This window comes from Lissotriton helveticus, chromosome 3_1 (genome assembly GCF_964261635.1).
Source record: "Lissotriton helveticus chromosome 3_1, aLisHel1.1, whole genome shotgun sequence".
Lineage (NCBI taxonomy): Eukaryota > Metazoa > Chordata > Amphibia > Caudata > Salamandridae > Lissotriton > Lissotriton helveticus.
In genome coordinates, this window is record NC_136061.1 from 818,157,799 (window position 1) to 818,734,514 (window position 576,716).

At 45.4% G+C, this 576,716-nt stretch overlaps 1 protein-coding gene across 1 annotated transcript; it reads left to right on the forward strand.

Moving 5' to 3' along the window:
* Nucleotides 1-59,678: 59,678 nt before the first annotated feature.
* Nucleotides 59,679-470,091, forward strand: RIMS3 (regulating synaptic membrane exocytosis 3). The gene is made up of 6 exons (XM_078683765.1): nucleotides 59,679-59,895; nucleotides 311,428-311,572; nucleotides 369,439-369,551; nucleotides 395,911-396,012; nucleotides 397,593-397,732; nucleotides 469,879-470,091. The coding sequence occupies exons 1-6, from the start codon at nucleotides 59,679-59,681 to the stop codon at nucleotides 470,089-470,091; spliced, it is 930 nt and encodes a 309-aa protein (XP_078539891.1).
* The last annotated feature ends 106,625 nt before the right edge of the window (nucleotides 470,092-576,716 follow it).

Below are 576,716 nucleotides of genomic sequence, written 5' to 3' on the forward strand. Positions count from 1 at the left end.
GTAAATGTTTTGATGCAATTCTGAAGTGTGATGGAATAAAGATTTTTGTAGGATTAAAACAAATCAATACAAGTGGTGATGTGCAATGAAATTATCACTGAAACCTGATTATCGTTTTTGCTTTGTATAGTTTGATCAGTAAAATTGTAAGTCTGTGCAAATGTAGTGGTCATTTCAATAGAGGCTGTGCTGTATGTAAATGACACTTCTCTGCCATACCATGCTTTAATAATATATTTGCAACAGTGGGTTCCAAAATGCATCAATAGCTACATACTACACCATTATCACTCTCCTGCTGAATACATTTGCTACACTTGTTCTTTATATGATACTTGTACTTTTCACAATCCTTTTGACCTTAGTGATGTAACATTAATGGCGGTACAAAAGGGGGTGGTATTGGACGGAGCATCTGAACCAATCAAACACTCACACCAGTCAAAAGATCTGGGTTTAATCCATCACCGTTCTATAGCCATGTCTGAACTGTGGTGGCAGAGTGGGCTAAAGAACGGTGATGGATTAAACCCAGATCTTTTGACTGGGTGTGAGTGTTTGATTGATTCAGATGCTCCGTCTATCACCACCCCCCTTTATACCGCTTTTGACCGCCATAAGTGTGGCAGGGTATGCTGAGACGTGAGTCCCTTGCTCACTTTGCCACTGGATTCAAGCAAGCCGGGCTGAAGACGGCTGGAATGCCAGAAACCGGTCCTCGGAAGCTTGTTTCCGGTCCAGGGAAGGCATGGCTTGGCAGTTCGGGCTGGACTGTTCCCATGAGGCACAGGGTCAGACTGATTTGCATATAGCCATGTCTGAACTGGGGTGGCAGAGTGGGCTAAAGAACGGTGATGGATTAAACCCAGATCCTTTGACTGGGTGTGAGTGTTTGATTGATTCAGATGCTCCGTCCATCACCACCCCCTTTTGTACCGTAACATTAATGGCAGCACCCCTCTTTGAAAAGTGCCCTAAGCATCTATATAACAAAAGAACCTCATACCAATGGGAACCTGAGCTATCAACAATTCTTCATATACAATCCCTCTCATTTGTTTAATTCAAATTGTAGTACAATGATTACCTAAGATGGCTGCATGTTACTGGCCAGACTTTCTTATTCAAAGAAGCTTGATATACAACAATAATCAATGTCCCATAATGATATGATCTCCAGGAAATATATCAGTGCAGTGTGTCCCACTGAACTAGAAAACCACAACGAAATGTATCAAGAAGAAGTGACAGTGAAGTGATATGTCTCTGTGGGTCTGTTTTACAAAGGGCCTCCACAATTGTGGTGGAGGCCCGCTGTTGTGGGGAGTCTCCACATTCGGAGCATAATCTCCGCAACAAGAATCCTCATGGCAAAGATTCTGCACCGAGTGAGGAGACTCCACCATGATGGTGTGGCCTCCGCTACAAATGCGTAAGCCCTTTGTGAATCCGGCCCTGTGTGTTTATGACACACATCATACATATTTTCAACATGAGACCAATGTCACAATGCAGTTTGTTTATTATGCATGTCAGTGATGTTTGAACCCTCAGTGGGATACAGGGGTCTCATCAGGACAAGAAGAATAATGGAACATCTATACTGGCCAAAAATTGAAGAATGGGATTGGTCCAAAAAGACTCCTAAGCCACTGGATGATCGGCAGCAGTTTCAACAGTGCAGGAAGGATGCCTTTCACTGTCCGTATCAGATGAGTCAACTGAATATGAAGGTCTGTCCTTGAACTTTATTGAATTGTTTAGCATTGAGGACTGTAGAAGCCAAGTGGGGGTGCACCCCTAAAAAGTAACGCAACCAGGGAACTAACTTCCTAGGTTAATCTGTGCCAGTGGTTATAGGTGGTAAGCACCAGCAGTAATTTGTGGGGACCTGGGCTTATCATTGGTCAATAAACATTGGCCCACAACAAGAGAGAGAAAGGCAGAAAAGAGAATGCAAGGATTAAAACAATCTTCAAGAGTGAGATAAAGTGACAGGAAGTGTAGAGTCCTGGGAGAAAGTTGCATGGGGTGGAATCAAAGCTAGGCAACTATTGAATTCAACAACCCTGGTGTTCAGCAGCACCTTTCAAGGACTCCGAAGAAAAGGTTAAACCCCTGCACTTTTAATTAGGCACTGGTTAGCTTCCGGTTTTGGTAATACAGTTAGATGATTATCGTATGGGAAGAGCTAACTATTATGAGGGAGTTTGTAACTACTTTGAATGAAATGAAGTACAATCTGCAATTTATCTACATGGTCAGTAACACCCAGATTCACTACCTGGACCACGTCAAAATAAGTTAAAGTGACATAAATATCTTGTTACATTGCAGACAACAACCAGTAATGTGTTCTGCACATCCAGTCAGAGTCATAGCTATGCAGTCATAGCAGGCGCAATGCAAAGAAGAACAGAGGTCTAGGAGCCACACAGAGCCCTCAATGTTGCTGTATTCCACAGTTTAATAGAGACCTGATGCCCCATTTCTTTTCTGCATACAGCAAGATACCCAAACCCTTTACATGAAATGTAAGATGCATGAAAATGCTCTGTTTGCAGCAAAGTTATTCAGGCAACGCAATTGTTTTAAAGGAAACCAAGAGCAGTAGCTGAACATTTTATAGAACGAAGTTTCCAACGATATAGAATTGAGGAAACATAAAACAAGATAGCACTTGTTAAGATCCCATCTCTTTTTATGGCTATAAACAGGTACAAACTATGTGGAGCACCTTATATGTAATTGTTGTTGTATAAATCTTTATTCGGTAAAAATTCTCACCATAAAAGAATACATTTTATACAATTATACATTACTTTTTGTTAAAAAAATAAATAAAAAACATTGGATAAAACCTAGCAACGATAAAATTCCCTTATTAAAAAGTGAAGGCTGCACATTATAGAGTACATTGGATGGTTATTATGAGGCCCCAACCAAAACGTTCCTTATCAGTACACTATTGCATAATGATTAGAATGACTTCAAAAGGCACACCAATTATCAACATAACGTCCTGCCAATTGGGGCCTGCTAGCTATTTGGCGGGGAAGAGTATTGCTTCATCCTCCTAATACGAGTCAACCATGCACTACTCAGATATTTAGCCACCCCGCATACCATGGCAGGGGAAGACGGGTCAGTGGAGAGAACTCGTAGGGCCATTCTATGGCACCTCAAACCCAACCCCATGCATATTGGTTTCAACCAAACCTTCCTGGCAACTTTATAAGCGGGGCAGGCAAAAAGTAAATGCACCACAGACTCCTTTGGAGCCGCACACCCGGGGCAGGGGCGCGGAGGACCACCAACATTAGTCCACCCCGAGGTGAACTCGTGCACCGGAAGGGTCCCATACCTGAGTTTTAAATAAAGGGCTCTATCCAGAGGCTTGGCTATGAGGTCGAGGAAGGGTTCCAACTTCCTAGACCATTTAAACTCTAAGAACCGCTCTGTGAGTAGACCCCCAACCCCACTGCGTGTTGCCTCTGCCTGAACCCAGTCCCAATATAACTTCTTAATCACCGGTTTGGGGGGTGGCATTTGACTCGCCCACACATCCCTCAGGCCCAATTGCACCACCAACTGCCTCACGTTGCTCAACCACCCGATCTTGTTACCGATGTCGAGCAAAATTAGTTCATCCAGCACAGCAGCATAGTTGGCGAGCTCCCTGGTCCTTCGCAACCGAACCCAAAACAATAGAGGGCGCAGCCGCACTAGATCTTTAAAGGATCGCCTGCCCAAATCTAGCCGCAAAGGAATTAGCGGGGTAGAAACAGGAAGAGCCACCAAGTCCCTCAGAAACTTGTTTTCCGCTGCAACTAGCTCTGAAACATTTTCAAACCCCCACAGCTCGGAGCCATATAGTGCGGCCGGGAGAATCTGGCCCTCATAAATTGCCATGACCGGTGCCACAGGTTTACTCATTGACTCCCGGTGCTCTCTCAAGGTCACCCCTGACACTCTTTTATGGCTGAGTAACATTTTAGCCAGGTGGTCCTTCCAATTCATCCGACTATTTACCCGCACCCCCAAATAGTCGAATGAATCTACCAACTCCAAGGGTGCCCCATTGAGCGTAAAATTATTTCTAAATCTTTTGGAGGGTGAAAGAGCCATGAGCTTAGTTTTCGAGGTGTTAAGGGTAAGTCCTCTATCTGTGCAAAAGGTGCTGAATCGGTGCAGAAGCTTTTGGAGTCCCACCGGGGATTTAGAGACCAGTATGGTGTCGTCCGCGAAGAGTAGAGTGGGGATTCTTTCCCCCGCCAGGGATGGTGCATCCGCCTCTTCCTCTCTCAGATGATCCACCACTCCATTCACAAACAGAGAGAAGAGGGTCGGTGCCATAACACATCCCTGGCGTACTCCCCTCCTCACGGGCACCCTATCTGTCAGCTGGCCCTGGGTGCCCCATCTGATCCTCGCATAATTCCCCTCGTGGAGCCTTACAATAAAACTCAGAAGAGACCCGGGGAAACCCATCTTCTCCAACGTCTCCCACAGCCTTACTCGAGGGACCAGGTCAAAAGCCGTCCTGAGATCTATGAAAGCCATGTAAAGGCTACCCCTTTTGATGGTAACTGACTTCCAATAGATGACAAAAAAGCGAAAGACCTGGTCCATCCTACCCACCTTCTGGCGGTATCCTGCTTGAAGGTGGGAGAGGATTTGTTCCTCTTCCATCCAAGCTCCAACCCTTGAGATAATGACCCTGCCAACCACTTTCTGAATACGTCTATCAGACTGATGGGTCTGTAGTTGGCAGGGTCCTCTCTAGCCCCCTTTTTAAACACAGTGACCACCTCAGCCCCCTTCCAAGAGTCTGGCACGGGATGACCCATGGCAATCAGATTCATTATGAGGGCAATTAGTTCGGCCCAAGCCCTAGGTTCCTCTATCAAAAGGTCCCCCGGGATCCCATCCGGGCCAGCCGCCTTCTTTGGGGTCAGATGTCTGATAGCCACTACTACTTCCGAGGGCGAAAATGGATCCTCAAGCTCCCTTGTAAGTTCCCCTTCTCTACCCCTGGCTGCCGTTGAACAAGGGGGGACTTCAGTTCCACCATATAATGCCGAAAAATGGTCAAACCATTGGTGGCTTGTTATATGGGCGGCTAATGGCTGTGCGCTCTGCTGCCTAGCTTTATTAATAAGGTCCCAGAATAACCTTGAATTCCTCATACTAACAGCACAGTTTAGGTCCTGCCAATGTTGTTCCTCCCACTCTCGTTTGGCCAGTGCCATTACCCTTAAATAGTCCTTCCTAGCCGCTCTAACTAGTGAGGGATCTTTTTTAAGTAGGGCAGCTGTTAGCTCCTTCCTTCTTCCCTTGCACTGGGCCGAGTACCAGGGATTACTAGAAATGGGAGGTATATTATTGACTCTACGGCTTTTACCTTTGGATAAAAAATATTGGCTCACCTGCTCTATTGTGTTTTTGTAGGCTGTATCAAAGGCAATGGGCGACTCCGGGGCGCTTCCCATTCCCTGTTCCCGTGCCGCCAAGTCCAAGGTCAAATCTACCACAAGAGATTTTATACTCCCAAGTTGATCTTCCTGCAATTGGGCCTTGTCCCATTTCAACCTACGGATACTATTGTAAGGGACAACCTCTTTGGTTAACCTCATGGGAACACTCATCCCCCCACCCTTTGGGTTACCCCACCTAAACTTGATACAGAGGGGGTTGTGGTCACTATCCTGTGTAGCCACCACTTCCATATCTATTAGGTCTTTCCACAATCTAACGTCCAGTAAGATGTAATCAATTCTAGACGGACCATTAAGCCTGTTGAAGGTCATTGCACCAACGCTGTCGGACATAGTCCTGCCGTTGAGTGCTCTTAAATTGTGTTCCCTAGTGAGGGCATTAATTTGTATTGCCCTTGCTGACCATTTTCGAATAGGGGGTAGTGACAAGGCTGGGATAGACCATCTAGAATCTTCCCCCTCAGTACCCAAAGGATCATCCCCACTAAGGGGTTCAAACGTGCAGTTAAAATCCCCGCCCACTATAATTTTAGCAGATGGGGGACACTTAGCTAATGCTAAGTCTAAACTTGTTAAGATTACTGAGGAAGGTGCCCCTCTAGCGTAAACATTAAATAATTCGAGCCTGCTCCCCTCAATGTATCCCCTAGAGGAGAGGTGTAGTACATCCCTACACACTGAATCATGAATGACAACATCCCAATCCAGATCAATTTTGATCCAAACCAATAATCCTCCCGCGGGTCTACCCTTCCCACTGGTTACTGCGGGGGAAAAATATGTAGTATAGCCAGATTTGTGTAGTGGGAGCAGGCTCCAGGTTTCCTGGAACAGGCAAACATCAAACTTCTCAATTAATGTGTGCCATTCCGGTAGAGCCATCTTCCTTTTTAACCCTGCCACATTCCAAGATAACAGGTGTATAACCCTATAACCTATAGGAGCTATACCAGGGGCCCCCTTGCTCCCACACCTTCCCCCCCCTTGGGCATGGAAATGGCATCCACATAGGTAGATGGCTTGGGGGATACAATGCTACCAACTATGGTGTCTATACACAATACATCCGTAGTGGCTCTGGTGATGCTGCTATCCGTACTTTGGGCTACTAAGGGACCTACCTGTCTGTTGTCATTACATCTTGCCACCCTTAGTGCCTCATGATCTGTGCCCTTTGGGTTAGCCACACTTGGTCGGCCACCCCCCTCCCCCATAGACTGTAGACATCAGTCGCAGTCTTCCATACCGGATAGCAACGAGAACCTGTTGCCTGTCTCCAGAGGGGTAAAGGGCCTCAAGTGCTCCATTCTACTGTTGTTATTTCTGTTGTATCTCTGGGGTGCCGTGATCCAGCCAAGAGGGTCAGCCACCTGGGCAGGGTGCTGGCCATAAGGAGCATACCTATTACTATATAGTGGCAGAGGGTTGGCATGGAAGGGGTACAGCCCACTTGTAAAGGTTGGGGGAAGCACCACTGATCTAGGATAAAAATATGTCAGAGCCCGTGGGGTAATGCAATTGTCCCCATTTCCAGTGGGCAAATTTAATATGTTATCCACTGCACGCGGGTCTCTAAAATTAACCACCACCAGGTCACCCTCAATATCTTTACATCTGCTACCCAACCAATTGAGCCGCCTGACATGCACTATGTCCCCATCGATGTTATGTGAAATGGGCCTATAAGTACGCAACCAGTGCATAATTTTATTTTTTAATTGGGCATAGCCCTCCCTCTTGTTATCTAATAACGGCGGAACCCCTGTCAAGACGACCACAAAAGGCACCGCTTGTGGAGGTATCTCCACTTGTGGCCCTTTGGTCACTGGAGCTCTAATATGTCTGGCGTTTCCCTGTTCCTCCCGCATATTTCCTGGGGGGGCCATTATCGGTCCCCTTTGGAAATCGCCCACCGGCCCTGCTACTGGGATGTTTACATGCTTTAGAGGGTGCGGTATTTGGTAGACAGGGTCGGCCCTACCAGGGGACTGTGACTTCGGTTTGGGGAGCTGGGATGGAGCAATAGGAACATTGGTAGAGGGTAACCTAACCGAGGTTGCGGGCGGAGCAGCCCCACTCACCTGGGCTTTAGCTGAGGTAACCATACTACTTATGGCAGTCTCCAGGATGGTCAGTCTAATCTCAACTTTCCTTATGCTCTCACTAATGGGTAGGAGCAGGGACCTAAGTAAGGATTCCAAGTTCCCCAATGATGTATCGGGAAGTAATGTTTTCGGTGATGGGTCCCCAGGAATAGTGTTGTGGTCTAAAGTGTTGGTACCCATGACAGGTGAAGCCACTACTAACGGTAGTGGCAGAGGTGGAAGAAATTCTGGCACCTCCACTATTGCCATATCAGGGATGGTAGGGGGCTTTGATGCTTTACCGAAATCGGAGTGGGGAATTTTGGCTTTACCCTGCTCTCCCCTCAACTTCCTTCTTCTCTTACCGGGTGGTGGGCCACGCATCTCTACCACAACTAATTGTTTCGGCTTCATCTCCCTTGGCTTTACTGCAGTGGGGGTCTGGGTGATTAGATCAACAGCCGTACAACAAAGACTAGGAGGGGGGAGACACTTACAATCTGGTCGGGAGGCAAACAGGGGGTGGGAGTACAATCCCGCAACAAAAGAGGAACGCCATCCTGAGATAATGGATCCTCTCTAATGTTAGGTGTACCTCCCTCCTGGGCGACAGAGTAAAGAGCGGTGTCGATAAGAGACCTATTTTTCATGCTTTCAACAAAGCGACGACGCTCTGCCCTACGCTCAGCCATAGAAGTTTCCTTATCACCATCACCCAGGACCCTAGAGAAATATTTGTCCAATGTCCCATTTCTAGATCCCCCCACCTTCCCAGTAATTCCCTCCTCAGACGGCGATGCAATGTCCGTCGCCTGTATCGAGGTCCACAGTTCCAGTACAATACAGGCCTAAGAGAGTAGGCCCAGCCCAGCCTACACTGGCCTGCGAGGGCCTCAGAGGGCCCGCCCTTTGCCCGGGCTTATCCCCGCGCTTCGTCCCGCAGCGCGGAATGAGTTGCCTGAATTTAATCCTCCCAGGCAGGTGGGCGTAGCCGCTGCGGGAAGAGGCTGCAGGTGTGTTGGGAACTGCCTCGCAGTCCCGCAGCGGTGTGGGCGGTGTGGGCGGGTCCGGTAGTACAACCGAGGAGCGGGTGCCGCGACCGGGAACCAACAGAGCAAGCAATCCAACAAAAATCAAGGCAGCCCAATCCAATGCCCCGTGAGCTGCAGCCAGTGAGTAGCACCCGCAAAGCGGGTGTCACAAACAGTTATAGTTGAGCCGGCGGGGGGGCGTAGCCGCTGCGGGAAAAGGCTGCAGGTGTGTTGGGAACTGCCTCGCAGTCCCGCAGCGGTGTGGGCAGTGTGGGCGGGTCCGGCAGTACAACCGAGGAGCGGGTGCTGCGACCGGGAACCAACAGAGCAAGCAATCCAACAAAAATCCAGGCAGCCCAATCCAATGCCCCGTGAGCTGCAGCCAGTGAGTAGCACCCGCGAAGCGGGTGTTACGAACAGTTATAGTTGAGCCAGGGGGGGGGGCGTAGCCGCTGCGGGAAGAGGCTGCAGGTGTGTTGGGAACTGCCTCGCAGTCCCGCAGCGGTGTGGGCGGTGTGGGCGGGTCCGGCAGTACAACCGAGGATCGGTTGCCGCGACCGGGAACCAACAGAGCAAGCAATCCAACAAAAATCCAGGCAGCCCAATCCAATGCCCCGTGAGCTGTAGCCAGTGAGTAGCACCCGCGAAGCGGGTGTCACGAACAGTTATAGTTGAGCCAGGCGGGGGGGTGGGCGTAGCCGCTGCGGGAAGAGGCTGCAGGTGTGTTGGGAACTGCCTCGCAGTCCCGCAGCGGTGTGGGCGGGTCCGGCAGTACAACCGAGGAGCGGGTGCCGCGACCGGGAACCAACAGAGCAAGCAATCCAACAAAAATCCAGGCAGCCCAATCCAATGCCCCGTGAGCTGCAGCCAGTGAGTAGCACCCGCGAAGCGGGTGTTACGAACAGTTATAGTTGAGCCAGGCGGGGGGGCGTAGCCGCTGCGGGAAGAGGCTGCAGGTGTGTTGGGAACTGAGTCGCAGTCCCGCAGCGGTGTGGGCTGTGTGGGCGGGTCCGGCAGTACAACCGAGGAGCGGGTGCCGCGACCGGGAACCAACAGAGCAAGCAATCCAACAAAAATCCAGGCAGCCCAATCCAATGCCCCGCGAGCTGCAGCCAGTGAGTAGCACTTATATGTAATATAAACTCAATACATCATTTATCACAGGTTTCAATGTAACAACCAGGCACTTCAAACCGATAATAAAGAAACAATGGAAAGAGTGAAATAAAAATGTTGTCTCATTGAGGCAAATTGATTCCAAGAGTTTTACTGACAATACACTTAATAAATCAACCTTGTTACCAGGTCCTGCAGGAAGAATTTGTAGCAGACACAAAAGCAAGCCATGGTAACACCGAGACCCCTAAGAATCAATATAAGTGTGAATACCTATGCATTGATGTGACGGGGCAACAATCACTCATGCATACTGCACATGTTCCACCATCCCCGTCGGGACAACCTTCCCTTCGCAGAACAGATCATGGACATTATTTCTGCCAGCGGGGATTTCAAAGGCACGCAGTTCTTCCTGGCTGACTTCAACCTCCACTGGAACGATGTAAACGATGTGCTGGTTAATAGCCTTAAATCCTTCCTACTTGACCTCAACCTTATCCAAATATGTGACAGCCCTACACATATCAACGGAGCCTCGTTAGATCTTGACATTGGTAAGCCCAACTCTTTCTGCCTGGAGTCGATCCTCCCATGTGACTGGACAGATCACTATTGCATCACCTTCCTTGTCCATGAATGGGTAAGAGCAAGCAGATCCCAACCTAAGATTCCAAAAAAACTGAAAAGATGTTTAACACCTTGGGTGCTTCCCAGATTTTTCCCCTGTGCTGAACCTTATTGATTCCCATTGTTCATGACGAGCTCAGCTCGTCATGAGCACCCTAGAGGTATACCTCATGACGAGCTGAGTTCGTCATGAGCATGGAAGGGGTTAAGGAACATCAGCTCACAAGACCTAACGGAGCTCTGTGATAACATTTTGCCTCCCCTTTGAACATGTCTGATGTCCACGACCTGATGGCCCACTATAACCATGTTCTTGACTCAGTGGCACCACTTCAGCTTAAAAGAGTGTCTGCTAAAATCTCCAAACCATAGTTCAATGATAGTCTTAATGCCGAAAAAAGAAACTTAAGACTTACAGAAAGGATGTGGCGAGCCTATCCCTCCATGGAACATCTTTTTCACCAGCGATCCTTGCGAAGCTTATATAACAAACGCATCAGATGCTCGACAGCTACCTTCTTTAGAACTCAACTCATCAAGTACCAATCCAATATTTATCCTAACCTCTCAGCTCCGGGTCAAGAGACACTGCCGAGCTGTGAAGAATTTGCTGTTTTCTTCAGGGATAAGACTGCCAAGATCGAGTCTGAACTACGGTTGGCCATGGTTCACCTTTCGAGTGGTCCGCTGAGCACCCTATGCCCCTCAGAGTTGAATATCTCTGAACATATACAGCCCAGCCGCCCTAAAAACAATGCATCGTGGAGTTTGTTCCAAACTGTGGATGAACCCACTATTTGCAGAATGTTGTTGACCTTGAAACCTTCCAATTCCAACAACGACCCTCTGCCATCGAACCTGTGCCCAGAAGTGAGATCCGCCTTACTAACTCTCTAGACGACGATCGTCAATGCTTCTCTTTTCCCGATTGCCTTAAATCAGGTCAGGTTATCCCGATGCTAAAGAAACCAAATGCGGATCCCACTGACCTTCTTAACTTTCGACCAATCACTAACATCCCCACCTTGGCAAACTTTGGGAAAAATGCGTGCTTGCCCAACTTTGTCATCACAATGACCATTTCCAACTCCTGGACCAATGCCAATCTGGTTTCCACCCAGGTCATAGCACAGAGTAGGTGCTAATGCACATCATGGATGATGCGCTTTGAATGCTGGATCACAATGAGTCATGCATACTGATAAATCTCGACCTTTCGTCACCATTTGACACTGTCAAACATAATCACCTAATTAACCTCCTAGAACACAGGATGGGGCTGTCAGGGCCAGTTTTAAGCTGGTTCTGTTGATTCCTTCAGAACATATCCCAATGTTTCAAGGTGGACCAATCGTTGTCCCTCCCTGCACCAGTCACTTTGGGTGTTCCACAAGGTTCAGCAATGTCCCCCACGCTCTTTAACCTGTTCATGGAGCCCCTGATGGAAATTTTAAAATCATCCAGCATCTGCTATCATATGTATGCGGATGATACCCAACTATACCTGAAGATCACCTCCCCTGAAGACATCCAGTCCCTCAACTCAGTCCTGCTGGAAACACAAAGCTGGCTGACACACAATCACCTGAAGCTTAATGCTCTTAAAATGGAATTCCTACTAATCTCACCCCACAATCAATCCCTCGTCATGGAACAATGGTTGAATGAGCTGACTGCTCTTAACTACAGTCCAGACCTCATGGACTCGGCATCATTTCTGGGTATCATTCTAGACAAAAGCCTGAACATGCAGAAGCACATCAGTTCCCTCAACGAAGGAGCGAACTTTCAATTCAGTTTACTTAGGAAACTCAAACCCTTCCTCCCTGCTCATGACCTCAAGGTTGCAGTACAAGCATTAGTGATCTCAAAGCTTGTCTATGGTAGTGCAACACTTTGTGGCCTGCCTAGAGTGAGGACGGCTCCTGTTACTGCTACCCTCAATTCCGCTGCTAGGTTTTTAACTGGTACAAAGAAAAACCACCACATCTCTCCGGACTTGCGGGAACTGAATTGGCTTCCTTATGAAGCTCGGATACAGTTAAAAATTGCATGCATGGCTCACAGAGCCATCCACTTCAAGACCCCGCTGTATCTAGTGCAGAAACTGGAACTCTCTTGTGGTTCTAGAGCCTCCAGAAGTGCCAGCACCTTTTTGCTTAAACCTCAAAAATTCAAGAAGAAAAGGACCTGTAACCAAGCCTTCTCAGGGATGGCTCCGAGGATCTGGTACTCCCTTGCCCCCGAAGTCAGTGTGAACCCTTTCCTGTCTTCTTCAAAAAAGAGGTCAAAGGGCTCCTGATGAAGACATTTCTGCCGTAGCATGGCTTCTGCATCGGATTCTGGGTCCATACCCATTTTCTCTGGCTCAGCCACCTGGTTCATGATTAGGTCTGACAATTCTAGACTGTGATTTTGCCTGTTCGTGTGTCTCCTTTTCCCTCACAAGATTGTTGACAATTTCAGACTTTGATTCTGTCAATTTGTCTATTCTGTTTTGTATGTTTATACCCTTTGTTGCATAATCTGTAACATACCCTAATGATGCATAATTTGTAAAGCGCTCTGATACCCTGGGTGGTCATGTTCGCGCTATATAAAACTTTCAAAATAAATAAATAACACAGAGACCTTTAAGAATCAATATAAGGTGAAATGTTTAACAAATTAAAAGTCTTTAACTCTGGAACAACATTCTGCATTTATGTGCTTAGCTGTCCTATAGAGATGTACTTTCATAGGAAAATCACATGCTGTTTGAAAAACATTATTTGTAAAATGTGTGTAGTATTATAATGCAATAACAAGCTGTTCAATAGCAAGAGTTTTGTCTTTTAACACAACTCTACAAAAAGTATGTACATTTTACAAAGTTGTGTACTTATTTATTAACCACAGTGGTGGTGACAATAAAAAAGCTCCAGCTATTACAAGAAACATTGAATTGCAACACTTATCAACCAAGTAAACAAAATATAAAGTAAGAACTATGTATAGACTTAAGATGAATTTGTCATATATCGGCAACATTTTAGATATTTGTTCATTCAATATTCTTAAGTAACACATTTTGAGTGATCTCCACATTGGTCAGCGTTTTTCAAAGATTGCTGTAGGATTAAGCGGCAAGCTTTGTATCGCATTTTTCGATGTGTCTGTGCCAAATCATATGCCTGCTAGAGGGTGATGTGAATGTGAGGCATTCTGAAAATAAGATCAATAGTGAAGCAACGCCTGATCATCAATGCTTTCTCTTTACTTGCATTTACCTATTTTTACTTCGTTTCATTTTCTTTTTTATGGCTTTTAATTTCACTTCTTACACAACACCATCATGATAGAGCAGATGTATCAGTTGTAAGACCGCTGTGGTATTATTGCTCACTTCATCTAAATTCTTACCAATATTCATAGCAGGACACATCCTGTTTAAGGGGATGTCCCAAAACCTATGTTTGCACACATTTTTGAAGCTTAATGCAAAAATGCATTGTCTATTCCGACCCTAGGCCTTTGTACAGCTGCACATTGTGTGTTGGACCTTTCTCCAGACATATGTTTTGCCACAGTGGTGATGATCTGTCGACCACTTATCCAGGTTATTACCTGAGAGGTAGTGAAACGGAGTGTTGCAACCTCATTGAAGTGGGACCTGGCACGACACCGCTTGGTGTGCATGCAGGGAGCTCTGTGTGTGATGTACTCAAGAACTGCTTTAAACTGCTGCTTGATCTTCCCAGTGCGGATATACCTCTATTCCTTCTCTACTAGTCTGGGGGTAGGGGAGTAGAAAGTTGGGGACGGAGGTGTCTGCCCTCACCCACATTGCTTCATTCTCACACCAACAACTTGGGAGCATGGGCAGAGCTCCTCTTCTATGGGTCATGTTGGTTTCCAGAGAGGTGCAGGTTGGTGGCAGCCAGTGCCATAGGCCTGTGCAAACACACTCTGTAGGTACACTATGTTAGCTTACCTTCCACCACCTTGCCAAGCTCCTGGACAGAGATTGCCGCACATCCATAGAAAACAATCCAAGATGGTTTCATTCATCATTATAAAATATGAGGTTTTACCAATACATCATGACTACCCGCTTTTGTGCACTCTTTCTGTTTCCTTGCTCTACAGTTACAAAGGTTCAGATTTTCTGGCAGGTTTGTAACCTCTCTGTGGTTTTTCCCTTTTTGCGTTTTTGTACCTTCAACAGACCTCAGTGCTAAATGGTCTTTGCTTCCCATCAACACTGTATCTCTTCAGCGCTATACTGTGTCTGGCTTGTTTCCTGAGCCTTTGTTTTAATTCTTTTCTTTGATTATTCATCTTAAATGCATACTTTTTCCCGCCATTTCTGCTTTTCCGGTTCTGCGACCAATCTCTGCAGATCCTGTCATATAGAACCGCATCACTTTTTGTAAATGAGCAGAGAGCTCCAGAGTTGTCACAATTACCTCAGGAATTCCAAAGCAATAGTTTAGGAACCATTGCTGCATGAAGCAGTTAACATGGAGATGCACTCCTAAAATTATGAACATTCCAGTAACAGAGGCTCTTTCACCTGTCAGTTAAAGAATTAGGGTTAATGTGGGTGGAAAAGGTAGAAGACATTCTGCAAAGCAAAATGACCATTCCATTCGGTTTGGTTGAGTCTGAAGGCCCCTCCCTATGTCTTTCATGGGCAGTTAGTTGCAGGTAGGAACCTGCAAAGACCTGCTCTTCCAGGTCGCCCATGCCTCAGTTTCCCTCCCACTAGAACCAGGGGCTAAATGTAAAACATGCTGTAGGGTTATTGTTCTTTCACAACAGCAGTATTCTCTCAGCTTCTTGGGTGAAGCCATGCTGTCAAGATGAAGAACAGCCCTGAGAAAAAGCTCCGGCTTGGCCACCGGAAGACTGGCCCATATACAAATATGTAATACCAATGGATATCAATACATAGAGGACAAAAGTACAATCTGTATATGTGCAGGATCTCCTCGTCCATCCCTTTTAAATTTACAATAACACATCTAAATACACACTACAAGGAATATAGAAGAAAAAGGATCATCACAATGCTTACGATATTATATATTTAAATCATAAGGAATGACTGTAATCATCACCAGTTCAGTGCACAAATACACATACATTACGACATACAGAATACATATAAGCAGGGGGATTCCGGCCCTAGGCCATTGGTTAAAAAGTGGGCCAAAATAATTATGGAAAAAGGGGAGAGTAAAGAGGATGATTTTTTTTTTTGGGGGAGGGGGGGCAAAAAAACTACCATTTAGTGTCTCATCTGTGTGAGTGGCATTTATCTGTAGTAGTCCATGGATATGGGATGCCTACTGGTTGGGGACACACACTGGTAAAAGGACCAGCATTTCATAGGTGTTCTCCTATCCCATTCCCTTTACAAAGGTCAGAGCCTCTTTTGGGAGAGGCCCTGCTGGCTTATTTAAGGGGTCTTTGAATATGATCTGCACAGAAGGCACTTTTCCAGCTTTAAAAATGAAGGGCTAGATGTATGAAGCATTTTTGCAGTCGCCAAAGGCCTTAATCCCAAATTGCGATTCAGTAACATGTTACTGAATTGCAATTTCGATCTGCGAATACATACCGATTCAGTATTTAGAAGGAGTTTGTTTAGGCCTTCCGTTCCAAATACTGAACCAGAATTGAATGTATGAATGTTTTGTGAGGAAAATGAAGTCACAAAACATTCGCACTCTACCACCATCTGAAAGTTGGTGCTAGCCCACTTGCAAATGGGAAGAGGTCCACTTGGACCCCTTCCCATTTGAGAATGTTAAAAAATATATTTTTAAGAGCTGGCAGTGGCCCCAATGGATCTTGTTTTCCTTTAAGGCGAGCAGTAAAAAAAAAAAAAAGTGGATGCTATATTTAAAAGCTCGCACAGACATGATGATCTGCTGACCCTAACAGGCTAACACATCTGTGATGGCAGGGAATCCTAGTGGGTCACAAGTGTGACCTACTTAATTAATATTCATGATATCTATTTGCGACTCACTAAGAATCGCTAGCAGGCCAGATTTTACTTTTGCACATTGGTAATAGTAATTAATAAACAGTGAATTTAAAAAAAATGCTATTCGGTAATCACTATTACTAATCTTCATACATCCAGGCCTAAATTCTTCAGACAATTCTTTTTCTAGATTACATCGCTGATCTGCCACTAACTGTCCATTAGGAGTAAGCCCTCCTTGTCCCATCCCCTTCCGACCCTGCCAACCCAGGACACGAGGAAGTGGTTAAGGGATGTGGGAAACAAAACACTATATTAAATGACTGCTTGTATTAAAAGGATAGAAACAGATCAGTTCTATTATTAAAAATGTACATAAAGGTGTCTTACAGTTAGTCAATAGGTGAGATTTGTACTGTTAATAAGAACTTGTTTTCTTTTAGTTTGCTAGTTTCAATAGGTTTTTGGTTCTATCTGTAGCAGGCTTTGACATATGTTGTTAATAGTTCAGAAGCAACAAGATATTAAACTAATAAAGAAAATGTCTTGAGAGTGGGATGCTCGGAAAGAGAAACCAGTTGTTGTATATAGCTTATGTCTCAAAAGCATGAGACATCTTGTGCCCTCATTGTAATTTAATACTGGCACTGCAGAATTCCACATACGGGATTTAGAGCAAGCGTACCTAGTGGGCAGTTGTTTCCTGACAGAGCAGGTGGAATACTCGAGGTATAATCTGCCAGCTGATCGAGTTCAGCCGAAACAAAATCTGTTGAAAGGTATTGAACTGGCCCCAAGACCCAGAGACAAGGAGCAATTGAGGTCTCTTATGAGCCTCATAGAATATTACGCAAAGTTTGTACAGAGGTTTGCTGAGAAGACAGAACTGTTGCAATTTCTATTAAGGAAGGGCCATTGTGTGGGAGCAGAAGCAAAAGGAATGATTTAAGTTGATCAAAAAATAAATTTGCGAGTTACGAATTCTGGTGTCATTTGACATTGGCCGCAAGTCTGTTGTAACAGTAGATGCAATTGTGAGAGGTGTAGGTGCCATTTTATCACCAAGAAATTCTATTGGAAAAAAAATTGTGGCATTTGCGTCAAGGACATTAACAGACACTGAATGAAACTATCTTGTAATAGAGAGGGAGGTCCTTGCTGCAGCATAAAGTGTAAATTACTACAGAACATACATATGGAGCACAAAGTTTGTGTTAAGATCAGATCATAAACCCCTGGTTAAGGTCCTTTTACCTGGTAGGACCGGCAAAGTTCAGCCAGATTGGCCAGACTGGCTGCTAGACTTCAAGAATATCGATATGTACTAGAGCGCATACAGGGTTGGCAGAATACACAAGCTGATTGTCTGTCTCGATTGGCAGTAAATTATAAGATAATTAATGAATCAGATGAGTGAGGTGACAAACATGAAGAACCTGTAGCCTCAGTGCCGGATTTAGGGTTGGAAGGGGCTGATGCATTTACAATAGAAGAATGGTGTCAAGAAATAGTGATGGCACCCTCAAGGAAGTCATGTGGATGGGGGTTTCTGGGGGAAAGAGAGAGAGCCGTGTTGCAATATCAGCCTGCTCTTTAATAAAAAGTCTTGAAGAAATAACTATGGGGCATATTACCAAGACTAGCGATATTAGATTATCGCCGCTTTAGCGGCCGTTTTCGGCCCCTAAGCGGCGATAATTATATTGCCCTATTAGCAAGTTGTCGCTACCTGATGTTAGCGACAGCTTTGAGGCGCTAGCTAGCGGTTTGGGGCCCGCTTTGCATGTCAGCGATATTTATCGCTAATGACATGCAAAGTGGGCGTACCCAACCGGTTAGCGACTAAAAAACATCGCTATCGCCTATTATCAACGTAGGCATAGCGATGGAAATATTCGCGCTGAGCGCGAATATCTCCAAAAGCTAACGCCTGCTCAGACCAGTTCTTAGCCATTATATCCAATGGGAGGTGGATATTATGGCTAAGACTCTATTGGCGTTAATGCATGAATATCTCTGTATTCTCAGCGATATTCACGCATTTTGCCGCTATCGCCGGCTATTTTATCGCTTTACAGATAAACGTTGCTAATAGCACATTATCTCTGCGATAACATCCGGCGATGCTTGGCGATAAAAAAAAACTCGCTAAGCCCATGTAGCGATAAATATCGCTAGTTGTTGGTAATATGCCCCGCTGTGTGGTGATATGGTTTTGATGAGCAGTGACAGATATGTGCCCTGATGGGACAGAATTTAGCACAACATCAAGGCGGAGTTCTGGTGCCTGCTATGGATAATCAGGTTGCAGCATGGGTAGTGAAGTGCAGTGTATGCAAGGAAGGAGAGAAGAGACTTAAAGTGGGTAAAGAGTATGTTACAGGGCACATAACCAACCCGGTAGAAGCTTGGCATAGCGTTTGTACTGATTTTATTGGTCCTATGTCTGATTTTAATAGCGAATGCTAAAATCCATAAAATCAGGTTCCCCTCTTGATCCTTGTCCTCCCTCAATGTTAAAACTCATTCCAGAGCACATAGCCCCTATCCTTACCAACATTTTTAATTCAATGTTCCATACCGGCTCATACCCTTTGATCTGGAAGAAGGCCATCATCAAAACCTTGCTAAAAAAAAGCCAACTTGGATCCCACAGAACTCAAAAATTATAGGCCTATTGCATGCCTTCCTTTCCCTTCAAAGATTGTTGAAAAAATAATGAATATTCAATTATCTCAATTCATTGATCCTAATAATCTTTTGGACTCCACTCAATTTGGGTTTAGGAAGGGTCATGGGACGGAGACAGCCCTCATCAAGGCTGCGGACGAGATTAGGATAATATTAGATCAAGGTGCTGCGGCGGTCCTTGTTCTACTGGATCTGTCCGCGGCCTTTGACACGGTCGATCATTCCATTCTAATCGACCGTGTCTCGGCCATGGGCATTGGACATAAGGCGAAAATGCTACTAACCTCCTTTCTCGCCAATCGTACTCAATCGGTTAAACTGGGCAAATCCTATTCTCCAATGTTTTCTCTTCCCTGTGGGGTCCCACAAGGATCCTCCATTAGTCCGACCTTATTTAATATCTACGTGTCGGACATGGCCAGGATCATTAAAGATCTAGGGATGAGAATAACTTCATATGCCGACGACACCCAATTGGTGTTGGTGGTACATAACGATGGAATACAAGTGGCAGCCAGTTTTCAGGAGGGAATGTTAGCCATCAGCGCCTGGATGGCAAAAAACTGCCTAAAGTTAAACGGAGGTAATGACTTTTGGCAGTTTAACCCGTGGTGGCCAACCGTCTTGGGACATCCGCCTCAACCAGTCAATAAAGTCAGGAATCTTGGGGTTATGTTCGACGACAAGCTCTCGTTCATTCACCATGTGAATGCAGTTGTATCCGCATTCTTCAACATTCTCAGAATGGTAAGGAAGCTGCTTCCCTTCCTTCCCCCTAGTGCGGGAAAGACTCTCATGTGTACGCTGGTTATGGCAAAGATCGACTATTGCAAAGGCCTCTTTCTGAATGCTCAGGAGAGAGTTTTAACACCTTGGCTGCTACAGCAATTCCCGCTGGGTGCTGTTACTCCAGATTTACCATTGTTCATGACAAGGTCAGCTCGTCATAAGCACACAACCAGTGTACTGCATGACGAGCTGAGCTCGTCATGAGCATGGAAGGTGTTAAATAAGCTGCAATTAGTGCAGAATTCAGCAGCAAGAATGCTTTCTGGTACGTCTAAATTTAAATCAATTTCCCCAGTCATTCGCCAACTACATTGGCTACCAATCAGAAGCCAAACCAAATTTAAGGCTTTATGTATAACATATAAAGCTATCAATAACTCTGGACCATAGTTCTTAAAAAAGGCACTCTGTCTATATATTCCCACCAGAACCCTTCGCTCCTCCTCTGCACGCTGCTTAACCATCCCATGCACAAAGAAATCATCATGGGGAGACAGAGCATTCATAGTTGCTACCGCCAAATTGTGGAATACCCTTCCTCTACATATCAAGGCCAGCTTATCCCTCATGACATTTAGGAAGTCGGTAAAAACGTGGCTGTTCAACCAGTAAGCACTCCCCTCAATCTTATGTTCTTTGTCTTTCAGAGCCGAGACACCTCCGGGTAGTTGTGCGCTATAAAAATTTCATAAATAAATAAATGTAGGTTTGCTTTGGTGGCTTTAGATGTGTTTTCCAGGTGGTTGAATGTTTTATTCTTGAAAGAAATCACCACTGAAGCTACCACCACTACATTAAGGAAGATGTTCTTAGAGGTGGGGGTACCATCTAACCTTCTAACCGACAAAAGCACTCAGCTAGTTTCTCACGATATGAGAGTGTTTCTCCTGAGGCATCAAGCACCACTCTACTTCTTTTCACAACCCACAAGGGAAAGGAATTGTGGAGAGCCAACAGGATAGTTAAGGGTGTGACTCAAATGGCTGATGTGGCTAGACACAATATCAAAAGAGCTGTGGGGGAGTTAGAATGGGCTTACCGCACTACTGAACAAGAGGCCACAGGAAAATCCACCTTCGAACTTCTGATAGGGAGAATTCCTAGTTCTAAAATGGTACCCTCGTGGATGAAAGAGAGGGTAGGAAGAAGGGGTGTGCAAGAGCACGAGTCCAGGGAAGCAGATGTAGATTCCAGGTGTGCGATTGAGAAGGGTGATTGTGATAAGATCAGAATTGCACAGGTGATGAGAGGGTTGTCGGAGTTTATTGGTCCATGTAAAATGGAGCAGGTATACAAGTATTATTTTGTCTTGGGGAATTGTGAACGGTGGAATCAACGCAGAGTTGCATTGTATCAGAGGGGTGGAAATTGTGTGGTGAAGAAAATTGAGGATAGTAGTGGGTACATGTTGATGAAAGATGGAGAATTTGGTAATGTGTTGACAGAAAGGAGGATGAATGGTGTAATACCTTTTTCGCTCTCAGTAGACACGGAGGTTGGGAGTGTCAAAGTAAGGAGGGAAAGGAGGGGTGAAGGGACCACGTACCCACAGAATATTTGAAAGATTACATTTCTTAGAAGTGGTGCTACTGCCTGGTTTAAGCTGCAAATTGTGAAATACTTTAATGTATTCTTTATTCTTGCCTTGCATTCATTTTGTGTTTTATTATATTTCTATTATCTTTATCTCTGTATTAGCTTTCCTTCTGTACTTTAACACCATATGGAACAGAAAGAGATGTGTTGTATATGGCCTACGTCTCAAGAGCACGAGACGGGGCTTGCCCTGGTCTCGTACCTTCAGTGTAATGGAATCCTGGCACTGCAGGGTTCCACATAAGGTTTCTAGAGCAAGCATTCCTTGGTGGGCACTTGCACACTGGCCAGCAATGGAGTCGCTGCTTTTAACCATTGCTGCCAAATAAAGCCACTTACCTTCATTAACCTGGTGTTTGCCTAAGTTCCTTCACAAGACCAGTCTTGAGGTGGGCTACAAAAAACAGCTCTACCCACCAGTTAACCTGTGAGAAATGATTTGCCCAACCTTCACAGCTTGTGCATTTAGCATTCATTTCCCAAGAGAAAAGGCATGTGGTGTATGTGAAACAAGTTGTCAAAATGTCATGTAAAGCGGCACTTTAGAGGTGCTTTTACTAATAGTTTATCTGCTACATTTCTTGCAAATTGGTGCTCCTATAAACAGTTTTTTAAAATTCTGTTAATAATGTATTAAAGATGATTTTTTATTTTTGGTATTGCATTCGTGAAATCTATACAAACGGTGGTGTGGGTGGAATATATTCATCAACATTCCTAGAATGTGGTCCTTTTGAGTACTGGCCGACAATAATTTGTTTGATTAAGATATAACCATAAACAATACAATATTAAGGCACGAGTGACATGAGACAGACTGCACGAATCTTTCTGGAGTCAGGCAAATTAAAATATTTTAGGGTTCATATTTGAGATTTTTTAGAACCAAGAAACAACTTCTTTCGGTGTTAAAACCTGTTAGTAAGATCATACTCCTTCGTTATCAGTGACTCTTTACTCCAGTTTGGTCAGCAGCAGAAGTTACCCCATGCAGTATTACCATCTGCGGTGCCAGGGAGAAATCCACCAGGTCAAATCTACCGGAAAAGTGCTTGAAAAATGCCTAGATTTGTTAATTTCAGGTGGAAATCGGTTCGGAAACGACAATTTTTGCAAACATTATAGGCATTGCACTTCATGGCCCTTAAACGGTGGCTTAATATTATGAGCTGTCAGTAATTCTGGGTGCTGTGTTACTGCACCTTTATACGGGGCCAGTGGTAAAGGCCCAGGGTGCTTCATTCCAGATGCATGTGAGGGTCATTTAACATTGTAAACTTTTTGGTCACTTTCCTTCTTAGCTTTGGAACCTCTTTAGCTGTCCTTACCACACTTTGCGTTTTTACTGTGATGGCCGAATTTGTAATTCCTCACTGCAGTGGTTGGAGTTGTCTGCTGCATTTCTTTAGGGTTCCAGGTTTTGCAGCTCAACCTCAATAGAAACCAGCTGTGTGGGTAGCAATATACAAAGATGATAATGAGGGCAGTAAATGTCGACATAACCTAGCAAGCACATTTATAAAATATTTTGTGACATTTTGGTGGTGGAATAATACATTAAAAAAATAGCACAGTCATTCTCGTGTGCAATTCCGTAAAGGAGAAGCAAATAATTAATACTCATAGAAAGTCAAACACAGGTTCGTTTACAGATACACACTCAATCAAGTCATGAGTATTACCTCAAGATTAAGACATCCGCAGTGAGAGAATATTGAAATGCTTTCACTAGAACAGTTTCTACTTTGTTTTTAAGAAATGGAGAATGGTTCTTGCATATGGAATGCGGTGTTACCACATCATTTATACATTACAATCACATCAACCCGTAAAACGCTTAGGTCGCACAAATTGAAAAAAGTGTGTTGTACGCTAGAGAAAGTCGAAAAGCACCACGAGAGTGCAAACAACCACACACGGTCGTGGTGGGTAAGATGTCGCACTTCAAACAAAGGTATTATCAGATATGGGTACAGATTGGCTATCACTATGTCACATTCAAACAATTTTGATAGGTGCCTCTCAGAGTAAGATAGCCCACTACCCAGTATATCGATTAGAACAAGTCAAGATATGGCTTGCTCAGAATTCATGAAAGACTGAACCCCGGCACTCTAAATAATATATGTACAATTAGTGAATGGATTTTAACTAGCAAAGAAAACAACATATGATGATGAGAGAAAACTTCCAAAGCAGGGATTTAGTAGACAGAATAGAATCGGATGATTTGTACAGTGATTTATTGCATCAAAGACACATAAAATGTATTTCAAGCAGTCTTAACATTTGGAAAAAACACAACTTCTTTTGATGTAATTGAAGTTTCAGTTCTTGACTTGTTAAAAGAGAAACAGCCAACGCGCGTTTCGTCACCCTCGTAACTTCCTCAAGGCTTGCAGTAGTGACAGATGAGCCCGGCAGGATGCTTCAATTGTGGCTCTATAGTCTCAGATTGCTGAGGGTCTCTTGTCGGTGCTAGAAAACAGTATGCTCGAAATTGAAGGTGTATGAGCCTGGGAAAGAAGTCCGATTGGCAGCTCCTAAATTTAAAAAAGCTGTAGATCCCTAAGTACGCGTTACAGGCGAAGAGGCTATGGGACTTGGTCCGTATTTGGTGGCCAAACCTCCCTAGTCCAATTAAAGACCTGTACAGTGGGGTTTTGAGATCACGTATATGCTTGGTCGGAAATGTAAATTCTGGTAGCTCCTAACACTCCCAGTTCGGGCCATACTTTACGTGTAAAGACTTGAAATTAAAATGGTTCACTGCAGATATGTGTGAATTTGCGAACTGGTCACTAATTCCACGGTAGAGGTTCTCAAAAACTGTATTTCAAGATAGAATTCCTTTATTCACACGGTATTAGTGTCTTCCCAAAAGTAAGTTAGGAAGCATGAGGAGACACCTTAAACGGATACTGTGATAAGACCCAAGGTAGGCGTCCGTCCGTGATCCCGGCACCCTCAAACGCCCGTTTCCAGTATCAGAAGCACCACGAGAGTATTAAGAAGTTACTTCCATTTTTTTCAATTGAGTTGTTGACTATAATCAGCTACTTGTGACGCACCAAGCCACCGATTATACATAAAAAGACATCTATCCTGATGCCAGAGCCAGGAGCTGAGGTGAAAGGCAGGTCAGATCAGAAGCATAAATAAAACAGCTATTTAACCCAACAAACATAACCCTGCTTATCTTTGTCTGCTCTATTTTACTAGCTTACAATGACAAGGAGAGAGAACATGTTTATTTTTTGCAGTCTTAGAGAAAAGCTAGAATCCTTTTGCATGTTTCTACACCTTCCGAGCTACTGCAGCTTTTTTCTTAAACTGACTTGTATTGAACGGTTTACAAATATCGAACATGTTTTTGATGTGTTTAAATTTGTACTAGAGATTTCATTTGTATTCTTCATATTTGCAAGCATGCTCGCTCTTTCATATGAAAAAGCTACACACCAAGGTTTTAGGTGGTATTTGGGAAAGGTGAAGGTGTGACAATGTATTATATGGGATAAAGTACATCAATACATGATAAGGATATTGCAGGTCACCTGGAGTTCCACAACCTTCTCAGGGAACTTCACCTTCAGCCTCATTCTTGTATATCGTTATGCAACTCCTCGATGACTTGCAATATACTTATCATGTACGGCAGGGAGTGCTTTATCCCAATATAGTGTATAGAAGAGGAGGGAGAGATAGAACACATGTTCTTACATTAATGTATAGCTATGCTTGAAAGTGGGCTATGAGTGTGGCCTAGGTGGCAAGTGTTTTGATGATATGCATGGTGAATAGTTGAATGAACCTCTTGTATTACTGCAACGGTGTAGCTGTTGCTTGTACATGGAGTAGAAAGCTGCCTAGTGAGATATAGCAAATGATGTAGACTACCTATCATCCCAGACGGGACAATTTGTTTGTTCTTTGTTGAGTTTGAGGGGGATGTACTAATTAAAAGCAGCCAAGGTAGATGGTCTTTATACTCCATCAAGGAGTAACAGCAATGGTTATAAGCAGGCATGCTAAATGCCCCGAAAAGTCCACTCAAGAGGGAGGGAGCAATCTATCGCAGATCATCTCTGCAGTCCATCCAGGAACAAGAGGTGAGCAAGCAGAGCAATGCACTGGACATAGACAGCCAAATGCCCTTGATTTGTATAGACAGCCCAGTTGGGGTAGGGCATCATCCCACAGGCATGTGCTGAATGCAGGCACCCATGAAAAATGAGCTGAGGAGTTCAGTCAGGATTGATAGATGAGCAACCCCCAGTGTGTGCTGAATACAGGCACTCATAGCGCAGGATGTAAAGATTCAACCCAAAAATGACAAGTCACTGGATACAGGCATCCATGGCAGATGATCTAAGCAATCCAACCAGAAGTACCTTTCACTTTGGTACCAATGTACTGCTGCAGGAAGGAATTTATGGTATTTGAAGAGGTGGCCTAGTCGTGAAGGCAATGGAGCACTTTACATGCCTTTTAAATATGTCACAGTCACATCATCATAACATTAAATGAAGAAACAGTGAGTTAGGTGCAAGCACAGTGGTCTAGTGAGTTCTGTCACTGTACTGGGAAACCTGCTCTTTTCACATAAGTATCTTAAGTAATGAGGATCTGGCAAGTTCTAAGAAAATTAGGACTTTGGGAGGATATTCCGGACACGACCTTCAATTAAACATACATGGCTCTTGAGCTTGTCATCATAGTAACAATGGTTCTTTGTCAGTGTACGTGGGTCAGTGTAGAACTTTTCATCGATACTCACTGGATGACTATTTGGGAGTTTCGCAATCGGAAAGTGGCTTTTCCCTCACACAAATACAAGCTTTAAATAAGTCCCAGACCCTCCAAATGGTTGACCTTTGCAAGTTATAAATCAGCAACTACCTTACTTGACAACCAATATTTAGGGTTTTAGTACTGATTAGTGATTGATTGAGTCCACAAAGAAAATGTATTGCATCTAGCTAACTAGCTGAGAATAATGTGGTGTTGAGAGGAGATGATATCAACAATTGCCTGTCCAAGGTGCTCTCCTGGTTCGGGCAAAACCAACTGTTGTGTAATTCCGATAAGCCCAAAATTATTTGCTTAGGCCATAGTCCCGGCATGGAATAGCGTAATTGGTGGCCTCAGGATATGTCCCCCCACCTGTCCAGTTACCACCGTAAAAAATCTTGGGGTAAAAATGGACATGGACATGTCCATGAAGACACAAGTTCAATCGGTGGCCGCCACCTGTTTCGGACTACTGAAAATGATGAGAAACTTTTTCCCTCTCCTCTCAGTTCCCCATAGGAAAACAGTGGTCCAAGCTTTGATAACATCTAGGTTTGACTACGCCAACGTTCTGTATCTCAACCTCCCTGAATACCTACTTGGTCATTTGCAGGTGGTACAGAATGCGGCAGCAAGGGCCGTCTTGTTGGTTGACCTTAGAACTCGTATTACGCCTCTTTTGATGTCCCTGCACGGGATACTGGTGCGGAAAAGGGTGATCTTTAAGGCCCCGTTTCTAGTCTTCAAAGCCTTTCATAACGTTGGAGCCCCCTACATTAGGAACAGAATCCAGCCATATGCTCCTATCAGAACCCTGTGATCCTCAACTCAGTAGCTCTCGGTCGTGCCAAAATTTACACGTTCTCGGTTGTGCGGATGCTTGTTCCAGGTGACCGCTACTAAGCTGTGGAACAGCCTGCCGCATCTCCTGAGACAGGACCAAGTTCTCCTCAGCTTTAGAAGAAAGTAAAAAAAAAACCTTGTTGTTTCAATGAGAATGGAGCCACCCGTAGCCGCTCCTAACTGTTCTGTCAACAGGGTTAAGTTAGCGCCGGGACACTCTCAGAAGTAGCTGTGCGCTTTGCAAATACCCCTATAACATAACATAACATAACATAACATAACATAGCTGGTCTTGCAAAATATGAGTACAAGTTAAGACGAGATGCCTGGGTTGCTCTTAATGTCCTGGTGAAGGCTCATTTGAAGTTGTTCTCCTGCTGGGTAGAGAAGGAGATCAGAATATTCAGGGATATTCCTCTCTCACCAAATGTACAAGCTTTAAAGGTAAGTTTAGTCGCCTTCTCCTTCCGCATAGTACAAGCATAGGGTTTGAAGCATGTCAATTCTCCAGTTAAGTCTAGTAGATGAAGAAATACAACACTGCAAGTCAGAAATGTGAAAGGACAAAGCAACAACAAGCTGAACCACGCAGATAGAGGGAGAGCGAGGCCTTGCTTGCTTAGGATGCCTAAGGAGCAAACAAAGGACTGAAAAAAAGAGGACTCAAAGTAGGAATACAGCGAATCAGGACACGGACAGAGTAGGTTCCGAAATTCATCGTAAACCTGTGCATATCATGTGTAGACATGGAAACACTGCCGAACTGACACTCACAGCCAGACAACGACAACACTGGAGAAATAGCGGTAAAGGGAAGAAACATTGGCAGGGGAAGGCAGGAGGGGACAGAACCATGGTCCCGGGAATACTAGGAAACTGAGTTATAGGTCTGCAAATTAAACGCAGGAATCGGAAAACAAGCAGGTAAAGGGGTTAAGGTGAGGGAGCAGGCTCGGACACAAGGACACAGGAAAGCCAGGAGAGTGCACAAACCAACAATACTGCAGAACACAGGACAGGAATCCCCAGTCAATGCAGTCGATACAACACTAGCTGCAGGTGGAATTCAAACATAACGCCTACACAAGGCAGAGCTGCCTCAGACAAACAGCAGCTGAGCCTAATGAAGAACCCTGCTGCTTTCCCCAGTCAATAGAAAGGCATTCAAGAAACAGGAGGCAATAGAGGAGAAAGTGGGAGCCAAAAACGAACTGAAAATATCTTGGGTTTGTGTCACTAATCATAACAGAAAGCATGTGAAACACTGAAGGATGCTGCAAGAATGGAAATAAGAAAGGTACGTGGTATTTATATAGCAGTAACCCAGCTGAAGGCATCAGAACACTGTACAGGGCTAAAGTGTGAAACGTTCGAAATACTTGTGTGAATTAAGCATTGATTCAATGACACATGTTTTTGTGAATCGGCCACTTGGTTTCACTAGTGTCCTGCTTTCTCCTTTCTGGGATTCAGGCTACTTCTGAGCCCGATGGCGCCAAGGTTACAAAGGTTCACTGGATTGTACAGTGTAGCCAGGGCTGAAATTCCCATGGGGCACTTAAGGCATGTTAAGGTTGTGCACTTACCATCATTTATTATTAAACACTGTGAAGGAAATAACTATCTGTGTCACATTTTGTGTTTCTACACGTGTTGTTATCTATGTAGTGCTTCTACATAGCATTATAGATAGGGCCCATGAAAAATAAAATATAATTAATGAAATGAAAATTGAAAAATGTAATGAAAAAAAGACTTATATAGTGCACTCCAAACCCCATCAGGGAAAAGCCCATCCAGGAAACATTGAGAAAAAAAGGACGTGGGGGGAAGTTTCACATCTAAGGAAGGTAAAATAGAGGAGAACCTTAGTCCAATGGGCCAGGAGAACAGGAACAGACCTACAGAGTAAAAAGCCAAGTCCTCACGTTTTTCCTATAAGAGGAATTACAGTTAACCTCTACATGTAGGTTGGCTTTGTGCTCCATAGCTGGCAGCAGCCACTGAAAAGGAGCGTGCTCCCCATCTCAACATATGAAATTTCAGAACAATGACTTTCCTACTTGACGCTGACCATAAAGACCTGGTTGATCCGTACCAATGAAAGGATGGCCTGATAGCTAATGAGCTCTTGTGATGTAAGGTCAGATGGCCTGTGGTTAGTGCCTTAAACGTCACCCATTTCCTGACAGGAAGCCAGTGGAGGCCACGAAGACCTTCCCTCACTGCCAGACATTTCAGAATGTTCAGTTATGAGGCGTTCAGCCACATTTTGAACCATTTAGAGTTTTTTCAAAGAGATGTTGTTTATATATACATTAAGTGTGTTACAGTAGTCTAATCGCGAGGTGATCAATGCGATAGCCACTGACTTGTGCAATTCCTCTGGAATAAACGGAAATATCCTCTTAAAGGAATTGAAAATGAAGAAGCAAGTACTCGTAGTACGGTTTACCTGCAGATTGAAGTTAAGAGATGTGTCAAACAGAATCCCTAGGTTCTTTACCAACTCTACGGACATGGGAAGGGGCCTACAGGATTCCACCTCCACAACTCTTACCAGATACGGTGCTGGGCTCCAAAGACCATGACTTCGGTCATTTCAGCGTTAAGCTTAAGGAAGTTATCCTTCATCCAGCTACTCATACCAGTCATGCAAAGTTTACATTTTGCTGTCATCTCAGATAGATTGTTGGTGAACGATATAATGATTTGTGTGTCATCAGCATATCACAGCACCTGGAATCCAAAGAATCTCACTAAAGCTGCCAAAGCAGAAACGTACAAGTTGAAAAGAGTTGGACTAAGTGAAGAGCCCCACGACACCACACAAGGTAAGCTAAATGCCTTAGTCCTAAACTGGCCACAGCGTACTATCTGATGCCTCTAAACCAGAAAAAGTGAAGTAGTGCTAGCGCCTTAGCCCCTACCCCTACTTGCTGTAGTCGTTTGTGGGTGTGGGTGAGACGGTATCAACGGCTGCAGATAAGTCCAATAGGATCAAGACCGCTGTCCCGTCCTGATCAACCTGCATTCTGATGGAGTCAGTTGCTGTTATAAGCACAGACAATGGCCGCTCCTGAGGTGTTTTGAGAGGGGTCCAGAAGGTCATGGTTATTTATCAACTTGACTAACTCTTGATTAAGGTGTTTTTCGAGAATTTTGTGGCGAGGTAGGGAGCAAAGAAACCTGACAGTTGTCCTTCAGTTCTTCAGGATCTATGTTGGGATTTTCAGGCAGATGAATAATAATAGCTTTCTTACAGATGCTGGGGAAGACTCCAGTGATCAGAATGTGGTTGAACAATGTATCCAAAATCTCTGCTGCTGTATCAGGGGCCAGCTACAGAATTTTTGGAGGATACAGGTTGGTGGGGACCCTGATTTAATACTCATCAGCATCTCCTTGACCTGGGGTACTGTAATTGGAGAAAAAGCATGCAGCGAGGGAGGTGAAGGGTGTACCTCTTGGGTTATATTCAGCTCCTCCAGGGTCTCGTCAGCACTAGATTCTGAGTTTGCATTCGGGATTTTGTCCCTGAAGAAAGTTGCCAGGTTATTACAGAAAGTTTGGGAGGGATTAGTTTGTTTATTGCTGGGGGATTAGACAGGCTTTTCACAACTTAAAAAGGAATGTATACAAGTAGACTTCGCCTCAATGATCGTAAGCTTATATGTGGCTAATAGGCCTTTATGTTTGTCCTTTTCATTTGGATCTAGGGAGGCGTGCCACTTCCACTCCTGCCTGTGACATTGCTGCCACAACTCTTTGAGATTTTCAGAGTACCAAAGCTCTGGCGCTTTACCTGGGGCTTAAGTTTGACAAAAACCTGGTTAAGGTTCCAGTAATGGAAATTATGGAATGTCAGAGGCGAGATATGCCCACATCATATTTAGGAGCGGCTTCTATCCATGCCAACCATTTCCCCTAGTAATCTGGAGGCATTCTTTTAATGTATGGTTGACTCTCTCAACAAAACAATTATTCCTAGGGCAATACAAGGCAAAACATGATATTGTCCTTCATCTCTCTCTCTCCCTCTTTCTCTCATGGGTAGAATAAGGTACTGCATTGTCCCCATTCCGCTACAAGATAACAGGAGAACTATTATGAGGAGGGATAACAAACACTAAAAAAGATATAAAGAAAGATATGGGTTGCTACATGGGACTGAGACCTAGATGGGTGATGTGGTACACACCCAGAACTAAAAGCCAGTACTCTGAAACACACCAGGTAGCCAAAGTTTTGAGAAATCAGATGATTTTGGAGAATAGACAATATGAAGTACTGACACTATCTGCAAAGGATATAGCAAAAATCCTCAAAGTGACTGAGAAGTATGTGATTCACCCAATAACGACTCTTCAGCTACAAGGAATACAAACTGATGTGCTAGCCTGAACACTGGCATAAGGTCTATTTGAAGTATCGTACTTCTTATCAGCACATACTTGTACTTTTACTGCACATGTGTAATGTTATGTAGATTTGTAGAGAGCACGATCACCCAGGAGGGATCCTGGTGCTGCACAGGTGTGAGTTTAGCCACCCCATGGCCTAGTGGGAAGACTCGAAAAGCCTGGCCTTCAGCTTAATTTGGAATTCGAGAAGTGTGTAGGAGGCTTTTATGTGCAGTTACAGGTCATTCCAAGCTTTAGGAGTGCTGAAGGAGAAGGCCATGCAGCCAGATCTGGTTTTCCACATGCGTGGAATTTGTGCAAATAGGAGTCCGGGTGATCGGAGGTGTATAGGAGGTTTGTAAAAGCAGATGCAATTGTTGAGGTATGCTGGGCCAGCATTATGTAGTGCCTTAAAAGTGTGGGTGAGGAGTTTGAATTGTGCAAATCTGTGAATAGGGAGCCAGTGGAGCTCCTTCAGGTGTTGAGTGACGTGAGTGTGGCATGGGATGTTGAGAGTGATTCTGCCGCCATGTTCTGAATAATATGAAGCCTCCTGGTGAGTTTTTTGTTGATCTCAGCAGGGAGTTCCCATAGTCCAACTTGCTTGTGACCAGGTGGTGAATGACAGTTTACTCGAGGGCTGATTGGGTTCATTTGAAAATCTTCCTCAGCATCTTCAGGGTATTGAATCATTAGGTGGTGAAAGCATTGACTTGGGAGGTCATGTCTAGTTTGCTGTCAATCATGATCCCGATGTTCTTGGCGTGGGAGGTAGATGTCAGTCCTAGCTCTGTTGGCCACCAGGTGGAATCCCATGGTCATGTGCTATTTCCAAAGCCCACAATTTTTGTCATGTGGGTATCTATTGAGCATGTTTTGTTTCACATTCAACTGTTTTTCCTCCTTGGTGAAGGAGATGAGTTATATTGGTCTAAACTATGGCATCTCTCATCCTCATGTATGTGTCCCCTTTCTCTGCCCCATTATTCCTGTAAATTGGTTTTGCCTTAGAGCGCCTAAAAATGGAAAGTTGGCGTTCTCCACAGTGAGTGACATAGTTCGTTGACAGTTATTTACTCATCTCAGCTGAGTGTATGGTGGTGTTTTGCCACTTAATAAATGGCTGATTCTTCCATCTGTTTTGGTAATTTTGGGCCTCATTTAAAAGACCATGGCGCTGCCGGTGTGACACTTTTTTTGACACATCGGTGTTGCAGTATGCCTGCCCATATTTACAAGGTTACGTAAAATCACCCTGGGTGACTTTTCATGGCATTGTAAATATGGCCCACTTTTGAGCATTATTCTGCGTGAAAGGGGCGTTCCGTGGGTGTTCCCACTCAACAACCACAGAACCTGACACATTCTCAGATTTTCATAATTTTGTAAAGCTGGGAATGCACCAGAATCCTACGCCTCCTCAGGGGAGGCATAGGAGTGGCACAGTGAGCCAAAATACTTTTATTTCTTCTTGTTTTTCCATCTTTCTATGCGTGCTGTATTCTGCAAGAGGAAAATGCCATCAATGATTGTTTTTGTGCAGGAAGGTACCCCTTCCTGCACAAAACCAGGCAAAACCAATCATCCTCGCAATACAGGCACCCTTGCAACATTATGCAAGGGTACAAGTGCAGGCGCATGGTAGCCAATTGTGCACCTGAACAGGGGAAAGCACGCGGATGAGTCGTATTGTTGTTTTTTAAAGATTTATTTTGTAATTTACTTGCAAGCATTAATTTAATTCTATTTTAGCTATATATTTTTTTAAGTTTTATTTTTTAATAATACCAGTATTTTTTATATTCTTACGGTTTATTTGATCATTTTAGTTATTTATTTATTATGTTTATTATTTTGAAAGCCATAAAATATAATTTTTATTTTATATGTATTTTTAAATGTCTTTTTAAAGCAGGCATATTTTTATTGTTAATTCACTAGTTAATATTAAAAATTCGATATACCTACCTACTTTGCAATGATAATATGACCTTCTATATTTTTGTAGTAGAAATGCTGACCTTTACAGACAATGTATGGAAATCACTGAATTTTGTACTCAATATTTTCTGTCAACCTTTTTTCTCTATATATTTGCCTTTGATGTTTCATCATACAATCACGCTGCACATTATAACAAATTCTTATCACTACAAAAGATATTGAAGTGATCTCCATGTCTCCTTCATGAACCAACCACTCCCTCACCCAACGCTTTCCCACAACAGTTGTTTTTTACATATGTTTCATACCTCACTATTGTACTTCTGTTTGTATATTTGTTTAATCATTACAGACGAGAATTGTATGTCTTTGAAATGTTCTTGGGTTGTGCTGGTGCCAATCACAAATGAATGTAGCTCTCACTTGCCTCACTAGGGGGCATATTAGCAAGGGCTGGCGATATAATTATCACCGCTTTAGCGTCCGTTTTTGGGCGAAAAGCGGCAATAATTATATCGTAAAATCATCAAGGACACGCTAGCGCGTGTTTCCTTGATGTACAGCACGTTTCTTCACACCCTCGCCTCACATCGCTAATGAGATGCAAAGAAGGCATGGCTGTGAAAACAACACATGTTAATATCGTGAAGGCAGCTTCGCGATATTAGCAAGGAGGTGCAGTGACAAAAAAAAAAACGCGGTACCTCAGCCTTAACTCAGGAATTTAAGTTCTGTTAAATTCCTGACTAAGGCATACTTTTAATGGGAGATGGGTTATGCTGATACGACCACAGGGTTGTATCAGCAATGTTACGGCTGTTTTCAATGGAACATCTCTGGAGAACCAGAGTTGTCCCATTGAAAACACCGCTATCGCTGAAATATTATCGCCATAGCGCTATGCCTTGTAAATATAGCGTTATCATGGCGATGATATTCAGAGGTAGCTGGCGATAATATTTCTATCGTTATGTACAGCCAGTGATAATTATCGCTGGCCGTTGATAATATGCCCCCAGGTTCCTATCTTATTACCCGTTTCTGTAAAGTTCTATGTCAATTTTTGGGCTTAACAATATTGTTAAACTTGGCATCTTTGGCGTGTTTCCCCTGTCTTTTTGCTTTCTGACCTCATGGTTTTGACTCTGTTTTTGCTGGTTTAGTTTATCTGCGCATTTCTCACTGCTGTTCAGTGGATTTGTGTTTCCTTCATTGGCATATTTGATTTACTAGTCAGTCCCTAGTAAAGTGAACTGAGTGTGTCAGGGCATGTAAATTAAATGCTACTAGAGGGCCTGCAGCCTTCTTGGTTGTGCCACCCGAAAAGGTAACTCAGGTCTGCCACAGCAGTATCTGTGTGCAGTTTATTACTGCCATGATGACCTGGCAAGTGCACCTACTTGCCAGGCCCTACCCTTCCCTTTTCTTACATATTAGTCACCCCTAAGGTAGGCCCAAGATACCCCTGCGGGCAGGGTGCAGTGTAGATGAAAGGTAGGACATGCCGTGGTGTGTGTGGCATGTCCTGGTTGTGAACTACTGACTATTTTGTTTTTCACTATTGCAAGGCTACCTGTTACCATAGGACAGAATGGGGAGTTTGCTGTTAACAATGTATAAACATAACTACCCCTTGGAACAAGGTGGGAACATAAAGTTTAGTATGCCTGAACCCAGCATGTTAAAATGCATCTTTTAGTGAGGATGATTTTTACATTCTGTGTTTGAAAATACCACTTTTAGAAAGTAGATATTTTCTTGCTTAGCCATCCAGTGTACCTCTGCTAGGTTTGTGTGTTGCATGTCTGGCTTTTGGATGACAGGGGCTGGGGAGGAGCAGTGGCTCCAGAGTGCCTGATGAGTCAGGGCTGGGCTGAATAGACCTGGGCTGCATTTAGAGTAGGGGGAGGAGATTTCCTTTCACCTGATGGGGGCTGGTCTGCCTCTGACAATACTGTCCCCACCTCCTGCCAGGAAGTTGCACCAGGGAGGACAGAACCGGTTCTGGCTGGGCAAAGCTGGCTCTCGCTCTGATCTGCCTCCAGAGAACAAAGGATTTTGTGGTATAAATATTTGTGCCCAGACCCCAGAATTTTGGAACTCTTTTGGACCAAAAAGACTGCAAAGAAGAACTGGAGAAGCTGTGAGGAGGAACTACCACTTTTCTGAGTGCTTTGCTGTGTTGGCTTGCAGTGGCTGTTTCTGTCTTGGGCAGTGAAAGGACTGGACTGAACTTTATGCAACTTCTATATTGAATATCTTCAAGGGCCTGAAATAGAACTTGCCTCCTGTTCTGAAGTCTCAGGGACTGCAAAGACTTCACTAACCTTTGGGTACCACTTCTGGAACAGCTGTTTCAGCTGCCACAGAGAAGGGAAACACAACCGACTCCGTCGCTGGCTCTTTGTCCTGACGGCACCACATACTGCACCGTCCGCATCTCGCACCGCAACCCTGGTATCACCGATGATGATGACCGCCACTACCGAGCCGCTGCTTGCACCATGACCTGTTGGCACCGCACTCTGCACTGCATTGCTTCACTTCGCTATCCTGGTCTCACCGACGTCGTTGCTGCTGCTGACTTCGACACCCGTGCCCACATCGTGGCTGGGGGCACCACTCATACGTTTCACAATGCACCGCCTCGTCCCACACAGCTGTCTGGGCCGACCGACGGCACCTTCCGCTAACCGGCTCTGTCACCTGTACTACAACCTGCCAGCACCTCATCGAGCACCGTCTTGCCCTGCACCATAAGCCTTAGTCTCACCAATGCCGTCTGGAAGATCGTCACGAGCAGCTGCCTGCACCGCATCGAGAGGACACCACACCCTGCACTGCTTCCATTTTTGCAATGCAACTGCTACAGTTGCCGTGACCGGCTCACACCAACGTGTCAGCCGCAACAAGAAAGGTTATGTTACCAAGCCTGTTCACACTTCCGCTGGCCCATACCGACGAGGTCGACTGGAACTGTTAGACTGTGTTGTTTTCAGCATCACGGTAGCCCCGCCGGAGCTACAGACTCGTACAAACTGTGTTCAAGTATTCTTTTTATGTACTGTATTGTGGATTTTTATCGTTTTGGTCTTGTTTTAAGTATATAAAATATTGGATATTATTCTAAAACTGGTGTTGTGTCCTTTTGTAGTGTTTTCACTGTATTACTGTTGGTCATGTGCAAATGCTTTACACACTGCCTCTAAGATAAGTCTGACTGCTCGTGTCAGGCTACCATGGGGGAGAGCAGGGGTTATTTTAAGAATGTAACTCCCTTACCCTGACTAGGAAGAAGGGTCCCTGCTTGCACAAAGGTGTAAGCCCTTGCCAACTAGAGATCCCCATTCCTAACAAGTATAATATCATAAACTCTAAAATAAAAATACATCAAAAAGAAAAAGAAACTACAACCATAAAACCCTCAAACTGGTGAGCCAAACAATCCTGCATACGTTCTCACCATCACTGATATCAGAACCCAGTATCAAATCTTGATGCATCTTTCATCAACCAGACATACATGACCTCGCTGCATAATTAAGAGAACCAACAGCTACCGCTCTCCCAACACTCATTGTTTATAATAGATATATGTAGAGTTCTCTTCTCACAAGCTCAGAATCGAAATGAAGATTCCACGGATGGAGGAATCCCCAACCTCACCAATTAGATATAGCACAAGGAGATTTCTCACAAAATACTTGCAGCTAATTAACGCTTTTCATTGGCCATATTATTTGTTATTATGACGCATAGGCTCGGTCCTTGCTGTAAAGATTTGTGAGCAATGTCTAACTACAGATTCAGACCCTAGCTGGTTATACTTGGTCTTTCAGCCTTACAAGGTACCACGAATTGGGGAAGAAGAATGATACCTACTTGTTTAGTGTCAAAGTAGAATTCTGTTTGGGGTGTGTGCTAAGTTAGTGACTAATATGTTATTATTACATGTATATAGCCCCTCCTCCTGGCTGTTGCTTTAAGGGTTGTTTCTGTCATTGAATAGAATGATCACCATTTAAAGCTTCTAACCTACTTATTTAAACCTAATTTCTTTCCTTTTTCGCATTAATAATTTACATATCTGACAGATGGAATCATCTTCCCTTAGGGGGAAGGTAAAAGATTCAGTTGGTTTGCGAATACTTGGAGGAAACTGAGCAGCACTGTCTGAATGTGCAGCGAAACCCAGACGGGGCGCCTCCTAGCATGAAGCCAGGCAGAGCCTAAAAACGTCAAGGTCAGCTGCTATAGTTAGTGTACTGGACCGACAGAGGCCACTTTAATTGCAGGGAATTCTGTTCACTTTCAGTGATTTTCTGATGAGTGCCATTGAGAACAAAGAACATGAACAAACTGTCTTATAAAATGTGGCTTGTTCGGGCGTTGTTGTGAAGATTTTCAGCACACATTTTTGAAAATAGACAAGTAGGTGTTATAAGGGACAAAGGGCTTCATTTACAAAAAAAATTATGCAACGCGGCGCTGCAAGCCATTTTGCTGCGCCGAGCTGCGGCATTTTAAAAGCACAGGAATGCTACTCATAATTAGCTGTAATAAAAAATTTTTTTTATGTGATTTCAATAAAATTACTAACATTAAAACTGGTATTATTAATAAATATTACTTAAAAAAATATATACAGAAAAAAGAATTAAACTATCGCTTGCAGGTAAATCACAAAATAAATCTTTACAAAAATTAACATAAAATACCTAGCTTAAATAAATCCATTACTATTTCCACACCAACAAAAATAACAGTAGAAAAAGTGTTGGCCTTTGGGGGAGTGGGGGTCTGATCTTCTATTCCCACTCCAACTTGAGCAGCAGTTAGGAAAGTGTTGGAATTTTAAGTGGTCAGAGTTACTATTCCCATTCCAACATAGGCACGAGTGGGGAGAATGTTGGACTTTAGGTGGGTCATATAACAATCCACACTCCAACCTAAAAAACAGTTTGGAAATTGTTTGACTTTGAAAGAGTCCGATTTACTATTACCACTCCAACCTAAGCAACAGTAGTGAAAGTGTGGACATTGGAGGAATCAGATTGCTATTTCCATTCAAAACTCAGCAACAGTTGTTCAAGCTTGAAGGGATTATATGTACTACTCATACTTCAACATAAGCAATAACAGGGAAAGTGTTGGGCTTTGTAAGGGTCAGTGTAAAGAAATATCTCTTCTCGCATGATCACCTCCAAAGTTTTGCCTTGATGCTGTTGGTTTTTCGACTCAGAGGCCTGCTAACCAGAACTCAGTTCCAGTGTTCTAACTTCTTACAAAATGTATGTCGAATTAGCTACTGCTAATTGGCATAAGCTGACTTACTTATAAGTCCCTAGTATCTGTTACCAAGAGTACCCAGGGCAGGGAGTCCCCCTAGGTATACAACAGTTGTTGTGCCACCTTGTGGCAGGCTAAGTACAAAATGGCTACCAGCCTGCCACTGCAGCCTACAAGAGCATTCTTAAACTGCTAGTTCGACTTTGCCATTTAAACCAATGGCATATCCCCCACTTATCTTAATGATATGTGTAAGTCTCCCTTAAGGAAGGCCTTTTGACCCCTGAGGCAGAGAGCAGTATATTATTAAGTAAGACATGTACTTTTAATATGGCCTGATAGCAAAACTTCCAAATTGTTTTTGCTGTGGAAAAGTTAGTAGCTTCTTTGGCTAACACAGAGTTGCCGGCTGACTTCTAAGCCTTTGCTAATTCTGAATAGGACTGCTAAAATGGGTACTTCAAGGTATCACATTAACTGTGGCATTAAGCCCTACTTGAGGCCCAAGTTACTTTTAAGTAAAGGCTACTTTCAGAAAGTTGCCACTCTGTTACCCAGTCTATCCAGTGGTCAATCAATCAATCAATCAATCACTGTATTTATAAAGCGCGCTACATACCCGCGAGGGTCTCAAGGCGCTGTGGGGGGGGGGGGGGCAGCTACTGATCGAAGAGCCAGGTCTTGAGAAGTCTTCTGAAGGTCAGCAGGTCCTGGGTCTGTCGTAGGCTGGTAGGGAGAGTGTTCCAGGTCTTGGCGGCGAGGTAGGAGAAGGATCTGCCGCCAGCGGTGGTTTTCCGGATACGAGGAACTGCGGCGAGGGCGAGGCTGGCGGAGCGGAGGCTGCGGGTGGGGTGTGGAAGCTGAGTCGGTCATTGAGGTATGTGGGTCCGGATTTGTGTAGTGCTTTGTGTGCGTGGATGAGGAGTTTGAAGGTGATCCTCTTGTTGACAGGGAGCCAGTGTAGGCCTCTCAGATGGGGTGTGATGTGGCTGCGTCGGGGGACGTCGAGGATCAGTTGTGCAGAGGCGTTCTGGATTCGTTGTAGTTGTCTCAGGAGCTTGGTTGTTGTTCCTGAGTAGAGGGCGTTCCCGTAGTCGAGTCTGCTGGTGACGAGGGCCTGGGTGACGGTTTTTCTCGAGTCGGGAGGGTGGTCCATTTGAAGATCCTGTGGAGCATTCAGAGGGTGTTGAAGCAGGACGCGGAGACGGCGTTGACTTGCTTGGTCATGGAGAGGGCGGAGTTGAGGATGACCCCCAGGTTGCGTGCGTGGTCGGTGGGTTCCGGGGCGGTGCCTAGCTATGTGGGCCACAAGGAGTCGTCCCAGGCTGATGGGGTGGGTCCGAGGATGAGGACCTCCGTTTTGTCTGAGTTCAGCTTCAGTCTGCTGTCCTTCATCCAGTCGGCGACTGCCTTCATTCCTCTGTGGAGATTGGCTTTGGCGGTGTGGGGGTCTTCGGTGAGGGAGATGATCAGCTGAGTGTCGTCAGCGTAGGAGATGATGTTGAGGCTATGTTGTTGTGCAACGTGGGCAAGCGGTACCATGTAGATATTGAACAGCGTTGGGCTGAGGGAGGATCCCTGAGGGATGCTGCAGATGATCTCAGTGGTTTTTGAGCGGAAGGGTGGAAGGCGGACTCTCTGGGTTCTGCCGGAGAGGAAGGATGAGGTCCAGGCCAGGGCCTTCTCTAGGATTCCGGCGTCATGGAGGCGTGTTGTTAGGGTGCGGTGGCAGACCGTGTCGAAGGCTGCTGATAGGCTGTTTCTCCCTTGTCCATCAGGATCCTGATGTCGTCGGTTGCGGCGATGAGGGCGGTTTGGGTGCTGTGGTTGCTGCGAAAACTGGATTCGGAGGGGTCCAGGATGTTGTTGTCTTCGAGGTAGTGGGTTAGCTGTTTGTTTACAATCTTCTCTGTCACTTTTGCCGGGAACGGGAGCAGGGAGATGGGCCGGAAGTTCTTGAGGTCCTTGGAGTCCGCCTTGGGTTTCTTCAGTAGGGCGTTAATCTCGGCGTGCTTCCAGCTTTCCAGGAAGGTTGCTGTCTCGAAGAAGATGTTGATTCTTTTCCCGAGGTGGGGCGTGATGGTTGAGCTGGCTTTGTTGAACACGTGGTGAGGGCAGGGGTCGGACGGGGATCCGGAGTGGATGGAGTTCATGGTTTTGATGGTGTGTTCGTCGCTGACGGTGGACCAGGCGGTCAGGCGGCTGGAGGTCGCGGGGGTGGTGGTCTCGGTGGTGGGTGCGGGGGTGTCGGAGTTAAAGCTGTCATGGATGTCGGTGATCTTGCGGTGAAAGAAGGTGGCCAGGGAGTCGCACAGGTCCTGTGATGGTGGGATGTCGTTGGTGTTGGAGCTGGGGTTGGAGAGTTCTTTCACGATGCTGAAGAGCTCTTTGGTGTTGTGTGTGTTGTTGTCTAGGTGGTCCTTGAAGGCGGTCCTCTTGGTGGTCCTGATGTGTTGGTGGTGTCTGAGGGTGGCGTTCTTGTGGGCTGTGTGGCTGTCTGGTGTTCGGTCGTGGAGCCATTTCTTCTCCAGCTTCCGACAGGTGCGCTTGGATTTCCGGAGGTCTTCGGTGAACCAGTCGGCTTTCTTGTTGGTGCGGTTGGTTGTGGAGATCTTGAGGGGGGCGAGGGTGTTGGCGCAGTCGTTGATCCACTGTTTGAGGTTGGTCGCGGCGGTGTCGGGGTCGATGGGGTCGGCGGGTGGTCTCAGGGCAAGGGTGGTTGTCAATTGGTCCTTGGTGACCTTGCCCCAGCAGCGGCGTGGCAACTGTTGGGTGCGGTGGTGTGTGGTGGGTTTCTTGAAGGTGAGGTGGACGCATCTGTGGTCCGTCCAGTGGGGTTCGGTGGTGTGGTTGAAGGAGACGTGAGGGCCTGCGGAGAAGATGGGGTCCAGCGTGTGTCCGGCGGCATGGGTCGTCACGAGCTGTTTGAGTCCGAGGTTGGCGATCAGGGCGGTGGAGTTGGCCTTGGTGGTCTTGGCACTGTTGCTGGCCACCAGTCATCACAGAGCGGGAGGGAGCCCATTGACTAGTGACTGCATCATCCCTCCAGGGCACTTAATGGGTATACATACTGCACCCCTGGCACCCTGGACCTAAGACAATGACATAACTGGAGAAAGTAGCTAAGAAGAATTGTCCTGCTGACCCCTAGACCTGGCAGGAGAGGCTACACCGTCTCCTGGATTGCACCTGTCGCGCCTTGGGCTAGCAAAGACAGGCCTATGCCTGTGGCTCCTGGATCATGGAAAAGTCACTCTCGAGCTGCAGACCAAAGAAGTCGCTCCAAGGGTTAATCTGCTGACCCCCTGGAACCAGCACCAGGGCCATCAAAGCTGAAGAAGCCCATACCGGCAAGTCAGTGGCCTCTGCGAATCACTGCTGACTACCGCTGGGCACCCCAAAAAAAAATTCTCCATTGCCAAACGTTGCACCTGAGTCTGCCCGATCCTGGAGTGTTTTCTGAGTACAGATTGGTCACCCAAGTAGGACATCAGCCTTTCCCAAAGGTTACCGCTAGACCCACTGTGTATGGTGATTGGAAGCCCAGCCGCGGCTGGCCTTCTACTTCCTCAAAGAGGACTTGGAGGGACACTAAAACCAGTGGCCAAAGTTGCTCCACCATACCTGTGGACTGAGGAATAACCACAGGGACACCCCTATTGACTGCATAGGACCCAGAGCATCTTTCAGCATTCTAAACTTTATGGTTACCAATGTTTGTTTGTGCTTTAGAATTAAAAATCTGAGATTTACGTTTAACTTAAAAATCTATATCTCCAGAACCCCTTAAGTGGATTTTGCTTATTTTGGGTTTAAAAATTCATAAACATATAATCTATTTTTATAAATTGGTGTCGGATTTCTTTCATTTTTGTTGATTGGTGCTTGAAAATGCTTTACTCTAGTTCCTTTGTTTAGACCTTGCTGCTCAAACCCACAGCTACCCAGGGTTGAGCTAAAGGTTTTACAAATGAGCCAAGACAAGACAAGACAAGTGTATTACATGGTAAGGCCCCCAAACCATACCATATAATATACCACAATTCTCACAGTCCGATTTTTTTAATTACAAATTAAAATTAATACATTATCAATTAAAAATATGAATATTTACCAATTACAAAGAATACAATATATATATATATATATATATATATATATATATATATTTTAAAAAACTTTCCAACCAACTACCCCAAAATGCCAATAAAACAAATTAAAATAGTTAACAATTGTCATTAATTTATCAAATATTTCTAAAAATAATACCATATTACACTCAATGTATATACTAATCGTTGAAATCAATTAAATAATTTACATAATTAGTAATATAATTAACTAATTATTAATTACACAAATTAATTACCATTTTAGCTTGTTAATATATATTACATAACTTACAAACCATTTTTTATAAGTAATAAAAACCAAAATGTAAAATTGTAAACATTTAAAAAATCCCAGCATTTCAACCCAAAAATCTGCAAATAAATGTAAGAAAAATAAAAAACAATTCTTTAAATATATTGCCAAATCAACAAAACCATCTACACTAAAGATATTGTATACACTTAACACTAATACAATAACTTGCAAAACAAAAAGTAATAAAACTCAACATAATTTAAAAAAACTATATTATATACAACTGTATTAAAAAAAGATATGAAGTACCTAAAAATCAATAATCTTACCTTCAATACTCTTTCTAACCATATTTTTGACGCAACATTTGTGTCAATCAATATTTTTTTTAATATATTTTTGCGGATCACTGTGTCTATTAGAGATGGTTTTGTATATTTAAGGTCATAAGCAGCACGATGGTAGTGCAATAGTGGAATATCCATATCTTCAGCACACATAAACAAAATGAGCAATGTTAGGGCAGGTTTAAGAGGTGATCCTTTAATTTGGTTCTGAAGAGTTGCAATGAGAGGGTAAGTCTTATACATTAGAAGGGCATTCCAGATTCTCATTGAATCATCCTCTAAGAAGGTGTGCTTGATACTGGACATATTTTTTTAAACAGTATTTTGAGAAGAAATTTAGATTTGCTTCTGAGGATGCATTTTTTATTGAACAATTCCAGTTTTTGTGCAAGGCTGAGAAAAGAGGGAATTTAGGTGCATTACTTTGTATATGAAACAAAATGTTCATAGGTGGAGTAAAATTGAATTGTTAACTATTCTGGGTAGTAGAACAGGGGAAATTATGTTGAATTTTCTAGTTTAAGTGATCAGCCTGGCAGCAGGCTTGATTACGATGTTGAGTCGCGGTCTCTGGACTGACCGACCTCTACACTCTGGTTGGTGGTCCCGACAACGCAATTACAATGTGAACGCACATGGTGCAGGCGCATACTCCCATTTCTCTAAGGGAGCTTGACCTGCGGCTGCAAACCAGCCATAGCACAAGCTCCTGAAGAGAAATGAGAGCTTATGCAAATCCCTGCACTGTGTGGCAGGCACAATAGGTGCCCCATCGCCCCCAACCGGGGGCCCTAGGGAGAAAGGGGCCCTGCTCGTGAAATCGAGTTGTGAGTTGGAAATTCCCCGACCTCTGAATCACATCGTAATAGGGCCCATAGTGTTTTCTTTGTTATGGAGTTAAAGGCTGAAGGACCTATCCAACATGATTCCTGGGAATTTGAAGGATTTTACTTTTGTGGGGAATATGATTATGACCTGGAGCTTAGCTATCCAGTTAAGGGGTAGAACCTCAGAGCTGTTTGGTGGTTGTAGAAGAATTCAGTATTTTTAGGTTTGAGTTTAAGTTTCATCTTGAACATCCATGAACTTCTGTCAGATATGTGTTGCACTGAACTGTCAATATCATCTTTGCAATCAATCTTGAGCTACAGGTGCATTCCGGTGGACGTCAACACCTGCCTTGGAGAATAACTCGGCTAGTTGTGGAATATACATGTTTGAATAATGGGAGACTAGGGAGACTTGTGGTTCTCCCAATGGAATGGCTGCGGGAGCTCATCGAGAATCACCCATTTCAATGTATTGTGTTGTTTAAGGCATGTATGCTTTGAACCAGTTCAGTGCCTTGCCTTCATTGTCCATTCTTTTGTATATAGAGGTATGGGTGTGTAGAGGTATTTTGTGCCATGTATTGAAAGCTGTAGATAGGCCAATGAGTAATATTATGCAATGTTTCCCTTCATTTGAGATCCGTAAGGTGGCACCTATAATCTTGAGCAGAGAGGCTTCTCTGTCAAGACCAGGTTTAAAGACAAAGTGGTGCAGTCCCAGGAACTTTTTTTCTTCTGTATATTTCTGCAACTGGGCAGCTATGCAATTCTCTGTGACCTTTGCAATGAGAGATATATGTATGTAGTTTTTAAGGTAATTCGAGACAATGTTTTTGTAACAATAATTTTGCTGTGCTTTACTGTGAGTTGACTATTGTAAACTGTTTTTAAACTTTTAATTACCTGATAGCACTTTCCTCGCCACTTGTGCTTGCTCACATCTTCCCTCTCTGCTTTCTCGAGACTGGCTCCTGTCCACTGCGGCTTTGCCGTTTGTGTGGAGGGCGGGCTCTTCCACTCATTGCAGCTTAGGCACCAATCGCGCTTCACTTCATGTTGGGCTCTGGAGGGTGGGACTAGACTGGCCATCTCCTCTATTTCAGATGAGGACATCGCGACAACGCGCAGTGGGCGCGCCGCTGTCGCGCCAAAGGTGCGCCTAAGGCAAGCCCGTCTGCGCCCGTCCGTGCCTGGATGTCGCCAGGCATGCTGCCGATTTCACCAAAAACAGGTTCACCTATTCCTCAATCAATCTTATGAACATCAGGAAAGTTGTCGGTACCTGGAACCACCACTTATACTTTATTCCAAAGGCCCATTCTGTTGCCTGTATTGTGGCCTCAACACTTGGTCACTGCCCCCCCTATAACCTTCTCCCACCCCATGTCCCAACAATGTCATCAAACTGCTCAGCCTTAACTGTCGTTCGTAAGTGCAACATCATGCTGATATCTACGATTTGCTATCTGAGGAATCCCCAGATGCCCATTTTCTAACTGAGCCCTGACTATCTGCCAATTCCGAGTCTTTGCTCGGACTGGCCCCCACTCAGGGTTTTACCATTGCTAACCTCAATAGAGAGTCTGGAGGTGGAGGCATTGCTATGATTTTTAAATCATGCTACACCTGCTCTTTTGTTAAAGAGACTATAGCTGGCTGTGAGTGCGCTTGCTTCGGGCTCGCTCTTAATGCCTGCTATACAATGTTGGGTTTACTTATTTATCACCCACCCGGCCCCTCCAAAGAGTTCAGGTCGTCGCTTGTGGACACTGTTAATATTCTGGCCACAAGGACAGCCAATTTCAGTGTCATCGGAGACCTGAACCTGCACTTAGAAAATCCCCAGGAAATGGAGTTTGGCAATTTTCTGGCCGACCTGGGTGCCTGTCAGCTGATGCAATTGGTCCAGGGTCCCACTCACTCTGCAGGATATTTGCTGCACCCGGTGTTCTCAAACCTCCCCTCTTTGTTAGTCCACACCCCTACTCTTGTCTGCTGGTCAGATCACTATCTGATTTCTATGTCTCTCTCAGGGGTTTTCCCTCTACGGAAGCAGCCTCAGAAGGTTGTTTTTAAACACCCCTGACATAAACTTGACCTCGTCCAATTCCATGATCTTCTTTGCAGGTCTGCTATCAGCTTGCCTGACAACCTTGACGCTGCTGATAAAGCACTTTCAGAATTGATCTGCAGCTCTCTTGATGCTCTTATCCCAGCAAAGTGGTCAGTCAGTCGTACTTCCAAATCTAACCCATGGTATAATGATGACCTGGCCTTCTTGCGTAAAACCTGTAAAAGGCTGGAACGGTCTTGGAGACGGGAGTATGACCCTTCACAGAAGAAGTGTTATCAAGCAGCAATGAAAAGCTGCCACAGGGGCCAGACCATTCACACTGCGCGTGCAGCCTATTTTACAGGGGAAATCAGAAGTATTGGCAACCAATGTTCCCTCTAATTTTTTTCCTCTGTGTGCGGCAGTGTAGGGTCTCTGTGCGCTGCAGTCATGGCCATGTGCGCCAGGAACCAGACCGTGCGTGTGTGCAGCGCCAAATATCCCTCCAAACTTTTGCTTAAAAATCTGAAAAGATGGTGCATTTCCACACATACAGTGTCACGTTAAACTATACTGTGTTGTGTGGTTAGGTTTGCCGTAATTTTTAGCTGACAAAATAGCAAATACAAGTGAAAAGCACTTAAAAAGTATTTTAAAGTTGTGTAAACTAATTACATCGGTGGTACTCATAGTACGGCCCACGGGCCGCCAGCGGCCTACCAGGCCTTCACTGGCGGCGCACGCACCTTGCCTTGTCGTTTCTAGGCAAAGTGGAGATGCATGGGATATAAGAAGGTGTGAAAAAAACAACAAAAGCCATATTAACAAGTAAATGGAAGCCCTGTGAAGTACTCAGGTACAGCTGTGTGCGCGCCCAGGAAGCTGTCTCAGCCGGGGCTGCCACAAACGAATGGGTAAGTGGGGGGAGGCTGGGGCTTAAGCCCTTTGAGCCCAATGGGCATTGCACGCCTGGATGTAAGCACATTCAGAATTTGGACAGATATGGACAGAGACAGACAGATAGAGACAGAGAGGTAGAGAGAGAGAGAGGAAGGTAAAGGAAGGGAGGGAAGTGGAGGGAGGAAGGGAGAAGGGGTAGAAGGTGGGAGAGGGAGGTAAGGGAGTGGGGGTAGATGGAGAGGGAGATAGAGGTAGAGGGAGGTAGAGAGAGAGGGAGAGGGAGGGGCAGAGGGAGGGAGCGGGAGGTAGCGGTTGAGGGAGTTAGGGAGGGACAGAGGGACGGAGAGGGAGGGACAGAGGTAGATGGAGAGGGAGGGACAGCGAGGTAGAGGGAGATGGAGGTAGAAGGAGAGGGAGGGATAGAGGTAGATGGAGAGTGAGGGGCAGCAAGGTAGAGGGAGGGAAAGGGTGGGAGAGGAGGTAGAGGGAGAGGGAGAGGGAGCTAGAGGAAGAGGGAGCTAGAGGGAGGGACAGAGAGGTAGGGGAAGGAAGAAGGAGAGGGAGGTAGAGGAGGGAAAGGGAGAGGGAGAGGGAGGGACAGAGAGGTAGAGGGAGGGAGGTAAAGGGAGAGGGAGGGAGAGGGAGGGACAGAGAGGTAGAGGGAGAGAAAGGGAGAGGGAGGGACAGAGAGGGAGAGGGAGAGGGAGGGAGAGGGAGGGACAGGGGTAGAGGGAGGTAGAGGGAGGGACAGAGCGGGAGAGGTAGGTAAAGACAGAGAGGGAGGTAGAGGAGGGAAAGGGAGAGGAAGGGACAGAGCAGGTGAGGTAGGTAGAGACAGAGAGGGAGGGAGGGAAAGGGAGAGGGAGCTAGAGGGAGAGGGAGGGACAGAGGTAGATGGAGGGACAGAGGTAGAGGGAGGGAAAGGGAGAGGGAGGTAGAGGGAGGGACAGAGAGGGAGAGGGAGGGAGGAAGAGGGAGGGACTGAGGTAGAGGGAGGTAGAGAGGGAGGGAGGGACAGAGCGGGAGAGATATGTAGAGACAGAGAGGGAAATAGAAGGAGGGAAAGGGAGGGGCAGAGAGGGAGAGGTAGGTACAGACTGCACCTATGGCCAATGCAAAATCATACATTTTTTAATGCTTTTTCCTCACTGAGTAGAATCACACTGCAAAGTATTCACAGCCTCAGCCACCAAGCACCCTTTTTGTTAGTCCAAGAATCTTTCCATCAACAGCATAAAGTTAATGTCAGCAATTTTATTTTCCATGTCATGCTTCATCTTATCTTCATCACTCAATGATGCTACAGTCCTGCTCTTCCCACCGACCAACCATGCCCCCAAATCCGTTTTGTTCATCTTTTTTTTCCCTGTTCATCAAATTACTCCAGTACACCATGTACTCGTTAATCATACCTTTTTTTTTTTATTACTGGCTTATATAATTTACTTCACTCCCTAGTCTGACAGTTACTCTAGGCTAACCCTGATCCAGATTTTATAATTTTTTTACTTAAAGCCAATTGCTGTTGACTGACAGTTGCCCTTAAACTGAACAGGAACAGGGTTACGATTAAAATATTAGTGCAGTAATATCTACTGGGGGAGGGGAAGGGGCATACTCAAGCTGCTCCTTCTGTGGACATTGTGGACAATGTGCAGCCTTTAATTTTAAACTTGTGTGTGTTCTAGGAGCGAAGTTGAATGTTTTCAGATAGGAAACAATGACTTGTCTTGCGGCATTTTAAATACACGTTCTTCCAAAGCTATTGCAGCGTTTTTAAATAAAGTTGCTTGCACTTGCCTCTCCCCCTTCTTTCTTTCCTCTATGTTCGTAGCTCCTTTCTCTCTTTCTCCTTTTATTCTACTTGATCACCCATTACCGACCTCACCTCCTCGCAATCTTATTCTCTGTCACCTATTCATGAATGAAAAGGCTCAGAGGTCAGGGCAGGGCAGAGGCCCGGCTGGGGCCCCTCGTGCATACTGCACTACTTAAATGTAATGAGAGAGAGGCTCGGCTGTGTGTGTCAGGAAAAGGCAGGCTGAATGTGATTGGTTGCGGATTTCGATTATGCAGATTTTTAAAGCAGTGAGTTACCCAGGATCTGCTGAGAATGCTTTATTTCAAAGAATGCGTTTGCCTGTACATCTTTAAATAGTTATTTTGTGGTGTTATACATCCCTATGTTTTTGTTAGAGTTGGTGATGTTGAAACTTTTCTTACTGTATGTAAGAATGGTTTTTGGGTTTCGCCTGCCGAAAGGCTGCGCTCTGCGCAGCTTTTCAGCGCAGGTGAAATCCTATGTCGACAATAAGGACTTCTGGAACGTCCCCCGGCTCTCATTGGCTAGCTCCATAAATGGAGGCTAGCCATTGAGTGCCGGATCTGTCCATCAAGGCCGGACCAGATTCGGGGGCGTTCCGGAGATTTTTTCCCAGGGCGGAGTTACGTTTTTTCCCGTTCCCTCCCCTTTCACTGAAAGTGAATTCAGATGCGCTGTCCATTCCCGCCCCCTCCGTGTGCCTTTCCGCCCCCCTCGCGGTTCAGCGCAGGTGAAATCCTATGTCGACAATAAGGACTTCTGGAACGTCCCCCGGCTCTCATTGGCTAGCTCCATAAATGGAGGCTAGCCATTGAGTGCCGGATCTGTCCATCAAGGCCGGACCAGATTCGGGGGCGTTCCGGAGATTTTTTCCCAGGGCGGAGTTACGTTTTTTCCCGTTCCCTCCCCTTTCACTGAAAGTGAATTCAGATGCGCTGTCCATTCCCGCCCCCTCCGTGTGCCTTTCCGCCCCCCTCGCGGTCCTGTGCACGTTTCCCGCCGTCCGTGTCCTCTCCCGCCCCCTCCCGCCGTTCGTGTCCTCTCCCGCCCCCCTCGCTGTCCTGTGCACGTTTCCCGCCGTCCGTGTCCTCTCCCGCCCCCTCCCGCCGTCCGTGTCCTCTCCCGCCCCCCTCCCGCCGTTCGTGTCCTCTCCCGCCCCCTCCCGCCGTCCGTGTCCTCTCACGCCCCCTCCCGCCGTCCTCGTAGGTGCTTGTTTGTTGTTGCCATCTCTGCCTCCGGATCCTCTCGTGACGTTCCAGTGGAGCCCTCTGAATCCAGATGTTTGCGGCTGCCGGACCTCGCCGGGAGCGAGGAGGGGAATGAGTCACGGAGCAGGATCGCTCGCAGCCTCGTCGCCAGATGTTGTAACTTCCAGAGGAGCTTCTCCGACAGCGTGGCACCGTGTCCGCGCCGGCCAGGATGGGCAACGGCAGCTCGGCGGAGGTCTGCTGCGTCGCACGGGTGGGTAAGACGCAGGGGGCGCATCTCCCTCGGGGCGAGGAGGCCATGGTTTGGGGAGTGCGGTGGGAGGGGTTCAACTTCCATCCCTAGGATGGGGTTGGGAGGCTGTTCTGTAGTGTAGGACGTCTAATATCGTGTTTTACAAAGCTTTTCTGTCTTAAGCACTGTCAATCGACATTACTAGTACCCCATCTTTATCGCACTCGCCGACTCTGAAAGGATGAAAGGCAGAGCTCGCCTCGCCTGGATTTAAATCACTGCTACAGTCAGCGCGAGCCTTGTGCAGTCATCTTTTGGAATATGATCATCCCTGCTGTGCGTTAATGTGCATCACTTTACTGCCCTGCAGCTAGATAGAAGTGCACTTCTCAATGCATTCCTTGATTTATATAGCGTGAGCGCATGTGTGCTGCACAGAGTAATGAGCAACCATTAAAGAGACTACCTTCAGACAACGTGCGGTGCTCGTTTGCCCCGCCCCCTTCCCACGCATCGGCATGCCTCAAGGCGCCTCCAGGTGAAGCAGGATAAATTAAGCTTTCACAGACCGGTTTTGTACGCTCTGCTCATACATTTTAATACCCCCTACCCTGCAGAGGTTTTTTTTTCTGTAGGGGTGGGAAGATCTATAGGGGTGCAGGGGGCTTCCATCAAACAAAATACATTCGGCTCTTGGGGGGGGGTGTAATTGCTTTGTATATAAAATGTTTGATTTGAATGAGTCATAGTATGCACGTTTAGGGTGTAGTTTAAGATACCCAGAGGTACCATTTATACGAATGGTTACTGGATGCCTGATCCTATACCCAAGCAACCGTCATCTGCTACCTTAGGCCAATCCGTTGTCTAGGTGGATGACTACAGCTCCCAGAATGCACCAGGCCAACAAATGACGCCGTGGGCTGGGTTCTTGGTGTTCCGAGTGGCATTTCTTCCTTGAAACGAGCAGACCCTTGCTCCCAAGGAAGTAGTTTGTGCTTTCAATGGGCAGGCACAGAATTGCCTTCTTTACAAATATCTCGTTTTTCTCCACACTGTTCATAATACCTCACTAAAGGCGTTTCCAAAACGCTGTAAATGTCAGCTGTTACTTGCACCCAAATAAGTGATACTTAATTTACAGATCTAAGATTGAGAAAGGGCGAATCTCCCTTGTAGAGTGTATGCGGAATTGACAAACGTTAAAAAAAATGGCGGGGGAGAGCAGTGTATTAAATAAAACATTGAGTTGGCGAAGTTGTCTTTCTGTATGTGTGTGTCTATGCTTCTTCTTTTGGTAGGGCTGGCTTATTTACCGGTCTTTACAATTGTTTCTGTGATTTCTGGAGCTGCTCACGGTGCAGGGATGCTGCACCCGGACTGCCCTGGTGCTCTGCAGCATGCAGCACCCCTGGACTCGTGCCTGTGACCTCACCAAGCGCTGTGTGTGTTTGGCTATAGCTCAAGAACTTTAGGAGGTGGAAGATCATTGGCCTAGTTAGTAAAACCCGGATAAGAGCATTTGCAGCTTCCGGTTTTAAAGCCCAGCTTTGGGCAAATATTCTACTTTTGATCCTGAGCAATTTCTCGCCCCTCCAGCTACATTCTGCGAAATATGGTCCTCCCAGGATGACGCTTTAAAGACCTCGAATGTGGGTAATAACGTTTAGTTTGGTGCTCCATTTCCCTTCCAAAGGCGTGAGCTACTGGCTAAGTGTCCCTCTGCATGTTGCGCCTTTTTGCCCATTCATCTCCTTCCTCGCGCCGCATCCCACCTGCTGACAGGGCGCTGATGGCCTACCTAATGCTCGAGTGACCTAGTTTCTAGTTTAGCATTGTCAAAAAATTATGGATTGCTTAAACAGTTCGCGCACAGGAAGAAAAAGACTGCAAATCCAAGAATGCTTTGAGATTTAAACGTGTGCCCATGTTTCTCGTTTAAATCTTTCTCTTGGCAGTGGTTTACCTGAAAGCTCTGATGACATGCACTTGAATTCAATAAAGTGAGGGTGTATGTGGCGCTCGAGCAGCAGGGAGAAGACAGTCCGCAAGACAAGGGCATTAGTGATGAGCATTACAGAACAAGTGCGTTTTGAGAAGGGACCTGAAACGTGCGTAGGGAGAGGCATTTGCGAGAGATTAAGCTAATGGCAATGTAAATGACAATGCCATTTATTTCTGTTTTCAAAACCAACACATAAATACAAAATTTGTCATTTACAATGCCAATAGCTCTAACTTTTCCAAAGGCGAAACCATTGCATTGTAAATGCTTGTTTCTTTTTCTGTCCGTGTGAGCTGCAGTCGTTTCTATCAACACCATACTATCAGAGATTATTTCCATAATGCTAAACTAAAGAAATGAGTTTTTATAGTTTGTGGCCTTCGCAAACTGCGAGGAAGAGTTTTAACTTCCGAGCGGCGTGTTTGACACTCTGCATTACATTTCCAACAGCGCCCAGCTGCTGGTGAGCATTGCAAATAGCACACGTTCTAGTTCATAGCCCTCAGCTGTGCACTCTAAGAACTGTCAAGTCTCCCGCAAATGACAAACGATGTTGCAGGGAGTGCGCGGTAAATACAGCTCACTGTGCGCTTGGGGTGACCTCTGTGCGCGCCCGCTCACCCGCGCAGCTTATTGGGAACAGTGGTGGCAACCCCTCTAAAACTATCTTTTCCATGCTGAAAAGCCTAATACAGCATGGGGTCCCGGCAGTGCCCGCTATTTCCTATAATGAGCAGTGTGAGGCTCTGACTAGTTTCTTTGTCGAAAAAGTGGAGAACATTTATCTGTCCTTCACTCGCACCACTACAAGCTGCGACCCTGTGTCAGGTCTGCCCCCTGCTCATACTCTGGATTCATTTCCGCTGGTCTCCTTGGAGGAGCTACGATTTGTGTGCTCCAAGATCAAATCCGGCTCCCTTTCCGATCCTCTCAAACCTGACCAGTTTATGAGATTGTTACCTTTGCTCTTGTCACCTCTAAGACAAGTGATTAATAATTATCTGTCTAGTGCAACTGTTCCTAATTCTTGGAAGCAGGCAAAGGTGGTTCCTCTGCTTAAGAAGCCTTCCCTGAATGCTGCCAAACTGGAAAACTATTGCCCGATCTCCCTTCTCCCATGGATTGCTAAGATCACTCAGACCTATGTCCATTCTTGCCAGATTTCTGGAAGAGAACAACTGTCTGGACAACTCTCAGAATGGCTTTCATTCAGGTGACAGTACGGAGACTGCTCTCCTGGCTGTCATTGAACATCTTAGGCTCGCTCTGGATGAGGAACATACGTCGGCGCTGATTCTGTTAGACCTCAGTGCCACATTCAACACGATCTCTCATCAGGTCTTGTTACGCAGATTAAAAGAAGCAGGTGTTGTGGGCCCAGCATTGACCTGGTGTGCTTCCTTTCTCTCAAATAGGACCTTCCAGGTTATAGCCCCCCCGTTCGCCTTAACGTTCCATGCCAAAAAACAATGGGTCCCGCAAGCCTCTATATTGAACCCTCTGCTTTTCAATCTCTACGTTCAACCCCTGGCAGTCCTGGCAAGAAGCAGAGGGCTCACCATCGTATCATATGCTGATGTGACACAGCTAGTGGTGGCCCTCTCCAACAATACTGGGAGTGCAGCATCTAAGTTTCGGGAAGATCTCACAGCTGTTGCAGAGTGGATGACTGACAACTGTCTCCAATTAAACTCCTGTTTAAAGTTAACAAAGGTCCTAGGCTTTAGGAAGATGTAACATGTGAGAATGAGCATAGGCTTAAAATAAAGACTATGTATCTTTTACTCCAGTGTCCAGCCGGACAAGGAGATATTTATTTTGAAAATTGGTGCATATATACAGGAATTAGGAAGTGGAGCAAGTCACAATTTACTGGGCACAAGCCTGTACCAAGTCAGGGAAAGGAAAAGACAATACAGGGGGGAGAATAGAATAACAGGCAAACAAGTTAGAGAAAAACGGTGGCTTAAAGTACAATGAAGTTTTTCTTAAGCTCAGAACCGACAGTAACTGCAACACATATAACAAAAATGAAAAAGGAAGCAGTACTGCACAAACTGTCGACGTTACGTTTCGATCCCTGTCTCCAAAAAATTAAATTGGGATCATCTTCAGGACTACAATAAACATATTGCCCGAATGTATTTTTAAACAAGCCGGTGCACTTGATGGAAGTGCGGTCGCGGCGTGGGAGGACCAAATTGCGGGAGGCATCAGTCCATCTGGGGTGCCTGACAATTATGTATGGGCAGCCTCCTGAGGCATCTTGGGTGAGAGAGATCCGAACCAGGCACTTGGTATGAGGGGCGGTCACCTGGCGTGCTGTTGTGCCTAGTATTGAAGGAGTTCACACACACAATGGGGCGAGCTGGTGCTTGAAGTTCCGTAATGGACACGACGTCGGGCGGCAGATGGGGCCCGTCGCGGGGTGAATGTTGGCTTGCTTGTGCCTGGCGTGGTTTTTTGGCCGCGCACGGTGGGGCGAGCCGGTTCTTGGCGTTTCGTGATAGAGACACTGTGGGGCGGCGAATGTGGCCCGTCTGGTATGCCGAATTAAACTCCAGCAAGTCAGAGGTCCTGCTGGTGGGTAACGATCAAGAGCTATGGGGAGACTGGTGGTGGCCAGCCATACTGGGTTGTGCACCTATTCCTAAGCTGGTGGTGAAAGATCTCGGAGTCTGGGTAGATTCGGGTCTCTGTTTTCAGCTCCAAACCAAAAAAGTCGCGGGGACCTGCTTTGGCATACTTAGGGTACTTAAACCGCTGCTTGGGTTCTTTGACCCACCAGTCAGGCAAATGATCATCCAGGCCTCCATTCTATCAAGACTGGACTATGCCAATGGACTGTACCTAGGGGAGAATAAGATTGAAACACTGAGATTAAAGCGAGTTCAAAATGCGGTGGCTAGAACCCGCATGGGTCTCCCCAGAACCTGCCCCACCTCTATGGCTATCCGTCGCTTGCACTGGCTTCCTGTTGTCAACCAAGTGGAATTTAAGGTCCTCTGTACTGCATTTAAAATCCTGAAACTCTCCTCTCTGGCCATCTTGACCAATTTGCTATCACCTTACCACCCTACGAGCCAGCTTCGCTCCACTGGACAACACCTGGCGACTGTGCCTCGCATGAGGAGGGTACGATTGGGTGGACGCTCTTTCCGTCTCTTGGCTGCCAAGCTTTGGAATGCTCTACTATACTCCATTAGTGCCATGGAGAATTACGTGGTCTTTCACAGAGCTAATAAAACCCATCTCTTCCCCTTAGCCTAGTGCTTTTTCTAACTTCCAGCCTCTATGTTCTGCTTCAGCGCTGGGGCGCCTCTATGCTGAGGCAGCTGTGCGCTATACAAAGCATATTAACATAACATAGGGCGAATATGACCTATTCTTAGCACATCAGTAAAAATGCAGTGTACAGAACAATGGAATTTATGATTTCCACTCATAAAGGCAGGAGGGCATCAGCATGTTTCTAGGCTACTGAAGGTGGCAGGGGTCAAGAGATTAGGGCAAAGGCTTACTGCTTGCAATGCCTTTCTGGGGGCCAGGTTCTGAAATGTGACTAAAAGAAGGCCATTAAGTTAATGGTGCTTTAATATAATGGTGCTTTTCTGATGAGATGAATTTGTTCAGGTTCTGGTTGGCATGGGAGGCGAACAACGTTTTCTCTGATGTTCTCTTGTTTTTTGTAAAGTGTTTGCAATGTGATTGTAGTTTGGGACCTTAAGTGGGGGTTTATTACTTCATGTGTCTGGTCATGTACGAATTTTAAAGCTCCTGGGCCTACATTAACTATTCTGAAATTCATGGCTGAAAAGTTTGGACTCTGACTGGAAATTGAGCTTTTTGTATGTTTCCCTTTCCTTACACGAGGAATTGAGTTTGATAGGGGTGGGGAATGAGGGCTTCTCCATCTCCTCTCATTGAGATGTAAAATCTTTCTCTGACTGTTAATCTCATTGTTGGACCACTGTACTGACCTTTTTTTATATTTGAGCATGCTCTTGGCTGGAGGACGAATATTAGATAAGGTAGCCATTTTATTTTATTGTTTAATTAGTTCATTAGTGATAATAGAGGGATGACAATCCAGTGTGAGAGCGGATCATAGAGTCTAATTTATTATGATAGATCACCTAAACATCTCCGACTGATATCAGTACCTTCTTGTGCCTGTGTCTGCAAGGCAGACATTTAATAAACAGCGATGAATAGGATGGTCTGACCTGTGAACAAGTATAGGGTTAAATGTAGTAATGTTGCCCCGGTTTAGAAATAATTAGAGAGATGGTGACACCTTTTTTGTGTGTAGTAAGGTTGATGTGTTGGTTCAAGTTATTTTCTTGGGGAAAAGAATGTCATTGTTTAGCGTGAGTCGCTGTTACAAGGGAGGTTAAAATGTCAGACTAAGATGTGTTTACACTTTGACAATAACTGAGTTGGCATGAATTGTACACATTCTTCTAGAAATAGTTTATTCATTTTAGGGGCTAATAACATATGTATTCTAGCTTTAAATAGTGTGGTGCAACCAGTGTCAACAGTAAGAGATTGGAAGGGCTTGGCTGAGCTGGTATCTATAAGTGTGCAGGGTAATGGTTATTTACAAATATTAGCTCCCACATCATTACCGGTTTTATCCGTTCAGTCTCTATTCTGATTAGCTTGTAGTTGGGTGGCAGCGGATGGTCAAGGGGAGGCATGAATGAGAGTGTGAGCCATGTTTCTGTTCAAGCAAACAAATTGAACAATTGACCATGCTTTGACCATGTACTTTTATTTGGTTATATGGGTCCACTGGTAGATGAAACAACTTGCCCCACTTTTTGCACCAACGGTGGGAGCATTATCAATCAATCCGTGGATGAGGGTATGGGGTTTGCCAAACTGGTACCTGCAGTAGTTGCCCCTTCTGAAAAAAAAGGGACACTGGCCGACGCGTTTGTTAATTTTTGGCCTTTCTCCAACATTCCTGGTCTGGCTAAGAGCCTTGTGGGTTTGGCTCAGGAACGACTCATTCAACTGTAAATTCAGCCTTGGTACTGGGTGAATGACGGTGTGGCTTCTGCCCAACTCATGAAATGGAGGCAGCGTGTAAATTGACATTAGGGTACCAAGCTCTTCCAAAAGAAAAGCATTTAGAGCTGTCCAGAAAAGTGACATGTTTAGAGGTGGGTGGACAAATGACTAAAATGCTATTTTTTTTTAATGTTAGGCATACTTTGAAATATTGGCATGGGCCACTTGATTTGTGACAGATCCTGTTCCAGAACGATCAGCGTTTCAGAGGCATTAACATGCTGGACAATCTCTTAATTGATAACATTTATAGTGCCACTACCCTGTGGGGTCTCAATGTGCTCGTCTATTATTTGCTAATCAAACAGGCGTGTCTTCACCAGCCAGAAGTCTAACAGTGCGGGTGATAGCTTAATAATTAGCACTGAATTCCATAGCTTAGGGCCTTGCACTGAGAAGGAACAGCCTCTATTGAGTTCTTCGTGTACTAGGCAGGTCCCTCCTCCACAACACTCCCAGCCAATCAGATGTATTAGTCTGTCTTGAAATCCCATTTTCCCAGAAGCCTGTCTGTACTGTAGATGCAGGCCGTGTAATTGGGTAGAGTGTTTTTTTGTAGAGCAGGGGTTACACGCGGGTAGACAGAGACCATTCACTAATTTCACAGGGTGGACACTGTCCACCCTACCAAAAAAATGGGCCCCCATGAAATATACCCAACTTGTCCTGGTGTCGTTTTCAGACACTGGGACACATTCAACAGTGCCTGCACGTTGTCTACTGTCATTCCGAGCAGCAACCTGCAGGTGGTGTGGGGGCTTTGGTATTCTACATTCCAGATGGGCCCTAAACAAGGTAGGAGTTAAGGAGCCATCAGGACTCCTTTTGCTTGAGTATCCTGGCTGGTACCTATCTGGAGCATCACACCTAGATGTAATGCAATGGAGGGGAAACAAAGGCACACATTTTTATTACTTCACAAGTACTTATGAGAGGTATGCTTTTGGCTCTGTTTAGTCCCTATATATGAGCTATGCATACACTGCAAGAATGTCAGATGTGTTGATCTGTCCCAGGATTTACATAGATAACAATTTAAATACCACTATTTTGTTTTTATTTCTTTTATAGCGTTACTTATGCCAATGCAGGTGGCAGACCGCTTTAAATCACATATGCACATATGCACATTATAAATTGATAATAACTCATATGTGTGTACATTAATATACAGGATGTGTTACATAAGGCAGTGAGGGTTAAAATGTGTAGGAGCCACATGTCCTTCATAGTTCACTGTGCTATATTAGAAGGATTACAATTTAGGAACTGCAAGTAGCAAAGGGATCTCTATGTTAAAAGCAGTAGCTCACTTACCTATCCACATAAAATAAAAATAAAAATCTAGCATCTGCATGTTACAAGGTGTTCTTTGCAGGAGACACAATACCTCTGTAGGCTACTTGGATTCAAAACTGGGACTAGACAGAACACAGATCTCACCTGCAGATGGGTTAACCTCCAGAATTATCTCACCATTATTACCATTCCCTGAGATTTTCTGGGCATACAAAGATCTCCGCAGCAGGTGTCTTAACCCCATAATATATTTTAAAATGCAAACTTTGCAAACAATTAAGCAGAACAGATTTACTGCCACATTTCTCCTTGCAGCCAATTTCTTTGCGGCAGAATTCCAAAAAGAAATGTTTACATTGAGCTCCAGATTTTGCGTTGGGGTTGTGTTACTTTTTTGGCACAACCCCAACACTAAATCTAATTGATTAAATCTTGTAACACACTCAAATGTGGTCATGATAAACCTACTAAACATATGGGGGCGGTCTTAAGATCGAATGTCACTTCTTGTCATGTCACTTCCTGTGAGGCCATGGGCTGTGATGCCATTTCTTGTGATGTCACATCCTGTAATATCACGTGCAATGTCACACACTTTGATATCAGGCGCCATGATGTCACTTGCATGCTGCCTAACTTGGTTAGTCTCCCCACTTCTTTTGTTAGGACTTGTGCCCTGTTTTAAAGTAAATCTGCAATTGTGTGGTCAGCATATAGGTCCATTTTGAATGAGCTCTGTTTGTGTAAAAAATCTTAAACCGCCACCTGTCTGACCGATCCCAACCTCTCTTCCCATGCAGCATCTCCGACTCCTTTAGACTGCCAGAGAGCACGACCACCTCCTACCACCATGTTGAACGGGGAGACAAGTGCCACTGCTCGGAACGTAATCCGCAGCTCCAGCATCAGTGGGGAGATGTATAACATTGAGAAGAGTAACGCAACACCGCCGGATGCGGCCACCCTCAGCACCAATAAGAAGAGACGCTCCAGCCTCGGGGCCAAGATGGTGGCCATCGTGGGACTATCTCAGTGGAGCCGCAGCACGCTTCAGCTGAACCAACCAGGTAGGACCATCTCCAGCATCAAAATGCCTTCCTGTCACAGGCTGGAATAAGAATATCTTCTACAGAACAAGCACAGTACCACCACGGCAAGCTTCCCTAACACACTCAGAACACGTGCCACATAGCAAGTGGAGGCCCGTTCTTTCCCACATACAAAACTGGTATAGATTGTGGAGCGACTTTGCAAGATTCCTTCACACAAAACAGGTACACGGTGTGGGCGGAACCAGTGGATGGTTATGTCACCCAATGAGCAAGTACAACTAAGACGGCAGAAATGGAGCCTAGCAAGATTACTTCATTCATAGAACTGGCACAGCCCGGGGAGCAGGAGAGCAATCACTCTTCAAATACTAAGGGCCTCATTACAATGTTGGTCGGAGTTGCCTCCGACTGACACTGTTGTGGAATCGGACTGACCGACCTCCGGTCGACAGTTCTGACGCCTAATTACAATGCGATACTCTCATTCCCCTATGGGAGCTTGTGTTATGGCCGTAAACTGTTCATAACACAAGCTCCTATAGAGAAATGGGAGATTGTGTTAATCCCTACACCCCGTGGCAGGCACCTAAGGGTGCCTGCCACTAGATGCAAGGATCAACAAGAGGGCACCTATGCTGCCTCCAACCAAAGGCCGCAAACAGAAGGGAGACCTGCTAGGGGCCCCCAAACATGCTTTCCGACAGGCTTCCCATGTCGGAAAGCCCGGCATGGAAAGCCTGTTAGAAACTTTGCATCGTAATCCGGATGGCGTAAAACGCCGTCCATATGGATTACGGGCTGGTTTCCGACTGGCCAATGGGGTCCTTGAGCCCGTTGCAATCCAGCCGGAAGGACCGGCTGGTTTCAATTCTAACTGGCTGTCTTGTGTTCAGCAGGTCAGAATTGAAACCAACAATACCTATCGGAAAGCCTTTGACCTGTCATTGTATCCGGCCCCTAACAAGTAAAGCATCACATCCGCAAAGCATGTTTACCTCACTCACGACGGGTATAGGCAGCAGGAGAATAATCACACTTCACACACTGGAGTGAAAAAGCAGGCCAAGCAGCCTTGCAGGTTTACTTCACACACAGAGCAGGTACAGCCCGGACAGCAGGAGAACAATCACACTTCATATACTGAATAGGTAAAGCAGGCACACTAGCATAGCAGGTTTATTTCCCACACAGAACAGGTACAGCCCACGTAACAGGAGAACAATTACACAGCACACACCCAATAAGTGAAGCAGGCAAAGCAGCATAGCATGTTTACCCTCACATACAACAGGTACAAATCAGGCAGCAGGAGAGCAAGCACACTTTGTGCACTGTTCTGGTAAAGTAGACTCAGCAGCCTAGCAGGTTCATTTCACACACAGAACAGGTACAGGTACAACGTAGGCAGTGGGAGAGCAATCACATTTCAGGTGAAGCAGGCACAGCAGCCTTGTAGGTTTACTTCACACACAGAACAGGTACGACTCAGGCAATAGGAGAACAATCTTACTTCACGGGGTAAAGAGGTAAAGCAGGCACAGCACCATTGTAGCTTTGCCTCACACACGACATGTACAGAGTAGGCATCAAGAGAGTAATCTGCTACACACCCAGAAGAGGTAAAGCGGGAACAGCACATTAGCCAGTTTACTAAACACCCAACATATACAGATCAGGCCGAAGGAGAGCAATCACACTTCACACTCTAAATAGGTAAAATAGACACAGCCGCCTACCAGGTTTACTTCCTAAACAGAAGAGGTACAGATGTGGCAGCAGGAAACAGTCACACTTCACATACTAAAGAGGTAAAGCAGGCCCAGCAGCCTACCAAGTTATCTTCACACACACAACAGGTACAGCCTGGGCAACAGGAGAGCAATCACACTTCACACACTGAAGAAGTGAAGCAGGCACAGCAGTATAGTAGGTTTAACTCACACATAGCTGTTACAGAAGCCCAGGAAGTAGGAGAGCAATCACACTTCACACACTGAAGAAGTGAAGCAGGCACAGCAGTATAGTAGGTTTAACTCACACATAGCTGTTACAGAAGCCCAGGAAGTAGGAGAGCAATCACACTTCACACACTGAAGAAGTGAAGCAGGCACAGCAGTATAGTAGGTTTAACTCACACATAGCTGTTACAGAAGCCCAGGAAGTAGGAGAGCAATCACACTTCACACACTTAACTGGCGAAGCAGGCACAGCAGCCTTGCAAGTTTACATCACACACAGAACAGAAAGAGGTATAGCCCAGGCAGCAGGAGACCAATGACACTTCACACTCTAAAGAAGTAAAACAGGCTAAGCAGCCTCGCAGGTATACTTCACACACAGAACAGGTACAACTCGGGCAGCAGGAGAGCAAGCACACCTCACAAACTGAATAGGCAAAGCAGGCCCAGCAGCCTAGCAAGTTTACTCCACACACAGAACAGGTGCAGCCTGGGCAACAGAAGAGCAAATGCACTTCACGCACTGAAGGGGTAAAGCAGACAGAGCAGGCGTGCGGTGTTTACTTCACCAACGAAACAGGTAAAAAACCTGGAGAGCAGCAGAGCAAGTTTGCTTCACACACAGCAGCAGTGCAATGACACTTCACACAAGGGACAGGTAAACCAAGGGCAGCAGCAGGAGACCCCTATCATGCACAACACAAGTAGAGCGCGTGCAGCAGCTGCATAAACCAACTTCATACACAGACAGCAGCAGCATGAGGGAGGGGGTGTATATGACAGGCCCTGGGACAGAAGAAGGTGCAGTGCTGGTTCATGATGGACAGGCGTCAATGTGCTTCTCTGTAAGATCCAAGCCTACTTTGCAGACCTGACTACCTTTCATGTTTTATGTACAATAGATCTGGAATTGTCAGCACTAAAACACCATAAGAGGTCAACCTAAAAAGCGCTGCTATCTGTTATTTATTAAACTTCTCACGGCTCTCCAGAAAGTAAAATGCTTTGTATCGTCAGATGCTCTTTCAAAGTTCTTAAGACACAAGTCTGCCATGTTGATTTTGTGAAACGCATGCCAATGAAGGGTTGCTTCCTTCTTTAAAGAATAAGTTCAGTTCTGACAGATGTGCTTGGAGAAATATGGCTAGGAATTCCGCCATAGTTATGTAGAAACTAACACGCAACAGCTTTTTATTTAAAGTGTTGCTTTAATATTAAACCAGGCTTTGGTGGTGAATGGGAAGGCTGTGCTTCAAAATGAGCCCATTAACATCCCCGGAAAGCGTTGCACACGCGCTGCTCTTGATAATGCCGTCAATGGAGTCCCTTTAAACAAGGCACGTGACACTGCGAAGACCAGGAAAAGCACGAAAAGCAGCAGTGCATGAAGCACGCAAACATCTGCATAAGATACAACACAGATAACATCAGTGCAAGCTTCTTACGCGCACCAGGTACTGTACATGTAGCAACAGTACACGCTTCCTCTACACACAGAACAGACACAACCTCTCTAATTCATCCACATGTACATTCATACATCAGGTACAGCAAAGGTAGTGAAGTTACCCTAAAACAAAACCATCAGAACACAGGTATCTGAAGTGCAAGCTTCCCACACATAGATCAGGAACAGCTCAGGTAGCAGCACCACCTCCTTCTTCCTTCACACTCAGAAGAGGTACAGAAAAGGAAGCATCAGTGCACATTACCAGCACACACACACCTCAGATACAGCACAGGTTGGGGCAATGCAAGATACACACACAAAACGGGAACAGCACAGGTATCTGAAGTGCAAGCTTCCCTCACATAACTAAGAACAGCACAGGTAGCAGCACCACCTGCTTCTTCCTTCACACGCAGAAAAGGTACAGAAGGGGAAGCATTGTTTCGCATTACCAGTACACACACACCTCAGCTACAGCACAGGTTGGGGCAATGCAAGATACACACACAAAACAGGAACAGCACAGGTATCTGAAGTGCAAGCTTCCCACACATAAATAAGAACAGCACAGGTAGAAGCACCACATGCATCTTCCTTCACATGCAGAAGAGGTACAGAAAAAGAATTATCGGTGCACATTACCAGCACACACACCCAGCTCAGATACAGTACAGGTTGGGGCAATGCAAGATACACACACAAAACAGGCACAGCACAGGGATCAGTGGAGCAAGTTTTCCTTCCACACGGACCAGGTACTCACGCGTAGCAGCAGTGAACGTTTCCTCACGCCGATGGCACAGGAACGGCATAGCCAGTAGTACTGAAAGCTCCCTTTACTCGCAGAGCAGTCGCAGCAGCGACATCAACAGTCCATGCTTCATTGGGAGGGAGAAGGGGGGCAAGCCAGACTGACAACCTTATTGTGTGTGTGTAAAAGACCGCTGTATTGAAACAGGTGCACATCACAAACTTTATTAACTGGCTCTTTACCTTACAAAAGTAAACCTCTCTAAACATCGAGTTACCTGACCCCTTGCCTTTCCTCCCCCCGCCCCTACGACCCCACATGATAAAAACCTCTCTCACCCTGCAAAACACAATACATAAAATGCAAATACATTACATAAATCCACCATAATACACAAACTTATCCCATAACCTTTGACCTTCTTACCACCAAAACCTAACCTCCTAACCGTCTTCCTGCAACTGTAACTAATGAGCACCAATGTAAAATCTCCAACCTGTTTAACCTTTCCCCGTTCCTGAACACCAACTCCCCAACTTAACGCTAACTACCAAAAATCTAGCCAAACTTGGCCAACTTCCAAAACAAACACCGCCAGCACCTGTTCGAAGCGACAACATACAATTCACAAACCCCTGCGCACCTGTTCCAACACGGGCCCTGTCAAAAACTTAACAAAAACCACCTCAAAAACCACTAAACCCAGGGAGGGTGGGCGGGGACAAAAACCTATCCTGCAGCACTCCCAGCCACCAGGTTACCAAAACCTAAAATTGTGGCTGGGCAGGCGCTGAAACCCCCTATAAACCCTTTGGGCTTTCTTTCACAATTGGGCTGCTTTTGGGCTATCCCAAAAGCAGCCCAAAACAGCACAACATGGCTGCCACCATCTCGCCCCCCTCCCCCTCCCAATCTGCCTGGGGGGCAGACCTCGAGGCTCGGCTTCCCCCCAAAAACCCCTTGGGAGGGAGAAGGGGGGCAAGCCAGACTGACAACCTTATTGTGTGTGTAAAAGGCCACTTTATTGAAACAGGTGCACATCACAAACTTTATTAACTGGCTCCTTGCCTTACAAAAGTAAACCTCTCTAAGCATCGAGTTACCTGACCCCTTGCCTTTCCTCCCCCCGCCCCTACGATCCCCACATGATAAAAACATCCCCCACCCCGCAAAACACAATACATAAAATGCAAATACATTACATGAATCCACCATAATACACAATCTTATCCTATAAACTTTGACCTTCTTACCCCCCAAAACCTAACCTCCTAACCGTCTTCCTGCAACTGTAACTAATGAGCACCAATGTAAAACCTCCAACCTGTTTAACCTTTTCCTGTTCCAGAACACCAATTCCCCAACTTAACGCTAACTACCAAAACTCCAGCCAAACTTGGCCAACTTCCAAAACAAACACCGCCACCCAGGAAAAGTCGGGAGGATAGATGGATACACCGCCTCCCTATTTTTCCTGCCCCTCTCCCCTCCCCCCCCGTTCCCCAAAAACCGGGCGGAACCATCTGATCCTCTAGCGACCCCTAACAAACCGCGACAACACCTCGCGAAGCTCCAGCAGGAAAAGATCCCACATGGGACAAATTGACCCCATCACCCCCAAACAATTCCGGGCCATCATACCCGATATCCTTGTACCAGATCCTAGAGAAAACCCAGGTGCCTACAGAACCTCACCATCTCCACCGTCACCTCCTCCTTGCCCTATTGATTGCCTGAGGATGCACCGCGCCCCTCCACCCCCAACGCGGCACAAACTCTGTCCACACTACCACACATCCTGACCACCTCCTCTTTATCTCACCCAGGCCACTCTTCATGGCCCTCATAAGCACCAGACCAGCCTCCCTCACCATCTCATTTTCCCCCAAATGCAGCACCAGGACGTCAGGACACCTACCCGCTATCACCATGGTGTTGAGTGTGGGTACCAATTCCCGCCACAACATACCCCCTTTACCCTTCCAACGTATGCTAAACACATTATGGTTGAAACCCAAATTTTCTCCAAAATAACTGGCTCGCCCTGCAACTGGGCCCTCCTAACAAAGTAATGCCCCCCGATCCAGACCGCAATGTCTCTGGCGAGGGGATCCGCCACCGAATCTAAAAAGGAAACAAACAGTAAGTACCACTGCCACCATAGCCACCGCACGCTTTAAACGCTGGGCGTGCGCCGAATGTACCGCCGATAACAGTCCGACGACCATCTGCCCAACCACATGCTGTCCCCTCGCCCCTGCCCCTGCTGGTGCGCCTCCGACGCCGCGCCAATCCAGAAGAATGGGTGCCAAAGCGCTTCCCGTCCAGCCCCAACCCCTTCAATGCCTTGTGCAGAACCGCCAGTAGTTGCGCCTCCGTGACACCCGACGTCGGTCCCAATGTCGTAAAACAGCCGCCCCGCTGTTTTCAGTCTCAATCTCCCCTCCCAGGGCACCTACCCTGCGACGCAACCGCCAACAATGAAACCCAGCGACCTACCGCCCTCTGATCCGTCTTCGCTCTCCTTAACCACAACCATACCTCCCCACAACAGTTTACCCATAAAAGCGATCCCCGCCATCATGACCTGCATAAGCCCCTTGCCAATTACATCCAGGATGAACTGCAATATGTCCTCCTGCCTCCCCTACAATCCAAAACCGTCACACACCCACCGCTTCCGAGAAGATCTGAACATCCCAGACCAGGGCCCCCCCCCCCCTTGCATGGGGATCCCATTGAAATGCTGTAAGAAAAAACGCCCCATCCGTAAATCCTCCTTCACTCCCGGGGGCCATCGGACGTGGTGACGCGGCTGCTGATGCCCCGCCAATGCCCTGGCCAGCCTACTACAAAACTCCTCCCTACACGCACCACCCTGCAAGCAAAATTGAGGTGGCCCAACAGCACTTGAATCTCCAACACTGTAACCTGGGGTCGTGCCAACATCCACTCCACCAACTCCAGCACATGCTGCTTTTTTCTCCAATGGTAAACGGGCCTCCACAGCCCCCGAGTCCAGTTCAATCCCCAAAAATGACAGTGCCGTGCCTGGCCCCACTGTCGCTCCGGTGCCAGCGGCACCCTCAACTCCCCCATGAGCTCCCTGAACCTGTCCAGTGCCTCCTGGCAGTCCGCGGAACCAGGGGAGGCGACCAAAAAGAAGTCATCCAGGTAGTGCGGAACACCTTGGTGACCTATCCGTCAGATGCTGCTTTTTCTCCACTGGTAAACGGGCCTCCATAGCCTCTGAGTCCAGTTCAATACCCAAAAAGGACAGCGCCGTACCTGGTCCCACTGTCTTTCCTGGCGCCAGTGGCACCCCCAACTCCCCCATGAGCTCTTGGAACCTGTGCTGTGCCTCCTGGCAGTCCGCAGAACCGGGGGAGCAGACAAAAAAGAAGTCATCCAGGTAGTGCGTGACACCTTGGTGACCCGTCCGTTCCGTAAACAGCCACTTCAGGAACGTACTGAAACACTCAAAAAGTGCACCTGACATCGAGCAGCCCATCGACAATGCTTTGTCCACATACCAGCAGCCATCAAACTGAATTCCCAGTACGCCCCACTCGTCTGGATGGACTGGGAGCAGCCAGAAAGCTGACTCGATGTCGCACTTTGCCATCCTTGCTGTTGCTCCCACCGACACTACCAAGGCCATGGCCGCATCAACGGAGGAATATGAGACCGTAGTCTCCCGCTCATCGATAAAATCGTTCACCGAGCCCCCTTCGGGCCAAGACAGGTCTTGTATCAACCGAAACTGCCCCTTCTCTTTCTTTGGCGCGACCCCGACCGGGGAGACAATCAACTCCTCCAACGGCCAATCATCAAAAGGACCCGCCAGGCGGCCCTCGCACACCTCCTTCCCCAGCTTGCTCCGCACCACCTTTGGGTGCTCCTTGGTGGACTTCAAATAGTCAGCCCACCTCCTCCGCCTGGGCCCGTCGTACCCTAGTCTGAACCCTTCCTGGAACCCCCCTACAGATGTTCGGCGGCCCCCGCGTCCGGGTAGTCGCGCACCGCCGCCACTAGCCGATCCACTTTAACCGGCATATGAGCCCTTGGGCCCAGGACCACCATCACCTCTGCCGTCCCCGGCTGCCTGATTGGAGTTGGCCCGCTGACCACTTGCTGCCCCTCGCTGACCCCCTTTGGATGTGCCCGCCGCGTCCCAGCACCTGACCAGGGGGTGTCCACATTTTCCACAGCCGGAACATTCATGCCTGAAACGGCAATGCTCTCGCTTACACAAACCCTTGTTGTAATCCCAACATGGCCCCACGGTGCCGGACTGGTTCTTGGTCCCTGCCCCCACCCCTCCTTGGGAGGGCTGACCCTGAAAGGGCTGATAGATGATGGGAAGTCCACTAGCTGTAAAAATGGTCTTCCCTGGCCCCGCCAACCCCATCGTATGTTGCCAAAGGTCGGTATCTAGCTCGCCCCATTTGGCCTCCGGTGCCCTGAACTATTCGTCATATTGGACCCAAGCAAACCCGCCCCTCGTGATTTGGGCCTTCCGTATGACGTCCATGTATTTAAACAAGGACACCGACCGCTCCGGAAACTTCTCGCAATACACGCTCGCAAAAATCAAAAAGGCTGCAGCAGTTTTCTATCATGAGAGGCACTTTCGGCCTCTTCTGGAGTTCATACTCCTCCTCCTTTGAGCCCTCCTTCGCCCTGACCTCCCGATGAAGCAACTTAAGGATCTCCACGTACTCCCCCTTCCAAATCAGTTCCTTTGTAGCCAACATCAGGTGTGCCCCCAATGGCTTTGTGACCCCCATGTATGGAAGCTTTGTAATCTTTAACTCCTTACTCTCTGGCTCTGCAACGTCCTCTCCCTGTGCGCCCGCATCCGTCGACCCCGTCCCGCCAGCGGACCCGGTCACCACTACCCCTTTATCCCCATCCCCCAACACCTCCTTGCCTGCCGCGCCTGTGTCCTTGCCCGCCGGCTCCTGGAGCCCCTCCTCAGGCCCAACCCCCTTATCCGTCACATACTTTCCTTTGCGCAGCCACACATCCCCAACCCCCCTTTCCCCCCACCCTCACTGACACCGAACTCGCCGCGGAAGCCACTGTTCCCGTACCTGACACCAATGTCTCCACCGGCCGTCCTCCACCATACCTCTCCAACGCCGCCTCTCTCGGCTCCCAACGTGATGTCCGGGCCCTCCGCTCTCGCTGGCCCCGTGACCTCTGTAAAATACTATCAACACCATTATTACGCCCCCCACCGCCCTCACCATCAAGCCACTCTCCTTCCTCTAAGCTATCTTCGTCTTCCACAACCTGCACAGAACCTGCCCCATATCTCCTTCCTGTCGGCGGCGCAGACTGCCCCCTGCCAGCCACATCAAACAAAACGCGCGTGTTGCTCCTCCAGTGCCGAGACTCCACACCAACCACCGCGGGCTCCACCAGCAGGCCCCCGAGCGCCCCCACCACAGAGCCCTCCCATGGTCCCCCGCTCCCTCCTCGCCTACAGCCGCACACCCCAGGGTCACGCTCGGCCCTTCCCCCCAACCAGGGGCCTTCACCTGCGTCCTCGCCATATTCCGGGGCGGCGAGCAGGCCAGAACGGCCGCCGCCACACCCGCCGATGCACTCCTCACCGGACGCGCCCTCCGCTGGGGGCCCACAAGGAGGTCCTTCCGCCCTGCCTCATTGAGCAGGCGGATGGCCTCAAGAACTAGGATATCCTCGGCCACCGTCACACAGCACCACAAGGGAGGTGAAAACACCAACCACACTAAACAGAAGCCCCAGACAAAAACCTATACAGAAGCCCCAGACAAAAACCTATCCTGCAGCGCTCCCAGCCATCAGGTTACCAAAACCTAAAATGGTGGCTGGGCAGGTGCTGAAACCCCCTATAAACCCTTTGGGCTTTCTTTCACAATTGGGCTGCTTTTGGGCTATCCCAAAAGCAGCCCAAAACAGCACAACATGGCTGCCACCATCTCGCCCCCCTCCCTATCTGCCCGGGGGGCAGACCTCGAGGCTCGGCTGCCCCCCAAAACCCCCTTCTCACATCCAGCAATACCCCACAAACAGCGGTGCATGCTTCCCTCACACACGGACCAGCAGCGCTGACGCCAGCGGTGAAGGTCTCCTCACCCAAGCACAGACAGGACAGGAACAAGAGGAGCGGTAGGAGAGCAAGCTTCCGTACTCGCCGAACTAGCAGGGAACACGCTTCGGCAGATACAGTTCCTCTCACGCAGAACATATGCAAGTACTTGCGACAGGAGTGCTACAATCTCTGACACTGAAAATGCACAACACGGACAGCAGGAGCACAAGCCGGTCTCACACAGAATAGCGAAGGCACAGGAAAGCACAAAAGCAGGCTCAACAACAACACAAACCTCCGTCGTACACACACACATACAACAGTAGAGCACTAACAGTGACAGCGCAAGCTGGAAAACAAGTGCAGCACTAGAAACAGTGCAAAGCAAGCTCAGGCATAGGGTGACAAACCGTCCGTAAATTTCACGGACCATCCGTTATTTTGGCATGTTGTCCGTTATCATTCCTTTTACGGACACCATTTGTCCGTAATTTTGGGGATGTCAGCAAGCTGTGCTGTTCCCCTGGAGACGCCCTAGGAGTTTTATGTTCTCACTATCGGGCCTGCTCGCACTTCTCTCTTAGACTGTAGTTAATGTGCTCGCACTGCGCCAGCCACTCCCCGACCTCGCACAGACTGAGGACTGGCCCATTCTCATTCTGACTGAGGCTGATTGTCACATATAGAATGACAATGGGCCCTGGGGTAGTTACAGCAGGGGGGTGTGCCTTCTCAGGAATCTGCCTAGGGCATGGCATTCTGCATTTGTCTCGATGTTCCAGGTCCTGCATAAGAAATTAGAATGTAAACTGATGGGCATAAACTTTCATTTTCTAAGCTGCGTGAGGTGCCATACCTGCCGTGAGGGGAACGGCCTAGCAGGCGGACTTTGGGGCAGAACACACTCGCGCTGCGCCTGTGACATCGCCGCCGTCGGGACCACACTTCCCAGGTGCCCCGGCGGTCGCGGCGCGAGTGACGCAGGCAGAGCGCCCGGAGGCGCCGTAAAACAGAGGAGCGCCGAAGCGCTCACTGGGAGCGAACTTTCATTTTCTAAGCTGCGTGAGGTGCCATGCCTGCCGTGAGGGGAACGGCCTACCAGGCGGACTTTGGGGCAGAACACACTTGCGCTGTGCCTGTGACATCGCCGCCGTCGGGACCACACTTACCAGGTGCCCCAGTGGTCGCGGCGCGAGTGACGCAGGCAGAGCGCCCGGAGGCGCCGTAAAACAGAGGAACGCCTCTCGCCCCTGCGAGTCGTGCGCGGGAGCGCCCGGGCGAAGCCCGGGCCAAGGGCGGGCCCGTTTAAGCCCGTTCAAGACTGGAGAGGCCGGGTCGGGCCACCCCCCTTCCATCTACTACCCAGCATATCCGCGTGAGTAGATTGCCTAAATACATATTTGCATCTAACTGGGAGATTTGCTATGCCGCCTAAAGAGGCAAAGGGGAGAGCAGGTGCTGCAATCTTTACGTGAGCTATGGACCAATTCATAACAAAGATGAACAGTGTTGTTGATGAGGGGATTACCACAATGGAGCGACGCGTGTCACATGAATTGGCTACCGCAAGAAGATCTTCGATGGGACTAATTGCGAATGCTCGGACTCCTGATAACTTGAATGCCAATAGTGGCTTAAGTGCTTCCCCCATTTTAGAACTTCCGATCCCACAGCTTCCCGTTTGTAATCTGTCACAGACTACCCTTAGTAGTCAGTCCACAGCCTCAGAATCATTGTTGTTATCCCCCCAAATGTTTCCTACTGCGCCTAGCATAGTAAAGGTGTATAATACTAGGCAACAGAGTGGGAAAGACCCAGGGGCAATCCCAAAAAATATACAACAATCAGTAATCAACATTGGCGGGAGAAAAAATAAAGGTCGTAAAGCCAGGAAAGCTAATCCATCTATTGCGGAGCAACCAGTCGTAAATTCTCCCCGAGGATTGACAGACTCTTCCCTGCCTAGCAGGGTGACCCAAGATTTAGATGGGTTGCCAAGCCAAGAAGAACGGCAGGGGGCGCTGGAGGTTGAGTCTAATGCTATCTATGATACTATTAAGCTCCTCCTAGTCCCATTAGAAGAAAGGTTGAGCAAGATTGAGGTCCATTTAAAGAGGATTGAACGTGATGTTAAGGGCCTTGTTGAACCCACTCTAAGAGTTATCTCGCCCTCGGTTACTAAATTGTCTAAAACTCGTAAGGAAAAGGTTCCCGTTTCAGCCACCAACAAAGAATTAGCAGCTTCAAATACAGCCCAGTCGGTTTTACCTGTTTCTGCAGCTACTCCTATTGACAAAGAATTAGCACGTCCCAATGTAAATAAATCATGTCAACGTAAGAAGATCTCAGAACAAGACATGTCTGGTGGGGGGCATCGACTATCCAACTTAATATGGGTAAAAAAATCTTAAATCTACCCCCGGAGGTTTGTCCATTTGTGGTGGTCCTGGCAGGGGTTCCAGAATTGGGAAAAATGAGGGAGAAAGCCCCACAGAATTATGGAACAGGGTCGTACATTGGTTAAATATGAATAGACCCTTGCCCCTGCACTTAGTCGGTAAAATACTTATGATCCGAAGGGCACCATGGGTGGGACACCTGGCTAAAAACATAAGGGGTGTTTGTATTTTGATTAACTTTAACAACCCTAGAATTGTTGATTATATCTGCAACTGGAGATATCCTAGCACAGGCACGACTGTCCATTCCCTCCCACTAACCTATTTCTATCCCCCTGGCTATTTAGCCCCTCAGTTGGATGGATGGACAATGGTTCCCCAGAGCGGGAGGGGCCCAGCCCAGGGAGAATGGCCTATGCCCCCAATCAACATTGATAGTTTTTTTCATCATAACCGCTATGACTGTTTGGAGGCAGTTGATTGACCCGATGATGTAGTAAGAGAAATAAGTATTTCCCCTTCCCCCCTGGGTGGTTGCTCTTCAGACTCACCTGCATTGCAACAGCCGGTGGGTTCAAAGTCCATTGATATAGTCTTGGACACTGGGAGTATTATTAACATTGACGCCAACCAGGCCCTAGGTGAAACTGCAGGTGTCCTAGTCCCCAGTAGGGTCTACATTAGCAATCTTAAAATTGTTTTGTGGAACGTGGCAGGTCTGCGAAACAAGCTTTTGTTACCAGATTGGAATAGCTTTATTGATGGGTACGACATCTGCATGTTTCAGGAGACATGGAGTTTGGAACCGCTGTATAAGCAGGGATTTTCTTGTTTCTATGTACCTGCCACCTCGGTTGGATGCGGCCGTCCTTCTGGTGGGCTTATGGTATGGGTAAGGGTCGACCTTAACCTTAAGATTACTCACCACACCTCCTCATATCCGGATATCATGAGACTCTTTATTGAGGGTATGAATGGTGCCCCCGCTTGGGAATTCTTTAATGTATATGCAAGGGGTACCCAAGGGGGGGCCAAGTCGTCTACCATCGATATTTTAACTAACTTGCTGAAGCTGTGTGCTCCTGACTCCTTAGTCCTGGTCGCTGGTTACTTTAACTGCTCGTTCGAACCTTTGGCAGTAGATGATATTCTTGGAGTGCATGAGGATGATGCACAATGGGGCGTTCCGTCTCTTACCCTCAAGCCTGTGAGGAGATGGTCTCCTGTAGTCATTCATGAATGCTTTGATGATCGAAACAGGTTTAAGAGCTGCCAACGGCCGTACTACCTCCGATGCTCAGGGAGCAAACACCTACAATAGAGTATCGTGCGAGAGTAGTATTGACTACATAATGGTAGACAGGAGGGCTTGGAAGTCAGTGGTGGATATGGTCATTATACCATCGGTGGAGAGAGACCATAACCCCCTGTCCCTTACATTGCTAGATCCATGGCACAGTATGGAGCGTATATCATCAAATAGTGGGGGGCTAATAACTAAGCAAATTATACCATCCAACTGTAATAGATTTCTTAAGTGGCCTAAGTTCTGTCTGGATGAACCTAGACTGAGTGTGCTGGATGGAATTCTTGATGAGCAGTCACTAAGGTTATCTGTAGTATGCAATGAGGCGGCTGGGCCAGCTGAGGTAGAAACCATTTATACTGCCACTATGGATCAGATTGGTAAGTTGTTTACGGTCCCAGCCAAAAAGAGTCTGGCAACTATCAAACCAGCCCAGAATTGGTTTGATAGTAACTGTAGAAGGAGGAAAAATAATCTAATTACTGCCATTAAATCTTCTAATCCAGTATCTGTCCGGCTGGCCAGACTGCACTATAGACAGGCTATAATAGCCGCCAAAAGGGCTTGGGAAGAATCCCATTGGGAAAACCTCAAAGATGCAAGCCAAGCTAAGAATGGTAACTTATTCTGGGCATTAGTCAGAAAATCGACTGGCTGCGACTTGAACCAAATTCCAAATCATATTACAGACAGTGAATGGTTTGAACATTTTGCTAAACTCTATGGTGGGAATGAAGTGCCAGGGGCTCCAGGGTTTTTGAGCGGTTTTCTGGATGCTGGTTCCCGGCGGCTCGCACCCACTAGAGTTGATAAAAAGGAGGTCCTTACGGCAATAGCTAAAATAGTATCTGCTAAAGCCCCAGGACGGTGTGCCAGGTGACCTTTTTAAAGCTAATCCTGACGGTTGGGCAATTTATTTTACTACTCTGATAAATGCACTGCTAGCAGGTTCCCCTGTTCCTAATTCATGGAAGGCGGCCGAGGTGATTCCTATCTACAAGAAGGGCCCTAGGGAGGATCCTGGCAACTATCGCCCAATTAGTCTTATAGGCGCTGGGCAGAAATTGGTGGGCAGGGTTCTCCTGGAGAGGATCCTCTTGTGGGTAGAGGAGAATAACATCATCTCTCCTTTTCAGGCAGGCTTTAGGGTATGCACAGGTACGGTTGACCAAGCATTTAGACTGTTACTCCTTCATTGGAAGGTGGTTACCATTGGCAAAGGTGGTCTTTATTTGGCATTTATTGACTTAAAGACCGCCTTTGACCTGGTCCCCCGAGACTGCCTGTGGTTAATCTTGGAGGAAATGGGGATTCCCCCACCAATCCTAAATCTTTTGGCCCGCATGCACGATGGCACCTACGCCCGTATTCGATGGGGATCCCAAGGGCAAAAAACGGATAGAATACCTGTGACTCGAGGGGTACGCCAGGGCTGCGTGTTAGCCCCAACACTATTTTCGTTATTTGTGAATGGTGTAGTCTCTTTTTTACTTGAAATAAACGCAGATGCTCCGGTTCTGGCGGGTGATAAAGTGCCCACCCTGCTTTTTGCAGACGACACGTTGCTGGTCTCAAAAACCCCCGTGGGTCTGCAAAAGCTGTTGAACCGCTTCTGTTTGTTTTGTAAGCTTAGGGGCCTTGTCATAAATACCTCGAAAACTAAGCTTCTTTATTTTAACCCAAGTAAGTCCTCTAGATCTACCCTCTCCCTTGATGGAGAATCACTGGAGCGTGTAAAAGAATTTGACTACCTGGGAATTAGAATTTCACAAAACCTAAAGTGGCAGCCTCACATTGATAAAATGGTTTTAAATCATAAAAGGGTGGTTGGTGCATTAGGGCGTGAACATCGTATGTCTATCTCCAAGCCCATTGCTCCTGCCTTGGATATTTATGCTGCAAAAGCTGTTGGCAGCGCCCTTTATGGTGCAGAGTTGTGGGGTTTCGATTGCATCAATGGTTTGATCACTTCTGAGAATAAGTTCCTTAGGGAGCTGATATCCCTTCCAAGGGGCTCCCCTATTAAACCATTATTGAGTGATCTGGGTCGCCGCTCCATTCAGGACCTAGCCAGGTTACGGCCTCTCTTATACTGGGCTAGGTTATGGCAGACCCCAGAGCTCTCAAAGTACCTAGATGGTTTGAAAGAGGTCATGAAACTTAATGGTGCCCATAAAATTAACTGGATCCGCAATATAAAGAAGTTTCTGCATGAAACTGGCTCGCTAATTGATTGTGAGCTCGGAGTTCCTTTATCTAAGGCCGAAACTAAGCGAGCTTACTGGAATTGAGTTGATGAGCATGATCTAAGGGACCCAAACCAAGGAACGTTGACTGAAGCGTTCAAACAGCACAAACCTAAGCCTCGCCTGGAGCCTTACTTGGATTTTATCAAGAAACCAAGAGACAGATCCCTATTTATTCAGTTCAGGTTGGGAAACCTCCCTCTCCATGATTATACCTGTAAATGGAAGCCCCCGTACCAAACCTCACCTGACTGCCCAATTTGTGAAGGTGTCATTGAAAGTATCGCTCATGTTTTCTTTGTATGCCCAGCCTATGTAAAACCCAGACAGAAATGGCTCAAAGCCGTGTGTTTATTGCTCGGAACCAGGGATCATTCCTCAGCACTTAGAATACTCAAGGCTGACACTAGTACAAGCTTAGTGTGTGGGGTTGCCAAATTTGTGAGCTGGGCTTGGCTGATCAGATCAAAGGCTACGAGATGACCTTAGTTTTAGCTAAATTTCTAACAATCACAAAGCTGCTAATGTTTAATATGCCTTTTAAACTATTTATTGTAATACGAATGTTTTTATTGTATCCTACTTTTTTTAAGATGTAATATCTATGAATTGTGGTTTCTTATATTTTGTATGTGCTTTTATGATATCTTGCATATCGAAATAAAGCTTTGATGATAAACTCCCTCAAAGCAAGCAACAGTAAATGTTCAGAAAGTATTTTTGTGGGACCAAAACAACTTTAAAGGTAAAACATGCAACACATGAAATCCACAACACAATTTAGTGAAAGGAATACTTTAATGATTAAAACAACAAAAACGTTTTTAAGGGGATCAAGATGTATGATTATTATAACATTTTTTAAAGAAAAAGCAAAATGTGCGATCTCATCTGTCAATGTTGGACTATGTGGATTAGGTGACTGGGTTGTAGGTACCTTTTCAGGCCAACTACAATAATGCATGGGTCCCAGCAGTTCACTGTAATCAACAGTTTTACCTTGGGACTTTGGGGTGGTCTTTTAAAGTATGGTAGGCAGCCCAGTGGGTCAGTGGAGGCCCTTCCTCACCATCCATGAATTGTCGACTATGCTTGGAGATTTCCACCGTGTCTGTAGACATCATTTTGCCATAAGAGCTTCCACCAGTGCAGCAGAAGTACTTTTGTCAAAAGCAAAATACCAGCTGACCGCCATGGTATGGTGCCAGTAGACATTTTATTTTGCAGATTCATTCCCCCAGACTGTTTTTTATTTATTCAAAGTTAAACAACAGCAGCTCTAGTATGTAGGCAGAACATTTTTTTAATAAATATTTTTTTCATTTACTTTTGATAGAATAATAAACAGATATTCATCACAACTATAGCATCTGTTGTGAAAGGTAAATTCACAAAGGACATCGCTACATCGGCAAAGTCCATCAGAGCAGATCTTCCAGACTACTCTCAGCAAACATGCCTTCTCATGACCATGAACTGTAAACAAAATTTCAGACTCAACAACCCAGTGCAGTAACTATACAAATAAATTATGATAATGTGAAATACCACAAAAAGACCTGCACAGTTGCTCAAAGCTATGCACATACTGAAAAACTGTGAAGTGCACGTTTGTCAACCTAATCTAAACTTTTTTTGACTTTTACTTATTTTGGTTGTCTATTTACTTAGTAATTGTAATGTCCTGCGGGACACGTTCTAGTGTTCTGCAGGAAGCTGTAATCCCAGCCACTCCCTCGAGGGCTGGACACACTGCACCCCCACACCCACCCATCACGGGTGCCACGAGTGACGTGGGCCCGTCAATAAAAGGGCCCGGGTGCATGCTCGAGGCTAGTTACTGCACTAACACTCCTGATGTCTGTGTCCATAATTTGTATAATGTGGGCCTGAGGCCCACTTTACAGTAATATACTATACGCAGCAGCAGCGCAACTTCCGGTGGCGCCGCCTGTCAGGGGGCAGCAATGCCAGCCTGCGCCCTTCCAAGCACATATCAGCGCGTGCCCACCCACAGCTCCTGCCGAGCAGTGCACCTGGTGGGGGCGCCCACCAGTCCCCAGGGGGATCCCTCTCCCTTCCTCCCTCCCTCCCTGCCCGCCTTGTCATCCTGCCATCAGTCTGTTTATTCTTTGATTACCGCCTTGGCATTCACTTGAACCCGGGAGCCGGGGGCTCTGTTTCCTGACAGGGCCATCATTACCGAGCAGCGCTGCATCCGGCCGCGCAGATTAGCCCCTGCCATCCGCGAGACGCTCCCAGCATTCATTATGGACATTATTCCTCTGAGCATCAGCTCCCGGAGCGCTGTCGGTGAGATAGCACAGTGGGTGCAGGCGCCTATTGTAGAGCTCTTCGTGTAACACACAGGTGAAACGTTTAATATCGTTAAGATAGCTCAGTGGGCTAACGTACCTGTTTTCAGCCCACAATTTACAATTCCGCTATAAAAGCTTACTTGGTTAGATCGTCTACCTAAGACGCGGCGTGTGAGTAACTTGCAACTCATAGGTTTGCGCTCCATTAAGAAAGTTGAAAAAAGGTTGACGTGTCTGTACAGATCTATGCCTACCAGCAGGTGCCAGCTTTTTAATCGCAGTGACAATGCTCAGAGGGTTATTCTACCAACTGAACAGGCTTGCAATAAGCAGGCCACTGATTCCAGCTGCAGTAAAACGGGTCAGCCAGTTGAGTCCTCGTAGCGATGATCTGTTTGTACCATCAATCAATCAATCAGGTCATTTGTAGAGCGCACTACTCACCCGTAGGGTCTCAAGGCGCTGGGAGGGGGGGGGGTGCCGCTACTGCTCGAACAGCCAGGTCTTGAGCTTCTTCCTGAAGGAGAGGTGGTCTTGGGTCGTAGGTTTGCATCCTGGCGGGAGAGACTCGACCTTGTTTGCAATGAGGTTGATAAAATAAGTACATTTTAAAGCAACAACTCAGTTCAAGATGTGCGTCGAGGAAGCCGTCAATTCTAGAAACATCTTTTGGCAGGCCGTGGTTGGAATTTAAGGTATGCTCATTCATTTTGCGAAATAGGAGACTGGTTCGAGCACAAATAGTCTTGGAGCGAAACACTTTCCACTCGAACCGGCCTCCTGCTGGTATCTCTTATGACTTTTTTTTAGGTGAGGTTTGCATTAGCATGAAAATATCACACGCGATTTCGCCAATCTTTTGTTTGGTCTAAATGTGTAATATCGAATATTCTTTTGGCAATTTGGGTAACAAATTATATGATTCTGCACTCTAGCTTCGCGCGCATTTTTGCTTTATGGCTATTCACCCTTCGAGAGCATTTGGCGACGACATGACCTATAGGAAAGCCTCGAAATAATAATGTCCAACCAGGAAAAGAATCTACCTCAATTTCTGCTTCTGTCTTGCTTCTGTGATCAAGCCCAAAGAAAGGGCCGAAGCGGCCAGGATGTGTGAGGGTGCTTCGAGCACATGTATTCTTACTGGGCGCGTCCAGCCAATGGCGTCATTTGACCTCATGTCCACAGACAGAGGCAGTCTAGGCAACCCTTATTGATTGCGACTGGGATCGATGCACGACGAGGGAAGGAGGACGAATTGTCTGTTCAGTGGAGGGCTCCTTTAAGGAGTAGACAACAGGCTTCGCCAGACTATCAGGTTCACTAAGCAGGCAGTAGACTCATTGGATTAAATCTTTGTAATTAACAATTGCCCGATTGCTTCCGATTATGTTTTTGTGCACTCGTGTCCTGGAGCTTAATGCAGTTAGTTCTGCACATGGACGTAAATGCTGCTCACATGGCTGTAGGATTGATCCTCGAGCCGTACATAACGAGCCTGATTTTTTCTTTCCCTCTTCTTGTTTTTTTTAGTTTGTGACTTCGATAAGAAGGTGCCAGGAGCACTAATTAGGGAAATTTGTATTCATTTTTAAGTCCAAGTTTTGATAACCCAGGTGTGATAAATATCTATTAATAATAATGCACATTGAGTGGGTTATTATGGGGTCTGCCCTTTTCAACCACTGCCTTTCTCCAACCACACTCTTTCAGTCGTTGGCTTGTGAGCTTGCCAATCACGTCTTTCCTCAGTCCAGAGGGTACTCATCTCCCACCGAGAGATAGTAGTGTTTGGAAGTATATCCTTCCACTTCATCACTTCATCTCAGGGGCTTTCATTGAACTTGAAGGACAGCTTTACAGCTTGAAAGCCTTCTTTCTGCTTTTGCTGGTTCGCTCCCTTGGGCCTTTCTCTAATGAGTGTACCTTGGCTCCTTTAGCACAATAAACCAAGACCTTTTGGCTTTGTCAATGCTTGTTTAGTCGGAGCCATTACTAGTATATGGGGTCATGGTGCTGAATGCCATGAAAGGGTTTCGATACAAACTAGGAATGCTTTACACACAGTAAGCACTGAAACTCTTCCTGCAACTTGGGTTTTATCACATGTAAAAGACGAACTGAAGGGCATATTATCAAGGACCGGTGTGAAAATGATCGCCGTTTTATCGACAGGAAACTGCAGATAAAACTGCGATAATGGGCTTGATAATACGCCCTTGTTAATTCCCATAGAAGCCCATGTTAACATCAGAACAACTGTGCCTCCAGCTCCTCGCACAGTTAAGTGCGCACAGCTCCCCACACAGCTCTCCACACAGTCCATGAGAACCATGGGCCACACACTGCCTCTCGCCTTGTGCAACCAACATTTCTGTGTCCATGTGCCTCGGGCTGTTCTTAACTCTGTCCCTCCCTGGCTCACTCTCTTCACTTTGTCGATCTATGTGCCTCAAGCTCCTCGAAGTCTCTCCATGCACCTCCTGCATCCCGTTCTGTCTGTCCACGCGCTGCTTATGTTTTACAAATATGCTGTCATGGGCTTCAATCTCCTTACACCGTCAGTTTCCCAAAGGTTCCTCACACTGTGTAGGGGCTCAGGTTCTTCACACAGTCTGAGGCCTCCAAGATCTTCGCACGGTCTAGCGCCCCTAAGTTCCTCACACATTGCAATGATCCCAAGCTCATTGCACAGTTGAGTCTGTATGCCCAAACTCCAGCTGTATAGTGCATAAGCGAAGCGTGATGGGGACTCTCAGGAAACAGGATGTCTCTTCTAATTATCTATGGTAGTAGAAGCTTTCCCACTCTTGGCCCAGAAGAGAGCAATGCAAGGCGTCCTACACTCTTCCTTCTCAGAAGAGAGTAGTCTAAGTCAACCTCTCCCTAAAGAGAGCAGTGCAAAACATGGCACTCTCTCCCTTCACAGAAAAGAGCAGTGTAAGGGCTCATACTCTCTTCCTTTTCAGAAGCGCGAAGGCATCCTATTCTGTACCTTCTCAGGGGAGTGGTGAAAGACACACAAGCTCTCTCTGCTGAAAAGAGACCAGTGTAAAGCATCGTACTCTCCCCTTCTCAGAAGAAAGCACAGTAAGGCATCAGATTCTCCCCCTTCGCAGAAGAGAGCAGTGTAAAACATAATAGTCTCTTCCTTCTGGAAGACAGCAGTGTAAAGGATCATATTCTTTGCCTTCCCTAAAGAGAGCAGTGTAAGCAATCATATTCCCCCCTTCCCAGAAGAGAGCAGTGTAAGAAATGATCTTCTCTTCTTTCTCAGAAGAGAGCAGTGTAAGAAATGATCTTCTCCTTCTTCTCAGAAGAGAGCAGTGTAAGAAATGATCTTCTTTTCCTTCTCAGGAAGAGAGGAGTGTAAGAAATGATCTTCTCTTCCTTCTCAGAAGAGAGCAGTGTAAGAAATGATCTTCTGTTCCTTCTCAGAAGAGAGCAGTGTAAGAAATGATCTTCTTTTCCTTCCCAGGAGGAGAGAGCAGTGTAAGAAATTATCTTCTCTTCCTTCTCAGAAGAGAGCAGTGTAAGAAATGATCTTATTCTCCTTCCCAGGAGGAGAGAGCAGTGTAAGAAATGATCTTCTCTTCCTTCTCAGAAGAGAGCAGTGTAAGAAATGATCTTCTCCTTCTTCTCAGAAGAGAGCAGTGTAAGAAATGATCCTCTCCTTCTTCTCAGAAGAGAGCAGTGTAAGAAATGATCTTCTCTTCCTTCTCAGAAGAGAGCAGTGTAAGATAGCATGTTCTCTCCCGTCTGTGAAGAGAGCAGTGAAAGGCATCATATTGTTTCCCTTCTCTAAAGAGAGCAGTGTAAGGCATCGCATTCGACAGTTCTCACAAGAGAGCAGGGTAAGGCATCATATTCGCTCCCTGCTCAGAAGAGAGCAGTGAAAGGCATCATACTCTCCCCTTTCTCGGAAGAGAGCAGTGTAAGACATCATATTCTCTCCCTTCTCAGAAGAGAGCAGTGTAAGAAATGATCTTCTCTTCTTTCTCAGAAGAGAGCAGTGTAAGAAATGATCTTCTCCTTCTTCCCAGAAGAGAGCAGTGTAAGAAATGATCTTCTTTTCCTTCTCAGGAAGAGAGCAGTGTAAGAAATAATCTTCTCTTCCTTCTCAGAAAAGGGCAGTGTAAGATATCATGTTCTCTCCCTTCTGTGAAGAGAGCAGCGTAAGGCATCATACTGTTTCCCTTCTCTGAAGAGAGGACTGTAAGGCATCGCATTCGACAGTTCTCACAAGAGAGCAGGGCAAGGCATCATATTCACACCCTGCTCAGAAGAGAGCAGTGTAAGGCATCATACTCTCCCCTTTCTCAGAAGAGAGCAGTGTAAGACATCATATTCTCTCCCTTCTCAGAAGAGAGCAGTGTAAGATATCATGTTCTATCCCGTCTGTGAAGAGAGCAGCGTAAAGCATCATACTGTTTCCCTTCTCTGAAGAGAGGAGTGTAAGGCATCGCATTCGACAGTTCTCGCAAGAGAGCAGGGTAAGGCATCATATTCGCACCCTGCTCAGAAGAGAGCAGTGTAAGGCATCATACTCTCCCCTTTCTCAGAAGAGAGCAATGTCAGGCATCATACTTTCCTCCTTCTCAGAAGAGAGCAGTGTAAGACACCATATTTCCTCCTTTCTCAGAAGAGATCAGTATAAGGCATCATATTCTCTCCCTTCTCAGAAGAGAGCAATGTCAGGCATCATACTCTCCTCCTTCTCAGAAGAGAGCAGTGTAAGACACCTTATTTCCTCCTTTCTCAGAAGAGATCAGTGTAAGGCATCATGTGCTCTCCCTTCTCAGAAGAGAGCAGTCAGATGCATCATAGTCTCTCCTTTCTTTGAAGTGAAAGGTGTAAGGCTTTGTACTCCCTCAATTCTTAGAAGAGAGCATTGTGAGACATTGTACTCTCTCGTTTCTCAGAAGAAGGTGGTGTAAGGCATTGTACTCTCTTACTTCTCAGAAGAGTGGTGAACGACACTCACCCTCTCTCTGCTCAGAAGAGGGCAGTGTAAGGCATTCCAGTCCCTCCCATCTTGGATGAGAGCACTCTAAGTCATCCTGCTCGCTCCCTTCTCAGAAGAGAGCAGCGTGAGACACTATACTTGCTTCCTTCTCAGATGAGCCGTGAAAGACACCTATTCTCCCCCTCCTCAGAAGAGAGCAATGTAACGCATTATACTCTCTCCTCCTCCACAGGAGAGAGCAATGTAGCGCATTATACTCTCTCCTCCTCCTTAGGAAAGAGCAATGTAACGCATCATACTCTCTCCTCCTCAGGAAAGAGCAATGTAATGCATCATACTCTCTCCTCCTCCACAGAAGAGAGCAATGTAACGCATCATACTCTCTCCCCCTCCTCAGGAGAGAGCAATGTAACGCATCATACTCTCTCCTCCTCCACAGGAGAGAGCAATGTAACGCATCATACTCTCTCCCCCTCCACAGCAGAGAGCAATGTAACGCCTCATACTCTCTTCTCCTCACAGGAGAGCAATGTAGCGCATTATACTTTCTCCTCCTCCTTAGGAAAGAGCAATGTAACGCATCATACTCTCTCCTCCTCCACAGGAGAGAGCAATGTAACGCATCATACTCTCTCCTCCTCCACAAGAGAGAGCAATGTAACGCATCATACTCTCTTCTCCTCCACAGGAAAGCAATGTAGCGCATTATACTCTCTCCTCCTCCTTAGGAAAGAGCAATGTAACGCATCATACTCTCTCCTCCTCCACAGGAGAGAGCAATGTAACGCATCATACTCTCTCCTCCTCAGGAGAGAGCAATGTAATGCATCATACTCTCTCCTCCTCCTCAGGAGAGAGCAATGTAACGCATCATACTCTCTCCTCCTCCACAGGAGAGAGCAATGTAACGCATCATACTCTCTTCTCCTCCACAGGAGAGCAATGTAACGCATCATACTCTCTCCCCCTCCTCAGGAGAGAGCAATGTAACGCATCATACTCTCTTCTCCTCCACAGGAGAGCAATGTAACGCATCATACTCTCTCCCCCTCCTCAGGAGAGAGCAATGTAACGCATCATACTCTCTTCTCCTCCACAGGAGAGCAATGTAACGCATCATACTCTCTCCCCCTCCTCAGGAGAGAGCAATGTAACGCATCATACTCTCTCCTCCTCCACAGGAGAGAGCAATGTAACGCATCATACTCTCTCCCCCTCCTCAGGAGAGAGCAATGTAACGCATCATACTCTCTCCTCCTCCACAGGAGAGAGCAATGTAACGCATCATACTCTCTCCCCCTCCTCAGGAGAGAGCAATGTAACGCATCATACTCTCTTCTCCTCCACAGGAGAGAGCAATGTAGCGCATTATACTCTCTCCTCCTCCTTAGGAAAGAGCAATGTAACGCATCATACTCTCTCCTCCTCCACAGGAGAGAGCAATGTAACGCATCATACTCTCTTCTCCTCCACAGGAGAGCAATGTAACGCATCATACTCTCTCCCCCTCCTCAGGAGAGAGCAATGTAACTCATCATACTCTCTCCTCCTCCACAGGAGAGAGCAATGTAACGCATCATACTCTCTCCCCCTCCTCAGGAGAGAGCAATGTAACGCATCATACTCTCTCCCCCTCCTCAGGAGAGAGCAATGTAACGCATCATACTCTCTTCTCCTCCACAGGAGAGCAATGTAACGCATCATACTCTCTCCCCCTCCTCAGGAGAGAGCAATGTAACGCATCATACTCTCTCCTCCTCAGGAGAGAGCAATGTAACGCATCATTCTCTCTCCTCAGGAGAGAGCAATGTAACGCATCATACTCTCTCCCCCTCCTCAGGAGAGAGCAATGTAACTCATCATACTCTCTCCCCCTCCTCAGGAGAGAGCAATGTAACGCATCATACTCTCTCCTCCTCCACAGGAGAGAGCAATGTAACGCATCATACTCTCTCCCCCTCCTCAGGAGAGAGCAATGTAACGCATCATACTCTCTTCTCCTCCACAGGAGAGAGCAATGTAACGCATCATACTCTCTTCTCCTCCACAGGAGAGAGCAATGTAACGCATCATACTCTCTCCCCCTCCTCAGGAGAGAGCAATGTAACGCATCATACTCTCTTCTCCTCCACAGGAGAGAGCAATGTAGCGCATTATACTCTCTCCTCCTCCTTAGGAAAGAGCAATGTAACGCATCATACTCTCTCCCCCTCCCCAGAAGAGAGCAATGTAACGCATCATATTCTCTCCTTCTCGGCAGGGTGCAGTGTAGAGCACTGTGCTCCCTTCTTTTTCAGAAGAGTGGTGAAAGATACCCACTCTCTCGTCACTCTTTTTGCCCAGAAGAGAGCAATGCACGTCATTATACTGTGTCCCTTCTCAGAAGACTCCAGTGTAAGGCTTTGGTACTCTCTTCTATCTCAGAAGAGAGCAGTGTTAGGTATTGTATTCTTTCCTTGCTCAGAACAGTGCAGTGTAAGGCACTGTTTTCGCTCGTTGCTCTGAAGAGAGCAGTGTAAGGCATCATAGCTGCTCCTATCTTGGATCAGCACACTGGAAGTCGTCATACTCTCTCCTGTTGAGCAGCAAGCAGTGTAAAGCGCTTTACTGTCTCCCTTCGCAGAAAAGTGGTGAAAGGCAGATGCTTTTATAATACAAATAAAAAGATTTTCTTTCCTTTTCATGTTAAGTATGCACTCTCACATATAACAATTCTCTTGGCTGATGTCCAATGGTTAACACTTACATACTCAGATTGACGTACATCACATCAGTATAATATTTATCTGCTCCATGAATAAATCCCCCATCAACTCTCCCTCCCATATCCCAACTGCAGGTTACTATTAATGTTCCGTTGTACATGTGTGGGCACCGCTTTTCTATTATAGTGTTGATTCTCGTCCCCCCTGTTGCTATCCGTCTCTATTGACCCCCGATGGACTCCCAACTTGTTTTATTTTACTCAGCTGATGGCATCTGCGCTAAATCCCTTTCCAAGTTTGGTCGAATTGAGTTCCCCTGTCAGGATTGTACCACAGGTGTCGATTCACCTAATTCCAACTCAGGATGTCCTATGCTCCCCACCAGAGCTTCCCAGGCTCTGGCCCTTTTGATTTTGCCTATCCCATATGGTGCATTTCTAAGCAGGATCCTACTCTCACCGCTCGCCCATTTCTCCAGTTGCTGTTTTCATCTTGCAAGACAGGGTCCCCCGGTGCTTTCAATTGGCTGGTGATTTCACGCTTGGCCAGAATGTAGGCCAAATCCTGAAATTTGTCAGTGACCCACGATTTAGATGTGTGGGGGAACAGGCTGAGGAGGCAGTGTGCCGGCACGCATGGAACCTCCCGGTCGGTTATTTTTGCTACTTCAGCCGTTACCTCCTGCTAGTTTGTAAATAAAAATGGGCACTCCCAGAATATGTGCAGTATGTCTGCCCCAATTCCCCAAGCCTTGGGCAACCCACATCTCCCCTGTTAAAATATTGGTTGATGCGTTCTGGAGTGAGATATGCCCGATGTAGGACGTAGAAATTAATTAGTCTGAAGCGGGCATTCCTTGAAATTTTGGAAGCCCTATCTAGTATGTTCTCTCAATCTTTATCTTCCAAAGGGAAGCCCAGGTCTACTGTCCAGTGATCTCTTAGTGCCATCAAGGGTTGGAGGGAATCTTTACCAATCGCTCTGCAAAGACACTTGACTGCCTTTATAGAGCCTCCCGCAGTCCCTATTTAACCACATTTGGAGTAGTGGTTGGTTTCCAGGATGCCCACCCCGCAGTGCCTTCGCATAGCCGCCGTAATCACTCAGTAGAGCAAGAACCAACCTTGGGGGATGTCCCAGTCTGCTCTAAATGTTTCTAACTGCAGGAGCTCCCCGTCTCTATATAGGTCTCCAGATCTGGTGGCCCGCCTGTATCCAGTACTCCAGGCCCCTCCATTGTCCTGCATGCAGCAGCGCCCGGATCACTCTTATTGGGAGGTCCAGTGAATAGGGTTGTCGGGTCCGTGTCTTCTGGAGACACCTACTCCAACACCACCATTTCACTTTAAATGAATTTGTGTACTCTTGTGGTCCTCCCCCAATCCTCAGAAGGGCACGTAGAAGCTCGCCTCGCTGAGGGGTGAAAGGCCCTATTTCCCTTCCTTGCATCAACCTCTCTGCTATCCATTGCGTCAACCTCTGCAGCTGCCCCGCCAGATAGTACGATTCAAAGTTTGGGATAGCTAATCCCCCCTCTTCCGTTTGTCATTTCAGTGTCGCCAGGGCCAACCTTCATCAGCCAGTCCCCCATATAAAAGATGTCATGTATGAGTCTAGTTCTGCGAACCATGTTCTCTGTATCCATAGAGGCAGTGTGGTGAAAAAGTACAGTAATCTCAGGAGAGCCACCATCTTTAGTAGGGTAACCCTGCCAGCCACATATATAGGGAGGCTCCCCCAGAAAGTCATCCTGTCCTTTAAGGATCGCATCATCCCTCCTATGTTCCCTTCTTGAATGTCTTATTGGAAAATGATAAATGTTGACTTCCAAGTATTTGAAGCAGCGAGGTTCCCACACTAGGTCCCCCAATCCATCTGGTGGGACTCTGTCTACCATCAGCGCGAAGAGGCAGGATTTCTGCCAGTTTACTCTGCGCCCTGATGTGGCCTCAAACTCCACCATCATGTCCCTGGCCCCTTGCAGCCCCCTCCCCCAAGATCATTCAGAAATAAGAGGAGATCATCGGCATACAGTGTGATGTGATGCGTATGTTCTCCCAGCCGCAGGCCTCTGTAGCTTCTGGTTAAGCATGCCAAGGGTTCCATGGCTAAGGCAAACAGCAGGGGTGAGAGGGGACACCCCTGTTGTGTTCCCCTCTCCACCCGATACTGCTCCCAAATTGTGCAACCCGTTCGCACCCTAGCCAGAGGTTCCGCATACAGCAGCTGTATCTGTCATATAAAGCTGTGCCCCACCTGCATGCGCTCCAGCACGGCATACAGAAACCCCCATTTAAGGCTGTCAGAAGCCTTCTCTATGTTGATAGCAAAGACCCCAACTTCCCCCCATCTCGTCCACTTGCCTCTAGTATAGATAAGTCATCTAATGTTAAGGGTCGTGTTTCTTCCAGGGATAAACCCTGCCTGATCTGGGTGGACAAGAGTAGTCCTGAAGGGGAGGAGTCTTGTCACCAATAACTTACTCAATATTTTAAAGTCCATATTGAGCATAGATAACTACAGAAAAATCCGTACTGTCTAGGGGTGATTTACCCAGTTTAAGCAGTGGGACTACTCGTACCTCGTGTGGAGTCTTAGGGAGCCCCCTCTTCTCTGGACGCTGCGTACATCCTTGCCAGTCTTTGAGCTAGCTCCTCTGCGTATGTGGCATAGAACTCAGTGGGGAGCCTGTTCGTTCCTGGAGTTTTGCCCCTGGCAAGCCCTTTAATGGCTGCTCCTATTTCATGCTCTGTGATATCTGACCCCAGCAAGTCTGCATTCTCTTCAATCAAGGTGGGAACGGGGAACGGAGCTAGGAAAGCCATCACCCACCATGGGTCTTCAACCTTTTGTACAAACTCCTTTAAAATTCAAGAAACCTGCCATTTTCTCTGCCTGTTTATACAGGGGGTGTCCCGTTTGGTCAGGTATTTCCACTATGGTGTTACTTCTGCGTGCCGGGTTGGCCAGCCAGGTCAAGACACTATCTACCTTATCTCTTTCCACGTGAGTGCATTCCATGTCATTTTTAAAATCGAAACACCTCAGTCTTTCCTCCTGGGCAGCTAACTCCTCCTTTGCATCTAGGAGCTCCTGTCGGATCTCTGGGCACTGTGGCCTCTGTTTCTCTATTTTGCGTAGCTCCCTGTCTGCCCTTTCCACGTCTGCTACCAGAGTTTGGCGTACCCCTATGGATGTCACAAAGCACCTGCCCCGAATAACAGACTTAACCGCATGCATGCGGGGCGAATTCCGCCCGTACGCTGGGTTTTGCGAAAGCGCACTTTACGTGACGAGCTGGGCTCGTCATGAGCGTGCGAGGAGGCTACGCCATGACGAGCCCAGCTCGTCATGAGCGTCGAAGGGGTTAAAGGCGTCCCACTCTATCAGCCTAGATTTTGTTGAGTCCGCGTTTTCAGAAAAGTAGTGTGCTATATGACCCCCCAAGTGTCCTCGAGGAAGACTCAAGCTTTAATTGCCAGGTGGGAATGGGCTGGTGTCTCATCCTCCATTTTAGTCTCATAATGACTGGATTGTGGTCTGATATCGTGCAGGTAAAGTATTACACCCCCTGTATTAGGACATGTGTGTCAGGAGAACACAGGAAGGTATCCATCCATACATGTAACTCGTGTACGTGTGAGAAGTGAGAGTATTCCCTATTTAGTGGATATGTACGTCTCCAAGTGTCCACCAGCTCCCACCTGGACTGCCATTCATTGAAGTCCCGAAGTGGGGGATGGGAACAGTCAAGTGTTAGGTATGCTACGCATTTAAACTCTCCCCCCAAGACAATGGAGTGTATCAAGTAGGGTGCCAAGATGCCAGACATTTTGTCCTGGAAAGTGGTGCGGTCTGTATTAGGTCCATATAAATGAACAATTGTTACATCCTGACCATTCAGCCTGCCCGTGACTATTAGGTACCGTCCCTCTGGGTCAGCCATGACTCCTGTATGCTGGAAGGGGACTCCTGCTCTTATCCAGATCAGCACCATCCTGGCAAATGCTGAATATGAGGAGTAGTATTCCTGCCCACATCATTTGCGGTGTAACGCGACTCCCTCCGAAGCCAGTGTATGGGTTTCCTGCAACAGGGCGATGTGAACCTCCTGTTCAGATAAGATAATATTTTATGTTGCTTTTGCAGAGTGTGCATTTCCCTGATATTCCAGGACAAAAGGTTATATGTCATGACACTGCCTATTGCTGCAGTTCACCCCCTCTACAAGCTCCTCCCTGCATGTGGATGCTCTTCGAGTGGTAATCAGTGCTACCCCTATTAGCATTCAGCCTCATGGTGCCTAACAAAAGTTCCCTGCAGTGTCCCCAACTCAGAACATTATAACCCCCAAAACTTCCCCACCCCAGGACAAGCGAGTAACTCTCCCACATCCAAACTTTGCGTATTTATGCAACAGATAACAAGAAGTAAAACTCCAGCGGGACCTGGCAAGACACGTAATCCAAAGGTGAGCAATGTCCTCCTGATGAGCCCTTGGATAACCCCCCCCCCTCCATCGTGTTATTAGTTCATAAAATATGGTGGTTCTATTCATTTCAGCCTTGCCAAAGACCCCCCTCTTTTATCCCCCCCCTTCTATACTTGCATGTCATCCATTGTTCATATAATTTCATTTGCTGATCTGGGGGTCACCACTGGTAATTCCTGGCTGGATCTCCCCATCGTGCTGGGGCTATGGTCTGAGTCCCTGGATTCCTCCCCAGTCAGTGAGGATGTTTCTCCTGTCACGGACGCACTAAGTGACGCTTTTGTTGCCACCGCCCTGTCCCTTTCTTGCTGTATCTCCGCTTTGGAAGGGGCAGCTAGAGTCTTTCCTCCTCCTTCTCTCTGATGGTCTGTTTTCCTTTCCCGCCTGTCCTGCACGGTCTTGTCCTGTCTGTAGAGTGCCTGCTAATCGATCTAATGCCACACCTCCTGTGGTGTGCTAAAGAACTGTGACTTGGCAGTTGTTGCCACTCTCAATTTAGCTGGGAACATCATTGAATATTGTACTCCTAGCTGGCATAGTTTCCTTTTGGCCTCCATGAAGGATGCTCACTGTTTTTGATCTTCTAGTGAGAAATCCAGGAAGATTCTGACTATGCTGTTGTCGACTACTAGCTGACCCTTCAATCGAGCCTGGCAGAGCACGTTATCCTGTCTTTGTAAAACAGTAGACTCTCAGGTTTTTGCGACGCAATCTATTTTCAGCATCCTCCGCTCTGAGCTCCAGGGTGTGCACCCACTTCTCCATCTCTGCCAGTCTGTCTGTTGCGGGGGACAATTTAGGCCTCTTCTCATTGATGTCACTCTCATTGTTGGTGACCCGTTCAGCCAGCCGCCTAAGAACTGCTCTCAGTAGCCCCAGGTCTTCTCTGAGGGTGTTTATTTTAGTTTCCAAGGCCACCCTTGAAGTCTCAATGGCTTGAAGTATGTCTTGGAGTGTAGACCCATCAGGGGGCTCCCACCGAGCTATATCACCATCATCCCTTTCTCTGTGTCTCCCGGGTTGTCATCCACAAGGTCCTGCGGCTCGGGATCTTTTTTTCTGGTGACTTTCCTCATGTTGGTGCCCCACTGTGTACGTGGTTACCTCCCTCAGTGTCAGCTTCTTTGTTAATTTCTGTGCTCTTGTTTCCCAGCACCAAGCAGTGTTGGAGTTGAGGTGTTAGGCGTTACTGCAGACGCAGCGTCGGCCAGCTGCTGTCCTGGGAGATCCCTGGTAGGGTGAGACTCTCTGGGTTCCACCCCTTTGGTCGGGGTATGCAAGCTCCTCTCCACCGACCACCTTATGCAGTTCTCCCAGTTAAGGGTTGAGGTTCGCTTCGTTGGGTCCCCCATGAGAGCTAGGTCCCCACTTGTCCAGCTCTCTTACTCCTCTGCCTGTTAGCCGGTTCTTTGCCAGGGAGCCTCTCACCACTCCCGCCTCCCGCAGGGCAGTTCTTCTGTGTGCTTCAGGGTTTGGGCCTTGGTTGGAGTCCCCCGATGTAGATGCTTAAACACTGATAGGGGATCAGGGCCTCCCACCCCAAATCGTCCCTGGAGTGCACAGAGGGGAGTCTCTCGTCTCAAGAGACCACCACCTCCTCTTCTTGTCTGGGCCTCATTTGCAAGGTGCAGGCCCATCCAGGCGGGTGCCTCCATCAGTTGCTCACTTCCCAAGGATCCTTTGAGCTGCTCCTCCCTTGTACCTCAGAGCCACACAAGGGGGCTAATTCTTGACCTCTTAAACCCGGTGGGTCCCAGCGACCAATTCCAGACTCCTCCTGCTTCACTAGGGCTTGCTGGTCGCGGATCAGGCAGGAGCTGCAAGCGCCATTTTCTTCTCGCCCGGAACTTGGCAGCAGGAGCTGCGAGCGCCATTTTCTTCTCGCCCGGAACTTGGCAGAAAAAACACTCGGCTGCCGTCCACACAGCAACTCTCGCAGAGGCTGCTCCCGAAGCGGGCTCGAGAGCCGGCTACATAACCATCCACGTCCCCGGACAAACAAATGGGGGCCAGTTTTTTTGGCGTGCAAAGCAGGATACAGGGCGATAGAAGGCCCAGGGCTCGCCTCCCCCCCCAGCAGCCGCCGAAGTGGCACAAACACCCCCGGCCAATGGGGCCCAGGGCGAGATACAAACCCCCCAATTGAAAGGGGCCCTACTGGGGGAAGGTGAGTGGGGGGCATATAAGCGCTGTTCCCCCAGGCAAGCTCCTATCTTCACGAAGTAGGGGAGAAGCGATGGCATTGGAGCACGAAGAACTATGCTGATATCGGTTTACGGAGGCACACCGGAGGGCGGTGTGCCAGAATAGGTTCACTCACCTTCAGATGCCGCAAGGCTGGGTGAGTTGGCCGAAGGACAAGTGTGTAGGACCACCCACTCTGGGATGCCTCATGGCTGGGTAGCTTTGCCTACCAAAGGAGGGGGTAGCAAACAGAGACGGCGCTCGCAGCCCAGCCCCGCCGGATGGCAGGGCACAACAAAGTCGGACAAGGTAGCGAGGTGGCCTAACTCCGGGACAGAAGTTATTCCCTTCCTGTGCAAACGAGGTGCAAAAAACCCAACCACAAGACAAAACGTGTAAGTTGGCTTTTCTTGGCGTGATAAGGAGTACAGTATGGTACAAAAGGGGGTGGTGATGGACGGAGCATCTGAACCAATCAAACACTCACACTCAGTCAACAGATCTGGGTTTAATCCATCACCGTTCTTTAGCCCACTCTGCCACCCCAGTTTAGACATGGCCAAATGCAAATCAGTCTGACCCTGTGCCTCATGGGAATGGTCCAGCCCTAACTGCCAAGCCATGCCTTCCCTGGACCGGAAACAAGCTTTCTAGGACCGGTTTCTGGCATTTCAGCCGTCTTCAGCCAGGCTTGCTTGAGTCCAGTGGCAAAGTGAGCAAGGGACTCACGTCTGAGCATACCCTGCCAACTTATGGTGAACAAAGTGGTACAAAAGGGGGTGGTGTTGGACGGAGCATCTGAGCCAATCAAACACTCAGACCCAGTCAACAGATCTGGGTTTAATCCATCACCGTTCTTTAGCCCACTCTGCCACCCCAGTTTAGACATGGCCAAATGCAAATCAGTCTGACCCTGTGCCTCATGGGAATGGTCCAGCCCAAACTGCCAAGCCATGCCTTCCCTGGACCGGAAACAAGCTTCCTAGGACCGGTTTCTGTCATTTCAGCCGTCTTCAGCCAGGCTTGCTTGAGTCCAGTGGCAAAGTGAGCAAGGGACTCACGTCTGAGCATACCCTGCCAACTTATGGCGAACAAAGTGGTACAAAAGGGGGTGGTGTTGGACGGAGCACCTGAGCCAATCAAACACTCAGACCCAGTCAACAGATCTGGGTTTAATCCATCACCGTTCTTTAGCCCACTCTGCCACCCCAGTTTAGACATGGCCAAATGCAAATCAGTCTGACCCTGTGCCTCATGGGAACAGTCCAGCCCAAACTGCCAAGCCATGCCTTCCCTGGACTGGAAACAAGCTTCCTAGGACCGGTTTCTGGCATTTCAGCCGTCTTCAGCCAGGCTTGCTTGAGTCCAGTGGCAAAGTGAGCAAGGGACTCACGTCTGAGCATACCGTGCCAACTTATGGCGAACAAAGCGGTACAAAAGGGGGTGGTGATGGACGGAGCATCTGAACCAATCAAACACTCAGACCCAGTCAACAGATCTGGGTTTAATCCATCACCGTTCTTTAGCCCACTCTGCCAGCCCAGTTCAGATATGGCCATATGCAAATCAGTCTGACCGACCCTGTGCCTCATGGGAACAGTCCAGCCCGAACTGCCAAGCCATGCCTTCCCAGGACCGGAAACAAGCTTCCTAGGACCGGTTTCTGGCATTTCAGCCGTCTTCAGCCAGGCTTGCTTGAGTCCAGTGGCAAAGTGAGCAAGGTACTCACGTCTGAGCATACCCTGCCAACTTATGGCGAACAAAGCGGTACAAAAGGGGGTGGAGATGGACGGAGCATCTAAACCAATCAAACACTCAGACCTAGTCAACAGATCTGGGTTTAATCCATCACCGTTCTTTAGCCCACTCTGCCACCCCAGTTCAGACATGGCCATATGCAAATCAGTCTGACCCTGTGCCTCATGGGAACAGTCCAGCCCGAACTGCCAAGCCATGCCTTCCCTGGACCGAAAAAACAAGCTTCCTAGGACCGGTTTCTGGCATTTCAGCCATCTTCAGCCAGGTTTGCTTGAGTCCAGTGGCAAAGTGAGCAAGGGACTCACGTCTGAGCATACCCTGCCAACTTATGGCGAACAAAGCGGTACAAAAGGGGGTGGAGATGGACGGAGCATCTGAACCAATCAAACACTCAGACCCAGTCAACAGATCTGTGTTTAATCCATCACCGTTCTTTAGCCCACTCTGCCACCCCAGTTCAGACATGGCCATATGCAAATCAGTCTGACCCTGTGCCTCATGGGAACAGTCCAACCCGAACTGCCAAGCCATGCCTTCCCTGGACCGGAAACAAGCTTCCTAGGACCGGTTTCTGGCATTTCAGCCGTCTTCAGCCAGGCTTGCTTGAGTCCAGTGGCAAAGTAAGCAAGGGAATCACGTCTGAGCATACCCTGCCAACTTATGGCGAACAAAGTGGTACAAAAGGGGGTGTTAATGGACGGAGCATCTGAACTAATCAAACACTCAGACCCAGTCAACAGATCTGGGTTTAATCCATCACCGTTCTTTAGCCCACTCTGCCACCCCAGTTTAGACTTGGCCATATGCAAATCAGTCTGACCCTGTGCCTCATGGGAACAGTCCAGCCCGAAATGCCAAGCCATGCCTTCCCTGGACCGAAAAAACAAGCTTTCAAGGACTGGTTTCTGGCATTTCAGCCGTCTTCAGCCAAGCTTGCTTGAATCCAGTGGCAAAGCGAGCAAGGGACTCGCGTCTGAGCATACCCTGCCAACTTATGGCGAACAAAGCGGTACAAAAGGGGTGGTGATGGACGGAGCATCTGAAGCAATCAAACACTCAGACCCAGTCAACAGATCTGGGTTTAATCCATCACCGTTCTTTAGCCCAAGCCCACTCTGCCACCCCAGTTTAGACATGGCCAAATGCAAATCAGTCCGACCCTGTGCCTCATGGGAACAGTCCAGCCCGAACTGCCAAGCCATGCCTTCCCTGGACCGGAAACAAGCTTCCTAGGACCGGTTTCTGGCATTTCAGCCGTCTTCAGCCAGGCTTGCTTGAGTCCAGTGGCAAAGTGAGCAAGGGACTCACGTCTGAGCATACCCTGCCAACGTATGGCGAACAAAGCGGTACAAAAAGGGGTGGAGATGGACAGAGCATCTGAACCAATCAAACACTCAGACCCAGTCAACAGATCTGGGTTTAATCCATCACAGTTCTTTAGCCCACTCTGCTACCCCAGTTCAGATATGGCCATATGCAAATCAGTCTTACCCTGTGCCTCATGGGAACAGTCCAGCCCGAACTGCCAAGCCATGCCTTCCCTGGACCGGAAACAAGCTTCCTAGGACCGGTTTCTGGCATTTCAGCCGTCTTCAGCCAGGCTTGCTTGAGTCCAGTGGCAAAGTGAGCAAGGGACTCACGTCTGAGCATATCCTGTCAACTTATGGCGAACAAAGCGGTACAAAAGGGGGTGGTGATGGACGGAGCATCTGAACCAATCAAACACTCAGACCCAGTCAACAGATCTGGGTTTAATCCATCACCGTTCTTTAGCCCACTCTGCCACCCCAGTTCAGACATGGCCATATGCTAATCAGTCTGACCCTGTGCCTCATGGGAACAGTCCAGCCCAAACTGCCAAGCCATGCCTTCCCTGGACCGGAAACAAGCTTCCTAGGACGGGTTTCTGGCATTTCAGCCGTCTTCAGCCAGGCTTGCTTGAGTCCAGTGGCAAAGTGAGCAAGGGACTCGCGTCTGAGCATACCCTGCCAACTTATGGCGAACAAAGCAGTACAAAAGGGGGTGGAGATGGACGGAGCATCTGAACCAATCAAACACTCAGACCCAGTCAACAGATCTGTGTTTAATCCATCACCGTTCTTTAGCCCACTCTGCCACCCCAGTTCAGACATGGCCATATGCAAATCAGTCTGACCCTATGCCTCATGGGAACAGTCCAACCCGAACTGCCAAGCCATGCCTTCCCTGGACCGGAAACAAGATTCCTAGGACCGGTTTCTGGCATTTCAGCCGTCTTCAGCCAGGCTTGCTTGAGTCCAGTGGCAAAGTAAGCAAGGGACTCACGTCTGAGCATACCCTGCCAACTTATGGCAAACAAAGCGGTACAAAAGGGGGTGGTAATGGACGGAGCATCTGAACCAATCAAACACTCAGACCTAGTCAACAGATCTGGGTTTAATCCATCACCGTTCTTTAGCCCACTCTGCCACCCCAGTTTAGACATGGCCATATGCAAATCAGTCTGACCCTGTGCCTCATGGGAACAGTCCAGCCCGAAATGCCAAGCCATGCCTTCCCTGGACCGAAAAAACAAGCTTTCTAGGACTGGTTTCTGGCATTTCAGCCGTCTTCAGCCAGGCTTGCTTGAATCCAGTGGCAAAGCGAGCAAGGGACTCGCGTCTGAGCATACCCTGCCAACTTATGGCGAACAAAGCGGTACAAAAGGGGTGGTGATGGACAGAGCATCTGAACCAATCAAACACTCAGACCTAGTCAACAGATCTGGGTTTAATCCATCACCGTTCTTTAGCCCACTCTGCCACCCCAGTTCAGACATGGCCATATGCAAATCAGTCTGACCCTGTGCCTCATGGGAACAGTCCAGCCCGAACTGCCAAGCCATGCTTCCCCTGGACCGAAAAAACAAGCTTCCTAGGACCGGTTTCTGGCATTTCAGCCATCTTCAGCCAGGTTTGCTTGAGTCCAGTGGCAAAGTGAGCAAGGGACTCACGTCTGAGCATACCCTGCCAACTTATGGCGAACAAAGCGGTACAAAAGGGGGTGGAGATAGACGGAGCATCTGAACCAATCAAACACTCAGACCCAGTCAACAGATCTGTGTTTAATCCATCACCGTTCTTTAGCCCACTCTGCCACCCCAGTTCAGACATGGCCATATGCTAATCAGTCTGACCCTGTGCCTCATGGGAACAGTCCAACCCGAACTGCCAAGCCATGCCTTCCCTGGACCGGAAACAAGCTTCCTAGGACCGGTTTCTGGCATTTCAGCCATCTTCAGCCAGGCTTGCTTGAGTCCAGTGGCAAAGTAAGCAAGGGACTCACGTCTGAGCATACCCTGCCAACTTATGGCGAACAAAGCGGTACAAAAGGGGGTGGAGATGGACGGAGCATCTGAACCAATCAACACTCAGACCCAGTCAACAGATCTGGGTTTAATCCATCACCGTTCTTTAGCCCACTCTGTCACCCCAGTTCAGACATGGCCATATGCAAATCAGTCTGACCCTGTGTCTCATGGGAACAGTCCAGCCCGAACTGCCAAGCCATGCCTTCCCTGGACCGAAAAAACAAGCTTCCAAGGACGGGTTTCTGGCATTTCAACCGTCTTCAGCCAGGCTTGCCTGAATCCAGTGGCAAAGTGAGCAAGGGACTACAGTATGGGGAGATATGACATACATGTGGGAGTGGGGCAGAGTGCAGGGGTATGTCTCCTCATTCATGTCGCTAGCGCCTCTCGCGCCTTTTGCTCTGCTGGAGTCTTGGCATGTCAGGCTCCCAACTCTCCCATACCTTGAGGGCGGCCCAGAGCTCCGAAATCTCCCTGTGCAGTTTACTGAGCCGCCGCGGGTGCCATCTTGCCTGTCTGTGCGGCCACTTGACTCAGTTGCGGTGAGTCGTTTCAGCCCTTTCAGCAGTCCCCGCGACCGTTCGGCCGGATCCTTTTCCTCCTCAGGGGTTGTATACACCTGTAGGGACTCCCCGTGGTCGGCCAATTAATTCAGGATAACACTGGATGAGAGTTCGCCAACAGGAGCGCAGACCAGAGCTCCCTACTCTATCGGTGTCAAGCCTCGCCCATCAAAAGCATCCACTTTCCCCCTGCTCAGAAGAGAGAATTGGAATGCATGGTACTCTCTCCCACCTCAGAAGAGCGCAGAGTACGACCACGTACTCTCTTCTTGCTCAGAAGTGAGCAATATAAGTAATGATACTTCTTTTTTGGAATAGAGCAGTGTAGGACAGCGGAGATTCTCCCTTCTCAGAAGAGAGCAGTGTAAGGCATCATACTCCCACAGTTCTCATAAGGGAGCAGTGTAAGGCATCATACTCCCTCAGTTCTCATAAGGGAGCAGTGTAAGACATCATACTCCCTCAGTTCTCAGAAGGGAGCAGTGTAAGGCATCATACTCCCACAGTTCTCAGAAGGGAGCAGTGTAAGGCATCATACTCCCTCAGTTCTCAGAAGGGAGCAGTGTAAGGCATCATACTCCCTCAGTTCTCAGAAGGGAGCAGTGTAAGGCATCATACTCCCTCAGTTCTCAGAAGGGAGCAGTGTAAGGCATCATACTCCCTCAGTTCTCAGAAGGGAGCAGTGTAAGGCATCATACTCTCTCCGTTCTCATGAGAGTGGTGGTAGACACCCACCCTCTCTCTGCTCAGAAAAGAGGAGTGAAAGGCATGATTGTTGCTACCATTTTGGCTGAGAGTACTGTAAGCAATAATACTTTCTCCGTTCACAAAAGAGAGCAGTGTGAGTCACCATACTCTCTCAATGGTCAAAAGAATGGCAGAAGACACCTGTTCTCTCCCTGCTCAGAAGACAACAGTGTAAGGCATTGTACTGTCTACCCTCTACGAAGAGATCACTGTAAGGCATCATACTTTTTCGTTTCTCAGCAGAACACAGTGTAAGGCACTGTACTCTTTCCCTTTTCAGAAAAGAGCAGTGTTTGGCACTGCACTTTCTCCCTTCACAGAAGTGTAAAGTATCAGCCCTTTTGAGCAGTGAGAAGTGTTAAGGCACTGCCCTCCCTCTCTTCTTTCGAAGAGTGGTGAAAGACAGCTTTGTAAGGCGTGGTACTCTCTCTCACCTCAGAAGAGAGCAGTGTAAGGCTTTGTATTCTCTCACACCTCATAAGAGAGCAACGTAAGTCATCTAAGTTACTGACTGCCTTTTCAAAAGGGAGCAGTGTAAGGCATTGTACTCTCTCCCTGCTCAAAAGAGAGCAGTGCCAGGCATTACATTCTTCCCCTGCTCATAGGAGAGCTGTGTGAGGCATAGTTTTTTATCCCTTTGCAGAAGAGTGCAGTGTAAGGAAAGATCCCTCCTGTCTCAAAGGGGAGTAGTAAAAGACACACACTCTTTTCATTGTCAAAAGAAAGCAGGGTAAGTCTTCATACTCTTTTCCTGCTCAGAAGAGAGTACTAGTACTCTGCATGCTCAAACAAGAGAGCAGGTACAGAGATCCCAGTATCTCACTGCAGTTAAAAGCGCTGTAAGCTATCCTACTTACCTAATTCATAAGAATTTACTGAAAGCATCATTGACTTACTTCAACGAGGAGAGTAGTCAAAGCCACCTGCTCACTCCCTTCCCAGTAGAATAGACTGCTTGCTAAGTCAGCAGAGTAGAGGGAGGTCTACTACTCTCGCACTGTCTAGTAGAGTGTACTGAAAGCCACTTGATACTGTCAGCCATTAAATGAGTAGTGACAGATCTCAAACTCTGTCCTAACAGTAGACTAGTACAACTCATACTACTTTCTTCCTATTTTGAAAAGAGTAGGTTGAGTCATACCCCTTTTTTTGAACAATAGAGAGCACTCTAGGCTTCCCATGGTCTCCCGGCCCAGCTGAGAGTACTTGGAGACCCCCAGATCTCTCACGCCAATAAGAAACAGCAAAACCCATACCGCTCTCTGGAAGTCACTAAGAGGCATATGGCAGCATTCTTTTATATTGGCCATCCTAACTGGGAAAGTGTGGGGAGTTACTCTTATGTGAGGGCAAACTTCAGTCTGAGGGTGTGAGTGCCAGTCCCCCATGCAGGTCGTCTGGAGTTGGGAAGTTACACAACATGGGAAGATATTCAAAGTTTCCATAGGTCGACTAGCCTGCTGGGAGATTTCCTGAAAGGTCAGTACTTCTTTCCACTAAGCAGTTCGAGCTGAGGTAGAGTCAGTCACATGATAGAAAGTATTTAGTTACATGAAGAATCTACAGTTCAAGAATCGCCCTTGTTTGCCCCACAGCACCTTCCAAGTATATTGCATTGTTGGTTCTTTCATGGTCTACAAGCCATGAAGGCTTGTTACACTCAGTAGCAGCATCCTGTAGCTTTGAGGTAGGGGGCCTTCATCTGTGGGCACCTCTCAGCATTACCGACAAGGAGCTAGCTTTCCGGTAGACTTGACAAGGCCTTGGCGTGAAGAAAAGGCCTAAAAAAAACTAACAGACAAAATTCTAGATTTCTCATGCGAATCAGGTGTGCAGCAATGGCAATAGGGCAGGCGCTACAAAAGTGTCTGTGGAAAGCCAGTAGGTGGGTCAGAGTGGCTAGTCTGCATGAGGCTGACATTGAGTTGACTCTACCCACCCCTTAAGTGCATTACAGAAGCTTACTTTCTTGGGAGCACCTCTAAATGTTTTTTTTTTTGCAATTTTGTATAGCGCAAACTCCACCCAATGGTATTGGAGAGCTTTACATGAGCACCAGTTACATTACTCAAGTACACATTCATTTATTAGGCACGAGGCAATTAAGGGATTTGTCTAGAATCATGGGATGCTGAGCCGAGACTCGAACCTGGTTCCCCAGCTCCAAAGTCGGCACGGGCCGCTCAGCCCTGTGTATAAACCTTGCTCTGGCTTTCTGGAGACAGCAGGGCACAAGGGCAGGGAAAACCCCGGCCTGGAGGGCGCGTGGAGCTCTGCCTCTGTATAAGGGTTAACACAGCCTGTGATTATCCTTCAGCAACAGACAAAGAAGCCAACCTCCTAGGCTTGAATTCCTGTCAGCGAGCCGGCTCTACGTGCACTTCCGCCTGTCTCCGGCTAATGGCCCTGCTTCGATACTGTAATATTGAAGACCCCCTAAGCTTCACATCAAACGCCCCCATTGCTAGTTAATGTCTCTCCCGCATTAGGGCCGCACGACGGCTGCGGCTGGTGTTTATGTATAGGAGAGCGTGTGTTAATGTCGGCATGCGCCCTTTGTGTTTCCTGCTATGACACTAATATTACCCCGGCTGGACTTTTCTACTCGGTGCATTTGTAGGGAAAAGTGAGCGAGTGACTGACGGATCCTGCTAGCGCGCCTTTTTTAACCAGACGCTTAGAAATTCAAACAGTGGAGGTAGAAGACGTGATCTCACCGCCTATTTACAGCTAACAACAACCAGCTGGTAATCTAACATTGTGAGTAAAAGATAGGCGTGCAAGCTGAAGATCTCAGGTGTGAGCCATGGCAGGGTTGACTCTGATGTTCCATCCATCCATCCATCCACCCACCCACCCACCCATCCACCCATCCATCCATCCATCCATCCATCCATCCATCCATCCATCCATCCATCCATCCATCCATCCATCTATCTATCTATCTATCTATCTATCTATCTATCTATCTATCTATCTATCTATCTATCTATCTATCTATCTATCTATCTATCTATCTATCTATCTGTCTGTCTATAGATGTGTGTGCATGTGTATGTGTGTGGGGGGCACGTGTTGGTGGTAATGGAACATCTCTCTTTTGGCACTTTGAACATGCCAACCTGTGCCAGTAATCGCCACATAAATACTATGGTATGATGGATTTATGGCACTCTTGGCCCATACGGTGTATAGATTTGTTGTGGGAGAATGTGTATTTGTATAACGCATTACAATGTATTGTTTCCCCTTTGAGTACTTGTGACGTTCTTGACGTTGACTACGTCTATGCCTTCATTATCTTCTAAGTATATCAGATACATAACACAGAAAGCCCAACATCATCTGTCAATGTTGAACATCTTTGAGGGAAGATTCTCCCAGCAAAAAAGTGATGGATGGAAAAGCACTGATCTGTCTGAAGTACTAAGCAATACTCTGGGCTCTAATCGTTGCTTGCCGGGGCCACAGGCAAGAAGCAATCGTATGCAGAGTTCTCTAATACCCACTCTACGGTGCAGAGGGAGTTCAGCCTTGATGGGCCTTCTTGGTGAAATGAGGCTTATGGCTTTGTGGCACAGTGAGTGTAGGACCCATGTACAAGAATATTTTATAAAGAGGAAACACTTGAAGTATTTGTTATACAATTTAAATTTCAGGGTACAAATTACTTCACAAAATAATCATACAAGTTATTATTTTTTCAATCCCTATAGAGGAGGGAGCCAAACAATCCCCAGTAATAACATCTCTATTCGAGTTGCATCAATATTCAGTTCATATCCGCATAACCTCTGAATCTTACATGCACCTGACTGACAAACTCATGTTAAAAGGGACGCTGTCTTTATCCTGTGACATTCTTATCTTCTTTGGCTGAATCTGACACTGAATGGTGGACACCCCATTACCCAACTTTTTCACTCCAAGTGTGCTAGAGGGAATGCAATGAAGGTTGCCTTTTAGGTCTGATTCATGTGAAGCTTATTGTATTCAATATATATTTAATTTAATGGACTTTGAGTCAGCCTCCTTTAGCAATTGGCCTGTTTCTTCCTCAACCATCAGCAATTGGCAAGAGACATTGTCAATTACAACTTGTCTCAACCCACAAAGGCATTCCAGTCTCATCATTTTTAGGTCGAGCCTGGGCAGCGCATGCGCTGCTCTGCGAGGCATGCTGTATTGAGCTATGGCATAGAAGCTCCACCAATATCCCATCCACCTTTTCAATTGGCTCCTGTTACTGTCCTTTCGAAATCAATGTTTTTCATTTGTGAATAGGCTTAGTAGTCCCTCCTTGGTACCACCTTGTCTGCATTTGTAACCTCCCATAACGACTGGACTTTTTACTTGTGTTGTTACACGGTCTGCTTTAACTAGTCGGTGAGCACTATTTTATTTAATGATCTTCCCTATTCCACCCATGACGTTGCTGCATGTCGCCACCTTCTACATTGTTATTAGTCAAGTATATTATCCTTTCCAGCACGGTCTGCTTTAACTATAGCGGCCACGTTTATTTAATTGTTTAATTTACGTTACGGATCGCTTTCACTTTAGCTGCCGCGCCTATTTATTTAATTAATTTACAGCACAACCGTTTCCACTCTAGAGGCCGAAATACAGAAGCTTTCATTCTTTATTTTTTGCACTTTGTGTAAAAGCACCCCATATGTGCCTTAACTTTAATTTTGGCCACATTCCTTTCTTTAGACGCTGTTCTCTGTAACCTGAATATGGCGAGCAGCGTCTAAAGATAGGGACAAAACCTCCATTAAAGTGGTTGTACATTTGTGAGAGTTTTTACCATGAGAAATTACAATGCTTTTTATATTTGTATTGCTTTGAAAAACACATAAATAAAAGGCATGCTCATTTACAATGCCAACAGCTTAAAATCTCGAAAGTGGGCGTCCTAGTGCATTGAAAATGCTTGTTCTATCAGATGTCATTCCACAACCACTGTAATGCACGATGAACTGTCTTACAGTCAACAAGCAGCGTGTAAGCATTAATGAGCAAGCGCTGACAAAGAGTGTCTCGGAAAAAATGGCTGTAAAAGGAAGGAAAACACTTTTCCTGTACCCTCATTTTTTTCAGATGCTTTTGTCTGCGTTCACTGCTTAGCACACATATAAGCATAAGTAAGGCCAATGACACACATAGAACCTTCTCAACTATTGGCTTTGCCAGTCCTTGTTTCAGCACCATGGACAAGAGGAATGCAGACAGAGGACGGCGCGTTCTTAGGCAGGCGTCGGATTGCGTAATGTAAATAGGGCACTCATGTCTCATATCGCGGTTTATTCAGGGAGTCACTACCTCAAACTAAAGTCGGCCATTGAAATCCCTCCCCCGCCTCTACACATTCGTCCTGCAAGACCCCTTAAAGAACACCCACAGGATCATCTCAGACCCCAATGTAGTGTGTTACGATGCTTGGCTTCCAAGCAGGGAGCAGGCTGTGAGGCTTTAGCCAGTATGTTACTAGGTTAAGTCCTTTCACAGAGCTGCACAAGCGCCTCGATAGCTTGAAGTTTGGCGCTGCATGAGCACGCGGCTATAAGGCCATTAAATCTCCAGAAGAGCGGGGGCTGGGTTGAAAGACTGTGTTTCCAATATATCGTGTGAAAGTAGGGGCTGTGCAAGGATAAATGATTGTGGCTTGTACTGGCCATGTAGAAGACTGAGGGGCATATAATCAAGGGCCGGCGAGAGAATTATTGCTGCTTTAGCGTCTGTTTTCGGGCGATAATTTTATCCCATTATTAACAAGGACACGCTAGCGCGTGTTTCCTTGATTTAGCTTTCATTTTTGTCACGACTCGCATCGCATCGATAATGAGATGCAAAGTAGGCGTGGCTGTCAGAACAACACAGGAAAATATCACTAAGGCAGCTTTGCGATATTAACAACGAGGCGTAGTGATAATCATAATAGCGCTGACTCTGCCTTAACACAGGAATTTAACGTCTGCTAAATTCCTGACTATGGCATACCTAACATGGGAGGTGGATTATGGGGTTAAGGCCACAGGGCCTTATCACCAAGCTTATCGCCGTTTAAAAGGGACAGCACTGTTTTTTCAGTGATGTTTGGCCATTTTCCCGCTATCGCAGAATATTTATCGCCATAGCGCTGAGCGTTGATAATACAGCACTAGCTTGGCGATATATTCCAGCGATAGCTGGCAATAATAAAAAGTGCGCTAAGCGCGCTCAGCGATAATTATTGCTGGGGCTTGATAATATGCCCCTGACTCTTTCAGCCACAAATTTGTGACAAACCGGCTGAGCTATCTTTTCTATCTTATAACTGTTGTGGGATTGCAGTTCCAGGAAAGAGGATGTGAAACTTCAGGACCCCAAAAAAAAAAAAAAAATCAAACTACTTACAATTGAGAAAAAGCCTATAGAATTAAGTTTTAAAACATCAGACTCACCGAAGTAAACAAAAGGCGATGTGAGGCGCTTGGTAAAACTAGAAATGCCTTAATAAACAGGACCTATGATTCTCAAGCTCTGTATCAGGTCTCCTTGCAGATTATTTAACCTCTTCTTAAAGTGAAAGCTGTAGTTATGAAACAATGACATGTTATTTTGTCAGAAAGTGAGGACCACATGCTTTGATCCAATTAAAATCTCTCTTCTTTTCTAGTCTCTAACATCCCAACTCTGACCCGTACGAGCCTGTGAAACGCGGCCTAGTCTCAGTGGATACTCATAGACTGAACCCCAATACACCCAGACAGCCACACGCAGAAGTCACCCCTATCCTAAGCTCTGCCCCATTCGAATCCGCACTCTTTCTCCCTATCGTTGCGGCTGCCTCTCCCCCTCCCTCCATCAGACAGATGGCTCAGTCTATCCAGATGTGTCAGGGGGAGCTCTCGTGCCCTGGGCGTCGCTAATGACTGTGGGCACACATGGCCCTGGCGGGGCCTGCCTCCCTCTCCCCAGCGAGCCCCCCTGTGCGCGCAGTTCCTCCAGAGGCCCACAGGCCATCCCAGGCAGGAAGAATCTCTTCCCCCTCGGCCACGGGGGCCGATAATGAAGCCTGTTCGTTTTATTTCATTTACATTTACAAAATGCCACTTAGCAATGACAGGCGCTGGCTGGTACCTACCCGCGGGAGTGCGCGCGCTGCATCCGTGCCACGTGACACGGGGAGGCCGAGCAGTGCTGGATGAGACGGAGGGAAAGGCAGTGTGTGTTTTTTTATTTATTTATTTATGCGATTTTCTATAGCGCGAACTTTACCCGAAGGTGTCAGAGCGCTTTACATAAGCACCAGTTGAAAAACATAAGGATTTAGGATTACATGCGTTACAAAGAGGATACACACGGAAAAAAATTGCAAATGTACAAGATGTAAAGTCACACAAGGAGGAGATACAAGTGAATATACTCTAAGAGTCACATATGAATGGTAGATAGTATAAAGGTCTACTGCATATACTAGTGATTAGAGTTATCTCTATAAACATAGGGAAGGGATACGAGTGGATATACTCTAAGAGTCACATAGAAATAGAAGAGAGCACAACGGTCTACTGCATATACTAGTGATTAGAGTTATCTCTATATACATAGGGAAGGGATATGACTGGATATACTCTAAGAGTCACATAGGAACGGTAGATGGTACAAAGGTCTACTGCATATACTAGTGATTAGAGTTATCCCTATATACATATATATACACAGATAGTAGATTTCCTCAGGTAGAGTTCCCTTAACTGGGGTCGTAGGGGGGACGTGGTCACAACTCCAAGGGAGGGTGGGAGGGAATCAAGGGTAAGGAGAGAAGGCAAGGCAGAAAAGGGAAGAAACATTTGAGGAACATCAAGGGGGAAACGAGGGAAAAGGGTAAAAGACGAAGGAATGGACAAGTAGACAGGCCGGGGACCAGAGAAAAACGGCCGAGAACAGCAGCAAAATGGTGGGCAGGACAGAAGGAAAAGTAAAGAAGTCCATGAGAGTCTGTGGTCCACAAATGCAGTGCCTCAAGTGATAGCCGTATCGGGGTCTGTAATTATGATCAGCCGACTCTCCGATGCGCCTTATAGAAGTGCCCCATGCCAAAATGAAGGTGCCCTGTCCGGCCTGATTCCTGCTTGTAGATGTGCACTCTGGTGCTACATGGAGTCGAGCTCACCGTGTGTGGTCTCGGCCATTTTGGAATCAGGCAGACCTCGTTTCATCTGCCTTTGAGCCTTTGGTGTCCCCCCTTGTAGTGCTTTGTCAATCCTCAGGGTGACCACCGGCGCTGGCTTCTTGCTGTGCGTGGCCTCCGCTTCAATCTGTTAGTATTCAGCCCAGTATTCAGCCCAAGGGTGCCTTTGTTGCGATGTCAGCCGCCGCCCGCCATCTTAAAGTCAGGCATTGTGTGGGGGCACTACTCCGGTGTCCCGGGCCGCCCCGCAGCTGCTCTCCAAGACTGGCTCACCGCTACAGCTGGTGTGCGCTCCGTTCCAGCACCCGACGGGCGTTCTCTTTCCAGATCTCAACGAAGGATCGCCGCAGCCCGCCAGTGTACTCCCAGATTGCACGCGCGTCGGGTACGCTGTGGCCATTCTCTGCTGTTGCTGCCAAGATGGCGGTGTGGCACGAAGTGACAGCCACCTCTGGAAATGCCGGTAAGATGAGGGGGGGTGGCGGGACCAGCGATGCGTCCATGTTCTGGCTCCCAGTAGCTGTCTCAAACGTTCACTGGAGTGGGGAGATTTGGCACCTTGGCAGGGGACCGTGTAGCAGCAACCCCACCCGCCTTCGGTCTCAACCGCGTCTCTCAGGGTTTGCAGGGGTCGGCGTGGAAGATCGGCGTGGAGTAGGTAGCTGGTGCCCCCGGTCCGGGAGTGCGCCCCTCACGAAACAGAGCTTGACCGCCCCGGAGTCGGGCGTAGTTCTGGATACCACCATCTTGTTGCCAGGCACCAGGATGGCTCTTCTGTGATAATCCTCGTCAACGCTGCGGCTTTCCGTGATTACAGCGTCCCTCTAGGCGCAGCTTGAGTTCCGACTTCGGTTTAGTCGGCTTGGAGCTCGGATTGACGATGTGACACCGTCTCTTGTGCTGCCCGAACGCGGAGCTACCAGCAGAGCGCGTCCAGGCAACACCTCCTCCTCCTGGAACTGTACTAAATGTACTGTGTGTGTGTTTGAGGGGAGAGGGTGGGAGGGTGAGAGAGAGGTCTGGTCTGCCAGGTGCGAGTCTGAGCATCTCATCAGTGTGCCTGCGGGCGGCAGAGGTGCTGTTGACATTGCGCCCCGTATCAGTACCAAGTTTAAGGCCAAAGGTCAAATAGGCATACATTTCAAAAGGCCGTAAATGTGGCAGTGTTCAGTAACGCGGTGAGTCGAGGGATCAGCAGTGCGTGGGTTACCCTAAGTGCGACGAAAAAAAACTGTAGGAAAACATGCTTCTTTTTCGTGTTACTCACTGGCTTTTCAGACGCAGAGTTTTTACTGTCGGTACCCTCATGTACGTGAGCTCTCTGACTAGGTTTGGAATTTGCCAACTCGAGGTTGCAAGACAATCCCTGCCACCTATCTAAGGTGCGTAAACCCACTGACGGTCTCATTCCAAGAGCTGTGCGTACCTTAAAACCAGGCGCAAACAAGTGCTTGCAGCAGATTTTTAAATCTCTAGGGGCAGATTTACAATAACTGGCGCATCCCTGCAGATCAGCAGGGATGCGCCAGTTATGTTGCGTGACGTTAGAAACATTAGAAACCCCTTGCGCCACCATGGATGCTCCGCATTTACAATGCGGCTCAAGGAGAGACAGATGTGCGATGCATCTGTCAGCGTATAGGTGACGCAGTGCTGGAGTCGTGTCGCAAGCACTATGCAACTCCTGCACTGCTCAGGGTCAACCCTGACGCCTGCTACAAGCACTGCCACATTTAAGGCCTTTTGAAATGTATGCCTATTTGACCTTTGGCCTTAAACTTGGTACTGATACGGGGCGCAATGTCAACAGCACCTCTGCCACCCGCAGGCACCCTGATGAGATGCTCAGACTCGCACCTGGCAGACCAGACCTCTCTCTCACCCTCGCTTCCTTGCGACAGAACGCCCACCCTCAATACATTATACCTGACGCAGGCATAATGTAGCGCAGGGCTTTACAACGTGACGCATCTCACTAGATGTGTCATGTTGTAAATCTGTCGCATAGTGGCGCATGGTTTACGACGCTGCTGCGTCACAAAAAGGACGCAACAGTGTCATAAAAATGTCGCAAGGGGCTTGTAAATCTGCCCCCTTGTTGGTGTGAAATGGGCTCGTTTGCTGGTTTTGCCCAGAGCAATTTCCTTCAGATAGTTCCTGCGAAGTATGGCAGGCATAAATAAGAGTGCAGTTACAGGAAGCATACCAATCACAAAGACAGCTCTGGCACGCTAATCCCCCATACCCAGGGAAAACTCGAAAGCCAGTGACTAGAAGAGAGCCAGCTGCATACTGTACCCCTGTATCCCCAGACACCTTGGGCGCACAGAATGAGCGCGTGAGAGCTTTCTCGGAGACTAGAACATGTGATCTGCAGACTGCAGGTTACAGACATATCTCTGCAAGAGGTATGCGAGGTAGGCAGCAGGCGCGAGCAAAATTGGTTTAACACCCGTGAAATCTTGTGAAATTTGTTACATTTCACAATATTTCAGGGGCGCAACATTTTACGCGCGGTTTGGACTCAGCAGAGAATATTTTATGGCAACAGTGAAACTGTGATCGAGAGACAATTTCTCTTCAAACTAGTCTCCAGCTCCCGCTGGGATACCGTGACTTTTGTGTACCTCCTTGTCTTCCATTTTCACACAGCTGTCATCACTTTTCTTTACATTTTGTATTGTAATTGCATTTATATAGCGCTCACTTCCCATGATGAGGCGTGCAAGACCTTTTCGGCGAGTAGCACAATACTCCGGAACTCAAAAAGTATTAGTGGTGAATTAGTACAGTGAAATATGACAGTAATTTGAGCAGTGGACATGTGAATCTATTATTTGGGTTGAAAAGGATAGTGGAGGGATAGAAGAGCGAGGGTGTTAAAATACATTATACAACAAGCAGGGCGCAGGAGAGGGATTTAGGGGGAAAGGGTGAGGAATGCGGATTGGTAGGAGTACTAAGTGAAAGAAACACAACATTTCATGAAATAATAATCAATTTTGTAGGACTTTCAAAACAGAGATGAGAGAGTGTATGCTTTTGTCAGTGTTCACGCATATATAATTTTCCTAAATATTTGTAAAAAATAGTCAGATGTATTTGCACTAAAATCCGGGGTTCAGATATTGTTTTCACAGCCCATTTCCTACTTATAGACCGAGGAGAGGCTGGTTTCAGCACTGTGTGTTCTCTCTGTCTCATACTTAACCCCTTCGGCGCGCATGACGAGCTGAGCTCGTCATGAGTTGTGCCGCTCGCACGCTGATAACGAGTAACGCTTTTTTTTTAAAAAAGCCGCACAGCGCGAAAATCGCGGCCGCACGCATGTGGTTAAGGGCGTTCAGAGGATCATTTGCCTCTGAGTCCTCTAATCCTCGACATATTTAAGGCACCTAAAGCCCCTTCACCTCTACCTCTCCACCTGTTTTACCTGGCACCCAGTGGGGGCATGCACCCTCCTCATATTACACAAGACACTCCTAGAAACGATTTGGTAGGGACAGACTCTCTTGCTTACTGTCATTGAATTTCCAGTGGTAGCTGTGCTAAGCAGCTAAAACTTACTCAGCAGTGCTGATGGGAAGAATGGTTTCAAAAACATTTGGTGTCACATCATAAAAAGATGTAAAAGGATCAATATAAGGCCATAGGTGTTTTGTTCAAAAGGAAATCTTGTTTACCAACCTCACAAGTCAATGTAGCAGTTAGTGTGAAATAACTGGTTTAATGGGAGAAGAGACATGACTAGAGATAGAGTTTACATATAATACCATAACAAAGATAGTGACCACCACCTATACTTTCCATGGAGCGATGTTATCCTGTAGGAATAGCTTCATGAGCAGTCATAAGTACCCTGGTCTGCATGTCTTACTACTATGTTTACTTTCTGAAGGTCAGCTAGTCAAGATCCTCCTATACATGCGGTCACTGACCTACCTTAATAGGTGTCTCAGCTGAGTCCTCGAATATCGTAAGAATTCTGGGGATGTCCATCAAGCAAAGTTGTGGCAAGCACTCTTAGCAGCAACAAATCAATAGCATAAACGCATGTGTCCAATTAAAATGTTCCTATCTTTTTCATTGATAATCACAACAGTCGTAGAAGGAAACAGCCAAAGCGCTTTGCTCCAAGCAATAAGGAGCTTCTTCACAGTGATTTTGTAATTTGAAAGCAAATCTGTGTCTTGCTTTTTATCTCCTATCGTTCATATCTTCATCACAATTTTATTATATGTACCTGGACATTGAGTTAATCAGCACACACTATGCCGTAGTGTAGATACTACGTATCAATGATACTTTTATTTGATTTCGTAAAAAAATCGTAAAAGATTGTAAAAACACGTTATACACAGTAATTAAAAGCAATGATTTGAAAGATGCAAAGAGGTAAAAAAACACTGTTGTCATTACGCAATCCCCGTTAACATTTAAAATAAGAAATGTTATGTTTATAATCAGTGCGGTATTAAAGTGCAAGGATATTTCGTTGAGGATCGATCAAAAATGAGTGCATGAAAAGGTGAGGTCCAGTCAGTCTGTCTTGTGAGGGCCACTCATGTTGATTCTTGTGATTTTTCTAGTTCTTTGGCTGCCATTTCCAAAAACGTAATAGCTTTGCAGGACTGTTGCACTGACAAGCCTCCCAGACTTTCTAAGACAGCAGCTCTGCATGTCCTTAATTGTTTTTTCCTAAAAAACTCACGAAGGATGATTTTCCGGCTTTCTAAAAGCGAGGGGCAGATGCATAGGAGGTGAAGTAGTGTCTCATCTCCCTGTCCACACAGTCTGCTTTCTTTCGTCAGCCATGTGCGTTTCCATTTCAGGGTTAGATCCTTCGTGGGGAAGTGCCCCAACCGTAGCATCGTCAGGTAGTGCTTGTTGTGGTGTGAGAAGTGTTCTGACAAGTATTGTTGTGGTTTCAGCGTCTGATACGATTGAATCACTGTCCATGCATGTTTTTTTGTTGCAAATGCAGTTTTATCCATTAACAAAGACCTTTGTTTCGCTGCCGTGTTCGCCACTTTTTTGAACACTCAATAGGAGGTGATTGTATGCCAGTCCTCTTCAAGGTGTAGGTCTGCAAGTGATTCTTTTAATATGCTGACAATGGAATTATTTTGTCTCGCTTGCTGTTCAATTTCTGCCCAGCAAGAGTGGGCTAAGGTGTTTTCTTCTGCTTGCCTCATCCGCCAGTAATATTGGACCACCACTCCTTGTCGGGCTGGTTTCTGGTTTTTGAGTCCATATTCCAATTGAATCTGTGGCTGAGAGATGTATCGTGGAATTGAAAATACCATATTTTCTGGCGTATAAGACGACTGGGCGAATAAGACGACCCCCTAGTTTTCCTTTTAAAATATAGGGTTTGGGCTATATTCGCTTGCGTATTAAATGACACCGGCGTATAAGACGACCCTCAACTTTTGAAAAGATTTTCAAGGGTTAAAAAGTCGTCTTATACGCCAGAAAATACGGTAGATTCTTAAAGAGACTCGACTGGGATTGGTTTAAAGCGGCTGCATCTTTTGTATTCATCAGTTCTGAGCCATAAGAAATAGTTGGAATTAATTTTGCTGCAATTACCTTTAACAGGTGACCCGTTGAGCAGCCTTTTCTACGCTGCATTTATTATTCGTCTTCAGTGTTACCAATTTTGTCACATGTAATTCGCTTTGGCTTCGACAGCAGCCATCTTTCAAAGACTTATGGGTAGATTATATATGACATGCCAGGGATAGTCTGTTTTCAAGATTAACTCTTGATTGTTGGTAGGAGCAAAATGGAATATGACACCAGACTATTCAAGGTTATGGAGACATTACAAGCCAGAGGGCTTACGGCAGACATTAGTAAATGTAAGTTTTCTGAACAACAAGTTTCTTACTTAGGACACACATAATAATTAAGATGGTATTGGGACTAAAACAGAATTGGTTGAAGCAATCAAAAATGCTTCACTTCCTCAATTATATGATGACCTTAGAACTTTTCTGAAAATGGCAGAAATCTATGGAAAAATTATGAAGAATTTTTCAGGCAAAACCTTTCATCTGTGATCTCTTCACATGCGATTACTGATCGAGAATGGAGTGCAGTTTATAACTCTGATCAAGTATTAGGGAGGGCTAAGATGTGTCTGCGATCTGGGTGGAGTAGAGAATGTAAAGTGGACCTTAGGGAGATCAGAAATGCGTTGCGTAAAGGAACTTTGGGGCATATTATCAAGCACGGCGATAATGGGGTTGATAATACCCTAGTAGAGAATTCCCTTGGAAGCCCATGTTTACACCAGAACATGGGCTTCTATGGGAATTCACAAGGGCGTATTATCAAGCCCATTATTGCCGATTTAGCAGTAGTTTTCTGCCGCTAAAGCAGCGATAATGTTAACGCTGTTTCTTGATAATATGCCCCTTAGTTTTTGATAAGACTAAGAGGCGACAGATTTATTCCTCTCACTGGAGTAAGGAAGAAATGTGTTGAATTGTTACATGCAGGCCATTTAGGGATTGTTAAAACTAAAAGAAGAATTAAACAGTGTTATTGGTGGCAATCCTTTGATGGGAGATGAAATGCTTGGTGAACCCATGGCTGGTACTTTTGAGACACCACAAACTGCTACTGGACAGACGCCGGAGGATTCTTCTGAACAAAGTCACGTGCCTAGTACCTTAGAGTCAGAGAATTCTGCAAGAGTTAACAGTTTTGGTTGAAGAAACAAATTCCCAGGAAAAAGGGATAACTTCATTACAGAATGTTAATTGTCATTTTTACACCTTTAGCAATATTATCATAATGTTTTTTTTATTGTCTTTATGTTTTATGTCTGGGTATAAAAAAGTTCTCAAAGGACTATGAAATTGTGCAGTATCAGCTGTAAGCATGCGTATGTCACTCGCGCATACGTCACCCTGGAAGCTCCAGAAGGCATCGGGACACTTAGCTGGATTGCAGTCGCAGGGAGACGGGATGTAGAAGCCTTTTTGTGTGTGTCTGATCGTGAATAAAGTGATTCTAGCTTCAGTGCCTGGTAGCTACAGCCCTCCTATGCGCGTTCATTATGGCAGCATCACACCCTCAGCAAAAGCGGGTTAATGCACCTGCAGTCAACAATCATGTGCAACCTGCAGGCCACGTGCCTAAATTCCTGATGAGCTTTGCCCATCAGGCTTTCATCCTTCTAAGAGAGGAAAAACACTATTGATTTAGACTAAAACAACATGTTACTTACAGCGCCTAGATGCAAATTACTGTGACATATGCACTTTTTGATTAAGCAATGGTAGCAGCCTTCTAGCAAATATAAAACATGAAATATACAGAGAGCTGCTGCCAAGAAGCGAAAAACTGCCGTCCCTTCAAATGTATCAGAAGAGAAGAGACCCCCCCCCCTCACAAGGTCCACCTCCCCCGGTTCATAACACAGATCGATACAAAGTGCGTTAGAAGTGGCCTCGTGGGAGGGGGCGTCTCAGACCTAGCTAGCTCTCTGCTCTTCACTGGTCGGCTTTTTTTGTTATTTTTTTTCCCTGTAATTTGACTGGTCTCACAGCATCTTTCCGGAGCCGGTTGCCATGGTAATTTCTTCTGCAATGCAGTGGACCCCCACCGCCAGCTCCCAGTCCACCAGCTGCTAGAGTTGTGTTTCCAGCTGATAGTGCGACTTGACGCCGAGGCCCCGTGCTGCTGGGACACAAGCAGCCAGGCCTTCAAGCAGAGGTGGTGGGGTGGGAGGCGGAGGGGGGGGGGGAGGTGAGTTGTCGCGACGGAGACAGGTGGAAGAAGCGAAAAGGGGAGAGAACAAGAAGTGGTGGGGTGGGGGTGATTGGGGGAGGTGAGTGGTCGCGAGTGAAACAGGTGGAAAAAGCGAGGAGAGAAGGAGGAAGATTTGGGGGCAGGAGAACAATGGAAGCGAGGGAGAAAGATGGAAAAAGCGAAAAGGAAAAACAGGGCGAGGGGGAGAGTATGGAAGAGAGGAGAATACAAGTGACGGAGACTGGTGGAAGACGTAAGAAGGCGATAGAGAGAGAAAGGTAGTAGAATAACGGAAAAGAGGGAGACGTGGAAGGAGCGAGAGTAGGATAAAGAGGGTGGGGGAAAAGAGGCTTGAGAGAGGGGAAGCGAGGGCGACGGGTGAGAAAGGGGGTTGAGAAGAAAAGGGGAGGGCGTGTACGTATAGAAATGGGACAGAGACTTCAGAGAGGGAAGGAGGGATAGGCGGGCGCATTGCATGCTCCTCGGGTGCAGGTGTCTCTCGGGTGCCCCCTGTCGTCCCTTCTCAAAGTTTACAGCGGGAACAAATCATTTCGCTTTAGGCCACAGGGGAGAAAAAGACAAAACGTATAGTGGGAATGTGAATAGATAAAGAGAGGACACAAGGCGAAAGAAGCGAGTGGAGGGCTGAGAGAAAAAAAGGAAAGAGAGAGGTGAGGTGCTAACATAGTGTGAAAGGGTGCCTTATGTACAAAGCAGCGTTAAGTCACGTTAAGTGGCTTGACGCTGCCTGGTACATAAGGCAAGGGCCCTATCGCCACAGGAACGTCACACAAAGTGACGATCCCGTGGCGATAGGGGCTTGTACATATGCCCCATAGTTTGTAAACTTAGGCTTTACAACCATTGCTGCCTCTGCTCCCACCCTGGTGACAGTGCGATTACTGAATTGAGGCAATAAAGTTGTCATGTGAACTCTGTATGTGACAACATTAAAGCTTATCAAATCAAACACAACACATTTTTGTGCAGCTGGTATTCTGAACCCTCCTATTTCAAAGTGCTTTTATACACGATTATGAAGAAAAAGTAGTATTGGTGAAATAAAAAATTTGCCTAAAATCACACAATTTAAGCAAGGACGCTGCGATTTTTTTCTGGTTCTCTGGTTCCACTTGGTAAAAATCATTTACTAAATGAGTATCTGGCTCTGCTTTTTATGTTAATACTCTGTTTTCACCTCTTTGTGCATTTTTCTGCAGTTTTCATATAGTGTGAACTCAACTGAAGGTAGTGGAGTGTTTTGCATGAGCACCAGTTACATAATACAAGATCACATTAATATTTTTTTATGCACTGGGGGAGAATTTACAATAACTGGCGCTCCCTGCAGATCAGCAGGGATGTGGTAGTTAATTTGGGTGACGTTTGTAACCCCTTGCGCCACCATGGATGCGCCATATTTACAATGCGGCGCACTGTGGCGCAAGGAGAGACAGATGCGTGACGCATCTGTCAGCATAAAGGTGACGCAGTGCTGGGGCGGCCCATAGTGCTGCGTCACTCCTTATGCCTACTCCAAGCAGCCATAAGGATTTGACGCTGCGAAGACGAAAAAGTGACTCTGTGAAATCTTGTAGATTTCACTGCGTCACTTTTACGGGACTTCCTTGTGACGGAACGTCCACCCTGCATACATTATACCTAACGCAGGTATAATGAAGCGCAAGGCTTTACAACGTGACGCATCTCACTAGATGCGTCACATTGTACATCTGTTGCATGGTGGCACATTGTTTACGACGCTGCTGCGTCACAGAAGTGTTACAACGCTGTCGTAAAAATGTCGCTAGGGCTTGTAAATCTGCCCCATGGAGATTAAGGGCCCGATTTAGGTAATCCCAGATTACCGATTCTTAAATACCGAATCATACCGATTCGGTATTTAAGAACTGCCAATCGGGATGTAGCTAATTTTACCGAATTAATTACCGAATCGGTATGATTCGGTAATTAATGAATCTGTATTTACCGATTCTGTAATTGCCATTGATTCCTATGGGCCTTGAGTCGGTAAAATTACCGATTTTGCAAGGGGGACAGGGTGTCACCCCTGATTCTGGCTTCTGGCTTGTGTGGCACACATACATGCCCTTAGGTTTTTCATGACGTCGAAGCACCAATGGAATAAAAGTATTTCCATATTCATCCATAAATAAATGTCAAAATGCCCCTAAGGGCATGTATGTGTGCCACATGGCACAGGTGTACATGCACAGATGTGCATGTACTCAGGAATTCGTTATTTACCATGACATAGTATGTCATGGTAAATAACGAATTCTTAAGGGCCGGTGGCACTGTTTTCAGTGCCACCTACATCACAAATTTGAAATTCGGTAAATTTACCGATTCAGTAATTTACAGAATCGGTAAATTTACCGATTCTGTAAATATACCGATTCGGTAAATTTAAGGGCCCCTACATCTCAATCACCAAATACCGGTCGGTAACGGGCGAAATCGGCCGTTAACGACCGGTATTTGGTGACCTACATCTGACCCTAAGTGATTTGCCCAGAATCACAGGTTGTTGAACTGATGCCGAGACTCGAATCCGGTTTCTCAGTTCCAAACTCGGCAGCTGAGGTGTAACGCCAAATCCTGGGTAGAGTAGAGGGAGGCAGGCAGAGCGGCAGAGGCCATATGAAAGCTGAGGCTCGTTGTGGGCTTGAGGTTTGAACAGGATATGGAGCCGAGCAGGAGCCTGAGCTTTCAGCGGCTCGACCACCTCTAACAAGGAAGCCTGCAATAAACACGGAGCGAAAAAGGAGAGAGACAGCGATCTGTGGGCGGAATCCAATTTTGCATAGCTTTTATTGGAGAAATTATTTGTTTGCAAATCATTGTATGTGAAACGCCCAGACGTTACAGAGTTCAATTAATACTGTTTCGTCAACATTTCTCAGTTTTAAAAATTACATATTAACGTTTATTAACTATAAACGTGCGTAGCAAAATATATGACACACCTGAAAGAAAAGTAATAGAAAAAGAAGAAAAGTGAGCAGCTCACCTTTTCTTTTATGTCACATTTCTTAGTACAATTCGACCGCATTTTGAAACTCTTCATTTTCGAGAGCAAAATGTATAACAGCGGCATTTCGCACTAATCATTTTCAACATGTAAGGGGCGATGTATAAGGGGGGGGGGGACCGGGGTGAGATGAAGCAGAAGAAGAGATCGTGTTTAAAGGCTAGGAGAAGGGGGAAGGGGGGGGGGGGGAGAGTGAAAAAAGAGACGCGGTATGAATCAGGTAGACGCACGGCAAGATTCGGATTCCAAAAGAGGAAGCAAGTGGGACAGTGCAGAGAAAGGCACACCGAAAAGGGCAGGTGGTGAGAGAGACAACGGAAAGAGAGGGCGAGGTGGGTGTGCGGCGAGGCACTGAGACAGGAGAAAAGGGAAGAGAGCCGTGGGATGGGTGGGAAAAGAGTCGGAGAAAACAAAGGAAAGAGTCCATAGATGCGAAGGGAAAAGGAAGAACAAAGCAGAGTCAGAAGGAATACAAGACATGAAGGGTGGGGATGCTCTCGCCATCCCGAAGTGCGGTCGGTATCCAACCATTTTACATTTCTCAAATGTTGCCAGGACCGGGTAGACATTGAATCCTCGTGGATATATGTTCTAGCACCTTAGCGCCGCACCTCACCACTCCAGGCGCACACCCATGAACTCCAACAACTGCAGGAGGCTGGCTATCATCTCTGGGATTAAGGCAGAGCACTGCAGCAGGTTGGCTAGTAGCCCTAGGATGTAGGAACAAGGTACACCACTGTAGTAGCTCCGCTAACATCTCTAGGAATATGGCAGGCACTGCATTAGTCTGGAGTGGACCATGCAAAGCACTGTATAAGGTTGGCTAGCATCAATAGAAATAGGGTGCAGCATTCCAGCAGGCTTTACAACATCGTACAGAATATGGCACGAAACTGCACCAGGTTGGCTAGCATCTCTAGAAATATTTCACAGCACTTATTTCAGTTTGACGGACTGCCTAGGAATATGGCACAACGTTGTATCAGGTTGGCTAGCATCTGTAGGAATATGGTACAGCACTGCAGCAGGTTGGGTAGCATCCGTTGGATGAAGGTAAATCACTGCATCAGGTCGGTTCGCATCTATAGGCATATGGCACAGCACTGCACCAAGTGGGCTAGCAACTCTAGGAATATGGTACATCACTGCAGTAGGTTGGCTTTCATTTCTAAGAATACAGCACAGAACTGCACTTGCTTATTTAGGATCACTAAGAATGTGGAATAGTTCTGAAGCAGAATGGTTGAAATCTAAATTTCTGAAAACACGAGCAGGTGGGCACAGATCTCTAGGAATGCGACCCTACTTTATAGGAGGATGGCTAGGATCTCAAGAAATATGACTCAACACTGCAGCCAGCTGGCTAGGATCTATAGCAATATGTCTTAAACCACAGCCACCAGAAGAAGAAGTCAGAGAGCACATTATTCCCCAGGCCATGCTATTATTCGCAGCCGTGCTTGTGCCGCAAAATCTATAGATTTTAAAGGAAGCCTGCTCTGCTTATTGATGCAAGCTAGCATGCCTAAAGCAGGCGCGCAACACCCATTGGGCTCAAAGGGCTTCAGCCCTCTCTAGTCGTGCGAGTCAGACCGGGCTGAGACAGCTTCCCGGGCACACACACACAGCAGCACCCAAGTACTTCACAGGTCTTTAAAAGACCATTTAGATGTTAACAAGGCTTTGTTGTTTTTTCACCGGTTCTTAGAGTCCATTGGGCGCAAAGGGCTTCAGCCCCCTCCAGTCGTGCGAGTCAGACCGGGCTGAGACATCTTCCCGGGCACACACACACAGCAGCACCCAAGTACTTCACAGGTCTTTAAAAGACCATTTACATGTTAACAAGGCTTTGTTGTTTTTTCACCGGTTCTTAGAGCCCCTGCATGCCACTCTGCTTATTGATAGGAGAATTAGCCCCCCCACAACATTTTATTGTAGCCACCCACCTCTCCCCCCCCCACGAAATTTGGCTCTAGTTGTGCCTCTGGCCTGAAGGCACTAGCTAAGAGCAAGAAGTGTCCTAGCTGTCAATTTTCAAATGCTGCTAAATTAATTTAACACTCTATGAACCAATTATTCAATTGATATTGGCTTGAGGCATTTATTTGCTGCTCATTTCTATGTACTTTACTCCACATTTGAATCATGAGTCAGAGAAGTTAGATACGGGTCAGTCTAGAACAAATTACATTTATTTATGCCACAAATCAAACAAAAACATACAAACTTCATGGTAAAGTAGTGTGATGTAAAAAACAATACATGAATAAGTGATACAAAACAATAAATTATACAAACATTATGTCACCAGTCTTAATTCACAAACAAAGCAGCTACTTGGATATCCTTTAACATCCACATTGCATAACTGAGTTAAATAGCTGCTATCACAGGGAACAAAACCATCAAACCCAGCAGTCAGACAATTCAAAAAGCATTTCCACTGAGCGGAAACATGTAATCAAATACAACAGTCCCCGTGTTGTGCAATGCCGACGCTTTTGATTCCCAGGGTGGCTTATGGGATTCTCTTCAGGTCGTGGACTGGTTTATCTAAAAAACAAAGGGGCGTAAGTTGAACCTGTGAAGGGGCTCTACACTTCTAATTTACTCAAACTACAAAATAATGTTTTATAAGTACCTGATCGATTTGAGTAAGCAATTTGCGTGTTGCAGGCAAAAAGATGCAAGTTAAAATGTAAGTATCAAGATTTAAAATAACAAGGGATCTACCATTAGTCACATGTTGGGCTTTAGTAGTTTTCATTATTTTATGTCTGGAAGGAAAAAGGAAGGGGCACTTACTTGCGCCAATTGGGCGATACTTCTACCAATGCAGTAGTTATGCTTGTTGGCGGTAAATGGAAGCTTAGTTGTGCTTTGATGGGGCGATCTATGAATGGAAATTAGCGCCACGTCATTGAATTGCATATATGGTAATATGGCACATTGTTGCTTTATAAGTTACAGGCAACAATTACTTTTGCCATGCCGGCGATGTCGGATATTTTGTTCAAGGCCGTTCCGCAGCTTGTTTTGTCAGCAATGGCTCAGATTGTTTTAAAGTTCTCAAAAATACGGACCGCATTGCGTCTCTCTGTGCACAACAAAAAAAAGATATCTGCTTGTGTTTTGTTCTATGTGGGTGCTTTTAAATGTCCCTAAGTTTAAAACATATATGTGGAATTACTTATATTCAGCTAAGTAAGTCTTCTAGTGGTGCCTCATTCCCAGTTTCAATCACTAAAATCACTTCCTGGTCACTGAACTTAAAAAAAAAGGGAGGTGACATACTCACATTGCATTATGGTTAAGTGAGTTTATAATGTATGAGGGAGGTACAACATGTAAACGGAGGGGTGAAACCCTACCAGTCTCTCTCAGAATTTTATGTATGCATTACCATTAAGACCTATCTTTTGATTTCCTATGAATGTATGGATCACCGTGCACATTGGAAATACAAGACCTGGACCGGAACGGTTTTAGCAACTACCCATTTAAGACATTTCGTTCAATCCTTTGGTGATACTATTGAAAAGGGCTATCATATAAGCTTCTTTTCTTAATAGTGAAGGCACTAGCTGTCACCAGATACTGATAGGTGGTCCGGGCATGATTTTTTTGACAAATGCTCCTCAAAACCTCCTGTCATCCCTGAGTCAACACTGGGGCAGACTGGCTTGGCTAAGATCTCTCAGAATATGGTTCAACTCTGCAGAACATTGACTGGGGTCTCGACAGATATGGTTCAACAGTGCACCACACTGCATTGGCTCTTTAGAGATATTGCTCACTGCAGCAGGTTTGCTAAAATATTTAGCTATATGGACCATACTGAAGCAGGGTGGCTAGGATCTTAAGAGATTTGACTCCAACAAGCAGCAGGGTGGAAAGGAATGTTACATACAAATCAACTCAACCTTAGATTGACTAAAAGCTCTCCATATGGAGAATACAATGAAACAGACTGGCTACGTATTGTAGGAATATGGCTCAGTACTTCTGGCTAGGATCTATTGAGATGTGACTCAATGGGGAGGCAGGCTGGCTTGAATCTCTAGACAGAGGCAATACTCAAGCAAGTTGACTAGAAACAGAACGTGGGACAACATGCAGCGCGATGGGCTGGGGTCTGGGGCACTATGGCCCTGCTGCCCACCAACTTTTTGGTGTTTTTAACCAACATGCAAGAAGCAATTTAATGTGTTTTTATATCTGCAGGGAATATTTAATAGAATTTATGTACAAGATGGTAGAGGTAACAGAACAGAGAGCGAGAGGAAGGGAGCACGAATGACTACAGTACAAATAGGCACCGTCTTTACACACCCGGGTGAAATATGGGTGTGCAAACACTTTTGGGAGTCTGGGTCCTAGAGAGGGTGGGCCTCAATCTGAGGATCAGAATGCAGTGCCCTGGGGGAAAGGAGCAGCTGATCGAAGGAAATCTCTAAGCCTTTGCCAAGTAAGACAGACGCATGTCTACTTAGAATCTCCAGCTTAGCCAGATCATTTTCTCCGTCATTTCTATTTCCAGTGCTACAGTTGCATTTCTAGCCTCATGGTGGCAGTATAGTGACACCCCCAAACAAAGTAACATAAACTAGGGTGTGAAATCATCCTTTGTCAAAAAACTCAATAAGTCGAGTGCAAGCACATATGAGGTATACTTCATTTCGGTTTTGCAGTGTCAAAAGTAGCAGGAAGGGCCATTCTGTTAGAGATGGTAACCAAACTTACATTTCTGGTGAGGAAATATTAGGAGAAGGTATCTTGGAAGCTTATATTTTTTTTAAATGTTGTACATTAGGGTGCTATAAACAAAGCAAACCACAACTTCACTTCAACTATTCTTTTTCATATACCACATGAAACAGTTCCCTGGGCGCAACCCACCATTAGCGGCCAACCTGTGTTGTGCGTAAATGAAGGTAGCGTGTGGGGGAGCTGGTGTGCGGGCTTGACAAAAGGACTTTACCTTTGGCCAGTCCCTTTTCTCAATCTGCTGCAGACACCAAACTCTGCTCGCAGCCATCTTTCGTGGCACACAGCCAAAGGCTTTGTGCCGCATTCGTAGACCAAAAGGCCAGGCCTTTAGCGAGGCTCTTTGCCTAACCAATCATGGAGAGCTAGCCCCACTGTGTAGGGCCAAAAACGGGTCTTCAGTGGGAGGCAGTCATAGGGCCTAACCTGGGGCCAGACCCTGGCTGTTTTCATATAATTTTTAGGTCTCGCACCTGCGATACAGGGCAAAGCCCTGTCACAGCGAGACCTATAGTGGGCGGCTCTGCTTACAAGGAGACAAGAGATGGGCACGCGCAGCATGCCGGAATCGGATCAGGTCGCGTGCGTGACCATACGCTCCGATTCCGGCATGCTCTTCAGTCACCATGGATCAGGACGCGCGCATGCACGCACACAGACACACAGCCGCACATATACACACGCACAGCTACACACAAGCACACGCACACACACACACAGCTACGCACACACACAGCTACACCCACATAGGCACACACCCCCCCACTCCCTCCCACTCACCGGGGTCTTTGCCTGCTCTCTCCCGGGAACCCCAGCACTCCCGGAATCCCTGCTTTCTTCTGGGCTCTCCACTACCCACACCCTTCTGCCTCCAAGGTGCTGTGCTCCGGACGAGCTATGTCACCGCGAGCCTGCCACAGAGGTGGGGCATCTCTCAGAACCTCGCAAGCTCCAAGGAACTTTCCTGCCTATGAAAGCAGAGCCCGCCTCTCTCACCTGCGTTCCAGGCCTCGTTTTTCAGAATGAGGTCGACGCTGGTGACAGAGGGCAGGAGGAGGAGCCAGCGGAACAATCGCACCCGGGGGCAGCTGGGGGTGATCTGCAGAGTCTCGGTGGGAGGTGCTGTGGGTACAGGAGGGCGGTTGATGGAAGCGTCGCGACGGTGAGCAGGATAATGACAGTGGGCTGTACTCTTTGGGGGTCCTGAGCCACCCGCACCGCCCGTGGAGGGCCTCTGCCACCAGATGCAGCTCTACCTCGGGCATGCCCTGGACACCTGTGGGTGGAAGATCCTCTCCAGGGTGCTGTTCAGCGAGAGCAGCGACCCAGAGGAGTACTATGAGAGCCTCAGCGAGCTGCGCCGGGAGGGCTACGAAGAGGTGCTACAAAGGGCTTGGCGCCAACTGCAGCAGGTGAGCCCCGAAGGGGTGGAGGTGGTATGTGTGCCGCTACATGGAGAGGGTTTACCTTAACACGTGTGGGTGTTGTACGAGGGAACATCCTGAAGGTCAGTAATGATGGTGAGGCCAGCATCTGGCAGATTCATGGAGGCTCCGCACTAGTGTGTTGGGCTGTAATGCAAGATTAATGCGGCACATAGGTAATTGTTGCGACCTGTATACAGAAGAGGGCATTAATGCAAGCATTGGCCATAGCATTTTTGTGGAAGCATGTCGTGCATTAAGTGCGGTGTACTGTGCACATGTGAGTTAGCTGTGTTGAAATATGACACGAGTTCGCAGAGAGTTCTTTTTTGATAGTTAAAGTTGAGTACTCCCCAACCCCCCACACTCGCAGCCTCTCTCAACCATGCTGGTCGGTGAATACCACCTTTTGTTTGAAAACTTTCTACATTGGTTATACCTATTTGTGAATCTCTCTGTTGCTCCTCAGAACTAGGTCTGTGGTATGCAAAATAGGTAGAGCTATTGAATCTTAACCTTTACAATGTGTACATAGATTATGCAGTAAAGAGGATACCTTGCAGCGAGTGAACAAAACCAGCAATGCTAAACCGCATCACTGAACGCCACAGCATCACTCAACGCCACATCATCACTCAGCACTAATGAACGCCATAGTACCACTGAACGCTACAGCACCACTGAACGCCACAGTACCACTGAATGCCACAGCACCACTCAACGCCACAGCACCACTCAACGCCACAGCACCACTCAACGCCACAGCACCACTCAACGCCACAGCATCACTCAGCACCGCTCAACGCCACAGCACCACTTAAAGCCACAGCATCAATCAGCACCACTGAATGCCACAGAATCACTCAGTACCACTCAACGCCACAGCATCACTCAACGCCACTGCATCACTCAACGCCACTGCATCACTCAATGCCACTGCATCACTCAACGCCACTGCATCACTCAGCACCACTGAACGCCATAGCACCACTGAACGCCAGAGCACCACTCAACGCCACAGCACCACTCAACGCCACAGCACCACTCAGTGACACAGCATCACTCAGCACCACAGCATCACTCAACACCACAGCATCACTCAGCACCACTCAACGCCACAGCACCACTCAACACCACAGCATCACTCAGCACCACTCTATGCCACAGCATCACTGAGCGCCACAGCATCACCCAATGCCACAGCATCACTCAGCACTACTGAATGCCACAGCACCACTGAACGCCACAGCACCACTGAACACCACAGCACCACTTAACGCCGCAGCACCACTCAACCCCACAGCACCACTCAATGCCACAACACCACTCAATGCCACAGCATCATTCAACGCCACAGCATCAGTCAGCACCACTGAACACCACAGCACCCCTCAACACCAAAGCACCCCTCAACGCCATGGCACCCCTCAACGCCACGGCACCCCTCAACGCCACGGCACCCCTCAATGCCACAACACCACTCAACGCCACGGCACCACTCAACGCCACAGTACCACTCAATGCCACAGCATCGCTCAGCACCGCTCAACGCTACAGCACCACTGAACGCCACAGCATCAATCAGCACCACTGAATGCCACAGCATCAATCAGCACCACTGAACGCCACAGCATCACTCAGCACCACTGAACACCACAGCACCATTCAGCACCACTGAATGCAACAGCATCACTCTGTGCAACCATTCAACAACAACTTGTTCAAATATGTTCTGTCAATGTTTCAAGCTTTATTACAAATGTCACAAAAAGATGTGAATATTCCACTTCTGTTCTTGGATTTTCGTCACAATAAAATACACTGAACATAATCCTCACAAAAGTTATTTGCAAAAGTTTAAGCTATTGCCATTATAAATTAAAATAACTTTTATTTAAGTATTAATTAAACATTTTTTTAAAAGCCATTGTTATTTGTAATATCAATACATCTAAGCCACGTAAATACAACACATATTGCATTACAAATGCTATAGGTGTCACGTTTGCGAAAGTTAAAACTGTTGGCATTGTAAATGACAAAGCTATTAATTTTGCTATTTTCAAAAGAAACACATAAATACAAAATTTGTCATTTACAATACTAATAGCTCAAACTTTTTTTACCTGTCGCCTGCCCAAGATCAGGAAGCAGGCATACCGAACCGGCACCTCCTTACCACTTCTTGTCAGCCAATAGCAACCCCCATGCACCGCATACACAGAGAACGACACTGCTATGGCACAGCACTACCAACTGCCTGCCTTCCTGCCCCAACAATGTTACCCCGTGGTGCAGCCACAGGACAGTGGCTACATTGCCCGTGCCTGCCCCGCAACACGTTGTTCCTGCCTTGGAGGTTTCCCACAGCCGGGAGCAGTTAATAAGTACAGGGACCCAAAGATATGTGGCATCGCAGAATAAGAATGGACGTGGTACAGGTAGGCTTTTTTTAAATTTATTTTTTAGTTTTCACTTTTATATAGCGCAAACTTTACCCACAGGTATCAGAGCGCTTTAAATCAGCATGCTTATAACAAGCAAGACTAGCACTCTATATTACTGCCAACTTTGCTTAGCATAAGCAACAGCTAACCATTCACAAACAATGTTTATATACCAATTGCAAATGTAAAAAAAATGAATGCAAAGCATTGTCATTTTCAATGCCAGTAACTCAAACTTTAACGCTGCGAGACCCATTGCATTGTAAATGTTTGTTGTTTTGAGTTTGCAGAGCTTCACAACCTTTGTGTACCCTTGTGGAACATCCCGTGGGGTTTGGGGACTGGGCACTGGGTCCGTGAGCTCCATGGGATGTCCAATTAGGAACCCTTGACAGTAGGGATTCAAAGACCCTTGACATGCGTTTGTGGCTAGTGACAGTGAACTCAGCCCTGGGGTCTGCACACTTTAGAGCAAAATTGAATCAATTTTGTTTTTATTTACCTCCTGAACCAGGGGGTGAAGGGATGCTCCCCACCCCATTAGGGCTCCATACTTCTTTTCACAACGTAAGGACCGAATTTCTCCATCCTGTAATGGCAACCCCAACATTTTCCTTCAAGTCATGGCCATCCAATCATACAGCTTTGTGTCTGCTAACCCAGTTTTTGATAACTTACACCCAAAATAGACAACAGGAGTAAGAGCTCCCTTGTTCAAAATGATTTGATAATATTAAAACATTTGGGTTTGTAGATCCGGTTTCGTGGACCATTTGTAACTTACAGTCAAGATATCTCTATTTTGTATTGTCAGGTTGGCTCAATTGAGGCATACAAGAATCATATTTATAATGCTAGTTTCTCAAAAACAACTTCATGGATTTACACCAAACGTACCAAAGGCACTTCCTGAGTGAAGCTCTACTTTCATGCCAAGTTTGGTTTAAGTTTGTTCAGCTGTTAATTGTTCTGCAGTGCAGCTCAAAGCTTCCTTTGGGAAATAAAATGAGAAATGTCACTTGTCTGACCCCTATTCCTTTGTGGCATGCTAGTTGGATCTGGATGAAACGTACTATGGCAAACACACATCAGATGAGTGTTTTGTAAACGTTTGTGCAGCTTCATTGAATAGAGCAATACTTATTAACAAACCAAAACATGCTCAGAGGCACTCTCTGTGCTTCTGGGGATGGTTGTGTGTGTGCTTGCGTGTGTGTTTGTGAGAGAGAATTGTGGCACTAAGCATCCTTTAATAAAGTGGCCCACCAATGGCATGTTGTGCTTTAATATCCACAGGAAATAAGAAAGGTCTTTCATTGGCTCGGATCTGTTCAGAAGCAGCTTTCCTAATGACTGGGGTCATGTGCAGGCCTTGGTTCCTGGCAGTGCCTGGCTATTGACAGCTTTGCTGTTTTAACCACAAGCTCTACTCTCTTCCTATTTCTTGAAATTCCTTTATTGGAATTACATGAAAGTGGATGACATGCAATCATATTATTACCAGCAAATTTGTCTAAACAAGTGCATCAAAGGATGCTGTTGGCCTGGATTATTAAAAACAGAAGGCCTGTATTTCCTGTTTCAACATGCAACCATTAACAACCAATTGAGATAATATCATTGATAGCTCCGCTTCTTTTCTCAAGAGACTTCCAGAGTTTGCCTTTCAGCCTTTATCCCAGAGTTGCTTTTCAGAAGTATGCAAACCATTCAGTTTATGTTATATCTCCCTGCACCAGCAACCTGTATGATATTCTGTGATCAGAGGGAGCTTCTACCAGTGGCGTAATGAAACTTGAGGGGGCCCGCCGCCTGTGCACAGTGCATGAGGGGCTCCCGGGAACTCAGGGCCTCTCCCACACCGCAGGGGTTGCATGGGCTATTGTTACACCAAATGGCTAATAGTGCACCCTTTATTACTTATGCACATTCTGGAAGGAAGAAGAAGGTGCTTCTGTCAGCTAACTACCAGGGTCTGCTGCTCTCCTGCCGGATGTATGTTGTTACAACGCATGCTTTTTCCACGCATGCCTTTACAACGCAGGTATTACAACGCAAGTCGTTACAACGACTTGCGTTGGGGGGCGCTGGATAGTGAATAGTTTAATTTACTATTCCAACTCCAGTCCCCGTAGATAGTAGGGAAGGTTTTGGATAGTAAATTAAACTATTCCCTATCCTAAAGCGCCCTCCAGCGCAAGTCGTTGTAATGACTTGCATTGTCATACCTGCGTTGTAAAGGTACTGCGTGGTAAAAGTTTCGTTGTAAAGGATGTTTCCCCTCCTGCCAGTCCCTTTCCTGTTCTGTGTTTATATATCTTGCCTATGGTCTACCTGCTCCCCCCATACGCTGGCACTAATAGGGTCCTGTGATTCTTATTATTAAGGGCTAGGATGGCATTTGTGATCATGTTCTGTGGCCACGTGTTCTTTAGAAAAAGGTCCTGCCTTTCCTTGCATGCTGCTCAGCTGTTTCATCTCCTACCGGAAACCAAATCAAACTGTAACAGCCAGCATAGCTTCCACTGCAGCTAGTACAGGACTGGGAACCCAAAGCAGCCGCTACAAATGTTGCCAGACAAGCTCCCATACGGTGCGTAGCAAGCGAGCAGCCTGGCCACAATGAGGTGGCTTGGGGACGTTTTCCCATCAAGAACATTTTTTTAAAAATGGCAAAAATGGTGCATTCTACATCACATTTTTCACTAAATATTCAATTGCATTCGTTTTGAAAGCATTGTAAATGGTGACCTTACAGTGCACCAGGATACAGCAATCTTTATTGAGGCTCTTCAATGAGTGCCTCACTATCACCCTCCAACAGAGCCTAGCATCTCTCACGTGTATTTCATTTGTTTTATAGCGCCTCTCATACCAGTGCAGGGTGTTGGATAATTTTACTTCAGACAATTAATTTTATGTGTGTAAATCAGTGTATAGAAAATGTTACATAAGTCAAAGGGGACTACAAAGTGTAGGATTCACGTCATCCATACTGGGAAGAATTTTTTAGGGGTGCTTAGTCTGGGGAAGCACAAGCTCATTACTGAGAATGTAAGACAGTGGTTAGGGTTAACTTTACTAATAAGAATGTATTTCTACCCAAACAAACCCCTTTTAGCTAAATTTGTATAATGAAAGACTGCGGGGGAAAACATGACTTTGTAACCTAGATTTCAATTGTAATTTATGAACTACAGAGTAACAAAAGGATCTTTATGACAAAAGAGGTAAACCACTGAGCTATTCACATAAAATACTGTTCTCTGATCTGCATAGTACACACTCTTTGCAGCAGGCATATTAACCCTCTGTGCTACCTTAGATGTGTTACAATTGCCACTAGACAAAACTCTGATCTCTCTCCAGCAGGTACATTGATCACCAGTGTATCTTGACACTGTTATTGTTGCCTAAAAACTGTTGGCTATTCAAGAACGCCGCAGTGATTGTAAAACTTCTTCACTGCTATAAAACTGCCCCCAGTGACAAAAGCAGTCACTCACCCTTCTAGCCTCCTGGAGAAACACCTGATGCCCAGTACAGTCATCCTGGCCTTGGCTGCAGCCAACCAGGAACATGCTTCAAATTGTAAGCATTCGTGGTTTAAGATACAGTTTTAATATGATGACAATCTACTATCACACCCTCCTTTCTTCACTAGGTCTCAGTTGGTTATCTGTGGAAATTATAAATATCTCTGCTGTGAAAGGTCAAATCTGTGTTACACTCCCCCTGCTCTATACTTCACTATATTGAAGCAAGTTTGTTTATTTTTCTCAAATAATGAATACAACTTCCTATTCTAAGACCCACCCACAGTGACGTAGCAAGGGGGGCCGCAAGGCAGCGAATGCAAGGACCGCCAAAACCCCCCGCTCTCACGTGCAGCCGCTGAGGGGCGGTAAACACCCCGACCTCCACGGGTGGCAAAATGCCTCGCTACGCCACTGCCCACCCAAGACCTCCCTACAAATTGCCAGACCCTGAACAGTGACATCGATTGTTGAGACCGTCTTAATCAGCAGAGATCTTCCTTGAATCTGAACTTCTCTCATATCACTCACTTTCTTTTGTATAGCACCTTGCTTCCAATGGCGACTGGTGAACTTTGAAAGTGGTGGGGCTTAATAATCAATTAATTATTTAAGATGTGCGAACAATCAATCCCAAAAAGTGAGCACGATTGTACCAATCAGGCCTGGGGAGAGGATGTTTCTCAGTGTCTGCTCGAGCTAAATTGGAAAAAAATAAATGAAGTAAAAGGGTGCAATTTCCTGCAGATGCCCCCACATTTAGTTATGTCACAATGTATATCCGATGTTCTCTTAATGCACTGCAACAGATCACCCAAGTCTCCCTAAAATGCATCCTGTGACTTAAATTTCACTAAAATTGTTAAAAAGTCAGCAGACACCCAAATTCTGTGATGTAGATTAACGTGTCTGCATTGATTTATTTTTTGGGAGTTGGAAACTACAGACATGTTAAAGTATATGAAAATAAAGGAAGTCGCCGTTGAAGGGAGGCGGTGTCAATGGCTTTTACTGCGATGTTATCCTTACTACAACGTTTGCGTGATGGTACTTTTCAATGGTGTCATTATCATTATCACGAAAATTAGTGGTTTAAAATTGTAAAATTTCTCTCTCTTTATTTCTCCATTACTGCTCACAATGAGTAAAAATAGGCAGCTCACTATCTAATGAACCCCCAGTCAGATGCGGTGTCCCTTAATAATGCACCATCTCTCTCACACTTTTCAGCCTTTACATGGAACCATGCAAAACTTGTGTATCACATATGTGCCGATGGCACCTAACTATACCTAAAAATGTCCTCCATAGAGGGCACCATCTGACTCAATGACACCCTAACAAAAACCTAAACAGGGCCTGCACAATATTTCCATAATTAACTCCCTGAAAACTGAATTCCTAGTCATATTGAGACTGGACTATGGAAGTACAACCCTGATGGGATTACCAAAACCACAAACAGCTCCACTCAAGTCTCTCCTCTGGCTGCTCTTTGAAGCCAGGATCCAGCTGAAAATTCCATGTCTAACACACAAAGCCCCGCACAACTAGTCACTAATGTGCCTCAAACAAAACACCACAATATCAGGTAGCTACTTCCTAAGGAATGCCAACTCCTTAATGCTGGAACCCTCGCCATTACCCCAAAAAAACACACTCCTGCACATTCTTCGGGTCTTCCCTAAGAATCTAGAGCTTGCTTCCATCCAAGATTCGTCCTTCGACCACAGCCTTCTGGAAAAATATTAAAAGGTTGCTACTAAACAGATTCCTACTGTAACGACCGAGACCAGGGCCGACCTTGGTGCCACCTGACACCCTCTTACTGAAAAGCAGAAGTCAGGAGCTTCGCGACCATGCCCACGATTACTGTCATAGACGGCAAACAGTTGTCGTCTGACTATATTGTTGCAGTGGCGGCTGGTGACTTTTGAATGGGGTGAGGCATAACACAATTGTCGTACTTTCACTGCCAGAGCCCTCTGAGCAATACACACACAACCTCGCACCTCTTTCAGCCTATTGGGGTCTCATCAATACCATGAAACTTAAGTCCTAGGGAGCATGAAACCCAAGTCTGGGCATACCCATTGGATTTAGGGCATCACACTGAGAAAAACGAAAACGTGATCGTTGGATTTCTCGAATCAATCTCAGCTACTGGTAATTGCTCTGAACAGTGCCTCATTTTTAACCATCAAGTCACCTCAGGCAGGCACCAGTCTTGTGTAAATCAGCCTTTGTCTTCCTCCAAGAAGAACAGTCCAGCCCAACATGATTTCCTCTGAGAGGGGAACATATATAACCCCTTCACATTTCACCTGGTTCTGGTTTTTGAAGGCACTGTGGGGCAAAAAGATGGACTCGATTGAGGTCCAAAGTAATTACCAGTAGCTGAGATTAGCTGAGCCAACCCACCCCACCTAGATCCCACAGCACGTTTTTCATCACTTTTTGTGATATCCACAAAACACTTTCAAAATCGGACAAAATACAAAACCCCAATCTGGGCACTTTTTAGTAAGGGTGAAGTCCTCTTAAACCGAGCAATACGAGGAATACTGTTCACATGCCTTATGTTCTACTTAGGTAAATAAAAATTGCATTAGGTGAAACCAGAGATGGTGTCAGGCCAGCCACTCATTTGGAACACCAAACAGTAGCATGGACAAACGATGAAAGTCATTGCAAGGTTGTATTCCAATATCGACTTGTTGTCTGCCTCCGAGGGTATTTGCGAACTACCAAGATCCTAAGCTATTTGAAAGAACAGCAGCTGTTCTGTACAAATCTGAGGCAGCAATATCGCATATGCATCTTACATGGAAGGATATAAATTACCGCCTGTCCACATGCTCGCAATCCGGTAGAAATATGGGGGGTGGCCTCGACAGAGGTGTTTTGCTGGGGCAAAGCCTGCCGTCTGATCCCGGGGTAAATAACTGTTTTGTACATCTCTGAGGAAGCTCCATATGCACAAAGAAAATGCTTGCCAACTCCACATTCATTTACATGAGGACTCATGGAAGAATTCGAAAAATAAACGCATACCGGTTTAACATGATTTAATTGCACAAAAATGGCACCAAAATTAATTCCTTACAATCAGTATGGAAAACGGGAATGTAAGACCTGTGTCCAGCCAAGCAGACAAAACAGAATGTCTGGCGACCTTGTGGATTCTAAAGACGTCACCAGGTGGTATCGAAGTGCTGCTATAGATAATTCATCTGCTCTTGCACGCGAACACATGCATATACACATACACAATACACATACTCACACATATAAACACATTACACAACATACATATCCACAAACATATACAGCGCTGCCGCACACACTCTCTCAAAACGCGTGTGAGCAATCAGAGGCGGAAAGGGAACTAAAGACATTTCCTGAATAACCTAGTCTGGGCGGGAGAGGGAATAACAATAGCTGAGTCAAGTGAAATTTAAAAAAAAACTTACGTTTGGTGAACTTATTAGCAGCATACTGTGTTGAGGAGGAAATGTGGTGTGTAGAACACACTAACTCAGTCGGCTGAGTCGCAGAGGAAGTCAAGACACACACGCACCAGGGGCACGCACGAGCCGAGGTCTATACTACAGTCACACTGCGCGCCGTGGTGACTGCTCTCAGCCAATCCTGGCGCTGCAGTAGCAGCACCACTGCGCCAGGATTGGCTAAGAGCAGGGTTAGTGCCTGCCCATATGACTCCCATGGGGCCCGGGTCCCTCGTACTCTGATTCACTGTTGGGGAGGGAGGGGAAGGTACTGTAGCATGTGCGCATGCGCGGGCATGTCCAACAAATGAGTAGCCAAACATTGACATGCGCACACTGCAGCTCCGCTGTTTCTGCAGACTGCTCTGCTGCGCTGTCAATAACTGCCGCAGTCCCACCCCCACACCTTCCGCCGCGATGTCTAACTTGTACCGGCGGTAAGCTGAGCGAGCGTGGCCGGCCGCACAGAAGTTTTCTGCGACTGCGCCCTCACGCTCAGATTTATAATATTTAAATTGTAATTTGTTAATCCTGCCGCAGCGTGACGGGCGGTCATCCACAGCTAGTGGGGCAACGCCCCAACGCCCCCAATAGACGCACCGCCACTGTATTGTTGTGTAACGGGGTGGTTTTCTTTCCGTGTGCATCACTCTGATACCATTGGCTCATGTTTGTGCTTTATAAAACACTTTAAATAAAATAAAATAAAAATATTTTACTAGAAAGCAATGATGAGAGTTAGTGTGAGATAGTATGTTACACATACTATGACATGCAATGCCATTAAAATGAGGCTTACTTTGAATCCTGTTTCTGCTGTACAACTTCATTGGCATCAGTACAAGCCATCAAACTCATATGAGCTGGTTGCATCCAGCTTCAAATCTTGTCTTCTTCTTATATATATTAACGCTGTTGGTCATGCACGGGCTACCTGAAGACTTCATTACACCCCTGATCGTACCCATGAAGATTGGCGCTGATAAACCCGCTTACACTATACACAGGGTAGCGGTGCCTTCCCCTCAGTCCTACATTTTATAAACTGTTTAGAAGATACTGAACACTTGTTACTGGAATTAATAGTGTTAAATGTCTTATAGTACATGGGAGCCTGCAATCCTTGTATAAAAGCTTGTCTCTAATTTCCTTATTTTGTGACATCTTTAGTGGCCTGTAATTAAGAAATGATGTAGCTGCTCAACTGTAACATGATATTGCAGCTGAGTTCTGCTCACAATATCTGCTGCCAGCAGCCAAGGTGAAAGGCAGGTCACAGAACATCCTTACAGCTGTGGTTTAAAGATGAAAGCAGGAACTCACCTTTCTTTTTCGGATGTATTTTTCTGAAATGAAAAGTGGTCTGCAGACAGGTGTTTTTATAGCAATATCTTTTATTTTTATTGCAAGTTTTAGGTAATTTTTGGGAAGATGGAATCTGCATATTTCTACCCATTCCTAAAGCTGCCTAAATCCTTGGTGTGTTGCTTCTTCATTTAAATGAGATATACTAAAGATTAGGGATACATTTAAGTCTTTTTTTTAATGTTGTGCACGTTGTTTGCACGACTTTAAAAAAAAGAATTACATTTAACAGATTTTAATATATTTTTGTAATAAGCAAGTAAATGCTTTTTGGTGGATTTAATTTTGTACTACAGATTCTACTTTTATTCTTCATGTTTGCATACATCATATCTCATTCACACGAAGGAGCAACACACCAAGGATTTACGAAGTTTATGGAATGGGTGATGGCATAACCATATATTTGAAGCAATAACATACCTCCTGCCCTACACGATATGCATTTTGCTTGCCTGATTTGAGCCAGGGAGGCATAGGTCACTACTCTCCTGGTGCACCTGTAGCAGAATCATTTATTTACAGGGGACTATTAGCTCATCTATCACTGGTGTGGGCACCTTTAGAAAACTAGCCAAACCTAGTAGGAGCTCACCAGGTAACCCATGCCAGACAAGTAACATATGCAGTGTAGTGTTTACTTTGTATTCTGCTGCTTATTGCTTATTGTTATGGATTATGCCATGTAATGGCATGCGTCGTATGGCTTTTGCGATGTAAAAAATGTGTTGTAATGACACACGTTGTAACACGTGCGTTGTAACAATGTTTCCCCTCCGTGTCGTCCCTCGCTGAGCCGGACAGGAAGTACCCAGGCTCCCCTGACCAATCAAAATGCTGCAATGCAGCATTGTGATTGGTCTGGGCACCATGGTTTGGCGCTCAACCAGGGAATGGGAGCCTGGGCATGTTCTCCACCCGGGCTGTAATGCAGCCTGGGTGGAGAACATGCAAAGTGCGCATGACTGTTTCTAGCCAAACAGTCATTGCACACTTCCAGTGTGCACACCACTCGTACCTCCTCCTCTGAGAGTAGAGCAGCCCTGCCCCACAAAGACACCACAACAGGAACAAATAAAATGATAATAACAACAAGTTATTATAATTTTTTCCCTTTACTTACACTTATGAAAGTAGTGGGGCGAAGCTCCTCCGCCTTAGGGGAGGAGCTGCCACTGGCCCATGGCAAGGCTAACTTTACAGATGACGTTGAAGATAGAGGCAGGCCACAGGCCTTGCAGCCTCTGTGGCACAAGCAGATCCCTTAACTCTTCAGGGCCCCCATCCCATTAGAGGGGCCGAAGTCAACGGAAATCCGTGGGATATTGGAGATTCAGGCTCCCCTCTTCACATTCTGAAGGGCATCACTTGGCATTACACCACTGGCTGCAGATTGTCATCATCGGGAGATCTTTCACCACAGAAGGCAAAGGCATTTATTAAACTGATGTTTTCACAGGTTTCAGGGTTGTGAGACTGTGAGGCTGTCAGCCTGGCAAATGTTTGCTGTCTGACACATGCTCAGAGGGCATGAAATGTGCTTACCTGAAGTGAAGGTCTGCATGATAGACAGCCCGAGGCTGCTATCGGTGGCATTCGTACTGTAAAAGAAACAGACTAGCAGGGCCGAGCCCCAAAGCGCACATTAAGGAGACATTAGTGCTTACTTCAACGCCTTCCCTCTCTTCTTTGACATGTATCTGCTAGTCCTCTCCCTTTTTAGCACTCTGTCCTCTCATCATGCTTTAGTCACCCTTCCCTTTCCTCCTCTTGACCCTTGTCATCACTCTTCTGTTTTCTTTCCCTCTATTATGTGTCTACATGATTCTATATGTTTCTGCTTTGTGATCTTTCTCCTCTCCTCCCCTACATCTTATTCCTATTTTTCCTTTTCTTTCATTGTCTCTACGTATGCTACTTTCTTCCCTTCTATTCCTCTTCATGTTCATTTTCTAATTCCCTCTGCTTTTGTAGTCATTCTTGTCCTTTTCTATCTCCTCTGTCATTTTTCTCGGTTCTTATCTACCGTGTCATCTTCTTCACACTTGTCGGTGCTCTAATTAGAACAATTAAAAGGGTAGAGGCAAAATATAAGGGCTGCCTGAGTCTTTATAAGACTAAGTCCAATGCCATTAAATGAAACCTCTTCAAAAAAATATTTTCCCTTATGTGTCTTTATTCATTCACTGTCTATTATTGACTTCACACATTAACATTTATGCACTCAACCTTAATGCACATTTATGAACTATACTTGTTTCATCGTATAAGGGCCATATTCTTATTTTAGAAAAACTTTGGACCCCCTGAGTGCTAAGGCGATCTGAGTCATTACATATTATACGTTAATGGAAATAGATAGCATATCTCCCTTTCCATTTATTCAGTGCACAGTATTTTACATAAAGTTTGTCTCGCCGTGTGAATATAAGTTTTAATATTCTTTCCAACACAACACCCTCAATAGGGTAAAGAGTATGAATGAACATTTTAAGTACCAGTTATAAAATGAACAATACACTGAACAAAATTATGCATATTTGAAATCACACGGCAATGGATTGTAAATAATTGTTGTATTATTTATTTTTAGATATTGTTGATCTGGGGTGTTTGTGAAATAAAAAATTGTAATAAAGTCCTGAGGAAGGTGTAGAGGAATAAAAAGAGACACCGAAACGCGTTGACATTTGGACAGACAAACATTGGTTGTTATAAAAAAACTTTTTAACTGTGATGAAAGTATATTGATATTTTATCATTGTTAAATGTGTTATATACAATTTTCAAAGAATGAAGTATGCATTAACAAAATGAAGTTGGACTTTTATGTATTATGAGCATAGGTCTTTGCTTGAAAAACAGGGTAGGATTGAAATTCCTGTTTTTGACCAACCGAAGATAATAAGCAAATGTATTTGACTTTTTATGTAACTTTTTGGTTTTTTGACATGGTGTATTGATTTTATGGAGTCAATTTTGTATGAAAAACCTTTTAATCAAGAATAAGACTTGTAAAATGTGTGAATAAAGCAATATCAACTAGTGAAAAAATGTGTTGTTAGATTGAATAGTAGTGATATTTTTTGGTTCAGTGGAAATCTTATTTGGTACGGTGAATGAATGCAGACACATAAGGGAAAATATTTTTTTGAATAGTATTCTCACCCGGTCCCTTCTTGGTCTTATCTGGGTAACTCTCTCATTTTTTGTTATTGAATGAAACCTCCACAAGACAAGACTTCAAGGCAAAACCAGAAGGTTTTATTTACGCTCATTACAGAAGACAAAAAAAATACTAGTTAAATCATGGGGAATCAGCAATCATAAGTCATAAGTCAAAATCAAATAATGCCAGAGAATCAACATAAGGTAAATCTCTAAAGCAAGCAGGTGCCAGAATCAAAGTATAGTTAAGCAAGAGGACAAACATAGAATTGCCTCAAAAGCAAATACAAAAACCTTCAACTATAAAGTAAGTGAACGAGCTAGTGTGGAGTCTGCTCAGGTTAAAAGGTATAAAGAAACATATCCCCAAAACATCATCTTTTATAGGGTTTTCTGCAGAAAACCACACACTTTTATTAGTTACTTCTAATGGCCTGATAGGGTTTGCCCAGCAATATTACAAGACACAGACCAATGAATATTTAAATGCATTAGAAACATTGAATAAGATACATCTAGAAACACCTACTTTGCCGCATATCAATGATGGAGGTGGGCATAGAAAAGGAAGTCGATGATGGTGCCTTTATGTAACTTAACAAAACAATAACACTTAAGTGAATGAAAGGCTCTTTCATTCATTCCTAGGCAAAGGGCATTAAAAACTGCAAAATATAAGAACAGCTTGGACATGACTTTTTTGTGGGAAAGGAACATTAATACAATGTATTAATGTAATAACCCTTTGTACGAAGCTTCTATTTTTCTGATTTTCTGAAATGGAAAAGCACACAAAGAAACACGTGCACGTGGAGAATGCTCATTTACAAAAAATAAAAGTGCACTTTCTTTCTGCAAATGGTAAATGATGTCCATGCCAGCTGTTTGAAGCCTAGTCAAACTAGCTTAAACACATACATTAAGTACAATTTTCTAATTACTAAAATGCTTTCACAACTTTGAGAGAAATGAGAGCTCTTCCCCGTCTTTCTATCCTCTTTCATTTCCACTCCTTCACAGGTATTATTCTCTTCTTCCTTGCCTCTAACAGCCCTCTGTTTCTTCTTACCTCTCTCAACCTTTTACTTTTCCTAAACTCCTTCTCTGTCCAGATTATTCATTTTTCCCATGCCTGTGCACCTGCCTTCTCCTTGTTTTAATATCCTCAATATCCCATTTGTAATTTCTTCTCCCCGTCTCCTCTTCAAAGTCCCTTCATTCTAACCATTGTCTCTCCTACACGCAGTTGTCTCCATACACGGCCCTCTCCTTGCGTATTTATTTCCTGGCTCTCAATTCCCATCAGCAAACTGTGTAGTATACACATAGGGCATCTCAGGGAAACTTTGCAAACTCTTTTGAACATTTCAAGCCCTTTTCAAATAAAAAGAATGCTATTTTCACCAGGAGCATGTCCTTGATGTGAGTGGCATCAGTGTAAGTCCTGTGGTTTGGTGGAAACCCCCTCCCAGTCTCTATCCTGTACCTTGCATTACTCCTTGCCCCCTTCCCTCCTGACCAAGGTTCCTCCTACTAGGTACCCCCTAGGCTAGCCCCCTTTGCTTTAATGTGCACGGTCCCACACATACCCCAGTTTTAACTTCACCCACAGCCATATTGCCCCTTCCCTCCCTCTCTGCCAAGATCCCTGTAGTCTATTCCCCCATCTCAACTTCCCATACAACACACCGACACCCTGTCCACCCACAGTTACCCTGTCTCCTTCCACACATGCAGCGCTTAAATTGTAAAAAAAATAAGAGCCAGTGCTCTCGACAGGAGGCCACTGCATCTTGCACCACACATTGCCCCTGCCATGCTGCCAGTAATATTAACACCACAACTACTAACCATCATACTCCTACAAGTGTGGCAATTCGGAATATGTAAGGCCTCCAAAGCTATAAAAATGTTGTGGGCCGCAGGTAACAGTCATTTTTAATGTATTTTGAATGAATAATTAACTGTTATTGTCGTCATCTCTAAGTTAACCAGACAGCGCCACCTTGTGTGCCGCGGTGCTGATGACGAGCTGAGCTCGTCATGGCCACGCCCGCTCAATGGAACGCCCAACATAGCGGGGTAATTATCCCCGCGTGGGCGTTCCACGGAGGCCATGACGAGCTCAGCTCGTCACCAGCACTCGGCCACCGTGCTGTATGACGAGCTGAGCTCAGCATGCAAGGAGTTAAGTAGATGAAACAAGTACACACATTTACGAAACACTTCAGAATGGGATAGATATGTTTTCACTGCAGGTATCACACAGCGAGCCCAAACATGGCGTGGCCGTGGCTCCCCAGCAGATGGCACTCTAGGGAACTACCTTCACAGCGAGTTACGGAAACAGTCCGAGGCAGAGGACCACCCTTGATGAAAGTTTGAAAACAGGGGCCTCTCCCATAAACTTACTATTTTATGCATTGCTCTTGATGAAAGTCGATAACCAAATATACGTTGCTTAGGAATACCTTCCACTTGGAAATAACAGATTCCAAACATATCCTTCTGGGTACAGAGGGTAAATATAATATTTGAAATCCGATTGGTCCTGAAGAATGCCGGTGTGACCCAACACTGTGGGCACTTTCAACGCAGTTGAAACATGTCGATACTTTAGTAGTAAGGAGGGGTGAAGGGACTCTTAAAATTTCTCCTATCACCACCATCCTTCACATTTTTAGACCTAGACGTGGGTCTAGGAATAAATTGTTGCACAACACCACTGAGCTAGTTTTTTACCTTTACTGTACTTTTCTTTCGGTGATCTCAAAGGATATTGAGATATCATTTCTTTTTCATGTGTGTATTGTCTTCCTCTCCTTTTTGCTTCACGCCAGGTGTTGGTCTGCGTAGGGGTGTATTATAAGCAAGCCCATTGCTGAAACATGTCACAACTTTGTGAGTGAGGGCAGTATTTTTTCACAGAGCATGTGCCACCTTTTTTTATCACTTCTCGCTCCTCCTCCTAGTGTGTTATAACTCTAGGGGACTGCCTAATATTGCCATTACCTTCAGATGTCCCCTATACACCTGGCTCCTAGTGCTGCACAGTGTAAAGAGACAGCTAGGCAGCACCGTTTCTGCGCAGCCTGCCCAAGTCCCATGTGAGCTGCTCTGCATTGAGAAGCAGAGCACATGATCAATGCACCTCTGCTGGTATATGTGGTGTACATTGATCTATTTGTGATTTCTTAGTGAGGTATACTTTAAGAACCCCAATGTAATAATTCCTAACCCCTTCATAGTTTTATAACAATTGCGAGCTGTGTGGCTTGTAGTCATTTGCCAGGAAATACAGGAGGAAATACGTGGTTTCCGATTTTTATTCTGCCATAGGAAGCGGTCACATTAATTATTTACCTTTATTATTCTCTTTTGTTAAATAGGAAATAGGCCAGTTTATACCCTGAAGTAGTGAAGAAACAGAGCAGTAAAAACGTACACATTTATACTTTGTGTTATGATAATTATATATCTGATCATGTGTCTTCATAAGTAGCCTTGCACAGTTTTGACATTTAGGAGCATATGTTAATTGAAGTGTCTGAGTGAGGCGTTGTCTGTTATGGCCTACCGCCGCACTCCGCCACTTCAGAAACGCAAGGCTGCACCATATTTACAACAATATGGTGCAGCCTTGCGTTTCCCCATGCGCTGGCGCTGCACTTAGCAGTGTAGCACCAACGCAGGCACCCTTGCACCATAGTGCACCCTCGCACCATAGTGCAAGGGTGTCTGCGTGCTGGGGAAGATTGTTTATGTGCAGGAAGGTCCCCCTTCCTGCACATAACCAGTTTTTAAATGGCATTTTTTTTTTAAAGATTGTTTATGTGCAGGAAGGAGGGCCTTCCTGCACACAAGTAATCCAAGGCTTTTTGCTTTTTCCATGTGTGCTTCACAAGACAGCAAAAATGGAAAAAGCAAAAATGTTTCACCAATGGAAGACCAGGTTTATCCTGGTATTAATTTTGGCACCGCTTCCTTTTTACTCTGCCCTTGTAAATAGAGGGTAGGAGCAAAATCAATGGGGTTTGCGGTGGAACGCCCACCGCAACACCTATTGCCCTCCCCTTTCACGCTAAGCATTGTGTGAAAGGAGGCCTTATTTACAAGGCAGTGTTAAGCCACATTTTGGTTGCTTAACGCTGAATTGTAAATATGGCGAGCCCCTATTGCCACAAAAACATCACAAAAAGTGACGTTCCCATGGCAATAGGGGCTTGTACATATGCCCCTTATTTTTAATGTTAGCTCTGACTGCAGAGTCTGGAGTTAGGATGACAGACAGGGGGGTGGGACTAAGAAACGAAAGCAGCCCTGGCGAATTCTGTCATAGCAGCCTCCATATTGTATGAAGAGAGCAAGTGCAGCGAACAAGCTTGAACTCCGTAAGGAAGGGCTGCAGACACTATTTCCCCCCAAAAACCTTTGGAAAAAGGGAGTAAAAGGTCCATTTTACAACACTGTTCATAATGTGCTCTCTTTCTCACCATCACCTTTCCCCTTATTATTCCTTTCGTTTGCTCTCTTTTATCAATCGCTCTTCTCTTTTCTGTGACCAAAACAACTCTCAAACTTTCTCCCCATTCCCCCTCTTTTTGCTACTCCTGTCCTACAATCCCTCACTCCTTTTTCACCCTTACTTCTTCTCCATCCTTCCACCTCCTTTGTATCAATACTTAGTTATTTTTTTCTTGTTCTCCCTTATGTACTTTCCAAATCTTTGTAACCCTCTCTCTACCATAACTGCCCTGCCTCGCCCTCATCCTCGTGTCTCTCCACTTTTCTGTCTATCTTCCATTTTCATTCACACCCTGTCATCTCGTCCCTTATTGTCGCCCTTTCTCAGCTGAGGCCTTTGTCACCCATTCTCGTTTCTATCAGTCTCCTTCCGCCCCTTATTTCTTTCTATCTCTCCTCTGTACTCTTAAAGGAACAGCTGAATATCAATAGAGGTACTACCTGTGAAGCGCATACTTGAGTAAGAAAGGGTGAGGGTGGAATTCATGTGGAGTCAAATAGTATTGACTGGATTGAAAACGGGGGAACTGCCTGGCCCCACAATACATTACCATGCTGTCCATTCCCAGCCCTCAGCTTTGCATCGATTAAATGTAAATGTAAATGTAGTATACTTGTAAAGCGCACAGCTGCCCCAGCAACGGGGCGTCCCGGCGCTGTATAACTCTGGGGAACCCGTCCTGGCTTTCCCTGTGGGATGGTCCCTTGCTGGGAGTCCCCAAGGTGGAGCCAGGCATCCCTGGAATTGGTGGGGCCGTTGTGGAGATTAGGCAAGCTAATGCCCAGAGTTGCCGAGTGGAACCCCTGATTAGAGTAAGCACTGAAGCGAGAATTATCGAGTCCGCTGACCAAGGTCCACGACCCTGCCGCATCGGGAATTGAACCCTGGTCCCAGGCTGACTTCTGCTCTCAGGCCTGCCGCCTCTAACCAGTGAGCCACACTACTCCACGAGCAGCGCCCTCACCTTACCCTAAGTGGCTGAAGTGTTCTGAAGAGCTGGTAGTTTAAGTAGGCAGTGGCAAAGCCAGCAGGTTTCGCCTTTGGGATCAATTCTCAATGCCATTTGGTGATGCTGTACAGCACTGGGGAAAAGACTAAGGGCCAGATGTAGGTAATCAAAATTTACCTATTCTTAAAGACTGAATTTTACCGATTCGGCATTTAAGAATAGGTCAATGGGATGTAGATACATTTTCGGTAAAAATTACCGAAACTGTAAGATTGGGTATTTACCGAATCGGTATTTACCGATTCGGCAATTGCCATTCATTCCTATGGGCCTGGAGGCCCATAGGAATGAATGGCAATTACCGAATTGGTAAATACCGATTTGGTAAAATGGGGGAAACATTCAAGGGTGCCAGGGTGTCACATTGACACCCTGTTACACCCCTGAATCGTGCTTGTGTGCAGATGTGGCACACACACATGCCCTAAGGGCATGTATGTCTGCCACATGGCACAGTTGAAAATGCACAGATATGCATTTTCAAAGGTATTCGTTATTTACCACCAACTTATAGTTGGTGGTAAATAACGAATCCTTACAGGTGAAAATCACTCACTTGAATGCTTCCTACATTTCAGATTCGGTAATTTACCGAATAGGAATTTAAGAATTCGGTAATTTACCGAATTCTTAAATACAAATTCGGTAAATTACCGAATCTGAAATGTAGCTACCTACATCCCAAATGCCTAATACCAGTCGGTAACAGCCAAAATTCGGTAATTTCGGCCGTTACCGACCAGTATTAGGGTTCCTACATCTGGCCCTTAATGCTTTTTTCCAGATGCAGTGCAGCATCGTAAAAAAAAGACAAAAAAAAAAGAAAGGTGTGATGAAGTGACCACTGCAGGCAACTACACAATTTTGTTGGCGCGGGCATGCATTGTATGGGATGCGTGCACAGCCTAATGACATGGAAGACTTTTCAATTGTTTTTTTGGTTAATGAACCAAGATGGCAGACACTATTTGGATCAGTAAATACAAAAAAAGAGGCAACACAGAGGGGCAGGGTGAAAAGCACACGATGGGGAGAATAATGTCGGAGGAGAAACACAAGTGAAAGAGGAAGAGAGAAACATGGGGGGCGGGTTAGAAGCAAACATGGGTGGGAGCAATGGACGCGGGTGAGCACAGGAGGGAGAGAGCAACCCGGATCATGGGTTGTAGGAGGGAGAAGTACAAGAGAGAGAGCAGCACAGAGCGCAGCAGTGGGCCTTTGCAAAAAGCCCATGAAGAAGAGAGATGGAAAACATATGGAGTCTCATGGAGTGCTTAACCAGAAAGAAAAAAAAGTTCCCTAGAAGTGAGCGATGGAAGGATACAAACCAGCTAATCCAAGCAATGGTAAAGAAGCTATGCTCCCTGGGAGGGATAAACATAAGATGGACACGCTAAGACAAGGAAACCTATCAAATAAGAAGCAAGGAAACGAGAGTAACAATAAAGGCAACCCATTATCAGCAGTGGGTGGGCTGTTCGTTTTCGGTAAGCTCACTATAGGTCTTTCACAATGATGTCCTAATAAACCAAGGTACTAAAGTTAATACTGAGAGGGTGAGGAGAAGGGTTTATTTTCCTTTTTCCATCCTCCCTTGTTCCTCTCTCATCTCTGTGACCTGTAGAATGTGCACATTCTTTACATTGAACCCTGTGATTTATGCAGTTTTTTTTTTACCTTCACTGACCTTCATTTGTATGTCCTTCACCTATTCATGTGGAATCTACAGCCTTGGAGGTCTCAATGCCCAGCAGACCTTGGTGCTTGTTTTTCTCTCTGCCCCTCATCTCATTGTCTCTGTCCCTTTACTAACCATACACTCCTGTCAGTTTCTCGGCTTCTTTTCTGCCTCATTTTCGACACCCCCTCTCTTGATGCTTTCTCTCTATATTTTATTTCTCTTACGTATTTTCATTTCCATCACTTTCATTTCGTTTGCTTCACGTGCTGCTTGGAATTTCAGCTAGGTTCCACTGCACAGTTTTAGCCACTAGACCCAAATAATGAATAAAGAACGCAGAAGCTTCAAATAAGCCGATCATTCTCAACCAATTCGATCTGTGCATGAAACATTCATTAGGGCATTTGCCCTTAGCTGCTCGCAGGGCAATCAATGCTGCTCCCTTTCAAGTGGGACAAGTGTTTCTGTAACACTCTCGGGTTAAATCTCTTTGTTTGTATTTGAAGATAAATCCCCAACAAAAGTTCGCCAGACTTGTCCAAAATATTATGTACATACACACAATTCAAATACTTCTATTATACTGTTGCATTTATATAATGCTTCCTACTTCTGAGGATTTCCACATATGGCCTAACTTGCCAAATGTCCACTCACTCAGAAGGGGTCCCTGAAGCGAATAACAGGCAGAGAAGACAGGGGAAATCAGAACATCAGTTAAGACCAAATTTCTCTGCCTGTGTACAAAGTCCAATGTGCTAATAGTCACTGATAGGAATGCCGGAAACATTAAACACTGGCCTTCCAAAGTATGGTACACAAGAACATTGAATACGAAAAATATCAAATGTATTTAATAAATGTAATTGTGATATTTATATAAAAACACAGTGAATATTATACCACAATAATCCAAGCACATCCTACCACACACACATTCGTTCAGCCAAACAGAAGCACACACACACATACTCATACGTCTTACAGAATAAGGGTTCAACATTTACAAAATAAGAATATATACATAAAAGTGAGTCCCCCCACACAACATGAAATAATTGATAATTTTGTGAGATCCACAAGAATGGAACAAATAAGATCAGTTACAAAATTAACACATGAATACGAAATAAGTTGATGGTACAATTGATGTTTGAAATCCAATTTCTTCTCAGCATGTTAATAATTGAAGAGGGGGAGACAAAAAACATAACAGGTTGACAAGAAAAACTCCAGCGCCGACGTGCGTTTCGGTGCGTGACCCAAATATACGTCTCACCTTCTTCAGGGCGCAAAGATCAGGTGCAAAACAGGGGAGGACCCACCTGGCAAAAATAACAGGAGGGATGGCAACAAAAACTTCACGGTTGGATGAATGATGAGTGGGCTCAAGGCTCAGGCCAAATTCGATTGGACGGCCAAGTCCCAGAGCCAGGAAAATAAAAAATCAGAGTCCTCGCAAACAGGATCCAAGATAGCGCACTATTGCGCCTGAGGATAAAGTGATTCCTAATAAGGGCCACTGGCCCTCTCCAGAATAGGACCCAGGATTAGCACGACTAATAGTCCATGGTTTAAAGAATTAATAGACTTGGGTTAAAGGAACAACTGATTCAAGTTCCCGTCCAGCGCCTCCGGCTGATACGGAAAACAGGCGGGACACTGGCAAGATCTCAACAGGGCTTGCCAAATGCCTTGATTTTGAACAGTCTTACCACCTGTACATGATTTCACTACTGCCCATAAAAAAAACAAGCATTTGCAATGTAATAGGTCTCACATTTGCAAGAGCTTAAGCTTTTGGCATTGTAAATTACAATGTTTTTAATCTATCTGTTTTGATAATTAACACATAAATAAAAAGAAGTGTCAATTAATTAATCAGGGTTGGTAAAGCGCAGTACTCACCCGTGAGGGTCTCAAGGCACTACGGGGTAGGAGAAGCAGCTTCTTTGAGAGCTGGGGTCATCCGAAAAGTCAGGTCTTCAGGTCCTCCCTGAACTGAAGCAGTGTAGGGGCTTGCCGGAGGTGGAGGTAGAGGGGGAGGTCGTTCCAGGCCTTGACTGCAAGGTAGGAGAAGGACTTTCCTCCTGTTCTGGTCTTGTAGATACGTGGGGTGGTGGTGGGAGAGTGGTTAGCTAATCGGAGGTGTCTCTAGGGTGCGTGGAAGGCGAGCCAGTGGTTTAGGTATGCTGGTCCGATGTTGTGGAGGGCTGTGTATGCGTGAGTGAGGAACTTGAAGGTTAATCTTCTTTCGATGGGGAGCCAGTGGAGATTGCGGAGGTTTTGGGTCATGTGGTTGTGACGGGGGATGCCTAGGATCAGTCTGGGTGCAGCGTTCTGAACAGTTTGGAGTTTGTGAAGTCGTTTTTCTTTTAATTCCAGCGTAGAGAACGTTGCAGTAGTCCAGTTCCCTACTGATGAGGACGTGCGTGACTGGTTTTCTGGATTCGGTTGGGATCCATCTGAACGTTTTTCAGAAAATGCTGAGGGTGTTGAAGCAGGCCGAGGATACGGTGTTGATCTGGCGGTTCATCAAGAGCGATGAGTCAAGTATGATGGCGAGGTTAACCCAAGAACTCTTCATGGAATTCAAAATGGCACGAAGGATAAATTGGGTAGGGAACGAGCAGAAAACCCTTCCCGGGGACTGTATAGTCCTAACTTTCAAAACACCTGATCTAGTAAAGAGGATTTTATGGAAAGGGGGAAATAGTTCCGTAAACATAGTGGATATAAACATCCTCCCTTTAGGCTATTTTTATAAGCCTGCAAACATAACAAGGAGGGATGGTGCAGGTCACGCTCTTGGAAGAAGCATGGATTACCCCCATAATATCATGCTGAAAAATCGTTATGCTCTACTGACCTCCTTAGAGAAGATAGATTGACTGGGCAAATGCCCTAGTGATCCCTGTGATATTTCCATACTTGTTTCTCCCCAAAGCCGTCAAGTACTTGACATGACCAAGGTAACAAACAACAATCTATCTTTACTTGAGGGAGCTACAATAAATAGTTCCACTGCTGAGACTATGTCAGTAACAAATAGGACTCTTGGGAAAAATATTAATGCTGAGTCACCTGTACGAGAAAACTGTCAGTACCTGGGAGAAACGCATAGAGTAGATAACATAAATAGTGTAGAAGAGTTAGCTCTCCCACAAAACACAATATATACTAGGTCGATATCCTCAAATTTGCACACACCCTCGCAAATTGATAATTTAACCCTGGGAACAGATATTACACATAATATCAAGGTACTTTTTTGGAACGTTGTGGGGCTTCGATCCAAACCATCAAATCAGGCCTGGTTAAACTTCATTAGTAAATTTGACATACTATGTTTACAGGAAACATGGTCCCGGGAATAATTACACATCGAAGGCTATAAGACTTTCAACACTCCAGCTCTACCATCATTAAGTGGGAGACCAAAGGGAGGTTTATGTATCTATGTGTCAAGTATTCTAAGGCTAAACAAAGTATTGTTGACTATCTCAGTACCCAATTACCAAGTACTGATTATGAAAACAGAAAAGCATGATACTGTAACTTTAATACATTTTAATAATAATGTAAAGAGGGAAAGTGTAATAGTTATACTAAAACAGCTTAGAGATGAAATGTTGAATATTCTAAATTATCATAGGGATGATGTATTACTAGTCTGGAGGGGTGATTTTAATACTGCTCTGTGTACACATAGTGATGTAGTATTGTGTGGACTAGTAGACATAAGAGAATGCAGTAGCCCTCATTTTCCCCACAATTTACAGGGTGATGCCCTGAACGAAATTCTATTCTTTTTAGATATGGGATTTGCAAATGTCGTAATTTCGACATCCTGTTTTCGCAGACTCTCCATGGGAGGGGGTCGAATTCAATCATTGATTTTATAATAACTGCAAATAGGTCTGCTTCCAGGGTCCATAGGTTTGAAATACACAAAAATGTCTTAAGTGACCACTTCCCTCAAAGATTGGTGATATCAGTTGCAACAGAAATTCAGAAAGTACACTCCGAAAGGATCCTACATTTACAGGATTTAGAAATAAACAAAATAAATGGCTACTCTTTAAAATGGGACCTGGTAGAGCCATCTGTAATAATGAAAGTAGTGGTTGAAAACAGTATGGATGACATCCTGAAGTGTCTTAAGAATTACATCATACGAAGACATATTAGGGGCCTATATGCGTATAACTGACACTATTAGGGACTCATTGAAAAGGGAAGTGAAAAAAGGGAAGGGTAAGAAAGAAGGCTGGTTTGATAAAAATTGTACGAGAGCATATACAAACTACAAACCTAAAGAATGCCCTTCACAGGAAGGAACGGGATAGAGTAGAAATAACTCAATTAAGGAAATCATATAATCAAGTTTTAAGAGCAAGAAAGAGGGAACTAAAAATGAATGCATGGGCTGATTTACATAAGGCTAGCATAGAAGGGGACAGTACTACATTTTGCCGTGTGGTCAACTCTCCCATTATGAGATCTGAGACGATCCCGAGACTAGAAATAGCTATAAATGAAGGCCAATGTGTAGACCGCTTCTCCAAAGTGTATGCTAAGAAAAAGAAAGGCAGCCACCAGTCTGACCGCCCTGCATCTCCAAGTCCCGCAAACGAGTCCTTCCTAATTAATATTGACTTTACTTTGGATGAAGTTGAACTCACCTTGAAAGCCAGTAAGGGTAGCAAGGCACCGGGACCAGATGGGGTGCCCATAAACATATTCAAGCTGAATTTGGAGCTATGGGTCCCCTAAAACAGGTGCTTGAAGCTCAGCTCGTCATGAGCACCTGAGAGGTATATGCCATGACGAGCACCGAAGGGGTTAATATAATATGATGGGCGGTATTTCTTAAATAACAAACTAAACAATTTATTTTGTATTTGTGTATCATGCTTTTATGTTTTTTTATCACAAAATGAAAACCGAATAAAGTGATTTTGAATTTGAATTTGATGCCGAGGTTTTGTGCGTGGTCCGTCGGGGTGGAGGGGTTTCTGAGGGCAAGGGGCCACCAGGTGTCGTCCCACACGGAGGAGGTTGAGCCAAGGATGAGTACTTCTGTTTTTCTCAGAGTTGAGTTTCAGGCAACTTTTCTTCAACCAGGTGGCAAAAGTTTTCATCCCTTCTTGGAAGTTGTGCCTGTTGATGTTGAGATCTTTGGTGAGGGAGAGGATGAGCTGGGAGACGATGTTGAGCCCGTGGTTTTTGACAATGGTTGCGAGGTGGGCCATGTAGATGTAAAAGAGGGTGGGGCTAAGGGAGGACCCTTGGGGCACTCCACATCTAGTCTAAGTTGGTTCTCAGAGGTCGGGCGGGAGTCTGACTCGCTGAATTTTGCCTGTGAGAAAGAGCATATCCAGTCAAGGGCCTTACTGCGGATGCCGGCGTGTGGAGTCTGGTGCCCAGTGTGCGGTGGGAAATGGTGCAAAGGCAGCTGAGAGGTTCAGGAGAATGAGGACTGCCATTTGGCCCTGGTCAATGAGTTAGCGGCTGTTGTTAGTGGCAGCAAGTAGGGCTGTCTTTGCTGCGGAATCCGGATTGGAAGATGTCCAGGACATCGTTGGCTTCGGTGAAGTTTGCTACCTGGGTGTTAACGGCCTTTTCGATGGCCTAGGCTGCAAATGGAAGGAGAGAGATGGGCCTGAAGTTCTTGAGGTCCGCCGGGTCTGCTGAGGCTTTCTTCAGGAGGGGGTTGACTTTGGCGTGTGTCCAGTCATCGGGGAATGTGGCAGATTCGAGGGAGCATGTGGTCATGTGGCCTACCTCGGGTGGAATGGCCGTGGTGGCTCTGTGGAAGATGTGGGCTGGGCAGCGGTCTGAGGGTGGAGTGGATGCTCTTCATGGTCTTTAGGGTGTCTTCTGTCGTTAGTGGGGTCCAAGTGAGCAGCGTCTGTTGGGTGGCGTCGCTGGGGGTGGGAGCTGGAGCAGTGCAGAGATCTTGGATGTCGAAGTTGTCATAGATCTTCTTAATCTTGAGGTGAAAGAAGGTGCTGAGTCTGTTGCAGAGGTCTTGGGAGGGTGGAAGTCAGTTGTTTCGCTGTTGGGTTTGGCAAATTCCTTGATGATGGAGAAGAGTTCTTTGGTGTTGTGGGCTTTGGTGAGGAATTTCTTCTTTGTGGATTTGATGAGTTGGTGTGGGCTATGGTGGCTGCTCTGTAGGTGGTGCGTGTTTCTCTGGTTCTGTTGTTCATCCACGTCTTTTCAAGTAATTGGCAGGAGCGATGAGATTCTTGGAGTGCAATGGTGAAACTGGAAGTAAGTCGAAATCCAAATTACACTGAAGTTCCAGATCCCCAAGCCACAAGGATCATCCCAATAATGGCCCCATTCTCAGCTACACATCCCACATTCCAAGAGGCCCACAAGTGGTTCAAGCCATTGGAGTAGAACACAGAAAAAAAGGGATGGGATACAAAGCAATATTCCTTAGGAAACCACTAGCTTCAGAAAGGATTACACATGTAGAGTGCACCAATTCAGACAAATGCCAGCAGGTAATCTAAACTATATCCGACCACAACTCTCTGTTCACCTGTTATGGGACTGGATTACCTTCATTTTCCAAATCCAGGCCATGAATATTTGTGGACACATTCAAGGGAAATGTGTTCAGATCCATATTTTTAGCAAGATATTTTTATGGCTTTTATGTCTGGTATTTATATTTTTGAGTCCATATGTTTGCGTAACACACGTTTACATGCTGATGCCCAAGAGAATAACGTATCACAACCAATGACCAGCAGTGACTACTTAGGTAAGACACATTACCCAGAGAAAAATGCGAGGACAGAGCAGGGCTTTAACTGAAATGAAAAAACTGGGCGTTTCTCCAAGGGGCGTGGCAGATGTAATTGATGGCGTGGCTTAAAAACACTTCAGCTAAAAATCTGTGCTTAGCATAGTGTCCTGCTGTATTTTGTTGCTTCTGTCATTGCATCCAGATATATAATACAGTAAGTAACAACGCACCTACAAGAAGCCAGAACTAATGGTTTTGTCAATGGTTGTTAGTTGCCTAAGATAAATAAGCAAAACCATGGCTTTGTTGTTTAGAACATTGAAAATGCTTCTGTTTTGAAAGGATGAGGCTGTGAAAGAACTATAGCGAGTGTCTTTGTAGTTTCCTCAAAGGCAGTGAAGGGTGGTACTGCTTCGAAGGTAAGATTTTTTTTTCACCCTGAGGGTGAGGCAAAAATGGAGAGCCCAAGAGGATCCAATCTCAGCACCTGCTTTTTAGAACTTCCAGTGCTGAGCACCTGCAGCACCCGGCCCACGTACAGCCCTGGGACAGAGAGCAAAAGAGGCAACGGGGGCAAGTCAGCATTGGAGAGACAAAGGGGTAAAGAGAATGAAGCATAATGGGGGAAACTTGAGAAGAAGAAGTCAGGAGGGGAGTGTTATAGAAGCATTGAAGGACATGAGCAGGTGGGGTAATGTGAAATATGCTTGTGAAGTGGCATGGAGTTGCAGAGAGGGATATGGAAAGATGGTGGGTGGATAAGAAATAAGTAACCGAGGTATCTGCGTGATGTAAGGAAGAGGCAGTGAGATGAAGTAAAAATTGCGATGGTGAGGGCATGGGTTTAAGAAGTGGCATACCGTGAGCAGTGAAGGGTAAGGAAAGTAGAGGGCGAGGAGGCCTAGAGGTGTAAGGAGGGGCATTGCAGAGGGTGAAGAGTAACGACTTGCGTTGTAATGGCATGCGATGTAACAGCGCGTCATTTTAACAACTTGCGTTGTAAAGGCATTATGATGTAATGCCTGCGTTGTAATGGATGTTTACCGGCCCCAGCCCTTAAACGAGGCCACCAACCCTCACCAGATTCTGCTCTACAGGAGGGCCGCATCTTTTGCGGTAATTCAGGAGCAGCTCCTCTGCAATGGTGGAGGAGCATCGCCCCATTGCTTTAAGCAGTGAGAAACATAAAATATTAATAACTTGGAGTTATTATCATTTTACGCTTTGTGTCCTGCTGCTTTGCATGGGCGGGTGGGCGGGGCTACTCTGCTCCTGGAGCAGGGCTGGGGAGTAGTGGTCTGCCCACTCCAAAGTGCACAATGAGTGTTCGGTCGGCCCTCCCGGGCTGCCCTAACTAGTCATGTGCACTTTCCCTGTTCTACATGCAGGCTGCATTACAGCCTGCATGGAAAACATGCCCACCCCTCTAGCCCCTGGTTGAGTGCCGAATCACGGTGCTCAGACCAATCACAACTCTGCTTTGCAGCATTGTGATTGGCTTAGGGGAGGGAGCCTGCTGCCTGCTTCCTGTTCCTGTCAGAGTGAGAAGCAGGAGAGCAGTAGAGCAGGAGAAGGGACGCAGGACCCGGCCTCAAGCTAAGTTGTTTTTTCATTCTGATTCCCCCTCGCGTGACACCCGCAACCCCCCTTGCACCTACCCTGCCACCCGCAAACCATGCCGGCTGCCACTGTATGCCATCGCATACAGCACAGGCCCAGGAGTGTACTCAGCACACCACAGTTCCGTACACTTGGAGTGCGCTGCTCCACTCCCACCAGTACTTGAGTCTTTTAGTAAATCGAGGCCTCAGATTAATCACAATATGAAAGTGGTTGGGTGATCAGTAGACAGACATGGTGTCAGTTGGTAGCAAGTATGCCATGGGCCCTGGTTCAATCAGGAAAACGCACCCTTTGACTGCTGTTCAGGTAGTCAAATACAGCATTTTTTGTGTTCAATGGTGCCCTCGGGGCTCTGGGCCCCGGTGCCACCGCACCTTCTGCACCAACGGTAGATACACCTACCCATGGAGTAAGAGTGCCCGTATGCTGCTGATCTATCCCCTCGACCCAGCCTTGCCCAGCTCAGAATGGGCACTTGAGGGGACTCGTCCAGTCAGACCTCATGGGACCTCGCAGAATGAACTGCCCCACGCCATCCTAGGCCTGCCAACTTACACAGTGCTACTGTGAATCACACCTTAGAGAATCACTTCATGTGGTCATCCGGTAAAGAGCTGATAACACACAGTGAGTTGTAAACTCTTGCAAAGAGTAGGGCTCTCATGTTTTCAAGCTCCTTGTTGAAGACTTCTCACATCATCTTAATGGGTGTTCAAACCTGCCCAGGACATTGGCATTTTTTGGGGGGGAGTGCAGGGGGGGGGGTGAAGGGTCTAAGTGCTCCTTAGGCAGTGCTCTCCACAAAGCTCTACCCCCTCCAAGACATCGCCTCCTCCTCAGACGTTAAATATTTTTGAGAAGTTGGCAGGTCTGCCATCAATTTTGAAATACAAAACAATGATAAGGGCCTCCCGAGAACCATGTAGAACATTATCAACCTAGAAGTTCACTGTGAGTTCATTTGACAAAGCAATAAATACCTAATAACACTGGATGAATCAGTACTCCACTACGTAATTAATACAAAGATAAAATGAACCAGCCAGTTCCAAACTAGCATACATAATAGATGTGAGAAAAATAGGCTCTTATTTGTAAATCATAAACAATATAGCCCTCAAATTGTAACCACACAGAGGAACAAAAGTAAATCAGTGAAAAAAGTGTGCTTGCAAACCAACAGTCTTCTCAAGACCCAATGGAAGTAGTTGAGAACGATTGGTCCAGGAATCTAGCTGTGCGCATATCAACAGCGTTTCGACCTCATGCAGAACGTGGAGGTCACCATCAGGACTAATAGGCAAGTTAAGCGCACTAGAAAAAGAGTCCAAAGATCATATTCCAAAAAAGCAACTAGAAAGTAGCAACAAGCAAATGTAGTAGAGGAGAAAGGTATAGATATGTGTGCTTTCCTGATAATCTCAAACACAATGGCGAGGTCGAGGGTAGTTCACCAAGGGGAATAGTGCAAAGCCCTTAGTGTTCAGTGCTATCACAGTTAATTAGCAGAACTTTCTGAATATAAAGATCTACTTTCACACCATCATGTAAACAATGTTTACATATAGGTTTAAAGTGCTCAGACAGGGGATGAAAATGCAGTACGGACCATCTAATCACACAAGGCCCACCTCCAGCTTTTTCTACTCGCTAATGGAGATCATGGTGTGGGATCTGAGGAACAGCCAGTGCGCTGATATTCACTGGTCTGCTTGAAAATCAGTGATGCATCAATGCAACATCTTCTCTTCATCTTTTCCGACTGTGAGGCCTGGGCCCAGTGGAGGCAGCCCTCGGCCTTACAACAGCGACCTCCATGATCCCCTAGCCTCGCGAGGATTTGATAAATGCACTTAACGGCCAGTTTGGCACTGGTGAGAGAAGGTATACCCCCATTACAATGCACACATTATATCGTGTGACTATGATAACGCATCTACTATATCGATTTGAGTGCTACATCACAAGGCAAGTCTGGTTAAGTGCATATGAAAGTATGAATATTAATTATATATTTACCATGACAAAGCAGTGGTACGTGATGTGCTGAATGCAATATTACTGTCAGTCAGTTTTATGGACCTCGGTGTAGTGTCACAAAACCCAAGGAAAGTAGAACTGACAGCAGGGTCTGAGACATTTATGGACACAGCTGATGAGGTTTGATTTAATGGTGTTTCTTGAACATGTAAGTCATCCAATTCTTAGCACTTGAGCCTTATAACTACTGATTTGCACGTTGAGGGTAATGCTCTGGCTTTCAGCACTATCTATAAAAAATAGTTTCAGTCCTAAGGGGCAGAGCAGAGGAGGATTCATGAACTCTTGGTTGCTGCTTGGAGGTCGGTGGTTTTAGTCATGAAGTATTTTTTCTGTCTAGTGGTTGCGAGCCATCAAACAGGGTGAGCTTCTTCAACACGCACCACTCGTATAGATAAAGCGTGGAGTTTTGGGCCAAGGCCCTCCATATTACTAAATCGTCAGATTTCTGTTCTCCAGCAATCATTGTGAGCCTTCAGTGCAGCTGAGACAGGATGACAGGAATAGAGAGAGAAGAAACACTGCTGACATTTTCTAATTCACCACAATTGAAGGTGGTCTTTAGTCTCAAGTGCATTTACTTTAATTTCTTTTTATATTTCAAATCATATTTATTGACAAACGTTAAGCAAGATATGAAACAAAACATATAAAGAGTAAGAGTACATCCATGTGTAGCAGAAGTTGGAAGGCTTTGAAAGTAAAACAGAGACTAAGAGTCTGAGTGATCATGCAGGGTTAATCAGCATATATGATTGGCTATCTCATGAAGCCCAATGTTTGGTTTGTTGATGAACTTTCTAAAAATGTGCGAACTATACAAAGCGGCTGTGCCCAGGTGCAGAATGGAGAAAAACATGCAAAAAATAGGCGGAGGGACAGGGAGAGCGGGAGGATGGGGAAATGGGGAGGATGTATCAGGGATATTAGCTTGGAGTTGAGGGGAGATGGGCAGGGCTAGTTTGCGTATTTGATTAGATAGTGGACTGTAACAGGTTCAACGGTGGGATCACATTCTTTAATAAATTGTCCCAATGAGTGTCATAGATTGTGGGGTTTTCTGAGTTTTACCAGGAGGATGTTTGTTTGTTTGTTTGTTTAAACTTTATTGTTTAGTTAATTAAAACCATAACAAATTTCCTTTGCACTTGTGACACAATGTTAAAATTTAAATTAGTTAAAATACATCTTCAAAGTTTGCATCTAGATAAAATTCAAATACTCATTTTAAAAGGACAAAGAAAATGAAGTTTAGAAAATCGCAGTACAATTTTAGAAGTGTTAGTTAATTGTCAAGCGTTTTTCAAAGGCAAGCAGAAACTTTACAATCTTACAGTTGATTTGTGTGTCCGTAGAGTCCAAGCAGCCTATAATAGCTGACCTGCAGGTGCGTAATCCCATAATCAGAAAGTGATTCTTTAAAAGAAGCATTCGCTCCTGTTTCAACTTTGTACAATGACAAATAATGTGAATTATATCCTCTTTGGTATAATCACAAGCCGACAGGCAACGGATCTCGGATGTTTCCAGACTGGTGCATCAGCCAGCGTTGAGTATTTTCCGAGTCTTAGAGCCATCAGCCTTTTTTTGATAAAAACTGAGTATGTAGAATCCAAGTAGAGCGCCGGAGTAAATAGTTTGTAGCTGTTAATTACAACCCAAGAGTGGGAACGATAGGAGAAGATTTCCTTATCAATGAGTAGAGAATGTAATTTGGCGGCTTTGTTTATTGCCTGTTTAAATGAATTAAATGGCAAATGTTTGTCCCATAGCGGGGCGGTACATGTTAATTCCAATGCTTTGGTCAGGAATTTGTTTGCCTCTGATCTATTTCCCATTTCGACTTCTTGTCACAAAAATTTGTTTAAGTTATTGTCAGCGGCGTTCATTTTGATATGGTACCAAGTTTTAATACAGGTGTATAGTCTTCCCACTGACTCATTTAAGAGACCAAATTCTAGACGCATTTGCGCTGGTGAAGCAGTACGGGGAAGTTGAAAAACGTTCTTATAAATTTTGGTAATCAAGTTATTTAACAAGGCACCATCTTTACCATGCATTGCTGCTCTTGCGTATGTTAAGGTTGGAAGGGCTTTAATAGCAATTACCGTTAGTAGTGGTTTAAACGAGGGGCCCTCTAGTTTTTTATACAGGGAGCTAAATGCAAAGATCAAGGCTCCAGTTCGTTGTGTAAGGTAATGTTTCTGGGCTTTTAGAGTCATCTTATCGTCAATAAAATATCCCAGATATTTATAACTTGACACCCTTTCAAGCCTTTTGCCTTCTATGCAGATATTGTGATCTATTGAGCGGCGATTGGAAATTAGCATTGTTTTGGTTTTAGATAAGTTCAAAGTCAGTTTGTTAGCAGACAAGAAAAGCGAAAGTTCTGTTAATAGTCTAGTCATACCGACTTTTGTTAGGCTCATAAGTACAATGTCATCCGCATATGCAAGATGTGAAAGTTGCAGGTTACCCAGTCTCGGGGGGGGGGGGTGAGCATTGCAGGTGTTTAGTTTGCCGGAAAGATCCGAAAGAAATAGGTTGAACAAGTGAGGCGCCAGGACGCATCCTTGTTTTAATCCGGTTCCTGTGGACACTTTTCTTGACAGTCGCGTACCGTCGCCTAGTTTTACTTGTGTCCATGTATCGGTATAGAATAGCAACAGGCCCCTTAGTAAACTCTCAGGTATGTCCCATGATCTTAATTTAGCCTATAGTAGATCCCGATCCACACTATCAAATGCGGCTTGAAGATCAATAAAGCATAAGTTCAGCTCCTGTGTATTGCGCTGGCATTTATCAGCTATCAGGGTTATTGATAGAATATTTGAAATAGTTCCGATGCCCACTCTGAACCCCGTTTGATTGAGTGGAATCAGATCTCTGTCGCCTGACCAGGTAACCAGATCTATTAATAAAAGAGATGCAAAGTATTTTGCATCCTGCAGTGTTATTAGTCGCTAGTTAAGTGGGTTGGTTCTGTCACCACCTTTGTAGATAGGCGTTATTATGGAACCGTGCCAGCTTTTAGGTACTTGACTGAGAGTTTGAACGTCAGCAAAGAGGTACTCAAAAAAAAGGATCCAGTATTCAGGTGCATGTTTATATACCGCTTGAGGAATGCCGTTTGGACCTGGGGCCCCGTTACTCTTGCCTTTACTAATTACTTTTGTAATCTCCTCCGTAGAATAGGTTCCGAGTGATATGTTCGAAGTTGATGCTTTGCTTGGATTCATTGGCGACTGTTGTGTACTATTTTCCGCCTCACTTGTCTTTTTATTATAATGTTGCACGTAGGGTTGATTCCCTGGTATTTTTAATATATTTCCTTTAAATTTTAGCTGGAGGAAAGTAACCCATTCATTTTCCTGCACATTTGATGTAAGAATGATCAGCGGTCTGGTTAGTTGATTTATGATTTTCCAGAATGTAATTGCGTTCTAGGTTTTAGCACTATGGAGCAACTTGGTCCAGAATTTTTCCTTCGTAACTTTTTTGTGCTCCCAGACATTCTTTTTATAGCGCTTCCGTAGGACCAAGAAAGCGTCCATTTGACAAGAGTCTTTATTATACGTTTGCAACTTTTTATGTGTTTTTTTCAGTTCCTTCCTTAAGTCTCTCAGATCTTTCGGCAATGGGTTGTTTACGTTCGTTCCTTTGGCCTTCGTGGCTGAAGATTTCATTTTCAGTTTTAGACTCTCTAAGAAGAGAGACCATGCTTCTATGGCGTTCGTTGGAATATCACCTAAGTTGTTCATCGTTTCCACTATTGTCGAGAACCATTCGAACTTGTTTGAATTACACCAATTTATTCGTTTTTGGTTTGATGAACTTAGTTTACCTTCAAGAATATATGAAGGTTGAAATCTCTCTACGCGCAGATTGAATTTAATGTGTTGCATTGCGTGATCGCTCATAGGCAATTATTCAATATACAAACTGTTTATTAAAGGAAATAACGAAAGACTTGCAATTGTATAATCCAAAGTTGATTGGGAATGCGGACCGTAGAAAGTTTTTTTGGGAGGTCGATCCTCATTGGTCCTGCCACTCAGGACACGCATACCTAGATATTCTAACTCTGTAACCAATTATATTCCTATTCGGTCGAATCTGGTCCTGGCCCCTCCTTGAATCTGTTCTGGAACACTCCAGTGCATGTTATCCGCTGTTAGGATTTCATCCTCCTCCAGAGAGTGTATCAGATTGGAATTAAAATCACGAGTTATTAAAACATTCCACACTGGCTCGGTACTACGAAGGTCAGTTATTACCTCGCGTAATAAAGTATTTTTTTATATTTTTCACTGAAATTTTTGGTTGCGTGTAGCAATTGATCAGAATAGTTGTCACTTTGTTATTTGCAATTAATCATGATAATTTGATTATTTGAATACTCGGGTCTGGAAATTCAAGTTGCTCTGAGTTAATTTGTAGATCAGATGATATGTAAACTGAGAGGCCTCCAATCGCTCTACCATAGGTTTTACATTTCTCTGCGGCTACCGAATGGTGTGTAAAGCCTGCCAGTGCAATTTCTTCTTGCAGCCAGCTCTCTTGTAAAGCGATTATATCGCAATCTGCTCATTCGTCTAGGGCTATTCCCTCCTCCAACAGTTTTTTCGCTCCAGCGATATTCCATGATACAATATGTATGCCTTTTTTGTCAATTTGCTTCATAGTATCTTTATTCTGTCAATTTTTCCGCTTCGCATTTAACAAACTGGGAAGCCATTTCCAATCCTCTGTGGGAGATCTAATTTCTCCCCCTCTTTCTTGATCCTTCTCTTCCTGGAAGAAGACTTCTTTGCTTCTACCTTGGGCGTTGTGTAGAATTGAATAAACGTGCTTTTGGAGAGTCACTTTGGCCGATTTCTTGATAAATTGCGGACTTCTGTTTTTTTTTTTAACGGAAAAGGGTACGGGCTTTGATAATCGAATACCCCATTTTTTAAATGAATCTGATCTTTCCAATATTGATTGTGCAATCCCAGGGGTCTTCCATGTTGTCAATGTTTGTTCGTTTATTAAGTCTGTAGATCCTGCTAGGAATTGCACTCGTTCAAGGTCTGCAGACCCAATATTTCTTAGCTCGCTAATTTCCGCTATTAGTTTTAGGACATTGCATCTGTTCAAAATGTCATGACATCCCTGTGTCTTATATTCAGGGTGCCCAGATAATTTGATGACTCTCAAGATCGGGCTTAGATGAATCTAACATTTGCTCATTACAATCTGTTTGAATTAACTGCCTGTTGTCCTTGTTAGTTATATTAAATCTTAAGTTACCCTGGGTCAAATAGCTCTGTGATCCATTTGCTGATGTTATATTCTTTTCAGCCGTGCCCTGATCTCTCGTTCCTAGCTCAGTCCATGTTTGGGAGATAGGGTTTAGTTGAACTCCCATTTCACTTCGATGCTCCGTATGTTGTAGGCTGGCTGAGACCCCTGCTTTGCAGGCAATTTGATTTGTTATTTGCAAACTTTGTGGCGTTGATTCAGTTTCTATAGCCTTAGTTTTTACTGGCCCCTCTATGTTGTCTTTTTCCGGTATTGGAGTGGTATCTTCTTGGTGATTACTTGATCGACTAGTTTTTGGCTGTGTGATTTCGTTAAGGTGGGTATCACTAATTTTGATCAAATTTGCGGTTTTAATGGACTTATTTCTAGGGCCGGTGTCAGGCGAAAGTTTCACCCTTGGAAACCCATCTTGCTGATGTTTGCCTGTATGGAAGGATGGTCTCACGCTTCCTAATGATTGGGAGCTCTTGATTTCTTGTGTGTTCAGTAGTTGGCCATTAGTGTAACTGGTGTCTTTTTCAATTTATTCTGATAGAATCTCGGAAGTGTCCTCCTCTTTTAATGATCTTACCTTTGGATTTAAAAAGATGGGGAAGAATCCAATTCCCGTCTTTGGGTCTTTTATGCATTTCTTGTTCCTAGACTTCCTTTCCTTTTTTCTTTGTCGCTTTGATAATCCTGGCTTTGTTGATTCTAGGTAGATTGCCTCGGTTGAAATTGCCTCAGTTGAAATTGTAGCATTTGAATCATCAACTGTAATTGCGCTACCAGCCCTGAGCGTGCTATCTGCTGGTTGTTGATGCTCTATTGTAGGTGGGCCTGTTTGATCTGACTCCAAGTTGTGGCTGATAAAGCGTTTGTTTAACGTGAGTATCTGCTCTAGTACAGATGGTAATGAGCTTAGCTTTTCTAGGACTGGACCACAGGTACAGATAGGTTCTAAACAGCATGAGTCAGCTTGTGCTCTTTTAATTAGAGAATTCAAGTTATCTAATTTGGTATTTATCCCGGCTATGTAGGATGCAATAACATTCATCAGATCGATCTGGATGTCCAGTTTATCAGACTGCATAATTAAGGTTGCTGTGGATGTCTGCAATGCTTGTAAAAGAGGAGCAACCAAATCCAAACGGCCTGCTTCCGCGTAAAGTGCATTCTTGTCCTCGTTACTCAATGATGTGTCCTGCCTAACATTTGTGGTTGATGATGAAATTTCGCCATTGACGATCGATCTCAGTAAATTCTCCGAATTGCTTGCGGTAACTGATTGCTGAGACTCACCGTAACTGCCCTTTTCGTCGGCTGCTAACACCCCTGCTTGGACTGTACTTAAGTCAGCCAAAAAATCGTTCGCTTTACTACTAACAGTTGGATTATTTTGGATAGGGCGTGTTGGAGAGAGCTCGTTAATGCTAAATTGCGATGATTGTAAGTAATTTTGTTTGATATTATGAATTTTTCCCAAACTTTGGCTTTGATTTGTTGGACTTATCATAAACGACTGTTGAGTAGATGTCGTGTTAGGATCGTCAGCTTGAAAATGTACTGTGGCAATTGTAGTTAGGCTGTTCTTTTCCTTAAATAGATTTTTATTGCTGTCTGAATTCTCCAGTTGATCTGTGCCTTTGGGTTTACTGCGATTGTTGCTGAATTGAGGCTTTGGTTTCCCTGAAATGGGTATGTGAAAGGCATCGTCTTCTTGCCTCAGATCGTTTACTGCGTGGTTTATTGCAGGAACTATAGGTGTCGATAGGCCAACGACGTCCCCTGTTAGGGAGAACAGTGCTGACCCTGGATCCTTCAAAAATTGAAAGCGTGAGCCCGATTGATTGTTTTTGTTTAACGCAGATTTTTCAAAGAGCGAAGCTATTGGAGAGATTAAAGGATTTTTCAGATTGATGTTTGCCTTATTTGCTGTTATTTTCTCAATTCTTCTCCGTTTAGCAGGCCCTTTTGGGGCAGATGACTTTTCTCCGGGGCCTTTCCTTACTTTGCCGGACCTCATGATGAGACTGAAGACTGATTGTAACTCTTTTTGGTTGACTAATGCGCTGGAAGGTTTGTTTTGCTTGACTTGTGCACTGTAGAAGAACGCAATCGGCTTATGGTCTTATGGGCTATGCGCTGCAAGCTCTCTCCTAACGTATCGATCCGTGGGTATCTCAAGAGTGTCCAGAGGCAGGGGCACGAGCAGGCACTTATCGCTCTTCGCCCACTTAGCTGTTGACTCGGCTCCAATTCGGGGATAAGACAGCCGATACACAGCCGATACACACTTATTATGTTTATAGCCAGTATTTACAGCTATTTGCTGCGCTTGACTTTTGGGTGGACTTTTGGATGGGGGAGGCGAAGTATGGTGAGAGTGAAGCTCCAGGGGGGGTAGATCTTAGAGAGACGAGCGGAGCGCTCGGAAGGAGCCTCCAGCCAATTAGACCTAGTCAGATTGGCCTGGGCTGCCCCCCTGGCTCTTACTTGGCAGCCGCCTCTAACGGCTTCCGCGTTCGTGTTATGGTCCTGGCCCCCGCCCTGTGCTTGGTCGACCAGCCCCTCTCGCTTAACCTCTCCCTTTGCCCTCCTGTGACCCGAGACAGTAGGCTGAGCTGAGCTTTGGTCGGTGATGGTGATGGTGATCGGTGATAATAGAGGCAGAAGTTACACTATTACTTGCCTGCCCACAGCAGACAAAGGGCTCCTGACACCAGTCGCCAGTCCTTGCTCATTGCTCCTCGAGTAACCCGCTCCTCGCCCTCCTCACCTTTGTGGGTCCGAGTGAACAGCGGCAGGCAGCAGACAGGCAGGTCCCTGCGAGGTGGTGGGGTCGTCGTCGTCGGAGGCAGTGCCAACCCCTTTCTTTGCCACAGTCGCTTGGCTCGGGTCACTTTAGCTGTCTTTGACTATTATGAGGCTATTATGAGGCTGTGAGTCGATTACAAGCGGGCCGACCCCCCCGAATCTGGAACCCAGTGGGAAAAGACCTGCACACTCCTTTCGACTTCTTTTCGGCTCTGGCGCTCAGGCGCTGCACTGCTCTGGGCTGCTCAGCTCTACTGCTCTGCTGTGCTATCGCCCACACCATCCGTGAGTGACCAAGCTCACCCCTCACCGCCACTCACCGTCCACTCACTGGCCGCTGACCGCTGGTCCTCTGTTTTCAGCTGGGCCCTCCCCTGCAGCACAATCCTCGAAGCTGGGGGCCAAGCTGCGGCAGTATCGATGCAGGGAGCAGGGAGCCGCGAGGTAGTGTTCGGCGTCTTCCGCACTCAGCAGCAGCAGCAGTCGGTGTGAAAACACGGAGCGGAGTTTCAGCACAGACTAACGATCAGCAACTTACAAGTGCAGAGGATGCTTTGTGAAATGTGTGCGCTTCGAATGTAAGATATCCACACCCACCATGTGTGGAATGAAATGTGGTTGAATTGTTTCCATTCAATTAGGAAGAGTTTGACCGCAGTGGATAGTAGAAGTAGATCCAGTAGCCCTTGGTTTGTAGGAGGAAGGAGAAGGGGAAGTAAAGATTTGAGGGCGCCTGGAATCACTGTGGGAAAGTCTAACTCCATATGGGTTTTAAAGATATTTGACAGGTGCTTGGTGACCTTCTTCCAGCATGGTCTGACTAATTTACAGCCCAAGAACATACGTTCTGAGTCTTCTTGTGATTCTTTGCAGCTCCAGCATATGTTTAAGTCAATCAGTTTAAGTTTGGCGAGTGTAATTGATGTACAGTGCGCTAGATGTAGTGTAAATAATATGACTGCTTAAGGAAGGGGCAGTTTTATTATGGAGGACCATAGTGCATAGGTCTCTTCTGTAGCAAGATCTCTGCCTACTTTTATAAAAAATACTTTCCATTTGGATTGGATTGGCGATGGAAATTTCTCGGTCTAGGAATTAATTTGTTTGTATAGCTTGGAGCTATGAGATCTGAGGGCCACTTTTTACCAGGAGAATGGGTCTGGATCTTTAAGGGGGCAGAGTTTAGATATCTTGGCTTTTTAGTTTTGGGAAGTAGTTGACGTCCATGTTGGACCAAGAGTTGTCTTGTTGGAGTTCTGTGAATGATAATGGCATGAAATGAGAGTATAGGTCTTTGATAGGGCTGATACATTTCATTGCCTAGAAGCGTCGCTATTGAACAGGACGTTTCAATGTTGTCTTTTCTGTTGTTCCACAGGGATATGTAGCTGTATGTAGAAATATGGGCGGACATGTTCCTGTCAACCAGAAGGATAGCTATGGCGGTATCTTTGAGAATTTGTTTTGAATAGAGCATTTTTTAGGGGGACATAGTTAAGATTGAATTGATGTGGAAGGGGTGGGTAAGCTGCTGTTCAATGCAGTGCCAATATGGTTGGGCGTGCAGGTATCAAGGATCCAGTGCTAGCCCTGGCTCGCCAGGTAGGCTGATAGTTGAACAAGTTGAGGATTGTACAACCACCATGCCTTTGATCTAAACGTAGTTTTTTATGTGAGATTCTGGATTTATTATTATTTTTCCATAGGAAATCTGAGGTGATATTGCCCAACGAGGAAAATAAATTCTTAGAGAGTAATAGGTGAAGTTAACTGATGGCATGATCAATATTCATAGTGTTTCCAATCTGCCACACCATGATATGTGTTTTGGGGACCAGGAACCTACTGTCATTTCTCGTCGGTGTAAAACACATTTCAGGTACTGAGATGTCCACGCCTGTGTGAGTGGACGTCTAACTCTTCGCCTTCCAGTGCACACGCTCTCACTGTGGTAAACTGTCCATGGGCAGGAAGAGAGGACAAAAGCCAGCAGGCCCTCCAGGGATGTTTACAATCAGAAGAAATATCAGGTGCAGCCCCGCAGGATGAACCACGCAGTTTTATTTCGTGAGCTTCTCCTGCAGCCCGCGCTGAGTCACCGCCTGACCCCCCGGTGAACCCTCAGCCGTTTCTTGCCCTCCTGCCTGCGCAGTGAAGACAGCAGAGCCAGTTTGGAACACGTGCACTTAGCTTCGAATTCATGTTATGTGCGTGGCTGACCTGGCTGTGCTCTGGCTGGTTCTGAATAATATGAAATAGTTATCCGGTGAGTGATGTTTATTTGTTTTGTCGGATAGTCATAATAGTTTGTCTCCCATAATTCTTGCTTTGAACACATTTACTAGTTCAAGGACATGTGACTGGCGGCGAGGGTAAAATGATTGATCAGACAATAATTTGGTTTTCAGCACTTGCATAAGGGAGGCTGAGCAAATTATATACCTCTACATATTTTATCTAAACAATGTATTCACTTTATTTAGCCATATTTTTGTATAGCGCTTACTCAGAACCTTGGTTGCTTCCTGGAGCGCGCAAAGAGGCACACATAGAGAATAAGAAACAATTTTATTGGGCTAGAGTCCGGCTCAATGTAGAATGTGAGCCCAAATTTGACATTCTTCAAAAAGCCCCCAAGGTATAGGGCTTAACAGTGAAGAAGCGAACAGCAGGTTACTGGATCATACATTATAGGGAGGCAGGTTCTGGTGTTAAGCAGGCCATTTGGCCCAGTATGCTTCATGCATAATGCAGACTATTTTAATTTCAATCTGGAAACCACTTGGAGCCATGTTCTTGTTTTTTGAGGTTTAATATTTTACTGAAGAAAAAAAATCAGTATATCATAGCACAGACAAATAAACATTTCAGAATATGAAATACTTATGTAATTATATCAAAATATAATGAAATAAATCAGATACATCTAAAAATGAATGGATTATCAAAGAGGCATTATATGTGAACAACATTGATGACCAAAAGAGAGAGGAAAAGAGAAAGCAGAGGCACAGTAAAGGGAAAAAGGAAATATGCAAGAAATAATAGAACAATATAGGATAAATAGTACAGCATTGTAGCATACATGAGAAGGGATACAAATAATAGAGGACAATCATATCAACTACTGATTATGAGATACAAAAAAGTTTTTGATTGTAGTGTGAGATACTTGACATGCTCTTGTCTCTGTAAGTGGATATCCAAATTCTGGATTTCTGGTGTTGCATGGCATTTTGTGATGGTGTTTGTAGCCCACGTGCTACTTACTCAACTTGTAATTAGTATGTATGTATTTATTGCTTGTTAAGCGCGGCTGTCACCCAAAGGGCATCCTGGCGCTGAGACCGATCTAAACATCTGTTAGGTAGGCTACATTACTCTTGGGAACAAGTGGGTCTTAAGATCCCTTTTAAACGTGGACAGATCGTGGCTACTCCTCAGTGCCAAGGGTAGGGTATTCCACAACGTGGCGGCCGTAAAGCTAAAGGCACGTCCGCCCATCCTCACTCTGTTTATCCTGGGAATCCTTACCAGGAACGCAGAGGAGGATCTCAAAGGTCTGGCGGCCTGATACCAGGAAAAAAGATTTTGAAGTGGTATTGGTCCTAGTCCATGCAGAGCCCTAAAAACAAGACATAAAGCTTTAAATGCGATTCTCTGCTGGACCGGTAGCCAATGAAGGTCGGCCAGAGCTGCCGATGAAGAGGCAGATCGCGGTCGAGACAAGGCCAATTTAGCAGCCATGTTCTGAATCCTTTGTAATTTAAGGACCAGAGTCTTCGGGGCTCCCAGAAGTAGTGCGTTACAGTAGTCTAACCTACTGAGGATGGAACTACGCACTACCTCTGCTCTGGATCCCCAAGGAAGAGGTGGCAGGATTTTCCGAAGGGCACGGAGCAGGCCCATGCATGTCGCTGCCGTCCTGTTTACAGAAGCATCAAGCTGTAAATTGGGTTAGAACAGGACTCCCAAATTATGAGCTGATTCTGCGGCCTCCACCGAACCCGGGATAGAAGTTGGCCAAAAATCAGCCGGTAGTGTGCGAGCAGTTCGGTCCAAGGAGCAGTGAAGTACCTCCGTTTTTGACCCATTGAATTGCAATGAGTTGGCTCGCAGCCATACTGCTGTTGCCGACATACAGCGGTGAAAGGTGTCCCTTGAAATTATCTCCGGTCCCTCAAATGAAAAGATCAGCTGAGTGTCATCGGCATAATTGTTGACTGATATGCCGAATGACTTTATCAGAGCTACCATGGGACGGAGATATATATTAAAAAGGATCGGGCTAATCGCCGACCCTTGGGGGACTCCTTGATTCACCTGCCGAATGGCTGATCGAAATGGTGGTAGTGCCACGGCTTGTTGTCTATTGTCCAGATAGGAAGTGAGCCAGTCTAGAGCCAGACCACTCACTCCCACATTCCGAAGACGGCCAAGTAGTACTTCATGGTCTACCGTGTCGAACGCGGCCGACATGTCAAGCAGCACCAAAAATGCAGACTTGCCCCTGTCGACTCGCGTTCGTAGATCATCCAGCACGGTGACCAATGCAGTTTCGGTGCCATGGGCACTTCAGTGATTAATTTGCAAGAGCTGTGGATTTTCTAAGGAAGTAGCAGTTGAAATTTTGCTCTCTTTTTGGCAGCAGTAATTTGAGGAATGAAGTTAAAGTCTAAATGCATAATGACTATCAGATTTCTGACCTGTTGTCTGGGGCTCGGTGTGCGGTCCAAGACGAGAAGCCTGAATGAAAGGGAAGGGGGTCTTGAGCCTAACTCCTACTATTAAGACATCTGCTCTTTGAAGCGTTCAAACATTGGCTGATTTGGTCCAGGCACTTCATAATGCACATGTGCTCCTCAGCCGCTGCGTTCTCAGACAAATGTGACTGAGTTTCATCAGCATACATTTAGAGTTGTACCTGCTTGAGGTCAAGAAGTTGCATCAGGGAACACATGTAGATATTGAAGAGAAGAGGGGAAGCTTTTGGTACTAACACTGCAGTTTGCAGGAGCATTAAGCAGAATTTCTTATTTGTATCCATTGGTTCCATTTAGGAGGAATGATCAAATGTTCTAAAGTTAATGGGTTCTGCATGAATGATAGTGTTATGTTGTGGTCCTTGCACATAATTTCTCAAATGCTCCTGCTGTATTCTGGAATCATGGTATGGCTAAAATCGTAATCCAAAATGATGACAAGTAGTAGTGTACAGGCAACCTTGTCTTGTGCGACATTACAGGCAAAAACATCCCAAAAACATTATTTTGGAATGCAAAAAAAAAATGATCACTTACCTGACTTGTTTTAAATGACCTATTTCCTAAGTGAAGAATAATTACAATTTCAGTTTTTGGAAGAGGTCACTGGGCACCCTTTGGAGATTAGTCAATTGGGTGTACCCAAGACTGAGTCATTTGTTGTGGCTTCTTGGTAGACATAAGTGGTTAGAAAAAGTGTCTTCCGCCTTTTCTACCAAACCAGAATTAAATGTTGTGATTTAAAGATAAAGCAAAAATGATGTTTTACTGAAACTGTAATGTATGCCTGAAACGGAAAAACAGTTCCAGGTGAAGGGGGGAGAAAAAGTTGGTCATAGTCATCATCATCAAAATACTTTATTTCGGTTTTATCGTAAAATCATAAATGTACATAGCACAATTTATAACTTCAGCATAAACATCACATACAAAATAAAACCTCAATCACGAATATTTGAATGAAGTATATAAAATACATGCAAATTTATACATTCTTCTGATTCTCCAAAAAATGTAATGGCAATAAAAGGTAAAATATTTAAAAAGACAGTAAAAGGGTAGATTTAAAATCTTATATCAAAGTTCATATTAATAGCACCACGTATAAAAGATGCAATGTAAAAAATACGAGCACAGGGTAATGTTTGCAAATATAGCAAAGTCAGTGTAGGTTTCACAAAGCTCATAACATTTAGAACATGAAAAATGAACTTATGACCAGCCGCGGCCGCTGCAGGTAAGAGCGGTGAGGCAGTGGGGCCGGTTGGGGGGGATTTCGAGAGATGACCACGAGTGAAAATGATTTATTTATTTAATTTTCCCTCATGGTCATCTCTCGAAACCCCCACCCTACGGGCACCAATGCTCTTACCTTCAATGGCCGCGGTTGCTTATGACTCAAAAAGGCATAATAGATGGTAAGGTAGCAGTATCGGCTATCCCCTGTATATCGCTGCCATGAAAGTCTGTTGATACACATTCAGCCTGTTATATCTTCAACAAAGTTTTTAATGGGCTAATGCCCAGTCTCAAAGCAAACTCAAAAAACAGGAAAATGGTCCTCAAAAGAGGTTTTTTTTAAAAACCAGAAGCAGAGTCCAGGACCCTTTTTCATTGAACTGCACCAACGAATAAGAAAAGAAACATCCGGACCCTAGATAATTAATGACCTTAAATAAAATAACACCAGGTCTTAGTTGATTTAGGGCCAATGACATGTAATTGAATAAAATGAGTAGCAAAATGTCCAGAAAATCCATTAAAAACAAATGAGTCAATAAGATTCTTAAGGCCTATTGGAGTACTAGCTATCAGAACAGCATCATCCATGTAAATGAGTGCCAGAATTGGTCTATGACTTACAAGCTGTAGATCCTTTTCCCCCTTGCAAAGTACCACTTCAAGCTGATTGATATATCATGCAAATGAAAATGGGGCTGGGATACAACCTTGTCTTACGCCCCTCTCAATACTACATCGCACATTGGCCCTCAGGTCCATATCTTAGTGAGGCCATTATATCCTTTGGTAGGTCCCTTTAACTTGAAAAGAAGACAATATCAAGATCCACTCCTATCGAGTTCGCTAAGAACCAAAATGTATCTCTATTAACCTTATCAAACGTGGAAGTAAGATCCATAAAAGCTAAATGTAAACTACCCTGCTTTGCATTTATTTATAAGAAGCTGTAAGTGCAGACACTGGTCAAGCATGCCACGACTGGCCCTAAAATGATATTGTAAATCCATGATGACATGATTACCACCCTCCCACTCTTAAACTCTTTTTGAAACTACCCATCCCATTACTTTTACGATAGAATCAATTAACAAAATTGGTCCGTCGCAGCAGGAAGAATGACTCTCGTCCCCTTTTTTAAAAACTGGGATAATAGACAATTGAGATCATGATGGTGAAATACCTTCTGTCGCAGCCAAATTAAGAATCTGAGTTATTATAAAAGCCCATATTTTAGGAGCTATTTTATATAAGCTAAGAGGTGCCCCGGCAGTCCCTAAGGCTTTGTTATTGAACAACCAGGATAGGGTATCCTCAACTTCTCTTCTTTTGAAAGAAATATACAAGTGATCCTCCGTAAACATGCTTCAGTCCCTTCACTGAAGTCAACTGCATCATTAGAGACCCATACAAAATGCTTCACCCATCCGTCAGGAGAGATATGCAAACAGAACAAATTCCCTGCAGACTGGGTGAATATTGGATGGTTTATTATGTCGCAAAATAACTTACTCTGAGAGAGCGTGCTGGCCATAGCTCGTTCTTTCCAGGCCTATTCTCTTAAGAGCCTTTGCCTATTTATTATAACGGATTTATACCTCTACCGACAGGCCCTGACAGCGCCTCTATCCCGTAGCGAGTTTTTCAGTGCACTACGGAGAACTCTGTGAGCCCTGGAGCATTCCTTATCAAATCATTTGCACTTGCGGTCAAATCTATGAGATCCATGAGTAGTCAAACTACAGCTGACCGTACTACATGTTACTTTGAATGAATCCAAAATTGCCCCATTGGAGGAAGTCTCTGAGACACACACACGAAGACTTCCTTATTGTAAGAAGAAATGAAATTACGAAGGAAATCCTCAGGAGTGACTTAAGACCACCTGATCCTACATCCTTGATCCTCAGGATATAATAGATTCTTGGCAAGATAGACGCAAATGTGAGGTTTAGGCTGGCCCTTGTCCCGTGGTATAGTAAGACTTATGAGCTTATGATCACTAAATCCACTCAACATGATTTTAAAATCCTTTAATAGCTGTGCAAGAGAAGCTTAAATAACTGTGGACGACCCCCTTCCAGTGAATGTTGGACACCTGCCGAATAACTAAGTTGAATCATCTTTGTACATTGTGGACACACAATTGAGCTAATTCAAAATTATTTTAAGAAATTCACCTTCAATAGAGTGTTCTAAATAAAGAGTACCTCGAACTTTCTTGTCCCACCATAGCTCTTGGGGATTTTCAGTAGATACACACAGATGGAGACCTGGTCACTCAGATTGTGTAGGAGGGGGCAAATAAGCGATTTGCCACACTGAAATGCTCTAAAAAATCATTAAGGTCTGCAGATGAGCATTACTCAGTTGCTCAGAAGGAGAGTTATACAAATTCACTACAAGAAGTTTATTACAGAAATAAAAGCTCAGACAAACCATTAATAAATTAGTAAATCCACTGTCTAGATGAGAAACCATGCAATCAAGTTTTAAGGAAATGAATGTCATACATTTGTGTTTACCTCTTACAGAAACAACAGGGATGGTTGGGGGACAAAGGCTCTAACACACTCTAAAAATAAGGAACTATTCACAGCCCAGGTTTCTTGGAAGCAAATAATGCTTAATCTACCAATGAACACCAACCACTCACAATTTTATTCCTTGGGGTCAAGCCCAGCTATATTCCCACATAAACATTCTGTAGTGTTAACATCCTTAGAAGGGACAACTATAAGAACATATTCTAAAGAGGTCTGATCAGTAGTAATTGCCGAGATGGAATTATCTAGTCAGTCTTTGCCAACCTGGGAGCTAACAGGCTTGAATGATCTGAAGTCGGAAGGATGAAGGAGTCACGCGACCCATTTGGGTCTTGATCTCAAGAAGGCCTGGGGCGCTTTTGGGAGGGGAGGAGGATAAAATAAACCCAAGAGCCTCACTTTTGTTGAAGAGTTGGGAGTATGAACAGTTGTGAATTGCAAAAGCAACTTGCCAGCTATTCCAGGCTTGTCAGAATTAACCACCACACAATCACCTCCACAAATCAACATACCTTGCCATCTTGATATGATTAAACAAATCCAACCCCTCATCCAACTGCCTAACACACCAATTAACCACTTTGGTTATTAATTGTTGGGTGCTTTCCACAACCCCCATTTTCAACAGTGGCACATTCATCAGAATAACCACATAGGGAGTGGCTCCTGGAAGCAAATTCAATGTATTCAAAGGAGCAAGTGATTAACAAGGCTTTGGAGTGTTCCCAGGAGCAGAGCACAGCTGGTGTAACAAACTCAGAAGTAGGTGTTCACACCAACACATTTTGAGGTTGTGGGGGAGGAATAGAACATGTGAAACCAGAGGACTCTAGAGATCTAGATGAACTATTAGATTGAACATAAGGCAAACAAATATCCCCAACCCCCATCCCTTCTAAGCCCACCCAGAAGAGCAGGACCAAGGGCAAAAGCCCCACATCCTTGCCAAGCTTTCCGGTCTTTGTTGCTGGAGAGAGACTGTCTCTCGATCCCACAACAGATTTTTCAACAGTCAAAAGTATGGAATAAATATGGTCCAAGGAGCCCTTAAGTAAAAGTTCAACTGTTGTGAACACATCCACTACCATCAGGGCTAGGGAATCAGACTCAATGAATCTGTGAACTTGATTTAGCAAATACCCTTTATCACATATGTCACCATTAACTCTACGTTCATTATTTTGCTCTACAGATCCCATGCTACCAACGCCATCAGTCCCCCCCTCTGAGGGGGTCACTAGTTTTCTTCCGATAAAGGTATCTCTTTTCCTCTTGCATGCTGCACCTGAGGTCACTGGTTCAGATAATACAAACACGGAACATCTGCTGTTACACCAATTTACCTGGGATTTCTGCTACAATGGGGGTTTCACCAGTGGTGTAACAAAACCTGAGGGGGCCCAATCCAAGGTACATGGAGTAGCCCCAGCTCCAGATTTAATCAGGAGCTCTTGGGTCAGAGTACTGTGCTAAGGGGGACCCCTGCAGCTTGGGGACCACCCGCATCGCGGGGGCTGCAGGGGCCTGTGTTAAGCCACTGGGTTTCATTTCCTAAAGATAAAGTTCCAGGCTACTGCCCTTAGAGTGCATGGGAGCTTCTTTAGACATAGAAGCAAGAGCTCCTTTGCCCCTCCCCTCAAGTACCTCCTCTACGGTGGTGATCTGCTCTGTCGGAGCGCACTCAGTCATAGATAAGAACAACAAAATTGAGGGATAACTATTATGATTCCTCCTCTGGGTTGTCTTTGGAGCAGTATTCCCTAAAAATGTATGTTTACCCATGTTGTCTAGTAAAGCCTCTGCAACACACAGGAGTAGAGACACAACCAAAGAGACGGGTCCTGACCTCCAACAGCCATGGAGAGGCTTCCATAACCATATAGAGGAATGAGACTGAAGGCCAAGTTCCTTTATAAGTTTATGGAACTCTGGGGTGACTCGCAGTATCTTTATCATGTACACCAGGGGGTGCTGTACATCACCTTTCCCACAAACCACTTAAAACCTTGGTGCCTAGTTGTTTCATATGTAAGAGCGAACATGTTTGTAAACACGAAGAATACAAATAAAACCTCTACCGCAAAATTAAACACATCAATCAATCAATCAATCATAACATTTGTATAGCTCACTACTCACCCGGAAGGGTCTCAAGGCGCTTGGGGGAAGGGGTCCGCTATTGCTCGAACAGCCAGGTCTTGAGTTGTCTCCTGAAGGCGAGATGGTCCTGGGTCAGCCGAAGGTGGGTGGGGAGGGAGTTCCATGTCTTGGCCGCCAGGTAGGAGAAGGATCTTCCTCCGGCGGTGGCTCTTCAGATGCGTGGTACGGCGGCGAGGGCGAGGCTTGTAGAACGTAGCTGGCGGGTGGGCGTGTAGAAGGTCAGGCGGTCGTTGAGGTACTTGGGGCCCAGGTCGTGGAGAGACTTGTGTGCGTGGGTGAGGAGTCTGAACGTGATCCTCTTGCTGACGGGGAGCCAGTGCAGGTCCCTCAGGTGGCCGGAGATGTGGCTGCGTCGGGGATGTCCAGGATGAGTCGGGCGGAGGCATTCTGAATGCGTTCGAGTCTTTTCTGTAGCTTGGCTGTGGTTCCGGCGTAGAGGGTGTTTCCGTAGTCCAGTCTGCTTGTGACGTGTGCCTGGGTGACCGTCTTCCTGGTTTTGGTCGGGATCCATCGGAAGATCTTGCGGAGCATGCGTAGGGTGTTGAAGCATGATGAGGAAACGGCGTTGACTTGTCTGGTCATCGAGAGGGAGGAGTCCAGGATGAAGCCCAGGTTGCGTGCGTGGTCTGTTGGCTTGGGAGTGGTGCCCAGAGCGGGGGGCCACCAGGAGTCATCCCTGGCGGAGGGCGATGGTCCCAGGATGAGGACTTCCGTCTTGTCTGAGTTCAGTTTCAGGCGGCTGTTCTTCATCCACTCGGCGACGTCTTTCATCCCTTCGTGTAGGCTAGTTCTGGCGGTGGCGGGGTCTCTGGTGAGGGAGAGGATCAGTTGGGTGTCGTCGGCGTAGGAGATGATGTTGAGGTTGTGTTGGCGTGCGATGGCTGCAAGAGGTCGCATGTAGACGTTGAAGAGGGTGGGGCTGAGTGATGATCCTTGCGGTACGCCGCAGATGACTTCGGTGGCCTCGGATCGAAACGGGGGGAGGCGGACTCTCTGTCCCGCCTGACTCACATCAGAAACCTGTTAGATATTTGCTTCAAGCAAATATTAGAAACAGTTCAAGACAAGTCCGTTTAAAAAAAAAAGTGCAGTAACTCGGAATGTGTAGAAACATGCAAAATGATTCTAGCATTCCCCTAAGGTGAGCAAAAAATAAACACATTCTCTCTGCTTGTCATTGTAAGCTACTAAAATAGAGAATAGGAGAGGAAATCAATGTCTGTTTTTGTTGCTTTAAACAGCTGCTTCAATTATGTGACGTGACCTGAACTGACTTTCAGCTCAGCTGCTGGCTAGGGCAGCAAGCATTGTGACATCAGGGGCCGTATTACAAAGGAGTGCGCTGGCACTAGTTGTCGCTGTGCGCCACAGTATGTTTGTGTTTATGTGCATTTGCGTCTGTGCGCTAATACAATATGTGAACAGACGCAAATGCACATAAACACAGAGCTCAAAGTGTGTGCCAACATCACAGTGCATTACACGCTGATCCTCTGTAAAGCCAACGGGCGCATACTCTGGCGCACAGCGACAACTACCGCCATTACAGTCATGTGTAATACGGCCCCTGAACTCAAATGTAAAAACTTATAATAGTCATGTTCTGATGTCTTTTTTTATAATTGGCAACTGAGTGCGTCACTAGTCACCGATAATAATGAAGTTAAAGTTGTGCATTTGTATAGGGATTACCGAAACCTATGTATTATAGCGATATAAACTTAATGGCACATTCTAATGTACAACTGACATTATATCCTAAAACAGCTCACAATACAAGCTCATATATGGAGTGCATACTAATGAATGCAGTAAATATTTGACTGATAAATCGCACAGTACATACTGATATACTGCTCACAGTCTATAGCAAAATATAGATCACAGGACAAATTAATATACAACTAGTATGCAGATCATAGTATCTACATCCTTTAAGAACAAAGTACATCCTTATATGCAGCTCTTTGCACATGCAATCATACATCTCACAGTGTATATCTTTATATAACTCATGTTCCATATTGATACACAGTTCACAGTAAACACAAATATACAGCTCACAGTACATACTTGTATACATCTCACAGTGCATGCTGATATATAGTTCACAATACACACTCAGGTACACCTGAGTTGTGCATACTAATATAACGAACACAGTACATACTGTACTTATATACATCTCATAGCACACACTGATATGCAGGCCATAGTATATCATGTACTTATTAAAAACTGATTGTACAGATGAATACACTGTTCACCGTACATACAGAAATACAGTTCATGGTACATTCTAATAAACAACTCACAGAACGTACTAATATATAGCTCACAATGAAAACTCATATACATCTGAGGGTGCATACTTATATAATGAACTGAGGGCATACTGATATACAGCTCATACGACATACTAATAAACAGCTTACAGTACATGCTAATGTAGTAATTTATTGTCAGAGTATACAAAAATAAACATCTTATAATACATACTAGCAGTCCCCTGACTAACTTGTATGTACTACTGTACTAATAAAAAGAATATTAATATACAGCTAGTGGTAAATGCTAATATACAGCTCACGGTACATATGAAAAAATAGCTTATATTAGTTGCTGAAATATAGCTCAGCATGCATACTGATTTATAACTCATGTACATAGTGGTATCCTTATTCCTTATAACACTTTACACTCTTCCATACAGCTTTCAGTACATACAAATATACACCTGATAGAACACATTATTTTACATATTTTACAGATTGCGTTGCATAACAATATATATATATATATATATATATATATATATATATATATATATATATATATAATTACATGTAATTTATTGTATACAATTAATTGTATACAATTGCTCACAGTACATACTGACATACAACAAGGATACATATTGATATATAGCTTATTATGATACAATCTGATGTAAAGCTCAGGGTATATGCGAATATGCTGAGACGACATACACATGTACAGCTCACAGTACGTATGTAGAAAAGTCAGCCCATATCGCACCCGATGCCCAGGCTGCTGGTGCAGGGCGACTCTTCATTCTCATCTTGAATAATTACCAAATAAAGAGACGGGCACTGGAAGTAGGAAAACAAGAACAGGGTTTATTACTCATGAGGAGAGCCTGTCCTTTGGGACACTCGCATAGTGTCTTCGGGAGGTGCTCTAACAAGTTTCTCTGAGGCTTCGTCTTTTATACACAGGTTGGTGGCACACAGGCAACCTTTATTACAATCAACACTTTGTATAGTATGGAGGTATTCCAACACGTGGCTACAGTAGGGCCCTTATCCTCCATGCAATAGGAGGGGGCTATCATGCGGCTGAGGGTTCTGCTGATTCCATTGGAATGTGTGTGCCTGATCGAATCTCATGGGGTGGGGCGGTCATGATCAATAGTGGTTTCTTTCAAGAGAGACGAGTACATACAGTGGTGGGCAATAAACTGTATCCTCGGGCTAAGGGATGACCAGCGGTCTGTGCAGACATTCGGGCTCAGAGGAAGAGGTCATCAAATGAGGGGTATTCATGGAGGGACAGGAGGTGTTGGTCAGGCGCGGGGTGCGATTCTTAGGGACAGAGTCATGCGGGAGGGGAGGGCTCATGACTTGTGCATGAGAGAGCGGGGGCAGTCAGGGTGCATGGGGAACGCTTGCAGGGTCAGGGAAGTGCGCTGATGAGCGATCGTGGACAGGGAGACCATGGTACCTAAAATGGCTGTCGTGTGCGTGTGTGCTACGCCAGTGGGACAACACAGTCAGAGTCTTAGCGATATCCATTCTGTTTACACCAAGGGGTATTGTGAACACAAATGAACGCCGCTTATGTACATACACACTGCTATTTTTAACAGTCGCCACTTTTTACATAAGCACGTTCAATTTCTACACAGTCGATGTGATAGGCAGAATACGATGCATGTTAATTTACATCTGTTAGGCTCTTTATACAAGCCTAGAAATCGGCATAATATTCAGTCGGGGTAGAATCAAAAAAATGCTTCGACACATAAAAATCAAGTTCACATTTTTCTCTCTAGTGACATCATATACAGAAAGAACACTCTGATACCTTCCGGCTTGCCAGTACTATAGGGGATCTTTGGACAACTAACCACATGAGTGACCGATGAAACATTTCTTAAAAGGCAATACAAAATGGTTGAGGGAGGTGTTCAATTCGATACAAGTAATTTAGTCAAGGGGCGAATAGAAAGTTCTGGAAAGGGGGAGGGTCTTTGTCGCAATGTCTTTTAACAGAGTCCGTCTTCTTTTGTTGGCGCTGCTGAGCACCGGCGATGGAGCTATAGGTACAGCTCGGATTCGTCCTTACACGTTGCAGGGTGCGATCAGTCCTCTGCTGTTAGATCACAGTCCTGTTTCCTAACTCATTTTCTTAGGGGTGCCTTATGCTGGGCACCTGCGTGTCTTTCTTTTTCCGTGACAAAATCCCAGTCCATAGTCAAAGTTTATATGAAAGAGTTTGTTGAATAATCGAGGGAGGAGAGGGCGGAGTGGGGCCAGATCTTCGAACACACCAAGGGACCAAGGGAGCAAAGGACAATGAGCAGGCAGGCCCATCAGTCGGACTAAAAAAAGGGACGGGGACTTCAGGCACGAGTGGGTCAGCAAGTCGAGGGCTTCAAGGCAGCCCCTTATTTCTTCATCAGCTGAACTTGAAAGTTGTGCTTCGTCCCGCGTCTCGTCGCTCTGCGGCTCCACCTTTGGTCGTCACACGTGCTCCATGATCTGTGGCCAGGCTGTGCGTCACGTCCAGCTCCTCTCCTTTGGTGATTGTATCTTTGAATGGGTGAAAAACAAGTTTTAGAAAAACTGGTCGAGAGAATAGATATACATCTCAATCCATCCCCATGCCTGAGTAGGTGGGGGATAGGTTCATCGGTCACAGTCAAAGGTCGTCACTTATGGAGTCTGGAGAAGGGTATTGCATATTGAATTCATAGACTTGTTTTGGCGTACATTCGCGACATATGATAAGAGAAATTGGATTTTTGTACACAATGTATTACATCACATTAAACATCGAGTCCTTATGTAGAGGCTCGTCCTTCCCTTTAACCCAAGTATCGACAATCTTACATCCCCTTTCGGGGTCGGCTAACTCTTGCAAGCAGGGGTGTTATCGTCATGAAGAAGGGGGAAGGGGCAGATGTAAAACATGGCTTTCCTGGGGAATGACTGTTAATCAAGGTCATCAATTACGTTTTGTGGGTAGCTTGACATGAGGCGAGGGTTAATCGGGGGCGCGTGGGTGCTTTGGACAGGGAGCCGGGGTCGATCGGGAGAAGTGGGGTACTCTGGACATCCGCACTTAGGTGCAAGGGGGTGGGGCAATCGGGGCAGTTGGGGATCGCATTTCTAACGAACTGAGAAACAGAAGGCCATTGACGTAATAGTTCCCTTATAAAAGGCCAGATTAGGGGACATCCATCGTCTTACCTGTCCTTTCCTTCATTACCAACTCGGGTTCTATCGTTTGCAGAAAGGAGAGGTAGTAATATGGCAAGTCACAATTCGCTTTGGTTTTGGTCAATTTTGCTGAACACCTTTGTGTTCGAGAAAACCCAATAATGTTTTGTGCCGGAGGGGCACAACGTCTTTATACTTGAAAAGAGGAAACGGGGTTTTTGGAAAGAGGAAAGAGAGAGAGAGAGAGAGAGAGAGAGAGAGAGAGAGAGAGAGAGAGAGAGAGAGAGAGAGAGAGAGAGAGAGAGAGAGAGAGAGAGAGAGAGAGAGAGAGAGAGAGAGAGAGAGAGAGAGACCGCACCCTAAATAGTCCATTCGGTACACGTATGACATGGGGAGAGAAAGAGAGAGACGTGTACAATAATGGTCCGTTCAGTGCGCGCGCAACACAGAACAACAGGGGTTAAGTAACACGGAGACACAGACAGAGGGATGACGTAGATTCATGCGTCACGTACACACAAACTCAGATGGGGAAGACAGTACATGTATTATACACAAAAATCCAAGACAAAACATAAAACAGTTATTGGCCACAATTATCCTTTTCTGTATGCTGAGCATCTTTATCATCCTACGCTCTTTTTACCTTTTTCTAATCCTTTTATTCGTTGGCTACCTCTTACTGGTGGCTTTTTGATTGTACACACTTACGTCTTTGGCAACTGGTCATAAACTAACCTGGTCGGGCTAATGCTCACAGCGGTTTATTCGAGTCATTTTTAGCAAGTGCGTTTCCAGGTTGAGACAACAGTTGGTGACAATTGGAGAGCAATGGGGCAGCTTTTAGTTATGTGCCTATGAGGATGCGGAAAAGGAGGTAGTAGGTTTTCAAATATCGGCAATATCCCTAGTCCTCTCGGCGGAGGATACTTGTGTAACCCCTACCTCGAAATACCCTAAACTTTTCCCTACTTAGTTAAACGTAAGAATGCTTAATCATGTGTGTACATTATTCTTTTTGCTTTATTCGGGGTTTGTCGCGGTTAGGTACTATAATCAGACCCCTTTTCCCATCTCTTCGTCTGTTGGATCACTATTTTCGTCGGCATTCCGAGGTGACCTGCAGAGAGAGAGAAAAGGAGGGAAGGGAGGGCAGGCTACATTGATACGCACTCGCGCACATAAACCCAGAAAGGTTTTTACTTACTGCGTACTTGGCCTATTTCCACAGGCTGCAGTCCCTGCCAACTGGGGCGTTTAAGCCCAGGTGGACCGTTAGTGTGATTTTTCTTATACAGGTAGCATATAAAGTATGGGCTAAATACCTGGATCTTCAGCGGTTGCTTTTGGCTGTATAAAAAGGAAAAATACACAACTAAAATTCGACCCTTCATTTTTGCAATATTTCTATGTGCTATACCTTTTCAACCCTTTTATCTAATCGAGCTTAGTCATTCCGACCATATTTCAGTTATATCGAAAAATAGGCATTATTCATTCAAGACTTTATCAATTTACACGGACAAATATAGTTGCTTTCTCAAAAAATCTTTAATAAGAATGTCGGTGCATAAATACGGGCCTACAATCCTGTGGACCAGCCACGGAGCAGGCTGAAACTGTAGATGCGAGGATACTTTATTAGTAGAAAACTTTAATGGAGTCGGTGGTCGTTTATTTCATACAAAAAGTGCGAAAAGCGCAATGAAAGCATATTGAATCTTTTAGCGTGAGCGTATATTATAAAACATCGAAGTTTCGAACTTTCAATAATCATGATGCGCTAATCTCAACAACAATTCATTGTCCGAATGTTCAATCGGCATCCATCTTACGCCAATTCATTGTCCTTCATTGTCCGAACACCTAATCAGTACTCATCCCATATCAATTCATTGTTCGAGCTGACAGTACACATCCTATATCAATCCATTGTTCGAACTCACAATCAGTACACATCCTATATCAATCTAAAATGTTTAAAAACTTCATACATATCCTATGACACCAAGGCTGAGCAATCGGAGTACAAAAAGAGTTGAGGGTTTCATTTGTTTCGGCGCCATTTTGGGTGCAGTCAGGCAGAACCAGGCATAGTCTAAATGTCTACTAACTCGTGGTTGGGCCCAGAGCTTCCTTTGGCAGTCCCAAAGTTCCGTTAAAGGGCAAAAGAAAGGATCGGTGGTTTGAACCATTAGTCAAAAAAAAAGAGGGGGGGGGGGTGCAACAATATTCCTACCGGGTCATACTGTGCTTTCACCGGAACTGATCCGACTGTGGTCTGCAGGATTCTAGTCATTCAAACTGAGGCTGGCGACAGCATGGGAGCGCCGACGTCCTGCGGCTACATTTCCATCGTTCCGTGGGCAATCATGGCAGTCACTCCCCATCGGGGGTATTTGCGGGAGTCGGGGACTCCCGCGGCTCCTCTAGAATCTTCAAGGTTGTGGAGAACTATGACGGTGGAGTCAACAAGTGACCGGGCCATTCCTTCATGCTGGGCCCGCTCTTGCCAGGTCGATCGCCATTTTGAAAGTTCGGCAGCTACCGGCGATCGCGGGGTCAAATGAGCGGACGGGCTCCACCCTGCCGGGCGAGGCGTTGCAGCATCGCCACAGTGGAAGAACCCTTTTCCGGGCGCCTGGAGCGCTGAGGGTGCAACTGGGAAGCCTCCACCTGGGGAGGCGGGAGAGGCCTGTTCGCACCGTCTCTCCCTCCCAGTGCACCCCACGGCGTTTCGCTTGACATTTGTTATGGCCGGACCAGGCGATGAAGACGGGGGGGGGGGGGGGTCGGAGGCATGTGCAAGACATCCCCCCCCCCCAGAGTTGTCGCAGCAATTATAGAGGAAAGAAGTGGTGCCTGGCGTGTTGCTGCTGCCATTACGGAGGAGAAAAGAAAGAAGTGGCGCCTGGCGTTTTGTCGCTGCCATTACGAAGGAGAAAAGGAAAAAATGTCCCGTCCGTCTTTGGGCCGGGCTTCCGGTGGATGTCGGCCGGACGCCCCTTGCTCTGGCCCCATGAACGGGTTCCTTGGCTCATCGGCTGCAGCCGGATCCCGTCGGTCCCAGTCCCCGGCCATTGGTGGCCGGACCAGGAGAGCATGTGGCGGGACTATCTGCAACTCTCACGTGCCACCGCGGCCGGACTGGGAGAGAGAGGGGAGGGTCGAGGACATAGACATTCCCCCCCCCTGCAACTCTCCAGCATTGTCAAGGCAATCCCCTGGCCGGGTCCCGCTGGCCTCGGTCTCTCCTCCGGCTACACCCTACGTTTACGATCTCCTGGCCGACTGTTGGCAGCAGGACCCGCCTTATATGGGTTACTTCCGGCTGGGCGTAGCCGCACCCTGCTCCACTTTGGAATTTTCCAGAGTGGGGGCGGATGTTCTGCTGACTTTCATTTTCTACAGTTTACCGTTCTTGTTTCTAACGTTTCCTATTTCTAGGGCATTAATAGGTTTTATTATTACGTATTGTTATTGTTTCTTTGTTCGTTATTTAAATAAAAGTTCATGTTCATCTGTGGCCTACTGATTTCGTTTCCCTATTCCTTTCTTTCCAGGTTGTTTCATGCTAAAGTTTTCTGTTAACAGTTTACAGTGATCACTTTATTATCTCATATGTCCTTTTCACTAGGGGTGCTCTCTGGTCGGGCCAGATGATCTTCCTCTAGTAAATGGTCCGGGCGAAACTGGCGTATCAACCAGTGGGGAGTAGATAGGCATGACAGATTACAACGGGGGACAAAGGTCCGCATTACCTACCCTTCACTACTTGCAAAGACTAGAGTATGGCGACTTCTGTGCTCGTTTGCAAAATAGAGAATACCTCCAAAAAGAACCAATTCCAAACAGTCAACGTTTGGATAAACAATCAATCAATGAGGAATGGAATAGGTACGACGTGTTAAAGGTTTGCGTTACCCACCCTTCACTATCGGCAAAGGGAGAGAGAATATTCCTATTCTTCCCCGTTTGCAGGCAGAGAAGATACTTTAAGAGAACCAACTTCGAACAATTCAATGCTCGATTCAATCAATCAATCAATGGGGAGAAAAAGATAGGCACGACGTGTTAAAGTTTTGCGTTGCCTACCCTTCACTATCTGCAAAGACTAAACAGAGTATGGCGATTCTGTGTTTGTTTGCAAATAGAGAATCTCCCAGAAGCAATCAATAGGAAATACTAGTATTATCAAACAATCAATCAATCAATCAATTTCGCAATTTGTCGTGTGTCACGACCTTACCCGGACCGGACCATGTGGGCAGTTCTTCGCCTTCCTTTTTCCAGCGCCCGATCGTTCTCTTTCTCCATGTTTTTACCGCAGCATTCCTGTGGGATTCCAGTCAGGACAATAGGTCACTTGAGAGAGGTCCGTTCGGAATCGATGAAGTTCATTCAATCGGCAGCCGGACGAGGGCCCTCTCAAGGCAGGTATACTCCAATCATTTAGATGTTCACCCCATCGTCTGGACCTCTCTTACCGGACCCTATGTCACTGATGGACCCCGCGTTTGGGGCGCCAATTGTAGAAAAGTCAGCCCATATCGCACCCGATGCCCAGGCTGCTGGTGCAGGGCGACTCTTCATTCTCATCTTGAATAATTACCAAATAAAGAGACGGGCACTGGAAGTAGGAAAACAAGAACAGGGTTTATTACTCATGAGGAGAGCCTGTCCTTTGGGACACTCGCATAGTGTCTTCGGGAGGTGCTCTAACAAGTTTCTCTGAGGCTTCGTCTTTTATACACAGGTTGGTGGCACACAGGCAACCTTTATTACAATCAACACTTTGTATAGTATGGAGGTATTCCAACACGTGGCTACAGTAGGGCCCTTATCCTCCATGCAATAGGAGGGGGCTATCATGCGGCTGAGGGTTCTGCTGATTCCATTGGAATGTGTGTGCCTGATCGAATCTCATGGGGTGGGGCGGTCATGATCAATAGTGGTTTCTTTCAAGAGAGACGAGTACATACAGTGGTGGGCAATAAACTGTATCCTCGGGCTAAGGGATGACCAGCGGTCTGTGCAGACATTCGGGCTCAGAGGAAGAGGTCATCAAAGGAGGGGTATTCATGGAGGGACAGGAGGTGTTGGTCAGGCGCAGGGTGCGATTCTTAGGGACAGAGTCATGCGGGAGGGGAGGGCTCATGACTTGTGCATGAGAGAGCGGGGGCAGTCAGGGTGCATGGGGAACGCTTGCAGGGTCAGGGAAGTGCGCTGATGAGCGATCGTGGACAGGGAGACCATGGTACCTAAAATGGCTGTCGTGTGCGTGTGTGCTACGCCAGTGGGACAACACAGTCAGAGTCTTAGCGATATCCATTCTGTTTACACCAAGGGGTATTGTGAACACAAATGAAAGCCGCTTATGTACATACACACTGCTATTTTTAACACGTATTAAGATATTGTGAGAGTACAAATTAATATCCAGCTCACATACCCCCATACAGTTCTCAAAACAAAGTAATTTACAGCTCACGGGACATATTAGCATGCAGCTTGCAATATTTAATTATATACAACTCAGAGTGCATACCTAATTATAAGTCGTGGTATATAATAATGCACAGCTCATGTACACATCATTATATAGATCGCATATTTCTGTATCCCTAATATGCCCTGATATAGAGCACGAAGCTTGTAATACCTACTGCCACCCAGCTCAAGGTACATACTAATACACAGCTCACATTAAATAATATTATACAACACATAGCGAGGAACAGACGACAGCAGTATGAACATTTCTAAATGCATTCGAACGCTGTAGAGTAAGGCAAGACATGCATTCCCTTTTGTTTTGGGTCTAGGTAAATAGGGACTTTGGTGTGGCTATGAAGCAAGCGATCCTGATATTAAAACTGTATTCTGTGTGTCATATTTTAATTTACAATGCTTTATTTGGTTGGTGGTCTGATGCTTGGATCTGAGCATGAGAGTTGCCGGCCTTGGATCACCGAAAGGTCAAGGGATAGGTCTTCTGCTGTGTCTGACTTTCACCACAGGAAGCAACGCCTCGTCGGATGGAAATGTCAGTATCTTACAGAGAAATATCAGGAAAGGTCTCAAGTCTCCTGCCTCAGACAGTGTGAAAAGGGGAAGCTTCAGCACGAATAAATTAAGGAAATTACCTCAGTCATCATAGTTTATTTTTGTGCTAAAACACCCCCTATACAACCTGGAGCATGAAGAACATTTTAAATGGTATTCCCTTTAGACTGTAGAGTCTTGCGGAAAAGTTGTTCTTGCAATTTATTTCATTTAATGCATTTATCACATTCCATCTGTGCCAGAGATGTCTCAAGCAAGAGCAAACACTGTACATAGGAAGATATTGTGAACAAAGAAGCTGTTTCCCAATGGTGAGACTGCATGACGTTGAATTGAGTGAGGAGCAGGTTAGATCTTCGAGGGCATTGGGCTCTGGTAATGGGGCTCTAGAAGGTAGTGTGACCGAGATCTGGAGGATGCTGTGGGTGGTACAGTGTGACCAGCAGGTGTTTGTTAAGGGAAGGTAGGTTTCTGGTGTGAGTATAGCGGGCCAGTGTTCTGGTAGGGTAATTGGGGCAGACACCTGGAACCGTTGCACACAAATGTCAACGGTTTATAGAAGGCTTGTGTTTAGTTGTGAGATACCCAACTTCATGAGGAAGGGAGATGTGGTGGTGTGCCTGAAAAAGCTGCATACGGTTCTGGTGGCAAAGTCAAGAACTTTGTCTAGCGGGGTGAAAGAATATGGAGGGAGGCCAGCAAGGAGAATCTAATTTGCTAATTCCACCTGAGTTCATTATTGACATGTCAGTTTGGAATAGGAGACACAGACCTGCTTTTCTTGCATGAAGTACCTGGCAGCATTCTGCATATAAGTGCCAGCGATAAACAGTTCCGTGAATGTGGAAGGGTTGAAGAGTTGAAGAGGTTTCTATCAGAGGAGGAGAGAGTTAGGATATTAGAAGAGAGCATGGGTAGAGCTGGGTGAACAGATCACTGCTGAAGAAGAGGGGTAGTAAAAGGCCTCTGTTTTGGAGGAGTTTGACATCAGAGACCTAAGGGTCATCCAATGTCAGACAGTAGTAAGGCAGTCAGTGACACTGATTGGAGGTTGGGGAGCGAGTAGGAAGGGAGAAGAAATTTGTGGGCAGTAGCGTAAAGCTGGTTGGAAAAGTGGAAGGGTTTGATGATGTCCTCCAGTGAAATGGTGTATTGATAAATAGAAGTGAGCCAGGAAGGTACCCTTGAGGACCCCTCCCTGGAAGAGGGGTTGGTGGTGATCACTTGGGATCCCAGGACATAGATACGGAGCAATCTGATACATAGGAGGAGAAATTTAGCAGAGAAGAGCCCTTAATACCAATGGGCGTGAGAGAGAAAACTAAAGCAGGTTGATCTTCAGTATCAAATGCTGAAGACAGAGCAGAAAGGATGAGGAAGGAAGATTGGTGATTGTGATGAACAGATAGGGTGAAGTTGGCAGCAAGGAAGCAATAGGTTTCAGTTGAGTGATTGGCCCAGAAGTCTGACTGAAAGGTGTCTAGGTGCTTCTTACAGAAGCGATACATGGTACATCGGCTAAAGACTAAGTGCTCTAGAAGAAAGTTAGCGGGGATTCTAGGAAATAGTTGGAGGAAAAGACTGGTTCTGTAGTGTTTTTTTTCCAGTATGAGAAGAACAAGAGATATAAAGCATTGTAAGTTCCAGATGTGAGGGAAGGAGGGATTGAATAGGGGAAATTAGGCAAAGAAGCAATTGGAAGATTGAGCCTATATAGTAACTGTTTCCGGGCTAAAGGTATCAGACAAGGAGCATGAAAAATAAGTGGATTGGGGTATACGACAATGCTTTTAAGGCGAAGTAGGAGAGAAGTCTGAGAGAATGGTGTGCTTGTGTTGGGGGTTGGTGGGCGAGTAAGATTGGGAGGAGAGGTGATCAGCAAAGATGTGTAAAAGTCATTGACTGAGATTCAGTGGAGAGTGTACATAGTGAGGAGAGTAGATTATTAATTTTCAGGCGAGAAGTTGAGGGAGTGTTCCTTTTCCGATCTGCAGACACAGAGGAAGTTATTCACCCCAGCCAGTTCCTCACCCTCTCTCCCTCAGGATATCAGGATAAAGTATTGGACCAGTGACTTAACTACCTAATAGATTCCCATCGTTTTCCAGTGCTTTAATTTGTAAACATAGCCTCTGCCAGTGCCCTCGTCAGGAGGCCATTGCAGCTTGCATCCCCTATTGCCCCTGCCAGCGCTGCCAATGACAGTACCAACACAACTACTAACCATCACACTCCTGCAGGCTGCAAAGCTACAAGAACGGCTTTGACGGCAGGTATTAGTCATTTTAATGTATATTGAATTAATAAATAACAGTTGTGGTGCTTGTCTCTAAATTAGACACACAGGACCACCATGTAGCAGACTGTCATAAGTGTTAGTCTTGACAATGAAGTGCTGGCGTCAATCACCAGAAACCAGCAGCTCAAATTAAGCACCGGTTTTACCCTGGTAACAGGGTTATTTATTTTATTTTCATATTTTCTATCGCACACCAAACAGCAGCACTGAGTTGGAGACAAGGCGGGGTGGTACAAGAGGGACCCTGATCATGAGCAATACCCATGACAAAGCTAGGCAAAAATATGGAAGGGAACATGGCAAAAAATAAGTAGACATTAAGGGCCAGATGTAGGTAAATCATATTTACCGACTCTTAAATACCGAATTTTACCGATTCGGTATTTAAGAGTCGGTAAATATGAAGTACCGAGATGTAGGTAAATCCAGATGTGGATTTACCGATTCTTAAAAATTCGGTATTTACCGATTCGGTAAATACCGACCGGTAATGCTCCATTCATTCCTATGGGCTTTGAAGCCCATAGGAATGAATGGGGCATTACCGGTCGGTATTTACCGATGGGTAAATACCGAATTTTGGCAAGGGTGCAGGGGGTGTCACTTTGACACCCTCTAGCACCCCCAAAAAAGGTTCGGGGGCCATATGGCAGGCATACCTGCCCTAAGGGCAGGTCTGCCTGTCATATGGCACAGGTGTGCATGCACACATGTGCATGCACACCTGAATCGGTATTTCACCATCAAATTGAATTTGATGGTAAAATACCGATTTCTTAGGCCTTGTGGGACTCATAAGAGTCCCACCTACATATCGATTTTACAGATTCTGTAAATATACCGGTCGGTAAATTTACCGACCGGTATATTTACAGAATCGGTAAAATTACCGATCGGTAAATTTACCGAACGGTAAATTTACCGATTCTGCCCCCTACATCTCAAATTCCTTTTACCGGTCGGTAACGGCCGAATTCGGCCGTTACCGACCGGTAAAACCCTACCTACATCTGGCCCTAAGAGTCCTAACCAAGCTTCCTGTTTTTAGTTTTGTCTTCGGGATGGACCAGTAAAATGATGGGCTAATTAATCTGCAATAAAACATGCCTGTCCACTGTCGAAGATATTTTCCTAATAGGTTTTCAGGACTATAGTATCACTTTGTGGTGTCTACTTATGTTAAGAAGAATTTTACCCGGAGTATATCCTTTTAAACCAGAGTACAGACTTGTTTTGCAGCTACATTGATTTATCAAGGCTTATAGTTTTGATACTGTCACATTAACGGAACTGTGAGAGTTAATCAATGGAAAACATATTAGTTGGGAAGTCTCCTCATATATTTATATTCACATATTCATATTCAGCGTCAGCATGGGACTCCCTTCATTTGCTGAATCCGTATCATGGGATTGCTAAGAATATATATACCTATAAACATATATAAATGCACATCCACATCAGTGTTTATATACACATGAGACATGCACATATGTGCACAGTGTTTAAATACGCATGTGAGATGTATGCACATCTGATAAACCAGGAGTTTGGTCTTTATAGATTCCATTCAGGATTGCTGCATTGCTAAGTCTGGAACATAAAAACAAGTCCGTTTGTAGATGTGAATGATTAATACAAACATTATTTACTCTTGCTTTATTTTTGGTTTACCTTGAATTATTCTAAAAATGCTGCCCACAGTTAGCACACCCATTTATCTTTTTCTGTTATTGCTTAATTTGAACCGGTGCTTTCCGGTGCCAAGCACCAGCACTTAATTGGTTTCCGGTGCTGGGAACCGGCACCTAATTGTCAACACCACACTTAGGGCAGTCTACCACAAGGTGGCGCTGCTCATGTAATTTAGAGATGAGCAGTATAACAGTTGTTTAGGGAAACAATATACATTTAAAAAATGCTAATACCTGCCTACCCAGCCATTCCTCTAGCTTTGGAGAACTAGAATAATCAGAACTTTCATATTTACATGCAAGAGAGATGGTTAGTAGTTGTTTTAGCAGCGATGACAGGGGCGATGGGTGGTGCAAGCTGCAGTGGCCTCCTGGTCAGAGCCCTGGCACTTAATATTTTACAAATTAAACAGTATTTTGTCCTCGAATTCTGAAAACCAATAAGGTCCCATGATGCGTTTTCTATTCCAGGAGTATAGAGTTCAACCACCATCTTGCTTTGAAAACAGTTTCTGTTTTCTTTGAAGATGCTTTGGAAACCCAAACAGCGCTACGCTGTGGAGTGTCATCTTGAATCCAACAATGAACTGCAACCATTTCTATTATATTAACTTTAATATACACTGTTGGAGCTGGAATTATTGAACAGAAGGCATCAGATATGCTATGAGTTCATGTGCACTCACTGTGCTGCCTCTGTGGTCTACTTAATGTAAAGTGTAAATAAAACAAGCACAGCTTGGTCTGTTTTCAAGTTATCTAAGGTTGGATATTACATCAATCAGTAATAACACAGTCTAGAGAAATAATCTCATTACCCACGAAAAAAAATGTATATACCTTTTTTATAACTTTATTTTAGTGTTTAAACAATTACAGTAAAGTAGCAAAGCATACATTGTTTTGTCCACACCAACAGCATAATGACATGGCAAAGTGAGGTGGCTGAAAAGACCCCAGAAGAGCACAGGTCTATAACCTTTACTTGTACCATAGGATCAATGCATAGGATCCTAATGAATAGATTCCTCTCATAGACTCTCGGAGAGCCTATCCCCTGGGCTCAGCGAATGCCACACTATCGGCAATATTTCAATAGGTCACAAGCACATCCTTCACAGGAGAACCCCACTCAGACATTGCTCCCCTGGGTACCCGGAACTGAATGATTTCAGAGCAGCATCAGAAAATCCACCACCAATAATCTAGACCAGCACCTACTGATTGAATGATAAAGTTTATTCTCATATCTGTTTCAACAGTCCATTGTGTCTTTTACTCTTGATTACTTGTCTACGTTTATTTATGTTCAGTCAATCAAACGTACAACACTCTGGTACCCTTAGGTCATCTTTCCGCTTTATAAAACACTAAATAAAATAAAATCAATAGAGTTTAACAAATCTCTCATCTGGACATCGAGGAGAATGGACAAAAAGCAAAAGGGATCAGATCCTTTCAAGAGAACATCTACAGTCAGTGATCTTTAATAACCACTTCCGGAGGAGGAGAGAGAGGCTTTTTTTGTAAATACATAGTCAGTGGACTCCAGATCTCCTTAAGCTTGGACCTAGGAGGCTGACGTCAAACAGGTCTCAGCTGATTCATTGCACAATGCTGCATTTCTGATCTATGATTCAACTGTCTGCAGGGACGCTTCATCCATGAGCAGGCAATTTAACCTTTTGCTGAACTAATAATAGTGCTGCCAGTTTCCTAGAATCCTTAAGAATTTAACATATCCCAATGAAGGGGGCAGTGCGTCACTATCCATCTTCTCCAGTGCTATTTCTTGTATTGTTTAGAATACCTGCCCCCCAAATTTAGGATAGCTTGTCAGGACCAAGCCAGGTGTATTAAGCCTAACTGAGGCTCCCCACAATGATGACAGAGGTCTGACCGCGCAGGGCCAATTTCATGTAATGTTCTAGGAGTGAAAGAAATATCGTCAATGAGGAATCTGAAATGCAATTCCATCTGATACTTCTGTTTGCTCCATCTTCTTGGTTGAGTCAGTTTCCTTATGTTGCTTTTTATACTCAAACATGAGTTTATATTACCATTGCTTAGTCCTCCCCTTGGGAAGATATGGAGTCTTGTTCAGTCACCAGCACTGCTAGTAAAAACCTAAGTCTTATTTCAGTAGATCGTCATCATTGTAGTCAGTAAGGCTGCCAGGGAGAAGCTTTGTATATTCACTTGACTTTGTAAAGGAGTCCCCCAAAGAGAAAAACAAGGCAATAGGGGATGCTGGGCACACTCACCTCCCAACTGCAGTGAACTAGACTCACCTCTAAGACTGGCAAAGATCAGCCCCCAGCGGCTTGGGCGCAAACCAGGAGGATGGGTCAATGAATGTATGTATAGATGATCCAGCCCCAGCCAGCCATCACAGAGATAAAACACAAACAAGCCTGCTAAAGGAAGATCACTTCACATTTCCCGCCAGCCACAGGATTCAGGCGGTATGGATGGTAACGGTGATCTGGTATAGAGACCTGACATTTCTGCATGTCTCGCTCTAAACCCGTAAGAGTGTGTGCAGTTGAGATGTCGAGCCAGTGTGGATCCTGGTCAGTTGCTCACTTCAGCTCAGCCTCTGTAGCAGGAGGTGCTGTTCTCCTGGTTCAGGAAGATCAGAATACGCAAGCCCAACAAATCAGCTTCAGAGGGGACCTCTTGGGTACGTGTACCTCATGCCACACCTCAGCAGCTGTGCCGATTAGGGGGCAGCAAGATATAGTACTTTAGCTTGGAATCTCCTTATCTGCTGAATATCTTGAACAGAAATGCTGAACATGGGATGCATTGAGCAGGACATGGGACCACAGGTGTGTATTTTTACTTAAATGCATTATTGACAAGCGATGGGGTGAGTGAAATGGTAAGAGGATGAATACAGCATATACAAAATATATGTTTTTAGAGTTAGAATGGGATCATAAATAGAAGGAGTTACACCACACAGATTACCTCACAGTCGAGAGAGGAGTGATCGTAATGCAGCCTTTGTCAAACGTATGGCTTGAGTTGCGGTACAAATGGGGAATCCCTCGAGAAGAAGATTTAAGAGTTCTTTTGAAGGTATTCCTAGGTTGAAGTGAAGGGAATTCCAGTGGATGGGTTGTAGTACGGAAAGGATCGTGAATCTTGAGAAGTCGCAAAAGCTTGGGCGATGAGACGATAGTCGGTTTGTGATCAGAGGAGGAGGCCATGGAAACAGAGGAAGATACCAGGCTCAAGGTTGGTCGTGGGAGGTGTACTGAAGTGACCAGAAGAATGAGAATCTTGTAGAGGGGAACCTAGTGCACTGTGGGTCCTTTTGACTGGTTTCTACAAAGGGAAGTGTAGCAGGACTATGGAGGTACAACTGAGTACAACATTAGGGGCCAGATGTAGGTAGGCATTTACCGGTCGGTAACGGCCGAATTCGGCCGTTACCGACCGGTAAATGGAATTTGAGATGTAGGTCACTCAATTTTACAGAATCGGTAAATTTACCGATCGGTAAATTTACCGATTCTGTAAAATACCGAGTCGGTATTTTTACCGAATCTGTAAAATTGAGATGCAGGTGGGACTGTTCTGAGTCCCACAAGCCTTACCGAATCGGTATTTTACCATCAAATCCTATTTGATGGTAAAATACCGATTCCAGTGTGCATGCACATGTGTGCATGCACACCTGTGCCATATGACAGGCAGACCTGCCCTTAGGGCAGGTATGCCTGCCACATGGCACCCGAACCTGTTTTGGGGGTGCTAGAGGGTGTCAAAGTGACACCCCCTGCACCCTTGTGAAATTCGGTATTTACCAATTCGGTAATTACCGAATCGGTAATGCCCATTCATTCCTATGGGCTTCAAAGCCCATAGGAATGAATGGGCATTACCGGTCGGTATTTACCGAATTGGTAAATACCAAATTTTACCGATTCGGTAAATGCACATCTGGATTTACCTACATCTCGGTACTTCTATTTTACCACTTCTTAAATACCGAATCGGTATGATTCGGTATTTAAGAGGTGGTAAAATAAAATTACCTACATCTGGCCCCAAATGCTCTTTAAAGACGTTTGAGAAGAGCTGCTTGATAGACAGAAGGTGAGAGGTGATAATTGCAGAAGGACAAGGGGCAGATTTACAAGCCCCTTGAGTCATTTTTGTGCCTCTGTTGCGTCATTTTTGCGCCACAGGAGCAGAGTGAAAATGCGGCCCATTTACAACGTGACGCATCTAGGGAGATGCATCACGTTGTAAAGCCCTGCGTCACATTATACTTGCGTCAGGTATAATATATGAAGGGTGGGCGTTCCAACGCAAAAAAGCCTCGTAGAAGTGACGCAGTGAAATCTACAAAATTTCACTGCACCACTTCTAGGACGCCACTGCGTCGAATTCTTACGCCTGCTTGAAGCAGGCGTAAGGAGTGATGCAGTACAATGAGGATATGCCTCCCGCTGCATTGCTGGAGTTGCGTCGTGCTTGCAACACAACTCCAGCAATGCTTGACTTTTGCGTCAACAGATGCGTCAGAATTTCTGACGCATCTGCCAATCCTTGCGCCATGGTGCGCTGTATTGTATATACAGCGCATCCATAGTGGCGCAAGGGTTTCTAATGGTGGCACACAGATGCGTCACTTTCTTGTAAATCTGCCCCCAATTGTTTTTGGCAGGGCAATTTTGTATGGCAGTTGTTTTAAAACTAGAAACTAGGGAAACTTTACAGTGAGTGAAATTGTTAGAGTTTTCTCCTCTTTGCCCAACCTCAACAGAGGCTATATTACACCTCTGCAGGTCGTGATTCCCATCAGCAGAGTGTTTTGTGTGTGGGGCAGAAGGTAGACATTATGTGGTGGCTTGCAACCCTCCCTGCCCAGATGCAAGTTCAGGGAAGTGAAGCAGCAGCTTGGGGTGGGACTCAGTGCCCCTTCGCATCCCTACAATGCCCTATCAACCTTCGCCCTCTTACAAAACATCCCTGGACACCCGCTGTGGGCTTGGGGGGCAGGGGCTGACCCATATTTGGACGAGTACTTAACTAGAGTTTTGTCAGTACATTTGTATTGTACTTTGAATATGAAACGTTCAACTGTACATATTTTAATGGCTTGTTCATTTTATAAAGTAGAAAGCTGTAGAATTTTTTAAACAATTTTGATTAAGTATGGTATAAATTCACGTCAGAGAGCACTGTGCTTTTTATTTGCTAAGCATTCTTTGCATTTAATATGTGATGTTGGGAAGATTTTACAGACGATAATAAAGATAGAGATTATTGTTAGCTAGATTTTATAAGAATTTTAAGATAGCATAATATTTTATAGTAATATGTGTTCCGGATGAACTGTTATAAGTACAAAGCAATGATTTCAACAAATTTTCACATGCATAAGAGTGGTACATATTCCTAGTCTTTTATAATGTTTTCTATTATTTTAATTGCCGCATGTCCCAATAAACAGAATTTTGACTTACTAGAATGTTCTCAGAATAAGATTTTTTTAATGTAAAAAATAGAGGGGGCCTTGAAATACACGTCTGCACTCTTAAATGAAAAGGTGGCAGCGCGATCTTCAATGCAGGACACCGAGCAGCATTGTATCTGTAGTTGACAATCATAGGGGAGATTGGGGACACGTTCCATCCAATAATCAATCATATTCAATTGTCGCCAAGCAGAACACTGCTTGCTTTGCTCCCAGCATGCCCCACGGCCCTCCTCTGGTGCTGTTGCTGAGTAGATTTACAGGGCTGCTTCTCAGAGAGGCTGCCTGGGTGGGAAGGTTTGTGTTTTCCACCAGGGCAGCGTAGAGGAATGAAAATATGGGGATCCTAGCTTAGCGTTTTGTTGTCTGGCAGGTACTCATTCACCACCTTGTCACATAGAGCTTAATTGTACATGGCACGCCTAAACCAAAGTCACAAATAAACCCACACACTCCCGGTGGGTGGGAAAAGAGCCCTCGTTATAGTTTTCTTGGATTGTGGTGTCAAAAAGAACAATTGGTTAACAGAATGCAGAACAATGTCATACATTCACCCCAGTACAGAGATCTGGGCCTGAATCCATTGTTTGTTTGCTCACCATGCCATTCCAGTTTGGACCCAGCCATATGCAAATCAGTCTTGACCCTGCGCCCAATGGGAACAGTCCAGCATGAACTACTAGGCCAGGTTCTTCACCGTGCCACTGAATTCAAGCAAGCCTGGCTGATGAAGGGTAATACCCAGAAACCGGTCCCAGGATGCTTGATTCCAGTCAAGGGAGGACCTGGTTTGGCAGTTCGGTCTGGACTGTTCCCATGAGGCACAGGGTCAAGACTGATTTGCATATGGCTGGGCCTAAACTGGGATGGCATGGTGAGCAAAAGAACAATGGATTTAACCCAGATCTCTTGACTGGGGTGAACGTATGATTTATTTAGCATTCCGTCCATAATTTGTTTGCGTAGTACTTGGATTGTGGTATCAGCAGTCCGGCCCTGGAGTTGAACCATGGGTAACCTCTGCAAATAACCCACTGTCTGTCAACAGAGCAGCCTTTCAGCAAGGGAGTTGAGAACAGTTTGCAGTGCGCTCCCTTATGGGTCTCCCGTTACGCTCTAGCTGTCCAGGACTCTACTATGGAGCTCCAGTACAGAGATAGAAGGGGGAGAACAGCAGGGAAAATAAAAACATTGACAACTCGTACAAACAGCAGTGTGTCGTGATTTTCTCCCCTCACCCTTGTGCCCGGCACCACGTGGTGTGCTTCATGCGCATTTCCCAGTGCTGGCTAAATTCCCTGACCTTGTGCTATATCCATGCACTGACTTCTAGCAAGTTGGACAATATTCTAAACTTGTCTTTTATGTCAGACCCAAGTCAGGTTTTGAAACTGTCAAAATGCTTTGCCTTCCATCTTGCTGAAAACAGTTCAGAGCTCCTTTTTCATTCCAGATCAATGCAAGGTTTCAATGCAGCCTGTATGCTTTGTCTTCCAAAGCCTACATTTCCCAGAATCCCCTGCTCACTGCTTTGCCTCCATCCTTGCATGCCAAGCATGAGTGGAGGAAACAGTACACATGTGGCTGGCAGGTGATAGCCTGATGGCACCCGAGGCATGTGATCAATACTGAGCTCTTTTACAGCTCCTGTTTTCTAGCGTTCCTTATTGATGCAGTATTCCTATTTGTCTGACTCTGTTTCTCCAGAGATTCCTGAGCTTTAAAAATGTATTGTTTCCTGAACCTGATTATCAAAGCACCCATGCTTTATAAACCTGCACTGCTTTGCAGTGTAATCTTGCTTCCAGAGCAAGAACTTTAAGCATTGTTTTAGTTTTCTACAGAAGCAAAAATTCAGTACACCCATTTTTCGAACATATAGCAACAGTACTTAATTTAAGCCGGTGGTTTCCAGTGCTCGGCACCGGCACTTAATCGTCAACACTGGGGCTTGTGACAGTCTGCCACAAGGTGGTGTTAACTGGCTAATTTATAGATGGCCACAACAACCGTCAGTTATTAATTCAACACACATAAAAAATGACTATTACCTGCTACCTAAGCCATTCTTATAGCTTTGGGGGCCTGAAATTGTCAGAATTGTCACACTTGTAGGAGTGTGATGGTTAGTAGTTGTGTTGTTACTATCATCGGCAGCGTGGCAGGGGCAATGTGTGGTGCAAGCTGCAGTTGCCTGCAGCAGCAGCAGTTACTATTTTTTGCAGGCCTTGCTTTCCTTGCCCTACTCCCTTAGTTCGCAGGGTGCTGCCTTAGCGCCCAGTTTCCTAGTGTAATATGTTTGCTTGCTTTCTGCCAAGTCTGACCTATGTTTCCCTTCTTTCCTGTTAAGTGCTGTTCCTCAATATCTCCTTGCATTGCGTCTGTGCATTAAGCCCCTCCCCCACATGCTCGCTGTTTCTATATTGTGCGTTTCAGTGTGACCTCCAGAATTCATGAGCACTGCTGACAATCTAGGCGGTATTTCTCGTCCACAGGGAGTAATGTCATGACATTACTTTTCTAACATCACTGAATTTGTCAGGCCCAGAGAGCCTACCTTCAGTGGCATACCGATAGGCCCGATGGTGCCCTGGAGGCCCCCTCCAGCACTGTATATGGTTGATGGGCACCTGGCATGAGAGCTTCAGGCTAGGTCCGGAGCCCCTCCATCTACTTTGTAGGGGGCCCCATTTATCTTCGTTAGGCCACTGCCTACCTTGGCATGTTGTCTTGCATGTGGATACTTTGCAGACCATATTGAAACAGCAATTGTGGGTGAAAAACGTACTCAGCTCCAGTCTTACCGATCGTTTCCAACATTCACTTTGCTATGAATGTTATTTGTATGTCTTGCCCACCTGGGATGTTGCTCTGAATGTTAACTTGTCTCTTGAGTGCCTTTGACTTTCTTAATTAACACACACAGAGCTTCCCCATTTTTCCTATGAATCCCTGTGTGATCTTAGGGCACTTCTGTCACCAATGTTTCCATCCATTTCCCTCCATCTTCACAAGACCATGCCAGGCTATTGATGAAGTAGATTTATTGCTATAAATTAATGAAAGTGGGATACGTTGAAGGCTGCGTCAAAGGCCACAGTTTCAATTCAGAATGCAAGTCTTGCTCTATCCTTCAATCTTGCTGTAGGGCACATAGAAAGCACAGGGTCTGGTCCCACTCCTTCACAGAAAATCAGGGGAATATTTACAAGCCCTCAGTGCCACCGGAGCTTCACTGTTTTTGACAACTCATTGGAGGAGTGCCGTTTTCCATATTTATGAGGTGGGGCTAAGCCACTCTGCATGGCTTAACACCACTTGTAAATATGTCCCTTTACGCCGCAGTCCTGTGCGGCAAAGGGGCATGCAATGGGTGTTGCTGTGGGCGTTCCACCGCAACACCCATTGTTTTTTGACGCAGATTTACAAGGCTGAGGCGGCGCCAAACACTAACGCCATGGAATACCAGCCATTAGAATAGCGCAACAAGGAGGAATTATTAATTTCTCCACGTTTTTTGCTCTTTCCATGTGTGCTGCAGCACACATAGAAGGTGCAAATCACCATTATTGATTGTTTATGGGCAGGAGGGTGTCCCTTCCTGCACATAAACAATTGTCCTTGCAGGGCAAGATGCCTTGCCACATGGTGGCAGAGTGTCTTTGCTGTCGCTAGGCAGCTTTATTTGTTCCAGCCCTAGGGGAAACACACGGTACCACCGTATTCTTGTGAATACGGCACATCCCTGCATTTTGAAAATCTTAGAGAGCGGCGCTACCAATTTTGGCGCAGCTCAGCACTCCGACATTTTCTTGAGAATATGCCCCGTAAAACTACATGAAATACTTGTTTTATGCACTCTCTTTGTCTTTGTATGCATGTTTCACAAAATGAACACAGCCTTATAAGCAAAACTGGAAATAAACGCTGAAAGAAGATGAAAAATGCAACCAATCGCTGCTGTGCTGTCAATCAGTATCAATAATGTGTAGACTGGCAGCTCCCAGCTCTCATACAGCTGACGTCGGCAATTCTGTTTTTTAGTATTCGGAAGAAGCCACTCAGAAATACGTGTAGGAGACAGTGGGATAAAAACATCCTTTAAAAAAGTGTTCCGGATTATTAAGAGAGATTTAAAGGTTGCATTGACTGTAGTGAACAGACAACACAACTTTTGCCCTGAGGACACGGCTTTTGTTTGTTTTGTGTATGAATATGTTCATCTGAGCTGCTCTCTACATTGCCACAAACCACTGGACTGTAGTGCACACTCACTGATTTCTACTTAGTGAGGATTATGCTTTGTAGATGCAAATATACTGCATACAGTAATCACCATATTTGTACCCCAACTCTTTGGAACATTGCAAAAACATATTTCCAAAAAGGTTATTTCTCCCACAATATCGTTTTTTTAAATTACATAAAACAAGCAATTTTAACCCAAGTCAACTCATACTACGATTTATGCATATTTATTTCATCTTTCCATCCGAAGATGGATGGAGTAATCATAAAACGAATTAAATATGATCATTCCTTTTGAGGATTTACATAATTAATATGGGATTACACAGTTTTCCTACGGGTTCCAGGGTGTCCCTGTATACTAGCGTAAAAGCGTCTGCATTGAGACAGGAGATTTCTGTCAGGGGACAGCAGAGTGAAATGGGAAGAAGTGTCACTCAATGATTGAAGCTGGAACACTGCAGATCCGGCGCCAGGGGTCAAAGGAAGGTCAGTGCTGAGCCTTCATTAGATTATGGCCTCTCGGTCTATTTCACTTTTTATATTTCATAACTCTGACTTGATGGGTTAGATAGTTCTGTTCATCTACATGTCTTTACAGTTCTTTACACATACACACGGCAGGCTCAGCTTTGATGTCGGAGACCTGCAGAGAATGATCCTTCATTTATAAGTTCATATGGGGTTGGTGTGATCCCTCGTATTGATGGGAACTTCTTTTTATTTTTTTTATTTTTTTTATTTATGGTTTTTTATACACATACAAATAAAGCACAGGGAAAAAAGGCTTTGTGCTGGGGGCCAACTTACGCGTTACAGGGAAGATGTTACATAGTTAAATCTTACGTGGAAGATCAGAACATTTTTAATTGAGCGACTCTATGTTCTAGGTTTGCTGTGTTTTGGCTTCCTAGTTATCAGTGCTGAGATTGCTCCATAACTGCCTAGGATGCCTGCGTACATTCTAGACAAATTTGATGACACACCTTGAGAAGACTGGAAAATGTAAGCGTCTCATGATCGGATGTTGATGCAAGTGTGGGGTCCCTGGGCACAGAGATGAAGCGCAGGAGTAGGCAGTGGGCAAATGTAATGAAGTTAGATCTTCTAGCATCTGTAGGTAGAGGCTTTGTAAACTGGACAAAGTTAGTGCTTGAGTAACTGACACTTAATGAAGACTTCTCTCAGTGCAGTGTCATGAATGATGATTTGGAGAAGAGATTACAAAGGAAGAACAAGTGCACTGCGAGTGCCTCAGAAAGCAGAATTAATTGGGGAATTGTGATCAACAGAAAAATATTGTCTCAGCTCTCTAGATCGGGTTTGTCAAATGCAAATCCAGGAGGGTTAGATACTATGCCAGATTTTCAGAATAACAAAAGACAATGAAATGAGTTGCATTAAGATTCATTGACTCTCACTATGAGTTGAGGTTTTCTGCCCTGTACATTAACTCAGCGTGGGAAACCGTTCTGGGCCATTACAGTCACCTGGTATCTTGGGTTTGATAATTCCAGGTCTGAAGACACAGGAACCGGTGTGCAGATCCTCACGTCTCCATATACCAAACTCAGCCCCCCCCCCGACCATTCAACTGATATCTTCCACCTCCTCTGAGACGGCCAAAAATGTCAAAGCAATTTGTCATTAGAATCAAGGAAAAGCATATGGCATGGAAAAGGCCTGATATTCTTGGATCTTTATGACTGTTCCCCATTCTATTGTTTGGACGGTGTCCTGCATGTGCCCAAATCTAAATACCCCTCCCACCAGCCCCAGTCCTTTTCTCTCATTTTTAGTTTATCTGTCCAATCAGAGTTCCCCCGTTCAATTCCATAGGATAAAACACAGCACTCAAAGTTTACAAGCAGGATTTACATTTGCATAGTACATGCATTTTAGCACCAAAATAGAAATGCTGGCCAGATCATCATATGCATTAACACATGTATCCTGTGACTATTCTAAGATGGCGCCCGTTTTAACACATGTGTTTTTTCACAAAGTCAACTTTCTAAGTCATCGGAGTTTATTCCCATTATGATTCGCCTGGTACTGTTATGTGATCAAGGTCACTTTTCGGCTAAAACGCATCAGAGGTGCTTGTTCAGTAAATTTATGTTACTGCAATTCTGCCCTAAGTGAGTATCCTACTGTGGTGTTTCAAAATTATTTATGGCTGGTGTACCCCCCAACACAGCGTTCCACCCCGCTCAGGATTAGGAGTTGATTCTGGTGGGAAATAAATATATATTTACTGAAAAAAACAAGGGTTACAGGGATGTTGTAGTTAGCAAATAGAATTAAAAACCCTTAGAAATTCAATGAAAAAAACTTAGGTTACAGAGAGGTTATAGTTTGGCTGACATTTCACTTGTACAAACCATAAAAATCCAGCCGTTATAGTTAACCTGAGTTAGCTATATCTTGCTCCCCCACAATGCACTGCTTATGACCACACATATTACATCACTCATGACATGGCCAGTGACATCACTCATGACATCACTGATCTTCAGATCGGCTGCATATTAAGAGATTCTCCAATTGTCCTGTTATAGGCTATTTTCAACTTGTAAAGGATCCAGGCACCAAACCCTGCATCCTGAATTGGTAGATGAAACAGAAATATTCCACTTGTGGCCAGTCCGGGTTCGTGGACCATGGTTTGGGTCTGCATAATCTCATTGCACAGTAGAAAATAATGTTTATTTATACAATGGAAAATGATTCTCTTTTATAAACTTTGGGTCTGTGGTCTGTTCATAAACCTGGGCTCATTAACAACTTAAAATGTCAGCTTATTTGTAAAGCACACATTACTACACACGTGCAAACAGCCAGCACAAAGTAAAGCTGGGCATGGCACTAAATGCTTATTGCTCACCATGGTACGACAAACTTCCCTCTCCTTGGATTTGCACCTTACCATTAAGCATTGATTTTTATAAAGCTTTGCTTTAATCAATTACATCTTCTAGCCATTAATAGGGCCTGGAATGAGGATCTGACCTCGGAAAGATGTCTCTGATTGTGCCACCTCGACCTGTACAATGCGGTTCATGCATTCATTATCTGTCCAGGTTTGCGAAGTCTGAGAAAAACGAAACTGAAAAGGAAACAAAAGAAACGAAACTGAAAATGAAAAGGAAACAATAATCTCTATCTTCCAACTAGATATTCTGTGTTTAGCTTCTGGCCTTGTAATATTTACTTTGAGGGCCCACTGTGGAGGTACATATATTAAACCTAAAGTATTTTGTATGTGTGTCCATAATTGAGGAGTGTAAGTTTGGTGGATCCAGCACCACCGAAAAGTGGTGGATATCCCAGCCGCTGCATTACAAGCACATTAATGACAATGGCTCCACGCTTTCTGGCAGATGGCCCATTGAACTTAAGTCTTAATATACCCCTTAATTTTGTGTATATTGTATATGAATGAAATGTGTTGATATTGCACTAATGGTTGTACTGTCAAAAGCTAATGAAATACTCTTGGCTTACCTCAACATATCAGTTACACCTTTTAAAGAAGACACAACCATTCATTTGTCTGGGAGTTTTTCACAGCACAGTTCAAGCAGTAGTGCATTAACCTATTGATGTGAACATGGCCTGATGAGTGGGTTGCCTAAAGCTAACCTCCACTGGAGCCTTTGAAAAGGGCATTCGTGAAGCGTTCTGCACATGGTGATAGAGCTAGAAATATGTTTCTATTGCCAACTTTTTTTTCCCTTCACTTACTCCTTACAATACCTTTTTAATTAAGGCTGTCTTTTGTATGTCTTTGTTCAGATATTGAACAGACATGATGCTTAGTTGCCAAGTTCTTCATTATTTTTTGTTTGCTTTCACACTCTGTATGTCCTGGTTTGTTTAGTAGAATTCATAAAGGTCTAAGGGGCATATTACCAAGGGCCTTATCGCCGCTTTAGTAACCCTCCAACAAACTCAAAATCAGGCCTTAAATTTGGATTATTTTAACGCTGTTATTTTGGAAATAGTTCTGTATGTTTCCCTGTGTTTCTCAGGTGTATCTGAGTACTCTGTCAAAGAAAAACAAATAAATGAAACACTGGCCCTACTTCGCTTCCTTTCTTCCTGGCCATCCTTTGCAAGGGAGGGGACGTGTGATCTGTGCCGATGTCAAGCAGGAGAAAGAGATACTGCTTTGATCCACAGCAGACATTCAGAATACACCTGTCTGCAGTGCCTAGAAGGCAGCCCTTCTCGAAAGGTTGTATAACAACACAAGCAAACAATGGGCTTAGCTGGCATACAATTTAAATGATTTGTCTATCGAAGACTTCATCTGTACTATAAAACTTCGGATGGAATCTGTGCCAGTATCATAATCACAGCTGCTCATACAACTATGGCTAATTTTGTCTTCCGCCACGGACCCTGGCAGTCAGTTTTAATTAAAACTAATGACCACCCCAGTTCAGGGCCGGACTGGCTACCGGGCAGTTGTGTGTGCTGCCATGCTGGGGGCTAATTTCGTTGCTGTGGACCTGCGTGTGCAAAACGAAATTCGTTTTGCTTTTTTTATTTCAAATCGCACGCAGGTCCCCATCAACGAAATAAGCCCCCACCACAGAGAAATTAGCCCCTAGCTCGGCAGCATACACAACTGCCCGGTAGCCAGTCCGGCTCTGCCCCAGTTCTGGGGCAAGGGTCGGTGAGCCAACACATTAGATATAAAATAGAGTGTAGGCTCTCGTTTCCTACGGCTCTCTTGTTTATTTGTATTTATGAATTTGTGCAATTTTATATAGCGCGGTCATGGCCAGAACCCATCAGACTGCTTAACAACAGTAGCATGATACATGGGTTACAGCGAGCTCCAGTTACAGCAATTAAACTCGGACGTTTACATCGGAAGGTGCCTGCAGGAGTTACCAAATGAGACAATTTCAGCACTTGGCTAAACCCTGTACATAGTTAAGGCATCGACTTAGATGGTGATGCACATAATAAAAGTAGTTCAGATCCTGGAGAAGAGAGTACTTAAGTTTGGTTCAGGGTGATTAACCAAGGTGTCGGTCAAATAGGAGGAGCTTGAGGTTCTCTTTGAAGGTGACAAGGCAGGTGGTTAGTTTTAAGACCACACAAAAAAGAATGATCAAATTGTTTATTGAAGAGACGAAGTCCATACAAACAACCCAGGCAGGCAGTGACCTGTCCTGGAACCCCACGATTCCCCAGTAACACTCAGAATGCCATTACACAGAATGGAACATTTACAATCTAGTCTCTAGTGTAATAGAACACAACAGTTAGGTTGAGGGAGGGAGGAAGGCAGTGGTCCCATGCACAAGAAATATTCACAAAGCAATCAATATAGACACAATGGATACTATATTCGTTATGACATGTCCAGCCGGACAGAGGTCGCAATCTTTTACTTGGCAGAAAAAATTAAGAAACAAAATTCCTTCAACAGTTCTTCGTAGTGGGGCACAAGCCTGTACCCTAACACATACAAATTGGCATGGTGAAAAAAGTCACAAACAGAGCAGGGCTTTTAGGCAAAAAAGCTACAGATTCCTGTGGTTGATATTTATACCAGAAATTCCAGTGGCACCATTACAGCTATATAACACATAGTATATGTTTTTTTGTATATGGTGCACAGAGAAGTCGACGGCGTTTCGATCCCACTTTATAATCATGGGGATCATCATCAGGACACTAATAATGCCTAAAGAATTAAAGCCTCTATAGCCTATGAAGAAAACTGGAAAAAAGGGGGAGAAAATACACAGAGAAACGAATTACTAGATCTGACAGGGTTGACAAGCAAGTAATAATAACCGTTTCTAGGTACCATTGTACCCAAGATGGTGACGGAATTATACCATGCACAGCGTGCAAACAAAGTGATCCTGAGTGGTAAATAATGACAATGGCGGCGTGCGGTGCCCTAACGTGAATTGGGCTGAAACAATATGTAGTGATAAAATGAGGTGACTGTGGCCCAACTTGCATGGGCGAAGCGGCGCAAAGATGGCAAGGCAATAGCGTTCGTGCAATAATCACGATAGCGGGGGAAGGCTGTATGAATGAACAAACAATGACTTTAGAGTGAGGGGTGCCTGGCTAAAGTGCATGGGTGACACCACTTACTTAATAACAGGCCAACTCGGCAATTGGTGGACCCGGTGTAGGACTTGATGACAACCCTTTAAACAGAGCAAGGTGTTAGCCACCTTGGCTTAACACAGTGCTCCACCAGTTCTAAAACACAGAGCTGCACCGTATTTACAAGGATACGGTTCAGCCCTGCATTTCCACCTGAGCTGGCGCTAATTTTAGCTGACTAGCATCAACACAGGCACCCTTGCACCATGGTGGAAAGGTGCCTGCGTTGTACGGGAAGATTGTTTATGTGCAGGAAGGTGTCCCTTCCTACACATAAATAATCTGAAATGGCTTTTTGAAACTTCTATGTGTGCTGCTTAATGCAGCACACATAGAAGTTGCAAACCTTATTTTTTGTATTGCTTGTTTATGTGTGGGAAAGGTCATCTTCCTGCACATGAACAATCAATGGCTGTTAGTCCTGGCATCCTCTGTGTTGTTTTCCCGTCTTTTTGCCTCTGCCTCCTGTATTTTTGCTGTGTGCTGAATTTCGTTTTTGCTGGTCTAGATGCTTTGGGCACTTTGCCACTGCTGATCAGTGCCCAAGTGCAAGTGTTCCCTCTGTAAATTGTGAACATGGATTTGTGGTTTCTTGATTGGCATGTTTGACTTACTACTAAGTCCATAGTATAGTGCGCTGTGTGTGCCCAGGGCATGTAAGTCAAATGCTGCTACTAAGCATGCAGCACTGATTGTGCCACCCACACAAACAGTCATTCAAAGGGGTCTCAGACCTGCCACTACAGTGACTGTGCACAGTCTCTACTGCCATGTCGACCATGTTAAGTGAACCCACTTGCCAGGCCCAGTCCTTCCCTTTTATCACATGAGAGTCACCCCTAAGGTAGGCCAAATGTACCTCTGTGGGCAGGGTACAGTGTATGTGAAAGGGAGGACATGTACTGATGTGTGTGACATGTTCTGACAGTGAAATACAGTGCAATTCGTTTTTCACTATTGAAAGGGTATCTGTCCCGTAGGATAGAACGAGAGTTTACTAATAACATCTTATAAGTATAACTTCCCATTGAGACAAGATAGGAAGATGGAGTTTAGTATGTCTGAACTCAGAATTTAAAAGGCATCTTTTATTAAAGATGATTTTTATATTGTGTGTTTGAAAATACCACTTTTAGAAAGTGGGTATTTTCTTACTTAGCCATCCAGTGTGCCTCTGCTGGTTTGTGGATTGAATGTCTGGCTTTTTTTAGTGACAGGGGGTGGGAATGTGCATTCACTGTAGACAGCCCCTGGGGAGGGGGTTGAGGTGTGTCCTGCCTTTCCTAGATGAGTCAGGGCTGGGCTGAATAGACCTGGGCTGTATTTAGAGTAGGGGAGGAAATTTCCTTCCACCTGAATAAGCCTGGTCTGCCTTATGCAATGCTGTCTCCATCCCCTGTTGGTAAGCTGGACCAGAGAAAACGGAGCTGGGTTTGACTGAGCATAGAGCCTCTCTGGCACCAGAGAACAAAGGAAGATGCTGTATAAATATTGGGGCCCAAACCCTAGAACTGTAGATTACTTATGGACTCAAGAGGAACCTCTGCCAAGGAGAAGAGCTGGGAAAACTAAATGAGAAGTACTGCCCTTTGCTGTGTGCTGTTGGCCTGCAGTGGCTGTTTCTGCCAAGGAGAGGACCAAGACTTTGCAGTGTGCTGTGTATGCCGGCTTGGAGAAGATTTCCAAGGGCTTGGTGTGGAACCTTCCTCCTTTTCTGAGGTCTCAGGGACACAAAGGCTTACTTTCCTCTGTCCTACTCCATCTGGAACTGCTGTTTCAGCTGCCACCTAGGGAAATTGCAACACCGATTTTGGCAAGCGACCCGCGAGCTGCAACAAAGCAGTGGGCACTGTTCGTGAAGTGCAGGATGCACCACTCGACTTGCACCTCAGCCCGAAGCCTGCCGATGCCATCCCGTATCGTCTCCGACACCGTCACCGAGGCTGCTGCTTGCACCGGAGACGAGGGCACCACTTGTGAGGCTCACGACGCATCACTCCGACTCGCACCCCGCAACCCCGACCTTACCGACGCCGGTGCTTCATCATCGCGGAGCCGATACTAGATGTGGGTGACTTCCTGAATCTATCAACACCGCACCGTCATAAGGAACCGCTGCCTTGCCGCCACCGTGACATCACCTCTCCTGCAACAGTAAGGAACCACTGCCTCCCCTCCCCGACAACAATAAGGAACCAACGCCTCACCATACCTATATCGCAGTAAGCAACAAAGCCTCCCCTCCCCTGGGGTCGTAAGGAACCGACGCATCACCTCTCCTGTGGTCCTAAGGAACCGAAGCCACGCGACACCAACGAAGCATCCCCTCCCTGACGCTGTGCGCCTTCTTTGCTTTCATTGTTTCACCTGGTACTGTTCTTTGTGGGTCTGTGTTACTCCACGCTCGACACGCTCCCCTCACCGTTGTACCCGTACTTTGGATTTTCATCTGTCACAACATCGTAATAACTCCAGGTGGCGTTATTTGGTGCTACAAGCTCTATTTGTGTGAATAACCTTTTTTGGTGATATCTGAACACATGTATAGTGGATTTTTGTCATATTGGTCTTGTTTGGTTTAGAAAAAGATTAATTATTGTTCTAAACTGGTAAAAACAGCAAAAACTAGGAGAAATTAAACATTTCTCCTTGTTGCGCCTGTTTAAGACCAGGTTTTCCCCGGTCTTAATTTTGGTGCCACCCTACATTTACGCTGCCCTTGAAATACGGGGCAGTGTCAAAATCAATGGGTGTTGCAGTGAAACACCCACCGTAACACCCATAGCACACCCCTTTCATGCTGAGTATTGCGGGAAAGGAGGTCTTATTCACAAGGCGGTGTTAAGCCACATTAGGGGGTTGATTCCGATTCGGGAAAAAACGCTCGAATAGCCGTTCGGAGGGTTTTTCCCAAACGAATCGTACTCTGCAACGTCCCGCGTACGTACGTCAAAGTACGATTCGTACCAGGAGCCGGACTCCATACGAATCGTACAGAGACCGCACGACTCGAATCCCCGTAGGAGTCTCCGTCAGAACCCGCTGAACGCGACATCTGTACAGCTCACGGCTGGTTTATATGACCCAGCAAGTACGATACGTGTCGGGTACGCACTGTACGACCCTTTTTTTACGGAAGCTGAAAACAGCCGTAAAAGCAGAGTTCGCGCCGAAACAGGTGCGTACCCCCCATGATCGCAGGGTACGCCCCGTATACCCAGCGTACCCCATGTACGCTGGGTGTACGGGGCGTACCCCTGCGATCATGGGGGGTACGCACAGTACGGTGTGTATGTGATTGTGCGCTTTTCCATATGAATTGCCCTTACCTGACGTGGACCATACAGATCGCATCCTAATGCTTCGGTCCGGATCATACTCGTCGGGTCGTATGGCGTGTGTACGACCCCTAAGTGGCTTAACGCCGCCATGTGAATAAGCGAAGCCAATATCGCCACCACAACGTCAGAAAAAGTGACGTAGTGGTGGCGATAGGGGCTTGTAAATATGCCCCCCAGATTCTTGTTACATCACCACGGGGATAAAGTAACTGTATTCCAGCAATTTAAAAAACTCTTTACATCCTGTCTCTGTGAAGCAGCACAGCAGGATGTAACAATGGGGACATCAGCATCTGAGAAGACCCTCCACTGACACCCAAGCTTTCCGGTTAGCTTCAGCACAACTTGTGCGAAAAAAGGAGATTACTTATTTAATGAAAGCACTTGTTTGCACTCTTTTCATTTGGTATATAACAGATGTTGGCGTACCTTTAATGCTGCATCATGTCTCTAATAGAAGCCCAAAAAGAGACTGCCATGTCTCCCTCAGTGGTCCAATGCAGAGAAATACAGTGACTATCTTCTCAGTCAGTCAGTCAAATTTGCTTTATTCGAGGTAAAAAACTCATAAAAGCATAATCTATTTAAAACCATTACACCATAATAACAAGGTTAAAACATATTTACAGCGTCATAAATTTTTTTAAAAAAAAATAAAGAGATAAAGCATCGTGACTTCAGCGATATTAAAATTCATCAATAAAACATCTTCTCACCCAAGGATAGGGTACCATACATTTTATGAGGATGGACCGGACAAATGCATATTTACTATCTTCAAAGAAAGTTGAGGTTTACCCAAATCACCCTCCTATACCTGGGTAAGGTACTGAAATGTAGAAAAAAGAAATGGCAAAGAGGAAAAAATCTCTGTATATACTAAACTACAGGGTACTTCAAATTACCCTATAAACAGTACTCAATACTTTTGTTAATTAATATGAAATATATTCAAACAACAAACCACATACCACAAGGACATTTTTGAAAAAATAAACATTGTGTTTGTTACTCTTTTAAAACATACAAACATATATATATATATATATATATATATATATATATATATATATATATATATTACCTACTGGCGGTCGCCAGTAGGTATATATAGTTAGGATTTTTTCTCTATGGGTTTTTTGAAAATTCTATGTCTAATAACTTTGGCGTTTGTGGACGGAATCGGCGGAAATTTTCAGGAAAATGGCACATTTTGTTTCTGAGCAGCCCTTGAAAATTTGGGGGGGGTTCGTCCAGTGGGGGCCGAGAAAAAAGGGGGGTCCCAAAACGTGTTTTTAACATTGAGTTTTCCATAGGGCGGTTGGCCTCACTTTTAGCCCGAACGGCTGAATGGATTTGCACGAAACTTGGCAAAATTGTAGGGACTGGTAGCCCGATGTGCCTTTTGTAGGTCTCAATATATGTGCTCCAGTGGATTTTGAGAAATTAACGTTTAAAAAAAGATATATATCTGTAACAGCGGACCGGTTAGCGCTCTGGTTCGCGGACTTTTCGCGCAACGGAGCTTTGTGAAGCGAAGCTGATTGGTTCTCCGGCGTCTGTCAACATTCCAAACAGTCCGTAGCGGCCGCCATCTTGTCTCTCGGTAGGATCGAGAGACAAGAGGAGGTCAAAACAAAGGGGGAAATAACTATAAGGGGGCATAGTAGATCCTCGCTGACCCCCTAGGTTTGATGTGGAGGTTTTAAAAGGGCCCCGCGGGGCAAAAAAAAAACAAAATAATAATAATCGAACGGCTGAATGGATTTGCACGAAACTTGGCAAAATATTAGGGACTGGTAGCCCGATGTGCCTTTGCTAGGTCTCAATATATGTGCTCCAGTGGATTTTGAGAAATTAACGTTGAAAAAAAGATATATATCTGTAACAGCGCTCCGCTTCGCGTACTTTTCGCGTTACGGAGCTTTGCGAAGCTGATTGGTTCTCCGGCGTCTGTCAACATTCCAAACAGTCCGTAGCGGCCGCCATCTTGTCCCTCGGTAGGATTGAGAGACAAGAGGAGGCCAAAGCGAAGGGGGAAATGACCATAAGGGGGCATAGTAGATCCTTCCTGACCTCTTAGGTTTGATGTACCATTTTGCCAAGTTTGGTGTAATTCCGTTCAGCCATTCAGGCTGTAGACGTATGTAAATGTCCTATGGAAAATTGCATGGGGAAAACACATTTGAAAGTGTTGAAATTTAGAACCAATTAAAATGTTACTTTGGTTTTGTATTTGTGTGTGATGAAAGTTAATTGGTTATGTATATATGTCAAATGAGAGGAAACCACAGCCATTTTGTGATACTACTGTCTGAGGTACATTTGTGAGGAATTTTTGGTGGTGAATTTCTGGTGTTTGATTTACACAGTACTAACACTTCTGCTACTTTTAAAAAGGTGAGTTGTTAATTTGTATGGGGAACTATGTTGTACACTTGAAGATAATTTGAAAAATGTTTTCTGTTATTTATTTGCAGTCCTTCTGTTATACTAAATACTTGATAAAGTTCGTTTTATATTATGTATTACTAAAGACGATAAATGAAAGTGATTATTTTTTTCTGCAATTTACAGCAAGCAATTTCAAAATAAAATGGCTCACAATGAAGAGACCGTGGCAATTTCTTTTGAATTGTCCACTACATTGATTGAAATTGAGAGCACCAATAATGAAATATTGTCACAAGGAGGACATGACTTGTATGATTCCATTAGATTGATTGAAATGGACAGCACCAAGAATGAAATATTGTCACAAGGAGATGACTTGAATGATTCCACTACATTGATTGAAATTGAGAGCACCAATAATGAAATATTGTCACAAGGAGGAGATGGCTTGTATGATTCCATTAGATTGATTGAAATGGACAGCACCAATAATGAAATATTGTCACAAGGAGGAGATGACTTGAATGATTCCACTACATTGATTGAAATTGAGAGCACCAATAATGAAATATTGTCACGAGGAGATGACTTGAATGATTCCACTACATTGATTGAAATGGACAGCACCAATAATGAAATATTGTCAGAAGGAGGAGATGACTTGAATGATTTTTTTGATCAATCTCTTGATGGCGAATTTATCGAGTGTTTGGAGACCATAGAGTTACAAGAATCATCATTGCAGACTTTTAATGAGGAGATTCCAGATGAGATGATTGAAGAGGAAATTACTGATGAGGACATGTTACTAGTTGTTTCAAATTTAGAAAATTCTGAAGAATAAATTTATATTTAGAAATCAAAAATTGTTTGAGACATTATTCATTTTTATTTTTAATTTATGAGGTTGTAGCGAAGTGATTGTAGTATAAAATGAGACTTATAGTATAGAGTGCAACATTTTTATGTTACATGGTAAGTTTACTCATATTTACTTCCCTTCTGCCACTATATTATCTCCAATGTGTATTTGACATGTCTTCTTCATCTCCGGCCTCCTTTCTCTCACTGTGTGTCTCCGATGCATCTTATCGCTGGTATTTTGTGTAATTACAGAAGAGAGTAAAATAAAATAGTTTGGAACGTGAAAAGGGGGCAAAGTAGAGTACTCCTCACCCCCTAGGCCTTTTTAGGCGGTCCCAAAAGGATCAGTTTCTGCTTTCCTGAGAGATTATGGTATGAGTTCCATATACCACAATAACTTGCATTACAACATGCAAGATATCTATCTCCTATTACCAACTTTTGGAGATATTCGCGGTAAGCGCGAATATCTCCAAAAAGTAACACCTGCCCTGAGCAGTTCTTAGCCATGTTATCCAATGGGAGGTGGATAACATGGCTAAGAGTATTAGCTCGGTAATGCATGAATATCGCTGAGTTTTTAGCGATATTCATGCATTGCGGCCGTTTATTATCGCATTTGCGATAAACCTTGATAATAGTAAGGTTTATCTTCGATAATTTCTGACGATGCTTAGTGGTAAAAAATTGGTTGGTAAGCATCGTTAGCGATAAATATCGCTTAACTTTGGTAATATGCCCCAACGTCTGTTAACGTTCGATTTCGAAGGAAATGAGGAAGTGTTGAAAAACATTGTCTGCGCCATCTTGCCTTTTTTGAAATGCCACACTTTTGTCGTGCACGGCAGCCATTTTAGATGTCTTGACCAGACCCACTCTCTGCACGCTGTCGATTCGTAGCATGGCTCCTCACCCTCGTAAGCATCTCCCCCAGGCACTGGTCACCACCGCTCTCTGTCTTATGCATGGGCAATAAACCTTCCCCCATCTGCGCTGCTCTTCCCTGAGAATCACACTCTGTGCCCGCCCGACACCTCCCTTTCGCCCTATTCACTACCGCACCCTCTGACACTCCTCTTCCTCTGTGTCCGAATGTCCAGGCCGGTCCTAGGCTATCAGCTAGCCCTGCAGATGTAGTTTATGGCCCCAGCTGTAAAGAATCACCCCTCTTCAAAGGAGTTATAGTAGATCAAGGCCCACACCCGATGTGATCCGTCACAGCACACGCGTTCCTACTATCTGAAAACCATCCTGTATTGTGATTGGGGAGGGGACCGAGCCTGAAGCGGAAGATTCCAGGAATGACTCTTTGTACATCAAAGTTTTTACAATTATGTGTCACATTAAAAATATATAGCACTCCAACAAAGTAGTAGGAATATAAAACTTTAATAACATATAAATATATACAACAAAACAAAAACAGTAAAAACATTTAAACAACGAAGAGACCGTGGCAATTTCTTTTTAATTATCCAATAGATTTATTGAAATTGACAGCACCAATAATGAAATATTCTTGTCAGTAGCGGTCTGTTGTGCGAATAGTTCCAAGGCAGCAGAACGCGCTGAAATCTAGATGGCACGAAAGTGATGTCTAGTAAGTTGCCGCCCAGCAAAAAACGGCGTGGGGCGCCGCGGGGGTGAGTGAGTCCAGTAGGCACCACAGCTATTCTTACCGGCATTGCAGAATTACTGCTGGGGACAATGCCTGTGCTGTAGCAGGGTCACAGCAGAAACAAAAAGGATTCTGTTGAAGATGTTGTTGGTTTTCAATTTGAAAACAGTTCTGGTGTCAACTGCTATGCTAATGTAGTGGTTAATGTTTTGTTTTCTCTAGAAAATGTAAAAGAGGGGGAGGCAGTCCAAAGTTCCGTTAAAAGGGCAAAGGAAAGGATCGGTGGTTTGAACTATCAGTCAAAAAGGGGAGGGGGTGCAATAATTTTTCCTACCGGGTCACACTGTGCTTTCACCGGAAGTAAGGTCTGCAGGATTGTAGTAATTCAAAGTGAGGCTGGCGCCAGCATGGGAGCGCCGACGTCCCGCGGATACAGTTTCGTCACTCCACGGGCGATCATGGCAGTCATTCCCCATCGGGGGTCGGAGACTCCCGCGGCTCCTCTAGAATCTTCAAGGTCGTGGAGGACTACGGTGGTGGAGTCAACCAGTGACCGGGCCATTTCTTTATGTTGGGCCCGCTCTTGCCAGGTCGACCGCCATTTTGAGAGTTCGGCAGCTACCGGCGATCGCGGGGTCACATGAGCGGACGGGCTCCACCCTGCCGGGCGAGACGTTGCAGCATGGCCACAGTGGAAGAACCGTTATCTAGGTCGTTCCGAAACTGTGCAGCACTGTAGTTAGGATGCCACCGCCTGGAGCGCTGAGGGTGCAGCTGGGAAGCCTCCACCTGGGGAGGCGGGAGAGACCTGTTCGCACCGTCTCTCCCTCCCAGTGCACCCCACGGCGTCTCGCTTGAGATTTGTTATGGCCGGACCAGGCGATGAGGACGAGGGGGGGGTCGGAGGCATGTGCAAGACATCCCCCTCCAGTGTTGTCGCAGCCATTATAAAAGAAAGAAGTGTCCCGTCCGTCTTCGGGCCGGGCTTCCGGTGGATGTCGGCCGGACGCCCCTGGCTCTGGCCCCATGAACAAGTTTCTTGGTTTATCGGCTGCAGCCGGATCCCGTTGGCCTCGGCCCCCCGACCGTTGGTGGTCGGACCGGAAGAGCATGTGGCGGGACTACCTGCAACTCTCAAGGGCCACCGCGGCCGGACTGGGAGAGAGAGGGGAGGGTCGAGGAGACATTCCCCCCCCCTGCAACTGTTCAGCGTTGTAAAGGCAATCCCCTGGCCGGGTCCCGCTGGTCTCGGCCTCTCCTCCGGCTACACCCTACGTTAGGATCTCCTGGCCGAGGCGTGGCAGCAGGACCTGCCTTATATGGGCTGCTCCCGGCTGGGCGTAGCCGGAACCCTGCCCCACCTTGGAAGTTTCCAGAGTGGGGGTGGATGTTCTACTGACTTGCATTTTCCCTAGTCTATCGATTTTTTTGGCGTGGCAGGCGGTGGGACAGCGAGGGGTGATTTGGTTTCTCTTACTGTTTTTCTGGTCTCTCACCACTGGCATATTTTAACGTTTTCTTGTTTCTAGGACATTAATAGGTTTTATCATTACATTATGTTATCGTTTCTTTGTTCGTTGTTTAATAAAAGTTCATGTTCATCAGTGGCCTACTGATTTTCGTTTTCCTATTTTTTTCTTTCCAGGTTGTTTCATGGTAAAGTTTCTGTTAACAGGATACAGTGATCACTTCGTTATTATTGCATATGTCCTTTTCACTAGGGGTGCTCTCTGGTCGGGCCAGATGACGTATCTCTAGTAAATGGTCCGGGTGAAAAAGGTGCATCAATCAGTGGGGAGTAGATAGGCATGACAGATTACAACGGGGGAGAACGGTCCGCATTACGTACCCTTTCACTACTTGCAAAGATTTTCCTACGTTTATTTGCAAACAGGGAATACCTCCAAAAAGAACTAATTCCCAAACAGTCAATGTTCGGACAATCAATCAATCAATGAGGAATGAAATAGGTACGACGTGTTAAAGGCTTGCGTTACCTACCCTTCACTATCTGCAAAGGGAGATAGAATATTCCTATTCTTCCTCGTTTGCAGGTAGAGAAGATCGTTAAGAGAATTAACTTCGAACAATTCAATGCTCGATTGAAACAATCAACAAGGGGTACTGTGAACACAAATGAACGCCGCTTATATACATACGCATTGCTATTTTCAACAGGTTGTTCCTAATGTTTCTATTTTAGCGAGGTCAAAAGAGATCCCATTAGTGGCCTACTGATTTTGCTCGATTCCTTTTGTTTTTTTACACGATTTTTCGCTATCTGCAAAGACTAAACAGAGTATTGCGACTCTGTGCTTGTTTGTAAATAGAGAATGAACCAAAGAGAACAATCAATCAAATGGAGAGAGAAGCAGGCACGACGGATTACAAAGGGGGAAAGGGCTGCGTTAACTACCCTTCACTATCTGCAAAGAGAGAGTACTCCTAATAGAAATGAGGGGTGGGGGGCAGCAATCAAAGCAGATCAGTGTGCATAAACACGAAAAAAAAAATTCTTACCACGTACTTGACATTCGACAGCTTATGATATTTGCTATTAAAAAACCATTGAAATTCACTGAAAAAACCATAGGTTATAGACCATATATAGTTAGGAATTAGCATTTACAAAACCTTGAAAATTCACTGAAAAAACCATAGGTTATAGACCATATATAGTTAGGAATTAGCATTTAAAAAACCTTATTTTACTCACACAAAACCATTGAAATTCCATATATAGTTAGTTGCACTAACTATATATTGCGCACCCGCAATCCACTGCTGATGATGTCACATATTACATCATTCATGACATGGTCAGTGACATCACTGATGACATCACTGATGACATCTCAAATGACATCACTGATGACATCTCACTTGACATCAATGATCACATCACTGATGATATCATTCATGTGACAATACAATGCATCTCCTCACATTTTAATATAACCTCTGTTTCACCCAGTGTTAAAAACAGAGTATAATTTTTGAAACCATTGACACACCAATACTAGTTACTACATACGTACTCACTGATTCCTACGTCTACACACACATTCACTCATTCACCCATACAATCATTCATACATACAATCACTCATGTTTACAACACAATCATATGCACTCATACACCTATACAGACACTCACACTCTGCCACTCATCCATGGAGTTACTCACACACCTAGTCAGTCCTGTAAAGAATCAATCACACTTCCATTTTCTACTCTATACAGTTAAACATAGAGCACCTTACGTTTTCAACCATATACTAACACATACTTACTCTCTTATACAATCATTGATACAAGTACACATTGATCTGTACAGAGTCACACACCTCCCATCCAGCCACACACACACTCAGTCTCCCATGCAAATACTTGGGCAATCAATCAATAACCCATATAGTTACTCATATAGCTACTGATCAACACATGCAGCAGTTTACAGAACAACAGACATAATGATGCACAAATTAAGACAGTTTAGTCACTAACCCATGCACTCAGTGAGACACATTTAATCACTCACTCATACATTCAGTCATGCACCTACTAAATCCTTCGTCCAGACACTTATACATCCACTCATTCTTCAATATGTAAGACATATTTTAACTTTACAGAAACATAGTCACTGGATGTTGTCATCAGTGATGTCATCAGTGATGTCATTTGAGATGTCATCAGTGATGTCATCAGTGATGTCACTGACCATGTCATGAATGATGTAATATGTGACATCATCAGCAGTGGATTGCGGGTGCGCAATATATAGTTAGTGCAACTAACTATATATGGAATTTCAATGGTTTTGTGTGAGTAAAATAAGGTTTTTTAAATGCTAATTCCTAACTATATATGGTCTATAACCTATGGTTTTTTCAGTGAATATATATATATATATATATATATATATATATATATATATATATATATATATATTACCTACTGGCGGTCGCCAGTAGGTATATATAGTTAGGATTTTTTCTCTATGGGATTTTTGAAAATTCTATGTCTAATAACTTTGGCGTTTGTGGACGGTATTGGCTGAAATTTTCAGGAAAATGGCACATTTTGTTTCTGAGCAGCCCTTGAAAATTTGGGGGGGGTTCGTCAAGGGGGGGCCGAGAAAAAAGGGGGGTCCCAAAACGTGTTTTTAACATGGAGTTTTCCATAGGGCGGTTGGCCTCACTTTTAGCCCGAACGGCTGAATGGATTTGCACGAAACTTGGCAAAATTGTAGGGACTGGTAGCCCGATGTGCCTTTGCTAGGTCTCAATATATGTGCTCCAGTGGATTTTGAGAAATTAACGTTCAAAAAAAGATATATATCTGTAACAGCGGACCGGGCAGCGCTCCGGTTCGCGGACTTTTCGCGGTACGGAGCTTTGTGAAGCGAAGCTGATTGGTTCTCCGGCGTCTGTGAACATTCCAAACAGTCCGTAGCGGCCGCCATCTTGTCTCTCGATAGGATCGAGAGACAAGAGGAGGCCAAAGCGAAGGGGCAAATGACCATAAGGGGGCATAGTAGATCCTCGCTGACCCCCTAGGTTTGATGTGGAGGTTTTAAAAGGGCCCCGCGGGGCAAAAAAAAAAAATAATAATAATAATCGAACGGCTGAATGGATTTGCACGAAACTTGGTAAAATATTAGGGACTGGTAGCCCGATGTGCCTTTGCTAGGTCTCAATATATGTGCTCCAGTGGATTTTGAGAAATTAACGTTCAAAAAAAGATATATATCTGTAACAGCGCTCCGCTTCGCGTAACGGAGGTTTGCGAAGCTGATTGGTTCTCCGGCATCTGTAAACATTGCAAACAGTCCGTAGCGGCCGCCATCTTGTCTCTCGGTAGAATCGAGAGACAAGAGGAGGCCAAAGCGAAGGGGCAAATGACCATAAGGGGGCATAGTAGATCCTCCTTGACCTCTTAGGTTTGATGTGGAGGTTTTAAAAGGGCCCCGCGGGGCAACAAAAAAAAATAATAATAATAATCGAACGGCTGAATGGATTTGCACGAAACTTGGCAAAATTGTAGGGACTGGTAGCTCGATGTGCCTTTGCTAGGTCTCAATATATGTGCTTCAGTGGATTTTGAGAAATTAACGTTCAAAAACAAGATATATATCTGTAACAGTGCTCCGCTTCGCGGAGATAAAATTATATCTGTATTACCTAGCTGTTGCTAACACCAGTTAGCGACGGCTAGTAGGAGATAGCGACCATCTTGGGCCCCACTTTGCATGTGAGTGATATTTATCACTAATGACATGCAAAGTGGGCATGCCAAGATGTTAGCGACTGGAAACAGTCGCTAACATCGCTATCTCCTATTATCAACTTTTGGAAATATTCGCGATAAGCGCGAATATCTCCAAAAGCTAGCACCTGCCCTGAGCAGTTCTTAGCCATGTTATCCAATGGGAGGTGGATAACATGGCTAAGAGCATTAGCTCGGTAATGCATGAATATCGCTGAGTTTTCAGCGATATTAATGCATTGCGGTAGTTTTTTATCGTATTTGCGATAAACCTTGATAATAGCAAGGTTTATCTGCGATAATTTCTGACGATGCTTAGCGGTAAAAAAATCGTTGCTAAGCATCGTTAGGGATTAATATCTTAACTTTGGTAATATGCCCCAACGTCTGTTAACGTTCGATTCGAAGGAAATCAGGAAGTGTTGAAAAACATTGTCTGCGCCATCTTGTCTTTTTTCAAATGCCACACTTTTGTCGTGCACGGCAGTCATTTTAGATGCCTTGACCAGACCCACTCTGTGCACGCTGTCGATCCTTAGCATGGCTCCCCACCCTCGCAAGCATCTCCCCCAGGCAGTGGTCACCCCCGCTCTCTGTCTTATGCATGGGTAATAAATCTCCCCCCATCTGCGCTGCTCTTCCCTGAGAATCACACCCTGTGCCCGCCCGACACCTCCCTTTCGCCCTATTCACTACCGCACCCTCTGACAATCCTTTTCCTCTGTGTCCGATTGTCCAGGCCGGTCCTAGGGTATCAGCTAGCCCTGCAGATGTAGTTTATGGCCCCAGCTGTAAAGAATCACCCCTCTTCAAAGGAGTTATAGTAGATCAAGGCCCACACTCGATGAGATCCGTCACAGCAGACGCGTTCCTATTATCTGAAAACCATCCTGTATTGTGATTGGGGAGGGGACCGAGCCTGAAGCGGAAGATTCCAGGGATGACTCTTTGTACATCAAAGTTTTTACAATTATGTGTCACATTAAAAATATATAGCACTCCGACAAAGTAGTAAGATTATAAAACTTTAATAACTTATAAATATATACAAGAAAACAAAAACAGTAATAACATATAAACATTTTTAGGGAAAAACAACGAAGTAGCGGTCGGCTGTGCGAATATTCCCAACGCAGCACAACGTCCAGATTTCTGGCGTGGGGCGTCGCGGGGGGTGGGTCATCAGTAGCAAACTGTTGTGCGAATAGTTCCAAGGCAGCAGAACGATGGCACCAAGGTGATGTCCAGTAAGTTGCCGCACTGGTTTTGGTATCCTACAATGCTGCTCCGAATAACGGCGTGGGGCGCCCCGGGGGAGGCGGCGTGAACGGGCCTGTCCAGGTGGAGTCTCATCTGTTGTAGTGGGGCGCCCCTTTACCGTTTCAGTTGCCATTCCGTCCGTTTTTGGTCCACTGTGTCAAAAGCCGCAATTCAGCTGAGTTGCGCCCACTCTTGCGGTGCAGCGATAGGCGGCTGTCACAGGACTCTCAAAATGGCGGCAGGCTGTTTCCTTTTTGGGCCTGGTCCACTGAAATGGCCCTGGGACACCTTGGAAATCGGACGCTTGTCTGCTAGGTCTTGGACCCCATTCTCGAAAGCGTCCCCTCCGCCTTGAGGCGGGGCCCCCGACTCCTGTAGGCTTCTGGTGGGGAGCGGCTGCCATGATTGCTCGCGGAATGACCACGACGGAGCTACGAGATGGTGGTGCTCTCATGCTGACGCCAGCTTCAGTCTGAAACATCCAGAAACAAGGTGGGGCTTTCATCGTTTGGGAAAAAAAAAAGTTTTCATCCAATGAAAAGTGTTGTTTTTAGGTCATATGATCAAGCCTTCTATCATTAGGAAACCAAAAGTAAAATGAACCAATGAAAAGTTTTATAAACAAGTCACATGACCTGTTATGCGGCATAGGGTATAAAATGCGGAGAAAATACGTTGGCACGTGAGGCGGCGTCAGTAGCGGACCGATGTGCGAATAGGCCGAAGGCAACACAACGCGCCAAGATCCGGATGGCACCGAGGTGGTGTCCAGCAAGTTGCAGCACTGGTGTGGCCATCCTACAATGCTGAAAGTCGGCGTGGGGCGCCCCGTTGGCCTGTGAGTTTGCGTCAGTAGCGGACCGATGTGCGAATAGGCCGAAGGCAGCACAACGCGCCAAGATCCGGATGGCACCGAGGTGGTGTCTAGTAAGTTGCCGCACTGGTGTGGCCATCCTACAATGTTGAAAGTCGGCGTGGGGCGCCCCGTTGGCCTGTGAGATGGCGTCAGTAGCGGACCGATGTGCGAATGGGGCCAAAGGCAGCGCAACAATATTTTCGGAATAGAAGACACCACAAGGCGCTGAGATGCCAAGATTCGGATGGCACCGAGGTGGTGTCTAGCAAGTTGTGGCACTGGTGTGGCCATCCTACAATGGTAAAAGTCGGCGTGGGGCGCCCTGTTGGCCTGTGAGATGGTGTCAGTAGCGGACTGATGTGCGAATGGGGCCAAAGGCAGCGCAACAATATTTTCTGACTGACACCACAAGGCGCTGAGATGCCAAGATCCGGATGGCACCGAGGTGATGTCTAGCAAGTTGCTGTACTGGTGTGGCCATCCTACAATGGTAAAAGTCGGCGTGGGGCGCCCTGTTGGCCTGTGAGATGGTGTCAGTTGCGGACCGATGTGCGAATGGGGCCAAAGGCAGCGCAACAATATTTTCTGTATGGAAGATACCACTAGGCGTTGAGATGCCAAGATCCGGATGGCACCGAGGTGATGTCTAGCAAGTTGCTGTACTGGTGTGGTCATCCTACAATGCTGAAACTCGGCGTGGGGCGCCCCATTAGCCTGTGAGATGGCGTCAGTAGCGGACCGATGTGTGAATAGGCCGGAACCAGCACAAGGCGCCAAGATCCGGATGTCACCGTGGTGGTTTCATAGTTGAGAGGCACTTCATCTGCAGTGGGGCGCCGAGATCCGGATGGCACCGAGGTGATGTCTAGCAAGTTGCTGTACTGGTGTGGTCATCCTACAATGCTGAAACTCGGCGTGGGGCGCCCCATTAGCCTGTGAGATGGCATCAGTAGCGGACCGATGTGCGAATAGGCCGAAGGCAGCACAACGCGCCAAGATCCGGATGTCACCGTGGTGGTTTCATAGTTGAGAGGCACTTCATCTGCAGTGGGGCGTCGAGATCCGGATGGCACCGAGGTGATGTCTAGCAAGTTGCTGTACTGGTGTGGTCATCCTACAATGCTGAAACTCGGCGTGGGGCGCCCAATTAGCCTGTGAGATGGCGTCAGTAGCGGACCGATGTGCGAATAGGCCGAAGGCAGCACAACGCGCCAAGATCCGGATGGCACCGAGGTGGTGTCTAGTAAGGTGCACTGGTGTGGCCATCCAACAATGTTGAAAGTCGGCGTGGGGCGCCACGTTGGCCTGTGAGATGGCGTCAGTAGCGGACCGATGTGCGAATGGGGCCAAAGGCAGCGCAACAATGTTTTCTGAATAAATGACACCACAAGGCGCTGAGATGCCAAGATCCGGATGGCACCGAGGTGGTGTCTAGCAAGTTGTGGCACTGGTGTGACCATCCTACAATGGTAAAAGTCGGCGTGGGGCGCCCTGTTGGCCTGTGAGATGGTGTCAGTAGCGGACCGATGTGCGAATGGGGCCAAAGGCAGCGCAACAATATTTTCCGAATAGAAGACACCACTAGGCGTTGAGATGCCAAAATCCGGATGGCACCGAGGTGGTGTCTAGCAAGTTGCTGTACTGGTGTGGTCATCCTACAATGCTGAAACTCGGCGTGGGGCGCCCCATTAGCCTGTGAGATGGCGTCAGTAGCGGACCGATGTGCGAATGGGGCCAAAGGCAGCGCAACAATATTTTCTGAAGAGAAGACACCAAAAGGCGCTGAGATTCGGTTACCACCGAGGTGATGTCTAGCAAGTTGCCGCACTGGTGTGGCCATCCTACAATACTGCTCCGAATAACGGCGTGGGGTGCCCGAAGGGGGGGGGGGCGGCGTGAACGGGCCTTCCTAGGTGGAGGCTCGTCTGCTGTAGTGGGGTGCCCCTTTACCGTTTCAGTTGCCATTCAGCTGAGTTTCGGCTGCTCTTGATGCTACAGCGACAGGCGGCTGCAACAGGACTCTCAAAATGGCGGCCTGTTCTTTGGATTTGGGCCTGGTCCACTAAAATGGCCCTGGGACACCTTAGAACTCGGACGCTCGTTTTTTTTTTCCTTTCCTGTACATGCAAAAAAAGGTAAATGCCCGGTACGTTACACGCTTCATCTGCCACGATGAACTCTCCAGAGGAACCGAAAAAAAATATAGTTATGGTAACTATACCATGCATCGTCATATGGAGAGGTGGCACCAATTAATTATAGTGCTGCATAAAAGAGAGATTTGGAGGAGAACCCCTGACCTGCTAGTACATTCATCAAAGAAGTGGCACTGACAGCATCAGAGGCAAGGGAAATGGTCCCAAATATTTAGAAGAACTTTGGAAAGATTAAAATGACATGTTTAGATTGTGGCAAATTAATTTCATGTGGACAGATGAGTGTTACTCTAATAAATACAGCATATGAACATCATCATAGTCGATGGTTGGTAGAGACATTTTGACTATATCCTGGACCTGCCCGTCCTCGCCCAAAATGGCGCCGGAATAAATGGGACTCGTAACTCCTTGTTGTGTACTGGTTGCAGAACCTTGAAATCACGAGATACGTATGCAGTTTTGAAGCACATGGCGGGCGGGGACGAGAATTTATTGAATATTTCGACATCCCTATTGATATTAAGTTCTGATGTGTTATTGATTACTGTACTATTGAAAGTTCGAATTAACGTCACCCATGGTACTTGCAAATGTATATCTAGATAATTTTATTGTAACTGGCCCTGTCGTATTTTAATTATAAAATGTACGTCCACCGATTCCGTAACTGTTAGACACCTTAGTTCTTGCAACCTAATGGCCCGCCCGTTACGTTCCTCTACAGTGTAAATGTCTACTCATCATATACGATTACAGTTTGCTCCGTGGCCGGCCCACGTGGTTATAGGCTCGTATTTGTATAATGAAATTTTCACAATAAAGGTTTTTAAAAGAAAACATGGTAGTAGTATATACATTGGTAAAGTTTTTAATAATAGTCACTGTTTTAGAATCATTAAAAGGCAAGTGAAATAAAGCAGACCAATTACATGAAGGGTAAAAGGTATAATACGAAGGAACGCAGTAAAGATAAATGGTCAAGGGCTGTTGTGTTTTCTATTCCTGCAACATAAAGTGATCGATAAGAATCTCATATTCAGGCGTATCGGCGACTAAGACAGCAGGTCGACCCTCTTTTGCTCAACGGCTCCGTCATGGGACGAAGAAACGCTCTTTTTCTCGAAAAAAGAATATATTTTACTTGCAGGACAGTTGTAAATTTTCCGGGAAAGTACATTAGCCTGGAACATTATAACATATATTTAAGAAAAAATAATGTTCGGAAGTAATAAAAAGCGTAATTTTTAGGTCATATGACCAAGCCTTTCATCATTAGAATAAGAAAAGTAAAATGAACCAATGAAAAGTTTTATTAACAAGTCACACAGGCAACAAGAACCATTAGTCAAAGAGGGGAGGGCTAGTTCTTCTCTACCGGGTTACATTGGGGCGCTACCGGAACTGATCGAATTGGTAGTCTACAGTGTTTCTGGATGTTTCAGACTGAAGCTGGGGTTAGCATGAGAGCAGTACCATTTCGTAGCTCCGTCGTGGCCATTCCGCAACCAATCATGGCAGCCGCTCTTTATCGTTATTTTGGGCGGGGTGGGTGGCGGAGCCGAGCTGTTTTGCAGCCATCATTGTGTGGAGTTCAGTTCATTTCACTAGTTTTGTATTTGTCATGAGGGGTTGTTCCTAATGTTTCTATTTTAGCGAGGTCAAAAAGAGATCCCATTAGTGGCCTACTGATTTTGCTCGATTCCTTTTCTTTTTTTTTTACACGATTTTTCGTTATCTGCAAATACTAAACAGAGTATTGCGACTGTGTTTGTTTGTAAATAGAGAATGAACCAAAGAGAACCAATTCTAAAACAGTAAATACTTGGATAACAATCAATCAAATGGAGAGAGAAGCAGGCACGACGTATTACAACGGGGGCAAAGGCCTGCGTTAACTACCCTTCACTATGTGCAAAGAGAGAGTACTCCTAATAGAAATGAGGGGGGGGGGGGCACCATTCAAAGCAGATCAGTGTGCATAAACACGAAAATGTTTTCACTTACCACGTACTTGACATTCGACAGCTTATGATATTTGCTATTAAAAAACCATTGAAATTCACTGAAAAAACCATAGGTTATAGACCATATATAGTTAGGAATTAGCATTTACAAAACCTTGAAAATTCACTGAAAAAACCATAGGTTATAGACCATATATAGTTAGGAATTAGCATTTAAAAAACCTTATTTTACTCACACAAAACCATTGAAATTCCATATATAGTTAGTTGCACTAACTATATATCGCGCACCCGCAATCCACTGCTGATGATGTCACATATTACATCATTCATGACATGGTCAGTGACATCACTGATGACATCACTGATGACATCTCAAATGACATCACTGATGGCATCACTGATGACATCTCATTTGACATCAATGACCATATCACTGATGATATCATTCATGTGACAATACAATGCATCTCCTCACATTTTAATATAACCTCTGTTTCACCCAGTGTTAAATACAGAGTATAATTTTTGAAACCATTGACACACCAATACTAGTTACTACATACGTACTCACTGATTCCTACGTCTACACACACATTCACTCATTCACCCATACAATCATTCATACATACAATCACTCATCTTTACAACACTATCATATGGACTCATACACCTATACAGACACTCACACTCCGCCACTCATCCATGGAGTTACTCACACACCTAGTCAGTCCTGTAAAGAATCAATCACACTTCCATTTTCTTGTCTATACAGTTAAACATAGAGCACCTTACATTTTCAAACATATACTAACACATACTTACTTTCTTATACAATCATTGATACAAGTACACATTGATCTGCACAGAGTCACACACCTCCCAGCCAGCCACACACACACTCAGTCTCCCATACAAATACTTGGACAATCAATCAATAACCCATATAGTTAATCATATAGCTACTGATCAACACATGCAGCAGTTTACAGAACAACAGACATAATGATGCACAAATTAAGACAGTTTAGTCACTAACCCATGCACTCAGTGAGACACATTTAATCACTCACTCATACATTCAGTCATGCACCTACTAAATCCTTCGTCCAGACAGTTATACATCTACTCATTCTTCAATATGTAAAACATATTTAAACTTTACAGAAACACACAGTCACTGGATGATGTCATCAGTGATGTCCTCAGTGATGTCATTTGAGATGTCATCAGTGATGTCATCAGTGATGTCACTGACCATGTCATGAATGATGTAATATGTGACATCATCAGCAGTGGATTGCGGGTGCGCGATATATAGTTAGTGCAACTAACTATATATGGAATTTCAATGGTTTTGTGTGAGTAAAATAAGGTTTTTTAAATGCTAATTCCTAACTATATATGGTCTATAACCTATGGTTTTTTCAGTGAATTTTCAAGGTTTTGTAAATGCTAATTCCTAACTATATATGGTCTATAACCTATGGTTTTTTCAGTGAATATATATATATACATATACAAATAATATATACAATTGACATCATGATTTCAACAAAACAATCATGTTAGAAAATTCCTTCTCAAAAAGAACAAGTTCCTACCACCCATTTATTTGGGACCACAAATCAGTGTTTGTACACTAAATCAAGCAATACACTGTGAGGTAGTCTACTTAGCACACAAGGTTACCACACCTCTAACTGCCTTATTTATAATGTGCTCAAAACCAACAGGGAAATTATTTCTCATTTTCAATTTAACTCCTCTTCTCATGAACTGTCGACACGGACGCGTTTCGGCCTTTATTGCATCTTGGCCTCCTCAGGACAAGGGAAAGGAAACGAAAAATGTCCAACAAACTGTATTGACTAACTGTAAGCATCTGCAAAATCTGCCTTCTGGCGTTCTCCAATGGACCAGCCACTGGCTGCATCACATGAAATCCGGAGAGACAGGCAAACTCGTGGGTGATAACAAATACCATTGATCTCAATCCACAATTGGCCCAAAGTATTTCACACTCCACTTGATACCTAAGGTGGAAGTGTGATATACCACTGATACCTCTTTTTTCACGGGTGCACCTTTTTTCTTTTTCGGGAAACATCCTTTACAACGAAACTTTTACCACGCAGTGCTGTTACAACGCAAGTATTACAACGAAAACCTTTACAACGCATTACACTGGGGGGTGCTCTAGGATAAGGAATAGTTTTAATTTACTATCAAACACCTTCCCTAGTGTCCACGGGGACTGGAGTTGGAATAGTAAATTAAACTATTCACTATCCAGCACCCCCAAGTGTAATGCGTTGTAAAGGTTTGCGTTGTAATACTTGCGTTGTAACAGCATGCATGGTAAAAGCATGCGTTGTAACGTCATACATCCTTCTTTATCACAATGCGCTTGGTCAAAGCCAACAGATCCTCGCTCTATACTGCGGGGCTTTGCTAACGGGCGGTGTCCATAGTCCACTGTCCGTAATGCGTATTTACAGCAGCGTTCCCACTCTGTCAAACTCTAAATGATTCTTTGAGTCTTCATCATAACTACACTAAATGGGGGGCAGCCATGTCCCGCGCATGTATGATGGCCAGTTATCAATGAGAGGTGAGATTCCCCCCCACTTTCCCCCACCTCCACTGACCATATGACATTGAATTGTGGACAGACTCTGGCTCCAAATAAATGCACTAAAGATATGAAAAACATATTCGAAGAGAAATACCGTCGCTTGTCACTGCTGCGAATTGTTGTTGGGTAGTTTATTCTTTGTTGAAGTAGCCCTTTTTTTCTTTCTTTTTTTGTCTGCGATATTCGTATTCTGATACTATTGTATCATGATGCACACAACTATGCCTGGGTAAGTAAACCCAGACACATCACATATGCCGGAATGTAATCTTGTTGGAAGCCAGACGGACAGAACAGTTGAAATGTAAACTGCATAGTGTGCACATTGTTGTGTTAAGTAACTCAGTACTATTATAAAAATACGTTTAAAAAAATCATAACTACACAATGGCTATCTGCAATTTGCACAAGCTTTTTGAGGCCCGGTCATGATTGGTTCATAGTGTTGTTGGCTACGGAGCCAAAATCGTGTTGCATGTGACACGCAAAACAGGCGGCCACGTGACAGCTCTGCAACCAGTGCAAGGCAGTTAAGGTTGTCTAATTCAGGGAAGTGCAATCTGGCAGGAGTTAAACACATGTGTGACATAAAAACTCAGCCTTTTTACGCAGCTCCTGAACCCCTACATCATGTGTGTGACAGAAGCACTTAGCCTTTCTCTGCAGCCGGTGCTGTCCTGGGGCGTGTCTGTCAGGAATACTCAGCCTTTTCCACAGTCTCTTCTATCATCGTGATGTACCGTACGAAATATATGGCAGGAACTCTGGACTCTTCTCCACGCAGTCCCTGATACCACTGGGAAGAGAATAGGAAGAAAACACTCCGCTCAGCCACACCAGCCTGTTACCACAGAGAAGATATGTGAGAGGCTAATTATAGCATTTGACACGTTGTTCTGGACTCCCAGGGATCTGCCTCCTCTGTCAGCCACTTGAAAGTTTGTTGCTTGATTAAGGGTGCCAGCACTAAGCATAGGTTCCTGGCTGAGGTACTGTGCGCAGTACACAAGAACTTTACTTAATCCAGGCATCTTCCCAGAGCCAATGGGGTTCTTTTAGGGCTGGTGCGACATGCTGACGCTCGCAATAACTCACACACTTTCGAGCTGCCTCATTGTCTAACTTTGGCAATGTGTCAATTATTTCCTTAAGAAGAACTGTTTAGATGATGTTGCAGTGGCCGAGGTGGGCCAGGATCAGAGCTCTAATGCATTCCATGAGTTGTTTGTTTGATGTAGGGCGATAAAGGCTGTAAAAACTCACAAACACAGAAAGATGAAGTGCCTGCCTCCCTGCTCATCCATATCTTCAAAACAAACAACCATCTGTACCGGAGAACGTGGAGTAAAGTAGGATCAACAGCGGTATCACACATGTGGATTGATGACACGATGCAAAGAGATCATTTCTTAAAATATAAATTGTGGAGCACTACAAAAAATAGTAGGGAAAGTAGAAGCAGCATCTGTAGAAGTACCAATTAGTAAGATCATCAAATCTAGCACCGGTATTATCACCTTATAGTCGTGGTCATAGTACTATTAGAATTAGTACTAGTGACAATAATGCTAGTACTGGTAAAAGAAAAGCAGTTGAGACAGTAGTAACAATAGTAGCAGTGCAATCAGTAGCTGTACTATACCCATTCAGACAAATACAGGCAATACAAGGGTATACATTTGGGCCCCCATTGATGTCTGTGGTGGTCGAATAAAGGGTGGCGTTGGATCCCTAGGAGGTATGGTAGCAGAATGAATGAAACCGTGAATAGCTATAGTGATAACGGATGGAAAATATGCCAAAGATAAGAAGATACAATCTGAATCCAAGCCTTTTGAGGCTTCTGGTCCAAAGTGGAACTGGAGTATCAGGAAGCAGCAAGTGCATCATTGGGTGAAGCAATCACTAGTAAAGGCTTTTGTGCATCTTCTCAAACAGGTAGTAAGAGATCTGGTGTAAACTGTTGTGGCCCTGGAATCCTGCTCAGTACTGATGGTGAAAACAGCAGACGATAGGAAAGGTGGAATTTAAGTTTCAGTGTACAAAAAAAGGAAAGAGGGTGATCCCTGCATTTATATGCCCTTGAGCATGTTGTGCCTATTTGCCATGTTGTTTGCCATGGTCATGAAAGTATGTTTATGGGAGTGGGTTACTCAGAAATATTTAATAGCCAAGATGCAGGCTGAATTTCAGCTGTGGGTGTTGTGTCTGCTGAATACAGCAGCCATGATTTGATTTGGTCACTAAGCCATGCCTCCCGAAGAGATTCTACAATATTTTATCGTCGTGGTCATCTCAGTTGCTTGTGATAAAGAACATCAAATTGAATTCTGGACTGGGTATGTGGAGGGCCTCAAGCTAGGTTGTGAATATCTTAGCAGAACATCTTGTAGAAATATGCTCACAGGATAAGATCTCGATTGAAAATGAGCCGACAGAACCAATTCATAGCAAAAGTGATATCTGTCCGGGAATAGGTTCTCTGCCTTTCTTACTTAACAGGTATATTAGCAATATAATTTCTCCACCTAAATTGGGGGTGAGCATATATCCAAAGTGATTTTCTTTTGCAGATTGCATTGTATTTTGGAAAAGATCCTTGGAATCAACTTGAAGAATTTTGAAGCTGTGCACATTGCTCATGTAATTAGGGTGACAATTGGAACGCAGACACCTACAATGGGCTGTAAAAGTCCATTGGTATTTAGGGTTTTGTCTTATTTAAAGTCACACGGTGCTAATATTTGAAGCAAAAATTGTTTCCCCTTACATCTACGCATAGGCTTGAAAATATTGTGGAACCGTAGTAGCAGCCCTCAAGAAGGCCTACCATCTCAAGTACTTCCCTGGACCCCTGGGCGCCTGGACTCAACTTTGGGGTAGTTTCCTGGTCTCATTTCGGGGTGAAGCTGTTGAAGCCTGGGTGCTAGGTATTCTATAATCCACGAAGCACTGAACTTTGAGCTGTTCATAAAGAGGGCTTGGGGAGCTGTTTCTGTTTAGTCCTCATCCTTGAAATGTAACTATATTGAGTATTTAATTCTTCAAAGTAAGCCACATCTAAGACAATTCTTTACAATGGCTCTGGAACAATTTAGAGTGGGGGGGGGGCTGACCAACGACATCAACTTACTGAAGATATAGAACTGTGAAAAATCCAATGCTAACTGTATTTATTGAGGAATTCCAATTAAGTGCAAGGGGTGGAGAAGTGTGAGTTCCAATAGTGTGGTATGAAGCACATGCTAACAAATATATGGGTAAAATGTGGAGTGTTGACTATTGTCTAGGCCCAAGTGGAAACTTTAATTCCATTAGCAGAATTTGCAGAATTTGTGCGACTCCACATTACTCTTGTAATGCGGAGTTCCAGCCACATTCCGCCAATCTCCCAATGGCTGTTTTTTTCTCCCATGAGACTCCAAAAATGCGAGCTGGTGAGCGAGATTTAGCATCCCCATCTTTGAATTCTAGTCGCTAGGAGGACTTCCGGTGAGATTTTTTAATGCAGGTGGTTGCGAGACTATTACGGTCAGAAGGCTGCTTCTCGAGTAGATTTTCTACTCGAGCTGCAACAAAATCAACTTGAATGGCTGCGTGCTCTTGCGCACTGTGTGGTGCTGTTCACAATGATTTTTTCAGCATCGAACATGCTACCGACGCAACATCGAAGCACAGCATTCATATTTCTGCCTGTTGGCAGAACTCTGCAGAATCTTGTGGAGTTTTTATGTAGCTCTACGGAATGAAATTCTGTGAATTCCGCCCACCCCTACGTATTGTCCGGGACTGTTTTTCAACGTTGCTAATATTTTTCGAAATTCTTGAACATTTTTGTTTGAAAACTATCTATATCTTTATGGATATTATAAAAGCTGCAGCATTCTCCTTTCACACTCTCCAGTATCCCAGCAAGAGTGTCAGAAATGCCTTCATTTTTGCCTCAAAGAAGGAAAGTAAACATTGTGTTAAAAGAATTATCAGCAGGCTAGTCAGGAGAAGTCATCACATTTGATGTGCTTTTAGTGGAAAACATTATATGTTCCATTGCAAATATGCAAATGCCTCTATTGTATATTTTCCGAGTGAACCCCTTAAAGGTTTTCTGCGGTGCTACAGGTGCTGCAGCATGTCCATCAACCCAAATTATATCACGTTATTCGCTTCTGTGACAGGAAGAGCTGGAAGAGATGGTTAACCTGTTGATGAATTTAAAGGACGCAAATGATGGGCAAGCACTCAATAAACAGTTGACATATACGCGTAAATTTGACATAAGATTGTCTTTGTGGTGGATTTTAACCATTTGTGTTGTTTTGCCATTTTATAAGGCTTTGGGGTGCATGTGTTTTTTTACCAGTAACATAGTTAAATAACATTTTAAAAAACGATCACAATGTATTTATGTTGTTATGGAGTAAGTGAGTTTAGGCCATCGACTGCAGTAGTCTTTGTGATGGGTCTGGTTGTACCCGCAAACTTGTAGGTGAACAGTAAAGAAAACGCAATGTGTTGCTTTTTAAAAAAAATATGTATTTCCAGTTTTAAGGGTTGAATGATATTCACAAAGAGAAGGACAAGTCAAGCAACAAAGGGGCATATTATCAAGGACGGGCGATACATTATCGCCGCTTTTATCGACAGGAAACTGCCGATAAAGCTGCGATAATGGGCTTGATAATATGCTCTATGAATTCCTATTGAAGCCCATGTTAGATGTCTTCACATCTAACATGAGCTTCGATAGGAATTCATAGAGCATATTATCCACCCCATTATCGCCAGGTATAAATAATGGCGCTTCCGACCCAACTCTTCACTACACCTCTGGACCTGTAGAAGGCTCAGCAGTACTGAAGTGCAGCTTTTAAAGAAGGACTGCTACTTTGCTGCCATGCTTCCTGAGTGAGAATGACAGGGCCTAGGATCACTAGGCTAGGCTTGTTGGCTGGCCTCCTGATCAGAGCCTCAGAGCAGAAAAGGCTCCAACCATCTAGAACCCAGCCCCTGGACTCCGCCTGCTGTGAGTCCTCCCCATAAGTGGAGCCACCCGAGTCCTGGACCCTTGTAAGTCGACCTGAAGGTTCTCTGCCAGCCCAGCTGTGGTCCTGTGGGCAGAAACGATGCAGCCTGAAGAATGTCCTCACAGCTCTCCATCAGAACAGCTGCAGCATGATACATACCTGATACATTAAGTAAAGGTCTATAGCTAGTTTGCATCGGACAATGGACAACACCTATTCTAGATCTCTCTGTAAATAGTAACCACTAATACAGAAAATATATCAACACTAATAAGTCTGGAAAAATATATTTAATTTTATTATTCAATGCAAATTAGAATTGTTTTGAATTCTCAAATTGTATTTGTTTTTTTTAAAAGGAGTTCCTTCATTTCACATAATACATATAACAAAAATTACATAAATAAATTGATTCCATAGATAAATACGATAGAAGTGGGGTTGATGGAAGCAATGCGGTAGATGTGGACTACGCTCATTTCGGCATTGCTGCCTTCATCAGGTGACCGTCTATTGCACTAAAATTTGATATTTAAGCTGGATTCTTATTGACAGCACAGGGTGGAATAAATCTCCATTTGTAAGTGAGCTATAGGAGCAACAATTTATTTAAAGATTGATGTCCAAGGTCACCTTAGGAAAGTCAGTAGGTACCACCATCAAAGATGTGTATGTGTAGTTAAAAGCAAGGAAAAATCCAGATGCTAGATGTCTCAAAGTCACTCATCCGACTATAGCGGTATATGGACGTGGCCACTTTTTTATTAAAAAAACAGTATTCAATGTCTAATAGGCATTGAAAATGATAGACGATATATGCCACAAAATCTATACACTTGATGTAGGGGTATATCAACAGGGCCACATTGCGGGCATACACGATCTCCTTCTATATAGATTCCTGTCGTGTTCGTGTATGTCCCGTATAAAAAAACACGTCCTTATGGCGTCGCGGACTGCTGTGATGCCAGGCTTTGCAACATAGCCCATAGTCTCCTTGGAACCGCCACTGCGTGATGATTCCTTGAAGAAGGTTTTCACATCCCAAGCCCTTTTTTGGCACCATCCTCAACAGCGATGCAGGCCTCTGCATCACAGCCCTGCTGCTTCTTCGGAACCGCCGCTGCATGACACATCTTCAGTGCAGGGCTTCACATTGCAAGCCTCTTGTTGATGCCATCATTGACAACAATGTAGGACTCTGCATCACAGCCCTGCAGATTCCTCAGAACAACCACTGCTTGACACATCACCAACCACTGCATGACGCATCATCAACAGTGGATCTTGCAATGCTCTGCAAATCAGGATTTTACTTTGTTCAGCAGACCTAAATTGGTCCCTCCATCTTGCCCGTGCTCCATTGTGGTCGGCCTGAACTTGCGACTTTGTCTGGATCCAGCGTAACCACATAACCACAACAGGTGCTTTGTGCTTCAAGTGACTATTTTCATTTTAAATTTGAAATTGCATATCTCCTTTCTTAGTGATTGGATTTTTGTCGTTTTGTCGTTTTGTCCTCAAATAATTTATTAAATTTTACTCTATCAACTTGGTGTGGGATTTGCCTTGTGTGGTGATTTCACTTAATTACATTGTTGGAGTGCTGCTTAAATACTTAAAGCCTGACTGCTTTTGTGCCAAGCTACCAGAGGGTTAAGTACAGGTTATTTTAGGGTTTGCTTGTTTTTCACTCTAATAGAGATTGTGGTTGCTGCTTGAGTAACGTTTCACCGCCCTCAACCAGTAATCCAATTTCCTACACTCTGTCTAATTGTGGCAGATAGCTCATCCGTTGTACTACACATGCCATAGGCTACTATGCACTTGTAATAGGGCAGGCAGGACATTCAACACATTTGTGACAGAATCTACCATTCACCTAACTCTTAATAAGGTCATTAGTTTAACCTGGTGTGGTTTGTGATACTCAAAAGGTTAACTTAGTTTTAACATAGGTGTACTCTGCTGGAGGTCTCGAAAATCTGGGCAGAGATCTTAAAATACAAAAGATACAAAAAGCAGAGGCAGAGGTCTCCACATGTAGGTTGGTGAATATATTTTTTTAGTTTTCTTTGTACTATTGTAGTACTGCTAAACATACTGCAAAGTGCAGTTTTTGAATCACCCCCTGTATTTTAGCTGCACTATTTGATAGCCATGCTATTCTCATTGTGTTAGAAGTTGGCAAACCAGCAAATTAAAAGAGTGAACTGAGCCAGAGTTGAGCCAAGAGTCTGGTTTGGCTCTAAGAGCCATAACAAAATCTGAGCTCATAATATATGTGCTGTGTAAAATGTAAATCAGGGTGAAAACGTCATGTAAAAATGTGATAAAGACTCTTAAAAATTCCCAAAAGTGTTCTTCTTTAATGGTGAAGAATTTCACTAGGTGCGGGCGGAATTGGCTGAGTTCCATTCCACGGAATGACATTGAAATTCCATGGAATTTTTCAGAATACCACAAGGGGGCAAAGTCAGTAGTCACTGCTATTCACCCCTTCAAGACTATTCACACTGCATTATTACACATTAAAGGCCTGGGCTTGGGTTTCACGCCTTCAGACGATGAGGCTGGGTGTGCAATGTGCCCTGCGCCTGGTTGGCCATCTCCTATAACTTTGAACTTGTTTATTTAGCCGAATGTCAGGCCGCAGCTTCCGTTTATCTCTGGCACGGGATTTACCTCAGATGAGCGACCTGCCAGGCAGCTGCTGGGCTGTAAGCACCTCCTGCTAGCTGAAGAAAGGAAAGGATGAGGTAGGAGAGGACTCCTGCCATCAAAGCAAGACGCCCAGAACATGCCTTACACAAAAGGAGGGCAAATTCCACACAGCCATGTGTCTGTCAGACTAGTTGGGCTGGGTCAGCCACATGTTGGACTGGAGAATCTGAGCCAGAAGGTTGTATTTCAAGATCGATTTATCTGGTTACAGTGAAGGATCGTTTGACCCACAGTCCACCACCAAGGCCCGTATGTGCACGTTTGGCCGTACCTTCCCTTTATTCAGAGCTCTGCTAAACCCACCCCCAATGACCGTTCAACTTAAAGTTATGCGCTGGAAGAACAATTATGTGCTCCCTGTCCATACAGTCCTGATAAAGACCCCACCCTAAGGCTGGAATTCATTATCAGTGTCTATGTAATGCTATGTGATACAGTTGGAACAATTGACCTATGTTGAGTCGGATTGGTCTCACTTTGTGAATTTGACGGATACATGTCACACTACTTCTCCTTTGTCTACTACCCTCACGGTTTCACTTTTGTAATGCCCAACACAAGTCAGCAGTCTAGTGCTGAAGCCTGTATTCACACTGAACACCCACCCACCACTGATGTCACTGGTCAGGTGACACAGCAGTAATAAAAGAGGCCGAGCCCACGTGCTCTGGGCCAGTTGCACCAGACCTCTAGTGTGTCCTGCGTCAGTGCATGAGTGATTGCCAGCATGAGGGCCTAGGGCCCATCACAACCCTTTACAACTTTGACCCAAAGCACCCCATTCTTTCCTTCCCCCACACTAGTGCACCTTTTAAAATAAAATTGATTTGATTCTCGATGAAAGAGCAACTGTGTTACTGAAACTGAAATGCATATTTGTATTAAAAATAAATTGCATTCCCTGCAGTTTAACTTAAATTGGTATTGTGAACCTGCAGTTTAACTTAAATTGGTATTGTGAATGCTGTTTATGGTTTGTTTTTTTAAAGATTGTTGCTACTGTGACCATTCGTCTTTTGTACTGCAATTCTGACCCAGGTCTGGTAGCATTTCGGGTATCCCCATTGATAAACAACACACGTTGGACTTAGTCTGACTTTACTAAAGCAAACATCCACCTGTGGAAACAGCAGGTTTTTCCCTATGAATTTGTGTTTAGAAGTAGAACCAGTTGCTGGTTTTTCAGAAAATTAACAGCGGTGGGAAGAGTTACCATAATATTGGAGAACAGCTAACCAATCGAGCTCTCAATAAGCAACTAAAGACCACCACACATGCAAAAAGCATTGGGCACGCCATAATAAATTCAATATATCAAAACTACCAATGCTCCAATAACTTGACTTAGTGAGCATGGAAACATTTTGCAGCATAAATATTTTCTCCATGCCTCTCGACACCAAGGCACGTGTACTGTCTTTGAAAAACTGACACTGAGAATCACCTTAAAATTTGGCTCTAACTTGTAGTTCAGACTCAGTCCACTCCCACGAGCTTGAGATAAAAGATGTCCTTTTACCCAAAAAGATTGGACACTGCAGACTAGAGTCGATTTGTTTGCAAGCTACGATATGGGCGGGGGGGGGGGGGGGGGGGGCGCCATGCAGGAGGGGCAGTGCAGGCTCCCATTGGCTGACAACGTGCTGCCTCCCATTGGTTGCTTCTGACAATACTAGCTACTTTTCAAACACGCCCATTGCTTCTTTGTTTAGGCAGCCAGGTAGAAACTTCTCTACTACGCTAAACAGTTTAAGTTTTTGTTAATTCTTGTACATTTGTGAAGGTGTTATCTGTTGGCCTCAGGAAGCCAGGAAATAGCTTCCGCCCAGTGCTGAGGCCCTAATTTAACTCCGTTGACTGAACAGCGAAATTAATTAGTAATCCTGCTGTACCGGAGTAACGCAGGATTACTGAATTACTCCAATTCTGTTGGCAGACTTAAAAATTCTGTCCACCCCCATTTATTATATTATACTGTCTCACGTTTTGTGTGGCATTTACATACCTGCCAACTTGCAGAACAATCTCACTATGTGAGGAGGGGGTGGGCTCTTGATGGGAATAAGGCCTTGTGCCGAGAAGTACATACGAGGCACTTTTGAACCCCACCCGCCCCCAAATCCCCTCCTTAAATTTTTTCTTGCGGAGGCTGGTGCCAATGTCCTGGGGTGTTTTCAGTCCCCTTGATGGACGTAAGCAGTTCAAAGCCTTGGAAAACGAGCTGGATAACCACTATTTACAGTGATTTCAGCTTGTTTCCCCTGCCACTGTATGATATCGGCTCCTTACAGGGAGATCGTGTGATGGGAGCCGATATCGTGTGTCACAAGGTGTGAGTTGACAGGTATGCAATATTAGAAGTAATAGGGCTTGAATTAATGCAGGACATGCTCCAAAAAGGTGCATATGTCCCATCTTCTAATTAAGACTACATTGATGTCAATGTCAAGCTTATTATGGAAGATGGAACATCTGCCATTTTTTTGTTGGTTTCTAATAGTGCCAAATGCTAAATAAGGCCCATAGGTACTAAACATGAACTTACAAACATTCATGCCCCAACCCCATGACTGTGACGAGGATGCTATTAGTGAACTGTGAGGCAAGTGAGTTGTTGTGTGTATCCACCTCATTCCAACCCCATCCACCCCACTCCAACCCAATCTACCTCACTCCTTTCTCATCCACTCAAATCCACTCAATTCCACTCCAATATAACCAATCTAATCCATTCCATCACATTCGATTTCAATTCACCTGAATCCACCCCACTCCAATCCAATCCGCTCACCTCAATCCACCCCACCCCACTCCAATCTACTCCAATACAATTCACTATAATCCATTCTACAACATGCCAATCCCTTCTACGCCCCTCCACTCTGAGACACTCAATGACATGCCACTCGAATCCATGCCACTCCACCCTGCGCCACTCACTCCACAACACAACACTCCACTCTATGCTCCTCCAATGCACACCACTTACCCCACTCCACTTCAATTTACCCCACTCCACTCCCATCTACCCCAAACCACTCCAATCTACCCTTATCCATCACAGTCCACTCCAGTCAAACCCAAACCACTCCAGTCTATCCCATTCTACTCCACTCCAATGTAAGCCAATCTACCCCATTCCACTTCACTACAATCTGCCTGGATCTACTCCACTAAATTTCACCCACTCCACTCCAATCTAACCCACTCCACCCAATCTACCCCCAATCTGCTCATTCTACCCCACTCCACTCCAATCTACCCCACTCCACTCCAAACCAATCTATCTTAATCTACGACAATCCACTCCACTTCAATCTACCCCACCCCACTCCACTCCACTTCAATCTATCCCAGTCTACACCACTCCACTCCAATCTACCCCAATCCACTTCACTGTGATCCAATCTAACCCACTACGATCCAACCTACCCCATTAAACACCACTACAGCAGTGGCGGCTGGTGAGATTTGAAAGTGGTGAGGCGTAAAATAATTATTTACTGCACTGCAGCGAGCGAGCGAGCCTAAACAACCTACGGAGGGTTCAATCGGGAGGGGGGGGTTTCTCCCCGAGAAAATTTAGAACAAAGAGTGGGCAAATGGTGCATTTTCAAGCAAATTACTACTGTCTACGTAGCGCACACTAGAATTCAAATTGTCTGTAGATGCTCGACTGAAACGTATTCACCTCAAAAGTCAAAGGACCAAATATGGTTATCATAATTAGTGAATGCCCAAAACAGCTTTGCAAACTGCAAATGTAGTACAGTTGTGTGAAAAATATATTCAGAATTTTAAAAAGGAAACTGAAACAAAGATACTTGGGTGACAAAGCTTGATGTGCAGTCGCCAGCGGTATTTAGAGGAGGATTACATTGGAAGATAGTTTTTATATGATATTTTGACAAAACTGGGTCAGAAGAATTTCATTTCAGAAGATTGTTTCACTATTTTTCTGTTCAGCGCTTGGATGACTATCTCTAGGTGCATAGCACTTCGAACTGAAAACAGAGAACGCAAGATTAAAAAAGTGGAAACTAAAAAGAAAAATAAATGTGTCTATACAAAAAGACAAAACTTAATAAAATGTTAGCCTTACAAGTATTAGGTGATATAACTTGTGCAGGTGCTTCACACAAGACCAACCTGAAGTGTACCTCAGTGATCCTGCTGCCTGCCAGTTTTACATAGTTTTTACCCCGTAAGCGTTCAGCACATTTTTCTCTTTCTGCTATGTAAATACCATAAACACATGAATAAAAATATCCATCGAAAGCAGAGCCTGAAAACACACTTACAGGTCAGCTGGGGCCCCGGGTCGCTATCAACACAACCAGAGCCTGGAGCTGTGATGCAGTTCGCACATGTTCCAAGTGTGTGCAGTCAAAGCGGAATTCATAACTGTTTTGCCAAGTTAGATAAAAATGCCTGCCAGCTAAAACCTTTAACATTTCCACTGACTGTGAAAATTACAGCACAATTGACTTTGTAGTACAGACGCTCTGTTGAAACTGGACTCCAAACGTTTCTGCTGACGCTGCACATCGCTCACAGCCTGGTTTTGAAATGCATATTTTCATTCGTACCAGGCTTATAAAACCTGCACAAATGTTTCTTTCTCTCGGCACACATACATATGCAAATATCAGCGCATTCTCATTTCTCTTTTTCACACAGAAACATGTATCTGGGTACACACGCACATACACACTCATTCAGACAAACATTTGTCTTGCTCAAAACACACACATATGAACACACATAAATACATACAATAGAAGTACAATAGAAGCAGCATATATGAATGTCTCCACACGCATGGACACACACTACTGTCTCTCTTTCATACACACACGTGAAAACACATGCGCACTCTCAGCGAGCAAACACTTGTTTTACACACAGACAAGTAGTACCCATTCCCGGCTCTCCAGTCCATACACATAGGTCGACACACGTGTGCACGCTCAAACAAGCACACACTTGTCTTACACACAACAACCTACTGTCGGTCTTCAATACACACGTGTACAAACAAGTGCACTTTAAAAGCAAGCACACACACACATATCCACAAACACAATTTGTGTTAACTTGCATTTTAAAACGGTGGCAGCCCAACAAACCATTTATGTGCAGGTCTTAGCAGAGCTGGGCTCAGAAAATACTTTGGCTGGAGGACTACCCTTCTGACGTAGGGCCCATATGGAGAAAGGCATTCGCCTATGAAAGGCCTGTAGTCGACTTCAGTAGACTATCGACAGCTTGGCTCGGCACTGACCCCTAGACATCGGATGGACACCGGACCACGAGGGACTCAGACACATCCTCACAGAAATAGTTGAACCTTGTAAGACCTGAGCTAGGCAGATGCCTCGACAGGGACGCACCCTCAGTGCTCTGACATGGCAACGAGACAACATAACGACACACAAAGCACCGAAATCAATACATAACTGTCACGATTCAAATGGAATGAATCTACCAAACCATGTAATGAAATTGATAAATACACATTATACTAACTAAACCTCAGTAGACACAGTTCTCTGTGAAAATAAAAAGCTACTTTATAAGGAACAAACAATTTCACTGCGAGAATGGAAGGGGTTTCTCAGCACACCGCACAATTTACATAAAAATAACGTAGTAGTAGTGGTATGAATGACTAGCCTCAGAAAATAAATACATTCGCTGATGTGATGTTAAAGTTGCCCAACTAGAGTCGCGGGTCGCAATACTCATGGGGGGTCTCTCGCAGGGGGGGTGGGTCTGTCGCGAGGGGGGGTGTCACGTGGGGGGAGGGGGGACTCACGCAGGGGTGGAGGGCCACGGGAGGGTTGAAAATAAACTACAAAGAAGCTTAAACTTACCTGACCGGGTCCGCCGCCTCTGCTGTCTGCTTCTGGGCCGAGTCCGCGTTTGGCGCCTTCACTGTCCTTCGTCTTCTTCTGCGTGACTGGCTACTGGCTGGCAAGCCCTCTCAGGCTATGAGCTAATCCAGACGCTGCTCCAGAGTCCAGCAGCGCCAGGATTGGCCAAGAGCAGGGTCACTCCCTGCCCATTAGGATACCGAGGGCTGCGAATGAAGCAACCCTCGCTCTCCTAAGGGGAAGGCTTAGTGCGCATGTTCGGGTTGGTATTAAAAAAGACCTGCCCAAAAATGAACATGCGCACTATTGCGCTATGACTCACCCTGAGTGCTGCCGCAGCCCCACCCCCTTCAGTGTCCCTCCTCCTCGTTCTACTTCTGACGCTAATTCCATTCCAATCAGGAGTCCTGATTGCTGGAATTAGCGTCAGAAGTAGACCGATGTCTAAATGGGGCCGTGAGCCCGTGGCATTGGTGGGCCAATGCCCAAACGCCCCAAAGGACGCACCGCCACTGCACTACAGTCTGCCCAAATATACCCCCTCTCATACCCCACTCCAACACAATCCACCACACTTCAATCCCCCAATCCTCCCCACTTCAATCCAATACACCCCATTCCAACCCAATACACCCCACCCACCCCACTCCAACCCAATCCACCTCACTCCATTCCAATATCCCCCATCTACTCGACTCCAATCCAACCCATCCCCCCTAAATCAAACCCATTCCACCCCAATCCAATCCACCCCACTCCAATCCACTCACCCCACCCCACTCCAACCCACCACGCTCCATTCCAGTACACTCACGTCACTCTAATCCACCCCACTCCAGTCCGCCTCACTCCAATCCAATCCACCCCACCCCAATCCACCCCACACCATTCTACTTCAATCCACCCCACTCCAATACAATCCACCACAACCCACCACACACCAATCCAACCCATCCCTTAAAACAGCAGCTTCAGCAGCCCTCGGTTGCAGTGGAAAACCATTCTTGCAACTGTAAAGGGTTGAAAAGGGCAACTACTCAACCCCCTCCCATGGGTTCACACTGGCAACCCCAGCACAACGCTCGGTACTGATGCCCTGTACTCTGCACTACTCCTGCATCGCGTTCTAGTGCCCACTCTCCACATCTGAGGTGCCCTTTGCTGCAACAGTAAACCCTACTTACCTTTGACAGTCACAGTATCCCCCATCCGCCCTCCATCTTCACCATCACGGGTTGCTGCCTTCCACTATAGGAGTTATTGGTGCAAGACATTCTGCACACGAGATAGTCTGTGCTAGGTACATTATCTGGGGCTGGGCCACGTTGCTACCCGACAATAGAGTTCCAGCCACCAATTTAGTGGGCAAACTCATCTAAATAATCATCAAATGTCAACCCATCTGTATTTATATTTGCCCATATGTCATAGATTAAGCCCTTCAACAAGCCCAGCGTGTGGTGTAACTGGAACACACGTCTTTGCCCAAATGTACCAAAAAAATACACCCAACTTTACACTAGGAGATCTGGCAGTCACTGGGGCTACTAACTGAGTGTAACTTCAACTCAAGCAATCACGCAAAGTTTGCAAACTTCACCCAGATTGACCAAATCACAATTTCCCACTTGTGCAGGGAAAACTAAGCTTTGACCAATGCCCTCTGTACTTGCCTCAGCAGCCGTACTCCCCCGCTGGACTTTAAAATGGTACATTTGGCAAAGTTTCTGAACACATCTGTGAGTTTTTTGGCAGGATTGTGATGATTTTATTGACCCACAAAATCCGAGAGACTAGCAAGGTTTCTTCCGGTTACCCCGTGAACAGTGGGTTAATAATTATGTGCAAGTTAGCTCAAATCGAGGTAAAACCGTGAAAGTGTGTGCAGGCTGGCCCACTGACAAGTTCATTTTACTTAATTCTTTTTTTAAAGTCGGGCCCAGAAAAATTGTCATGGGCTTGGACCTCTACAACCTAGAGCTTCTACAGTGAGCACTTATGCACAACATAAGCGTATGTTGTGTGTTTGTGTACACTGTACAGAAATGCAAACATAAGCGAGAGTGTCATGCCATCTGTGTCATAACTGCAAAAAGCTTGTGGATTGGCTGTAGGGGGACATGGCAGGTCATATTCCCAGAAGGTCTGATGATACAGTCAAGATTCAGACCTGCCAGCGTGAGTGCCACCTTGTGTCACACAATATTGACTCCCCTCACACGGTCACCTGGTGAGGAACCGATATCACACCGTGGCAGGAAAGAAAAGATGGAACCATTGGTTAGAGAGGGCTTCCAGACCGTCTTCTGAGGCTCTGAACAGCTGATGTCCATTTAGGGGTGTGAAAACACCTCAGGAGATATGGGGCAGTCTCAGCAAGGTTTGCATTTTATTTGTTTGGGATCTGGGAGGTATTGTCGGGTTGGGCAGGAGTGCCTCTTAGGTAGCACAGACCCCTGCCCCCTCCTCACACGGCTATTTATATATTTTTTAATTTGCAGGTCTCAAGAGTATATGAGGTGATGTGCAAATTCGTGTTGTGGATTTCAATCGCAGGTTCATAAATGTGAAATGGTAACTAAGTGGGATTTTGAGTTTCATCTGAGCAGGCGGAGATATCACTGCTTGATATCCACAGTTTTCTGGGGGGGGCTTAGGAGAGCTCTTTTTGAGGAAGCTGTCAGTCTCTTGTTTCAGCCCGCGACTTAATTGTGTCAAGCCAAAGAGCAGGATTAATTCTTATTTCCACGTTCTCTGATTCTGGAACACCATTTCATTCCTTTTCCAAAGCCTGGGTAGTGCCCGTCAAAGAGGCAGCTGTGGAGATTGCGGAAGCACTAATCTGTGAGCATTTGACAAAACAGGGGCTTCCCAATATCCTGCCAGCAAGGCTAGAGAGTTTGACTTGCCATTTCTCCGAGGAGGCAAGAATTTGCACCCTTTTTCTCACCAACTTGGTATGACTGGCATAGTGCAGATCTCTCATAACCGGTAACACACATGCATGCAAATGAAAAGTAGTCTACAGGTGAATAATTTAGTTTTTTTGGGGAGAAAGTTATGTTGCTGTTTTATTTGATAAGGTAATGGGATGACTTAGGGGCGCTTCAAGAGCAGTCAGGATGATAGGACCTAAGCTGGCTGCCCGCCTGATTAGTCAATGAAAACCGGGAATTCTCAACATATGATGCTGAACCTTTGGGGTTCCCCTCACATCTAGACCCCATAGTCCAGGAAACAAACTCACGCAGATGTGGAACATTACCAGGCAAGCCCCCTATTGCTCAGACTTATAACTGCCCATGGGGATAACAGAATACCGTCGCTTTCATCCAGGAGTCCTGCCATAAGGACTCCCAGGACATTGGCATGAAGCTCCTATGGGCTCTTTCTTGTGGTTGCTTTTCACACCAAAAACCTTTTAATCACCCTGTAACTCCGCCGCCAAGCCTCTGGGGTGGCAACTGCCTGCACTGAGGCCCCACCACCATTGCTGCATTACATGACCTGCATTTGCCGAGCACCTTCTTGCTCAATCACCCTTCGGCAGCCAAGTCCCTTTTTAAATGGTTGACCAAGCCCAGCTATTCCCCCTTTTTGTTTGGTACCGAATTCAGCTTGGCATGCTCCCTATATGACCCCTGAGCCACTGGGCGCTTGTATCACTGCAGAGGTTCTCTGTGAAAAGTGGAACCGGGAGAGGGCATGAATATAACTCTCTTCTTTTTTACTTGTTCCCAGTCCCAGTTGGTTTAATATTCATCCTCTGAGTGGCCCCATGAACCTCAAAAGCTGTTACATACCAAGGTGGCTCTGCTGGATGGCCTTTCTCTGGAGCTGGGCTGCGTATAAAGGGGTACCCCTACTCTGGAAGTGACCTTGCTGAAGGGGTTTTGGCCTTCCTCTCCTGTTGTAACCACTCCCCAAGCAGCCCGATCACTCAATGATAAGGGTGAAGTGGGTGGAATGCTGTACAGCCTGGCAGGGGAATTCTGAACTAAGATGCTGCCTGTCCAAACTGTCGCCCTGCATGTGACGCAGACAGCTACAGTCCATCTAAGGGGCTGGTTCCTCCTTGTTACGTCTTGTATGTACTTTTCCCTTAGGCGGGGGTTAGTCGCTTGCTTGTCTAGATAGGCAAAGAGAGACCATTTACCTTTTCCCTCACAATGGTGTGGCTAACTCTTGTAAAATAAACAGCATGGGTTTATGGGATCCTGTTGTATAGATTATTCTTTTCAGCGTGGTGAAAGTCTTTGCTAGCTCACCTTCATAAGTGCCCCTTTCACTTCCCATTGGTTCTTTTGTGTGGTTGCCTAAATTCCCTTCCTGTCTGTAGCTAATTTTCACATTTGTCCCTCCTTTTGGTGGGTGGTTCCTGTCCCTGATGACTGGCTCTGTTACATATGTAATTGCTCGTGTCTATTTTGTTTTGCTTTTGCACTTCTTTTTCTGTTTCCTGTGGGGTACCTCAGGGTTCCTCCCTCTCTCCCCTCCTTTTCAATCTCTACATTCATCCCCTCATATCTGCTCTGCAACAGATGGATGTCTCGGTATTCAACTATGCCGATGATCTCCAGCTGATCTTCAACCTTTCCCCATCCCCTGCTTCTATACACAATTTCCAAACTACCATGACCTTCATCAGCGACTGGATGCACTGCAATCACCTCAAGTTAAACCCCGACAAGACTGAACTGGTACTTACGGGTGGCAGTCCCAGCCCCTGGACCTCTACTTTCTGGCCCCCTTCTCTTGGTTCCCCTCCTTCACCCTCTCCCTCTGTAAAAACCCTGGGGATCAAAGTCAACAATGACCTCACATTGCGTTCACAGATCAGCACGGTGGTATCATCATATTTTCTGACACTCCGCACCATTCGCAAGATTTCCCGCTTCTTTTCTTTTGCAGCCCTTAAGCTTATTATTATGGCCATGGTCATGTCACGCCTTGACTATGGCAACATCTTGTACACTGGCGCCCCCGCTTATGACCTCCGGCGCCTCCAGCTTATTCAAAATCATGCAGCCCGACTGATTTACAAACTTCCCAAATTTCACCATGTCACCCCTCTGCTAAAAGCCCTGCATTGGCTCCCCATTCCTGAGCGCTCCTTATTCAAGTTGGGTTGTATGACTTTTCAGGCCCTGGCAGGCACTGCCCTTGCCTTTATCAACTCTAAAATTAAAGCATATGTCCCCACTAGAGATCTGCGTTCCTCCTCTCAAATCTTGCTCTGTGTTCCCCGTTTCAGGAAAAAGAAATCAGGGGGCCTGAAGTTTTCCACCTTGGCTCCGTCCTTCTGGAATGCCCTCCCTATTGCTATCAGATCCAGTCCAACTTACCTCGATTTCCGTAAAGTCCTCAAGACTTTTCTCTTTTCACGAGCCTTTTCACTCTAGTCAATCCTCTCTGTTCACTCAGGTTACCCGTCCTTAGCGCCAAGAAACCGCATGATGATCGAGCGCTTTCAAATCCCTTAACTTCAACTTCTAATTAGGAAGGCTCTCCTCATTCACAGCACACGCTCCTTTGCTGTTTCATCTACTCCCCCACCCTTTTATCTCGCTTCTCCCCCCACCAGTCTGTGCCCGCCGTTCGGTATAGGAGGTGGACGGTAGGCGTGGGGTGCCACGTTTCATGTTTGATAGGGAATTGGTTAGGGTATATGTTTTTTCATCATTACGGCTGCTTTTGGATGACACGCCTTTTTTTTGGTATATGAAATTCTCTGATGTTTGTTGTATTTGAAGGTATAAATTATAAAATAAATTGAAGTTTTTCCCTGTTCTTATTCATGTGGCATGCATAGAGGCGGAGTTGCGGTTGGAAGAAAGTTTTACGTATTTATTTTAAACAAACAACGGTTAGGGTTTTCAGCCACGGCCGGTGGTAGGTGTAACTGCAGGGCGGTGACGTAGGGAGGGGGAGGGGCAGGGTGGGGGGTTGTAATGTATGGATTACGGACTTTAACAGGTAAGTAAACATATAAATAAATAAAAAGAATTTTGTTGTGTGCACTGCATCACCAAATGCGATGCAGTGCGTGCAACAAAATTCGTTTTATTTATTTATATGTTTACTTACCTGTTAATGTCCGTAATCCATACATTACAACCCCCCACCCTGCCCCTCGCCCTCCCTACGTCACCACCCTGCAGTTACACCTACCACCGGCCGTGGCTGATGGTTTTGTTTGTTGCAAACACCAATATTTAACTCATTCAGAATGGACCCCGAACATAATGAAGCTCAGCCACTGTTCTCTTGCCATACCGACTGTATCACTCCCAAGTTGTAACTATTAAGCACAGCACACGCTTCACAGCTGCTGCGCTTCATTTAAAACATAGGGCCTTATTTATGAAGGCCTTGCGCTGCCGGTGCGTCACTTTTTCCCATGTTAACAGTGACGCACCGGCGGCGCAAGACCTTCATAAATAAGGGATTTTTCTGGTTGAAATTCTAAACAAGCACTTTCCACGCAGCGCGGCACTCACTTCAAGGCTGCCGTAAAGCAGATAGGATGTAGGCCCCTATCCTATGTCTCCCAGTTCCAAAGTCCCCACCCGCACTAGATGAAAGCATAGAATGCTTCCGAAAAGAAGCCCTACAGATCGTTCTGATGTTAACATATTCGGTTAAAAACTTGTTTTATTTACTCCGTTCTTTGAAATGCTTATCTAAGGTTTTTAGTTTCGTGTACCCATGAAATAATTTTATATTTTTGGGCACTTTGGAAGCGAGGTGCATTGTGCTTATCCCTTTTAAAGAAATAAACAAATAGCTCTTTAATTACTCAAAATGCTAACTTACCAATGTTGAACTTTTACTTTACTTATTTAAAAGGAAAATCACAAAAAGAAACAGCAGATGCGCCTTTCTTGCTACTGCGACCAACTTTTATTCTTGAGAGCCAGGTTCTTGGATCGGTTGGCGGTTTAAGATCCTGTGAGTTATGCTAATTTACTGTATGGCTTCGTGCCTAAAAGGAACACACATGCAGCTTGTAACCGCGATAACAATCTTAACTGGCATGGTAATGTAGTGCCTCATATATTTCAAGTAGGCCCCTTTGAAAACAAAGCCAGCAAGTACTCTACTTTCCTACACCACTTGTGAATCTATCCTGGCGCTGCTTTGATAGAAAAGACGTGAGGCAGCCACATTCTTCAAAAGTGCTAAAGGTGTGGACAGGATGAAAGGAACACTACCAAAAGCGACTGCTGCCAATCCGACTTAGGGGGGCAGCGGGGGGGAAAAAATAATAAAAAAATGTGTTTAAAAACTTTCCTTTTGCTGCAGTCCCGTGATCTTCTGCTCCTGCGCCGCGCCTTGCTGCTGCTGGCACTACCATCCCCAGGAGCACAGTCTCCCAGACTCCCTATGCAATACCAGTGCTTCTCTCATGCAATTACTCCCAGTATGAGAGAAGCGCTGGGATTGGGTGGAGCGGGCCAGTTCAACGCACCAGCAGGGACTGGGAGCCTGTACCCCTGAGCACTGATGATATCTCCCAAACTGACATGCGCACTCTGTGTCTCACACCACTCTCCCTTGCTGCCGACATTAGACATGGCCCTGCCCTGCCCCAAAATAGTTTTATTGCCATTTTATATTTCTTCTGTCTGCTGGCATTTCACCAGTAGGGCAATGGCGGAGGAGCCGCACCTGAACACTACAGTGATTGTAAAACACTATTGCTGTTTTGAACTGCAATCAGTATTAAGCTTTATTTTTAGGTGTGAAATCCAAACATATTCACTGCTTATCAAACATGCTCCCATACAACCTAGAAAAAATTATGTAGAGCAATATGATGCTTTGCAGCTAAAACGTGAATATTACAATGCTAACATATTAACGATTTCAACATTATTGATCACCAGTGGCGGCTCCTCAAGGGAGTGCTGCGGGGCGGTGAGGTGTGGCGGGGAGGGGTGGGGCAGGGTGGGAGGTAGTAAACTCCAGAATGCGGCCAGAGTTGGGTATATAAATAAATAAATAAAATGGATTACATTGCGCGCCCTGCAACGCCAAATCGGCCTTGCAGCGAACATTCTTAAAATATTTTTTCCCCTGCGCTGCCCCCGCTGCCCCCAAGTCGGATTGGCAGCAGTCGCTTTTGGTAGTGTTCCTTTCATAATTTATACAACCTTTAGCACTTTTGAAGAATGTGCTGCACCCCGGGCTGCTTTTCCCCGAACCCGTCTTGAACACCCCTGCGCATCCAGGCATCACTGCTCACCTTCCAACACTGGCGAGTGTCACAGAGGACCCACCACGTGCAGCTGCAAGCTCCAAGCCCGAGGCCCCTGACCTTGGCAGCCTCCTCAGACCATCACGGCCTCTGCGAGCAAGGCCTGCAGTACTCCTTTCTCGTTGACGTGCGCCACCGGCTGACACAGCGGACAAGTAGGTCTCAAATTTGAAACTGAGCCTCGATTACACTCCATGGCAGAGTACATATTTAATGCAGAGTTCATGTCACTATACTCACTTCGATGTGGTGCCACCAACTCTGTGCATAGCATTCCAACCACACATGTCTGTGGGCCCTTGCTGACTTTGGACTTTGGCCTACACTGCGGTCCTGCAGGCCTCACACCAATCCAATGCAGTCCATATTGGACACGGCATCGTCGCAGGCTGCACACCCACTCAGCTCTGGTGCCACTACATCTGTCAGCCACAAATCTTCTCCACATGCCTTTACAACATCGTGAGTTAGACATCCAGGAGGAGCTGGCTGGACAGCGGTTGACTCGCGCTGACCGCAGCCTCTGGCCTATACTGTGGTCAACTAGGTCACACATTTGGAACTGAGTCTTGATTTCTTCATGGCAGTGCACATGTCACAGTATGCAAGGAGAGGAGTAAGAGGAAGACGCGGTTCAGTCCGGAAGAGAAAAGCCTCTCCGTTACTGAGGTGATGGGACACTATCAACAACTCCACTGGTGCCACTAACTCTGTGCATCGTGAGCCAACGACACATTGCTGTGGGCCACTGCTGACCGCTGCCTCCGGCACACACTGAGGTAGAGTAGGTCACACAATTGGAACTGAGTCTTGATCTCTTCATGGCAGGGTTTATGTCATTGTACAGGCCTCATCGCAGACTGCATTCCCTTTCAGCTCTGGTGCCACTAACTCTGTGCCCCGAAATTCATGGGCACTCTCTGGTGGAACTTTGGTGGCGTCTGAGTCTATCGGCTGGGGGTTGTCTTCATCATCATGAAGCTGATACTGACATGGTGGTAAAAAAGAGTCTATAGCATTCAACTCCCCCATTCTGCTTTCTTCTGCCCTCTGCATCATGTCCTGGAAGGACACCATCCACTGTCCCCCGCAACCCTCCTCGACATTCACCTTGGACATCGACGAGGACCCGCTCAGCTCACGTGGCCCTACCTCAGTGCACCGCAAGTCACCGTCCTGTGGCAGTGTGCCTGTGCTGGTTGCAGTGCATCCGGGGCCACTAACTCTGTGCAGCTCAGGTCATGGACCCTTGCTGTTTGAACCTTGAACTGCTGATTGTCTGAACACTGTGCGGTTAAGTTTATGCCTTGACAAGGAAGTGACTAATGCGTGTGTCTCTGTTGTAGTGTCTGCGCCACCCGTCCCACAATATTGCTATGTGGCATGCCCCCGGAGTGCAGGCTCAGCCAAAGGGGTACATGAGGGAGGGCATGCCCGCTCGGGATCTTTCATGCCAACTGTTGTGTGTGTCTCTATTAGTGCAGCATGCGCCAAATGTCTACCCTCAACCGGATGGTGAGTTCAGCCAGGCATATGCTCTACATCTGCGTCAGCCCTATCCATACCATAGGCCTACACACACGTGGCCGCCCACCTTCAGCGCACCACATCACTGTGTCATAGTCTGGCTTGTGGACATGCGCAGACAGGCATGACAATGGTGTGCCGTAGGGGTGCAAGTAATGCAACCACGCTGCGCACACTAGTGAATATGCTCGGGGAAGGGAGGAACAGCAGTGAGGCTACATAATACACATTGATGCCGCACATTTGCAACAAGCAGTACATGTCATACAGGAATCACTAAGACACACACATCACACACCAATGAACCAGTGAGCCTGCCAACATATCAAGCAATACGTAGTCTTGACTCATGTCTCTCTGCACTGTCACAGGTGATCAAGGATATGCACTCTGCGCTTGGATGATGACACCCCTCCGAGCCTGAACACACAGGCCCAGAGGCAGTACAATTTGGCCCACAAATGCACCAGGGGCATCGTGGAACGCACATTTGGCATGTTGAAGTCACGTTTCAGGTGCCTGGACATCACAGGTGGAAGGCTCTTGTACAGGACTCCTCTCAGTTTAGGAGTCCTAAAGTTAGGAGTCCTAACTTTACTACTCCTAACCTGAGAAAATCATAACTTTAAGACTTTCGGTATTCACAGAAGGCATTTAGGAGTCCTAAAGTTAGGACTCCTAACTTCTGTGAATACCGAAATGAGTAAGTGTCTTCTGTGAATACCAAAATGAGTAAGTGCCTTCTGTGAATACCAAAATGTTAGTAAGTTTAGGATTTTGTCTTAAGTTAGGTCTGTGAATCGGGACACAAATTAATCTGGGCAGTCGATGAGTTTAGAGACAGACAGGCGACGGATACTGACCCAATTATGCTGCATGAAGGTGAAAAACAGTGATGTGATTCCACATACATTTATGAGTCTTACCAGCAAAATGATATCAGAGATATGTTGCTAGAGGAGGACAACGCTGCTGAGGGATAAAGTGATATTGGTTTTCAAGGGGAATGCTTGGGCCTGTAGGGAGAGACAGCTAATTAGTGTAGATTAAGATCAGAGAGTAATCCTTGTATTCTGGTTAAACTATCACCAACTAATCAACCGGGAGTGACACATAAGGACTCCTAGGGGCAAGGAATGCGTACTATAAGCATTCTACATGGAAAGGGTTGAAGAAAATAGACTGAAAAGGAAGAACAGACAGAACTTGCAAAACAGAGAGCTTCTTAGGGAGACCAAGAGAAGTAGCTGAGGAGGTAAGTTGCACAGGACCAAACTTATCATTCTTGTGGACCTCTTCCAGGTGTGGCTGTCTTATATATTTCACATTACTGAGGATCTGAGCATCAAACAGATCTTAATATAAGATCTGATTGGCTGTCACCACATAAACAAAGATGTGGCAGCAGCCATCTAGGACTCAGGGACTCAGTTCCCTGTCCTCTAAAAAATTAAAAAATAAATTAAAGGGGCGTGGCCAAGATGGCGGCTTGAACAGACGTGGATCGACAGGCTCCCCGGCCCTAAGCCACAATATCACGTCATATCTAGCTGCCACCCCCTGTGCATCTGCCCAAATCACGCTCAAACCTCTCTGCTTCCTTGGGGCGCTCCCGGTTGGGTCTTTCTGGGCTATTGATCGCCTGTGCCCCCGCTTTCCCGACCGCCGGAGAGGACGGCGCAATGGCGACGAAGGTTTGAGTCCTTCCACCGCGCGGTCGCCCTGCAGTGACTGCACGCACTGAACCGGAGTGCCGTGGGAACGCATACCGGACCACAGAGACACGAACTCGGCGGCCGGGGGTGATTGCCGGGAGAATCAGGGCGCCCCGACCCCCTCCGGACACAGCGCGTCCCGCCGGAGGACCCCTGGCGAATCTAGGGCCCGGCGTGGGCCTACCAGACTGCCGAGCGGGACCGGCTCCGACGGACCTGCAGCGCCCACTCCCTGCCCGTACCAACCCTGCTCCATTTGGGGACCGCGGGCCAGAACTTTGCGAGCCTGCGAACACTGGCGGCCCGCGGCTTCCGTTGCTGACGAGACTGGTGCACCGGCGAAGAAGGTTAGAGCCCTTCCGCCGTGCGCCTCCGCCTCGGCGGCTGCGGGCGCAGACCGGATTGCCAGACCTGCGGGCGGCTGCCCACGGAGGGGCGCTCAGAGCATCCAGCGGCGGGGTACCTGAGGGGTCGGTGCTCCAGGCCTTTTCCGGGCGGACCGTGCCCTGCCGGCGACCGGCCAACGAACCCGGGCCCCGGCGTGGGCCTCCAGATGCATAACCGCGCCTTCTCTCAGCGGGCCTACGAACCCTTGGGCTGCGCGGGGCGCCGGCCTCAGGTCCCGCACACTCCTGCTGGTCTTCCCCCCACCTCACCGGCGGCTGCTAGGGGAGACGCGCCGGGATTGGCGACTCCGCCCCTTCGGGGCCTCGAGCACCCCGGCGGAAGCCCCTTGGACAATTTAGGCCCCGGCGTGGGCCTACCGAGCGGTGGCACAGGGCCAGCCCCGCTCCCACGGAGCCATGTAACTGGCGGGACACCGGTCGCCCGCCCCTCACGCCTCGCCGGAATCCCCCTCGTGCCTCCGATCTCCGGCAGGGGAGTCCGGCCAGGGTTGGAGCCTGCCTACCCCGGCCCCTCCGAGAGCGGCGAGCCCCACCAGAGGCCTCCAGCCATTTTACGCCGTACCACCCACAGTGGGCATCGCCCTAAGCGGCATCAGCTCGCCGCCGAGGGGGCCGCGGAGCCTCCCCGCCCCCTGGCCTGCCGGCCGGGAGACCCATCAGCGACGTGGGAAGCCACCTGGCTGCACAGCCCCGCATTGATAACGGCCCCCTGGACGTGGGGCATGCGGTGAGTGGCGCCCTGCGACCTGGACTGCCGAGCACTCTCCCCCCCGGGTCCCTGCACTCCCTGCTCGGTGGCCCTTAACTGCTGCGGCCAGTGACACAGCCCTGCTGGACGCTATCCTGGGCCCTCGTTCGCCGGAGTCGTCAGTTCCGGCTTCCTCCCTGTTGCCTGCTGTCTACCGTCCGGCGGGTCCCCCGCTCAGTCATTGGGGCCGTCTGCGGACACCTCCGCGACATCCAGTCCACGAGATCATCCTCCAGCTACTACCGGGGCGCTGCTCTCCTGCCTGGCGCCTAAGCACTCTTCCTGGGCCCGTGTTGATCTTCCTCCATTAAGCATAACCTTGCTCGGCGCGGCGCGGTGGCCCCGGCCCGACTAATCTGGTCACCTCTACCCTCACTACCTCTCTAGCCACTACGCACTCTGAGTGCCGCCCTTGCAGCGCCCCACGAAAGACTCTTCCTCCAGATCACCGACCCCGGAACGGCTTGCGGAGCTTCTTCTTGGGTCGCCGATCCTTGACCCTTCGCATGGCCCAGGGCCGGCTCTGAATCGTCCGCTAACCCTTACGGTTAGTTTCGCCTACGTTACTGGGCGATCACTCGATAGCCCCCAACGACATCCGTCGGCTGGCCCATCGCCCAGTTCTGGACAACATGACACACTCTAGTCGCAAGGGGACCCGGAATGTTGTGGAACTCATGCAGAAAGCAGCGTCGAAAGGAGACAAGACCCAGCCGCAGTCGTCCCCGAAACCCCCTGTGAGCCCTCAGACGCCGGACGAGGACTCCGCTCCCATCACGAAAGCCTTCCTGGCCTCCCTCTTCAACACACTGCGAGAGGACTTCCAGACTCTGAAACAAGACTTGGCTGGAGAGCAACGCGAACTCCGTCGTGATATCGATGGCCTGGGAGAGCGGGTTGCCTCTCTGGAGGACGCTGATCAGTCCCGCAGTGGGGAGGTGGAGAGGCTCCGGCAGGAAATCCTGCGACTACAGGATCAACAGGTGGATTTACAGTCGCACTCTGAAGACTTGGAGAACCGCTCCAGGCGGAATAACATACGGGTCAGGGGTGTTCCTTTGAAGGCTGAAAAGGACAATGTGACCAACTACCTTCAAGACCTATTCAGAGACATCCTGGGAGAGCCGAGTGACTTTGAGATTCGAATCGACAGGGCGCACAGGGTGGGCATGGCACGCAGAGCACCCGCACCACCTCCGGACATTCTAGCGTTCCTCCCGGACTTCTCCCTGAAGGAACGCATCCTTAGAGAGGCCAGGAAAGCACAGCCCATCAGATTTCGTGATGACCCTGTAGCCCTTTTTCAGGATCTCTCTAACATCACCCTACAAAAGCGTAAATCCTTCAGGCCCGCGACGAACTTCCTGCGGGATGCCGGGATACCCTACTCCTGGGGCCACCCGTTCCGTCTGATCTTTAAATGGAACGGCTCCCTTCACCAGCTTAGATCACTTCGCGACACCTGTTCCCTACTTGGGATCGATATGCCGGAAAGTTCAACCTCCAGAGACGCCTCTCCGTCCCGGTCGCAAGAGGACTCGTCTCGCCCTACAAGAGACGGCTGGCAGACGGTTCGCAGGAGGAGAACGCCGAGGACCATCCCGAAACCTGACCCGATTACGGTCGCCCAGGAACGGGAAGCTGCAGTACAGGAAGTGGCAGACAACACAGCACCCGACCTGTAGAACATTGACCTAGTGAACCTTGACCAACATGGGGGTGTTCTCCCACTCGCACATGGCTTGCCTGGGGTCTGGGCCGGGGAGCCGCCACCTGGGCTGCAACCATGGTACCCCTTTCTTTGACTTTCTACGGACCTGTGCCCTGCACGACTAGGCCCGAGACTTTTACCGGTTTCTGTTGGGGGGACTGTTCTGGGAGGGGGTGGGGAATTGGGGGGCTGGGAGTTCAGTACTTGAGGGGGGTTGGGTTGGCCCACTCTGTTGGGTTAGGGTGGCCATGAGGGGGAGGGGACTGTTGGGGGGGACCAGTACGCCATGGGATTTTTACACACACCTGGGCTTGCCCACATTTCCCACCACTGCGCAGCGTCTTGCATTAATGAGCTCGTTCGCTCCCACGCGCCCCGGCGATGGCTGACGCACTCAAAATCCTGTCTCTTAACGTCAAGGGACTCAACAACCCGATTAAGCGCAGGGCCATCATCTCCTACCTAGAGAACTCTGAAGCCGACGTCTGCCTGCTGCAAGAAACCCACCTCTTGGCTAAGGACTGGCACCGGCTGCGCTCCCGCGCTTTCCCACAGCAATTCTTCTCCTCTCTCCCATCAAAGAAAGCTGGGGTGGCTATACTCATATCACGGCGCTTCAGAGTCAAGGTAGGGGCCAAAATAGGGGAAATTAAGGGACGCCTTCTAGCCCACACTTTCCAGATAGGCAACACCACTTATGCGATAGGCTCCATCTATTCCCCCAATACAGGTCAGGAACCTTTCTTGCTATCCGCAATTTCAGAAACGCTTCAAGCACCTCACACCCACATGCTCCTAGGGGGGGACCTTAACCTCGTCATGGATACAGTCAAGGATAGATCGGGGCGCCGTTACGGAGACACAGGTGCGATTTCGCAGAAGGGCATCACTTGGCTGCATGATAGAGACATCTCGGACCTTTGGAGACACACACACCCACTTACAATGCAGTACACATTCTACTCACACGTGCACCACACTTACGCACGCATAGACCACTTCCTGGGCTCATCAACCCTCATTCCCCACATCGCCACAGTGTCAATTGTCCCGGCAGCCCTCTCCGACCATGAAGCAGTGGAACTGACGCTTAACGTGCCCAGTTCGCCGCGCACGTCCGGGTCGTGGAGGCTTAACGAAACCCTCTTACAGAAGCCGGCGGTAGCCCGCCAACTTCATAAATGCATCTCAGACTACTTGGCCACCAACGACTCCCCCGATGTGTCGGTGTCGTCCTTATGGGGAGCCTTGAAGGCTGTCGTTAGGGGGGAACTGATAGCGATATCGGCTGCAGACGCCAAACTTTGCAAAGAAAAGAGGAGCGACCTCTCTGACAAAGTCGCGGAGCTGGAGAGAGTTCACAGCCGCACTGGTGCCCCGAGAATTTGGCACCAACTTAAGGCTGCCCGGGCTCAGTTGGCTAGCCTCGACACCGACAGGGCAGAATTTGCTGCTCTTCGCCTCCGTCACACGTATTACGTGGGGGGCAACCGCACTGGCCGGCTCCTGGCCAGCGCCTCGAAAGCCAATCTCCAACGCTCCAAAATCACGACGCTACTGGACGACGCCGGCGATGCAGTTACTGAGGACGCACAGATCGCCTCGGCCTTTCACTCCTTTTACGCCTCTCTATATAGCGCGGATAAGGCGTCGCCGACAGACATTGACGCCAACTTGCAATCGGCCGATATTACGCCGTTATGTTCGGCGAGTGTGGAAGCCCTTGATGCCCCCATTCGCCCCGACGAGATCCTCACTGCCATTGCACGCCTCCGTCCGCTTAAATCCCAGGGCCTTGACGGGTTCTCGTCGGGCTTTTATAAATCCTTCGGCCATGTCCTGGCGCCTATCCTCGCCAGGCTATTTAATTCCTTTGAAGGGCCGAGTTCCATCCCACCCGATATGCTTGCAGCCGACATTGTGGTCCTGCCTAAGCCGGGCAAACCCCCAACGCATTGCTCCGCGTTCCGCCCCATCTCCTTACTCAATCTAGATCTGAAGCTGTTTACGGGGGTACTGGCGGCTCGCCTAGGTCCCTGCCTCCCGGGCATCCTCGAACCGGACCAATCGGGCTTTGTCCCGAACCGTCAGTGCAGCGACAACACCAAAAGACTCCTGCACCTCGTGGACAAAGCTCATTTTCAGGTCTCAGACTCTGCCCTACTAGCCATCGATGCAGAGAAGGCTTTCGACCGTGTCGACTGGACCTACTTACAAGCTGTGCTGCGGCGCTACCACTTGGGCGATCGGTTTCAGGCCTGGATCGCGAGCTGCTACCACCGTCCCATGGCACGTGTCCGACTGGGCGGCCTCAAGTCCGACCCCTTCGAGATATAGAGAGGAACCCGCCAGGGGTGTCCTCTCTCACCCCTCTTATTTGCTCTATACGTGGAGCCCTTAGCGCAGAAGATCCGTGATAATCCTCACATTACAGGAATGTCTTTCGGCAACGAACCCCACGTGGTGGGACTGTATGCGGACGACATAATCGCCGCTTTGGACCACCCATCTAGCTCCATACCGGCGTTTCTGGCGGAGCTGGAACAATTCGGCGCGGTATCAGGTTTCAAGGTTAACCAGGGGAAGTCCCTGATACTGCCCCTTGGCAGCCATGCTCTTCCTAATAACCCACCACCCACCTTCGGATGCCAATTGCGGTCCACCACTCGGCTGCCATACCTGGGGATTACCCTGACCTCCTCCACGGTCTCGACGGTCAATCACAACTACTCTACTTTATCATCCCAGATCCGGGCCGACCTCGCGCGTTGGTCAAAGCAACCCCTCTCCTTACTTGGCAGGATCGCGGCGGTAAAGATGTCGATCCTACCCAAAATATTATACATCTTTCAGACCCTCCCGGTATCGCCGCCAACGGGTATGCTAGCTGACCTCCAACATGATCTTCACCAATTTGTGTGGGAAAAGAAACGCGCCAGGTTACATCAACGAGTAGCGCACAGGACTGTCGACGAGGGTGGCCTCGGGATCCCAAACCTGTTGCAATACTTCCAGGCCTCGCAAATTCGATATCTAGTGGAGTGGTATCGACCCGAATCAGAGAAAAGATGGCTCTTTCAAGACAGGGCCATGGCACAGACATCCCTGTGGAAGATACCATTTCTTGCTCGACAGCACAGGCCGCGTTATCTCCTCCGCTCCCCTATCACTCGGACCATTATGGCAGCCTGGGACATGGTAGCGGTCAAACGGGGCCTCACGACCTTCCCATCCCCACTCACCCCGCTCTTTGACAACCCCGCATTCCCACCCGGAACGGACACTCGAGCTTTCCTGCAATGGCGTGACACGCCTTGCCGATCAGCTGGGCACCTCTTTGATGTGGAGGGGTTCCTCTCTCTCGCCGACATCTCGCGCGACTATGGGGTGGATAACCCTCACATGTTTCAATATTTCCAAATCCGCCACTGGCTCTTGCGGCCAGATGTTGCCCCTCTGGTCGGCCGACAAATGACGCCGTTCGAACGCTGGCTCGTGTCCAAGGACTCGGATAAACATCTTATCTCAGACCTCTATCGGATGCTCTCCCCTACTGCCGACCCCGCTAAAACTGCCGGACAGTGGCGCTGGGAAGCTGAATTTGGTAGGCCTCTCTCCTCAACAGAATGGAACCACATATATTACAGGGCCGCCCACACTACCCGTAATACCAAAGCCAAGGAGTCGGCGATAAAATTGGCTATCTATTGGCACCTTACCCCAGCGAGACTCAATCAAGGCAACCCGACCCGAAGCGCACTGTGTTGGGGAGGATGTGGCAGCTGGGGTACACTGACTCACCTCCTGTGGGAATGTCCCGCCTTACAGGAGTACTGGAAGGTTGTCCTGGACGATATTGATTCCACATTCGACACTGAGATCCCACGCTTCCCAGCATACACACTCCTAGGGCTTCCCAATGCACTTACATTCCCCCTGCGATCAGCTTGCGGCAAACAGATGGGCATCGCTATGCAGGCAGCGTCGCAACACATCCTGTCGCTCTGGGGCTCCACTACCCCACCCACCCACACTGGCTGGCTACACAAGTTGTGGTTTACGTTAGGCATGGAACGGATCCAGGCCACACTCACACACACATCTGACGCATTCCGCACTACTTGGCGGCCGCTCCTGACGTTGCTCTCCAGGGAATTCCATGAAATCACTTGCCCGAAGTACCTTCGTATCCTACGTCTTACAGACTGCATGGTGGACCGAACGCGACCCGAGGCCCCTTGATACACTTAGACTAGCTATGGCCCACATGATTACTATGGAAGAATGGCGTACTGGTGGGGTGGGGGGGGGCGTTAGAGTTGGGTGTTAGGGGGGGAGGCGGGTTTTCAGGGCTGGCTTTTTTACTTGCTGCTCCGACTAGGGGCTTCTCTCGACCTCCGGGCACCACCTTTCCATCTGGGCATGCTCATCCTGCTCACCTTATGCTTCTTAGAGAAGACGTGTCTGTCTGTCTCGCTTGCCTAACTTGCCTGTTGATTGTCCATTGCTATGCCATGCCTGGTTTTTTTTCTGTTCTAAAATTCAATAAAAATACTTTGAAATTAAAAAATAAATTAAAGAAACACATACGGAGCAGGGTAGGAATACACATTGATCACGGCTTTTGCCACAACGCATCTGTTTGCTGCAGCATGACGAATAAATCAGCAGTTTAACACCCCATGAGTGCCTGTTTTGGAATTTTTTTTCCACAAGAATGTATATATATCCCGACTACAGCAACGTGGCTAAAGGTTGGGAGGGTGCCTGCAAATGTGTGTATTAGCTTCAAGAGTTTCCAATGGTATATTGGTATCGATGGCGCTGCAGATGTAGGAGGACTGGGTGTTTCCAGTGTAGGGGAGGTGTCACACCAAACAGGATTTTTCCAACCTGTGCTCCCCCCTCTTTTCGGTTTGTCTTTTTCTCCAATGTCTAGACCTCCTCAATACACTTCATTCTTATGTTGCTGCATTATCTTCTCCTTTGCACCCAGTCAATAGGAACTCCAACCAACGTCGTTGCCTCAAGGATGTTTAGGGCCGTCCACACAGATTGGGACACGAGATATGCCAGCACAATGAAGTGCAAGAGACATCCAACTCCAACCATGTGGTTGCCCTACCTGGTTTTATTGTGGACCAGCTACAGCCTGCAGTGACTTTTGATATGATGGATATTTCAGCACTGACCCACTGCCTAATCCTATTTTATGCTCATTAATCAGGGCTACTGGGATTATGCGGCAGGAGTGGGCTAAATTATGCAGCATGGCTGAGTAAATCATGTGTCAAGAAACAGCACATGATGTGACATAATGCTGCACATTTTTTAATAGCATTACATCATTATTTTGCACTTTTTACACTTGTTAACTCTGTCTGGGCATTGGGTGCACCTCATTAGTACCATTTTAATACGCAAATGTTGCAAAAAGCAACAGAAAAGTGACCAGTCAACATTTGCAAAAGACCTTCAACTGTGCGGTAACATGTGCTGCTGAGTTTTTAGTAACTTTTGAACCGTTTTAGTTAGCAACACATTTTTTTGTTGAAATCTTCAGATTATACAGCAGATGATGGATTATGTGGCAAACGCTGCAAATCTATAATTATGTGAAAATCGCCGCAGCCACACAATCGCATAATTCCAGTGGCCCTGTCATTAATGCAGACTAACCCTTTTGGGGTGCTTACTCACCTTTTGGTGGTTACTGACTTTAGTTGCATGCCTCCAGCACACCCCATTAAACTAGCAGCTCTGGACTTCTTGCATTTCCCCTATCCTGTAACTCCTAGCATCCCATTCCAGGATTAAGCCCTCTTCTGCTCTATCACGCCCATACTGATGATTTAACAGCCCCTGCCGAATCATCAGTCCTAAATAAAGTCTTCAAACAGGCTTCTCGCGGAAGCAAAATGTTAGGCCAAATATTCAGCTATCAGGTTGCTGGAAGACGAGGCAGCCCATCCATCTTGGAGAACTAGGCAGTCGTTGAGTTTCGCAGGAGGCCAAAATCGAGGATGAAATCAAATGTAACAAACTTACATGAAAATTTCCTTTTGTTTGTTTATTGCATGGTGTGCCTAGGCGCCAGAAGCTAGTCTTGGCCCACTACTGGCTTGAAGAATGCTGGAAAGTTGGAATTGATCACTTTGCCTAACTCTCCGCATCACCCACCACTGTCCCGAACATTACTTTGGCCAAGCCCGGTGAGAGAGAGGACGTTTTCAGCCCCTCTGAGTATCTGCCCGATAGATGTGTCGCATCAGACCACCTTTAATGTACGTTTTCCCCTTCCTTTAATGCATTTTCATTGTAGGTCTCATCAGCAATGAATGCCCCCTATATGCTCTGCTCAGCATTGTACTTTAACTACCGCTGCGCTTTCATGCTGGTGAGATGGATACATGCTAAAAGTGGTAAACCACGTCACTAGGCACACTAGAAACAATTGATAAATCCAAGAATCACAGTTTCTCAAATACTTTTACATTAAAATTAAATATGTAACAGAGTCTGCAGCCAGAAGACCAGATGGAGATGCAAGTCACTAGTAAATCTGGCGAGCTTCAAGGCAGTCACTGAAAAGAGCAGTACCTCTAACTACTTAAAAAGAAGACAAAGGTGGGTTATGTTTGTCGCATCACCAAAATATTACGGGTAACGGAAATGATAGTATGCACACACACACACACACACACTCACACACACACACACACACCCACACACACACACACACACACACACACACACACTCTTTGACCCCTTGATAACATCACAGGCCTGATACCTTGACCCAATCATTGCCTCTCATTAGTCTTCAGATTGCTGCTGAGGGAACGTCAGGTTGGGGGAGGGATCCGGGCCCTTGGGGGGCGTTTTTGTTACTAGGAGCCGGTAATATCAGACCCCTGTAACAAAATCAGCCTAAACCGACCATAGCAAACAGCTCGGCCGCATTCCGCACCCCCAAACCCCCTCTCCTGCCCCACCCGGGCTGCGGGCGGCCAAGCAGTTTGCCAGGGCCGGTTTCGGTTCCCAGTCCGGCCCTGTTTCTCCCCTGCAGCCCAGCCCGAGCGGTGCTACTTAACCACTTTTCCCCGACCAATAATGGACATGTTTGCATTTTTGACCTTGTGATTCGCCATTGTTTACATTTATTTGTTAGGAGTTTAATTCTATTTATTAAAATCTGCATGTTTTTTGTAGAGCCCACGCGGAGACTCGAACCTGGTTCGCCAGGCACAAAGTCGGCAGCTCTGTATGTTATGTCACATTGTTAACTTGAGAAACAAATTTTTTTTTTTTAAACTTGGCTCAGAATGTGGTGTTTTAGTGCTTTTCGAGCGTCAGCTGATAATAAGCACACCATTGCAAATACTGTGTTGAACAAAGTAACCATAGCGGCCACGTTGAAGCTGTTTGTGTATTTGTTGGGCGGAAAAGGGCAAGGAAGCATGTCCCATCTATGCTTGTTTGCTGTGTTCTCAGTGGAGTATTTAGTTTTATGCCTAGACCTTGAAGTAGCACATAGGCTTGATACACACAATAAATGCTTCTTTTATTGTCGTATCTTGTTTCAATACAGAAGTGGTTGTTTTGTTTTCATCACCAACTTTGAGCCAAGTAGAGGAGGGCCCGACACCTCCCACCGTGTCTCTGCCCCTGATTTTCCCACTCTGCCTCAGTGCGCTGGGTGTAAGCAGGATCAATCAGCAGACTGTCTCCTCCTCCTGACCCGCAGGTAAATCCTATTCTCCCTTACCAAATGCCAGAGCAACCTCCTGGACCAGGTAGCAGGCGAGCCGCTCTCAGACTCAGCCTACTCTGCTCCTCAGTCCCACCATTGCCCACAGTGCATGTCTCTGAGATACCTTCAGTACTGCATCAAACCACGCTGCGGCTGCATTCACACTCAAGGTGGCCCACCCCCTCACACTGACCAGCTTCCCTCCATTTTATCATTGATCAATTTATATACTATGGTGGTTGGGCAGCTGCAACTCACTGTACGCAGGAGCCACCCAGAAACTCCTCAGGAAACTGCAGAACGTTCAGAACACCTCAGGCAGACTGATCCTCAACATGCCCTGCCACAGCCACATCTCAGAACACCTGCGAGAACTCTACTGGCTTCCAGTCACCAAAAGAGTCACGTTCACGCTCCTCATACACCCCTACAAAGCCCTCCAGGACCTGGACCAGCATACCTGAAGCACCGCCTCTCATTCCACGTACCCACTAGACACCTTTGCTCTGCCGGACTGGTCCTCACCACTTCCTTCAGATCAGATCCGCAAGACTAGGACTGGAGGGAGATCCTTCTCCTGCCTTGCAGTCAAAACCTGGAATACCCTATCTCTCCAAGTCAGGCTATCCCCATCGCTAACCCAATTCAGGAAGGATCTCAAGACCTGGCTCTTCGACTGAACCTCAGAGCCCAGTAGGACCTGCAGACCCCCTCCCCCAGTGACTTGAGACCCTAGCAAGTGGGTAGTCACACTTAACAAATACTGATTGATTGATTACACTAGACCCGACCCGTGTTGTGTTGATTTACCTCAGGCAGAAAGAGGTCGGTGGAATATACCACCTCTTGGTCTCTATTCAGCTCTCTTTGCCACTGGAGTGTCCTTCTCCAGGTGGGCACCAGAATGGTGTGTTTTCAGAGGTACACAGCACGTTACAAGGTACTGGCGGGGTAATACCTGGCAGGAAGAGTGCTACAAACAATGGCTGCCTGTCATTTCACCGACACACCTTGCCACCTTGACAGCACAGGCTGTGTGTCTGCATTAAATGACACCCGCATGGTAGAACGTGAACCGGTTGCGGGTCGGAGCACAAGCACCCTCTATGTTTCACTGACGTTATATAGGTTCCATGGGCCCAAGGCAAGCAAGGCACATGGACTCCATGACTGGTATTTGGGTAGTGAAATACAACTGAGCACATGGTTCTCGTGTTCAGTCACCTCTCCTCATGTTAAAGTTGGATTCTGCTCCCATGCTGGAAGTAGGATATTGCCACAATTAGGGTTCAATTCTTCTCACTTAAATTAGTACAATTATCCTCTGATGCTTTAGTAAAGGACTTCAGCAATATTATTTGAGGTAGAGGATCCACTTTCTTACTTCAGGCTATCATTGGTGCACAGTTTGCATAACTAGGAGGGCCCAGCCCAGGTGTTCAGTAGACCTTACCTCTATTTTATGTAAATAGAGGAGCGGTTTTGTTATAGTGGCAGATTGTCTTAATCTAGACTCTCTTATTCCCAGAATTAATTTTACCTGCCTTTTATGTAATGGCTCAGGTAGTGTGAAATGAAGGTTTCACAAGGTTGTGATGTCAGAGTGCTATGCTTGCAAGTTGAAAACAGATTGAGCAGTAGTATGTGCTGCTGACTGTGTTTCTCTCCTACATCTTTAGGCCTGGAAAAGGTTGTAGTTATCATCACCGTACTGCCTTGGTTTGTTTTTGCCTAGGCGGCGAATATAGCCCTGCTCTGTCCCTTCTTGCTTCCTATGACCCTCCTCTGTCCCTTCTTGCTTTCTCTGCCCCTTCTGCCCTGCTTGGGTCTACTGTGGCTGCATGCATAGCTCTGCTTACCATCTACCGCTCCTATCCTATTTTCTCTCTGCTCTTCATTTAAATGCCACCCCTTACAATTTCCTAGCCTGTGTTCTTTCATGCCTCAACTTACTCTCTCATCTTCAACATGCCTTTCTTGCTTGGTATTTCTTGTCCTTGCTTGCTCTCTCAGTCCCCAGATGCCTCCTGTCCCTTTCAAGTCCCTCTTTCTTGCTCTCCCTTGCCCTCCCTTGCCTCTTCTTTCCCATCATGCTCTGCTTGTCCTCCCATTTCCGAGCGCTTCTGCTCCTTCCCTTGCTCTCCCTCTGTTGCTTTTCTCACTCTCCCTGCAACTGTTGCCCACCGTCTTCCTACCTGTAGCTGCCTGTTTCCATTAACCTGCCCACTTTTTCTGACCCCTGGAAAAATCTGTTGCCAGCCATTCATCTTATGGCACTCCTTTCATACTTTTGTTTCGTCTAATTCTGGCCAATAACAGGGATGCGCTGGTAAACAAGGAGGGCCTTCTGTAATTGTGCCTACTTTGTTGTGGTATGACGCACCTGTGACCTCACTAGCTGATACAGTCCCCTTGAAACATGTCAATGAAATGCAAAAATGCCTAGGGGCTTATTTACAAGCCCATTGTGCGCTGATGTGTCACTTTTATTGATGCGCCAGCAGCACAATGGGCTTCCCCATATTTACAAGGCCATGTGAAGTCACCCTGAGTGACTTTTCCTGGCCTTCTAAATAGGTTTCCTTTTCACTCATAACTCTGCATGAAAGGGGCGTTACATGGGTGTTCCCACACAACATCCATGGAACTTGACGCATTCCCAGATTTACAACATTTTGTAAACCTGGGAATGCTTCAGATTCCGATGCCTCCCCATTTTGAGCGGTAAAGCGCCTGCTCCGCTCAAGAGCCTGGTAACCCACTATGAGCCCACACGCAGTCTACGGTCCTCGCAGACTGGGCTGCTTAAGGTCCCCAGAGTATCGAAGGCGCGTATGGGAGGCAGATCTTTTAGATACCTCGCTCCCAGGTGCTGGAATGCTCTTCCTTTGGAACTGCGACTAGAACGATCTGAAGTTCTGTTCAGGAAAAAACTTAATACACACCTTTTCAGCAGGTAGCCTTCTGTGGGAGGGGGGGCAGCCACTTCACTTATCACAGCGCGGGGACACGCCAGTGGCGTAACCAGGCGCTTTACAAATGCCCAAATAAATAAATAAATAAATAAGAGGAGAAATACTTTAATTGCTCCTCGTTTCCCCCCCCCCTTTTATTTTGAGGGACGGTAGCACAGCTAGAAAGCTTGCTGTGCTGCCCTGCGTCAAACTATTCTAAATGAGGCCCCTAGTCTTTATTCCACCTTATCCATCATTCTTTTACCAACCTGCACTTCCTGTATCTTTATCTCATTTGTGTGTGTTCTTTTGCTCCCCTGATTTCCACTGCTTCCTCTGCAACCTCTTTTCTTCCTATTTCTTTAGATAGGTTACATGATCACTCCACTGCAAACAAAAAACAAAAAAAACATTGTTATTTACAACGCCAATAGCTCTAACTTTCACAAATGTGGGACTGATTGCATTGCAAAAGCTTGTTTGACAATGCTCTACAGCATTGGAAAAAAGCATCATGTTGCAATAACCATCAAACAAAATTCAAGTCAACTTTTATTTTCTTTGATAAATATACAATAGTGAAAGAGCACCACATTTCTATATACAGTTTAACCAATTTACGGATTACAAAATATTGAAATTCTGAATAGCTGACCAAGAGAAATGTCACAAGAAATACGAGTTTCATATGGTTGAGGAAAATTATCAACTGCTCCACAACAGGGATTTTAATACCTTAATTTCTGTGTCAGCCAATTTAACCCACCATGAAGATAATGAAGATTAAAAACAAGTGTACACCCAACGTGTTCACAGTATTACATTCTTTGTGATTGATCTTTTGGGAAACAAATACTTTTATTTTGGGGTTGATTGGTGATATATTAATAGCAGGCTATGGATTCATAAAGCCATTCCCATAGGACAAGAGGCCATCTAGTTGCAAAAAGAATGGAACTTTTACTCCAAGTGTATTGACAATAGATAGGGCTCACGGTTTTATGGTATTTTTTTTTTACATTTCCTTCTATATTTATCCATATTTCTTTTTTGCTAATTGTATCTGTATTTATCAATATTTATTTTGGTTTTGTGGAAAAATGAGGCTTAAATTAGTATATTTCCACATTTACTTTACCCATAATATGCACTCATGCTTGAATGCCTGCCAGGTTTCAATGCTGTGAACACCCACAGAAGATAAATCGATGCACTTATATGAAAATATGCACATTTCAGTTTCAACTGTGTGCATATTTACCGCTCTTAAAGCCTCTTTACTAAAATTCTGTTCTTTTTTAACCCTCTTACCTATCAATCCACACAGCTATTGGCCTGGCAGTCATGACAAACAGAATTTAGAATTACGCAAAAAGCAGCCCCATTTCCGTTTTTATCCACATTTAAAAATAAATACAGACAAGAAAGTAAATGTTTTCTATCTGGATTTTTCTGTAAAAATCAGTAAAAAGAGAAAACAGGGAACCTTAATCATAAACATATCAGCAACTGAAAGAGGTGCGCCTCATGGACAATGGCAGCTCATTGATTTATCAACTTTAAAAGACAAATTGTGTGTTCATTATTTTTACCAAAGCATTTTATTTGCGAGACACTACCAAGCTTACCTTTATTCATAGTAACTTTGTGATAAATCAAGACCTTTTCATCAAATTTGTGAGATGAATCTTTGCCCCTAGTGGCACTGGCATTTGCTGGAAGATAAATTGCTTGATAATAGATGTGCTTTGCTGTCAAATGGTGAATATTTCCTCAATTTTAGAAACCTTGAGAAGACCAGGAATTAAATATTTATATTGAGGGGTAGGAGGACAGTCTGTGGCGTGAAAATCAAACTGTTCTGCACATCTATTGAGTGCTCCTGGAAATAAGAGTAGTTGTTTCAGACTTTCTGTTGGCTTGGTAATTGCGCCCTGTAATTGGATTTTCATGCTCAGTGCAACGCTCTCAGAAATTGGTTTCTAGTAAAAGTAAGACGTGTATCAGAACACAATACCTGCACCCGAGAACACAAATCGAGAGAGGCTGTGTTATGTGGATTCAAACTAAGCAGCCAAGTGGTTCTGATAGCACAATCTCAACTAGAAAGTGTGCATTCTCCTAAAATTAGCAAATGGTATTGTGAGCCTGCATAGAGCCAATATTTCACATGCAGCTCTTGTATTTCAATTTATAATGAGCCAAATTCCATTTCGTTTCCCTCAGAGGAAACTTCTGCTAATCAACCATTTGTAGTTCTAGACTACTGGACAGAGCATGCACTGGCTGTTGGAAGACATATCTTGGGCTTACAAAGAACATACAGGGGATTGGAGCCCCCTGATTCCTTAGTATGGATTAACTTTCCTGTCACTCAAATGTGTCTGCTTGTTAGTCGTGTCCCAGTGTGTCAATCTTGTGTTTGCCCCTCCTAAGGAGCATAGCCTCTTTACTATCTCTTTTGATTAGCTGGCTGCTTCCGCTGCTTGCTTTTCAAGCATTGCTCTTTTCTTTTGGGTTAAGTACTCAACAGGAGTGTATGTGTTTTCCGACTGTCTTCCTTGTGTACTTCTCTCCCCCTGCACTCTGTGTTGCTCTCTGTCACCTGTGTGCTTATCCCCGATTCCCTTAATATTGTGCTCACCCACATATAATTCGCTTCTTGCTTTCTCACCCATGTGCATCTCCTCTCATTCAACATCACTTTGTTTTCTTTAGTCAGACAGTACAGCATCAGTGATGCTATGTAGGATGGCTAAAAACCATTGGTATAGCCAATAGGTCCCAATGGCGAGACCTACTAGTGTTGCCAATGCTTGATTCATTAACAGCGCATTCCTCCATGATAAACAACGCTCCCTAGTAACCGAGCATGTCCTTTCTTTAAAAGTAGGCTCCCCTGATATGAGAAATTCATTGTAGCCTCAGCGGACACAACGCTTGAGAAGTAATTCCAATTATAAGAACATTTCCTTTGAAGAATACATGCCTCCAGAGTTCACGCGTGTCGCGGGCACGGAAGCAAACCCTGTTATAAGATCTTTAATGAAAATAACATTTCTCCACAGCCCCATTGTGCTATTCACTAGAGACATAGTAAATAGGAACATTCCACATGTTATACCAGTTCTCCACAGCCCCAGGGGGTCCCTCATTAGAGGAATCAGATAGAACATGCCCCCGTGACATCTCTCTGTGGCCCTTCCAAGTCCCTCAGAAAGATTTGTTTTCATTATTGGAACATTCCCTGTATGAAAACAGCTCTGCAAAGCAACATCCACTCCCTCCTACTGAAGAGACGACTACCCCAGGAAGATTATGCTGAGATACTCATTTTTCGCTCATCCATGCATCTCTACTGATAGAAGTCACTCCCATTATGAGAACAGTCTTACTACGGGAGCATCTCTCTTCTTGTGATGAAAAGGAGCTCCCTGTGGAAGTAGTATTCGGTGATCCAATTTCTCTGGGATGGGTGAAGCAGAAATCTGATGCTTTGGCAGAGACGTTTGGAGCAATGTCTAGGACAACAGCGTCAATGAGCTCGTATTAGTGATTGGGCGCACTGTCTTTGCTTGTGCCACTGCGCACCTTTAGACAGGGGTGCTGGGTGCAAACAGGGACAGTGCACTCTATTACAATGAATATGTAGCCCGCAAGGCAGTGCATTCAGTGAATTATGATGCTTCAAAGCTGCTCCATCTTTCACAGTGCAGGCGGCAACCTGCATGCACTTTGAAGAGGAGAGAGAGATATTATCCCATAGCGGGTGCAGTGAAAGACTGCACCCACTTGAAGGGGGAATTCTGGGGGTCCCAAGTACCACTTCCAGAGACCTGCCTTCAGGGAGCGCATTGACAGTGCACCACATTTCTGTGGTGCGCTGTCAGTGTGCCTACTAAGGGCATGTTTGGTTCTGAGCCTGCATCTATAATGCGGCATGGGGGCAGAGTCAGGGAGATTTCCTCATTTGTAATGGGCCACTGCTAGGTAGTTTGGGCTGGACTGTTCCCATGAGGAACAGGGTCAAGGCTGATTTGCACATGGCTGGGTCCAAACTTGGGTGGGATAGTGAGAAAAAGAATGATGGATTAAACCCAGATCTGTGACTGGGGGTGAGTGGTTGAAACGTTTTAGCACTCCGTCCATCATCTTGTTGTGTTTGTGAAGAACCGCCTGATCCTGAATAATTTCAGAAATGGTTCTTAGAAGAAGGAGTGCCCCAATTTCTTCCAATCTTCACACAGAATCTATGGAGGGATAATTCAGAAGGTAGGTCAACACTGGGGAAAGGTCTCAAGGAGGAACACGGGTATGGGTTACTGGCATCTTAAGGTGAAAACTCTGGAACAGATAAGAATCTTATGGCTCATGCTGGGCAAGAGAAGGGACTTTATTTGCTTTAATCACCACCTACTGAATACTGAGGATTTCTACAGAGAGACCCAACAAAAACCCATTGACAGCGCACCACATTTCTGTGGTGCGCTGTCAGTGTGCCTACTAAGGGCATGTTTGGCTCTGAGCCTGCATCTATAATGCGGCATGGGTGCAGAGTCAAGGAGATTTCCTCATTTGTAATAGGCCACATCCCCCATATAAATGAGGGAACACCTTCTGAAGATACAGCTTCCGCTACATGTGTGCCACCACTATCAGTATTACAGAAGTAACAAAACAAACAGCTGCGGCCCCTTCTGTAATACAATATTGCCCTGGGGGTACAAAATGTGTGCGCGCACGCCTGCTGCATCCCTGGGACACTATCTGTAATACAGTCCCTGGTGATCTATTATGCAAAGGGCGTGCTTTCCCAGTTTGCACCACGTCTCACCTTCCAAAAGATGCACCAGACACAAATAGGGAAAGTGCGCCCTATTACAATGAATGTGCTGCTCTGAGGGCAGCTGCAAACTTGAACTGCCCTGGAGGCAGTGGATTTAGTGAAATACACAGCAGCTGCTTCAAAGCTCTTCCACTTGCCTGCACTTTGAAGAGGGATTAGAAGTGCCACTGCAGACTGGTGCAGTGAATGATTGCACCCGCCTGCAGGGGGATATCTGGTGGGGCCCATAGTAACCCTTTAGGAGGTGCATTAACAGTGTACCACCTTTTGCAGTGCACTGTGAGTACGCCTCCTAAGGGCCCGTTTGCGTCTGCATCCTTTGTCTATCATACAGCACAGGTGCATAGGCAAAGAGATTCCCTCATTTGTATGGGGCCATAACCCCATGCAAATGAGGGAATGTCCTCTCATGATAGCCCTGGCACTAGATGTACAACAGCGCTATCAGTATTACAGAAGGGGCTGCACAAGCATGGTGCCCCGGGAGAGCAAAAAGCGGGCTCACAAGCCCAATAACCCCCAGGACACTGTCTGTAATACGGCCCCTAGCGTCCATCTCTGGTAATGGATTTGTATGGATCTGGCAAGAGCATAAAAGAATCACAAAGCAATTAGAATTTTTTTTGGTTTGGTCAGATTAATGGCTGAGTGCGACACTTGACAATTATTGACTCAGTTACTTACCAGTAATCTTCATTACTCTGAGTCATAGTCTTCTTCGCCACAGTCCTACATTCTCTCCTATCCCTCTCTAAATCAAGGACGCAAGAGGGAAATTGATTGACATGGTTTTTTGTCTTTACTTGGTACTATCAGGAAATATTCCTGCAGAGGCTCTGCCTATATGCTGACACCCATATTCACTTCCTGTGATGCCATATAGGTAGGAATATGTGGGTGTTCTTTTTTTATTGAGATTGGTGAATTCTGTCTGTGAAGAAGACTATGACTCGGAGTAATGAAGATTACCTACCGTGTACGTCTTCCTCGCCACAGGCCTTATGAAATGAGCATATATCAAAGTTGATTACAAAAGGAAATTGATAAGTACTCAAAGATTGATGCAACACAGAGTGCATTTTATTCCAATGCAAATTAAAAGGAAAAAAAATATCCAGCATATACACAGTGGCAGAGCTCGGCCTTATGCTGCCTGTGGCGGCCCCTGCATTTGTTACGACGTGCGGCCGCTGAATGTAAGAACGGGTCGGGGTACTGGCGATTCCTGACTTTGCTGCCCCACGACGGCGCAGGTGAGAGCAGGCGGGGGAGAGGTCGCCACCAGCAAAACACATGCCGCACGGGGCTGACCGCCCCCTTGCTACGCTGCTGCATATACATCACTGTACAGCAGAGAGAACAACAGCCCCAAAATGTAAAAAAATGTAAAGAAAATATATCACTCATTCTCTAATTATAATGAGATATGAAAGTGTGAGGATTAGACTATGTTGCTGCAGCACAAATGTCTTTGAGTAGAGCCACCTTGAAAACCGTCCAGAAAGACAACACTCCCATTGTTGAACAACCCGGTACCCCAGTAGGGAGGGAAATGCCCATCTTTTGGTAAGCTAAATCAATTACAATCTGAATCCAATGGCTAGGAGTAGAAACAGGAGGGTGTTGACCTCTGTTGCCCATGCTAAAAGAAACAAACAAAAAATACACTTTTTGGAAAGGAAGCACTTCTTTCTGAATAAATAGTCAGGGCCCTGACCAAATCCAGAAAATGCAATTAAACCTCCTGCGCTCAGTATGGAAACGGGAACAAAAGCAGGAAGGAACAAATCTTGAGATGTATAAAAGGAAGAGGAGACCTCTTGTATGAAAGTCGGGTCTGGATGAAGAACCACCTTAGCAAACACAAGGAGATGACAGACGGAACGCTGAAACTTTTCAGAAACTCACTCCCAGTCACAGATCTGGGTTGAATTCACCTTCGTTCTTTAGCTCACTTTGCTATCCCAGTTCAAACCCAGCCATATGCAAATCAGTCTTGACCCTGTTCCTCATGGGAGCTGTCCTGCCCAAACTACCAAGCCAGTTTTCCCTGGACCAGAAAAAAGCATCTTGGAACCGGTTTCGGAGTAACACCCCTCATCAGCTAGGCCAGTTTAAATCCAGTGGCAAAGTGAGCAGGGACCCACATCTAGGAATATACCTGCCAAATTAGGGAGAACAAAGCAAACACAAGGCGATGATGGACAGAGCGCTGAAACTTTTCAGAAACACCCCAGTCACAGATGTGGGTTGAATCCACCATCGTTCTTTGGCTCACTTCGCCACCCCAGTTCAGACCCAGCCATATGCAAATCAGTCTTGATCCAGTTCCTCATGGGAACCGTCCAGCCCAAACTGCCAAGCTTTGTTGTGTTTGCTATGTTCACCCTAAGTGGCCAAGGGTACGCCCAGACGTGGGTCACTTGATCGCGGTGCCACTGGATTCAAGTTATCCTGGCTGATGAGGGGTGAAACCCCAAAACCGGTCCCAGGATGCATGTTTCAGGTACAGGGAGGGCCTGGCTTTGCAGTTTGGGCTGGACTGTTCCCATGAGAAACAGGGTCAAGGCTGATTTGCACATGCCTGGGTCCAAACTTGGGTGGAATAGTGAGAAAAAGAATTATGGATTAAACCCAGATCTGTGACCGGGGCTGAGTGGTTGAAACGTTTTAGCACTCCGTCCATCATCTTGTTGTGTTTGTGAAAAACCGCCTTATCCTGAATAATTTCAGAAATGGTTCTTGGAAGACGGGGTGCTCCAATTTCTTCCAATCTTCACACAGAATCTATGGAGGGATAATTCAGAAGGTAGGTCAACACTGGGGAAAGGTCTCAAGGAGGAACATGGGTATGGGTTACTGGCATCTTAAGGTGAAAACTCTGGAACAGATAAGAAGCTTATGGCTCACGCCGGGCAAGAGAAGGGACTTTATTTGCTTTAATCACCACCTACTGAATACTGAGGATTTCTACAGAGAGACCCAACAAAAACCCACAGGGCAAAAACTCCAGAATATTACCCTCTTCACAGGAGACCCAAACGAAGATTTCTCAAGTAGCACCATTTAGAAAAATTTCCCCAATGCCTCTTGTAAACCTTAAGGTTGCTGCTCCTTCTAGAATTCTGAATAGATTGTTCAATCTCTGAAGAACTACCGAAGGACAGTAGCTTCTGCTTTTCATACTCCAGACCTCCAGACAGAGCTGTTACATAGAAGTTTCCAAAAGGCTGGGGATCAGAGGAGAGAAGTAACTACAGGGAAGATCCAAGTGTGTTGGACTGCCAGAAGGACTAACCAAGGACTAACCAAGCAGGGTTATCTTGTCCAGTATTGGGTTACTGGAAGAACCTCAATTCCTTCTCTCAGGATCTTCATGAGAACCCTGCTGAATATGGGAAATGGGGAATACAGGGGGCCCAAGGGATACTCATCACATTCACTCCCCACGCCTCCAGGCACTGGAGAAGATGGCAGAAGTTGGGAATGAGAGTATTTCTGGGAGCTGCAAATGGGGTGACCCACGGAGTGCTGAACCAAACCGAAACTTCCCAAAATGTTGGAGGAGATAGGTACAGGGAGACTGAGTAGGGGTGTACGTGATAAAAGGTTGACATGCCAATTCACCGTCCCTGGAACATAAATTACTGTCAGGGAGGTCAAGCCTAAATCCCTATCGGCTCTGGCAGAGATGCCAGGAGAGGAGAGAGGGTACACCCCCTTGATGATTTACATAACCACTCATCACCTCACTGTCTGCCCTGATCTGAACAGAATTGTGCAGGGTGTGAGGAGCAACAGACAAAAGAAATTCGTGCACCGTCGCCATTTCCTTTGAGTTTAACAACATTTTGGATTCTGGAAGTGTCCAAATACCCTGACCTGAAAAGTTCCCAGATTTAGCGCCCTAGCCCAGATTGCTGACATCTTTTGTGACTGTCAAAAGTCAAGGTGGAGAAAGGAGAAGCCTGTTCATTTTCGACACAGTTAGGCACTATTGCAACTTCTGCACTATTGCCAGGGATACCTGTACTAAAGTCTCTAAGGTCAAAGGGCTGGTAGCCCAGAGTGAGAGGAGATGGTTAGCCAGATGGAATAGGTGGAGGCGAGCCCAAGAGACTAAAAATAGCAAAACTGACTTTTTGCCCTGAACTCTCAAACATTATCTCACAGGGGTTTGATGAGAATTTAGCAGATTTTTGAGCTGGGTTCTGAGCTTCTGCTGGTAAACTGGAGGCAGGAAAAGTTTCCCCACATGAGTGTTGAGTAGAGCGCTGATTAACTGAATTTCCAGAGAAAATACCATTTTTTATCTTTTGTTATTTATGAGAAATCTGTTTTCTCTCAGACACTCACAGACAAGATGGACGGCTTGTACTACCTTGGAAAAAGAATCAGGACAAATTAGCCTATCATCCAAGCATGTAAACGCCAACAAGCTCAATGAATGCAGGTTGCCAATTAAGGGAGACAGAGTTTTGGTAAACACGCTAGGTGCTGAAGAGAGCCCAAATGAAAGAACACTGATTTGGAAATGATTCCCCAATGCAAAAATTCTGAGCAACCTTTGTGAAGACGGGTCACAGATAAAAAAAAACCAGGAAGTATTCCTACAGAGGCTCGGCCTTTATGGTGTCATCCATACCCACTTCCTGTGTGGCCAAATTGGTGGCAATATATGTGCGTTCTTTTTCATTTAGATAGGGTAATATTGTATGTAAACTACAGAGTAGCTCATTTCGTAAGGACTGTGACGAGGAAGACAGACGAGGTAGGTAAAGGCATCTACTTTACTTTTCAAGAAGGTGGACTGTGGTGGACTGGCAAACCAGGGTTATCACCAGCAGAGTTCTCAACAGTCCTGTGCATGCGAAAGTGCATTGAATTATTAGCCATGCATACAACCGACTCTGCCCCAGCCCTATTGAACCTCACGTGTTTGTAGGACGTCTCGATATTTCCCTCATTGGCCAATTCGCCTTGGTGGGCATTGGCAGATAACCCCTGGTGGTATCCTTCCTTAAGCACTGCACTGGTCAGGCTCGAGGATCGTTGTCACGTGGCGCCCCATGAAGCCGCTGGTCCTTGTATCTTCGAACTGCGGTGAGAAATAATAATTACCTGAACTGGACGCGACCCAGCCGCACACAGCCAGAGGGTTTCGGTATCCATGGCGACAAGAGAGCGCGCTCCCACTGGCTGCCGGGCTGGCTGAAGATGCTCTCGGAGTCATGAGTGTTAAAAATAGACTCTTTTATGTTGTTTTTTTTCCCTATAACGGGGTAAATTAGTTGTAGACCCATCAGGTGGCTATTGAATGCTTAGCTCGCCCACGGAGAGAGAAAATTGAAGTTATGGGCCAGTCATTTTTGATTAGCATGTTCCGCGGAGTTCAACCTTGGCGACTCTTCTGGAAATGTATGTACTGAGAGAGCACAAGTCTGAAAAATGTATAAGTGCACCATATTTACAAGCACGTAGTTAGTTTAAACATGCTTTTGCACACGAGTGTTTTATATTTAGAAGTGAAATACACAGAGTGTCTTATATTCAGTAGTGAAATGTATAGAATGTTTAAGTAGAGTAACAATAATCATAACTGTGTGAGATTAATGTAGAAATGTTGGAATGAATATGAAAACCTCATGTTCTCATGTTAAAGGAATCATGTTAGAGTTGAATAGAACTCTAAAAATCCAGTATATTGTGTAGGCCTTTGGGCAATTCACAGCAAATCTAAACGTGCTGCTAAAATAATGTGAGATGGGGTTAACCTGGTTCTTCCACAAATGTATTATCGAATTAAGTTTAAAATATATGCTTTATAGATGTGTTATTTTAGAAACGTATGCTAGTTAAGAATGTTGCTGCTTAAATCAAATTAATGTTTTAAGAGTGCAGGGACCTGCTTCATGTAAATCAAGTAGGCCTGAACTGATAATGTCATATCGTTTGAACTGCCATGTGCTCGTTAGGGAAGAAGTCGAGAGGTGTCCAGCACCGAGCTTTGAGTGTGTTTTACGACCTAAAGATATGGTGGAGTCTGGAATTTGAGGCCCACTGCAGGACGAACTGTATGCAGGTGCGAGGGTCTTAATCAGCTCGAATGAAAGGGACTTTGTTCAGTGGCGCCTGGCGCAGGCCTGTAGGAGTTTCCAGGAATTTCAGGGGGTATCAGCGCACTGGAGAAGAAGCCTGGGAATCAAGGTCAACTATAACGAGGGTCTTGAAGAGTACCATCATGGAGTTTACCGCGCAAAGATGTACCACGTGAGGGGCGTCCCAAGGGGCGTTTCTATTGGAAATGTGATTTGGTATTAGGGAAAGCGACCCGGGAGGAGAGCAGAGCAGATGATTTTGGGAGCCTAAGGAAGTGGATGGGTAGGCAGATAGGCTGATCAGGAGAGACCCATTATCAGAGAAGAGACAAAGAGAAGTGCGTGATCTTCTTAGGAAGTCACCACGGCTGACACCTAGAGGGGTAAAGATCTTGCTAAGTAGGGATGTCACTTAGTATAGTGTAGGGACAGACTAACCTTAATTTTCCTTTCTGTAATGACTTTGAGGTTACAACTTGTATCCATTTTGGCAACCCTTATGGTTTTCGAGCTTGTACTTATTATTTTGTTTTTCAGACTCAGATTAATCAAAAAGTTCATGTTCATAGTGATACCGATTTATCTTCTGAATCTCATCTTGAGAAGTTTGTATCTTCAGTTATCTTTGACTTTATATTAAATCTTTGAAACTTAAAATTTGGTCAGTGGTCCTTTAGAGTGGTGTAAGTTCTTAAATTGATTGACTTATTGTTAGATTACCTTTTACTCAATGACAGGTACCAACGATTCAGTCGACTTAGTTTGGGATCTGGTAAGGTAACTAATAACCAGTAATCCCGCGTTAACAGTTGGTAGCAGAGTGAGGATGGTTATCTTCTTGAGGAAGGTAATCTAGAGAGGTTAGTTTACCCCAAGGCCCCGAGACGTCGAGAAACGAGCAGCGGAAGAATCGTGTGCCGAAAGGTGCAGACGGTGCGAGAAAAGCAGCAGTATCGGAGGAGAGTGAGTATAAAAAGGGTCATGCGTGAACAGATTGCGGTGTTTTGTGTTGTATTTGTATTGTAATGTCTTGCGGAGTTGAATGCCTGTAGTGTGAATTAGAGAAGGTTGTGAGCGCGCGCAACCTGGTAAGCTGGTTACCTGGTAAACGGGTGAACTGGTGAAATCTTAAGGTCAGGCCAGAGCTTAAGTGGTTTTGGGTGTATCGAACATCCAGGGTAGTTGTCGACCATAGTACGGAGGTCACGAGGTACCATTGACCGCCGTGGATCCAAGATAGGGGGAGTGTAAGAGTGAGTGTATGAGTAACGGACGCTGGTCGAAAGTTACTGTGTGTGTGAGTAACCTATCGGAGAAGGCGATTGTCTGGAAGTAAACGGAAAGACATTTCGCCAAAGTTAAGGTGACAACTACAGAGAAAGACTGTGGGCGTACAGTCAAGAAAGGTGATCGCTTGGACGGAAGTAATCATTTTTTTCAGAGTATGAATGGGACGCGTGCATGACCGAGGAGACGAGCTGAGAAAGGAGGGGAACTGCTGCAAAGGGGGACGGGTGACGTCGGCTAGAGCCGCGCTGTGATTGAGCGGTTGGTGTGACGTTAGCTAGAGCCGCGCTCTGGTTGGGCGGCTAGAGTGACGTCGGAGGAAAGTCGCGTACGGATAGGCCAGTTAGTGTGAACGGGGCTGAGATTGGTGGAATATCATCAGGAAGTAAACAAACGCAGAGAAAGAGCGAAATCATGAAGTGTTTTAAGTGTTTGAAAGGGATTTTTAAACGTAAACGAAGTGAACATTATTACGGGGAAGAGGCTCCGCCGGAGGGTACACCAGCTCATTATATGGCAACGAATGTTGGGCTGCATACGATATTATGGATTGGGGCTTGGAATAAGCTTACGGAAGGGAATGAGGAAATGCAGTTCCCGAGGTACGGGACGTTTAAGTTAGAGGTGTTACATCGGCTAAAAGCAACCATGTCCTCATTGAAACCCTCGCCCAGACCAACACAGTTTGAGGCCCTTAATGCATGGATTAGGGCTGCACACGACAGAAATTTGAACAGGCGTCAACAAAGACTGACGCGATCGGTAAGAGCAGTGCGAGATTCTAAATGGGATGAGGAAGCAAAGCGGTGGAGGGTACAGGTTATTGAGGTGGAAAAAATGTATCCGATGAGGGAGGTGGCAGGAGGAGGAGGAAACCTCATGGAAGAAGACGAGGAAAGCGAGTCGGAGGACAATCTGATAAACAGATTGTTAATGGATAGACCACCTCCGAGAGTGGGGGTGATAGAAGATAGAGGGCTCGCAAGGGAAGATGGGAATGCCATTGAGGGGTATACACCACTCCCTATATCGGAATGGACACCTACCAAAGGTGGGGAGACACCTCAACCCAGCACAGTACAGAGTGTAGTGGGAAGGTTTGTGGTGCAGAAAACGCCAGCCACCGAAAGGGTTGAGTCCTTTGGATTGCCAGATGCTCTTCAAGTGCTTGTTACCATAGGTCCTATAGTATCGATCTATAACCCAGAGAGAGATAGAGAGGAAGAACAGAGGCAGTTGGATAGAGAAAGGATCGAGATGGAAAGGAGGAATAACGTGACAAATGCATGGAAGCAATTGCCAGGTTCGGTAACGTGGAACACCCCATTAGATACCTCTGTAGGTCCCAACACAGGACCGGGAGGTCAGAGAGGACTGATGGACCTAAGGGGACCGCGGCCAAAGTCCTATACAGAATTAAGAGCTGATTTGAGGGAATGGGATGGGTCCGCAGTAACCCCGAGTAATAGGTCAAGAACAGAACCAGAATGGGAAAGCAGGGGTAATGGGACTGTATCTCATTGTGGGGCCAGCGAAAGCAGTCAGGGGCGGGAAGGCCAAAGTCAGGAGAATAGAGGAGTTACACGTCCTACGGAGGAGAGGGAACAGCAGGAGCAAAATAGCAGGAGTGTAGAGTGTGAGGAGATGTCCCGTCTCTGGGAGAAAGGAGGAGACCAAATGGTACAGGCTTTTCAGAATAGATTTAGGTGCCCTCATCATACACCCGGGGAAGACGTCCAACATTGGAGAAAGGAGAACAGCGATAGGTACCGCCACGCCTCGAATAATCAGGAATCACAGGGGAGTAGTGAAGAAAGAGGGAGTAATGGAACATCTTACCCTGCATCCCGTGAAACTAGCCAGGATGGGGAGAGAGGGGCTATGAGGCATGAAGGAGTGTTTCACCACCCACCTCGAGAAGATGGAAAGGCATGGGACCAAGAGAGATGGGAACAGGGGAGGACTCCCTATAACTCACCTATACCTAAACGTAGATCTCGGAGCTGGGATGGGAGAGATGTGGATGGAGGAGCTAAATTGAGTGTCTTGAAAGCTGAAATTAAGGCAAAGAGGCTCGATGTTACTAGTTTAAAATCAGATGTTGATGAGATAATAGATGGAACATTGCCTTTGGAAAGGATAGAATTGTATGAACAGGATGAGTTATTGTTCATGGCAAAGGATATTACTAGGAAAGCTAGAGCGTTTCATGAGAAACTGACTGATTTGGCAGACAGGTATGCCGTGGATTTATCTAGGACAAGGGCATTGCAGAGTAACCACAGATTACAGTACGCAGACCAGGATCTAGATGAGAAGAGAACTACTGGATTAAAAACACACATAAGAGAGCTGGTATCAGGGATAAGAGTGTGGAGAGAATTGGACAAATGGGAAGAAAGGTGGTCGAAAAAGGGCACAGTTAGACGAAGTGCAAATGTGATGACCCCAGAGGGAAGGGTAATGCATATGGAGGCATTCCCTTTGCGAGAAATATCAAACGGAAATTATGTAGACGTGCCCTGGAGTAGAGGAGACTTAGCTGCATTTACCAACTCATTTCCGAAGTTAAGGGACAATCCAGTAGAGTGGTATAAGCAGGTAGAAAGGTTTGTCAAGATCTCGAAAGTATTGTGGATCGATTTGAACACGTTGTTTGACATCGTGGTCCCATCTGATTTATGGACCCCGTGCAAGACTAGTGTTGAATGGCCAAATACTGAACCAGTGAGGGATGCTCGGACTAATGGACCGTCCGAGATTGTCATGCGAAAATATGAAAGGGTAATAGCTTGGTTGAAAGATAAGGTACCACCACAGGATATAGATTGGGTGAAAATAGACCGAACGAGGCAGGAACCCAAGGAGACAGTTCACGAGTTTTATGAAAGATTATTGAAAACATTCAAGCAATACAGTGGACTAGATGTAATGGATCCCAAGGATATAGGGCAGTTTGTGTCAAAGTTTGTCTTGGGGTTGAGACCTGATATTTGTTTGATGATACAGCAACATTTAATCTGTTGGCAGAACAAACCACTAGATGAGATTCTACGTTATGCGAGATACTGTAGTGACGAAATAGATTCTAAAGCTAAGAATTTAAAGGAGAAATTAATGGTGGTGCAAATGCAGTCCGCTGGGAAGGGGGGCCAGCAGAAACAGGGGATGGGACGAAAACCAAACGGTCAGAACAAAGATAATGAAGAAGGGCAGAGACCTAGGATAGACTTTGCCACTTTAAAGAAAACGACAAAGTGCCATCAGTGTCACCAGGTGGGGCATTGGCGACGCGAGTGTCCCTTTAACCCTGAAAATGGAGGGCTAGAAGTAGAAGAGCAGGTTCAAGAAGTCCCAACTCCAAAGGTGACAGTTCCAGGAGGCAAGGTGGCCAAAGGGGGGACTTCGGCTCCACGGGCCCAGTTCCCACAGCCACCGAAGGTAGCGACAGGGGGAAAGGTCTTTAAACAAATGCCTCTATTCATCGAGGAAGAAAAGTGTTATTACATTGATCCATTGACAGGACAACGTGTGAGCAGTGAAGAGGACTGTACCCTCGGGGCAGTCCTAGAGGTGGATCAAAGAGGGCCATTTGTTGAGGCAGAAGTGGCAGGGTGTCCCACAACGTTCTTGGTGGATACTGGGGCTACCCGATCAACACTGAGATCGGCGGTGGTTCCAGACTTGCCGATGTCAGGGGAAACAATTCAGGTGGTAGGAGTCGCGAACAAAAGAATGACTAGTCCCTTGACAGAACCAGTGTCTGTGAGGATAGGAAACCATATGAACGAGCGTCAGTTTGTGGTTTGTGACTCGAGTCCGGTATGTCTGTTAGGAAGGGATTTGTTGTGCAAATTGAACTGCACCATATACTGCACCCCGCAAGGAGTGGAGGTACAGACTACCGACGATGATGCTACCTTTAAGGTGGCCAATTCAAAATCCTGTGTAGAACTATATCCTACTCTGACAGTAGAAGATCTTCCCCAAGACTTACGAGATGCAGTGGCGTCAGAGGTATGGGATTTCACAGGAGAAGAAATAGGATTGATTAAAGGGGTAGAACCGGTAAAAATACTGGTAAAACCAAATGCCGAGTTTCCAAGAACGCCTCAATACAAATTGTCCCAGGAAACGATTGCGGGGATAAAACCTGTGATCGAGTCAATGATACAACAGGGAATACTGAAAGAAATCGTGGGTAGTCCTTGTAACTCCCCGATTATGGGTTTACAGAAACCTAGCGGAAAATTCAGGATAGTGCAGGATTTACGAAAGATTAACAACATAGTCGTTTCATGTTGTCCCGTGGTACCGAATCCTTCAGTGATACTGTTTCAAATACCATGTCAAGCAGAATGGTTCACAGTGATAGATCTTTGCCAGGCTTTCTTTTCAATCCCATTGGATGAAGAGAGCAGGTATCTTTTTGCTTTTAAAATGGAAGATCGCGTTTTAACATGGTGTCGAATCCCACAAGGATTCACAGACAGCCCATCCATCTTCAATCAGTTGTTGAAAAAGAATCTCGAAAATCTAGTACTACCCCAGAACTCGGTTCTGGTCCAGTACATAGATGACCTACTTGTTGCGTCAGAGACAGAGGAAGCCTGTAAAGCAGATTCAATTGCCTTACTGAACCATTTAGCTGAAAATGGACATAAGGTATCTCCGAGCAAGTTGCAGTATTGTCTGACAGAAGTACAGTATTTAGGGCACCGGTTAGAAAAAGGGAAACGCAAGGTGTCCCCAGAGAGGATTGAGGCGATAATGAAGATGAATGCGCCTACAACACAGAGAGAAGTTAGAATGTTCCTAGGAATGGTGGGTTACTGCCGACAGTGGATAGTTAACTTTTCACTGAAAGCAAAGCCCTTACAGAAACTGACGCACAAGGAGGTGAGTGATCCGGTACCATGGGATGAAGAATGCTTGGTGGCGTTCTTGCAGCTGAGAGACGATTTGTGTCGTGCTCCGGCTCTGGGAATGCCCGATTACGAGAAGTCATTTTCACTCTATTGCTGTGAGAGAGAGGGATGTGCTTTGTCAGTTTTGGCACAGACCCACGGAAATGCCCGTAGACCAGTTGCATATTTTTCGGCTACATTAGATCCAGTAGCCGCAGTGTTGCCCGGATGTCTCAAATCCGTTGCTGCAACGGGTGTCAGCATTGAAAGGAGCGAGAGTATTGTGATGGGACATCCAGTGGTGGTGTATGTACCACATTCAGTTGAATTGCTAATGACCAGGACGAAGACGCAGCATCTGACCAATAGTAGGCTTACGCGCTACGAGCAAGTTATTCTTGCCGCGGAGAACGTGACTCTCAGGAGATGCTCTGTCTTGAATCCTGCTACTTTAATGCCATTACCAACTGTAATCGAAGGCGAAGGATGTGAAGACCACGATTGCCTTGATGTGACTGAACTATGCACGAAACCCAGACCAGATATTGTGGATGAGCCGTTGTCTGACCCCGATGAAATTTATTTTGTTGATGGCTCATGTTTAAGAGACGATACTGGTCGGTTGAGAGCAGCTTATGCTGTTTGTACCATTACTGGAGTTGTGGAAGCTGCTTGCCTGGAAGGAGTACATTCCGCACAGGTAGCAGAAATCATTGCCCTAACTCGTGCCTGCATAGCAGGAAACGGAAAGAGAGTCACCATATACACTGACAGCCAATATGGTTTCGGTGTGGTTCATGATTTCGGGCAGTTGTGGTCTCAGAGAGGTTACATGACCTCCTCTGGTTCGCCCATTCGAAACGGAGAATTTGTGAGATTGTTGTTAGAAGCATTACAAGGTCCAGTTGACATCGCAATAGTAAAGTGTGTAGCACATACTAAAAATACAGATTTTGTGTCACAAGGCAACAGATACGCTGATGAAGTCGCACGTTATTGTGCGGAACAAGATTATTCGTTTTCAAAAGTGGAAATAGATGGTGCTGAAGAAAAGACAGAATTAAGCATGATGTTAGAAACTGTAGACACTTGGGAGGATTTAAGAATAATGCAGGAGAACGCACCTGAAACAGAGAAAAAGGCTTGGGAAATAGCAGGTTGCGTGCGAAGTGAAATGGATTTTTGGGTTTCAGCAGATGGGAGGGCTGTGTTACCTGAAGAATTAGCTAATCCCATGGCGAGAGAAATACATGGTCCAGTACATCTAGGAAGGGATGCTATGATGAGAGAGTTTAGGCAAACTTGGTATTGCCCTAAATTTAGAATAGCAGCAGAATCAGTATGTAAGCGATGTGTTACCTGCCAACAACTGAACGTAGGTAAACGAACACCAGTCACACTGAGTCACATTGGGAGGTCGGGGGGGCCTTTCAATAGAATGCAACTAGATTTAATCGAAATGCCAAGAGTAAATCGCCTTCGGTATGTGTTGGTGATAGTATGCGTATTTTCCAGATGGGTTGAAGCGTACCCTACACGTAGGTGCGATACACTCACAGTGGCTAAATTGTTGCTCAGGGAGTTGATACCGCGCTTCGGGGGTGCCTGCCTCTTTGGAATCGGACAGAGGAAAACATTTTAACAGCGAAATAGTGAAGATGTTGTGCTCCACACTGAATATCGATCAAAAGCTGCATTGTAGTTATCGACCAGAAGCTTCAGGAATTGTGGAACAAGTGAACGGCACTTTGAAGAATAGATTGGCTAAAGTAGTGGCATCCACATCTTTGAGTTGGCCAGATGCTCTTCCTTTAGTGCTTATGAGCATGCGCAGCACCCCTGACAGGAGGACAGGTCTCTCTCCACACGAGATTCTGATGGGGAGGGCCATGAGACTTCCCACAGTTCCAACTGCTGCCCTATTGAATATTACAGATGATCTGATCTTGGATTATTGTAAAGGACTGTCTGACGCCATCCATTCTGTGTCCCTTCAGGTGCATGCGGCTGAAGTTCCAGCATCGAGGAACCTGTGTCATGACCTGAACCCAGGGGACTGGGTGTTGGTTAAAAAACACGTCCGGAAGAACTGCCTAGATGTTCGCTGGCGTGGGCCCTTTCAGGTAATCCTGATCACGAACACCGCGGTGAAGTGCGGGGGGCTACCAAATTGGATCCATGCATCCCATACTCGAAGAGTTCCAGCACCTCTAGAAGAAACAGCTCCTATCCCAGACGAAAGCCCGGAAGTGGAAGAAGAGTCGCAAGAAGGGATTGAGGCAGCTGAGGGGGTGTCGGAAGAAGTTGGGAACGCATCGGATTCAGAAGAAGAGCGAAGGCAGAACGGCAGTGAGACTGAAGACGCAACTGAAGGAGAAAGCAGCAGTGAATACGAAACAGACACGGATCAGTACCAAAGTGATCAAGAACCGAGTGTGAGGACGAGATATAGGAGAACAAGGTGTGAGGCTGCCACTTGGCCGGGAAGAGACAGGAGGCTAAGTTTGAGGTCGGCCCAGGAAGAAACACTTGTTCCTATATCCGAAGACTCGGATCAGGAGGAAGATACCCAAGAGGGAACTGAGGAGGGCCCTAGAAGATCAAGGAGGGTGCGAGTGCCTAGTAGAAGATACTCTACTCCTGATTGGACCTACCTCGTTGCAGATGTCGGTGGGGCACAGAACCGGGAGGGTCAGGGAAGTGAACCTGATCAGAACTGACCCGATCATCACTGTACAAATTCTGTTCCTGCTACCGGGGGCGGAGACTGAAAGGTTGCTGACACTCAACATCGTCTATCCTCCTCTCCTTAGCGGAATAAGAAAATTGATTTTAGAAACAGTTGAGTTTCCAGTTTGCTGTTCACGATATCCAGTGTTGGAGGGAACTCTCCTTCGGTTAGAAATGCTTGAGCGAGTAGTGGAAGCTCTTGGAATGCTCATTGTTTTGGACTAACACTTTGTTGTAAAAAGACTTTTTGAAAGGACTTTGAAAAATTACTGCAAGATAACCTAGCGCCGAGTGGAAGAAGAAAATTGGTAGGGGTTTCCTTTTAGCGGATGGAGAAGGGCTAGGGTTGTCTGTTTTCTACAGGACTTTAAATTGTTTTGCGGAGTAAATTGTCGGCTTCCAAGTGTTCCAAAGAGGGACAAGATGTAAAAGAAAGACTTTGTACAGAGAGAAGAAGAAGCGAATGCCGGAAGAAAGTCAAGAACTACACTGTTTGAGAACATGGAGGCTGGCAACCCGAACCGCAGGGCAAAATGTATAGTTGGCACATTATTGGGAGTGGTAATTTCCCTGATAGTTTTAGTGGTTACTGTTTCATACATAGTGGGACATGAGAGAGATGCAGCTGCAGTCAAGGAGGTCAAGGGAGTTTCAACACCGAGAACCACTATTGTTAATGATAAGGGAAACATCAATGATAAAGACAAAGCGTTGTTAGATGCAGAAATAAAAAGGTTACACACAGATGAGTCACAGGGAAATTACAGGTCAAATGCTTATGCTAAATTGCTTTATGAATACGTTGATGCCATGGAGGTGAAGAATTGCTACGTTTGTATGCAATTACCAGCTTCTGTGGAGGAGGGTATCAGATACCATCATCTTCCATTGACATATGGAATCACATGCAGTTTGTTGTTGAGCATATTTTATGGACGAGAAGGATTTGAGTATTATTTCTCAAATTTCGACTCGACATTGCCAGAGGTCCCGAATTTCAAGCATTTGAACAAGTGGGACTACTACAAAAGCGAAGACAGATTACACAAATGGTTTATTCCATGGAAAACATTAGATACTTCACATGCTCGAAGAAACAATCTGACTTGTCAAGTGTCAGAAATTGAGAAAAAGTTTATAGGGCAGGTAGATACTAGATACAGGAGGCAGAAGATTCTGAAGGCCTCAGGACAATGGGAAACTGATTGGACCAAGGAGGAAAGGGCACATCAAAGAAAGGGTAGTATTGGTCCAATTGCTTTAGATAAGGAGAAACGGGGGAAACTGTGCATCCACAGGAGTTACTCCTATTATGAGAATTTTTATGTAGGTCAAGTCAATTGTGAACATGCCTTTCAACTGGAGTATTACTCTAAGGACTTTTTGAAAGGGATGCAAGCAATTCCAAATTTATATTTTGTATGTGGAAGAAATGCCTATGTGAAGCTACCAGATAATTGGTACGGATCATGCTATCTGGCTGTTGTCTTCCCTAAAATATATCATGTTGAGAATTTAGAAACGACAAAGAAAGAAATACCAACTAGGTGGAAGAGAGGGCTGGGTGCAGCAGAAGTAGTTGGAGATGTACTCGGTGCTGCATTCCCTTTCTTAGGACTGATATTGAATTACATTAAGATCAGGAGGTTAGCTACAGTCGTAGATAGGCTATCTGCCAGTACTGCTAGATCATTGATGCTGATAGAAGGTGAGATGCAATCGATTAGGGCAATGGTTCTTCAGAACCGACTTGCTTTAGACGTTCTGTTAGCTAAAGAGGGAGGAGTCTGTAAGGCTTTGAAGGTCCAGGAGTGCTGCACTTACATTCCAGACAATTCAAAACCTCTAGAGAAGTATATACGAAACATCACTGCCATACACTACGAAATTGAGGATCTGACAAAGATAAATGTGTGGGAAAAAGTAGGTCATGGAATGGGTAAAGTTGGAAGTTGGTTTGCCAACTTAGGAAAGGGTATCGTTTGGTACATATTGAAACCCATCATCATAATTGTGATTTGTGTAATCACTTTGTGGGGATTGGTGCGTTTGTATCAGTGGTATAGAGCAAATAGGTTACAGAGAACTATGAGGAAACAGGAGGAAAAGTTGACAGCGATGCAGGACACCCAATACAGGAGTCTAAAGGCATTAGAGACAATGAAAAGAGGTGGCACTGCCACGACTTCACTTTGAAGGGTTCTACATTTTGTGATGGTGTCTTGATGGTGATGACCCCTGAAGGTCATCAAAGGGGGGATTGAGAGAGCACAAGTCTGAAAAATGTATAAGTGCACCATATTTACAAGCACGTAGTTAGTTTAAACATGCTTTTGCACACGAGTGTTTTATATTTAGAAGTGAAATACACAGAGTGTCTTATATTCAGTAGTGAAATGTATAGAATGTTTAAGTAGAGTAACAATAATCATAACTGTGTGAGATTAATGTAGAAATGTTGGAATGAATATGAAAACCTCATGTTCTCATGTTAAAGGAATCATGTTAGAGTTGAATAGAACTCTAAAAATCCAGTATATTGTGTAGGCCTTAGGGCAATTCACAGCAAATCTAAACGTGCTGCTAAAATAATGTGAGATGGGGTTAACCTGGTTCTTCCACAAATGTATTATCGAATTAAGTTTAAAATATATGCTTTATAGATGTGTTATTTTAGAAACGTATGCTAGTTAAGAATGTTGCTGCTTAAATCAAATTAATGTTTTAAGAGTGCAGGGACCTGCTTCATGTAAATCAAGTAGGCCTGAACTGATAATGTCATATCGTTTGAACTGCCATGTGCTCGTTAGGGAAGAAGTCGAGAGGTGTCCAGCACCGAGCTTTGAGTGTGTTTTACGACCTAAAGATATGGTGGAGTCTAGAATTTGAGGCCCACTGCAGGACGAACTGTATGCAGGTGCGAGGGTCTTAATCAGCTCGAATGAAAGGGACTTTGTTCAGTGGCGCCTGGCGCAGGCCTGTAGGAGTTTCCAGGAATTTCAGGGGGTATCAGCGCACTGGAGAAGAAGCCTGGGAATCAAGGTCAACTATAACGAGGGTCTTGAAGAGTACCATCATGGAGTTTACCGCGCAAAGATGTACCACGTGAGGGGCGTCCCAAGGGGCGTTTCTATTGGAAATGTGATTTGGTATTAGGGAAAGCGACCCGGGAGGAGAGCAGAGCAGATGATTTTGGGAGCCTAAGGAAGTGGATGGGTAGGCAGATAGGCTGATCAGGAGAGACCCATTATCAGAGAAGAGACAAAGAGAAGTGCGTGATCTTCTTAGGAAGTCACCACGGCTGACACCTAGAGGGGTAAAGATCTTGCTAAGTAGGGATGTCACTTAGTATAGTGTAGGGACAGACTAACCTTAATTTTCCTTTCTGTAATGACTTTGAGGTTACAACTTGTATCCATTTTGGCAACCCTTATGGTTTTCGAGCTTGTACTTATTATTTTGTTTTTCAGACTCAGATTATTCAAAAAGTTCATGTTCATAGTGATACCGATTTATCTTCTGAATCTCATCTTGAGAAGTTTGTATCTTCAGTTATCTTTGACTTTATATTAAATCTTTGAAACTTAAAATTTGGTCAGTGGTCCTTTAGAGTGGTGTAAGTTCTTAAATTGATTGACTTATTGTTAGATTACCTTTTACTCAATGACAGGTACCAACGATTCAGTCAACTTAGTTTGGGATCTGGTAAGGTAACTAATAACCAGTAATCCCGCGTTAACAGTACCTTTAGTCTACCAATGCGTATTTCAATAGCACAGTGAAGCCTTGTATATATATATATATCGATGCCTTTTAGAACTGACTAGTCAACAGAGTCTAAGAAAGTAATCCACATCTACAATTAAGTTACCCAGCTGCAGCAATATTTCTAACAGCACGTCATGTTTAAAAATAAAATAACCCTGTTTTCTCCCAAAAAAAGTAGTCAAAGATCTTCCATTCCCTCCTTCTATCTAAAAAGGGACAGTAGGGTGACAGTCGGAGAGTCAGTGCAAAGTTCCATGCATCGTTTTAAATACTTTCTTAAGCTAATGGCGTGCAGCCTTTTTAACAAGTGTGTATAATTTCCAGTGGGGTAGTGATCGGAAAAATTGTAAACTCGATCTAAAAGGGAAAATAAAATTCAATTCCGCTGATAGGGGGCTGTACTCACTTTGCTTGCTGCTTAGGAGTCTATGGAGGAAAGCATGGGGGCAGATTTACGCGTTCTGGTGCATCTCTGCAAATCAGCACAGAAAAGATGCGACATGCAATTCCCTCCCTGCGCCACCACGAATGCATCGCATTTACAATGCGGCGCCCCGTGGCGCAAGGATAGGGTGATGCATGTTATATCCTGTGGCATAAGGGCGGCGCATTGCTGGAGTCGTGTCGCAAGTGCGACGCGGCTCCAGCAAAGCTCAGGGGCACCCTATGCCTAACATGCTGCGTCACTCCTTACGCCTGCTTCAAGCAGGCGCAGGGTTTTGATGTAGCATGGAGGTAAAAGTGACATTTCACTACATCACTTTTACAAGGCGTTCCTGCGACGGAACGCCCACCCTGCGGTGGAACGCCCACATGAAACCTAATGCAGGTTTCATGTGGCGCAGGGCTTTATAACGTGACGCATCTCCCTAGATGCATCACATTGTAAATGAGGCGCAACATTGTGCATGGTTTACGCCGCCACTGCGTCGCAGAAGTGACGCAACGGCAGCGAAAATGTGGCACATGGGGCTTGTAAATCTGCCCCATATTGTTCAAGTCCTCACAACGTCTGGTTTTATGACGGACTACTAACAATGACATTTTTGTACAGCAGAGTCATTACCCCGCAGGGAAATCTTGAGACGCCCACGCTCCAGAACCAGTCCGGTGCCCTGAGGCCCGGGGCCGCTGCCCATGAACAGTGCCGAAGGGTCCCCATGGAGCTGGGAGGCCCTCCCTCACACGGTGGGGGGGTTCCAACCACACCGCAGGGCTGCAGGGCCTTTTGTTATGTCACCACACTGAACGAGGACAGACAAGAATTCTAGACCTGGTCAGTATGAAGTACCTTTTCCCGTAAGGGTGGGGCACACAACAGTCATCATCTGTAACAGCAAACTCCACGACCTCTAACCTGCTTTCTTAGAAAAGTCTGAATGGTTTACTGCCAGATTATCGAGACTAAAATGTCAACCTGTCAAAAATTATATAGGTATAACCCAGTGGTGATTGCCACTGGGTAGTTATAGTTAGGTCTGTATTCCCATAGGAAATGCCTTTTTTGGTTTGCTAATGCTTTGGTGCCATTTGAAGAATCTACACAAAACTTTCCAAAATGTCCTCTTTTTTTCCTTACTTTCTTCATGGAAAGTTTTGGGGTGATCTGTCATACGGGAGCCGAAAAAGGGAGTCCCAAAACACAAAATCCCAATGCAATTTTGAAAGGGATTTTTGAAAAGGGCTATAGCGAAAAAGGTGAAACAGAATTGCACTAAATTTGTCAAGACGCTAGATGTTGGTCCATAAAGCATGCTTTTTCTGATTTGGTGTAACTCTCTTCAGTAGCTGTGTGAAATTGAGGTTAAAAAATATTTGTATATCTTGGCAGTTGGGTTTGAGAGGCACTCTCGAGAGTTCCATGAACACGACTTCAAAAAATAGAGCGTTCCTGATTGGCCTAAGGTTTGTTTTTCTCTTGGGGCCATCTCGCTTCCCGGAAGTTAGTTCTCAGTTTGGCTAGCTCTAACACGGAAAAAATGATGCGGCTACCATTAATGTACTCGGAGACTTAGTCCCCTATCCTCAAAATTAGTAAAACGAATATACAGGGCCGGTTAGGCATACACAGCCCCTTAGCCCCTGTAGGCCCCAAAAAATGGTGGGGTTTTTCGATGTTACTACTGGACTCTTGAGGGACTGCGGAAAAAAAAATAGCAGCCGACATATTTATTTTCTTTGCATTCAAATAACCTCCGGGATGGGCTACTTCCCAGGGGGTCAATTTATATAATTATATGGGGAGGAGGAAATGTATGGGGGCAACCTCCCCAAGCTGATTTCATCCCTCGGGACTTCATCCCCTGGGACCCACTGTGTAAAAGGAAGAGGAGGGGGTGCGTGACCCTCCCCTCCCTTAGTCTTTTTGAGGCCCTAGGGACCTCATCCTCTGGGGCAAAAACATAATAATAGAGGGAAAGGCCCGGGCACTCCATCTCTGAGGTTCTTTTTTATGGGGAGGGGGCACACCTCCCCCAGGGCCAGCTACAGTGTGTTTCCCGGGGAGCCCTCCTCCTGGACCCTGTTTCCCTTCCTGGAAAACCGGTCTCTTTGGACCCAGCGGGAGGCTCAGCAATGCTCCCGCCAGATATGTGTGTCCCTGTCCACGCTCTTGCAGGCAGAGAAACTCAGATTGCTCCCACCTTGTGGGAGCATGCAAAAACAGCTGTTCCCATCAGACGGGGCAATGCCAGCTCGCAATGCACCCAGGATGCAGGGTGCAGGGGAGGCGGAAGGAACCTAGTGACACTGGGGTACTCCGCAGCCCCCATCATTGTTTGTTGTGGTTTCCCCATGTGGGCACCAGGGCTTCCACATTAGGCCCCAGGGGCTGAGGTCCGCGGGTCCTTTAGAGGCTCTGGGAGGGAGCTGCACATCCCCTTCCCAATAAAAAGGTGAAATGTCCCAGGGAATGGGGTCCCTGGGGCCCATAGAGGCCTGGGGAGGTGAGGCCACACGCCCCCTCCCCTTGATAAATCAGTAAGGCCTGAGCAGATGGGGTCGTGGGGCCTGTAAAGGCTTGGGGATGGGGTCCGCGTGCCCCCTACTCCATAATTATAAAATAAAGGGCGTCCCTGGTTGTCACCGGGCAACCAATGTAAAAGTGAGTAATAAATGAGAAGCAGGAGCGACTAATTTATTGTTCAATGCTCCTTGAAGGAGCGCCCCAGAAATCCGTTTGAGGGCTCTTTAATATTTTTTTAACTTGGTGATGTCCCTTGAATGGGGCAGAGGCGCCACCAAACATATTTTAATGTTGCGCTTGAGAAGCTGCAGGTAGTGCAGCAACCCCCAAGCAACATTTAAAACAAGCATTGGCATAGCCAATAGGTCTCGCCTTTGAGACCTCATAAGTGTTTAGCCATGCAACAGTTGATGTTGTTGCACCAAGGATATTGTGCTGGATAACTAAACACTTATAAGGTCCCAAATGCGAGACCGATTGGCTATGTCAATGCTTGTTTAAACAGTAGCCTCCACTGATCTTCATGACAAATCCACTCAGGGACAACCTAGCTCCATGAAATCATTAAACTTATGACGCGGTAAGCAGTTGGAATGGCACGGGGGAAGAACATAATATATTCCTTATCTGAATCAATTACCAAACTAAAGGCATTACATATCCCTTGGCAGGTAGTAGCAGAGAAATCAACTTCCTCAACTTGTAGTTGAGACATGACAAATGACTACTTTATATTTCATTTTACAACAAATCCTACAAATAGAAGCCTCCCGTTTAATTATTCAAATCATCCACCCTGCAGTTTGGGCAAAAATATTCCATGTGGTTTGTTAGTTACAGATAATCAACCCTGTAGGCATCCATTATATGTAAACGTACTGCGTCTAACCAATGATACACAGAAATGGTAGGTAAGATGATCGTAATTACTGTGCAATGAGCCATTTATGGGTGAACTTGAACACATTTCTTGCATACCATCAGTGCTGCTCCTCCCAGTCCGGCCTACATATCTGCCTCAAAAACAATGAAATTTAACAAAATGACCCAATCTATCATGCTGAATCTAGAGGGAAATTGGACTTTCAATGCCCAATGTAAGATGGTGGCTTCCAGCCATCCAAGCATGTTGGCCATGTCTGAGTGTATCCCAAGCACTAACATGGCCGACAGATGCGCTCATGAATATCTGTACGGCCCAGGTCCCCCCTGACATGAAGTGAACAGGAACCCAAGCAGGGAACTAAGGCCTACCAAGAGGGGCCAAAATCGAAGCAAGGGAATTGGGCCCCCGGCCACTGGTTTGGTTTTAAAAAACAGCCACTAAATGCGGTGAAGTAGGCCCCTTACACCCCTGGTTTCACTGCAACTGCTGCACCATTGATAGCTGCACCCGTGACCTGCCCACCAGAGGGAGGTTCTGACACAAAATGGAACATAAGAGGAAAAACCTGCAATATTACAGCCCTTTAAGGGATGGGGTGAGGGGGGGAGAGAGAGAGAGAGAGAGAGAGAGAGATATGTCTCCATGTATAGTAAAGTAATAAGAAGATAGATCTGTTTGACCTAGAACAATCTGCAAATTATGCAGCAGATAGTGAATTATGCGGCGAGTACAGCAAATTCATATTTATGCACAATCTTGTTTTTCCCCTTCGTCCTGAGTGTAACCTATTGGCGGGAGTACAGACACACTGCAGCCCTCAGCTGCTGCAAACTAGAACCCAATGTATATGAGCAATGATGTGTTTGGGGTGCTTTTTGCAATAGGTCGCAGCAGAAAGTAGGGTGAGCTAACGACAACGAAAGAGAAGTAAAATGGCGCTCACAGAGGATTAAACTCCTCGGATGTGAGGGAAAGGGTAAAGTGCCAGTCAGCGCTGCAGTACTTCTGGGCCGCTCCCAAAACCATGGCAACCTAGGCAGCCAGACCTGTGAAAAGGATGCTAGGACGGATTTTGAAAGCAGCTTGCTGGGCATCTGCCTGAATAATTGATCAAAGGCTGAGCAGAAACAGTGGGAAAGCAGCCCGCGGATCAGAGCCATGCAGAACATCTCGAGAGTGCAGGGATTAGAGGCTCCCAGGATGCTCTCTCGGCAGGAATCCAAGGCGGGGGCCTTGTGTTCAGAAGGGATGAGAAGGCCAAAGGGACCAGTGATCTCTGATCGCGAGGCAGGTAGCGCTTATAGCTAAGAAGTGAAAGGTCACCGGTAAAAGGCACGTATAGAGACTATCTAATGCCTCCTTTACTAGATACATCAGAGAGTATTACTGGAGCAGTCATTAGTGCTTCTACCATGAAGATTTTAGCGGCGCCTATAAGTTGACATAAATGTCCACTGGGCTGCTGTAATGTCTTCTATGTATCCATCAGGAATATGCAGCACAACTTGACAATGAGCATTGATGGGGTAAACAATATCCCACAAAGGTGGTAAGTAGCATTCCCACATTTGCGTGTTTCTTAGGGACCTAAATTGTGTGATCAATGTGATTTTCGGACACTGACATGCGGTCGATTAGAATTGCCCTTTGGAGCCATGTTCTAAAAATTAGGGCAAGTATGTGACCATTTAATGAGATCAGAAATCTAAGCCTTATCCACCAACACAACAACCCCTATTAGAAATCCCCCATAACCAGCAACCCCTAACAACCCTGACCAATAAACCATCACATATCAGAAACAGTGTTGCACTAGCAATTCGCTTTTGCACGATTCCTTAAGCTAAGTCTTCTCATGACAATTGTTTCACAAGCAAGACCCCAGAGAAAGTAATGGTCGAATATACAAACATGAAGAGATTCTGTAGTTGCAAACATTTAGCTATAACGGACTGTAGTGAACTTCCTGTGCTGGTGAGTATTTTGCCTACTTGTTGCTGCCACATTCTTGAGCCAACAATGACTCCTGACCATATCTGCTCTTCTGTCCATTCCGAAAGCGTGTGGATTTCCAAACCGCACAGCTCCATAAATTGGAAAAGGACGCATTACTTTTAACCAAAGGGGGTCACAGTTTAGGGGTGTGCCTGTCTAGCAGCAAGAATCCTTAACTGGATTCTAGAACAGAATGTTATTTAAGTATTTCTGCTCCTAGTTATCATGGCGCCATAAGCTATTACCCAGAACAAGCCCAGGCTACTCCATTTATAGCTGATGTTCATGAGTTGGAGTCTCCTTCAACAAAGTATGAATTTTGAGGCATTTTTTAAAGGCAGGGCAAAACTGTGTCTGTCTGGAGTGGGCCCTATCAACGTTCTCATGTACCCGCCCTCTTTAGAAAAAAATAGTTTTAAAAGGTTCTCTTTTTATATAATTCCATTTCACATCTGGACCCACAGTCACTGGGACCAAGCTATACCTGGCTGATGAGCTCTAACTAGGGCAATACCGGTCCTAGGTTGCTTGTGTTCGACTTCAGAGAGGACCAGGTCTGGAAATTCGCGCTGGACTGTTCCCATTGGAGCTGGGTCAAGACTGATCTGTATATGGCTGGTTCCAAACTGAGGTGGAATAGTTTGCAAGGGGAACATCCTTTACAACGCAACTTTTACTCCGCACTACCATTACGACGCAGCTATTACAACGCAAGTCGTTACAACGACTTGCGCTGGAGGGCCCTGTAGGATAGGGAATAGTTTAATTTTCTATCCAACACCTTCCCTACTATCCACGGGGACTGGAGTTGGAATAGAAAATTAAACTATTCCACTATCCAGCGCCCCCCAACGCAAGTCGTTGTAACAACTTGCATTGTAAAAACTGCGTTGTAATGGCATGCGGAGTAAAAGCATGCGTTGTGATGTCATACATCTGTTTGCAATGGACTGGGAAGCGACTCGAGTAATTACCAGTGGCTGAGATTAATTCAAGCATGTATTTTGTATCGTTTAGTGTGTCGCCCTAAATGAGACAAGTATGGTCAGACGTGGGTCCTGTGCACACTGTATCTGGAACCAAACTATACCTGGTGGATGAGACCAAATTAGGGCAAAACCCAGTGGCATAGCGGGGGGGCTGTCTGCCCCGGACGGCACAAGTTTTGGGGGCGGCAGCCTTCTCGGGGCGGCAACACCCCCGCTCCTCAATGAGAACATACTCATCAGTACCCCACCACCACTCTTCACTTAGTCCGCCGCAGGGCAAAATGCAGAGACCGCCACGGTGAAACCGGTTGTAAGTTGCTTGTGTTCCCTCTCAAGGAAAACCTGGCCTGGCAGTTTGGACTGTACTTTTACCATTGGAACAGGGTCAAGACTGATTTGCATGTGGCTTGGTCCAAACTGAAGTGGTATGGTGTGCAAAATAGCAATGGACTGGGATGTGGCCCCCAAGCAGTTAGCAGTGACTAACTTTAATTCAAGCGTTTTATCTGTCACTTATTTGTATACTTTAGTGTGTTGCCCTAAGAGGGATAGGTATGCCCACACGATGGTCCCATGCACACTGTGATACTGGAACCATACTCTACATGGCTGATGAGACAAAACTAGGGCAAAACCGGTCCTAGGTTGTTTGTGTTCCCATTCAGGGTGGACCTGGCTTAGCAGTCCAGCCTGGATTTTTCCCATTGGAACAGGGTCAAGAACGATTTGTATATGGCTGGGTCAAACCTGAAGTGACATGGTGTGCAAAATTACAGTGGACTGGGATGCAGCTCGAGAAATTACCAGTGGCTGAGATTAATTCAAGCATTTCAATCATCAGTTTTTTGTATACTTTATTATGTAACGGACATCATTATATCCGCAGGTCAAGCAGCCACATCTTCTGCTTCATTCCTTTGTAAGCATGAAACTATGGCGCCACCATGTGTCCAATCTATTTATTAGAAGGAAGCCAGGCAAGTTGCGTTTCCAATTCCTGGGCCCCATTCCGATGGCGGGCGGACACCGTATTGGAACACGGGACCGACCGTCAGAGGTGCGGTGTTTCCGCAAGGCCAATAAGGATGCGACCGCCACCCTGGCGGTCGCATCCCACATCTTTATCATTGCGGTGGGCGGTGCTGTAGGCAGCAAACCCCACAATGATAAAGTGGCATGTTATGTATTGCCATGCACAATGTAACAGGCACCGCGCCGGGCCTGCCACCTTGTGTGTGACCATGGTACAACCCCAAGTGCAGCCGTACACCCCCCAAGGGCCTGCAACGGCCCCCAAAGTGAATTACCGTATGCCTTTCCATGGCAGAGTCTCTGCCATGGAAAGGCATACCCACCACCAGCCTTATAATACGGATGGCGGTGCCTACAACGCACCGTCACCATATTGTGGGCCTTTTCCGCCCGGCCAGCAATCGAGCGGATTGCCAACCGGGAGAAAAGCTGCGGATGGACTTTCCGTAAGCCGCAGTACCCCCGCCATGGTAATAAGGCGGGGGCAAATGTAGTTTTGATGGCGGGCGGATCGCCACCGCCGGCCGGGCGGTGGTGATCCGCCCGTCATCATAATAGTCCCCCTTGTCCTGCGAATAGTAGCACTTGGGGCCTAATTTATATCTTGGAGGTATGAATACTCCGTTGCAACGGCAACAATGTCTACATACCGCCAAGATGATGATCAGTCTGTCAAATTTAAAAGCAGGTCGATCTTAGGTTTAATCACAGTGGACACATGCAACATCCTGTGATTCTGGGCAAATCACTTAATCTCCCTGTGCCTAACAAAAAATGAATGTGTCCATCTCAGCTGTGGTCAAACCCCTCCAACAGCCTTGCGAAGTACGGGCCATCAGAGACAGACCTCTAATTTCACTCAACTAATTTTTCTGGGTGGAATTTCCCTGGCAGTAAGGGGCAGTGAAAACTGCTAAATGCTCCCCTCGCCATGGGAGGCAACGCCCATAGCAGGGGGGAGCATTTTCTTTTTGAAAATAAAAAAAGAAACCTGTTTGGTGCAGGTGACTAAGCCCTGCACCAAACTGTAAACAACATTGAGTGGAACCACAGTGACAGCGGTTTTTGCCAATGCTTTAGAAATGACCTCTAGCTTGGTGGCCATTTCTAAATTTGGTGAGTGCCGACTGCAAGAAAGCGTCCCTGTCACAGAAATTAATGAATAACACCATGACTGTCCTCTGGGAGCTCCAGGCTTCGGTGGCAGTGCATCCACTCTATATGCACTTTCTGCCAAAACGTTTTGGCGCATTTAGTACCCAGTCTACCTGGAAAAGTTCCACTGATGTTCCACTGATGAGCCTTCCGAGATCTCAGGAAAGCCCAAAAAGTTCAAATTGTTCTGCCCAGATCTTCGTTCTACTCCCTCTGTCCACTCCTGCAGTATTCATGTTGAGTCTAGTCAATGTTGCACATTTGAACATTGTTGCAAACCTCTCCTGCATGTTCATCTGGCTCTTAAACACCGTGTCCTTTCCGAGAGCTTCTGGAGGTCTGTTCGCAGTAACGCCATTTCAATTGCTATAGTATCTATTTTATTTCCCAGGACCTGACCCAAATCATTGATGGCTTGCAGCAGGGCCGATGATGGCGGCTTGAGAGTCCCACCACAGTCCTCTGTCAAGGGCGGGGCAACTCAAGATACCGTCAAAATGCATTGCACCATCTTGTTACTTTGTGCGGGTTTACTGGGTTTCTTCTTCACCACAGTGGGGGTAGGGTGTCATCGCCCCCAATGCAGGAGTTTAATTTTTCCACTGCCATAATAGCAGTCAAATAGACCCCTGGATAGTTACAGTCACTTGCAGCTATGTGTCCGTGGGACTCCACAATGGAAGACAGATCACATGTAACAAGGGCACACATGCCCTTTGACAGGTCCACACACCAATTCTTTCACCCTGTCAGCTGTCCCTGGGAGTCGTCACCCCTCAGCTCCCAGTCATATCAGTGGCCGCCAGTGCTTTCCTTTGTGACTTGTTAGTTCAGTGGCCCCCGAGACCATCGCCCACACAGTGGTTGCACAGGGTATAAATACCCCAATCAGCAGCTTTGCATTACTGCTATTGATGGGCCTTCTGCACCAGCAAAGTTTACACTAGTGCTCATCCAGGGCATTCCTCCAGTGCAGTCCTCTGGGCAGCAGCAGTCAAGGGCCCTAGCGGGCAGGCACGCCTCACCACCCACAAGGCTTCAATCCTGGGCCACCTACACGCTGCCCATGTAGAGCATCTCTCTGCCCCATAGGAGGACTAGTTCAGGTATCCAGTGGTGAGCGGGATGCACTCTTCAACCCGAAAGTATTCTCTCCCATAGCCGTCAGAACCAGTCACACCACACCGCTCCACCTCCTCCGGGCTCACGCAATGCAACAGCTCCTCAAGAACAAGGTGATGCATGGCAGGAATCACCGAGCAGCAAATGTCCACGGGTGGAAAAGAACTGTTCTTCCGATACAGTGGTACCCACTTCCAGCGGGAAACATCCTTTTCAACGCAACTTTTACCACGCAGTGCCTTTACGACGCAACTATTACAACGCATGTCATTACAACGCATTGCGCTGTGGGGTGCTCTAGGATAGGTAATGGATTTAATTTACTATCCAACACCTTCCCTACTATCCACGGGGACTGGAGTTGGAATAGTAAATTAAACTATTCACTATCCAGCACCCCTTAACACTATGCTTTGTAACAGCTTGCGTTGTAAAACCTGCGATGTAAAGGCATGCGTAGTAAAAGCATGCGTTGTAATGTCATACATCCCTTCTAGCACCGTTGGAGCAAATCATACAATGCTGCGCCTCTTTCCGGGGGCCCGCACAGTGTAGCAGCCGCACCCCTTTCTCTGGGCAAGCACAGTATGGCAGGCACCAACTAGGCATGGCAATAATGCACAATGTCAGCCCTCGCCACTTTGAGCCCCGGACAGAGGGAGTGTTGACTGGTCCTGTAAGCCACAGTGGCAGACGTCTAAGGGGCCGCCATGTTGAACCACCTTGTGGGCTCACAGAGTCTTCAATATTCGCCACGTGTAAGTGCAGAAACAAGTTTTAGGAACGCAAAAAAGGGTTTACAAAGTGCCTCCACTGAAATAGACACCAATTTCATAGCCAGATGGTGTCTTCGGGAAAAAATTAAGCAGGACCACTGGAGACAGTCAGCCCTGCTCGCTCTAAGAAGTTTGGGCAGGAGTTAGGACCCCTACCCCACATACACTGCTTAAAGATCACCAGCTGCCACTGGGGGCTTGTCCTATTGTTAGACTGGGGGATAGCTGACTGTGTTGCATGGAAGGGGTGCAGCTTTCAGGATTTTTTGAGGAGATGCATGGCTGAGATTGTTAAGAAAGCCTTCGGCAATCCATGAGAGTAGGCTTGCGTGCTACACTGCAACTTGTGCACACACTCTGAAGCAAGAACATAAAACACGAGCTGGGTGGGACTGCTGCCAACCATTTTGAAGAATTCCATAAGCCACTAACAGCAATTACTAGAAAAGTGGATGAGTTAGAGTGGATTTCCTTTCACAGAAAGATAAGTGAGAAAGGAAACCGTGATCTACTTATGAAAAGTATTTACCCATCATTCCAAACAACCCACAGAGCTGCAGTGCAGTACTAACAGCAGACTCATGCTATGCAAATGCAGACAAAGTACAGTGGACAGTGACTGGAATATGTTGCCCAAGTGCCTTACAATGTTTGAGAATATAGCTTTACCTATACGATACCCAGCACTGAAATAATGCTTTCGGCATTTAAATTTTATAATTTATTATATGGTGATTATCAGCATTATTCTAAGCAGCAAAACTTAACTTGGTGCCCATGTATCCTGGGGGGTTCCTCAACGCATACGAATGTTAGAAAAAGTAATATTAGCAATTTAAGAAAGTAAACATACATAAAAAGGCAAAATTGAACATTCATTTTAAAACACGCTCTGTAATGTGTGCGAATTTGAAACCGGATGTGTCCTCATCTTGAATCATGGGAGCAACAAGGCACAGCTAGAAGAATCTAGTAGGATAATTGGTGGCATTGATTGAAGCACTGGTATGCATCTACAAACAGAGAGCATGCATTAGGAGAAAAAAGACAGAGTGAGATGCTGGAGTCTAGCATATCATGTCATATTTTAGAAGTAAGATAACATTTTAAAATGTTACAAACTTCCTATTAAAATTCCGATGTTTACCTCTGTTTTGCTTGTGAATTAAATAAAAGATTTAGTAATGTATGTATTTTTTTGATGTACAGTACTCTTCTTTCTGTATTTTTTGAAGATCAAACAATACAGTTTGCTTGGGTGGGGGTCCTAGTCAGTGGGAGTCCATAGAAGTTAAAAGTTTAAGAATCTCTGTTTCCAAAGTACTGCTGCATCAATTATACTTTGGAGAAAGACGTAATAGTATGCAACGAAACAACAGATAACCACGAGCGTCCGTCATGGATTGGGGTTGGTGGGGCTAGGGGGGTGTGGGGTGTAAAAATAAAACATACCCCCTCGCAGCGACTCTCCAACGTCGTCCCGCCATCACCTCTCCCGGCTGGTGTTTCAGGAAAGGTAGCACCCAGGCTGAGGCTCCCCTGAGCCAATCACAACACTGCAATGCAGCGTTGTGATTAGTCTGAGCGCCGTGGTTTAGCTCTCAGCCAGGGAACGGAAGCCTGGGCACATTCTCCACTCAGGCTGTAATGCAGTCTGGTTGGAGAACATTCAAAGTGCGCATGAATGTATGGTCTGCCCGAGAGAGCCGGCCAAACATTCATGCGCACTTAGGGAGAGCAAACTCCTGCTCCCCTGCTCTGTCAGCAGCCCCGCCCGCAAACCTGCTGCAGCAGGGAAAAATGAAATGATAATAACCTCGAGTTATCATTTCATTTTTCCTTTATTTCACTGATGCAAAGCAGTGGGGTGACGCTCCTCTGCCTTAGCGGAGGAGCCGCCACTGATGATAAGATAGTGGAGCAGTGGAGAAAGTGAAAAAGCATGCTTCTTCCATAGATGCACACACCACTGTGCAGGCACTCTTATTCCCAAGCATTGCTAGCTATGGAAATGACTATACCATTCTTAAACGTATGGGCCTACCAGCATACATGATGATGGAGAGGGATGCTGGTCCAGCCTGCCTTTTTGTGCCTATCATTCAAATACCCCTGCAATAACGCGGCCCTAGTGGTGCTGATGTGGCACTACAAGCCAAGACATTAAAACACCATAGCCCCCATTATAAGTAATGCCATTTGTGTGCGTGGAGAACATTCCTAAAAAGTATCCCCGCACATTAATCCAGCTATTACACGTTAATCCGCACAGAGTGGTGTGTGGACATGTTTTTTTCTAGACACTATTCTGCAGAGATGTCCCTGTTCCACATTGGGATTATCATTCCGTTTTGCCACCTTCTTTGAGCAGTTCGTAAATGGAAGTAAGGGGCCAGGGACATAACACAGACCCCTGCAGCCCCCAACCCTTGAGAACCCACCCCCCAACCATTCAAGGGCCTCCACTCAACCCCAAGACAATACATATATGTGAGATATGGGGTAAAGGGGGGAGCCCTTTCAAAATTCGCCTGGGGCCACGCCACTTTGCGTTACGCCTCAGGCCAGTGCAGGGTGTGGGGAGGGTGACACAGAAGGATGGAGAGAAAGTGGCATCGCGGTATACTCTCCCTTTGCTGTAGGCGTGGTCCCGGCGGGGCTTGGGCCAGGCGAAATGTGCACCCCAAGCTTTAGGCGATTGCGTCAAATACATTTTCCATTCAGTAAAATTTGGTCCAGTGTCCCACACCCGGCCCGGAAATGCCAGGACAGTCCCCGTTTTCCACCATCTCTCCCACCCCCAAATATCATACAACATACGTCCTGCTTTTCAAAGAAGGCCTTTCACAGACAGAGGGGGTCGCCTTTTTATGCCTTATAAAGCACGTTTATTTATCAACCGTTAGCAGAAAGCAATTTAATGGACACAGATGAAGCTGTGTGTCAAAGTTGCATTTAATTAATTCCTGGTGCTTGCCTACATTGTTGTCAGGGGTGTATATACATCGTTTATGAGTACCGCCACTAAAGTCACTCCGTGCCTCGCGCTCGCTGCAAATACGTATACTTACTTTTACGTTTGTAGACTGTCTCGGTTTTTGGTTTTCAAAATGTGGTCACCTGAGAAATCAGGGTGGTCGAGCACGGGGCTAGTAACAATTGAACTCTCCCCAATGTGTAATCAATCCCTGTCTCGGAGAGCTTCTCTTCCAGCTCCAGCAGGTGCCCACCAACAGGCATTTTAATATTAACGCAGCCTCTGCAAATGGTAGTTGGGCCAGCTTTAGGGTGGTGCGACCCGTGCGGCCTCACAGGGCCCTGACCTGGAGGGGGGGACACTTACCTGGGTGGAAGAAGGGGGGCGCTGTGTTTAGCAATACCGTACAATTTAAAAGCACCTGCTGCAGAGTTCCTTGTGTGTTCATCTTTAAGGCAGCAATAAAAATGTCAAGTTAACTAGTGATTAATGTTCCTGCTAGAGATAGAGATTGTAGTTTTGTCTAGTGGAAGTTTTGACTCTCCAGAAAGCAGTGCAGAGGGCTAATATGCCTGCTGCAAAGAACAGATCTGTATTTTATGTGGATAGCTAAGTGTATTAGGTAAGGCAGCCTTTACAAACGCTTCAAAACAAATGAAATGTATGAGAGAGAGTTGGTCTATGGAAACGGAACGTTTGCCGCGAAGTAGTCAGGGAATTCGGGGAGTAGGTCTGCACGTGTGCAAGGAGAGGGGAGTGCAAAATGGCTTGTTGCAGCAGTCGCCACCACTGCTAAAGCCAATCAGTCAAATTTGGCTTTATTTTGATATAAAACATATCTTTAAAAGCAATGCACAAACATAGTAAAAAGATAAAAGAGCCAATCCATATAAAATACAATCAAAAATACAAATAAAAAAAAGTGAGGTACGAATGGCATCAATAATTTACATAATTTAGTCAACGTAGGGATTAAAAAGTTAAGCAATATATATAAGCCTTTTTGATCTGATTAGCCATGCCCAGCTTAAAAACTTCGCCATACCATAGACAAATAGGAGCCGTGTATCGGATCTCAGTATTCGCAGTGCTTCACTATAATGTCTGGTGACCAGCTCTGTACACAAAGGTTTGAGCCACCTGTGGCGAGGAGCTTTATAGGCAGGGCATTCAAATAAAAAATGGGGGACCGACTCAGTCCTAGTTGCACAGAAAGGACAAAACTTACTAGTCTGTGGCGGGATCTTCCAGCGAGCGGTCAATTCGCACAGGGGAAGCGCTCCTATTCTAAATTTAAAATATAGGGCTCTATCTCTAGATTTTGAAATAGCATTGAGATAGGGTTCACATAGGGTTACTTCCTTTACTATAAAAAATTCTCTGGTGGTTCTACACAGATTAGTGTTAGTATTTCTTTTGTTCGTTACCCACTGCCAATAAGCTTTTTTTAAAGCAGCCTTAGGGGGTGCGGACATAGTTTGCCATGACTCGCCAAATCCCAATTCTGCAAGGCTAAAGCGGGCCCTGACTAGTAGTGCTACTAAAGGTATCACAATCCTACAGTTCCTTGGACAGAAAGCCGTCTAGGAAAGGGACAGTGAACGCCTGGAAATAAGACCTTTGATTCTTTTCATGTTGAACATTGTATCAATCCCCAGTACTTTTCGGACCTATGTTGGTCCTTCATCAGGGGGGTATTCAATGAAAAAAAAACAGAAATCAAAATAAAATCAATGAAAGGAACGATAAAGAGCAAACTCAATATTATCATACATCAACCTTTTGATAATCATGTATATAAAAAAATGCAAACGAAATATGTAAAAACGTATGGACTATGCAAATAACACTGGTAGTTGTTTTTGATATTTGTAGTACGCTTCCCCTTCTTGTGTTGTAATCATATGCGATGTGGATTCCTGGATATTTCAGTGGTCATTATTTTTACATGTCAAGATTCCAATTACCCCCAAATTCAATTGTTAACCACTTCCCCCAACTATACAACATCCTTCCTAATCAAGTAAACAAGCTCTGGGTTGTTATGTCTCAATACCTTCCCTCCTCGGACATAATGGATACATTGTAATAATGTCCCCACGGTATTCAAACTCATGACCAGTCCCCTTGGCAAGACCTGTCTGGCAGGGTATATCCTCAATTTACCTGCGCTCTAATTCGGCGAGTAGCCCCGATATCTTGGTGACTCAAAAGAAAGAAAGTTGAAACGAGTCTCTGCAATCCCATACATAATCAAAACAGCAAACAGAGAGATGTCTTAAAACATACCCATCCTGGCACAGGTAAATACATGCACGCATTCCAGTTCCTCAATTACTGACATCCAAGAATTTGTATTGTAATTGCATTCATATAGCACTGACTAACGGTTACAAGGCGTCAAAGTGCTTTTTCGGCAAGTAGCACACTACTTCGAAACCTCTAAAGGATTAGTAGTGAAATTAGTATAGTGAAGAAATTGGTCGACTGTGCACCAGCTCTGTGAGAAAAAAGTTTAAACTTTTGTAGCGTGCCACAAAGGTATCACCTCGTCGTCCTGGAGGTGTTAGCAAAATAGTCATACAAATGCGTCCCTTAGAATTTAAGGGGCGACCCTCTGGACGCAACTCAGTCAAAGATCGCAACTGCGATATTCCAATGTTCAAGTAACTTTATTTCGAATGGAAGAAACGTAGAAACTCGAAAATAAGTTGAATTCGTTTAATTCATTTCATTCATGAATTTATCCATGATTCCATTGTTGTATCACATTCTAGTGAATTTCATCAGCAATTCAAAAAACGATCCCAATGCATTTCGTGCCTCAAGGGCACTTCATCAGGGGCAATCTGAAATATAAATATATAATGAGGACCCACACTATTCGTAACTAATAGTCAATAAAGTACAATGATAGAGACAAATTGACGTCATTTAAGGAAACCGAATGGTGTTTGCTTAGGCAAGAAAAACAGTGCATCCATATAAAGATATGTATTGAGTATCATAGAAAGCTCTTGTGAGAGATGGTATTCTGAAAGCTAGAAAGATGTTAAAAGTGCCAGAAAGGTCAAGGAGTGGTGTGTATTGTGCTAGCTGAAAATAACGTATATTCAAAAAGCGAAGTCGCAGTGATCATGTTAGAGTGTTCAGTACAGACAGACCCCAGTGTTGTAATAGCGTTCCATTACCACAGAAAACATTACGCAAATACTGCGATTGTGTACCAAAGTTTAGCGAAAATAGAAATGCAAAAGCAGAGCTTACCGATATGACCATCAAGGTCTAAATAATTGTGGAGTCAGCCACCATGTAGATAGCGTCGTGTGTGTAAGCGGAAAACGAAGTGCAGGTTTAAAAAGGTGAAGATAGACAAAGTCAAATACACGTGTCAGAAAAGATAGAACATGTGGCAGCCATCTTGCAACGGGTAAAGTTAACGTAACATTGATGCTAGCAAGTGAGAATAAACAATAATCATAAACACAAACTATTGTCAACTTAATCATAAAGAAAAAATAGAATTCCAGAGCACCATATTTTCAAATTAAGTTTCAGATACATTATAAGTAGCAGGAAAATTCCAAGCGGTCGTTGAGCCCCGAAGGCTTCATAGAGTCAAGTCTTAAAATCCATTCATTTTCTTTTTGCAATAGTCTTTTGTTAATGTCTTGATTCCGTGAGTTATCAATGGTTTCAAGAACCATAAATTGTAGCTGAGCAATATTGTGTCTACATTCTTGAAAGTGAACCGCCACCGAAGATTTGACATCATTTCTTCTAATACTGCTTTTATGTTCAGAAAGCCTTGTTTTTATTTTTCTCGTTGTTTTGCCCACATATCAAGGCCATATGGGCATTTGAGCAGATAGATTAAGTTCATAGAATCGCAGGTAGCCGTGACTTTTAACTGGATAGGAATACCACTTCGTGGGTGGCTGATAGTTGTACCTCTTATAATGGCATTGCAATTGTTGCAGTTATGACATGGCTGAGTACTTTTGGGTTTGGTTACAGGCATTCTGGTAAATGCAAATCTTGGACATTCTTTGAAAATTCCATTAAAATCCGGTTCAGTCGATAAGATCTGGATAAGTTCTGCCAGTGTTTCAAGATTATTCGTTTGTAGATGTGACTTTTTTTAGAAAATTTGGAAACTATTACCATCCTTTTTTCTTCTATTTTGGTCGATGTCTGTAATAGTTCAGTTCGTGTTTTTGCTTAGCACTTATCTTCTACCTTCCTTAAAATCTCTTGAGGGTATCCACGTTCCTGGAAACGTTTTATCATATTTTTTATTTGCTCTTTCGAGTCTTCAGGTTCAGAAACTATCCTTTTTGCCCTAAAAAGTTGAGATGTAGGTAGGTTATTTTTCAAGGAAGGTTGGTGAAAACTACGATAATGTAGTAAATTGTTGCGATCTGTCTTTTTCTTAAACAGGGTAGTAGTGATCTTATCTCCTTTGATCTTGAGGTGAACATCCAAGTAGGATATAGATTCTTTGTCAAATTGATGGGTGAATTGAATGCGATCATTTATTTTGTTTAGATTCTCCAATTCTTGTGTTAATATAGATTGTGGGCCTTGCCATAACACGAAAATGTCGTCAATATATCGTAAAAACATACGGGCATATTTCTTCCAATTTTCGCCATTGAGGATGTTGTCTGTCTCGAATTTAGTCATAAAAATGTTCGCATAACAAGGGGCAGCACAATTGCCCATCGATGTGCCAGTGAGTTGTAGATAACATTCGTCTTGCAATTTGAAAAATTTCTTGTATAAAGAAAAGTTTAGAAGTTGCATTATAAAGATTTGAAAATCTGGGTTCAAGTCTGATTGAAGTAACATGGATTCGACAGCCTCAATTCCAAGGTTGTGTGGGATAGAGGTGTAGAGAGCTTTAACTTCGATCGTGCATAGCCATACTTCTGTATCTTTGGGTAGAATGATTTGGGCAATTTTTGTTAGAAAATCGGTGGTGTCTTTCACATAGGTAACTGCTTGTGTCACAAAATCTTTGAGATGTAAATCCAAAAATTGACCTATTGGTTCATAAATGCTTCCTCTGGTGTTGACAATGGGGCGAAATGGTGGTCGTCGCAAATCTTTGTGTATTTTAGGAAGCATATAGATTGTGGGAGTTGACGGGTATGTTTTAATCAGAAATTTCTTAGTCTTGTCAGTGATTACACCATCTTCACTAGCTTTGACCAGTTGCGATCTTTGAATCAGTTGCGCCCAGAGGGTCGCCCCTTAAAGTCTAAGGGACGCATTTGTATAACGAAATTAGTATAGTGAAATATGAAAATAAGTTGAGCGGTGAATATGTTAGTCTGTAATTTATATTGAGAAGGATGGTGGAGGGATAGAAGAGTGAAAACGTTTGCATTTATATAGCGCTTGCTATCCCATATGAGGTATTAAAGTGCTTTTAGTTGAGTAGCGCGCTACTCCGGAACCAAAAAAGGATTAGTGGTGAACTAGTCTGGGGGAATATGAAATTAATTTGAGCGGTGGACATGTTAGTCTGTTATTTGGATTAAATAGGAATAGTGGAGGGATAGAAGAGGCAAGTGTCTAGAAAGTTAAAAAGTTTTTGGGAGTCTATAGCAGTAGGAGGTGGTTTGAGATGAGTAAAGGGGAGGTAGAGGGGGAAGAGTCAGAGGGAAGGGTTTAGAAAGTCTTGTTTGGGAGATCTGAATAGTAAAAGAGGTATGAGGTGAGGCAAAGAGGGGAAGAGGAGGGAAGAGTCTAGAAAGAGTTATTTTGGGGATCATAGTAGTGATATAGGATTTGGGGTGAATTAGAGAGTTAAGGTAGAGGATATATTGATAGAGATATAGGATGCAAATAGGGTAGTACATTGAAAAGAATAGTAGAATGAGGTTTGAGATAAGTCAGAGAGTTGAGGTAGAGGATATATTGAGGACGGTATAGAGTGAGAAATAGGTAGTCCATTGGATATGCTAAATTAGAAGAAAAGGAATAAATATAAAGCTACATATTTACATGGACTGTATATAAATGCATGAGGAAGGTAACATATGTAGATTAAAGTTGCATTTAATAAACTCAAACTTTCAAGTGTTGTACTTTAAATTTATTTATTTATTTTTATTTTTGTAATTCAATAGTGAAGCAATTGTAAATAAATATTTATGATAAAAGATTTACTTATTTAAGCAGTCACTTATATATATGTTAAACATATAATAAAGTAACTATAAGTAATATGTACATTTTCTAAGCAGAACTAACGAATATCTATAGCTTTAAAAACATTATTATTACTATACATGTTTCTACAAAGCAATACACATATGTAGGTGCACATCTGTAGGCCAAATAAATGCTTATATACAGATGAATATGCGGTATATTTATGTTTGAGTATGGTGGTTATGTGGGGAAGAGCCAATTCTTAAGTAGTCTTCTGAAGACAAGGTGATTATCCGTGGATCTTATATTCAGGAGTACAGAGTTCCATAATTTGGCTGCTTGAACAGGGAAGGATGTGCCACCCATGTTTTTTTTCTTGTACGTGGGATTTTGAGTTGTGTTTCTTTATCTCTGTCCGCAGCATGATAACCATGCATAACTATGTCTCTTTAGATGGAGGCACGAAAAAGCTACGTAGCAACATCCGAAGGAGCACCGAAACTGGCATAGCCGTAGAGATGAGGAATAGGGTGACCCGACAAGGAAGCCGAGAATCCACTGATGGCAGCAGCACCAACAGCAACAGCTCAGACGGCACGTAAGTAACACATGTACTAACTATCGCATGTCACACATGTCCCACACTATGCCCTGAGTCTTTGAGTTCCTGCCGTATATATCACAATATTCGCTAGCCAGGTTACAGAAGTTCCTTTATTGAAGTGTAAGGCACTAAGTGGTGGAAAATAGCAGAGCTGGATGGCCATAGCGGGCATCAGGCGTTTCCCGGGGGGAGGAGGCTAGAAAGGTGGGGGCTGGTTTTGGAACATTGGGGGCCATTTCTCTTACTGAGGATGGTTTTGCAGCAGTGCTGCAATATCGACCCCAATTAACAAAAACAGCAGCGCTTCACCCTAGTACCCTCGCACCCCAGCCGGGGGTCGGTCCGATAGATTTGCCAGGGCTGCTTCGTGTTCTCAGTCCGCCCATGGAAAAGAGTCCAGCAGCATTCTGGCTCTGGCAGCTATTACTGAGCTAGATCTAGGATCCGGGCCGGCCCCAGTGGAATGTGCTAAAAGCAAGGCACATTCAACGGGACCCGCACAGCGTTTTCAGGCCTGGTATCTGCTCAGGGTGAGGGAGACCCATATTGTCAGCTCCAACTGGGCCCAATACACATACCTCTCTTAAAAGGAAATCAGCACTCCTTTTCTCCAAATCTCACCGGGCTGGAAGCCAGCTGGAGCCTAGCACCTTGATGCCAATCCAATCCCTGGAAATAAAGGCACGGTGGTGGCTACTGCCTTATACAGAGGGGGTGGGGGAATAATAAAAACTAAAAAGACTTACCTGACTCTGCTGCCGGCCACGGTGCTCCTCTGCCTCACAGCACACAGAACAGGCTTGCAGACTCGCCCACCCAATCCTTACACAGCTCTCATGCTATACCAAGCCGGGATTGGGCTGAGCAGGCTGGTTTGATCCTGGTCTCCACCTGGCTGTAGAATACAGCTGGGTTGGAGAAACCTGTGTGTATGTTTGTGTGGCAGCCGAAGTCAGCTGGCCAGACTGACATCGTCATTTATAAGTGCCCACCACTCCTCCCCTCTGCCATGGCCTTGGCTTCGAAGTAGTCATTAAAATAAAATGATAATAAAAGCATTTGATTACCTTTTTATTTTTTGCTGGCTTGCAGTGTGGCGACGCTCCTCCTCCATTACGGAGGAGCCGCCACTGTAAAGGCACTCAGCTTGTTGTAACTTTAAAGTTGCTTAAGAGATAAAATATGATTTAGAGGCAGGTTTTTGACTTTACCAAGCCCTATATGTAAGAGATATGCATACTCTATAAGAATGTCAGATGTATCTGTCTATATGAAGAATTGCACTAGTAACTCTACATATTCATACTTGTTTATTATTACCCAAAATACCTATTTTAGCAATCTTAGAATAATGAAAATGCAAACGAAACAGTAAGGTTGTAAACTTATGCCTTGCCATGTGCTTGTAGCTTCTTGATGCAGGTTCAGACATCACTAAGATAAACTATATGGATTGTAACTTGTGTCCTGCAGCTAATACAAAGATATCTGTAACAAAACATAAATCCAAAGAGCTATGCACATAAAATACAAATATGTGCCCTGAAAAGTACATGCAGTACATTATCCACATATGGTATTTTTATGAAGAGTCAAATATGTGACTAGTTTGCACACAGATCACTACAGCAAGTGCATTAACCAATAGAGTTATCTTGTTTACTGCTTTTATACCCTAGAACGTGCTGGGTACGCAAAGATCTCTGCAACAGATGCCTTGACTCATTAAAATATTGTAAAATTTAGTCAATTTGTGATCAATTAAGTAAGCCAGAACAGATGTACTTAAACATTTGTTCTTGTTTCCAATTTCTGTAGAAACAGAGTTTTTTTTAAAAAAAAATTGGAAGTTGACTAGCATACTATGTTTCTCAGGACTCCATCCCATTTCTGCCACCACCCTTTGACTCCCAATTTATGGGATTCCTGAGAGATGTTTTCTATTTCCAGCACTGCCTGTATCTAGCTATCATGTGCAAAGTATCAAATATGGCATGTATTCAGTGGACAGGGTATCCAAAAAGCTACTATTTTTAACGATCCCAGAGCTTGCATCTTTTTCAGAGATCCCTAAGTTGTTCATCATTTTTACCACTGGAGTACTACACCCTAAGTCACAGAGAGCTAAGCAATCACCATCACCAATAGTAAATACCCACCACACGCTGCACAATGAGGCCTACTGCTTTTGACTTCCGTCCCGCAACACTGCCATCTTTGGCAATAAGGGTACAACATGAAAACACTTCAAACTGTATAATGAACCCTGCGGAAATGATTGAGAAAGCGTCAGGATGCACCAGACCGGCAAACCTTAAGAGTAATTTTCATGGTGTTATCTTACAGGGAGAGAGCTACAGAGCACACAGAGAGTGGAGCTTTGAAATCCATGCACTGACCAAACTGTCACACCCACCCTACCCCACAGCAAGAAGTACATCATCAGGAGCTACCTCCTGTGTCCAGGACAGGCTTTAATTGGAGCCCAGATGTGCAGAGAATTCACACCAGAGCTGAACACCGATTATGTGAAAGGGATTCTAGCTCTGTGTGTAATAGTGATGAATGAGGGAACTGTTTTGGTATGGGCCACTGACATGGCTACAGCAGAGTGTCCCTAACAGTTGCACCATGATTGTTTCTGTAAAAAGAAAAACAAGCCTGGAAGCAATATGACTTCCATTTTCATTTTGGAGCTTTAGAAGTAGAAAGACAGCAAAAGGTAGGAAAATGTTTTGTCTCACAAGATGTTGTACAGTGGTTGAGATCCCAAATATGACTTACATGAACTGTTAGATCTGTCGCCTTTTGGCTCGTTTTCCCCTGCATTTTTGCCTTCTAACCTCCTGTTTTTTGACTGTGAGCTTAACTTCGTTTTTGCTGGCAGTAGGCATCTGTGCACCTTTTCACTGCTGACCAGTGCTAAAATGCTTGTGCTTTGTATCTAAAAATGTAATGGCATTTGGCCTCTCCATGATTGGCATATTTGATTTACTAATAAGTCCCTAATACAGTGCATTACATGTACCCAGGGCCTGTAAATCCAAAGCTACTAGTGGGCCTGCAGCACCGATTGTGTAACCCACGAGTAAAGCTTCAAACCTGTCTCAGGCCTGCCACTGCAGAGCCTGTATGTGCAGTTTTGAACTGCCATTTCGACCTGGCAAGTTCACCTACTTGCCAGGCCCAAACCTTCCCTTTTACTACATATAAGTCACCCCTAAGGTAGGCCCTGGGTGGCCCCAGTGGTGGCTCGCAGAGGGAGTGCTGCAGGCGGTATGGCAGGGGAGGGGCATGGTGGGGGAGTAGTGGAGTTGAACATACAACGGCAAGGAGTAAAGTAAGTAAATAAATAAATAAACGTATTTACCTTGCGCTCGCTACATCGCCTAGTTAACAGAAACTCCTAGTCTTTTAAGGAGTACCACTTGGTTGAATCCGATATCTCACCATCTTCAACCTCTACACAGAATGCCAAGCAGCCCTACTCACCAGAATCATCACCCTACCTGACAATCTCCATTGTTCGTGACTATTCAGCAACTCAAAACCTTCCTTGACCTCATTCAGAATTGTATGTTTAGCCTCCAATTTAAAACCACACCATACCAAGGCAGTATTTCTCATGTTCACTAATAAAAAGAGATCATAAGTTCACATACAGCACTGTGAAATAAACATGAATGGCTTTACTCCTTAACTCAGCTGATATTCAACGCAACAACATGTGGATTCACTCTGAATACCAAACTTTCCTTCAGAAAAACCCATTACCAAGAAAACCAAGACAGCAAATTATCAGGTCTGATTCCTACAGAAAGGTAAACCTTCCTTCCCGAAATTGACTTCAGAGCAAGAGTCAAGCCTTTTTCCTCTTGTACCTAGACAGAGGTAAAGAACTGCTCCACAGTGTCCTTATTGCTGCAGCACATCACATCTCATCAAAGGCCTAACGAAGTTCATATTTGTCCAACTATGAAAGAACCATGGTTCCGATTTACAAAACATTTTTTTTCTGTCACAAGCCTTATAGTTTAGAAAATCACAGGGTTTGCAACTGCACAAGAATAATTTGAAATGTACAAAACCCCTATTATGAGTTGGAAATATCTTTCTGATTTGTAAAATGGGTTTTGTGACCCATGAGGGGGAATGGCCTTGAAAGGGTGGGGCTTCCTGTGTGGCAAACACTATTGAATGGCCGGTTACTTACCAGTAATATTCATTACTCCGAGTCGTAGACCTCCCCGTCACAGTCCTTAACCCATGAGTAATAGCTCCTCCCCACAGAAATCCCAAGCAAGATAACTCCCTTGGTCCCATCCCTACCCTCCAGGCAACTCACATCCTGTAGCACAGAACCCCTGACCTACTGAACCATATCCTGTACCACCAAGCACAAGAAGCCGAACAGGGAGGGATGGATGGGAACCAGGACTGGGACGGGGAGGTCTACGATTCAGAGTAATGTATATTACTGGTCATTAACTCTACGTCAGACCCCTCCTTCACAGTCCTTAACCCATGAGCAGATACCAAAGCAAGAACCGTCTTCACCACAGAGCAGTAAACAAACTTTATTAGCTCAAAAAAGCAGAAAGTCACAACACCGGCACAGAACGCAACACTGTATCCCCTAAACCAACAGACCCAGTCCCACCCACCACCAAACGATAATGAAACATAAAGGTGTGTGGAGAACTCCAAGTAGCGGCCTTGCAGATCTCAGCCATAGAAGTCCCCTGAAATCAAACCCAGGAAACAGCCGTCCCTAAGTTGATCTCTCCTGAACTGATCTAGGCACAGGCACACCACTGGACTCAAAAGGAGACCCAGCAGCCCACCTCGGCCACCTACTAAGAGTAACACCAGGAGGCTTCAGACCCTGACCATGCCAGGCCAAAAATCAAAAAAGAGAATCCACCTTACGAAACGGACCCGTACGAACCAAGCATACCCCAAGTGCCTGTTTAACATTTAAAAAACAGTGCCGCTGCACCTCATCTCAGACTGAGGATCAAGACACAACACGGGCAGAACCAGATCCTCTGAGCAGTGAAACAAGAATAGAATCTTGGGAACAAAGGAAGGATCAGGACAGAGAGAGCGACCCAATCAGGAAAGAACCTCAAAAAGGGCTTAGAACAAAGCAACAAGCCCAACTCCCCAACCCGCCGGGCCGAGGTAATAGCTACAAGGAAAGCCACCTTGATCATCAGGACAAGCAGGGACACCTCTGCCAGAGGCTCAAACGGAGCAGACTGCAAAGCCAGCGGAAGACCCCAGAAAAAGGACTTAACCACCGGCTTCTGAAGGAAACAACTCCTCAACAGACCTGACCCTGAAAGGCCCTCACCACAGTCCACTGAGTCCATAAAGAGGAAACAACCAGACCCAATTTGAAACCATCATTCAGGATATCCAAGACATGCACAGGATCCACCTCCAAATCAGACCAGCCCTTATCCGCACACCAACTCTGAAAAGGACACCCAATGCCGAGCATAGGACTTAAGTGTTTAAGAGTGAACGGACTGTTGGATAAACTGAACCACCTCAGGAGAACACCCCATAGCCACGAGGTTCATCCTTTCAACAGCCAACCCGCCATATGTAACCTGACCAGACAATCCCGGGAGAGAGGAGGAAACGACAGGGGACAGGGATCCACCGGCAACATATGTATAACAAAGGAGGGAGGGAGAGGGAAAGTGGATTCGATCTCCCCTGACAGATTACATAAACAAAATGGAATCCACTCTGGTAGTGATAGTGGTCCCTACAATGGTGGGGAACACACAGTGTTGTTTTGAATACCCCTCACACACCAACAGGCCCCTTGGTGTCCTGCTTCATCATTGGGGTCTTCGCAACCCTCTACGGGATGCGGCGTGCTACGACTCACGACTGCGTAGGAGCACTTGAAGTGTACTATGTGTTTGATGTGTGGAGGGTAATTGAATGTGAGTGGTGAGGTGGTGAAATGTGATAGTTAAAAGATACCTGGCTCGTAGGATGAAAAATAAAATTTATTAAGCCCTCGGCTGGTATCGTTAAAAGGGGTGCAGAGTGAGGTTGCTAGTGTGTATTAAGGTAGATCAACCTCAGAAAGTGCGTCGACATGTTTCGGAGTGTAAAAACTCCTTCTTCAGGACGAGGATATGCACAACTCTCCTCACCTTACTCACATGTGGTGTAGGTATGAAAGTGAACTCCACAAAAAAATGTGAAAAAAAATATTTAAAATTAACTATAGGTGTAATGTTCCTAATAGTGTTTCAAAATAGTAGTCTGTTGCGCCCAATTGGTGTGAATAGAACAAGACTTATAAGCTAAGGCTAGATGGCCTCATGAGCCTTTGCGTGGTATTGGGGGTTGTCTTCCAGCTCAATGCGGCAACGGTTTCTGCAAGACCCGGTAGGCTGCCCTCCCCTCAACGCGGCTCCGGCGTAATCCACCGGCAACAGCCAGCAAGGCCCCACCACCAACCGCAGCAGCAGAGGAAACCAAGTCCTCCGGCACCAGGCAGGTACCACCAGGATCATCAACGCCCGGTCCAAGTTGACCTTCAACAGGACCCTCGGAATCAAAGCAATAGGAGGAAAGGCATGCAACAAGCTCCCCTCCCACCGAAAGGACAGAGCATCCACCCCCCAAATCGAGTCCGACTGAACCAGAGAGCAGTACCTCAAGGTGCACCCCGGAGCCACAGGCAGGTCCACCACAGGAACCTCAAACTTCCTCCTGAGCACCCCAAAAAACCCCTGCTCCAAACACATCTCCAACAGGGAGAGAAACAACCTGCTCAAATGATCCGCCTTTGAGTTCAATGCCACCGGTAGATGTAACACCCTCAGAGACAACAAGTTCAACTCTCCCCACAAGCAAATCTGCTGCGCTAACAAGTTTGTACTCCCCTGGCGGTTGATATAACACACCACCACCGTGTTGTCCGTTCGTACCAGTACATCCTGCTGCAGGACTCCAGAAAGAAAATGCGCCAAGGCCAACTGAACTGCTTTCAACTCCCTCCAGTTGGAAGACATCCCGCTTCCCAGACTGACCAGATCCCCTGAGCCATCACAGCCCCCAACCAAGCCAACTTGCATCCATAGTCAGCACCAACTGCTCCTGAGGCACAAATGGAGAGCCCCACAAGAGATGTTGATCCTCCAACCACCAGGACAACTCCCGGGAAATCTCCACACCCACTGGAATGAACTGGCCGTAATCCTGAGACCCCTGACACCATTGACCCAGAACATGATTCACCAGAGGGTACAAGTGCAACCGGGCTCAGGGTACAGTCATCACCATTGCAGATATCAATCCCTGCACCCTCAACCACTGTTGATCTGTGGAAGATGGGGAGCCCAACACCTTCCTCAGTTCGTGCACCAGAGCCAGTCTGCAAGGCTCTGACAGGAACACCTTTCCCCCTTATGTTGAAGACCCCCCCCCAATGAACAGCAGTTCCTAAGTGGGGCACAAGTGGGACTACTTCAAGTTCAGAATCCACCCGAACTTCCACAGAAGAAGGCAGACATCATGGGTATGAGATTGAACCTTAAGGAAAGAAGAGGAATATCTCAACTAGTCATCCAAGTAAGGAAACACCTGGATCCCTTTAGCATGCAACAAACCAACCAAGGGTGCCAACACTTTAGTAAACACCCTATTAGAAGCAGTGAGACCAAATGGCAATACCTGAAAACCGCTGTGAAGCCTTGTGTACCGGTACATGAAAAAAGGCATCCCTGGATCCAGAGAAGTGAGGAAATCCCCCACGACAGGAAGGGCAGAATCAAGTGCAGAGATACCATCTTGAAGGACTGGTGAGGGATGCACAAATTTACTGCCCTCAAATCCAGAACAGGACGGTAGTCTCGGTTGGGCTTCCGGATCAGTAAACCCCTCTGACTGACAGGGATCCTCACCATGGCACCTTTGGAAACCAGGTCCTGAACCCCTTCCAAAAGAGCCCGAAACTTGACTTGAGACCTTGGAACAGGGGTAGCCCAAAACATCTCCCAAGGGGGCTCCCCAAATTCGATCTGATACCCCAGTCTGACAACCCAAAGGACTTATTGATTCCTGAAAACTCCTCCCAGACTGGAAAAAAAAGACCCGAGGCGACCCTCAACCAGACCCCTCTCTGGACACCTCACATAGTCACAATTTAGACTGACTGGGAGCTCCCGAGAGACCTTACTAACCCCGGGACGTGTGGACGGAAGGGACACCCTGGCCACGTCCCCTACCACAAAAGGGCTGGGCGGCCATCTTAGACTGCAAGGCCTGCCCAAAAGCCCGCTTATATCCAGCAAACTTTCCCTTCTGTGATGAGCGGACCGGAGCCAACAACTTTTTGTCCTCCGCGTCTCCTTTATCAAAGCCTCCAATGGTTCCCCAAACAGTTTGGAGCCCGTGTAAGGAATCTTCATGAGCGCAGCCTTCTGCGCCACCTCAGCTTACCAAGGCTTAAGCCACAACTGTCTCCTGGCCGCCACCGAGTCACCAGCTGCCGCAGCTGAAGCACTAAGGGAATCAAAGGCTAAGTCAGCAAAGAAACGCAACTGCTGTTCCAACATTGTCAAGGACTCAGAGGGATCCTTTTCCCGCAATATTTGCTCTAAAATACAGTGACAGTCCTTCAGAAGAGACTGAACCAGATGACTAGTGTAAACAGCAGAATGAACAGCTAGGTTGGATGCCGCAAATGACCTTTTTAAAGCACCTTTAAATCCACTTGTCCCCAGGATCAGAAAGAACTGCATCCTCGGAAACCACCAGGCCCTACGATGCCAGTCCAGCCAACAGGGAATCTACCTTCACCACAGAAGGGAAATCCTCTGCAAACCCTTGCAACGGATATCTTTTAGCCAGAAACCTCGGAAAGGTATGTTTATCAATATCCTTCCATTCCCCCTCAGCACATTCCATACTGATTTATGATCAGGAAGGCACTCTTGCTCCCGCCTCTTATAACTGGCGAAGAAGCTCTCCGACTCTTCACCCTTCAAGGGATCAGGGATCCCAAATTGTCCTGCACATGCTGCAGAATATGGTGATGGTCCACCCCCTTGACAAAAAGACCCTTCACCTCCTCATCTGACTCCTCGTCAGGAATAGGGGCCACCGGGGCATCCAGCTTCTGCCTTTTAGGCCCTTTGGACTCCCTAGCCAGAAAGGCTGCTGCTACCGCAGCCTCAATCATCTTTTGTACTTCAGTCAAGGAATGGTCCGTGGAAGACCCAGCCACCAACTCCTCCTCCTCCCGTTGCTTACACTTCTCTGAACTTTTAACACCATCCATGATAAGCCAAGGTCAGAGGCAGTAAAAATAACATATATAGACAGACCACTCACCATCAGCCACCCCAGGACCAATCACAACTAGCCACCTAGAAAATCCAACCAATCAGCAGAAGGCAGGAGCAAACACCTGATGGCAGCGAATCACAAACTCCAACATTACCATAAATCAAGGGACACAACCAATCCCCTGACCTTATGTGCATGAGCCAGAGCACAAGAAGAATACCAATGTTCAGTCACAGCAACAAGTAAGTAGACTGTTCAATCTATAAGTCAGCCAAGAAACGCAAACCAGACAGTATATTCAATATCCTTCCATTCCTGCCAATCAGGAACGCTCATCCTCACATCAGCCCGAGAGAGAAGGCAATAAAGTGACAAACAGAGCTCCAATGCTCCTAGAGGCTATAGAGCGATAGACCAGCCGCATACCATTGCAGGCGCGAACAACTGAACTGGAACCCGAGTTAGACTCCAGCCCCACATGGAGCACACAGCGAGCCTGCAACAACGGGACCCGCGCCTCCCACCGCCACCATATGTGGCTGACGCGGACCCCCCACTCCCCTGGAAGAAGGGCCTCACCACCACATCCCAGGCATGCCGGTCTAGCGCCATCAAACACCACCTATCCGCACACCAAGGGGTCCAGCTGAAGCCGGGACTTCCCCAACAAGGTGAAAGTCAAAAGGCCATGGGAAAGGCCAGGGTAGAGAAACACCACCCCCCTGAGGAACACCCCAGGCGTTTGAAGGGGAGAGCAAGCCAACCCCGAGGAACGAACAGTCACCCTATTGCAGGGACACCAATCAACCCAGCAAATTAACGGTCGCTATAGCAGACCGCCCACACTTACCTCTATGAACCGGTTCCAGCAGAGAGTTTCACTCATCCAACTGCAGAAAAAAAACACAGGATGTGGTTCAATAGGTCAGGGGTAATGTGCCACAGGATGTAGGATTGCCTGGAGGGTATGGATAGGACCAAGGGGGTGTTTTTGCTTGGGATTTCTGTGGGGAGGAGCTATCACTCATGGGTTAAGGACTGTGATGGGGAGGTCTGACGAGGAGGTAATGTATCAATGCCTAGTAATACAGTTGTAATTTCAAACTGCTGGTATGGATACAATACCGCAAAGAGGTGAAAGTGAGAAGGCAGTGCTCCACTGTTTGCTCCCCTTGATGTCTTCCCAATTGGAAAATATCTTTTTAAAGGCAACACCTTTTCCTTTAATGGACACAGGCTACTTTTAAAACATGTTTCTCATGTGGGAAAGCAAATACAGAGTTGGTGGTCCCTTAGTGGCTACCATTCCTGATAGTGCAACCATTGCTGAGGGATGTGGGGGGTTAGCAAAATTGTGACCTGCCACAAAAAAATAATTAGGTAAGTCGTTTTGAGACCCCCTGCGAATATTAAATATCTAACGCATTTGTTACTACATAGGTTGTGTAGCAAACTCTTTCGGAAACCAATTGGTCTGTAAATTGCACATCCTACTTTGTAAAAGGGTTTTCGCACATCAGCCCTTATATTTGCTCCCCTTCCAAGCCCACATCATCTCCAAGGCCACCTTCATGACATACAAGGCCATGAGGCATGGCATTCCTGTATACCTGAATGAGAAAATAACTTTCTCAAGTGGACAGAGCCATATTAGAAGGCATAGCACTGTCAGATTAGAAAATTATCATTGAAAAAAAGATAAAACCAAAAGTCCAGCCTTCTCTATCTACACCCCTAGGATCTGGATCAACAAGCTATCAACACTGGGGCCGTATCATGCTTTGCTGACAGCAGTGATCGGAAACATTTATATGCAATTACTGGCACGTATTTCCAAGTTCTCCTGTTTGCAGCCTCTGCGCTAACATAGAGATTTTACTTAATGTATGCGCTGAAAACATCAAAAAGACTCCTTCTGCGCCAGGGCAGCAGAGAGAACAGGAGCATCATTCAGCAGTAGCGGCTGCTACCGATCAGGATTGGTGAGGCGGCGGCGCGGTGCGGGAACAAAATAAAATAAGCACTTACCTGGGCCGGCCTGCCACTGCCTCTCATCCGTCCTCCTCCTGTTTCCGCCAGCAGCAAGAAGCACCCGGGCTCCCATGCCCCCCAAAGCCAATCACAACGCTGCAGTGCAGCGTTGTGATTGGTCTGAGCGCAGTGGTTCGGCACTCAGTTGGGGACTAGGAGGCTTTGCATGTTCCTCACCCGGCTGTGTAAAGCAAGCCAGGTGAGGGAGATACAAAGTGTGCAGGACAGTTTGGCCAGCCCAAGAGGGTTGGCCAAGCAGTCATGCGCACTTAAGGAGTGCAAACCACTCCTCTCCCTGCCCTGCCCGAGAGCTACTGACTTCAACAGGAAAAATAAAATGATACTAACGATATGTTATTATGATTTTATTTTTCCTTTGGAGCATTGGGCGACACTCCTACGCCTTAGTGGAGAAGCTGACATTCTTATACAGCCCCATAACTGCTATAACCCTTCTCTAATTCACAATCTAAATTCTTACCTCTTCAGAGAATATTGTATTTCTAACCAACAGGTAACCTCATCCATAAATATTTGGCTACTTGTAAACAATCTTGCATCATGTTCCAGGCTCTTTACCATGCGTTGCTTTCTAGTTACGTCTGTGCTATAAAAATACCCACACATAAATACAACGATAAGCCTTTCAAGTCATTCACATTTTTTTGGAAGGCACACCCCAAAATGTAAAAAATAATTCTGCCCTTACTTCTTTGTGATCTGAAGTCATAGGTCAGTTCCTTTCAAGACCAAACTACTTATCAGTTAACCAGTGATACATCCAATCTTAATTGTATTAAAGCCATAAAGCAGGTTTTTGCTGCATATGTAAATCCGTGGCTGATAGTTTAGGTGACACCATTCAAAGTTTGAAGATTGTTCTTCTTGAATAAGGAGTGGCACAATGTTTACAACCAAGAGTTTCAGAGACAAAAAGTGAGTGAGCAACTGAGTTTCACTGGCCCAGCTAGAAGTTAAGTGGGAAGGCAATGGGATATCGCTCTGCTGAATTGTAGCTAGCTCATGTTCCCACTCCTAATTTTCCCAGGTGCAGGAATGCCTGAACTGATTTTATCAGGTGGAAAAAAACGGATTATTTATTCAGGACAACTTAATTCGCTGGCTGCTTCTGTTTTAAAGAATTTTGTTAAGGCCATTTGGTCAAATAATTTTCTGTATGTTTTTACACAGAGGCAGCCGAGGGAACAGAACTTATTTAAAGTGCCAGTCAGTGGGGTCTGAGGATGAGTTGGTGCGTTATTAATCGCCCCTGATAAATAATGATACCATGAGGTACATTATTTATTGGGTGTGATAAATAACATCCATTATCAGTGTATGAGGAATAACATGCGGATTTTGGTTATTAATGAACCAAAATCTGCATGATACAGGAAATACCATATGTTTCCCACTGTTAAATTTTGGCAGGTTGACCTGCCGTAATGTAACAAATGTTGAGTTATTTAACACATATAATAATTATCGGATGTATTAGATAAAACCAAACTCGTAATTCCGTCCCGTTCGTAAATAGGGGTTTATGTGCAGGATGGATTTTAACGAACCACTTATAATTAGGTCCTCAGAATTTAATGAAACATTTTGTTTTTACGTTTCATACAAGCCCATCAGCCTCTTCTATGTAACATAATGTCACTCTTTCACTTTGGTACATACCATTTCCTTGAGACATGCACATTTGTTCCCTCTCCCTTGTCTAAGTGTGGCACATGGTCAGAATCCATCTTTAATAATAGAGGACTTTTCGCAGATTTATGCTAGTGATAGGAAAAAATTCTCACAATGTACTCTTTTTCTATATTTATTCACTCTTCAATGCGGCAAGTTTGTTGCTGCCTGTTTTCACATGTCATTCAAGGACACTCGAAAACATACTTTTGAAGTTCTACATTATTGCATTTTCTATTTGTTAGACCTGGCATCCTTAGCGTGGTTTTCCCTGTCATTTTGCCTCTACCGACTGTATTTTTGACAGTATGTTGGACTTCGTTTTGCTGTTTTTTTTAACTCTGGGCACTTAATCTCTGCTGTTCAGGACTAAAGTTCAAGTGCTCCCTGTGTAAATTGTGATTATGTTTGGTTATCCATGATTGGCATATTTGATTAAGAAAAGTGCACTGTGTGTGCCCAGGGTGTGTAAATCAAATTCTACTAGTCGGTGTGCAGTACTGATTGTGCCACCCACATGAGCAGCCCTGCAAAAATTTCTCAGGCCTGCCACTGCAGGGTCTGCAGGTGCAGTTTAACTTCCATGTCAACCTGGCAAGTGCACCCACTTGCCAGGACCAAACCTTCCCTTTTATTACATGTAAGACAGCCCGATGGTAGACCCAAGTTAGCCCAATGGGCAGGGTGCAGTGTATTTGAAAGGAAGGTCATGTACTGGTGTGTTGTACATGTCCTGATAGTGAAATACTGCTAATTTCGTTTTTCACTAGTGCAAGTACTCTCTGTCCCATGGTTATCATTGGAGTGTAACTTTCAATTGGGAAGAGATGGAGATTTGGAGTTTGGGTTCCCTGAACTCTGAATTTAAAACACATCTTTCTGTTAAGGTGTTCTTTATATTGCGTGTTTGAAAATTCCACTTGTAGAAAGTGGGCATTGTCTAGCTTTACAGTTCTGTGCCTCTGCCTGGCTCGCACCTGTGTGGCAATTTTCCGGTACATCGCCCCACAGTGAGGAGCCGCTTTCGATATTCGGCGCTTCGCTTCTCCTTGCAGTAAGGAGGCAACGCAACACTTCTCCTGCGTGTGTGCAGCAGAACTGACACCTCCATTCCCCTGGGACTCAAGAATCTACGCATCGCTTGTGTTTTCTGACGCTTACTTCCTTTGGCGCCGTTCTTCGTTTCGGATTTTAACGCATCAAAGGTACTTTGTGCTAAAATCAACGCATCCATAATACAGTTCTATGGACTAAATTGCCTAAGCCTTGACAAAGTGATCTCTTAGCTTATGTATATTGATTTTTTTTAATTTTGGTCTTGTTTGGTTTAGATAAAGATTGGTTATTTTTCTAAACTGGTGTGCTGTCCATTTGTAGTGTTTTCACTGTATTACTGTGTGTTTTAAGTGCAAATGCTTTGCACATTGCCTCTGAGAAAGGACTGACTGCTCATACCAAGCTACCAAGGGGGTGAGCAGGGGTTATCTTGGGTTTGTAACTCCCTTACCCTTAAAAAGAAGGAAAGGTTACTACTTGGATAGGGTGCATACCACTGCCAACTAGAGACTCCCATGTCTAACACTTTTCATAACTTATTATTCAGAGATCGGTTTCTTAACTCAAGTTTATGTTTCACTGTTAATCTACATTAATGTTGTTGGTAACAATCTGCTTTTGTCCTGGAGGAAAGACTCTAAAATCCTTAGGAATTACTGGTTCAAAATAAATATAAGAACCATGTGCATGTTCTTCCAGAACATTTAACACAACATTACATAAATAAATTAATATCACACTATCACAAAAATGTTTTGTCTTTCTACTACCATTCTCCAGTTATGACACCAGAGGATTTCTCAACGACTACTTCATACAATTCAATCGGAGTGTTCATAGGTGTGCCAGAGAAGATAAATATGTTGTTTTGCTCATGCAAAATTGTGTGTAAGTTTGTATATGGCATAACATTTCAGTGTCACTCAATCTAGTCTAGATTTAAAGCAACTGTTTAATCTATGGTGACATTGTTAAGAAACCACTGATCAATAGTTTTCTTGTTTCATAAGGGATCAAAAATCCAACGCAAAATCTGCTGATGAAAATGGCATACCAGTTAAAATGTGTAAAATACTAGAAATTCCATGACAACACTTGTGGGAACTGATCATGGGGGTGATTTACATTTAAAATCTGTGCATATATAATGTCCCATTGTTAGAAATGGGGGTCTCTAGTTGACAATGGTATACACCTTTGACCAAATAGGGACCCTTGCTTCTAAGTCAGGGAAAGGGGATTACACTACTGGATAACCCCTGCTCACCCCCTTGGCAGCTTGGCACTAGCAGACAGGCTTGTCTCAGAGGCCGTGTGTTAAACATTTGTGAACACACACAGTAATACAGTGAAAACACTACAGATGGACACCACACAGGTTATATAAAAATAAATATTTTTTATATAGACTTAACATAAGACCACAAACTACAAAAATCCACTATACTATACTTAAAATAGACTTAAAGATGGTAGAAGTCACTTAGTTCAAGTTGATGATAAATGCGACACAGTTCTCACAAAAGTACCTGGATGCGTAACGCAAAACAAACAAAAGGGTGGCAGAGTTGGAGATGCATCGGTTCCTTGCTTCAGGGGAGACGATCCGTCGCGCCTCAATGCTTGCACAGAGTAGGGGATGCGTCTTGGTCCTTAACGGAGAGGAGATGATATGTAGATCCTTGTACTGCGTCCCGGTTACGATGCGGCAAGATGGCGCTCTTGATGCGATGACGTGAAGACGATGTATGCAAGCACCAGCGGCCGTGCGGCAAACTCTGTAACTTTGGAGCCGCGACAGGACCTGCGACACGCTTCTCCGGTGATGAGACGGCGACCACTGCGTCGGCGACACACTTCTCTGGTGATGCGTTGGGTAACAGCTTTAATAAAGGCATGCTTCTCTGGTGATGCGGCGGCGACCTCTGCGGCGGTGACACGCTTCTCCGTTGATGCGCCGGCAACAGCTGCGTCTGCGACACGCTTTTTCTCGTTGAGCCGCGCTTCCAGCTCTCAGCGACACGCAGGCTTCTGCAAACAGAATTTCCAGCAAGGAAATTCAGAGGGGAGCTGGTGGTGAAGTCTTTTGTCCCTGAGACTTCAGCAGGAGACCAGCACAAGTTCAAGCCCTTGGAGTAATATTCTGCAATAGTCTACCAGTAAGTTCCTGTCACCTTGTTGACTCAGCTAGATATTGAGCTAGGCGCCTTGACGCCCACTGGGCTAAGTTGCGCGGTTATAAATCATATTTCATTCATTCATTCATTCAAGATGATGAAAGTTCTTTGAAAGTTCCTTCTCCTCTCCTTGGCACTGAAGACACCATTGTAGGCCAACCCAGCAACACAGCACACTGGCAGCGAGCCAGTCCAACTCCTACAGCTTCCTTGGTGCTTCACCTTGGCAGAGATTTGTATTGTTGTTCCAGAAGTGATCTAAAGTCTTGGGGTCTGGGTCCCCATATTTATACTGCAAAATCCTGTATCCTCTGAAGGCCGAGCCCTGGAGCACTTTGTTTACATGACTCCTTCTTTCCTTTGGCAGGGTAGGCCAGGGTCATCAAACACATCACAGGAGGTGGTTCCAGCATTGTGGAAGGCAGGCACAGCCCTATTCAGATCCAGGTGATATTCCTCCCACCCATCTACATGCAGATAGGTTTATTCAGCCCTGTGCTGACTCGCCCCGTCTCCTTGAGCCACCCCAGCCCCTGTCACTCACAAAACAGCACTGATCAGCAGTGGTAAAGTGCCCAGAGTCATAAAACAGCCAACATCAGGTCAGAAAAAATACAGTAGGAAGGCAAAAAGTTCAGGGATGACCCTGCAAAAAGGGCCAAGTCCAACACCCATCTGCAACCATTAATGGCAATGGTTTCCTGTCCAAGGTGATAAAGACAGAGAGTGCCACCGCCTCCTCCCTCTCCCTTCACCACTTGTGCATCAGGTGCAATACAACATTCTGGTGATGTCCACTGAAGTCAAACTGCACCATATTAAAGTGTTTTTATACTCTGGTGCCACCAGTTACTCAATATGTGTAAGCCCTGCTCTTCATTTCCTGTGGTGGTCCCCATGATGCACACATTTTCAAAATTCTCTGATTATAGGAGAAACTGGATACAATCGGAAGCATTGCCAATGTTGAGCACCACCACCAAGGTATGAGAAAGTAATCAACCTATCCCAAAGACCTCAAATACCTAGGAATTCATCTGAAGAGAGACCTTGAACTGATGGTGTAGGACATTCAGCCTCCTCTTATTACCAAAACCAACTGTACTTGCTGGCCATATCCCCATTTGTTGAACTGTAATTAAATGTATCGCAATTAAAATAACTGCCTGGATGTTTCCATTGTAAGTGTGGGAACCACTGCATGCCCAAATGACTCGGACATTAAATCGAAGATCTGGGGTGGGAGGAAACTCAAATTGAAACTTCAAAAACTAAAAGCACTCACCAGATCTAGGGGCCACCAGCTACCTCATATGTCAACATATCACCTTGCGCACCATGTCTCATAATTGGTTGGCTTCCTGTCAGGGTATACATGACCCACCCCAATAGGTCGCTCTCCACTGGAATGTTCTCGGAGGCCCCAAGGTGTCTTTCTGATTTATACCCATAAATCACTGTTGAAAGTTAGATCTTGCTAGCTGAATGCTTTGGCCACTGCAGCCTGGAAATTGGCACACAGACCGTTGAAAATACACCTACTGTTGCTCCATTCTGGACTTTTTGTCATAATGTAGTCCAGACTTTTCTTGACCAGCCCAGTGGTCTGAGAAAGGAATACTCTATCTGGCAGTTATACAATGATAAATCACTCAAGTCTTTCCATGTTCTTCGCTGGGGGTTTAATGTGCATGACTTCTCCCACTGGCAGTTATGTCACTTTCCCATTGCTTGAGGAGCTGGCAAAACTTGCAGGATTGCAGAACACCTTTGTAAACGGGATATATTTAGGTATTTGGTGTCCAGCATGTGTATTTCCTTACTGCTATGTTTGCACCATGCCTGTTCTAGGCAAGGAAAGCTCATCGGACGTCTGGGCCTCTCTTCTCCTCGTTCATAATACGGTCATGTTGAGTGGATCCTACTTGAAATTCTTACACTTTAAAATACTATACAATTGGCATTGTACCCCAGTGAAATGACCTAGAGGTGTGGCTGTGGAGAGTGTGGTCTGCTGCACTTGCTTCGGGAATGCCCAAAAATACAACATACTGTATATAGGTGTATGATAGCAGACACAGGTTAGCGAGACCACGCAACCCTTTCATAGAGAACGTGGAACTGCTGCACAATGACTCTGAAGGGAAGCCACCTGTCTTGCAGCATCAATGAACAAGCTACTTACCTCCTGTAACACAGATTTCTCACCTTTTGAATATTCCCCAAGCATCAGTCTGGATAAGAAAAGTTTTTTCAGCCGTACCTCTATGGGCCAGTAGGTGATACAGTGTGGCTTCGCACTGATGCCATTCTGCTCTGGAAATGATGTGCAGAGTATATATAGGAGCCACTCCTGTGTATTGATGTAAATTGCCTTCAAGACTGTCCGCGTCCCCATATGCAGAGCCCCAACAACACATTAGCTCTGATCAGTCCACAGATTCCAAGATTTGGGATCTTATTAATGGATAGAACCTAATTCATAGAACAGGGAGGATCAATAAGATATCTGCAGTTATTTATATCTCTATCACACATTGCTTTATAAAAGGTAACTTATTCTTCTTAGAGAGATTTCTAACCGCAGATTTCTCACCATTTGACAAGCTACCAAAGCAACACCTATTAGGAGGTGGGGCAGTGAATTGGCTCAAACCATAGGACCTAGCAAGCAAAATGCGCTTTTCATCAAACCTGACCGTCAAGACAGTAGTGCTTCATGAATGTATGGAGAAATGCCCACACAGCTATCTGGAAGATATCCAGGTCAGGAACTCTAACGTACTAATGCAGTGGTAGCAGTCTTGGCCCTGGTGGTTGGGCATGCAGTTCTTCTGGAGGCTAATTTTTCACCAGTGTGTTGCAGATGTTAATGTAGAGCACTATCCAGCGGGAGATGTTGCATTTCAGTATGGGTTTGCCTTTCTTCACTCCAGCAAACCACAGAAGGAACTGATTGTCCACCCGGCAGGGTGATGGTTTGACTAACGTGTTAATATGGTTAATTGTGTTAGTTAATTTGTTATTAATTAGTTATTGATTGGGTATTTTATTAATAATTAATTGGTGCATATGTACATTGTGTCATTTTTTAGGAGCGGGTTGTGGATTTATAGGGGAGTAGTGTGGGAAGTAACTAAAATGTAATATATTTTTTATATAATATGTAGTTATTGCTATTTTATAGTCTTAATAGTGTGAATTAACTTATTACTGGTTGTTTTTAATTTGTTATTAGTTAATTAACTGTTAAGCAATTATGTTAATTATGTCATGTTATACAATACTGGTGGTGTCATTTATAGGGGGATTTGGTGGGAGGTAAATTATATTTTTATTATTTAAGTATTTGTTAATCAATGTTTATTATTTTGCTGGAGTGGGAATAGTAAATTATTCTACTCCGCTATATAAACACTTTCCCTACTGTTGCAATTGTTGGAGTGGGAATAGTAATTTTATCCCCCCTGCTATCCAACACTTTCCCTACTGTTGCACTCGTTGGAGTGGGAATAGTCATTTAATCCCTGAGCTATCCAAAACTTTCCCTACTGTTGCACTCAGCGGAGTGGGAATAGTAAATTATTACGCTCCGCTATCCAACAGTTTCACTACTGTTGCAATTGCTGGAGTGGGAATAGTAAATTATTCCCCTCCGCTATCCAACACTTTCCCTACTGTTGCACTCCCTGGAGTGCAAGCAGTAATTTTATTCCCTCCCCTATCCAACACTTTCCCTACTCTTGCACTCCCTGGAGTGGGAATTGTAATTTTATCCCCTCCGTTATCCAACACTTTCCCTACTGTTGCACTTGCTGGAGTGGGAATAGTAAATTTTTCCCTCCGCTATCCAACACTTTCTCTATTGTTGCACTCATTGGAGTGGGAATAGTAATTTTATCCCCTACGCTATCCAACACTTTCCCTACTGTTGCACTCCGTGGAGTTGAAATAGTAAATTATTCCCCTCCGCTATCCAGCACTTTCCCTACTGTAACACTTGTTGGAGTGGGAATAGTAATTTTATCCCCTCCGCTTTCCAACATTTTCCCTACTTTTGCATTCACTGGAGTGGCAATGTAATTTTATCCTCAATGCTATCCAACATTTTCCCTACTGTTTTAGTTAATGTAGTGTAAAATGTTGGTTTAAAATTAAATAACTATTTTAATTTATTATATATATATATATATATATATATATATATATATATATATATATATATATATATATATATATATATATATATATATATATATATATATATTCCTCTCAATTGTCCCCGTCAGATAGTGTACAAATATAAAATAAAGTTTTTTCTTTTTGACCAGGACCTAATGTGGGGCAAAGGGCACTTAGCCCTAGTAATGCAAGTATCTAATAATCAGACACCCACAAAATCGTAGCGCGTTATTATATGCGCAATCGATAAGTTTCCGGATATGTAACAAATATCCTACTATAGGATAACAACATATCATCAGGGTATCTGTTTTTAGAAATCTCCCCACATTATTGTCCAATTCAAAATGACAAACATAAAGCAAAAATGTTGAAACACTTCACATAAAACTACAATGCCCATAATGCATCAGCATTGAAAGTAAATGAGTGAGAGTATAAAATGTGGAAATGGAGAAGGGACTAATTGTAGAACACTGCCGTGATCAAGAACGTTTGTTCGAAACGCGTAGGAGTTTTGCTAAGAGACCTGTGAAATAAATCGTGAACTTGCCAAGAAGAGTGCCGCGTGATCTGTTTGCTTCGAAAATATATATATATATATATATATATATATATATATATATATATATATATATATATATATATATATATATTAGTTTTATATTTGTTACAGGTGTATGTATGTATGTGTATATATATATATATTCACTGAAAAAACCATAGGTTATAGACCATATATAGTTAGGAATTAGCATTTAAGAAACCTTTTTTTTACTCACACAAAACCATTGAAATTCCATATATAGTTAGTTGTACTAACTATATATCGCGCACCCGCAATCCACTGCTGATCATGTCACATATTACATCATTCATGACATGGTCAGTGACATCACTGATGACATCACTGATGACATCTCAAATGACATCACTGATGACATCACTGATGACAACATCCAGTGACTGTATGTTTCTGTAAAGTTAAAATATGTCTTACATATTGAAGAATGAGTGGATGTATAAGTGTCTGGATGAAGGATTTAGTAGGTGCATGACTGACTGTATGAGTGAGTGATTAAATGTGTCTCACTGAGTGCATGGGTTAGTGACTAAACTGTCTTAATTTGTGCATCATTATGTCTGTTGTTCTGTAAACTGCTGCATGTGTTGATCAGTAGCTATATGAGTAACTATATGGGTTATTGATTGGTTGCCCAAGTATTTGTATGGGAGACTGAGTGTGTGTGTGGGTGGCTGGGAGGTGTATGACTCTGTGCATAGATGTGTGAGCAGTTGATTCACTAGATGTATGGGTTCAAAAGTGCATGTGGAAACAGCTGTATGGGCGGTTGACTGTGTGCATGAGTGTATTGGTGAGTGAATGGATATCTCAGTGCTACATGTCAAAGTAAGTACATATGTAAAACACAGTACATGTGAGAGTTGACATATATAAATAACTGTGCAAAAGAGCCAGTGAATGTGTGAGTGGCTGTATGGATCATTGTGAAGTTGTATCAGGGATGGTATAAGAGAGTAAATATGTGTTAGTATATGTTTGAATAAGTAAGGTGTGTATAACTGTATAGTTGAGGAAATGGAGGTGTGATTGATTCTTTGCATGACTGACTAGGTGTGTGAGTAACTCCATGGATGAGTGACAGTCTGTGAGTGTCTGTTTGCACTGAGTGTATCTAAGGTTATATTAGAGTCTGAAGAGGTTCATCGTATTATCACATGAATGATGTCATCAGTGATGTGATCAGTAATGTCAAATGAGATGTCATCAGTGATGTCATCAGTGATGTCATTTGAGATGTCATCAGTGATGTCATCAGTGATGTCATCAGTGATGTCATCAGTGATGTCATTTGAGATGTCATCAGTGATGTCATCAGTGATGTCTTTTGAGATGTGATCAGTGATGTCATCAGTGATGTCATCGGTGATGTTATTTGAGATGTCATCAATGATGTCATCAGTGATGTCATCAGAGATATCATCAATGATGTCATTTGAGATGTCATCAGTGATGTCATCAGTGATGTCATTTGAGATGTCATCAGTGATGTCATCAGTGATGTCATTTGAGATGTCATCAGTGATGTCATCAGTGATGTCACTGACCATGTCATGAATGATGTAATATGTGACATGATCAGCAGTGGATTGCGGGTGCGCGATATATAGTTAGTACAACTAACTATATATGGAATTTCAATGGTTTTGTGTGAGTAAAAAAAAGGTTTCTTAAATGCTAATTCCTAACTATATATGGTCTATATGGCTAGATGATCACTCGGACCCGGATATTATCCAGGCCATGCCCAATGGCTATTCCCTATCTAGATTGGACAGGAGGGACGGCAGAGGAGGCGGCATCGCCATAGCCACGAAAGCTCCTCTAGTCTGCTCCCTAGTACACACTCAGGTTGATCATAGTGAAGCCGGTATCTTCACAATTAACACTGGTCCCAATCATTCGATCTCTGGCATTTTGATATACCGACCACCAGGCAGACTATATGAGTTTACATCGACTCTAATGGAGGTGGTCACTCATCTAGCGCTGAGGAAATCCAGACTGTTAGTGCTAGGAGATCTCAATGCTCATTTCGAAGATCATTTAGATAAAGACGCTGATGATATCCGAATGGAATTGCAATCTGTTCAGCTCGATCTAAAAAATAAAGAACCTTCTCATCAATTAGGACACTTACTAGACCCCATCTTTGGAAACTGGCAGGGAGTGCACACCTCTGCTCCTATACCCATACCTTGGTCGGATCATTTTATTATTCCTATCAAAGTCCAACTTGACAGGACGGAGCTTTTTCGTCATCAATCCCTGCGATACAAACGCAGAAAATGGAAGAACTTCTCTCTAGATTCGTTCAATCAAATTGTGCATGACGAAGGCCCTCCTAAAGGGGTCGACTGTGAGGCAGCTAATGATAATTTAAATAATATCGTCACTAAGGCCCTGGATACCACAGCCCCCAGCCGTTCCCTGTCCAATGCTAGGAGGCCGAAGAAAACTGCTCCTTGGTTTAGCCAAGAACTGCAGGCTATGAAAACGGCTTGTAAGAAACTTGAGAGAGCTTGGCGACAGAACTTCTGTGCAGATATTAAAATACAACATAAAACAGCACAGAGAGTATATTATAAATCAGTTCGTCTGGCCAAAGCAGAGCACTATCACACCCGTATTATGGAAGCAGGCAATTCCTCCAAGGAACTGTTTCAGATATACAAAGAGATATCCATAGTGGACGTGACCTCCCCCGCTCAAAATGATTCAGTGGAAGCTTGCAATAATATTGCACAGTATTTGGCAGGCAAAATTAACAAAATCTATACTAGTTTCTCTAAACCGATAGATTCGGCTACGGGCTTCATTGAAAATGATAAATTTGTAAATACACCTGTATGTCTCAATTCTTTTGTAGTTCCCTCTTATGAAATTCTGTCCAAAATGAGCAACAAAATCAAATCGGGCTCTCCCCGGGACCCGGCACCCCCGAAAATTTTAGCTGAAGCTTTTCCTGTACTAGAACCCCATCTCAGGCACTTACTACAAACCTCCTTTACAACCTCCTGCCTTCCGGAGGAATGGAAACAGGCAATAGTATTACCCATCAAGAAAAAACCGAACATCAGTATGGACATAATGGATAACCTACGACCTATATCCCTGCTACCCTATGTGGCCAAGTTAGCAGAGAAAATCGCTAACAGTCAACTCATGGAACATCTTGAGACCCATAATGTTTTCCATAAATCTCAGTGGGGCTTTAGAACAGGCTTCTCCACGGAGACAGCTCTCCTGAGGGCCACTGAAACCTTACGTGAGGGAGCAGATGAGGGAAAGACAATGGCCCTCATCATGCTTGATCTCAGTGCCGCTTTTGACACTGTAGCACACTCCATCTTGCTACAGTGTCTAAATAAAGCGGGAGTTACCAACAAGGCACTGGGGTGGCTGAAATCTTTCTTGATTAATAGGAGCTTCCAGGTTCAAAGAGGGACTTTCCTTTCCGATAGGGTGATGCTTGAACAGGGGGTTCCTCAGGGCTCTGCCCTGAGTCCCACCCTGTTCAATCTCTACATGGCCCCTCTGGCAGAGGTAGTGCAGTCGTTCGGCGTGGAGCTTGTCTCCTACGCCGACGACACGCAACTCCTCATATCTCTGACTCAAGCCCCTTCTAAGGAAGCTGATAACTTCAATGCCTGCATGTCCAAACTGGCTATGTGGATGAATGAACACTGTTTGAAACTCAATGGGACAAAAACAGAGGTCCTCATTATTGGAGGCACTGAGGTCAAATGGACGTCAGAGTGGTGGCCTAGCTGTCTGGGTCCTCTGCCCTCCCCTGCACGAGAGGCGAAGAATCTAGGTGTATGGGTGGACAATAAACTGTCCTTTGACAGTCACGTAAAGAAGACTGTTGGTAAATGTTTTGGGGTAATGAAAACCCTCAACCGTACCCTCGACCTGCTACCCATTAACTCCAGGCGTACCATGACGCAGGCACTGATAACGTCCCGTATTGATTACGGAAACGTGCTGCTCATGGGGACATCAGTGAAAAACATAAAAAAGCTACAGGTTTTACAAAACTCGGCAGCTCGCCTTGTGCTAAGGCTTCCCCGCCGAGCTCCTTCACGCCCCTCTCTAGCAGCCCTCCACTGGCTACCGATCAGTAAGAGGATTGTTTTTAAAGCTATGCTTTGGTGCCATAAAATAATTCATCACAGAGCACCGGCATATATGTCTGATTTAGCGTCTGTATATGAACCTAACAGATCTCTTAGATCCAAAGGAATGGGTCTGCTTAAAACTACATGCCCCAAAAAAGCCAAAATGGGAGGCAGATCTTTCCGCACCTTAGCTGCCAAGCAATGGAACCTCCTGCCTCTAGATACCAGGTTGGAGAGTAATGAAATGATGTTTAGGAAGAAGTTGAAAACCTGCCTCTTTGCTGTGTGATTGGTTTCTGTTCTTTGTTGTTGCACTCTCGCTCCATAGCGCGGGGACACACCGGGAGGTGTTACCAAGCGCTCTACAAACTCCTTTAAACTAAACTAAACTAATGGTCTATAACCTATGGTTTTTTCAGTGAATTTTCAAGGTTTTGTAAATGCTAATTCCTAACTATATATGGTCTATAACCTATGGTTTTTTCAGTGAATTTCATTGGTTTTTTAAAAGCTAATATCTATAGCTGTAAAATGTATTCTTCTTTAAATCAAAAAATATATTTTATATGTTTATTAATAATTTTTTTTATTATTATTTTTTTTTGTTCGCTCCCGGTTCGCAAACCGGGAAGCTTCCCGTTAGCTCAATTTGGTGCCGCGACCCGGTCCACGAACCAGTAAACGTTCTGTTTGCGCAACTGCCGTGTTAGAAATCAACATCGTGACGCGTCGCGGAAGCGCGACGTATCACGTTGTCGCGTAATGCGTCTTATGACGCGCCGCGTTAGCGCACCCGGAAGTGCTCCGGTACGCGAACTGAGACGCAAAGCGCAGCTCCCCGGAAGCGATCCGGGGCGCGTCGCGAAAGCGCGACATATCGCGTTGCCGCGTAATGCGTCTTATGATGCGCCGCGTTAGCGCACCCGGAAGTGCTCCGGAGCGCGAACCGAGGCGCGAAGCGCAGCTCCCCGGAAGCGATCCGGGGCGCGATCCGGGGCGCGTAACATAAGCGTAACAGGTCATGTGACTTGTTAATAAAACTTTTCATTGGTTCATTTCCCTTTTGGTTTCCTAATGATGTAAGGCTAGGTCATGTGACCTAAAAATAACACTTTTCATTGGTTTAGACCTATTTTTTTTCCAAAATGATGAAAACCCCTCCTTCTTTCCTCACTCTGACTTTCATCTTTGTGAGAGGAAGACCCTTTGTGATCACTGAGCAATGGCTTCATTAGTAGCTTCAGCTGGTGCACCCCCACCACCACCACCACCTCCTCATAGGAAGAGAGGACCACCTCCACAGTTCATTACCAACACAGAGGAGGAAGAGGATGAAGAAGAGGAAGAGGAAATACAGGCACCACAGTTTTTACAAGAGGAGCCCCGGGTATCTCATCATAAAACTAGTTTCATTTGGCAGTTTTTTTCTTTTCCTGAAGGACAGAAAAAAGTTAATGCTCGATATGTGACGTGCCTGATATGTAAAGAGGACTTATCTAGAGGCACAGAAAAGAAGTATAGTTACGGCAACTATACTATGCACCGTCACATGCAGAGGTGGCATCCACTAAATTACAGCCGGGCAGAGATGCGTGACCTTCAGGACAACCCACCAACTCCTGTGGCCAGGACATCAGCACAGGTATCTCTGTCGGGGCCAGAGGCACGGGAAACAGTGCCAAACATTCAGGAAAACTTTGTCCACATAAAGATGGTCTGTTTATATTGCGGTACATTACTCTCATGTGCCAATATGAGCATTAACTTAATAAACAGAGCATTTGAAAACCACAAGTGCTCTAAACGCCCCAGAAAATAAAAATTTTTTTTGCTCCTGTTGAGCCCTTCCCAATGCCTGTTTTTTGTTGTTTCCCCTCCAAAAAAAACAAAAAAAACATAAAACTGTTCAAAAAATACAAAAAAAACAAAAAATGTTCAGAAAAATAAAAAAAAAATATAAAACAACAAAAACATTAAAAAAAAGTTATTTTCAGAACTACCTCCCCTTTATAAAAAAATTGCTAGAATGTTTAGCACTCTGGCAAGCTCTATTTCTTTTGGTTCGCTTCCCGGTTCGCTCGCCGGTACGCGAACCGGGAGCGAACCAAAAATTGTTTTTTTTTTTAAAAAGAAGAGTAAGTATAAGGGAAGTAAACAGAGAGTAATGTTAAAAGAAAGACAGCTATAGGGACTAAACCAGAGATACTGTTTAATAGATTTATTTACCGAAGAAAAGAGGGAAGAGGATATAATTCTGAAAAACAAAATAGATAAGGAAGTGAAAGAAAAAAAGGAGAGTAGAAGAATAACAAAGAAGAGTTTGTTAGAGAATGTGAGTGAATGTTCAAAATAAGATTAAAACATGTGGAATAACAGAGAGAAAAAACAGAAAGCAGAAAAGAAGAAGTAACAGAAAAAGAATAATTGAAACAGCAAAGAAATGTAAATAACATAGGGGCATATTATCAACATAGGCGATAAAAGTTTTGCAGCTTTTATCGGCAGAAATGTGTCGCTAAAGCCGCTTTTGCGGCAGAAAACTGCCGCTAAAACCGCTTTTGCAGCAGTTTTCTGCCGATAAAAACAGCAATAATTTTATTGGCTGTGTTCATAATATGCCCCTTAGTGTGCTTCAACTACACAGAGAAAGCATAATGAACAAGTAGTGAAAGAGTGATCAGTCAAAGACACTAAGGTGTCGATTCCGATCCGGTAAAATGCGCTCCGAATGGTCGTACGGAGAGTTTTTTCCCCGTACGAATCGTATCCGTAGACGTCCCGTACGTACGATGAAGTACGATCCGTACTAGGTGCCGAACTCCGTACGAGTCGTACAGGACTCCGTACGACTCAAATCTCCATACGAATCTCACTCGGAACCCGCTGTACGCGACATCGCGGCACGTTTTTACGACCCAGCAAGTACGATTCGTGTCGGGTACGCGCCGTACGACCCTTTTCCTACGGGAGCCGAAAACAGTCGTAAACGCAGAGTTCGCGCCGAAACAGGTATGGAACGCCCCCCCCGGGTACGGCACGTACCCCCCATGATCGCAGGGGTACGCGGCGTACCCCTCTGGTCATGCGGGGTACGTGCCGTACACCCAGCGTACATGGGGTACGCACCGTACCCCATGTACAGTGGGTGTACGGCACGTACCCCATGTACGCTGGGTGTACGGCACGTACCCCGCATGACCAGAGGGGTACGCCGCGTACCCCTGCGATCACGGGGGGTACGCGCCGTACGGTGTGTAGGTGGTCGTGCGCTTTTCCGTACGAATCGACGTGTACCGTACGAATCGTGTACGGGTCGGCCGATCGGGATCGGAATCGTCCGGTCGTACAGCGTCTGTACGAGTCGTACGGAAACGGCTCCGGATATGATTCGTACGCCAGATTATTTTACCGGATCGGAATCGACCCCCAAGAGTAATAGAGACAGAGTGAGTGAAGAAGAGTGAGGAACTATGAGAAGAGAGGGACTGAGAAAAGGAGTGGAAGGAGTAGAGTAAGTAAGTAATAGAGAAAGGAATGAGGGAAGTAGCAAAGGCAGGAAAGTGAGGGTTAAAGAAATGAAGCAGTGGAACTAATAGTAGTTAAATGTGATAGAAATGTAATGAAAAGAGTACAAAACATTTACCTTATAATTGTCGTTAACTTAGTCACTTGTTATTTTTATACTTTCAATCTGTGAAAGAGAGAACAAACATTTGAAAAATATTAAAACATGTATTTAAAAATTAGAAAAGACAAGGGAAAAGATTGAAGGACAACAGTTTTTCAAGAACTTTGACACTTATAGAAGCTTCTGCTTCTCGAGGCCCCCTACACAGTCCTAAAGATATACATTTTAAACTAACAGTATCTTGATGCAGATGAAGTGAGGCCTATCTTGGAACATGGTGCTTCTTTTGCACTGCTGTTGTCTCACAAAAGTGACGCAATGGCAGCGCAAAAGAGGTGCACAATCATCATAAAACTGTTCCTAACATTATAAATGATTGTTTCAGGATGGCAATAAGGTGTGTCCTATCCAGACGTTTGTTTCAGGTGAGGCCTACTCAGGGTTGCAGATGAAATTTAGGCTTGTTGAAGAGTATAGAGGACATAATACATGTGCAGGCCTACTAACGAAGTGAGTCATGCCCACTGCACTCTTGAACAAATGTCAGACCTCCTCTGTCTCCTGGAACAGGCCTAAACCTCATCTACACAATGTGATGTGTAATGTTAGGAAACACAGGTAATATAATAGAAAAACATGCAATTTTTTTTGCTCATTCCACAATCACATCACCTGTGTTTCCTTTGCTTAGGTATCTCATTGTGGAAATGTAGTCTATCATATGAAAGACTACGTAAAATGTGAGCACTGTATGCAACAACTATGACACTTACAGAAGCCTCACCTTCTCCATGCCTCCTACACAGTTCTAAATGTACATCATAAATACAAACAGTACAGAATTAATTATACATGTTAAATGGTTTATTTTTGCTGTTCTCAGAATGTATCAAATTTCACTAAAAACAGTGACTTGAAGGTATTCATCATATAACAGCGGGGAAAAAAACCACAATCAAAATGATTGTGTTTAAAAAACCCATATAACATAACCAATCAGAAATCAGAACTCCTCAAAAGTAACTTACTCTCCATGACGTTGAAGGATGTCCTATGAACAGCTTACACTCGGTTGTGCTGTTTTTATTTTCAGCCCGCCACTTTCTGAAAGAAAACCTCCATCGTTTTGAGAAATATGTTACATACAATAAATGACTTCTCGCTCTCTACCACACGTTTCCACAAGGCCAAATCATGTAAGAGCCATTTATACCTCTTGGAATTCTTGTAAGCAAATCCCGTCATTTTCTATTTCCGCAACTTTCAGAAAGAAAACGTTCAAGATCACTTTCACAATCCTAGACTAGTAATATCTTACCCTTCTTGCTCAGTCATGTTCTACATTTCCTATGACACTGATACTGCTTACTATGAAGCAGACTTACACTACCTCTATGACTACTACAATTATTTAATTCTCTACATCACTTTTAATCACAAAGCAATATAAAACAGTAGATACAATTATATCAACCCCTAGAATCATTATACGCCAGTTACCTACCCTAAATTCTCTTTTCTGAAAACAGAAAGTAAGAATATTTTTAAGTAAAAAGGCAACATTGTATCGTAGTCAAATGGCAATAATTTCCGAAACAGCAAATTTTTTTAAATTTTATATAAGCTGTGTAATAAGCGGATCTTGTCAAATGTCCATCATGCCATATAATAGCTGCAGTTACAAATGTTCTTCCTAAAATCAACGACTGTGTAGCCACAACATTTGTAATTAAAGTTGAAGACTTACTTTCATCAGGTTTATATACTTGGATTTTTAAAATGCCATTATAATCAAAAGTTTGGACCAATAATCTAGACAGCATTGCAGACTTACATTCCCTCTACTCCATGTTTTGATTCGCAGCTTGAATTAGCTTATAAAAAAGAAACAGTTTTTCTGAACTCATTCAAAGTGCAGTTATTTTTCCATGACGTCAAGTGTTATGGTAAGAAGACCGTTTGCTTTGGGAAATACTCTGTTGTCCCTCAACTAATCTGTGCCCACCACTTTCTGTAAGAAAATCTTCTTTTTTTCCAGGAACTATTTAATACTCAAAAATAACTTATGTCTCTGTACTACACTTATCCTCAAGGCCAAATCGTGTAGGAGCCATTAGAACCTCTTGAAATTCCTCAGAGCACATCCCGAGATTCTTTCCCTAAAATTTTGGTTTTAAAAACACCAGGTAAGAATTTTTAAGGTCATACGGCAATTTTTGTTTGAAAGTTAAAACAGAATCGTTGCAGAATGACCAGCCGTTTCTAGACTTTAAATAAGCTGTGTAATGTCCTGATGTTATTGAAGGACCGTCATGATATATAATTGCTGCAGTTACAAAAGTCCTTCCTGATATTGACAACTGTGAAGCCACAAAATTTTTAATTAAAGTTGTCAATTTTGTTCCATCAGGCCTACATCGTTGGAACATTAAAATGACATACTGGCCATATGTTTGTATAAATAATGTTGACATCATTTCAGATTTACATTGGCTACACTCCATGTTGTGATCAGCTGCTTTTACTAGCTTATTAAAGGACACTGATTTACTGTCTGGCAAAGTTAAATGTATAAATCTTTCTGAGTCTACACTAGTAGTACTTGATACCCTACAGTTCTCGCAGTCATGCTGCCATTGATAAGAAAGCCCAAACAGGTGATCTACATCTACACCTTCAGCATGCAATACATCAAGCATATACATTAAAAACTCCTGACAATCTTGCTGAATATTTTGAGAGAATTGTGTTTGACCTGAACATCTGTCTAACAGATTTCGAATTTCAGACACACTTTCTATTTTTGTTCTATCAGTGCTACATTTTTCTAACACAGAATTTAACAAACTGCAAAATCTGTGATCCGAATTGACCACAATCTCTTCTTTTACATTTTCTAGAGAAAACAAAACATTAACCACTACATTAGCATAGCAGTTGACACCAGAACTGTTTTCAAATTGAAAACCAACAACATCTTCAACAGAATCCTTTTTCTTTCTGCTTATAATTTCAGGTTCATCAACTTTTCGTCTTTTTGCTACAACCTCCCTAGTATTGGTCACATTTCTTCGTTTCCGGCCTACCACACGTTTCTCAAACAAAGGATATTGAGGCAAATGTGGCGCATACTCTCTTCTTAACCTATTGTATTCCTTAACACAATCTAGATCCGCACAAATGTTTGTGACATCACACTCAATCAAGTACAATCCCGATAAAGTTCTAACTCGTGACAATGCCACATATGCCATACCCTCCTTGAACACAGAACTGCCAATATTCACCAATGCACTGTCTACACTTAAACCTTGTGATTTATGGATTGTCACCGCATATGCCAACCAAACAGGAAACTGCTACGGCGAACATATAAGTCTTTTACAAGCAAAAATCTAGCAGAGCAACGACCAATTAGCTGTACTTCCTCAATGCCATCAAATTTAATTTTTTAAAATTCAATTCCATCTCTATTTCTGTATTTCACAAAATCAACAACATTACCCATTGATCCATTTACCAGACCTCTTTCAACATGTAAATTCCTTCTTAAAATTATACGGCAATTTAAGCACACATTCAGAGTCTTTTCAAAACCTGCAGTTTTAGATATAGTCTTCTCTAATTAATCCAATTTTGTTTTCAAATTCTCAGACAAAATAATTGTTGATCCCATATGCTCTACTCTGTCAATAGCTTCCAGTTTCACAATCTCTTGGTTTTCTAAATGCAACATTTTGTTGTTGAAGATGGCACATTCTGCAAGAGTTGGCATCAAACATATTCCAGATTTCTTCTCAGTAATTTTCTGAAAAATATTCTCAGGCACAACGTCTTGTTCTGGATATAAATTTGACAGTAATCGTGCATGTAAAGCTTCTTTCCCATGCTCGGTCACTTTTCCAATTCTAACATCTTGTAGAATATTCTTGTAAACTTCATCCTTCGCCTGACACATATTTTCATGCAGTTCAGCATAATTGAAGTTTAACCATATATTGACGTTGCCAATGTTCCCTAGGCACTTCCTGGTATCTTCATGCGTGAGCATTTTGAACACAGGTTGTCCTTTCACAGGTGTCAGCTGCAGAAGATCTCCGAAAACAATGATGTGTTTGCCACCAAATAACACATCATACTCTGTTTTAAGAACTTCTTGCATTCTCAAATGCACAAAGGCAAGCATGACATTGGAAACCATGCTTACTTCGTCAATGATAAGAAGTTTCATTTTCCTCAAGACTCTTGAAACTTCACAACAAGCATCTCCAGATAACTTGTGGTATTGTAATTTGTTATCATGCTCCACTGGCAGCATCAGTAGACGATGCAAAGTAATACCTTTAATGTTATGTGCTGCCAGTCCAGTTGGAGCGGTGACAACACAAGACAGCGATGACTCAGTCCTTTCCTTCAAATAACATGAAATTGCTTTAATGAGGAAACTCTTTCCAGTTCCCGCTTCTCCACTCACGTACAGTCGGACAGGCTTCAACGACGTACATGAGCACTCTTTCTTCTCATGACTTAATCCATGATCAATTTGCCTGGTAACTTCGTCATATATTTTCCTCTGCTCAACGTTGAGTTGTCTTTCCAAGTCTTCTAAGTTAACCGCATCCTCCTGAGCATGTGCCATGGCTCTTTCCACTTCATTCATGGCAGTGGCAGCTTCATGTTCGATAACAGGTCCTCCTAGTGGATCCTGACTCAATGAAACAGAACTCTGACTGTCCTGAGAACTGTCTCTGGCAATCTCGGCTGCAATCGTTGCTTCCTGCTCGATTTCCGCATTCAACATTTCTACATATTTGGGAAAAGCAGGACATTCTATGGTCTCCTTGGCGGCAGTGAAAGAGTCTTCGTAACAGAGGAAATCTCCAAGCAGTTCCTCTTCTGCACGCCAAGGCTTGAAAAGTTGCAAAAGTGCTAAATAGAAAAACTCCTTTTTTTCAGGAGATTCGCCACTCAATTTTCGATGGTTTACCAAGTGGCATTTTCTTTGCTTGACCAGACATCCCTCACTTCCAATTACAGCATACACTCCTTTATCAATATCTTCTTTGATGTTCCTCTTGAATATGTAATTTTGTAGAACCTCATACAGACAAACATTCTCAAGGTGACTGCTTCGATTTGGATAATATGTATCCAACATGTTGGTCTTCAAAATGTCAGTACTGTTTGGCTCCTTTTCCGCCAAATACTCAATTTTCCGCACAGGTTTCAGAACTCGATTACGCGTTGCAGCAAGACCAAGACTCGCCCAAAGATACTCCTAGATTTGGCATAGAGACTTGCTGAAGACAACCGGTCAGAACATTCGTAAGCTCCGATTTCTCGATGCGACAACATCTTCAGACTGAAACTGTACAACTTCTTACTGAGGCTCTTTTCATGGGAAATGTCCTCCCACATATCCTTCAATTCTGTCTTTTCTTTTTTGGTGATGTAAGATGTCACATACTGAGCCACAGCCATACAGTTATCAGCCACAAACTGTATATCCATGTTAGCATTCCACATGGACAAAATCACTGGGTTGTAGTCGTTGATGTACTTGGACTCTTCATTCCTCTTCAAATTGTATGTGTTTTTAGGTGATTTCTTCATCACATTATGTCCCAGCGAAGACATCAAACTGTTCACTCTTCCTTTAGAAATCACCGGTCGTGGAAAGGCGAAACGACATTTGGTGTAGAACTTGTCCTTGTTTCTGAATTTACGACGACAGTACTTTCCGCAACGATGGCTTTGGAAGCGTAGAACTTGTTCTCTTAGGCTTTTGTCCTCCTTTGCGTTTGGAACAGCACATGTAGAATACTGTTCTATGAAACTCATCACTAAGTCTTCTGGATCTGTTCCAAATTTAGGTGCATCCTTGATCCACAGCAGCATATGTATATGAGGAGCACCTCTTGCTTGGTACTCCTTTCTCCAGAAGAAATCCAACACCTCTCCAAGAGGTGGATTCTTCTTATTCATGATGAAAGACATCATAGCTTCAAATCTATGATTGAAGTACCTGCATACATTCACTGGATCCAAAGAGCACAGTTCTCCGGGTGTCTTGAATTCGATGTTTTCGATGTTTCCATTTGCCTCTCGTAGAAATTCAAGTAAGTCTTCCCAGCCATACTCGGCACAGCTCAGAGTGAGGAACCATGTGGGAGTTCCTAAGTTCCTCAGCATACATTTTAAATCACCATGACGACGGTACCAGTACTCATTAGTACCACGCTGACACGCCATGAGATTAATCAGGTGACAATCCAAAATACTGTCTTGGACATTGACTTTATCCATAAAGTCACTTGCCGAGATGTTTTGCATCTGTATACCACTTTTCAAGATGTGGTTCACTGCATATGACAGTCCAGACAGATCGCTTTCAAACAGGAGATGAAACAAATAGGGAATGCATTGTCGAAACCTAGCATCTTCTGCATACAATCGTAAAGTCCGGTATTCAGAAGCAGGAATTTGATGAGGTCGCTCATCATATCTTCCTCCTTGACCTGTTGGAAATAGCTGTGGGAAACACCGAGCTTCCAAACTTTCCTCCCAGACACTAATGGGACTCCCTTTGGCTTGTTTCATTTGAAACAACTCAATAGCATTCCCCATGACTTCCTTGGAATGCAAAGGATGAACACTATAATGTTCATATATTTCTTCACTTTTAGAGGGTTCTACTTTCTCAATTTGACCAGCACACAAATCGCTATCCTCTTCCTCACTTACTTCCTCTTCTGCAACATATACATTCTTATAGTACTTATTATTTTTTTTCAAATACAATGTTGCCTTTTTCACTTTCCCAACATCTACTAAATCTTGCCATATTTTCTTATTCTTTGTCGGAACCCCATTAACTAAGATAACCAGAGGTTCCTCTTCCACTTTTTCTACTCCAATTGTGTTAATGTTTTTCTTCAAATCTAGAGGCAAATAAACAACTCTTCCCTTTAATCCTCTCTGTAAATCTGATGGAGGCAATTTCCCTGTCTTTGGCTCCATTCTTACAATAGCCTGAAAGGGATGGATACTTTGAATCAAAATAGATTCATAAGTATTTAAATCCTTCAATTCAGAAGGAATCTCAACCAATTCCAGATTATTATGAACCGCTCTAGCAGGCATCTGGTTTTGATTTAATTTATTACAACAATAAGTACACACACGTTGATCCGATCCCAAATCAAAACAATTTTCTACCATCAAGTATGTTGCGAAATCCTTCCATTCACTATTATTTTCCCTTTCACTTTTTGCATATAAATCCACTAACTTAGTCTGATTCTTATAATAAGTGCGTCGACAACACACACAAGTGAAATTAGGCCTCTCACTTGATTTCACCTGAAACGTGGCAATTTCCTTCTGAAAATTATCTGTACTGGAAACCTGTACACTATCTTCCACATTACCCTCTTCTTCTGGGTCAATTTCAACATTCTCCTCTTTACTTCCAAAGTAACAAAACTCAATTTCTTCACACATATTCTTCACATCTATTTCAGAACCATGCAAAAGAGCAGCGCATAATTGTTTAAGCATAACTGCTGGACTCTTAGCATAATACAACATTCTAACTAATTTCCTCACTTTATTATGATGCACTGCTAGCATCCTGAAATGATGAAAAACACTCTGGCATACTCTCCTGGAAAGACAAGCCAGTGAATGACCATGCAAACCTGTCACTTCTCTCACTCTGCAAGGATCTAATTCTTGCAACAACTTCATTTTCTGCTTCAAACTTTTCTTATTAAATGTCCGTACAAAATCACAAAGCAAATTGATGGAATCCTGTCGCACACTGCAAATACTACTACACTTCCAGGTGTACACAGGTCCCTTAGGACGTCTTCCTAAAACCTCATTACATAACATCTCTTCTGCCTCTGTTGTCACAAGTTTTTCTTTTTCAACTGGACAACCATATTTCACCTCATAAGCTCGACCACTGGTGTCAACTGCATGCACCAAATCATTATCCTGGAAATAACTCTCCTCATTGAAAAATGCCTCACAACTTGAACTATGCATCCATTCTCCGGAAAAAACGTCACAAAAATTACTACGATTAACTGTTCTCTTCCATCTACTATTTCTTTTGAAATCATAAATTGCCTTGTTTAGCTTTCTAATTCTATTGATTATCAAAATGAATAACTTTCGTTTAATTTCAAATGCCTGATCAATAACTTTCTCAACTTTTTTTTTTCTCTTATAAAAAACAACTTTCTGTTGACCTTTCTTAATATTTTTTAACAAATTGCCAATTATCCTGTTGCGGAACATTCGTTTACGAATGTCCCTAAACTGTTGTTTCCTTCTACTATCATGCACACAGTTATCTCTTGCTCTAGCAGTAACATTTTTGACTGGCCTTTCCTTTCCGTTTAAATTGCTTCTCTTTTTCTGGACAAAAACATTTTCTGTAGTACTACTTTTTTTTCTAGAAATGTTTCTTATGAATGTTTTCGTGGTCTTACCCGGTGCTTTCTTGGTGACTTGACGATTTTTTATTGTAGAGGACTGCTGCAGTAAATGATGGACCTGCTGTCTTTGACGTTTTGTAGCCTTTCTCATTCTATCCTTAGTTGGCATTCTCAAAATTTGAAATGATCTGCAGTTGAATCTGTGGTAAAATATAATAAAAAATGTTATTACCAAACAGTAAATCAATAACAGTCATCAAAAACTTAACACACTACTTGACATTTTTACATAGAATATTTTTTAGTGCTTTGGCAAATTTAGAATACACAAATATCAGAAAAGAAATGGAATTCTTATTCATTTTACCTGTCCTGTTTTATATGTGAATCTAATCTAATTTTATGAGCATATTTTAATATTTTATTGAAGACACTACACATAACCTGTTTTTGAAGGTGTGTTTAATTTTAAATGAAACGGTTTACATTTTTACTTTTCATTTATTGTAAATTTTAAAAATAAATGTTTATAGTTCCATAGGCTCAAGCAGGTCAGCTTCCCACCCTATGTCATACAATTCTGACAAATCGGCATCCTCATCATGTTCTTCATCATCCTCAGGATTTAAATCATCCAAGGGATCTACTTCCACTGACGTTTCAATTACAAGTTCAATGATGAGGTCGAGATCAACTGATTGCTGATTGTCACTCATGGTTGATGCTGTCGTTATCTTTAAAGAAAGAGAACAACATTGAGATGTTGCAGAGTAAGAGACAAATCTCAGAGATTATAATAGTAAAATTGTTTAACAAGAGTAACATTTTGCAGCTATTATTTAGCCATGTCCAGCGATGCTGAGGAGGTGAGGCCTATGTCCAACTTTTCAGTGAACAGGACTCATCTCTTCTTAACCTTGGATAAGCCTCACCGACTCTGTGTCCCCTGCTCATACTTAAATGTACAGGGGCAGATTTATGCTAAGTGGCGCATCCCCACGGATGCACCAGTTAATGTGCACCGCTGCACTGCCACCCATAGTGTGCCGCATTTACAATGTGGAGCACCATTGAGCAAAAACAGCACAGATGCGTCACACATCTGTGCCGCAAAAGCAGCACATTGCAGGGATCTTGCATAAGCGCGACATGTCTACTGCAATGCACAGGAGGAAGCCTCACGTTGCATGGTGCATCACTTCTTATGCCTGTTTCAAACAGGCATAAGGATTTGATTCAGCAATGCTATAAAGCTGACTCAGTGAAATCTTCTAAATTTCACTGTGTTAGTTTTACAGGGCTTTCATGCAAATTAATGCATACCTTGCAACAAAACACCTATATGAAAACTGACGCAGGTTTCATGTGGCACAGGACTTTACAGCATGACACATCTGCCTAGATGCATCAAGTTATAAATATGTCGCCACATAGCAAATCTTTTGCACCGCCGCTGCGTCACAAAAGTGACGCAAAAGAGACATACACCTATCATAAATCTGTCCCTAACATTTTAAATGATTGATTCAAGATTACGATAAAGTGTGGCCTATCCAGAGGTTTGTTTGAGGTGAGGCCTACTCAGGGTTGCAGATGAAATTTACGCTTGTTGAAGAGTACAGAGGAGATAATACATGTGAAGGCCTACCAATGAAGTAAGTCATATCCACTTCACTCTTGAACAAAGGCCAGATCTCTTCTGTGTCCGTGGACAGGCCTAAACCTCATCTGCACAATTTCATTCGTAAACTTAGGAAACACAGGTGATGTAATTGAAAAATGTGGAGTTTCTTTTCCTCATTTCACAATCACATCACCTGTGTTTCCTTTGCTTAGGTATCTCATAGTGCAGATGGACTCTAGCATATCAAAGAGTACACATAAGTTGAGCAGTGTATACAACAATTTTGACATTTACAGAAGATTCAGCTTCTTATCTTGTTGGAGATGAAATGAGGCCTGTCTTGCAACATGGTGCATGTTTTGCATCACTGCTGCATCGGTTTCATGTGGCACGGGACTTTACAGCATGACACATCTGCCTAGATGCATCAAGTTGTAAATATGTCGCCACATAGCAAATATTTTGCACCGCCGCTGCGTCACAAAAGTCACACACAGTGACGCAAAATAAGCTTACACCTATCATAAATCTGTCCCTAACATTTTAAATGATTGATTCAGGATGACGATAAAGTGTGGCCTATCCAGAGGTTTGTTTGAGGTGAGGCCTACTCAGGGTTGCAGATGAAATTTACGCTTGTTGAAGAGTACAGAGGAGATAATACATGTGAAGGCCTACCAATGAAGTAAGTCATGTCCACTTCACTCTTGAACAAAGGCCAGACCTCTTCTGTGTCCGTGGACAGACCTAAACCTCATCTGCACAATGTCATTCGTAAACTTAGGAAACACAGGTGATGTAATTGAAAAATGTGGAGTTTCTTTTCCTCATTTCACAATCACATCACCTGTGTTTCCTTTGCTTAGGTATCTCATAGTGCAGATGGACTCTAGCATATCAAAGAGTACACATAAGTTGAGCAGTGTATACAACAATTTTGACATTTACAGAAGATTCAGCTTCTTATCTTGTTGGAGATGAAATGAGGCCTGTCTTGCAACATGGTGCATGTTTTGCATCACTGCTGCATCGGTTTCATGTGGCACGGGACTTTACAGCATGACACATCTGCCTAGATGCATCAAGTTGTAAATATGTCGCCACATAGCAAATATTTTGCACCGCCGCTGCGTCACAAAAGTCACACACAGTGACGCAAAATAAGCTTACACCTATCATAAATCTGTCCCTAACATTTTAAATGATTGATTCAGGATGACGATAAAGTGTGGCCTATCCAGAGGTTTGTTTGAGGTGAGGCCTACTCAGGGTTGCAGATGAAATTTACGCTTGTTGAAGAGTACAGAGGAGATAATACATGTGAAGGCCTACCAATGAAGTAAGTCATGTCCACTTCACTCTTGAACAAAGGCCAGACCTCTTCTGTGTCCGTGGACAGACCTAAACCTCATCTGCACAATGTCATTCGTAAACTTAGGAAACACAGGTGATGTAATTGAAAAATGTGGAGTTTCTTTTCCTCATTTCACAATCACATCACCTGTGTTTCCTTTGCTTAGGTATCTCATAGTGCAGATGGACTCTAGCATATCAAAGAGTACACATAAGTTGAGCAGTGTATACAACAATTTTGACATTTACAGAAGATTCAGCTTCTTATCTTGTTGGAGATGAAATGAGGCCTGTCTTGCAACATGGTGCATGTTTTGCATCACTGCTGCATCGGTTTCATGTGGCACGGGACTTTACAGCATGACACATCTGCCTAAATGCATCAAGTTGTAAATATGTCACCACATAGCAAATCTTTTGCACCGCCGCTGCGTCACAAAAGTGACGCACAGTGACGCAAAAGAGGCATACACCTATCATAAATCTGTCCCTAACATTTTAAATGATTGATTCAGGATGACGATAAGGTGTGGCCTATCCAGAGGTTTGTTTAAGGTGAGGCCTACTCAGGGTTGCAGATGAAATTTACGCTTGTTGAAGAGTACAGAGGAGATAATACATGTGAAGGCCTACCAATGAAGTAAGTCATATCCACTTCACTCTTGAACAAAGGCCAGACCTCTTCTGTGTCCGTGGACAGACCTAAACCTCATCTGCACAATGTCATTCGTAAACTTAGGAAACACAGGTGATGTAATTGAAAAATGTGGAGTTTCTTTTCCTCATTTCACAATCACATCACCTGTGTTTCCTTTGCTTAGGTATCTCATAGTGCAGATGGACTCTAGCATATCAAAGAGTACACATAAGTTGAGCAGTGTATACAACAATTTTGACATTTACAGAAGATTCAGCTTCTTATCTTGTTGGAGATGAAATGAGGCCTGTCTTGCAACATGGTGCATGTTTTGCATCACTGCTGCATCGGTTTCATGTGGCACGGGACTTTACAGCATGACACATCTGCCTAGATGCATCAAGTTGTAAATATGTCGCCACATAGCAAATATTTTGCACCGCCGCTGCGTCACAAAAGTCACACACAGTGACGCAAAATAAGCTTACACCTATCATAAATCTGTCCCTAACATTTTAAATGATTGATTCAGGATGACGATAAAGTGTGGCCTATCCAGAGGTTTGTTTGAGGTGAGGCCTACTCAGGGTTGCAGATGAAATTTACGCTTGTTGAAGAGTACAGAGGAGATAATACATGTGAAGGCCTACCAATGAAGTAAGTCATGTCCACTTCACTCTTGAACAAAGGCCAGACCTCTTCTGTGTCCGTGGACAGACCTAAACCTCATCTGCACAATGTCATTCGTAAACTTAGGAAACACAGGTGATGTAATTGAAAAATGTGGAGTTTCTTTTCCTCATTTCACAATCACATCACCTGTGTTTCCTTTGCTTAGGTATCTCATAGTGCAGATGGACTCTAGCATATCAAAGAGTACACATAAGTTGAGCAGTGTATACAACAATTTTGACATTTACAGAAGATTCAGCTTCTTATCTTGTTGGAGATGAAATGAGGCCTGTCTTGCAACATGGTGCATGTTTTGCATCACTGCTGCATCGGTTTCATGTGGCACGGGACTTTACAGCATGACACATCTGCCTAAATGCATCAAGTTGTAAATATGTCACCACATAGCAAATCTTTTGCACCGCCGCTGCGTCACAAAAGTGACGCACAGTGACGCAAAAGAGGCATACACCTATCATAAATCTGTCCCTAACATTTTAAATGATTGATTCAGGATGACGATAAGGTGTGGCCTATCCAGAGGTTTGTTTAAGGTGAGGCCTACTCAGGGTTGCAGATGAAATTTACGCTTGTTGAAGAGTACAGAGGAGATAATACATGTGAAGGCCTACCAATGAAGTAAGTCATATCCACTTCACTCTTGAACAAAGGCCAGACCTCTTCTGTGTCCGTGGACAGACCTAAACCTCATCTGCACATTGTCATTCGTAAACTTAGGAAACACAGGTGATGTAATTGAAAAATGTGGAGTTTCTTTTCCTCATTTCACAATCACATCACCTGTGTTTCCTTTGCTTAGGTATCTCATAGTGCAGATGGACTCTAGCATATCAAAGAGTACACATAAGTTGAGCAGTGTATACAACAATTTTGACATTTACAGAAGATTCAGCTTCTTATCTTGTTGGAGATGAAATGAGGCCTGTCTTGCAACATGGTGCATCTTTTGCATCACTGCTGCATCGGTTTCATGTGGCACGGGACTTTACAGCATGACACATCTGCCTAAATGCATCAAGTTGTAAATATGTCACCACATAGCAAATCTTTTGCACCGCCGCTGCGTCACAAAAGTGACGCACAGTGACGCAAAAGAGGCATACACCTATCATAAATCGTTTTTTTTTAAGCCCTTGCTCCATTTTTAGATCACTTTTAACATGGCTATGTAAGTCAAATAATCAAGATCTAAATTTGCCAAGCACAGATGGGGGCGTATTTACAAGGACCTTGCACCACAGGGAAAGGTCTTAAATTAAAAATGGAAAAATAACATCAGAGAGACTCAAAGGCCTTATAAATATGCCCCAAGCAACCTATGAACCTCTAGCATTACATATCAACAAACCTAATTGATTTCAAAAAACGTTTTTAAACACAACTTGTAAAGCAATTATATACATACATTCATGGGGAAGTTACTTAAAATACCCTAAGACACATGAAACCGTTTTTTTTTAAGCCCTTGCTCCATTTTTAGATCACTTTTAACATGGCTATGTAAGTCAAATAATCAAGATTTAAATTTGCCAAGCACAGATGGGGGCGTATTTACAAGGACCTTGCACCACAGGGAAAGGTCTTAAATTAAAATGGGATAAATAACATCAGAGAGACACAAAGGCCTTATAAATATGCCCCAAGCAACCTATGAAGCTCTAGCAGTACATATCAAGAAACCTTATTTTTTTCATAAATAGTTTTTAAACACATCAACTAAATCAATTAGATACCTACATTCAAGGGGAAATGACTTAAAATGGCCTAAGACACATGAAAGCGTTTTTTTTTAAGTCCCTTGCAACATTTTTGGGTCACTTTTAACGTGGCTATGTTAGTCAAAGAATTAAAATCTAAATTTGCCAAGCACAGATGGGGGCATATTTACAAGGACCTTGCACCACGGGGAAAGGTCTTAAATTAAAATGGGAAAAATTACATCAAAGGAAGTCAAAAGCCTTGAAAATATGCCCCAAGCAACCTATGAAACTCTAGCAGTACATATCAAGAAACCTAATTGATTTCAAAAAATGTTTTTAAACACATCTTGTAAAGCAATTATATTCATACATACATGGGGAAGTGAGTTAAAATACCCTAAGACACATGAAAGCATTTTTGTAAGACCCTTGCACTTTTTTTGCATCACTTTTAACATGGCTATGTAACACAAAGAAACAACATCTATTTGTAAAACACTTGACACAAAGCAACATTTTAAATACACAACTTTCTTCATAATTTTCTCCCTAAACCATACTATTCTCTACCTAAATTAAATGAATCTTTTCTCACCTTAGCAAATACTTTATGAGTTTCAAAACAGTCTCAGAAACACACCAAATTGTCTTTAGCAGAGCAAAAGGTATGCACTCCAGAGTCTGCAGCTATGAAAAGCACAGAAATGCTGTAACTCATCACACATATCTCTCATGTCACCCAATCAAAACTCTTCCCTCACTTTTTTCAAATCAACACCCTTCCCCCCTCTGGCCTTTCTGCCTTTTTTGCATAGCAATCACCTCCTGAAAGACCTCTCATGTTTGCAAGTTCACACAACAATGTTTCAATTGAACTCTGAACTCTCAGTGCACCTGCGTATCCAGTGCAATCTTTCATTAAATGATTTTTTTCTTGACCATTCAAATTACATCTTTCAAACAACACATCCATGCACCCTAACTTTCTGTTTTCAGCAATCAAAATCCACCAATCACTGCTACTGCTTCCTTAACACAGAAACTCCACCGTTTTTTTCATTTTAAACTCTTATTTTTTTTTTTTTAAACCTTTATTGAAACTTGCAAAGTATTACATGCGCAGGCCCACAACCACAGGGGCCGGCCGCAAGCGTATCAAATGAATCAGGATGTAGAAACAAGAACACGACCAAAAAAAGCAATATCATAGATACGTCATGTGTGAGTGCGCACTGCAAAGCATAAGGATATATGAGGTTTTCGGTTTTTTTAAAGTTATGTAGAGTAGGAACGGCTGCAGGAGCAATGGCGTCACACCACATAATAAAATAAGAAGAGGTAAGGGGGGGACGTACCCCGCAGAGCAAACAGAATCAGTTGATGAACCACACAGTTGTCAAAACAATACAGTCGCCGAGGCGGACCTAGAGCAAAAACAATATGACAGCAAACAATAAAGCAGAGCACCATTCTGAAAACTCGCCCCCCAGTAACCTAAAGGCATAGTTGAGTGTAGAAGCCTTATAAGAAAAGGAAAAAGGGAAAGAAAGACAGCCAACCCTACTAAAGAGGTAAAGAACCCTCCCAGAGACAGACGGAAAAAGAAGAAAGGGACCATAGAACAAAACAAACTAAAATAACAAACCCCCCCCACACCAGCCACCCTACACCACTGTAATGGCTACGGCCTACCCCACTAACAGCGTGCCTGTCGCCCAGGAACTGCCCCAAAGGAGAGGGAAAGAAAAGAGTAAGCGGAGGAGGAGAAAGCAGACACACTCCCGGACTCCCATGCCCACCGCCAACAGCAACCACCCGGAGACACAATAAAACCAATATTCAGCAATTATACAAACCAGTCACGGTAGGATAAATAACAGCCACCCAATTCCCATCACAATATAGGCACAACCCCGGCATGAAGAAAAGCTATTATATCGGAACCCAGCGATAAAGTTCAGCCCTGGCCAGCACGGTCCGTCCCAAGAGTCCTTGCCACTCGAGCCGCCATTTTGATGGAAAAGGCAGAGCGTCCATAAAAGTTCTTTGCAGCATAAGAGGATCGAAAACAGGATAAAAGTACATGGCTCGAACTAGGAAAGATGTCCAAGAACAGCGAGCATCCGAAACCATCAGCAAGTAACTCGTGGCCACATGGAAGTTTGTCCATAGAAGTGATGGGTGGCAGCAGGGTCAGGCAAAAGACACTAGTGAGAAGCACGGGCTGGCTAGCCGGCAATAGGGGACCGTCGAGAATCATAAAGTCCGGGCGATGCACAGGGACCCCGACCTCTGAGATGCCATGCATCGATGGTACCATCTCCAGCTGGAGACCTAACGAGGTGTCGTCCTCAGGTGCCAGGATACCGTCCACTTTCACCATCAGTGTCCGGAACACAGCGACTGTGTGCGAATGGAGCGCCCCAATGGCGGCCACAATGGCCCGTAGTGATGGCGTGCCCTCCGTCCGCTCCATCTCCTCTCGGTAGGTGACAGAGCCGGGTTCGGACCCCGGAGGCCGGCTGCTCCGGAGTCACAGGCCACGTAAATCTGATCACAAATAATGGGCGCTCCTCGTCTTATAGAACACACCTTCGCCGTCAGGGAGGACCCAGCCCGTCAACCCCCACGGGGCAGAAAGGGCTCCGGGCGCCGGGCCTCCACCACAGCAGCCGGCGTGGCACGCTGGCGTGTCCCGGGTGTGGATCGTTCAAAGGATCGTCAGAAAAATCAACAATTCAGGCACTCTTCGGGAGACCGGGCTCAGTCCAGGTCTCACGTCTAATGTTGTTCAACTCCGACTCGGGTAGTCTAGAAATCGAGGCCCCGGCTTCAACACGATGTTAGGCCGAGAATAGAAACACGGCGTATCTTCGTCAGCCGATAAGGTAGAAATCTCGGGATTGCACCTCTGGAAGCAGTAGACCTTCATAGACAAGAAAATCAGGTGTACAGACAAGATGAAAGACAGGATAATTGAGCTGTTGGCGGAGGTCGACTGAGCCGGGAGCTTATGCGGCCATCTTGATTCGTAGCGTAGCTCCTACAACCAACTCTTATTTTTCCAACTGCCATTTCATTGCCACACTTCATCTGACTGCAGCAGAACCTTCTCTCACCATGTTTTCTGTCTGGATTGTTGGACATAGTTACATCTACTGGGCTCAAAGGTATGCTGAGAACAGAAATTTACCTAACCTCAATTTACAAGATGTGGAAATTAAGTGGTTTGGCCACAGAGGATTAAAATGTCACCAATTGATACCATTGGTGAAAACCTTTATGCATTTGCCTAAACCTGACCTGTTAATTTTGCACTGTGGAGGTAATGACTTGGGCACTTTGACTGGTGTAGGTCTGAAAATGCTTTTAAAGGACACCTTTGAGCAATTGATGGCACTTTTTCCTCAAACTGCCTTGGTATATTCAAATATATGCCAAAGACAGAAATGGAGGTGGTCGAACCAATTTTGTCCACAAATTGAGAAGTCGAGGAAGCATGTAAACAAATCTGTTTCAGCTTACATGAGAGACCATGGAATGGGCTCCATGTACAACAATAACTTGCGTTACTACATGCAAGATATCTACAGAGGAGATGGAGTTCACTTCTCAGATGAGGGCAACAGAGTTTTCATTTTGAATTTAAGACTGTGCATTGGTACCTACTTATAAGTACTTAAATGTACCATAAACCCAAAAGCTCTTCTCAGAGCTACCCTACATCTGATCACTCACAATTATTATTGTACTCTAACTTTTTTCACAAATTTTCAACAAAGTACGCTCCCCGGAGCGCTACCCGGTACGCGAACCGGAAGTTAAGCGTGCGAAATTTAAAAAAAAAATGTTTTTTTTCCGCACATATGGGCCTCCTCAGCCACCCTCAGAAAACCTAGGGGGTCAAGATACGTCTACCGTGCCCCCTTCTACCCATTCTGAACATTATTTGCCCTCCATCTTATATTTTAATTCGACCGAAACACAAAATGGTGGACTCCCGTAACGCTGCAGGTTCGCGTACCGGGGCGCTCACCGGGAAGCGCTCCATCAAAAAAGGTGGGAAAGTAATTTACAGAAGAAACCCTGGAGACACTTTCTCCAAATATAGATTTGCTCATACTACATACCAATCCATACCATTTTCACAAATTTGGTTGGAATTCCATTTAGCCATTTAGCCTGTAGACCTCTCTAAATACCCTGAGGTAAATTACTTCACAAAACACATCTGAAGTGTTGGCATTCACAACCAATTAAAATGTTACTTTCATTTTCTATTTTTTTTTACCTGACATTTGATTGGTTATGTACCTGAATATATATAAAGGAAGAGAAGGAAACACAGCCATTTTGACTACTACTTCCTGGTGTACATTTCAATAGGATTTTCACTAATAACTCAACTTCTTTGTAAAGGTAAGTTGTTATTTTAAAAACTGAAGTATAGTGTGCACTTTAAGTTAATATGGTAAACTTTTTCTGATAGTTATATACTATCCCTCTGTAGTAGTTATAGATTTAGATAGACTTCTCTGTTATAGTTATGGATGGGGTTACGCTTCTCTTTTATAATTATGAATTTACTTACGTTAAATCACATACACTTTTTTATATTCCTACTTCCACTCTGATACTATACACTGCCCAAAGATAAATTCACTGTTAAAAACTGCCTATCTAAAATTAATCCCAACAGTGCCCTATCTCTACTAATATATATTTTTTAATGCAAATTTCAGACAAAATGGAAGGCGAACAGAAAGTTTCATTTGAAATTGTCCTTGCAGAGACCAACCAAGGAATCATTGATCCAAATGACATTGAATTTATGGATGAAACTTGGGACCAAGAACTACTGCAATGTGTGCAATCAGTAGATGTCCTCCTTGAAAATGAGGACATTTTACACACTCAAACATTACAAGCTATGTTCAATGAAAATAACGACATTTCAGACAGTGAAATATTAGACATTTTATTAAATTTTGAAACACAATGACAATAATAAATAATTGCTTAAAAAATAAAGAAATAAAAAAAAAATCAACAAAACAAACAATCAATTAACATACAATATTTGAAAAGTCTATCATTCTTTTTTCCTTATAGTACGCTCCCCAGAGCGCTTCCCGGTGCGCGTACCGGGCGCTCCCCACGCAAAAAAAACAAAAAAATTATTTATTTTTTTTGCCCCGCGGGGCCCTTTTAAAGCCTCCACATCAAACCTAGGGGGTCAGGGAGGATCTACTATGCCCCCTTATGGGCATTTCCCCCTTTGTTTTGGCCTCCTCTTGTCTCTCGATCCTACCGAGAGACAAGATGGCGGCCGCTCCGCACTGTTTAGAATGTTGACAGACACCGGAGAGCCAATCAGCTTCGCTACGCGAAGTTCCGTTACGCGTCAAGTACGCGAACCGGAGCGCTGCCCGGAGCGCGCTTACAGATATATATCTTTTTTTGAACGTTAATTTATCAAAATCCACTGGATCACATATATTGAGACCTAGCAAAGGCACATCGGGCTAACAGTCCCTACAATTTTGCCAAGTTTCGTGCAAATCCATTCAGCCGTTCGGGCTAAAAGTGAGGCCAACCGCCCTATGGAAATTAACATTGGAAAAATGCGTTTTGGGACCCCCCTTTTTTCTCGGCCCCCCCTTGACGAAACCCCCCCAAATTTTCAGGGGCTGCTCAGAAACAGAATGTTCCATTTTCCTGAAAATTTCAGCCAATTCCGTCCACAAACGCCAAAGTTATTAGACATAGAATTTTCAAAAATCCCATAGAGAAAAAATCCTAACTATATATACCTACTGGCGACCGCCAGTAGGTAATATATATATATATATATATATATATATATATATATATATATATATATATATATATATATATATATATATATATAGATATATATATATATAGATCTATATATATATATAGATCTATATATATATATATCTATATATATATAAATATATATATATATATATATATATATATATATAGATAGATATATATATATATATATATTGGTCACATTGAACGCGAAGAAATCTGGGAGTAGTCATTTTGCGGCGGGTACACCCCCGCCTTAAAAAAGCACCCGCTCGAGTGTGCAGCAGGCTGGTGGTTTTGGAGCAACAATATATATATATATATATATATATATATATATATATATATATATATATATATATATACGTATTTATTATGTTTCAAACATTTTATAATTTAATAAGAAAAATATATCAATATTATTAAGTAGATATATATAATAATTTGTATATACGTATGTTTAATTGTTTTTATATTACATTTATTATTTATAATTTTTAACATTTTTAAATCATTTTAACTATGTTTTTATTAATTACATTTATTATTTAATTTATTTTATAATATTTTTAAGTCATGTAAAGAAAACGATATTTTGAACAACAATATTTTAAACAACGATATTTTGGTTTTGCTATTTTTGTACTCACCTTTGTAGAGATAGGATGTTGATATTCTTGAGATCGATATTCTGTACACGATATTTGTGTTCCTCGATATTCTGTCAGTGATCCGCTTCGGGTATAAGCATTTTACAAGGTACATATAAAAAGTATGCATCAGACATGACAATTCTCAGGCATTATAACACATCATCTATATTAAAGTTGTACATGGAGCCCCTCAACACCCATTGGAGTACGTCTTTTAACCAACCCTGGAAACCCAGTCAGTGCTCCCCAAATTTGAGCTATTTTATCTGAAGAAAAAAAAAGCAATCTCATTGCAGCACTTTGCGGAAGGAATGTTCCAAGCCAATAACCATTACAGGGAGGGTAGGGATTTTACAATAGAAAAAAGTTCTCTCGAAGAGCTTGCCCAACCCTCAATCTTTTGCGCATATAATTGTCTGCTTATGCTACGTATCTGCGTATGATAACCTTTAACGCTGTAATATAACTAACTTTACTTTCAGCACTATAGTCCTTTCGCAACAACCGCTCCAGGTGCCCAGGCATCACAGACATTTGTTTGCGACAGCCCTTACAGGGCTCAAAACCCCTTCCTTTGGGAGGTGGCATTTCCCTTGTACACAGACTTTTTTTTGAGGTATTGTCTTAAAGATACTAAAGGTAGCTCCAGATCAGTGCTCTTTTAATGTCCAAACAACGGAGATTCTCAGTGCTTAATTTGAGCCGATGGTTTCAGGTACCCGGCACCAGCCTTTAATTTTCAACACCAGCACTTATGACAGTTGGCCACATTGTGGTGGTCTTTGTCTCATTTAGGGATGAGCATATGTACATTAAAAATGACAAAATACCTGCCGCCAAAGCCATTCTTAAATCTTTGGGGACCCTGAATAGGCAGAATTGTCACACTAAGGAGTATGATAGTGAGTAGTTGTTTTGTTATTGTAACTGGCAGAGCTCCCAGCGGCAATGGGCGGAGCATGCGGAAGTGGCCTCCGTAAGAGAGCCCTGGCACTTCTATTTTTACAAATTAAGCACTAGATTCTCCTTTGAGTAATGAGATAAGGCATGCAGTGTGATCTACTGTCTGATGTGAAAGAAAGTCACAGCTTTTGATTAAAAGTCTTCTATCTATAGTCCTCTGCACCAGTGTGTCTGAAAGAAGGTGGTGCAGGGCAGTTGGAAGAAAAGAGCTTGAAGTTCACTCATGCAACAGGTTAAACTCATCGCGTTGAGAATGACCATCTTCAGGGTCAGGAGATGATGAGGACAGTTATGCACTGGCTCAAAAGAGGTGCTTAAAAGAAATGTAAGGACCAAATTAAGGTCCCACAGTGGCATCACGAAAGGTATTGGAGGAAACATTAATTAATTGTTTGAAAAATCACATTGCAACAGGTGATTTGAACAAGGACAATTGGTACGGTAGATGCAAGAAGGCAGAAAGGCCATACAAATATAATTTTACAGTGCTCTAATGCAAGTCCTTTCTGGGGCAAAGACAAAACAACCAACAATACTTTCCATAGAGTGACTGGCAATAGGTCTGATGTTTCAGGTGCCATACCAAACCGCAAATGTATCCCAGCGTAAACAGACATTGTAAAAGTAGGCCTGGCAACAAGTATGACATCCACTACTTTTTGAGGGAGATCAAATGCAGTCAACTGCCACTGCTCAATCTCCACACATAACGGTGAGATTGCACTAGTCGGAGTTCAAGAACCCACCTTGCTGCTGTGACAGAAGTTCTTCCCAAAGTAGCAGCCTGGTGGGAGGACAGGTGCTGATACTCAGAAGTTCTGGGTACTACAGTCTCTTGGCACATTCCGTAGCCATCAGGATTACTTGGGCCAATTGTTCATGATCATCTTCAGAACTCAGGGCAGAAGAGGTAGAAGCGGGAAGGCATACAGAAGTGCCAGGCTTCACTCTAGGCCAAATTAGTCTCTGGGAACCATCTGGGAAACTCCATCGGGCAAGTTAGGACATTGCACATTATCAGCAGTGGGAAATAGATTGAACCAGGCCCCCCCCCCCCCATTGCTGGAAGATGCAGTTCACCACCTCCGGGTGTAACTGCCATTTTTGATCCACTAGGCATCGCCAGATGTGCCAGTCTCTCCTGGTGTTCAAAGATCCTGCCAGGAAGTGCACATTCAGGGAAATGCTCTGATGATTTAGTCAATTCCAGAGGCACAAGGGCTCCTGGCACAGGGCCAAGGACCACACTCTGCTTTGTTCATTGCAATACCACATAGCAGTGGTGTTGTCCGTGAAGGCTTGAACCAGCCTTCTCTTGATGAACAGCAGGAAGGCTTTCAATGCCAGGTGAAAGGTCTGTAACTACAAAAGACTGCTGTGGGGAGGGGTCTCCAACAGAGAGCAGAGTCCTCTGATTGCCACGTCTCCCAGATGACCTCCCAAGCCCAGCAGTGATGCATCTGTCACCACTGTCAGCCTTGGGTGGGGAAGAGATAAGGGTTTGTCCTTGGTCCAATAACAGTTGAGCAGCCACCTCTGCAGAGGTTTTGCAATCTCCTCCAAAACCTTGATGGAATATGATAGGTTCTCTTGATGGTGTGCCCACTGAGATCTCAGGTCCCACTGCAGAGCCTGCATATGCCATCTGGCATGGTCAACAAGCAGGATGGAGAAGGCTAATAGGCCCAGAAGCCCCAGAGCCACCCTCACTGAGACCTAGGACCACGGCTGAACAGTTGGGAACATATTCCAAGTGTCCTGAACCTGCGAACCGGCATGGTGTTGATTTTAACGCGGACATTTGATGCATTATCTGGAGACTGTTGAATGGTACCGCCATATTGAGAATGCTTGGTTAACACGGCGTAATTTTCCCACGATAGACTGCGATGTAAGTTGTGTTAAGTAACTTTTGTGATGGTTATCACACGTTCTTGAGAATATGCCTCTGGGTGCGGGACAGATTTTACAGTATGAAGAGATATCAAGGGCACAGGAGGTCTGTCCATCTTTCCCTGAGGACCTCCTAGCACTAATGTACTGAAGATAATGTTGTATATGGTCCAAGTCCTTACAGGTCGACCTACCGGGTGGGACTCTTTCTGTGCAGACAAAGTAGGATGCACTGGTTGGGGAACATCTAACGGAGGGGGAATGGCTGAGGGTCCATAAGGGAGTCTGGGGTGTAAGCTCCAATGCACATTTTAAACTCTTCAATATAATTGTGTACATCAGACATACCTTACCCTATGGACACTATGTACGATCTATTCGACTTGTCCTGGAACATGCCCACGATATGGGTCGCCGGAAGTGGACTTCCTCCATATGACATGGGCCTGTCCGTCCCTTGCATCCTACTGGGCAGCTATACTCGCAAGCCTACTGGGGTTACTTCCTACCCTAAAAAATAAGAAATTGAGCAGAAGGTTTGTTCTTTTGGGATTGGTATTAGCAAAAAGACACATTGTTATAGGTGGCTTAAGCCTGCACCCCCATTGGTTTAGACATGGGTGAGAGACATGTGTGAGTGGGTGACTGCAGAGGCGGTACGAATGAAATGCATTAGTAGAAATTAAAAACTTAGAGACGATCTCCAGGCATGGTCCTCTATGCTGTCTGATTTAAGGAAACCGAGGAACCCAGAATGGCATCATACTGCATGCAAGGGAGGGAGGGAGCCTGGAAGCCCCGATCATTTGACTGTTGGATGGTAGGTGATGGGCGGCGATCGAGAGCACATTGGAATACCAAGGATGCAATGTACAGTTTACTCTTTCAGTTACACGATGCCCTAACACAGGGAGGGGGGAAGGGAGGGGAGCTAATCTGTTAAATATTGGCATGGAGCTCCATGGACAGGGTGGGGGGTTCTTGTATATACTGTATAACACAACTGCAGTGGATCCTATTTAATGATTTTTCATGTTTTAAAATGAGGATTGGGACCTTTTATATGCATAGGACTGCTGTGCTGCTGCCCTCCCCTTTTCCACATTGTTGGATAATACGGTAATTACCAATGATGCTGTATTCTTGTCCATTTAAAACTGGGTGTGGGGAGGATGGAAGGGGGACGATAGATATGCCTTAGGTGACTTCCTATGAGAACACTGTCTATGTGATTCTCAAATGCCACTAAAGTTATATTTAAAAAAAAAGAATAGAGAGAAAGAAAAGCTGCTCCTACAGAGTGGGATCAATTCTGGCTCCCAATTTGGGTACAGGATATGTAAGCAAACAAAACAACACCAATTTAATATTACTTCACATTTTTCAAATCTAAAAGTTATTTTCAACATGTTGGAATCTATTATAAGTTCAACTTTCAGGCATACATTTTTGTGGAGTTTTGGCTTTTTCTGAACTAAAAAGCCATACAATAGATGAGGAGAAAAAAATTGTTAGAAGCTGGTATTAAAAGGTGCATAACAAGCAAGGCATGTACATAACATGCACCTCCACTAGCAGAGACTAACAAAGCCTTTACACCAGTCACACAGCACGTCAATGGGTATGTCCCATGTGCTATCTTTGCTGTTGTGCCTGTACTTAGTGGCTCCCTTTACATTCTATAGGGCATATTTACAAGGGTTTTTCGCCACAGAAAAAGTCACTTTTTGCGGTAGTCCTGTGGTTATAATCTCTTTGCCTTATTTACAAGGCAGTGTTAAGCCACTTAATGTGGCATAACACTGCCTTGTAAATAATGCCCCCTTTCACACTACACTTCGGTGAAAGGGGCGGGCAAATGAGTGTTGCGTGGGCGCTCCGCCGCAAGACCCATTGATTTTGATGCTGCCCTCTATTTACAATGGTGGTATAAATATGGGGCAGCGCCAAAATTAAAACCAGGGAAAACATGGTGAAACAAGCAGAAATGTTTAATTTTTCCCCGTTTTTGCTGTTTCTTTTTGTGCTGTATTGTGCAGCACACATAGAAACATCAAACCGCCATGAATGATTGTTATGTGCAGGAAGGTGTCCCTTCTTGCACATAAACAATAGTTTAAAAAATGACAATGTGCAACTTCTATGTGTGCTGCACAATTCAGCACACATAGGAGTTACAAATCACCATTAGTGATTGTTTAGGTGCAGGAAGGGACACCTTCCTGCACATAAACAATTATTCCCTCAACGCAGGCACCCTTGCACTATGGTGCAAGAGTGCCTGAGTTCGCTCTAAACAGGTGAATTTAGCGTTAGCACTAGGGAAAATGAAGGGATGTGCTGTACCATTGTAAATATGGCCAGCGGCCGCCATTGCGGAGGAGCCGCCACCGAATACGGCTCATCGCTGCATTTTCAGATAGGCATAGCATGGCGTTAGCCAAATGTGGCCAGGTGAAGGTGTTTTCTTTTAGCTCTAAAGCAAAAATTGAGACGCCTTTGTTCTTCCCACAATTTCCATTGTTTCTGAATTCTTTCACACTTGGAACATCTTTTCACTTACCAGTATGGAGGATTTACCTGAAGGCCAATCTTCATGTTTTTCAAGATACACAGAGCAATCTGATCAATGCCTCCATAGTTCAATACATAATCTAGATTCTGGTCAAAGCCATGTCATGCCTACTTATGCGTCTCCACTTATTGGTAGCCTTCAGCACAGTATATCAGTTAAGTCTGATGACAAAATGATCAGTGTAGCTCTGCACCAATACGAAGTTAACACTCAACTGTACTTAAAAACCTAAATGATCAAATAAATTGCCATTCTAAGAAGCTGCCTAGCTCCAACTACAAACATGGAGGCATGAGTTATATATATATATATATATATAACATAGCTAGGACAAGGCAGATGGTGGAACCTTCTTAACAAATGCACCTAACCAAAATAGCCATGAAATATTGAAAAAATATCAAATCCTTTGTCCTTATTGATGCAATTCTGCTTATGTTAAATGTGTTACAATGTAAAGCGCCCTCACGCCAATAGGCCCATGTGTGCAACACGAATAGATAAATAAATAACAAATAAAGCGTGGCCAGGAGAGAGTGCTTTATCTGAGCTCTATTGCATAGCCTGATAGAGGCATTCTATGATTGGCCAGAAGTGGCGCTATATCTATTTTGCGTGGTCAGATGGGGCCCTCAAGGTGGGTGCTTTTGCGATGCCGAATGGAGGCTCTCTTTCTGCACTCTACTGCTTGGCCAGAGGTTGTGCTCTCTCTGAGCTCTATGGCATATCCTGATGGGTGGTTCAGTTGGCAGTAGTCTTCCTCTGAACTCCACTAAGTGTCCAGCTGGAGGCGCGCTTTATGAGTTTTATTGTGTATTTAGTGGTAAGCACCCCATACATGGTTTTAAATTCAGCCAGAGGCTCTCTGAGTGGCCATTGTCTACTCTGTTAAATGGACTTTATTTGAGCACCGATATTTCCAGCAGGTACACTTTCTAAGATTCCCTCGTGCATTCACCAGCGGGCTCTCCATTTGAACTTCTGCTGAGTATGCAGTTGAGGTTGCACTGTTTATGCCTTCATTGTGTGCCCAGGTGGTGATGCTTTCTCTGAAATTCTACTCCATGCTATGTTGGTGGCACTCCGACATTCAGCCACCAACTTTCAATCAGAGCTCTCATTCTGACAGGGCTAGTTGTAGAGAGGTGCGACTGGTGCAGCCGCATCTGACCCTGACTTTGGGGGGGGCGCAGTATTAAAAAATAACATGGGTTTAAAAGTATGTGAACTTCCTTGTGCCGCCAGCTATTTTCAGCCAACTATAAAAATATTAAGATAACTGTGGTGATTAATGCTCCTGCTGGTGAGAGACAGGAATTTTGTCTAGAGACAGTTTTGACCTATCATAAAGTAGCGCAGAGGGTTACTGTACCTGCTGCAAAGAATGTGTATCATGCAGATCACAACTGAGGGGTTGGTTCCGATCTCATTCGGAAAGAATTCTGATGGAATAGGTTCTGGAATGCTTTCCGGATGACTCGGATCGGGGGAGTCCAACCGAGCGAGTACGATGCATTCGGATACTACTGGATACGATTTGGTCAGGCTCCCATCGACTACAGTGGGAGCCTGTGTTCAGAACGAGAACACATGCTCCAATTGAAGAAAAGGGTGGTTGGTGAAAATCGTGCACCCTGTAGCAGACACCCCACAGGGTGAAGGGGTCCTGCTACTGGCCCACAAAGACCAATTATGGCAGCCGATTCATTCCGAGCAAACCGTATCGGGGAGGCTGTCCGAATCAGTCATCATACTCGCTCATTCGGAAACAAAGTCTATAGAGCTGTACAAATCGGATCCGGAAAGGCTCATCCTGTCTGAATGCCTTCCGGAACCGATTCGGTCAGCCCTAATGGTTTTCAGGCATCATACTTGCTCGTTTGGAACTGGGAACGAGTCGGTCAGAAACAAGGGCTCTGGAACGGAGTTGGCAAACCGGAATCCGATTCAGAGCCCTCCCGAAGGACATCGGAATCAAACACTGAGTGCAAGTGAACTAGGAGAATCCCTTAAAAAATGCATGTCAGAGAGGGGTTATGGAGAGATAAGGGGTACTGTTGGAGAGTAATGAAGGAATTCGAGGAGAGTAGCTTGTGCATGGGTGCCAAAAAAGACTTCCACAAGACGCAGGGCCGGACTGGCTACAGGGCAGTTGTGTGTGCTGCCCAGCAGGGGGATGCTTTTGTTTTTTTTTCAAAGCGCACGCAGGTCCCCATCAACGAAATACGTCCATACCACGGAGAAATCATCCCCCTGCTCGGCAGCACACACAACTGCCCGGTAGCCAGTCCGGCCCTGACTAGACGTCACTATCGCTAAAGCTGCCCTGCAGTCTATGTTTGGTGGGAGGGTACTATCTGTATTTGTAATTAATTTCTATTGTGCAGCCATTTGTAGATGATATCATAACAAAACATTTACCTGCCTGGTGTCCACTGTAAAACACCACTGTGCCAGTCTACAATATAAAGAATCACAACCAAAACAGCACATCATGCTTAATTGACCTGAAAGGGAGAAGACTTTCAAATACCTATTTTCTCTTGCCACAAGGTTACCCATTCTCCCCCCACAATCTTCTTCAGCCCTCCATCAAGCACGAGTTATGTATACCTACTAGTGTATATTAATGATGCGAGCACAAGTTTGTTTCCTGTTTTATAAAGGCTGTTTTTTTCCCTTCTTAGGTTCATCTTTCCTACTACCAGGCTGGGAGCAGAGAGCCAGTTTAGTGACTTTCTGGATGGGCTTGGGCCTGCGCAAATTGTTGGGAGACAGACATTAGCAACACCGCCGATGGGTGAGTTATTGCAAGTGGCTAAGTATAAACAAGCCTTGACAAAGTCAAAAGGTTTGCCCTTGTGTTTATGGGACAACACTTGAGCATTAAACATGAAGATATCTTTTGTAAGTATTACAAGTCTTGTGATACGAAAGGCATTTTGGTGCAATTGCATAGACAGAGAGAGACAATAAAAGAGTAATTTAAAGGGGGAACAGCCATTACACCGCAGCTGTTACCCGCATGCTAATGCAAAGCAAGCGTTACCACGCATGCATTGTAACATTGTGTAGTCTTTACTATGCATTTTTTTACAACGCATGTGCTTTTACCACGCAAGCCTTTACATCGAATTTCTTTGTAAAGTTTTGTATGGTAAAAGCCCATACGTTGTAAAAAATAAATAGGCGATCCATGTCGTTGTGAGGAAACAGAGGCTCTTCTGCTTGTGCATCTCCCCTCAGATGACCACAGGAACCAAGAGGAGAGAGAGGAACCACGAGGAGAGAGAGGTAAGGGGGATTGGGCCTCGGATAGGGGTTACTATTTTAGGGTAAAATGGGGTGGAGGGGTTGTATAGGGGTAGTGGTTTAGGGTATGGAAAGAATTGGGGGTCGGGGTCATGCAGGGTAGTATTTTAGGGTTTAGGGTAGGGAGAGGACTGGGGATCTGGGAGGATCGTTCAGGGGTAGTGTATTAGGGTTTATGGTAGAGAGAGGACTGGGTCGGGGAGGTTCCTGCAGGGGTAGTGTTTAAGGGTTTAGGGTAAGGAGAGGACTGGGGTTTGGGGGATCATGCATGGGTAGTGATTTGGGGTTTAGGGTAGGGCAGGGTAGTGTTACTTACCTTACACACTTTTACCAAGTGTATGCCTTTACCACACTTGCCTTTGCATTGTAATGGCATGCGTGGTAAAGGCATACGCATGGTAAAAGAATGCTTTGTAATGCTAGGTTGTTCTAAACGTACTAGCATAATAATACCCGCGTTGTAATGGCACGCGAGACATTAGTATGCGTAGTAAGTCATACAACCATTTAGAGTCTTGAAGAGGGCCGGATGACAGGACTCCCAGGTTAGCGATGCTATGGCCTCCACTCCCTTGGTGGTAGACCACCCTTCATAGTTAGAGGTCCCTGCAGGCCTGGTGGGGATCTCTGTACCGTCAGTGGAGCTGCTGCTGCACGAGGTCCATTTAAGCCTCCGGTCCCTTTGCTTAGGAGGGGGCATTTATTTTCAGTGTGCCGGCTCTAAAAAATGTTTTGTTTTCTAAATACAAGTTCTCAAAGCATGAGTTTGTTTTCAGAAAATAATCACACAATGGTCATGACTCACTCGGTATTTTCTCCCTGCTTTGTAATTTTCCAGTATGAGTGTGTAGAAATACATATTTATAAACCTCATGCAAGTACATACTTATGGTATCCGTGAAGGTGGCCCACAATTAGAGCACATAGGTCCACCACTAACAGTCCCCACAATCGAGTAGAGCATGGCTTAAAATCAAGCCCAATGTGACAAACATGTGAAAGGAGGGAGCCGATGAGGAAGCATGCCACCTCAAGGTCGGTGAGGCTTTAGTCCTACTTTTATTTCTGGAATGTCCTGGTTTTTGGTTCTTAAAATCTGGCCACCCTACCCTAGAAGAAAGCACTGTATTTAACACAGATGATAGTGTGTATGTACAAGTTGCATTTAGTTCCCTTTAGTGCCTCCTTATCTGTGTTTTCTGTATTTTACCGCTGTTAATTATGTTATTCTGTGTCCCTTGGTGGATTCATAAGTGCAGTCCTACTTTTGTATTTTAGGACTGTCCCGGTTTCCGCGACATGTGGTGGCTCCACAAGCCAAGTCAAGGGTTTTGGAATAAAGCAGAGGTTGAAGTGGGTGGGATACATGGGAAATGAATTTACCAAGCTTTTTTTTTACTTTTATCAAAAATGTTTCTATACTTTTTGGGCAAGAATAACCACACTGCGCAGATCAGTTTAACTTGCATTTGTATTTCATTTGGGATTTCTGGTTGGCTGAGGCTTGCGCCAAAGCCAGGCAGAAACCACCACTCTAGTTAGAGCAAGGAAGTTACACTCCAAAGATAACCCCTGCTCACCCCCTTAGCAACGTGACACGAGCAGCAAGGCTGATCTGGGAGGCAATGTAAGTTAAGTATTTGAGCACGCACCTACCAACAACAACATCCCAGGCCCCCAAGAAAAGGAACTCCACACAAGGTTATATATAAAAATAGCCTTTGTATTACCATAAACACATTAGGTCATAATCACACAGGTACACTGTGCCAACTGGCACTGGGCAATATTTACAGGGGATTATATACATGGGACAGGGCCACATGGGCCACCGTCAGAATTAGCACTTAGTAGGAATAATTGTAGCACAAAATAACAATTGTAGAACACAACCAGTAACCACTGGTAAAGGGTAGGTACACACTACGCAATCCTAACCACTTTAGGCATATATCACGCAGGGAACCATGAACTCACTAGCATAGCTATACTAGCCAAAACAACCCCCTAAGCATAAACACATTTAGAGGTACAGGCAAAAAGGTATTGCATATTATGCATAACTTACAATAGGCAAGTAATCACATTTGTGCCAAAAATCACATAACTGACCCCAGGCCAACTTGGCCTCTCAGGAGCTCAGAGGCCCAATGTCCAGAATGTCTGGGCTGGCTGCGCAGGCAGCCAAAGAAGATTGCACAAGGGCCTAAACGATGCAGCTGCCCACTAAGTGCTGGGAAGCTGGGGAACTGAGCCTGGCACCAGCATGCCTTCTGGCTCTCCACTGGGGCTCTCACATAACAATAGGGCCCAAAACAACATGGGAGCCCTGCAGGCTAGAGATACGAAATGCCCCCAATTCACGTTGGAGCCTTGTGGGCTCTGATGCCTGCAATGCGAGTTGGAGCCTTTCAGGCTCTATCTACAAGAAATGCCCCCGGTAGCCTCGTGGGCTCTAAATCAGCAAGGACTGCTGTACAATGTAGGAGCGGCCCGCTGCCATCCGGGGCCGCTCTACCGCAAAAGAAATGCCCCAGACGTTTGAGCGGGACTGGCACTCTGCTTTTCACCCCTTCCTTAGAATGGCCTGCAGCGGCGGGCCCGCTCAGGAAAGGGACTCCGATGCTGTGCCTCGCTCTCGCCCCACCTCCCCCTCTCTGGCAGCTCCACTCACCAGACTGCTCTCTGGAGGCGGCGGGGGACGCTGGCTATCTCTTCGGTCTGCCGGAGCTCTCGACTGCTTGCGGGAGCCTCGGCAGCTTCACTGGTGCAGTGGGCGGGGGTCTCCCTCACCGAAGCCTCGCTGGCAGCTGCCCCTCTCCTTCTACACCGGGACGTCCTGGGAGGCGGGGTAGGCTCCCGTACTCCCTCTTGCCGGCAACTTCCTCTATCGCGGCGACGGCCGGCTCAGAGGGCGCGTAGCTCCACCCCCAGGCAGGGACAATTCCGGGTCACCGCGGACAGCGTGGTGGTCCTTCTCCGGGACTCAGTTTGAATGCAGGGTGGGCTCCTGCTTTCTTCTCGGCTCACAAGGGTGATCCCCACGTTGGGGGGTCCCCTCGAAGGTCACAACAGTGGGGTAGGCACCCGCAATATAATAAAATAAGTAGGGTGGGCACACGCTCGTATTTTAAGTAAGAATGCAGCAGGAATGCAGGGTGGGCTCCTGCCCACGATTTAGAAAGTACGGCAAATAAGCGGGGTGGGCACCCGTGCCAAAAATTAGCAAAGGGGGTACCCCCTCTCTCCCTCAGCAGCGCGACGCTGCAGAGAGCCTCCTAGAGCAAATCAAGCGCTCGCAGGCGCTGCAGGGAAAAATAAAGTGCTCCCAGGCGCTACAGGGCAAAGTTTAGGAACAAAGTCCTTAGAAGGGCAGGGGGCCAAAGGATGGGCCCAAGGGCCAGCTCACAGGACCCTCCAGCACGGAGGCAGCACCCAGTGGCGGTATCCTCCTGGCGCCCAGCAGCAGCAGGCCCCCCTCAAGTTAGGATCAGGAAAAGAAAATTTTTCATGGGGTCACAGCCCCTTTTTATATACACATTTCCTTTGTCTCAGGCTGCAGGGTTAAGGAAAAACCAGATGCAACTGGTTTTGGAGCACTCTGTTGTGCTCATCCCCTCTCCCCATTCACAGGACAGGCTAGGGACATCAGATGCACCACAGGGGGTGGAGCCAGCATTGTGGAGGGAAGTCCTCGCCCTATTCAGGTCCCAGGTGCACTCCTCCCTCCTATCACATGCAGATCTCTCCACTCACCACCGGGGCAGACCCATCCTGACTCCTGGAGCCAGGCGCACCAGCCAGCTCCAGCCAATCACAAGCCAGACAGTCACTTCACATTTATTACACAGACATGCCAGCTTCTAGAAGTGGCACTTCCATACTAGACACAGTAACGCCGCACGCATCATCGCGCAGCATTTACTCTCACGAGTTCGCACATACCAAACTCGATCCTGCACTCCCCACACAACAGGAAATACCATGGACACACACATTCCCCATGCATTCCTATGGGAGGGCAGGTCAATCTCACCACAAGCACTCAGACTGCGCACGCACTTTACACTGGGACACAGTGTTAAAGTGCGCAAAGGCAAAAAAAACAACTAACACCAAGTCACATATTAAAGCAAAAAAAGTTTAGGGGTGAACCTGCCAGAAGGGCCGAGTCCAACATGAGTATAGTTGCCTCTACGTGAAAGTCCAACAATATAGTTACAAAATACTTTTTCTTTTTAGTTATTCGTCTAACTCCGCCCCAACACACCTTGACCATGCCACCATGTGTGCTCAGGACCACAGTTCCCATACTTTCTTTTTATTCACTTCGACCACTGGATAAGTAAACTTTTTGTTGACCTGATGAAATCGATTCATTTGCAGTGTGAATGAAATTTTCACTCCACCTCAAATGGATCCCGCCTGTAATGACCGGCTGGTCACCTTCTAGTGTTTAGAAGAGATGTGCTTCCACCAGCCACTCCCTGAGGGATGGATTCCATGCTCTACCCACACCCATCCCTCACAGGTGCACAGAACATATGACACTGCCAATAAAAGGGGCCAGGAGCATGCACCCTGGGCCAGGTCTAGATACCGTACCCAGTGTGTCTGTGGGGGCATTGATATTGCATGGGGGGTCTAGGGCTCCAACCCATACACGGGTGATGAGTGGTTCGAGCCCCACGTGTGGCGCTTCAGCCATTCGATGATTTGTCGTGGGGAGGAGGGTGCAGCCGAGGAATAAGGCTACCCTGTGCATGCAGCCAGTAAGAAGTTGGCTGAGGCAGCGCAAGGTGAGAAGAAGGCCACCCTGAGCAGACACCGTCATCCCCCGGTGAGACCTTGCAGCCGCCCGTATGCAGATGCACCGGCATGATGATGCCCCACTGTCAGCAGAAGTATGAACTGGCCTTGCAGTGTCAGTGCAGTAAAAGAGTGAGTCATAGGAGCCATGCTCAAGGCGCTTCCATCTGTCGATCAATTCTGCTAGAGGTGAGAGGTTGCCTCCACTAAAGTGGTAGCATGAGAAGACAGGGCGCCGTCCAAGAGTCAGGCGTTTGGACATGGGCTATCTGCAGAGAAGTGCAATATCCCTGTTTTGTACATCTGATGTGCTCTAAAGAAGTGGCGAGAAGGGGTAGTGTGATCAGGTGAGCAGGAGGTCCAGAACATTGCCACTCGTTTGAAAAGGTCGAGCGTGAAGTGAACGTTGAGCAGCACCAGCGCAGTGAGAGTATTGCTATCCCCATACCTGTGTGGGCATCTGTGGGATGCCCTGGGCCGCCACCATCGGTCCTGGCGAGTGAGGAGGAGAGTCATTCATCAACATGACAACTGTTGGTGCTTGCTGCAGAGGCGGCATGTAATGGCCCCAACGGGGGGCTATAGTTGTGACTGCAGCACGGTATGGTTCTTGGAGGAGGTGCAGTGACATGGCGAAAAGCTATCACGGCAGTGGCCGTCTGTAGCACCTCACTGGCAGAAACAGGAGGTGTGGCCTGTTAGAAATGGGGTAGCATGGTTCAGAGCGGGCAGGCCAAACTCCTGAGGACATGTGTGAAGCATCCACACAGTACACACAGACGACACCCAAGGCACATCACAAAAAGAGACCACACCAGATTAGGTGAAAAAGAATAACTTTTGTATTGGGTCAAATATGCAGTAGTAAACACAGTATTCACAATGCTGTGCCAACTGGCACCAGGGCAATATATACAAGGGGGATTATTTACAGGATAAATGAAAAAGGTAAGAGCCTCAGTTTCGATGCTGTAATAAAAACATAAAGCGTTATCAATTGGCATAGAACATCCGGCAGGAACATCTGCAATAAAAACCTCTTAGCAAGACGTTCACCCTAGGCCTAGAACATCAGGCTGTGTAATCAAGTGGCTATTGGCCTCCACAGTAGGCACCTTAGTATAGGCATAGGCATCACCATTGGTCCTAAGCAGGTTCAGAGTAGCAACATCACATAGGACCCTTCAAGACAAACCATTTCATAGTTTCAATTGAGAACATTTCATAAAACTACTCTCAATATAAACTATTTCTGGTGAAAGGGGGTCCTTTCAAGCAACTCACTAGTGGCCCAACTTGAGCTCCAGTATCACAATCAGAATGCCCGGCTCAGGGGCCAGCTAAAAGAACATTCCCCTAACAAAGGGTGAACTTAGGCAGTGTCATTTCCAATGCGGGGAGTCTGGAGTCCCGTTCCTGGGCCCTTGGCCCCTGACCTCCTCACTCCTGGCCCTAACAGGGTTAACCGGGCCAACGGGGCCCAACTATGGTCTTCTGTCCTGGGGATAAGGGGCCTCTACTATTGGCAATGTCCGCTGGAGCCTCTGACTCCACCTGGCCCAACGTTGCATGTGCCCGCTGACAGATGGGGCACCTGGAGAGTCAGTCCGTCCTCTGGGGCGGGCACCGACCATATGCCCTGACACGCCCCCCCCAACCACCACACAGCTGAGCCCCACTCACCGGGCTTCTCTCTGGTCGCAGTCAGGTTCTTCTGTCAGGCGGGAGGTCGGGGGCCGCTAGGCAGGAGCATTCACCACTCTCGCTCCTTGGATGGTTGCAGTGCTCTCTCTCCACTCGGAACCCTGCACGCGTCGCGCTGCCTCTGCCTCGGCCTCTAGGTGTCCTCCCGCTGCAGTCCCTGGGGCCGACGAGGCTCCCCCGGACCTCGCTCTTCACCCAGGTCCCTTTCCTGGGGGCCCGGGACTTTGACCTGGAGCCGGCGGGCTCCCGGCATGCCTCCTCAGTACCGCGGGGCTGTCACACTGCACGGGAGCCCCACGTGGCCACACGTCCGCTTCTTCCTCTCGGTCTGCGGCCATGCCCACAACCAGGCATGCCTCAGCCTGGCTTCCAGGTCGCTCCCTTTACTCTTCCGGGCCGCCGTAGGCAGTGCAGCGACCCTCCGTGAATCCCGGGTTGCGGCGATGATTGCCGGGCAATCTTAACCCACTGAGTGGGCACCCGCTGGGTTTCTGTTTAGGCTGGCACGTGGGGTAGGCTCCCGCTGGGGTTCTCGACAGGCCGTCGCCCTCGGGGCAACTCGGCCGCGGCGGTGAGTCACGGCGGCAATCTCCAAACGCGGGGTAGCACCCGCTTTTATTTAAATTGGCTCTGTGGGGGGCAATTCCGTGGGGTAGGCACCCGCGGTGGTCAGCACAGCGCCACCATTACACGGGGTCGGCTCCCGTGGCACTTGCAGGGACCACAGTTCTTCCTGGCCCCACAGCAACACAGATGAGTCTGAGGCATGCAGCGCTTTCAGAGGCGATTATAGCGCTAAGGGCTTCACAGCACTTTCCAGGTAGCACAGCGCAGTGGTGGCCCAGTTCCCTCAATACAGCGCTTGCGAGGGGCTCAGTTCTGGACCAAGTAGCGCATAGGGAGCACAGCATTGTGGGACACAAATGCAGCCTCTTGCAGCTGGGATGACGGCAACAGCGGTTTTAACTCACACAGTACTTCAGGGCCCACAGTGCTGTTGGGTCCACGCTTCTACTTGGGCAGAATCAATGTGGCGCGCTGCAGAAGTCAGCTCCGCACCTCTTTCTTGCGGCAGACTAAGGTGCGCCTTGGCAGTCAGGTAAGCGCTCTCCTTCTCCAGGCGCTTTTAGGTGTAGCGCTCGCGTGGTGCAAGGTCCCACCAGCCTCAGAGACCTAGGATGGCGCTCCTTCTTCAGGGGCCAGGTAGCAGAGCAGCAAGCACTACTGGGCAAGGTCAGGAGTCAGTGGATACTCATCAGGACAGGGCGGTAGGCTTTCATCATCCTCCACTGTAGCGTGACACTCCTCCTGTACAACAGCCTGTACTCCTGCAGTGAGGCTTCCACTAGCCCTGTGGACAGCAGAGGGGTTTTAGCTGGGTGCAGGGTCCAGCACACAGGCACAAGTGGCGGTATCCCCTGGCAGCAGGTCTCCTCACTTTCCTGTCCCTGCTCTGACTGAGTCCATGGTGGCACAACCCCCTTATTTATGAGCCCCTCACCCCACCTTCCAGGCAGTGCCCGGAGTTTCTAGAATCCTCTGGGGAACTGGTTCTAACTGGTTCTAACTGGTTCAGGGGGAGGAGTAGAGCACCCTGGGTGCCAGGCTTTCCCTCCAAAAGCAGGGATGGCTGGGAAACGAACATCTAGACTGCTAACCCACTGCAGTCAGATGGCACAACACACAGCCATGGCATCCATTTTAAACGCAGCATGTTACCAGGGTACATTTTTACAATGGGGGTGTTAACAAGTGCACACCATCACATTACATTTAACATGGCATCTCACACCACACATGGCCTATACAGTTTTCAACCATGGGGAAGATATCCTAACACAGAGGGGTGAAAAGCAAAAACTTTTGGGGAACAGGGTCAAGTCCAACATGGCGAGCAGGATCTAAAAGATTGCCGCAGTTTAGAAAGAGAAGAGGAGATTGGCTATGCCGCCCATAGGGGTGTACGTCGCCTCCCAGAACCATACCTCGACTAGAGAAGCCTGCATCAGCTTGAGTGGTGTGGCCTGGGGTACCCATGAACTCTGAACAGCACTAGCGCAGTGAGAGTATCGCTATCCCCATACCTGTGTGGGAATCTGTGGGATGCCCTGGGCCGCCACCATCTGTCCTGGCGGGTGAGGAGGAGAGTCATTTGTCAACATGACGAATCTTGGTGCTTGCTGGAGAGGAGGCATGTAATGGCCCCAACGGGCAGCACGTTATGGTGCTTGGAGGAGGTGCAGTGACATGGCGAGAAGCTATCATGCCAGTGGCCATCTGCAGCATCTCAATGGCAGAAACAGGAGGTGTGGCCAGCAGGATCTGAAAGATTGCCGCGGTTTAGGAAGAGAAGAGGAGATTGGCTCTGCTGCCCCTAGGAGTGCACATCGCCTCCCAGGCCATACCTCGACTAGAGAAGCATGGATCAGCTTGAGAGGTGTGGCCTGGCCAGTGGTACCCGTGAAAAGAGCAAGCAGGGCAAGAGAAGTGGTGGCTGCGTCACCTAGAGGCACCCTGACCTGCCAAGACAGTGGCAAAAGTACTGTGCAAAGTGAAATGGCCCGCAGCACAGGGACGGTGGCTGTGGCTGACAATCTAGAGGGCATGCCCTGTGGTTTTGTGTGGAACAGCCACGCACTTGAGAGGGGCCTGTTACAAAGAAAATAAGAAAGAGCCCTATGATAAAGAAGAAAAGCTGTGGGGCTTCTAGATGGTAATGTGGTGTCACCTAATGTTCTTAGGTGGTTACTGCACCCATATAGAGAATGGCCCGCAGCGCGAAGAAGGCTGCCTTGGTCTGCAGTGGACATAGGGGCAGCACCCACAACAAGAGTTGACATAAATAATGACTGGACATTTCTCCCAGGCACCACAGAAAAAAACTAGCCTAGACAGAGCCACATGCCCCCAGTGACCGGCTCATCATTTGTGGGGTGGGGGGAGTCTGTTCCCCCACCAAGAACCCCAAGAAGGTCAAGGATTCTGCCAAGAGTCCATTGATGGCAAAGAGAGTCAAGTAGCAAAGCCTCAGGCAGCAAATCCACGAAGAATAGAAGAATGTGCGCTGCATGCGCGTTCCCATGGCGAAAGGATGCCACCGCAAGAGGAGGTACCCGGTGAGCAAGGCACCAAAAGAAGGAGCACCCTCAAGTGAAGGACAGAGGGTGAAAAGTCAGAAATGCCCCAAAAATCACACTAGAAGATGACAGTACTGGCATGACCGCGGGAGAGCCCTACGAGGAAGAGGTCACATGTTGTCACAAGGTGTGACAGACCCTGCGAAACTTACCTGAGTGGAGACAAAAGAAAGTGCCATGATGGTGTAGCTTTGAGGCGCAAGGGGTGCATCTTCAAGTGAAGAGGAAACCTATGAGAAGTCGACGAAGAAACCTGTGGGAGTTCGATGAAGAGACCTGTGAGAGGTCCACGTGGAGACCTCTGAGAGGTTGACAAAGAGACCTGTGCAAGGTCGAAGAAGTGACCTGTGAGAGGTTGATGAGGAGACCTGTGAGAGGTCAACAAGGAGACCTGCGAGAGGTTGACAAAGATAATGCCAGTGAAAGTCCCCAGAAGAAGACCTGTAAGAGGTCGTGAAAAGAAGAAGGTCATGACGAGAGGTCTGGTTAGTGAACGAGAAGAAGGCTCAGTCCTAGGGATAGGACATGGCCAGGGAGACCCATGTGAAGTACGTGTCACATTGAGAGGCCTGGTCAAAAGAAAGAAGAGTACGTCAAGATGGCATATGACCACGTCGTGAAGAAGAAGAAGATGAAAGCGTGGAAGTAGCACAATGCCACAAGTTTACATTACAAGGAAGAAGAAACAAAGAAGAGAATGATGTGTAGTAGACAACTGGCACACCACAAAGTACGAAATAAGAACTTTGAGTGTTATTGAAATGAAGTTCATCCCCAAGACCATAGCAGGAGCCTTGGACATCTAGAGTGGGGCACTCTGCCTCTGAAACACCCAGAGGGCAGTGAGGCACCTTTGGCGCTGTGAGAGGCTGGCCACCCAGAAATCTTCAGTTAGACCAAGTGACCCTGAAGTCTGAGGGAGAGAGCAAGCTGGACCATTTGTACCATCCACCTTTGGTGTTGCACATGAGACTTGGCGGTGGTCCTGTTTGAGCGTCCTGAGTGACCTCGGTTGTGGGGCCAAAAAGAGGAGCCGAGCAATCCTCACTAGCCCGTGGAAATCCACGGGCAAGGGCCTCAGGGATTTCTGGTGAAAGAGGAATCCCAACACGAGAGATACATCTGCAGCAGATCCCCAGGAGGTACCAGGATGCATGAAAGTATTGGTCGGAGTATGGCTACCCCAAAGACAGCCCAGTCAATGCCGGTGCACCAGAGTCTGGATGGCAAAGGTACCTCGACCTGTAAACAACTACCAAGAGGCAGAGCGAGTGACTTGAAGGTGGGACTCGTAGTGATTACTCCATGGGCCTATAGTACGGCATTGGAGACACAGAGCACAGTCTACACATTCCTGTAGAAGCCCGGTGATGAGGACCTCAGGGGATTCCCGTGAGAGGGGAATCTTGGTAAGTGAGGGGAATCCTGGTGAGAGATGGAAGACCGAAGTTACTCCACCTTCAAGCAGCTGGAAGCACAGCAGCATCCAAGGGGGAATCTTCTACAGTTGGTGGTACGACATCTGTCTTTGGAGGATTACTAACCATGGAGTCAGGGCGCCTTTGAAGATGTTTCAATAACAGACTTCGCTATTGCTCCAAATGCACCCTCATAGCGAACATTGTAAATAGTCTTCCACACAGAGAGACCAGGTGGGACAGGACCCACAGTGCCCAGGTAGACTGTAACAACTTGGACTGGTGAGCGAGAAATCCAGACTTCATGTATACTGCTATTCGTGCCTAGAGTAGTCTGGTTAAAACGGCAGAGGTGTGCCCTGGTGACTGGTGCTCCCAGCTGCAACTGTCGGCATATCTTGTCCTACTAGCAACTTTAATGGACTCAGTGGAGTTGTTGTTTTGTTATTTTGTTCTCTCCCACAGGTTAACCTTGCCCCATTTTTAATAAAGTTTAGGAGGGATGTAGTGACCGGCTAGTCACGTTCTAGTGTTTAGAAGTGATGTGCTTCCACCAGCCACTCCCTTAGGGCTGGCTTCCACACTAAACCCACACCCATCCATCACAGGTGTCACAGGACACGTGACTGTCAATTAAAGGGGCCGGGCGGAAGTTCCCAGTGTCAGTTCTTGACACCGTTCCCACTGTGTCTGTGTGGTCATTGATATTGGCTGGGGGCCTTGGGCCCCGACCCCTACACCGCCGTGGATGAGATAATTTGCAAGAAATGTGTGTTCTCTTTTTTTGCTACTGACATTTGTGGCATTGTAGTTGGGAAGAGATATTTTGAAGGGGATCCGTAGGTTTTGGATATTATTGTATGGATGTGTGCTTCTAAAGTCTCATCGGCTATCTTGCCTTTTTTGTGCACTTTGTACACAGAATATGCTTCAGTAGCAAGTGCGGCCCTTCAATAGTATAGTGGCTCGGTCACGTCAAGGAATAATGAAAATACGAAATCGGTGTTTGTGAAAAATGTAGTCCATGGTTGGCACCAGCCTCACTCTCGCCATCAACGGCAGCAATTTCTTACGGAGTCTTTAAGCAGGCTGGAGCAAAATTATGCTATACTCCCCTCTGGTGGCTGCTGTTTGGAATGAAAGCTGTGTTCTACTGTGCATAAATCAAAGCAGCTTCAGATGGAACTCGTTCTGCAAGAGTGAGGGTTTTTAAGTCTCGTGTACACTCAGCCTTAGCTATGTGTTTTTTAGGCTAACATATTGTGTGAAAAAACAACACACCGAGTGGGCTTTGCGTCAGCCCATTGCTCATCATTGGTCTCTTTTGTTTGCTTCTTTTGCAATGGTTTTTCTTCCTCTTCTTGTGTTTGTCCTTCCCCTGGAGCATAGCTACTTTACTTTTCTTTTGAGTCAATGACTCGTGTTCTTCCCCAGCTTCAGGGCACAAGTCCTAAAAAAATGAGTGGGTGAACAGACCTAGTTTGGCAGTAGGCAAGTGATATCACGGCGCGCAACATAATGGCGCACAACATCACGGTTCACAACATCTCGGCGCACGACATCACACATGGCATCACAGGAATTGACATCATAGAAAGTGGCATCACAAGCCACGAATTTACAGGAAGTGGCATCACAACAAGTGACATCAGATCTAAAGCCCTCACATATATGTTTAGCAGGTCTGTCATGTGTACGTTTGAGCGCATTGCGAGGCTAATAGCACAGTGACCTATGGAAGAAAATATGTGACTTCTACGCCTTGCAATCCCCAGTTTTAAATAACACATCCTGTACATTAATGTACAAACTTGTATAATTTATTGTACAAGTAATATGCACATGTTGATGTAAAGCGCTCTGACACCCTGCATTGGAATGAGTAGGGCTGTTAAAAAAAAATAGTGGTACATAAATTATTTCAACGCCTCCTCAGGGGAAGTAAGCTCTATATAAATGCAATATGATTTGTGAAAATACTAGGAAAGGGTAACACATCTGATATTCCAGTGCATGCATATCTCCTAAACAGGGACTGAACTAAGTTAAACACTGCCTCTCTTACTTATGTGTGAAGTGCTTACAAGGTGTGAGCCTTTGTTTCCCCTCCACTTCATCTGCATCAGGTGAGAGGCTCCTGACTGCTCCCAGTCAGGAGCCTTGAACAAAAGGAGACCTGATGACCCCTCAAAATCGGCCTTTGTTATGGGCCCAGCAGGGGTCCTAAATAAGAAAGCTCCGTCTCCACCTGCATGTTGTTCCTTGTTGCAGATGGAAAGCAGACAACGGGCAGGCACTGCTGAAAATGTACCGTTGTTTGGAAATTACACCGGGACGAGTTCAGCACATTATTCGGTGGGGCAAACATTCTTGGCAGGGTGGACGGTGGTCACCCTGTGAAAAAGTGGGTGGAAGCAGTCCACCCGCGTGTACCCCCCGACTCGTGCCCTACCCAGCTTACATTAGGGAATTATCTTTTTTTCTTTTAGTCCTCCAAACGACTGCACATGTTTTCTTGCACTTTATTTGCATTATCTTAAATATTGTTCATATTCTTTCTTTTAATAGTAGTTTCACATATAAGACCCACAAAGCTACAGCCAACGCGTTCCATCCCACACTATAGGGAACAAATGTTACTTTATTGGAAAGGGAGTCCTTAGCATTCACTATTACGTATCTATCAGAATTATGTTAGCTATCTGTAGCTCCAAAAAAACACTTTAAAAGTGTCCCCAAGCCAAATTTAACTTGTGAGTTGATGTTAGAGTCGCATCTGCAGGAACTAATAAATTTGCACCTCCGGAGAGGGTAATCTCTAAGACTAAATTCAAATCGGACAGCCATAGTCCCGGCGTAATCAATAACGTGTTTTTTGCAGCGCTCACATTGAAATGTAGTATCCCCAGCTGCAAAGGAGAGGAGGAAGATATGCAGGGTGGCACCTGACTGTAGAATAAACAAAGTGCATTACAAAGTGCGGGGTCTACAAAGTTTTTTTTTGGGGGGGGTGGGAGGAGACCACTTAACACCTACAACACTTACAACTCATAACACCTCAGCTCCCTTATCTAGCAACATTTCCATGTCTCACCTTGCCTGGCAGTGTGCACTAGTGCTGGTAAATTGGGTGAGAAAGAATTCAGACCCCATGTCCAAGAATCTTTGATACCTCCGCTGCGACACCAAAGTAGGTTGAGGTTTTATAAAGTAAAGTAATAACTGTGGTGATGTGAGGGCCCTAGACCCCCATTGCTAAGAATGGACACACAGGACACAGTAGTGGAGTGATACAACTGACCCTGAGCACGTGCGCTCAGCCCTTTTTATTAGCAGGGTCATCTGACTGATGACGCCTGTGGTTGGTGCGTGTTCAGTGTGGGTTATACCATACGGCAACACTAGAATGCTGACTCTCTGTCACTACATCCCTCCCAAACTTGGTGAAAAGTCAAACCAAAGAAAAGTCTGGAACCTGTGGGAGAAAACACAATTCGCAATTAAACTTATAACCTACAACGATGACTCCCACGTAGTCTTTTCCTCTGCTGGTCAATCACTGATGATGGTGTCCTCTTTTCTCTTTGCAGACTTGCAGCTCGGAGGTGGGCTGTAGAGTTTCTCTTTTCCTGTTCCACATCCCGTGAAATTGCAGATGGAATGATAGGGGGCATTTGTGTGTTTCTTTCCGCTGTATCGTCCTGGTTGAGGTGTTCTGTTTAAATGGTGTCTGTTTCTGACAGGATCTGCAGTTGCAGGATATCCCTCTCACGGATACCCCTCTCTCATAGGTGTCCCCTCTCACCATGGGCGTCCACAGGGGAGGGCAAGGGGGTGCGCTTGCCCCCCCCTGGATCGCCGGTCCCATTCCTTTTGGTCCGTAATGTTCAAGATTACAGCAGGCTGTTCCCCTGCGAGAAGCCCCAGGAGTTTAAATGTTCTCTCACTTGGGGTCTCTCGCACTTCTCTTTGAACTCTAGAGGCTGCAGCAGCCCCTCCCCGACCTCGAGCAGACTGTGGACAAGCCCATTGTCATTCTCTCTGCTGCTGATCATCACATAAAGAATGACAATGGGCCGTCTGCATTAAACGTGCCTTGAAGGCAAGTGAGGAAGTTAAAATGTTGCCCCCCTCTGGAAGGCGAGTGATGAAGTTAAAATGTTGCCCCCCCTGGAAACATTTCTGCGGACGCCAATGCCTCTCACTGGACGACCCGGAGTCTCGAACCGCATGTTTGGGATGCCTTCACTCGCCTTGGCGATGTTCTTTAGACCAGCCTGGTCTCGCGGTGTCGATGCATCTGGAGCTGTGGTGAGATCCACTTTGGATTCGGAGACAGTCTCCGTGAGTGAGGCTTTCCTGTGGGATGACATGCTTGGTGACCTTCCTTACTCCAGACTGCTGAGCGATGTCCGACTTGCCTCTCTCGCCTGGATTCCTCTGCCAGTGGAGCCTCTTGGGTGACCTTTCCTTGCTGGCTGTCATGGGACTGTGTGGACCCTGCGGGGCTTCACGTGAGCCGCGCAAAGGCGTCGCTGAGGAACTGCCAACGGATTCACAGCCAAGTCGCTCATGTAGCCTCTGAGGGTTTGTGTCGTTTTTGCGTTGTCGCCGTCTGGACTCGGGTTCTGCGCCTTCCTCTGGTGATCTTATGGGTGACCAGTCTTCAACCGTTACATCCATGCTTCCTGCGCCTGACATGGAGCTACGGCCAACACATCTCTCCTACTCGAGCTCTCTTCGCACGGGAACTCCGTTGAGGCCCTTGTCCCCTGGACTGCCACGTGACCGCGTGGGCTGTGCGGGCCTTTGTGTAGGCCACGCTTAGGGTTCGCTGCGGAACTCCCAGCAGGGCCATGGCCAAGTCTTGTGTAGTCCCAAGGGCGGATCTCCCAATGGCCGGGTGTGCTTAACTTCGGCAGGCTGTAGTTTCACGGGGGTGCACGGAAGGTTCCTGGGTGATTCGCCTCTTTGACCTCTGGTTGTTTGGGGAGTGTGCGGATTCACTCGGGTGGTGAGATGCTCCTTGGCGATGATGCGCCTGGATAGTGATGGCAGAGTGCTGGATTTCCTCTGTGGGTAAACAGGCGGTGATGGTCATGCCCCTCTTCACCTTCTCCATCGGGTGTTCCCCTTCTGGTGTGTGTGGGGTGTCTTGTCACTCACACCTCTTTACTCTGCTCCTTTTCCTCTTTCTTTCTTTGTTGTGGCGCCGTGCCACTCAGGATGGGTCATCCTCCCTTTCTCTTCTCTTATCTTCATGGCGTCGTGCCACTCACTCGCCATCATTTCTCTCCTTCCCTTTGGCGACGCTGTCCAGTCTCCTCGCTTTCTTTCTCATCCTGACCAGGCTTCTCCGAGCAGCGTGCCCTCTGCTCGTTCCCCTCTGGTCTTGTTCCAGCACTAGGACACTGTCATTACTTCTCTCGTGACTGGACCTGTCGTCGCGACCTTCTATCACATGAAACTTCGGATGTCAAAGTAATGTTGTGGGACTTCGCGTCTGCCACCTTCTGGTTCTACTTCGCGGACCTCTGCTGGGGTCCTCTTTTGTCGACGTCCGTAGGTCTTTCTCTTCACTTTTGCTCTGACCTCTTGGTGGGTCAGCATCCTCCATTGCGACCGTCTGAAGAGTCGGCTTCACTGCTGCGATCAACTGGGTGGTCGGCTTTGTCCTTGCGACCAACGGGGTGGTTGGCTTCTTCATTGCGACCAACGGGGTGGTCGGCTTCTTCCTCCATGTCACCAGACTGGGTGGTCGGCTTCTTCTTCCTTGCGACCAGACTGGGTGGTCGGTTTCTTCTCCCTTGCGACCGGACTGGGTGGTCGGCTTCTTCTCCCTTGCGACCAGACTGGGTGGTCTGCGCAACCATGTCTTCCTTTCTGTCGCAGTTTGCTTGCTTTGTCGCGCTTCTAGAGGTGCTCGTCGGTTGCTTCAGTGACTTGCTGCTTTGGGCTACTGTCTTGGCTTCTGCCCAGTGTCTGTGTAGTGCTTCACTGTCGTCTGTACTGCTGCGCATTTGCTTCATGCGCCTTCGCACTTGCCTGTTTCTGAGTTCCCAAACCACCGACGGTTCGTGTGGGGGTGCTCCTGTCTTCACCATACTGCTGCAGCGGTAGCCTGTGGCCACCAGGCATCGCTGCACTCTATCCCTGGCTTCAGTGCTTCTGGAGGATTGCGCCACTGCTCCGTCGACCTTCTCCTGGTCACTCCCTTTTGCGCCGCTGATGGCTGCGCTCTTTCTTCTTCTGGGGGGGCAGTTCCAATTCGCTGTCATCTTCTGTTTGGCTAACGTACCCGCAACTGTCTCAGTGCGGAGTTCCTGCACTCCTGGCACGTTCCTGTGCCGTCCCTTTTTGTCCTCGAAGGCTGTGTGATGCCTTGGCACTACTCGGGCGTGGCAGTGCTCTTGCGCACTCTTCATGCACTCACTGTTGCCTTTCTTTTCTTTCCCTAGTGATCTGTGTCCTTTAATCACGTGCTGCAACAGTCGGTCCTGTGCTGTTGCTGCCGGTATTTCTTTGGCTTGTTGCAGGCTTGCTTTTCTTTCTTCTTCCCTGCAGTACCAGGAATGGCCACCAAGTGGCAGTGTGTCCTTTCAAATGTGATCCTGGCTAGTTCTGCTGACTCTGATGCCTCATGTTGCCTTCGGACAGTGTAGAGTCTTCTCCCAGCTGGCCCACCTTCCTGGGACTACTCACACATTACAGGCACTTGCAGCAAGGTAAGTTCCTTCTTTATGATTAGTCACTGACGTTGACAGGCTGCATTGTGCTCTCGCTTGAGCAAACCCATGGTCGGGGCACTTCTCTGCTGCTGCGATCAACCCGCCATGCTGCGCCTTCCTGTCTCCATGCGGGTGCCTGCATTATAGGCTGTGATCTCTTCTTCTGGGGCTGCCCGAAGTTCGTGCAACCTTGGTACAATGCCTTGCTTCTGTGGCTCGTCGACTCATGCCCCACACTCCTGGCACCTGCTCTTCAAAGTGCCTGCCACTGGATGCTTTCTCAATGGCCAGGCGCAGCCATGCACCCTGCTGCTTCGCGGGGCACACGCCTGTAGCCCGACACCACCGCTTCTCCTGGTGAGTCACTTCGCCGTCCATCACCTGCGGGCGGCCCCTGGCTGCCTCCTCCGCACCACCCCCACCCGCAGGAGCTTCTCAGCTCAACACTGTGCGGGGTGGGGGGGGAGTCGGCGCTGCTACCGGAGCCTGCTGTCTCCATTCTGGGCCGTGCGGGAGGGCGGCCAGCCATTCACTTTGACAGCTATCACCCGTCGCAGCAGGCCTTTTCCTCAACGGGCGGCGCAGAGGAGCTGGCGCCGCTCGGCCGCAGGCTGTTCCAGTCGGCTTCAGGCCGGCAGCTGAGTCGCCCTTTTCACACCTGCCTATCGCAGCCACTCACAGTTTACTCCGCTGCACAGGGGGTGGGGGTCTGTGCGTCCTTTCGCCAGGTGCAGCGGGGTGGGCTCTCGCTGGTCTGGTTTCACTCAGGGTGTGTCACACTTCTTTCTAGGGGCATAAAGGAGCGGGGTGGGCACCTGCTGGCCTTGCTTCACACGGGGTCACTTCGGTTTCGCTCCCCCGTCTGCGGCCTCTCACTTTCGGCCGGCGGGCCTCTTCTGCCACGCGGGTGGGCTCCGCGTTGGTCACCTCACGGTGGGGGCATTCTGTCACGGCCGATGCAATGTGGGTGGGCTCCGTTAGGCCTGCACTTTCTCCCGGTGCACTCCCACACAGGGGGGTGCCTCACACTGGGCTCGATGAGGTGCGGGGTAGGCTCCCGGTTACCTTCTTATCTCCATGCAGGCCCGGGGCTCGACACACGCCCCGCGGGCCTCTCGGCGGCCGGCGCCATTCACGTGGGAGGGGGGTGTCCTCGAGGCAGGCAGCTCCTTCCCCCTTTCGCCACAATCCTTTTTTTTCCAGCTGTGGCACGCGTGGCACAGCTTCCGACTCGTCACCATTGTGGTGATGTGAGGGCCCTAGGCCCGCATTGCTAAGAATGGACACACAGGACACAGTAGTGGAGTGGAACAACTGGCCCTGAGCACGTGCGCTCAGCCCTTTTTATTAGCAGGGTCATCTGACTGATGATGCCTGTGGTGGATGGGTGTTCAGTGTGGGTTATACCATACTGCAACACTAGAATGCTGACTCTCTGTCACTACAATGACAATGCTTAGAGAAAAGCCAACAAAGTATATGTTGCACAACATACAGCTGTCAACCTTGCAAGTGTTTGTATTTATGTCATTGTACCCAAGGAGATAGTGTTATTTTATCATTAAGGGGAAAAAGGAAGATTACATTTTCTTAGCTTGGGCAATGCTTGTTATTGCAATGTGCTAAACCATCTGACGTGACGTAACCCTCAAACGTAACTGACTCTTTGAACTTTAAATCTCGATGCTAATCTTACTACATTTAATGGTGCGCATTTTTTCAGCATTGGAATGTCGAAAGACTGTGTCCATCCAGTTGGAGTATGAACCAGTGACCCACACACAAACCCTCAGAACTGTCTTTTCTGGTACCCCAACCCCTTCTGGGGGCTAATGCTCCCCACCTTCAGCCGAACTCATCCAGACTTCACTAAATTAAAAACTGAAGTCAAAACACGTTTATGTGACGTTTTAATTTCATAGCTCTAATCACCTTTACAAAAAATTCTTTCCTTAATGAGTAAGTCAGAATTTAATAAAACGTGCCAATACCCCTAATTAAGCACCAACATGTTTGTTCAGATATATCATACTACCGTTTGATTTCTGTTTTCATTTACATTTAAAGTATCTGTTCCCAATTCTTGCATATTTAATTAACATTATAATTCTATATACAAAAACAACACAATGGTCAAATGTGTTCTGCATTTTGTGTAGTTCTGAAAATTCTGAACTCGTGAATAAAACTTCGTCGTAGCATGACGATTTTTATATCAAAAGACCGAAAATGGCTAGTACACTATGTACAAGCATTTTCGTCATATTCGAGTGACGATTTCACCTCGAAATCGTCATTTTCGTTCTGAACCCTTGGCTTCCATTTTGTGTACGGCCGCCATTTTGTGGGTTGCCCTCACATAGGCTAAATTCGATTCCAAAGGACACGTACACCTTAATTGACTTTTCTCTGACCTGGGCAAGCTGAAACCATTGCCCCAGGCCGAACCTGTTTGGTCAGTTCCTCTCCCAGTGGCCGAACGAGATAGCATCAAGGCACAACATGCCATAAACCCTTTTCATCGCACACACACCCTGCCTAATCTTGCTCACACCTGCCCCAGCTCTTTTCTCTCTCACTTGCTTTATGATGAGGAGGTGCCCGTTTTTATTGGGGGTCCACCGATATCTGATGGAAATGTTGGGCCTTGCCGGGTAATTTGTTGTGGGCTGGACAAACTGAAATGTGGGCTTGTCATCATAACTCTGCTTTTTCTTTGTAGTGGAAACATGTGAATAGTATACTAAAATGTGGAGAATGTTTGCCTGAAGCACAATATTTTGTATAAAAAGAGAAGCCTGGCTTTGTAAGATTGAGCAGTCTCCTGAGAATATACACACCGTGCTGTTGTACTTCTAGGACGCCTGTTACTTGGTTGCAGCCAATAAATTCGATCTTTGACTTCACCTAGAAGACTCTGAGTTTCTGTGGTCTGAATCAGGAAAGTACTCGAGGTCTTAGGGTGTACCCTGACACCACTGGGTTACCGGTTCGGTACCGGTTCTGAAAAACCCAGTACCTCATTTGAGGTGGCGGTTTACCTTTAGATATGCTGCATAATGCAAAGTGATGCCAGTTTTCATTCTGCTCCTTAAACACGCTATAGGCAAAGTCGGATGTATCGACTTAGCACATCATGGCCACGCGCACCAGTAGTTGGCCTGCCCTTTATGGACTGTAACGTGTATCCTCAGTGAATACACTAACCGTGCGCCATTACGCCACAGCGGCGTGCACAGATCTTTGTGCGTGCTCTTCAGGTCTAACGTCCCCGTGTACCAGGCATCTGCACATGTGAATGAAAGATGCTGTAAAATCATTCATGAATGTAACGGGCACATGCATCAACGGTAATTGCATTCGCAAAAGGTGCGAATCGCAATTTTCGTCCGTTTGCGAATGCAATTATCAAAATTGGAACGCATCATGTATTTCGCAATTTTAGGAATCGCAATCATGTTGCGATTTCTAAAATTGCGATTGCATTTAAGAAATCGCAATTTCAGATTTCTTAAATGCAATGCATGATCATTTTTAAATTGAGATTTTGCTGTTTGGAAGTGCTAACCTCATGCTAATTTACCGAAAATCTTCAAACATGCACAAAAATGCATTTTTGAAAGTTGCATTTTACACACACACATGTCCTTGGGACATGTGTGTGTGTAAATTGCACTTCAGTTTAGTTTCAGGGGTACAGGGAGGGGTTCTTTGGACCCCACCTGCACCCTTGAAATTGCATTTTCAATTTGCGATTCGCAAATTGAAAATCGCAAATTGGTAATGCCTTCCCATTGATTCCTATGGGCCTCTTGGCCCATAGGAATCAATGGGAAGGGTTTTCCTTAATTGCGATTCGCAAATTGTGAATCGCAATTAAGGAAAAATAAGAAATCGCTAAAAAAAATGCAAATTATTCATGCATTGCCGTTTGCGAATTCTTAATTGCGATTCCCTAATACAATTAAGGATTCGCAAACGGCAAGATTGATGCATGTGGCCGTAAGTGTGGACCTAAAACTGGGGCCTGCACAGATTATGGCGTGTGGTGTCAGAGAACTTCTAGGGTCAAACGCAACCAACATTTCTGGTGCCCCGACATTACTTCTGGGTTGCGGGTACAGGAAGCACTGCAGTTAGTACAGTGACCAGAGTGCCATGTCGACTGGCCTTCTCACGCCACCCCCTCACTCCCCTTCTGCACTACACTATTGCCCACATGAATTAAAGTCAATTGCATTCGCAAACTGTGCGAATCGCAATTTTCGCCCGTTTGCGAATGCAATTGACTAATTTGGAATGCATCATGCATTTCGCAATTTTAGGAATCGCAACCATGTTGCGATTTCTAAAATTGCGATTGCATTTAAGAAATCGCAATTTCAGATTTCTTAAATGCAATGCATGATCATTTTTTAATTGCGAATTAGCAATTTGGAAGTGGTAAAATAGCATGAAGTTGACCTTCATGCTAATTTACCGAAAACGTTCAAATATGCACAAATTGCATTTTTGAAAGTATTAATTTACACACACACATGCCCTTGGGGCATGTGTGTGTGTAAATTGCATTTGAAGTTACATTTCAGGGGTGCAGGGAGGGGTTCTTTGGACCCCCCCCCTGCACCCTTGAAATTGCATTCACATTTTGCGAATCGCAATTTGAAATTCGCAAAATGTGAATGCCTTCCCATTCATTCCTATGGGCCTTTTGTCCCATAGGAATCAATGGGAAGGGTTTTCCTTAATTGCGATTCGCAAATTATGAATCGCAATTAAGGAAAAATACCGAATCGCAAAAAAATTGCAAATTTTTCATGCATTGCAGTTTGCGATTTCTAAATTGCGCTTCCTTAATTTTCGCAATTTAGGAATCGCAAACGGGTGCAATGATGCATGTGGCCGTATATGATTTAACTTGGTGTTTGCTCTTGCGTAGGTGTTTTACGTATTTGTTGTATTTTTTTTTTTTTTTACAAAGTTGTTTGTGTTATCTTTCTTTAACCCCTTAATTGCTGCCGTCGGCCAACGGTCGTCACGGCCACTACCTCCCCAGTGCTGCGCACGACCGTTGGACGTCCAGTTCAGCACTGGATAATGGACAGCGCAGCACTGGGGAGGTTTGTTTACAAGCTCTAAAGGGGTTAATGGACTCACCAGTGATGAAAGGAAGGTAGTAGCAAGGCATTTATGTACATGTCTCCTTGAGTTGCAGATTAAGGGGTTAGTGTTGTGAGGCCGTATAGGCTCTGGTCCAAGGAACTGGCCGGACTATTGTATCTAAAACCAGTGAACAGGAAAGTACACCGCTCTCTTCATGCTCAACTCATAAAAAGATACAGAAAACACAATCTTGTCGCCTAGAAAAGTCTAGGGCTTCCCCCGACAGCTGCAGCTCCATACAGGCATATGGAAAATAAGGCATTACTATATCCTAGGGCAGAGTGTGTTGCAGTGCGCACCAAAGGATACTCCTTCATTTATGGATTTCAGACTAGTTATGGAGAACCACCCCCACCACCAGAGCATACATGGCTAAAAGCATTACTTATGCCCTTAACAGCTATTGTGATTGCACCCACACTGCAGTAAACAATGTGGGAAATGTACTAGAGATTTGCAATAAAAAAAGTCTAGCACTTGGAGAAAATAAAGCAAGATCATTTGCCTACTAACAAAACTACTGTTGCGTGGTTACATAGACCCCGGGCGCAGAACACCGACATTTTACATGCTCATGCTTAAAGTTAACGTCTTTTTGGACGATGACTTTTAACACACATTTGTTTGGGCACCTGTGTAGGATAAAGGTCTCAGAAATTGGTTTGCTACACTTACACTTCTTCGAAAGGCATATTATCAGGCCCTTGAACATTCTGTACAAGGATTAAGTTCACTACTCAAAATGTCCTTGTTTGTTGTTGTCTGTTCGGGGACAGCTCTGCAAGAGTAGAATAAGCAATAACAGTCAGACTAGAACTCTAGCATAGAGAGTATGGGTGAAGTTTATTATGAAAACTCTCCCAGGCTTTTTTTGGTGAGAGGAACATTTCCCTGGCACTGACGAGGTCTCCCCATGTCAGAATTCGAGCCCACCAGAATCCTGTTAACATCCTGAGATACACAGGGGCCTGCTCTACTCCAAAGACGGGCTCCAAGATGACACATACCCTCAGGTAAATGGGTAATTAGATGACTCTCGGGCATTCTGGCAGATCTGCCCGTCCTATGTTTTATAGGATAGGCAGCAGTAGGTAGGAGTGCAATTATATGTACCCTTATAATCCAATACAAAAGCACAATGGTTGAATTATTCATTCTGTTCACCATTCTTATAATGTTGGCAACATTGTTTTGCTCCATTCTATTTAAATGTTTGAAATGCCAATTTGACTACTTATAGTGTCTCCCTTTGGGCATGCCTGAGTTATTAAGGAAAGGGTAAATCTGCTTCCATGATTTCCTTGGGGAGTCAGGGCTGTCAAGTTGTAAGGCTGGAGTCCCCATCCGATACCTCGTAAGGTTTAGAGGTTTAGATGGCTCATTGTGAGCCAGCCAGGATTCAGGTAAACATATTCTGATGGTTTGCACGGACTCAGTCCTGCATAGTTGTGATGCTTATGTTGCCCTAATGAACAATCTTACAGAAGTAGTAGGAATTGTACAACACTACTTATCAGTAATGTTCAGTGCACTGAGTCCTACTCTTCCTCAGGGCAGACCATCACTGTAAACTCATATTATAAAATCATGACACTGTTCATATGCAGAGAGGCAGTGTTACCACTGTTCTCCAACAAGAAGGAAATGTTACCAGGATGCCCAAATTGACAAAAGAAGGGATACACGGATATACAGATGGCTTATCTCACGTTTAGGAGTCTAGGCAAAACGAGAGCTGACTTCTCAACAAAATGCACATCTACTCAAAACATGTGTGGTAAGGGAGACAACTAAATCCTTGCTGGCTGTGACCAAGTCACATCAAAAAGGACAATTTGAAAGGGAAAAAAAGACATCAGTATAGCGTGACCAAATGTGTTGTTATAAAATCATCCCAAAACATAATAATTCTGCAAGAATATCATCTTCTGGTCTTTCTGACTTAATCCTGGCTGGATCATATTCTCAAGTGTAGAGAACGTAGAGAAGGCAAGACTGAGGACAGCAACTACACGTCATTAGGAACCTAAACCACCTCAGTTGAAACTAAAGAGCAGCAGCTTTCATTGACATGGAAATATCATACGTCAGCCACAGGATAATCACCACCACGCCCAACAGAATGCAATGCTTCGCTCGCCGACCAGTCACACCTGCCTTCTGTTGAACAAGTCCTTTAAAACCAGTGCAGATGAAGCAATGGGTTGTCTACTCCTTTCCAAGCCATGATAGAAACAAAACAGGCTTTTGATTTATAATATGAAATTGTATTACCTTGAGCTACTTAGTTTTATTCAGCTTGAAGCTGCTATTAAAGGTACAACATCTATCTTTTTGTCAAATATTTAACAGGATAATCAAAATTAAATGCATACACATTGAAATGGTCTTGAGCGACTGTGGGCAAGTTGTTCCCCTTTTCCCCCTAATTGATATGTGCTACTTGTTAAACATACCTAAAAAGGTCAATTAGTAGATTGGTTGTTTTCTGAAGTAAAAATCCAGTGTTGTATTACAGCTTTCCCTTGTATTGTATCTTGCATCTGAATTGATTTTGTAAGATTGGATCAGTCTAACGTAACCTCAAATCACATCTTCTTTTAATAGCCATGCTCCCATGTCCCAGAAAGCATGGAGCATATTGTGCAACATTTTGCATTATTTTGGATGCTGCTAGCGGTTGAGGGAATTTAAGGTGGGTGTACTGTACTAGCGTTACCTGAAATTGAGACACACAATGGCTGCCTCTATGGACAACTTCTGGAGATTTTGGGAGTAGAATTGTGTTTTTTTGTTGGAATGGTCATGTAAATCAAACTTACTATTATTCATAATTTTAAAATATGTAATTTCATTGATTAATATGGATGGGATCTTTCTGATCGCAGGAGATGTACACATCGGGATGATTGACCGGAATGGACAACTGGAGGTAGAAGTGATTGAGGCCAGAGGCCTAACATCAAAGCCAGGGTCAAAATCTATACCTGGTAAGTACTGCTGTATAACTTGACATTTAAAATGTGAATTTCATATAACGCCAGCATGAGTAGAGCATGAGCAGTGAGAGTCATAGAATGGATATAAAAGGCAGAAGAACATGATTGTGGGACACATCAAAGTGGAATTCTGGTGGAAAGCAAAGGGAGAGAGCTTGCGATCTGAGACTGCATTTTGCAGAATAGGAAGAGGGCTGGGCAGGACATCCATGGGAAGGAGTTAAGAGTTAGGCTGGAGGTCCAAGGAAAGGCACTTGGGTTTCAACAAGAGATTCAGTGGAAGAAACTTTAGGATCAAAAAGGAGATCTATAGGAAAAGGTTTTAAGGATCTATAGTAGATATAGACGATACAGACTTGTGTTGCAGATGAAAGTCAATGTAAAAGACACAGCTGGAAAGGAGATCCTTGGAAGATACAGTGGCTGGAGAGGAGGCCCAGAATGGGGTTCTTGAACGTGCAAAGGAGATTTAGAGGATGGTTCTTTGGGTTGTACAAGAGTCTTAATTGACAGGAATATGGTTTGGAGAAGAGAACAATTTACTAGGACGCAGGTTGGACAGGAGAGATAGTAAAAGGAAAAAGCCAGTCAAAGAGAGCCTCTGGAGATGGAACTTGAAAAGGGAGTCTTCTACATACGTGATTGTGAGGGGAGTTCAGGGGAGATGCCTAGGATTGAGGAAGAATTTGAGGAACTCCTAGTAAGAAAGGCACATTCAGAGTTGAAGCGAATAAATGGCGAGCACTACTGATTCAATGGTGGTTTAGGTAATGAGATTCCTGGGGAAAGAGTTCATTTTTGTGGCTTGATATGGGTTAAGGTAATTTAACTACAGGCATCAGTAGAACTAAGGCACTCAGTGGAGATACCAAGGATTGAGGAGGCACGTTTAGAGTTGGAGCTAATCATTGGAAAGGACTCCAGATTCAATGGTGGTTCAGGTAATGAGATTCCTGGGGCTAGAGATCAGTTTTGTGGCTGCCGCTTGATATGGGTTAAGAGCCTTTACACTGGAGTTATCCGAGGAACTAAGGTGAGAGTATGTATGGGGATTACCCCATAGGAAAGAGTTGAGACTAAGGGTCTAGTGAAAGGATAGTTGAATTGGGCAAGAATCCATTGAACAGGATGTGCAGATTCTGAGGAGGAGCCTTAGTGATAAAAGCATGCACAGGGACAATGGTAGAGTTTGGACGGATTCAGATTACAACGAACTGGAAATACTTAGTGTAAAAGAGAGAAAGAGTTTAGGTTGGATTGAAGGGGACGCAAAAGAAGGGAAGAGGGTCCTGGAGAGGAAAAGGGGGGTACAATTGCACATGATTCCTCTTCCAGGATAAGTTATGTGATGAAGGATACATATGGGAAGAAGGTTTTGTATATCTTAAATGGAAACCCAGTATAAGTGGGTAAAGTGATCCACTGGTTTATATTAGGAGACAAATGGAGTTTCCTGAGAGTGGGCCAAGTGATCAGATAGTGACAGTAGTTAATGCTACAGAGCAAAGCCATAGTATCAATTTGCATTAATATATACAAAGTATTTAATACGTTGTGTTTCACTTGTGTAGCTCCCTACATCAAAGTTTACCTGCTCGAGAATGGTGCCTGCTTAGCCAAAAAGAAGACCAAAACCGCCAAGAAGACCTGGGATCCACTATACCAGCAGCCACTGCTTTTTGAGGAAGGACCACAGGGCAAGGTGTTACAAGTGAGTAATTTCAAACCCTAGCACCAGGATGTTGGGAACTGCTTGAAAAAAATGTATGTTGGCCTAAAGTAAAAAAAGGACCATCTCTGAAAATCACCTTCAGGAAGAGAAATATTAATTCAGTGCTAAAGTGATTTTTTACTGAAAGGGCAAGTAATATCCTTCCATGCCTTCAGAAAAGCTATTTAATACACCTTTACTTCTGGAGGAATACTTTTTCAAATCCCCTGCAGCCTCAAACACCATATTTCTACATACCCACAATTTCTAATGAAATCCATACAATGCACCCCTACATTTGCAAAATTTCAAATAATTCTAAGTAGACCCTAGTTTACCAATACCTTAGACCTTCACATCCAGGTGACAAAATGAAGTAGCTCCACATCCTCCAAGACAAACATAAAACGTACTGCCACATTCTCACAACAACCAATCAAACTAGCTACACATAACCAGAATGTGAATACAATGCACCCCACAGGATAATCACACAATGAACTTTAATTCAGCACGAACCATCAATCAGTGTAAATGCACGTTTCCATGGCAATCAATTTACCCCCACATAAAGAGGACATCAAATCAATTCATGTTCTCCTCCTGAGAATTCATGCACAATCTACCTACACATCCTCAGTACACATATGAACTACTTCTATATCCCAGTTACACCATAACAATGCACCTCTGCATCTAATGATTGATCACAGGGTACCACCACATCCAATACAATGCACTTCCATATACTTAAGACACACATAAAAAGTGCCGGCACATACAGAGCACACCCATGCAATGCACCTCCATTGCTTAAGAATATTGATATTCACAGTTTTATAACAGACGTCTACAATGTACTGTGCTGCTTGAAGTCCACTTACAGCACTGTGAACCTCTATTCCATATTTGAAAATACACAAGGAAGCCCTACATTTCCAGAACCCACATATAACCACGTTGCAATTCACTTGAACCCAATACAATGTACTCCAACACTATCAAGTCAATTTGCTCCCATAGTCACATCCCCAGAACACTCCCTCAATTAATTTCCACATTTCTAGTAATTCAATGTGCTTCCACGTCATGTGGTTAGGTTACCCATCAGAGAACCTACAAATGCATGTCATGAATGCAGTGGGCCTTCAAATTTACATAGTGGATATTAAACCTTCTTTCAGAAGTCCCTACCCCAGATAAAAACACTAAAACAACAGCACCTTCTTGTAAATTACCTCCACAGAATCAGAACATCGGCATGCAATGTACCTCCACACCCTGAGGACACCTCATACAATATAGTTCTGCATTTCAAGGACATCAATTCAAATTCCCAGGATATCCAAAATATTCCACAAATTAGCAAAATGGCATTTATTCAACCCACCTCCACATCACCTCATTTACTTCTACATCCCAATGTCAAATCAAGTTGGCTCCACATCTACAAGGCAGCTGTGCAGTCTCTTTCAACATTCCTAATACACCAATGCAGCACACATGATACCGCAACAATGGTTCAATTAACCTGCAATTACCCCGAGGCACCCATGCAATGTACAGCAGCATTCCTAGGTCACCCATACAGTATTGGTCCACACCCCAGAATACTAGCGGAGCATGCAATGTAGGACAAGAATGATTGGATCCATGCCAACCTTTTCGAATAAATACTAAATGTGTTGAGATTTATGTTAATTATATTTATCTGATGCGGATATCCTGAAAATCTGGACCTACATTTGACACATGGATTACAGCATCAACAGCTGTGCCTAGGTTACTTAAGCTCCTTAGGATGCACAACAACAAGACCATTCACATAGGCATAGAGTGATTCAGGAAAGTAGACACACAATGGAAGTAGGTGCAGAATGCAATTCGTTATTGATGATGGCACGTTGTACAGCAAACCCAATGACGTGCTTGGCTTCCTGAATTGAACTATATCTTATTGAACCAAGCTGTAGAGTCACACTCAGCAGAAGTAAAAATTAGAATCTCACCAGCTCGACCAATTGGATTCTAGTGTAGTGCCAGCTTCCCAAGCCAGCAACAGATCATAACATTGTCCATGTCCATGTGCGGCAACGGGAACAAGAGAAGAAAAACAATACTAGAGGTGTTCTTAAATCTCAAATTGGCATTAGTCTTCTATGTCAAAATGAAAATCATCACATTCTTTTTTAAAACATTTTAAACATCTCTCAGTTGTCAATTCTCAGGTTATACATACATCAAAGAATGTTTCGGCAGTAAGGTCTACTACTCATGAGGTGAGACTGAAAACACAGAAGTGCTAAAAATATCCTGAATTAGTATTATTACAATGGTTAAGAAAAGCATCATCAATTTGAATGTTAGGAATACTTCTTTTGAATGTATTCACCCAGCATGTGCCAATGATTCCTCAGTATTTTTCAAACTATTATCTTCATTGACCCTAGACCAAGACTTTCATTTTAGACCAAAATCTTAATTTGAATTACATGTGTTAAAACACAGCATTTATTGGACTATTAAGCTCCTGTACATTCATTATGTCAACCTCCCCTCATGTGCCAAAGTAGATCTGAACTTTTGTTTCAGCATTAGCCCTTCTGTAGCAACATATGGTAGTATCATGTCCAGTACTGCAAAGATTGATTTGAAAGTGGGGGACCCCTATATATGAATGAACTCGCTATACATAGCAAAATACAATAAATTTGGAAAAGGTCTATAGCTAAGTTAAACAAAAAGCAGCAGTGATAAAACTAGATAAATGAACAATAGAACGAGCCCACATGGAAGGGACTTATCACACAATTAGTAGAGAATTACTTTCAATTTTATTAATCAAATACTTATTTTTTTAATAGACTTTTAGATAAAGTTCATACTCTTTTCTTTTGAGTTTTTGAGAATGATCGACTATTTACATGACAGCATCATAAAAACTCATAAAAAACATGACAGACATAGACATGACATTAGACTAGAAAACAATGGAGGCAATGCGGTAGATGGGAACTACGCCCGTTTCGGCTTCTCGGCCTTCATCAGGTAACCGTCTATTGCGAGACAAAAAACATAGTAAAAACGAGGTAATGACCAGGTATGGCGCACCAACCATCGACCATGAATACTCCAAGGAATGATAAGATGGAGGGATAGTAACAAAATGATGTGGTAAAACATCTCCTGAAACTCTAGAGAGACCACGGGAGAACCATCCCCATAGTATGCAAGTTGCCTGAAGATGGGAACTGAACTGATATAACTGCGGGAAGGGTATCAAATGGTAGGTGGCGATAGCCTGATCCTGGCTGCGGCTGGTCGCCTACTTGGACACCAGCCAACGCCCATAGGCTAGTTGAGGCTCGTGTTAAACATCTATGCCTGCTACTCAATACGAGGTCAGTAGGTAGCCATGCCCTGCACATACACGATCTCCTTGTCAGGGAAAATCCTTTATGTCTTCTTCTGACCGAAACCTGGTTGGGAGAGGCGTCCAATCCGGACATTTACTCTGCCATTCCACCGACCTATAACATTTTCCGGCAGGACAGAGCTAAGGGAAGGGGTGGAGGAGTAGCTGTGGTGGTGAAGAAGAACGTTTCCTGCTCTGTTCTCCCCTTGAATCCCATTGGGGGCTCTGAGTCTCTTGCCTTTACACTTAGATTATCCCCGGGCCAAGCATTTAAGGGGCTGCTGGTTTACAGGCCACCAGGCCCCATGGGCTCTTTCTTGGAGGACTTGCAGATAGCTATCTCCGAGTTGGTGCTATCTACACAGCATTGTGTGGTAGCAGGCGACTTTAATTTCCACCTTGACGTGATAGATGACCCGGATGCTATTAAACTGCTGGATATTACATCTCCGCTGGGCCTCGCACCGTTTGTGTCGGGTCCCACACATGAGAAAGGGCATACCCTCGATCAAGTGTTTTCGTCAGTCCCGATTGCTGATATTGAAACCCTGCCGGTGCTCTGGACGGACCATAGGCTGATTAGGTTCTCCGTGCTGGAGAATGGGCGGCCGGACAACAGCGCCCCCACGTTGCCTAGACCAGCCTCGAGAGCGTTGCACAGAGTGTCGCCTGATATGTTGGAGCAGGCGCTCACGGAACATCCCTGCCACCTCTCGGGTGATCTGGAAAGAGACACTGAGGCTCTGCAGCTGTGGCTGACTGAAAGGTTGGAGGATCTCGCCCCTAAGTCAGCCCCCCGGTCCACGGTAATACGGCAATCTGCGCCGTGGTTCACGGAGGAGCTGCGTGTGGCTCGCAGCCAATGTAAGGTTGCTGAGCGGGCCTGGCGCCTTCAGTACGACGGGGAGGCTAAAAGTGCCTATAGGGCGGTTGTGAAGGCATATCACCGGGACATCCTAGGTGCTAAGAAAGAATATCTTGCTAGGAGGATTGAGGCGTCGGCGAACTCCTGTAAGGAGATCTTCACCATTGTGAAGGAGATCACGACCCCTAGCTCCCACTCACCCCCGCCAGTATCATCGGATGCGTGGGCGTGTGATCTCGCCAGTTTTTTTACCAACAAAATCACGGCGATTCAGGCCTCCTTCTCGGAGAGCTCGGAGGAGGGTTGCTGCGGCCCCGGGGCGGGACATGGGTTACCGTCCTTGCCTGTCGCTGTGTTGTCAGACTTTCCAGCTGTCTCCAGCGATGCGTCCCGGGTGCTGTTGGCCAGTCTTAAATCAGGCTCGCCACTAGACCCCTGCCCTGCCAAATGTTTGGCCGGGATGGCGGCGGTGGTGAACCCCCTGGTCAACCCCATCCTCAATGCCTCCCTGAGGGAGGGGAGTGTCCCACGCACCTGGAAAAGGGCGATGGTAATCCCCCTCCTGAAAAAGCCTGGTCTTGATGCCAAGGCTCTGGCCAACTATAGGCCAATTTCACTTCTCCCGGCTCTGGCCAAGATCACAGAGAAACATGTCCATGGCGTCTTGTCGAGCTTTTTAGAAGCCAACAATCTGCTCCATCCATCCCAATCCGGATTCCGCCCTAATTTCAGCACGGAAACGGCATTGTTGGAGGTCTCGAAGATCATCAGGGAGACTTTGGATGTGGGCGGCAAGGCCATGTTAGTCATGTTGGACCTGTCGGCGGCCTTTGACACCGTCCCCCATGAGGCGCTCCTCGCCAGGCTTTATGACATCGGCATTAGGGGGACGGTGTTCAAATGGTTTACATCTTTTCTTGAAGGCCACCGCCAGACGATCTGGGTCTCCCAGAGCTCCGCCGAGATGCCGCCATTGGGAGTCGGGGTTCCACAGGGTTCGGTGTTGAGCCCGTCATTGTTTAACATCTTCATGTCCCCTTTGGCGGCGGCGGCGGTGGAGGCCTATGGGGCCCAGATCGTGTCCTACGCCGACGAAACGCAACTCCTCTTCACATGCGGTAAAGACCAGGCATTTGATGGAGAGAGTATTCGGGGCTGTCTGGGAATGGTCTTCGACTGGTTCCAGCGGAACAGTTTAAAGGCCAACTCCAGTAAGTCGGAGGTCTTATTCTTTGGTTGTGCCACCGACCCTGAATGGCGGCAATGGTGGCCGTCTGACATGTGTCCTCCTGCACAGTCATCACAGGTTGCCAAAAACCTTGGTATCAAGCTGGACAACAAGCTCTCATTGAGAGCTCATGTCCTTGGGCTGGCCGGCACCTGTTTCGGTATTCTGAAGATGCTTCGCAAGTTCTTACCATTGCTGTCTGTGGAGCATAGGCGGATTACTGTGCAAGCGCTCATTGGATCCAGGTTGGATTACGCCAACGCCCTTTTCCTTGGCCTTCCTGATTATTTGGTCCAGCGCCTGCAGGTGGCACAAAACTCTGCTGCCCGCGCCATTTTTGGCCTGCACAGGCGAGCACGAGCTTCTGGGTTGCTGCACACGCTTCACTGGCTGCCTATCCGGAAGCGGATCATGTTTAAATCCCTGACGCTGATGCACAAAGCATTGTTTGGTTTAGGTGCTGGATACCTGCAGCGAAGATTGGCCTTTTATCGCCCAGCCCGCTCACTGCGGTCCGAATCTCTCTTTAATGCTGTGGTCCCGCGTGTGAGGAAGGCCCGCACTGGGGGGCGCTCCTTCAGCTTCAAGGCCCCCCAGCTGTGGAACTCGCTTCCGCTGGCGCTTCGCAGCACCTCCAATCTGCTTCAGTTTAGGAAGAGCCTGAAGACTTGGCTTTTTAATCTCTAGGCTTTTTCGGGTGGGTTTTTCTCTTTTTTTCTTTGTATTTGTTATTCCTTGTTGTGTTATTCTACATCGAGCTGCCTGTGGAAAGCGCCGGGACACTCTTTTAGAGTAGCCGTGCGCTATATAAACTTAATATAACATAACATAACATAACATAACCTGTGCACTAGATGTCGCCACAGCTTAGCATCATGCGTTTGCGGAAAAAAGTGGGGGTTCGCACCACGTGGAATATCGTGTCAGATCGAAGGAAGTGTGTTGAACTGGATTCCAAAACACACCCGGCATGCTTGGCGTCCAACGGAGCTGAATAGCGCAACTGTTATGAGGTCATAGCCTGTCTGACACTGGGTGGTGCTGGAGTGACGGCACAGACAGTGGGCACTGCACATGTGGTGTTTGCCCGGCTGCCTTTCTGCAGCTAGCAAAGTCAATGGATTTTAAAAAGCAAGCACCTGCTGAGTACGGGGTTTGTCTATGCAACATATCCCAGTGCTTGAAAAATGAGCGGCGTTTTTTTCATGCTCAGTCCAATCCTGATGCTGCTCTCTTTAGAGAGCAGCTCTCCTCTAAAGAGAGCAGCGTCAGGATTGCCTACTGTAGTAGTACTCTCCTGTAACAGTACTACGACTGTGTGTTCTGTTCTCTTGTTCCCAGTCTAGTGTCTCACCGCGGGGGTGGGAGCATCTAACGTGGTGGGCAAGCAATGCCCAATCACTGTAGTGGCTTAGTGTTAAGCCATTCAGTGATTGGACACTTGTTAGTTGGTGGGCAAATCGGGCCGGTCCACGGCCAGTCACCCTTCCTTCATCCTCCTCGTGGTTGTCGTGAGTCGTGACTCGTGCGCATGAGGGACAGAGACTGGTCTGCGGCCTCACCTAGTCGTCTGAGTCTGTCATCCCACCTGCACTTGAATTATTTTTGGAGCGTTGTTGGACGGGGACGTGTGAATTTCCGCCTGGACCTGTGCAGGTATGGTAAATATAAAAGTTGACATGATGAGGGTCGGGCTAAACATGCAATATAAAATGTTGTCGTGCGTACTTCGTTCTTATAGGCTTATTAAGTGAAGCAAAGTAAAAAGTTCACACAGAAGATACCCAATTGTCAGAGGACCTTGTTGAAAAAAGCAGCATTTTAGGCGTCAATTAATTGTCTGGCAATCGGCTTGGCCTTGGCCTCTCTTTCAACCACCTTCTACATCCAGTGCGACAACTGTGCTGTTTATAGCCGTGTTCAACAATACAAGGTTTGCAACCTCACATTACACCAATTCTCCCAGAAAAGCCACGACGATTTACTAACTTGCAGTCAGCCAACAGAAAAGACAGGCCACCACGCACACTTTCCATGTTCGTTGTTATTATTTTCTATTAGCAAGGTCGTAGTGATGGTAGTAGAATTTGGTTTAAAATCCCAAATGTGCATGAGAATAGTTTTTAGCGCCATGCCAGTGACGTCTCAGTGCAGGTGAATCCGAACCCTCCCCCTTCGTCTACAAAATGGGCCCCGTGAGTCGTGACCACTGTCAGGATTCACTGGAAACGCGAACACATTCATGCATGCAGCAATCGTTACCCGGAGAGCAGAAGGCTGCGCGGCGTTGATCTTGATGCCACCGGCTGCAACCTGAGTTATTTTAAGCCTGTGAGGTCGGGCATGCACCGCCAACGTATGTGCAAGTTTAGCATTAAGTCCCCTCTGCAAAGCTGCGTCTTAAAAGATTTCCCACCTGGCTTCAGTGCACCTGCAGCAGTGGAGTTTCTTCTGAATATTCCGTGCACAGCCAAGGGTATGGGGGGAAGCAGGCTGGGGGCACCTGGGAATTGGCCCCCTGACAAGTTCTTTGAAATATGTTTTCTGCCTACTACACACAGCGTGGAGAAAGAAAGGCAGTGTCCTTTCTACGTCCTGGCAGCTCTTCGGCTCGAACCGCACTTTCTACAAAAATCACTTGACTTGAGTCACCGATACAGTGACTACTATTGAGGTAACGGGTTTTTAGGAACCCGTTTGGTGCCAGGGGATAACACCCGAAGACCTCTGAGTTCTCCCTGTTCCGGACCACAGAAACACGGAGTCTTCTAGTCGAGTCAGAGATCGAGTTTTATTGATAGCTACCAAGTAACAGGTGTCCTAGAAGCACGACAAACACGGGTCATGTGTTCTCAGGAGACTGTTCGTTTTTACAGAACCAGCCTTCTCCTTATATACAAAAATAATAGCTGCAAGCAAGAATTCTTGAGTTTATGATATGGCTATACACATATTTCTACAATAATACAAAAGAGCGAAGTCATGTAGGCAAGCCCGTATTTTAGATGTCCAATTCGTGATAGATTACTCAGCCAAGCCCGGAACTCCCATCAGATATCGGTGAAGCCCCAATAAAAGAAGGCACCTCCTAGTCATAAAACTGGCCATAAACAGGGAGCGTGGACAGGTGTGTATGTGTGTAGAAAACATGATCTGTGCGCGGTGAATGGTTTATGGTATGTTGTACATTGATGCTATCGGGTTTGGCCACTGGGCGAGGAGCTGCCTAAACAGGTTTGGCTGGAGGCAAGGGAGTCAGTTGGGACAGGTCAGGGGGAAGTCAGGGAAGGTGGACGTGTCCTTTTAGATCAAGCTCGACCTTTAATTGACTTATCATGAGGGCAAGACACAAGATGGATACCGTTTACAAAATGGAGTCTGGGGTTGGGACGGAAACTACGATTCAGGGGTGTTAGCATGCCTCGATCATGACGCAAATACATAGGAATGATGTCCTAATCATTATCGGTTCGTCAACACCAAATTCGTCATGGTACGTTGATGTTTCGGGACACGGATATCGGGCCTCGATACCGGGACAACAGTAGGGTCCAGAATTTCAGAACCACACTATAAAACACGTAATTCTGAATTTAACAGACATTTTATGTTTAATATTGTACGACAGTGTCACAGTAAGAATACAAAGACTTTTTAACTAGTCGATGTAAAACCAAGCAACTGATGGGGTGGTTAACCAGGTCTTGTGAACTCAGATCACAGCTTTTTTCTGCCAATATCATACATCTAGCATATACTGGGAAATAATGTAAGCCAGCAAGCAGTATTTGTGCATTTTTTGTGTAAAGAATTAGCCTATTTTCAATTTTTGAGGGACAGTACCATTGTCGTGGTGTCACTAGGGCTTTATGTGGAAGCTATTTCATTGTTATATACAATTATATTTGAACCAGGTTGGTTCTCATCTTCAGTTACGTGACAATAAACCTTCTTTCAACGCTTTTCTCAATTTCAATCATTTATTTTTATTTTCATAATTATTTACGTTTTATCTCCAGTGCAAATCCATTATTGTGGGGACTTCGAGTTATTTACATTATACATCTACCCAAATGCATTTCGGGTCTATGGTGACCCTTCTTCGGGGGTCTGTGCAGAAAAATCAAGGAAATACAATCAGCCTAGTTCTCATTTCTACAACATATAATTTGACGAAATCATGCAATATCATTCATTTATAATGAAACTGTAGCAACAAAACAATGTTATTCAGTTTAACGCCACTGTAGCAACGAAAATATCAAGCTTTCCCTCTTATTCATATTGCCTGAAATGACCTTTTTCGTGACGCTTCGTTATTAAAATGACCTTTTCGTTTGAGATCTCAACTCTGTTGGTGACCAAAAACTAATATTTACATAAAAAATACTAACATATGCATAATAAATAAAAGACGTTTTTCGAAGACTTACAGGAAATGTAACGCGTCCCGCGCTTCACACTGTCTCCCAATCAGTTTGTTGAAACCATGTTACGCTGCTCTTTCTGTGTTATAAACAGTTTGATTGGATACTGTTGCGATCACCTGATCGCAATATACTACGATAACACTTTCCTTCAACTAAACTTTATACACACCGATTCTGCCTCAGAATCTGACATATTATCCTAATTCATGTCTTTCCAAGAGGTTAATGTCTTATTCAAATATTCGGGGCGTTCGAATGAAATTTCGTGTAATAAACAAAAAATTTACAATTCAGTAATACTGGTGAATAATACTGGTGAATAATCATAAAATGGTAAATCATAAATACAATCGAGTGTCGCTAATTCTAGTGAGCTCTAATGTATAAAACAAATACTAAAGTCCATTCAATGTTCACGTATCACAGTTAAACTCAAAAAGAGTCGGCCATTTTGAATTGGGATGGTGTTTTCAGGTATTTACAGGCAGGAATTTTGTTTGGGCTTTCCTTAATTATGTTTATAAAAAGCAAGATAGTTCTATCCTGTCATTCAATCCATTTGGTTGAAGAATGCCCATTTTTTTAATCCACTAATACTCCGATCTTAGTCTTTGTTTGTGAATGTCTCTATCGGGCTGCTGTTTTATTACTTCTAGTATAGTGAAACGTAGTTGTGCTATATTGTGTCCTGATTCTAGCCAATGAGTCATTATAGTAGATTTCAAATTCTTTTGCCGAATATTGCTCTTGTGTTCTGTAATTCTTATTTTGATTTTCCGCTCAGTTTGGCCTATGTACAGTTTTCCACAAGGGCATTTGATGCCATAAATCACATTTTTAGTGTCACAAGTTCCAGAGTGTAACAGTGCAACCTTCTTTCCAGTCATGGGGTGTGTAAATGTCTGACCCACCATCACATTGTTGCAATGTATGCAATTTTCGCATCTTTGCATTCCTTTATAGTTTGTATCTTTATGCTTGTTTCGTTTTTTTAACAACTTTTCATTTTCTTTGATCTGTTGTAGGCAAATGTAATTTGATTGGCAAATAGTGGTTGAAGATCAGGTTCTTGTGTAATGAGCACCCAATGTTTTCTCATGATATTAGCAATACGTGCCGACTATGTTGAGTGTTTCAAAACACATACTGTCAGTTTAGTTTCACTTTTTACTTTCGTCTCAAGAAGAGACTCTCTGTTCATGTTCATAACTTTTGGTCTGGACTCCTCTAGTAAAGATTTTGGGTTTTTTCAAAATTTTCTCGGGGGTAAATCCCCCGGAACCCTCCTTAGGGGGTTCAGACTCGCTCGCTCGCTACGCTCGCTCGCTACGGTGCAGTATGATTATCTTTTTATGCCCACCACTTTCAAATGTCACCAGCCGCCACTGCCTTGAAACATTTATGGTTTGTATCCATTTCTGTCTTTGATGAACCACCATCAGCCCAACAAACCTGGGTACTGCATCCATTGTTTCCTGGTCAGAATACATTACCTGCTTTGATGCTGCCATGTCAGCCTACAGCAGCTCCTGAACAGACTGTCTTATAGGACTCTGGCAGGTGTGGGGTAACCAAGGTGACTATCTCCCTCAATGCATGTGTTCTTCTTGCCAAAGGCTAGTAGTGTTAGTTCCAGTCACAACTACGCTTCTTCTCCAAAGAATAGATTCTCTTCAATTGTGTAAGACGGAATCATAGTGGCAGTGTTAGAAATGGGGTTTGTAGTTGGCTAGGGTACGCACCTAAGCCAGGCAGAACTCACCACTCTAGTCAAGGTAAGGGAGTTACACACCTAAGATAACCCCTGCTCACCCCCTTGGTAGCTTGGCAGAGCAGTTAGGCTTATCCCAGAGGCAACGTGTAAAGCATTTTCCCAACACACACACACACACACACCAGTGACACACTAGGCACACCACAAAAGGAGACTACACACAAGGTTATATGAAAATAGTCCTTTGTATTATACATAAAAACACATTGGATCACAACCACATATATCACTGTGCCACTAGGCACTTGTCATGACATCACATTAAGTCATACACCACTTTTGCCAATCGGGCAATTGTCATAAATGTACTAGTTAGTGCACTCTAGTAAATACTTGTAGAGTACACATATTACGAAGACCGTAGCCAGAACATCATTTTTACACCATCCCTGCTCATAGAATGTACACTCTAAAGGAATGCCTTCAAGGCATACATGACATAACTCATATCAGGGCAGGCAATGCAAAACCTAGGAAATTACCAGATGTCGCTAAAACACATGCAGCAGGTGGTGAGTAAAAATTCCATCACCGAAAGGCCTAGTGTGCAGCTTCTCTGCAATCCTAATATCCGTTATCTGGTAATTCTCATCCATAGGGTGGAGCACAGAAGCCTCCGGGCCTCTAATACAGAGAATGCGGTAATTACAGCTCCCGACCGGGACTTCCAATTTCCAGTTGAGGAGCGGGGTCAAGGTGTACCCTGAGATGGCCAAACAACAATGCCCCCTGGTAAGTGATCACCAAGGGTGAGGGCGCCCCACATCCACACCTCCGGATTCCAAAAAAGGAGGGGGGGAGGGCCCTTTTGGGCTCCCTACATGGGAGGCCTAAACTGGACGTCCAGCAAGGAATCCCCTGCAGCTAACCACCAGCTTGCAGCGCATCTGCCTACAATCTCGGGCCACCCGGCCCAGGGTACAGGGAGACGGTCCTTTGCCCTGAGTCAGTGGCAGGACTCTCGTCCTCACCCCACAGCTGGCAGAGGGGCCGAAGCACTTCTCTAGCCTCATGCTCTGTACACAGACCTCACTCCTGGGCCTCCAGGCAGTGCTCACAAACCAGGGTTGTGGCTGCCTTCTCTCAAGGCGGCCGCGTTGGTGAGTGTTCTTTCTGCTCCTGGTGCTGCTATCTCTGGACTTCCTCACGTCGCTCCGGGCACTGTGCTTCCTCTCCTACTCTTTGCAGCGGTTGCTCTGGCAACATCAGAGGGGGGGTAGGTCTTGAGCAAAGACCAAACTTGCAGCGAGCACTGGACAATGTGGTAGAAACCCGCTTAGAGTTCTCTCAGCTCGGGCACCAGTAATAATAGAGCTCACTACGCGCTTTTGAGCACCAAGACACACAAGCTTCATGCTTTACGGCAGCATGAACCCACACCTGGCGCTCAGGCAACAAACCACAGTGCCCCAAGCCCAGGTTCAGGGCCAAGAGCCCAAAGAAACAAAAGCGCTTGAGTCTGCCTGGACCAGGGGGCACAGCAGCACTCCAGGGAGAGCACTGGGGACATGCTAGCAGGGTGCAGTCCGGTCAGGGCAGCACAATGGTCCCAAAGCAAAGTGGTAGTTCTTATTTCAGCCCCATAGACAGCAGGCCAGCACTCTAGAGCAATCAAGTCCAAAGGTGGTCCCTCATGGCAGTCACCTGGCCAGGTGCAGTGTCTTCTCTTCCTCATGGGGTCATAGCCCTTGTACTTATAGTGCCAATGTCTTTGTTCTGTGGGGGGCACTTCAAACACTATATTGAAGTGCACAACACCCCCATTCACATTTCCAGCCCAGGTATCAGACACAGCACAGGGGGTGGAGCCAGCATTGTAGAAGGCAGGCACAACCCTATTCAGGTGCAGGTGCAACTCCTCCCACCACTCCAACTGCAGACCAGGCCTATTCAGGTGCAAGGGAACTTCCTCCTGCTACTCTAAATTTAGCCAAGGTCTATTCAGCCTAGTGCTGGGTCACCCAGGAAAGACAGGACACACATCAACCCCCCTTGTGACTGTCTAGAGTGAATGCATATCCCCTCTCTCCTGTCAGTCAAAACCAGACGGTCAATACACATCCAGGCAGGGCACAAAGACACATAAACACAAAGAAATACCCACTTTTAAAAGTGGCATTTTTAAAATAGTAATAGTAAATCTGCTTTCACCAATAAGCAGGATTCATCAATACTATTCCCAACGTACCAAAAATGGTCACGTTACCCTTCTCAGATCAGAATTGACCACTGAAGCACATATCAGGAAATTCCCAATGCAACCCTATGAGAGGGCAGTCTCACTGCAGTGAGAAACCAAATAGGCAGTCTGTCACTACCAGAACATGCCACACAGTTAAGGCACATGTCATACCTTTTACCTACACGCACCTTGCTCGTAGGGCTAGCTAGGACCTAACTTCACGGTGATTTATATGTAGTAAAAGAAAAGTTGCAGACGTGACAACCACTTTACATGCTGCGTCATTGTGGCAGTAAATTGTGTGTGCAGGCTCTGTAGCAGCAAAGGCCTGAGACAGGTTTGAAAGGCTACTTCGGTGGGGTGCAAGCAGCGCTGCATGTCCACTACTAGTATTTAATTTACAGGTCCTGGGTATATGGGAAACCACTGTACAATGGACTTACAGGTAAATTAAATACGCCAAACAGGTGTAGACCTATCTTACCAAGTTTACAAGAGAGAGCACATGCACTTTAGCACTGATCAGCAGTGGTAAAGTGCCCAGAGTCATATAAGCACCAACAACAGTTCAGGAAAAATACAGGACGACAGCAAAAAGTTCTGGTATGACCCTGTAAACAGGCGGTATTTTGCTTTCAAGCACATTAGGAAGCATGAATATCCAGGCTCTCTATGTAGTGTCAGATAGGCAGGAAGTAGGGTGGTTCTGAAGGGGCTGCTCTATATTTGTGGGAGTATAAAAGGGCCCCCCTGCAGCTGACTTTTTCCATGCTTAACATGCTCTGTTAGGCTCTGGTTCCAATGAAGATTCCTTCCTGATGTTTGTTGTTCCATTAATGTCTCTGTCACAAGAGAAGACTTCAGTTGTTCTGTGTGGAATAGTGCTATCAAGGTCTCTGAATCTTCTTTTTTCAACGCAACAAAGTGTGTCTGCTCAGAAGTGGGAGGACCTTCCGGCATTGAAACTAGGAAACCCTGGTGTTCTACAAATCTGAGAATTCATTGGGCATAGTGACCCCTCATTAGGATATTGTTCCCTTCACTACCATCTTCATATTTTTGGTGCACTTGGACCGGGATGCTAATGGCATCCAAACTAGATACAAAGAAGCCATGAAATCTTTGCAATTAATTTTACAATCCATTTTTTAAAAATAAAATTTTGGCTCTTGTTACAAACTACTTGACCTGTGATAGGTTCGTGCATGACTCCAACATCCGCGGTCTTGTTTATGCATCAATTTGAAACTGCATACATTATCCGATAAGTGCTCGTATCATTTAGCTCCTGTTTTTGATATATCAGTGTTATGTATTTCATTGGGGAAGGTGGTTAACAGCTTCTGGGAAGTAATATTTATGACTTAAATCAGGTGCATGAAATAATCAAATTCACTTCTACCCTTTGTTGATCAGAACTGAACTGAAATTTTGGATGACCATTTAACGGGGTATGAAAGAAGTCTTTCCAAACCTGCGTTCATATCATTGATAGAAGCAGTACACTCAAACATTAGTCGTTTTCATTCCCCAACATTGAAAACATTTACTGCACTTACATCTGTTAAGGGTTATAAGAATTTCCTCAGGTTCAACCAAGTTTGTAGGGAACAAAGAGAAACGTAAGAATATATTTTAGGAAATAGGTTACACTAAACACACACTTCATGATACAATACAATCCAAACAATTAAAAGGGAGGATATATTAATGGACACGTAAAGAACAGCTTAACATAATTTCACAATTAAGTCACTTATGATAAAAGTAACTGCAGTGAAACATTGGTCTATAATACAGAATGATAAGGAACTGAAGATGTATTTCCAGATCCTCAAGCATGTGCATCCAATTGAGGGAAAATATTAAGAAAATAATTTCAAGAACTGAGGTAGGCAAAGTTTTGAAAACAGTAAACATTACAACCAAAGAATGCAGAGGTATTCCTGTAGCTTAACTGTATCAACTGTTCAAATATATTTATTTAGAATCAAGTTAAATAACGCATATAGCGAAAAGTCAAAAACAAGTTAAGGCACTATGCTATTTGTGAAACAAACCTTTGTGTATGCTTGTGAGTGATTTGTATATTGGACAGACATAGAGGAGAGTAAAGGTTTGCTAAAACTAACATTTTACTGATATCAGAAGGGGCAGTTGGGATTCTGCAGTTGCTAGACATTTTATCACAAATGGCCATGCTGTACACCAAACGCATTTTTAAAATGTTGTTTTGAACCTAAAAGACGGCAATACCTCTGTACTAATTGTAGTAGAAAAGGAAGACAACTGAGTTGAGAAGTTAGACACTAAGGGCAAAGGCTTGAATGAGAAAACTGATTATTGATCAATTATGTATTTTAAAAGTTATTATATAATATAAAATCACTGGGAAAAAAAGGTTACAGGGACGTTATAGTTAGCTTTTTTGCTAGTTTACGTTTTACCCACACAAACCCATAGAAATTCAGCAGTTATAGTTATACTTATGTTAAGAAACTAAAACTTGTGGCCTAAAGTTACTTAACGGAATGAGTTATAGTTTCTTCAGATACGTATAACTACAACTATAACTGCTGAAATTCGATGGTTTTGTGTGGGAAAAATGTGAACCCAACTATAATGTCCCTTTAACCCGTTGGCTGCGCCGCCCGTTTTGGGGAAGTGCGGCACTTCCGCAAAACGGGTGGAGCCGCGTCGGCCATTGGCCGACGGCAGCACCAGCGAGGTAGTGCTGCCGTCAGCCAATGGCCGACGGCAGCATGGATAGGGTTAACCTTTGTTTTTTCAGTGAATTTGTATTTTTTTTTAACATAAAGTAATATAGAATTGGACCCACAGGTACCCTTTTATTTAATTATTAACTCCAAAACTACTGAACAGATTTACACCAAATAACAGAAAAAGCTATTTCTGCACCAAGAGCTAGCTTTCTGCCAAATTTGATGTAAATTCGTTCAGCCTGTAGCTATGTCTACAAATTGCTAAATTCTTATAGACATTGCATGGGGTAAAATCATTTCGGGACACCCCACTTTTTCTCGGACCCCACTTAACGGATCACCCTGAAACGTTCCATGCAGAATTAGGCAAAGTAAGCCACTTTGGAAAATGTAGTGAAGATTTGTCAAGCGGTGCCAAAGTTATTAGCAAAACAAAAAACTTTTCATCTGTGGGAAAAGGTGGTCCTAACTACGACTACCTACTGGCTATCATCAGTAGGTAGAAAGAAAAGTGTTTTGATTACCTATATCTTTGGAGCCAGTTGATAAATCTTTCCCAAAAAAGTGCCCCGGTGATTCTTGTTGGCATGGAAAGTTTTGGGGCGATCTGTCAAACGAGGGATGATAAAAAAGGGAGGGAGGTAAAAAAAAGTGTGTTTCCCATGGTACTTCCCATTGAGATTTTAGTTGCAATTACAGCCTGAACCTCTGGACCGATATGCTTCAGAGCATGCTGGCTTCTCCCCATTTTTAAGGTAATTATCAAATGCCACTCTTAGTTCTTTGTGCTAGCGAACTGGATGGTAGTGGTATAAACAATTCCTTCTTCTTGGATAGAATGATGCAGGATGCTGGTACGCATTTACCAGTTTCCATTAAGGTTTCCAAATTTCCAAAGGAAACTAGATATAAGGTTTTAGCAGATTTAAGTGCTAGGCTTTTGAGTTTCTACCCTTTTAATAAAATGTCTTCCGACTGGGTGTTCCTTACGCTACAGGAGATCGGCTATTTAGGATTGGCAATTCCATTGCCATAGTTACACTTTGGGAACAAGCCAGGTTTAGAGAGGTGGGACACTTTTTTCTCCAGGGTAGATGGATGACTTGGCTCGAAATCTTTGCTCGTGTAGTGAACTAGGCTCATGGCTCTTTCTTGGCTATTAGCAGATTTTCAAAGCACATAAGTTTGATCTTAGACATGATAGCCATACTATATTTCAAGCCCTGTTCAGGTCAAGGATGGCCAGAATAGGGAATTGGTACCGGCTAATACATAATGCAGAGCTACATCCAAGTGATATTAAGAACATGCTTACTAAAATACAGTTAACGACTCATTGTGATTTCTCAGTGAGAGATTGGCAGACTATATCACTTTTAGGCCACAAGTTGCTGAGAGCAGAACATTTGAAAAGGATCTCCTTTATCTCTCACTGGATGGCCTACTACACCCTGGCGGTATTGAATAAAATGTTACTGGCTCTCAATAATCACTATTTCCATTGTAATAATCAGTATGAGTGGTGCTGGCTACACATCTTTTATTCCTGTCCTGGATTAAGCATCTTTTGAGCTAACCCTGTTCTGAAATCTGATTGGCTGCCAACACTTCAGCTATGACATGTTGGCAGCCATCTTGGGTCCCACAAAAAAACGTTAACAAAAAAAGAGAACTGGACAGGGTAGGAATACCTTGACCCCCTCGGCCTCTTTTCTCACCTGGGAAAAAAAGCTTTTTTATCGGCTGAAGTCGAGCTGGATCCACAGCTCCCACTGGGAAACAAATAAAAAAAGTAGCGCAGACTCCAGCGCTTCTCTAATATTAAGCCCCCGGTGGGCCAAGTCCCATGGGCATGAGGGATTATAAAAATGAGAGGTGCGCACGGGGTCCTATCGTGGTTTTTTTTTGAGCCCCAGGGACCACCACCTACCTGGGGCACTGCTTGACCTCCCTGGGTTCCGGGGACCACCACCTTCATGGAGCCATATACATAAAATAAATTCGGGGGGGGGGGGGTCACGTGGACCCCCTCAGCAATGGGGACTACCACCTCCCTGGAGCATAAACACATATTGAAGAGGGGGTCTGTGCTGATCTCCGGCTCTGGGGACCACCACCTTCCACAGGCTTTCGATTGTTTCTTAGGAGGGGGGCCGCGCGACCCCTCTCTGGGGCAGTTCTCTGCCCTGGAGAACGTCACTTCCCTGGGGCAGGCTCTCCTAAGTTAAAGGAGGGGTCACACAGCCCCCTTCTGGAATCAATAATAGCAAAGGAGACTGCCACCCCCCAGGGCCGGCTACTGCTATGTCCCAGAGTGCCCATCCCTGGCACATAGCAATTTGCTGTGGCTGGGTGGGAGCTTTGACAGCTCCCACCAAGTCACAGCAAACACTCCCGTTCCAGCAAGCAAGAGTTGATAAATACTCTCACTTGCTGGAAGTGAAGCTTTCATCTGTTTCCCTCACCGCCAATGTTGGCTCCCACAGGAGGCAGGGAGCCAGCAGGAACCGCAGGACTTTGAGGCTCACCCCATGGTCCCGGGGGAAAAAATTCAGAAAGAGGCTAGATAAATGTGAGAAATGAGCAGAAAGAGGCAAGAAAAAAAGTGAGAAATTAGCAGATAGAGGCAGAATAAAGGTGGGAACCGAGCAGAAAGAGGCAAAATAAAGATCACAATGAGCAGAAAGAGGCACTATAAAGGTGAGGAATGAGCAGAAAGAGGCAGAATAAAGGTCGGAAACAAGCAGAGAGAGGCAGAATAAAGGTCAGCAACCTGCAGAAAGAGGCAACATAAAGTGTGTTAGTATCTATATGAGTAAGTGAGTGAGTGCGTGAGTATCTGTTAATGTGAGTGAGTGGGTGTGTGTGTGACAGTATGAGCGAGAGGCTGGTGGGTGTGTGAGAGGCTCTATGCATGAGTAAGTGGGTGGGTGCATGAGTATTTGTAGGGGTTTATGAGTCATGCATGGATGTGTGAGTGGGTGTATGAGATGTTGCATTGGGATATTAGTGCTGTAATATGTAAGGTCATATGCAGTGCATTGAGGCGAGTAAGGTTTAGTTAGCTCAAGTAACTATAACTGCAGAATTTCTATGGTTTTGTAAGAGGTAAATCTGAGCTTAACATTAACATCCCTGTAATCTTTTTTTTCCCAGTGAATACATACATATATATATATATATATATATAGATTATGTCTCTACCAGTCAAGGTTTTACCATAGGTAAGCAACTTTTCCATCTGATAGAGACATCTAGCCGCAGATTCCTTACCTTTGAACAGATACCCAAGCAATGCCATCCCTAGAGGAGGGACGGCGGACAAGTTGACACCAGGAAGTCCTACAGGTCAGAGCAGCCACAATGGTCATACCTGCGGATATGACTGTCCAGGCAGTAGTGCTTGGTAAACATGTGCAGGGGTGCCCACGTCGCTGTCTGGCAAACATTGAGGGCTGGACCACCACGCTGCAAAGCCCTGGTAGCAGCCTTAGCTCTGGTGGAATAAGCCCTTAAGATTTCAGAAGGCTGCTTTTTGGCCAGAGCATAGCAAATTTTGATGCAGAGGACAACCCACGGCAAGACGGTTCTCTTCTGCACCACACAACCTTTCTTTGTTCCAGCGTACCCTTAAGAGCTGGTCATCCACTCAGAAAAAGGCAATTACAAACAAATGCATATAAGCAAGAATAATAGCTACGTTAGTTTGCAGAAATACATTTGTAAACAGTTGAATGTGGTGCACAAGCCACTCATCCCACTCCTGTCGGGACTATTCCCTGTTCGAGTTGAGAGCCGTATAAGCCCTGAGCGGCCCCCAGATGTCTTTGAGATGAGAGGAGAGAGGCAATGTAGTAGAATAAACTTCACTGTTAGTGCTCCAGAATCCTAGACTGTGCAGCCAACTTTGTAGTGTGGGAACTGTTTTGCAGCCCCAATGTAGTGCAATTTCCCTTTTGGCCAGCAGAAAACTAATGGCGCCAAACCCCTGTATTCACAAGGTGTATCCCTCTCTAACTCTCGATGACCATGGAGAGAGGAGTGAATGAATCTGGTTCAATGGGAAAACCAGGCAGAGAGGCCCGCAGCGCTGAGTGGATTCATCCCATAATGAAGCGATCCATTAAGGTGGCATTGCAGAAATGTTACTTGTATGTTACCGAGAAGACATGGCCATCAGGAACAGGTCTCCAGCTATAGTGATGTCGAATTTGGCCAAGGTGCGCTGCACCAGTCTCTCCCCCGTGATCGGCAGCCAGAGTGCATTGGGGACGGGTAAGGCCAATGAGTATAGTGTAGAAGTGCCTGTGACCCGCCTCAGCTTCTCCCAAGCCCAACCGGTGGTAGAGGCTGTCTGTATGTCGTTGGGGTCTCTGGGTACGCCCCTGGATAATACTACAGACAGCTTTCCAGGCAGTGTGGAATCTGCCTCGGGCGGAAACATTGGATCCTAGCGTCCGGGTGGAGCCAAGCAAAGGCGTTGCTGCATTGTGCTACTAAGTATCATAGTTGGAAGTTGGGCACTCCAAATCTCCCTCTTTCACATGGAAGGGTCAGCACTTGCCAACGCCTGCAGGGCTGTCTGCCTCCCCAGAATAATCTGATAAGATGCCAGCGTAGTGTGAAAAGTAAACTGTTTGGAAGGGGTATGGGGATATTATTGAGGAGATATAAAAATTTGGAGGGCACAATTATCTTGATTAGTGCTACTCTACCAGCAATGGACAGCAGTAATCGCTGCCCTCTTACCACTTGAGCCTCGAGAGCGTTAATTGCTTGTCCATAGTTCAGGCGGAGGATACGAGTTGTGTCTAAATTAAGGGTGGGCGCACAACTCCCTTCTGCCCACGGAATATGCTGAAATTTGCCTGTTTCGCGTTCTGTAAAGTAGGCGGAGCCGGCAAATCTCCGCACACTCGCAGCGGAGCGGAGTTGGCCTCCCACCCGCCTTCCACCCGCACTATTAAAAGTTTAAAAACATCTATTTCAAGACCAACAAAACTCCTCACCTTATCTTTCGGTGTCCCCGGGCTGCCCTCTTCCGATCTCATGACTTCTTCATAAAAACTGCGCATGTGAGGGCACCCGCACATGCGCATTTCTCGCCAGGAATGCACATGCGTGGTTGCCCACGCAAGCGCAGTTTTTATGAAGAAGGCGCAATATCAGAAGAGGGCAGCCCGGGGATGCCAGAAGATAAGGTAAGGAGTTTTGTGGGTCTTTTTAAATAGATGTTTGTAAGCTTTTAATAGCGCGGGTGGGGGGCGGGTGGTGCGTAGCAGAGTTACGTGGAGTGAGCAGAAATTGCTTCCATCTCCATGGCACTCCGTGTAGCCCCGCTACACCAACTACGCCCAGCCCTAGCCTAAATGGATATAAATGCCTAAATACTTAACGGAGTCAGGGCACCATTCAAGGGGGAATTTGCACTCCCACTGCAGTATGCTTGAGGTTAAAGGAAACATAACTGACTTGCCCCAGTTGATGCCTATGCCAGAATGTTGTCCAAATCTTATTTTTTACCCTTGTGTAGGGACCCACATAGCGACGGGTCCCTACTAGGTTGGGAAAGGAGTATAATGCCAGCCTTGTGAAGGGTAGGGGGCAGGATTTGACTCTCAAGGGCCTCCGCATATACCTCAATCAGTCGAGGTGCCATTAGGTCCTTATATGCCTTATAAAAGTCCCCTGTAAATCCATCCAGACCAGGGGCCGAGGAGCCTCGATGGCACTAATGACCTCGTCCTCTAAGATCGGTTCGGCCAAGAATTCCTGCAAATTTTACTCTAGATAGGCCAATGCGATCTCAGATGGGTATGTTTCCTGTGCAGTGGGGTCGCGCCCTACTCTAGTAGTGTACAGAGAGGCGTTTCAGTCGAGGAATTCGTCACAAATCTCCGAGGTGTCTGTGAGTGTCTGGAGGACCTCAACTCAGTGATGTAGGCTTTGCAGTATGGGGGATGAAGCATCTGCGCTACTAACCAGCCCTGCCACTCACCTTTGCCATAACGGTGTGCAGTGTGAAATTTACCTAAAAAATATATCTCGCTATCTGCAGCCTCTCTGTATTCGGTGAGGAGGGCTAATCGGCAGGCAGCAGCCTCAGGGTTGGAGCTGCTTACTGCAGCGCTATCAATGTCCCTCAGGTCTCGTTTCAGATGAGAGAGTGTCACTCGTAGATCCTTTAGCACTCTGGCATAGTTGGCGATACAGACACCCCTAATATATGCTTTAAACCTTTCCCATAGAACTGCCCAGGAGTCAACTGAGCCGGTATTGAGGGCAAAGTATTCTTCGATGGATCTGTGCACCTCAGAGGGAAAGAGGTTGTCATTCAGAGCTCCACTAGGGAACCGCCATTGTTACCCCCCCCCACCCAACCCCACCACAGAAAAAATGAGGCATGACCCACATCAAACAACATAACATTATATACCAAGCAAGGCTGGAATGCTAAATCCCTGTATCGGTATATCCATATCGCAAGAAACAGACCAACGGTGTACACCATGAGGGGTGGCAACGCCACACTAGTCGACCAGCCACCTGAAACATTTTGTATTTATAAGTGGTATTATCCCAAGTTAGTTGCGTTAATAAAGGAACAATGTACAGTATGGATAAATCACCCAGTGCCTGCACTCGAAAAAAGTTCCATGCTTGTGTTGGAGCCACTGCATGGAGGAGAGGATCTGTTCGCATACAAGATCGTCCCGGTTGTTGTTTTGCTGGTGTGCTTGGCAGAATTCCTGTACCTCAGTAGGGTTGTTGAAAATACGGGCCCGGCCATTGACATCGACTTGTAATCTAGCAGGGTAAAGCATGCCACAGTTCAGACCCATGTTCCTGAGGGTAGCCTTAACCCCATTGTATTTCCGACGGGCCTCTTGCACCATGAGTGTAAAGTCTGGATAGAGCGCTAGTTTAGAGCCCTGCCATGTGGTGTCACCACGTTCTCTCGCGAGGCGCAGTGCAGTATCACGGTCCTTGAAGTTCATGATTCGTGCGATGCTAGCTCTCGGGGGACAGCCCGGATTGGGCCAGGGGCCCAGAGTGCAGTGGCACGCTCTACTACAAACCCCGGGGTAAAGGACTCCCTCCTGAACATGTCAACGAGCAAGGTTTCAACAAAGAGGTCAAGGCAGCTGGTGGCAGTGGTCTCCAGCACCCCTAAAATGCGGATATTTTTGCACCTGCTGCGGGCTTCGAGGTCTTCGTTCTTAATCGCCACATCTTTGAGGATGCGCTCCACACGCTCTAATCGTTTGAGGGATTGCGCAGTGCCATCCTCAATGTCCGATATGCGCTCTTCTGCCACATCCAGGCGCCTGTCGTGAACTTGAATTTTAGCCCCAGGCTCTCGAGACGCTTGTCCAAGGTATTAAATCGCCCGTCTAGTGCCCTAAAACCCGCCCTCATCACCTGCAGTAGCGAAGAGGATTGAGCAGAGGGGTCATCAACATGTTCTGCGCCCTGGCCACCATCCGCCATGTTGGAGCTGCCCTCTGGAGCCTTCTCAGCAAATTTTTCAAAAGGGAGGGTCTTCTGCTTAGGATCTTTGCCGGGTTGAGCGCAAAAGAGGAACACTGCCCGGCGCACTCGCCACCGCGGCAGTAGTCTGCTCCAGTCGGGCACCAGTCTCTGGTCGGGTCCACCTCTCAGCAGCGCCATGTGGGGAAGGCCTTCTGCATCAGCAGACACTCGCTCCTCCCCATGATCCTTCAAGAGCCAGGAAACCGGTGATGGGGATATCAAGCCACAATCAGAGGGGATCACCGTGTTCGCCACATGAGGAGCGATCCGATGGTGTCAAGCTGGATGAAATGTTTTTATTTATTTATATATTTTATTTATTTAATGAGTTTTATATAGTGCTGGCTAGACCCGGAGGTATCAGAGTGCTTTACATGAGGATCATGAGTTACAGGTTACAAGTTACATTTGTTACAAAAGCATAGTCAAACAGGTGATAAAAAAAGCAATGTTGTGGAAATACGTCAGAGAGAGGGGGAGGAAGGGGACAAAATAGATAACACCATCTGCTTGAATCCATGTATCCAAGTTATCACAATTTCCATAAAGTTGGGGATTGGGGTAGGGAGTCACTGGGAGCAGCAGGCATGGCTGGATTTGAGCAGATGGCTGTGGTAGGGCTGTCTGGCACTCATTTTTGGAGACCAGCACTTATTTTTCCTCATCAGCATTTGACCCAGCACCAGCTAGAGAAAATCTCACGCGGGAAAAAAAGGCCGTTGAAGATGGAAAAAATGTGACAAAGGGAGAAAGCAGGACCCTGCAGGAGTGAGATAAAGAGACAGGCAGTGTCTGGCGGCAGGGCCGGACTGGATATAGTGGGCACCGGGTGTTTCCCCGGTGGGCCAGAGGGGTGGGGGATGGTCTTGTGGCCGTGGGGGGGCGGTTTTATCACTGAGGGCTGCTTTTTGCCCCTCTGCTGTTCAGTGGAATTGCCAGAGCATTGTTTCTCTTACCAGTCCAGCCCTGTCTGGTGGTACACTGAAGAGCCATGAGTTAGTTTCAAGAATATGCAGCTTTAGTATTTGGCATGTCAACATTCAATAGCACCAGCCACTGGCTTCTTAGCACAAGTTTGGGTACCAGCTCTTATTCTTTTACAGATGGAGTGCTGGCAGCAGGTGATCTGTGAAATACAGAAAGAGGAAATTATGTGGGTCTGGTGGGCAATAAGCATGACAAGGGTTAGGCTGGAAGTAACATGGTCAGGAGGAGAAATTAATCTTATCAAGATGGAGGGCTGGTGCTAGGGAAGAAAAGAAACCTCACTGACATGGTACAGTTTCCTAGGAGATTTGGTTTGGGTGAGGCCATGAGGTGAAAGATGGAGCTTAAAATAGGCGAAGGGTCACAGGAACTCCTTTCTAACAAGGTAAACTCTCCTAAAATGAAGGAAAAGGTTGGGAGGCTCAGGAGAACCCTGTCAGCAAAGTAACACATATGGTTGTAAAACTTTTTTGCCCAGAGCCAAAGTCTGCAGTCCTATAGCATTAAAGGGGTTTAGGGACAGATGTAGGTAGCCAAATACTGGTTGGTAATGGTCGAAAATAACGAATTTCGGGCATTACCAACCGGTATTTGTCTTTTGAGATGTAGGAGCCTAAAAAAGGCCGATTCGGTAAATACGAGTCGGTAATTTACTGAATCGGAATTTACCAAATTGGAATTTACCGAATCGGAATTTACCGAATCGGAAATTACCGAATTCTTATTTACCGAATCGGTAAATAAGATATGGTAAAAAATTAGTATTGAGATGTAGGAAACCTCTAAAATACAGAATTTCATGAAATTCGGTATTTAAGAGTCGTAATTACCATGGATTGAAAGCAGGTGGTAACCAGGTGTAGGCTATAAAAAAGGGCCCAAAATGCAACAGTGTGACCAGAATGGCGGCATTCTATGTGATAGCAAGGCAGCTACGGCTACAGGCAGCAGGAGAGAGGGCCTGGAGAAAGGAGGAGCAGGTCTACAGACAGAGGATAATGCTCTTCCAACTCACAGAGGCAGAGATATTGCAAAGGTACAGGCTACACCCCCAAACCATCTTGGACTTGATCAGGAACCTGCACCCACTCCTGGAGCACCCAACACACAGGGCGCACGCCATCCCACCCCATGTGCTGGTGCTCTGAAGCCTACACCTGCTTGCATCTGGGAGTTACCAGGGGGTGATTGCTGTGGTAGGTGGGGTGTCTCAGAGCTGCCTGTCCAGTTTCTTCCAGAAGTTCCTAGAGGCCATGATGCAGAGAATGCATCATTACATCAGCTTCCCTGACACACATGCAGATCTGCTAAAGACCAAGACTGACTTCTATCAACTGGCACATTTTCCACACGTCATCGGCTGCATTGATGACACCCACATCCCAAAATGCCCACCTTCTGCCACAGAGTACATTTTCAGAAACAGGAAGTCAACCCACTCTATCAATGTGCAGATAATCTGTGATGCCAACAACATCATCACAGACATTGTGGCCAAATTTCCGGGAAGCACCCACGACTCCTACATCTTTCACAACAGTGGGATCTACACACGCCTGACAGCGGGGGAATTCGGAGAAGGATACCTGCTAGGTAAAACACTGTGACACACCCTGATAGACATTGCAGATGTATGTGTTGTTGCACATTTGAGTAATGGCTCTATCATTTTCAAACAGGTGACAGCGCATATGCCGTCCGCTCGTTCATCCTGACACCCTACCTGAACCCATCCACGCCAAGCCAGAGATGATACAACGTGGCACACAAATCCACAAGGAATGTTGTGGAGTGCACCTTTGGGCTGTTAAAAAGCAGGTTCCGCTGCCTCCACAAAAGTGGAGGTGCACAGCAGTACTCACCACTCATCTGCCGTAAGATCATTGCAACATGCGCAATGTTGCACAACCTTGCTACAAAGAAGGGCACAGAGGTTCAATTGTGTGATTTTCAGGACCATGATGATGAACATGCACTGCCTGACCCCAACACAGCAGGAGTTGCGCCAGCTACAGATGGCAGACAGAGATGGGCAGAGATCACACGCAACTACTTTTGAGTAAGTAAAGAGACACAGACAGGTGGAGTATGTACCAAACGTACTTTAATTTTCTGCACTACGCAGGTACTCAAAGGCACAAATGTGCAACACAAATGGTATCCATTGTTAATGGGAGTCCTGGCTCACTTCCCCATTAAAGGCCATGGAGTGTGGGCAGCATAAGTCATTTTCGGGCGTGCCTACCGGTGCCAGATGTAATTGGCTGGCTGTCGTCACTAGGTGTGTGGACAGTTGGAGCACCATGGAGCCTGCTGCTCCTCCATGTCTCAGCAACAGGGGGGCTTGTCATGCTGCTCCTACTGCTGCTTTCCCTGCTCTCAGGTACATCCAGAGCAGCAGTATGTGCTGATTGAGCATTGAGCAGCACCTCTACAGCACTCGTTACCCTTGCTCGGCCCTTGGACACCTCATTGCTGCTGGTTGTTAGTCCTTCTTGGATGTTGACCTTAGGACACCCCCCCTCAGGACACCCCCCATGCCGCACGGCTTGCCAGCGGTGCCCCCTCGCTGCTGCTTGCTGTCCCTGCTCCGTTTTTGGCCCGATTTTTCATTTTTTCGTGATCACTGGTTCCATTCTGTACTTGCTCCCTTTTTAGCCTGATTTCATGCCCATTGTATTCTTGCTCCTGTACTTGTGTTATCTCCTGCATTGTATTTACTTGTGCTTTTTTGTTTTTTGTGCCTCGCTAATCCCTCTGGTGCCCCCATCCGCTCCCCGCTTCCCGCCGCTGTTCCATCGTGGCCCCGCCCCCTTTTTCCTGCTGTACCCGATTGGCCGCCCCGCTCCCGCCTCGCAGCTGCTCCGCCCTCCCACTTGGCCTCATATGGAGCCCGCGTGGCGCAGGTAAGTGTGACCTGACCTCAGGACACCCCCCACGCCGCACCGCTTGCCAGCGGTGCCCCCTCGCTGCTGCTCGCTGTCCCTGCTCCGTTTTTTGCCCGATTTTTCGTTTTTTCGTGCTCACTGCTTCCCTTCTGTACTTGCTTCCTTTTTAGCCTGATTTCGTGCCCATTGTATTCTTGCTCCTGTACTTGTGTTATCTCCTGCATTGTATTTACTTGTGCTTTTGGTTTTTGTGCCTCGCTAATCCCTCTGGTGCCCCCACCCGCTCCCCGCTTCCCGCCGCTGCTCCATCGCGGCCCTCCCCCTTTTTCCTGCTGTACCCGATTGGCCGCCCCGCTCCCGCCTCCCAGCTGCTCCGCCCTCCCACTTCGCCTCATGTGGAGCCCGCGCGTACGTGCAGCGGTCACACGCAGCGGGCGCGCCGATTGTGTGCCGAAGGCGCGCCAAAGGAAAGCCCATCTGCGCCCGTCCGTGCCTGGCCCGCGCCCAGCGCCAGGACCCCTGGCCCCCGAAGATGCCAGCCCACACGACGGACCTACGACGCCGCCACCCTCAACGCACTCAAACCCGACCGGAATCCCGCCTGCCACCGAGCCACCCCGAAACGCACCCACGGACCCTTTACCTGCCAAACCTGCAAGTTCACCTGCCTTCGGACCTGCACCGCACCCGCCAAGCCGAGCACCAGCAACAACCACCTCAAGTGCATCCTGCTCAACACCCGCTCCGTTCACAGACACGCCGTCGAACTCTGGAACCTCCTTGACACAACATGACCAGACGTCGCCTTCCTCACGGAAACCTGGATGAACGCCTCCTCAGCACCCGACATCACCATAGCCATCACGGACGGATACAAGATCACCCAGAGGGACCGCGTCAACCAGACTGGAGGAGGCATCGCCATCGTACACAAGAACACCATCCGCATCTCGACCAACTCCAACGACACCTTCACCGCCGCCGAACACCTTCACTTCCAGATACACACCGACCCCAAGACAACCCTCAGAGGCACCCTGTAGCTTGGGTGTGTGGACGGGCGGTAGTCTTACTACCGGGGAAGTAGGAACAGGCTGGAGACTTATTCTGCGTAAGGATGGCTTTATTTTAATGAAGGTTTTTCGAGTCCTGAAAGTAAGTCTTTCTCTAGCAAAGTCGGCCCGGTCCGTGGTGGCGTCCGGTCTGGTTGAGGATGACGAGGCCGTCCTCTTCTTCCCCCCTCGCTGGATCTCTTCAAGTGACCTTGGGGCTTCGTATTCCGAGTCGGCTCCGAGAAAAGAGAAACCAACAGAGGGATACCGTCAGTCACGCTATCTGGTATCGAACAACCCACGGGGCCCGAGTGCAGTGAGGGAACACCAGTGCTTCACAGTGTCTTGCCGGTGCTCGGTGCTCGGGAGATAGTGAGGTACTAGGGGGGGGTTTAGGAAGATAGGAAGTGCTTGAAGGTACAGGAAGGTGAGGACTATGTACACTATTTAACACGGGCCCCCTTGCCCCGGACCCAAGCTGCCCAACGCCGCCGTACCTGTGACAGCCACACTCCTCCCTCGGGAGTGTGGCACGGCGGTTCGCCGAGTCGTTGGCCTCCTGGCTTTCCTCCGTCTCCCGCTCTCTCTCCTTCAGTCTGCTCTCGTCCTCGCCTGGGCTCTCCGTCCTCCTCCCGATCCTCGTCTCGCCTCCTCCGCTCTGCTTCCTCCTGGGTGTAAACACATCCCGAATAGAGGGCTTCCTGGCTTATGTCCAACCCGGGTCCTCCCACGTCATGAGGGGGCGTGGTCTCCTCATCTGCGAATGCCCAGTTAAAGGCGCCCTCCTGAATTTCTCCGCTGTCCTCGGAAAGCAACGGACTGGTGTCCCATTCGGACTGAGGGGAAGGAGGGGAGGGACAATCAACAATCCACCATGGCACAGGTGTTCCCGTTCCCACCCCGTTACACACCCTCATCTACAGACCCCCGGGACCACGCACACAATTCAGCGAAGACATCGAAGACTTCATCAGCCCACACGCCCTCCCCTCCGCTGACTACATCCTCCTAGGGGACCTCAACTTCCACATGGAGAACAAGGACAGCAACACCACCACCCTGCTGGACAACCTCGCCAACCTCGGACTCAAGCAACTGGTGAACACCCCTACCCACTACGCTGGCCATATGCATGACCCCGTCTTCTCCTCCAGCAAGCACATCTCCTTCAGCCACTCCACCAGACTCCATTGGACTGACCACAGCTGCGTCCACTTCAGCTTCAGAAGAACCACGACCCACCACCACCCGCAACAGGTTCCTCGCCGGAGCTGGAGCAAGATCACCGCCGAGCAGCTCACCACCTCCCTCAGCCAAAACCCTCCCGCCAGCTCAACGGACCCAAACGAAGCAGCCAGCAACCTCACACAGTGGCTGACCGCCTGTGCCGATGACCTCGCACCACTAAAGAACCCTCCCAGCAGGCCCGGCAGCAAGAAAGCCCCCTGGTTCACCGGCAAACTCAAGGTCTCCAAGAAGAACTGCCGCACCCTCAAGAAAGCCTGGCGCCACGACCAGACCACAGACAACATGACCGCCCTCAAGCACGCCACCCGCAAGCACCACCAGCTGATCCGCACCACCAAGAAGACAACATTCAAAGAACGACTGGACAACAACGCCCACGACAGCAAGGAACTCTTCAGCATCGTCAAAGAGCTGTCCAACCCCAGCGCTGGAAACAACGACATCACACCCTCACAAGACCTCTGCGACTCACTCGCCACCTTCTTCCACCGCAAGATCGCCGACATACACAACAGCTTCGGCGCACCAACCACGCACCCAACCGCCGAACCAACGCCCCCCACCACCACCCTCTGCAACTGGACCCCGGTCAACACCGAAGACACCACCCGCACGATGAACACCATCCACTCCGGATCACCAACCGACCCCTGTCCCCACCACGTCTTCAACAAGGCCGACTCCACCATCGCACCCCAACTTCGGGACATCATCAACACCTCCTTCCACACCGCCACCTTCCCGGAGAGATGGAAGCACGCCGAGCTCATCGCCCTCCTGAAGAAACCAACAGCGGACCCCACCGACCTCAAGAACTTCCGCCCCATCTCGCTCCTCCCTTTTCCTGCAAAAGTCATCGAGAAGACCGTCAACAGACAGCTCGCCACCTTCCTCGAGACAAATGGATCCCTCGACCCCTCGCAGTCCGGTTTCCGAGCCAACCACTGCACCGAGACCGCCCTGATCGCTGCCACCGATGACATCAGATCCCTGCTCGACAACGGGGAAACAGCGTCCCTCATCCTCCTGGACCTCTCGGCAGCGTTCGACACTGTCTGCCACCGCACCCTAGTACAGCGCCTCAGCAACATCGGAACCCAAGAGAAGGCACTGGAATGGATCATCTCGTTCCTCACCGGAAGTCATCTGCGGCGTACCACAAGGATCATCACTCAGCCCAACCCTCTTCAACGTCTTCATGGGCCCCCTCGCAGCCATCGCACGCCAACACAACCTCAACATCATCTCCTATGCCGACGATACCCAGCTGATCCTCTCCCTCACCAATGACCCCGCCACCGCCAGAACCAGCCTACACGAAGGGATGAAAGACGTCACAGAGGGGATGAAGAACAGTCGCCTAAAACTGAACTCAGACAAGACAGAAGTCCTCATCCTGGGATCATCGCCCTCCACCTGGGACGACTCCTGGTGGCCCCCTTCCCTGGGCACCACTCCCAAGCCAACGGACCACGCACGCAACCTGGGTTTCATCCTGGATTCCTCCCTCTCGATGACAAGACAAGTCAACGCCGTCTCCTCATCGTGCTTCAACACCCTGCGCATGCTCCGTATGATCTTCCGATGGATCCCCACCGAGACCAGGAAGACCGTCACCCAGGCCCTCGTCACCAGCCGACTGGACTACGGGATCACCCTCTACGCTGGAACCACAGCCAAACTTCAGAAAAGACTCCAACGCATCCAGAACGCCTCCGCACGACTCGTCCTGGACATCCCCCGACACGGCCACATCTCCGGACACCTGAGAGACCTGCACTGGCTCCCCGTCAGCAAGAGGATCACGTTCAGGCTCCTCACCCACGCACACAAGGCTCTCCACGACCTGGGCCCCAAGTATCTCAGCGACCGCCTGACCTTCTACACGCCCACCCGCCAGCTACGATTGACCAACCTCGCCCTCGCCGCCGTACCACGCATCCGAAGAGCCACCGCCGGAGGAAGATCCTTCACCTACCTGGCAGCCAAGACCTGGAACTCCCTCCCCATCCACCTTCGGCTGACCCAGGAACATCTCTCCTTCAGGAAGCAACTCAAGACCTGGCTGTTCGAGCAGTAACGGACCCCTCTCCCCCCAGCGCCTTGAGACCCCTCCGGGTGAGTAGCGCGCTATACAAATGCTATGATTGATTGATTGATTGATCGCCTGCACAGAAGGGAAGTTGTAGTGGCAAGGCGGTTAACAGCCTTGGTGTGTCGCTGTGCTTCCTGCCTGTCCTTCCTCCTTGTTGTTCTGTCCTGATCCAGTTTTGTGCACAAGAGAAGCATGGATTGTGACATGTCCCGCATCCCTGCAGCCATCTCCATCATACCTGAAGCCATCTCTTTGTTCTCATCCACCAGTGCACTGATGCCCTTCCCTATGTATTCCATGTTTGCATTCAGGTGCCTCATCTGGTGTTGCACTGACTGGATGGCCTTGCCCTGCATTCTTTGTATCTAAACCATGCTGCCCTCCAGCCCATGGAAGACACTGAGACCATCCACATATTGTGCAGCACTACTGTCTCTGGGCCTGCGGCGTCTGATACCTGTGCGGGCACCCTCTGCGCTGGACTGCTGTGTGGCGGTGCTTCCTTCCCCAGCCAAGGTTGGAGTGTCATCCCCCCCATGTCATCTGCTGATGTTTCCATTTCGACTAGTGGGGCAACTACATGCCTCCTGCTACTTTGAGCTGCAGATGTTGTTTACGGCAGTGACGCAGGCAGGTCAGGTGAGGACAGTAGCAGAAGGGATCCTGAACGCTCTGGGGAGGCCTGCAGCTGTGGAGACATTTCAAGGTCTTGGGATGGTGGCTGTGTTGTTGCTGCACCAGTGTTCCTCTCTGGCAGTCCCTGCACTTGGGCCTGCCTCCTGGCTGTCATCCCTCTGTGGTGCACTGCCTTCCTTCTCCCTGGTACGCCTGCAAGATGTCTCGCCTGTGGACATAAAAATGTACATTAGCTCTGTGCTCCTGCCTCACTGCGTATACAATTAAATTCCTCTCACTTAAACACTGTACATATCGCATCAGCTTGATTATCACTGATATGTGTTGCATAACGTGTTGCTTGGTGTGCAGTATGGCATGGTAGGTCTTTCAATTACTACATCTCCCATAATGCATTGCTGCTGTATACTGCTACCTCTACTGGAGTGGGGTTAACACTGCCACATAGGGGAAAGGAAAGGTGATGGGGTGGGGGTGATTGCTGTGCATGCTTCTTACCTTTTCTGGTGGCAGCTCTGGCTGAGCTGTCTGCATCTCCTAGTCCACTGACGCTCTCTGGTTCTATGGTGGACTCCACCAACTCCTCCAGATCAGTCAGGGGAGGTGCACGGTTACTCCCTCCTCCAGTTTGGTTTGCCTCGTTCGGTTTGCCTCTTTGTGGAGCTCTGCAATTTTCTTCTTAGTCAAGCTCCTAAGGTCGTACCACCTCTTTTTCAGGTCCCGTGGAGTCACTACTACAGCATTCACCTTAGACTGTATTTCAAGTCAAATCTTTCTTATGGAAGATTCAGCTATAGTCAGAGACTGCTTTCCAAACAATTTATGGTGTTCTTTCACCACCTCCTCCACAAGGACCTGCAGCTCCATGGTGCTGAATTTTATTTTTCTCTTCCTCTCTGGAAGTTTCTTTTAACTGGTTGTTGCCATTTTTCAAATTCAAATGCACAAAAGTTTTCCTGTGGCTCAGGGACTCAGCTCTGATCTCAGAGCCTCTCCAGAAGCTTCTAATTTCTTCCAGCTGCCTGGGTGTAGCCACTTCCTGGTTGGGAGGGGGGTAGTTGCACCTGATTGGCTGACTCCTGAGTTTTACTTTCTTTTTCTAGCCGATTCGGTATTTACCGATTCGGTATTTACCGAATCGGTAATTCCCATTCATACCTATGGGCCAAAAGGCCCATAGGATTGAATGGGAATTTCAAATTTGGTAAATACCGATTCGGTAAATTCCGATTCAGTACATTCCGAATAGCTGATACCGAATTTTACCGAATTGGTAAAAATTACCGAATTTTTACCTACATCCCTTTTACCGATTCTAAAATACCGAATCGGTAAAATTCGGTATTTTAGAATCAGTAAAATTGGATTACCTACATCTGGCCCTTAGTTACTAATTGAATACCCATGTATGAATGATGTCAGAACTACTTTTAAGGTCTGCTGTAGGTAGCTTTAACTATCTGGAAGGGCTTGCGTAATCAGTTCTTCAAAATGTGCTATAGGGAAGACAGATAGAAAGTGGGATCTGGGCCTTCACCTTTCAGCCCTTGGCTTTCATGGGTTTTCATTGTTTGCCATTGCTATGATGGTCTGTTCATCGATGAAAAAGGCATTTCATAGACGTAAAATTGTCCTTTTTTGTTCTGCAACTATGTGTTGGAGATTGTGCCTACGTGATCCTTTTGCTAAACTGAAGATGTGAGATGACGTCTAGCTTCTATGTTCCATGATGTTTTTACTTTGCAGACACGCCAACATTTTCATTACTGGCTTATAGATTTTTGGTTTAGGAAGTTTTGGCTGTTTGGCTACAGTAGAATTTTCATAAACACTAAGCATGGGCGGATTTTGCGGATTGGCAATCCGCGAACTTGCGTATTTACGGATTCGCAATCCGCGAAGATCCGCGAACTCTAGCGGACTTGCGGATTTTTCCGTTTTTTGTGTTGGCGCGTGTTCGCGCCGATTTTGGGACAAGTTCGCAATTGCGAACTTACTTTTCGGCTTGCAACGGCCGCGACTATGTTGTTTCTACGTCTGGTTTATCATCACAGGTTCACAGCACCCTCTGTTTCACCACTGCCACCCTCTGGGACACCCATGCCACCCTCTAGTACATCCTCACAGGCACCTATTAGGTTTATTTATTACTGTAGATTATGGTGGTTGAAAAAAGCTAGCACACCTGCCCTTCTTCAACTGCCATCAATTAATTTGTGTTTCATTAATGTGTCAGTAATTTTGAAAGTTCCAGTCTGGCTGGCACCTGCTTCCTTCCTTATCTGTAATTTGCTATTTGTTGCAGTGATTTTTTTTTTTTACAGGACCTTTATGGTGCTATTCTATGAGCCTGCTGTTTGGGTCATAGCAGGGTCATAGAATTGTTGCAAACTCTGGAGGGGCCCATCAGGAAGCACTACCTTGAATGTTACTAATGTTAAGTTTGAACTTTTGCACCTGCTCATTGCTTTCATTTTAGCTAAAATCGTTTTTTTTGCAATTTCGCGCGTTATTTGGGGCGCGAATCCGTGCGAGATCGATTTCGGAAGCCGCGAATACGTGCGAATACAAAATTGTTTTTGTTGCGACGTGTATGTTCGCGTGATCTTGCGCGTGTTCGCGAGGCGCTTCTAGCTATTCGTTTGCCAAGTTACCCTATCGGTCGTACACGGGCGCGGCCATCTTGTTGGCGTGACGTAATTCCGTTTCCGCCCGCTATGTGTAATCTCGCAAAGTGTGCTGCTCGCGAGTACAAGTTCGCGCGTACTCGCAAGGAAAATCTCGCGCGAACTTACCCACGCGGTCGTGAACGGGCGCGGCCATCTTGTTTCTCATTCATTGCTATGGTTCTGGGCATGCTTTCTCTATCCTCTCTCAATCTCTGCCATCCTTTGCTTGTTTGAAGTTTTTTTGATCTAATTTTACTTATTATCTAACCCTCTATTTTTCTAGCTCTATATTTTTGTGTTTTCTGCAGCTTTTAGTTACTTTTAAACTACTTTTTTAAACTCTTTTATTTTCTTCTTCACTATTCTATTTCTTCTTTATCATTTAAGTTTATTTCTGCCCAGACCATGGTAAAGGGAGCCGGGAAGCACCCTGAGAAGGGGAAGGGTCCCGCACCCCGTGCCCGGCTCCCGTGCGGGCGTTTAAGGGGGGAGCAAGTGGTCCCGAGGGAGATCTTTAGCGCGGAGGAAGTGGCGGCACTGATCTTCCATGTCCAGCGCCGCCTCCCCAAGACGATCCTGGGAGGCGGCAAGATCGCGACCGGCTATGGCATCCGGGAGCGCCGCCAGCGGTGGGAGAAGGTGTGCCGGGCCATGTACAAGATCTCTGGGGTCCGGCGCACGTATAACCAGGCCACCCACCGCTGGACCGATGTCATGGACCGGGAGCGGGACTTGCTGGACGCGCTCGGCGTAGAGGTCCCCGGGCTTGGTGAGTAGTAGTAGTAGTACATTTACTACTCTGTTTTATCCGGCTCTGTTATTTGCAAATCTTTGTTCTTTACCAAGAGCAATAATGCTGCCGATTACATTGAGGTAAATTATATTTCAAAATCTTCTATGCATTTCATTTTCAGGTGCACTGCTCTCCTTCTCAGTAGCCTTGCTTGCTACTATGCTTCTTTGTTTTGTATGTTGTGTTCAGAAGCATTTCATTGGCCTGAGAAATTATGTATCAGTGTACTGTAAAGAAAAGAACTGCGTAATGCTAGACAGTAAGGGTCATATTTTCAATTACCGGCGCATCCCTGCAAAGTAGCAGGGATGCGGCAGTAATTGTGTGCCATGCCACCACCACCCATTGGCCCAAAACGTCACAGAAGCCTTACGCATCTGTGCCGTAAAGGCAGCGCATTGCTGGAGTTGCGTGCCAACGATGGCGCAGCTCCAGCAATGCTCTGGGGTACCCTATCTCCCCAATGCTGCATCAAGCCGTACGTCGGCTTCAAGCGCGCAGGGTTTGAGTCATGCATCATTGTCATAAAAATGACTGATTGACATCTTGTAGATTTCCCTCAGCCACTTTTAGGATTCGTTCCTGCGCAGGTACGCCCTCCCTTGCGCCGGAACGCCCCCTGATGGCGCAGGGCTTTACAACGTGATGCATCGCCCATATGCCCATATGTGTTTTTTTTTTAATATATACGCCGCACCAACACCATGGCGAGTCTTTTGTTCTGCCGCTGCGTCAGAAAAGGCACGCAACAATGGAGGAAAATCAGCCGCAACTTCCGCAAGGGACTTATAAATCAGCCCCAACAGACTGAAGTCCAGTGTCCTTCCTTTAGACAGTCACATGGCTATCAGAAGAAATAGTGGCGGTGGTGGCGGGTGGATTGATAGTTTGAGTATTCACTGATCTGCAAGCAGGATGGACTTTGTCTGTCACGTGTTGTGCACTACTGCCTGCAGTGCCAGGCCTAGGCAAACCTCTTTAGTAGTCTGTTTATTGAGTTACATAGGAACTTTCTAAGTCAACGTTCCGCAAATCAGGCAATACGAATAACGTAGTATACCACATGAGATAGATCCCGTGGAATAGTTGTCTATCTATTTGCTATTTTTCCAAAATATGTTGTTATTGTTCTTTTGAAATGTTTGATTTGGTTGAAAAATCTCATCCATGTTTTATGGTTTTTCTTTCTTTCATGTTGTACATCAGCTCCCCCCAAGGGCAAGAGGACACAGGAGGAGGGTGCTGAGGATGCAGGCCAGGATCGGGCAGGCGAGGGCTCCTTTGCTGGCCCCAGTAAGTTTACATTTTACTAAACAGTACCTATTTTTTCCTAGCGTTCCTCATTCGATTTTTTCTAAATCGTCTTTGATCTTCTTGTAGACTGAATATAAATTCTTATCCTGCCTCGAATATGATGACTCCCTGTGGTATTACTAGACTATTTTTATTAGTCTGTCTGTGTAGCTAACTAAGATTGGACATTTGGCAATTCCATTGGACTCCCATTATATTCAGCAATACCTCTATGCACTGTCTCCTTACTGACTAGATAGTGTGGCAGAGTCATTCAGCTCCCGAAGTCACCGATTATAGATCCCCAATGATCTCTAGATTATCGTACGCAGGACAAGAGAGTAGTACGGAGTCACAGCACAGTCAAGAAGTGTCAGAGGCACTCATGCTTGCAAAAATTCCAAAACCTTTAGCTCATCCACTCTAGTCTAGAGGAACAAAAACCACAGAGTCTATTTAAGTGTAAAAGCTTTATTAAAAGTAAACACATTTATTGAAATCTACTTTGTCATAAAACTATTTAACTGTAAACGGAAAAGTGGTTAGTGCTGACGATTAATTGGACACATTTCTTGTGGTCGAGCCGAACTCTCACCTACTTTGAACTTGATCCTGGTCGTGTTCTTAGGACTCAGGAGTCAAGCTTCTGTCTGTTAGGAGAAAAAGTGGTGCGTGTTAAAAATCAAAAGCAAGCATTCATCAGTTGTGCATAAAAGTGCAGCAAGACAACAGCCTTCCCTGGAAAATGGGACATTTTTACTATGGAGTAGACAGTCACAAATTATTACATTGTATTCTGTTTTTTTAACATTTCTCCTAGACCAAATATTATATAGTAGTGAGTGGTGTATTCTAACTTTCTTAAATGTACTTTGTAGGTGTAACATCTGGTGACGGGGCCAGCGCGGAGGTGGCTGATGTGTTGGACTTGGACTCGGAGGCCTCTGGGGAGGATGCGGCGGTAGAAGAGCTGGTGGCCGTTCCTGTGGGGGATCAAACGGTGGTGGCGGAAACAGGTAAGCTATATATTCCTTACTTATTGAGATTGAAGACTGCATAGTGTGCTTTCTGCACGGGTGTATTACAATTACAAATCAACCAGGTAGTAGCCTCCTCGAAATGTACTTCGACTTAGCTGTGAAGTTTTTGGTGAGAAGAATCCCAATAAGTTCTTAGACGAACGTGATGGATGGGATGAACGAAAAGCGAAAGAAGGGTGTAAGTAAGTGGGACGCGAACTTGTATGATGGCTGGCAAAGAAGAACGATATGTGTTTGCTTGGACCCAGAGGTGGCTGGGAAGGAAAGAATATGGTATGGTGCATGGCTGGGTCAATGATGAAGCAAGGATGGGTGGAAGGACAGCAGCCTGGGTGGGTGAAACAGAAACTGTATGTGTGCGTATACTTTGAATGAATGGATGCCTGGAGCATGGTATTCTCTGACTCTTACATAGCAAATGTGTATCTAGAGAGAGTAGATGGTCGCCAGGTGAAGTAAGTGTTACCTTGAAGAGCATGTACCACCGCACCCGCACGTCCGTCCCAGTGCAGGGAAGGCAAGGAAAAGAAATTGTAAATGTGTCCAATACTTCCATGAATAGTAGCAGTACTTTGTATTGCGTTTGCATTCACAGCATATATCTGGTTATTACGGTGGACACTCCGTACCTCTCTTAATAACTTTAGTTTACTTGTAGTACGTCATTCATGTGTGGGTGTATCACTGTGTTCACTCAATATTAAGCAAAGCACCTAAAGTCATCTCATCTGTCATTAAATACGTCCCATGTGAAGTGATAGATAATCAAATTAGTTAGCTTCTTCAGTTTCCTTTTCTAGTACTCATTTGCACTGTAGGGTGAAAGGTAAATTAATTAAGCAGTAGCCCTTGTAACAGAGTATTCTCAGTGCCACCCGTAATAGAAAAGTAATAGCTTCACCACCTGCATGTACTGGACCGGTACAGTAACGCAAGTCTGTCTCCATCATCATGGTGTGCAACTTTTTTTCTCGGGTGCAACTTCACTGTGCTGTGTCCATGTCATTCTGCCGGCTTGCATAAGATAACGTACCCATTTCCCTAAACAAGAGAGAAGAAGAAGAATAAGACTGGTGTACTGTCATAGTCGACTGTAATGGAAGTCCATAGTGGTCGTAGAATTAGTTCATTAAACTACCACTACTGTTAGAGCAAGGATGCATGCAGAAGTGGGAGGGTTACATAGATACTGTCCTCAATAGTTATGTACTGTGCTTTCAATTTGCTACTTGTACTCTGTGACCCAACTTTCGGCTCAATCACTTTGTGTTATTAATAAGGAGCATTGGTTACAGACTATGTCTTTCTTTCTTCATATAGTTGCTCCTTCTTCCAAATCAACAACAAGGAGGGAGCAGGCTAGATTGGCCCGGCAACGGAGGCTGGAGGCCACAGTCGCCGAGTATCGGCGGCTGGTGGCCCTGGAGGAGGAGGAGGACACGCAGTCGAGCGGGGCAACATCTTCGACTGCATCCTCCTCCGTGACTAAACCAGCGGGACCGAGCCGGGCTAAGAAAGCCGACCGCCACCGCCAAGCACCGGAAACACCAGCTGCCCCCCACAGGAGCTGCAAGGAACGCCAACACCGCCTCCGAGTCCGCATGTCCAACCTGGAGCAGGAGGTCCTGAGGTATAAGACCTTGGTTAAGGGCCTCCGCTCCGAGCTTGCCACCCTCCGCAAGGAGTATGATGCCCATGCCGCATCATGCACCAGCACCAGCACCCTCCAGTAGTGGAGTGTCCCTTGCCCTTTTTTTATAGACTTTTGGGGGGTGGGATTTGGGAGTTGGGATCGTTTTGGGACGTTTCAGAGACAATCGTTGGGGTTAGGGTGGGTGAGGGAGATTATTTTGTTAGGGATAAATAAATATATTTTTCAACTACTTTATCTGACCATACCTGTTTTTTACTGCTTTTCAGTCTGGTGGGTGGGGGGCGGGGGTGTAACAGTAACTTTGTTTTCCTGAACAGTCGTAGGACTTTAGTAGTACAACCGTCAAACTCTTGTCTACTCCGAAATAATACTCCATTATACTACCTCCCACCAAACGCTTATCTTACCTGTAATTTGTGTTAGAAATTAGGGCTAGGCCCAGGGCTGGCTCCAGGTGAAATGGGATTAACGTTGTCATTCCTGGGCGGGTGACATTTCCTCATTGCGGTGTTACTAGTGGTGTGACACAGTGGCAGTTGCATGCCTATGGAAAAAAAGAAAACGAAACCTTGTTTGTACTCCTTACTGTAGCATTACAACGGTTACGGTACGATCGAGAAAATAGCAGGTGACAGTACACTAGAACAGTGCCATAATGTAGCCTAACAAATGGTAAAGTATTGCAAGTATAACTAGTACTTGCGTTGAATTTATTTGACATTGGCTACTACTACTAGAAGATATAGTACTGAAGCTGAGTAAGTCTAGAAGATATCCTCGTATTCCTTCACCAGCCTGTTGCTGCTATCACCTTATCCTCCCCAGCAAGTGTGTGGAATTATTGATGTCATTTTAGTCAGACATCAAGCAAAACAACACAGCCCGGGGGAAGAGGGTTAGGGTTTGTAAAATGGATGGGAATGGGGGTTTCTTTTTGGGTAGGTTTTGTTGAGAGAAGAAAAAAAAAGCAGAGCATGGACAAACAATAATTGAAGATACAGAGTTTACAGACAATCTTTGGTTACAAAGTAAAGGTAAGCACATGCAGTCACACTCATAGAATAAAAGACAACAATGGATACTGTATCTGTATTGCGTATGTTGTTGGAGTTGTCCTGTTGAAATTGGTAAGTAAGTTGCATGCAGCAAACAATTCCTCTTATTGGCGGCACTCCTCCATTCCAGCTGACGCTTCGTCCATCAATGTGGTGTTGACCACTGACAGAAGAGACACCCTGTCCACTGCCTGCCTGGCGGATGTTGACTGAAACCCGGCCTGTAATTATTGAACGGAAAACAGGAAGTGCTATTACAATACCACTGATAAATAAATAAAAGGTATGTACGCTGTGTGGTTCAAAAAGTCACACTTTGATGATGCCTAGCAGAAAAATGGTTACAAAACGTACTTTGAAAGTAACAGTAGACCCAAATACAGACCGTGGATTGTATTCAAACCACTTGCCTGCAAGCAAAAGTATCCATAGCCAGCATCGCTCCAACAGTGCTCTACAACAACAGAACCGCGTTGCAATAGAACCCCCCTAAACACATGCAATCCTGCTGCTAGGGCTAACCCTAACGAACCCTAACTTACAAAGTGCCAAAACTGGTGTTTCCTTATGGATTTTGTCCAACTAACTTCTAGCCGGTATTAGACCTTCCCAGGAATGCCCCAGGCAAGACCCGCCAACCCACCCGCAAAAAAACACCCGACACAACACCACCAAACAGCGAAAAAGCTAAATCTCATACTTACAATGTCTCTCGGCCTTCGGTCCAAACGCGGCGCTGTGCAGCTAGGTCGTCATCATCATCAATCATCATAACTCCTGTTTTCCACCACGGATTTCCTGAAAAGCAAATGCAATCAAGATTAGACTGTCGCAGCAGTGCTTCGACAGAGACCCCGGCCGCAACCCACCCACGAACAGCAGGAAGCCCCCCAAAATGCTACATTGAGCAAGATGTCTGAAGAAATGGCAAAAAAAAGGCTGTTCCTTATGGATTTTGTCCAAAACACTTGTATCCGGTATTAGACCTTCCCAGGAAAGCCCCAGGCAAGACCCGCCGGCGCCAACCCACCCGCAAAAAAACACGCGACACAACACCACCAAACAGCGAAAAAGCTAAATCTCATACTTACAATGTCTCTCGGCCTTCGGTCCAAACGCGGCGCTGTGCAGCTAGGTCGTCATCATCATCAATCATCATAACTCCTGTTTTCCACCACGGATTTCCTGAAAAGCAAATGCAATCAAGATTAGACTGTCGCAGCAGTGCTTCGACAGAGACCCCGGCCGCAACCCACCCACGAACAGCAGGAAGCCCCCCAAAATGCTACATTGAGCAAGATGTCTGAAGAAATGGCAAAAAAAAGGCTGTTCCTTATGGATTTTGTCCAAAACACTTGTATCCGGTATTAGACCTTCCCAGGAATGCCCCAGGCAAGACCCGCCGGCGCCAACCCACCCGCAAAAAACACCCGACAACACCCCCAAACAGCGAAAAAGCTAAATCTCATACTTACAATATCTCTCGGCCTTCGGTCCAAAGTAACGCGCTGTGCAGCTAGGTCATCATCAATCATCATAACTCCTGTTTTCCACCACGGATTTCCTGAAAAGCAAATGCAATCAAGATTAGACTGTCGCAGCAGTGCTTCGACAGACACCAAAAATTACACACAAACCCCCGGAACCCCGCCAAAGAGCACCTCAAAGGCAAGCAAGTCAGCAAAAACGGCAAGAAATTTTCACCTCATATTTGGTCCAAAACACTTTTGTCCATTATTAGAGCTTCACAGCAATGGGCCCAAAACCGTCAACTCACCCGCAAAGAAGTACAACACCCCCACAAGTGCTGAGTCTTTCTTCATTGTGCGTAATCCAGCACTCTGCTTGGAGGGAAATCGCAGTCTGGAGGAGGAGGATAGAGGAGCATGTTCTTCAGAACTTGTGAACCTGAGGAATGTAGACTGCGGCACCTTCAAATCAATAAGCAAACAAGTGAAGACAGTACTGATGATGGTCTTCTTTTTGGGATTAGGTGATTAAAGTTTGAATTAAATTAACTGTGCAAAACAAAGAAAGAGAGACACAAAGCACACAGGAATAAAAGTGAATAAGGACGAAAAAGAAAGTTCTTGATTGATTGTCTCATTTTCAGGGCTCGGTGTCAGGGAATAAGAACAAGATTTCGTCATCATACTCTGCGAATTCAGGCTGGATGAGGTCAGTGGCACCGAACAGAGAAAAATCCCCTCATCTACGTTGCTGTCCTCATCGTCTTCATGTGGCGTGCTTTCTCGCACTTTGTAATCTGGTGGTATGAGGTGCTGATTCATCTTGATCATTGTCAGCCGCTCCACATTTTTGGGCGATAGGCGGCTCCGTTTGGCAGTTACAATGCCACCAGCAGCACTGAAAACACGTTCAGAAGACACACTTGCGAGTGGGCAAGACAAATAGTTTATAGCCAGGTTGTAGAGCTGTGGCCACAATTGTTTTTTGCCATGCCAATACTGCAATGGCTCCTCATTAAGAAAGACCACTGTTGAGTCATTCAGATAGTCCTGCACCATCGACTCAAGGTCATCAACTGTTCCTCCACTTTGCTTACTTTTTGCTGTGCCTGTGACATTTTTTAGAGAACCATACCCCATCAAACTTAGCCAATCCTCCTCCCCAGCCACTGTTAGTGTTGTCATTGTGTGTGGTGCAGATGATCCAGTTGCCGGTGTCTTTAACGGCTGAGAGGTCACTTGTGCCCCAGCCACAGGTGCAGAAGTGGATTCTTGTGACTGCGGATGGCCTGCTGATGCTGATGCTGATGTACTGGCTTCTCCTTCAATAACCTGCCGTTCTTTTTCAAACCTCTTGGCTGACCAGGCTAACCAATGTTTGTACTTTTGAACATCTGCATCAGCGAAAGGAAAGAATGCGTTGTCTGCCAGCGCCTTTTTGTAGCGTGGATCCAGAATAGTAGCACAAATGTAATGCTGATCTGAGTTGATGTTTTTAAGACGTTCATCACCACGTAGGCGATGTAATAATTTCTCAGACAAAATGAAATGGTTTTTTTTTTTTCATCTTTTTCAAACTCAGAAGAAACCGCCATCAGTTGGTGCTCCAGTATGCACAACAATGGGATAGCTTTTCCCAAATTACAGTCCTCCTGGCTGACTGCACGCGTGAAGAACTCAAAAGGACGAAGCATGTCTGTCAGGCTTTTAACTATGGCCCATTGCGCCTTACTCATCCGCAGGTCCTCCTTCTGAGATGTAGCCTCTGTCAAGAAATAGTGATCGAGTACCGTATACTGCTCATGCAGACGCTCAAGCATGTAGAAGGTTGAGTTCCAACGTGTTGCCACCTCCTGGATGAGTGCTTTCACTGGCATTCCACGTTGAAGTAGCAGTCTCCGCAGATGCTTCCGGGCCTTAAAAGAATGGCTGAAATGGTTGCACATTTTGCGGCAGGTGGCCATTACCTCGAACGCTGGACTCTCTTTATCACTCAAGAATTTTTGAACTACCAGGTTGATACAGTGCGCCAAACACGGCACTCTAACATGGTGACCCTGTGACATGGCCTTAACTACATTGGCGCCATTATCCGTGGAAACATAACCAATCTTGCGTTTTAGGGGGGATAGCATTGACAACACCTTTTTGTCAAACTCTTCCAAAAGGTTTTCTGCTGTGTGACTTTTCTCCAAGGCAAACATGGCTAGTGTTGCATGTTTCCGAGCAGCTTTGAAAACTTGGTCCGGGTCAACACCTGCGTTTAGCTTTGCTATAACACCTGAAAAAGAGACCCAGTGTGCAGTGATGCACATGTAATCATCGCCTGGGCCACTGGTCCACATGTCTGTTGTCAGATGTATTGTGTGAACAGCACTCTTCTGCAAAGCTGCCCCAATCGCCTGCAGCACATCTTCATGTAGTGCTGGAACCGCAACTCTGGCAAAATAGAACCGGCTCGGAACCTTCCATTTAGGGCAGAGCGTTGCAACTAATTCAAGAAAACCTACCGCTTCTACAAAAGAAAAGGTAGAAGGTCCACAGCTAGCATTTTAGCCAGCTTAGTGTTATACAGACGCGTCAGTGGGTGGTTGCGTTCATATGGCACGTCTGAAGTAAGCATTGTTCTAATGTTGCCCTGGACCAAGCATTTACGGGCTGATAATGACTTCGTTGACCCAATTTTGCTCGCTGGTGAACTTTTGTGCGTTGGTGTCTCACTCGCTCCAACACTCTTAGTGTGCCTCACATTGGGTGTGCTGCTGACAGGGGTACTGGGTGTAAGGGAAGTGTTTGACACGTCTTCTTCCTGCTCGTCATCATCAGATGAAACATCAACGTTTCCTTGAATTTGGCCTTTCTTGATCGCATCTAGGTGCGCAAACCATTTGACAGTGTGCTGTCTCCTAAGATGACCTCTCTGGCCTCCGGTACCATAGTTGGTACCTGGCTTACCACGACTAACTGCTTGCTTACAAATGGTACAAATGGCAAACTTTGGATTTTTTGGACAAACAGTAAAGAAGTCCCAAACGGGGGACTTGAAGTGTCTGTGGGACATGGAGGAGGCGGCGATACTGGTGGTGGTGGTCATGAAGCTAATGCCAGATGAAGTGGAGGATCTGGATTGCCCAACTTTTGTACGTTTTGCACTTTCACCGCCACTAATTAAGGTCGAGGTTGACGGAGGTCTCTTCTTGCCAGAAAGAAATATGGAAGCGGGACGAGTTGGTGTACTACTTAACTCCAATGATTGTGGTGTTTCCACTGCCTCCTCATCGACAACATCATCATCATCATCACGCTCAGCAGCTCTTCGGGCTAGGGTCAAAATGTCTGTTTGCTGCATGCCCGCTGGGGCTGCAGTGACCTTTATGATGACTGGGTCGTCGTTGGCAGAGTCTTCATCAGCAGCAGTATCCGCCACTTCTTGTTGAGCCTCATCACACTCCATAAGTCTGAGACTTTGGACGAGCTTCCTTTTACGCTTAAGTACCTTTGTTGGATCATGGTGTGCCTCACTCTCAGACGGCTGTGGTGCTGGTTCCCAAGTTTGATCCGTATCATCAGAAGGAGGTGTGCTTGAAGAGGATGTAGACACCACCCTTGATCTCTTCCTTGCTAGGGTTGTGGAAGACAATGAAGGATCATCAGGAGGAGTGGCTTCCTCAAATGATACCTCGCCTTGATTGTCGATTTCCTGATGTGCCCCTACTTCGGGAGGAACAACTATTGTGGGCACTTGTTGTGACCCTCCATGCACCTCTGCATGCGCATCTCCTTGCGCTGCCTCTCCTTCCACATGTACTTGGGCTTGTACTTGCACATGTGATTGTTGTTGCCGCTGTGGTTGTTCAACACTCGTCAGATGAGCTACAACAACCTGTGTTGATTGAGGGACATTGCTGCTGCTTTCTTGCGATGAGCCAACATCACTGGTCGATGGTGATTGAAGAAGTATACTGGCTGCCTCTGCAGCACTCAAGGGCTTGGACTTAAGTTGGCGTGGTGGTGGTGGTGGCACTGAGCCCAATGGAGCGGGGGTGCTGCTGCCAGCTTGGTCCCCAGCAGATCCCGCTGCAGCTGCTGCAGGCATACTTTTTTTTTTACTCACAAAAAAAGGGGCGGGCGGCACACCAGTGTCCTTGGTAACTTGCTTCTTCTGCTCCTTACTGGCACCTTTCTTGCTAGAGGAGCTACGGGTTACTTTTTTTGGGGCCATCTTCTTCAGAGCAGGTCAGCAGGCAGCAGTTGCACGAGTTGCAGAGGGTTCTGTGTCCAGACGTGACGTCGCGTGACGTTATGCTGCACACACCGCTGCAGGACTTCTTCCTGGCACTGGTGGTTCTATTGAGTCTTCTTGTGCACCTAAAAGCAATGGAAGACAGAGGAACATCAGTTCAGTTATACACCCCAAAAAATCGACAAAACACAGAAAAATGAGCACAATCCCATGCCATCCATGATGTTTACATTGAAGACACCCCACAGAAAGACTAGGGACATGCAAGTATGCAACACTCACTACCCCTGGGCATAAGGGATGAAAAGTAGGCAAAATAAGTGCAGGCCTCAGACACTGCCTCTCCTCAAAATGGCCCCCTTACACCCCAAGCACATGTTGCTGCCTGTACCAGCCAGCACTCAAGATGGCCACCACCACCACCCACATGGCCAGTCCACATCAACAGTACACCCCCAAAAAACAGAAAAACAGCCAGAAATCACCACAATCCAATGCCATCCATGATGTTTACATCAAAAAGAGTGAGACAACACCACAGGCACACTCAGTCCATGCACCACCACCACCCCTGGGCAAGCAAAAGGCCACACCAGCAGCCCCCCAAAAACGACAAAAAACAATAAAATAAGCACAATCCCAGCCCATCCATGGCCTCAATTATGTTTAAATTCAAGAAGACACCCCACAGAAAGACTAGGCCCATGCAACACTCACCACCCCTGGGCAAAGGGCCACACCAGCAGGCCCAAAAAAACGACAAAAAACAATAAAATCTGCACAATCCCAGCCCATCCATGGCCTCAATGGTGTTTAAATTCAAGAAGACACCCCTCAGAAACACTAGGCCCATGCAACACTCACTACCCCTGGGCATAAGGGATGAAAAGTAGGCAAAATAAGTGCAGGCCTCAGACACTGCCTCTCCTCAAAATGGCCCCCTTACACCCCAAGCACATGTTGCTGCCTGTACCAGCCAGCACTCAAGATGGCCACCACCACCACCCACATGGCCAGTCCACATCAACAGTACACCCCCAAAAAACAGAAAAACAGCCAGAAATCACCACAATCCAATGCCATCCATGATGTTTACATCAAAAAGAGTGAGACAACACCACAGGCACACTCAGTCCATGCACCACCACCACCCCTGGGCAAGCAAAAGGCCACACCAGCAGCCCCCCAAAAACGACAAAAAACAATAAAATAAGCACAATCCCAGCCCATCCATGGCCTCAATTATGTTTAAATTCAAGAAGACACCCCACAGAAAGACTAGGCCCATGCAACACTCACCACCCCTGGGCAAAGGGCCACACCAGCAGGCCCAAAAAAACGACAAAAAACAATAAAATCTGCACAATCCCAGCCCATCCATGGCCTCAATGGTGTTTAAATTCAAGAAGACACCCCACAGAAAGACTAGGCCCATGCAACACTCACCACCCCTGGGCAAAGGGCCACACCAGCAGGCCCAAAAAAACGACAAAAAACAATAAAATCTGCACAATCCCAGCCCATCCATGGCCTCAATGGTGTTTAAATTCAAGAAGACACCCCTCAGAAACACTAGGCACATGCAACACTCACTACCCCTGGGCATAAGGGATGAAAAGTAGGCAAAATAAGTGCAGGCCTCAGACACTGCCTCTCCTCAAAATGGCCCCCTTACACCCCAAGCACATGTTGCTGCCTGTACCAGCCAGCACTCAAGATGGCCACCACCACCACCCACATGGCCAGTCCACATCAACAGTACACCCCCAAAAAACAGAAAAACAGCCAGAAATCACCACAATCCAATGCCATCCATGATGTTTACATCAAAGAGAGTGAGACAACACCACAGGCACACTCAGTCCATGCACCACCACCACCCCTGGGCAAGCAAAAGGCCACACCAGCAGCCCCCCAAAAACGACAAAAAACAATAAAATAAGCACAATCCCAGCCCATCCATGGCCTCAATTATGTTTAAATTCAAGAAGACACCCCACAGAAACACTAGGCCCATGCAACACTCACTACCCCTGGGCATAAGGGATGAAAAGTAGGCAAAATAAGTGCAGGCCTCAGACACTGCCTCTCCTCAAAATGGCCCCCTTACACCCCAAGCACATGTTGCCTGTACCAGCCAGCACTCAAGATGGCCACCACCACCACCCACATGGCCAGTCCACATCAACAGTACACCCCCAAAAAACAGAAAAACAGCCAGAAATCACCACAATCCAATGCCATCCATGATGTTTACATCAAAGAGAGTGAGACAACACCACAGGCACACTCAGTCCATGCACCACCACCACCCCTGGGCAAGCAAAAGGCCACACCAGCAGCCCCCCAAAAACGACAAAAAACAATAAAATAAGCACAATCCCAGCCCATCCATGGCCTCAATTATGTTTAAATTCAAGAAGACACCCCACAGAAACACTAGGCCCATGCAACACTCACTACCCCTGGGCATAAGGGATGAAAAGTAGGCAAAATAAGTGCAGGCCTCAGACACTGCCTCTCCTCAAAATGGCCCCCTTACACCCCAAGCACATGTTGCCTGTACCAGCCAGCACTCAAGATGGCCACCACCACCACCCACATGGCCAGACCACATCAACAGTACACCCCCAAAAAACAGAAAAACAGCCAGAAATCACCACAATCCAATGCCATCCATGATGTTTACATCAAAGAGAGTGAGACAACACCACAGGCACACTCAGTCCATGCACCACCACCACCCCTGGGCAAGCAAAAGGCCACACCAGCAGCCCCCCAAAAACGACAAAAAACAATAAAATAAGCACAATCCCAGCCCATCCATGGCCTCAATTATGTTTAAATTCAAGAAGACACCCCACAGAAAGACTAGGCCCATGCAACACTCACCACCCCTGGGCAAAGGGCCACACCAGCAGGCCCAAAAAAACGACAAAAAACAATAAAATCTGCACAATCCCAGCCCATCCATGGCCTCAATGGTGTTTAAATTCAACAAAACAGTTGTATCATGCACCCATAACCAACCCTGGTCCTACTGGATACTGTGGCTACCCACAATATAATTTATTTAATTTTCTGAAAAAGTTCCAAAATTGTACTTGCAGCAACTGTAATGCCCCAAACAAACTTACTTGTGAAAGTTGATTTCTAATCCAAAAGTGATCCAAAGACAGTCAAAAAGGCCTCAAATCCAAATATCCAGCAGCACCCACAAAAAGTAATCCTTCCAGCTCCAGATCCAAATGAAAGTGACCAGGAGATGGACAAAGCACTGGGAGGAGCCTGCTGGACAGGAACAGGAAGTTGGAGACTGTGGGGCACTTCCTTCCTCCCCCCCCCCCCAAAATGGACTCCTTGCAAAAAAAAAGGCCATGCAAATGTCAACCTGAGGAGTGATTCTGATAAAAATCATAATTTTCTGAAGGTTTATCCTGTTTGCTGGTGATTTTCTTGTGCGAAATTGCAAAATCTCTATTTCGCAAGTGCGAGATTGTTCCTTTCCGCCGCAACTACATGTTCGCAATTGCGAACTCTCGCGAGGTGTGCTGTGCAAGGTGGCAAGCCGCGAGTACGTATTCGCGGGCGACAAACTCCCGCGGGAACACGCAGCAAGATCTAAAATGGCGCGTCACTCGCAAAGAAAAACAACTCGGCAAACGCTAAAATGACGGAAAGTGAACGCCGTGCACCACGCCGCGCGCCGCAACCAAGCAAAAAATCCGCCGCGAGCGGATTCACGGATTTTCGACAAATTCGCGAGCGTTCGCGGATTGCGGATTTGCCGAAAATCCGAAAAATCCGCGAGCGGAGCGGATTTTACGCCCATGCTTAATAAACACACAGTGCTATTGACTAATCGCATATCGTATTTCGTGATGAATGCGATTTTATAATATTCTTGTAAATAATGTTATTGTGTATTTTGTATTATGCTTTTATGGTTTTAATTAACCGAATAAAGTAAATTTGACTGACTAACTGACTAATCGCCCTTGTATTTTCAAAATGTGCAGTCAAATAACATGTAGATGGATTTACAGACTTTTTTTGTTCACAAAATAAAGATGTCTCTGCACATAGACTTTTAAATATGCCATTAAAATAGTGAGAAAAGGAAGGACGAGGTGGTGCACTGCTAGCGTAATCTCTTGTGTGTATGGGTAAAGGGTGTGGGTGCACTCCAGGGTAGCGTTACCGTCAACGCTTTAACGAATCCGAACTAGTAGTGTCTGCATGGAACATGCAGGAACATCCCCTGATGAGGCACTCCAAAAGAGGATCAAATGAATGATTCCAAAGTTTCTTAGGAGATTTGTAAAGTTTTAATGTTCAAAAAGTGATGCGGTCGCAGTTTCTCACTGATATTAAGTCATATCAATGGTAGTAGTTAGATGCATACATATCGATATTGTTGGACACGAACTCCAATGCATTTCGGGCGTTAACGCCCTTTGTCAAGGAGAGCTGAAAGAATGAAAACGAGCCCGAATTAGGGGAAGGAAAAACGAATCAACTAAAATGATGATGGAACACGAGTGAAGGGAGATAATAAAAAACGAGTGTGCTGGGGTGACATAGTGCAATAATGAATGTGAAATAAAAATAAGTGGTTATATGTGAGTAAGATTATAAGTGCAAGACTAAGGGAAGTGCAGCGTAAGTAAAAAGTAGAGGTGCGGGAGGTGGGAGACGTTAACTACCGCGTCGTGACGGGCAAGTGCAAGGACGAATAAAAGTTAAAGAAGCGTGGTGCATGAGCACTAAATTAAACAAAATTGACTTCAGTGCAGTCGTGAAGCAAAAGATGAACGAAAGGGTAGGTGAAGGGAGTGTGAGGCATTAACTGCCGCATCGTGGTAGGCGGGTACTAGAAACGCGTTAAAGAAGCGTGGTGCTCAAACGCTAAGCAAGCAAGACTTACTGCAGCAGAGTCGCGGGAGCGCTCGCTGTTCCAATCTGTCGGTCTAAAGTTGTCAAAGGGAATACACCCTTGTGATTAGACACGTAGGTAACAAAAACGGTGTGAGAAGGAGGGTAAACATAAAGGGAGGTACAGCGTAATGAGATCAGCAAGGGCGGCATAAAAAGAGGACTATTTACAGGGTGAAAAGGTCTGAAGGTAGGAAAAGTATAGAGGACATCTTGAAGAGGTGAAATGCCCAATGACATAAAAAAAGGATTGCTGAGGGAGAGTGAAAAAAGAAAGGGGGACATGTTGGAATGGTGAAATAAAAGAATAAATAAAAAAGATGATAGAATAAGAAGAGAGCAAAGAGTTGACAGTTACACAATTAACAACGTATAACAATTATTTATAGGTAACAGCTGTATTCAACACGATCGTTTAACCCATGTGGCTTCAGAGTCTGTAAGCGGTAAATCCATTCAAGTTCCCTTTTGAGGAGAAACTTGCGATTGTCTATGCCTTCTTTGTTGTTGATGAGTTCAAGAACTATGAATCTGAGTTGTGCAACGGTATGATGACACTCGTGAAAATGCATGGCAACGTTAGATTTTTCTTGTTTTGTGCGGATGTTTGACTTATGCTCATTCATGCGGATTTTGATTTTCTGTTTTCCCGATGTACATTTTTCCGCAGGGGCATTTCAGTGCGTAAATTAGATTTTTGGAGTCGCATGTTGCGTTGACTTGTAATTTAATTGAGTGTCCTTTCATAGGATGATGGATGGTGTTGCCTCTGATGATGCTGTTGCAGTTGCTGCAATTAAGACAAGGTTGTGTACCTTTGTAGACAGTGGTGCTGGGTGTGGGATTAGAAAGAATTTCCTTTAGGTTCTTGCTACGAGTGTAGGCAAACAATGGAGGAGTTTGAAAAATGTCCTGAAAATCAGGCTCCATTTGTAGGACTGGCCAGTATTTTAAAATGATTCTTTTGTATTTGTGGCTGGCTGTGGAGTATTTGGACACTAGAACCATGCGTTCTTGGGCTTCTTTGGGTGTCTTAAGGAGGCTGTCTTGTCTGGAGATGCCCTTGATCTTGTTTTGGGCTTCCGTGAGGATGTTTTCAGGATATCCTCTGTCGAGGAATCGATGATGCATTTCCTGAATTCTTTGTTCAAAGGTTTGATCATCAGAAACGATGCGTCTGAGGCGTAGCATTTGGGAAAATGGCAAGTGTCTTTTGAGTGATCCCTGATGGAAACTGTTGAAATGTAACGTATTGTTACGATCGGTGCTTTTCCGATGTAAGTCAGTACTGAATCCATGTTCAGTGATTTTAATGTGAACGTCAAGGAATGATATTTCAGTGTCACTTATGAGCCATGTGAGTTTGATGCGTGGATCTTTGGTATTGAGTTCTGTAAGAGCTGTCATAAAATATTCTTTAGTGTCTGTCCATATGAAAAATAGGTCGTTGATGTATCGGACGTACATTCTGATTTTGTCGAAGATGTTGTGGTTGGCATATATATGCTGGTTCTCAAAGTTCTCCATATAGATGTTGGCATATGTGGGGGCGGTACAGTTTCCCATAGCCATTCCGGATAGTTGAAGATACCACTGGTTGTTAACGTGGAAATGACTGTGATTCAATGTGAACATCATGAGCTCCATGATGAAACTTTGCATGGGTGTGTCAATGTTGCTGTGGAGGAGGGCTTGTTCAATGGCTTCTATTCCTCCCTGATGGGGTATTGAGGTGTAAAGCGAACCAACATCAGCTGTGCAGAGTATTAAGGAGTCTGTCTGGTCGAATTGGATTTCTGCTAGTTTGAGCAAAAAGTCTGTTGTATCCTTAATGTAGCTTTTGGCTTTCATAACTGATGGTTGAAGATATTTGTCTATCAGTTTGCCAGTGGGTTCGTGTATAGATCCTTTGGTGGAAACGATCGGCCTGAAGGGGGGGTCGAGCAGATTCTTATGTATTTTGGGACTCATATGGATTGTAGGACTCTTAGGATTTTCCAACAGAAGGTAGTTCTTAGTGCGGTCTTCAATAATGCCAGTTTGATGTGCTTTGGTTACGATGGTATGTAATGTGTTTTGAAACTCAAGCGTGGGATTTTTGTCAAGTAACATATAGATAGAGGAGTCCTCTAAATGTTCGTTGAGTCGTTGGTTGTACATATTCGAGTTCAAGATCACGAGGGCTCCGCCCTTATCGGCTTTGGTGCATTTAATATCCGGGTTGTTCGCCAAGCTTTTGAGGGTGTCGCGATCTTTCCTTGTGATATTCTTGTGTTTGGTAGTGGGTTTGAAATTGATTTTGGTAAGGTCATGGCGTACAAGGTTCTCAAAAAGGTCTATACACTTGTGGCTGATTGGAGCTTGATATGTGCTGGGTGGTCGTAATCCTATGAGTTGGTCACTTTTAACATTGGTGTTCTGGGGTAGAGTATTGTCGAAAAAGTGACGTAGTTTGAGTTTTCTTATGAATTTGAACGTACTGACTTCAAGTTCAAGTAGGTTCGTTTGTGTCACTGGAATAAAAGATGTCCCTTTCTCGAGTAGGTTCATTTGGTGTGTAGAAATTGGTGTGTCTGAAATGTTGATGACTAGGTGGGCTTTTTCGGCTTCAGATCCTTCTTGGTTACTGTACTCCGGGTTGTGGAAGCGCTTTTTTCTTTCTCTTTTCTTTTGGCTCCGCCGGAGTCTTCGGTGGCTTCTGGGTCTAATCCTAAAAAAGGAACCGCAGAGGGTTCTTCTCGTCTGATCTGGGATGTGGATGCTTGATCTTGAGCGGAAGTGTGGCTAACAGTGGTTGGTCTGAAGGTGCTTTGTTGACGATTAGAAGGACGATTAGAAGAGTCGCTTCCGGATGAAGATGTGTCAGTTTGGGCATTGAAAGGCTTATTCCGTCGTCGTTGGGCATAGACATCGGCCCAAGAGTACACTTCATCAAGCTTGTAATCAAGCGTGTCTCTGCGAAACTTTCTAACTTTACGTTCGTTAATTTCTTTTTGATGTTTGTCAAGAATATTTTTGATGTCTTCTAGTGTGGTAGTGAGCTCCTCGGGTGTTAGGAGATCTTTCAATTCACTGTCAACAATCTTGATTTCTTGTTCAAGTTCCTTCAAAATACCAGAAAGTTCTTCTACGATAAGGAGGATTAGGTCCAGCCTACATTTGTTCAAAATACCATTCCATTTATCCTTGAATGTCTTAGAATTCTTGCAAAGGGAGGGCTTCAAAGCTATCCGCAATCCTCGTGGGCTTCTGAGCGCCCGATGATATTTAAGTAATGTGCTCGCATGGAGCTTTTGGTTGATGTGCCGTTTGGAGAGATATAGTAACTGTCTCATACATTGCTCTTTATTACGAAGGGTGGTGGATGGGCTGATGTCTTCTTCAATCAACGAGTAGATGCGTTGTCGTTCATCTTCATCGTATGCTAGGGTGTGCGCTCTAACATCAGTGCTTTTGCTGATCTCGTCGTATTGCATGTTTGTGTGGCGTGCAGTCCACCTGGGGCGGTACAAATTGAAATGACAAAAGGAAGGACGAGGTGGTGCACTGCTAGCGTAATCTCTTGTGTGTATGGGTAAAGGGTGTGGGTGCACTCCAGGGTAGCGTTACCGTCAACGCTTTAACGAATCCGAACTAGTAGTGTCTGCATGGAACATGCAGGAACATCCCCTGATGAGGCACTCCAAAAGAGGATCAAATGAATGATTCCAAAGTTTCTTAGGAGATTTGTAAAGTTTTAATGTTCAAAAAGTGATGCGGTCGCAGTTTCTCACTGATATTAAGTCATATCAATGGTAGTAGTTAGATGCATACATATCGATATTGTTGGACACGAACTCCAATGCATTTCGGGCGTTAACGCCCTTTGTCAATGAGAGCTGAAAGAATGAAAACGAGCCCGAATTAGGGGAAGGAAAAACGAATAAACTAAAATGATGATGGAACACGAGTGAAGGGAGATAATAAAAAACGAGTGTGCTGGGGTGACATAGTGCAATAATGAATGTGAAATAAAAATAAGTGGTTATATGTGAGTAAGATTATAAGTGCAAGACTAAGGGAAGTGCAGCGTAAGTAAAAAGTAGAGGTGCGGGAGGTGGAAGACGTTAACTACCGTGTCGTGACGGGCAAGTGCAAGGACGAGTAAAAGTTAAAGAAGCGTGGTGCATGAGCACTAAATTAAACAAAATTGACTTCAGTGCAGTCGTGAAGCAAAAGATGAACGAAAGGGTAGGTGAAGGGAGTGTGAGGCATTAACTGCCGCATCGTGGCAGGCGGGTACTAGAAACGCGTTAAAGAAGCGTGGTGCTCAAACGCTAAGCAAGCAAGACTTACTGCAGCAGAGTCGCGGGAGCGCTCGCTGTTCCAATCTGTCGGTCTAAAGTTGTCAAAGGGAATACACCCTTGTGATTAGACGCGTAGGTAGCAAAAACGGTGTGAGAAGGAGGGTAAACACAAAGGGAGGTACAGCGTAATGAGATCAGCAAGGGCGGCATAAAAAGAGGACTATTTACAGAGTGCACCCACACCCTTTACCCATACACACAAGAGATTACGCTAGCAGTGCACCACCTCGTCCTTCCTTTTGTCATTTCAATTTGTACCGCCCCAGGAGGACTGCACGCCACACAAACATGCAATACGACGAGATCAGCAAAAGCACTGATGTTAGAGCGCACACCCTAGCATACGATGAAGATGAACGACAACGCATCTACTCGTTGATTGAAGAAGACATCAGCCCATCCACCACCCTTCGTAATAAAGAGCAATGTATGAGACAGTTACTATATCTCTCCAAACGGCACATCAACCAAAAGCTCCATGCGAGCACATTACTTAAATATCATCGGGCGCTCAGAATCCCACGAGGATTGCGGATAGCTTTGAAGCCCTCCCTTTGCAAGAATTCTAAGACATTCAAGGATAAATGGAATGGTTTTTTGAACAAATGTAGCCTGGACCTAATCCTCCTTATCGTAGAAGAACTTTCTGGTATTTTGAAGGAACTTGAACAAGAAATCAAGATTGTTGACAGTGAATTGAAAGATCTCCTAACACCAGAGGAGCTCACTACCACACTAGAAGACATCAAAAATATTCTTGACAAACATCAAAAAGAAATTAACGAACGTAAAGTTAGAAAGTTTCGCAGAGACACGCTTGATTACAAGCTTGATGAAGTGTACTCTTGGGCCGATGTCTATGCCCAACGACGACGGAATAAGCCTTTCAATGCCCAAACTGACACATCTTCATCCGGAAGCGACTCTTCAAATCGTCCTTCTAATCGTCAACAAAGCACCTTCAGACCAACCACTGTTAGCCACACTTCCGCTCAAGATCAAGCATCCACATCCCAGATCAGACGAGAAGAACCCTCTGCGGTTCCTTTTTTAGGATTAGACCCAGAAGCCACCGAAGACTCCGGCGGAGCCAAAAGAAAAGAGAAAGAAAAAAGCCCTCCCACAACCCGGAGTACAGTAACCAAGAAGGATCTGAAGCCGAAAAAGCCCACCTAGTCATCAACATTTCAGACACACCAATTTCTACACACCAAATGAACCTACTCGAGAAAGGGACATCTTTTATTCCAGTGACACAAACGAACCTACTTGAACTTGAAGTCAGTACGTTCAAATTCATAAGAAAACTCAAACTACGTCACTTTTTCGACAATACTCTACCCCAGAACACCAATGTTAAAAGTGACCAACTCATAGGATTACGACCACCCAGCACATATCAAGCTCCAATCAGCCACAAGTGTATAGACCTTTTTGAGAACCTTGTACGCCATGACCTTACCAAAATCAATTTCAAAGCCACTACCAAACACAAGAATATCACAAGGAAAGATCGCGACACCCTCAAAAGCTTGGCGAACAACCCGGATATTAAATGCACCAAAGGCGATAAGGGCGGAGCCCTCGTGATCTTGAACTCGAATATGTACAACCAACGACTCAACAAACATTTAGAGGACTCCTCTATCTATATGTTACTTGACAAAAATCCCACGTTTGAGTTTCAAAACACATTACATACCATCGTAACCAAAGCACATCAAACTGGCATTATTGAAGACCGCACTAAGAACTACCTTCTGTTGGAAAATCCTAAGAGTCCTACAATCCATATGAGTCCCAAAATACATAAGAATCTGCTCGACCCCCCCTTCAGGCCGATCGTTTACACCAAAGGATCTATACACGAACCCACTGGCAAACTGATAGACAAATATCTTCAACCATCAGTTATGAAAGCCAAAAGCTACATTAAGGATACAACAGACTTTTTGCTCAAACTAGCAGAAATCCAATTCGACCAGACAGACTCCTTAATACTCTGCACAGCTGATGTTGGTTCGCTTTACACCTCAATACCCCATCAGGGAGGAATAGAAGCCATTGAACAAGCCCTCCTGCACAGCAACATTGACACACCCATGCAAAGTTTCATCATGGAGCTCATGATGTTCACATTGTATCACAGTTATTTCCACGTTAACAACCAGTGGTATCTTCAACTATCCGGAATGGCTATGGGAAACTGTGCCGCCCCCACATATGCCAACATCTATATGGAGAACTTTGAGAACCAGCATATATATGCCAACCACAACATCTTCGACAAAATCAGAATGTACGTCCGATACATCGACGACCTATTTTTCATATGGACAGACACTAAAGAATCTTTTATGACAGCTCTTACAGAACTCAATACCAAAGATCCACGCATCAAACTCACATGGCTCATAAGTGACACTGAAATATCATTCCTTGACGTTCACATTAAAATCACTGAACATGGATTCAGTACTGACTTACATCGGAAAAGCACTGATCGTAACAATACGTTACATTTCAACAGTTTCCATCAGGGATCACTCAAAAGACACTTGCCATTTTCCCAAATGCTACGCCTCAGACGCATCGTTTCTGATGATCAAACCTTTGAACAAAGAATTCAGGAAATGCATCATCGATTCCTCGACAGAGGATATCCTGAAAACATCCTCACGGAAGCCCAAAACAAGATCAAGGGCATCTCCAGACAAGACAGCCTCCTTAAGACACCCAAAGAAGCCCAAGAACGCATGGTTCTAGTGTCCAAATACTCCACAGCCAGCCACAAATACAAAAGAATCATTTTAAAATACTGGCCAGTCCTACAAATGGAGCCTGATTTTCAGGACATTTTTCAAACTCCTCCATTGTTTGCCTACACTCGTAGCAAGAACCTAAAGGAAATTCTTTCTAATCCCACACCCAGCACCACTGTCTACAAAGGTACACAACCTTGTCTTAATTGCAGCAACTGCAACAGCATCATCAGAGGCAACACCATCCTTCATCCTATGAAAGGACACTCAATTAAATTACAAGTCAACGCAACATGCGACTCCAAAAATCTAATTTACGCACTCAAATGCCCCTGCGGAAAAATGTACATCGGGAAAACAGAAAGAAAAATCAAAATCCGCATGAATGAGCATAAGTCAAACATCCGCACAAAACAAGAAAAATCTAACGTTGCCATGCATTTTCACGAGTGTCATCATACCGTTGCACAACTCAGATTCATAGTTCTTGAACTCATCAACAACAAAGAAGGCATAGACAATCGCAAGTTTCTCCTCAAAAGGGAACTTGAATGGATTTACCGCTTACAGACTCTGAAGCCACATGGGTTAAACGATCGTGTTGAATACAGCTGTTACCTATAAATAATTGTTATACGTTGTTAATTGTGTAACTGTCAACTCTTTGCTCTCTTCTTATTCTATCATCTTTTTTATTTATTCTTTTATTTCACCATTCCAACATGTCCCCCTTTCTTTTTTCACTCTCCCTCAGCAGTCCTTTTTTTATGTCATTGGGCATTTCACCTCTTCAAGATGTCCTCTATACTTTTCCTACCTTCAGACCTTTTCACCCTGTAAATAGTCCTCTTTTTATGCCGCCTTTGCTGATCTCATTACACTGTACCTCCCTTTATGTTTACCCTCCTTCTCACACCGTTTTTGTTACCTACGCGTCTAATCACAAGGGTGTATTCCCTTTGACAACTTTAGACCGACAGATTGGAACAGCGAGCGCTCCCGCGACTCTGCTGCAGTAAGTTTTGGTTGCTTAGCGTTTGAGCACCACGCTTCTTTAACGCGTTTCTAGTACCCGCCTGCCACGATGCGGCAGTTAATGCCTCACACTCCCTTCACCTACCCTTTCGTTCATCTTTTGCTTCACGACTGCACTGAAGTCAATTTTGTTTAATTTAGTGCTCATGCACCACGCTTCTTTAACTTTTACTCGTCCTTGCACTTGCCCGTCACGACGCGGTAGTTAACGTCTTCCACCTCCCGCACCTCTACTTTTTACTTACGCTGCACTTCCCTTAGTCTTGCACTTATAATCTTACTCACATATAACCACTTATTTTTATTTCACATTCATTATTGCACTATGTCTCCCCAGCACACTCGTTTTTTATTATCTCCCTTCACTCGTGTTCCATCATCATTTTAGTTTATTCGTTTTTCCTTCCCCTAATTCGGGCTCGTTTTCATTCATTCAGCTCTCCTTGACAAAGGGCGTTAACGCCCGAAATGCATTGGAGTTCGTGTCCAACAATATCGATATGTATGCATCTAACTACTACCATTGATATGACTTAATATCAGTGAGAAACTGCGACCGCATCACTTTTTGAACATTAAAACTTTACAAATCTCCTAAGAAACTTTAGAATCATTCATTTGATCCTCTTTTGGAGTGCCTCATCAGGGGATGTTCCTGCATGTTCCATGCAGACACTACTAATTAAAATAGTGAGCCCATGCCAGAAGAATCTACTAATATTTTGTTGTGTATGTCTTTTAATTTTACCACTTACAAAGCAATCTTAATTTTCCACCTCATTTTGTAACATTTGAGCATGCAGCTTTACTCTACTAATGCAGTCTGTTCAGCACAGGGTCCCAACTTCCAGCTTCCCAGTGACCGTCCTGCTTTCAGCAGAAGCGGTCGCTCCAAACGCAGCTCCCAGCCTCCCAGAAGCCTCTCTAAAGCGGTATCGTTACCTAATTTAAGATCTACCTTATTTAAGATCCTGCACATTTCAACTTCATTGCAGCCAGAGCGTAGCGCTACATTGCCCCGCCCGCCGAGCAGCATTGTTTACATTTGGCGAGGCCATCTGACTCATAACGATTGACGAATTCAGTGCGCTAGTTAGACTGTTATTTTGCACATCTCTGCCTATATTTGACCTGCGCCAGTTATTGCATTGTGTACCTGCCTGACCGCCATTATCATCGCGATCGCCTACTCTGTGCCCCAGTGTTGTTTGCAGTTCGACTGCTTGCTGCCATTTTGTTTGTTGTTTGTGCCTCCTTCCCCCGATCTCCACCCCGCCTCCCTGCTGACCCTCCCTCGCCCCTCCCCTTCCACTATCCACATATGACAGATGCACTTGCGCGCAGCGTCCACGCGCAGCGGTTGCGCCGAAGGTGCGCCAGAGGTAAGCCTGTCTACGCCCGTCCGCGCCAAGCCCGCGCCCAGCGCCAGACCCCCTGGCCCCCGTTCCACCCACCCCACCCGCATTACATACGACGCCTCCACCCTCTTAGCCCTAAACCCCGGTCGACACCCCAACTGCGCCCAAGCCACTCCTGGACACACCCATGGACCCTTCACATGCAACTCCTGCAAGTATGACGGCACCAAGACCAACTCCTCACCCACTAACACCAAACAGAGATCTGACACCAACCACCTAAAATGCATCCTGCTCAACACCCGCTCGGTCCACAGACACGCCATCGACCTTTGGAATCTACTAGACACCATCTCTCCGGACGTCGCCTTCCTAACAGAAACATGGATGAACGCCTCCTCAGCCCCAGACATCACCATTGCCATCCCGGAAGGCTACAAGATCATCCGAAAAGACCGCACCTACCAAACAGGAGGAGGCATCGCTATCGTCCATAAGAATTCCATCCGCATCTCAACCAGCTCAGACGTCAACCTCGCTAGCGCCGAACACCTTCACTTCCAAATCCACACCGACCCCAAGACCACACTCAGAGGCACCCTCCTCTACAGGCCACCAGGACCCCGTGCACAATTCAGCGGAGACATCACTGACTTTATCACCCCACACGCCCTCCCCTCCGAGGATTACATTCTATTGGGAGACCTCAATTTCCACCTGGAAAAGAGCAACGACAGCAACGCCACCACCCTTCTGGACAATCTCGCCAACCTCGGACTTAAACAACTTGTTAATACCCCCACTCACTACGCAGGTCACACACTCGACCCTATCTTCACCTCCAGCAAACATATCTCCTTCAGTCACACCACAGTTCTCCATTGGACGGACCACAGCTGCGTTCACTTTGTCTACAAAAAGACCACAACCCACAACCATCCTCAACCCACTCTGCGAAGAAACTGGAACAAAATCACCATCGACCAGATCTCCTCATCGCTTCTTCAAAACCCCCCTGCCCACTCTTCGAACCCCAACCAAGCAGCCATTAACCTCACTCAATGGCTAACCAACAGCGCCGACAACCTAGCACCTCTGAAAAAACGTCAAATCAAACTAGGCAGCAAAAACGCCCCCTGGTTCAACGATGATCTTAAGAAATTCAAGAAACTCTGTCGCTCCCTTGAGAAGGCCTGGAAAAAAGACCCAAACTCCAGCACCAGGGACGCCTTCAAAAACGCCACCCGCATTCACCACCAACTGATCCGGACTGCCAAGAAAGCCGCATTCAAAGATCGACTAGACAACAACGCTCACAACAGCAAGGAATTATTCAACATCGTCAAAGAATTTACCAACCCCACTGCCAACTCCAACGACATCACTCCCTCTCAAACCCTTTGCGACTCCCTAGCTTCGTTCTTCCATGACAAAATCGCAGACATCCACAACAGCTTCGACAACCAACTCGGAGACCAACCCACCAAACCTTCTGCCGTACCTTCACCCCCCTTGAACATCCTTAATGACTGGAACCCAATCTCCACTGAGGACACCATCCGCCTGATGAACTCTATCCACTCAGGATCCCCAACAGACCCATGCCCTCACCACATCTTCAACAAAGCAGACTCCATCATAGCACCACACCTCCGAGACGTCATCAACTGCTCACTCAACTCCGCCACCTTCCCGGAAAGCTGGAAACACGCCGAACTCAGCGCCCTTCTGAAAAAACCCACAGCTGACCCCACCGAACTCAAAAACTACCGCCCCATCTCGCTCCTCCCATTCCCGGCCAAAGTCATCGAGAAAGCTGTCAACAACCAGCTCGCTGCCTTCCTCGAAACCAACAAATCCCTCGACTCCTCACAGTCCGGCTTCCGAGCCAAACACAGCACTGAGACCGCACTCATCGCAGCAACAGACGACATTCGAACTCTACTGGACAATGGAGACACAGTCGCCCTCATCCTCCTCTACCTCTCCGCAGCCTTCGACACAGTCTATCACAGCACACTGTTACAACGCCTCAGAAACATCGGAATCCAAGGAAAAGCACTGGAATGGATCACCTCGTTCCTTGCCGGAAGAACTCAGAGAGTCCGCCTCCCACCATTCAAGTCAGAGGCCACTGAAGTCATTTGCGGCGTGCCACAAGGATCTTCACTCAGCCCCACCCTCTTCAACGTATACATGAGCCCCCTCGCGGCCATCGCACGACAACACAACCTCAACATCATCTCCTACGCTGATGACACTCAACTGATCCTCTCACTCACCAAAGACCCTAACACCGCCAAAACCAACCTACATGAAGGAATGAAAGAAGTAGCCGAGTGGATGAAGCACAGCCGTCTGAAACTGAATTCAGACAAAACAGAAGTCCTTATCTTAGGCACCTCCCCCTCCACCTGGGACGACTCTTGGTGGCCAGAGGTCCTTGGAAAAGCACCCATCCCGACGGACCACGCACGGAACCTGGGCGTCATCCTGGACTCCTCACTCTCTATGACCAGACAAGTCAATGCCGTTTCATCATCTTGCTTCAACATTCTTCGCATGCTCAAAAAAACATTTCGCTGGATCCCCACCGAAACTAGAAAAACGGTCACCCACGCACTGGTTACAAGCCGCCTGGACTACGGAAACGCCCTATACGCTGGTACCACCGCAAAACTTCAGAAAAAACTCCAACGCATCCAGAACGCATCAGCCAGACTCATACTAGACATCCCGCGTAAAGACCACATTTCGGTTCACCTGAAAAACCTCCACTGGCTCCCCGTTAATAAGAGGATAACATTCCGCCTCCTAACCCACGCACACAAAGCACTTTACGAACTTGGACCCGAATGCCTCAACACACGACTTTCCTTCTACACCCCCTCCCGCCAGCTTTGCTCTTCCAACCAAGCCCTTTCTGCTGTACCTCGCATCAACAAAACCACCATGGGAGGAAGATCCTTCTCCTACCTGGCGGCTAAAACCTGGAACTCACTCCCCATTCACCTTCGCCTCACTCAGAACCACCTAGCATTCAGAAAGCAACTTAAAACTTGGATATTCGACATGTAATTCCCCACCCTTCTTCAAGCGCCTTGAGACCCTCTGGGTATGTAGCGCGCTATATAAATTAATTGACTTGACTTGACTGGACATATTGTTGTGGATGTTGCTTATGTATGGGGGCCCAGCATCGTGAGAGGGAGCGGCTTGGACCACCAAGCAGTTGAGGGTAGGGTGGTTGGTGAGGAACTTTGGGTTGCCCATTGCTAGGTGATGGCAGCGGGCGATTGTCCTATTCACAGGAGCCCTGAAGAACATCTGTTTAGACCTCATTGAAGGGCTCCAAGCAGGAGACACCTGGCTGTAGTATGGGATCACTGCCGCATATGTGTGGGATATCGCCACTGGCCTGGGAGCACCCGGCGGAGCTTCAACGCTGCGCAGTCATTTTGGTCGGCACCTTGGCCACGCCCCCAGAGACGAGCAAATCTAACCCAATGCTCCGCCCGCTGCATGGAAATGCCATTCATAATACGGCATCGATGACGGAGTTCGTCCGCCCTAGCATTCAGAGAACCTGCCAGATGTTGAACCATCAGTGATATGCTCTGCTGTTCCAGCCATATCCAGAGATGCACGGCCTATTGAAAAAGGGTGCACGACCCCAACCCGCCATGTTCATTGCAATACCACATGGCGGTGGTGGTGTCTGTGAATACTTGAACCAGCATTCCCTTGATTGAAATAAGAAAGGTTTTCAATGACAAGTCAATCGCTGGGAGCTCCAGCAAGTTGATGTGGAGTTCGGATTCTGCCAGAGGCCATAGTCCTCTGATCTCCACCGCTCCCAGATGGCAGCCCCATCCCAGAAGTGATACATCTGTCACTACTGTGTGGTCTGGTTGGGGAAGGGAGAGGGGTCTGCCTCTGACCCAATCACGGTTGGTTAGCCACCACTGAAGGTCCTGCAATTCCCTTCAAGATATGGACCATGTCGGGGAGATTTCCCTGATGCTTCGCCCACAGAAACTTTAATTCCCATTGCAAAGTACATATATGTCATCTGGCATGTATCACTAGCAGAATGCAGGAGGCCACGAGGCACAGCAGCCTCAGTCATTCTCACTGAATTCCAGGATAGAGGCTGAAACATCGATAACATAGCCTGAATATCCAGGACTCGTCTTTCGGGAGGATAGCCTTGAAACTGCACAGTGTACAGAACCGCTCTGATGAAAGGGAGCTTCTTGGAGGAGTCAGGTGTGACTTCGGCACGTTGATAGTGAATCTCAGCGAATGCAGGAGGTTCGCCGTAGTCTGGAGGTGGTAGATGATACGGGATCAGAATGAGCCGTACCCATGGCAACGCAGAGGTTTCTGAACTTGCGTGGTCTTGTGGCTGAAAAACGGCTAGCATGTCTGAAACCCCCTTCTATCGCCACAAAAGGGGCAAAAGGCAGACGAGGGGATGTGTGGCCACTGAGAGGCCCAAGGACTTGGCCATAGTCCATGAGTCATTAATGTGCCATCAAAGGTCAGAAAAGTTAGAAGTCTTCAATTAGGCATGGTGTTGAACAGCCACCGTTGATGAAATCACTCTACTCAGCGAGTCAGTCATGTAGAGACCACAACAAATGATGAACTTTGCTGTATCTCTCCCCTCTTATACTGCTTAGCAGCAGATGGCCTGGGTTTCCACAGGGACCTGTGGTAGCACCTGCGTAACCATTTACCACAGGGAGTAGGAGTAACGGCCCAATAGGCATGCTGTTTTCACAGACCCCAATGCTTGCAGAGGAAAAAAAATGTGCCCCACTGAGGTTGGATTCCCTGTCCGAGGGTGCGGAAGGGAACGCGCCGTAAGAGGGAGCGGCTTGGATCTCCAGCAGTTGACGGTAGGGTGGTCGGTGAGGAACTTTGGGTTGCCCATTGCTAGGTGATGGCAGCGGGCGATTGTCCTATTCACAGGAGCCCTGAAGGACATCTGTTTAAGCCTCGTTGAAGGGCTCCAAGCAGGAGACACCTGGCTGCTGGACCTCTGTCAAAATATTAGCCTTAACTGTCACGGAAGGGAGCTGAAGGTCCAGGACCTCAGCTGCTCTTCGCGCCACCATAGCCTATGATGCTTCCTCCTCCATAGCCATGGTAAGGGGAGAAAGCAGGCCAGAATCTGGAGAGGTATCCTGTCAGATGGCCTCACATAATTCCACGTAGCAGTCCATGTGCTGATAAGGCTGGTCTTGTAAAGGGTCCAGCGACCCCTCCCAATCTTCCTCCATTGCTAGCCCTTCAGAATAAGGCTGAGGAACTTACGTAGGACCTAAGGGCTCTGTCTGCATCGATTCGGCTCTGCGTTGTCTGGGATTAGAATGGGATTGGCGGCGTAGGGAGTCTTGGGGCCGGCGTCAGGGAAGCTCGCAACATTGGCTGGATCCATGGTCGGCCCACCGAGAAAACCTCCAGTGCCCACTATGGTCAGTCAGACCCTGCCACCTACATGGAAAATAAGGAAAGACTCAGAAAGTTGACTATGAACAATCTTATGGAGAGTGATATCAGACGGTTATGTTTATTAACACACATGACTGGTTTGAGGAGTTAGGGGTGTTAGCATAGCAGGAGAGATGTTCCAGTCATTGGGATGTATATGAATTGAGTCTGGGTAAAACGTTTGTTTCTAACCATTTGCTGTGTATATAATTCATATTTATTGTTGTGTTGAATGCTGCTATTTTAGTTTCATCTGTTGGTTATGCATGCAGTTGAGGCTCTTGATGATGGGCAGCAAGCTCAAAAATGTATTGAGAGTTTTCGCTCTAATGAGTCTAATAAATATATGAAGAGAATGAATTCAAGACATAAATATTTACTTTAAAAATCAAATAAAAAATAGGAACAAAGAGCAGTTTCAGAGGAGTGCAGATTAGATAAGTGGAAAAACTATCTCCAAAAGATGATGTATTTGTTAATCCTAGGTCCTGGCAACTCAGTGAGGTATAGTGAAGAGACAAACTTAAAATAGACCTGAATAAGAAAATTAATGCGGTGGATGTGCTGACAATAGGATGCACAATTTAGATTTTGAAAATCACCAAACAAATGTAGGTGGTACTGGTGGAGATACAATTTGCTTTTTTTAAGGCTGAGTTTATTAAGAACAAACAAGAAAAAGAACAGCAATACAATGAATATAATAAATCCTCTTTAACAATAAAAAAAGAAAATCATACGGAAAGCAAATATACATTTATTTTTGTATTTCCTTTCCCTATGATTTTCTTTCATGTATATGACACTGCCTAAACATCGGGGGGTGCCTAATATACCCATGTACTACTGAGCGATTAAGCTACAAAATATGGACATTTTAACAACAGGAAATTTGCAGGAGTTTGGCCCTGCAGTGTCTCCCTCAATCTATGAGCTCATGATGGGGGAGGAAGCCAAAGGACTTTTTTTGAAAAATCTTGAACCCAGCTACTACAAAAAAACAAAATTTAAGAGTATGGCGACAAGTGAGGACAAATTAAACTGCCTAAACATAATTTCCATACACCGCTGTAGTCCTGAGGACCTCCCAGGAATATTTTATGATCCAATAGTAAGGGTTTGGGGGCAGAAAGGTATTCGATGTTTGGGCGATTATCTTATGTTTGCTGAGCTAGGGGAGAAATTTGGGATTCCCATGCAACATTTCTTTTAATATCTCTAGATTAGGGATTTTTTAAATAGACGTGACAATGGGAGTATTGAGTCGGATACTTATCATTGAAGTAATAGGTAAAAGAGTAAAAGAGCTAGGATTGGTGCTGTATATGAATTGTTGATGCAATATCTCCCGGACGATCTAGACATGCAGAATGTGAGATGGGAAAAGAGAATAGGATTGGAGGGAATGGTTTTGCAAGAATCTTTGGATATGAGTGGTAGAGTATTTTTAATGGCCAGTCTTAAGATTCAGCATTTTAAAACTGTATTTGATCTGTATTATATGCCAGATAAGGTTTTTAAATGGGGAAAGAGGCAGGATGACTGTTGTCCACATTGTGGGGAGCTGGAGCGGAGATCGTACATATGTTTTTTTCTGCCCGAAGCTAGGACCCCTATATCTGGATATGACAGTTTTTGGAATAGGTGATTGGAATCCAAATAACAATCAACCCCCTATTGGCACTCCTATGAGTAGTAGAGAACTTGGTAGGTAACAAACTGGTAAAAAAAAAAGGAGGGCTATCTCTCATTTATTACCATGGCAGTAATACATATGTGTGTTGCTACAAGATGGCTTAATCTGGCGCCCCACTTTTTATGAATTCAAATCTAGGTTTTTAGCCATTTATACTTTAAAAACGAAGTTGTATGAGTTTAATGGTCAGAAGGTGCAAAAATGGGAACCCAGATATGGAGTTCAGTCTCTTAATGGCTGAATAAGGGCGAACCATAAAAACTTGCTTGTAAAGTATACAAACTTTCTCTCTGGAGGCCTGTGGTACAGAATACATACAAATCATATGAGTTTTCTTCGATACTCTGGTCTTTTTTCCAGTTTATACATGTACTTAGGTGTAGAACTAGCACTTTATCTCAATTAACTACCCAAATATATTTAAATATGTTTATTATTTTTATCTCTCTCCTGGTAGCTGCTATCTCGTATAACTTTGAGCTATTTTGTATACTTTCTAATGTCTCATGACATTTTTAATGTTTTTTTTTTACACATTGATCGCTAGGATCCTGCTGCTGCTATTGTCCGTCATGTGTCTGTTGTATGATATATGACCCCCTTTTAGAGCGTCAATGTGTATAATTTTTTAGATTTTATATGGAATGCTATGTGATAAATTTGTTGTTTAAAAGTATTACTGTGTTTGTTGGATGAAATAAAGATGAAAACTGTTACCTTGATAGACCTCTGATGTATGCTCCAAGAAAATCAATTAAAAAAAGGGAAAACAAATATATAAGAAAGATATAAATATCATGCTGTGTACAGATGAAAAATACAAAATATCAAACGATAAACGGAGGGAAAGCAGGGCGGAGGGGAACAATATACAATTACATTATGATATTAAGCGTAGAAAATATGATAAAAGATTAAAAACTGTAGGCATAATAATAAAAAGCACTAAATAACAGTTACAAATATAAAGGTATAAAGATCCTCTTATAATATAAAAAAAGGCAATAAGGTGAAATTAAGGTGCCTTCCGTACTTCATCTTATGCAATAATAATTATATCAGCAAAGGAAGCAGAAAGGGATATGTTCGTAGTTAGTGGGAGCCATAAGAGATCCCTTTAAATAGCCAGAGATATAGGAGAAACATAATTAGCGTCTAATCTATGATGAAAACACACAGCATTCCACCAATACCTAAAAGAAACTTTATCAGGTTGTTGCCAGATTGAGGTTATTAAATGAAGAGCAACGGCTAACAGTAAATCTTAAAATTCGGTGATGAATGAGGCCACTGAAGTGACAAAGGGCCAGATGTAGGTAAATCATATTTACCGACTCTTAAATACCGAATTTTACCGATTCGGTATTTAAGAGTCGGTAAATATGAAGTACCGAGATGTAGGTAAATCCAGATGTGGATTTACCGATTCTTTAAAAGTCGGTATTTACCGATTCGGTAAATACCGACCGGTAATGCTCCATTCATTCCTATGGGCTTTGAAGCCCATAGGAATGAATGGGGCATTACCGGTCGGTATTTACCGATCGGTAAATACCGATTTTTGGCAAGGGTGCAGGGGGTGTCACTTTGACACCCTCTAGCACCCCCAAAAAAGGTTCAGGGGCCATATGGCAGGCATACCTTCCCTAAGGGCAGGTCTGCCTGTCATATGGCACAGGTGTGCATGCACACATGTGCATGCACACCTGAATCTGTATTTCACCATCAAATTGAATTTGATGGTAAAATACCGATTTCTTAGGCCTTGTGGGACTCATAAGAGTCCCACCTACATATCGATTTTACAGATTCTGTAAATATACCGGTCGGTAAATTTACCGACCGGTATATTTACAGATTCGGTAAAATTACCGATCGGTAAATTTACCGAACGGTAAATTTACCGATTCTGTCAACATATGCCCCCTACATATCAATTGCCATTTACCGGTCGGTAACGGCCGAATTCGGCCGTTACCGACCGGTATTTCGCTACCTACATCTGGCCCAAAGTGCCTAAAAATATATTAATTAAAGAAAAAGAAACATTAACTCTAAAAATCTTCTTGGTTTGGATCCAGACCAACTGCCAAAACTGCCAAATAGGGGGGCACTGAAATGATATGGGTTTTAAATCGGCAGCAGAACAGAAACAGGACCAAGAGATAGAAGACATTGTTGGTGAAAAAAATGCTAAAGTCACTGGGGTAAATAACAAATACTGATAAAGAGATACAATTTCTTGATTCCCCTCCAAAACCTATAATTAGGCAAATCACACAATTAGAAGTGAAGATATATCCAGTAAAAAGAATATTCAAGGAACAGACATAGCTAGGAAAGGCACCTTTAGGAAATGTACAAAATATAGATGCCTGAAATCATTAAGATTTTAGTAGCTCTTGGTGAAGCAACAATGAAATGCCCGTACCAATTTGCAGATTCCCTTGAAATCTACAAATACAAATGTGCTTGGAAGCTGGAAAATATTAAGACTTTGTTGCCATGTGTGAGACCAGTGACAGCTGGTATGCTGCAAGCACTTGAGGCTTGGCCTGTTGTTCTGGGGGGAAAGCTTTTGGCCAGTGATGTGGTGAATGAATACAAAATACAGACACTGTGAATTTCCATAGTAGTTAAACACAATGGATGAGGTAATTTAGTGTCAGCAGTAAGTGAGACTCCATTGATGGATATTACACCAGTGAGGTTAAAGATGTGTCAGACTCCTTTGAAACATATTAGGTTTGAGTTGTGGGGGAAGTGTGAAAATCTGTGAAAGGATTCTATCAGGAACCAGATGAAAAAACAGACCGCAAAAACAATCTAAAAAATACAGATTGCCAAAATGGTGAACTCACAAACATCTTCCTTCAAACATTTTAACCCATGGTAAAGTCCTAAGTCCAGGCACACATTCCTCAAATATTGCAGGCATCAGTTAAATCGCTATTCAACCGTTAGTAGTGGTATATTTCGAGCACAGTGTATGGCAGCAGGTCAAGGAAGGTGTCAAAATATTTGTAGGGAACTATTTATGTATGGTAGATATGTGAGGAGTGTCTCATCAGATGCTACCAATTGAAGTCCATTAAATTGACATTATTTCTCATAAGGTGCAGTTCTTTTCCATGGATGTTTTATTACAATGAGTAATACGTAAATGGGCAAAGGTAGAATGAATAGTCCTCTACGAGCAGTGACTAACTAATAACTTTATCATTCCTTGTCCCTTGACCACAGGTGATCGTGTGGGGAGATTATGGGCGCATGGATCACAAGTACTTCATGGGGATGGCACAGATCCACCTGGAAGAGCTGGACCTGACGAGCATGGTCACTGGATGGTATAAACTCTTCCCCACCTCCTCTATGGCAGACTCCAGCATCGCTCCCCTCACCCGCCGCCTCTCGCAGTCCTCCTTGGAGAGCTCCACAAGCCCATCCTGCCCTTAAATTCCTCTTGGTGAGAGTTCAGGAGAAGCAGGGGGTGAAAATTACAGAGAGCACAGAGCACACCATGCTGCTGATCCAAAAGCGCCAATATTTAGAAAGAATCCAAGACCCACCAGAGAACTCAGCAATCAAAAGCATCCACAGAGTGCCACTGTTCCCCACCCTCTCCTTTGCTCTACCAGTGTACCCTCTGCCCACAGAAGACTCCACCACAGGCATCTCTTGGGCTAATTCTCAAGAATATCACACAGCCACCAAGAAATGTATAAGACTGTTATTTCAACCACCTCAATCGCAGGTGGGAGTGAGATGAGACGTGGGAAGCACTCAGCCTGGTTGGCTACAACCAGGAAACATTCAAGCCCGCGCCACTACCATGAGCATGTTATACCATTCAAGCACACTTCTTTATCCTTTCTCCTTATTCACAATGAGAAAGGATAGGGAAACAATCCTGGAATATGCATTGTATGTAATGATATATAGAATGATATGTGCATTTGACAGAATTCTGGGTTAAATTGTTTATTTTTCAGATAACCCAATTTTGTTTTTTATTTTTAAGGAATGTAGCAACTGATGTAGCCTGCCACAAACTTAATTTTTATGTACAACCTGCTGCACAATCTGTGTGGGAATCCTCCATTGTTGGGCAAGAAGTTGACATAGTTACTCTCTGCTCTTGTAGCTCCCGCAGCACAGATTTAGCAGCGCCAACAAGCAATTTTGTTTACTCTTAATTTTTTTTGTAATTATGTGCGAGAGTGTGTATGCGCAGCATGTAGCCAACCACTCCCCCAGTGACTGTACCGCTGGGTAAGGTGGAAAGAGGGGTCAAAGAAGCAGCACAATAGCCCCACCACTTATTTTCACTTAAGTGCATTCTGGAATTGTCATGCTCAACATAAAAGAAATGCTTTGCACACACACCAGAGGATACCTTGCATGGCAAAAGGGATCAAAGTTCTAACTGTTGTACAAAAAAGAAATGACAGCATTTTCAACTTGGATCTGCAGGTTTTACCTCCCTTCGAATGTGGGTCACTCTCTCCACACACCATCTGCAGTTTCCACTGCCCACCCCTCCATCACAAGATCCCCAAGATCTGTACAATGACTGGTGGTGACAGCATCAACTGAACAAAAGAGGCCGTATTCATGTAGCATTGTATGATGGGACAGGTTTTTATCGCGAAGGTGCCTATGAACTTCTGCCGAACACTCAGGGGTGACACCATTTGGAACTGCCGTTCCTTTGTAGATACTATGGCGACTGTTTTCAAAGTATGCAAAGGTAAGAATCACAGATGAGTAGCATTAACAGGTTGGCTTGGAGTCTAGGAAAAATACAGTTCAACATCAAGAAAATAGAGCAAAGGTAATTTCCAGTAGGAAAACATCTATTTACTTAAAAATTAAGCAAAGACCCTGTGATTGAGATGTCTGCCTACCGTGAGATGAAACAGACTTCTCGAAAGAATGATTTATGGACCAGGAGATTAAATAAAGTGTCCAGGAGAGAACAGTCAGGACTACCGATAGATACTCAAAGGCTAAAGACTGGTGCACAAAGGGGTGAAAGAGAGGCCCCGGGAAAGAATAGAATGACTGGTCTTCCAAAAGATCAAACAATCTCAGAGACAGAAATATCTGTCCAACAAATGACCAAAGGGCATCTGCAGCACCAGAAGGACCTTTTAGAATTTTAGTCTTTGGCTGGAAGAGTACATGCATTGAAAGATCAAAGGGATGTTGGTGATACAAGTACTGATCTGCCAAAAGATTTCATGGACACTAATATTCCTATTTTTTCTACTAACAGAGCAAGGTTGCCCCGATGACGAAAGAATTGTCAGTAGATAAAATTGAATATGCCCAATGGAATGCTGTGATTTGCCAAGATTGCCAAGAGAGACTCTAGGATAGGAGCATCGGGAGATCAAATGCAACCTCAAAGACAAAAGAATCGAATTTCTGCTGATTAAACAGTTTTTAGAAGAAGTGATCTTTTGCAATGATAACATTTAAAATTAATAATGTGGCGGCCTTCGCCAGAGTCATCAATGACTGGCCTGGAAAGGATGCACTTTATTGCCTAATCCGGGTGTAGTACAATTATTGGGGACGCCGCTCACGAAAAAAAGACAGTTCTATTGCAAGAAGCACAACAATTTCTATATGCAGTAAATATGATCCCCACAAAAGTGATCACCAATAAGCACACAGACGATTGCCAAGAAGGTCAAAGATGAACTTATACACAATTGTTTCGCTTCTCCTGCACTTGTCATGATGCTACACATGCAAAGAGCTTCAGATGGTACAAAGGCATATCGGATATCATTTTAGATAGTGATGAATCTCATCAAATTAGAAAAGTGATAGCAACAAGAAAGAAGACATTACACGCTTCTGCATTGCTAGACTGCACAGACCTTCGACCTTAGGCAACTGCTACCTGCCTAAACACAACAGAGTATCCTATTGAAGTCCACCACCACGGCAAAGCGGTTTATTGAATGTGGCAAACAAACTGACACCAACGCTTTGCAAGCGATATGCAGTATTGTTGAAGAAGTAGAGGCTAAGGAAATCCTATTGAAGTACTATGTTCAAGAAGTCATCCCTGGCTCCTAAATTATTAAGTCGCCCCTCAAAGAACTATCAAAGTGGTGAAAATGTAAAGCTGGAGAGCCAAATTCAATTTTATATTCAGGGTGATACCAATAGGGATCTTGTGCAAACATCCAAGGTGCTATGAAAAAAAACAGAAACAGTGGCACATTGTAGAAAGAAAACTTACTAACCCTAGTAGGGACCTGAGTCATGTAAGGCAAGAAAAATAATGGGTCCTATCGGGAGCTAAAACAGCTACTAATCAACCTAGAAATCTTTGGGCGAGACAAAAGAAATGCCTCACCTTGTAGCCTTGTGACATTCATAAATGCAGAATGTGCAATCAGAGTGGAAAGATAACAAGGCAAACAATAGTTAGATGTATGTTATGTAGAGTCTGTTATACCAATATTGGGCTACTGTTTGCCTTGCAAAACATTGAGTTCTTAAGGTGTTCCTTTTGCTCCACATAGGATCCGTTATTTGATCAAAATAGAAAGATCAAATGGCTGAAATTGTTGGGTGATTTTTACAAAATGCTCTGCTGTATCTCACTGCCTGAAAAGTGCTCTAAAAATCGTGCATTCCCCAAGGAGCAAAAGTGTACGGAGCATGCATGAGAACGTGGCTACTGCATGCAAAGCCGACATTGACTTGGCTTTAATTTGTTGGTAGCCCAGACCTCTGCGGACTCCTCAGACATGGACTGCAATTCTTACATGACTCTCTGGGCAGAATCAGGTGTTGTTTCTCTCAAAAGAACTGAAGAACCCGTTCGTCAAACAACTCATTGCTTTGGTACAAAGAGCCTGGGCATCCATCTGTTCTCTTGATTCCTCATAGTACACAGACCAAGTGGAAAACACTCTGTAGAACAACGTTTCATGGCTAAGTCATGGACAATGCTTCTCCAAAGACGACGAAGCAATACAATATTACTTTACTTCCACAGTTTGTAAGCATGGTGCGCAGAAGGAATTGACAGTAGTGTTACATAATGCCCACTCAACAGTAATGCCACAAACCTATGTGCTGAAGACAGCATGCTGATGCTTGTCCAGCCCGAAGGTCCATCCTCTCTGCTGATCTTCTCAAGAGTCCACCATAGTTTGTGTCAGTGTTCTGAAACTCATACATCTTTTTTGTAAAGGTATCAGCAAGAGAACCCTATGGCTCTACAGTCGATGGAGAAATATCTCTGTGCTCAAAAACATGCCATTTTTCTTTCACATTGATCACAACTGATTGAGCAACATTTTCATTGTAGCAACCAAGGGCACTCTGTTTCAGGACATTAATGTACATTTGTGGGTTTTCAAAGCTAACATTGATGTTTTGACCATTGAGTCCACCAATTGAATGGGAACAAAGGGTCTTCAATTAAACCCCAGGCTATATTGAGTTCCCAGCCATACGACACAAGTTTCTGGACGCAAAAAACGAACACCAGTCTCAAGCAGTAAGAGCACGCTTCAGGGTTTTTACAGAGCATTGCTATATTTTCCTCTGTTGCTCAGGCATGGAGGAACATCTTGGTACTGGAATGAAATAGTAGGGCTTCGGTAGGTGACAAGGGAAGCTTAAGTTTTCCTCTGTCCAAAGGTATCACTCCCTTGCCTTTACAATTGTAGGTACTCGCAAGTAGATGGGTTGCAACGTGTTGCTGCTAACTCTGCCAACATTTACGTGTCATTTGGGTTCAGGTGGCTTCTTGGCAATATGGAAGTCTTGAAACTGGCCCGAGGATAAAACTTGTGTGCAGCACATGCATGTGTTCGCGGTAAGACATAACCTGTGGGGAGCAGTTAGGACATATGAAGTGTGCCTACTAAGTAATATTTAGCATATGCTTGTATGTGCTGTTTGCTTGTTACTTAGCACGTGCTCCTGCTGAAAGTACTCTGGTATAGTGTGCTTGGCTTCGCAATCACTGCCCATTTTATTGTCGGGGGCCTGTCCGGTATATGGAGCGAATGGTCAAGTTCCAATGTCAATCAAAAGTACCAGCATCACATTTGCTCCCCTGCGATTACCTCCTTAGAAACCTCACCCAACAAACTGTCAAAGTTATATTACTTAGTGTGTCGTGTGTTTTCTAGTTAAAGAATCATAATGATCCTTTTTACGTTTTCTTTTGTACCAGCAAGTTATCCTTGGAGATTTCAGTATTCACATTTTCCTCATCTCTGTTGAAAATTATGAATGTGAGTGGGGTGATAAGAGACACGTGTATATATATTTGTGTCCAATATGCCTTGCATCCTGATGCAAATTTTCAAAAAAGGAAAATATACCTTTATGTGACTGGCAGACAGAACATTTAGAAATTAGAGGAAGCAAACGTTTATTGTTATAGTTTGATGTGATAAAAGATGATTCAAATGAGTTAGGAAAGAAACCAAAGAGTATGTAAAGGGCTTAAAAGGGAAGTTTATCATGAAGTGGAGAGTGAGTGAGAAAGCTGGTAAGAAAATGAAAATGCACCTCTGTCTCTGCAGAAACACTTTACAAACCGAAATCACTAGTTCCAGATTTCAAAATACACTTCTTGTGAGTTTCTTTAACTTTATAACTCAAAGTATGAAGCAGCTCAACTCAACCCCAATTTGAGCAGATTTTGGGGCGTTGCAGATACTCTGCACGCAAAGCTCATGAGTCTACAGGGTCTTCGGTCTGGAGGACCTGGGTAACTCACCTGCTCAAGGCAGCACTGGCCGTATTGGATTTAGGGAAATACCCCGATAGGTTGAGCGCTGGAGGTCTGCTTTTAGGGAAGGATGGTTGGAGGGATCAGCACCTACCCAGCCTAGCAAACAACCCTGAGAGAGCTCACAGTTTTCTTGTCGATCCAAATATAATATGCCTCACCAAATGTACTTGGAGATAATTAGACTCGCTTGCTCACCACACTAGAGAGTTGGTCTGACATTTTCGAGACCCACATTTAGATCCCAGTGCACCTATTCAGGCTATGCCTCCAGTCACATACACTAATTTGCAAGAGCTCTTGTAGGTAGGTTTTATGAATTATCAATAAAAATCTGACAATGTCTACTCTGATTAACCCTACCTAATGAGTCCAGCCTAATAGAAACGTGAAATTAATATGCAGTCAGCTTCACAAATTCAACTTAACAAATGCCTATTTCACCTGAATCAACTCATCTTGTAAGTCTTTTACAAGGTGATAGTCCCAGCTTCCTCACTTGTTCTTCTGCATTATTTTCCCCTTTACGTTACTGTTGTAATCCCTCCACTTACTGCATTATTTGTCATGTTGACCCTGCTGCTTATTCTCCAGTCAATCGTCTTGCTTAATCATCTCCCTCCATTCCCACATCCCAACTTCTGGCTGGAATGCTGTTCTGCTGCACTTTTTGACATTCTTTTGGAGCTCATGTTATCCCCCATTCTACTTATGACCCCTGTCCCAGGCCTGATTATTTTTCACCTCTTTCTCTCGTGGTCGTATCGTGAGCCTGGCTCCCACTTCTGTTCCTGCTTGGGTTACTATTAAAAAAAAAGACAAAGGACTACCACAACTTTTAAATACATTTCTCTTTCAGATTTTGTATAGAGAGGACTAAAATTAAAAAGCGGAATAATACTCATGATTTCAGTTTACAATAATATTAATGCATAAACATGAAACTATGTCACCTCTTGAGCAAGATTGTCATATCTGTAAAATATATTTATAATGTTCGCAAGGAGAACAGGTTCAGCTAGAATGGCGATACATTGTGTAAAAGGTATTATGTTATGTACTGAACATTCTCCTTAACTAACAGTAATCATTTAAATGCTGACTTTAGCTTTAGACATTCAATTCCAGATACGTTTCTCAAATTCTATCAAAAAAACACTCTTTTTAACTCTAGAAGACTTTCGTACTAGAGTAAAGAGTTCTGAGATTCCCATGACGCAAATCTTAATCTCAGCAGAGTTTTGTCTTTTTGCTTTACTTATAATCTTTTTTTTTTTAGCTACCATTACTGCTTTTTTGATCCGTAGTCCACATTGAACCCTAAAACCAGTGTTCCCAGAAATGACAATGAAGAAAATTAATTTTTCTGATGGTGAATTGACACAGTTAGTTATTTCACTTATCTGCAATAAAACAAATGCGAGCTGTTTAGGAAGCATGAGTAGCTTTAGTTCATGTTTACAGTATTTTAGGCTTGACAGACAATTGGATATTATATCTTGTTTTTGTCTGCTTTTCTTCTGGTTTTTTGATAAAATGAGGGTTCTATCACCTAGTTTTGCACGTGGAATTCTTCAGGTGAGGGTTGTACAATTTAGAAAGTCATTAACATGAAAATCCCTATGCTACTCATATGGCTGCAACAGTACACTGTGGAGATTTCAAAAGGGCGCTTTTGGAAAAAACTCTGACATAACATAATTTACGAATACACCTGTCAGATTAGGCAAGGCAAGAGGTTTCTTTTTATGAAGACAGCCCTAACTAGCATGATGGGTTCAATTCAACCAGACTTTCAGAAAAGAGGATTACTAGTAAGTGATACTGAAAGCCTAGTAAGTAGGGCCCAAAATAGGAACAGTTTTAGGTAGGCTACTTGATGTCCACTCGAGAGTAAAATTATTTGCATATTTTGTAACCTAGGTATTAAATCCAAAATAATCTAAAACATTTGAAAAAGATCTTCACCGGATGCCACAGATTGAAGGGTGTTTGTTTTAAAACCTTGTGTGACACTGCTTACTAGCACTAACGAGCCCACGACGGAATCCCTGTCAAGATTTTTGTCAGCTCTATTCTGTCCAAAAAGTGCAAATTGGTTAAATTTTATAGTGAAACTTGCAACAGGATACTGAAAGAATGCAGGCAAAAAGAAAAGTTACTTTTTTTTTTACAAAGAGAAAGGACACTTTTGCGCTGTACACAGGGCCGAACACTCAAGTTTCTCCCAGTGCTGTCAGCACAGTTGTGTAGGTAATGTCAGATTCTTATGTACGAAAGCCAACTCAGCCTGATATACACAAGCCATGCAAAGTAGCTGATATACTATATAAATGGGCAATGATTTCTTGTATGATGTTGTTTACCGGGTTCTCTTCAGTATGGACAAGAATCCAAGAAAAACAAATTCTCTAATAACGGATCTGGTGTTGTCCAGAAACAGGTGGTGGGTTTTTCACCAAGACAACTTGGTGTGGTACATCATTTCAAAGCCCAGCTCCAGAACCTTGGCTGCTCCCATTTTTGCGGAAAAAACGTCTGGAAGTCAAGAAAGACCAGCTGCAATCCTGTAGTCTCATTAAATAAGCGGGAACCAATCTAATACAGGGCACATGGTACTCGCAAGCCTGGACACAATGTGTTATGTTATGTTACTGTAGCTTATAGAGCGCACTATCACCAGACGGTCTCTTGACGCTGTTTACCTGGCTCAGAACGGCTCAGGATACTTATTAAGAAGCTTGCTTAAAGAGCCAAGTCTTCAGCATTTGTCTGAATTTTCCTATATTAGAGGTGGTCCTAAATTCCAGAGGTAGACAGTTCCAGACACGGGGAGCAGTGACCGAGAACCTGATACCTCCCGTCCTATTCCTCTTAAACTGAGGGATGACTAAATATTGTAGATGAGTGGATCTCAGATCTCTAGTGGAAGAATACTTAAGGATCCGAGATTTGGTGAAAAATTGACTTTTCGTGTGCAAGGCGTAAGTAAAACAATGAAAATAGAACAAAAAACGACTCTGACTTGGCATGGTTCAGTGAAGTGTTTGGCAACTTTGACATGCTGCTGTGAAATTCCACAATAGGTGGAAAGTGCAAAAGCCAAAATGAGCAAAGTTTTACCTCAAAGTTAGAACACTGATAAGTCTAGGCTCATACCGTAACAATAGTGGTAGTTCCAAATTTTAAAAAAATTAGGTAGATGATGTTTCCAAATCAGGCATGCTGTCTGAATGGGAGCCTTTAGTTCCACACCATCAAAAAGCAAATGTTAGTTCTACTAATACTGACAGCCTTTTAAGGCACAAACTGAGTAATCTTTTGGCACTCACGATAGGTGTTATATCCGCTTAAACAAATACTACTAATTAAGTCAACTTCACAATCTCGAAAGACCTAGACTAGTATGCCACACTTGAGAAACGTGACCTGCAATTCAGATACAGGTCCATGAAGCAGAAATTCAACCCACTGAGCTAACTTGGTGGCACTATTGGGTTCAAAGACACTACAAGGAATTTGTGATTTACACCACAGTGCCTAACAAACATTATGGTTGTAAAACGTCCATCATTGTAAAGCAAAGGACGCTTAATAGGTTTAGTTACTCCCAAAAACGGTTATTTTCCCCCTCAAAGAAAAAAAGACATGACATGGGAAATAAAAGTAGAAAACAGTCCCCGGAAAATGTAGAGTGTTCTAAAATAGCCTTATATACCAAAGCACGTACAGTTAAAATGTCGCCTTTACCAATGAACAAGGGGAATTTGCACCAACTATGGCACACATGGCATTATCTTATTTTTCAAAAAGCCTGTAGCATGAATAAGTAAGACAGATAGTGTTGTAACATTAATTCAAATCACACCACAAACTGAATAGGGCTCTTCGTACATAACGCACAGTAGTAAATGGTACTGAAGTCAAGTAGCTCTCAGTTTATTCTCCAGAGGATAAAATGCTAACAGTATTTTGCTAAGATTAAAATCTATGGTAGGAAGGTTACACCAGTTAATGTTCTCATTTCTATATTCGATTCACTCATTTCTTTTGCCCAGTGATGTGCCCTCTCATTCCATAAACACCATGGGTCTCCACATTTTCAAACATCCACAAGTGGCCTTGTGTTAAAGTGCTTCTTTTGCTAAAATTCAGTTTTAAGGACATTAGATTTGTCCATTTGCATACCCTACAATTCTAGCAATTAAAGGCACCTTTTTTCTCTTAAAAACTATAGCCGCAGAAGGGGGAAGCAAGATTGTGCAGTAGTTGGTAACACATCCGGATTGGACATAATTATATCAAACCAAATTTCAAAATAAATCAAGCAGGACTTTCAGACACACCGTCAAAACACAACAGTAGCATTTGGAAAGGCGACATGTAATTTCTGTTCACTTACAATAGTTATGAAAGACAGGAAGCAGATAAAGGGCACTGGAGGTAGCCATCTTGAAGAGCTTGCTGTGCATGGTGGGTAATCTAAGGTGACCTTTGTCTTTTTACTTCTGCAGTGGAGACTGGAGAGTAGCATCAACCATCTACTGCCAGGATGAGCTAATTTTCCCAGTTTTCGAACAGGACTGTGCACATTAATCTGAAAAATGAATCACATTCATAAGGTGATATTATAAGATTTGAAAGATTGTTTGTTTGCGACATTTTATGGTGAACCAATCCCAGACTATTGGCTCACAAGGAAAAAAATGCGATAGGAATTTGTTTTCCAAAAAATGTGGATCAGCATCCCATCATACAAAAATATTTTAGGAGGAACAATGCCCCAAGACATCCCATTTCACCATTTCGTAGTGTTGTTAACTGTCTCGACTCTTCGTAAAAGTTTGTAATGCTTTACTGCTCTTACTTGGTATGAACACGGATGGCACTTTCTATGTCTGATTGTGCAAGTCATGTCGTCAGGCTTGAGACTGATAGCACTTTGCCCACAAGCAAAGCTACTGGTCTTAAATTGGGAAGTAGAGAGAATAAAAAAAAAAAGTACGATCTGCATTTTCTACCTGTGCTATGTAATGTTTTATATGTGGTCTTTACTAATGTAAGATTCAGCTATTTTTGTGGTTTATATGCAGCAAGATTGACGCAGGGGGAGGGAGAAGCACGTAATATATTTTCCCTTTTGTAGAAATATCCTTGCCGATTTCCAAGAGGAAGCAAATGTCATCACTTTCCGAGATACGGCTTGTGACTGCATGCGTTTGGGCAGCAATCAAGAATATTAAAGTCCATTTGGAAACCGAAAACGGTCTTTTGTATTATTCTCTTTAATAGTGCTCTTCTAAATTGACATCGCCACATTTAGTATTAATCAGTTTCAAATGCGCAAAAACACAGAAAGATAAAATGTAACCTTCGTCGACATGCTCTTCATTTTTTTTAAATTCTAAAACTATTCTGAAGTTTCAAGATTGGAAGTAAGGTGAGTGCGTGCGGGAACAGTGTTAAAAATGTGCGTGTTTTCCCCAACTTTCCCCACATGGATAGAAAATGGCGCTCAGTACCATATGCTCAGTTCATTTATCTATATTTCTGAACAAAAAATCTTCCCTTGATACAAAAGTTCTGCCTCGTTTCGATTTCTGGTATTCATCGTGGCAATAATAAATGCATTTATGCAGTGATAAAGAACAAAAGGCTGGTTTCACAAGACATTTGAACGTACAAATATAACCAAAACAACTAAGTACATCTCTGCAAATGCAGACTTCTTTCCAAGTGTTGAAAGGTGGAAACGTGATATGGATTGGCATCCCCGATGGCCATCAGTGGGCGGGATGTGTGCTGTAGGATCATTTGTCAAACTTTGACGGATAAGTGTAGGTGAGTGCAGTGTAGTATATGTACCGAGAGAAGACACATAATGGGAAAAATTGTAATATGGCCCATTATTGCCACTGACTGTTCTGGTGACAAAGCATGGGCAGAAAACGGCAATTTAGAACCACACTGCACATTACCCATTGTGTAGTTATAACATTATATGCTAATTTTGTGTTGGTTCACACAAGAACAAGTAATTTATCTTCAGCAAAGCTCTTTCTGGTGGATACTCTATCTACTCTCAGATTCGTCACCTGTAGAATATCACTCAGGTGCCAGAAGTTTCCATCAGGCCTGGCTGTCAAGGCAGTAGTGCTTTGTGAACATTTGCACATAAGCTAATGTTGTGGCCTGGTGGATGTCAAGAACAGGCACTCCATGTGCCACTGCAGTGATAGTAGCCTTGGCCTTGTTGGAACGAGACCTCAGTCCTTCTGAAGGCTGCATCTTGGACAATACATAACAGATATTAATGCAGAGGAAACCCCACCATTACAAAGTCTGTTTCTGCAGCACCATACCTTTCTTTGTCCCTGAGAAACCCACAAGAAGCTTATTGTCTTCCCTATGGCCTTTGGGGCGATTGATGCAAAAGCTTAAGCCACTTTTGGGGTCCAATAAATGGAGTCTCTCCTCCTATTTCAAGGGGTGAAGTGGTCAAAGAATGTTGGAGGGGTGGTGGATTTTCAAACATGGTCATAAGATTTGGCAAAAAGGCAGCCCTGGCCCTCAAAACTACATTGTCTGGGAAAAAGGTGGAGTAGGTGGGCTGTACAGACAGAGCCTGGAGCTCAATCAATCATCTGCTGGAAACACAAAGCTAGCTGACACGCACCCACCTGAAACTAAATGTTCTAAAAACAGAATTCCTCCTTATCTCACCCCACAAGCAATCACTGGTCATTGAACATTAGGTGAATCAGCTTACGGCTCTTACCTGCAGACCTCACCTGTGGACTCAGCAACCTCGCTTGGTAACATACTAAACAAGAGTCTGAACATGCAAAAACACATCAGTTCCCTCACCAAAGGAGCGAACTTCCAACTCAGCATCCTTAGGAAGCTCAAACCCTATCTCCCTGCTCATGACCTAAAGGTTGCAGTGCAAGCATTGGTGATCGCAAAGCTGGACTATGGCAGTGCAACGCTGTGTGGCCTGCCTACGGCTCCGCTTAGGGTGACCTTTAATGCTGCGGCTAGGCTCGTAACGGGCACAAAAAAATTCAACCACATCTCTCTGGACCTGCTAGCTCTGAAATGGCTCCCATATGAAGCTCGGATTCAGCTGACATTTGTATGCATGACACACAAAGCCATCCACCTCAAGACCCCGATGTACCTTGCTCAGAAACTGGAGCTCTCATGTGGTTCAAGAGCCTCCAGAAGTGCCAGCACCCTCTTACTTAACCACAAAAATTCTAGATAAAAAAGACCTATAATCCAGCATTTTCAGGTATGGCGCCAAGGATATGGAACTCTCTTCCCCTTGAAGTTAGGGTGAACCCCTCCACTGTCCTCTTCAAATCAGAAGTTAAAGGGCTCTTGATTAAGAAATATCTGCCTCAGTGTGCCTTCCCCACTTGACTCCCAGGCTATCAACGCTGTTTTGTGTCCTTGAAGCTAGGTTCATGAGATTGTTGGTCATTCTAAGTCTATGTACTTTTCGAAATGTTGAATATCTTAGGTCATTCTAAGTCTATGTACTTTTCGGCATGTTGAATTTCTGTGTTTGTATGTACTCGTCCTCCTGCACAATCTGTAAAGCGCTCCGATACCCTCGGTGGTCATGTTCGCACTATATAAAACTTTCTAAATAAATAAATCATGCGACAAGCAGAAGTGATCATAGTGATGAAGACAGTTTTTAGAGTCAACCCAAACAGTTTGGAAGGAAATATGTTAAACCTTTAATAAACCACATCACAACATATGACTGCAATAAGGATGGTTGGTCGGCAAACGTAAAAGGCTGAAAGTGCTGACAAATAACCTTTAAGAGTGCCCATGGTAAGGTCTTCCTGGGCCAAAGACAAAATAATTAAGCATCCAACAGTTTGGCTTGCAAAGGGTCTGTTTTTTTAATTCCACACCACACCACACATTTGTTACCGTGCCCAGCGTAAATGGAATGTGCAGGACTGCATCTGGCATCAAGGATGATATACGGGTCATCCAGTGGTAGACAGAATGCAGTTAACGTCTGCCACTCAATCCCCACGAATGGAGGAGTAAACTGCGCAGGTTCAGGAGCAAAACCCTGCCCAGCTGCTGCAACACAAATGCATCTCGGGGCGCTAACTTAATCGGAGGGCAGATGGATATGTGCAGAAGTTCCAGGTACCACACTTTCGTGGCTGAATCTGAAGCCATAAGGATGACTCAGGTTAGGCCCTTCCTGATCTGGTTCAGAACTCTGGGTGGCAGAGTGCTGTGCTCCACTCTAGACGGAATGTATCTCCTGGAGCGAGGGTTCTTGGGAACTCCAACGTGCAGAAGTTTGACACCAAGTGATCCAGCTAGGTACTGCCTCACTTTTGAAAGCTGCTCTGTGTTAAAATCTGGATTGCGGCGTAAACATTATCGGCGCCATCTTGTCCTTTTCAGATCCATACGTGCACGTAAGTGGCAGCCATTTTGTGTGCCGTGGCCTCTCTGCCCCCTGCCAATAGCCTGCGCATCTCTCCCCCTCACTCCCCGGCCTCGCAAGCATCCCCTCCCGCACCCCGGCAGCCCCCGGTCCATCAAAGGAGCGGGGATTAATCAATGCCTTCACACCCCTAGATCCGACCGATCGCCCGCATTCCTGTTCCCAGCGGAATGTCCAGCTGCGCGATAGCCATCATGCTGAGATTTGGGTGGGGACCCCTACTGTAGATATGTGTGAGAACGGGCCTGAACCGGGGATTCCAAAGATGCCTTTTTCGTACTTCAAAGCAATACCACTGATGTCATAAATGTAATAAAGCCATAAACTTGTGTATAAGAGGCCAGGCCTCAGAGATGCCACTAGAGCACCTCGAGAAGATACCCTGTTGTCTGATTTGACGTGTTCTGCTCCGTCGGAATAAACTCCTGTTTCCTGCCTTCTGTCTCCAGCGCCCGCCTCTTTGTTTGGTAATCTCGAATGGTATGAGAGGTGGCTAACGCCGGGCAAATACTGAAGGGTTCTTGGTCGAATTCGGCCTTACCTTTTAACAATTGGTGTCCCAAACGTGGGGCCCATCAGCGACACGTGGATCCAGTGGGAGAGGTCCCAACGACAGTGTGAACAACTGCAACGATCGGGAAGAGCTCCTGCCCGATAGACCCTCGTCTGGCAGCCGATCATCCGAACTTCACTGGTTCCGAGCGGACCTCTCTCGAGTGATCTACGGTCCTGACTGGGAACCATCAGGAGTGCCACAGCAATTACGGAGAATAGAGGACGATCAGGTGCTGGAAGCGGAAGACGAGAAACTGTCCATGCGGTCCGGGTAAGGTCGTGTAACACGAAAAATTGCGAATTGATTGTTTGAAAATACTAGTATTACTCATTTGATTGTTTCTGAGAGATTCTCTATTTGCAAACAAGCACAGAGTCGCAATACTCTGTTTAGTCTTTGCAGATAGTGAAGGATAGGTAACGCAGGCTTTTGCCCCCATTGTAATCCGTCGTGCCTATTTTTATCCCTCATTTGATTGATTGTTTATCCGAACATTGATCGTTCGGAATTGGTTCTCTTTGGGTTATTCTCTATTCACAAATAAGCACAGGGTCGCAATACTCTGTTTAGTCTTTGCGGATAGTGAAGGATAGGTAGTGCAGACTTTTGTCCCCTTTGTAACCCGTCATGCCTATCTTCGCCCTGTTTGTTGGTAGTTGGTTCAGCCCGGACCGCTTATTAGAGGTGAACCATCCGGCTCCACTGGAGGGCACCCCTAATAAGGACATGTTTACTAAATATGGACTAGTCGCCGTGGCTTATAGTAAGCTGTGGCATAAATACACAAGAAAGGATCGGGAAAATCAGTGGCCACTGATAAGATCCTTTAATAACGATAAAATAAACGCGCTGGGAACAGCCCTTTATAACAATAAGACAACACCCACTATGCTCGATAGCTTCGGCATGTGGCGCAAAGAAACAGAACAACGGAAAAAGAGAAATTAGGTCAGGTTAGAAAAGGAATTACGCAAAGCAGCTCACCTAGCCGCTAACAAATTGAAAGAAGAAATAAAAGAAAGAGAGGAAACCAAGCTAAAACAAGATTCCGAATCATCGGGCCAGTGTCCCGTCAGGACACCCTCTCCACTTTACCCCGAGCTACCTTCGAAACAGCGAACGAACGATGATTTACTACTAGGTCCCTCGATCATCTACATGCCCCCTCCATATGCCCCTTCCCAGCCCTTAGCGCAACACCCGAAACCCCCAACGACAGGCGAGAGTAGTGCCGGAGCCTCGGTCCTCACGGCCGACCGAACCCCTCGCACTCAGCGCAGCGCGAGCAGCGACTTCAGATGATCCCGAAGCGGGGAGGAAAGACCCCGCGAGATCGAATAGATTAAGTAAAGACGAACGAGCTGGGATCGATAAGATTGTAAAGACACTGGTGGTGCGAAAGGAAAGTGAGGATTATGTAACGGATATGTACAATACATATGCCAATAGCCACAGACGACACTTTGTCGTACGCCTTTGTTACCACACCCTTAATGCCTACGAGGACCGATACCAAGGAAAAGGCCCTGAAAACCTAACAACTCTGTATAGGAAAATTGATGTCGGAGATGGGGGCGAGTGTGATGTGACGAACCTCTTCACGCGTACACTTGAAGTTTTCCGCCACCTCACGGAACTGAAACCAGAGACTAACACCACGACTCCTGCAGCGACTGAAGCCAGAGTAGAAAAAATTGACACTATGATGCCCATAAAGGAGGCCGCCCCCTATTGGGTCCCCCCACGAGGACAGGGAACACACGACGATATTAACCACCAAGATGCGAGAGGGAGGGTAGTTTACAACTGGGTTTACCAACCATGGGATCGGCAGGACATCCTGACTTTCCGAAAGTCCTTGCCTGATCTGCGAAAGAACCCCACAGCCTTCTATACAGAATTAGCCACCGCTTTGGGTTCGCCGATTATGACCCTAGCGGATATCGATTTGTTCTTCGGGTTATGTCTGCCAGCTGATGTGTGGAAGCAAATCCGGAAAGTCGACCACCTTGAGCTGTTCGGACATACCTGGATACAACTCGGTGATGTAGACAAACAGCGAGAGCCGGGACAGAAACCTTTGAAATCCATTCTAGACCTACCAGACAAGATCGTTCAGAAATTAAAAATCTTAGTCCCAGAAAGGAAGGTGGACTGGTTGATAGTAACGGCCTGTCGCCAGAAACCCCAGGAAGACGTATCAGAATACTTCTCCCGGTTTGAAACGGTGTTCTCCGATTACAGCGGCCAGGACATGACCACTGCAACCGGACATCACTTGTTTGTCCAGAACTATGTGAAAGGCCTGACACCAGAAGTCTCGCAGAAATTACAGACTAGCGAGAGTAGTTGGGCGGCCTCCAAGCCCGCAGCTATCCTTCAGATGGCTCAATACTATGAGCGACAAAAGAACGAGAACGATCAAGCGACTGCGAAAAAGAAAAAGGACTTGAAAGAGAGGGTGATGATTGCTCAGTTGCAAGGGGTGACTATAGGAAGGGAACAGTATAGAGGGAACTACCAGTCGAATGCTCCTAGAAATCCACCCCCTAGAGACCGCACACCCACACCCGGTGCTCCCCGAACAGACCTCGATGAGAACCAGTGTGCGTTTTGCAAAGGATTTGGCTATTGGAAATCTCAATGTCCAGCTCTGCAAGAAGCACTCAGAAATAAAGACACGAGAGACGTAGCGGGCGGGCCGAGAAATAGAGGACAGGGACGAGGGCACACAAACGACACCAACAATGACAGACCTGGCAGACCGAACATGTTTGACCATCCCCGACAGAATCAGTGCCAACAGTCTGACTGCGACAATGCCCACGACTTTGCATAGGACTGCCAAGGGCAAGGAAGGGATCCAGTCGAGCTCTATGTTGACCAGCAAGGTCCTTATGTCACCGCTAAGGTCCTAGGTACGAAGTCTCCATTTCTGGTAGATACTGGTGCAACACGTAGTGCGTTGTCTAAACGATTGATTCCCAGGGCACCCTTGTCTGGCTCACATGTGACATCAATAGGTTTTGATGGAACGCCCTCCACTAATCCCTTGTCCACACCGATCTCTTTTAACTTGGACAATAACACCACTGACACGACGTTTTTGCTCTCCTCCAACACCCCCGACGCTATTATGGGACTTGACTTGTTGAAACATTTTCGGGCTACTATTAGGTGTTCACAAGACGGAGTTCGAGTCATTCTGTACGAAAACCCAACGCTGCTCGGATCTTGTCACTCACAACGCATGTTTTCCATCACTGACGCTGACTTGTCCTTACTCGACACCCTACCTCTGTACCTATGGGCAAAGACTGACTCGGACGTAGGACGCATGATGATAGACCCTGTACACATAACTGTTCGACAGGACGCAGTGCTCCCAAAACTCCCACAGTATCGGATATCGCCCAAAGGCGAGAAGGCATTGGTAAAAATCATCCAGTCCCTGGTAGACGCAGGAGTGGTAGAAGAAGTAGTTAGCAATGTTTGCAACAGCCCTATCCTACCCATTGTGAAGAAGCAGGGTGAGGGAGATGAAAAAGCGTACCGCTTTATCATCGACCTACGAGAAGTCAACAAAGTAGTCGTACCTCAGTACCCTGTAGTCTCAGACATCACCACCATTCTGACCCTGATTCCTTCCACTGCCACCACCTTCACGGTAATCGATCTCAAGAACGCATTTTTCTCCATCCCCATCCACTCAGACAGCCGATACCTTTTCGGCTTCACTTTAAAATCCCGCTCATATAGATTTTGTAGAGCACCCTAGGGCTACACTGAAAGTCCAAGCATCTACAGCCAGGCCCTCAAGAGACAGCTGGATGCAGTCCAGTTACCGGATGGAGTGGTGTTGATACAGTACGTCGATGATATCCTTTTGGCGGCTGACACCACTCCACTTGCAGTCACAGCCACCATCCAACTCTTGCACTTCCTCGCGGAAAACGTCCACAAGGTCTCCAAGAAGAAGTTGCATTCTGTCAACCTCAAGTCACTTACCTAGGCCACCTCTTGTCCAAAGATGGGAGAAAACTCACACCCGATCGAATTCAGGCTATTCTAGAGACCCCTATCCCTAAAACCCCGAAGCAAGTCCGCTCTTTGGCAGACCTCACCTCCTTCTGTCGACAATGGTTGCCAAATTTCAGCCTCCTTGTGAAACCACTACTTTCCCTACTGGCTAAAGATGTCCCTTTCCCGCTCCCTTGGACCCCTGAATGCCAATCCTCCTTCAAGGAACTACGAGATGCCCTTTGTTCAGCACCGGTCCTAGCAACCCCTGATTATACAAAACCCTTCTCCCTCTACACCCACGAAAGGGAGGGATGCGCTTTGTCTGTCCTGACCCAAACCATCGGCCCCAAACAACGACCATGTGCCTATTTCTCTGCCACTCTTGACCCTGTAGCGAGAGCTTTGCCTGCCCGCCTTCGAGCAGTAGCTGCTGCTGCTGTCTCTATCCGACAAAGTGAGGGGATCGAATTCCCTCACTGTACTAGTGCCCCATGCTGTTGACACCCTCCTAAACCAGACCAAGACACAACACCTGACCAGCGCACGACTGACTGGGTACGAACTGACACTGCTCGCACCTCACATCACGTTGAAACGATGCACCACACTGAACCCAGCCACCTTGTTGCCTCTGCCTGAGAATGATCCCGATGTGCCCCCTATACATGACTGTGTGACCCTCACGGACGAACAGACTAGGAGTAGAGTGGACCTTCGAGACACAGCTTTCCCAGATCCTGACGGAGAGCTATGGGTGGATGGCTCTTGCATCAAACTCACCGATGGCACCACCTCAGCTGCATACGCAGTCACCACAGCCCGAACTGTAGTTGAGACCGCCCGCATCACACAGAAATCTGCACAGGCAGCAGAACTGATTGCCCTCACACGAGCTTGTATCCTAGCAGCAGGGACGACAGCAAACATTTACACGGACAGCCAGTATGCCTTCGGGGTGGTGCATCATTTTGGGCTCCTGTGGAAGGAAAGGGGATTCCTGACCTCACACGGCACCCCCATCCTACACGGAGATCTAGTCTTCGCTCTGACTGAAGCAGTTCTCCTTCCCAAATGACTTGCTGTGATCAAATGTCAGGCACACAAAAGGGTGACAGATATCGTCGGACAGGGAAATGCACTGGCGGACATCACCGCCCGGACGACAGCAGAGAATAGGACGACAACACGCATATACGTGACCAGGTCACAAACAGAAAAATGGAAGGACGCTAGGGAGACCATTAGGGACATCCAGATAGCCAGTGCACCACACGAATTGACTGAATGGGCACGGGTGGGACTGAAGGACGATGAAGGCTGCTGGCGGACAAAAGACTCAAACAAATGGTTGCTACCCAATTCATACTTGATTCCTATACTGACCATGGCTCACTCCCCTGCACACATAGGAGCAGCCCCTATGGCTGAACTTGTCTCCCGAGTGTGGCATAACGACAAAATTACAGACTCAGCCAAACGTCTTGTCCAACAATGCCTAGTTTGTCTGCAACACAACCGTGGGAAAGGAACTGTCGTACCCCGAGGAGGATTTGGGGTCCCCAACCACCCATTTGAAGTCCTACAGATGGACTATATTCAGTTAGAGAGATGTCAAGGACTGAAGTATGTACTTGTTGTTGTATGCACTTTTAGCAAATGGGTGGAAGCCTACCCGACGCGTGACAACACTGCCATTGCCACTGCAAAAGTACTACTGAAAGAGTTCTTCCCTCGCTACGGACTTTGTCGTATTTTATGGAGTGACAATGGCCCCCATTTCATAGCCGAGGTTATCCAGCTTATCCTGAAAGGATTAGGGGTACGACAGAAATTCCACGCAGTTTTTCACCCCCAATCTGCTGGACTGGTCGAGCGGCACAATGCCACATTAAAACTAAAACCGGCAAAAATAGTGGCTACCACAGGACTAAAATGGCCAGACGCTCTTCTCCTGGCATTGCTGTCAATGCGTTCCACCCCCACCAAACACCACTTGACCCCTTACGAGGTCGTTTTCGGCCGGCCCATGAGTATCTGGTCTGCACCCAAACCGACATCTATTCACGACGTCCCGGACGTCCTAATGTCTGACTATCTGTATACCCTAACTAAAACACCGTCTGTTATTCATCATCAGGTGCTGCAGGCCATCCCCGATGCTTCCAGGGGCCCCGGACATACCATCCAGCCTGGAGATTTCGTCCTGATTCGGAACTTCCAGCAGGAGAAGAGTCTGGAACCCCGCTGGACGGGCCCCTGGCAAGTCTTGATCACCACCCGAACAGCTCTTCGAGTGGAGGGGAAGCGAAATTGGCTGCATGCACATCATTGCAAGAAAATCTCTCCGACCCTGACGTCGACCGAAGACGTGACCACCCAAGAAGAGCTCCTGAACAAAGACCGACCATCCCTGAGCTGCTACCCTGAGACAGAGACACTCAAATTGGCGAAATTCCCTGATCCCACTGTGCCATCCAGAGAAGGGTATAACCTGCGACGAAAGAAGGGAGCTTCGGCTAAGCAGACCACTGACTAAGTTACAATCCTCAGACTGGTGGCCTAACACTACTAAGGCTGCCAGGAGAGAAGCCCAATAAAGTTTGTGGTTCTGCCCACTACCGAGCACCTGGAAGATGATGGAAGCGCCCGATACGAAGATGATGGAAGCAACCGGACATCCGAAGACCCACTACCGAAACCCGAAAACTGACAGGTTGCACAGCTCAAAGACTATTGCTCTTCTTATCGCTCTTCTCTTTTGCCTCCTCCTCATGACTACCTTCTGGATCGTGGAAGAGAACTCACCGGCTCATAAGACATTTCTAACGACTGCACAGCCTACCACCATGAAAGAACTCTACCTGGTCTCTCTTTCACCTCAAATCCAAGAAAGGCGTAAGGAGTTCTGGAACAACTCCTTCGTACAGTTGCTGCACCAACACAACCTTGCTGTCAATGCCACGAATTGCTGGATCTGTGGGTTGATACCACATGCCACCGGACATTCCATCCCCTTCATCCCTTCACCTTTCTCTGTTCATGGTTCCTGCCTTGCTTGGCTGATCCTCTTGCAAGAGAGCTACAGAGGCAATGCCACTTCCAGCGGAACTATGTCGCACTTTTATCATGGGGTCTGGCTGAACAAAACCGGAAGAACTGCTGCTCCCTTCTGCCCTCTATCCTCCAATGCTTCTGTTCACATGGACATCCCCGCCAAAGAAAGGGTGGAGATGCAAGTATTCAACAACCCAGCCAGACCCACCTTCTCCTACCTCCGGAAACGAACGGCTGCCACCCTGACTGTGGCCCTATCTGTCGTCAATGTCTCGGGCCTTGTATGCATCACAGGCCATGGGACACAACTGGTGGGCCACAGCGCTTGCCGCATCACCAGAACTTTGGACTCAACCGACCCGCCCTCTTTTGTCACCTCTCCAAACATGTACTTCGTCTGCGGTACAAAAGCCTACACCTGGCTCCCAAAGGGCTGGGGAGGTACCTGCTACATTGCCTTCATCCTTCCTCCGACCTATGTGGCTCAGGCAAACCATCGCCGACAAAAACGAGCAAAGGACATTGAGCAGGCCGACTCCACTGGAGCACAATTCTTGGATGCAATAAAGGGACTTGTTCCACTTTGGGATCCGATGGCGAACAGTCGTGCCATTCGGCATTTGTCCCAGGCAGTCGAAACAACGATGAACATTACAGCTGGTATCCTCACAAACAATACAGCCGAGCTTCAGGCGGTCCGACTGGTGGCTCTTCAAAACCGCCTTGTTCTAGATGTGGTTCTGGCGGACCGTGGAGGAGCATGCCGTCTCATCGGGTCCAGCTGTTGTACCTACATACCAGACAATGCGCCCTCAGTCTACAAAGCCATTGAACACCTCCACAGACTCTCCTCAGAAGTTCATCAGGAACAAGACGGATGGTCACTTGGGAATTGGTTCTGGAGTGCTGTAGAGGACTGGGGATGGAGGTTGTTCATGATCGTACTGATACCAATCGTCGTAATATGTGGACTCTGCCTGGGTATTCAATGCTTGCCGCCTCTGTGCTCACTGTTTGCTAACTGTATTTGCCCTAAGACTCCGAACTTCGAAGCTGAACGTATGAAAGCTCTGTATGATATAGAAATACGTAATATAATGGGGATAGACATAAATTGACAAGCTGGCTAGATATGTTGAAAAGGGAGGACTGTTAAAATCTGGATTGTGGCGTAAACATTATCGGCGCCATCTTGTCCTTTTCAGATCCATACGTGCACGTAAGTGGCAGCCATTTTGTGTGCCGTGGCCTCTCTGCCCCCTGCCAATAGCCTGCGCGTCTCTCCCCCTCACTCCCCGACCTCGCAAGCATCCCCTCCCGCGCCCGGCAGCCCCCGGTCTCTCCTGCTTGGGCCATAAACGCACCTCCAGCGCGACCCTGTCCCCGGGCCACATCCCGTGCTGAACCCCCTCACTCTTTCATCTCATTCATAGAACAGGCCCTTTTGATAACCTCTTCCTCCCTGCCCGATTGCCCGGCCTGATCCCAGGCCATCACCTAGCCCAACAGATACGGTTTATTGCCCCCTACAGTAGGACCTCGCCTCACATCAAAGGAGCGGGGATTAATCAATGCCTTCACACCCCTAGATCCGACCGATCGCCCGCATTCCTGTTCCCAGCGGAATGTCCAGCTGCGCGATAGCCATCATGCTGAGATTTGGGTGGGGACCCCTACTGTAGATATGTGTGAGAACGGGCCTGAACCGGGGATTCCAAAGATGCCTTTTTCGTACTTCAAAGCAATACCACTGATGTCATAAATGTAATAAAGCCATAAACTTGTGTATAAGAGGCCAAGCCTCAGAGATGCCACTAGAGCACCTCGAGAAGATACCCTGTTGTCTGATTCGACGTGTTCTGCTCCGTCGGAATAAACTCCTGTTTCCTGCCTTCTGTCTCCAGCGCCTGCCTCTTTGTTTGGTAATCTCGAATGGTATGAGAGGCGGCTAACGCCGGGCAAATACTGAAGGGTTCTTGGTCGAATTCGGCCTTACCTTTTAACACTCTGCACCACCTTAGTTTTTAACTGCCATTTGCACTCCTCTAGGTGTAACTGACTGAGCTCTTCCACCTTGGTATTTAAAGGTGGTTTATGATCAGGGAGATGCCCCAATGCTCAGGTCAACTCCAGAGGCACAGTGCCTCTTGGCACAGACCCAGGATCCCACCTCACCCTGCTTGATGTAGTACCACAAAGCAATGGTGTTGAACAGGAGCACCTGCACCAGGATTTTCTTGATGTTTGGCAGCAAGGCCTTAGATGTCAGGCAGCTGGTCAGCATCTCGCACCGATTTATGGGGCTCATTCTCTACAAGCTGGCCTCACCAACCCAACAGTGAAGCATACATCAACACATTCCACTCTGGGTGGGGAAGAGACGGTGGTTAAAGTGTGGTTGAGCAGCTACTGCTGCAAATATTGAGGAGTTTCCTCAGACAACTGGATGATGTATGCCAGGTTCCCTTAGAGCTGGGCCCACTGAGACTTCAGATACCACGGAGAGTCTGCAAATGGTGAAGCGGTCAGGCAGGATGCACTAGGCCAACAAGTCTCAGAGCTGCTCTAAACAAGATCGAGGACCAAGGCTGAAACATTAGGATAATAGTCAGGTCCTGGACCCATTGCACCAGATGAAAGGCCCTAAACTGCACTGTGTTCAAGGCCGCTCGTATGAAAGAAGGTTTTGGCAAAGGAGTCACGTGTGACTCTAGCCACTGATTGAGAACCCCAAAGATTTCAGGAGGTTTACAGTCAATTGGAGGAGGTCGACGATTGACTGTGGTGAGCCTGCTTTCAGCAGTCTGGTAGACTTTAACAGCCTGTTATCTCAACCTCCACAGATGGGTAGCGGCCACCACCATCCCTTTCATGAACAAAAAAAATATATATATGCATTTATAGAGTGCCTGGTTACACCAACTGGTTTGCCCCCGCGCTATTTGCTCTATCTAGCAACTCCGGAAATCAGCACATCTGAGAACATGGGAAGCTAAAAACTGCTTTACAGTTTAACCGCTACCGCGCTACCGCGTTTTCCCGCTGTGCGCTGGAATTTCAAAAATGCGCGGTTTGTGACAAAGCCAGCTCGTCATCCGCGTAGCGCAGGTAACGCCCATGACGAGCTGGCTTTGTCATCCGCATCGAAGGGGTTAAAGAGCCATGTTTTTAACTTTTTGCGAAAGAGGCTCTCTGATGGTTCCTAATGGAGGAACAGGGTTGGAAATTCCAGCTTTTTGCTGCCAGGTAGCCAAAAGAGCACACTCCCATTTGTGGTTTCTTTATCCTGGGGCCTTCACCAGGTGGGCCCCGGTGGGGGATCTAAGATGCTGTTCTGGGTTGTAGGGGGTCAGAAGATCCCGCAGGTATATTGTGCCTTTACCTTGCAAGGTACAGTGGCTGAAACATAATGCCTTAAATGAGATCCGTTTCTGAATGGGTAGCCAATGAAGTGAGTCCGGTGCATTCTTACAGGATGCCCTTCTTGGCAGATTCAAAACCAAGCGAGCTGCTGCATTCTGGATGCACATCAGCTTATGGAGTCCCTTTTCGGTTGCACCCAGATACAGCACATGTAAAGAGAGCATGGGTCAGGGTTTTTCTAGCCGACATAGGGAGAATGTCTAGAGTTTTCCTTAAAGTCTTCAGGATTCCAAAGCATCTGCCTGCAACTCTCTTGATGTGAGTCTCAAAGGAAAGTGTGGAATCTATCCAGACTCCCAAGTTCTTTATCTCAGTCTTAGGGGTGGGGACCGGGCCTAAGATTGCTGGCCACCAGGCCGAGGACCAAATGGAGGGAGTGTTCCCTACAATCGGTATTTCTGTCTTATTACCATTTAGTTTCAGGCAATTGCCTGTCATCCAAGAGGCCAGATCTTTTAAGCAGTCATCCAGGGTGAACACTAGCTGCGTGTCATCTGTATATGACACTATTGTGACACAGTGTTTTTCCACAATCCTAGCTAAGGGGGCGATGTATAGATTGAAAATAGTAGGGATCAAGATTAAGCCCTGAGGCACCCCCGTGCTAAAGTGATGTGTTTGGAGGTGTGAATACTGAAGGGGCACTGGTAAGGGGAAGCACAGCACCCTAAAATGCTCCTGGCGGATCTTATATTGCTAGTAACAATTGAGGCACTGTAGGACAGGCACATGAAAATAAGCAACCTGCAGGTCCAAGGTTACTATCCAGTAACCGAGTTCGAGGGCATAGAGAACCTGGGCCAGAGTGAGCATTTTGAATTTGTTCTTCTGCAGGAAGGCATTCAGGAGGGTGAAGAACTAAAATAGGACAAATGCTTCTATCCTTTTTGTCACAAAGAAGTAGCAGGAGTAACAACCTGTCCCTATAGCCGAGGGTAGCAGCCTCTCGATGGCTCCTTTAGACAGTAGTGCTCGCACATCTTGCAGGAAGAAAGACTGGTGCACCTTTGAAAGCCAGCCTCATGTGGGTGGAAGCTGCATAGGGTTGGAAAGAAACAGAGAGGCATAGCCCTGCTGAATGGTCTGGAGAACTCATTTGTTGGATATGGCAGACTGCCACTCTGGGTGAAAATGGTAGATCCTGCGTTTCACAGGGTAGCTGTGAGCCACTAAGGGTGACTTTGAGTCTGATGCCCGGTGGGAGGGGGGTTGGGAATGCTGGTGCCCCTTGTGACCAGAATGTTGTTTGCCCGATCTCAGTCCCTGGCTGCATAAGGGCTGAGGTGACTGTTGCAGGGGCCGAGGTGGCCTAGCGTTGTCTTATATGCCAAGCCTCTGAATTTGCCTCCGAATGAAAGAAACTGATGAGAGAAGTGTCTAGCAGGGGTCAAAAGGTTCAAAGACCACACTGTGGCTTGGTTTTCCTTGAAGCGCTCCATGGCAGAATAAGCTGTTTTGCCAAGCAGGTGGGTTCCTTCAAAAGGCATGTTCATGAGGGATGCATGTACATCTCCAGAGAAGCCTGTGAATCCTATCTATGTGTAGTGACAGAGCACCAGATTAGTGCCAACTGCTCATCCCAGGCATTCAGTAGTGTCCAGACCAGAAGGAATCACATATTTAGGTGCATCCTGATCATCTTGAATAGTTTGGACCAAAACAATCTAAATTCTTCCCAGGACTGCAGGCCAGATCTCACTGACTATAACCAGGGGAAGTGCATAGAGTAGGAAACAGCTACTGTATGACCACAAGGCTGGCTGAAGAGAGTAAGCATTTTCTAAACCCCTCAATCCTTTTCACCTCCCTGTCAGTGCCGGTGGACCTCCTTTAGATGTGTGTCCCCACTCCAATGCCTCCTTTATGGAGTTTCCTGTTATCACCTTGGAGCAATCTCTGGTGCTGATGAAATCCCTGAAATCTGGCTCTTCCTCAGACCCATGCCCAGCTAAAGTACTGTCCTCTATAGCAGAAGTGATTAACCCTGTAGTGAATCCAATTTTGAACACCGCATTGTGGGAAGGGTCTATGCCACAAACGTGGAAACATGCTAAAATTCTTCCGCTACTAAAGAAACCTACGGCAGATCCCGAGGCTGCCAGTAACTATAGGCCCATATCACTCCTGCCTTTTTTCTCCATGGTTTTGGAGAAATATGTTAATGGAGTCATAACAAATTATGGGGATACTAATCACTTGTTGCATTCTAGCCATTCAGGTTTCAGAGCTAACTTTAGCACCGAAACAGCTCTGCTAGAAGTTGTGGAGACAATTAAAGCTGCTGAGAATGCTGCAGAATGTTCTCCCCCTGCTCTCAGTCCCCTATAGAAAAACAGTGGTTCAGGCCCTGGTAGTCTCTAGATTGTACTATGTTAACTTCTTTTATCTCAGCCTTCCGGAATACCTCCTGGGCCGACTACAGGTGATTCAGAATGCGGCAGCAAGGGCCATTTTCTGAGAGGGCCCAGAACCCACACTACTTAGCTTCTGTCCTCGCTACACTGGCTCCCGGTGTGGAAAATAATTCATTTTAAAGCCCTGGTCTTGGTCTTTAAAGCTTTCCACAAGATTGGAGCCCCCACCTTAGGGACAGTTTCCAACCTTATATTCATCAGCGTACTTTGAGATTTTCTTCCCAGCTTCTGATCTCAGCCCCAAAGGTGCAGCTCTCCCGGGTAGGGGGTAGATATTTTCATGCAGTGGCTGTGGAATAGCCTACCCTTCTCCATTAGACAGAGCCCGGACCTCCTTACTTTCAGGAAGAGTCTGAAAACGTGGCTCTTTCAGTTGTGAGCTTCATTGCAATGGAATGCTCTGTTCGACGTTATGTGGTCTATGTTTGTCCCAGCGCCGGGACACTCCGAGGAGTAGCTGTGCGCTTTATAAATATTAGCTAACATAACATAACATCATGTGGACTACCAAACTCTCCGTAACAGGAAGCGGGTATGTGACACCTGGCCACTAGCCTGATCACTGGCTGGCACGAACATGGTATGGACCAAGTGTCCATAAGGGTGCCAGTTAACACTTCATTTAACAGTAGTAAGAGATCAGAAAAAGTCAGCTCTGGCTGAAGGACTTCAGAAAGTACATTTATTTTAAGCTCAACAGATTTGTAAGTACAGGACCACAGCAACACATCGATGACTACTGTAATGGTAGCTCTCTCTTCCTTGTGAATCTCAAGGGGATATCAGAGGAAGTGAAAAGCCCACTTCCACTGTGTTGAAAATTAGTACGTTTTGGTGAACATTATCTGCGCCATCTTGCCTCTTCCCCTGATGCCACACTTTTGTCGTGCGCGCCCGCCATTTTCTAAGATGCCCCGATCAGAACGAACCCTTTTGCATGCCGCTGGCCCCTGACATAGCCCTTCGCCTTCACTAAGCCTGCACGCTATCCACCCCCTGCTTGCACCTGCCTTGAGTCATAAACCCCTCTTCGGCGCTGCTCTGCCCCAGGCCCTCATCCTGTTCCCAGCACGACACCTCCCTGCTTTCCTTTCATGATCTCCGGCCCTTAGATGCAAAACCCTTTTTCCCCGTGTGCCCGTTTTGTCTTCCCCGTTCCCAAGCCGACACCCAGCTCTGCCGATACCATCCTTGCCCCTCCCCGCACAATAGAAGGCTTCCCCCATCAAAGAATCCCCGGGTTGATCAAAGCCCCCACCCCATGAGATCCGATCAAACCCCCCACATTCCGTGAATCGGCGGATTATCCAGCTGCGCGATGCTCATCACCTGTTGTGACTAGGGTGGGGACTTCAACTGTAAATGTGTGTGGGAACGGGCCCAAAGGGGAGTTCCGGGAATGTCTTTTTCGTACATCAAAGCTTTAACATGTATGTGTAATCTACAATAAAGTCATAAATGTGTGTATAAGAGGCCAGGCCTCAGGGATGCAGTTAGAGCACCTCAGAACGATACCTTCTGTCCGTTTCGTTGTGTTCTCCTCCGGAGAGAATAAAAACCCTTGTTTCCTGCTTTCCAGTCTCCAGCGCCTGCCTCTTCATTGATTTAAATAACTAGAGGGTCACAGAGGCAATACTGCCGGGCAAATATCGATTGTCCCCGACCCGATTGAACTTTTTACAATTGGCGTCCCAAGCGTGGGGCCCATCAGCGACTCGTGGATCCAGTGGGAGAGGTCCCGACGACAGAGTGAACGACTGCAACGATCGGGAGAGCTCTTGCCCAATAGACCCTCGTCTGGCAGCCGATCATCCGAACTTCACTAGTTCCGAACAGGCCTCTCTCGAGTGATCTACGGTCCTGACTGGGAACCATCAGGAGTGCCGTGAGAAATACGAGAAAAAGAGGACGATCGGGCGCTGGATTCGGAAGACAAGAAACTGTCCATGCGGTCCGGGTAAGGTCGTGTTACCACGACAAGTTGCGAAAAATTTGCTTGATTGTTTGATTGTTCAAAAATACTAGTATTGCTCTGTTTATTTTTATTTGGAGATTCACTGGCTGCAAACGGAGAAACAACAGGCTCTCTCTCTCTTTGCAAACAGTGGAGGATAGGTAGGGTAGCAGCCGTGCTTATTTTTTTCTCCCCCACTCAATAATTGCTTGAAACTGAACTGTTGTTCGCAAACTATTGTTTCCTGGAGATTCCCTATCTGCAAGCAGGGAAGAGACCACCCTTTTTGCAGATAGTGAAAAGGGTAGGTAACGCAGATCTTTGCGGACCTACTCATTCTCCCCATTGTTATTTATTGGTCGTTTGGTTTTATATTTTTTTTTGATCCATGAGGTATTCACTGCCTGCAAACAACGTTGAATAGAAATATTCTGTACGGTCTTTGCACCTAGTGATAAGATAGGCAGTGCTGACTTTTTAGTCCCTCGTTACGAGCCGTCATGTCTGTCTTCTCCCCACTGATAAATAGCCTGTTTAGTCCGGACCGCGTATTAGAGGTGGACCATATAGCTCCATTAGAAGGCACCCCTAATAAGGACATGTTCATAAACTATGGGTTAGTCACCATAGCCTATAATAAATTATGGCACAGGTATACCGAAGAGAGTCAAGACAAACAGTGGCCACTGGCAGGATCCTTTGACCTTGATAAAATAGAAACGTTAGAAATAGCCCTTCGAAATAATAAGACAACGCCGATTATGCTCGACAGTCTCGGTATGTGGCGCAGAGAGGCTACGAAACGACAGAGAAAAGACGAGGATAAACCAAGTAGGGAAATATACCGACAGGACAACCCCAGGACACCGCTACCCACAACTTATCCCCCGACACTATGCAAAGGACGACCAGACTTAGGGTCAGACCAATGCGCTTTTTGTAGGTATGTCGGACACTGGAAAGCCCAATGCCCGACTCTACTGAGCGTGAGTAAAGGCAAAGGGCCGACAAGAACGACAGACCGACAGTACGAGAAAAGGCGCGAGACAAAGAAGAACCCGACTTACATAGACAGACCAGACAGAACTACCACGTTTGATTATGCCCGATGGCACAGATTTCGCCAGGAAAATCTCAGCGGCATGCTCACGTTCTCCTAGGTCGGGCAATGTCAAGACGGGAACCCAGCCTCGTTTAAAATTCACAGACGGAAAGAGATAATTATGACCAATAACTGTTTTTATATTTGTCTTGGGTCTTTGTATGTCGTACTTGTACTGTCCCCCGTCTGAGTTTGTGTGTATGTAATGTGCAAATCTGCGTCATCCCTCTACACGTGTTTCCGTGTTACTCGACCTCTGTTAGCAGAAACTTAGCATAAAAGCAACCTGGAAAGAAAGAAATGGTGAAACAAAATCCGTAGACCATTAATGAACTTGAACTTTTAATTTAACACAACAAACAAGGAATAATAACGATAAACTGTAGAAAATGAAAGTCAAACAGAACATTCGCCCCCCCCCCCCATTCTGGAACCTTCCAAAGTAGGGCAGGGTTACGGCTACGCCCAACCAACGGCAACCCATATAAGGCGAGCCCGGCCGCCAACTCTTGGTCAGGAAATCTTAACGTATGGGGGAGCCGGAGGAGAGGCAGGAGCCCGCAGCCTGGGCATTTGCAGGTAGTCCCGCCACATGTCTCCTTGGCCGGCCGCAACGGGCCTGGAAAGACTAAGGTAGTCCCGCCACATGTCCAGAGGAGAACGAGGCACCTCTTCCTTTTCTCTTCCGTCACAGCCGCAGCAGTCCTGGACGGCGGGATGTCCTGCACGTACCTCCACAACAATTTGTCCAAGTTGGGCTGGGAGGGAGAGGCGACGCGGACGAGCCTCTCCCACCTCCACCGGTAGGAGGTTTCCCAGCCCCCAGCCCGACGCCGAACACCCCCAGTCAGGCGATGGTGCCAATACTTCCACAGCACCGAACGTACAATGGTGGCACCCCAGTACTTGCGCAGCACCGAACGTACAATGGTGGCACCCCAGTACTTGCGCAGCACCGAACGTACAATGGTGGCACTTGGGGAACACCGGATGTGGAGAGGCCTTCATGCGGGGCGATGAAAAGGAGCGGCATGGAGTACACCGGGAGAAGGAGACGAGGCGAACGAGTCTCCCTTGCCCCCAGGTGGGGGCATCACAGCCGCACCCCAACCGAACGTCCCGCTTTCACAAAACAGGGACCTCTTCCTTTCACTCCGAAGGGTCTCTTCCACTCTTGCAAACTCGACGAGAGTGGCCCCGGTAGGGCCTCAAAATGGCGTCTGGGTCCGCTGGAAGGTGGGCCCCGGCCACTAGAGTAACTTTGACCAGCAATATAACTCGAACATTTGCCCTCTGGAGCACGAGCCCCCATCTCCGACAGCATCTCCGCAGCCTTGAAGATCCTACAAGGGTCCCCGGCGGAACCTTCGGCCTTTGCAGGTTTCCGGTAAGGGACGGCTGCCTTGATCGCCAACGAAACAAACATGACATTGCCACACCTTCTGTTAGCGTGAATTCTAGAACTGCCGAAAAGGACTCTGGTCCAAACTGCCAGTAATGGAAACATTTCCCCCTGATACTGCTTCCGGACTGAGCCGGCCCCGCCCAAAATGGCGCTGGTATCAATCGGAACTTACGAACACCTCGTGGTGTTCCTTCGCACTAATATAAACTTGATGTTCTGAGATTTTATATGATCCTTTGTACACTTGGCTAGAAAAGACAAGGAGAACTTACTCGACGAACAGTATGAAAAGATCCCCGTTACAAATGTTGATTACGAATGTACAATGTATTATATTTTTATAACTGATGTAAACCCCATTTACGACGCACACGTACGGTATGCATATAGGAAATCTGATTACAACTGTTATGATTATGCTTCTAAATTATGAAAATATATGCCCCCGAACCCCCAGCCAATTAATAGACGTTTTAGTCTCTTACAAATGAATGAGTAAAACTTTCCGATGTTTTTATTGCTGCAAACGACACCCCCCACTGTACGCACTTTAGCCATTGCCACGACCGGCCAAATACGACCGCACCCTCATAATCCATATGCTGAAATGATTTTGCAAAATAAAGTCTTTGAAACTATGGACGGGTATTGCATGCTTTATTTTAAAAAATATGGGATGGGTGGGAAAGTTCTTTTCTGTGCACCCTACTCTGCTCTCTCTTTAAGGTTAAAAGAAGATGGTTGCCCAGCCCTGGAGGACGGATCGGATCGACAACACGACACTCCGCCTTCAAGGTACGCGTCTGACTCATGAACTCTCGCGTAGAGGAAGACCTTGACTTCCAAGGATGGGTAAAACGAATGGTGTAAATGAGGGAATGTAAAAGGAGGGTGAAATGAAATAATGTAAATATTATAAAGTACAACGTTCCAAAGTAGCAGGGACCCAAGAACCGAAGAACCTTAGAACGCCACAGCGTTGAAAGAGGTTTAAGGACCCCGATAGTGAGATACATCCTTTTGACTAGATACCTCGCACTAGGCACCTCTGGTTTCCTTTTTATGTTTCCCCGCACACGCCCTACATGAACACACTACCCCCCCCCGACTCCAGAAACCATATCCCCGGGGACCCTGCCCCAAGGAGGAAAGACGAGTAAGAGGTAAGTAAAGGACTTATGAATCCATGTATTTGAATGCGCGCGAATGCTGTCTCCCCCCACCCCCCCCCCTTTTTTTTTCCTCCTTCTGCAGGTTACATCAGAGATTACAGCCGAGGTGTGGCGAAGATCTGAAGCCTTGCCACGTCTAATACACGAAGCGGACTAGCGCCGCAAGGTGGTGTCTAAGCACGCCTGCAGACTACTCACGTACCGAACAAACCCGAAAAATTAGCACAACCTGATAAAAAGTGGTCACCCTTAAACCAGACCGGACGAATGAACCCATGTCACGTATGATGCGAAACTATGAGGGAATATGTGTGTGTGACTGAGGCGTTGGCCCAACTGGTCGAAGGACCGAGAATGCGAGAAAGTGGACAACATGGTACCTCCTTTCTTCTTTCCTTTTTCTCAAGGCACGTCCCCTCTACCCTGTCTAATGCTCAAACTGCATGATTACAAGATTCTAACGCAGACTCGTGAATGCCCTTTACTGTGTAATGCACTAAATAGCCTTTCTTGAATACACTGCCACCCTCTCTGTTGCACGTGTACTATTTAGCCTGCCGTTGCACTCTCTCTCTCTCTCTCTCTCTCTCCCTCTATTTTTGCACTCCCACTCTTCCGAGTGGTTAGCCCCGAAATTGGCAGACTGCCACCCCTAGCACCCCACCTAATTGGCTTCAAATACCGTCAGTATTTGCACAAAAACTTGTCTTTAATACAATCACCCTGAGACCGCGTCATTACCTCTCCTTTTCCGCTAGAAGTCAATGAACCCAGGTTGGGCCGTAAGGGAAAGGACAGGTAAAACGACAGGGGTTCCCTAATCTGACCCGAAAATAAGGGAACTACATGTCAACGGCTCCTATAGTATAAGACAAGGACCTCAGAATACGCGACCCTCCCCTCCCCGAATTGTCGCAATACCCAAACCGGAAAAATGACCACCCCCGTTACCTCCCCTGTATATGTCCCTGGTTGTTTCCCATAAAACCCCTGTCCTTCCTAATTAAGTAATCGGGCTGTAAAAGGTTACGTAGGACCCAGAATGATGTTTTACAAGGTTAACAGACTAGTTCAAGGTAAAGAAATCATCGAAATGAACCCCGCAGTAGTTGCAAAACAGGATGCACCGATAGAAAGGAAATGTTTAGCCATGTTCGTCTCTCAGCAAAATACCTGTGTAGTACCATGTTGACGACTCACTGCACCCTTTTGTAAATGTAAAACTCTAGAGAACGGCATATCTTCGCCAGATTTGTCTCACAAGGGTGGGTTACCATCAGATGAACTGCCATGCCTGTAATAAATAATTATGAAGGAAAGTCATAGTAAAACCAACAGAACCCGTCACCGGTCATTCATATGCCAGTTGTGAACACTAAAATAACGGGCATTTTTCATTCTTTGCCTGGAGCTGGGAGAGAAATAGACTTTTTGATTATCTTCATCTGCAAATTTTCTAAAGACTGTCTTTTCAAACTTGTTTAAGGGTACCGCTGTTGGAGGAGAAAAGGACCGGATGTGGGAGCACGAGGCCCGACTGCAGACTAAGGAACACCTGCGACATTAGCCAAGGCGAGACCACGACTGAAAAGAGCTGCAGGACGAGGCACTGTTTTCGACAACATGAGAAGAAAGGGTCGACCTGATGCCCCTGCTCGATGTCCAATGCCTGTCGACAAGTCCCCGCTCTCTGAATTCGGTCACACGCCCGCCTATTTGAAGTCTCTCGTTCCCCTAGTTTGCTCCTAATTTGGCCTTGCTCCATCCCCCTTTCCCTCTGACCTACCCTATGGACTGTTTTGTACGCTCTTCTTCCATCCGAACTTTCTGACAATCACCTCAAAGGACACAGGGCGAAAAGGACCTTTCCGACCAGAAACGCGAGGAAAGGGTCGTGCCCTGCAACGCAGAACTTAGAACAGAGCTGGACTTGTAGCTCCTCCGCCGGTGCTCAACAGCGCCAACGAAAGACCACAAAGAACAATGAGAACTCGTAAAACTTCGAACATTTGACATCCTCAATCACCGTTTTTTATGCCTCATTTCTCTCCCAGCCGCCATTGTATTGATCCTGCTCCAATCCGAATCTGAAATATGTATTAACCTGCCAGTTCACGTTATGATATGTACTTGCTGCTCGCCGTTTTTGTATTACATTCCTATGACTTTCCTGCTGAACAAGTTTATCAAAGTTTATCAAATAGGCCCGCCTCCTGAAAACTAGAAAAGTTAAAATGTATCGTTTACAACTCTTTTTATCTAGGGTTCCTACCATTTTCCTTCTCATGCCCACCACAATAGAACCGAGTAGAAAATGAACCAGCAAGATGTCTTGAATATGTTAAAGGGAGGACTGTTGAAAATTAGTACGTTTTGGTGAACATTATCTGCGCCATCTTGCCTCTTCCCCTGATGCCACACTTTTGTCGTGCGCGCCCGCCATTTTCTAAGATGCCCCGATCAGAACGAACCCTTTTGCATGCCGCTGGCCCCTGACATAGCCCTTCGCCTTCACTAAGCCTGCACGCTATCCACCCCCTGCTTGCACCTGCCTTGAGTCATAAACCCCTCTTCGGCGCTGCTCTGCCCCAGGCCCTCATCCTGTTCCCAGCACGACACCTCCCTGCTTTCCTTTCATGATCTCCGGCCCTTAGATGCAAAACCCTTTTTCCCCGTGTGCCCGTTTTGTCTTCCCCGTTCCCAAGCCGACACCCAGCTCTGCCGATACCATCCTTGCCCCTCCCCGCACAATAGAAGGCTTCCCCCATCAAAGAATCCCCGGGTTGATCAAAGCCCCCACCCCATGAGATCCGATCAAACCCCCCACATTCCGTGAATCGGCGGATTATCCAGCTGCGCGATGCTCATCACCTGTTGTGACTAGGGTGGGGACTTCAACTGTAAATGTGTGTGGGAACGGGCCCAAAGGGGAGTTCCGGGAATGTCTTTTTCGTACATCAAAGCTTTAACATGTATGTGTAATCTACAATAAAGTCATAAATGTGTGTATAAGAGGCCAGGCCTCAGGGATGCAGTTAGAGCACCTCAGAACGATACCTTCTGTCCGTTTCGTTGTGTTCTCCTCCGGAGAGAATAAAAACCCTTGTTTCCTGCTTTCCAGTCTCCAGCGCCTGCCTCTTCATTGATTTAAATAACTAGAGGGTCACAGAGGCAATACTGCCGGGCAAATATCGATTGTCCCCGACCCGATTGAACTTTTTACAATTGGCCTCTTGTAGATCTATATACAGACTGTCATCATCATAATGTGGGATTAAATCATCTCCATCATATCCATGGTTATCTCCAGGTGGCTGCAAACTCTGGTCGGAACCAAAAAGCTAATGGAGCAACTGAGGGTTTCTTAGTGGCAGATGGAAGATTTTGTCTGAATTAAATTGTATGGAAACCAGTAGTGCTGAGAGAGAAGTCAGGGCGTGACCATGGTCAGGGTCATGGCTGATTTGGCTCTGGGTCAATGTCAGATCCACCTCTGGCAACAGCTGGATCAGAACCGATGTTGACTAGGAAAGGACTGGCACATGGCTTGGAGCACGAGTAGATGACTGGACTGGAGTCGGAGCAGAACCAGAAGTAGGTTCCATAGGCTAAGATTGTGCAGAAGATAAATCCTCCAGAGGCAATCAAACTGGAGGTCCATACAAATCCTTGCAACCTGAAGGAGCCAGAGGGAACCATAAGATACACAGCATTGCCTGCTCAAAGGCCTTGACCTGCTGAGGCATCGCTGAAGGCGCAAGGAATTCAGGGCGCATCAGGATCAATTGTGCGATCAATTGTTCAATCGGTGATTAGGATCGCGATAGAGTGGCACATTGAAGCTCTCGCAACTTCCTTTTATTTAGAGAGTTGCAGGATAGGGTTGAGTCCAGCTCCATCTTCCTGTGTTTCTGCTTCAATTTGGACTTTTGAATTAACGGATGACATCAACTGTGAAAACGACTTGTCTCGAGACTGGCCCCAAGAGCAGGAATGAGCCTGCGCCCTGGTCTTATAGCAGGAGTTTGCATGGCTTCTTTTGGTGTGCATACACATTCACTTCACAGTCCTGGATTGCCTTAAGGTGTGTGAGGGCACATTCCTCACACAAAGAGTCATGCCCTGAGACACATCTGTTTATGGCAGTCACTACATGTCTTTTACTTTTGGGTGGGGGGGATCATTCCGTTGCACATTGGAATTAGTTTGAGAAACTCATCAAACTGATGAAAAAAGGGAGCGGAGCTCCGGATCCACATTTGAAGATGAGGAAAGTAAGGAACTGATGTTGATGCGCAGTGGTGGTGCTTATATGCGGCTCTGCTCCGTCACTTCTAGCACTGAATGAAATCAATGCGGAGTCGCAATGGGCCACCTAGCAATGAGTGGGAGCACTTCTGTATCTAATATTTGAGATATGTTACACAGATGAGGAATCTGCTAATAGAAGTATCCATCCATCAGAAATTTGATTTTTCAAAGAGGGGAATGTTCATTGAAAATAGTAAATGAAATTCTGGACTAGACTGTTTTGCTGTCAGGTATAAAAAGAAAATAACAATAATTATGTATTAAAGAATTCAAAATTTATAACAAAACCCCATTTGTGCTGTTAAAAAATCGTCTGTAAAAGAGATACATCGTTGAAACTGTCCAAGGTGAAGCAAACAATTGTCAGGGATTGTAACTAGAATGTTTAGTTTTTGTTTATCATTTATGAACAGATTGAAGATAAAACAGTGGCAATGGTCATGGTCAGTGGAATTATGCGATTCTGTGGCTGCAACATTAACTACATAACTATGAATGTAACTCACTTGTCACATAAGTAGCAGTCTCATCCTTTGCAGATGTCAATAAAAGTCACTTACCTTCAGTAACAATCTTTTTGTGGATATTCTATCTACTTGCAGATTCACTGTTTGAATACCCCAGTTGTCAGACTGAATCTGTGAACTTTTCAATAGATCACCAAGACGGTGTGGGGGATGGGGGCTCTGGCTCCATTTCAGCACCACAAAGCTACAGTGACGTCATTGGAGTCATAAAAGGACTCCACTGATGCTCTGATGTCAGTTTCCCATCTATTTTGTTCGTGCCTTCAATCTGAGCATGAGAAGGACACCAGCTTCACATGGTGCAGTACAATCTCCAGAGAGGAACCTTATAATTAGGGCTTCCGGTTTTATAGTATTTATTTTTTAAACATTTCTGTCTGTATTTAGCCTTACTTATTTTTGGGCCATCTTATCAGTATTTACCCATATTTATTTTGTGGTTTTCGGATTAATGAAGATGTAAAATTGTACATTTCCATATTTATATAACTGATAGACGTGCACTCATAATATGATGTCTGTCGTGTTTTAGCTATTTAAGCTGCCACATATAACATAACAATGCACCCACTGGTAAATATTAGAATTATACCACAAATGTATATTGACATATGCCATTCTATAAGGAAATTTCACCCTGTTTTTAATTCCTCATGCTATCTGCTCAGCTGTCAGCTTACAATTCATTAAATACACACTGATAATCATTTGGAAGAAGCCCAATGTTCAGTTTTTATCTACTTTTAACAGTAAATGCAGAAGGAAAACACATTGTTTTCTGTCTGTATTTACCTATAAAAATCTGCGAAAAAGTAAATCCAGGAACCTTACTTATGATGTTAACAAACTTAGTAAACCATCCTTCAAATTTGGGTTTAGGTGGGGTCCATGGTAGAGTATCTATCAGAAAGATTGTTACCGAAGGTAAGTAACTTTTTCTTATGGTGGATACTTCGACCTGCAGAATACTCACTTTGAATGTACTTCCAAAGCAGGATCTAACCAGAAGGTGGGTTTGAAAGTCTGGTTAAGCTAAAAAAAATCCTAAAGGACACAGCGTTAAAAGCGACTTTCCCTCCGCGTCTCTGAATCGAACCAGTAATGCTTTGCAAAAGTGAATATGGAAGCCCCCAAGTTGCTACTTTGCAGATGTCTGCGAAAGGGGATGCCTTTGTAAGGCCTGAAGTTGAAGATTTCACTCCGATGGACTGAGCTCTGATGTCCTCTGGGGTGTCCTCGTGAGACAAGGTGTATCATATCATACTAAAATAATCCACCTTGACCGTCTACGCTTTTCAATGGCTTTTTCTTTCATCCTGCCACCGTAACCTTTCAAAAGCTGATTATCAATTCTGAAATCCTTGGTACGGTCAATATAAAAACCAACAGCGTTTTTGGGGACCAGTTTATGAAGTGTCTCTCTAGGGTGCAAAGGAGAATGAATGTATGTATGTTAATGGACTGTTCCATATCAAATGGCGTGACCACCTTGAGTGGGAGCGTAGTTCTGGTTGTAAAAACCAGGGTCTCATTTATGAGGCCTTGCATCAGTTTTGCGCTTCCGATGCATCACTTTTTGTGACGCATCGGCGGCGTAAAACATGCCTCCTGTTGCGCTCTATTTACAAAGTGACGCATCTAAGCAGATGCTTCACTTTGTAAACCCCTGCGCTACATTATACCTGCGTCAGGTATAATGTATGCAGGAGGGGGGCGTTTCCCCGCAAAAAGATTCGTAGAAGTGACGCAGTGAAATCTATGAGATTTCACTGCGTCACTTCTAGGACACCGTTGCGTCAAAATCTTGCGCCTGCCTCACAGCAGGCGTAAGATTGACGCAAGCCCTTTCACATGGGGCTTGCCCCATGTAAAAGGAAGCATTGCTGGAGTTGTGTCACGTTTGTGACACACTCCAGCAATGCGTCACTTTTGCGCTTACAGTTACGTCAGAAATACTGACGTATCTGTAACTCCTTGCGACATGATGCGTCATACATTAAATATGACGTATCAGGTATGTCGCAAGGAGTGCGCACTGAGAAGTGACGCATCGCTGCTTTCACGCAGCGATGCGTCATTTCTCATAAATGAGGCCCCTGCTTGTCAGGAAAGAAGCTAATGAAAGGGGGCTTGAAGCTCATTTGCTGCAACTCATTGACATGCCTCCCCAGTGTAACAGTCAGAAGAAACACATTCCTAATAATAAGCAGTCACAACCAGTAACTGCTCAAATGTTCAACGGGGAACACATTAAAAGTATCAGAATAAGTTTAAGATCCCATTTCAGCATTATAAAAAAGAAGGGGGAAACATTGTGGTGAGGCCCTTCAGAAGTTTCACTACTGTTAGTTATTTGAAGAGGGGCGGTTGGTCCAGGAAACAGAGAAAGGTTGACAATGTAGGTGAGTAGACTTTTACTGTGCCCACTCTGAACTGCTAAAGATAGGAAGAAGTGTAATATGTCTCATAGGTGGGCCTTAAGAGGGGCTACTGAGTTGTCGGTACACCATTTGACAAGTATACTCCATCTTCCTGATTATACAGTTTTGGCTGACTGTCTGTGGGCACTTATGATAACATCAACCATAATAGGAGGTAGAGAAAGGGCATTCTGGTTACCCCATCCAATCGCCAGGCATCAAGGTGGAGAGTCTGGAGTTTGGGGTGCAGTACCTGCTCCTATGAGGGAGACAGACTAGGGGACACAATTAGATGTGCATCAAGTCCACATATTACATCCCCCTTGGCCAGTATAAGGCAATGAAGATAACTTGAGCCCAGTTGAAGTCAATCATCCTCCGCCCACGACTAATCAAAAGGTATGAGGCGTAAACACGCAGTGAAGCAGAAAGTTCCATTGGAAGCAAAGCATGCACCCAAAACTCCTCACCAATGGATACAGGTGGGCACATAACATTTGTGTTACACCTGGCAACCTTGGCATGGTTTCCCCTTACTTTTTGCCTCCTGACCTCCTGATTTTCTGACTTCATTTTTGCTGGCTTTAGGATTCTGGGCACTTTACCACTGCTAAAGTGCTAAAGTGCATATGCTTTGCACTCTAACCGTGGTAATGTTGGCTTATTCACAACTGGCATATTTACTTTACTTATAAGTCCCAGGTAAAGTGCACTATATGTGGCCAGGGCCTATAAAGTAAATGGTAATAGTGGCCCTGCAGCAATGATTGGGCCAACTACTCAGCTGTTCATTAAACACGGCTCAGGCCTGCCATTGCAGAGACTGTGTGCGCAGTTTTAACAGGCCATTTTGACCTGGTAAAATCCTTACCATTTTATTACATATAAGTCACCTCTAAGCTAGGCCCTAGGAAGCACAAAGGGAGGGTGCAGTGTATTTAAAAGGTAGGACATGTACTTTCGAGTTTTACATGTCCTGGTAGTGAAAAACTGCTAAATTTGTTTTCACTACTGCAAGGTCTATCTTTCCCATAGGTAAACACAGGGATTGCCTTAAAACATCTTTTAAGTGAAAATTTCCCATTAAGAACAGATAGAAAGTGAAGTTTGGTTGTTCCGGTCCCACAATTTAAAAACACACCTGCTCTCTACATCCTTGAACCCAAAATTCTCAAGGCTTGCTGGCTTGCCTCCAGTTCTCTGAAGTCTCAGGGTCACAAAAGACTTCTTACATCTCTGCTGGTGCTGTGGACTCTGCCATCTGTGAGTCCTACCCTTACATGCGGTGCCTCCTCCAGTCCTCGGCCTGGCAAGGGTTTTTTACAGGTGTTTTACCCCTCAAGGTCAACGCAGCTGCGACTTTGTGTGTCGCCCTTCAACGCCAGCGTTTCCAGCACCAACACAGCTCAATGGCACAATCCGATCGCCGAAACCTCTCGATGATGACAGCGCAACTTGATATCTTTGCAGCGCCTGCCTCGAAAAAGGGTTTGACATCGGAGCTTCCATTGAAAGTGCAGATTGGTGCAGATGCTTGCCTTCTTCCATGGATCGGCACGGTACCTCCTTCACTCCACACCTGGTGTCTTTGATGTTGACAAAAGCTCCATCCAAGGAAGTTTGTTATAGGGACCTGCCTGGGACCTGTAGCCAGGCCTGCCCACCATCGCGGTCCGCCTGAACATTGGAGTTGCATAGGACTTGTGTTTGTGCAGTACCTTACAGTCGTTTGGAGTACACTACTATCCACATCTAGACCAATTCAGGTGGCAATGTAGTAAGGCTTTTAGGTCCATTGTAGACATTTACACCCGAAATGCATCGGGATAGAGTGATTTACTCCCAGTATTTATGATGCTCAATTGTAAGATATTTTGTTAAGAAAAAGAAAATTCAAGCCAACAAATGAATAAGATGAGAGTCCATGAAGGAATGAATCAGCGAAACTACACACAAGCTTTTGATCAATTTGTCTACATGAGGCATGTGTATGTTGTTTGATTATGTGTTATTGTATTATTTATCACCAAAACAGTGGTTCCTTTTGATGAAACAGTATTAAGCGCACGAGTAGTGCAGACTCTGTCCAAGACTTTCTGTTCTAGTAGGTTCATTACTTTTAGAAAGTCTGCATGTTCTTTCTTTAACCATTCTGTGCCTCTGCCTGTCTCTGAATACGCGTTTGGGCCAGGGCGGCAGCTGGGCTTTGTGCATTCCCTCTTGACAGTCACACAAAGGGAGCTGGGGTGTGACATTTGCATCCTGATAGCCCATCACCAGGCTGATGGGCCTTCCTGAGGTAGATTGGAAGGGAGGAGCAAACACTTGCACCTCAATAGGAATGTGCCTGTCCCTACACAAAGAGCTGCATACCCACCCCTGTAGAGTGTCTAAAGCCAGGACAGGAAATGTAGAAACCTTGTTCTTCAAAGGCCTCTTTGATGTCTCCTCCACATCAAAAGCACAGTTGTGTATAAGTACTGGACCCCTGACACCACCAAGTCAGAACTTTACTAGAACCAAAGACATTCTACCGAGAAGAAGAGCTGCTGTGCTGCTGGAGGGGTTGGCACTTTGCTACTTGCTCTGCTGTGTGGCCTGCTGCCTACTGTGCTACAGGAGGGACCGCTTCTTTGCAACTTGTACTGCTATGTTGGCCTGCTGCTTCTTGTCCAACAGAGAAAGGGACTCTGCCATCTGTGAGTCCTACCCTTGCCTGAGATGCCTACTCCAGTCCTGGGCCTCAGAAGTAGGTTTTACAGCTGTTTTAACCCTCAACATCAACGCAGCAGCAACTTTCTGTGTCGACCGGTGCCGATGCATTGCACTTCGATGCTGATGCTGCTTGACGACAGCATTTCCAGCGTTGACGCGGGTCGACAATGACAGCTATTCAACTGCCCAAAGCTACTTGATGACGACAGTGTGGCTCAACATCAACACAGTGCATGCCTCGAAAAAGGGTACGACATTGAAGCTTCCATTGACTGCATGAATTGGCACCGACTATTGCCTCCATCCACGGATCGACAACAATGCGCCGCCTCCTCGACTTAAGTCTTCGACGTAGACAAAAGATCCATATAAGGTACTTTGTTAGCAGGACCTGTCTGGGTCCTGTAGCCAGCCTGCCCCCCATTTCAGTCCGCCTGAACTTTGGATTTGCACTGGTCCCTCATGACCTCAAGTAAATTTTTGACTGCTCAGGACTTCTAAGCACTGTTTTCACATTTAGGGGCATATGTAGGAAGCCGTTTGCGATTCGCAAACGTCGGAAATCACAGAATTGCGGCGTTTGCCAATCGCAAACGGCGTTTTGCTATGTATGGGCCACATAGCAAAATAAGGAATCGCAAAAATTGCGATTCCTTATTTTGCTCAAGCATTTAAGGAATCGCAATTTTGCTATTCCTTAAATGCTATGTAGGGGTGCCTCGTAAAGTGCGATTTTGGCTTAAGGAATCGCAAAATACCACCTACTCCAAGTAGAAGGTATTTTGCGATTTCCTGTCAAAATGCATTTTTTTTTTTTATTCAAAGTGCCGTGTGGCGCACAGACATGCCCTTAGGGCATGTCTGTGCGCCACATGTACTTACAGGCACATTCCAGGGGTGCAACAGGTGTCCTTCGGACACCCCTGGCACCCTTGGAATTGCTTTTCTCAAATTGCGATTTTCTCATAGAAAATTGCAATTTCAGAACGTATCCCCATTCATTCCTATAGGCCTCTTGGCCCATAGGAATGAATGCCACTCATTCCTTAATTATGATTCGCAATTTGCTAATCGCAATTAAGGAATTTTAGAGATTTGCAAAAAAATTGTGATTTATTACCTACATTTTGCAATTCTCAAATAGTGATTCCTTAAAAATCGCTATTTGAGAATCGCAAAATGGAAATTACCTACATATGCCCCCTAGTCTTTAAAAATTCATATCTCGTGTTCTACTTATTGGATTGTTGTCGTTCAGATTTTTTTTTTTTTTTTAGTTCAATATATTTTATTACGTTTTGCCACCAGAGATAGACAGTGGTAAAATAAATAAATATACAGTGAGAGCGGTGGGTTACATTGAGGGGGAGAGGGAAAAGCTGTGCATAAGATGAATCTTTATACCATTATGCAATTGATATAGATCACTTCTTTGCTTGTGAATAGATACAGAAACGATTAAGCATAAATATTACAGTGAATTCGTAAAAGGACTTTACATTGATCTTGTTTTAATCACATAAATATTCTTAATTTTTTCTAAACTGATGTGGAGTCTTTTTGTGGTGTTTTCCCCTGTGTTACTGTAATTGATGTATTGCACAAATACTTTACACATTGCCTCTTAAGTTAAGCCGGTCTGCTCTGTGTCAGGCTACCAGAGAATGTTTTAATTTAAGTTGTGTATCTGACTTACCCTGACTAGAGTGGGTCCCTACTTGGATATGGTGCCTACTTCTTCCAATTAGAGACCCCATTTGTAACACTTTGACACTGAGCATTGTCATGAAAGGCAAAGGGATACACCTTAGGTGTGCCACAAAGTTTGAAGCATTGTTAAACCTATGGTTGGAATCTCTATTTGTGGTTGGTAAGGTAATGTCAGCTGAGGCTGCATGCTCAATTATTCAAACTCCAGGCAGATGATTGGCAGCTAGCAGATGTGATGCTTTCAAACCCAAGATGGAGCCACAGCGCTTCTAAACAAAGAAAAAGCAACCCTACGACCCGGCTTGTACCACATCACAGTTGTCATGTCCATCAAGAGCTGGAGAGGTGGGATGGAAGGAAGATATTAAGCGCCAGTCGCCTGCAGCTCCAGCATACTGATATGCAGTATCTGCTCTTCTGGAAATCAAATGCCTCTGATCTCCAGTCCCCAATAATGAGAGTCCCACCACAGTGGCCTCCAGTGTACCAGGTTAGCATCCACGCTCCAACACATCAAGTCTGCTGCTGTGTTCCTTGAGATCATGCCAGGCCACTGTAGATATCTGCAGTTTTGAGACCACTGCCTGTAGAGGCACCACTAGAGAACCCTCATATGTCCGCATGAGTGACTAGAAGAATGCAGGGAGAGAGCAGGCATAATACCATCAGAACTAGAACTTGTGCTATGTTCTGTAACATCAGAATCTTTGCATGAATATCTTGAATCCTCTGAGATGAGGGAAAAGACCAATGCGACATATCGTCCAGTACCTCCCCTAAAAACCGGATGTGCTTTGAGGGCACTAGGGGAGGTTTGTCTTCTTGATGGAAAGCTCAAAACAGCCACAAGAGCCTCTGTGACTCGCAGGTTCAATAGAACAGTTTCAAGTACCGCCCCTATAAACAGGATGTGCTTTGAGGGCACAGGTGAGGTTTGCTTGATGACGGAAGAGCCCAAGACACCCGGGAGAGCCTCTACAACTTGCAGGTGGCACAACAGCACTCCGGGGATCCATATTTGAGGAGGCAGTCATCCACGTAAGAAATCGGTATATGAAAATACATGTTCTGCAGGTGATGGAGCGAGATAGAAAACAAAATTTTGTTTAAACTCGTGAAGTCACATTTCCATAACATGAATAATAATATTAATGATTTGTGATATGTCGTGCTAATACAACTTAGATTAAACTTTACACATGGGGGGATTAACATGTGTGCTCATAAACGTGCATAATTGTTGCATCTTTTTGTTCGTGCAAAATAATAAAATAATTTATTGTTTTCGTTTTTGTCACTACTAACTGCTGCAAACTTAAAAGAAGCATGTGCTTGTTTTGCTTTTCCTTGTCTGTGTGATGTCATTTCTACTATTCTAGGTGCACATAAGTCTCATGGATTAATGAAGACTGGTAGATATAAACGCTGCTTTATTTGTTTGCATTTGCTAGGTAACATTTGATTAATCGGGTGGGTTAATTAATTAGTAAATCCTGGGGTGGATACAGAATCTACATTATTTCTTACATTAATACTTTTCTTGTGTTTGTTTTATACTAGAAAGCATAAGTTGCCTGCTTTTGGGCCTAGTTTGCTCGAGTTACAAAAAGCTGAATTTTACTTCTGCAAAAGTCACGAGACGCCCATTCTGAAATAAAGTGTTCGTCAAAAGCTGCATTCACAAAGCAAAAACTGACGTGCTATCATCATTCTGTCGGACGTGGCCAAGGTCGAAAAAGAACATTTTGTCAGCCCTTAACTTGGCATCCGCGGAAGTCAATTGGAAGCAGTGAGAACATTATTGTACATTTGTTGCAAACCTAGGAAGCTCCTGGTTGCATTCGGAAAGGACAATGGTCCTTAAGAAAAGTGACCTAATGGAAGATTTGAAAAATGGGTGACATGTCACTTGTCACTCTCAGCCAATGGGACGTCGAAGATTTCTGAAAACTTTCCTTTGCGTAGTTTAGTTAGTGTAGAAAGGTATAAAAAGTCATGCCCCTAGGGATGGGCTGGCTGCTGCTTTCTGACTTTCCGATGAGGGTGAAGTGCTGTCGGACATTGTGTGGAGCACGTAAGAATCCTCAAAGAACTTTACTTTAATTTCTATCTATTTAGCTTAGCTAGGGACTTAGGTTTTAGAAATGCTAAACTTTTAAATACTTACTTTAACTTTGATTCACTTGCTTAAATTGTATTTTTCTCACGTTTCTTTACAATCATGCTTGCTTCAATGCTAATAAATTACTTTTATAAAACTATCAATTGAAATACCATAATTTAGTAAATAAAATCTTACTTTTGACAAACAAGCTGGTCTTGATTATTCAGAAGTGTAGGTTACTATTAGCTAGATCACGTCGCCAATGGTGGTCGTTTAAATAATTAGGATTTGTTATAATGACAATATTCTTTCCGCTAATGTATAATATTGTATATAGTTTGTAAATTAGGTGTATATAGATTTAATCCGACCACCTGATTCAGTAGGCCCAAAATTGATGGTTGCTAAGGGTAACCAAGGTAATATGTTGGTTGCTAAGGGTTACTAAAGTGTTATGGTATGGATATAGGATCGATGTTTTAACACATGTTGAGTTCGTTTTTCGTGCTATCTGTAAGCTATACCGGTATAGATTGTGTGGCGAGAAATTAGTCACGCAAGCCATCTGTTCTGTTTGTAGTGATATCGCCGAGTATCACAAGAGGTATCGCCGTGTACCATAGTGTTGTCGCCGAGCAGCACAGTTTTAGGGCTAGGTGTGAATCTTGAATAGTGAGGGTTTTCTAAGAAATTAAAGCAGCATGAGAATAGGGACAAAGCGCCTTCCATAAAACTCACTGTGATAAAAGTATTAGTTATATCCGAGCTTGAGTGAAGGGTAAAGTAGCGTCGGTGCATGATTATCTATAAACAGGTTAGAGTCCTGTACGGGTACATGTTTCATATCTATAAACAGGTGAGAGCCCTGTACGGATAACGTCGTTATTTTGCTAACGGTGCATGATCTCTATAAACAGGTGAGAGTCCTGTACGGATTTCATGTGTGTTCGAAATTAGGGAATTTTCAGTGTGAAAGTGCGAGTTTGATTTGTATTTTATGTTCAAGTGGAACTCTTAGAACTGTCACTTCGCGGTGCGTTCAGAGGAAAGCGAGTTCATAATTATACGTGTTAGAAGGGTGGGGTAAGGGTTACTCTACTGACAATTGAATATTATCCTTAGTGTGAATAGCGCCGTCTATTCCGAAGTGTGGATACTTGAATGTATGAAAACTATCCTAAATAGTGAAACGAACAGATGATGTCCTTATAGTCATTGTTAAGAATTAATTTACACTGAAAAGTGTTCTTAAAATGGCGCTGTGAAAAGGTTTTGTGAAGGAGGGGTAAGCGCCAGGAGTGAGAAACGAGAAACCGCAGCTGCTGTGTACGTCACAGAGCCGCGCTGGGATTGGGTGACCTACGTCACAAACTATACTCTGATTGGCTCTTGAGTCTCTGACGACCTGTAAGCTGATTGGTCCTTTAGAAAAACTAGTGAAAAAAAAGTGACGTAGCTCAACTGTCATTGGCTTGTCGGTGTGTTTCGCGCACGGATTGGTTGTTTTGCGGAGCATCCCGGAAATATTTTACGAAACGATTTTGTGAATTAGATTTAACTCATAAAAATGAATTATCATTTTAAACATGTTGAGAAAAAGCCAACATTATTTCAGAAATTTAAAAATGTATTCTCACCTGACAAGAAAATCGAAACGCGAGGTGGTAAACTACTTCATAAGTATAAAACACCTGCAGCGTACATGGAAGGTGAATATGGATATCATACCGTCTTATGGTTTGATAGCTGGAAACGCTATACTAAGAACGATGGTGTTTTAACTTGGCCTGATGATGGTTCATTTAACGTAAAAGTTTTGAGAAATTTACGAGAGAAAATGAATGCTCTTATTCCAAAACCGAGACCAACTCAATTTGAAGCTTTAGTTGAGTGGGAAGACGAGATGTACCAGTTACAAAGAGAAGCTAGTGGAATTAAAAGACCTACTAAAACTCCACCTTGGAGAAGAGAAACTCATGAAGACAGATTGCGAATGTAGAGACAGGGAAACATGAGTGAAGGATTGTATTTAATACAAGAAATGGTAATGGGTACTCCTACAGGGAAATCTATGGAAAGTGAATCTGAGGATGCAGTTATGGAAGAAATATATACTACAGCTAGAAAGAATCAACCTTTGAGACCTCCTAGATCATGGTCTACTCCGGTGGTTTCTACTGAAACTTCACCGAGTGCACCTCCAATTAATGAAGCTCCTAAACTTTATCCAAATAATTGTGAAATCATTGAAACTCCTAGAAGACCAGAATTTGAAAATGCTCGAAATGAAGGTAGACATTTTACAATGGCTCCAAGGGCAAGAGAAGCTCCAAAAGATTATACAAGAGAGGCAAGAAATGTTGAAGATGTCGATTATAATGAATATTTAAGATCTAAAGAAGAATTAATAAAAAGAATGACAAAAGGCATGGAAGCTGTGACAGTTCCAGTAACGATTGGTCCTGTTCAGCCTGTATTTGACCAAAAAGAAACAAACAAGATAGGATTAACTATTCCTTTAAATGCAGAAATTCAAAAGGTTGCTGAAAAATTTTATTCAGACTTATCTGAAATAAACTCTTCTAAATCGAGAATGCCTGATTTAACCTTTAATGAGGATTTATCTCCAAAAACACCAATGGGTGCTATATCAGATATAGGGAGTCCTGAAGTCAGGGTAACCACACCAAAACTTGATGTGGCCAAATTAAAAGCGAATATCGAAGAATTAATAATCGGAACAATTGGTCCAGATAGTTTAAATTACTATCGAGATGATGAACTACTGTTCATTTGCAAAAGCATTCAGTGGAAAACAAAAAATAAATATGATCAACTAGAGGATCTAGCAGCGGAACTTGAAATCGATGTGAGCAAACAAAAGAATTTTGCGAAACATTACAGATTAGACTTTTCAGAAAGTGACATTGAGAGTTTGAACTCAATGGGAAGAATAGTACATATAAAAGATTTGATTGTTTATATCAAAAAACTAGGAGAACTGAATAAGTGGAGAGTAAAATGGACGAAAAAGAAGGAAGATGAAAGATTGGAAAAATTGTCAAAACAATTTCCAATGAGAGAAATTGCAGGTGGAGGATATGTTCATGTCCCTTGGTCGAGACAGGACATTCTGTTGTTTACGAATGATTTTCCAAAATTGAGGGAAAAACCAGTGGAGTGGTACAGACAAGTAGATAGATTTATCAAAGTGTCAAAAGTTCTGTGGATTGATTTAGATGGATTTTTTGACATTGTCGTTCCATCAGATCTTTGGACAGAATGCAAAATATCGATTAGTTGGCCAAAAACAGAACCAGAGCGAATCAAAGAAACAGGTGCTCCAAATCCACTTGTAATGGATTTTTATGAAAAGGTGATTGTTTGGATGAAAAACAAAATTCCACCCAAAGAAGTCGATTGGGTTAAAATAGAAAGGACAGAACAGGAAACAAAAGAATCAGTTCATTCTTTTTATGAAAGACTACTGTTAATCTTTAAACAATACAGTGGTTATGAAAAACTAGATGAAAAGGATATGAGTCATTTTGTCTATAGATTTGTTTATGGACTAAAACCTGAAATTGGAGAAATGATCAGAAATAGCATTGTAGGATGGCAATCACTTTCTGTAGATGATATTCTAAGAAAGGCAAAGTATTGCAGTGATGAAATAGAAGTAAAACAGAAGAAGCTCAAGGAGAAAGCCATGTGGGCTCAGGTAAAAGTGGCTGAGCAACAGATTGCCAGCATGGGTAATAAGAACACTAATTTTGTTCAAACTGGAAATACAAACCAGATACAAGGAAAGTTTAAAAGTAATAATTTCCCAAAGAAATTTAGCCCAAAGATTGAGGAGTTGAAACAAAGATTACCTTGTTTTAATTGTGGCGAAATTGGACATTGGAGAGACGAGTGTCCTCATCCTCCTAAAAACTTAAAGAATCCCTTATTGAATCCACAGATGCAGAATGGTGTTGACCTGCAGCGACAGCTACAGATGCAACAGGGGTTAAACGAATTAAACATTCAGCAACAGTTGCAGCAACAGCAACAGCAACAGGTGAATAATCGTCAGGATCAATTGCCACAACCACCTTTTCCGAATTGTGGGGGAGTCCAAAAATATAATCCAAACGTGGGATTTCAGGGAAGTGAACAGGTAATAAAACCGCAAAAACAGCAAAAGCAGCAAAGAGTTCAAATGCAAAATGCTTCACAACAGTTTTTATTAGCAGAAAGTCAAGACAGCGATTCTGATGATTATTGCTGACGGTGCCCGAGAGAGGAGGAAGAGTGTGTTGTTGGAGCCACTCTTGAGGTTGACCAGTCTGGTCCTTTTGTAAACGGGAAAGTTAATGATGTAGACATCACTTTTCTAGTGGACACTGGTGCTACCCGTTCTACTGTTAGATCAGTGGAAATTGAAAACCTACCTCTCTCTGGGGATACCATCCAAGTTGTCGGAGTAAGTAATCAACAAATTAAAACTGACTTAACTGATCCAGTTCCAGTTGAAATTGGAAATTACAGAGACAAACACAGATTTGTGGTTTGTAATAGTAGTCCAGTGAATCTATTGGGCAGAGACATCCTATGTAAAATGAATTGCAGAATATATTGTTCTCCTGATGGAGTTGAGTTACAAACAATGGAGGAAGATGGTTTATACAGAATGACAATGATGATGATGGAAGCAGAAGAAACAAAATTGTTTCCTGCTTTTGAAGAAAAGGATTTACCTGAAGAACTCAAGGAAACAGTGAAATCTGATATATGGGATTTTACTGGGAATGAAATGGGTCTGATGAAAAACGTAGATCCAGTAAAAATTACATTGAAGCAGGGAATAGAATTTCCTAACATTCCACAGTATAAAATGAAAGCAGAAACAATTGAAGGTATTACACCTATAATTGAAAAATTAATCAAACAAGGTGTATTAAAAGAAATGGAGAGTAGTCCTTGTAATTCACCAATTATGGGAGTTAAAAAGTCAAATGGAAAATTTAGAATCGTACAAGATTTGAGAAAGGTTAATCAAATTGTCGTTCCATGTTGTCCTGTGGTTCCAAATCCAGCAGTAATTCTATTCCAGATTCCACATGATGCTGAATGGTATACAGTCATTGACCTTTGCAATGCATTTTTTACTGTTCCCTTACATCCAGACAGTTATGAAATTTTTGCTTTCAGATTCCAAGGTAAGACCCTCGGATGGTCAAGAATCCCACAGGGTTATACAGAAAGTCCTTCAATCTTTAATGAACTGTTAAAAAGATCATTAGAAGACCTAGACTTACCTGGTAGGTCTACGTTAGTGCAGTATATAGATGATCTGTTGATAGCTGCAAAGACAAGAGAAAATTGTGTGACAGACACAATAATTCTGTTAAATCGCCTTGCAGAAGAAGGACATAAAGTATCCCCAGCAAAACTACAATTTTGCAAACAAGAAGTAAAATATCTTGGTCACAGAGTTGCAAAGGGAAAAAGACAAGTAACAATAGAGAGAATAAAAATGATTCAAGCAATGTTACCACCAAGAACACAAAGACAGGTCAGAATGTTCTTGGGAATGGTTGGTTACTGTCGACAATGGATAAGTGGATTTTCAGTAATTGCAAAACCACTACAAAGACTGACAAAGTCAGATGTAAAAGATCCAATTATTCTCAATGATGCTGAGATGGATTCTTTTGAGAATCTGAAAAAGAGCTTATGCCAAGCTCCTGCTTTAGGTATGCCAAATTATGAGAAAGATTTTGAACTGTATTGCAGTGAGAGAGAAGGATGTGCATTATCTGTGTTGATTCAGAGACATGGAAATCTAAAGAAACCTATTGCATACTTCTCTGCAGTTCTTGATCCAATTGCAAAAGCATTACCAGGTTGTTTAAAAGCAGTTGCAGCTACAAGTATTAGTCTCGAACAAAGTGAGGGGATCATTATGGGATTTCCAGTGAAAGTTTTTGTGCCTCATTCAGTGGAAATATTACTGACAAGAGGTAAAACTCAACATTTAACAAGCAGCAGATTGACAAAGTATGAGAAAATCATACTAGGAGCAGATAATGTTTCGATTTCAAGATGTTTGAATCTGAATCCTTCTACATTACTGCCTGATTCTGAAATTGTTGATGACATTGAAACAGAACATGAATGTTTAGATGTCATGGAATTCTGCACTAAACCAAGAAAAGACATCAAAGACAGACCTTTGTCTGAATCGGATTTTGTCTACTTTGTAGATGGCTCATGCTTAAGATCCGAAGGAGGTGTCTTGAAAGCTTCATATTCAGTTTGTACAGTCAAAGATGTCGAAGAAGCATCATGTCTTGAAGGAGTTCGTTCAGCACAAGTAGCTGAATTAATTGCTTTGATTCGTGCATGTGAAATATCAAAGGATATAAGAGTTACCATCATTACTGATAGTCAGTATGGGTATGGAGTTGTACATGATTATGGACAACTCTGGTCACAGAGAGGATACATGACATCAGCAGGATCACCAATTAAAAATGCAGTTTTCATTAGGAGATTAATTGAAGCAATACAATTGCCGAAAGAAATCGCCATTGTTAAGTGTGCAGCGCACACTAGAGGAATTGATTATATTTCCAAAGGCAATGCCTTCGCAGATGAAACGGCTAAATACTGCGCAAGGAAAAATTATTCATACAATCGGGAAAGGAGTAAAGAAACTGATTCAAATTCATTAATGCTAACAACAGTTGTAGAAACATGGCATGAGATTAGAGATTTACAAAATGAAGCAGATGATGAAGAAAAAGACTTGTGGTTAAGATCAGATTGTAGACCACGTGAAGAAGATGGAGTATGGGTTTACAAAGATGGCAGAGTAGTCTTACCAAATTGCTTGATTGCTGACATGGCCAGATTATATCATGGTCCAGCACATCTGGGAAGAGATTCTATGGTTAGACTTTTCAGAGAAACATGGTTCAATACTAAGTTCAGAACTATTGCAGAATCTTTTTGTCAAAGGTGTTTGTCATGCCAACAAATGAATCCAAACAGAAAATCGGTGGTGGGGACAGGAATAATTGGTCGAGAGGGTGGTCCCTTTACCAGGTTACAAATGGATTTCATCGAAATGCCCTTACACAATTGTTTGAAATATGTGCTTGTAATTGTTTGCTTATTTTCAAGATGGGTAGAGGCTTTCCCTACACGACATTGTGATTCAATTACAGTAGCAAAACTAATGCTCAGAGAAATCATCCCAAGGTACGGTTTTCCAGTCACTATTGAGAGTGATGGAGGAAGCCATTTTGATAACAAACTGATGAAGTTAATTTGCGAAGCTTTGAGCATTGAGCAGAAAATACACTGTGCATACAGACCAGAGGCATCAGGGGTGGTTGAACAAATTAATGGAACAATTAAAAACAGAATTGGAAAAATGTGTCTTGAAACAGGTGTAAAGTGGACTGATGCTCTTCCACTTGTTTTGATGTCATTAAGAAGTACACCAGATAAAAAGACAGGTTTGAGTCCTCATGAAATTTTAATGGGAAGAGTTATGAGGCAAGCTTTTGTACCTGTAGGTAAACTGTTGAGCATAAATGACAGTGCTATTTTGGATTACTGTAAAAGGTTATCTGATATGGTAACTTCTGTGTCTAATCAGGTGGGAACTGAAGCACAATCAAATGAAAAGGTTTTGACACATGATCTGAGACCTGGCGGTTGGGTCAGAACAAAAGTACATCGGAGAAGGAATTGTCTAGCTCCTAGATGGCAGAAGCCTAGGCAAATAATTTTAATCACTACTAATGCTGTAAAGTGCAGAGGATTGAAACGCTGGATTCATCCTAGTCATACTATTCCAGTACCAACTCCTGAGAGTTCTGATGTTGAAAGTGATACCACAGATGATTCTGATTCTGAAGCAGAAGGCGAAACAGAAGGTGAAATAAATCCAGATTTTGAAGATCGACAAGAAAGTCGACATCTGGAAACTGTGCCAGTGAATGGAAATTTGACAAGAAAAGACTTGGAAATCATCGAAATAGATTCTGAAGGTGAAGAGAATCTGTTAAAGGGAAAGATAACTGAAGATTCGGTTGTCTCTATCGAAGACAAAGAAGCAGAACAAAAAGAAGTTTCAGACCAGGAGAGTATCGAAAGGCAGAGAACAAGCTCTGGAGTAAGGAACAGAAATCCAAAATCTGGGAAGTTGGGGGTAATTGAAGAAGAAGAGGAAGACGAATTACCGAGTACCAGTAATGGAAAACAAAGTGAAGTTCCTGAAGGAGTGAAATTGCCGAATAGAGAAGTTCCTGAGTCAATTGAAATTTCAGACTACGAAACTGAAGAAAGTGACGTGGATGGTGAAAGTGAAAACAGAAAGAAAAGGACTTGGAAGTCAGAATCAAATAATTCTGAACCAAAGAAGAAGTACGTGAGAAAAGCAGACTACTGGCCTGGTGGAAGATTGAGAGTCAGATTGATCAAGAAACCAAAAGAACAAGTTGAAGAAATCAGTAGTCAAAAGAGTCCTGGAAAAGAAGTTGGAGTTGGAAGGAAGATTGAAGTGGTGTCGAGAAAAGGAAAAAGAATAGTAAGACCAAACCAAAAATACAAGTCTCCTGAGTGGACTTATTTAGTAATTCCACCTGTTATTGACATATATGGTAGTAGTGAAGAAGAAGACGAAATCCAAGAAATTAGTGACAATGATTGAAGTACAGAAATATTAAATTGGCAAAAGGCTGAAGAAAATTTGTTAGTTGACACAAGGTCGAAGAAAAACTGTTTAGTTAAAGAAAACTTATGTATGACATAAGGTCGAAGAAATCTTGTTAAGGGTTTTAAAAAAAAAAAAAAATATATATATATATATTTTTAAAAGGGGGGTGTAAATATAAATTTAGATTTTAAAAATTTTGTTTTATTTTGAGGCTAAACTAACCAAAAATGCCTTATGTTAAGGAGAGCACTTCAAAGTGTTCTGTTTTTAAGAGATGCTGTAAGATGACTCTGGTGTGTCTGCTCATTTTAATTCTGCTCTGGTTGGTTTTAGCTGTGATTATCCCTTTGGAGATGAATAGAGAATTACACAAAGTTAACATAACAAGCAAAGCTCTGGTTAGCCAAACTAAACATAGTGCGTCTGCAAAAGTTATTGATCATCAGCCTAACATTCATCAAGATAAGTCAATTAGTGATTTTTCAAGTAATACATTCACAAAGCTATTGAGTGAATATGTTAAGGTAATGGATGCAAAAGACTGCTACGTCTGCGTTAAGTTACCTGCTTCTGTTTCTGAGGGAGTAACATATAATATGCTTCCTCTCACTTATGGTGTAACATGTAGTGTGTTAACTAGCTTATTTTACCAAACTGGACGCTTAGAATATTACTATTCAGATTTTGACGAGATTTTTGCAAATATTAAGATTGAAAACGCTTTAAATAAGCATAAGAAAGCAAAACAAATGAGAGAATTTTTCTTAGTTACTAACGAACTCACTTATGAGTATGCTTATAAAAATAATCTAACTTGCAAATTAAGTGCTGAAGGAAAAAAAAATTGAATATGGTTGAGGAGAGAAGAGCAATTTATAAGAGGAATGAATTAGTCAAGCAGACTAAGTCTAATTTCTGGCAGAAAGAGGATGAGAAGTTAAATGGCAAAATGCTTGAAAATATTGCAATTCACATAGACAAACCAGTTAGTGAAAAGCTTTGTATTAGGAGAGATAACACACTTTTTGATAATTACTTTGTAGGTGCAAGTAACTGTGAAGATACTTATCAGATTTTGGGAGGTTGGGGATTCAAAGGTGGAAAGGATCCAATCTTTCCTGGGATTTATTTTGTTTGTGGTGACAAAGCCTACTACAACCTTCCAGACCACTGGTATGGAACTTGTTATGTGGGAATTGTTTTTCCTAAAGTGTTTCATGTTGACAGAGATTCAGAAGGATTGTTTAAAATTCATAATTATGTAAATAGAGTTAAAAGAGAAACTTTTACTGAAGTTCTGGGAGATATTTTTCAAGCAGTAATACCTTTTGTTGGTATAACCTTAAATGCAGGGAGAATCAGAAAATTGTCCACTATAGTTGATAGATTATCAACTGACACAGCTGATGGGTTTCAATTAGTGAATGTTGAAGTTATTGCAATTAGATCCATGGTAATTCAAGACCGCCTTGCTTTAGACATACTCCTAGCAAAAGAGGGAGGAGTCTGTGGCATTTTACATGTACAACATTGTTGCACATATATACCTGACGAAAGTAAGAATATTGAAATGTACATCAAGAATATTACACAAATGCATTCAGAGATAATTCCTTTAGAAGAAGATGATTTTACAGGGAAACTTTCAAAAAGGTTCCAAGCAATTAAAAATTGGTTTCACAATATTGGAAGTTCAATTCTTGGCAAGATTTTGGCACCTTTGATTATAATAGTATTCATTTTTATTTTGACCAAAATAGGTTGTTTGTTACATAAAAGAAAGAAGCAGTTGAAAGAAAAGAAAAGAATCTATAAACTTAGAAAAGAAGAAGAAAGGGAGATCGAATTACAGGAGTTACATAGAGAGCGTTATGCTAATTCCAAAGATTATGCAGAAACAGACTTTTAAGATTACTGATACAAATGAATTTGAATCGATTTCTCGGAAGTTTAAATTACCAACATTTTGGGTGCTGGTGTGGTGATTTGTTAATCACCAGATGAGGGAGTTGATGGAGCGAGATAGAAAACAAAATTTTGTTTAAACTCGTGAAGTCACATTTCCATAACATGAATAATAATATTAATGATTTGTGATATGTCGTGCTAATACAACTTAGATTAAACTTTACACATGGGGGGATTAACATGTGTGCTCATAAACGTGCATAATTGTTGCATCTTTTTGTTCGTGCAAAATAATAAAATAATTTATTGTTTTTGTTTTTGTCACTACTAACTGCTGCAAACTTAAAAGAAGCATGTGCTTGTTTTGCTTTTCCTTGTCTGTGTGATGTCATTTCTACTATTCTAGGTGCACATAAGTCTCATGGATTAATGAAGACTGGTAGATATAAACGCTGCTTTATTTGTTTGCATTTGCTAGGTAACATTTGATTAATCGGGTGGGTTAATTAATTAGTAAATCCTGGGGTGGATACAGAATCTACATTATTTCTTACATTAATACTTTTCTTGTGTTTGTTTTATACTAGAAAGCATAAGTTGCCTGCTTTTGGGCCTAGTTTGCTCGAGTTACAAAAAGCTGAATTTTACTTCTGCAAAAGTCACGAGACGCCCATTCTGAAATAAAGTGTTCGTCAAAAGCTGCATTCACAAAGCAAAAACTGACGTGCTATCATCATTCTGTCGGACGTGGCCAAGGTCGAAAAAGAACATTTTGTCAGCCCTTAACTTGGCATCCGCGGAAGTCAATTGGAAGCAGTGAGAACATTATTGTACATTTGTTGCAAACCTAGGAAGCTCCTGGTTGCATTCGGAAAGGACAATGGTCCTTAAGAAAAGTGACCTAATGGAAGATTTGAAAAATGGGTGACATGTCACTTGTCACTCTCAGCCAATGGGACGTCGAAGATTTCTGAAAACTTTCCTTTGCGTAGTTTAGTTAGTGTAGAAAGGTATAAAAAGTCATGCCCCTAGGGATGGGCTGGCTGCTGCTTTCTGACTTTCCGATGAGGGTGAAGTGCTGTCGGACATTGCGTGGAGCACGTAAGAATCCTCAAAGAACTTTACTTTAATTTCTATCTATTTAGCTTAGCTAGGGACTTAGGTTTTAGAAATGCTAAACTTTTAAATACTTACTTTAACTTTGATTCACTTGCTTAAATTGTATTTTTCTCACGTTTCTTTACAATCATGCTTGCTTCAATGCTAATAAATTACTTTTATAAAACTATCAATTGAAATACCATAATTTAGTAAATAAAATCTTACTTTTGACAAACAAGCTGGTCTTGATTATTCAGAAGTGTAGGTTACTATTAGCTAGATCACGTCGCCAATGGTGGTCGTTTAAATAATTAGGATTTGTTATAATGACAATATTCTTTCCGCTAATGTATAATATTGTATATAGTTTGTAAATTAGGTGTATATAGATTTAATCCGACCACCTGATTCAGTAGGCCCAAAATATGTCAGGTTTATAAATGGGTCCATAGTTTAGTATAGAATTTTGTTTATAGGTTATGAAGTTGGGTAGCGTTGTTTATGATATATTTTCTATAGGCCGCTGGATCACAGGTCAACAAAAAACACCCAGTGTTCCGCTTCCAGCAACTACTGTGCGAGGGGCAGGATTTTCAACTTCTCCTTTTTCAGGAACCAGTTCAAACCCTGAATTCTAGGATCAAATGAAGACTGCAGTTGTTCAGAAACCAGGAAGTACCTGGACCTGATCCTGCTTTGGTACCAGCTCTGCCTCCCATTTTTGAAGTAAGATCTCTACATCCTGCTGAGAGATAGGTGGTCTGCTGGTGGGGCAAGAGTAGCCGAAGGGCATGGGTAGAGGAGACTGTTGGAAGGACAGGGCATAGACCAGTTACACAATCTGCAAGACCCATAGGCATAGACCAGTTACACCATCTGCAAGACCCATAGGGCAGACGTAATGCCCCTCCCCTGCCTACGAAAAGGAGGATACCTGTCTTCCAATCAGTGCTTTTGTTCTAACTAGAGGAAACCAGGGCTGCTTCCCTGCGATGGCTGCCGGTGCCCGCTATGGCCAGTCCGGCCCTGGGTAGGAGGATGAGCAAGAGAGGGAAGGGAAAGGCAAGGGAGTGGGTCTACCATTGCCACACCCTTGATACGGTTTTTACAGTGGTTTGGCTTCCTGTGTCTTGTGGCAGGCCTGAGCTTGCTTTGTTTAGAAAAGAGAATTCTCTGGAAATTCCTCAACATTTTGCTGTTGCTTATTGCGTTCTGTTGAGTTTGAACGCTTCGCGACCTTAGAGTGACCTTACTCGGCTTGAACTGCTGGAGAGCCAAGTTCGCTTTCACCCCAAAGAGGCACATCTATAGAACCAGAGATGTATCCAAGTGTATTGCACATCCTGACAAAATCCCAAATTTCGTTGTCAGACATGGGGACTAGGAGATATGGACGTGCCCAAGGCACTTGCCGCAGAATCCGCAGTTTCAAGATTTGACTGGGTCACTTGTTTTGCAGCTGGCTGGCCGTCCTTCAAAAGTTTAGTGAATTGATGTTGGAGGTGCTTTGGCAATTTCAGGACAAATTATTGTACCAAGTCTCACAGAGCTTGGGTATAACACTCCATTAGGCATGCCACAATAAGGGTTTGGAGAGCCATGCTTCCAGCTGAGAAGGAGTTCAATTTTCTTAGACTCTCTATCCAAGGGGTGTAGTGGGAGAAGACCCTGGCAAGAGTCCGGGGGAGCAGGAAGCTTGAGCAAGGCTTCCTGGAGATGGGTACATTGATAAGAAGGTGGGGTCGCAGGAGACATATGTATCGTTTTGGCAACCACCCAGATGACAAAGGAAGAATACAGCCAGAATGGGCTGCGTGAGAACTTCATAGAAGGGCAATACGTCCTCGACATTAAGCTGTAGGATACAATACCTTGGTTAATAGGTTAGCTTGACCTTATTTGGAGGGGAGTTAGAGATAAAGGACATCCGCTGATTTAAAAAAAAATTATAACTATGGTATGAGGTAACCTCTGGAGGTGGTAGGCCAGAGGGGCAGTATAGTTCCCACTAAGGCTGCAATGTCAAGGTCTCTCGCATCCCCAAGCACTGCAAAGTACATTGCCATTATATTGTCTGAGATGGAATCCTCAAGTGAGTCAGAGTCCCCAAAAAAGCAGCGTTTCTCTTCTAGAAGATGTGAGCCTCTCTTCTAGACCTATGAGTTGGAGCAGGGAATTCCATTAGAGTCAATGGGTCTAGGGCAGAATCCTGGTCTGGTGAAGCTGCAATGTCAGTAGCATTCACTGTAGTGCCAGAGAAGTCATTTGTGGACAGGGCTGACCTGGCGCCAATGGTGAATTCGGCCATGCGACAGAGGCTGCTATCAGAGTGGAAGTGGGAGCCAGAGTTACTGGAGGTAAAGAGAGGAAGGAAGTGAAAGAATCAGAGGTGTAGGCCACCAGCATTGCACTGAATGCATAACGCTTAGGAACCATGGGGCCTGAAGGTGCTCCAGAGGGGACCATGGCCCTGCAAAATACCTGAAACATTTTATTAAAAAATAATGCCTGGTCCATTCCAGGTGCCGGGAATTTGGGATCAGCATAGGGTCTGAAGGAGCCCTAGGCATCAGATCCTCTGGGGGAAGGTAAACAAGTTCCAGCTCCAATGAAGAGCACTGAAGTGCGGAACAGTGTCTTGGCAACCAACTTACCTTCTGAAGAGTAGCGAAGCTTGGATCATGTCATCGCATTTTCTTGTGTTTTCTGTGAGATAACGGATGACGGCAGTGACTTTGGAGATCTCGTCCTGGATCTTGACTTCTGCTTGGATCGAAGGTCAACTCAAGCCTGGGTCATGAACAGCTTGGAGTGGTGCTACTTTATAGCTTTGGGGTTCATGATTCTACAAGAATTACAAGACTTGACATCATGATCTTACCCCCAGGCACCAGAGTCCGATGTTGTGCGGGTCTGTGAGGGACATTTGTCTATCAGTCACTAAAAGATTTAAAGCCTGATTGTTTGGGGGTGTGACATACTTGTATTGCACATACTGTATTAAAGTTTTTTATTGAAAAGACAAAAATGTATGAGGATTCCCTTAGGAGAGCGAAGCTCTGGATTCGAGTTGATGGTGAAAAAAAGGGGTACTGAAATTAATATATTGATTATACTACAATTATATTGGTTATATTGACAAATATCAATAAATTATTGAGGTGACACAGAAGAGTGATAGGTCCTAAAAATTGAAGAGAAGTTGTAGCAATCACAGTGAGCATGAATTCACTTAGATTGTCTATGAAAATCAAGCCATCTGTTTCTTTGAAAGAATTTTGCGGGAACAGGGCTCCGTTTTGATAAGCTGGTGAAACGTGCTCACATGGAGTCATGTTTCTGTGAAGCATGAAGCAACAGAGAATTATCCACGATAAACTCCGGGATGATCCCCAAAAGAGAATGTGCTGATAGAGCTATGATGAACTGCAGATTTTCGCCCTTATGAATTTCTCCAGATGTTAGACTGGATGCAGAAGATTTTTATAGCAACTCTCACACAGGACGGTAGGTGGCAATGTGTGGCTCCGTGTGGGCTCCATCTTGCCGCAGTTGTAACGTCGGCACCGCTACATCATCGCCCCCTCGCTGCTGATATCAGTTTTTCTGATCTTTATCCGTGCCGTCGGATGCGGAGCCTGTAGATATCAGAATATGGAAGTGTGCAGCTCTCTAATATTGAGATCTTATTAATGGTCCGTGTGAGTGCGTTCTAAAGGACAGGGAGGAGGTCAGGTCAGTGAGGAATGCATGGTTGGAGAGACTCTATACCAGAAAAGGTATAACCAAAGTTAAGTAGCCTGTTCTTCTGATAGGGACTTCTAACTACAGAGTCCTCAACTTGTGAATAGTATGCAACGCTTCTGTGGCACAGTGATAATACACAAATCATTCGAAAAAACACATCACCTGTTCAATCGTACATTTAATTGTAATCAGAACATAATAACCATGTTTCGTTTGGGAAATGTATTTACATATTCATGCTCAGGTGCTCCAGAAAGAAAGAGAAGGAAGAAGTGCTCTGGGATGTGCTCCGTTGGAGGTTTGTCGGGAAGGGAAAGGCAATGTGCAATATTTAAATCATAGGATAATGGTGGCCTGTACAGCCATGCTAAGGGCTACATCGGTGTAAGACCACATAGTATTAAAGTAACACAGTAATTTAATTGCTGTTGTCTACATGAGGTAACAAGCGTGACCGTCGATGTTTCAAAACAATTGTGTGTGAAGGGAAGTGAGATCCTTAAACACGGGTCTTCATCAGGACATGTGGAGACACCTGGAAAATGTTTAAAACAATATGGCTGTGTTACTTCAGGTGATGAGGCCAGGGTGACATATGTTTAATCAGAGAAAAGCAATTAATGTTACCCTTTGAAACACCTAGAGGAAAAGGAAAAGGTTGGCCCTGTGGGCTCCAATGTCGAAGAGGCGGACACGTTGGGAGCTGCAGTAAAGATTCTGCAGCCCATCTGATCACAACAGCAAAAGACGCAAATTCTTCTGTAGAAAGGCTAGAGCAAGAGTTCAGTCCAGTGTCTGGGGAGATGTCTAGTCTACCAGCATTCTGAATGTCCAGGTCTTCTTCGATGCCGTCCTTAACGTTTGAGATGACTCTCCTTTCCGAAAGAGCCAATTTCCCTGGCTGAAGCAAAAAAGTTCCCCCAGGAGCCACCACAAAAGAGAGAAACTAATGATGCACTCACTGTAATATACCACGTAAAGGAAAAATGGCAAACATATCAAACTGAAAATAATTAACCCCATGCCCATATGGGAGGGCGAGACTCAGGACTGCATCAAGGAAGACCACAACTTGAAGTAATGAAGAATACCGGTAAGTAACAGGGGAATTACCTCCTCATCAGTCTTCCTGAATGCAGTCCCTATGCTTGAGACAATACCAAAGCGACCTATTGAATATTTACAGACGTCAAAGCCAAAGAAACGCCAACACACCATAGAGTTGCTGAATCAAACTGATTTTATTGTATCATACAAAATGATGATTATAATGAAACAAAACTACTACAAGTGCCCTCCCCTGCAGACAAGACATTATCCCCCAAAAAAGTGTAAAAAGTCCACCCAACTGTAAATAGTAGTGGAAAAGAAAAGTGTGATGGGATTTCCAAGTAGCAGTAGCACACCCTCAAGGAGGCTCCCCTAAAGACCACCCAAGAGGTAGGAACTCCCTTGGTAGAATGACCTTGCACCTACAAGGGAGGGGTAGAACCTGATGATCGTGGATTTAATTCAACTAGAAATGGTAGAAGTCGAAGGCCAACAACCCATACTGGGAAGACCAAAGGTAACAAAAAGGGAATCAGTCTTCTGAAAAGCAGAAGTATGTTCCATATCAATGGACAAGGCCCTGCAAAGGTCAAGAGATTGCATATTCACTTATACAGCTGAAGAAAGATCACAAAAGAAAACTAGTAGAACAATGTCTTCCGAAAAGTGAAACTGGGAAGGCACTTTAAGCAGATAAGTAGGGCCTGGCCGAAGGACAACCTTACCTGGAAAGAAACAAATAAATGGAGAAACAGACAATAAGGCACCAATTTCACCCGCTCATTTAACTGAGCACACAGACTCCAGAAATACCACCTTCTCTTTCAGAAAGCTGAAAGGAACTGAATCTAGTGGTTCACATGGAGGACCAGTCAAAACCTGGAGAACCATAGTGGGATGCCAAGGAGGAATGGAAAACCGGTCTCTGTAGAAAGAAACCCATATGGAGCCAAGCTGTTAAAGGAGCAATCACAGAGAGATCCTCCCCCGGAATGTCTTCTAATTGTGCAAAACACCAAGCCCAAGCTGAAGCCATCATGTAGAAAATCCAAAATTCTCAATGGAGCACAAGAACCTGTATTCAACCCCCTAGCATGACACCATTTATCAAAGTGTCCCCAGTGACGGTCGTATGATCTGCAAGATGTGGGGTTACACGACAATTTGTTGGAATTAGCTACAGCCTCTGAACATCCCTGTGCCAACAGTCACCCTTTTAGCAGCCAAACCCACAAATTGAAATGCTGTAGGGAGGACAATGCCAGGATTGGCTGACTCAGAGGGGAAGGATAAAGCAGAAGGAAACACCCAAGGACAACTCACCAATAACTGAAGGAGCAGAGGAAACCAAGGTCTCCTCGACCACCCTGGAGCTACCAGAAGATTCTGAGTGTGGTCGGTCATAACCTTCTGTATCACTCCAGGTATCAGGGGAATGGGAGTGCAACAATACAGGAGACCCCTTGGCCAGGGGACCAAAGGAGCATCCGTCCCCCAAGCCCTCTGGGATGGAATCACGGTGTAGAAGCAGTGGAGTAGGGCACTGCTCTCTGTTGCAAACGGGTCCAACCATGGGCTCCTGTGCCTCCAACAAATATCCTGAAACACCCTGGGAGAGAGGCACAGAGGGATCGAAGATGGAAACCTCCTGCTGAGTTGATCTACGGTCCCATTCTCTCTCCCTGAAACATAAACTGCCGTCAGATAGAAAAGATTCAGTTCCGAACACAACCCAATCTACCAGGAAAGGAGAAACAGGGAAGGAATCATCCCCCCTTGATGACACAATTGAGACCTTGTCACCTGGATGCCTGTCAGTATATAGACCCCCCTGACCTCTGATTGTTTATTTATTTATTCAGAGTTTTATATAGCGCCAACAAGATCTTTACAGATATCAGAGCGCTTCACAGAAACAAGGGGTGAGGATAGCATGAGGGTGATGCAACATAATTTAGGGTGCAATATAAAATTCAGTAGCATGATCGGATAGCAGTCATGTGCTAATAAAATATCAATAAACAATCAAACAAGCGATAATATAAGACGATACTGAGTCTTTCATACAACTACGATAAAAATCAAGGAGAACTTAAGCTAAAGGGATGGCTTATGACAGTATCTAAAAGTTACAGGGAGCAAGGGGAAGGGGCATCGAGATTCAGTAGGCTAACGTGAATAGTCTAATATTAGGTAGTGAGTGAGTAGCATAGAAGGATCGACTAACCATCATAGAATTATGGCAAGAAGACTAAACGACTCTAAATCAAGAATAATATGACATTATTTGACATTAGACAAACATGCAGCCAATGATACCAATGCGGTGCGAAGTCTCTGAGCAACAAACATTAAAGTTCAGGTGAACTTAGCCATGAGGATGGCTTTCACCTCTTTCTTGAAGAAGGCCGTGGAGGAGATAAGCCTGGTTTCGGGAGGGAGTGCGTTCCAGATCCTCGGTGCCATTCCTGAGAAGGAGCGTTTGTATGTTTTTTCTTTCCGGAATCTGTGAGGTTTCAGGAGTACATTTTTTGTACTTCTATTGGATCTCGAACCTCCTGATATAGTCAGCTTTTGAGTGAGGTAGTTAGGTGCCTTGTGGTGTACGGCCGCGTGTGTCATAACTGCAATTTTCAGTTGCATTCTGGCTTCAAAGGGCAGCCATTTCAGGGATTTCAAGTCAGGGGTTATATGAGAGTGTTTTCTTGAGCCAGTAATGAGTCTCGTGGCAGCGTTCAAGGAGGCTCTTAGGGGTGCAGTTGTTGCTAGAGGGAGACCACTGAGGGTCACAATTCCATAGTCTATGCGGGGGATGACGTGGGCTTGCACTGCATTTTGGAAGTCTTTGGCTGGGAGGAAGGATTTCAGCTTCCTCAATGTGTTGATTTGGAAATTAGCTCCTTTCGTTACTTTGCTAATGTGCTGTTGCATGTTGAGCTTTGCGTCAAGTGTGATACCTAAGGATTTCGCGGAATCCACGATGGTGGGCCGCACATTGAGTGCTGTTAGGTGGTTGAGCCAAAGTTGGGTGGTGGTAGATTTCGCAGGGGGTGATATCAAAAGGAACTCAGTTTTCAGAGCATTTAGTTTGAGGTGATTGTCGGCCAACCACGATTGGGTCTTTATAAGAGTGTAGTTCAGGAGTTTGATATCATCCGGGGATTGTACCTTTAGGTAGAGTTGAGTGTCATCGGCATACATATGGAAATGAACATTGGATGCTTGGAGCAAGGTGGCAAGTGGTTCCATGATGAGGTTGAACAGTGTGGGTGAAAGGGAGGATCCTTGTGGAACGCCTAAGTCTACTGGCACAGGCGAAGACAACACATTGTTGATCTTGAACTTCTGAGACCGGTTATGTAGGAAGCAAGTGAACCATTTGAGAACAGTCCCGGATAAACCCATTCTGGTGTTTAGCAGCTCAAGGAGGTTCTCGTGTTTGACTGTGTCAAAAGCTGATGAAAGGTCGAGAAGGATGAGGAGGCATGAATCATTGCGATCAAGGATTTGGAGGGCATCATCAATTATGTGAGTCATGGCCGTTTCCGTGCTGTGTTTCGCTCGGAAGCCTGATTGATGAGGGTTGAGGAGATCAAACTTGTCAATGTGTTTTGTTAGTTGGAATTGTACACATTTTTCCAGCAGTTTGGCCAAGGTGGGGATGTTTGTGATGGGACGGTAATTGTTTAGGTCAGACGGGTCAGCTGTAGGTTTCTTGAGTATGGGCGTGACTTGCCCCACCTTGAGTGAGTCAGGAATGAGACCTTGTTGAAGGGAACTGTTAATGATTTTAGTCCAGAGTGGGAGGAGCAAGGTGGTGAAGTCTTTTACAGCGTTAGCAGGCAGGGGGTCTGTGAGGTGATTAGAGGGCTTCAAGGTACCGAGCAGTCTGTGTATTGCTTCTTAAGAGTAGATGTCGAAGGAAGCCCATGATGTGCTGTTTTTAGGCTGAGTGTTAGACATTCTGATGTGAACAGGGTGTTGTCTTACATCATTGAGGAGATCAGCTCTTATGTTGTCGGTCTTTAGCTTGAAGAAGGCGGAAAAGTCTTCACTGTGTGGGATATCGCTTGTTGGGTTGTTTGGTTGTAAGTGTTGCGGCTTTGTTTGACTTTTGACTAGTTCGAACAATTTTCTTGGTCGGTTTTTCGCTTGGTCAAGCTGGAGGCTAAAGAAGTCAGATTTCGCACGCTTGATTTTCCTAAAATAGGCATTTCTCTTGTTCTTAAGCTTTTTGCGATGTAGTGTTGAGGGGTCAGCTCTCCAAGTGCGCTCTGCCGATCGCATAGCACGCCTGTCTTCGTTGAGTCTGCCGTCATACCAAGGGTTAGAGCTCTTGGTGGAGACTCTCTTTAGTTGCAGTGGGGCGGCTTCGTTGATTATAGAGGTCATAGAGTCGAGGTAGAGGTCGGTCAGTGATTGAACATCAGAGACGCCAGCAGGGGGAAGGAGGAGCCTGTTGGTGTGGGGAGGTAGGGAGTTAGGGTTAAGATTCTTCATGTCCCTTTTCCAGATCTTGCATTTGGTGGGTTGAGCCGGGGAGGGTTTGACATTTTCATTGATAAAGAAGGTGATGATGTGGTGATCTGACCAATCACAGGGATGGATTGACCCCAGTTGGGTAGAGTCCTCTTTGGCGATGATGAGATCGAGTATCGAACCTTTATCATGTGTTGGGCTGTTGCATATTTGGGAGAGGTCAAGCGCATTAAGGAAAGTTTTGAGACTATTCACCACTGCGTCTTTCTGATCGTTCCAGTGGAGATTAAAGTCACCCAGGTAGATTTGAGTGATATGTCGACCGGCTTTGGAAGTGATAGTGTCCATGAGTTGTTGAGAGAAGATGAGGTTGTCCCCCGGCGGGTGATAGATGAGATGTAGAGCACATACTGGTTTGCCCTCGCTGGAGATATCGAGGCAGAAGAGTTCACAGGAAGTGAGGGAGGGGGAGGTGACTTTGGTGACGGAGAGATTGCTCCTGAAAATGCATGCGATTCCCCCGCCCGTCTTGCCGGTCCTGTCGAGTCTGATGATGTGGTAATTGGGGGGGACTAGTATGTCCATAATAGGCGTGGAGGCTTCAGTTAGCCATGTTTCCGTCAATATGGCTAGGTCAAGATCCATTGATGTGACGAGATCTGCAATGTCGGAGGAGTGTCTCTGGGCCGATCTGCAGTTGAGAAGGATGCATTTGAGTCTGGGGGTGAGAAGGGAGGTCAAGTGTTCTAGCGATAGGGGGACTTTTCTGAGGTTGTTTGGGACAGAACTTCTGATGCTTAGAGTTGGGTGCCTAAGGGGATTTGTGAGAATAGTGGGTATGGGGAGGTGAGTGGAGGTTATGTGTTTTACCGGTCCTGGGCCAAAAGAGCGGAGGAGGGTGCATAAGTCGTGGTCCGACAGGGAGTTAAGGGCACGCCGAGGGCGGTGGGTGTTGTTGCGGGCAGGGATAGTGGGCCAGTGCGGAGAGAGTTGAGTGCGAGGGACTGTGGGGAGAGTGCGTCGTTTGTTGGATACGGTGGTGGTCGTTGTGGGTCGATGTTGTCTGGGGGGTGTGTGAAGAAGCTCTTTGATGGTGCGGAGCTCGTCTTTGAGTTGTAGGAGGGTGGATAGAATCAGGTCAAGAGGTGTCTTGGTGTTAGTGTTCGTGGTGTGGGCCATGGGCGAGGGGTTAAGAGGGAAGTTAGAGGGCGAATTTGGGGCGGTGAGGTGGGGTATGCTGGCGTTAGTGGAGGGCTCTGCGGTAAAAGTGGGTGGGGTGGTATTCGGTGGGTGCGATGATTTGTAGGTGAGGGGTGTGGGTGAAGTAGGGGGAGGGTGGGATGTAGTGGTGGGGGCGTCGGTGGGGGGCGGCGCCGGTGAGTTGAGGGATGAGTGAAGGTCGAAGATAATAGGGGTGGTAAGAAGGAAGCGGGGGCTGAGTAATGGGGGGAGTGGAGGGGGCATGTTATTGTATGGGAGGAGGCAAGTTCTGGGGTGCTACTTGGGAGTGTGGGGGAGTGGGGGGTGAGAGTGGGGGGGGTAGAGAGGGAAGAAGATCTGCCGCGGGGGGGGGGATATCCGGGTGGTGTTGGATTCAGAGAGATTCGTATGAGGTGTGAGATGGGGGAAAGGGTGGGTGGGGATAAGTTGGATGTATGAGGGGGAATGATCTTCGTCTGTGGATGAGGGGAGTGGGGGGTAACGTCAGGTGTGAGCCTAATTATAACACTGGGGGGATGGGAGGGGTGTATGTCATTCCGATGTTGCAATGGGCAAGGCGGGTTATTTTGAGTATTGGTGTTGGGGGGAGTTGTGCAGCTTGATGTGTGCGGAGTGGAGGTCCGCCGTTTGGCGATGTGTTCTAAGAAGGTAGGGAATAGGTTGTCTAGTCGGTCAAGGTTCCTATCAGTGGCTTGGAGTAGAATGGTCCCATTGTTGTAGATGGTGATTGTGGCTCTGCCTGGGAAGACTAGGGATGGTGTGATAGAGAGAGTTAGGCCATGAGCGGATTTATTGGTGGTGTGAATATTGAGAGTGGAGAGGAACGCTTTCCTCCATTGTGCTCTACGTGGAGTGTAAAAGATGATATCGTTGTTTGTGTCTCCGTTGGTCAGCGAGAAGTAGGTGTCCACACACGGTGATTCGGGGTGTGCCTTCAGGAAATTGTGTTTGTAGCGTTTGGCTTTTTTTTTTGTGAGCGCAGGTGGGTATATGATTTTGTAGGTGTGCTCGCCCAAGCGTTCCATGGCGGAAGAGGCGTGGGTAGAAAAGGTGGGGAGCTTGTGTGGTTGCGGGGCATTAAGCCTAAGTGGTAGAGTGTGGGCAGTGGGTATGGATGACTAGTCTAAGATGGCCCTTCCAATGGTGAACTATTCAAAGATGGCCACCAGGGTAGCATATAGGGGGCCAGAAGTAGTCCTTTCTCTATTGTTGATGTGCCTTAGAGAGCTAGTTTCCCTTTCCGGGGCAGGTCGGGTTAGTCCATCTTCTGTGTTGTTAGGAGGGGAGGGGAGAGATTAGGTTTCAAACTTTTCAGGAGGCGAGGAGGGAGCCTTATCTCTGTTATGGTGACCTGTGACCACGTTGGTATGCAGCTTCACGGTCATTTGGTGGGCAGTGGAGGAGATTTATGGCTCCGGTATATGGCCCCCGCCATTTTAGGTAAAGGAGAGTGAGACAAGTAAGAGGATCGCCATGCCGCGTGTATAGCTTGTAAGCAGACAGCTTTGTATCTTTTAGAGCAGAGAGTGTAGCGCCGGCAAGTTCCAGATAGAAATTAAATAATGTGCTTGTAAATACCTTCAGGATAGTCAGGCTGCAATGAGGCTGTCCACATCAGACTCACTATACCCAATTGTACTGAGGCAAAATCCACTATTCCTGATGATTGGTTATTAAACACGATGTAACTCCAATGCTGGGTGATTGTTTGTCTTTTTATTTCGAGCGTTTCAGGGGGGGGCGGGGCTAATGAACTCCTTTCTTCCTGGCGCCGTCACAACGCGATCCTTCCAGGGGCCACTAGCCGACCCGCCGCCCTACTTCTCCCTCGAGCCCCGAGGCTCCCGGTTGCTCCGCTGCCATATAGCCCTTCCAGCTCTCTGCTGCATACAGTCCAGCGAGAGGGGGAAGCCAGATGCAGCTTCGACGCGAGCCGCCTCGACCCAGCCCACCAGCTCAGGGGACAATCCTCAGCGCTCTCAGCAGCGCTCACCGGCCAGACAGCGGCAGGTCTCTCGGGTGGTCGGAGGCTCCCAGCCGCTCCGCTCAGCCTCGCCTCACGGAGCCACCGGCATCAGCAGGCAGGCAGGCAGCGCCTCACACTGCCCCCAGTGCCGCACGGCCGAGCCTGTGGACCCGGCAGACAGTCTAAAGGCGCCCGCCCCGTGAGCGGTGTGCTCGGGCAGAGGAAGGCAGCGTTTCTCCCCTGAACCCTGGGCTGCACGATAGTAGCTGCAGCCCCAGCCGGCAGTCGGAGATTCAAAGGCGGTCACGTCGTGCAGCTATGCCCGCATCCGCAGCAGGCTCTCCCCCACTGTCCAGGGCTCCGACACAGCTCAGGTGAGGAATGTAGGTGTCCAGTCGCCGGTGATTGCCCACAGTTCAGGTACGAGAAAAGTCCAGTTCCAATTCACAATCCAGTTACTTGTTTTTTAGACCAGTTACTCTTCAAAAACCAGTTACTTGTTTTCTCACGATGGCGATGCGTGCTATCTGGGATAGTTCATTACAGGGATCCCCAGCACTGGGAGCTCCGGTGTAAGGCTCCTACCAGGCGGCCATCTTAAGCAATCTTAAGCAATTAAGCTTCCAATTGATGGGAGGAAATGCAACAGAGTGCCTCAAACTGCAGCCAATTCCTTCCAATTGGAAGAATGGAGAGACTCTGCCCTGATCAATACCCCCTGGGCGGTAATATTGTCCATGACTGCTCCCCACCCCAGTCCGCTGGCATCAGTGGAAATTATCACAGAAGGGCGAGACTCAACTGACCCTTGTTGAGATTGTCCCTTTGTGCAGGAGCCAGAAACACTTCTCCCACGTCCATGCTGAAAAGAAGAGACACCGCAGGTTGTAGATGAGATTTGGTATAGTTGAGCAGAAACCCATGAGAACAAAACAGGAATCAAACTTCATCGATGTCCTGAAAAGCCTTAGAGAGATAATTAAGATGCATTTAACCAATCGTTGAGGTAATGGAACACCAGAATACCTCAAGAGTACAAATTATCCACTAGTGGAGCTAGAATCTTGGTGAAAATGCTGGGAGCCAACGCCAAACGGAATGGGAGAGATTGAAATTGGTAATGCTGGCCATCCACTGGAAACCTCTAACAATGGCTAAGGAAGGGGGTTAGTCTCTGAAGGGGAAATATGACAGGGGTATTAGTGCAACTGTGCAGTTGAATTGTCGTAATAAATGAAGCTTGAATCTTAAGCAAGGCTATGCAGCAAGCACATTACATAATTTCATGTAGCATCATTACATGTTTATTGTGGCACCATTGACAATACCAGATACTCAAAAGCGTATGGACACAAATCACCAGTCAAGCTGATGTGCATTAAATACTGTTCATTGTGAAATCACATGCCTTAACAGATGTGAAATGCACAGAAACTTTACAGGGTGTCCATCTTGAATGTCCTTGGAACCAGGAAACAATCCAGTGCCTTTACGTCCAACATAAGTAAAAAGTTCCCTAACTACTTCTACACCAGGACCTTGCTCCACCCGAGGCACATTTGCCTGTTTGTCCAGTAGTTGCTAAATTCCATTAAAAAAAGCCTTGCAACGGATTGGATGACTTTGAAAGTAGGGTTTCCCTGACAAACACCCGTGGGGCTACTGAAAACTCCAATTGATCCCCCTTGGAAACTACTTGTAATGCCCAGGCATCCGACACGTCCTAGCACAATTGTCCTTGGAATTCCAGCAGGTGCCCTCTCACTGGCGAGTTACCCAGGTAGTGATGCTTTGATGGTGCCGAGGTTTGCCCACAGAGGAAGAGAACTAGCCCCCGGATTTGTCTGGATTCGGGGTACTCCAGCCGCGAACCCTACCTTTAAAGGGTTGAGATGAGCTCTTGCGAGTTGTAAGGGAAGGCTCTTTTAAAAACAAAAGCCCAACCTTTATGAAAAGGACGAACTGGTACAGCGTTTTTTTGTTCTCGACAGATTTTATAATCATCTCCTCCAGCTGTTGCCCAAAAGATTAGGGTGCATATTACCTACAAGTAGCGATAATTATCGCTAAATAGGCTTAGGGACGATTTTTTTATCGCTGCCTATCGCTGGATATGTTAGCGGAGAAACCATGCTATTAGCAACGTTTTACTCCATTGTGCTAAAATATCCAGCGATAATGGCGAAATGCGTGAATATCGCTGAGAATATGGCGATATTCACGCATTAGTGACAAAATGCTCTTAGCCATGTTATCCACCTCCCATTGGATAACATGGCTAAGAACTGGTCTGAGCAGGCGTTGGTTTTTGGCGATAGCGAGAATATTTCCATTGCTACGCCTGCCTTGCTAATAGGCGATAGCGACGTTAGCGACTGCTTTCAGTCGCTAACAGGTTGGGCACGCCCACTTTGCATGTCATTAGCGATAAATATCGCTGACATGCAAAGCGGGCCCCAAACCGCTCGCTATCGCCTAAAAGCTGTCGCTAACATCAGTTAGCGACAGCTTGGTAACAGAGCGATAAAATTATCGCCGCTTAGCGGCCACAAACTGCTAAACCGGCGATAATTGCCTATCGCCACCCTTGGTAATATGCCCATAGGTGCTTCAAAGCTCAGTATCATCAAAATTGCTTTTTGAGCAGCATCTGCCTTCCAATTGCGTATCCTCAAATGCCAACAGGCAGCAACAGCAGCCGCAAAAATAGATGCTGATGCACCCAAATTGTCAAAGGAAAAGTCACCTAGAAAACAGACCTGCTGTTCCAGAAGGGACTAAAGATCTGAACAATCCAAACCCTCAGACCTGCGATCAGCCAGAGCTTGAAAGTCTTTAAGCACGGACTGAACAGTGTATGTAGTGTAAATTTTGGCACGAATGGAGAAGTTGGCTGCAGCATAACACTCAAACTGCACCTTCCTATCCACTGAGTCTGGAAGGGAAGCATCCTCTGAAACCACATTTCCCTGAGTGGACATGCCAGCCATCAAATTATCCACCTTGACCACAGATGGAAACTCTTCTGCAAATTTGTCGAGAGGATAACGCTGTGAAAGAAATCTCGGGAAAGAAGTTGTGTCCACTTTCCTCCATTAATGGGACACCACCCGACAAATGGCATTCATTATGTAAGGGCACTGTCTCAGGCTCCACCTGCTGATAACTGGTCAGAAACTTAAATAATCATCTCCGTCAGCCGATGTGCTTGTTGAGGGGAGACAAGTTTTCCCTTAGATGTGACAGGAGCTCTGCCAGATCAGAAACCTGAACATAATGAACCCTTTGGTTCTCAACCTCCGGATCCACTTTGGCCTCATCCAGATCTTGCCTGGGGATGGTAGGTGGTGGCTGGCCCTCATGGACCTTAAAAGCTGCCTCCACTGCAGTCTCAATCATGGCCTGCAGTGACTACAATGAAGGTTGAAATGAAGTGCCATCTTCCTCCTCTGAGGGCTCCAGCCCTGCCAAGTGCCGCGGTTCAAGCGTTATCCTAACCCATTTTAATGTGGTGGTCTGCATCACAGCATTAAAATGTATTATCATGTATTTTCAGCACCTTGACTGGCGTCACACTGAGAATGGGTGAACTAAAAACAGGTAGTAAAACGTTACCGCAACAGTGTCGCCGCGATCACACTGCAGCAACGCGTCCGAGACTCTCATTGTGAAATAGCGTCAATGTCGGAGCTGGCTGTGAGGGCTGGGGGATGCACAATGCCACTCAGAGGCTAGAGCCTACTCTGCTGTAGCCAGGTGGCTATGACAGGACTGAGAGAGCTTGATACTTTGTTTATAGTATCAGAACTGTGGGGTCATCAGGCCGGACTCTGCGCCATGCGCATTCGGCGTTAAACTGACAACACTGAAAGGAGGGCCCAGCTTCATGTGGATCCCGTGTTTTCATATGGTATTGGCAGGCAGCAGTAGCATCATTCTTCTTCTCTGTGCCCACACCTGATGAGACAAGATGGTGCCATGGCACAGTGGACTGTGTGCTCCTTAGCAGGAGGCACTACGGGTAAGTTGGAGGATGTTTTTGCAGCACCAGTTAGTAGGAAGAGCACAAACGGACGAGTTACTTACCTTTGGTAACAATGTATCTGGTAGAGACGTTGTCTAGCCGCAGATTCCTTAACTTAGAATATCCCCAGGTGTCAGACTGGATTCAGAATTCTTTTGCAGCAGCACCTCTGCTCGCCCGGGGGACGGCGCCACACAACCCTGCCCTGACGTCGTCCACGTCAGCGAGGTCATATAAGTCCCTGCCGGCGCGCTGATGTCAGTTTTCTTCGGAGAAACTTTTCTGCGGCACAACAAGGAGCCACCAACAAAAAACTGTGAAAGTATGGGAACAGTGTGTGAGGGATCAAAAATCCGTGAATAAAGAAGGAGGGTGGAAGACACCATCGTAAAAGACAGAATTAAACACTGCCTACATATAAGTGAAAAAGCTGTTAGAAAGAGCCCCGCAAGGTGAGCGAAGACCCTTCACCGAGTACCATACCTGTAAAAAAATGGCAGGTAGAACGGCATAAGCAATATACCAGAACAAAGAAAGAGAGAGCGAGAGAGAGAGAGAGAGAGAGAGAGGGAGGGAGAGGAAGAAAGAAAGCACTCTTCGCTTAATGTCACACGATGAGTACACCGACCCAAGGTCGGGAAGAACCTGAAGAGATGCAACCAGGGCCTAACAGACTAGCCTATAGAAGGAAGGCTAGGCATAAGACACCAAGCGACGCGTGGAGCCCACAGGATCTCCAGGCCCAGGTGAGATAAGCAGAGCTATAGAATAGCATACAGGTACCCCACATGGAGTATGCACCCAAACAACGAGGAACACCTCTTAGGGCAATAAAGCCAAGCCAAATGAGCGCAGTAACAAATCGAACCCGTGAACATGAGCACCAAGCTCTATGACATTACCGAGATGAGCCACCGGCTCAATACCACAGTCAGAGGACCAGATACAGCAACCTGTGGAACACTGCCATAGCAGGCCAACAGTCAGCTCAAAGCAAAACGCATCCAGGGGATGCCAATAAAAGGGTAATTACCTTTGACCATACGAAAAGAAGACCTAAGGCTCACTGCCCATGTTAAACATAGAACATGTCTAAGGATGCTAAATGAAAAAGTACCACCACGGAAGACAGGCCTAAGAAGACCTAAGTGGAAAGGCGAAAGCCCGCTAGGAGCAGGTGAACCACCAATTCGGCGTGAGCATCAAACAGAAAAACCCCATCAAAGGGTAAGTCAACCAGTCGCTCCCAGATGTTCTCAGGGAAGACGCTATCTCGCAACCAAGCATGATGCCTTAAGGCAACAGAACCCGCCATAGCTCGGCCTGAAGAATCCGCAGTATCCAAGGCTGAGCGGATTGTGAATTCGGCAAGGTCGCGGCCATCCCGGAGGAGGTGAAGGAGGTCAACGCGAGCACCTGCAGAGGTGGAAGAAAGAAAAGACTCTGCAGAGTCCCACAGGGCAGAGGTAGCCCGAGCCAAAACACACACTGTATTTAAGGACCGTAGGGCTGCACTAGTGGATGCAAAGATGTTCCTACCCCATGACTTAAGCTATCTGAACTCCCGAGAGGGAGGAAGCATTAGGGGGGGCAGGGAAGGGAAGGCAGTCTGCAAAACAAACCCCTGTGCATCAGGGTGCACAAAAAGACAAACAGGATCATGTGGAGCAGGACGGTGGCGGTGCAAAACTGAACGAGCCACCGGATCACCTGAAGCAGGCCAATCCCAGGTACCTAGAAGGGCATCAAGCAAGGGGTCCACAGACAAGGGGGCAAAATGGGGTTCCATGTTTAAAATGTGAGTGGCCAAGGAGACCACTCTCAGAAAACCTGCACTAGCCTCGGTAGCCCTCCGCAGAGGGGAAAACAGCTCATCAGTGGGGGAGAGTTGTAAGCTAACCCTCCAAAGACACTGTGGGTGTGACCAATGCCCAACTGAAGGGAGTCCCATTGAAGAATGAGGATCCTGATGGGGCTCCTGGGGAGGCGAAGAGCCTGCAGGATCTGGAAGCTCCTAAGGAGGCTCCACAAATCCCAAGGGGGCACTGGCTAGAATACCCCTGGCGTTGCCGGGATTGAAGGCAACGCTGAACTCTCTCCAGAGGCCTCTGGAGAAGAGTCCACAACCCAGCGTCGACACTGGTGCCGATTGTACCTCGTCAAATGCTGACTCGGCTGCATCAGGCGTTGAGTCGGCGCCGTCCGGAGCCTCAACCACGACAAGCTCCCCTTCCAAAGAAGGAGAAGGCGCCGAAGCCAAGCTTTCGGCACCGCACCGGTGTCAGCTCTGCCTACACCACGACAGGCCCTGAATCCGGAGAAAGAAGCGGAGGCGGAGGCAGAGCCGGGGAGGCGAGCCTACGGCACCAGAACGGCATGTACCCCAGCTCCAGCCCGGAAGGCCGGGGCATGCTCAAGGCAGGGCTATGAGCACCGGCAACCACCTGTGACGCCACAGGGAGTCCAGCGGGGCTATGCGGTGCAGCAGAGGCGCCGTGGGTCGTAGAGGGGGACCCAACTGGGCTGTGCCCTGCTAACTCTATGTGGACCGTAGAGGGGGACCCAACCAGGCCGCGCCCTAATGACACCACATCTCCGACGTTTCTGGGGGCTAAAAGGTCAATTGGCACAGGGGAGCAACTTACCGGCGAGTCTATCGGGGATCCCACAAGAAGCTGGAGACCCCAAGGACACCCCAGGAACAGGAGAGGACCCACGGGAGGCCTGCAAAGATGCAGCATATGCCTCCATTTGGGCCAGAGTTGCCCCCACACCCGGAAAGGGCGGATAGAGGGGGGGCGACTGTTCGGAGCGTACGTCCAGAATGTTCCGGGAACCAGTTTACCTGACAACAGGAGAAAGGGAGGTCGAAGACCTCGGCGACATGCGCCTCGACTTACCAAATGCCGAACGACGGCCCCGGGCCCCAGAGGGCGATCGACAGCGGAACCGGACAGTAGAGTGTCCTGCAGGCGATGAAGAGGCCGGTGGTCGAGACGACTCCAACCGGGACAGCCGTGCTGAGAGAAGCTTCAGACGGCGTTCCCACCGAGACTTCGGCTTCAGGCGTTAGCAGGCGTCGCAGTCCGTGGAGTCATGGTGCTCGTTCAGACACCACATACAAATAAGATGCGTGTCCGTCGCGGACATCTGCCGCAAACAGGAATCACAAGTTTTAAAGCCCAAAGGCATCGCACACTGTTCCCGACGTGAAGCGTCGAAAAGGAGGCCTGAAAACAGGCCAGAGGAACCGCTCACTCTGGATCCGCATGGCACGTGGAAAAGAAGAAAACTGAGAGCAGAGGTGCTGCTGCAAAAAATTCCGGATCCAGTCTGGCGCCTGGAGATATTCTAAGTTAAGGAATCTGCAGCTAGTTGTCTCTATCAGATACATGACACACCCTTTGCTCTCGGCTTCCCAAGCACACACGGACATGCATGTGTGGAAGGGAGTTGGAGTCTTGTGTAAGCACAACACAGGCACAGCACCCTTCAATGACCTCCTCCGACACAGACTCCCTTACTACCACCCTTTAGCAGTGCCCCTCATCTCCATATCACTTTCTCTCAGATGCATTAAATTAGTTTTATAGCACCACCCGTACCAGTGTAGGGCATCATTTTACATCACACACACACAAACACACACACAATAATACATATGTAGATCAGTTAATAGGAAGTGTTACATAAGGCACAGGATTATGAGGTGTAAGTCACCTGTCATCCATGCTGGTCGGCATTATAGTTTAATAGTGCTTGGTCTGGAGACGCACAAACTCAGAATTTAAAACTTAACACCATGGTTGGGGGTTCTTTTTAATAATAATAATTTCTATCCAAATAAACCCCTTTTGCAACGTTAGGATAATGAAAAACTGGGGGGGCGGGGGGGGATCTAAAAGTTCTAACCTATACCTTGCATTTGGCATGTAGCTCTTTGTTGACAGTTAATAGCTCACTGATCTATATTATATTTTTAACTTATAAAGTGCAAGAAACAAAATGATCTCTCTAACAAAAGCACCAACCACTTGCCTATTTATATTTTATGCACTGTGTAATCACACTTGCTTTTCAGTAGGCATATTAACCCTTTGTGCTACCTTACATTTGGTCAAAACCTTGCTCTAGATCCAGGAAGAACTTTATTAATAACCTGGAGTTATCTTGACAATTTTATGGTTTCCTGAAAATTTCTCGAGGCCGGAACGCAGCAACAGGGGCTTTTATAACCTAGTATACTTGCAAACACAGAGCCCCTACCCAAAGTCCGTGCCCGGTGCGGTGCACCGATCGCACCGCCCTAGAGCCGGCCTTGCATGTACACAAAGCTACTGGCCGTGGCGCGCAGCTTTGACACCCCCAGGCACTCATGAAATGGCAGCAGTTAGGCTAGTCTCCCGCTGTGCCCTGTGTTCATTTGATGATATCAGCAGTGAGGGCGTAACTGTATTAGGTTAACACAAGTGCAATGGTATGAGTGTGTAAGACGTGCTCAACGATAATTTCCTTACTTTTAACTTTTTGGGCAAATTTTAATACTGTATCCATGGTAAATTGTATTCTATCAAAAAGAGCTTGAAGGGGAAAGCCTCCTTGCACTGAATTTCCTCCTTCTGCGCCATGCTTTTATATCAAACAATTCATTTGGTCTTTGCATTAGAGCATACGAAACATATGGAAAACTTGTATGTGCAGCCATGTATTATTTCAGCCTGGGTTTCTTGTTACAGGGATTCTTGTAAGAGACGTTGCACATAATGTCCCACTCTTTCAGTGGTTCAATAGAACGCCTCCCACATGGATTTTATCTCTCCACGAGCAACTGACTGTTTCTTCCTGCTTGACCTACATGTCTTGACGTTGTTAATATAGGTGTTGTAACTAACCATAGGGCACTGGATGAAATACTTGTTCGTTGTCCATGGGCTACACTTGTGCCTTGCTGATATACCCATGTTCTTGTAGGTTATAAGCAGATGTTTGGTCTGCTCACTCACTGAGGGCTTCTGCTCTTCTTGGCCTCCCATTCCACTTGTAGAAGTGTCCATATGTCGATAATGAAACCCTACTCTTATCATGCTTGAGTGCACATGCCCTACCCGCAGCTGACTTCACAGTTTTATCCTATAGACAAGCATCACCTTGCACACTCTGCAGCCTTCTGCACACATTTAGCACTATTGCTACTGATCCAGCGCCAATCAGGGATCGATAATCAATAATAATACAAAATACAGGCAATACACATTTACCCAAACGACATGCAAAGATCTACTGAAAGACGCTGTGAGTTTCAAGACTATGAACACTTGAAATCAGTTGTTCATTATACAGGCTTGTATCTATCACTCTAGATACCTAACTAAGCCTGCATATCAACGTCTTTCCTCTGGCCAATGGACCTAAAATTGAGAAGTTGATGGTAAAAATAAGTTCTATCTATCTATCTATATTACTAAATAACCACAAACTCAGTGTGAGGTTAATAATGTTTATCCCCAAATAATGTAGAAAATAAGAGCTCAACATATACAGATTCACAAGACAAACAATGCATTAATCAGAGAGAGAACATTTTATCAATGCAAAAAGTGTCAAACTCATATCAAATGAATAAATGTAAATGGAGTGGATAGGCGTAGAGACAAAAGTTTCAGAGACAAAATATATTTGCAAATTATTATGCAAAGTACGGATCATTAGCGAATACTAACCTAAGGAAATATAGAGAAATACCACCCCCTGGCCACTAGTATAGCAGGGGTCCCTTAAGACAGATCCAGGGAGCAAAGATTATCAGGATACTGGATACAGGACAGGAACAGGAAACTGGTAGGCCTCAACAACCGACAGACAGCGACGATCTCCCTCTAAATTATAGCAAACCGCAACCTCCCCCAGACCCACTAGGGCACCTCAATTATACCCTAAAACCTACATTTCCAACCCACACTTGTTGAAACATTTACAAAAACTCAGTCTCTCATTGGCTGATTCTGGGGCTGTTCTATCCCACCACTGTAGTCGCGTTCAAAATTTCTTAGCACTTTGTCTCACACATTTTGCATAACGTTAACCACGTTTTATGAATACACAGTTCCTTCAGCTAGCAACATGTTGCAAATCACCATACTTCCATTTTTTTTTTTTACAGAGTTTTATATAGCGCGAACTAGACCCGAACTGAATTGGGTATCAGAGCGCTTTACATAGCACCAGTTACGTTACATGAGGACACGCGTTCATTTTTTAGGCACGGGGAGATTAAGTGATTTGCCCAGAATCACAGGAGGTTTTTGGCGTCGTTACCGAGACTCGAACCCATTGGTCATCACTGTCGCTTCTGCGGAAGACGTTTGTACATTTCCTCTCGTTCTCATGGCCATCCTTCCGGTACTTGGCAGGCAAACAATGTTCCTTGAAGGTTATCAGCCTTTGCCTTCACCATCCTCTCAGAACTCGATTTTTGGCTTATTTATTCTTAATTATTCCTTCTAAACCACTACAGGCATGCAGAAATGTAGGCCCATACTTGTTTTACTACAATGAACAGAACACAAACATTTTTAATTCCACAAAATGTACTTCTCACCGTTTACCACCCACCATTGCACTATCCCAGGTTATATTCCTAGAAAGAGCATTAGGGCCATATGTAGGTAATCTACATTTACCGATTCTAAAATACCGAATTTTACCGATTCGGTATTTTAAGAATCAGTAAATGCTATGTAGGGAAAAAAAAATCAGTAAATTTAACCGAATCAGTAACATTTGGAAATTACCGATTCGGTATTTACAGATTTGTTAATTCCCATTCCCAGGAATGAATGGGAATTACCGATTTGTTAAATACCGAATCGGTAATAGGGGGAAGAATTACAAGGGTGGCAGGGTGTCACATTGACACCCTGTTGCACCCCTGAATAGTGCATGGGTGCACATGTGGCAGACATACATGCCCTAAGGGCATGTATGTCTGCCACATGGCACTTTTGGAAAAGCACAAATTTGCTTTTTCAAAGGTTTTCGATATTTACCACCAACTTGCAGTTGGTGGTAAATACCGAATCCTTACATGAAAAATGCATTCACTTGAGTGCTCCCTACATTTAGGATTCGGTAATTTACCGAATCGGTATTTAAGAATTCGGTAATTTACCGATTCCTTAAATTACTGTTCGGTAAATTACCGAATCCTTAAACCAGCCTCCTACATCTCAAATGCCCAATACAGGATGGTAATGGCCGAAATTCGGTAATTTCGGCCGTTACCGACCGGTATTGGGCTACCTACATCTGGCCCCAAATGTGCAAAAGCAGCATTACTTTTATTTTATTTTGTAGCAGAATGCAAATGTGGCCTAGTCTGGCATGCATTAGTGCACGCATGCGCAAGCATTTCCCCATGTTTTTGTGTTTGTGCACGTTAATTTCACAGCACACTGTTAGTAAATGTTACTGAGGAGTTAATCCAAGCAGGTTTTATTTTCTCAAAACCCTGCTCCATCAATTCCCCCCCTTTGATGGCATTTTTGAGCCATCACAAAAATACCCATCATACCAATTGCCACCTTTATTTTTATCTAAAGGTCTATACTCTTTTCTCCCTTCATCATTCTTTCATCTAAATCTTTCATCATTTCATAATAGCTTCCTCTCATGTCTTCTAACTCTATCTCATCTCTCTTTCTGGGTTTACGTTTGTTTTCTGACTCTGTCATCTTCTTCTTTCCACATCTACACTTGTAACATTTATATGTCCTTACTATTGATAATGTCACTACAGCTATTGAAATAACTGGTATTAGTATTTTCACTAATAAGCTACTCCCAAATGTTAAAAAACATTTACCCACAGAGGAAAAACTCTTACCAAATTTCTCACAAACACCATCAAATCTTCATGTAATTTCGTAATATTTTAATTATACCCCTCAAGATTTTTACTTTTGTCAGGGATACAAGTACAGCAGTGTTGAATTTTCAACATGCCACAGACTCCACCCTCTTTCGCCAATAAAATATCAAGGGCAAGTCGATTTTGCAAAATCATTGATCTAATTGCAACCATTTCAGTATCAATCATGAAGAATCCACCAGCGGTATCTGTTGATAAATGATCAACCACTGTAGACAAATTTCGAATTTTATGCATATTCAAATGACTCCAACTGAAGGTATCAGTGCACCAAACATATCACCTAATATTTCTGAAAAGCATGCTCTCTTTTTGCATATTAGTCCATGCTTTATTTCATTAATATTATTTCTATCAACATGAAAGACCTTGGGAAATACGATCCCAAAATAATAAATACCATACCAATGTGCAGGCAACCTATAGTAGGTACTTTTACCACACACATAATAAACTCCTGGAAAAACAGGATCAGTTCCTCCTTTTGAACCCCATCAACCAGTTATTAAAAAGGTATGTTCACATTTGTTAGTACCAATGAAATAATCATTATAGTCAGTTTTTAGTCTATGCAAGCAAAGTTTCCCTTTATGGTACCAATCCATAAACATTGCAGCGCACATCTCACCCTTTTTTATAATATCCCTCTCTAAAAGCCCATGGTGGTGCATGTGACTTCTCTTCAGCAGCTTTTTTTTGAAAATCCTGTCTTCTATCTTCTACCATATTAATGAAATCTTTTTCTTCAGTCTGCAAACTACAGGTAAGATGTTGTCTATGAGCAAAGACTATATCCAGAGTCTGAGTAATATGGATAAATTCTCCCATGTATTCTACTTCTCTGTTACTATACACCCTATTCATGTCTTTTCTAATAGGAATTTCTGAAAATACAAAATCCATGTTTGAGTAGAAGTACTGTAACTTCCCCACCATGTAAAATAAACTTGTTAGTACACTACACAACATACTATACGTTAAGGGTAAGTGATGGTAAGTAACTCCCTCTGAGACAGGCGAAGGTAATTGCATGCAGACGTAATAATCTCTCACATCCATTGTATCGACATACTCATACAATAATTTTGTAAAGACATTTAAGGAGAAATTATTAATTGATTTATCATGATGATAAATACTTTAATCTATCTGTTCTATATTAGTATTTGGTGTGTATTTAGTAACAACATTCATTCTTTCACTTATTACATTACTTTTTTTAAATTTCTGGGCAGTGTCTGCAGACCATGAAACCATCTGGAGACGTCTGGAGTAGCCAGCCAGTAATCGAGTCGGGACCAAGTGTCGTATAGACTCGTGTAATGAGTGTAAGTAGTGCGTCTCGAGTCTCATGCACGGCCCACGTCTAAGAGGGAAAAATGGTTGCATATAGATTGCAAAGCTTTACAGGCTTGGGGTTTAGCGTCAAGGGCAGTCGAGGTGCTGTCAGTGGAAGGGTGTAGGGCAATAGTAAAGTCACCCGCAAGTAGGCGTGGGACAGGACCTAATAATAATAGTTTAGACAATAACGCATAATAAAAATCAGTGTTTGGGCCGTATACGCAAACTAGTGCAATCTTTTGGTTAAGCAATGTGCCTACTACCATAACATATCTGCCATCAAGGTCAGTGGTAACCGAGTGGCCTTTGAGAGGCAACCTCTTGTGAATAAGTATGGCAGTACCCCTTGCATAATTGCTAAAATTTGCAAAAACCAGTGTGGACCCCATGAGGAGGCGAATCTGGCGTTATCGCCAATAGGAAGGTGGGTTTCCTGTAAGAAGGCCACATCTACCCCATGCCTAAGTAAATAATGAACCACCTGATGTTTCTTGCGCGTATCATTCAGGCCGCGGACATTCCACAACGCTAATGTGACAGTTGAAGCTCCAGTGTTGTAAACTAGCTGTGCCATTTCAAAGAGTACAAATCATGTGCAATTCAGAACCAAGTATATTGCCCACCTGTCGTGAGCTGTAAAAAGGAACTGATGCTACAGTGCAATGCAATGCGAACAATACCCCACCTACCTCCCCCCAGCCAGCCTGCCCACCGGGAGAGGCAATACTAACTGCAAAATAACGTAAAACAGTACCAATGAGATGATGAACCAAAAAAAATGTAACAAGCGTGGTACAATCGAATATCATCTTCACAATCTCAAGGTGTACACCAAAGTGGGGGGGCGTACACTCTCCAACAGCCTGATGACCCAACTGTACAGTGTATACAACATATGGCATCCCGGTTAACAGTGTAACATAGAAAGCTTACAGTGTAGTGGAAGGAAAGTCGCCATCAACAGTCAGCCATGCCCAGAGTTTGAAAACAGATCCACACTGACTGCTGAGCCGCTATGCAGAGGTGAAGTGGAATCCGCCTCCGCAGAGCGTTTGTTGCTTTGCTTATAGGTACGGCAAAATTCTTGGGCTTCCGTGAGATTCTCAAAATTACGCACTCGGCCATTCACCTCTACCCTCAGCCTGGCCGGGTAAATCATGCCGTATTTCAGCCCCAAGTTCTTAAGAGTTGCCTTCCCCCCCTGATATTTCCTCCGGGCTTCCTGCACCATGGCGGTGAAATACGGACACAGCGACAGTTTAGAACCTTGCCAGGAGAGTTCGCCTTGCTCCCCTGCCAGTCGGAGGGTAGTGTCCCTGTCCCGGAAGTTCATTATACGCGCTATAATGGGCCTAGGTGGGCAACCGGGATTGGGGCGTAAGCCCAACGACCTGTGGGCATGCTCTACCACAAAGCCAGTAGTGAAAGATTCTTTCCCAAAGAGGTACGTGAGGATCGTCTCTACTAACGTGTCCATGAATTTCGCAGCCGTGGATTCCGTAACGCCCATCAAGCGAATGTTATTGCGCCGACTGCGCGCTTCCAAATCTTCGTTCTTCTACGCTACTTCCTTCAGGATCCTTTCCATGCGGTCCAGCCTTTTCAGCGATTGCGCCGTTCCATCCTCTAGGTCTGATGTGCAGGATTCTACAACATCCAGCTGTCTGTCATGTGCTTGGATCTTAGCCCCCAGCTCCGCCATGTTTCTGTCCAGTGAATCAAAGCGGACGTCAAGCGCCTTAAAGCCGCCCTCATTTCCAGCAGTAGTGGGTTTAGCTGGTGTGGGTCCTCGCCCAAGGTCAATGGAGGTTGCCCCCGTCCGCCATGTCGCCGGCCTGGTCCCTGGCTGGACCTGCAAGGTTTTCGAAGGGGAGTACACGCTGTTTCGGATCCCTGCGGCCCATGCCGCAGCGGACAACGCCAAATCACTGGAGACAGATACCTAGTACCCAATGAGCTTAGATCAGTGGAGGGGTGCAGGGGGAACAACGCCAGTGCTGCAGAGCAGGGTCCCGCCCCGGTGTCGCCACACACCCAGCGCCCCCGTAATCAGACTCACCGCTCGCCCTAGTGAGTCTCAGATGCCAACAGCGCCGTCAAACTCCCCGCCTAGCAGACGGGCAGAGAGCATACACCCAGGTTCTGCCCAGGGGGGAGAAGAATGAAGAGTCTCACCCATGTCTGTGTCCTCTGGGAAGTAGTGGGGCTCACGCTGGGTTAAAGAAGCAGCCACTTGATCTGAGAAGGCACTGGGGGCCAGTCCTGCAACAGTGGGTGAATCCCGGACCTCTCATAGTCACCACTATGCCAGGCAGGGGGGGAGGGGCCGTCTGCCGAGCGCTATGCCTGCCTCCCGTTTTGTTCTTATCTGCCCTGCGGGGGTTACCGAGCTGCAACGGCGAGGCCAGCACCTGCTCCCAGTGCCCGATGAAAAACGCTTCTTCCCCACACCGGAGCAGCTTGCTGTGTCGCGCGGGGGGCCCAGAGGTTACCGCAGTGGCAAAAGGGCTCCGGGCGTATTGATCAAGGCCCCAGCAACGTCACGGGAGAGCCCGCACTCACCGCACCCCCTTGGCGGCGATCAGTGGCCGCCGCTACGTGGCAAACTCGTCTCCCTCTCCGCCCGCGTCCGTCCCGCCGCCATGTTGTTAGGCTGCCTCGATGGCCGATGGAGCCGCAAGTCTTCCTCGCGTGACGGAGCTGAAACTGTCAGGATGTCGCTGGCAGTCCTCTACGGATCATTCAGCAGCATGTCGGATATTTTGCCGAACAATACACCGGGCACTGTGTAAAATTGGGTCCCGGTCGGTAGAGCTTCAGCTCCGTGCGGCCATCCCATGCACAGCATAGCCACGCCCCCCCTTATTACATTATTACTATTATTTTTGTTATTATTCACCATTAGAACAGGCACAACGACAGTCAACATTAACCACATCAACATTAGTAGTAGGACACTACATAAGCAAGCTTTAATACATCTATGTTTTAGACTTCTATAACTCTATTTCCAGCATCATGGACGACATTGCTATACTCCAACAAAAAAATGCTCCCTCAAAAATATCTAAACCATGGTTCAACAGCAACTTGAATACAGAACGTCGCAATCTAGAGCGCTCCTGGAGATCCACTCCTTCAGTGGACCATCTAAAAAAAAAAAAAAAACAGAGCAAATAGAAGCTCTAATAATAAACAAATCAAGACAGCCAAGGCGGAATATTTATGATCCCGACTTAATCAAGCAGCTAATCGACCCAAGAAACTGTTGGAACTGGTCAAACAGCAATCTGTCATAGCCCCCAACCGTTCAGCCTCGGAGGTCAGCCCTCCTTCTTGTTTTGACTTGGCGGTCTTTTTCACTGAGAAAACAAGACTTATTAACACTGATCTAAAAACCAGGAGGTCTCTTAACATCCAACGGCACAGCACTCCCCCCTGATCATAACAAACAAGGTCGCTTCACTCAGCAGTGGTATCAAACACAACGCTTCCTGGGACACCTTTACCATCCTAAATGAAAACGAAATCATTAAGGTCCTTCGGAGTATTAACCCATCTAATCACTTTAACGACCCTCTTCCACCTATCATCTTCAAAGCAATTAAAGATTCTATCTCTCCCTTCTGGACAAAGATAGTCAATGCTTTGCTCTCCCAGGGTACGATCCCGGACTGCCTAAAAGAGGCCCAGGTAACACCTATTCTAAAAAATACTACAACAGACAGTAAGGATCTTAACAATTTCCGCTCCACCTCTAGCATCCCCACTCTAGACAAACTCTTGTAAAAATGCGTCCAGTCCCAAATATGTGTGCACATTGAAAATGTTCATCTCCTGGACCAACACCAATCGGGATTTCGCAGAGGGCATAGCACGGAATCGGCTCTCACTCACGTCATGGATGACATCCTAAGAATGCTTGACAGAAATGATTTGTGCCTCCTTATCCTACTTGACCTCTCCTCAGCTTTTGACACTGTTAATCATTAAAACCTCCTAGTTATTTTGGAGCAAAGGATGGGCCTCTCTGGACAGGTGCTGAAGTGGTTCTCATCCTTCCTCCAGCATAGATCACAAAGAGTTAAGGCAAACCATTCTCTATCCCAGCCATCCCCTGTCACCATGGGGGTTCCACAAGGATCCTCCCTATCTCCCATTCTATTCAATTTGTTTCTGGAACCACTAGCTAATGTACTTAAATCCATGGACATTCATTTCCATATGTATGCAGACAATACCCAACTCTACCTGAAAATCTCCTCCCCATACAACATCACTTCACTCAACTCCACCTTACTAACTACACAACATTGGCTAGCTGAGAACCACCTCCTGCTAAACACCTCAAAAACAGAATTCCTCCTCATCTCTCCCCCGAAACACACTCCTAATATTGACCTCTGGATGAACCAACTCACAGTCTTGAACTGCTCCCCACACATTATTGACTCAGCAAAATCGCTAGGACTCACACTGGACAAACATCTGAATATGAAGACCCCTATCAGTAACGTAAGCAAGGGACCTAACCACCTTCTGAGAACACTCAGGAATCTCAAACCTTTCCTACCTCAAGCCAATTTCAAGCAGGTGGTCCAAGTGCTGGTTCTACCGAGGCTGGACTATGGCAGTGCTACGCTGTGCGACCTCCCCAAATACACCTTGGCTCCTCTAAAGGCATCTTTGAACGCTGCGGCCAGACTGATTACGGGCACCAAGCGAAATGCCCACATCTCCCCGGTCCTAAAATCGCTAAACTGGCTGCCCTACGAAGCAAGAATTCAACTGAAGATTGCATGCTTGGCGCACAAGGCCCTCCACTTCAAAACCGCCAATTACCTGGCGCAAAAGTTAATACTATCCGGAGGGGGTAGACCGTCGAGTAGTGCTAACTCCCTCCTCCTGAAACCCCAGAACTTCCACAAAAAGAGAACATGTCAACGAGCCTTCTCGGGTTCTGCTCCAAAAATCTGGAACTCTCTCCCACCGGAAATCTGGAGAATCTCCTCCAAGGTTGCATTCAAATGGGAAGCAAAACGATTCCTCATTAACAAGTTCTTACCTTCATAAGATGTGTGAATAACAGCGATTAGCGCATCGGCCACACTACAAGAAAGGACATCATTCTGGTATTTTACTGTTGTATTGGCTCCCCTTTGTCGTTATGTTTCAATGCATAACACATTATATTTTTAGCCAAGGCCTATCTTGAGTCTTCTAGATTAAGTTTGCGCTATATAAAACTTTATAAATAAATACAATAAATAAATAGACTCGTTTTGGATGTTCAGTCCCTGTAGTTTCTGCCATTTTGTACACTACAAAAATATAAAAACTAAAAAAAAATTAAGAAAAAACTCGAATAACTTTCTAAGAACTCAAAAATCTACCAATTTAGTGTGTCCAACACTTCAAATCTTTCTTCTTTACCTCCTTTTTATTTAAAGTCTTCTCAAAGTCTTTTTTAGATCTTCTTTACCTTTCAATGTATTTTGACTGGAGTTGGAGCACCTTTACTTTTCACAGTTCTTTTTAAGGCGGTCTCAATTTGCTTTCATCAACTTGCTCAGTACCATTACCAACTTCTGTCTTCATTTGATCAGTGCTTTCAATTTCCTACTACTTCCAGTATTACATATGTCCATTCTGGAGTTGTTGATCTTGTGCTCGGAATTCTGATTCTCTTTGTTTTTTGCACCAAGTCTTTCTCTGATTCTTTTAGTTCAGTTTGACTTGAAACTATTTATTTGCTCTAGTTTTCTCTTTTCAAGAGTGTATGTCAGTCTTTTCACTCCACTTACCCAATTGTCTCTTTTTCTCACTCTCGTGACTTGAACCTCTTCTTCACCCTCTTTTTCAGGTTCACAAGTTATTTTATTCAGCCCTTCTTTTTGTTGTTCTTGCTCTTTATTTTCAGAAACGTTCCCTTTTTCTTGATCAACAGCAGTCTTACGAGACCCAGTAGCTGGTGCCCACTTTACTTGGCTTGTGCTTGGTTGTTCATTATCCACATGTTTATCAGAATCTGTCACTCTAGATTCTTTAGCTTCACAACCTCTAGCTTCTGGTTTCTTCTTTTCTTCAACCAGTTGCTGCTCACCTTCTTCAAGTGGACTTGGGACTCTTCTTGCTTGAATCCAATTTGGCAAGCCACCACATTTCACAGCTGTTGTTGTCACCAGAATGATCTGATAAGGCCCATGCCATTTGGGTTCGAAACACGATCTCTCAGGTATAATCCCACTCATAGCGTGCAGGCGTTCCAAAGCTCATCAGCTTAGGGGTGGCTCACAAAGTTCATATTATTTTTCAGCTAATGTCGTCTTTTAAAATCGTATGAGTGGGATTATACCGGAGAAAATTGGCAGCTTGTCCAGCAGCCCGTAAATATTCTTTACTGATGAGGGAGGAATCCCGAAACACTGGTCTATAGAGATGAGATTTCGAAAGATGGAATTAGCTGAAAAATATGAACTTAGTGTGAAAAACTGAACTACAACTACGAAGACGCTATGGGGTAATGGCACTGTTACATGCAAGCAGTGCGCTCCTACCCACTTTCACTGATTGCAGGCCGTCATGAGCTGCCCCCAAGCTGATGAGCTTAGGAATGCCTGCACGCTATGAGTGGGATTATACCTGAGAAAATTGGCTGCATGTCCAGCAACCAGTAAATATTCTCTACCGATGAGGGAGGAATCCAGAAACACTGGTGCTAGAGATATGATTTCAAAAGACCTCATTAGCTGAAAAATAATATGAACTTTGTGTGGAAAACTGAACTACAGCTACCAAGACACTATGGGGTAATGGCACTGTTACATGCAAGCAGTGCGCGCCTACCCACTTTCACTAACAACTGTTTTTCTGCCTGGATTTTGCTGCTGACATATGACACACCTATGGCATAGACTCTCTGCAATGACCCTGAATTTAGGATTATACCATGACTGCTTGAAGAGCCTAATCATTGAATCTCTTCCAACATGTGCAATTCTATGCTACACCCTTGCCATTTGAGAAAGTAAACAATTTGGCATGACTGGTCTGTCATCTTTGTACACCCATACTTCATCCTCCGCTCTCCTTTTGCAGCCTGATTTTATCCAAAGCTCTTTTTCTTCATCACCTGCCTCCTCATGCAACTGCCTAATTTCATCCCAAGTTTCAAAAGAGGAAAACATCAAGTGGCAATTGACATTTTTCTTCTCCACCCCTTTGTTGATGGCAATTGAATTTTGTGCACAGAAACACGCTACTTGATCACCGTATCCGTTACTATTCATCACATAATCATTTCCTGACATGTGCAGAACATTTGACCACAGCAATCTTTTTGGGCAATTGCAAAGCATCCAATAAACCTTTCACATTTATGCTATTTCTAATCGGAGAACCTGAAGAATTCAGAAATCCCCTTTGCATCCATTACTGCCCAAAATCGTGAATCACCCCAAAACCATATTGACTATCAGTAAATATGGTTACTCTCAGATGTTTGCTAATTTTACATGCTCTAATCAGAGCGATTAGTTCAGCAATTTGGGCAGAGTTTACCCCATTTAGACAGGATGCTTCTAGAACTGCAGCCACTGTGCAGACTGCATAAGCAGAACTCAATACACCTCTTTTACTACTCAGACATGATCCATCAACAAACATCACACTATCTGATTCTTCTAGCAGTGTATCCTTGATATCCGGCCTTGGCTTCGTGCACAACTCTGTCACATCAAAACAATCATGATCTGCTTCATCTTTCACTTCCTCACAAAAAGGACTACGCAACAGGTTCACTGGATTTGTTGTCGTAAATTTCACCACAGTCACATTCTCAGCCCCAATATTACTCTTTCATACCTAGTCAGCCGACTATAGGTCATGTGTTGAGTCTGTGTTCTTCTTAAAAGGATTTCAACAGAATGTGGCACATATACTTTGACTGGATGTCCCATCACATTCGTTTCACTCTGTTCCAGACTCACACAAGTTGCAGCCACTGCTTTCAAACAAGCTGGCCACTGAATCCAAAGTAGCAGAAAAATATGCCACTGGCCGCCGTGCCATTCCATGTCTTTGAGTTAAAACTGATAATGTACACCCATCTCTCTCACAACAGTACAATGCAAAATCCTTTGCATAATCTGACATTCCCAATGCAGGTGCTCGACAAAGACTGTCTCTCAACTCAATAAAAGCTTTCATGCTTTCCTCATCCAACTCAATCGGATCAGTCACATCCTTGTGTGTCAACCTCTGTAGAGGTTGTGCAATCAGTGAAAAGCCACTGATCCACTGTCTGCAGTATCCAACCATTCCTAAGAACATTCACACTTCTTTCTGAGTTTTAGGAGGGCTAATTTTCTGAATCACACTGATCCGTTCCGGTGTCACTTTCCTGACTCCCTACTCTAGCTTGTGTCCCAAATATTGGACATCCTGTTTGCAGAATTGTAATTTTGCTGGTGATACTTTATGTCCACATTCTGCCAAATGGTTCAGTAAAGCAATTGTATCTGTTGCACATGGCACTTGTGTTTTTGATGCCACCAGTAGGTCATCAATATAATGAACCAAAGCGGATTTTCCTGGGATGCCCAAATCTCCAAACACTTTTAAAAAAATCTGATAAAATATCAAAGGACTCTCTGTGTACCCTTGAGGAACTCAGCACTTTGCCAAAATATGGTCTTCGAACCGGAAAGCAAATAAATACTGGCTATCCGAATGTAAAGGAACCGAGAAAAACCCTTGACAGAACAATCACCGTGTACAATTCTGCAACACATGGAATTTGATGAAGGATCACTGTTGGATTTGGCACTATTAGACAACAGGGTACCACAATCTAATTCATTTTATGTAAATCTTGCACTATCTTATATTTTTCACTTGTCTTTTTAATTCCCATAATAGGCGAATTACAAGGACTGCTTAGTATTTCTCTTAAAATACCCTGCTCAATCATTTGGTCAATCACAGGAGAAACGCCTTCTGTTATTTCCGGACTCATCTTGTACTGAGGTGTGCCCTGATATGTTGCACCTGGTTTTACTGTAACCTGAATAGGATCCACACCTTTCCACAGGCCAATTTCTTTTCCTGTAAAGTCCCATACATCAGACCTTACTGAATGTCTCAGCTCTGCAGGCAAATCTTTTTCAGTGAGAAGTGAAAACAACTCATCCACTTCTGTCCCTTGCTTCGCTAACAACATCTCAAACGCAACATCCTCATCTGGTGTTTGAAAAGCAATACCATCTGGCGTACAATAGATGGTGCAGTTCATCTTACAAAGCAAATCTATCCCTAAAAGATTCACTGGACTCGTATCACATACCACAAACCAATGCATGTCTCTGAATCTTCCAATATGAACTTCTATTGGCTTTGTCATTGGAGTTTTAATATGCTTATTAGAAACTCCTACAACTTGGATAGTTTCTTCTGAGAGGGGTAGCTTAGGAATTTCTGCTGCTCTTACAGTAGAATGGGTAGCACCAGTATCCAATAGGAATGTAGTATCATAACCTTCCACTTTTCCATCAAATGAACCTGACTGATATACCTCTAGAGTTGCGCCAAGCACGCACTCTTCCTCCCCCCTCAGGCACAGTCATTGAGATGAGTCTGAATCACTCATTGCATTGCAACAAGTATTGCGAAACCATTTGCACATTTTGATTCTAACCAACTTGTTCACTTGCATGAAATCCATTATTCACACTGTGCCTCTGTACTTGAGCATTCACATTATTTTGCATAGGAGCTTGTGGTACCTGTAACTGTGAAGTAACTACCCGCTGCTCCTGTTGCTGATTCACAACTACCTCATTCTGCATCTATGGATTTAAATTTTGATTCACCGCATAATTGCTCAGAACAGATCTACACTCGTTCTTCCAATGTCCAAACTTTCCATGAGCATTACAAGGATATTTCTTTTTAAAACATCTTTATTTATTTTACCTCTATCACCACTGGATACTTGACCATTCTGATTCTGACCTTTCATCTAATAATCTGTTTGAGAACCCCTATTTCCTTCTTGCTGTTTTGCTACCTTCACTTGTGCCCACATCATTTTCTTTTTTAACTTTTTGTTTCTCGACTCAATATCATCACTATAATATTTTGCATACCTCAGAATCTCGTCAACTGTTTTGCTCTGCCAGCAAATCAAATGTTGCTGAATCATGTTGCCAATTTCTGCTTTCAATCCAAACACAAAACGATACACAAAATATCTCATGTCTTTATCTCCGATAATCTCAAATCCACAGTACTATTTGAACACCTGTAACAAACTTTCATAGTATGCATGGTACTGACTCTTTAGATTCTCGAGTTGTCCTGTCTATTTTGACCCAATCTGTTTCCCTTGGAGAAATTTTACCCTTCAGGTAAGTTATTACCTGATTATACTTTTTTATCACCTCATCTGAAGGTTCACCTGTTTTCTGATCTCTTGTATATTGGTCTTTAGGCCTATCAATAGTAATATTATACTCAGTCCACAAACCAGCTGGAACAACAATCTCATAAAAACCATCTAGATCCTTCAACAAAACCTTCGAAAATTTCACAAACTGCTCTACTTGTTTGTACTACTCAACTGGTTTTTCCCTCAGTCTCGGAAAGTCATTTGTAAAGGATAATATATCCTGTCTTGTCCAAGGAATGTGAGCATATCCACCACCTGGAACTGCTCTCACTGGACATACCCTTTCTGCTTGTCCTGTTTCCCTCAATGGAAACAAAGATGCATTTTTGTTAGTAACAATTTCTTCTTTCTTTTTCGCCTACCTACCTTTCCAGCGTTCTACATCTACCCATTTCTTCAGGAGGCTCATCAACTCTTTTATTTGTAATCTTTTACCAGACGCATTCAAACTCTCCAAATCTTTATCAGTAAAATCCTACACCTTTGATTTCTCTATGTCTATTCCATATTCACAAGCAGCTTCTGTCAATTTCTCATGAAGATTTCTTGCTTGCCAAGTCATATTTTTACACAAGAATACCAACTCTTCGTCTTGATAAGTAACCAATCGGTCTGGACGTATTGTACCAATATTCATTTCTTCCAAATCCACTCTCAGTTTACTCACATCTATACTCTGTGGGTGAGGTTTTCGCTTTTCCATCCCTCTTATCCAGTCATCTAACTCATCTGGCAAAGGACCCATTGAACTCCCCAACGCTGGAGTGACATGCTGCACTATTCTCCTTGGATCTATTTGCGCACCTCTCTTTGGGGTTTCAGTTATCAATTCACAAACTGGAAGATCAATTAATGAAGTATTTGTTTCAACTTGTTCAGCCTGATCAGCTACCATCACCACCTCATTCCTAACATTATTCATTAGGACTGTCAATGCATGCACTCTGGATATATTCTGTTTTTCTCCATACAATGGGACTATAGGACCAATTGTTACCAGCACTGTCCATGCTTCCGCATTCACACTTAATTGATACATATTTTGAGTCAACTCCTCTCTCGCCTTATTCAACATATCCATTTCACTCTCTTGTACTACTCTAGTAACTACCGGAACTTGTGGAATCTGCAAAATGTGTGGGGTTCCTATTAATGGTGCATTTGGACGTGTCTCACTGGAGTTTTCCTGGTGCGGTGGAGGTCTTTTAGTCAAAATGTCATCTAACAATTCATCATCAGATTCACTCAGATCAAAATGTAATCCTGATGTCTCTACATTTTTCTTTTCTCTTTACATTTGCCTCCTGTTGATTACACAGCAAATAAAACTGGGTATAAACCATCCGCTTTTACAGCTCTCCTCCATCTTTTTTTTGATCATCCCACCTTGCTTCATCATACCTAGATATCATATTCCTGTATCTGTTTCCATTCCTGTATCTCTCTTGTTTGTATACCTCATGTTACCATTCCTCTAACGCTTCATTCTGTATAGGTCTAGGATTTGGTTGTAGGTAATTCATTCACCCTCTCAAATTCTCCAAAATCCTCACATTAAATGTACCATGCTCCGGGAAAGCCAAAACACCATCATCTTCTGTGTATCCCACCAAATTCTCCAACCATGTACACGTATGATAACCACGTTCCAACATCAAAAAGAAGCTGGTGTTCTTGGAGGTGGAATAGGAATTCCCTCTCTAGTTATTATTAGTTCATCCTTTCTGAAGAAGCTTTTTATTCTATTAATCGTCTTCATTTTTTTCTGATTCTTCACAATAATTTCTATTTTGGTAACCAACAAACTCTTCGTACTTCTACTTATTCTATTTGCCAGTGGTCGTCCAATACCAAAGCAACTCACAAAAACCAACCAATCAGAGCACTACTACGTAATCAGTACCTTGACCAATACCAACGCAGCTCACGACAATCAACCAATCTCTCTAAGCGCCCGCTATCTGACCAATGCCAGCGCAGCTTTTTATTTGTGCGTCAGTATTACTCCTTCTACTGACCCTACCTTTACAAAATAATACAGCAATGTATTTTCTAGGTTTTTCTTAACCAAATCTTGTTAACCACTTGGATGCTAAGCTTGAACTTGGACATTCAATGTAATTTCCATTGAAGTCAATGGAAACTCCATGACGAGCTGAGCTCGTCATGAGCGTCGAAGGAGTTAATAACATCATAAAATAATGCTACATTGTCTATTTCACTAATTAAAGGGATAGTCTTCACTTCAAAAAGAAATTCTTTCACTTTGAGTAAAACAATGACCAGCGCTATTCTACACCCAAACAGGCTTCAGGAGGACTTGGTACTCCTCTAGGGATACTAGCCAAAGTTTCAGAAAAGGACTTTCACGTGGAAAGAGGTCTTTGAACTCCTTCGGGGATGTAAGGCCAGAGTTTCAGAAGTGGACCCTTCACTAATACACATAAAAATCTTCTTTCTAATATAACACCTACAGCCTTTTGCCGTTCAGTATTAGGACAACAGCCAAAGTACTTCTCCAGTGTGATACCTTTTCCACAATCTTCTTCTGCCTACTTTAGGCTAATAACATTATCCCGGGATCTCACATAACTCCATACCCCATTTCTGGACAACATAGAACAAAACACTAACTCTTCATGTTAGGAAACAAATAATCAATAATCAATTATTACCAAAACGAATCAATAATTAACCATCCTCTGCTACCAAAAACTGATCCAGCGACAATCAGGGATCGATAATCAATAATAACACAAAATACAGGCCCATACACATTTCCCCAAAAAACATGCAAAGATCCACTGAAAGACTCTGAGTTTCAAGACTTTCAACACTTGAAATCAAATGTTGATTAGACAGGCGTGTATCTATCACTCTAAATACCTAAATGAGCCGGCATATCAACTTCTTTCCTCTGGTTGATGGACCTAAAGTTGAGAAGTTGATGGTAATAATACATACTATCTATCTATCTATCTATCTTACTGAATAACCACAAACTCAGTGTAAGGTTAATAATGGTAATCACCAAATAATGTGGAAAATAGGAGCTCAACATGTACAGATTCACAAGGCAAAAATGCATTAATCACAGAGCGAAAGAACATGTTATCAATGCAAACAGGGTCAAACTCCTATCAAATGAATACATGCAAATGAAGTGTGGATAGGCGTAGAGACAAAATGTTTCAGAGACAAAATACATTTGCAAATTATTATGCAAAGTACGGATCATTAGCTAATGCTAACCTAAGGAAATATAGAGAAATACCACCCCATGGCCACAATAATAGTAGGGGTCCCCTGAGACAGATTGCGGGAACAAAGATTAACAGGATACTGGATACAGGACAGGAACAGGAAACTGGTAGGCCTGAGCAAACCGACGAACAGTGAAGATCTCCCTCTAAACTCGAGCAAACTGCGATCTCCCCCACACCCCTTAGGGCACCTCAATTATACCCTAAAACCTACATGTCCAACTCACACTTGTTGAAACATTTACAGAAACTCAGTCTCTCATTGGCCGATTCGGGGGGTGTTCCATCACACCACCATAGTCATGTTCATAATTTCATAGCGCTCTTTGTCTTACACATTTTGCATTACATTAACCACGTTTTATGTATACACATTTTCTTCAGCAAGCAGCATGTTGCAAATCACTACACTTCCATTGTTCATCACTGTCGCTTCTGCGGAAGAAGTTAGTACATTCCCTCTCGTTGTCATGGTCAGCCTTCCATTACTTGGCAGACAAACAATGTTCCTTGAAGGCTATCAACCTTTGCCTTCACCATCCTCTCTCAGAACTCGATTTTTGGCCTATTTATTCTTAATTCTTCCTTTTAACCAACACAGGCATGCAGAAATGTAGGCCCATACTCGTTTCACTACAATGAACAGGACACAAACATTATTAATTCCACAAAATGTACTTCTTACTGCTTACCACCCACCATTGCATTAAACCATGTTATATTCCTAGCAAGAGCAGTTAGTTGCAAAAGCAGCATTATGTTTTTTTTTTTTTTTTTAGCAGAATGCAAATGCGGCCTAGTCTGGCATGCATTAGTCCTCTCATTAGTGCCCGCACGCGCAAATCATTTCCCCGTGTTTTCATGTTTGTGCACGTTAATTTCACAGCACACTGTTAGTAAATGTTACTGAGGAGTTGATCCGAGCAGGTTTTATTTTCTCAAAACCCTGCTCCATCACTATTACATTTCTGAATGCTACAGGATGTGGGTGCCCGGAACTGTTGTCTCATTGGTATCATTATCTTAACCTTCTATTTCAGGAGTTTTGAGCAGTTCCCAGATAATTTGGTGCTTCCCTTAGACAAATGGTTGTAATTTCTAATATTTATCTCTTTTCATGCACTTCATTCCTTGATTTTGCTCACGGGAAAGTGTCACTCACTCATAGTTGTTGAATGTCATTCATAATTACACTGACATTATGAAAATGTCACATATAGCAATCTGAAATCTTGGCAACTACGGGGCTCCATACTAGCGCCAGCCACCACACACAGTTATACCACAACTCCGACCACTATGGATGCCAAAACACGAGGCAGGAAAAATAACTACTTCCTACTTTATACTGGTTTCTAAGGAAACCAGATCATTTGATGGCTTTCAGGGAGGGGCTGGAAACAACCTAATAGAATCTGTGTATGGTTTGAGGGGGGTGGGAATTAATGCCAAATATTTTGGCAGAAACATCTCACCTCGAGGACCGCTCTGAGTCCAGGCAAGAGGAAAACAACTAGTCTGCCATATTCAACCGGTTGAATTACTCAGCACGTAGAGTCCCTAAGTCCCACCTGCTATTGCAGAGCGACACGCACGAAGGACTCCGATGCTAGAAATAGTCATGCTAAGACACGCAGTCAAAGCCCAGCCCACCTAACAGGACAGGCACTAAAAAGCTGGAAATGGCGGGCTGAAGCGTGGATTTGTCTGAGCCCCACCCAAGAAAAAAAAACATAGTGCATCATTAATTCCTCCCTTTTGTGGTGGTTCCTGGGTAATGTGAGCCATATTGGGGGAACTTTTTAATTAGAATAGTAGTTTTCTGTCTGACTTACAATGAGTTTGGAAAGCCTGCGCCCAAGGTTGTGGAAGGGACAACTTTGGTCAAGTTCATGATGGGTTAGTTTTGAATCCTATTGGACAATCGGTTCTTCCTTTAGCATCAGTGGTCCCAATGCACCACAGTTAAAGTTGCGTTGGGCATAAGCGCTAGAGCCAGGTCAGGTCCCCCAGTGGATCAAGAGGCATAGGTGGAGTCAAGGATGGATTTGTCAACGATCGTTGGTGCCCAAAGACACTCCAGAGTGAGCTGTAGGGGTGCCAAAGATATGCAATCTCAAAAGCCTCTGCTTGTTGCAGTATTGCAGAAGGACCTGAGCAGGCCCGGACTGGCCGTTGCGGGCACCGGGCAATTCCCCGGTCGGCCGCAAGGGTGGGGGCCGTTTTTGGGCCCCTGGGGGCCGTTTTTGTGACGGACGTTTTTGCAGCAAAGCTGCAAAATCGGCCCTGTAACAAATTCGGCGGAAAAGCGGCCCTGGTAAAGAGCTTGGTGGCCTCCCCCCCCTCCCCTAGGGGGTGGAGGGGGGGCCGGCCGAGCACTTTGCCAGGGCCGGTTTTGGTTCCCAGTCTGGCCCTGGACCTGAGAATTGGGGTTGCATTGGGTTGAGCTGTGGAATCAGTTCCTTGGTAGGAGACATCAGGAGGCACCTTGATGTCCACCCAACTTCTCTGGAAGAGAACGGCGGAACAATGGAGAGTCACACTTTGGTTTCTTGTGTTTCTTATTTGACTTGAGCTTACCTCATGACTTGAACTGTGTAGTGTAACTTACACAAGAACAGCTTCGCAAACCAGAAAGGGTCTTCATCCTCATCTTAGGCAGTGACTATCCTTTCCGTGCCTTCCGTGAGTGTTCAGTGATGCACAACTTGACTTTGCTGACCTGGATCACCTTGCTATACATTCATGTGCAGTTCCTGTAGGACTTCATGCAAAGACCAAGGCACCAGAGACATACCTGGTGGAGACCAGTTGCAGACATCTGCTTGTGGCAGTCCCAACAAGGTTTTAATCCCTGTAGTCTTTGGAAGGTACATGTTCCCTCCAAAGCCGTAGGATCATTTTTGAGAATTAAAAAATCTCAAATTGCTGAGAAAACATTGAGGAAGCCTGATCTGGATCTGCGTCTGAGGGCTTTTAAAGAAAGGAACTGATGTCAGGGCGCAGGGGTGGCGGGTATATGTGACTCCACTGCCCTTTCAGGGTGGGATGAAAGAGACACGGAGCTGCAAGGCACCGTTTGTTGGCACACAGGAGCAATGCTGAGAAAAATCGCAAGATACAATCTAGGGTGTTCACAAGGTGATGAATCAGTGGTAAGAGGTATTCATCAGAACATTCTTTTTTTTACAGCCAGTGTAGCCAACAAAGGGCTGGTGTTCTGGAACAAAATTCTCTTGTGAGGTGGATCTAGAAGCTTACTGCATGCTACGTGTCCTGTCTGTGAAGCCTCTTCTCCCCTTTGGTGGGATGCACTGGATGGAAGAAGGATGGTAGGGTGATAGATTCTCCAAAACGGATGGGAGACACCACTAACAACGGATGGGAAGAAACATGTGATGGAGCAGGGTTTTCGCGAAATAGAACCTGCTCGAATTGAACGCTCAGTAACATTTATTAACAGTGTGCGGTGAAAACTAATGAGGAATAGAGCCTTACATGAGGGAAAATGCTACTGCACAAGCGGAAACTAAAAGCACTGAAGTAGGCCGCAAATGCTTCTTGACAAATGAAAAATAAAAGGACTAATGCTGCTTTTGTGCATTTTATTAACGTATGCTAGGAAAAATAATATTAACTCTGGTTGCGCATGGATAAATGCAGCACTGGGTGGGTGCATAACTGAATGCATTATAAGTGATTATTAATGCCTGTGTTGTTTTCCATAGAACCATGGTTTTCTGCTCTGCAAGAAACCTTTGGGTTAATGAAATGAAAATAAATGCTTAAAATAAAGTTGAATAAGATGGGGAAGGTGGAAGACAAGTGTCCTTCATGAGTCCTGTGTGCCTGCCAAGAGTTAGCTGGAAGAAACAATTTCTTCATGGAGTAAAGGAACATTTCCTCTGAATGCGGCATGGGTGGACAAATGAGACACAGAATTTACTACATGACCGGAATGAAGGAAGCACATGAATACTCACAGTGGCTTGAATTTGTATTTCTTAGGGTGGAAGTAGCTAAATTGAATAAATAAACAATATTTTAGGAGCAGTGAAGATCAGGACTCGTTCAAGAATAATGTCAGCCATTGGTTCAGGTCTACCCATCACTGCTACTCAATCATTAGAAATAATATAAAATCGGTAAGAAGAATCCTTACAGAGAAGTCACCTTGTGATATGATTGGGGTTAGCTTTTATGATGCTGGCATTATCACTGGACTATTGTCAATTGACTCATGCACAATCCCTCCAGAAAATTCCTGTATTTCCATAAGAAACAGACCTCCAGATGGAGCCCCCCAGACTCCTACGGATATCTCATGCTGATACCCACACCAGATTGCCATTACCAGCTTATGGGCTAGTCCCAAATGGGTTGCCCCTACCTAACATGGGTGAATAGAGAGGGTATAGTTGACCTCTGTGTTGGAACTGGGACTTCCGGCCCACTTAGGGTAGCATGGCGCAGAGTAGGAGGACTAATTCCAGGAGGCAAGTGTGATGTATTTGCGCAACACTCACTACAACACCGCAGTGCAAACCCACCAAAAATGACACCACACCGTATTAGTTAAATAGAAAATAGGGTGACTTTATCTCTTTGTATTGTAAAAGGAGGAATGAGGGTTTCAATGTTTAATAAATTAGGACTACGGACATTTCATTTCTAGAATTAATTGCATTAACTAGACAGTACATTGTAATTTCTCACAGTAGTCAAAGCACCAGGTTTCTAAATACATTTAGCTAGGCATTCAGAAGGTAAGTATATCACATATAGACCAATTGAAACAGGTTGCCGGTTAAATCAGTCAGGTAAGTACATTGAATATTACTGTAATAAATATGAGTATCCACTTGGAGCAAGCATAAATAAATGAAATTTTGTATTAGCAGGTTTTTGCAATAATTTGAATTAAGCTGGTAATGGCATTTGGAATAGAATCACACTGGTTTCCTATTCAAAGTGCGCTTTCTCTTCTTCACTCCTGTGCAAGAGAAAGGCTTTGGGAGGTTTTACTTCCGAAGGGGAATGGAAGTCTCAAACCCACTCTTTCAATTTCGATTAGTCATGTTGTTATCAGAGAGTGGTTTACCTTAGGGGCTTAGTTCTTGGCACCCCCATTCTCGTATTGTCCCCCTCCCTTCGGCCCCACCCTTCACTGCGTGGTCTCCAGATACCTCTGCGCCCGTCCGGCGCCTGTGTTCCACCGTCCGGGGAGCAAGTCTGCGGCCCGATCCTCCCCCTTCCTCCCGCTCAGGACTTGGCACTTCGCCTGAGGCGGGGCAGAGGACACAGCTGATCCGCGAGGTAAACTCCCCAGAGGCCTTGAAGCGCAAGGGCCTACTTGCGCGCTCACTCCCGACCCACCAGGGAGTCAACTGCAGGTCAACTCGGCCTCTCGAAGGGTCGCGGCAGCTTCTGCTTCAGCGAGGAGCTCCGGCTCGACGAAGAGAGGAAACGCACTAGGCGGGGGTCCGGTTGCTAAGCGACACCACCCAGCGTCTTTCTCCAAGCCGGCGTCGCTCCCCTTCTCCTCACGTCTGGCGAGGGAACCACTCAGACTTTCTCCACACCCAGGCCAGCGGCGCGGAGTCAGCTGGCAGCCTCGGCACACAGCGCCTCAGAGAGGACACAAAGAGAGAGGGGGGAAGGGGGGGCCCCACCAGATGCAGCACTGGGAGAACTAGGCAGTATTCATCGCAGACAAAACCGGCGCTCTTCACTAACGCCAAACAGCAAGCAAGGGCAGAAATTAAGTCCCCGCATCCCTTCAAGGGTCGTGGTGAAAGTCCCTTATACCGCATTGCCTTAATAGCCCACAGCACCACCCTCCAAGGTTTCTGGGGCTGGGACTGGGGCAAGGTCACTCTCACCAGCATTTGAAATAAATTTGTCTTCTTAATGGGTGGCCACACTGGGAGGTGGTGTTCGTAATTCTTCTCACAGGCAGGGCCAGATCAATAGGAAGGAGGGCAACACCCACAACTAACTCGCAGCCCCTGGGAGCAGTCAGTTTAGCCTAAGACACAATCCCCCTAACTCTGTAGTCTGCACTCCAGCCAGACCAGTAATAACAAAATAGCCGTCCAGTGTCCTCCCTGATATAGCCTGGGGCCAGGTCACTAGAGTGGACCGGAAGGTTCTGGAACCCCTAATGTTATCCTACGGGCCAGAGCTCTGAGGTAATTTCTAGCAGGCATCCATGTTAGGAACTCTCTCTACCCACCATTTTAGGAAGGCGCACCTGTGCCTCAGCACTGATTAGTAGTGGTGGGGCACTCGGAGACCTAAGCCCACACAAAAAGAATTGGTGGAAAAAGAAATGTGAGGCAGAAAGCGAAAAGAAAAAATAGGGGGAGACCATCCGAAAGCTGACAGGTCTAACACGCATCCCCCCCTGCTGAAAGTGGGGAGAGCTACCCAATCCCGTGGGAGTTCTCGTCACTAAGGTGGAAAAACCTTGAGAGACCGTCATCATTGGCATGGTCCACTCCAGGCCGATGTTCCACCCTAAAGTCTATTCCCTGTAGGGAGATGGACCACCTTAGCAACTTGGGATTCTCGTCCCTCTTTTCCATAAGCCACCGGAGGGGCCGGTGGTCGGTCTGAACAAGGAAGTTTAAACCAAACAGGTATGGCCGCAACTTCTTCAGGGCCCAAACCACCGCAAAGGCTTCCTGCTCTATCGCACTCCACCTCTGTTCCCGGGGGAGTAGTGTATTGCTTTGCCCACTTGCGTAATCTGAACTTACGCACACCACTTACTCACACAGAAACTCCAACACTCCTCTGGAGGTAAAACATTAGCTTTATTAATATTGTAGGCAAAGGCAATAAGTCACTGAAACTAATAAATTCTTAGGCACCGAGTGAAAGGCAATAAACAATGAATACACCACACTATATACATAAATATGAAACTGTGAATACAGGTATAGAAACAGTTAATGTACAAAGCACCTCACCAGATTCATCTGCAGCACCGGAGACTTCAACATCCCTGGGCCACGCACTGAACACCAAGTCGGGAACCCATAGACCGGGGCTCAGGGAGTAATCTCTTCGGGCACCAAAGTTGTCCCGCGAGTGCGTCCACTCCAAGACTGAGTTCCTGAGCTCCACCCAACAGACACCGCTTTTTATAGTTTAAATCAACCTATTCGAGAAGCCTCTAGCAGGCGCTCTCGCCCATCTATTCACAGGTGCTGGCCCCCATGTCTGCATCAGACCCGCCCAGACAGACCTGGCCAGATTCTGCTTGGGCTGTGCTGAGGCCAAAGACATTCCTTTCCCTATTCTACGGCTTTGGAACTCTGTACGGCTATCCTCCCTATGTCCTAGAGATAAGTATGGAATGCATGAAAAACACTCTGAAGGTACACGATAACCTCACGAGGCATACTCACGAGATGCCTCGCACCCATCTGTACTGGTTTACGTGAAAAACATGTTTATGTTACGGCTTAAGTGTAACTACAGGGCAAAGCAGCACAAAATGGAAGTGCGATGAAATAAAATGGAAGATCAGAGCATTGCATGGAATCGAGGTCAATATGTAATTTAGCACGTGTAAAATGGCAAATGCAGTACAAGTAGTCTCCTGGAAAGGAAAACCACAGGTTGGTCCAGACCATCTTCGTTGAGCTGCGATAGCTCTGCCCCCAATGCCATGTTCAGACGCATCTGTGTGGACGATGAATTCTTTGGAAAAGTCTGGGGCCCTGAGCACAGGAGCCGTGCACATAGCTTGCTTTAAGGTGTCAAAGGCTCGTTGGCATGCCTCGGTCCAGACTACCTGTCGAGGGTGTTTCTTGGATGTAAGCTCAGTCAAGGGAGCCACGATGGTACCATATCCCTTGACAAAGCGGCGGTAGTAGCCGGGGAGGCCCAGAAAAGCTCGGACGTCAGTTTGTGTCTTGGGGGGTTCCCAGGCCATGATGGTTTCAATCTTGGTCTGGAGGGGCTGCACCTTATCCCGACCCACCAAGTGGCCTAGGTACACTACCGACCCCTGCCCGATCTGGCCCTTGCTGGCCTTGAACGTCAGGCCTGCCTGCTGCAGGGCCTGAAGTACTTCCCGAAGGTGACATAGACGGTTCTCCCAGCTGCTACTGAAGACAGCGATGTCATCAAGGTAGGCAGCAGGAAAGGCCTCCCAACCGGAAAGGACCTGGTTCACCAGCCGCTGGAAGGTAGCAGGGGCGTTCTTGAGCCCAAAAGGCATCACTCGGAACTGGTAGTGGCCCTCGGAGTGGAGAAGGTAGACCTCTCATTCGCCCCATCTGTCAGAGAGATCTGCCAGCACCCCGACGTGAGGTCGAAGGTACTCAGGTATTAGGCAGCTCCCAGCCGGTCAATGAGCACATCCGCCCTTGGGATGGGATGAGCGTCAGTCTTTGTCACCGAGTTCAGCCCCCTGTAATCCACACAGAACCTGAGTTCCATTGTGGTGCCCGGTGGGGCAGCTTTTGGAACCAGTACCACCAGACTGGACCAGGGGCTGTCGGAAGGTTCAATCACTCCCAATTCCAGCATCTTGGTGACCTCACTGTGGATGCCGGCCTTCACCTCATCTGACAGCCGGTAGGACTTGGACTTGGACTTCACAGGTGGGCTGTCCCCTGTGTCCACATCATCAGTACACAGGTGGGTCCTCCCCGGGATAAGGGAGAACAGCGAGGATTACTGCTCCAAGATTTGGCGGCAGTCCCTCTGCTGCTCGGAA

Bases quoted from the DNA above. Each gene is read 5' to 3' on its own strand.
- RIMS3 (XM_078683765.1), top strand. From the start codon at position 59,679: ATGTTGAACGGGGAGACAAGTGCCACTGCTCGGAACGTAATCCGCAGC. The intron at 311,573-369,438 runs GTAAGTAACACA...TTCCCTTCTTAG, and splicing joins AGCAACAGCTCAGACGGCAC to GTTCATCTTTCCTACTACCA. The intron at 396,013-397,592 runs GTAAGTACTGCT...TCACTTGTGTAG, and splicing joins AGGGTCAAAATCTATACCTG to CTCCCTACATCAAAGTTTAC.